Source organism: Ochotona princeps, chromosome 21, assembly GCF_030435755.1.
Source record: "Ochotona princeps isolate mOchPri1 chromosome 21, mOchPri1.hap1, whole genome shotgun sequence".
NCBI classification, from domain to species: domain Eukaryota; kingdom Metazoa; phylum Chordata; class Mammalia; order Lagomorpha; family Ochotonidae; genus Ochotona; species Ochotona princeps.
Genome location: NC_080852.1, coordinates 16231062 through 16743181, shown reverse-complemented (window position 1 = coordinate 16743181; position 512120 = coordinate 16231062). Strand labels below are relative to the sequence as shown.

The following is a 512120-nucleotide window of genomic DNA, read 5'->3' as shown; positions in this document are numbered from 1 at the left end:
TGCTGATATAGGCTGGCACTTTCTAATTGCCGCTGTGCAACCCTGTTGGTGATAACCTGTAAGAACCTCATCTTAAGGGTTCAGATGTAGGAGTGTATGTGACAGCTGATGAGCCTGGCCCTCTCATGTTCAAGGTTGAAGCAGTAGCTTGAAAGAAAAGTCTAAAAGAGAGATCTGACTCAAGAAGCTGTTCTGTTTTTTTCCCGTTATCTCTGGAAGAATACAAGGACTATATACCTCATTGGCTTGTCGTTCTTGTCTCACTTCAAGAGAACCAGTGTCTGTGAGAGCCAGAACTCTATTCGGACTAACATATTTTCCATTCATTCATTTCCTTCATTTTTTTATTTATACTGATGACTTGGGGACTAGCTAGGGTTTTAGGTGAAATCGTATCAATTCTTTTTTGGAAGGCAGCAAAGGATATGTAAAACTTCTTGCCATCAAAGCAGCCCATCTCACGGAGGAACTACAGGCGGCTATCTATTTTTCTTTTAAGATCAATTTATTTATACTGAAATTCAGAGTTACTGAGAGAGAGGGAGAGAGCGGGAAAGAGAGAGAGAGACAGAGTTCTTCCAGCTGATGGTTTCCTCCCCAGACAACCACAATGGCCAGCACTGGATCAGGGCAAAGACAAGCGCTGGGAGCTTCATTCAGATCTTCCATGTGGGTAACAGGGGCCCAAATACCTGGGCCATCTTCCACGGCCCTCCCAGACAATCTGCAGGGAGCTGAATGGGAACTGGAGAAGCCGGGACTTGAACCAGCAACCTGCCTGCCCCAGGTATCTTTCTAAAGTCTACATGAAAAGACTCTCTTACTGCAATACAACCCATAAATTGTTCTCAGATCATGAAAGTACCGTGGGAAGAATAACCAAGTTATGTCCTGAGAACTCTTTCTAGCAAAACCAACCCAATCCCTTTATTATTGTTCTGCACTTTTTTTAAAAAGATATATTTATTTTCATTGGAAAAGTAGATTTACAAAGAGGATGAGAGACAGAGAGAAAGATCTTTCATCTGCTGGTTCACTCCCAAAGAAGCCACAATGACTGGAGCTGAGTTGATCTGAAGCCAGGAGCCTGAAGCTTCTTCTAGGTCTCCCACAAGGGTACAGGGTCCCAAGGCTTTGGGCCGTCCCCGACTGCTTTCCCAGGCCACAAGCAGGGAGCTGGATGGGAAGTAGAGCAGCCCGGACATGAACTGGCACCCATATGGAATCTCAGCGCATCTAAGATGAGGGTTTAGTCAATAGGCCATCGTGCCAGGCCCATCATTCTGTGCTTTTAGCCTCTCTTCTCTGGGCCACTTGATCCAACCTCTGCCCCTCCTTCCTCTGCAGCCATTTGAATTCTAAAATGTGCACTGTGGATAAGGTTTTATTTTTCTTCTAAAATTTGTTTTCAAGAAGCAAAACAGAGTACTATGTATACCTGAACTGCAGTAAGGGATCCAGGAAGACCAAAATGACACTGGGAAGGAAGAGTCAGTCTTGAACTTCTAATGACCAATTACTAAGGACTATACAGAGAAATTGAGTCAAAGGTTGGTGCAGGAAGCTAAGCTGTCCCTGCAACTCTGGCATCTCATCCAGGAGTACTGGTTGACATCTCCACTGCTCTGCTTCCAATCTAGCCATCCCTGCTAAGGCTCCCTGGAAGGCAGCACAAGATGGCCCTGACACTCGCAGGAGAGAGCTTGATGGAGCTTCTCGGTCCTGGCTGCAGTGTGGTCCAGGCCTGGCCACTGTGACCACTTGGATACTAAACGAGCAGATGAAAAATCTCGCTCCTGCATTGCCTGTCTCCCTTCCAAATAAACAAGTAAAATCTTTGAAAGAGAGTGAGAGAGAAAGTAGGTCACAAGAAGATGACTACATTAGTCTGTATCTTCGATTGCAAATGACAGAACACAACTCTGACCCGTTTCTGTGGGAAAAGAATTCACTGGACTGTTACAGGGCAGCTAAGAGAACAAAGGGCGGGCCCGGCTCAGTAGCTTAGTCACTAAAGTCCTCGCCTTGCAAACACCAGGATCCCACATGGGCACCGATTTGTATCCTGGCTTCTCATGCAGCTCTCTGCTTGTGCCATGGGAAAGCAGTCAAGACTGACCAAAGCATTGGGACCCTGCACCTGCAGGGAGACCCGGAAGAAGCTCTAGGCTCCTAGTTTTAGACGGCTCAGCTCTGGCCGTTATGGGCGCTTGGGGATTGAATTAGCGTATGGAAGATCTTCCTCTCTGTTTCTCCATCACTTTGTATATCTGACTTTCAAAAAATATATAAATAAATCTATAAGAGAGAAAGAGAGAGAAAACAAAGAAAAGGATGTATTACCAGAGTTGAAGACACAGAGTGGGGATTAATGGCTGACCCACCGTCTTCACCCCTGCCTCAGGGGAAAGATCTATATGACATGACTTGGGTGCCATGTTTGTCCCTTGGCCAGTGGAGATGACCCCCAAAGCAAAACCAGAATGCTGAGAATAAGAGCAAGGAAACCTGGGGGCTGTCAGGCCAACACAAAGACCTGAATACCCTGGCATTTACATAACGTTTACCAGTGGCATTTGTGGACACAGAGACATCCTACAGATCTCATCGCTCTACAAGAGGCACCTCAAAACCCTTGCGGGAAAAAAAAACGGAATTAAAAACTAGAGCAAATTTTCCATGAACTTTCTGGAGCCCCCTGATGTGTGACGCTTCGCTCCATCCTTCCCCTCCGCTGACACGACAACCAGGTCTCTGACTCCTGTGACTTCAGGAAGTGTGAGAGAAAGAGTGGGATCCTGGAAAGCTCTCACCCAGAAGTCTGTTAAGAGTCTCAAGTTCCTAAGACAAGCAACCACCTTCTTGTGGAAAAATATGGCCTACCCAATATAACTGTTAAACAGTCACATTTAAGTCAAGGATGTGTTGCTTCGCTGATGCCATCTGGAGACTTGGCTGGGAAATGCACGGTTTAAGAACATGGCAGCAGTATCTTTCTATAACATTTTTTCACTTTGATCAATTACCATTCCCTTCGGTGGGAAAATGGTATGTGGGTCAATGGCATCACACACACCATCCCCTACTGCCCAAGGTTGCTCTTGGCTTTCTAGGGCAAGCCTTGAAAAATTCCTTCCCAGGCTACCAAGCAGATCTGAGCTGGACAATTCAATGGACAATTTGAACCTGTGGGGGAGGGGAGGGTATTTTCATGAAATGCAGGCAGATTAATTTAAGGGGATAAAAGTTACCTTTGGTTGCATAGCTCCTGCAAACCTCAGGGACTTGAATTGCACCTAAGTTGATACTGATGACCTAGTTCGAGGAAACATCTCCCAGGTGTGTCCTGTCCACTTTCTTCCATCTTGGTGTCCTCATGATCTGAAATTATCTCATGATTCTCTTTTTCTCTTTGATCACTGGTTCCTACCACTAGAAGGTCAGATGCACCAGGTCCAAGTCTGTCTTGTTCACACTGGTACTCCCACCAAAATGACTGGTAGACAGCAGGTCTTCAATATTTGTTTCATGACTGTGAATTTCTACAGAAACAACTTCAACATGATTGCCCAGAAGCATGGGCTGGGTAACCTACTGACCCGTGAAAAGGAATGGGAGCAGGTACTCAAGCCCTGCTTTCAGAGTATGCCTACGTGCCAAGCATCAGACAGAGCAATCAGCCAAGTCAACTCAGCTTTGCCTTGGCATACTTCAGATGCTTTATTTGCTAGGGAAAAGTGCAGCTCCACTTGCTCTGCTACCTAAATATCTTAAGATTATTGAAATGCTAATAACAGTAAAAGAAATAACTAGCCCGCTTAACAGCTATAATTCATTGAACATCTATATGCCTGCCATTTAATGCATTTAACCTCATTTAAATTCTTCTAACAGCTGTCTTAAAAGTAATAATTTTAAAGACAAAGCAATTAGGTCTGAGAACGTTAAAAGGAATCACTCAGGACCCATGAAGCTGATGAAAGTTGCAAACATGATCCACGTATTAAAGCCCTACTGCTTTGCACAAACAGGCAGGCGGCTACACAGAGGGTATGTCTCCCTGCCCAAATGCAGATTCCAGGGCCTGTGCTGTTGCTTAGTGGGTAAAGCCACTGCCTATAATACCGGTATCCCATATGGACACAGGCTTGTGTCCTGCTGCTCCACTTTTAATCCCTGCTATTGGCCTGGGAAAAGCTGTCGAGAATGGTCCAGGCACTTGGGCCGCTGCACTCATGTGGGAGACCCAGATGAAGTGCCTGGCTTCAGCCTGGCCTTGTGCCGACTATTGTGTTCATCTAGGGTAACATGGCAAATGAAAGATCTCTCTCTCTCTCTCTCCCTCTCTTTAACTCTTTCAAATCAATAAATCTTAAGCAATACAAAACAAAACAAATGTAGAGCACCAAAAGACCACTCTATGGCACTATTCTGTCTGCCTCACCTTTGGCAATGCAGTGACTTACCTGAATGACAGCAATGACCCAAGCTTTCTACTTGCCCCGTTGCAATGCACCCTTCTAATTACCCCATATGGCAGATATTTTGTTGTGCTCATTTTGCATAGGAGGAAGCCAAGGCTAAGGCACACAGTTCTAGCACAGCTAGAGAAACAGAGCTAGATCTCAAAGTCAACATCTGTTGACCCTAAACCCAACCTTCTGAAAGCCGCATCTAGTTGCTACCAGCCTATCTTGCCTTCGTTCCTGCGTTTTCATGTCAGCTGCCTGGGCTCTGCTTTCCTCTCCTTCACACCTGCTGCTCTTGGAAGCCTCAACTCAGACATCACTTCCTCTAGAAAGACATCTGGGTCTCCATGCTCTTCCATCCAGGATCAGACATGAGTCTTAGGGTAGTACCCTCTACCAGAGCAAGTGTCTGGGAAGTTCATGGGTGCATTCATTGAACACACAGAGGTGTCCGGTGAGGTGTCAACTCCTTCAACCTACTAAAGGTCTCAGTATAGGAAAGTTCTCCCTGAATGTTACAGCACCTACTCATAAACCCAGAAGAAAAGGGCTCTGCCCTAGCCACAGAGTCCTGAATAGAACTCACACTGGCTTCATCTGGGTCACATGTTCAAGCCTGAGCCATTCCTTGTGGACAAGACGCTGCTGCACTCTGACTGGCCAGGCATGGGGCAAATGCCCACCTTTACCATATGGACTGAGAGTAGAAGAAAAGGAAAAGTTGGTGTTGGTACCAGAAAGGAGAAGGATGATCAGCAGGCAAAAACAACAGCCGTCTACCACACTCATCAACCCAGACTGGACTGAGCGCCCAAGTTCTTCTTTATAACCAAGTGTTATACAGCGGGGTTGGGTGCATGTGTTTTTCTGCCCCTCTAAGTCGTAATCTCCTCTCAAGGCAAGGGCTACATCCTCCTCTGCAACTCCAGCATCCCACAGAGCCCCTGACACTTAAAGGGTGTTCAAACCCTAAGTGTGGAACAGTCAGATATTTTCATTCATTTACAAAGAGCAGATCACAGTCTTTCATCTTTCCACGGCAACACCACAGGAGACAAAAAGAACACTGGTGCTAAATCAGGGTCCCTCCAAGTGCAGCTGGGAGTCACCTACCTCAGATTCAAGTACAGAGTCCTAGTCCATTGTTTCACCGTCTCAGGAAATGAGGCCCAGGAATCTACACTTCTTGAAAACACTTGGCAATTCTCAGGCACTTCCTGTTAAAACGGTGACTCCACAGTCAGTGAGCTTTCAATCAGCTGCATTGTATTTGAGTTATGTGAACTAAAGGAACTCATACCCTCACGGTAACTCAGTTTGCTCCCCCTTTAAGACGGGGCTGAGTGGGACCAGCACTGTGGCACAACACACTAAGCCTCTGCCTGTGGTGCCAACATCCCATACAGGTTTGGTTCGAGTCTCAGCTGCCTCACTTCTGATCCAGCTCCCAGCATATGGCCTGGGAAAGCAGCAGAGGGTAAGCTCCTGGTTCCTGGCTCAGCTCCAGACATTGTGGTCATTCGTGGGTATGACCTACCAGACAAATCTCTCTCTCTCTCACTCTTTCTCTATAACTCTAATAAAAACTACAAATCTTTAGGAAAATAAAAATAGGGCTGAGAAAATCAATAAATATGTAATGAGGAGTCAATAAGATAGCAGGGACTTTCTTCCTCAAGTTTTGCTAATTGCCATCATTTTCTTTCTCGGCTTCTGGAAGGCCTGGCTTGTCAAGTAAGAGTGGGGAACATGACACCTGTAAGCTGTCTAGGCTCACAAAATCATTGTGACTTGCCCTTGCCAAGGCAATCGCAGCTACAACTCAAAATTCTTTGAGTCTAATATTTAAGTTGATAATATTGTGTGGCTCCTTAGTGAATGAAGGATGCTGTATTCAGTTGAACCACAGCAGAAGAAAGCTCCCTCACCCCTGGAATAGGTGGCAGATACAGTTGTAAAATTCTAATTATACATGTTAATTCAGTTAATCCTCACAATGGCTGACTAAGGTCCTCTTAACATTGTCATTTTTAAGACGCGGAAACAGACACAACTCATCTCAGGGTAAGTGGCTGAGCCAGAATTTGAACTCAGCCACGCTGATGTCAGATTCCAGGCTCCCAATTACCCAATGACCTCCTATATTCTCTCCTTAGGGGTAATATGTTGTCTCTCCTTCGGCAATTTGCCACCAGCCACTTTGGAGGTAAAACAAGAATAAATTCTTTAAGGAAGAACAGCTCTAAGTCAGACCTGGGCGGGGTAGGGGTGAGGGTCTGTGGCACACAGGATTAAGACACCTGTACTCAACAGCACAGTGCCAAGCTGCATGTCACCACTGGGATCCCAGGCCACCTGCCTTCTAATTTACAGAATGGGAAGCAGCAGGTGATGGCTCCTGAACCTGGATCCCTGCAACCCATATTGGGGACTCAGACTGAGTTTCTGGCTTGGGCCTGATCCCTGGGGCCTTTAGGGAGAGAACCAGTACTTAGAGGGTTTCTCTACTTTTTTTATTTCAAAATTTTTTTTATTGGAAGTCAAATTGCAGAGAGGAGGAAAGACAGACAGAAAGATCTTCCACCCACTGCTTCACTCCCCAAGTGGCCGCAATGACCAGAACTCAGCCGATCCAAAGCCAGGAGCCAGGAGTTTCTTCTGGGTCTCCTATGAGGATGCTGGGTCCCAATGCTTTGAGCCATCCTCAACTGATTTCCCAGGCCACAGGCAGGGAGCTGGGTGGGAAGCAGAGCTGGAAGAGAAGTGGAGCAGCTGGACACGAACTGACGTCCACTGGGGATGCCAGTGCTGGGAAAGCGAAGACTCTAGCCACTAGGCCACCATGCTGGGCTCTCTCTACCTCTTTTTACCTATTCCTCTCTCTGCATCACTTTGCCTCTCAATTAAGTAAATACTTACATGTTTATAAAGATTTCTTTCTGTTGGCAAGGCAAATTTACAGACAGGAGAGACAGAAAGATCTTTCGTCTGCTGCTTCACTCCCCAAATGGCAGGAACTGAGCTGACCAAAGCCAGGAGCCAGGAGCTTCTTCCAGGTCTCCCATGTGGGTGCAGGGTCCCAAGGCTTTGGGCCATCCTCAACTGCTTTCCCAAGCCACAAGCAGGGAGCTGGATGGGAAGTGGAGCAGCCAGGACACCAACGGGCACCCATATGGGATCCAAGCACTTGCAAGGTGAGGATTTAGCCACTGAGCCATTGTGCCCAGCCCAAAAAAATAAATCTTAAAAAAACTGAAAATAAACAAACTTACTAAGACTGAAAAAGACTGAGAAAAGGACATACTCTAGGGCATAGTGTCAGGTCACAGGGCTTACACAGGATGAATGTGTGGTGGAGAAGCTGACATACCAGGCTCTGGTATAACCACAACGAAAAAGTCGTTTTCAATTTCCTTTCCCAAAATGCACCTTTCTAGATTCCATAACACCTCCATGCTTTGAAAACAAGAACTACTCTATAATCTCCACTGTTTGCATTCTGAAGTGGTATGCTTCTCCCCCTTCCATACTTCTAGACACCAATACACTTTTTTTTCCCTATCTAACATAATCGAAACCCAAAGCGCAAGCCAAGCCCTCAAAAATGTGATAGCTGTTTCTGAGGCTCGCAGAGTAGGAACACAAAACCTAGAATCAAGACCAAAATCCTGCACTCCTGTATCTTGAGATGGCACTCGTCTGACCTCCAAGATGGAGTAAGTAAGGCATTAAGAAACCAAAGATTTTGCTGTGGCTGCTAGGCAGGTAGGATCCACTTGAAAACCCCATCATACCTGTCTGGATTTTCCTTACCTGGTAGTATTGAACCCCAGCTGTCAGGATACGTGGATATTCATGGTATACAAGGTAATATTGCTTCATGCTGACATACACCCTTGACCTTCTTCATTCAAAACAGGAAATCCTACAGTGAGGTGAACTCTTCAAGCTAGGTGAAGAACCATGGGAAATACTTTATAGATGTTCCATGACCTGTACCAATCAGCATCTTCATTTCCTTGCCACTTCCTCATGAAGCCATTCACTGGTTTGTGAACGGTCACTTGGAGGAAGGTAGGCAGACAAACTGAATCTGAGCTGGTAACTTATGGCTCCCTCTGGATGAGGCGGGGCGGAGGAGTGGGTTGGGGGGAGGGTTTAGGGGGCTACAGGAAAGATGAAAGCCACGGGGATAACAGCCAGATTAGCAAAACTTTGGGGGGAATCCCTCAAATGCTGGCCTGATACATTTTGCAACCATGCAAGGGATATCCAAAGAGTAGGGGGTTGGGCCCCAAGAGCTTCAGATCACCACCACTACTCTGGGGCAGGGGTGCAGGATGGCGGTGTGGGGGGATGTGCCTGGCTGGAGCTGGCTCTTAGATGGGGAGCCAAGATCTTTACTGCTTATTTCCCTAACTGGGGGGCTGCAGGGAGTTCCCTACACTGTCTGTCCACTGTCCACCAAGAGGCCTTGGTTGGGGTTCCCTTTCCTTGGGCTATGTACTTTCCACCAGTTTTGAGCAGCCCCATTTCAGATTGGCCTTTTTATGTTTGATATAAAGAATAGTTGTTGGCCAATTTCATCTTTTCATCGCTGTTCTCTAGGCCTGAATCCAAGCAGTTTGTCAGATGCTCATTAACTCCCCCTTTGGCTCTTTCTAGTGTGTCTCCTAAGCTCATTGTGCCAAGAACTAACGCTTTCTTTTACACGAGTCTCTTTCTCTGCTCCATCAGGGAGACAAATTACTTTCCAAAAGGGATCGCCAGGGATGGTTTAATGAGAATTTCTTTGGGGCTAGGCATGGAACGCAATGTAGTTAACATTCGGTGGACTTAATTGGACTTTTCTTTTCTGCCTCTTTTAAAAAAAAATCTGAAGCTATCCTGTTAATCTCTCATTTGTAATCAATTGTGTTGACTAAACAAAAGTCTAGGTCGTCTTTTCTTCCTGTGGCAGACAATCCTTTGTTGCCTCTAAATGCCTCATTCTTGAGTGATCCTGGTCGCGTAGATGGGCCCGATTGTTGACAGTTCATTATTGCGCTTTTGTCCATTTAATCTTTCTTGCTGTGTTTTGCATGTGCATGCCTTAATGAGCTCCGTTGGCAATTAACATGTTTCTAGGAGCAAACTGGTTGCTCAGACGTTTGAGAGGGAAGTGCAGGGAAAAGGGCAACGCAGCTGCCTTGAGGTTGTTTATTTCCCAGCGTTTTCTCTCCAGACTCTGGGTCCTCTCTTTGGTAGAACCTCCCCTCCCGGCTCCAGCCTCTCTCTTACTGCCCACTTCCCTCCCCCTGCCCATTCCCTAGGGCACACCTGGTTGTCTGCCACCTGCCACTCTTAGTTCTCCTCCCAACCCCCGTCCTCTTGGGAGCTCAACAGCAAAACGACCGACCCACTGGACCCACTGGACCCACCATATTAACCCGCTTCTGGACGAGAGCAAGCACAATGCCCTCCAAAACGTGCCGGGATGCTGGCACCTCCTCTGTGTCGCACTTCGCAGAGAGGAACCTCTACCCGCCTAAGGCAATAGGACTGTACAATCTGTTATGTACAAGGCTGTGGCTTTGGAAGGTTTTTTTTTTTTTTTTTTTGAGTCTTGCTGGCAAGATTGCTGAAGTGTGAGCAGTCATGGACAGAACAAACATCTTGTAGGGGAAAAGATAATTGGAGCCTTTTTGTGTCTGTGGCAGGATTCCCCTCCCCCACAATTTAATTTAAAATTTTTTTTCTCTTAAGGGCAGCCTCTTCAATTTAATCAAGGTTAGGCTCTTAATATGGAGCTGATGACTACCTTGTTTAAGTCATTTATTAATATTGTTAAGCACAAGTCATGCAAACAGTTTCATTTTAAGAGTGGAAAATGAGAAAACAAAGGCTTTCACCCCTCCATTCCGATGCATGGGGAATAGCTAAGAAGGCTTAGAGTTAGGAAGGTTCCTGAAAGAGCTTAACACTGGCTGGCTTCAAAAACCCATGCTGCCGGTGAGAAGGTGTTTAGCAATTCAGGCAGAAGGTTCCTTCAGCCCCTGACCCCACTGACCAGGTGAAGGAATCTACATCTCACACCCAGTGCAGGCAGAGATCTTCAACCCGGGAATGACTTCAACCTGTGGAAGGCAGAGCTAAAGCCTCATAAATACGGAAGCCCTCTGTTTAGCTACAATTACCGCCAGATGCGAAACAACACCTTCTCAGGTGAGAGCGATTGACAGAAGCAGGGAGTGGAGGTGCAGCAACCATCAAGTTGTGAGGAAACAACCTCCGAGCGTGCAAAGTGTGCAAGAAACCCTGCTCAGGTGCCCCTCGGAGCCCCACGCGGCTCCCCCACACCTTTCCCTGACTGCACCGCAAAGATGAGCAGTCCAACCAGGAACTGCCGCCCACTTTTTCCACGAGTTATTTGCTGCCTAACTTGCAAGCAAGCAATCTCCAAACTGTCAACCAGGAAACAGATTTTTCCAATTCCGGGAGACTGGGTGACCCTTTCCACCTCTCCTGGGGAAACTTTTTACAGTGTGGAGAAATAGTCTCACAAACTTCTTGCACTGGACAACTGTACATGATTTTCACAGGCAGTCCACCTGGTCCTGCCCCCCCTACCCCGCCACCCTCAACTTCCACACCAGGTTGTCAGCGGCTTTACCTAAGAGAGCTGGCTGGAGCTAACTTGCCTCTGGTCCTCAGAAACCTATCCACAAAGGATCCCCTGCGCAGGGAATCGAGTGCTGTGGTTGACAGGGTTGTCCTGGGGCACCGGAGATCTACGTCCCAGGACGTAGGTGGACCTTAAGGTCAGAGGAGGCCAAAGAAACACTGTACAAGAACAACCCAAAGAGCCGACTCCCCGAATCCACCCACCGTCTCCCCGGGGCAAAGGTGTGGAGGCGAAAGGCCCGGCGCTGCTGCCACCTCCTTAACCGCCACGTCCACCCCTCCCATCCTGGGGTTTGTGGCAAGTAGGAAGATTTCGGAGTGAAAGCCACGCATTCCTCTGGATCCCAGTCTCCCCTCGGCGAACTGCAGCCAGAACCAGCTAACATTTAAATTCCCTCTCGCTTCCTCGTCCCCCTTCCCCTGGCTGCGCCTTCCTAGACTTAGGGGGAGGGGGAGAACACAAAACGAGGACGCTCTCCTTTCAGGAAATGGAATTCTAATGTGCGCGTTCCTATTTCTGAATCGGAGGTACTAAAAATACCCCCGCGACAGCCTGAGGAAGCTGTCGCCGTCCTCTATGCAAACAAAATCGACAATTCTCCTTCCCGGCGCAAAGGGCCTGCGAATCGGGCGGGGGCCGGCAAGAGCGAGCGAGCGCTTCCACTCTGCCCCCGGCGTCTTTCCCGGCCCGAGCCCCAGATTCCTCCTCCCGCAAACCCGGGCTGGAGGCTGCGACGCTCGGCCCCCAGAAGCCCGCAGTTTTCCTGCCCAGGGGCTCTGGCGCAGGTCACTTAGCTCGTCTCTGCCTCGATTTCTTCCTCCGTTAAGTGGGCGCAGTCGCCCCTCAGCCAGCAACTTGTTGTCAGCAGTCGAGAGAAAGTGTTTCTGGCGGAAGAAGCGTTCCGGAAATGAGCTCTTTTTTTCCCACCTGTGCAATCCCCGGGCTCGCTGAGCGCCTACTGTATACCACGAGTCAGGCTCACCCACCTACGGTCAAATCACTTTCAGGGTTCCGTGGGGGGGTGGGGGGGAAGGGAGGGTTGCTCCTTGCTCTCCCACCAAATAGCCGCCGCTCGCGGTGGCAATCAGCGAGGGGTCAGCGCCCACTTGCCCTGGACCCTCAGCGGAGAGGCTGTGTGGACGCGCACTGCTGGGCTCCACGCAGCCTTTGCTCTCGGCTCTGGGAACACTGTTCCCGAAGACGTGGGCTGAATGGCGGCGAAGATATTATGTGTGTGTATGTGTGTGTGTGTGTTTGGGGGGAAGGGAGGTGAGGCCCGACGCGACGCGCCACAGTAATCCGAGCTCTTGATTATCAGATTCGGATCAAACGGGGCTGCGGCGGCCGGCCCCCTCCTGGGAATGATTAGATGATTAATGTAATGCTGTTTGAAGGGTCTCTGTTTTCTCTCTTAATTTGGGTCATTACTTAGAAAGCAAGCGTGAGATCATTTCATCTGCGTGCTCAGTGGCGGAGATAGCTATTCAGGAAATGGGCTAAGTGCGCGGTAATCAAGGCCCGGGAGGCGAGGTGCCTGCGAGCGCAGGGAGACCCACACGCCCTCCCGCGGTAGGGCCGACGGCACAGGATGGCCAGCCCCAGACCCGGAGCTCCCACTGGGTTGGAGCTCCTCACCTCCAGATCAGGCCGCAAGGGAAGACTACGAGTGTTGGCCACCCTCCTTGGGTTTTCCTTGGAGGAGAGGCTGGGCGCAGACAGCAGGGCAGTACCGAGTGGCCGGTGCGCGCACGACACTGTACTCAGGAACGTACCCCAAAGCTGCATCAACACGCAATCACTTTGTACACCCCCTTTCTTCCCCCCCTGCTTCTCATGTTCTCACCCAATAAGGCAACAGCCAGAATCCCATACTTGCAGCAGTCGCCAAATAAAACCTTGGCACTTCGTGGATGCTGAGGTAGGCCTTGATAACTTTTAGTGTACGGGGTGTCTGAGGGCACAAAGCCTCCCGTCTGGCCTCACCCTGGTCCCAGGGGCACCCACGGAAGTGGCCTGTGGCAAAAGAGAAGTTATACATGCCCATTTCCTTCTCGATTCAGGAGGTGGCCGGACTCACCACATGGCGAGATAGGAGTAGGGGGTGGAGGTGATGGGGAAAGAAAACGCGCACTAATGATTCTGTTTATTGGGTCATATATATGTATATATTCCGTGTTCGATCGTACAGGAGGATCTACATAGCTGTGTAAAGATGGTTGGGGGCGCCGCTCTCTTCTGGGGCGCTCTCGCTTCCGGGCTGTCCGAGGAGAAACCCAGGCCTGGAATTAAATACGTCTTGACGCCCTGGATTTAAATAAGTTTCCTGAACACACGCAGAGGTGGAAGCCACGAGAGTTTGCTGCCGGTCATCGAGGAAACGTTTAGCTTTCCAAAAATATGCTGGTTTCCATAAATAGATTTTAACCTCTCTGCTATAGTTTTTTTTTTCTTTTAGTTTTTAGAAATAAGTTTATACGTGTGATCTGGTTTTTTGGGGGGGTAGTATGGGGGTGAAAAGGGAGGGCCAGGTGAGGGGGGTGGGGCTTTTCAGCTCTGCACTGTCCTGGTTAGGTCCTTTGCGGAGGGAGTGGCGGGGCCCATGCTGTCATGGAGTTTGCGCACGTGTTTCTTTAAGTCAAAGTTTCTGCAAAACCCTTTGCCGCAAGTGGCGCACGTGAAAGGCTTCTTGTCGTTGTGGGTGTGCATGTGGAAGGTCAGGTTGTAGACCTGGTGGAAAGCCTTGTTGCAAATGGTACATTTGTACTGCTTCTCGCCGCTATGCGTCAGCTTGTGGTTCTTGTAGTTTCCTACAGCGGACCAAAAACAAACAACAGAAAAGTAGGGGAAGGGGGGCATATAGAGTGGAGTGAGGGGGTACCAGCACCCGGGAGGCGGGCGGGAGGCTGGGCAGCGTGGCTTAGGTGCCCAAGTAAAGGAAGCAACGCTTGGCTAGGCGGCGCGACCTCTCCGAGTGAAGAAGTTGTCAAACTTCGTCTGCGTCAAGCGGGCTGAGCTCTCGCCAGGGCCCAGGCCCACCAAGCTGCCCTGTGCCACTGCTCTGTCTCCGGCACGAAGCCCCCCCGAAGCGTCCCCTCCTGCCACACTGGACCGGCAGGAAAACTTTGGCGCGACCCACAGACGCACCGCATCTTTGACGGACTGCATGCCTCGTTCGAAGAAATTCGCACAAAGCCGGGGTTCATCCCTCAGTGCTTTTTTCTCTTCTCATTGAAGAATTTAGTCCATTCCCCCGTCCCCGCCCCCGCCCCGACTACCTAGGATCCAGGAGCACCGTGCAAATTCCGAACCAGTTCCCTAGTCTGATAGCACTGGGGACTGAACCAGTGTCCCCAGACCCTTAAGTTCTTCCCAGAAGGTGCACTTGGTTTTTTTTTTTTTTTTCCTTTGAAAAGGGTGTCTCAGCTACAACAGGATTTGGGGCGGTGGGGGGGGGGTAAGGCAACATTCACTTTTCCTTTTCCCATTTCCTTTTCTTCTGTATCATTTCTCTTCTAGCCCACCCCCAAAATTCAGATTCTCCCGTGCACCCGGCCGGAATCCAGCCAGCTCTGCAAACCCAGCGGGGAGAGCTTCCCCGTAAACGACACAGCCCGACTGTAAAGAACTGCCGCGCCCGAGCCCGCAGCTAGAGCGCAGCCCCTTCCAGCCGCGACCCGAGGAGTTTGCACAGGTGAGGTGAAGGCCTCCTCGCCCAGTACGTTACCTTTTTGGTGAAAGCCTTTGCCACAAAATTCGCAGACGAAGGGCTTGTAACCTGCGTGGATACGGATATGCGTGTTGAGCGTGGAGCTCCGGTTGAAGGCTTTGCCGCACTGGTTGCATTTATGCGGTTTTTCCTGCGGAGAGGCGCGCGCACAGTGAGGCCGAGATCCTGAACTCGGGAGCAGCCACCTGGAGGACACCTCTAAGGGGACACGCCCCCTCCCCCATCCCACCGCCAGTTAAGGGGACATCCTCGGGACCCCGAGTCTTCAATTCTTGCTCTGTCTCCGGGAGAGGGGGCGGGGGTGGTGCGGAGGACTGCCAGGGGCGAGAAGGAGGTTTGTGCAGACCCAGGGCCACATACCTGGGTGTGGATAATTTTGTGTCTGCAGAGCGTGCTGGCCTGTCGAAACCCTTTGCCACAGACCTTGCACACGAACGGTCGGGCTCCGGTGTGGACTGGCATATGGCGAGTGAGGTTATAGTGAGCGTTAAAGACCTATGAGAAGACACGAGGGTGCCTTGCGATACTGTCGCTGGCTCGGGGAACCAGCCTCGGGAGGCTAGAGTCCACCTCCCCTCTGCAGACGCCAGGACCCCTACCGGGTTTCCAAGTGCGTCCCAAACCCACTGCCTATTAACGTCAGCTCTGTGTGGTCGCTGACAAGAACATCCCCATCTTACAGAATAGGAGACTGAGGTCCAACTGAGTACACAGCTACCGAAGGGAACTCTTTAGCTACAGAAAGGGAGTGTTCCAGTCTGTTTCCAGGAAAGCAACCAATGTCGGTCGCCCCTCCCGGTCCCCCGCCCACCCTGGGCCTCACCTTGCCGCACACCTCGCAGGTGAAGTTTTTAGGCTTCCCGTCTGCCGAGCCCCCAGGCAGTTTGCTGTGGCCCTTGACAGCACCGCGTTCCACAGTCAAGGCCGAGTTCTCCTTCAGCACCTGTTCCAACGGCGCCGGCAGGCGCTCCTTATGAGGGTAGGGAGCTGGATGGGGAAACTTGTCCGCAGCCAGCCCAGCCAGCTTGGCGTTCTCCAGCAGAAAGAGCTTGGGGTGAGCCGCGAGGGCGGCCGGGGCCTGAGCGTTGAGGAGGCCTGATGGGAAGAGGTGGCCACCTAGGAGCTCGGAAGGTGGGTAAGCAGTCGAGTCCAGGTAGTTGAAGTAGTAGAGCGAGCCGCTGGTCGGCAGCCCCACCGCCTGGTTGATGACCTGTGGCTTGATGACCCTGCCCGCAGGCAGCGCAGACGGTGCCAGGCCCAGCTCGGCCTTGCAGCACACGCCACAGTTGGTTTTGCACAAGCCGCTGGCGCTGCACACCGGGGCCCCCCCGCCGCCGCCGCCGCCGCCTCCACCACCACCGCCAGCCCGGAGGCTGCTTTTCCAGAGCTCGGAGTAACTGAGCAGTGTCTTGGACGGCACCTCGTAGCCGAGGGGCTGGAGGGGGATCATACAGGGCAGCGGCGAGCAGAGGTTGAGCAGTTTCTTGCTCTGGTTACCGTCCGCCTCTAGCGCCCCAGGCCGGGGTTCAAAGGGTGTGCGGGGCTCCGACGTCTTGGCCATGATGCGCTCGATGGAGAAGGCCAGCGTCTTGGAAGTGGCCGGCGACGCTCCGGCCCGCGGACAGGCGGAGGGCACCATGGTCTCCAGGGAAGCCGAGCTTGCCATGGCGCAGGTAGCAGAGCCGAGCCAGGATGGGCCGGGGTGCAGCTTCTCTAAGTCTGCATTCCGGAAAAGGCAAGGGGGGGGGGGGGGAAGCCGCAATTTAATAAGCACCTAGTCGGGCCGGGTCACCCATTTGCATTCAAATGAACAGAGGCAGAACAAAGTGCACCCAAGGGTACCAAATTACCGCGCATTAACCCGGAGCACCAAGGAACCCACCAGCCCCTGCCCTGGGACTTTCAAAGAGGGACGAAGGGGGAGGGTTTGCAAAGGAAAAGGGGTTGGGGGAAGAAAGAAAAGAGTCTCAAAATATCCCCCCACCCTGGCCCTAGGCCTCCGCCGCGCGTGCTGGGAGCCGATGGACAGTCAAGGGGCAAAGTTATAGAGGCCGGGAAGAGCCACCTTGTTTTACCTCTTTCCCCCACTGCCAAGGAGATGCGTTCCGAGCCATGCAGCGCGTCTCTTCTGTCACATTTTGATAGCAAACATCTTCCCTTCCGTGTGAGATCACTGTCTTTTACATTCAGCTGACATCACATGAAGTCACTTGAAGTGGAATGACATGGGCGGCGTTGCGGCTCCCGTAGCGGCCCTTGTGTTCCCCCGCGCGCCTGCCGGCCGCCGCCACCCCTCAAACTTTAAAAGGAGGCAACTGGCGCCCGCGCTCCCCTCGGGAAAGTGCGAGCGGTTTGCGAATCGGGAAGGAGGGAAGAGATGGGAGGGGGAGGGGGGAGGAATCGTGATGGTTTTGCCGGTGGAAGGAAAAGGGGGGTGGGTGGGAACAGCCCGAACCCAAACCCAGGCAGAGTTCCTTGCGTGATTCACAACTTTGGGGGCCTGCGGGCTTGGCGGGCGTGGGGAGGGCGGGGGGGTCCAGGACGCGCTGCTGCGACCAGTCCCTGGGTGTCCGTCTAGTCGCCCAAAGTATCCCTTAGCCCTCCGCAGCCGAGTTGGGCATCGTGCTAATAAACTGCCATTTACCCACGGAGCCGGCGCCAGCCCCGAACACGCGCAAATGATAATTACCTCATTAGGATGTGGCGCAGGGACGCGGGCGTCGCGTTTGGAGGGGGGGAACTTGTTAATGGGGAAATATTAATTTATGCGAAAGCGACGAGCTCGCCTTGGCTGGCGTCGGGGGTCGGGAGAGCGCTCCTGAGGACGGCTCCCAAACAAGCGTCCCGGAGAGAGCAAGGCCGGGAGGCCGGGTGGGAGTGTGGTGGGGGGTGGGGCACGGGGATCCCGCGCCTGGCCCGTGCGCCTCCAGCTTTCTGGCCAGCTCCCTGCCTGAAGCTGGAGCAGCCTGCACTACCGGCTAGCGGGCCGTTGCCGAGATCCTTAATCGATCAGAACTGCGGATTTCTGATCCGATGGCTGCTGATGCAAAGCCGGGTGGTGTCGCCTGCGGAGGGCTGCGCACAGGGAGGATGGAGGGCAGTCTCCTCGCCGATGGGTACTTACTGTTTGTATAATTGAGAAGGTCCAGTCTCCACCTGTTTAAGGAGCAGATTGAAACAGCAGAACCTCCCCTGGATCCTATTAAAACGTTTTTCCTCCTAAGGCCATTCAGCCGAACCAATTTTCCGAAGTGATTCATGGAGCTGAATTCTGCCAAGGCAGCTCTTTCACTTTTAGCCACTAAAGCACTGCGTGGAACCGGGTTTTGTGTTTTTCTAAAATAAAGAGAAGGATTATCAGAAGGGGAGAGGGAGGGGGTCTGAAGGGGGGCGGGCAGAGACTTAGTGTGGCCAGAGGTACAAGCCGTGCAAAGAAAAGGCCCCTTTCTAGACAGGCCCCAAGTAAGTTCGGAGGAATTCAGCGTTTTGTGCCGGGCGCACAAAAGCAGCGCGCTCGGCGTTTGGTTTGCAGGGGCTGAATTCATCTGTTTGCAGACCGTTCCACCTGCGTATCACAACAAACCGCTCAAAGACGCTCCCTCACTTTCAACAGGCGCTCTGGGCAACAACAGAAGCGGTCTAGGCTGAGAATTCTTAGGGTGGGTGGGTGGAGGGGTGCATGGAAGCTAGTGAGAGGGTGTGAGAGAGAATTAGGTTTAGGAAAGAAGAAGGGGGGGTGCGAGGTTTTTTTTTTTTTTTTTTAAAGTTTTGGCTGGTTTTGTCCTTGGGACAATAATATCTTGCCAGCCCGCGTCTGCAAGACCATGGGCTTTGTAGCTGCCACCACAGTTTAAGAGGATTACAGTGGGTCTAATATGAGCAAACAGGGTTGAGGGTTTGATAGAGAATTCCTTCTCCAAAGATACACGGTCATGTGTAACCAGAGAGTAAACCCTACCCTTCCTCACTCAGGAACAGGATGTGAGGGGGTGAGCTTCCTTCATAGAGCCCTCTCCCCAACCCCTACACACACACACACACACACACACACACACACTATCACCATCACCACTCAACAGAGCTGTAAAACTTCCTGGGCAAACTGTCCAGAGACAGGACAAGGAAAGCTCTGGTTTTAACTCCAATGACTGTTTTCTCCTGTATCCTTTTGCCTGCTGACCCATCTGCTGTGCCCTTGGGGTAGGATGTAAAGAAAGGTGTAGCTGCAAAGAAAGGAAAGAAGAATAAAGCAAGGTCACTGGGGAGAAAATGTTGTGGCCCAGAGGGGGCCTGCCAACAGGTTCAGCTTGTCAGCCTGCCAAGTCCTGGAGCTGCCCCTACATTCAGCAGTCAGACATCTTTAATACCTGCCCCCGCCAAGACACACACACCAGTTTCCAGATTTCCAAGGCTAGAAAGAGCCTTGTTCGTCTGGAGGAGAATATTTCCACACAGCCTGTTTCATTTAGGAGATGTTCAGATAGAAAGAATTCCAGACTCATCATACAGCCCCCTGCCATCCCAACCTGACTGTGAACACAAGAACACAGGTTGCTGTCCTCTCTGCTCCACATCCCCCAAACTGGAAACAAGCCAACCATCCCTGACACTGGAGCAAAACCAGTACACCTGCAGCCTTACACATCCTGCATTGCTGTCCCGACTTTTCAGCTGCTCCTGCTGGTTCTAGGCACCTGCATCGCACCACCCCAGTTCCCTGTTCCAAAGTGGGCAGTTGTTCATCTCTGGAGCAGTGAGAGAGAAAGACACACACACACACACACACACACACACACACACACGCCTGTTTGAAAGCTCATCACGGTGTAAGGTTTCCAGGAGCTCCCTGCGAACCTGCCTTGCCATCCCTGGCGCTTTTTGCATCCGTCATCTCTTTCCCCAACATCACAAAGGAGTGCTACCTCCGCAGAAGGAAAACATTTGGGCAGAAACAAGTTGCCCCTAATGTGCCTCTCTTTCCAAATGTTGGGTGAATACACTGGCTTTTATGAAAGTATTTAATTAGCTTCCACCAACTTCTCCTTCCCTTGCCTGCAGATTATATTGAAGTGGAGGGTTGGAAACTATTTTACACCTTGCCACTCACATGTTAATTAATCTCTATCTAACCCTAATTGCAGTTTATTCAAGCACCGCTCAACAGCTCACCCACACAATAAACACTGATCCTACTTTTATACATATTACTTCACGTTAACACATTGAGTAATTAACTCCAGTACCAACTAATAGTGCAAACAAATATTTTCTGTAAACGAGATGATTTCAAGCAGAATAATAGAGGACTGGGAAAACAGCGCATCGTGCAGCCAGGACTGGGATTCTAGGATTTCCATTTGGTGTCTCTAACCCTCCACCAAATTCTATTCTCTTGGGCAGCACCTTTTTCAGTGGTTGAATTAGTATCTTTTAAAAGAAGGGCAAGTATGAAAATGAAAATTTCATACATTTGTGGAGTTGGTGGGGCATTTTTCTACCATCACATCTTCAGCGTGTGTGTGTGTTTGTGTGTGTGTGTGGTGGGGGTGATACAAAATACGCTGATAGAAGGACTGACTCCAGGAATAAACCCTGGAGGTGGGTGTGTTTGTGCCAAATGAAATTTTCTGAAACGGCTTGGTTTAAAGAAGTCTTTCTCACTCAAGGATGATTCTCCAGGAGAAGTAGACTGAGGCATTCGTGAAGGTTGAAAGTTAGGTTCCTTAGCCAGACTAGCCTGCAAGCTTCACTTCAGAGGTGTCCTAGTGGGCTGGTTGCACGAGGTTGTGGCCCGGTGCCAAGTGCATCCTCTTACCCCTGAGCCAGATTCCCAGGATGGGGTGGAGGGACCCCAGGAGCCCTGGATCTCTCTGTGACTAGCCTTGTTCAACAAATGGCATGGGCTGCAAAGGACTGAGCAGGGTGGCTGAGCCGGGCCCCACCCGGAGTCCTCTCTGCCCCAGGCTTCTGCTCCAGGCCTATCTGATTCGGAGACACTCAGCCAAAACACAGATTCGCTTTTTCACCATCTGGCCCTTGCTCGGGCTTTGATACCGGGGCCGCGGGCAGGGAAACCTCGCCAGGGTTGGGTGTTGGAGCTTTTCTCCCACCTTCACCCTTTCCCATGCCACAAAGCAAAGCTACGAGGCCACCCTGTCTGCAGCTCTGTGGGGCCTGGCCCGGACTGCGACCTCTGAGAACCGTGCCTGGCGTAGCTGCACCCCAGCTAAGCGACTCCCACCACCGACTCAGGATCGGGACCCAATCCCAAGGACTGGTGCACAGGGTTTTCGTTGAACTCGCAGGTTCCAGCACAGCTGGTGGCTCTCTGTTGACTACAGGAGCTTCCCTGGCAAGAAGCATATTAAATCCATCTGGCAGGCTGGGCCTCTCCTCCCAGCCTTTCCCTCTGGTCATTTTGTGGGCACTCACCCCAACTACTGTAATGATGACTGTTGTTAGAAAACATACATTTTTCTTTAAATGCCAAAAATCACGCTCACTTTAGATTGTCTTCCGGCGGGGCAGACAATCTCAGAGGAAAATCCCTTTCTGGTGTTACAGCTCACACAGTTGCACCACTTCTGGGCTCACTGACGGGAATGGCACTCCTTTTTCCACTCCAACAGGGGGCTGCAATTCCAGCCTCAGTAGCTGCTATCTTTTGGTTCTGGATGCTGGCAAGGGGCGTCATTATTTTTTTTTTGGGGGGGGGCGTCATTATTTTGAAAAGCAATATTAGCATCTCCTCGTCTGGGTGCTGCACACTGTCCAATGCCATCCTGCCAGGGGGCTGAGCAGCGGGGGTGGGAAGGCACACTGAGTTGGTATCAAGTGCTGTGCAGATTTCAGTTCCTCTGGCCCTGACCTCTGTTGGGGAGGTGGGGAAGAACAAAAACCCCAAACCAAACAAACTTTGATAGAGCTCCCCTCTTCCCTGCCTCTCTCATTTCCTCCTTTCCCTCCCTCCGTTCTTTCTCTCCTTCCCCCGCCCCACCAAGAATCTGATTTACTTGGTGCCGGCTTAACCGCTGCTGAAAATAGATTTAACTTCTGAAGAGATAACTTCTGGTCCTCTCCTCCCTCCGAGTCCGTCCCCCCACCCCCCAACAGGGCAAGCATTTTATTGGAAACATCGGAACATTGGAAACAGGCTTGGCCCCCGGCGGCTTTGGCCAAGGCTGGGGCCTCCACCGCCTTCCATGCGCCTTGTTTTCAGATCAGTGTTGTCGGGAGACAAAGAACCCAGATACCCCGGCTGGGTGAAACCAGGCGCACCCGAAGAGCTGCAGGGCTCCGGGTGCCGGCCGCACAGGCCTGAGCTCAGGCCTCCAAAGAAGGGTGGGCCGGTAACATCTACCCACATCCTTGGCGAGGCTGAGGCGCTCCCCGACCGGGTGGCCGGGCGCCCACCCCACTACACCCATGGGCTATTTCATGTCGCCTATTTGCCTTCAAGGACTAGTCTGTAAATCTCAGTGTACCCGCCCGCCGACAGGGTGTTTGCCCTTGAACAAAAAGGGCTGGCCCTGATCAGCAAGGGGCAGACTGCTTTGCAGCCTGGGGCGGGGGCAGGGCAGGGCGGGGCGGGGGGGAGGGGAGGGGCGGTGGTGCAAACCTACCAAGATTTCTCGAGTTTTCCCAACCCCCTCTGCGATCACCTCGGAGGACATTCGCTGCATCTTCGGAAATCTGCCCAGTGTAGGCGCTCCTAGGCCAGAGGATGTATCCCCAAAGAGAAGATCTGCAGGCTTGAGCCGTGCGAATTTGCTGCGCCCTCTTCTTTGCCCTGGATGCATATATAATCACAGAGAAATACATGCATAACATATAGATGCATATGTCTGCGTATTGTGTCTATGCACGCCTGTATATATACTATATGCACACAGGCATTTCTGTACTGCTGGAAATACCATTTAATCAGGAATCTCATCCAAAACCAACCCCTCTCCCCTCGCGGCAATTTGCCAGAGGACGTGCCATTTGGGGAGACGCAGTGAGGGGAGGAAGTCGCCTTTAGCACCTGGGTTTTCTTTTTTTGTCCCTGGTTTTTGGCGTGCGATCCAAAGGAAATAATCGTTTATAAGGCACAAGTTCGCTCTACTTTATATAATATTACAGAGGTACTTACATGTATATGGGTATTGGAAATAACAGGGATATTGCTACTTGTGGGCCTTGAGTCGTTGGGAGATGTGGACTTCCGACTCCCTGGGTAGACGGCTTAGGATCCTCCGCGTTATTTAACTTGGCAGCTGGCTAAACTCCGCGGTGGAGCCTGCCCAAAGGTATTACCGTTAAGTGCTGAGTGCTGGAGTTAAGCCGGCAAGGGAAAGTGGGGTGGGGGTGGGAGGCAGGGGGTCGGACAAGGGTAAAAGGTGAAAGCAACCGATTTCAGATTCCTCTCAACTTCACTAAGTTTGCCGGCCGCGTGGCTCTGAGTCGCACGGGGCAGAGCCTGGGCTAGGCTTTGTCTAGCTTTGACGCACCCCGTGGGTGCGCCTCCCCTATGCCGTCTGATCTTCAGACGAATCCTTTTCTTTCCTGACCTGAGAAAGCCTCCCTGGCCACGCGTTCCCTCCCGCAACTTTCTAGTTCGACTTAGGGAAAGGCAGGTGGGAACTACAAAACGTCTAACAGGGGAAGAATGAAGTTAATCTCTGCTTCCACCGCATTCTCAATCCACCTCCCCCTCCCCGACCCTGCTCACTTTTCAAGCGAAACTAAAATATCATTAAAAATGATTGCCTCAAAACTCAAGACCTGTCGGGTGCCAGACACAGCGCTCAGTTAAACTGCCACCAACTCACTCCTCACACGGTCCTAGGAAGTCAGAATCCATAATCAAGTTTTCCATCATAGAGGTATGAAAATTGAGGCGAGGTAATACTTGACTGTTGAAGCACCCAGAACTGCTAAGAAAGAGGTTATGTTTTTCAGAACCTCGTGTTTTCAGAAGTGCCATGATAGGTTAGGAGCTCAGTCCTGAGTATAACAAACCTGCACTACTGGTGGACTCAGGGTTCTGGACAAATATTTTGGAAAACTGCTTGGGAGTAAGTGTGGAGGTTGGGTGTTGGCATTACACAGGTCTCTTCCATTCCACGCTTTAGTACCCGAGTTGTCCAAGACATATACAAGAGTGGTCATACCAGCACTATTTTAACAGCCTTCAATTGGAAACTGTCAGAACAACCAGCAGAGTAGAAGATGTGAGTAAACAGTGCTAGGTTTACAGAATGGAATGGCACGAGTCCACTTTAAGAGGTTAATGGAAAATCGCACTGAAGGGCTGCTGTTGTGCTGTAGGGGTTGAATGCAGATGGTGATATCTGTATCTTTTGTTTATTTTAAAGGATTTATTTATTTATTTTAATTGGAAAGGCAGAATTACAGAGAGAAGGAAAGACAGAGAGAAAGACCCTCCATCCGCTGGTTCACTCTGCAGATGGGTGCAATGAATGGCCAGAGCTGAGCCAATCGGAAGCCAGGAGTCAGGAGCTTTTCCCGGGTCTCCCACACAGATGCAGGGTCCCAAGGCTTTGGGCCGTCCTCGACTGCTTCCCCAGGCCACAAGCAGGGAGCTGGCTGGGAAGTGGAGCAGCTGACACTCGAATTGGCACCCATATAGGATACTGGCACTTGGAGGTGGTGGATTAGCCAATTGAGTCATCACGCTGGCCCCAGGGTATCTGTATTCTGGATGGGAATTCTTGGCTGAGCCCTGGTGGATCTATTTCTGCTTCCAGCTAACGCCTACCTTGGGAGGCAGCAGATGATGACTGAGTTCTTGCCACTCCTGTGAGAGTCCGATGAAATTCTGGACTTTCAGCTACAACTTTACCTAGCCTAACTTCTAAGACAGGCAAAATCTGGGGGCACCTGGAGGGCTTCTGGGTTGTGACAAAGGTCTGTTTCCTGGTTGGTGTTCTGATTTGTGGGTTCCCATCAAATTGTATTTGTGTATTCTTTTCTATTACCTATTGTAAGTCATATCGCCATTAAAAATACAAATTTGTTTGCATTTCTATATTACAAAGATGCTTCAAGAAGGTCACTAAAAAATGGAACTAGGAGAAAGATTTTCTGCAAAAATTGGAAGCCTATGCAATTTTTCATCATATGCATATTCTAGGAACATTTTTAAGATCCTATGAGTATATTTTAGTGTCCATGTATCTGTTAAATAAGTGAACATAAATTTTGAGCTTGTCTGACCCATTCCCAACTCCCTCTGCTCTGTACCTGTCTCCCAGGTAATGCTTCCTTAATTTCTGTTCCGGACCAGACAACCACATCAATTAATTGGCTTCTTAAATAGACTTTCAAATCAAACAGCATCTAGTGGTGGGCTTTGTGGTGCAGCATATTAAGCCGTATTTTGGGGCATCTGCATCCTGTAATAGAGTGCCTGGTGTGAGTCCCAGTACTTGGCTTCCAATTCAGTGTCCTGCAAATGCAGCTGAGAGGCAGAAGATGACAGCCCTGATTCTCCAGTTCCAGTCACCCATGTGGGAGAGCTGAATGGAGACCCCGGTTCCTGACTTCCATCTGTAAGGTTATTTTGGGAGTGAGCCAGGGGATGGAAGATATCTAACTCATCTCTCTCTCTCTCTCTCTCTCTCTCTCTCTCTCTCTCTCTCCCTTGCCTTTCAAATAAATAAGTAAATCTATAAAACACAAGACAGGTTGCACCTAACCTTCTTAACCTGATTGTCTTTGGATCTGGATGTTTGATCCAGTCTGTAATGAACTCACACAAGCTTAGTCAGGGGAGCTCACTTGAAGAGTTCTTCTCAGGCATGTCCATAGCCAGGGGGTGGCAATGGGGTACACAGAGTTGCATACTTGGCCCTGGGCTTCAGTTGCATGACCTCAGGTTAGGAACTGCCTCAAACTTGCCAGATGTGCCACCTCACAGGTTGTATGGGAAGGTGTAGTAGCTGGTTGAGGGCAGGAGGACAGAATATGAAATGTTTGTGGAACTGGCATTAAGAGAAAGCCTTGGGGAGTCCTTAGAGAGCTTAAATAACCATGTCTTGCCCCTAGATATGACCAGGGGACAAAAGACAAAAGATTTTTAAAAGATTTATTTATTTTTATTGGAAAGGCAGAGTTACAGAGAGAAGCAGATACAGAAAGATCTATCAGCTGATTCACTCCCCAAGTGGCCACAAAGACCAGAGCTAAGCTGATTCAAAGCAAGGAGCCAGGGGTCTCGAGCATCCTCTGGGTCTCCCACACGGGTGCAGGTCCCAAGGCTTTGGGCCGTCCTCGACTGCTTTCCCAGGCCACAAGCAGGTTGCTGGATGGGAAGTGGAGTGGCTGGGATTAGAATTGCCACCCATATGGGATCCTGGCATGTGCAAGGCAAGGATTTAGCCACTAGGCTATTGCACTGGTCCTGAAAAAGACAGAATCTTGGCTCTGGCAAGTGACCTAGTTAGTTTGCTCTGGGAGGGGATGGGAAAGATTATTTTATCATGAAATGCAGAAATCAAGCCAAATTTTCTACAATTGCTTTGTGCAAATCCATGCCAAATACTGCCAGTGGTGCCAGTTGCAGATATGACTTCAGTACTTCAGGAAATATGCTTAGAACTTATAATTGAGGTAATTTAGGTGGGGGTGAGAAGGAATTAAAAGTCAACATTCTAATTTAGATGAAGGACAAAGTAAATAACCTTACCTAAAAAATCGAGAGAAGATGGAACCCAAGGCAACAGAATTCATCCATTCAAACGCCCATGTGTGGCTTTCTATGCTGGGTACCACCTAGATACCATCAGATGTGCCTTTCCAGACACTCACATTCCCTGTCCTGTCATCTACATCCTACCATCCAGCCCACAGACTTGCCAAAGTACCTTCCATAAAATCACTAAGTGTTTTATGCTGGAGAATGGATAATGTGCATGGTTAGGACAATGCAAGACTCTACCAAAAGGTAGAATTAGGTGGAATAGATATCAACCAAAACAAGAACCAACCTAAAGAATTCTCTGGTAATGAGAATAGATATCTAAGAAACTCCTCACTCCAACAGCAGTTTCAGGTTGAAATCATCAACAATGATTTTTGGTGGGCATTTCCATGACCAGGGTGTGGTGTCAGGGGTGTGGAGGGCAGAGCAAGAGAGGTGTGGGTATGTATGGGGGCAGAGACTCACCCTTGGCCAATTCATTGCCCGGCTTGTGTCCTTGAGACAGGACTCTGTTCTAAGCGAATGTGGATTTTTCTGAACACAGAATTTCTTAAGATATTCGAACAGCATGCAACGCTTTGTTGGGATTTGCAGAGAGCTGACTGTTTTGGAGGCAGTGTGGGTTCTGAAATCAGATTAAGTTGGAAGCCTGACTCAACCATTACCTGTGTGTCTACAGGCAAATCATCAATATTCTTTGCAGTCCCAAGTTACCCATATTTTAAGTGATTTACTGATTTATTTCAGAGGAAGACAGGGATTGGGAGGAAGGCAAGGAGGGAAAAGGGACAGGATCTAGTGGGAGAAAAGGCTGGGAAGGGAATGGAGGGAAGCAGGGAAAGAGAGGAAGAGGAAGAGGGAGGAGAGAGGAAGGAGCATGAGCTTGAGTGAGTGAAGAGCTGTTATCCACTGTTTCATTTCCCAGAATCCCTCATTTGCCCACAGTGGGAGAGGCTGGGTTAGGCTGAAACTTGGAGCTGAAAACTCACCCCAGACCTCCCACCTGCATAGCAGGGACCCACTGAATAGAGCTAAGACTCAACTTGGTGCCCATCAGGGTGCACAGCCATAGGAAGAGCTTGGGGATCAAGTGTAGGCATCTCAACAGGCTAAATGCTACCCCAGCCCTCTGCCCCGTCCCTATTGCCCATCTTTGACATGAGGTGAATGCCCACTTGGTCGCAGAGTGAAGAGGTCTGAATGAAACCATGCACAGAGACCTCAGTGAGCAGCCCATGGGAAGTTGTACAATACATGTTAGCCCTTCAACCTGACATGGAAAAGAGAGGGAAGAGGAAGAGAAAAACAAACAAGCAAAATGAAAAGCCTTTTCTGTTCTGTGGTTTGTAAATAAGGTGGTTTCTTTTTTTCTTTTCTTTTTTTTCTTTTCTTTTCTCTTTTACTGATTTAAAAAGTAATCAGTGCAGAAGCTTTGGGGAAAGCAGAGAACTACGCAGAAGAGAACTAAAGCTGTGCACAACCTTACCACCCAGAAATCACAGACAATTCCTTAGTGCACATTGTTTCTATGCATTTCCAAGACTGCCATCATATGCTATATGTGGCTTTATAATCTTCTTTTCCATTTGCTATAGCATGAGTATTTTCCCATGTTTTATTTTTATTTTCCCCATATTTAAAATATGCTACCAAGACATGCGAGACATGCTTTTCATCTCTCTGTACTACTTCACAATGTCTTTCACATAAGTTAAACTGGATACTTAGTCTGTTCTCTTGTTTTTTTTTTCTTCAATTGTTTCTTTAGGAACATTCTCACAGAGGAATTTTATGCATAGCCATTTCCCAAAGGATAAATTCCCAGAAGGAGAAATTCTATGGCAAATCATATGTACAGTTTAAAAGCTTTCTAGGGGTCGGGCATGGTGCAGTGAGCTAAGTTGTTCCTTGTGACACCAGCATCCCATATCGGAGCACTGGTTTGAATTCCATCCACTCCGCTTTGGATTCAGCTCCCTGCTAATGTGTCTGGAAAGCAGTGGAGGTTGGTTCCAGTACTTGAGCCCATGCCACCCATATGGGAGACCCGGATAGAGTTTCTGGCTCCTGGACTCAGTCTGACTCAGCCCTGGCTGCTGTGGCCATTTGATGGGAAAGAACCACAGGATGGAAAATCTTCCTCTGTCTCTCACTCTACCTTTCTAGTTAATAAGCAAGTGTTAACATATAAACAAAAACTTGCCAGTCTGGGTGAGAAATGGCTTTCACAAGGTGGCTTTTTGTTTGTTTGTTTTTTTGGTGGGAGGCAGGGAGTGGGGGTGGTTCCATTGTTTTCTTTACTGTAGACAAAAGGATATGATAATTGCTCTTTTGTAGCACCTCCGCTAATCCCCAGGTCCTGACCTATCGGATGCTGATGGGTCTCTAACCATTTCTTGCTGCTCTTTTCCTACCCAGGGAAAATTCTCGCAGGTGTTGAATAGAGAAGATGCAAAGTAGAAATGAAAGAGACCTGGGTGGCAGATTACAAGACTATGTTGGGGAAAGGATGTCCATTGGGAGCAGAGATCATGGTCCCATGGTTTCCGCCCCCAGAGGGCTCCAGATGGCTGCAGCCTTCCCACATTTCCTAGAGAAAAGCTTCAGTCCCCTGCGTGCCAGAACCTGGCCGGCAGGAAACAGGCTGCTGACACCATCCATGACTTCTCTCCTAAGCCCTGTGTGTGAGTATTGAACTCCAACTGGAGCTTCAGCCAGGGAACAGGTGCCTTCAGCTAAGGAGGCTAGGGTTGCTGTGCCTCTGTGCTCTGAGCTTGTCCAGATGTTTTTGCAAAGGCAAGCTGACTGACCAGAGTGGGACACTCCAGGCCAGTTCAGGTCTCTCACTGAGCCCACAAGAGAATCAGAAGCACTAGGGGAAGAAAGGCACAGAAATGAGAAGAGGGGACTTTCTGGAACTCTACAGAGGGAGGTGAGTAAGAGGATTATTTACCTGTAAGAGTTACACATTTGTGCTGAATTTCAGTTCCCTTTCAGTCAGAACGCTACAGACTTTGAGCTATCCCTAATTTCTGCTGAATCTCTCCTGGTGATGAAAACATAATCAAATTGTATTATGAACATAGACAAAAGAAGTAAAAAATAATGTGATGCAACCAAATGCCATTACCCAGTCCCAATAAGATCAATTCATGGTCAAACCTGATTTATTACATAACCATTTACTCCCGTTCATAGTCTTCTTTGAAAGGCAGACAGAATGACGGGAAAGGTGTACACACACACACACACACACACACACACACACACACACACATCTCCCACCTGTTAGTTCTCTTCCTAAACAGAAGCAACATAGGGCCAGATCAGGCTAAACTCAGTCTAGGTTGTCCTATGTGGTTGCAGGCATCCACTCACCTAAGCTACCACCGACTGCTTTCCAGGGTGCATATTAGCAGGAAACCACATTTGAGGTGGAACTAGGACTTGAACCAAGGTACTCTGATTTTGGAAGCAAGTGTGTGTTGGGTGCAGCACATTCCCTCCCCTGCTCTGCCCCCAACCCCACCATACCCATATTATTCTAAAGCAAATCACAGACATCATATTTTGCCTTTTAAGCACACTTGAAGGACTCTCACCTCATTCCTTGGTATCATAACATGTTCACTGTTGCAATTTCCTATTTTAAAAATGAATATAGATTATGAAGCCTTTTTTATAATAAAAATCATTGTCCAGCTAGAGGACACATATTATGGTTGATGGTTACGCCTTTAATTTCCTTTAAATTTATATGTTCCTCTCCTTTCAATTTTTCCTTAAAATATATTTTCTTGAAAAGAACTCTTTTCTCCTCCTCTCTGTTGAGTTTTCCATAATTCATGTATTGTTGAGTATCTCTGTGGTGTAGATCTTGAAAACTGATTTCTTAAGATGCTACCTTCCTGGTTTACTCCTTCGTGAACTTTCTTTGCTGTTGAAGCCCTATGGCCTGTGAAATCCTGGCGGGCAGGGATCCTCTCTTGGTCGGGGGGCAACAGGTACATTTGCTTTGTGGATAAGTCACATGCATAAACATACTACATTCTCCTTTACAGTTCTGGCAGAGACACAAATGAAGCCAGCTTGTGGCGTTGTATTTCACCATGGTTTCTCCTTCTCTCGCTTCTTCCTCCTCTCTCCCTTTCTCCTCTCTGCCTTCTTCTGTCCTTCCTTTTTCCCTTCCTCCCTCTCTTCCTCACTCTCCCTCTTTTCATTTCCTTTCCTTCCTTCCCTTTGCTTTTAATATTTTTAATTTTAATGTGGTTACCATCTAAGAAGAGAGCAGGTTGCATGCTGGTTAAAAAAATGTACAGTATCTCTACGATCCGTAGGCAACGATTAGCACAAATCAAGGTTCTTGTAATTGGAATTATCGGGCAGACTGAGGTTCTGGAATATACGTCGACTCATTCATTCTCCTTACTAGTGTTTAAATAGGACTCGTGTTTCTAACTGAAGTGAAGGAAGCCTTTTCAGACCTGTCCTTGGGTAGAGAGAAAATATTTGTTTCCTTTTTAGCGCGAAGAAATCCCTTACAGCCTCTCCCTCCCACTTGCACCTCCACAGGTTCCTTGGAGGGGGAGCAAAGGAATGTACAGGAGAAACAGCGTTCTATAAATAAGAGCTCACTTGGGGAATGAAAGAAGAACCCAGCAAGCAAGTCTCTAGCCCTGTTGTTAAATTAAATTTGAGCATCTGCTTATTTAACATAGTTCAGTATGGTAAGTGTTCTCTCTTTCTCAGTTTTTTTTTCAGGTTTTTAAAATAATCCTTATTTTTTTTTAAAGCTAATATGTACATTATAGGAAGCCACAGCACACAAGAGTAGTGTACAAAGTCCTCCACAATTAAAGCGCTTGTAGTCTGATGTGTCCCTCTAGGTCCTGGGTGTTCTTACAGAACATCCCACTCTATGTGACTGCAATTGTTCAGCACGCTTCCTATCTCTCGGTTCATGTTTATAGGTCACATTAGGCTGTTGACCTAGAGAACATTCATGAGTAGGTAAATGAATACTAATCAATCATGGGGTGATCAGTTCATCATTGTTTTGTTTCCAGATTTTTTGGATATAATAATTATTCATACTGAGTTCAAGTGTCATAGTACACTATGATGAAAACCTTTCTCCCATTTTTCAGCCCATCACTTCTATCTCATAACTAGCTTATCATATTCCAGGTCCCTTGAGCTAAGTAAATATTAGCAATTATTATTATTTTATACACACATGATCCTATAAGGCAGACGGATAGTTCTCATGAAATCAGCAAGATTGTGTGGGTATTAATGCATAGTTTACAGCCACATGTTGAGTTGAAATGCAGAGTGAAGAGTCCTGGATAGCTAGCTGAATTCCCACGTCATTTTCTGTTTACCACTATGCTATTCAATCTAGAAACAGAACAGGACTGTTTAACATCTTCAAACAAAACTGTAGGCTATCATTTATCCCATTGTTTTGGAAAGTTTGATGTAGTCTGGATAAAAAAGAAAAGAGATAGTGTTTCTTTTTTTCGATTGATCAGGGTGTTAGGCAAAGAATCAGTAGATAAAGCAAGGAATAAAATGGGGACAAGAAACATGAAAGGATTTGGAAGAGCTTGGCATGCACATCAAGGAGTCCCCTGGCTGTCTGGTTAGCCTAAAAACTCTTTCTCAGAAGGATACTGTGGTACCCAAGGAATACCAATCACACTAATATATAGTTGGCAAAATTTTTTTGGAACAGCACATTGGCTCAACTGGCTAATTCTCCACCTCCAAGTGCTGGCATCCCATATGGGTGCCAGTTTGTGTCTCGGCTCTTCCACTTCCCATCCAGCTCCATGCTTATGGCCTGGGAAAGCAGAGGATGGCCCAATGCTTTGGGACCCTGCACTGTGTGAGAGACTGGGAAGAAGTTCCTGGCTTCAGATTGGCTCAGCTCTGGCTGTTGTGGCAACCGGGCAGTGAACCAGAGGATGGAAGATCTTTCTGTCTCTCCTTCTTATGTAAATCTGCCTTTCCAATAAAAATAGATAAACCTCAAAAAAATTCTTTTAAATGTGGAATGCAGTGATACAGGTATGTGTGTATACTTCAAAAACTTCACAGAAAGATGGAAGTAAAACAGAAGCTTATTTTAGTAAAAAATTTAGTAATATTCACTTTAAAAAACAATATGTACATTTCATGAGCTTTTTAAACGATTCTATGTATGCATTCATTTCAGAATTTTTAAACATTGAAATAAACATGTTTAATTTCATTTTCTACAAAAATTTGGAGTTACCCTTGTATACATCATTCCTTCTTTCAAAATTTAGATTTCCAGAACTTATTCTTCCTGTCTTAATGAGGCTTTGTTCTCTCTTATCCATGTTCCTCCCCTCCCAGGGCCTGGGGACCAGTGTTTTATTCTCGGTTTCTATGAGGTTGATTTTTTTTTTTTTTTATTTCACAGTGAGATCATGCAGTATTTATTTTTTATGCCTTATTTCATGTAACTTAATGTCCTTTAGTGTCATCCAGGTTGTGGCAAATAATACAATTTCTTTTTTAAAGAAGGCTTTTGGTAGCACTTCATGTACAAACACACACACAAAACCCCAAATTTTCTTTGTCCACTTGTCTTTTGTTGGACACTGAGGTAGATTCCATATCTTGGCTATGGTGAAAAATGCTACAGAGAACATGGGGGCAGTGTGCAAATATCCTCTTACTATACTACTTTCTTCCTGTATTAGGTAAGAGCTGTTGCTGGCCTAATAACTAAGGTAGTTTAGAGGCCCTGAGACAGTGGAATAACGATACTACTATCACGTGAACAGCAACTGTAATATGATGTGAAAATACATTGCTTTTTATTGGTGACTGAGTAAAGAAAAAAATACCATAAATACTATCATGGTTTGCTACCTATACTGACTGTCCCCCAGTGTTATTCAGGTTTATGGTCCTCTGGAATTATAGCAAGAGTTACAAGACATGACAGGAGATTACAAGCCAGAGTCATTGGCTACTGATGGCCACTGGCTCTCTGGTCATCCTGATTGCAAAATCTATGTTCTTATTTGCCTCTTTCTATTTGCTTTTGCCACAGTCACCCCAGAGTCTATAAAGCCTGCAATCTTTTGCATTTATCTTTGCCTCAAGACCCACAAAGTGGTCTTGAATCCCCAATCTCCCAAGGATCATCTGTGTCCAGCATACTAGGGAGCTGGGGGAACAGGCATGCACTCATGTCTACTCTCGATTCAGTCCTTGGTTTCACCTCTGCCCTCAGTTCACTTAGGAAGCCTCTTCCCTAAGACACACACCTTTTCTCCCCATACAGTCTTCAAAATAGTATTAATTCAGGAATGTATGGATAGCAACCTTGTTCCAGAGGCTTGATGATGGCAGAAGGTAGATACAGCGTCTATTTCTTTCTTTACAGTGGAAGGATGCATTCCAATTTTAGAGCTCTTAAAAGTGACAAAAAAGTTTTGTCATAGAATCAATGAGGTATGAGAATTGGTTGGACTATAAGAAGTGAAAGAATCAGAGATGGGCTTACCTGTGATCAATGCAGAAAGACACTTGACTCCTTGGAATGGGATTATTAGCTGATTTTCATCTTCTCACAGTCTTTTTTTCAGGACTATTCAACTACTCTGAGTTTTGGAGAGAAAAACATTTCCTTACCTTGCCAAAAATCGCTTCATAGACATTCAACTTTCAATATTACAGAAGTTTAAATTGTTGTTTAATTAAAGCTCTGGAGAGTGCATATATAGTTTCCAAAGATATCATGATGTCAATACTCTCCATATCCTCTGAATTTTTTTTTTTTTGGTGGGAGAAGGTATGATTATTGATTTATTTGAAAGGCAGTGTGACACATCAAGAGGAAAAGACACACAGCTTTCCTCCACTGGTTCACATTCCAAGTGTCCACAACAGCCAGCAGCCTGGAACTCCATTTGGGTGTCCCCCGTGGGCAACAGGAACCCAAACACTTGGACCATCACTTGCTGCCTCCTAGTCCCATTAGCAAGCAGCTGGAATGAAGTAAGGAGTAGCTGGGACGTGAACCAGTACTCTAAAAGGGGATGCAGGTGTCCCAAGCACTGGTTTAACTTGCTGTGGCACAACAACTGCCCATGCTTTGAAACTCTCAGCCTATCATCTTGAGGCTTGATTTTTCTAAAGGATACTTCTAATGCAAAATTAAGTTAATAGGACCAAACGACACTGTGGGGGAATTATATTCTGCTCTAAGCCATGTTCCAAGAGGTTCTGAGGGGACTGAATGAGGAGCCTGAGTGGTCCCATTTATAATAAGGTAGTGACACTGGAATTTGAAATATAGTCATTGTTTCCACACACAAACTACATTTCTCTTTGCATCAACATTTGTCTTCTCATGTTGCTTCAGGATGTTCTTTCAAATACTTTCCTAAACTTCCAGCAATTTCTCTGATAATCATACACTCTTCGTTGGTGTTTCCTGTCTTAGGTGGAGCCTTGTTTATTCCTCACAATTGTGTTCCCTACCCAGGAAACAAGCCAACTTGCTTCTGATAGAGGGAAATATGCCAACTTAACCATGTTTACAATTGCTTTTAGCCATCCCACCATCAATGCTTAGGAAATAGGGGGGAAATGTAAGTTGTGTAGCTTTCAGCTTATTGTTGCCTGTGCATCCCTTTTGTTTCATAGTTGTGTGATGAATGGTCATGGTTTTACCCTCCGTTAGCTGGCGGCCGTGGTTCTTTTGTTGCTCCGTGGTGTTCTTTGACCTTCAGTGCAATGCCGTCAGGGAACAGAACTCTGCTGGCACATCGCACCATTTTCAACCCTTTTCTCTGGTTTGCTTGGTTACCATAAATGCAGATTTACAACTGCAGAAGAACTTCATGGTTCCATAGGAAGAAAATCAGATGATATTTAGTATTTAAATGAAGAAGCAAAACAACCTTAAATAAAAGATGGAAATCGCCTTTTTAAAAATGTATTTACTGGGCCTGGCGCAATAGCGTAGCAGTTAAAGTCCTCGCCTAGCACGAGCCGGGATCCCATATGGGTGCCAGTTCTAATCCCGGCTGCCCCGCTTCCCATCCAGCTCCCTGCTTGTGGCCTGGGAAAGCAGTCGAGGACGGCCCAAGGCTTTGGGACCCTGCACCAGCGTGGGAGACCCGGAAGAGGTTCCTGGTGCCCGGCTTCGGATCGGCGCACACCGGCCCATTGCGGCTCACTTGGGGAGTAAATCATCGGATGGAAGATCTTCCTCTCTGTCTCTCCTCCTCTCTGTATATCTGACTTTGTAATAAAACAAATAAACCTTTAAAAAAAATTCTCATAGAGGGCTCAGTACAGTAGCCTAGTGGCTAAATGCCTGCCTTGCATTCACCAGGATCCCATACGGACACTAATTCTAATCCCAATTGCTCCACTTCCCTGATGCTCCCTGCATGTGGTCTGGAAAAGTAGTGGAGGATGGCCCAAAGCCTTGGGATCCTGCACCCGCATGGGAAAACTGGAAGAAGCTCAGCTCTGGTTGTTGTGGCCACTTGGGAAGTGAATCAGTGGATGGAAGAACTTTTCTCTTTGTTTTTCCTTCTCGCTGTGAAATCTGACTTTCCAAGAATATAAGTAAATATTTTAAAAAATATTCTCATGAAATGTAAAGTTATGGCAGCATGAGAAGCCAAGGCTGGTGCGACACATGAGTGCACCTGTGGATGAGTACCCTAAAGCCGCTGGGCTTCGCCGTTCTGCCTTGTAATCCTGTCTTTATTGAAGTGTCCTACAATAAATCCAGTTTCTGCTGAAGCAGACTTGTCCAATGTCCATCCATCCAATTCAACCAGCATTTATTGAGTTCCTACTGTTTCCCATCGCCAGAATGGCATACACAAAAAGATACGTAATTCCAGACCTCAAGGAGTCGGAAGTTTAGGAAACAGACAGAGGCATGAATAGATAACTGTAATACAATTTAATTAGGCTCTGAATGGATTTCAGATCTCTCAGAAATTGTTTGATCACACATTTTCAAACAGTCTCTTGGGTCACTTTCACAGATGGCTCCCCCCACCCCCTTTTGTGTTTATCCATACTAATTTCCTCCTGGATTTTCAATTTACCTAACTTTCCTCCTATTTCTTCTTCAACTAGAAAACCTGCTTAGATAGGTCATGTCCATGATCAGAATATATATCATGGCCACTAGAACGATAACATGGGAGGCCTACAAGATTTACTCAGTAGGTTCAAGATGGATCAATTTGTGTCTTTCCAATGTACTTGTATACAATTTGAACATATTTGGAAGGATATTTGCCCATCTGTTAACAATGGCTACTTTGGGGAAACCGGTTGGCGGGGAAGCGGCTTGAACTTTGTTTCATATCTGTGTGGTTTTATTTATTTATTTTTAAGTTAAAAATGTCTTTAAATGTTTGGAAAAAAATAGAAACATTGAGTAGGTCTTGGCTAGGCAGACCAACAATCTCAAACTAAAGGGAATTTATACATGTCCCCTCTGAGTCCTTTATCTCCTTGTCTCCCCAGCCCCCGCATCAACTCTCCCATGGAGCAGGCTCCCTAACACATTGAACCTAGTCACTGAAGTCATAAGTCGGTGGGTACCTGCTGAATGTGTGCAGTATGCACTTAGAGAAAGCAGCTTTCTGTCTTCGTGGAGATTCAGCCGATCCTTCACTTGTCGTCTGCTCCTGTCCTATGTACTTTTCAAGGTCCCCCTCCTCTAGAAAGCTTTCCTTTCTTTCTTCCTCCAAATGACAGGATTCAGGTCTACATGCGTCTTTCAAACATTTATAATCTGCGGACTTGAAGTTCTGAGTGCATCTCCATTCTTGTCCTTTTAGCCTTCGTTTATTAGTCATGTATTTATTAAGAGCATTGGCGTATAGCGGGGAAGCTAGTGCAGCCCACAGACTCTGGAAGGGGAAGAAAGTATTTTGAATCACGCAATGAAGCAGATAATGCATTCATGACGACTATGAAAGGGGAGTGTTGGAATGGTATTTCCCAAGGAAATGGACACTGAACTGAGGGTTCTGGATTGGGAAGTCCTATTTGGCTGGGATTTGTAGGATGACATGAGGTGGTAGTTGAGGGGGCCCATAGTTGGGAAGAATCATGATGCACAGCAGGAAGTGAAATGTGACAGGTGTAGAAGAACCCAGAGAGTGAGAGAAGCAGTGGGGTAAACAGAGCAGCCTGGAGAGGTGGGCAAGGGCAGAGTGGCAGATGACCATGTGCACCAACACGCGGAGCTTGGGCTTTCTCTGTTAGAGGAGGGACAAGGCAACAACACTTGCCTCTTAGAATGATTGTGCTCGTTAATAAGAGGAAATGGGTGAGAGAGAGGCTGGTTGTTTTAGCACAGTACCTCATCAGTAGGCATTTGTCTACTTGTAGGCTGATTGATAATAAAGTGAATGCTTTTCCATCAGCATAATACTTTCCTTGAAATTTTTTTCTGTCCAACCAGCATATTTTCCTTTTTTTTTTCCCATTAACCTTCAGACAGCTCCAGAATCCTCCCCTTTTAGGGGTGAAAACACCTACACATACATATTACAAAAGAAACAATCCAACTTACTACTACCGACATTAAATGGCAATGAACTTTCAAGAAGAGTTTGGAGTTGGCATTGTGGCATAGTGAGAAAAGTCGCCATTGCCTGGGATCCTGGTATCCCTCTATGAGTATCGATTTGTGTTCCAGTGGCTCCATTTCTGCTTCAGCTCCCTGCTAACACTCTGGGAAAGGCAGTGAAAGATGGTTTAAGTGCTTGGAGCCCTGCCTGCCACGTGGGAAAGCCAGATGAAACTCATGGATCCCAGCTTTGGCCTGGCCAAACATTGACTGCTGCAGTCCACTGGGAATGAACCAGCAGATGGAAGACCTTTCTGCCTTTTCTCCTTGCTCTGTCACTGTGACTTTGAAAATAAATACATTAAAAATAGATACATACATTATTTACTTACTTGAAAGAGAGGAGAGAGGAAGACAGAAAGAGAACTACCATCTGCTGGTTCAGTCTCTAAATGATTGCAATTGCCAAAGCTGGGCCAGGATGAAGTCAGGAGCCTGGAACTCCATTCTGGTGTCTCATGTGGGTGACAGAAGCCCAAACCCTTAAGCCATTTTCTGCCTCTCTTCCAGGTGCATCAGCAGAGACCCAGATGGAAAGTGGAGCAGCAGGGATATGAGTCGGCATTCTGATATGGAATGCTAGTCCCCAAGGGGTGGCTTAATGCACTGCACCACAAAGCTGGCTCCAAACAACCCTATATATATATTTTCCTTTGCCATAAGTGAACTGCAATTCTTAAGCACCACATCACTTAATGATGAAAAATTTGAGTGATAATACTTAAAATTGTCAAAGATGTGGAATAACAGAGGACATGGTTATGCCACTGGTGAGACTCTAATGCTATTCACTCTCTAGGGAAAAACACAGCTTCTTCTAGTAATGAGCACATACCACAACCCAGCCACTGTACCAAGTCACAAATAAGAACATTTGTGACAGCATTATTCTTAATCCCCAAATGGAAAACATTTTAATAGAGATGCATTACTTGTGGTATATTCCTATATTGCGCTACTGCACAGCAATGAATAAAAACAAACCAGAACTATGCAAATGACATAAAGTACAGAGATGAAAGAACATGTATTGGGATTGTAATGACATAAGGTTCAAAGCAGGCATGTTACTGTGCAATACTAGAAACCAAGATTCATGGGGCAGACAAGGCCGGCTGTAGGACGACACTGTGACCCTAGAAGGTCAGCGAGCACAGGGTTATAATAGATTGGATATTTGTATGATAACAACCGAATGGATACCTTTTGTATAACTGATTGGATATCATTTGTATGAGAACAGTTGAGTGGACAGCATGTGAATGAGAACACTTGGTAGAATATACAAAACAAAAGGAGTTCCAAACAAAAGTATAGAAACAGTTGATGGGTTTTGTTGTCAAGCTCAATACTTCCTCCCTTATCCCATATGACCCTCAGTGTATAAAGTCTGATGGCACTAATAAACTTCAGCTATTAACCATCAGTCAGTAGTCCACGCATGTTGTTATTAGCTCTGTACACCAAGTCCATCGCTGCAGGACAGCGACAGTCTGCAGTAGGTAAGTCATCACTTGAGATGCTCACATCTAATGTTACTGTGCCACGTTCAAGGCCTAGCTAACCTGCCTGAAATGCCACTTTCTGCTAATGCATGCCCTGGGACCTAGCAGGTGGCATCTTCAATACTTGGGTCCCTGCCATTCATACATGAGATGTGGAGTGTGTTCCTGGCTCCTGGATTTGGCTAGGTCTAGCCCTGACTATTGCAGGCATTTGGGTGAATCAGTGGAAGGAAAGCAAAGGGAGGGTTTTTTTTTTTTTTTTTCTGTCTCTGTTTCTTCCTTTAAAACATGGCAATAATATTTTTAAAGTGAATTAAAATAGAGAAATCAAAACATTGTTTACCTCTAGTGAGTAGGATGAATGCAGAGGTAGGGAAGCGGCTTGGGCAAGGGTGACATGGGCGGCGCTTCTGTTTTATGATTCGTAGTTGTCTCGGAGTAGGCTTACTTTTTGTTAAGTCATCGAGCTGACCGAGCTATGTGCTTGGGGCTTGTACGCTTTTCTGTAAGTATGCTATATTTCAAAGAGAGTGCTCAAGAGACAAGAACGGCCTTCACAGCTGTGCATTTGTGGCGAGGGTAACTAGTCGGGGCTGCTTTCTATCAGAGTTCTTCTGATGTCATTTCCTTCCTTTTTCCAGACTTGCCACACTAGGGGATGCTGTTTAACAGGATGCTCAGTGAGAGGCAGTGGTGAATTCTCCTGCAGAAGGCTTTTTTTTCTTTTAATTCTGGGTTTGCAGATACAGTCTTTTCTGGCTTGGTTCTCTTTGTGCCGCTGGGATGCAGCCCTCTGGTTTAATGCCTAACCTTTTCACTTCCTCTCCTCCATGGTTCTTAAATGTTTCCTTGCTTCCACCAACCACTATATTTAAGGCAGATTCTCCCTCTTCACTTTGCATATTTTCTAATTTTTCTAATGGTTGCAAGGAATGGGCGTTAATTTTGTAATTCAAAAACTATAACCAGGGCCCGGTGTGATAGCCTAGCAACTAAAGTCCTCACCTTGCACAAGCTGGGATCCCACATACATGCTGGTTCATGTTCCAGTTGCCCCACTTCCCATCCAGCTCCCTGCTTATGGCCTGGAAAAGCAGTCATGGACGGTCCAAAGCCTTGGGACCCTGCACCCTTGTGGGAGACCTGGAGAAAGCTCCTGGTTTTGATCGGCTCAGCTCCAGTTGTTGAGGCCACTTGGGGAGTGAACGAGCAGAAGACCTTTCTCTCTGTATCGGCTTCTCTCTGTAAATCTGCCTTTCCAATAAAAATAAAAAAAATCTTTAAAAAATAGATATGTATATATGCAGGGCCTGGCGCATTATAGCCTAGTGGCTAAAGTCCTCGCCTTGCATATGCTGGGATCCCATATTGGCATCAATTTGTGTCCTACCTGTTCTACTTCCCATCCAGCTCCCTGCTGTGGCCTGGAAAAGCAGGACAGCTCAAAGCTTTGGGACCCTGAAACTGCATGGGAGACCTGGAAGAAGCTCCTATTCCTGGCTTCAGATTGGTTCAGTCCTGGTCGTTGTGGCCACTTAGGGAGTGAACCAGCAGAAGATCCTTCTCTCTGTCTCTCCTTCTCTGTAAATCTGACATTCCAATAAAAAGAAATAAATTTTTAAAAATATATATACATGTAATCAAAATATTTTTTTAAAGAGCCTGGCTTTCCCTCTCTGGTTTAACTCTGTGCTATTGAGCAAAGTTAGTTCATACCTCAGTGCTTAATTCCCATCTGTATTAGCAGCTTTGTGTTGGTATCTCTGGCTTGAAACTTCTGCATGAAGCTGTGCTGCTTCCGGGTAAGTTTGCTTTACCTTTTGACCTTAATGTCCTCATCTACAATGATAATAACAACCCTTCCCACTTAGGGTTGTGCACTATTTCAATGAAGTCATACAGGCAGAATGCCTAGCATACGACAGTTGCTTAATAAATGGCAGTTCTACTTCAAACCCACTAACTACTTACTGAGTTACACCCACAGCTCTATAGGTCCAAGTACAGTGGGAACCCTTCTCCACAGGGGATTTTGGGGACAGCAACTGGTGACCGTTTTCCTCCATCCTGTTGGGAAAAGCTGTCTTGTCCCTAAAACCTCTGGCAGCCCCAGGGAAAGGTCAACCTGGGTAACCGACAGAGACACAGAAAGCAGGCGAAGCTATAAGACATCTGATTTCTTTGAAGCCTAGGTGATTATCCGGTTGACAGGGACTGGGGATGGAGAGGAGTCCTCCATAGCTTAGAGCATCTTGTGAAATGCTCTAACAAATATATAAGAATCATATATAATTGGCACACACTTTGTTTGAATGCAAACACTGCTGTTAAAGTGGTGCTTAAAAACAGTTTGTTGGCCTTCTCTTCGTACAGGAGAAACATTTCTCTCGTTTACACTACTCACTCGCTTAGCAAACCCTTATTTATCCTCTAAGGCAAGCATAATCTGCCCAACACGTCCAAATGCCCACAGATTCTGAATTAGTGAAGTCGGAATGAAAAGAATTCCAGGCAGATACTCACAGTGTTTGACAACGGCCCACTCAGACCATTTGAAGAACACGCTCCAAAACCACCTCTTCCCTGCCTCTTCCAGCCTCTGCAGGCTCCTGTATTTCAGTTCTGCCTTTCAAAGGAGACGGACTCACACAGACTGAGACGGCTATGTCAGGACACTGGAACTGTTCTTTTATTGAGAAGCCACAGTCTTCCACACTTTCATAACTGTTGGCTTTATATAAGGCAAAAGCAATGGATCCACTACTTTACACAGAAAAGAACTAACTAGGCAGCCAAACCCCAGGGCCGCGCAGCGACAGGTCGCAATGCAATGTACATGACAGATATAAAAACCAGTGTGGGCCAAAATAATTTAAATTATGGTTACAATCTACCAAAGGAAACATCCGTATCTTATTATAAACACATTTATAGTCTAAGATTGTAATTTAAATATTCCATTTTTTTACATACACAGTTATTGAAACATAAAAGCAAAATGAAACATTGAAGAGGATCATCTTGGACAGAAGACGGTTGCTCCGAACTGTGCTTGATGTGAAGTTATGATAGGATCGCTCCCTTCCCGTGGCAATTGAGAGAATCAATCCATTGGTACACAGCCGTTGTGGCTAACCATATGGGTAAATCAGAGAATGGGTTAACAAGGACACTAGGGGTCCATTTTTCTTGTTAAATTTTAAAGGGAACAGAAAGAACTAAAAGTTTGCAGCTGGCGCCTTGCCTTTTGATTTTCAAAAACACAAAGCAAATCTATGTGTCTTGGTGAATTTACTGTTACACTCACTTAAATAACCGGCATCCACACACTTGAAACAAAGCAGTGAAGGTACTTGGCATACTCGCCCTCACATCCATTGGCCATCAATGCGCGCAGTACACGGATGAAGCATCATTTGCTGACAACAGGGACACACCTAGCAGGTGGACTATGTATTCTCCAGGAACAGTAGTTAAAGAATGGTGCTTCATATTGCTTGTAAACATAGAGACACAGAAATCAGGAACTCAGTGGATTCAAAGGTCATTTGCTAATCTTGGTACCACATAGCTAAGATGGCAATTGTATTAGTAAACGTTTCATGGTCATGGTAGTTGACAGAAATTCCCTAATGGGGTTAACTAACAGACTAAGGACATGCATTGATTACAGGACTGTATCCTCAGGGAGTGTAGAACCGAGGGTCTAATCGTCTTCCTCATCTTCCTCATCGCTGTCCTTCATGCTGATCCCCTGGAGGCCCCCCCCTTCGCTCACAGACGCCGTGGCTTCTTCCACAGTGAGACGATTCCGGATGGTTTCATAGGTCTTGCTGTTCAAGGTGGAGTCCAGGACCCCTTGCAATCGGAAGTCTCTATAGGTTTTCTAAGGAGGGAAAAGATGCAGTGGTAAGGGAGTTCTCATCTTGAGGAGAGAGTGAGGTGGGATGCAAAGCAGGTGAGGGCATGAGGGCCCAGACTTGCAGCTAAGTGTCACACTTCATGCATTGTCATGGGTGAGCCACCATGCTCAGACTTCACTCGTACTAAAATCTGAGATTCATTGAATGACAGAAAATGAGACATTGTGACAGGATAAACTGTATTAGATGAGACAAAGCAAAGAACATAAGCTTGTGTTTATTCAGTTCCACAAAGGGAAATGTTCCATAATTGTTTTGGTTCCTTTCTTTTCTTTTTAATGGGCTTGGTTTTTCTTTTCTTTTTCTCTTTTTCTCTTTTTTTTGGGGGGGTTAGTATAATATGAAAAGATAATCAGCGAAAGGTGCTATAATATGTAGGTAATGGATCAAGTGATTATGGCATTTTGTGATTTCTATTACAGTCTGGTCTTTAGTATTCTTGAATCTTGTTAATTGCATGAGCCACACCCCCCTGTCTGATACACAAGACAGACATATGTATGTTGGTATAGGAGACCCATTACAGGCAGCCACAATTACGGGAAAGATGGAGCGCTAATGCCTCATCAATATGTTGCAGGCATGTGACTCATTTCTCCTCTCCTTGGGAAAGAACTGTATTCCGTTCACAACTTCATGCTCTCAGGGAAGAGATTTGGCTCTTTTTCAAGAACAATGGTTTGGTATTGCTGTATCACAAGCTCTTTGTTCCTTCAGGCGATTTCTCGCACATTTCCTTAGGTATTCCAAGGACTGATTTTCTTTTCTTTTTTTTTTTTCCCTAGAAATCCCTTAGTGTTAATTGAACACGACCAGAAGCATCTGGCTGTTGTCTACTTCCTAATTCTTTTTTTAAAAATGTATTTATCAAAATGCCTCTTATCTACAACTTTCCTCATCACACTGCATATCATTGCAGCTACTGCTTCTGCTTCTCTTAGTGATACAGGAAATTTGCTAAAGGGGCAAGAGAAGGAAGAGTATCAGACTTGAATGCCAGCCTCACTAGTATTTCTATTTGTCATAGTCCACTGAACACAGTCCCAGGTCCTCCCTTGTGGAAGTTTCATGGTGTAATGATGGAGAAGTAGCTGATGCGGTCTGAATAGTGCAGACCAGTCACTGAAGACTCTGGAATGGATGGCCACACATCCCCTTTCCCGGTTATGTTGGTGTCCCCATCCACACGGTTATTATTCACAGGGCTTTCTTTCCGCCTGAAAAGTCACCCAGGGTAGACACTAAACTATAAGGTCACTGCAAATCCTGAGTCTAGCTTCACACCTCTTGAAGAAGGAAGAACCAGTGAGGTGGTGATCTGAACCACCGTCCCGGAACAGGGATGAGGAGGAGGTGGGCTAAATCGGAAGCATGAATGAGACCAGAAATGGGGATGATTAACTTGAATGTGTGTGTGCTTTTCAATGAGTGGTTCTGTTGCTATTGAGGGTAACATAATCATCGTCAGAATACGCCAGTGCAAAGGTAAGAAGTGCTTACATAATCTCCCCTTTTTTTTAAATGCCAGAGCAGTGAGTGCCAGACTCGTCCTGAGGGCGAAGACAACATCTTTGCATTTTTGAATCCCTCACCCAGTAAAACGTTAAGTAGAAAGGCTCACCTGATGGTTCTATGCGAGATGAATGAATCAATGCTTTCTGAATAAGGAATGAATGGACGGACAGATGCCAATTCTCCTTGGAAATGTGTCGTGGAAAAGGAGACCTCTGTGTTACATACTGGGTACAGATGGGGCATTCTGCTTCCTTCCTCTGGGCGGTGGTGATGGTTAAACTGGGCCCAGTTGTGGTAAAAGTGAAGGTGTTCATTTACAGGTGACATTTTTGTGTCCCTTCTCTGTGGTTCATGCAGAGGAATTCTGTTTGGCTGTTTTGCTTTGTTTTTTTGACAGAAAGCTAAAATGAAATTGTCTTTCTGACGGATACTTTTTTTTGACATAACTAAACTCTAAATCACAGTGCAAATCTGGAAACACCAGTACAAAGAAGATCATTTGAAAATATTAAAATTGTATCTTCTTTTTAATTCTCCCTGGTAAGGGCCATACAGGGAATTTTCCCAAAGTGTATAATGATACCCAGAAAACTGGAATTCAAGTTGTCAGGCAATGGCTATTGAGCTTGCCTCATGGAACCAGAGTAAAAAACCTGAAATTTGATCAAACCCTTAGTTTCTACATATGTTTCTTTTTTCTTTTCTTTCTTTTTTTTTTGCTAGCTGCAGCACACTGCTGTCTGTAACCTTCCCTGGGTAGGCGCTTTGTGAGATCAAATGCAGATGATAATAATTCTCCTTAATTACACACAATGCAAAAGTAATTGGTTTTAAGTCAGCACGGGGGGTAGAGGAGCACCTTGAGAGAAATGGTGCTAATCCAAGAGAAACTAAATGGGGGAGGATGAAGCGGGTGACCGGGATGGGAGTGGGGGAAACTTTTGGCAAAGAGCTAAGAAATAGCAATTCAGTTCTGTTTATTAAAATACTCTGAAGGAGATTTGGTGGCTGCAATGAGATCCACTCCCCCCCTCAACACATGTTTTAAAATCTTCTATGGTAAAGCATCAAATGAAACTGAAGTGATCAAAAACGTATTTACCCCCTTCTGTGATCTTATTATTTCATGTAAACCACTGAGATTTCACACTGAAATAATTATCATGAGTCCAAGGCACACACAGAAGAACAGGGAGGAAAAAAAATAGCTACTTTCACGGAATGTTATGTCACTTTTGTGATCCTTTACATTTGATTGTATACACGCACTGTGAGAGAAAATACTTCAATTAACCATGAGAACAATATTGATTTGCATTCTGATAATGATCACAGGATAGATTTAGAAATAGCTAGAGGTAAATATTTCTCCTCAGTTAATGGAGGCAGAATTTTATTTAACTAAGCCATCAATGAACTTGGTAGCTACCATGATGACAATTTCAGCACCATCAGCTGGCTTGGGAATGCCTACTGCAAGGGGTATGCAGGCCTATGACAAATGCATAAGGTATTTTTTTTTTACAATTTGGATCATGATGTATAGCTATTTGCTTTTTATTCAATTTTTCTTTGATGTTGGAGTAATAAATTTACCATGTATCACAAAATAATTACATAGATTCTCTTGTTTGAGACACTCTTTTAAAAGATTGTCTTACTTGAGACACAAACCAATATTTGCGTTCAGGAAGTTCTGCAGCTTGTCAATGAAATGCCCTTCAGTGAGTTATTTACACAGAAGAATAATGATATTTTCTTTTACCTTCACCATCCTAATTAGTGTTTTCAACTGATAAATGTGAAGCTGTAAGTCCATCCGATCCGTCAACCAGGTGCAGATCACGTTCATGGAGCTGTTGTACCATTGCTGAAAAAAGAGACAAAAGTTCTCCAGCCAACACATCATGGAGCATTAGTGGGGCAGAGAGGGATGAGGTCACTTTGGAGCACCCTGTTGTGTTCCAGGAGGACACAAAATGGTTAGCAAGAACTAGAGGGCAGAGACCTTAGGGAACACACAATCACAAAGCAGTGGATTAGTCTAAAACTGATGTGGGTAGAGCTTGAATCTAACACAGACCTCTCCCACTAGATCATTTCACCTGCAGTCAGTCGATGCAGACCAGCTCTTGCTCTTCTGAGTGTTTCTGTAGTTGGTTCGTTTCACATTTTTGATTCAAGGCTCTGCTGATTTCCTAACACCACCGTCTGACACATGAGGAGATGGAGAGCCGGGGAGGGCTTTTTCATGAACCTTAGTGATGTCCTTTTCCACTTACCTTAAGAGCTCTCCAGACCTGGTCCATTAAGCACAGTTCTAGGAATGAGACTGAAGTCTTAGAAATTTAGGGGGATGTCATTTGCCCACTGGGGACATTCCTGATACAGTGAATAAAGGTTTATCTTAAATGACCAAACTGCTCTGGGCAGCACATGTGTCCTTACATTAACGGTGCAATCTGTTTGAATCTTAACACCAAAAAATTATGAGCGATGAGAGAGAGAGAGAAAAAAAAACCATCTACAAATGAGCTCATTTCAAGCTGTTGAAATCATACTTCCCCTTAAGGGGGTTAAATTTTGCTTCTTGTCTGTGAAAAATGCTTGAAGCTGTGTCACTTTAGACTGCCACCCCTGTGGTGCAGGAAGTCTCTGCTGCAGTATAATTTTGCAGTACTGCTCATATATTCATAAATCTCACTCGGAGACATATGAACAGTGTTATGAAGTGTCAGTATGAAAAAAAAATCTAATCTTTTAAACTTCACCAGGTTTCATTACGCTCTGCCACGAATCCCAAACAATTTACAAATAAAATGAAAAGGTGTGGATGGACCTATATATTTATTTATAGGGCACCTATATGAATTGTGCACAGAAAAGATGCCAAAAAAAGAAAAGAGTGGTTAGAGAGCTGAGATGATGCATGCTCTCCTGCTAACCAACATACACACACACACACACACACACACACACACACTCATACACACACACTCATAGCACACCAGTGGGGATTTGAAAAGCATAAATAAAAACATGTTTCTTATGGTGACTCCACCCTTTCTCACCTAAAGATCATCCAAAATCAGTTTATGCCTAACACTCACAGTTTTTCCGAAGCCTTGTTTCTCTGACTTAATTTTTTTTTGTATATAAAAAAATTAATTTGGGTTTTTACTTGTAAGGTAGAACTGCCAAGTTTCACCTTGCAAGAAACGACACAATCTCAGCCATGGCGTACTGAAGCCCTCCGCTGCAATCTCTCATTTCTAGCATTTCTAGGCTCCTTCCCCACCAGAGCCAACTGCGGCTCTCCTTGGAGCCCAGCCGCGATAGAGACCACACTATCCCAGTGGAGGCAGCACTGCAGCCTCACAGCCAACTTCTGCTCTTTTAAAGATCATGGAGGCGAAACTGTCAGTTTTAGGAACCTTCTGTCCCTCCCCAGGGAGCAGGCGGGGTTGGGAGTGGGAGGTTTTTTGTGTTTTTTTTCCCCTTGAGGTTGGCACCTCTCTGTATGGAGGGAGGGAGACCCCGTGTGAGGGTCAAACTGCTTAGGCAAGCCAGGTTTCCTCTCTAGGGGTGAGAACATTCCACTAGACATTACTATTATTTTCAGGGGGATTACGGGTGGCTTGGAGGGGGTTATTGTTGGCACATCTTGCCTTGGGATTTTGAGGCTTTTGCTGCCGCTGCATCTGCGTTTGTTAACAAAGGGTTCAGGGCCAGGCATATCCCTGAGACGCTGGTATTTCTGCAGCTCTGCTTCACTCCTGGCAACTGGGGATTCTCTGTGCTCACCCCAGGCCTCAGATCCCTCATTTACTGGCTGTCTTTGATTGATATGCAGTCTGGGGCTCACAAATCTATTTTGAGATCCTTTAGTAACTGCCTCCTAGGGTTGGACGATGACCTTCAAGCAACCCTGGTGCCCTCTTGGCCAAATCCACAAGCTCAAGGCCTCAGACTGGGTACATCTTAGGGACACATAAGGGGAGTGTGGCACTCTGGTTTCTAGGCAGAGGTGGCATTTTGCTTTGGCTGTGACAACAGGCAAACCGGCGCTGGCTTCCATCACTGCCAGCAAGCCTTGTGCAACATGCCTTTTTCTCTTTGCTGAGAGACGTGCCACCTTTCAAGAAAAAAAAATATAACACTCCCTTCCATTTTATGTAAGCATTTTCCATACTTGTAAATGAATTTTAGATAGTAAAAAATAAAAATAAAAAAGGTAGAATGCTTATCAGCACTCTTATTCTGCGGCTGAAATGGGGCTGGGGGTTGGAGGAAGAAGAGGAAATGCATACAGCCATGGCTCAGCGCATCACACACAGATTCCCACCCCAGGAGAACAAGAAAACCCTGGAACATCCATGCTTTTCCTCCTGGATCTCACATCTAGCAAAAGAAGTGTAAAAAATGTATGATGCCCCATTGGCTACACATTTAAAGAGGCAAAGGGAGTAAGTCACTCCTTTCCAAACCTTATGCTCAGTAGATGAAATTGGAGGCACTCCTGGATGCAACGCAGCACTCGCTTGGTTTTGTAGAAATATGCTTTAAAGGCACTTGGATGTTGGAGAAGGCAGGAGGCACTGGCTTCTAGAACTTTAAAATGTTAGAGGTGAGAGGGATCTTCCACACCCTCCTGGGTAGAGGTGCAAGTAAGGCCTAGAGATGGGAAGACTTTTCCCAAGGTTACATGGTGACTCCGGAAGGGCAGCTCCCGGCTTGGATTAGCTGACTGTCTACTACCACCACTCCTCCCTATGCAGCTACAGAAATGTGTTGGGCGTGAAGAGCGGATCTTGGGAATTTCAGGGATATTACATTGATAGAAGCAGTGGTTTCTATGAAATAGTGGTTAATTTTTTTCCCTCCCCCTGTGGAACTTGGCCAATTCCACCTACCGGGGCTTGCTTCCTCCCAGCAAGCTGTCATTCGACATTGATGAGTGTGTTACAGAGTGTCTAGCTGGTTCCTGCTCTCCCTTGTGGGGCTCACTGTGCTTACGCATCAGGTTTGCTTTACTTGAGATTGATACTAATGCAGCAGATTTGTTATGATTCTTCAAAAGAGGAAATTAATAAAACATTTTAAGTTCTCCCCATTTTGTTTTCTCTTTGGTTCAGATATGCCATTTCCCAAGCTTTCCTAACACCTGGGCATTGCATTTTTGGGAACATGTACTATAAATCTGTAGCAATAAGAGCTGTAGTCTTATAATATGTACTAAGTGTTTAAGGATAGCCTGGACTCCTCCTTCAACCTCCATGAATTCACATGGGTTGATTTGAAACTTCCTTTTCTCCTAAAAATGCAGTAAAGAAATAAATCTCCAGTAGCCTTCTGGAGAGAGTTCTGTGAACGTTTTGGACTTGAAACCCCAAATGATACCCATGCAGCTATGATCTGTGGGCTAAGAAAGCTGGAGACTTCTTCGGCAGCCATAGCAAGCATGGAAGGTTCTAAAACTGCCATTTATGTAGTTTTGCAATCTTCGATATAGTGGTTGAGAACATAGACCCTATGACACACCTGAGTCTGTGACCTGGTTTATGACCTGGGGCAGCTTCCCTACATTCTCACAGACTCAGTTTCCTGATGAGATAACGGAGATCAATCAGCTTTTCATAGGCTTTTTCTGGCGAGTAGATGAAACAGTGCTAGTAAAGCATCCATCATAGTATTTGTCATATAATTCCTCAAAGCCTTGGCCGGTTGCACCACCACCACCACCACTGCTGTCATCTGTCACTGCAGCCACCCCAAAGCTGCCACCACCTCCACCATCATCATCATATTATCTACCTTAGACAACAAAGAACAAGAGGAAAAGCAGATCAAGTTCCCAGGAAAAGTGAAATGAAATCTCTCTAGAATTGTATGCACAAGCCCTGTAAGTCATATAATTAGCTCTTTCTTTGAAAACTTTAAAAATTACTTTGAGGGAGGGAAGAAGGAAGGGACAAAGAGAGAGATCCTACCCACTGGTTCACTCCCCAAATGCTCGTCACTGCAGCTAGGATCAGGTAGGGACCTGATTATTTTGAGCCATTTCCTTGTTGCCTGGAAGGAGGCACACTACTTGAGAGCTGGGACTTGAACCCAGGAACTCTAATATGGGATGCAGGCAGCCGAAACCACGGATTCAGCACGAGGCCAAATGCCTGTCCTCAAAATCAGCTCTAAGCAATGTAACACCACCTGAAAGTTGTTTCACAGGAAGTCATCACCCACACCTACAAAACCATGCAGCCCATGCTAAACTATACCTATCTAGATCTGGATAACCCCTGCCCCGGCGCAGTGATTGTTAATGCAGTTTTGCTACATTTACTGACCGTAATTCCCAAGCTCCAACCCCAATTTCTTGATGTTAATTTTATGTCTTATAGAGATATTGTTAATGATAGCTTTTGTTTTCATGGCAATCCATATATCACAGGTGAACAGCAATAAAAATGAAGACTAGATGTCAAAAAGAGAGAATCATTAGCTGTATTTCCATACTCACTTATCACAATTTATCCCCTTAACTTACACAAACTCCACCAGATCAGACCTACAAAATTATTTTATAGTCTACTGTTTTCAACATAGGATCTCTAATACACAACCTCACGCACACATCAGAGCACAATGAATAAAAAAGCTATGTACTCATTGAACACTGTGGCCTTACAATGCACTGGCACTGTGCAAAACACATTACAAGTGTTATACAGTTTAATCATTTGAACTGTTTGGAGACTGACACTAGCATTAGACCCATTTTGTAGACGAGAGAGAGGGCATAAATCGGTTACAAAAGTTCCTTATGGTCCTATCATGAGTTAAGTGTCAGGTCAAGTTTGAGTTGATTACTTGCGACTAAACCTGCACAAAGTGTTTGCATTCAACTCAGTCCTTTCAAGAAGGAATGGATTGGTTATCACAGAAGCTCTAGTTCTAGGTATCTAGGCTGCATGATCATTTGGGTCTAAAGCTATCAAAGGAGACCTTGTGCGGGTAGGACAATGTTGTTGAACCTGTTTTGCCCAGGACTGGACTTGGCTCTTTGTTGAAATGATTCTGTGTTTTATTAGCATAGAAGGTTGCTAAACTGAGAGCGGGGAGTCAGGGACATTCCCATGGAAAGTCACTCAACAGCCTTAAAGAGCTGACAGATGAGAGATAACCATGTTCTTATCTTTTTAATTAGAGAATGAGAGAGCAAGAGAGGTAGAGAGAGAAAAAAAGAGATAAAGAGGGAGATGTAACCTATTTTCTTTCCACCCTAAAACCTACAATGATTAGGCTGGGGTTGGAATCAGGAATTCCATCTATTTCTCTCACATGGGTGGCATGGTCACAATTACTTCAGCCATCACTGTTACCTCCAAGGGTTTACATGTGCAGGAAGTTGCAGTCAGCAGACAGAGTAAGAGATAAACCCAGACACTCTAATAAGAGATGCCAGTGTCTTCATTTCTTGATTAAAGCCCTTCACTCAGTTGTTTTTGTGGTGGTCATTTGTTTGTTTTTCTGTTTCTTAACCTTCTGCCATCCTGCCATTGCAGAATCACAAGGGAAGTTATAAAAAAAAGTTGAAGCCCAGCACGATAGCCTAGAGGTTAAAGTCCTCACCTTGAACGTGCCGGGATCTCATATGAGCGCAGGTTCTAATCCTGGCAGCTCCACTTCTCATCCAGCTCCCTGCTTGTAGCAGAGGATGGCCCAAGGCCTTGGGACCCTGCACCTGCATGGGAGACCCGAAAGAAGCTCCTGGCTCCTGGCTTTGGATTGGTTCAGCTCCAGCTGTTGTGCTGCTTGGGGAGTGGACCATCGGACAGAAAATCTTCCCCTCTGTATATCTACCTTTCCAATAAAATTTTTTAAAAAAAGTAAAAAAAGTTGGCTACGGATGAGGAATGTCATCTCTGAGTTAAGACTGATACATGTTGTCTTCTCTCCTTTAGTCTTGCCTCTGATTATTTAATTTTGGGCTGGTAACACAGCATTGCTAGCAGAACAAATTTCCCCTTATGGAAAGTTTGTCTTAAGAAAATTACAGTTACATGAGTTGCCCTCAACACAATGAATTGAGTTTTTTGAACAGAGTTTTAGAGATAGAAATGTTCTAATACTAACAAAATTTCAGTCCCGAAGAACTACATATCTTAGATTTTCAAATATTTACTGCACAGGAAAGCAAAACAGCAGTCTTTTAATAACAAGGGGAAAATTAATCTCATATGAAATAAAAAAAATCACCAGGAAGCTCTGTAAGAGAAGCAATTTTAGGTAAAGTCACAAATACAGTAAAAATAGTGAAATAGTGTAATTAAAAACTTAGTTCTTTCTGTTTTTCTTTAAAGAGAAACTATTGAAGTATGAGGGGTCTTCAGAAGGATTATGAAAAATGTATACTTTGAAAAGATTTTGGATTTCAACTTTTTTGACATCAAAATAAACTTTTTAGGGAAAGTGTTGTGTTGTAGTGAGTTAAAATGCTGCTTGCTAAACTGGCATGCTATACTAGTGAGCTGGTTCAAGTCCTGGCTGTTCTGCTCCTGATTCAACTTCCTGATCAGGCATCTGGGAAGGTGGTGGCAGGTGACCACGTCCTTGGGTCCCTGCAACCCATGTGAGAGACTCTGAAGGAGCTCCTGGCTTCAGCCTGGGAAAAATCTGGCTATTAGGGGAATTTAGGGAGCGAACCACTCCCCTATTCTCCTTAACCTCCTTCCCCCTCTCTCTATTGCTCTCTCAACTAATTAAAAACATACTTATTTATTTTTATTGGAAAGGCAGATTTACAGAGAGAAGGAGACACCAGGGAAAGATCTTCCACTCACTGGTTCACTCCCCAACTGGCTGCAATGGCTGAAACTGAGCCAATCTGGAGTCAGGAGCCAGGGGCTTCTTCCAGGTCTCCTACATGGATGCAGGGTCTCAATGCTTTGGGCTATTCTCTACTACTTTTCCAGGCCACAAGCAGGGAGCTGGATGAGAAGTAGGACAGCTGGCACATGAACCAGTGTCCATATGGGATCCCAGCACATTCAAGGTGAGGATTTAGCCACTAAGCTATTGCACTGGGCCCTCAACTCATGTTAAAAAAATTAATTATTTTTATTTGAAAGGCAGAGTTATAGAGAGAAGGAGAGAGAGAAAGAGAGAGAGAGATCAGTAATTGGGGACCCAAATGGGGTGCCAGAGCTTGCAGGCAGAGGCTTAATCTGATAAACCACAGCCATGGTCCCTCAAATTTTTAAAACATCTTAAAAATATAACTTTTCTTATAATTCAGTTTTCCATGAACTTCTTGGGATTCCATTGTGTAACATGTAAATTATATCATTTTTAGCAAAACACATGCATATATACTGGAAAAGAGATACTAACTGAAGGAAATACTTCATTTAATATTGTAAAAATAAGCTCCTTGAAAAATTATGGCATTTGACCTAATGGCCAACACCTCACTACACACAAACACTCTTTGATCAGAAACTTGTGACTCCATCCAATACAACCCTTGCCCGATGTGATAACTGACAGTCACTGGGAATTGACTCCTATTGTTAGTTCATTTCTAATCATGCATTTCCTTTGAAACTGTCATGCTGAAGTCAGATTTGCCAGGCCAAACAATAAACTCCTGGTCAGTTCACAGGCAAACTCTAAGCAGTACATTTGTGGACACTTTGTATCATCCATAATTTTTACTTTCCAGAAAAGGAAACTGCCTCTCAGAGAAATAAAATACTTTAGCAACTGGTGAGAAATGGAGCAAAGGATGTGTTGCCCAGGGAGAATGTACTTGACTTGAAAAGCCTGTGTTTGAACCTAGACAAGTCCCTCAACCTCTCTTTGCCTCGGTTTCCTCATCTAGTAAAGCAGTTAATGCTAAGGTTTACTTAGAGCTGCTGTGGGGATTAAATGAATGCTTATAGTTGTGCCAGGTATGCATTAGGGGGCCTACAAAAAATGCATGGAAACTACACAGGATGAGAACACTAGGCATGGCTCTCAGAAACCTTTGTACCAAAACAAAGTTATCTTTTAACTCTGGTTTCCATGAACTTTCTTGAAGCACCCTCCTTCGAAGTGTTAGCCATCACCATCTAAGCCTTGTCTTTCCAGCTGGCTCCACAAAGAAGAAATTGCATAATCAAAGTGTGAGCCCTTCAGGGTTGTTCGATATTTTTTTGAGCAGCTTTCGTTTTTCTGAAGACACCTGAGCACACGAGTACTTTGGTAACTGCTTGGTAACAGACCTGTGGTTTGGGGCTGAGGAGACAAAGTGCATGCAGCAGGACTTTTACCTTTCCTTTGGAAAGCACCCTTTCTCCAACTGAACACAGCTACACAGCAGAGAAACTGGCTCAGCATCTTGCCTGAAGTGTCTAATGAAGAAATAAATGACATTTCGTGTGTTGGCAAAGAGTCAGATTGGAAGATAATACTTTGCCTACACCCATGTGACTAAGTTCTTCATTTTGTTGGTGGTGACAAAAGTAGTCTGTTATTACTTAGAAGAAAAAAAAATCCCACAACCTATTTAAATGGCTGCATTGAAATACTGTAATGAAATATTTTACGTTCGAAGCTTTCAATGCATATTGCTTCCTCACAATTGGGGTAATTTAAGAACCTGTGAAAAGCATCATTCAGGGTTTCTTTACACTTCTACCAAAGCACTCATAGCTCTGTTAACCTAAGCCACAATTCCACAGCCGCTTGGGTGTCTTGGGTTTAACAATCGCCAGGGATCTGGTTGTATTCTGTGTTCTAATCAAAGCTTTGGGGAGGGTATGACAACGAAACCCTGGCATGTTGAAATCATCTTTGCCAAGTGGGCAAAGCAGTAGACAACGACATATAGTTCACAGCAACTTTCAGGATTTGTCAGAACTCCCCAAGGCTGGATAAATACTTTCTAAAAGGGCATACCATTCAAAACTGGCTCACTGTTGAAAGGTGCTATCTCTTCCCTTATCTGAGTGTTGCTGCTGTTCAGAATTTGAGCCACCAAAATGACTGTTCTTACAAACGGGTATTTCCTAGTCCCAGCTTCAGGACGCTCAGCTCAAAGCACAAAACCTTAACCACATACCAGAAGCAGTGGAAACAGATCACAGAGCAACCTTCCTGGCTGCCTCAGGCATCCTTTATAGTTGAGAGTGGCTTTTTGTTAAGTCGCTTCAATTCTCTGTATGTGAAATGATGCACCACATTGAAGCTTTATGCTGTGGCTCTTCAAGGGGCCAGTATGCTACTGTCTGGATTGCATGTGCCTGAGGACTTCCCATTGGAGAAATCTGTCATCTCACTGAACTTCAATTCCAGAACAATACAGAGAGGATACAGCTACTTTTCACCCTTCAGCCTCTTCTTATGAGGAGGGGAGACTCACAGTGAAAAATAAATAAAATAATTAAATCATGGTGCTTACAATGTTTGTTTCTTCAACAGCAGAATGGATTTGGAATTTAGCATTTGGATGACTATTAGTTTGACTCTTTGGGAAAGGGCCTAAACAATATAACATTCTTTTATTAAAATAAGCAATTATCCATTCAAGACCAAGTTTCAACTCTCTAAACCTAAAACTCAGCAAGTCACTCTTTAGCATCAAAATTTCAAATGAATGATGAAAATGATGAATCAAAATGGATTTCTGCCTTAATATACTAAAGCCTTATGACTCAAATAATTCCTATCAATATTAGTTGCACAGGGAGCAAAATCCAAGAAGAACTAAGAACCCTCAGGGATCTTCTTTGAGGGCCAATCAAGCAGCAAAGTTTAACACCCAAAATAAGCTTACATGGAGTATACAGTTTCTTTCTAGAAGATATATTTGTGTGTGTTTTAAAAAAGTTATTATTGGTTGGTTTAACTTGCTGGCAGCCTCAGTATCATAAAGCCAGAGTGTGAATAATTTTTCTCTCCCGATTCAACCAGCTTACATGAAACCCAGAAATTTACAAAATCCCCCTTTTCTCTTCTTGTCTCCAGGTCACAGTCAGACAGACAGTCATTTTCAAGGACGTGTGATGGTCTCTGCAAACCATCCTCCCACCCGACAGTCATGATACTGCTGGAAATAATTTACCATAGTTGAATGAGAAACCCAAGTCAAACATAGAGGGGGTTACCTTCTTAAGGCAGGAAGGTATATTGAGGAGAAGCAGATGTACTCATGTGATGTTTCGTTATAAAATGTACTTCAACTGAAATCAAGCACTGCTCTTTTACCGTGTCCGGAATCTGAGTACATACTGTTAACAGAAAGATGGACAATCCTAATCATCATTACTGGAAATACTTGCTTGTTCTTGTGACTGTTTCTAATTAAGAGCTAAAATATGCTTGAAAAAGAAAGTTGGGCACTCTAGCAATTCTACTGTTAGGGACAGATGCAGACACATTAGAAGCCTACTCTCAGAATGTCTGCACGTCCATCCTCAGAACAGTGTTAGTCACAGCAGTCCTTAAGGAGAAGGAACCCAGGTGTCTTTCAGGGGACAAATGGAAAAGCATTTATATGGGAATTTATATATGTGCTAATTATAATATAATGGACTATTACTATCCTAAAAAAATAAGCAAATTCTGTCATAAGCTACAACATTAGGCTTCGTGGAATAATTACAAAAAGACATTGCATGCTTTCAATTACAGAAGTTACCTAGAAGAGTCAAATTCTTGGAACATAAAGTTGACTGACAGCTGCCAGGGGGCTCCGAGGCTGGAGGAACAGGGCCCACAGTTTCCGTTTGATAAGATGAAATGAGTCCTGGATGCTGCTCCATAACATTCTGCATGTACTTAGCACTACTGAAGTGTACACTAGGAAATAATGATGACAGATCCTTACGCTTTGTCCTTTTGTAAGTACTATAGTTTTTTTTAAAGACATGAGAAATAAAAACCACTTTCCACACTGAAAAGGAAATTCTCCTTAAAATATTCAGATACGTGACAGTGTACAGACTCTGATCTGGAATACACAATGATGCGTCACAGAAAAAGAAAAGAAGGGACAGAAAATTCTTTGCAGCATGAATGAATGTGGGCACTTCATTGAATCCCTAGGACTCAGACAGTGTCTCAAGGCCGAGTTTGGAGATCTGTGAGGAACAAAGAACAAATCTGGTAGCATTTGCTCAGTCCTTTATTTGGTGTGTCTAAAACATGCCACGGGGCCAGCATTTCTAAATCTGTGAAACAGAATTAAAGGAAGGCCAGAGACGGGGAGAGATGCCTCACCAGAGCACTGTGTCCAAACAACAAAAGGGCTGCATTTTTTACACTTCCTGCCATGCCACCTCATATGCTTTCCCAGAGACTCCCCTGTTCCTGGACGACAGCCCCCAACCTTGATTTTCCACACATAGATTTGATCAAGCAGCTCTGAGACTTCGATCACCCAAAAAGGGCAACAGCTCCGCATCCAGAACAACTCCCACCACAACAGACTTAGTAGGGTTTGGAATGTGTGTTCAGGAAGCCCTTATTTTAGGAAACAATTAAGTAGCATTAGGCTAATCATGCGAGGCAGGCAAAGCTTTTGCCCTTTGCTGAGAAATAACTCCTACATGGAACAGCTATACTAATAAAAATCATGTATTTCTTAAATGCCTCAAAATGATCTTTGCACCCAGCTTGGCAATTAACACTGCCCCACTGAGGAGCACTTATTCCCCAGGCCCCAGAGGATTAATCTCCCAGGTTTGCTCCACCAATGTCTTCCTTCCATGAAAATATGCTGTGAGGCTTTGGGTTGGGAACAGAAATATCTGCAAGCAGGGAATTCATAGAAGCTGTAATTCCCTACACTTCTTAGAGGGTGGAGAGCAAGGGCTGGTGCTGCCCTGTCCCCCAGCCCCCTCTGGACCCAGGAGATCATGCCAAGGGTCTCCTTGCAGCTCCCTTCCCTGGCCCCATCCCCCCGGGAGGGTGCTGGCAAAGACCTTTCTTCAAGTGGTCTAGGTCTTGTCTAGTGGGCAGCTTGTTCCCCATCTGTACCTGCTAACCCACTTTCCCGGTCATATTTACAGTAGCTATTAATGGTCATTCTGGTAGACCACAGGAAATAGATGTTCCAGCTTCACTCCAGGGCAGGAAGTGACCGCTGGGCACAAGGGGGGCACAAACCCTCTCATCTGACGCTTTGTCTCCTTGACAACGTCCCAGCCGGTGGCCCCAGGAACAGACTTAATTTCTTTTCTTTCTCTGCCCACCCTCCCCACCCCATACTTCTGTCTTTCCTCCTTCCCTAGACACAAACGTACGGCATCCAACATAAAGTTGCCGAAATAGCAATCTTGTCTCTGAATATATAAATTGCAAAAATTGATATGAATAAATCTGCAAGTAGCACACTGATTGTGGCACATTTTATCAAAAAACGGCACTCGGTTGCTCGGTGGCTGGGGAGGGGTAGTGTCATTACACATACAGAAAAAAACATCTGCAAACCCCCAGTTTCTTTACTTAGAATCGAATGGAGGCATGACCTCCTGTTCCTTGCCATGAACCCTGAGTTCACACTCATATTTTACATGTTACAGGAAGCCACAGCTCGCCCCAGGGGTGCTGCAAACAGACACGCAGCAGCCAGATGTAGCCCCCTACCCCTCCCTGCTCCTTAATGCACCTGAAGAAGCCGGCAACTCGACATTCAAAAGCTGACATGCTCGTAGCTTAAGGTCACTTCAGATTTTGTAAAGAGCAGGACAAAACCAGGAATGCTTCTAGGGCTGGGCTGTCAGCGGGGAGGCAGAGGGATTACAAGAAACCTGTGACTCTGCCTCTTTCTGCCTTTGCTGGTAGTTTTTTTGTGTGTGAACAAGTGCCATACAACAGATTGAGCCTCGTACAAAGGCCTGAGACTGTGCAAGGGCCCCCCGCTGGGCCTCAGCTGTGCTTGCAATTAGCAATAGGCACGGAGTGATTATTGTTGGGGTAGCGGATGGCGATGCGAAGTGACAAGTTTTATGAGGGAAGTTGGGAGCGGGGATGCTCTGCAAGTTTCTCTTTCTTTCTTCTTTCTTTCCCTTTTTTCATGTTCTGAAGGAAAAAAAAAACCCAAAACCTCTCCCCAACCCCCCCCAAAAAAACCTTCTTTGGAGGCTGCAACCTCACATGGCAGTGAAAGCTATTTTCCCCTCCTTTCTCTCATCATTCAAAAGAGTCTTAATGAAATTGTTGAAAGAATATTTTTTTTTTTAGTGCTGCAGAATGCAGGTTTTCTAGGTCAGAGCTTCCTTGCTGCCCTATTTAATGTCAGAAACACCCATTTGCCTCAAATTAGCAGAGAGCTTGGAGTTCAGGGCAGGAGATTAAGCACACAAAATTACTCAGCAGGTGACGGTGGGGTGGATTTGGGGGTTGAGAAGTCTTTAAAACTGACTACAAGACATTATATACTTCTGACAAAAGAACATAGTAATCCTACCTGCTTGCTTTAACCACTGTTGTTTGCCTATTATTATGTGCTTTAAGGCTCATGAGAGCAAAACTATTGCTGATACTACTCAATTACCATAGTAACTCACACCAGTGACCTCTTATCACTGGGCTCTCAGCCCAGTCGAACCAATCCAAGGAGGTGGTGTCTTTCCCTCTGTTTAAACGGTGACATAGACCTGGACTGGAAAGCTCCAAACAGAGGCTGCTCCTCTTTTTGTCTAGGATAAGAACTTGTTTTGAAAATTCAAGCAAGGGCCTTTCACCTTTGGAATCCAAGGTGGTTCTTAAGTTTATGGACTAGAGGCTGTGGGATGCCTTCCAAAACATTAGGAAGGTAAAAAAAAAAGTGGTGCCTGATAATAAGAAAAGAACATGTGTGCATCAAAGGCAAGCAGACTTCCAGCTGCAGAAAAAGTCATGTCTCTCATTCAGTGCTCCAGCTACGGTGTGCAGTCTGGCAGGGAAAGAGGGAGGGGTTCTGCCTAGAGAATAGGTGTAATTTTAGCATTCTTGGGGCGACAGAGGACTAAATGACTACCTGAGTAAGGGATCTCTAAGTTTCCAAAAGATTATAAATGTATGATTTGTATACTCTACAGTTTCCATTGGCCAGTGAATGTGCATATGTGAACACACACACACACACACCATGGGCTATATCTGAAAACTATACTATTGGTGACTCAGATGTATTGCACTATTTTAGCATTATAAATGCTCTGAGAAGTCCTGTAGTAAACAAACCCATTTAACTGCATGTTTTTCCAAACATAGTTGACAATTATTAACATCTCTCAGGGTACTTATGTTCTACAGAACTTGCTTTGGAAACAAGTTCTATAGTAATTATCAAGTGATTATAATACAAACAATGTCAGCAAACATTTGGCGAGTACTAATTGTGTCAGGGAATGTTCTAGGCAGTTTATATGGATTAAACTCAATTCTTAAAAGCTGGGGAAGTAATGACTTTTAAGTCTCATATTTTTACAGATATAACATTTATATAAATTCATTCTCTTTGAAAAAAGGAGAAAATGTAGTAAGTTATACAAAATAAATTGACTTTTAATCTTTGTCTTGCTTCTAACTCTCAAAGATCCCCAAATCCATGATTTCTTTAAATAAGTTTCCTTTTTTTTTTTCTTGGACAACCTTATGCCATTTTTCATTTCAAGTTAAGTCAGAGAAGTAAGGCAAACATTTTCAGAATCCCTCCACCTTTGAACTCAAGGTAGTCACACAAACAAAATCTACCTTCCCTTTCTGTCTCCTTTCATTAGGCTCCAAAGTCGTGCTGCCCTGAAAGAAAGAACTCAATTTAGATATCCAAATTAGATCCGTGCTTGTCTGTACACAACATGACTTCTGAGACTGCTGAGCCGCTAAGTAATTGAATAAAAATGTAACTAGTGGTCAAACCTTGAATCAAAGACAGCACACCAGCCAGGCACCAGCTGTTCTAAGACTCCCTGGCTGAGCTGCAGGACCTATCTCAGCAACCCAATAAAATCAGAACAAACCCGAGTTTGTGACTCCTGTTTGATAGACAGGTTCCTGGACCAAGCACCCAAGGCCAATACCTCACTTTTGGCAAGGAGATCAAGGAACTGTGATATTTAAGAGAAAAGGAACAGCTCTCTCATGTACCTGAAATTTCTCAGCTCAAGCCATTTCTTTCTCCAAGAGACATTAATAATGAGCCCCACGTGATTAAGCCCCCAATCAACTTGTAACCAGGACTTGTCAGCCACCTGGGTCTCCCAAGCAGGTGTGCAGTTTGGGTATTATCAAACTGACCACTGTTAACAATACCTTTTTCTCTGGATATGTTGGGGATTTAGTTGTAGGCCTCCCTGTGCATTGAGGAAATGGACCCCTATGCTGTAGCCTCTTGTCCTCTCAAAGGAACCTACTGTCTGACAAAATGCATAGTTACATTCTAAATTCACACTTTCAAGTCATCTCAATCACTGAAAGCTCAATTATGACAAAGACGAAATTCTGGATTTGGTGGCATATCCTACCATGGATTATCCATGTGAGATGTGTGAATAATTTATCTGAAAACTATTCTCTGGTGTGTATACAAGGAGTTTAAGAAGCAGAAGGATCCAGTGTATGGATGGAATTCAGATTATTCATGCCCAGCATCTGACCACTCCTCTGATCACTTCTTAGGTATGGGAACTACATTTAGAGTTAACTGCATTAATTCGCAAGCAGATTGACGTAAGCAACTGAAGAGGAAATTTGCATACCATATAGAAATGCTTATAGAAACCATACTCTAAAATAAGCATTGTAACTCGTGTTCAGAACGGAAAGATAAAGCTGAGTGCCAACTTTGTCTTTTTAAAAAAGGGTTGGTTAATCACATTAGGGCTAATTTCATAATTTGCACATATTAAACTTTCCATCATCATGAATCATCAGAGTTTTGCGAGTCAATGTCCAAGTTCTTACTTAGGAAAATTTACATTACCTTCACGACTGAGGTGGTTTTAATCATCATTCTCAATATAAAAAAAACTATATATTCACATAATTTCCATGCTACTGCATGGCAAAAGTTCAGGTGAATAGGTAAACAGGGGATGCTTTAGGAAAAGCCTCAGGGCTGATTTCCATTCAGATGAAGACAGGAAGCATATATACACCATTTTAGGAGACGCCCACCCAGAATTTAGACAATAGAACCTAAACATGATCACTGGATCCAGAACACTAGCCAAAGTTTTCTCAGTAGTTTTAAAACTCAAACTACGTCAACTTAGTGAACAACTTGAGGGATAACTTTTCGCAAGGGAAGAGCATCATTTTTTTTAGGAGCTAGACAGGCCACTAAGTGGTTTTCTCAAGGCAACAAAGAGGTATGGGGTGGGGGCAGGGGCAATACTCAGCTGGTGGTCCAGGCGCTGGAAGCAGTGCTGAGTTTCAACAAAGACAAAGCAGTGGTACCACAGCAGGGGCACACGTGACAGCAGACCGGGCAGGGGGTGGCAGCTCAGGTAGATGGGGTACATGACAAGGAAAAGACACTGGGGTGTCAGCAGCACTGTCCATTTCTAGGAGGCCAGAAAATTCTGACACCTGGCGCTTGGGGCGGAGGAGGTGGAGGAGGAGGAAGATACGGACGAGAGAAAGTGCTGCTTCGGAAAAATGAACATGTGTTTTCACCGTGTACAGCTGGGCTCTGCCTCCAGTGGTGCCCTGTCTCTGGTTTTATTTTTAATTTCAGGAAACCATATTCCCCTCTTGCTACTTTTCACTGTGTTGAACTCTTCCTTTTTTCCTCCCTCTGTCTCAGGGGGAGGAAAAAAAAAAAAAGAACTCCACACATTTGCCAGATCACTTACCATGGGGAGACAGCCATCTCTTTGAAAGGCACAGGTCTCAGACCATTGTCCTTGGACAAGGTACACATTCAACTTGGCTGGGTACCCTCCAGATCTACAGATGGTTCAGGACTCACCCACCAGGAGGGAAGAGACTTGTACCAGGTCACCCACAAAAGCACTAGGATGGTTTTGGGACCCGAGCACAGACATTTAAGGCAGAAATCAGCTAAGAGTTATCACAGGAAGCCTGGATCACCTTGCCTCGCCAGCAACGCTTTCTGTCCACAAGGCTCCCTCCTCCTGCCCCTCCACATCCCCCTCCCCTTTTTTTAAGGCGACAGAATAAGAAATTAAACACTTGTGGGTTCATTCGAAAGAGTGAATGAAATTGAATAAGCTCTCAGTACTTGAGGCGCACAGCGAGCGTGCCTGAATGGGGCAAACCTCCTAAGTTGAATGGAGTGTCTTTTGGGACCAATTTGTCTCTTTTCACTCTTTATTCTTCCCTTTTTGCTGACAGATGTACAAAGGCGGAACTGCGCCGTGCAGCTTATCCGCATGCACCCACAGCAGCTGTCACTTTTGTCGAGCAAGTTAATCAAGCAAATGCCACCATATCCCACTTTCTATAAGGAACAACATGTTATAGACAGTAGTCTTGCTAGAAAGAGACTTTATTTTAACTTTGATTGGCTTGGTTCCCCCACCCCTCCCAACACTTCCCCCCATTTGCCCGCTAACTCCCCCTAGCAAAAAAGGAGTGGGGATAAAGGAGGGATTTTGCCCAAGCCCACGATTTGGCTATGACAATGTTAGACTTCATAATAATATTGTGCATAAGACTGAGCACTTCTCTGGAGTTGTTTCAGGGGAGACCGAGGGATGCCCCAGCTCTGGGTTTTGTTTTTGAGTGTTGGAGCTATTGTTTGCCCTGGACTGCTAAGCTGCATGTCTCAAGTTAGAAAAAGAAAAGCTGAGGGCAGAAAGTAGTATAACGCCACGGATGTTTTGGATGAATTTTACTCTCCTTTCCTTTGTAAAGCAGGTTGTGGTATTTACATATTTCTTTTGATAAACCTCCTCGCCTGGCCAAGCTTTACAAAGACTGCACTAAATACATAATAGCATTTCTTTGTCGGGGAACTCTTTAAGCCAAAGGCCCACATTTATTTCTAATGTGCACCAACAAATGCAAACAGGCCTCCCTTTCTCTAATTCCGTGTCAGCCAAGTGGGGAGCCTTCAAAAGCAGGCTCTCCCGTCCACCTCTGTGTTCCCCCAGTCTTGGTAACCACTGTTGGGTGGCATGCAGAAATCACTCCTCTCAAGTGAAGTTTGTGAAATGCAGCACAGCCGATGACCTCAGCTGCCGCCCCTGAGCCCCCACTCACTTAGAAAACTGAATGCTCAAGCCAGACATATTTTGAATAAACAAACTCTTTAGAAACAATACATATGGAGCACTTTGCCCTGGCCGAAGGATTTGCCACTTTTGAGAGTTGGCTAACAGCTGATACTCTATTTGGTAAGCTCCTAAAAGCCACAGGAGAGGCACAACTCTTCTAACTCTCCTTTTTCTTCCTTCCTTCCTTCCTTCCTTTCTTTTTTCTTTTTTTCTTTTCTTTTTTCTTCCTTCCTTCCTTCCTCCTACCCTCCCTCCCTTCCTTTCCTTCTCCCTCCCTCCTTCCTTTTCCATTACCTTGTCACATTGTTTACTGAAGCTTTGATTGAGAATACACTGAGGAAGGACTTTGGTGACACTTGATCACAAACTTTCACACTGACGACTTTGTGGCTATTATTGAATAATGGCCACGTAATGACTTACTTGCAACTCCATGTGTGTTATGCCCAGATTACATAACCATGTAATTCTGTAATTTTAGATTACTTTTTCTTCTCCTATTAAGTATTGCTGATTTGTGAAACCTCATAGTACCAGAGAAAACTTAGCTATATGGGTAGGTTAAAACAGTCAACAGGGCCTCATAGGGAAAATCCTAGGCATTGTTGCTTAATAACACCACTGTGTCAAGCTTTGCCTAAGGAACTTAAGCTGCTACCGTAAACCATTTATCAACTGTCTGGGAAGTAATGGTGTTGTGTTACCAGCATTTCTGCCTACTCCCCAACTCCCAACAAGCCACAAAACTTAATTCTTCTGGGATAAAAGATCTTAGAACACAGAGGGAGATACAGACTGAATGGTGAAAGCCACCCCTTTGTTGGGCCTAGGTAGTAGAGGGTTTGCAGCACATATGGTATGTGAGATCTCCTACTGGGCTGTAGTCCCTCTTAGCTGGGAAGCAGGTTTTACCCTGGAGTAGGCTATGTTCATGCTTTCTGGTTTCATCCATCTGTATAGTGTCGTTCTGCTGCTTCTCCTGGGACGTGAATGTCCTCACATTGAGGAGGTCAATCCCATGGACAGGTCTCTGCCATTAGCTATACAACTCCTCCCATCACAGTTAGTGGACAAGCTGTGACTAAGAAGTCGTGTTCTCCCCACAGGATCATCCTGTTGTAACCACCGCCTGATATACTGCTGGGGTTCCATATGGGAATAAGGGACTATTCCAGTAAGAATTCCAATAGACGAATCTGTGACTCAGAATACTTGATAGGGTGGGAAGAACACATTGGAATAGTATAGGCTTCATGTTTTTGTCTCTGCATCTGTACAAAACTGATGTGCAAGGAAGTCAGGGGGATGCCATGATTATGATGTCAACAGTAAGACCTGGTGTATTGACAGCATCCACAAACATGGCCTCCCATCAGCCTCATTAACTGGGAAATTGAGATCATGAAAGTGCTCACTGCCCAGAGCTGCCAAGAAGTTTTCAAAGAAACAACATGCTTAACATGAGGGTGCTGGTACTTCAATGCTCAGGAAAGCATGCATAAGGGAAACTACACAAACGTTAGGATTGTTGTTGCTGTCAAATAGCCACGGAATCCTTCCTTTAATTTGTACTTTGCCTTTTTTCCTCCCCTTGATCTAAAGGATTGAGTAAAAAAAGAGCAGGTTTCAGAATGTGCTTGGAGCTGATAAACATCTCAGCCCTGTCTTCTTGAGGCATAACATAAGCAGAAAGAGAATTGTATGGTTTGGGGGAATTTACCAATGATATAGTCCTAGATAACTCACTCCCCCCCGCTTTTTTTTAAATATCTTCATGACTGGGTAGCGAGGTTCAGCAGGGTGAAGGCAAAGTCTGAAAAGGTCTTCAGACACAGAATTAGATTCTCCTTCAAAGACCAAGTAAGTTAGAAAACAGAACAAGATCATTTAAGAAAATTATTTTAAATTGAAGCAGAACAGATTTTCTAATGAACATCCAAGTTAACAAGAAGAGAGCAAAGTGGCCCAAGTAATTTCTCTCTCATTCAAATGCACAGAACACTATATTTTCAAGGAATCTAGAAAGTGAAGAATGCAACAATCCATACTTCAAAGAACTCAGCCACAACTTCTGAGTAGTAGAATTGGAAACAAACAATCCACCTGACAAAGTATGTAGATAGTATGAAAAGGCTGGAGACTCATCACGCCTGTTTCCCAGTTAGTGAGGGCTAATACATGCCTAGATAATACTGATGCTCTGAAGAGGTAGACAGAAACATCTAGTTTTGGGAGACAGAGTCCTGGGATCTTGGGGTCTTGACAAAATTCATTTCGGGACTCATGTTTCCTCCCTTAGAAGGAGAATAATAGTATCTTCTATCTCTCCATGATACTGCTGCAGAACAAAAGGTTTAAAAACTTTCTTTTAGACACAAAATAGGATGGGTATCAATACAGGCACACATGTCAGACAATGGGATGCTGGTCTGTCTGTCACTGTCTGTGCCAACAATGTCGGGGTACACTTAAATAATAGACTGATGGAATTATGATTCCTTATGAAGGACTACACTATTGTAACAAAATGGGAAAAATCTGATGCGGGTTGGGGGTAGGAGTTTGGGGGGGAAATCTCAGCCTACACAAAATTGTACCACACAATTTAAAATTCAAAATAAAAATATATTAAAAAAAACAGAGGTGTACATGTCTTTCAATAAGTTTTACCCTCAAAATAAGGGATCATCAATGTCAGTATTTTTGACATTATGACTGGTAATTTCTGGCTGTCTGGGGCTGCCTACTATCTTGTAAGATGTTTACTCTATTAGACACCAATAGTACATCAATGTCCACCAGTTACAGCAGGAAAAAATGCCTTTGCACACTTCCAGATTTACCCATTGGGCCAACAATTGCCAATGGAGACCCACAACTGCAAATCAGTGCTTCCTTATCAGATTAAATCCTTGAAACTTTTTCTAAAAATCAGGTATCTGAGCCCTACCTTTGCTCTACTAACTCAAAATTTCTGACATACAGCAAAGACAACCACATTTTTAAAATAAAGAAAATACTTAAAGATTTCTGATGTATAACCCTGCTTAGGAAGCAAATATCAAAAGACAAACAGCACATACTAACGCTACCAGAATTTAGTTCTGGTGCTGGTTTTGTGGCACAGTGGGCAAAGCTGTTTCCTGTGATGTTGGCATCCCATATGGTCGCTGGATTGAGTCTCGGATGTTCTACTTCCCATTCAACTTTCTACTAATGCATCTGGGAAAGTAGTGCAGATGGTCCACGTGCTTCCTCCCACTTGGGAGACCTGGAAGACACTCCTGGCTCCTGACTCTGGCCTTGCCCAGCCTTGTTGCAGCCATCTGGAGAGTGAACCAGCAGACAGAATGCCTCTTTCTCTCCCTATCCAACTCTACCTTTCAATTAAGCCATGAACGGGGAGCTGGATTGGACATGGAGCAGCCAGAACTGCAGCCAGCACTTACAGAGGATGGTGGCTGGTTTTTATACTTATTACTGCTACTGATGAAAACCATGACAATAAGAAGCACTAAGTAGTTATAGAACAATTCCTATGGGCCAGGGCCTATGGATGGTGCTTTACAGGCATGCCTCATTTAGTACTAACCCAAACAGCAAGGTACTGCTTTTACTCATGGTTTTATGGTGGAGGAAACTGACCCAAAATCACATACCTAGTACACAATGGACTTAGCAACTGAACTCAGAGAAGGCTAATGGCAAAGTCCATGCTCTTAATATTGGCCTGCTATAAAGGAATCAGTCTCTTAAAACCTGGGACGGTACCTTTTATGAGCAGGCAGCCACCGCGATTCATTCAGCTGACAGGGTCTGAGGATTGGCTGATGTGCAGATGTTCCATGGGATCCACACATGGATGAGTGTCAAGTTCAAGCTGAGAACGTTAGGTGTTAATGATGCCTTTGTGTGTGTGTTTTCTCCAGGGTGCTTCTGGATGAAGCTTGTCTAAAGAATTTCTGAAACTATGTTCTGAGACATTTGTGAGGCCAAAGATTTGTTAGGGACCATCACTGGAATCTGTTGGTGATGAAATGGCTCAGAAGTAATATTCATGACTGGTACTAAAGTCAGAACTCAAGGAATCCCCATCATTAAGGGTTAGTGTTGGTGAAGGCATCAAATAAAGCATGAGTGTACATCTGCACATTGTTGATGTCCTGTGTTGTTGGAGCTGCCCTGTGTTTTGCAGGACATTTAGCTGTATCCACCCCTCCATCCCTGGGTACCCACAGCATGCTAATATCTCCCTACACTGTTGTAGCCAAGAATGTCTCCAGATAAAGCAGGATGTGAGACAAAGCCATGCCCAGATAGCATCACCGACCTAGAGTAACCCTGGCAAGAGAGGTTCCTACTTAAAGGAGTCTTTACTCTTATATGCATAAGGAATGGTTTCCATTTCATACCAAGAAGAAATTTTTCTGGGCAAAAGGGGGTGATGGTCCTTTTCCATAGAAAAAATGACTGAGAGAATACAAGGAGTTAAAATTTGCATATTTTATGTATTATTTCTTATTTTCTTTTTAAAAATCATTTTTAAAAGAAGTTTCATCTACACAAATAATGAGAGGTATCCTTACATCCCAGTTAGCAAACAGAGCTGCAGTTTAACGGAAGAACAGGAGGTTGTTAACTGTTTTCTTCTGAACTTGGAATTTGAAATCAATGAAGTATTTGAGTTGGGGCTTCTCTCCAGGTTTTTGGACACCTAAAAATAAATTGCAGCTACCTGGTGGAAGCAATGATTTGTTTTTCTTTAATCAATGTCACAGTACAATTATAAAAAGGAACAGGAAAGAGAAGAAATGAGGGAGACTAACGTGAAAATCTATAGTGCTAATGAGCTGTACGGCCTCAGTTCCATCCCTTGACTCCAAGACACACTTAGAGGTATGGTGAGTGAGGGGACAAGCTCTTTCTCCTTTATTGTAAGAAGTCTCCCAAACACAATCTACTTTGGAGAGTTGTATAGGCTCCAATGCTTATTCCTGGGTTGACAAGTAGACTTAAGTTATCACATATCTAGTTCCCAAGCATGACAGTTACACACCTCATGCTTACCCCATTGTGTGTGATAGCAGGGGATACACTGAGAGTGGAAGGGTGACCTTCAATACATTCTGCAGTAATTTCTTTTGTACTTTCAATGAGGTCAGTGGTTTTCAAACAGGGGCGATTTTGTTTCCTGGGGGAGAGTTGGCCATATCTGGAGAGATGTTTTGCACTGTCACTACTGACAGGGTGTTGCTACTGGTGTCTGAAGAAGTCAAGAATGCCACTCACAGTTTTCAATACACAGGCGGACTCTATGACAAAGTATTATTTTGCTCAAAATGGAAATAGTGCCAAGGGTGATAAACTTCTCTAAGTGGTTTTAAACCTGATGGTTGCAAGCCATTAATGCATAATGAAATAATCTTATTCATTACCAACATTGATGAGAGAGGAGATAGGAGCTCCGTGTGTGTGTGTGTTTGCATTTGTATGTATTCACACAATAAGCACAATAAGCAGCAAATTAAAATTTGTTTCTTATACTGAATTGAAGGCAAATAAGCCTGAAAATCATTGATCTTACCCTATATTTCTCAAACTTCATGTGGAGCAGCCCTTATAAATTCCCATGTGATACTGTTGCTGAGAATCCGGCAAGTACTTTTAGAATCACAAGAAAGTACACATGATGCTTCAAATTCACTCACTGAAAAAAAAGCGAGTTTACTCTAGGTTCACACAGTCATGAACTCTTTTGAAAATGGCCTAGCTGTACCTTGATAGGGAGAGAAACGCTTGGATAGTTGGTGGAACTGTTTGAGGGTTTAGCGCATCTTCCCTCCTGCAATGCATTGTGGTAGTTTGCTCCACAAAATGTTCCTGGGCTACTCTGTGTATTGTGTGTACATGTGTGTATGCATGCACAAGTGTGTTCGCACAAGTGTAGTATGTTTAAGAGTCTGTCAGGACTGCTGTGATGGCTCAGTTGGCTAATCTTCCCCTTGCAAGTGCCAGGATCCCTTCGGGTGCCGATTCGTGTTCCAGCTGCTCCATTTTCTGTCCAGCTCCCCGCTTGTGGCCTGGGAAAGCAACAGAAGATGGTCCAAGACCTTGGGATCCTATCCCCATGCAGAAGAACTGGAGGAGGCCCCAGGCTTTGGATTGGCTAAGCTTTGGTTGTTGTAGCCATCTGGAGAGTGAACCAGTGGATGGGAGATCTTTCTGTCTCTCCTTCTCTCTGTAAATCTACATTTAACAAATCTTTTTCTTTTTTTTTTAAAGAGTCTGCCACATGCAGCTTCTATGCTGTAAGTAAGTCACAAGTAGAATAATAAAAACTATCCTTAGATAAAAGTATTATAATGACCTTAATATAACAGAACAATCAGCCTGACTGTTTGAATGCTTAATGGGGCATTGTCCTATGGAAAAGGAGACATCTTACCTGTGTTCATCAATGTCTCCCAGAACACAGAAAGCTCTTCTGATTAACAGTCTCAGCAGAAGTCTTTGATGTACACGAGCCCCTGAGAGAGGGGAAGATGGGCTCTTCTTAAGGTGTGACTGAACGTGCTTCTGACTCGCTTCAGAGTGGAGAAGTCTGTATGGTGAGAACACTACCGAGATGCAAATCTGCTGGGAGGATAGCACCACCACTAAATAAACACTCCACTTTCTTGAGGATGGTAATTAGCTATTTTACAAAGAGAATCCAAATCAATGAGTTTGTTCTTTCCTGTAGGTGACATTGCTGGGACCTCAAACCACTCAGGCATAGGAAAGAGCATTCTGTTTGATGGGGGCCTAGGAATGGGTCTCCATAACTGAGACTCCAGAATTAAAGGAATTTGCTTCTAGCATTTATTATTATTATTATTTTTATTGTGAAAGCTATGGGCTAAGAGGGGGGTCATGTATGAATAAGAGATTCAGGGCCTGGCGCAATAGTGTAATGGATAAGGTCCTTGCCTTGAACGTGCCAGGATCCCATATGGGCACTGGTTCTAATCCCAGCAGCTCCACTTCCCATCCAGCTCCCTGCTTGTGGCCTGGGAAAGCAGTTGAGGATGGCCCAAAGCCTTGGGACCCTGCACCCACATGGGAGACCCAGAAGAAGTTCCTGGCTCTTGGCTTCGGATTGGCGCAGCACTGTCTGTTGCAGCCACTTGGGGAGTGAATCATCGGATGGAAGATATTCCTCTCTATCTCTCCTCCTCTCTGTACGTCTGCCTTTCCAATAAAATAAATAAATCTTAAAAAAAATTTTAAAAGTACTTAATCTTAAAAAAAAAGAATAAGAGATTCATTACAATCAGGCACCAGAGACAGTAAAACACCATCCACCCATCTCATTCTAATAAAATCTATTCTTACCAGACTAGAGAGAAAAAAAACAGTATAATCAGAGCTTTATTTCTTTGACTCAATAATTTGTTAAAATTTCAAGTATCCCAAGAAAGACTGTCCTTTCATCTTAATAAATGAGGAATCTGAGCAAATCTGTTAAAAGTAGATTTAAGTGATGGGAAGCAAATAAAGCATGAAGACATCAGGTCTTTGAGAAGAGATGGAGAGGAAAAAGTCACGAAGGTGAACCTGGATTATCTTACAATTTCACCTTGGAAAGATACAGTGGCTCAATTCCAAAAATCGAACAAAAACTGGAATGAGGTTGAGTATACATTTTATCTTAGCTAAGGAATCTCTACTTTAAACTCCCTGTTTATATATGTATGTATATATATATATATATATATACACACACATATATATATTTACGTGTGTGTTCTACATATGAACGCACATACATTGCATTTAATGCACAAGTACATAACAAACATTGCATACATATGAATATATGATTGCAACATTGTTTCTAATCAAAATGAACTTAACTTTTCATTCTCCAAATGTATTTGAAGCACACTCATTAACACACACACAGGATTACCTGTTCTCTCTTCATGTAGAACAGGTTATGTCACCATTCACACTGGGAGGGATGGACCATACATTTCTGTCCTCCTGACTTGTGTTCAGTTGCTGTATTGGCAGGGATGGACACTTCCCTGCAGCGATAGTGCCTGGCCTAGGGAATGACACTGATGTCAGAACATGCTTTGGGGCTCACCATTGGGCCTTTCCTGTGATATCCCGGTATGTCTCCCAGCTGTAATATAACTGATAGCAGAGATTCTAAAAGATGTCCTTCTAGACTGTCAGACAAGTTCTTTAGCCTCTTAATTAAGGATGTTAGAGATGGGGGTCACAGTTCAATTAAGATTTGATCCAAAGAGTAGGGAAAAGCTCAGCTTCAGACTGATTTGGACAGCTTAAATTCAGATTGATAACCTCAGGGAAAATCCTAGTAGAATTAACAAAAGAACCTTCCTAATGCTATGAATATGTGTGTCAAAGTCACTAGTTCAAGATTTCACCAAAACCACTATAGTGACTCAAGAATACTGGACCATACACCTCACCATTGCCCACCCAGTTCAGATATTTGCGCCTTTTTATAGGAAACAAAATCCCTGGAGCACTTCACATGGCCAACTTGGACCGTGGCCTCTGTGAGCTTATGGTAGTCTAGCTTTCATTTAAAACTAGCTTCAGAAATTCTCCTTACATACAGAGAAAAGCTTTAAAAAGCCCTGGTTGAATTCTGCTAAGTTACTAATTATGTTTAAAAGAACTACTTGGTTGAATTCAGCTTGATTTTTTTTCTTAACAAATCAGTTCTATGTTTAGATAGTAATAAACTCCTGCTGTCTGCAGAACAATTGGCACGGCAGTCTCTTAAACGAGTCAAGATCCTGAAAAAAAGGGCCAGCGCTGGCTAGAAGGAAATAGAAGGGGTTTCTCTACCCAATCCTGCACGTGTGGCTTTATATCAGACTATGGTTTGCACAAACCATCTTCAAAGAATACTTGGGGGCAAGATGGAATTTTGAATATCAATTGTATATTAGGTAGACAGTTATTGGGATAGGAAATAGAGATCATTAACTTTGAAAAGCAAATAATCTTCACTTACTGATTTTGAGAAAATGCATTTAATGAATATTAGCACATAGAAAAAGATCTAGAAATATAATAACCAGGTAGCAGTTTCTGAGTGCTGGGGCGAAAAATTCTAATTCTCTGCTTTTTGCTTAGTTGCATTTACTAAATGTCTACAGTGTACATAGACTGTTTATGAATAGTAAAAAATACTAGCCACTCCTTTTTCCTGTCTTCCACACCAAAAAAAAAAAAAAAATACCCTGGTGCTTACAAAATCAATTCTACTTATTTCTGGGTATTTTGTTGAGGTGGTAGAAGTAGGTCCTTTCAAAATCACTCGAGGAAACAAATCATTCTACAAGATGAGGATGCTAAAAGATTTGTTGAATTCTCATCTAGGCTAGTGTACACCCCACTGTGCTATTTTGTACTCATAGCAACTGTCAGAACTCGATTTCCTTACAGATGTGGGAACTGTGGCTTAGAGAAGCTAAAGAGTTCAGTGCAGTTGGATGGCTCAGAAGGGACAAAACCAGCCCGGTCTGCAACGAAGCCCACATGATTGCCACTATCACACAGGTTTCACCTATGTGAGCAGGCTGCTGCCCATCAGCAGTTCCAAGCAAGCACAGGGTTCACGGCTTTAGAAAAATTAGTGAGCTTCTTACAGCACCCCAAAATGGACACAAAGCTTGGGTTAGTGTGGAAAGAGGGCTGAGAAAGCCATTCCCAGGTTCACGATGATGAGGAAGATGGTGATGATGGTGGTGGCAGTGGCTCACATGTGCCAACTGCTTCCTCAGAGCCTAAAATGCTGCAGGTGCCTAAGGAAGTTTCACCCGCATGACAAGTCCAAGGGGGAATGTTCTATTCACCAGGATCCTTGTGCTGTGTGTGGATCAGCTGAGGCAGTTCAAGGGGACCCAGGTAGTAAGGACCAGCTTGGGCTCCGGAGGCACCATGCCCACTACTCCCTGTATCTCTCGTTCTAGGCTGATCCTCAGGCCTGCTTCTTGCCTGCATGAGCAGAGGAAACAACTCCGCATCTCAGCCCCCAGAATCCCATATGCCTTGATTTTCTGGAATCATGCTGCTAAAGCTGCAGCCTACTGCACTGGTGAGCCCCTCTCCCCATGTCCCACTTTCGGAAATAAGATTCCCACACCTGACAATTAGGGATCTACTGTACAGACAAAAGCCAATGCTCTCTATGCAGGCTTCTTCCTCGTGCAGGGTGACTTCTTACTTTGATTAATCTATAGTCACAGGCATGGTGCTTTTGTAATTGAATAAGGTTATTAGAATAAGGCGATCTGGGGGTTCCCTACATAAATACAACAGATATATTTTAATAGGCAGAGGATCCTTTTTTTTTCAAATTACCTCCTCTAAAGGGAAATTATTCACACTCAATTACTGTGCTGCCACATACAGTGGACAAATACATGATTTGAGAATGGAAGAGCAAATTAAAATCTGAGCAAGGCTGAGGATCCTGCGCAGCAGCCTCATCTGAATCGGACCACGCTGCCTGATTAAGTTCTTACGAGGCCGTTTGCTAAGGGGCCCTTTCCTGATCTGATAACTGCCATGGAGGAGCCAAATGCAGAGTCAATCTGCAAATACTTAATCCTCCAGAAGGCAGATTAAGTGTATAATTGACCTATATAATCCATGTATCATCTCCAGTCGAATGTTCCCGGGGCCTGGCTCCCGGTGACACGGGGACCTGCAGACCGTCAGTGTGCAGGCAGCATTTACCACCAACGTGGAAGCCATCCAAGTTTGAGATGGTTTTTTAATCACTCATCTCCGAGCCTGTGAGGTTTAAAGCAGATGAATTCACCCTAAGCACATCTCTTTTAATCCCGATTTTCTTCTCAGTCTGTGTCTTCAAGAAGTACAAGGAGGAAAGGAAATAAATTAATTTTTGTTTAGACCTTGAGATCTTAGGTGCTTCTCCTGATGATCTGATCTTTCATTTCAAAAAGCATGTTTTTGTTTTGGGGAAGATGCTGAATTAATCTCTGCAGAAGGGGAGGGGGGAGCCATCTGCATGATTTATGGACATTCCAACTTGAAATCACCATGTCTTCAACTTATTTCCCACATTTGTGCTTTTCTCGTTAGCTGCTGCTGCAGGGATATGGAGATTCTGTCACATCCCTGTTTTCTATTTTCTCTAAAAGTCAGCGATAGTTTGCAAGGAGGCCAAGTTTCGACTTGAGTCTTATGGCAATCTGATTTTTTTTTTAAAAAACTCCAGTATCTTTACTAATAAAATTTCAATTCACTGTTATTTTTGATCATATTGAAATATTCACTTGCTTGAAACGTCTGAATATTTTGCTTCAAAATATTAAAAATTGTTATTTTGTGGCAAGTGACAAGAATAAATGATTCTACTCAATTTAAAAAAAACTATAAAAATGCAGATAAAACATGCATATTCGCACATCTCAAAAGCCATGAGAGGTGTTTCTTCTGGTCAGGGCTTTGTTTTGGATGGTTAGGGTTTCCCCCCACCCCCCCTTAGGTATATTAGCAAAAGAATCAGAATTTTATGAAAGCCTATGTAAGCCAATTATACCAATACACAGGAAAATTTCCCCTACCAAAAGTGACCTGGTCTAGGCGATGTTATGATGTCCAAATGTATTTTCTCCAATAAACCTAAAGAATGTTTGGTTTAAAACAAAATTTAATGAAGATCCATTTGGAAAGCCTGTTGTTAAGTTACATAACAAAATAGATAAAAAATGCAGAGTGTCAAATATAGAGCCCCAAATGCTATGCCGATAATCTCCCACAAGCACCCACTTCCAAGCCAGAAGTACAACGATGAAGCAGAAAGCAAACCAGCTCTGGAGGGGGCACTGGAGGGGGTCTGCTTAAAACAGAGAACATACCATTAAATGACCAGCTATTAACCCAAATACACACACTGAAGCCATGCAGCCTTTTCTACAAGGGCACTCTTAAAAGGGGAAATTGGGATGGGACGAAGAGAGGAACAATGCAAACAGCAAGATCTTAGAGGACTTATCAGGTAAATATAACTGAGACTTAAAACACAGTTAAAAACACGACGGGAACTTTTAGAACATGCGTCTGAATGACAGACGCCAGCAGGAATTCAAACCCAGAGAATGACACAACAGTCCGAATCAACAACCCCCAAACAGCAAACAATCTCAAAGACATATATTTTTTTTCTTCATTCAAAATGCTAATTTGCTATTATTCATTTTTGCCATTTATCAAAATGCAACAATTTGGAAGAGAAACCTCCCAAATCAACAAGTTCTCTCAATAGATTTCTGCCAATTGTTTAAAAACCTGTCCGGGACGTGCATCATTAAGAAATGTACTTGAAAGAGGAGGTTCACCGGCAGCAGCAAAGAATTGAGGGTGGCCAATTTCACAAATCCTCCTGCCTTAAGATTCCTGCTCTCTTGTTCAGCACGGTGGACGCAACAGCCTGGCAGACGCCTCTATGCAAAGAAATAAACACCATGCTTGAGGAAACAGAAGCCACAAATAATCAAACATGTTGGTAATCTGATGTTTTGCTGCTAGATTATAGAAAAACAGTAAGTACTGAATTAAATTACTGAGGCTGCATGGTAATGAAGCTTTTTCAGAAGCTCTGGGTTTTTAAAATGACAAATGTTTTAAATCCCTGACAGATTCAATAACTTTTTTACACGACATCAGTTAGGTTGCCTAGCACCAATATTCTGTAAATTATGGGATCAGGTTCTTTGGAAAGCAAGAAAGTAAATGGCAAAGACATTCATTACATCTAGATCAGCTCCTGAGAAATTATTATTATTTTTTTCTATGAGGTAGGGTGTCATATTGGTTGTATTGGGTAAGACTTTAACGTCAGATATTCAGCAGGGTATAATCAAGACTCCAATATGTAAACAAAACTGGGGCAACTAAATTCACACTAATTAAAAATAAATTGAGGGGTCTCCACAAAATTTCTAATGCCACTTTATGCTCCTTTTTGAATTTAGCAAGGGATTGGAGATCCCTATGCAATTTTAAGATGTGCCTATGCAGAACCTGCTTTCTGAAAAACACTCCGCAGTGATATTTCTTTGCACTATGATTTTACATTAATGGCTTGAATTTGCCTGTGTTCCTTAATACTTAAACAAGTCCAGTTTTTACCATCTGTGCTGGCCAACACCACACTCTTCCTTTTGAAATGAAGATTCAGTTACACTTTCTCTTAAAATGAGCTACAGAAAAGACAGTTTGCCTTGCTGCTTTCCACAAGGCTATACCCCACAGACAAATTCCACCTTGCCCTACAATAAAAAAAAAAACGAGGGAAGGGTGGACTATTTGTCCATGAAGTGGACAGTCTCAACTGTAGATGGAACAGCAAGTTCAGAGAGGTTTTAATTTTTTTTTAATTTTAAATTTCAGAGAGCACAAGGTCATTCATGCCAGCGTTCACACAGGAACACACGCACACACGCACGCATGGGCACACAAAACTGAAAAATCAGAAGATACTGATTAAAGAAAAAAAAGAAAGAAAGGAAGAAAAGAAAAGGCAACCTAGGCATTGAAAAGAACAATCCACAGGCTTCTTGTAAATTTGTGGTTTGGAATTAAATTCAGCGGAGACGGGCAGAGTGTCCACGCTCCTAACTGCAGACCCGAGGGTGCTGCCTGTCTGTTTTCAATGCCTATTGGATGGGGGAGTGTGCTCTGAACATTCTGGGCTCAGGGCTTCCAGAAAGGCGCGCATGCAGAGAAGGGGGAGGCCCCACCGGCGAGCTTTACGCATGTAGGAGGCATTCTGAGTGGATGTGGGTCATGCTAGAAGATGTACACAGGAAGATTATTTGATTCTAATTCATGCCACTTGATAGAATGTGATAAAACATTTGACATGAGAGATAAGTTCCATTTTAATCCGAGAGAGGACGGGTGGGAATTAAAAAAGTAAGAAGGGTTTTATCTAAGAAAGGTGATGCGAGGTGAGAAGGGGGAGAGAGCACAGAAAAAAAAAAAAAGATGATTGGAAAAGGAAGAAAAAAAAAGTGGAGGGGGTGTGGAAAAATAAAAAAGAAAGGAGTCCTTTCAACACACGAGGAAAGCAAATGAGTGGAAAGACAAAGCGTATAAAGTCAGAAGCTGCAGGCTCTGAAAGCAGTGCCAACAATGAGCTCACTTCGCTACGGAACAAAAACACACACACACACATGCACACACAAAAACTCAATGAAAATTGCTGAACACAATCACAGAAAAGATATAGAAACAAGAATTCCATAGTATATCAAAACACTGAGGTTCGGGGTTGCCACGAAAAGTACAGAAACCTGGACAAGAGAGGCACACGTTTCACGAGACAGAAGTCTGCAGCACACTTAAGAGCCACGGGGAGACAGGACGACATCAGCTTCCATGCACTCTGGCTGGGTCTACACTGGCAGTTTCGGGGAATTGAGGGAGGTGGGCCGACGTGAAACAAAATATCTGGCTAAAACAGGTGACCCCCATCTGCTTGGGCCTGAGAGAGGCAGGCAATTGAAGAGCTGGGAAGCCGACTCCTCTTGCTTCTGGCCTCTGTGGCTTGCTTTGCAGTCCAGATGTAGTCACAGTGGAAAGACGACTGCTCAAAAACCATTAACCCTGGGAAATGTGCCTCTTCTCAAGTTGGATCTGTGTCGGGCAGCCCCTATACACTGGCTCGCGGTGCCCCTGCTTCTTCTCCTAAGTTTCCAGGTGGGTGGGCAGGCAGGGGGCATCACGCTTTGGCACTGCAACGGCTTGAGCAACTCTCACGTAAGCGTTTTGCCAAAACCCAGGGCTAAGGGTTTCTAGCCTTCCAGAAAAAAAAAAAAAAAAAAAAAAAGAAGAAAGAAAGAAATCATCTTGGAAGCGATCACAATGCGACATTAAGCGCGCACATCTGCACACTGCAGCTGGCCTTGGGGAGGCTCCACTCCCAGGAGGAGGACTTGGCCTCAGCCTCCCTGAGGAGAACATCTCCCCAGAGCGAGACCAGATTGCAAAGAGGGGAACCATGACCAAGAAAGGCCTCTGCCAGCAGGAGAAAGCTGCCTCGCACGCTTGGCGCCGGGACCAGCCTGCTGGCCGAGAGGCTGTGCGCCGGCCCACGTAGCACACAGATTGGACTGAGACACTGCCACACCGGGAGTGGGTTCAGGACAGACACAAGACAGATAAGAGCCTAAGGCAGAGGGAGAGAGAAAGATTTTGTTTCAATCAGGATCAATCCGTTTTCTCAAAATGTGACTTATCCTCCTGTCTCTTATTTTGTCACATTTTGGAGGGTCTCCTCCTTGGTCTCCAAGGAGGAGAAGGCATCTACTTACATCAAATAACCTTTCTATATACATCTCCTCATTGACCTTATCACGCAGGACATCCTGAGAGTGACGGACGAAAGTCACGTAGGCATCGGCCACGTCCATGCCAGGCTTCTGCAAAGAAATAGGAAAACATGAAAATGGAATTTTCAGATGGGGATTCTTCTTTGATTACCCATCCATTTTTCTGCACCCCCTCCCACCATACCAATTTTTAGGCATCACCCTTGTAGTTCCTGTATAGCCATCTACAACCCTGCCTGGTAGAAATAAATATTAGGCACTCCCACTCTTTCCAGAAATCAAGTCTGGCTAAGAAGGGAACTGGAATGTTAGGATTTTGTAGATATCTTACACACTGTTAGTTTTTAAAAAATCTTTTGGAACTTAAATCTAGTAGACAAATCTTCACGGGATAATCCAGATAGATTCTCTGTTTTTACTTTGGATTGAAACCCCCATTAAAAAAATATTCAAACACACTGTTTGCCGAGGTCTGACCTTCACATACTAGGAAGTTATTTCTCATCCCCTTTTTCCTATTCAAAAAAAAATTGGGAGAGTATCAAGTAAATAAATCATATTTCAATTTATTATCTCTTCCCGTCCAAGTTCTATTTTTTGGGGGGGTTAGGTTAACCCGAGAGTGTAATGTGAACACCTGCTAATTAGTTTACACAGAAGAGACATTCAAGCATTTGTGTTTACTTTCCAGTGCAGACTGAAAGCCCAAGGATTAAAAAAGAAAAGAAAGAAAGAAGGAAGGGGAAAAAAAAGGCAAGGAGAGGAGGGGAAGGATTTGATTTTTAAATAAATTAGATTTTTCTGGAAAGGTAAGCAGGTGATTCAACCAGTTAGTTAGGATATGATTTATTAGAAGGAAGTTAAAAAAAACACTCAAAATGCACGCGGCTTGAGATGTCGCAATCAAAGTTATCTCCAAAGAAACCTATTAAAGCACTGTAATATGGGTCATTAGGATAGCTGCCACAAACCCCTTAAATTTCCACAGCAGATATGTATGCTTGTTAATAACTAAAAAGATGAGTTTTCATTACTGTGATTTACCTTAGATCACAAAGTATCATTTCTCTACAAGACGTGACTGTCAGGCACTGCAAATTGAAGTTAGTTAACACTTCTGTGTAATTTCCAGGGTGAAAATGAGGACGGTTTGGAAACAGTAGGACTGTATTTTTTTTTTTTTCCTGATACAAAGCAAACAATTATCAAGCAAAGGGCCAATGCTTGGCCCCTGGGATGCTAGTAACATTTCTTAACACCTGCTGAAACAATGACAAGGTATTAATTTGAAAAACAATGAGGACAGCCCAAAGCCACAGTAGTCAAGTGTTACACTTTCAAGCAATTTTCAGTGAATGGATTGAGCAGGCTCCATGATGTTCCTATAATTGTTGCAGTTTCAGGATGCAGAACAATAGAGGTTCTCCAATGAGATGCAAGCGACAGCAATCAGTCCTGCCCTGGCCATGATCTCCGTGTCTCTCCTAGGCAGCTGTGCACATCTAAGGACATTCTCAGTGAGGACAGGGACCCTTTCCTGGGAGAACTGAGGAACTTATTACTATTGTTTCCATTTTTTATCCCCAGGTGATATTTGTGACAGACACTAGCCTTTTTTCTGAGTACTTGGAATATCATAGAGATAAGATCCAAAGTTAAATTCAGCAGACTTGTTAGCAGTCCACAGTGTTAGAATTAGTGATTGACAATGATGTGTATTTTCACCATTTTATTTCTACTAAGGTGTACTGTCCTTAAAGAGGGATTTCATTATGTTGAAAACTGTTATAAGAAACACAAATTGGGGCCTGGTGCAATGGCTCAATTGGCTAATCCTCCACCTTGCAAGAGACAGCATCCCTTCTGGGTGCTAGTTCATGTCCCAGCTGTTCCACTTCTGACCCAGCTCTTTGCTTATGACCTGGGAAAGCAGCAGAGGATTGTCCAAACCCTTGGGACCCTGCCTCCATGTGGGAGACTTGGAGGAAGTTCCCAGGTCCTGGCTTTGGATTGGTTCAACTCAGACCATTGCAGCCAACTGGGGAGTGAACCAGTAGATGAAAGATCTTTCTCTCCTCTCTGTAAATATCTGCCTTTCCAATAAAAATAAATAAAACTTTCAAAAATTATTATTTCATTTTGATAATACATAAATATAAATAAATCTTAAAAAAACCCCAAAAATCAGTGCGGTGCATCCACCCTGGCAGTTAAAAAGGTTCATAATTCTTTGCCCTTTGAGTTCATCATATTTTTTCATAGCATTTTCCAATAAGTGACATTTCATTGTGCATTTATGTGCTATCTTATTTCACAAGAACACAAGTTCCATGAATACAGGAGCTCTGTTTGACATACAATTTTTAAATATTTCCTCAGCATACAAAATGTGCCTCACACATTATAGGTACTCGGTAAACATTGCTGAAAGACCACATCTATGAACGAATAAATAACTAAATCCCCCTTCCACCTTACTTCAGCTCTCCAGTCCCCTTGTCTGGAATACTACTGGATCCTTTGCAAACTGGAACTTGTACAAATCACTTAAACTTCTTCAGGTCTTAGTTATGCCATCTGTGATACGGGATTAATAACAGTGCCCCTACTTACCTTCTGGGACTGTTCTGATCCAAGCTAAAAGAACGTACATGAAAAATGCTTTGAAAGCCATAAATTATACTACAAAGTGGGTCACTATGATTCCCCACCCTTCACATTTTATATCGTGCCATAGCCTTACCTACCTTCAGAATCTACTTTGGAATCAAGAAATAAAAGGGGTCAATGAGGAGCCCTTATCAAAATAAAAATGATAAAATATGCACATGAAAATACATAGTTTTCTCATTATAGTCCTTGGGCTCCCAGTACCCACCATCTTCCTTTTAAAACAGCTTTACTCCCATTCCAGCTTTGGTTTCCCTCCCCTGCTGGACCAGAAATGGGAAGAATGGAACTGGTATACTGTTAAGGGAGTTTGTTTTCCTGGTTCCCTGAACATGAAGCCTGAGGCTGCCACATTGCAACACCAGATAGACTCACCAACCGCTGGGGTTTGGGAATGGTGAGGAAAGAGGCATGGAGCCCAAGGTCCTGGGAGGCCCTGGGGAAAGTTAGGTAGCCACTGGACAAAGACGTAATCACAGTGGTGATCCTGGGTCATGGAAAAAGATGAAATCACAGTTTAAACTTGTTTTAAAAGCAGAAAAGATTTATAATTCATTTTAAGTAAATTCCCTATCAAAACACTTAAAACTATTGACAGACAAATAAATTAACTTCTAGTTAGAGCTGCAAAAATATATGATATATGTTAGGTTTCAGATCATGTTACTACCTATACACAGTGAGATGAACTTTTAGGTGACAAGTTCTAGTATCTCACAATGACATTACTTATATTGTGTATGGTGTGGATAGACCGGTACAATAGCATGTAGATGTGGGGCTAGCATTATGGCACAGCAAGTTAAGCTGCCACTTGTAAGGCCAATATCCCATAGCAGAGCAACGGCTCTTGTTCTCACAGTTCAATTTTCTGGGCAGCTCCCTGAGAATGTAGCCGGGAAAGCATCAGATCATGGCTCAAGTACTTGGGCCCCAGCTACTCAACGGCAGACTCACATGGAGTTCAAGGCTCCTAAATCTGGCCTGAACCAGCCTTGCCATTTTGGCCATTTGGGTAATAAATCAGTGGTTTGAAAAATCTCTGTCTCTCTCTCCCTCTTTATTTCTCTCCTACAAAGAAATAAATACATATCTAAAAATAATGCATCATAGATTACAGAAAGCATTTAAGCAGATATAAACAAATACTAACCAAGTTAACTGCATCCATGTGTATACAGGTAACTTGTGGATCAGCCACTCAGTTACTTAGCTTAACTTACTAGGCCATTTTTCTCTCAGTTTGTCCCTATCAGGATGCTTACATAAATGCATACATTAATCAACTTAATTTATTTTTAAATTTTATTTAGTTATTTATTTGAAAGGCAGAGAGATAAGGAATGAACATGTAACTACTGGTTCACTCCCCAAATGAGTGAAATGACCACTAGAACCAAATCCCACATGAGTGGGAAGGACCCAGTTGCTTGGGCTACCATTACTGCCACCTAAGATCTGCATTAGCAGGAGGCTATAGGCAGGAACAGCGTCAGGTAGCCAAGCCAGGCTATCTCCTATGGGATGTAATCATCTTAAAAGCAAGGCTAGGGGCCCGGCGGCGTGGCCTAGCGGCTAAAGTCCTCGCCTTGGACGCGCCAGGATCCCATATGGGCACCGGTTCTAATCCCAGCAGCTCCACTTCCCATCCAGCTCTCTGCTTGTGGCCTGGGAGAGCAGTCAAGGATGGCCCAATGCATTGGGACACTGCACCCACATCGGAGACCTGGAGGAGGTTCCTGGTTCCTGGCTTCGGATTGGCACAGCACCGGCCTGTTGCGGCTCACTTGGGGAGTGAATCATCGGACAGAAGGTCTTCCTCTCTGTCTCAACTCCTCTCTGTATATCTGACTTTGTAATAGAAAAAATAATAAATCTTAAAAAAAAAAGCAAGGCTAAATGCCCATCCTAATCAACTTAATTTTACAGTGTAGATTTGTCTCACACTGCTACCACTTTGAAATCATAGCTTTGGCGAACTAATCACATTTTCTTGCTACCAACATCATGACTCCATTGTCCACATGAAGATGCACTCATTGAAAGAATCTTACAATATGGCAGAGTGTTTAAGCACTGCTCTGCCACTTAAACGCTGGGGACCCTGAATATGTTGGAACCTGTCTATATGCCTCAGTCTCCTCCACTTTTAGTGACATAGTCAGGGTTAAGTGTGAAGTGCTTAGTACAAAACCAGGCAAATACTGAGGGCTTTGTAGGGTTCGGTGGCTGTTGTTTTTACTATTATTACAATGGATATCATTAGTGACAAATGTCACATATTTTGGGACATTCTGTATCATTTCCTGTTAACTCATTTTTGTTTGTTAGCAGCCCAATACATTTTTTAGTGTAGAACAATTTATCAATAAGCATTGAATGATACAGAAGCACATTTTGCATACACATTGTTCCCCTTCATCTTTATGGACAACTGGACGTACACTTGCAAAAATTGTAAGTGAAACCATATAAAATAGCTCATATTAGACTCTCTGAACCTCTCCAAAATGTCACCTTTCTGTGCTTCAACCTAATACACTCTGCTTTCCATTTTGAGTACTGAATAAAATTGCTCTAGGTATTGGGGCCTTGCTATGGCTTACCCACACAGACCTCACTGTGGAACCCTCCCTTTTACTTTGAGATCTCAGCTCCTAAAACAGTGGGTTGGGGGGCTCCGAAGCCAGTGTGCACACCAGGAAAGTCTGGGACTGACAGCAGCAAATCCATGCCCTCTTCCTCACTTGTCCACTGAATGTGGGGCTTAGACTGCCATTAGCAGCTGCCCTTCTCCCGTGCTGGGGTGGCTCATTAGGGCCAGGCACGGTGCTTGGGGCTTCCTGAGTGCTGTGTCATTTAACCTGCACAGCAGATCCATGAATTGGGCATTCAAGTCTCTATTTTAAAAATGGAAAAGCAGAGCTAGAGGAATCTGAGCATTTTGCCTCCTATGAAGTCAAAGTTTGTATGCTGGAGCTCAAGAAAGTATACTGCTGAACTTCTCTCCGTGCTGCAGTTCAGTGAGCTTTTTCTAGTCTCCATTATGAGATCTGTCTACATGGAGGAGTCAGAGGTCCCTTGATGAGAAGTATTATATAAAGTCAAAGCATAATTATTGATTGTACATTCCTTCATTAAACAAACAAAATATATGCTAATGCTAAATTCACTCCAATTTTCCATTTTGTCTTCCTTTGAGGAATAAGCCAATAAACCATTACACACTTAGCTTCCTGGGGAAATGAATTTAAATGTTAATATAAATCCTTTTAGAAAAAAAACAAATTTTAACAAATAAGTATTTGAACAAGGAGGGTACTTAACCACGTTCAGAATAAGAAACATTCAGTACAAGACCCTCGGTGGCTATTGAGATAAGCTCCCTAAATTTAATATTTTATAATAGACTCACACCTCTTTTGTTAGAAACAGAGAAACAGAGTCATTTTCTTTCCCCCTTTATTGGAATATATTTAAATCTCTCCAATTTTATTTTGCTAATAGACCAGGCAAAGTCTGTCTATAAATGTATCCTGATTTATCACAGGTAATCCCACACTTTAACATTCATGTGTAGTACTTAACCTCAATTTAAATGTAAATTTTGGGCAACTTTGAGTGCTTTATCTGTGAACTCTGAGGGCTCTCTTCATTAATGAGCCCCACACTAATGATAAGCAGTTTTGTAAGATATCCTGAAAATAACTGCAGAATTGACCCCAAAATGAACAAATTCAAAACGTATTTGTTTTTTTTTTTAAACTCCAAAACACTGGCACCCTTGTGCCAATGTCTAGCTCAGGGCTCTGCTCCCAAGGTCTACATGCAGGAGGGCTGGTGAATGAAGCAGATCAGAGGACGTAACTAAACGAGAGAAAAAGGGACCTGAGTCGGGTTCACCCTGAAACAGAACATTTCTTCCTGATCAGAGAAACACTACTCTCATTGTCTAAGACTGTCTAAAGAGGATTCTACTACGAAATACACTTGGCTTCTTTCTGACGATCCAAGCCAGGAATACAGTTTAGCAGCAACTAATGAAAACAGACCATACAAATTCTCATGAAATCAACACACACACACACTCTCAAAGAAAGAAAGAAAGAAAAAACCCAAAAGCCAAAACCACGAAAACTGATTTTGAAATACTCACAGGTACATCCACATACTTGGAGGCTGCCTTCACCTAAAAGGGTGGAAAAGAGGATGAAAGTGAGGCTGTGTTTATGTTGAATTGTTCACAGCTCAATGCTGTATTACTGTCAGAGTTAAAACAATATACTGGCACATGGGCCTTACCAGGGAAAATAAGAAGGTACTAAAAAAGAAAATGTGTCTGCTATTTTTTTTTCTAGCCATGGCCACTGCTTTGTAAAAGAGAGGCGAGGGGAGGGGGAGAGAATATGAGAGAGCAATTTCACTCATTCATATTCTATTGCTGGTGTGGGAAGTTGCTTTCTTCTTTAGAATACAAAAAAGTGACTCCAAATAAACCTAGGCTGCCTAGTGGAGGGTTCACTAGTCTAGAACAGCAACTAAGACCCCTGGTATTTTAAAAATGCGTATTTATATTCATGTACTTGAAACACAGAGAGCAAGAAGGAAAGTGAGAGTCTTCCATCTATTGGGTCATTCCCCAAATGCCTGCTGTGGCCAGGGCTGGATCAGGCCACAGTTAGCAACCTGGAACCCAACGCAGATCTCCCACATGGTGGCAAGAGTTTAAGCTCCTGTGACACTATCTACTGTCTTCACAGATGCGGAGTAACCAGGAGTTGGATCAGCACTCTAATGCAGGAAGCAGTAGCTTAACTTTCTGCTCTACAGGGCCTGCTCCCTACTGACATTTCTTGTACTTGGGTCTTTGTATGATTTAGCTGCAGGATGACCTAATGGAGTCCTCATTCATGGTATCCATTAACTTGCATCTTCAGAGGGATACAATGGGTATAGTAACATATAAGGTTGAAGCACTGGATTTGGAGTCACACCTGGGTTTTGAATATTGGCTCTGCTACCTACAAGCTGCCTGATCTTCAGCAAATCATTCCATCCCTCCGGGCTTGAGCTGTCTCATATGCAAAATGGAGACACTACCAGAACCTGTTCAGACGGACTGATGTCAACATGAAAGCACATGAAGTCCTGGGATGTGGTACCATGAAGCAAGTAGCAGCTCAGACAACGAGTGAAGTAGTAAATTCAGATCAGTTCTGGATACTGAACAGTTACCACCTAGGTGGCACTGAGGGAATTTAGCCTTATGGGAATATGTTTGGTGAAGTATGTATTTCTTTTTGAGTCAAGTAAGACTTGGATTTCTAGGCACAGATCAGGCTATATTGAAGGTCAGAGAGGGTTTCCCATTTTTTGGGAAGCTGTGAATACTACCCAGTATACAAAACATTAGGATGTCTTTTCACACCTCAGGTAGCCTTATCACCCTTGGCTTGAGTATTTGGTTAGTTACTGAGAAGATGATGCATTCTATCTTCCTGAATTGTTGCCAGCATCCACGAGGATCCTGGAACACTTCCATTACAGATTCATTTGTAACCTACCCTTCCCCCTTGCAGCACTGATTGTAATTGCAACTCAGCCATGTTTTGTGAGATGTTTGCCTCCCACAGACTGTTGTAAGGGCAAAGCTGTCTACACGTTGATGCAGTTGCACTCTCTCTTAGCAATGAACTTTTGAGGCTAGTGTTGTGCTATAGCAGATCGAACCACTGTCTGTGACACCAGTGTCCTGTATCACAACCTGTAAGTTGGGGGTACCAGTTACATTTCTCTGGCTGCTCAACTTCCAAACCAGGTCTCTACTAATGTGTCTAGGAAAGCAGCAGAAAATGGACCAAGTAGTTGCATGTCTGCAAATCTCACAGGAGATCCACATGAAGATTCTTGATTCCACACTCATGGCTTTTGTTCAGGCCAGCGTGGACCACTGTGGCCATTTGGGGAATGAATTAGCAATAAAAGCTCTATCCCCAATCCATCTCTCTCTCTCTCTCTCCATCTCTCTCTCTCTCGCCCTCCTTCCTTCTCCATCTCTATCTATCTCTGCTTCTACCTCCACCTACATATTTCCATCTCTATCTATATATCTCTCTCCTTGTTTCTATCTCTTTCTGGGTAAATCTGCCTTTCAGATAAAAGAGAAATGCAACTTGAACATTTGTAACAGAAAGAGGAGAGAGTAGGAGAGTATATGCTAGAGCCTGATTTTGACTTCTGGGTGACTGAGAAGTAGGCAGACATGAAAGACCAATCTGAGAAGCCTTTGCATTGGTCAATCTGAAATTCAGCATTGCTGAACTGAAAGCTTCTGTTGTCTGTAGAACTGTTGGGGAAGGAAGCCATCCTTGGCCCTGGACGAACCTGAGGAAGGATTTTCATATTCTGTACTTTTAACATTTCTGTAAAATGATTCCCAATTCAAAATATTTCTTCTCTTTTCCTATTCTGTAATTCAGTTCAGTAAAATAAGTAACTTGCTTTTTTTAAGTATCGCTCAAGAACAATCACATCTAAGGTTCATTCATGTATTAAAAATGTGTTTATTTGAAAGGTAGAGCAACATAGACGGGTTAGATATAGAAGAAGATATCTTTCATTGACTGGTTTACTCCCCCAAAGGTTGCAAGAGCCAGGTCTGGGCCAGGCTGCAGCTAGGAGATAGAAACTTCACCCTTGTTTTCTGCATGGATAGCAGGTGCCTGAGTACTTGAGCCACTGTCTGCTGCCTTTCTAGTACCTTAGAAGAAAGCTGCATCAGATGTGGAATAGATAGTATTTGTAACAGCCCTCCAAAATGGGACACTGGCATATGAAGTGGTAGTTTTTTTTTTTCTCGAAGTGGTAGTTTAATTCACTCTGCTGCAACACTAGCATCTATATCTAAAATGTAGATGACACTTTTCACGTTGCAAAAACACGCCAAAAGCTCCCTATCTAAGCCACATTGTGACATGGAGGCTAAAAATCATATCCATTTACAAAGGGGAAAACTCAGACTGGTGCCAAGGCACAATAGGCTAATCCTCTGCCTGCAGAGCTGGCAGCATGCTGGTTCACGTCACAGCTGCTCCACTTCTGATCCAGCTCCCTGATTCTGGGAAAGCATCAGAGGATAGCTCAGGTCCTTGGGACCCTGTACCCACATGGGAGATCCAGAAGTAGCTCCTTGTTCCTGGTTTGCATTGTCTCAACTCTGGCCATTGTGGTCATTTGGGGAGTGAACCAGTGGATGAAAGACATCTCTTTCTCTCCTTCCCTCTCTGTAAAAATATGCCTTTTGAATAAAAATAAATATCCACAAAGCAACAAAGGAGAAAATGCGAACCCATGGAATTCAAGAGATTTATTTTTCTGAAGATCTAAATCAGAGCACAGAAACCAAGATTCCCACATGAACATTTTGAGGCCAAATTTCTCCTTTGGAACTTCTAGTTCTGTAACACTAGTAGAACAAATTCAAGTATCAGTGGTCAAAACAGACAGGAGTAGGCAAAAGACTTTTTCTCAACTAGAAATTTCCTTGTTGGCTCTGTAAAGCTGTATTGGCAGTTGGTAATCTTTAGTACAGTGGAAGTGATCAATCTTTATCCTGAATACTCCCCATTTCTTACTATGACACCTTTCCAATCTGGAGAATTATACCCATCAATTCTACTCTTTTCAAGTCATTTTTAAAAAGATGGATCAAATTCTGTCATGAATGAAAACCCTTCTCTCTCCAGGCTTCATTTCATTGAAATTGAGTTTTTGTCTGATAACCGTTGACCTGCATTTAATCTCACTGATCCTCCTGTCAGCCCATAACACCAAGAACAGGAACAGCTCATGGTAAACTGTGGTCCTATTATCATGTGGAGGCATGTAGTGTATCATTTGTGCCTCCCGCCTTTGAACTTGAGGAAGTGTATTGATGAGGAGCAGATGCTGAGAACTATATTCTAGCAGGGAAGCCACAGAGCAGGTATATTGCCTAGAAAGAGTAGGGCTAATATCAGAGCAAATCATAATCTTCCTGTGGTTCATCAGTGAGCACCAATGTAGAAGGTCTGTGGTTCTGCAGCATGGAATCAGGGTGAAGCACTCAAATTACAGGGTTCCAGGAAAAGGTAACAACAGACATATCAGTTGAGCCAGAAACCGGTCCTGTCTGGTGGAAGAGACTACCTCCTCACCATTTGCCAAAGCTTATGCAGAGGTGGGCCATGCTGGATGAATGTCTTGTGTGAGGAGGTTACTGATTCCCATGTGCATAAGACAAAGAGGTTGTCATCAGTCCTACTTTTTATGGTAGACTGATTGAGATGGATCAAACACTTTGGCACAACCAGGATCAGAACTCTGGTCCTGGAACCCTTTCCTCCTACTGTTAAGGAGCACCTTTCCTTTAAGCATCCATTGCAATGCGTCTTTTGGCCAGCAATTCTCTAAAGAGAGAGCAATGCCAGGATCCTCCTGAACCACTACGACTTTGGAATTATTGCCAAAAAACCTAGACATGTACTAGATGTGGTGTCTAGAACAAATAAATGATGTCCCTTATAATTTACACTAGGCATTATATGTAAACATTGTTTTGATGAATAAAATACACAGTTTCTAAAAGGCATAATCTATTTTACATTGTTTTAGCTAACGTATATTTCATCAGTGATTGTCAATAGCACTGCATATGTAATTGTTTTTTAAACTTTTTAAAATCCTAGTGATGCAGTTAATAGAATGGATTCGAGATTAGCTGGGTTAGAAATCTAGCGATTTGGGTCCAGTGTGGTAGCCTAGCAACTAAAGTCCTCAACTTGCACATGCTGGGATCTCTTATGGGAGCTGGTTCATGTCCGAGGCCCCGCTTTCCATCCAGCTCCCTGTTTGCGGCCTGGGAGAACAGTCGGGGCCGGTCCAAAGCCTTGGGACCATGCACCCGCATGGGAGATCTGGAAGAAACTCCTGGCTCCTGACTTCAGATTGGCTCAGCTCTAGCCATTGCAGCCACTTGGGGAGTGAATCAGTGGATGGAAGATCTTCCTCTGTGTCTCTCCTCCTCTCTCTGTATATCTGACTTTGCAATACAAATAAATAAATCTTTTTTTGTTTAAAAAAAGAAGGCTAGCAATTCCATTTTCTACCTTGGTGACTTTGAACACATTATTTAACTTTCCTGAGCCTCCTTTGTAAATGTTCCATGATGTTCCTTAAAAAGGATACTCTGAGGATTGAATGAAACAGTTTATCTATATGTGCAGAAGAATGCTGGGCACATGTTAAAAATTTACCATGATGAATGGGAAGCAATGGTTTACTGGCATAGTGAAACACCTAAATCTTGTTCTGGCGCTGGCAATGGCTTTTCCCAGCACATATTTCAGCTGATTTTCTTTTTTTTTTTTTAAAGATTTATTCATTTTTATTGGAAAGTCGGATATACAGAGAGGAGAGGAGAGACAGAGAGGAAGATCTTCCGTCCGATGATTCACTCCCCAAGTGAGCCGCAACGGCTGGTGCGCACTGATCCGAAGCCGGGAACCAGGAACCTCTTCTGGGTCTCCCACGTGGGTGCAGGGTCCCAATGCATTGGGCTGTCCTCAACTGCTTTCCCAGGCCACAAGCAGGGAGCTGGATGGGAAGTGGAGCTGCTGGGATTAGAACTGGCGCCCATATGGGATCCCGGGGCGTTCAAGGCGAGGACTTTAGCCGCTAGGCCATGTTGTCGGGCCCTCAGCTGATTTTCAGTGTGGTTTATAGATCCTGCACATCCGTGATACTATTTACATGGAAAACTTACCCTCAAAGTAATGAGCTTGAATATAAAGACCTATTCTCTTGCCTCAGGAGGGCAGAATTTAGGCGTGAGAAGGCAGCTCCCCAGATCAGAGCTTCCAGTTACACTCAGTGGTCTAATCCATTACTCTCCGGGATCGTGTCATGTTCCCCTGTCACAGAGTGACAGGGTGGGGGGTTGGCCCCAGCCATTTGGGCTAGTAGGGACTCCTTCCCTCAAACAAAGGCAAGCAGTGAAGCTGGACTTCACTTCCTGGGTTCCTTGTTTTCTGATCATCTTCTCTGGTTTGTCAAAGAACATCCTTTCTCTAGTAGTGCTCATGATTGGGCAACTGCCCATTGCCTCCTCAATCCTGGCACTGCACAGAAAGTCAGTTTTGGGAAAATGTTTAGGAAAGATGATCCATATCAGTAGAAACTGTTGGAGGCCAATTATTAAGTTAGGAGCTATCAGCGAACAACTTGTTCATGTTGTCACATGCCCGAAATAAAGAGCACTAACTACATAGAAGGTGCCACAGCAAAGGCTGGAAGATGAAGGCCTTTGCTCCATGCTTCAGCTGGCCTTCTCAGGTGATGTCTAAATGCAGAGCTGCATCAAGCACCCACTGAGTCACTCCCTCCCATAGCGAATAACAAGAAGTAACTCTTCTTGGGTGCTTACTTGCCAGGCAATGAACTGCCTTCACAACAACCTTTTGAGGGAGATCCTGTGGATAGTCTCGCTTTACAGCTGCAGAAACCCTAAGTGTGGGGAAGCAACTTGGCTCGAAGTCACATCGCTGAGTTACAGCTTGGGACTTGCCATGCCCTACATGGCCATTTTCTGCAAAAGCCTTCAAACCATTTACTGACCAGTCACAGTTAACTCATGTGTATTTGTGTGTGTGTGTTTGTGTGCATGTGTGTAGACACAACCAAAAATGGCTTCTGCAGGAACAATGAATGAGAGATTTGAATAATTATCCTCTCTGACTCAGTCAAGGCAGAAGGTCCAAAACGGTTTCTCTGGCCCTGAATGTCCCAACTAATTACCTCTCCCCTCCACCTGACTTAGTGTGTGTAGACAGGCTTAATGGTTTCTCTATTGAGCTCTTCCATTATTTTTCAGGTGCCCAAGGTAATCTTTTCATTGAACATTCACCATTCTGGGATTTTCACAATGCTGATGACTAAGGGATTTTCTTCTGCCTGGTCCTAATAAGGGGACCTGAGTTAATCATTGTGCAGCTTTGATAGGGAGCCCGGCGGGGGCTTAAACCACTTCTCTTGCTTCATTAGGGGAAAAAGCAACCCAGGTGCAGGCCACGAGGACCTCAGGGTTTGATACTATTAAATCAATGTACAGACAGAAAAAAAAAGTGGATTAGGCCCTTTTTGCGAACAGAAATCTGGTGGGTAAGACTCAAAGATGGAAGGAAAATAGAAGTCTGAACAGATACCAGTGCATTAGTGACAGCCTGGGCTTTCCTTTCTCCCCATGGTCTAATAAAAAAGGAAAAAAAACCAAAGGAAATGATTTATTCTCTGCACACACTAACTCTACCCCACCTGTCTGACTTTGCAAGGACTCTGAGTTGATTTCTCTGCTCTTGCCTGCAAACAGACGACAGGACCATGACTTCAAAAGGCAGCATTTCCTTTAGCATTTGGCTTGAGAAATTTCTGCTGCAGGGCTAATAACACCAAAGTCTTTTCCTATTTCCTAACTCAGGTGACTTGTGTGTGTGTGTGTGTGTGTGTGTGTGTGTGTGTGTGTGCATATGTAGAAGAGTGAAGACAGTTCAGTTTGTAAAAATATAACTCAGTGGCACCACCATACCTAGTTCCACTATTCGTTTGTCACCATCCTGGCATCTACAATGCAGATTGTATGAGGAATAGGACTTCTGTTTTTTTAATTGGTTTCTACATTGCCTGGAATATACCACAGCCTCAATAAACACATGGCCTGAAGTGAACTGCAGAGCATGGCACCCCATAGTCAGGATGCAGGTAGAGATGTTCGGGTTTTCCTTATGGGGTGTTTGCATGATGGCACTCTTTAAAGCCAATTAAGAAAAGTGCAACTAGGGCCCAGTGTGGTAACCTAGTGGCTAAAGTCCTTGCCTTGCACGTGCCGGGATCCCAAATGGGTGCCGGTTCTAATTCAGGCCATCCTGCTTCCCATCCAGCTCCCTGCTTGTGCTTTTAGAAAGAGGCTGAGGACAGCCCAAAGCCTTGGGACCCTGCACCAGTGTGAGAGACCCAGAAGAGGCTCTTGGCTCTTGGCTTCGGGATGGCTCAGCTCTAGCCGTTGCGGCCGGATAGAAGATTTTCTTCTCAGTCTCTCCTCCTCTCTATTATCTGACTTTCCATAGACTAAATAAATAAACAAAAAAGAAAAGTGAAAATAGATACTATTAATATAAAAGGAATCAGTATTCGTGGCTTCTCTGAGTAAAGCTTCAAGGGTCTTTCATTCTTATACATTCTAGGTAGTACAGAGCAGGAGGTAGGGTTTGGGGTCAGGAGTCAGGTTCATGGGCAGGCACTTGGTTCTATCTGGGCCAGGTAACACATCTCTCTAGCTTCCCCCATAGTACACAGATAAGTATCAAATGTGCCTGTTCACAGGGTGGTTGCATGAATGCTAATAAAAAAAAACTAGTGATTGTTTTAAGTGTATCATGTGCAGTATATTATTCTAAGAATGTGACCAGTATGAATTAATTTAGTGCATGTAAAAATTATAGTTATTGGTGTATGAAAAAGTCTTTACATATGGCAACATACATAATATTGATTTATTTACATATTTTATTTACCCTCCACTTCTGAAGGGATTGAGTTGATTGGCCAGCTTTCAGGGTGATGGCTCACCTATCCTTGCCAGTATGTGGGGTCACTGACATGGAGGGAGGGAAGAAGAGAGAGGTAGAGAGAGAGAGAGAGAAAGAATCTTCCATCTACTAGTTTAATACTTAAATGACCACAATAGCCAGGGCTAGGCCAGGCCAAAGCCAGAAGCCAGAGTCAGAGTTTCATCCAGGTCTCCCACATGGGGACAGGGGTCCAAGTATTCTGGCCATCTTCTGTTGCCTTCCCAGTTATGTTAGCAGGGCCTGAATTGGCAGTGGAGCATTCAGGAATCAAATCTGTGCCCACAGGGGATGTCAGCATTGCCAGGTAGTGGCTTTTCCATACCATGCCACAATGCTGGTATCAAGCCTAACTTCTCAGAAGCCCAGAGAACAAAGTGGATTTCCAGTTCTCTGTAACAGACTGTAAACTGGAAGCCAAGTCCACACTGTAATAGCTGCATTCAGAGATGCTTCTTACATATTCTTTCGCTCCCTGCATGTGGGTGCTTTGCCCTAAATGGGAAGTAGAAACTATTCTTCACTCCTCCTTGAGTCTAGGCAAGTCTGTGAGTTCTCTGAGCTATAAAAAGTATGATGAAGGTGATGTCATGCTAGTTCTGCAACTAGGTCTCAAAAAGGATTGTCAGCTTTTACTGTCTTACTCTCAAAAGCTAGCTACTGGTTAGGTGTTACCACCCTGAGCCTAGCATTTGGCAAGAAGCTCAGCCCACAGGGAGAAGCCCAATAGGATGAGACTCTATGGAGAAAGATCAAGTTATTAGACACCCAGTTCCTATCCAAGTCATCTGGTTACTTGGGGGCAGCCAAGTGTGTCACCCCTGTGAATGCCACGTGGAGCCAAGGAACTTCCTGGCTTAGTGCTTCTCAAATTTTCAACCCCTAGAATTGCCAGTAAAATGAAATGATTGATTTAAGACGTGACATTCATTTTTGAATCGTTTGTCATGTAGAATTAGCTAATTGAGACAGTGTCAATAAGGGGTTACTTTGTGTTACAGTATCTCAATTCTCTCCATTTCATATATTTCCCTGAAGGATGTCCTGGGGGATATGGCTAATGGCCTAGGGCAGGATGTAGGTATTTCTGGGTCTTTTGGTTGTGGGAAAAATTATTTAGCCTTCTGTAGTTTCTATCATTGTTGCTGTAAAAGGAGGATAAGAAGAGTATCCTAGGGCCCGACAACATGGCCTAGCGGCTAAAGTCCTCGCCTTGAACACACCAGGATCCCATATGGGCGCAGGTTCTAATCCCAGCAGCTCCACTTCCCATCCAGCTCCCTGCTTGTGGCCTGGGAAAGCAGTGGCCTGGGAAAGCAGTTGAGGATGACCCAAAGCTTTGGGACCCTGCACCCGCGTGGGAGACCCAGAAGAGGTTCCTGGTTCCTGGCTTCGGATTGGCGCAGCACCGGTTGTTGCGGTCACTTGGGGAGTGAATCATCGGATGGAAGATCTTCCTCTCTGTCTCTCCTCCTCTCTGTATATCCGCGTTTCCAATAAAAATAAATAAATCTTTTAAAAAAGAAAAGAAGAGTATCCTGAGAGTCCTTGAGAGGTTTAGTGGGCTAACACCCTGTAAAGTACTCAACATGGTGCCTGGACAAGCACTGGCTCATATTATTACTAGGGCTCAGTTCACTCACGGTTAATTGAATGTTGATTGGTCCAAGAATGGTCCATCATGTTACAGATAAGAACCAAGGACAGCAGGAAATAGACCAGAAGCCAAATGCATCTAACTGTCTGGCTTCATATGAACCATAAGCTAAGACGGTCTTTAAGAAGCTGAAAGAAGGATCCAAATCAGACTACTTCCTGACATGTAAAAATTACGTGAACATTGGCACATCAGTGTCCATGAATAAAGTTTTATTGGAACACAACCATGTCTGTTGTTCAATTATCCATTATATAGATCCATATAATACCATATCATACCATACCATATCTTTGTGGTATGAGGACAGAGTTGAGCAACTGTGACATGTAGCTTATCAGTATAAAAGATGAACTCTCTGGCCCTTGACAAAAGTTGTCTCACTTCTGGATTAGTAAATAACGTAAGTGGGAGACCGTAGGATGTGGAGAAAGATTCAGAAAATGTGAGTTTCCAATCCTATTTTGACCATTAACTAGTTGATTGGCTAGCTGCCTACCCTGTTGTCCTCATTTCCTTATCTGATATAACAGGGGCTAGGTTAATTGTTCTGTCCTTAGAATCCTTTCAAATTAAAAACAAACAAAACAAAACAAAAATAAAAAAAGGTCTGTGGTTCTCGGGTGGTATGCATAGCAGGTACCAGGAAGAATGTGCAACTGGAGACGTCACCCACACCTTGAGAAAGTTATAAATACTCTAACAGCAAAAGGAAAGCTATTAATATTTTCATATTAATAAGAGTTTTGAAAATAATAAGGCTCCAGGAAAAAAACTCTAGTGGTAGGGAAAGGAAAAAAAAAAAAGAGAGATAAATAAAACCCTTTCCACCGGTACCAGACAATGTAGCATGGAGCCATAGGGAGACTTGGCACAGAAATGAAAGGATTACCAAGAGGCAGCTTGTGTAGTGCATCTACCCAGTGCCCGGCACTGACTTTGGGGCGTCTTGCTAGCTATTAATAGCAATGCTCTCACTGCAGCGTCTTCCTCTGTACCTTTTTGGGTTGTTACGGGGACTGAGAAGAATGATACAGCAAAGCAGCCCAATACAGGCAGGCAGCAAGCTTTCTTGGTAACACTGGCCATGGCCTACTGTATGGGAATGACCTGGCCAAAGCAAAAGACTTCTGTGACTGAGCAGTAAGCTCCTCTGTTAATTTTCTAGGAGGCCCAACATTTTGCTCCACCTCTTAGTTACAGGCTGTCCTTTAGGGCACAGATGTGCAAGGATGACACCTAAATGGACACGGGCTTCGTGATAATCACTGCTCAGAGCAAGAATGGGGGAGAATCTCTGTCTGTATCATTGACCAGCAAGCTGGAAGTACATGAAAATGGATGTGACATTGCTAATTGTGATTAGAGGCAGTGCAGTGAGGTAATTAGGAGTGCAGACGCTGGACCAAAATGGCAGGGGCTAAACTCAAGTTCTGCCTTTGACTAAACAAGCTATTTACTCTTGCCACATCTCAATTGCCTCATCTGTAAAATGGCACTAACAGAAGTCTTCGTAAGATTATTGTTCTTAGAACAGTCCTGGGGCATAGTAAGGAGGATGTGTCAGCTATTATTATCACTTTTGCTGGGAAAATCAGATTGCTCAAGCCAATTGACCTTCTATATTGAAGTTAGTCTGACTCTGCATTCTCCAATAGTACACATGGGCAATTACATTTAAATAAATCCTAAAAATGTCATTAAAAATTCATTTTTACTTTCTTTTGCAGTAGTCAGAGATCAAAGGCTTCAGAGCCACAACACCTAGTGGTTACTATTCCAAATAGCTCACATCTAGACTATTTTTGTTACTGCAGAATGTTCTATTAGAATGCTTGTCTATATTCATCAGTACAGACAAGAATGAAGAGGTGTGCCATTTCATCCCTGTGTTAGAATGTGAAATTATTTGGAAAAGGGAGCAAGGGAATAGGAAAGGTATGGGTGCCAAGAGTCTCTAACTGTGGATGAAAAAAGCGATAAAGATGGATGGGCAAAATTTCAAGCTCTAAAGGCACTAACGAAGAAGCAATGATACTGATAAAATGTTTCTGGAAGAAGGGCAGAGGTGAAGTACAAGGTGACAAATCAGAATGTGAGTGGAAAGCCGTACCAGTTGTGATGGGGCTGCCCAATCACGAAATAGCAATACAAGAATAGTACTTGGAGCTATGGGAACACAAATTTATTTGAAGAAGGGGGGGGGAAGAGGGATTGCAGGTAAAATGGAGTAGGGCAAAGAACAGCTGCTTTAGAAAATTCTGAGTGTTTTTACATTTTTTAGCCTTGTGTTTCCATTGCTCCCCTGAAAAAAAGAATGAAACAAATGAGAGCATTGTCAATGTTCTGGTGGAGAAAAGCATTTTGCTGGAAGAATGCATTTTTCCAGAGCATTTTCCTCTAGTATTTGGGTTGGAGAAACCATGGTTTAGAGATACACCTTCAAAAAAAAGACTAAAGCAAATCCCAGTGAACCCTCTTGCCCAGTACATACTCTAAAGGCTCTAAGCACATCTTAGGAAGATGAATAAATTCTAAGTGCCAACTGAGGGACTGACTGCTTGGGTGAGACAGAATGTGTGAGTGGGTGGATGTACTAGGACTGTGCGTGCGGCTGAGCAATTGAGCAAACCTCAGTGGCTCCTGCTTGGGGCCAAGTGACAACGACGGCGAAAGCCCTTCCCAGCAGTTTCTGAGGACTAGGGAAAAACACAAGCCTTGAAGTATGTCTAGAATCACAGACAGCATGACAAATTCCCAGGCTGCTGTCCTAATAGGGCCTGAAATGCCTCATGGTTTGCAAGATCAAGGGCATATAATGCAGTCAATAGTGCAGCTTTACACCCATGCAAACTTTGGATTAAATATTCCATGCACCCACGTCCATCTCCCCTCAACCTCTCTGTTTTTTTTTTTCTTTTGGAAGGAAGGCCAGAGTTCATAAACATCTTTTTTTCTACAGATGTGGCAGCTATGACACCAAAATTCTCCACTGAGTCACTCACCAGATGTCCATGGTTCAGAGAGATGATCGTTGGCTTTCAAAATTTAGATCACATTTGAAAGAGTTAAACATCGAAATGTTTAAAAATAAGTTGCCTATAATTGGAACTGGTGTTGAAAAAATTTCCGATAGCAGAAAGGAGAATATTGGTTAAGTTCTTCTTGCCTGCTTTTTTACTTATTGGGAATGTGACCTTGTGAAAAACAATGGCTTAGTTTCTCTCATTAATAAAACTGAAGCAATTAATAGCTGACAAAGAATCATCTATAAAAACATGGGATTTATTTGCCAGTGAAGCAAATGCCTAAATTATACTGCCTTATCTAGTTCTTAGGAGAGATTATTTCATTTTATAAATGAAAAATTGGAGTTCAGAGAGGTAAAGCTGCTTTCTCCAGGGCACACAGCTAACAACTGGTAAAGCTAAGATTTGAACCAAAGTTGAGTCCTCTTACAAAGTTCTCTTTACTGTATCCACCTGCAGCCTACAGCACCCTACTTTCTCCAGGATGTAATTTACATAATCCTGAATGTGAAAACCTGACCCACTGTGGAAACTATTTGAAAAGCAAAAAGTATTTTGGTATTCATCTACCAAAAACAAAACCTCAGACATAACTGCATAATCATCATGGATGTTCTGTAATGTCCCAAGAACCATTGGAGGGCTCCAGAGGGGTCGGCAGAAGATGGGAGAAAGCTGAGCCTTTCCTATGTAGTGTCCTTATCAGAATGCACGATAAACCCAAGTTGCAGGGCTGCTGGGTGATTGCAGAGTTTCTGTGCATGTTCATAAATATTGATTGTGATTAAACCATTATCATAGTAATGAGGATAATAATGCCTCCTACAGTCCATCCCACTACACTACTCAAAGTCTCCACCTTCCATCAAACAAAGAGCTGCTGGCACTGCCAGGGAGTTGGGCAAGAGGCAGGGAAATGATCTCTATTAAGCAAAAGCATTCTGTTCCATGCACCGATTAGGAGCCGCTGCCTCATTAATGATGAGAATTGTTCTCGGCTCCTGTTGCTCAGGGTACTGTGCTCCGAGACTAGATCCAGGAAGTCTATGTTCTCATTTCTTGTCCCCCCTGGGGCTTCGGAACAGATGCCCCACTGAAGTAGACCTGCTTTTCCTTCCAGTTCTCCTCTTTTCTGTCCTAAGCTTTCATTCCCAGAGAGGATTTTTTTTTTTTTTTTTGCACGGCTCAAGAGCTTCTCAAATCCCTCTCTTCTAAGGAGTGCTAAGACTGAACAGAGGTCCTATGCTTACTCTTTGTTGAGCAGGAGGCTAAGCAATTTATAAATAATTAACCCTTACAATAGTGGCCTCACGATTGCTGCCTCTTACTGGGGAGAGGGGGGAAGGAGGAGAAACTGAGGCTAAGGGAGCCTGATGCGACTTCTCAACAGACCTCAGGCTCACTGAGTTGGCAGGTGCACCAGGTCTCTGGAATCTGGGCTTTCCCTTCGTCGTGGCCCTGCTTTCCCATATTGTGCATTTAGGTGACAGACTCTCATTGTAGGAGCAACTTAGAAGTGCCAATTGGACAGTGTTAATTTTGTAAAACCTCCAAGCAGGCATGGAGGCTGATTTTTGTTGATTATAAGCAGGGGCCTCTGCTTGCCTCTGGCACTTTTGGGTTTTGCTTTGCCTTTTGAACATCTCTGAACAGGAAGAAGGCAGGCAGAATGCAAAAGCAAAGAGGACCAGAACTGCAGGTTATGTCCTTGGTTCCCGTGTGGCGTTGGTGCTGAACAAGTAAGGACTGTATTGTTGCTACCGAATAGGAATGTTCAGCATTTTAAAAGGCCCTCCTCTCTTGCCTCTTTGCTACCACTCCCTCATTACCTGGTGCCCCAGTCTAAAGTTGGTTCTTAATTTTATTTATTTGTTTTGTATTGCTACTGTCATTGATAACTTACTATTATAGTCAACCAAGATCTACTAATTCAGTGAAGAGGTTGCTTCTCTCCCCACCCCCACACCCTGTTTTTTTCCCCCTCCTTTCAGATAAATAGTGGGAAAAACAAACACACAGGTGAGACGGAAGATCTGGGTTCTGTGACCAACCTCGCTGTGCAAGGTGCTTTCCTCCCCTGGCCTCAGTTTGCACAACTGTAAAATGGGATGCCTAGCAATCACTAGGACCTCCCATCGATGCCTTCTTCCCCCATCCTGATCCAGGCTACAACCCAGATGCCACTGCTTCTACTCTCAGATTTACTTAATATTACAATATGGATTCACGTATTTTGATCAATTATAAAAGTAAACACATTCTGGAATAAAAGGAAAATCAATATCATCCTCATGAAGAGAAAGTAAGAGCAAGAAAGAAATATAATATAATAAGCCGCTGAAGTTTAGGTGTGGGTTTCTGCTGGGAGAACTGAGTGTGAGACCCCCCTGTGCCCCGCCCTTATCTCTTTCTCATCCCTGTGGAAACTGGAGATTTTTAGAGAAGTGTGGAAGCCAGACAGGCACTAAATGGAAACTCTCTCCTTAATATAAGGCTGAAAAGAGAACTGGAAAGGGAAGGAAGACCCTCTCACAACGTGCGTGGCATGACTTAGCGCTGACGTCATTTCAGATGCTGGGAAATGCTTAGTGGAATACTGGTCAAGAGGTTTTCTAGAAAATTCCCTATTCAGTACAGCTTGCCAATTTCTGCAGTGCAAATACTCCCACTGTGGTCAGCTTCAGGTTACAAATCTGACATAATAAGATGCAGAGGAAGGAAGAAACGCAAAGAATTGGGTCTTACCGCCAGAAAAGAGCTGAACAGGGTCCACTCTGGTGCCTCACTGGAAACACCACTTCAGTAAAATTCCTAAAGTTTCTTCCCTGGATGGGGGGTGGGGTGGGGTCCCCCAGGAAGTGCCTTCCAGATAGCAGAGATCAAGCCTTTCATTGCATGCTTTAAAGGTTTATTTATTTATTTGAAAGGCAGATTTACAGAGAGGAGAGCTCCCCTGCACTGCCTTATTCCTCAAATGACTGTAACAGCTGTTTAGTAATTTAAACAGGCAGTTATTTAAAACATGGAGGCTGGGGCCAGAGTTGTGGCATAGTGCGTTAAGCTGCCAGCTGTGATACCAGCATTCCACACATGCACTGGTTGGAGTCCCAGGCAGCTCCATTTGCTATCCAGCTCCTGGCCTGGCAAAGCAGCAGAAGATGGCCCAAGTGCTTAGGCCCCTGCGCTCATGTGAGAGATATGGATGAAGCTCTTGACTTCAGCTTGGCCCAGTCATGACCACTGTGGTCAACGGGGGAGTGAGCCAGTAGATGGAAGCTATTTTTTCTTTCTTTCTATCACCTTCTCTGTGACTCTGTTTTTCAAATAAACAGATAGATCTAAAACAAAAAAACAAAACAAAACCCATCCCACATGGGGCTGAGGAACTGATCTGAATATTCAGTGCTTAGTTATATAATTACACTGATAATCACAAATTCTCACCACACTAAATGCTTATCCTGTCCTACAGCTATAACAATTTCTCATTTAATTCTAATCCCACCAATCATGCAATGTAGGTTACATTATTATTCCCATTTTATTGATCAGTAAACCAAGGTTAGAGGTTAATTTTTACAAGATTGTCCTCCAGTAAGGTTGAAACCTCAATGTATACTATAATTAACCTCATTATAAAACATTCTTGCAAAAGAGGATATTTTATATTTGTTGACCCAGTGTTTTGATTAACAAAAAAGTAGTCTAGAGGTCATTCATGAATGAAAAATTCCTGAAGAATCAAAATAAAACAAAATGCTAAAAGTACTCTGCATGTAACGAGAAATGTCACGGATGAATCTAATTTTTGCATGTAAGAATATCCTGACTTAGATTAACAGCCCTGGGGCCCTTTAAACCTTATAGGTTTCATTTCTTTTTTTTTCCCCTTTAATGTGAGAGACAGAGACAGAGACAAACAAAGCTTCCATCTGCTGGTTTGTTCCCCAAATGGCCAGAACTAGGTCAAGCCAGTGCTGGGAGCTGGCGACTCCAATCAGGGCTCCCAAGTACACCATAGGGACCCAATTACAGACGCCATTCCGAGGTTGGCACTGGCAGTTGGCTGGATTCTGGATATGAAGCTGGGAACCAAACCAGGGCACTCTGAAAAGGGAAGAGAATCCTCAAACAGGCACCTGAACCACATGGACAGATGCCCACCCTGTCTTAGAGTTTTAATTTGGTTATCTATGGAGCATGAATATCCTGTCAGGTGTCATGCAAAGTTTACGGCTTACTCTATCTCTAATTCTCCCAATGGCTTTCTGAATGAGTCATCAGTATTCCCATTCTGCGGATGGGGAAGCTGAGTCTCAGAACTGATCCACAGCCTATTTCTGTTATTCTGGGCTTCACAGTTACTGCTGTCTGATTTTTTTTTTCTTCTGGCGATAAGCTCATGGCTTGGAGATCAGGGCAGATTCTGTAACTCATTTCACAACAATTATTTCTTGTTTGAAGCTATATGTGGATTCATTAGGTCTTCAGAGTCTGAAGAAAAGACTGGCTTTTTGCATGGTATTTAGCTCTCTCCTTAAGGGCATTAAGAGAAACAATACACTTAGCAGGCTTATCCTTTGTCTTCTGTAAAGCTAAGGGAAGGTTGCAGCTCTGGACAGCAGGTATGTTAATTGTTAACTGCATTTTCAAGGCATGCACTGCAAGTGAGGATGTCCTACTAGGCAATAAAATAATCTGTCACCGACCCCAAAGTATATGTCAAGTTCTGAAATATTGGAGAGTGGCTGATGAAAGGCAAGAGCAGAAGGCAGGGGAGATCAAGGTTCGACATTTCTCTAGCTTTTTAGGGAGGGGTGTTTTTATTGTTCAATGTAAAAAAAAAAAGGCATCAGAAGAAATAAGTGACAGCTTACTGAGCCACCTCGTAAGGGTGGCTCACAGTTTCAACTCCGGAAGGCCACAGTGCCAGCACTGGTTTGTGCCAGGGACGAGGGCTGTGAGTTTGCTTAACTTTCCGAGAGAAGCAACTTGCTAACATCGTTTCCTACAACCCCAAATCCCACACCAATGGCAAGTCTCTTCACAGCCAGGTTCTTGCAGTTTTTGAACCCTATCCCTCTTCCTTCCGCTCTGGCCTTTCCCTTACCACGAACTTCCAGTTCCCAGAAAGTTCCTTCCCTTTCTCCCCCAGGTCTTTGCACCTTGGAATACTGTTTCCTTTGCCATGCAAAGATTTCACCTGTTCTTTAGATCTGAGGCCAGGTGTCATTTCCTTCTGTGATCTCCCAGAGGAGTTGGATCTGCTTGGTCCACAGCTCCATTGGATTGGCTACTTCTCTGTATTTGAATAATTACCAAGCTTGTAAACCACTTACTGAGACTACGTCTCCTTCATACAAATGTAGAATATAAGGCAGCATGTCTCTTACTTACTGCTTAAGCCTCAGTGTGTAGCACATAGTAGGTAGTTAATATGCATGTTTTGAATAAAGAACTACTAGAAATGGACCCAGCACAGTAGCCTAGTGGCTAAAGTCCTTGCCTTGCTTGCACTGGGATCCCATATGGATGCTGGTTCTAATCCCAGCGGCTCCGCTTCGCATCTAGCTCCCTACTTGGGGCTTGGGAAAGCAATTGAGGATGGTCCAAAGCTTTGGGCCCCTGCACCCATGTGGGAGACTTACTTGGGGAGTGAGTCAATGGATGGCAGCTCTTTCTCTGTCTCTCCCCCTCTCTGTATATCTGACTTTTCAATAAACATAACGTAAATCTTTTAAAAAAGGGAGGGCTGGCACAGAAGCCTAGTAGTTAAAGTCCTTGCTTTGCATACTCCGGGATCCCATATGGGTGCCAGTTCTAATCCTAGTGTCCCTGCTTTCCATCCAGCTCCCTGCTTGTGGCCTGGGAAAGCAGTCGAGGACGGCCCAAAGCCTTTGGGACCCTGCACCAGTGTGGGAGACACAGAAGGAGCTCCTGGCTCCTGACTTCTGATTAGCTCAGCTATGGCCATTGTGGCAACTGGGGGAGTGAATCAGTGGACAGAAGATCTTCCTTTCTGTCTCTCTTCCTCTCTGTGTATCTGCCTTTCCAATAAAAAAAATCTTTAAAAAAAAAAAAAAAGAACTACTAGAAATGAAGGTACTATGGAAACTATAGAGTAGGGGAATTCTGAATGTCTACTACTTTGTAATTTTTTGCAAGTTAGCAGCTGAGTAAATTATTTTTAAGAGTAATTAAAGAGTGATGTAGGTGAAATATGAAAAATAAATGACTCTTCCTTTAGGAATGATGTTCGTTTGTGATTGGTTCCTGGAAACATCCCTGGCTGACTTTTTTTTTTACAGGTTTCTGTGCTTCTGTGGTGAATCACATTTTGGTTATTATTAAGGACTAACTTAGGGTAGTGTCTTAGTACCTTCATGACTTAGGAAAATTGCTCAACATTCCTTATCTGTAAAATGGGGATGATAATGGGATCTACTGGAAGGAGTAATTGTGAGGATCAAATGTGAAATCCATGTGAATCATCTGGCGCAGCACCACCAGGTTCAGCGCGTGGTTATCTTCTACCATCACGGTTGGTGCTTGTATCCAAGGCAGAGACTTCCACTCTGAAATGTACATCTCAATTGACTTGAACCACGTGAAGCTGACAGTTGATAGCTAAATGATGATTCCTCTTAGAGGACCGACCAGCACCTCTACGTGTGTGCCACCCTGTGCTCACCTACGCCACAGAAGGCTGTTTCTCTCAGGCTGAGAAGTTCCTGAGGCCAAAGCAAAGAGAAACAGCACCAAAAAAAGATGCCAGTGGACTTGAGGAACACTCATCCTCCTCTAAAAACTCATACTGCTTTCTGATCAAAATGTTCTGGGGACAGAAGTGAACTCCCTGGGTGTGATTTTGGTTTTGACCAAGACAACAGTGTTGCTTGAAGACAGGATATCAAGAGCTCTGCATAGAAGCAGTGGACGCTGCTGGTTGACACCAGTGGTGGCCCTTGCTACAGTCTCTCTTGGTAAGAAACGCACCTACTCTGTCTTCATTTCTAAGTAGTAAAACAACTAAACTGCTGGCACAGAAAACAAAGGGTGAGCAAGGTAGTTCGAGGCATAGAAGACTAGACAAACAGGTTTGGGGCTCCTGACTATGCTGAAATGAGCTTTGCTTCCTTGTTCTGAATGACTCCTATGACATGTTGAGACCCCCTCAAATGAACTTGTTGAATTCCAGAAGTGTGAGAGGATGTGATAGAACTCTTCTGCTTTGAGGTGCAGGTGCGCTGTATCTATCTTCATTCCTCTGCTGAATGAGGAGGCTTAGGTTGAGCCGGAGGGTTCATTTCTGTGAGCCTCAGTTTGATCACTTGTTAGAATGGGGTCGTTCTGGGAACTCAGTAGGACAAAAGGAGTGTAAAGCACTCAGCGCATATGTAAAGAATGAGAACCACAGCTCTCACAGGGATTGCCGACATAGGAACACATCTCCATGTAATCACTGTTATACTACAATGAAGGGAATAAAGTACCAAGCTACGGTTGCTTATTCAAGCTCACACAGCACTGTGGTGAATACAGAATTGGGTTCCCAATCCAGGTCTCCCTACTCGGGTTGCCTTTTGTGCTGTGCCCAGGAGATCTCAAGATTCATTTGGGTGCCAGCATTGTGGCACAGTGTTTAAGCTAATGCCTATGACACCAGCTTCCCCTGTGTCGTGGTTGCTCCACTTCTGATTCGTATGCCTAGTAATGTTCCCTGGAAAAGCAGTGGAGGATGGCCCAGATGCTTGGGCCCATGACCATCCGTATACAGACATCCAAGTGTGTGCCAGGCTCCTGCTTTGGTCCGGTCCAGCACTGGCTGTTGTAGCCATTTGGGGAATGAATCAGTGGATGTCTGTCTTGTCTGTCTCTCTTTCTCTCTGTGTGTGTATCTCACTCTCTGTAACTGTCTTTCAAACAAATAAACCTTTTGTTTTCAAAATAGATGCTAGGTGAATGAATGAGTGGGTGGGTGAGTTAATGGAATCTAGAAGCACATGTGGCTGTTAGTAGGGCACAGCCCAGGGCAAAGCCCTTTGTCTGGGAGAAGGACCTGGGCACCTGTTGTCCAGATTCCTAATCCCCTCAAAGTGCAACGCAGGGTCCTTTCCAAACAGGCACCCCCCACCAAAAGCACATCTTGCAGTCAGAGAGACTAGGCGGACAGTTGCTAACTGCATCTTCCAACTGGGCTGATCTTTCAAAAGTTTGAAAGGCGCCTGCCTCCATAAATTTTGGGCTGTGACTGCTGCTGGGGCTGCTGAGCGGGGAGAGGAGGGTGTGCTTGGGCACCTCTTGGGCTGGCACGAAGAAGTCACATCTCCGCCTCCCTCCTCCCCCCAACTCCTCTCCAAGAGAGGAAGCAATGCAGATGGAGACGAGAAATAAATATTCCTGCATGCTCTGTGCCACTGCAGACGTTTTCCAAAATGTCTGGCTTGGACCCTGTAATGAAGCCCACCCAGGAAAGGAGGTGCTGAGGCGCAAAAAGAGGTGGAAAGGGTGGCATGTTTGTCAGTACTCGTCAGCTTTCTGGGGAAGCAGAGCACATGGCTTGTACTTGGCAGCCATGCTGAGGTGGGCATGTGGTAAATGCACAGTAATACTTAAAGAGTGGAATTAGAAATGACAACGGAGAGGAGATGATGCCAGAGAGGCCGTACTGCCGTGATACCTTCAACCAGGGTTCTAGGACTCAACAGTTGGCTCTTCCTTTGGTCTTAATCTCTCCACAACACCTGCTGCCTCTGCTCCTTTATTTTACCTGCATTCCACTCCTGGGAAATTAATATGACAAGGGCCATGGAAAGCCTTCAGAGCCCTTTGGCAATCTGGGAAGGGGCTCAGAATCGATGTGTGGAGCTATTCCTGCCACCTCTGATACTGGAATCCTGGCAGGAGATGACAAGCCGGGCTGCAAATGATAAGTGGGTGCTTTTGGCCCTCAGGGCGGCCAAGTGTGTGGGAGAAGCGTCACTAAGAAGGGAAGTTACAGGCCCAGCCATAAGCACCCAAGTGCTCTCCACTATGGTGTCTCTGCTAGGCAGGCTGTGAGGCTGCAAAATGTCTAAGAAAAGGGAAAGGAGGGGATGGGAATTTCAACTTAAAAACTCCCACACAGGATGGAGTGGGTTCTTTGTCTCTGATCTTTTGGCAAGTCTCCCCTGATCTGATCTTGCTGCTGATCTCACTGCTACCTTGCACTGGTCTTCTCTGGAGGTTGGTAACTATGGTGGCACAGTGGGTAAATGAAATTCTGCTCCCTAAACAGCAGTAGAGTGTTGCTGGCTTTCCCATGTTCAAATCCAGGGCAGTAGAAAGAGTCACCAGGAATGAAGACTCAGAGACAATCAGGGGAGTATTTTCCAGAAATGTTGTACTCGGTTTTTTCCCTTTTCACTATGTCCAGGACTTCACTGAGGCATGGCACACCGTCTGATATTCCCCACTCCTGTGCTCTGAATCTTTCTTTATGATTTTTCTCCACTCATTTGCCCATCTGCTTTCTAGTGCCAGGCAACTGCCAAGGGAATCCCAGGAAGCCGTTTAAGAGTTGGGGTGAGAGTATAGCTGGTTCCTGTATGATTAGGGTTCCTGTCCCCACACTGTCCATTGCTGTGTCACCTCTGACAAATCACTCCCCCTTCTGGGACTTGGTTTCTTTGTCAAGGGAGTGGGCCAGATAGCTTTTATCTTAGTTGTGCCATGTCATCAGAGTTCTCCAGAGTAAAATTGCTGGTAATGTTTATTGTCACCCTCCCTTGAAACCTGAGCTTTATAAGTAATGTCCAGGGAGTGAGGTTACCAACTTCTAGGATTGAGATCCTTTCTTAGATCTGAGAAGATCACAACTGCCTGTTACTGTTGGACATATTTACAAACAAATCCTATGCAGAGTCTTCTCTCTACATTTAATTCCCAGGAAGATGACCATATGGGTTGAGGAAAAATCAACTTAGAGTATATTCAGAAATAAATTGTGAGCAATCTTTGATATTCATAGTTGTTCTCTTTCACTCATGACAGCCATCTTTTCATGAGGCCCACTGGGAGCTAGCCCAATGCTATGTTTCCACCTTCATTATCATCCTTACTGAAGACATCATCCATCCTAATTTCCTTACCGATGAGAAAACTAAGGCTTGGAGAGGGCTAGACACCTGCTGAAGGCCAATTCGCTGCTTAATATTGATCCTGGGATTTGAACTTGGCTCTGCTGGATCCCAGGATGATTATGTGCTCCCACTGCCCTGTGCTGGGTCCTGCCTTGACACTCATCATCTGGGAGATCCCTCAGACAGGAAGGCTGTTTTAAAGAACCAGACATGGGACATCCTACACCGACTGTCTTTCTGATGGCATTTTTGAAAGAAAACAGCTGATCTGAGCCAGTAAAAACCCCGTCGTCAGAAAAGGCAGAGATGCACATGGCTGTGGTGTTCCTGCTGGGTGAGCAGGTGGCACCGGTGCAGGAAGCAGCCTGCTGAGGGTGACCATTGTCATCATCATCTGACCAGTGATAACTTCAGCATTATCTGACTGGCTGGTCTCCACTTGCAAATTTTAAAATTCTTTTCCTCATTTAAAGATGGGGAGATTGTGGCACATATGAAGTGATTTTCTAGAGATGGAAATTCTCTGGATGCATGTACAGCAGGGTAAGTATGTGTGTATATACAGACACATGCAAGTATTGCATAATCCCAAATAAGATACAAATGATGTGGCTTCCCTGATGTTATAAAATATCCTGCTTATGAGCTTAGGGTTAAGCCTATACACTGAGAGTTGACTGCAATTCACTCCTCCTGCCCCCACAAACAACCAAAACAAAATCACACCCCGGCATCCCTTCTCCAGACCCAAATTCAAATCCATACAAACATGAAAATCAGGAAAGAAAGTTGCTCTGTACTCACAGTAAACGACAGGAAAGAGGAAAACAAAGTCCCTTCATCATATCTGGATAATTTTGCCAGCACTCCCTCCAAGATAGTAACGAACTAGGGAGAAAGCAAAAAGAAAAAAATATATATATATTAGTTCAAACTATAATTGTTACCAATAACAAACCACCTTTCACAGCCACACAGAGAACGGATGGAGCCCTGTACTCACTTGTGCATACTATTATTTGATTCCTGCCTCAGAGAAAGGAAGAGCCTGCCTTGACATGGAAATATTTGACTTATCCGGCTTTCTCTTTATTATTATGTGATTGCAAATATAGAGTGTTACAGAAGTGCAAAGTGACAAAATATTATTGAGTTGCATATAGCATGCGATAATATTAAATGCACTTTTCAAAATCCAAAACTGCGCAAAGCAGTTTTTCCGTTACATATTAGCACTACATTTAATCCAATCTATTTTTATTTGTATTTTATCAGTAATTTGGGGGAAACAGAAGTTCAGCACTGGCAAATATAAATGCCTTCCCATTCAGCATGACTTAGTTAAAAATTCTATAATTCATGAGGGTGACGGAAATAGCTTTATCTGACTTTTATGTTTTATTATGACTCTCACTGCATGTGAAACTAGAGGAAAAGGGGTTTTTTATGATGGCAGAATTCCTTATTACCGCTTAACTTTCTGTATTTAAAAATCTAACTTTATAACGCTGGAAAACAAAACAAACATTTCCTGCATCACCTAGTCCAATGTGTGGGGACAAATTCTTATTAGGTTCCCACACACCACTTCATCAATTTCTCTTCACACGGCTCGCTAGCATCAGAAAAATCATTCAGAGCCGAGGCTGGGTGATATACGGTCTTGCTTCCTGAGAGATGCAAGGACTCCGTTCAACTTTTTAACGTGTCACATTTTAATGGAAATGCAGACATCACAAAAGTAACGTTTCACAATGAAACAGTTCACCTGAAGCCGAAGGTTACCTTTGCAACCAAGAGTGTTATCATTTCTTTAACAGTTTCTTCAATTAGTTCATCTATTTTTGAATGGTATTGATGCTAAAGAACAGAGAAAGACAAATATTAGCATCATTAGGAGGCAATGCCCTGCCTCTGTCAATCATTCGTAGACAAATTAAGTTACAAATAAAGCTTGACCAGCAGACCCAGTTTATCATCAGAGTTGGGGAAACACCTAGAAGATTCGGACTGTAGGTCTTTGAGGAAGTGAGATCTAAAACTCCTAAAGAAATACCACCAACCTCACTGTTCCTCACCAAAGGCTTTAGGGTGTGGATACAAACACGTGTGCATCAATAACACACATGAAAGCCTGGCTCTGCATTGACAGGGAGCATACAAAGTGAGATGGAAATTCCCCTGTAGGAAGCTGGCTGGAAGGATATGACCTTCCAAAGGGCCTTTGGAGACAGTGGGAGGGACTCTTGGGAAACTTGAGGCACTCTGGGTTAGCGTCTCTGAGCTCCTGCTTTTCTCAGCAGTGTTGATTCCGTGTGGGGGCGAAGTGTCACCTAGAACACCCGAGGTCAGCCACGACCTTTCTCCTTCTCAGAGATAGCAGACCTAAGCTTAGCGTCTTTCTACTGAGCCCACGGCTGCATTTTTCAATTTCTCTCACCAGGGCTGTCGATTAAATTTAAATAGGATTGTGAAAACAAACCCCCCACACAAACAAAAATCTGCTGCAAATGCCAGGGAGAAAGGAAAAGAGATTTCAACACAAACTATTATATGCCAGCTCCTTGACATTTATTAGATCACTTCAGGATCCATTTGAATTACTCCATATTTTTTTTCAACAACAACAAAAAAATAACAATGGGATACATTGTTATTTGGAAAGGAAAAGGCACTTACCCACTCTTTAGCAAACTTTCAGAAGGATGATTAATGAGGAACAGAAAGAAAAAGGAATAGGGCAAATAAAAATTAGGACCAAAGGACAAGTGAGAAAACAAAAAATGAAATCAACCATAAATTAAATAAATAAAAGCTATGAAAACATATGGGAACAAGCCAGAGTATGGTTTAACATTCTGATAACTGGCAATCAGAATTATTCTGGGTAAACAATAAGACGTGAACTGTGTTCATTCTTTTAAAGTGATAGGGGAGGCTTGTTGCTAACCGGCAGACCTGGTGGAAATCCCAGTGTAAAGTTGGGAAGGGAGGTTGCTCATAAAAATTTAGTTCTGTTTCCTTCTCTGTAAAAACGCAAAGCACAGCAAACAAGACACATAATAATGCTCTCACCCAGGATTAATGAGAAAGGGGTAAGCCAGCACAAATCACTGATTTTGGAAAGTGAATGAGGCAAGCCCTACATAAATGCTGTCAACCATACATTTCAAAGTAACTAAAAGAGCGGTTTCAAACGTTCTCATCATAAAGAAATTATATTTAAGGTGACAGAACCGTTAATAATCCTGATTTGATAATTACACATGAATGTAGTGTGACACTGCACCCCACCAATATGCCTATCTACAACTGTGTGTCAATCAAAAATAAAGTAAAACTTAGAGATTTGTAGCTGATCTGTTCTATTATTATTACTTAAAAGTCAGAGGTGATGTCCTTTCCAGGTTGTCACATCCCTAGACTTGTAGATCCATTCTGATGATCAAGTGAGGATCTGCACGTGAAAGCATTGTTAGCAAGTTTTTAAAGATTTATTTATTTTTATTGGAAAGGCAGATATATACAAAGAGGAGAGAGAGACAGAGAGGGAGATCTTCCGTCTGATGATTCACTCCCCAAGTGGCTGCAACAGCCAGAGCTGCGCTGATCTGAAGCCAGGATCTCGGAGCCTCTTCCTGGTCTCCCACGCGGGTGCAGGGTCCCAAGGCTTTCAGCAGTCCTTGACTGCTTTCCCAGGCCACAAGCAGGGAGCTGGATGGGAAGCAGGGCTGCGAGGATTAGAACCGGCAGCCATATGGGATCCCGGTGCAAGCAAGGCAAGGACTTTAGCTGGTAGGCCACCACGCCGGGCCTAGACTTTTGTTAAGAATCATTGCATTCAAATTTCATTTGATCAGTTTCATCAAGTGGAAGACAGGGATAGGGAGAGACAATCTTATTCTTCAGTCATCTCCTTCAAGTTTATTTTGGTTGAATAGAGGAAAAGCAAGAGACCTAATGGCCTATGTTGTGTGGTCCTGAGGACTCAGACCCTTCACTGGCTCTACTGCCAGATGGACCTAAGAGAGGATTCACTCTTTAGGAGCACAAATGTGAAACTAAATGCAAGGAAAATTATCTGCAGAATTCTGTGCTTGAACCACAAAGAAAGATGTCAGAATAACAGAATTCAGGAATATTGACAGGGCTCCAAATTCATTTTTAGGTCTTGAAATGAGATCCAGAATCATATACTTCCTTTCCCTTCTCACGTGACTGCCTCCCTCCACTAGGTTTTCTTTGGATTTCTATATCGGATTCACATCTATTAAATTATCAGAGTTCACTAAAGCATTTGAAAAACTAGCTGTGTGCAAAACAATACTGTGTAAGTTGTTAAATAAGAATTTTCTAGGCAAGCAGGGAAAAACTTCATGAAGATTAGAGATAATTTCTTGGAAAACTGATACAGATGAAATGATAGAAGAATACCTTCTCCCACACCAACCACTACTGAGGATGTTGGGATTATGAGTCAACGATGTCACTTCTTTTACCTTCAGCAACTGGGATAAAACCTCAAATCCTTTCTTGTGGAGCTCCCATGACTTGGATACACGGTAGTTTATGGAAACTTTGTATTTTCAATCTTTTTCATGGCAAACTAATTTCTTTCCAGATAGTTCTATTGTCTCTCTCTTACACTTACGACAAATATGACCACCACTCTTTGGTTACAGTGAATAACTCTCTTGCTGATAAAACAAAGTGTTTTGATAGTATCATTCTTCCTCTTCCTCCTAGGCAAACCTAGAGCATGCCATTCTCTGTCGCTCTATTTTCTTATTTTGCAAGTAGGGCTACAGTTGTCACGGCTGTGAATATAGAAGTCAGGTTCACCAGGCCAAGTGATGAAGTAATGCATGGTCACAAGTTTCAGAAACTTAAAAATGCTATGTGGCTGGAAGACTGCTTTGCCATTGATGGACTTGGTTGCTGTAGGTGTGTAAACGTTTCTTTAAAATCCTCTCAAATCTAGAAAATTTCCTATATGTTAATGTTGGCTCAAATGAAATAAAAACCACCCTGGGAGAGACAGGACAGGGTAATAATTTCTCTGCTCATCATGGAGCAAGACATGTACTGTCTGTTGGTATCAAACCAGCTCTCATTGCTAGTCAAGCAACTGTAACATATGTGATGTCCTTTTGCCAGATTTTTCTGACCTATGAGATCCTTTCGAGTATCTTGCTTTGTTGGAGCAATAGGAAGTGTTCTGCCTCTTGTTTTTCCCTGGGACTATACTGTGGATATAGATGTGCAGCTCCATGAAGAGGTATGGCTACCACTGGGTCACCTGGTAATTGGCATCCCCCCAACTAGACTGATTTATAATAAAACCTCTTGCATTCTTATTTCTTAATTTCAGTGACATGCCGGTGTGAGTACAAGGAGGGGCCTTTTTCATTTTTTTTCCATATTCTCTCTTGGTCCTTCTTGGATTATTTTGACCCATACTCCTGAACTCCATTTTTGGTGCTTGAGTGAACTGCCAATCTTCCATGGTGTCAGAAGTTTGGATAGTCTACTTTCGCCTCTGATGAGCTAAACTGCTATAAATTCACAATCGCTTACGTGAAAATCACTCGACTTGATCCTGTGCTGCACATTTGCCTTGTCACGGAACAGATTGTGTGTATGTTGTCTTTCTGTTAAGACCATCTGACCTTGGAAATGAGATGAAAACACACTAGACCAAGTGAGAAACTATTTAATACACAATTTTCTCTCTATTGGTACTTCACAAATTTTAATGAAAAAATAAATATTTAAGATGGAAAAGTATGGTTAACAAATGTTTCAACAGCTGCCTTTAGATGAGACATCACCCCCATGATGAAATTCAGGAAGTGATCTTAAAATTGAGGATTGCATCATCTGGCTGGTATCTAGTCTGAAACACGCTGAAGGACTGGGACTCTAGGTGGAGGCTGGAGTTAGACATGAGAACTACATGTGTGCTTAACATTGTAAAGTATATAGAAACACTGGATTTCTCTCTCTTCTATTGATTTCAGAATGTTTTCAATCATCACTGGCCAATCTCAGCCTAAAAACTTCATTTTTTATTTGTTTGTTTTGTCAGTGATGAAGATCCCCTAATCTACAAAGGGAGAAAAGTTGAGGAGGGCTCATTTCCATAGTATCCTCAATCAAGTTCTGCTCAGGGCAGGAATGTGCCAGGCTATTGAGAGGAAAAGCATTTTTGCAGACAACTGTGTCTGGCTTCCTCCTGATGGCTGTTAACCACTCAGCTCTCTGAGATGAGGCCTCTCCTCCTCCTAAGCTGGTCACTTAGGTGACTGGATTGAACTGTATTATGGGAAAATGTCATGGTAGATCTCTCTTGCAGAGTTAGGCTATCAAGTCATTTTGGACTGGTTCTTTATAAAGATATTTAGCCTTGGGCTATATGCAGTAATGTGGGGAAAAACAAGAAATGTTTATAAACTTAATTTATTATTTTCACTAAAAAATAGTGAGTTACATGGAGAAAAAACAGAGTCTATTTTTATCAAATAGAACAATGTTGAGAAAGAAATAGGTACTATTATTTAGCTTCAAAAACAGCAATATTTAAATAATACAAGACAACTGGCTAATCTCACACCCAGAAGATGGGGAACCTAATTCCCAATTGAAACACAATGTATACTTTCTAAAGGTCATATGCTGCTTGTCTTCCATTTGCTAAAAGATGGCAGCAGGTTACCAGGATGGCTTGCTAAAGGTCACATGGCTACGTGGCCAAGGTCACACAGCTTTGGGGTATATAGGATGCAGAGATCAAAACACTAAACGATTTGTTCTTCCATAGAACTAGATGCTAAGGTTAAGTTAAAGTCATTGTACTTTAGCATGAAAGTGACCAATGATGGGGTTCACTGTGATAAAAATTAGTCCCTTGAAAACCGTATGATGATACTGTGTAAAAGCCTCAAGGGTGTTTTTTCCCTGTGAAATGGCTCCCTAGTCTTTGCCACTTTTTATCTATGGAGTTACTAGCAACTCTCACAAGTCTCCTAAATTACCAGTAAAAAAAAAATTGAGTGATTTGGCTGATATTGAAGAATTGTTTAGCTACCTGACCAGGCATGTTAAACACTCTTAGAGCTCAACAATAAAAAATAAGCTAATTAAAAAAGGAGGGGGCATCTTCAAAGCAAACATACAAACAGCCCAATAAGCAACGGAAATGATGTTAGGCATCATCACAAAACTATAAGAGATGTTAATTTCATACCCACTCGGATAGCTATAATTTAAAAGATAGTTCAATATTGAATAAGATATGGAGATCTGAATTCTCAGACATAGCTTATGGGAATTTAAAATAGTACAGTATGGTCACAGTGGAAAAGAGTTTAGCATTTGTTTTATAAGTTAAACATACAGCAGTCAAGTGACTCCGGGGATATATCAGAAACGGACAGACCCACATGAAAACTTGTCTATGGATGTTCACAGCAGCAACATTTGTAATGTGAACTATGATAACAACTTGAATGTTCATCAGTGGTGATTGGATAAACAGAATCTGGTCTATTATTTGCCAATAAAAGAGATGGGCCGAGGATGGTGTTATGCTGCAGTGGGTTAAATTGCCACTTGTAGTGCCAGCATTCCATAGGGATGCTGGTTTGATCCCTGTCTGTTCAACTTATGATCCTTTCCTTGATAAAGCCTGGAAGATGCCCCAAGTCCTCAGGCCCTGGCCACTCACATGGAGACCTGGAGGAGGCACCTGGCTGCTTCCTATCCCAGCCCTCCTGGCCATTCAGCTATTAGAGCAGTGAGGCTGCTGATGGAAATTACTTCTTCTCTCTCCATAATTACTTCTCTCCCTCTACTCTGCTTTTCAAATAAATAAATATTTCTCTCCCTCCCCCCTTTTCAAAGCAAGGGGGCTGGCATGGTGGCTTACAGGCTAACCCTCTGCCTGTGGCATTGGTGCTCTGTATGTCCATCAGTTGGTGCCCTGGCTGGTCTACTTTTGATTGAACTCCCTGCTTATCATCTGGGAAAGCAGCAAAGGATGGCTCAAGCCTTTGAGTCCCTGGACCCATGAGAGGCCCAGAAGAAACTCCTGGCTCCTGGTTTTGTATTGGCTCAGCTCCAGGCTGTTGTGGCTATTTGGGGAATGAACCAGCAGATGGAAGATCTCTTTCAGTCTGTCTTTCCTTTTCTCTCTGTAAATGTGCTTTTCAAATAAAAATAAATCTTTTAGAAAAGGAAGGACCAATGTATGTTATAACATGGATGCAATTTTGAAAACACTATGTTATATGAAACCAGCCGGACACAAAGGACCACACACTGTACTATTTCATTGATACGAAGTGTTCTAAACAGTAAATCCCTAGAGACAGAAAGGGCACTGGCAGAGGAGGGAGGGACAGAGTCATTATTAATGGGTCTCTGGTTTCTTTTTTGGAGTGATGAGGATGTACTAGAAGCACTGCTCTGTAACCTTTAAGATAGTAATTTATTTTTTGTATTTTAAAATTCTTATTATCCATGATAAGGTTTTGTAGGTATAGGGATTCCCTCCTCCACCTCCAATTCTTCCCTTGCCATTCTCTACTACCTGCCTCCCATTTTCTCCCACACTATTACCACAGTAAAGTCCTTCAGCAACAAACGACAACACAAAAGACTTGTATGTAGTATGTAAGGAACTCTTCAATATTAATAAAAAAAAGCTCCAATGGGACAAAGATTCAGGAAGAATGTGAATCCAAACATATCCTAGTGACATTCGGGGATTCTCTAACACAATGTCCTAAAAGAAGACTCTGCTTAAGCAACCGTTCAGAGTGCTCTAGAGGAGCCGGGTGAGTGGCAGAAGGGGATTGTTCCAAAATCAACATAGTTGTCAAGTCCATGTCTCCATGAACCCTTTGGAGTTCTCTTCATTTGTTTTCTGTACTGTTCTGAAGAACTGGTTGTATAGAGACAGCCTAGATAAAACTAGAACAGAGCTGTCATTTTACAGATGAGGAAACTGAGACCCAAACAGGCTATGTGATTTGTCCAACTCCACTTTGCTGCACAACCCCAGAGAGAATCCAGGTGTCTGGACACTCAACCCAGCCCTCCCCCCAGGGGGTTATGGCATATGCCTCGTACTTTGCTTTAACTGAGTCTCCAAACCAGTGATTTTCCAAGTGGGGTCATTGCAGCAGTCAGCCCCAGCTATGTCCCCAGGGAGCTGGCCAGAGGAACAAGGTGGTAGGCCACATCCTAACCCTTTCAGACCCTCCTGAAGTGAGCTTCGCTGGCCTCTGGCTGAGCCTCATGCGCGCAGGCAGACATGTGAGAACCACTGCTCTAGGTAATTTCTATGCAGCAAACGGAGCTGGGAAAGACAACAGGGCCTCTACATCTGACTCTGATGCTTAGAACGCAAGCCCAAAAAGAGGCCCGACATGAAAATCAGGCAGGAGCTGAAGCTGACGGGGTGGCAGAGGCAGCTGACGTGCAGGGGAAACGAGGTTGGGCATGATTTTGCCAGGAAGAGAATACCACCAGCCCACATTTAAAAATGGAAGGTGCTGAAGGAGAAAATAAATAACGAATAAGGAGCAAATATAATTTCGTAAAAATTCTAAGCATGTACGGCTGGTATCGAAAGATCTGATTTAGGAGCAATTTATGCCAATTGGCAACAACACAGAGTTGCCAGAAATGTTTCTGAATTAATTCTAAATTGGTATATGAATATCTAGCTGGCTTAAGGCCATTGGAGAAAAATGATCATGATAGTCTTTAATCAGGCCCAAGTTGCTGTTTCCTTCTTCTTCTTTACATTTTAAATATCGCTTTGGAATTGGAAACTTAGCTAAGGACTAAACTTTTGGTCAGGGAAGATTCACAATCAACTCAATCTAAGAAAAATTTGAAGTATGCAATTTTTTAAAAAATTCAGAATCTGTTGGCTGGGGATTGGGAGAGCAGAACGATCTAACATTATACATCCCGGATGTTATCTGATGCAAGAAAGAGCTCTCCTGGTAGCCAGATGTTCAAAGTGATAAAATGGACTGCAAATGTGAAAATGACTTGCACTTTGGCAAACACAGTCCTGTTTGAGATATCGGCCTAATAAATAAGCTCATCAAATGTCATTCAGAGTAAAGGCAGCTTACAGCATCCCTACCATCACCGCCCGCCATCCCAAAGACTCATTAAAAAAAGTGATTGCTGGCTTCCTCAACATATACCTTAGAAATTCACTTGACAAAGAGATGGCAAACAATCTTCTCTGGCTTAAATCTACAAACATTAGATTTTGTTTTTTTCAGAAACTTAGCAGGCTAGGGGAGGTGGAGGCGGAAGGAATTTGTGAAGGTTTCTTCTACACAATCAATGGGAGAAGCGGAAAAGGAAACAACTTTTTTTTCAATTTTTTACCTCTTGGCCCATTTCCATGCTGCAAAGTTTTGTTGACTGAGCTTTGGCATCAACCATCACATTAAACATGGTGCATATTGACTGCGGGACTCGAAAATCTGTTGATCGGCTGGTTTTTTGCAGCTTAACTTCAAATGCAATCCTGGTTCTATTAAAACAAAGTAGGAAAAGACCAATTCAGTGTTCAGATGGCAGCAGGTGGAGGAGACATTTTCTGAGAGGTCAGTGAAAAAGAAAATTGAAGGCTGTAGTCAGTTTCAATTGACAATGACTTCACATGTGTTCTTTTTGAAATGACTTTCCCAACTAAGGAAGGTCTATTCACAGAGACAGCCCTGCACACCCTTCCTTTTTCAGCAGTACACAGAACACCTGTACCCTGTGTATTTTTGTCTATAGTCTACATGCTATGGAGAACCCTCATTGCGGGAGAATGAATGAATGAACAAAAACCTGATTATAGCATTATAGCATATGTAAGTTCTCTCACACTGGCAACTGCCTACCTTGAATCACTTCATTACAAAAACAAAAAAGCAGTTTCTAATCTTCAAAACCTCATGGTGGGGAAAAAAAAAGATAATCTTAAATGACATTTATTGTTTCATTTCCTTTTCACTTTTGAAAGAGACTGAAGTTACAAAAGCCATCAAGCAAGTATTATATTGTTTTAAAGACCGAGAAATATTTTTGTCACTTGTTAAAGGTCACCAAAAGGAAATACATTAAGTTGTTCCCGATGGCTACTTTTGGGAAGGGGAGTGAAATCAGAAGAATAAGGCACTGAGAAATTTCAATGTCACTGCGCCACTTTGCAATAAGGACACACTGTTTTTACAATTAAGCAATATATCATATACTTAATAGACAACCACAATATGTATATACTTAATTTACAATGCAAGAAATGTGTAATAATGGAATCTTATGTAATAGAATTCTGACACAGGTAAATTATGACTCCAGCAACATGCTAACCACTCCTAGGAAAAACCTAACCTCACTGGGCTAGCTGGTAATACAGGTGTGAGATGCAGTCCTTGATCTCAGTCTTGTCAAGGAACCCATTCCTATTTTGAAGGATTTCAGAAAAGTGGGTCCCCTTAGCACACATTTTGAAAGAGAAGCACCTGGTTCGTCTGTGGCTTTACGAAATCTCCTTTGGTAAAGTGTACCTTTCCAGCATTGATCTCAATCAGGTACAGGAGATCAGGCGGCCACTGGGAAAGCACTGCTTTAAAAGGAATTGGTGGCAGTTTTCTAACAGCGCAAAGGAGGACCACACAGCTAGTGTGCGCAGGAAAGGATGCCAGCTTGCTAACACACCCTGGGTGCATGCACGGAAGCCAAGTATAATTTCTAAGGTTGGAAGCCCAGTTCTTAAGAAAAAAAAAAAACTCAAAAAAATATATCAAAAACCTCATACCCTAAAACACCCCTATAGATTATGCGATCATGTTAAAGATAAATGCATCTTGGCATGCAAAGATTCAGTGCACTCAAGTAGCTTTCTAATCATGCTGATCATTTTAAGCTATGCTGAAAATACATCATTTTCTGTGAAGAGCAGGCCTGATGGGGACTGAATTGGACAGGTCTTTGCGCTGATCCTCAGAGGCTTGTTTGCCAGTTCCGGCCCAATTTGAGAAATAGAAATGTTAAATCGCTCCCTTCCAATGAAGCACTCATGTTCTGTTTTCACAGAAGAACTGTTCATAGCCTTTGGAGTACAGGGCTGAGAAAAGAGGAAGCTAAATGCAAAATTAATATGACTGAGAGGGCTTACTGGGATGGCAAAGCCGGGAATGGAGAGGTCACGTAATGCAGCTGGCTCTCCGTGAAGGCACAGTCAGGATGCCTGGTCTCATGTCATTATGGACCTTGATAGGGAGCAGACTACAGACTGTAAATGTCTGTAACATGAACACATTCTGGTTTTTTCTTTTATTCCCCCCTTCCTCTCTCTCTTCCTTCTTTTCTTCCTTCCTTCCTTCCCTTTTTTTGGGGGGGAGGGCAATTAGACATAAAGAATGTCTCACAGACTTTTGGTATTACATGTTTACATCTATAAAACAGCATCCTTACCAGACTGTCCCAGGACAAGTATTATTCATTCTGTTTCGAAAGGGAAAACAATAGTTTTAGGCTCTTTTGATGTAGATTCTGTGGATTCAAGGACTCCAGGACTTCATGCTTTGTCTTCAGCATGTGGAGGTCCATGGATGGTCGTGCACCTGCTTTCACTGTTGTCTGCTTTTGCCCTTTCATCTCAGACTTCATCGTGAGAAAATGTCAGGGTTCAGGATCACACATCTGCGGTAGGTCACTGACACTCACGTGGGCTGAGTAGCACTAAGTGTACCACATCCACTCCCTGCCTCTTAGGAGCTCACCCGCTTCAGGTATCTGAACCAAAAATAGGATTATGGCATGTCTCTAAAATGGCTAGCCATGACATCTATCTTGCTGTTTGCTCCAAGAATTTTCCGATTTCTTACTCCCAAGGCACAGGAATTGGCTTCTCTGTAAAGGGCAAAAGTGTCTTTCTATACACCTGTGTATACTAGGAGCTAGCAATGGATTTGAATGGGACGAACCAAGGGACAACTATCATTTTGGGGAACTGCTCTGCAAGAAGTTTTCTGGTAGAATGGTTTGGGTGCTTTTACTGAAACTGATAGAGATGATGCAGAAGAAGGTAGAATGCAAAGCTTAGGAAAACATTTTGATCGTGGGCTTGAGAACTGGCTCTGCCTTTGGTTCCAGGTCTGAAAAACAGCAGGCCTCAGAATGTGAATTCCTGGGACTATCAATTTTCAGAAGGGGTGTCAAGCACTTGTCCAGGCTCTCCATAGCACTTGGAGTACCTCTGCTCATTCCTGCCAAGATACTGTTCAGTCCTCTAGGACTGTGCTGTCCTTTCCCTCTTTTAGTTTCCAGTTTTGCTGCTGTCACTTTTCTTTCCTTCATCCAAGATTCAAATGAGGAAATCAGAGCAAGACTAGGCCAACTTAGCCCCCATCACTCCACCATCACAAATGGTCCATCAACTAAACCACACAGCATCTAAAAATCTAGGGTAGCCTGTGTTGCTTGTGGCTCATGTTTTTTTTTTTTTTTTTTTTTTTAATGAGAAAACAACAACTACATAACAGTTACAAATTATAAAGAGAACTTGCTTAGAGGTTAGTTAGGATGAAGCTGAATATGTTAATTCAGTGGAACTTTTTAATCTATGTTTGACACACAGGCATAGATATTCCCTGAGGAAAGGGATGAGATCACAACATGTCAAGAACAAAACACTATGCCTGGTGGATGGGAGAAGTTCAAGCTATTTGTTATGGAGAAGATAAATACTGACCTCATTTTTTCCCCTCACTGTCCTACAGCTAACTTGTGGGAATCCAAGGGCAACATCATTCCCGATCCAATGCTATAAGTTCCAGTGATAAAACAGGCCATGGATGGGAAGACAAAATATATATTCAATGTTTCACGTTCCCATATTGACAACTGTTATTTGGAATTGAGTGGTTACTCATTTCATACATAACAGAACAAGTAACAATGCTGAAGTCCTGCCATGAACTCTGGAACTGTGTGGTTTTCTCTCTTCCAGCTGTCTACCTAAACACACACACACACACACACTCTCTCTCTCTCTCTCTCTCTCTCTCTCTCTCTCTCTCACACACACACACACACACACACACACACACACACACACACACAGAGCAAATATCTACCTGGGGTCTTTAAAAAGTTTATGTGACTGCATAGATCTTAAAAAATATTGCACAAAATAAACTCAACTTTGGATTCTATGCTTCATGAACATTTTGCAGTACCTTGTGCTAGGTTAATATTTTGTTCCACACACTGTTGACACTGGGGATGTGAAGATGAACAGCAAGGATCATGGGTCTTTTCCTCATGGACTGACAATGATGGAGAAATTGACAGCTAGATAACTTTGGGTTTGTTATAAACAGGGCAAGGCAGGGACTACAAGTGAGACACTCAGACCGCCACCTCTTTAGTTGACTTTCCCAAGCAACCACCTTCCCCGAAAGCTCCAAATTGTGGCAACTGAAAGAGTAGCCACCTACAACCTTTTTTCCTAGTTGGTGTCTCAAGGGAAAAGTGTGCAGAACCTGTCCAGCCACAGTGGCTTATTTACCTTTTAACACAAGATTCAATCATGTCACTTGCCATCAACTTCAGCCGTTGTTCTAGGTGCTTTCCAAACTCTTCTTCAGGCCAGTGCAAGTCTCGAATGAATGTCTGAAGGGCATCGAGTTTCCAGAATAGGTCTTCTGAAGTGCCTGATCCATTACTGGTAGGATGAAAATCAGAAAGCAAGAGTCAGACATCAGCTTCAGGCTCTGAAGAAAGCAACACAGAGACAACTGGGAGCTCGAGGGCTTAAGGCCAACAGGGACTTCAACATACAAAAACGACGTGAGTGGACGGTGGAGGCGGGGGCAACCTCCACCAGCAGATTTTGAGTTTTACCATACATGATTTTGTCTATTTGCTTAGTCAATTTCTCCAGACCAGCAGGGAGTCTGAAGAAACTGTACTCCCAGAGCTACTAGGAGACTGGTGTATGGTAAAAATCAGCCTTCTTTCAATAACCACATTAACGCATGTGATGATTCAGCTGAAGGCCACAAACCAGTGGGGAAAAGTAAGTCTCAACGGGTAATAACTACATGGCAGCATGCAGTTATTAAATCTCAGGGTGTCATGCATTTCCCCAGCTCCCCTCCAGGGTGGGGGCCTCCTGGAGATTGCACAAGCCTTCCAGTTTAAACAGGACAGTGCTAACAAAGTGGTGAGCGAGGACCTGCTTTTCTCTCTTGAAGAGCTGAAAGAGACCGAGGTGACTCAGATCAAGATGGGTGCATCTGCATACCTTGAAACCAAAATTCTTGTTCACGTGGCTATGATGCCAATTTTTGAAGACCAGCCTATTGCATAGGCAGCCCCAGGATGAGCGAGTCAGGGCAGGGAAGGCGAGCGGATAAGGGATCTTTGCTATGCTTTCAGGCTCAGAACCTGAGCTCTTTCACTGTTGTACCATCTTACAAAGTCCTCTGTACAGATGGGGAAATGGGTCTGGATTCCTTTCTGTCCAATGACATCTAAGGCTCTTTCAGCTGGGGCATCCAAAGAAACCCTGTGTACAGGAAGCGCTCCATTTCTTGCCCTCCTGCCCTTTCCTGGCTGGCTTTCTCTTTTGTAACAATCCCATTTGGAGCTCGGAGGGGTGGCCGCCCCCCACCCCCTTCCTCGCATACCACTAATGCTAACACGGTAATTTATAAAATGTCCAACACACCATGCATTACCACTTGTTCTGACATCGTCTATAGAAACAGATGAGTGTGGGTGTTTCTATTGTGACAGATGCCAGCTGCATTGAATTAATGCTTCAGAGAGAAATATAGCTAGTGCATAAATGCATACACAGCTACTGCAGGGTGGGGAGGGGCAAACTCCCAACATGCCGAAAGGGAGCCTATGGCCTTGGACCGACAGGGTCACGATTTAAGGACAGACCAGTCTTGAGGTCAGAACGCAGATGGATCTGACAGGAAGGAACAGGTAACATGGAAACACGTCCTTAAAATAAATGGTGGCAAAGGAGGAAACTGGAATCATGAAAAGATATAGAATCAGGCATTTCCTGGTGGGTGACTGAAACTTCAAGGCTTCTTTCTGGATACAGCCATGACCGCTGTTCAAAAGCGGTGGGGGATATGTTGTCTCCCTGGGAAAGTTCAGCCTTTCCATTACCCAGTCCTAGGCTTGGGAAAAAGAACCCCCAACTTTGTCTAGTCTAAGCCCCGTTTTGGAACTGCATGGTTTATGTTTTAAATCATTAAGTACATATGAATGCAATAATTGGTATTTATTACAACAACATTTTGACACCCATCTGGTTTCAGAGTTTCAAAAAATTCTTGTAGGGTTTTTTTTCTTTGAAGAGCTTATTATTAAGTTTTGACATGAGGAAAAGAATATTTTCTTTTTATTTTTAAGATAAACTGTTAATGTTAAGGCAATAGCACCAAGATTATTTTGATTGCTGAGCAGTTACCAAAATGTGTTCCCACTGATGCCTTAATTAATTGAACGGAGACCATTATCTGCTTTATTACAATGTCTTGATTCATATCTTTTCAAAAACAATGCCACAAAGCATGCACAGAAGAAGGCAAGAGAAGCTTTCAGATATTTTTTTTCTAATTTCAAACAGATACTACCTACTCTAACTTTGAACATAGTCATCTTAGCATGAATATGATTTGTGTTTTTTCTTTAGATGTCAATTTTGGGAGGTTGTAATTTGTCTCTATGACAGAATCAGACACATTGACCATATGAATTCACAGTGAACTTGTGAGCAATCACAGGCTTTAAAACAACATCAGACAGCTTTGGAGGGGCCAGGCAAAGTAACCATCTGAATGTCCTATTCTCTACCTGGCTTACTGCAAAAATCAAAACGCCGAGGGCCATCTTGATGTGTGCGATTTTAAGATTTCAAAATCATTACTGCCAGTTTCAGATCATTTTTTATTCCTTTGAGATAACAACACTTCCCTTTGAAAATGTGCCAATTTAATCTTTCAAGAAAAAGCTTATCTGGCCTATAATTAGCTGTGGTTTAAGAAAAGGATCAAAGGAGGGTATAGAATCGCTAAACCTTATTTCACTTATTAAATCATGCATGTGGTTCTAATTTAATTTCCCCGAGGGAGAATTTAGGGGTGCTGCATCTTCTTCTTGCTAAGGAAAAAAGGAGACCGGATTTCCTTAAACCAGAAGAAAAGATTACTCAACCTCCACACGCCTAAACTTTTGGCTATGAGGATGTGGTCCAGCTTCAAGCACACTTCCCCATGTAAGCCTGACATTCATGTGGACGAATGTCAAGCGTAACTCTTTATACAGACCAAAGATGATATGGTTACTTCTCATTTAATGACTTGTTGTTTGAATCTTGCATGCTCAAGATGTAGGGGCCTTCTTGTTACCTAGATTTTAACACTCCATATTGTATCTTTCCTGTAACATTTACATTACTAAGGTCTATCCATTCAGTACTTTTCATTTAGTCCAGAACATACTGTTACTATACACAGCTATTTGCTGACACCAGAAATATGCTTATGGTTTAAACAGTCTCCAAGATTTTTTAATTTTTATTTTTAAAATCCTCAGCCTCTGGTTGGGTATACTTTCTTCCTCAAATTGTACTAGGCCAGTAATGATTGGCCAGCCCATCCAAGAGGTTTCTTGGACTATTTTTGGATGACTAGTTCCTAAAATCATGTCACCTGCATTGAAAAAAGGGAAGGAAAGAATAGAATCCCTTTTTGCAAAAGAACTCTGGAATTGAAACATAGTCCTGAAGCAGTCAGTGGGCGTAAGACAAATTGTTAGTGCTGTATATATAGCAAACGTCTTACAAACACGATGCATGCCAGAAATAAACAATATTGTCTCTGTATGATCAGCAAAATATGTCTAATTATCCATCTCCATCTCTGTTATATAGGATGTATAGAAATAAACAATACATATCCATGCCAAGATCACTTAAATTTAAATTAGATCTAATGTGAACTGAATACACACTCAGCATCATATATAGCAGCCATCCATGACGGTGCCGAAAAAGTAGGCATTTGTGGGATGCCTAGAGGAATATTAACTGGTAGATTTGGTACTTTGGGAAGGTTCACATTGGGTAGGTTCACATTGGGTAGGTTACTGGTTAAACTCCTGTGGAAGAAAACAGACAGAAAGAAAAAAATACCATCACAGTGACAATGCAGATGTGGCAGAGGCACACAACAGCTGTAAATCAATCAGCTAAGATCACAGCAAGACAACAGCAAACACTCAAGCGACACACTCGAGAAAGCAGCTTACGGACGGGGAGCTGTGAGGTGACTCTGGATTCAGAAAGAAATGGCAATAGCTCATGAAAAACAGTAACCACAGTGTGATTTGAAAGTGTGGACACTTATGGAATGCCACTATATGGTGATCTCATTGTGTACATGACTTTGGGAGGGGCCTCTAGTCTCTATGCTCATTTCTCCCTAAGGATTAAAACTTTTCTTGACTAAGAACTTAAAGTTCCTGGAATTCTTGACAGAGAATTCTGTCAAGGGAACTTGAAGGGAGTTGCTGTGAAGTACCTGGGAGTGGAGTACATTGATTTTTCTTGACTTCAAGTTATTGCTGTAGATGTGTATTTCTTAAATCAGATATTAGATATACAATTGAATAGGAAGTTCACCTGCTTGGATACATGATAATGGTGATGTAAAAGCTGAATTCTTTTAAAATTTTTACTTATTTATTTGGGAGGCAGGAGAGAAGCAGAGAAAGAGAGAAAGAGAGAGAGAGAGAGAGAGAGAGAGAGAGAGAGAGAGAGAGAAAATACCCACTGTTCATTTTCCCCACATGCTTGCAATGGCTGCTGGGGCTAGACAGGGGTCAAAGACAGGAGCAGGGGATTATCTGGGTTTCTGATGTGGACAGTGGGAAAATAGTTACTCTAGCCATGACTGCTGCCTCCCAGGAGCTGCAGAATCAAAAAGCTGGAGCAAGGAGCCAGAATTGGGAATTGAACCTGATATTCCAAAATAAGACACAGGCATCGTAATGGCTGAGGCTAACCACCAGCCATACCAAAAATGTGAATTCTTTCTAACTACTATTTCTGAAGACAGGGGAATATGCAACATAGTATTAGAATAGATGCTGAAAATGTAGAAGTCATACCAACAGGAATAGCTTTAAATAATTTTATAATGCATATAATGCAAGTCCAAACGAAAATGGAGAGATGTTTACCTACAGAAATAATACCCAATGGGGCAAAAAATTTGCTCTTATACTTAACTACCTGACCAAAATTAGGTATAAAATGTGGCCTCATGTCAGAATGGCTGCTTTTGGAATTGGAACAGAGGTATGAAGAAAGCAAACAGGGCCTTGCAGGATACTGGTATGCTCCATTTATTGGTTGCAGTGACTGGGGAAGGCAAGTATGTTCAGTTCATCCCAATTAATCAAGCTATGTGATATACTGTAAACAAGTTTAAAAAAGTAAAAAATGAATGAAATGTTAAAAATTTTACCTTGGATTGACCTTTTGTTTCTGAATAGAGATTGATTAATGGATGCAATAGAAGAGAAATGAATGGGTTTTTAGGAGCAAAGAGAGAAAAAAAATCAAACAAAATACAAATCCCAACTCAAACCAACTATGTTTCTATGGAGGGTCTATGTCATTTGCTGCTCCACACGTTGGCACTGAGTAACTCGTAGTGGCATTTTCAGGGTGCTTCTTCCAGCCAAAGTCACTGGCACATAGAGCCCAGCCTCACTCTGCAGCTGAGAGGCACCTTCCTATTTAAGTGGAGTTGACAGCATTTTGGCAAAGGAGTTGAGGTTCCTGTTTTGGAGCTTGCAAGAACAGTAAGTTTTGCCAAAGCAGTTCTGCCCAGGGGCAAGCTGCATTTAACTCACAGGACTCCTGCACAGGTTAGAGCTGCCTCTGGGCTTGCTGGTGAGGAAAACTTTCTGCTAAGTCAGATGTCTTGGACCTTGCAGTAATTGAACACCTTTCTCTCTCTGGAAACATGCTACCTTTTAGTGATGGCAAAACAGTCCTGACTTGAAAACTGAAAAACCTAGAATGTAGAACCACCAAACTGGCCTCATGTTCTTTCTAGAAAAACAGATTTCCCACAGAATTTTCTTTGCACTTCACAGTCAGGGAAACTAGTGTTCATTTATCTCCCTGGGAGTCAAGGGGTTAGAAGATGAGCTCAAAAGAACATTGAAGTAGAAGAGGGAATGGGACTTTTCCTTCCACCTGTGTCTTTCTGACTGAGGAATGTGCCTTTGAATTCAGTTGCTGGTGGTCCTCAGTCTGAAACAATGCCATGTAGCAAAACCATTGGTGATTTCCACTGAGACATGTGTACGCCTATAGAAGCAAATGTGATCGTTAAATGATACACACACTGAATAATGATCAAGGAATTAGAAGATCTTAAAGACGGCAGCCTGGAAAGTTAAAATGTCAATTCTGAGCAAATTAGAAGTAGCTAGGAATGAATAACATATAAATGTATGCAAAAGCAACATAATTTAAACGTATTAGCGGATGGTGGTACACAAATTAGAAGCGAGCTTCATTTTGCACTCCAAAGTTTAAAAGATATTCATATTAATCAAAACATATTGTATCTGTGAAATATGACATTTTTTGCTGGACGAATGCGCTGGGCTCATAGAGTAACATTTTGTTCATTTGACATATTACAAGGGTCTACTTTTGAAAGGATGAAACATGCTTGATATTTCTGCTTTCTGCAAAGTAATACAGTGCATTTCTAATGTTACTAATATTTCATTTGGATATTAATAACATATGGAAAACCAAACAGGCAATTCCAAGTGGAGTTGACAGCACTTTGGCAAAGGAGTTGAGGTTCTTCATTAACATACATGTGAAAAAGGGGAAATTTTCTAGTAGCTCATACAACTGCTTATCAGGCTCCTGAGCTGTAGATGGTTGTGATTATTTTAGAGTGGGACCTTTAGCAACTACCTGGACTAGTGCGTTATGTTCCTTTGTGAAAGTCATCATGACTTGTCTCTGGATAGTTCAAGTGTGAATGATAATCCTAAGAACTGATTATTGGAAAGGCAGGTTTACACAGAGGAGAGACAGAAAGATCTTATGTCCACTGGCTCCCACTCCCCAACTAGTTGCAATGGCTGGAATTGAGCTAATTGGAAGCCAGGAGCTTCTTCTGAGTCTCCCACCAAGGTGCAGGGTCCCAGGACTTTGGGCCATCCTTTACTGCTTTTCCAAACCTGGATGGGAGCTGGATGGGAACTGCAGCAGCCTAGATATGAACTTGAACCCATATGGGATCCCAGCGTGGTTCAAGGTGAAGATTTAGCCACTGAGCCATTGCACCGGGCTCTGATATATGTTAAAATGAGATTCTTAGGCCTGGGCCTTGTGGGACAGTGGTCTAAGCTGCCACTTGGGATGACTGCTTCCATATGACAATGACTGTAACCATGTCCCACATCTGCTTTTTGGGCTAGTTTCCTGCTAATGTGCCTGGGAAGCAGCAGGGAATGGCTCAAGTAATTGGATCTCTCACATTCACATGGGAGACCTGGATTGGGTTCCTGCCTTTAGTCTGGCCCCTCCTGGCTGTTGTAGGCATTTGGGGGAAATGAACCAGTGAACAGAATCAATCTCTTTCCTTACCCTGCCCCCCGCTTTAACTCTCCATCACCCTGTACCTTGAACAGATACAAAATCTTACAGAAAAACTAGACTCTTTCTTTTGGAAATTCTGCTAAAAAAGAGTAGCTCTTATTTAGCTCATATCTCTGGGGCATTGAAGTAAAAAATTCTCATCTTTCTCTCTCACATGTATGAAACCTATAGCCACGAGTGTGCCATGATTTCTACTGACAGAAATGACTGCAGTTGGAGCTGTCTCTTACTTTCTAGAATTAATTCTCACTAAGACACTGTCATTATGCAGCAGGGATACAGTTCTATCTTTTTTGAAGAAGACTGCTTCAGACTCACGGATGGGGTTAAAATCAATATACAGAACCCTTTCTACTTATACATATAAAAACTATTTATTTGAGAAACAAAGAGTCACACAGACAGCTCCCATCTACTGATTCACTTGTCAAATGCTACTTAATAGGCCTGGGCCAACCTGTAGCCAGGAGCCTGGAATTCCGTCTCGATCTTCCACGCACATGGCAGGGACCCATCATCTGCTGCCTAACAGGGTGTGCAGTAGCAGGGAAGATGGTGGGGGCTGGGAGAGAATGGAGCTGGGAATTGTTCCCGGGTACTCCGAAATGGGTTATGTGTGTCCCAAACAGTAGCTTAACTGCTGTGCCCTGCCTTCTACTTTTGATTCACTTGCTCCATGAGTATACACGGTACGTTTTGGCTATGCCTAATGCTCTGGACACTAAAGCCCCTCTCAGTTGTTCTCAGGATCTACCACTGCCTACCACAGGGAACAGGCTGTCTTCCAGTATTTTAGGGCAATATTTCTTAACCTTTTATCTTTTTCCTCTCTCTCTTTAGCTTTATTTTTCATAAAAATGTTATACTACAGATCAAACATATATCTTATATATTATAAATAATTTATGCTGTACACATAAAACAGTCATTTACAAAATCATCTCCTACTCAGTTTTCACCAACTTGGAGGCTGAAAAGCTTCTGTTGCGAATGAATCACCTAGAGAATAAAGTTTCAAATTACATGGATTTTAGACCTTGCCCTTCCAAGCCTCTCTCCTTCCTTATAGCTTTCTCCTTTAAATGTAACTGCTATTCCACAGCAAACATTTTCTGTTCTCTCTGCACATCCTGTTTCCCTGACTCTCATTCCATTTTTGCACAGGATCTTTCTAGTGTCTCAACCCTTTTGGAAATCACTCTCCAAGCTACTTCCTCCACGATCTTTCAGTAGAGTTCATTCTGCTCTACTCTAGGCTCTCACAACTCTTCCCTACATTATCTGTACACTGTTACGTATTTTCTTCATGTGTGTTGCTCAGATGTAACTACACTGAAATATGCAAGTGAGGGAATATGTGGTTTTTTTCTCATTCTCAAAGTTTCCTTTCTCTGTCTTTGTAATTGTCAACCTGTATGGGTTCCCCAATAATAAACATACAAGTCAATCAGTTAGGTATTTATGGAGCTCCTGTTATTTACCAGACTCTGTTTTAGGTGCTCAACAACCCTTGTTGTACAAAGGTTGTCTCAAGAAGGTCAACTGAGGGAGGCTCTTCATTCAGAAAATCTGGTGGCCAAATATGACTCAGCAAGTTATTGACAGAGTCAGGAGCCATGACCCAAAGTCCAATAATAGCTTGATACTGGACCACTGACATGTTGTGAATGGGCTTATTTTCACTGAGACACTGGTAACTTTGACAATCTGGAAAAGGATTACCAGTTAAAAAATACATTTCATGTACATATTTCAGGCAGACAGAGAAACATACATTTTGAGAAGCAGGAGACCAAGATTTTCCAGTGTGCATATACCAAGAAGGAGGATGGTGAGCAACCTGTCTGAGGGTAAGACAGTTCCAAAGAGTCAACTACAAGAGGGTTATGGGTCCCAGGTTTTATTGGCACCTCAAACATGTCTTTGGGAGGCTGATTCTCTCTAAGTGCTTGGAAGCTCTATGACATTTCCTCCAGTGGGGAGAATTCGCAACTGTGACTGCTCTGGCTCAACAGCAGTGCAGCTAGCGCCTCCTTTTTTCTCTTTATAGACCTAGAAGACTGTCCATGGAGAGGTAGAAAAACGTCCTGGCTAATTTCCTCTTTCTGTCAAAGAACCTCAATTGTACCAGGTCCAAATGATTCCACTTTTTCTTTTTTAAAGGATCATATTTCGAAATAAAGACCATAAAGAATAAAGAACCTTTAAAAGCATTTTTTAAGCAACCTCAAAGCACATAGTAGCATTTTATTGTCAGAGGGCTATTTTTCTTTAACCTTGTGAGTACTAGTTATTTGGAAGTAAGCCTTACAATGCAGTTCTCATTTTACCTATAATCAGGTGCCTGTAACCATGACCTCTGAAACGTGGGAAAATAGAACTAGCAGAGAGCAGCAACTGTCTGAAAGGACGGGGCATGTACTCATGTGTATTGAGGATCATGAGGCAAAAATGGAAAGAATGGAGCAAGTTAAATACTTCGACGTAAGCTAGTCCCTTACCTTGCTGACTACTACAAAAAGATCATCCCTGACTTGGGAAAACAATGCAAAAGGAAAAAACTCTCAGCTTCTGTCCAACCCTCTGTCAAGTGGTCAGCTGCAAGTTCACTCTTTGTCTTCACATGGTAGGTAGCACAGAGAGCTACATCCCCTTGAGCATACACACATATCCCCAAATGCATTTTACCCTCCATTTTATGCCACCCTGAAGTGCTGTCCCATGGCATCCATACTTTGTTTACAAATCAGTTAATAAAATATGTGTGGTTTAAAAGAATTTTAATTTAGCTTATGTTTTAGTTGGCACTTTTAAATACCACCACATACTCTGAAAGGCATGTACTATTTAGCATGAATTGAACAAACTGTAATCATAATCACTAACCCACAGCACAATTTTGGACAGCAAAAAAAGCAAAGTATAAAACACGCATATATGCATTCACAGAATTCTCAGGATATTATTCACAATTATTATTCCTTTACACATTCAGATCTATAAATGATCAAGTGTTCCAAATATGTTGTTTAATCAGGAAAAGAAATTCCCAACAAAACATTCCTAGGAGAAGACTTCTAATTGTGAAAGTGTTCTTTATTTTGGCTTCTGATACTATTAAGGATATTTCATGGTTCCAGGGGACTAGCAGTCACATGCTTGTCTGCTAAAGACTTCACAGATTATAAAAACCATTTTAGTGACATTACCTAGTAGCTTTACAATACTCAATCACTGGGTGTGCGCATTTTAAAAAATCATGTTTGCTAATAAACATACACATTCATTGAAATTCAGAACACACGGCCCCTAACAGAAGTATCCAAGGAATTATTTCCTCTTAAGTGTGTTGGTGATGGTAGCCTTCATATTTAAGCCCAATTCAGTAAAGGCTATTTCAAGACCAGTGCTATTTTCAGAATGTTTCTGTTAACTTATGTTAACCTTCTTTTCATAGCTGTTCTCCCAAGCACATGGGTCTTGCTTATACACTGCAGACTAAAGAAATAAAAATAGAGTCCACCATCAGAACTTTACTTTCAAAGGATGCACTTTTATCTTCTTGGTTAAAAGTCAGCAAGGCCATATTAAGGAACCAGAGTTTGGATTTTTTTTTTTGGTTCTTGCAAGTGATGAGTTATGGCCTGTTAACCTGTTGTGGGGTGAATCAAGAAACTTTTCAACATGGAAGGGGCAGAGAAAGCTGCTTTATGTTCATTTATTGAGTCTTACATAGTGTAGCTTTAAAGGAAGAGCTTCAATTCAATTCAATTCAATTCAATTCAATTCAATTCAATTCAATTCAATTCAATTTCAAGAAAACAGACTAAAAAGAGAGCACAAGTGAAGGCTTCCAAATTGAGGAACAGCCTCTTGCTGTTGGTTCTGGGGTTCCTGAAAGCATGCTTGTATCTGTCTCCAGTTCATTCCATCCTGGCTGCTGCATCCCAACAATATAAAGGATTGGAGGACACAACATAAAAAAACCCAACATGACCTTTCCTGGAGGCTTTCCTGGAGCTTTCCCACACATACGACAGAACCCTGTCCATATGGGAGCCCCTGTGTCTCCAGAAACGGAGTCCGGGATGGACTCTATAGCTTTGTGTCACAGCCTGCTTCCTCAGTGGGATGCAAACATGGCACCGAATCTTACCAAACATTTTTCAAATAGGACCTAAGATTCATCAGGCAGCTGTGGAAACTGACAAATGCACAACCTGCAGGATCTCCCATAACTTAATCCTGTAGGAGACACAGGATTACACACTGTACTCAGATACCTTTGGGACCCTCTGAGAGGAGCAGAGTTAAACAAAATTCTGACATATAGACTCTGCCAGCAAACAAGAGTGTGGATGGACAAGTGGGGAATGTCCTATTTCCTAAAGGTATTTGGACAGAGTGTCTCAAAGATCCTGAACAAGGCATGGGAAATTTTGGCCCTGTTTGGTAAATGAAGTTTTATTGGAACATGGTCACCACATTTATTATTTTCTGTGCTATGACTTGTTGTTTGGGCTGAAACAGCAGAACTAAAAAGTAGTAACAGAAATAATGTGGCTTAGAAGCCTAAATATTTACTGCCCAGCCTTTTACAGCAAACAGTTGCTGATTACCTCTGCCTAGAATCTTAAACAACAAAACACGACTTCTTAGCGGTAACACTTTTGGAATAAGACACACAGTGTATATCACAGCCAAATTTATATTCCTCATTCCTTACTTATCTTGTGTAATAACACAAAGGATTCATTTCTTGAACCTCTTCCATCCCTTCCCACCTCCATCATCTGGTCAAGGAATCTCTGGGCACCACAGAAGGAATTAGATATGGTGTTTGCTCTCTGTCCACACTAACAATGAAAGCCATATGCCACCATCAATCCATTTCTATATGACTCTCCAGGCATTTATACCCAAACTCCGATAGTATCAAAAGAGGTGTTCTTACTTGACTGGTTCCCATGACTCCCGCTCAAAGCCCCTGTGAATGGACTGTGCAATTGAGGATTCCATCAAATCCACATATCTAACAACAAGTGGGGCAAACAGGTCTTGCAGGTGTTTGTGGAATTTTCCATTGCACAAATTATCTAGAATAGATAAGCAAAAGCTTGGTAAGAACCCACAGTTGCTTTATCAGCATACAACATACACACAGATGCACCAACGTCTTGTGCATTAAGTACACTGCTTGTAAGGAAGTTAAAAGAAGAAGAAAAAAAAAATACATGAACAGTACTGAAGCCCAAGCTTACATCTGTGTGGGAGGAGAAAGGGAATTCAAAAACCCTTGATCCATTTGTATCACTATTCTAAAAGGAAACACAATCATGCTTCTTTAAAAAGCAACGAGAAACAGCTATCCACACCATTCTGCATGTTTTTCTTACACCCACTCTCCTTCTTCCCATTAAGTTGCCAGGAAGAAAGAACATTCTGGACACCCTCTCCTCCTCCTTTATTCTTGCCAGGGAGGAAGATCTATCTCATAGCTATTGCTGCTACATGATACCCTGACATATTTCAGGTGCTATTTAGCCAGAAACTTTTTTTTCATTTAGAAAGTATTTTTGGACAAAACTGCAAAGTGTGAAGAGGTTAAGCTAATTAATTTGTTTAAGAGAAAACAGAATATAAGAAACAGACACCTCTTCCCACAGTGTTCTGGGGTTCTTGTGTTTATTTAGGAGAAGGTTTTCCAGCAACCGAACAGTCTGGAAGAAAAGGAGTACCTATGTGTTTTTGTTGCTTTGCTTTTGTTTTTTAGTAAGAGTAGAATCCAAGAGAGTTATGTCCAGCCTGTAGCCTGCCTGGGGTAAAGGTGTCTTAGCAGCCTGCTCATCTGCACCTGATTTAGTAGACAGTCCAAGGAGATACATACAGTCAGTACGGAGAAAATCATTCAGCAGCTGAAACAGTGGAAAACTGTCCCACGTGTCTGGGGGCTGCACCTCTAACGCTGCATCCATGTCCACCGCAAAGAGCGACAGGAATGTCTCCGCATGCTCCACCATTAAGTCTGACCACCACGCGAAGGCCTTTGAAATGTGGCAGAAAAACAACAGACAAAGAGTGGGTGAGCATCTTAGACCTAAGACGGTAACTCCAGCCCTCCCTGGTCAAGACTAATTGTGCATCCAGCAGGGTTTGGTCATCTTATTGTAAAGAGAACAGCATTTTGGATACAATTGGGCCTCTTGGTATCCAAGGCAGGGCTTTTCAGGATTCCAGGCTTGGTGGAGAGGGCCTTTATTCTGGCCTGGAGGCCAGAGGATGCCGCTGTTTGAAACGATAGATGTGAATTTTCTGTTCAATTTACAATAACTCCGTGTTTTGGTCATGCTCCTTGTCACTGTTGTTGGCTAGTTCTTGCTCTAACGTATCAGAATTTGGGAGTTTCTTCACTGCGTTTATGGGTTTTCTGCTGGTCTAACTTGAAAATTTGTAATTGGTATTCACTTCGATCTACGTATCTGGGGTGTATGTAATTGTGGTCTGCACACAAGCTCAGGAACACACATCTCCCTACACAGTGCTGACTCCTGTTTCCTGTTAAGTCAGAGGAAATCGCTGGTATAGCTGTCACCAAGCTTTTGAGTCAGAATCTTGTCTTTAAGTGGGGAGCCTTCGTTTTTATGCATCTGGTCTGAAGGAAAGATCAGGCTTAGGCGAGGAAACACTGTGTAGAATCAGGGCTTGCTTTTCTAGGGGTTGGACACATATGTACATTGAAAACCAAAAAATATCAGTGAAGTAACTCATTTTCATGCACGTGGGCCTTTGGAAATCATTGTGCAGGGTCTCGGGGCGGCATTCACATCAGACCAGGCCAGATGTGAATGCAATACAAAGGCATGCATGCATGTGGACTAATCATTTCTGGCAGGAGCATGCAGAATGAGTGGCGGTGCCAACAGGCCCTGTTTGGCTGAATTCAAAGACAGCAGAAAAACAAAAACAAATCAATCGCCAGCCCTTTCTTGTCCCCTGCCACCCCGCTCAAGGCCATAAGGTATTTATGCTGGAAACACTTTCCGGAGCATTCACCAAAAAAACATGGGAAGGCATCTGAAAACATGAAAGATGATTATGGAAAGAATTCCATAATGGAAGGGTTTGTTCAATGGCCAAGCTCTTCTGTGCTCTATTAGTCTTCTGAGGGATATTCTAACAGCCACAGGGAGGCAGAATAGGGGTCTGCCTCTTTTCTTTCATGAGATTTCACTTTACTTACTTCTCCTTTATCAACATGTGGCTGGTTTGCAAATTAAATGGAAAAAATTAAGTCACGGATCATTCTGCGAGGTTGGCTTGGCTGGAAATAGACACCTGCTGTTTCCATCCTAATTCACAGTAAAACCTCACTGATTCAGAGTGATAGGAGACATGCTAGTCTGTCAACCAAAATGCCTACATTATTGGGATTTCTAAAAGGAGATATCATTTAATTGTTATCAGATGCAATCTACAATTGGGCACTTTAGCTTGATTAGCTTCTAATAATTGTAGAGAAGCTGACATACCAATTCAAGTAATAGAGATAGAACAGTTAATTTTACGGGTTCTAGGATAGAAATAGGCACTGGATTACCCTAACATATAAGGAGAGCCTCCAGAATTTTCCAATAAACATGTTAAAGATTTTACTTTGGCCAAATGAAATGAACCCCCCAACTGCAATCATATTACAACAGATTCCAACTATAGGAGTCTAAACCAGTGAGGTTTTATTGTAGTTTTTTCACTGGAGAATGAGAGCCCTGGGGTTTGTTTTCTCACTACTTGGTTAAATCCAAGAGAGGAATAAATCCTCTATTCCATCCCCAGCACTTTTCAAGCCTCCCAGATTTTAAATAAAGACCATTTAAATATTGGGACTTGCCACAGTCCCCTCCCCACCTCCTCTTTCCATATTGAGGATTGACTTCCATCAATCCTGATTCAGGGTATCAGTAAACTTCACAAACACATGCCAATACTTGTTCTTTACCTATTCAATAAACTTTAAATCTTCAAGGTAAATAAGAGAAACAAACAAAAACCCCAGCTTCTGGGAAGACTAAGTTGCCTTCCCACACAACATTTTGCTTTCAGAAGACAGAAAAAAAAACCCCACAAAAATAAAACACTAACTCTAATCCCTGAAGTTATAAATTTGTTCATCCAAACCCATACTTGTATTTTTGCCAGCATTCATATTTAAAATTTACAAACTAGAGACCAAAGAATTACCGCGTCTACCATTTGCAGAGACCTGAGCCCCACATTGTAAGGTAATATATGTCAACAACCACACACACAGGCAGTCTCACAAGGAACTTCTATTGTGACAGACACTACTGAAGACTGTAGTAAAGCAAGAGAATTACAGTTTTTGTGGCTGCAGAAGAGGTGAGGACCACAGTTCTTTTTGTACATCCCAGATAATTCCTTTCAGAATCTTAAAGTCAAACCTGATTCTGAGCAGTAGAAAAAAGATTCTAACAAGGGGAATGACAATCAAAAAATGAAAATATAACGCCAATTGAAGGAACAGAATCTATATCACTGGAATAGACAAGGTCAGGCTTAAAAATGCATATTTATTTAATGTTTGCATAGACAGGCACATGAGCTAACTCACAACTTCCATGGGCAGTTAAATTCTCTATAAACATTTTCCAATGATTGTGAGGAGTTACATTTTGGCTTCTAAATACTTACCCAGGGCTTTTTGTTATTCAGAGACAAGGCTGAGTGCTTAGGGGATACAGCCTGCTACACTGAACACACATGTACTCTGCACACAAACTAACATGTATATATGTACCCCTTTGTCTACTACAATACATATATACATATACATACATATACATAGAGAGAGATTGGGAAAGTGAAACAATACATAAAGGCATAATTCATATGTGTGTACGTATGTATGTGTAAGTAAATGAAGCTGAAATTAAGAGCGCAATGTGACAACAGCTACTCTACAATGCCTGTGTGGATAACATATGAAGTATTCTTCGCTGGTGTCAATTTTTTTCCCTTGGAATGTTTAGTGACTTTATGATGGAATTTAAAATGGCTTTAATGACTGTTTATGTTTCAGGGGAGGAATTCTATTCACCATTTGCACTTGTGTCATGACATCAAACAGTATGGGCACACAGCCACGATCCATGTCTTGGAGTTAGTAATTGTTTTAAAAAGAGTTTATTGGGCTTGGTGTGGTAGCCTAGTGGCTAAATATTCGCCTTGCATATGCTGGGATCCCACATGGGCACCTGTTTGTGTACTGGCTGCTCCTCTTCGCTTCTAGCTCCCTGTTTGTGGCCTGGGAAAGCAGCAAAGATATCCCACAGCCTTGGGACACTGCACTGGCGAGGGAGACCTGGAGGAGGTTCCTGATTCCTTGCTTCCGATTGGCTCAACTCTGGCCATTGCGGCCACTTTGGGGAGTGAACCAATGGAAGGAAGACCTTTCTTTCTGTTCTCCTTCTCTCAGTATATCTGCCTTTCCAATAAAAAAAATAGAATAAATCTTTTTTAAAAAGCTTATTTATCACTCAAACAATGTGGCACTGAATACTTGCCAGTAAGAAAAAAAAATCTTCTCATGTAGGAAGAAAAACTTCATCTTTAGTGGGCAGGGTCAATTGTAGCTGTTCTTCAGGACGCTGGGTCCAATCTGCCTAGGAGGCATGCTGCCATCACTTGGGCAGCTTCTATTCTCACCAATGCTTAGCGCCCTCCAGGAGACTGCCCTTAACTGAGCTGGCACAAGACCTGGAGGTCAGACATCTCAAGATCCACCCAGGTTATTACAATCAGAAAAGAAAATGGAGGACATGTGGGGGTGCATTTCTGGATTATTCCACCAACAATAACCTATTTTTTCAACATTTTCTGGCTGTCTCTTCATTATTTCCTGTTCTTCCTTATGATGAGACAGTCAAAGCATTTGTTTTTTTTAGCAATTTGTTCCTAGAAACACCACAGCTAGGATTTACTGAATGTTTACTATATGCCAGGTCTAACATCAGATGCTTTCCTTAATATGATCATTGATAATTCCCTCTGATTTATAGAAAAAAGAGTTCAGTCATTTTGTCAAGGTTACAAAATAAAGGAGAGGGAAACCAAAAATTCAAACCCAAGTTCCTCTTGCAATACAAGCTGAGCTCCTGCTGCTGTTTTTGCTAATACTTAAAGACCAAGGCTCTACTGTGCCTTGGTGTCTTCCCAAACACACCAAGTTGGTTCCTTCTGTGCTCAGCAAATAGAGCATGTCCAACAGATATTTCTGGATCAATGATGTAATAAGATTTTACAATTGGGTTAAATGATTTATTTGGGAGATAATATTATACATTCATTTAAAAGAAAATTTGGTCTCTGGAACTCCTAAGTATGCTGACATCTGTATGACTCACTTCTGAAAGTTATAACAAGAATGGATTTGAATTTATGTCTACCATATTTATTTATCCTGAGTGGGTATTTGAACATGTAAGGTTAAAATATTTTGTGATAATGGTTATTAGGGTGATTTAAGGTAATGATTAGAAACCAGTAAGAAACTACTTTTTTTAAAATGTGAGAATTTCTCATTTGTTATATAAATTTTCCTTTGGTGCCTCTTTGGAGTGGTTTAGAGCAAACATCCCTTTTTAGTCTGTGGCAGCCTTGGAAAATCACTGGATTATAATCAGGTATATCTGTTATTTTTCTTTTTCTATTATGCACTGAAAAGCACAGATCTGTGCTTGAGAGAAACTGTTCCCTTTGTATCCATGTCTTCGAATACATGTGAGTTTGTTCAGGTTTTACTGAAAAAGCCTCAAGCACTCTAATCAGGGGTCGGCATCCCTGAGCCCCTTTGTGTCTCTGGAGATAATTTTGAAGAGACCAGAAGGAATACATTTACCATCACTTGCTCCTCAAATACTCCCAATGTGAAAAGCACATCCTATGGCACAGAGTAGAAACATTTCTAACCCAATTCAGCTTTATATATCTGGAGTAAAATTTTTATTTCTGCATCTGGAGGTTGTTGACTTAGAACCCATTCTTATTCAGGGCTATGCATTGCTGCTAGGTGCTCTATGAATTCACAAATTTGCCTCCAGAGGTTCTCTCTACCCCATTCCTAGAGGATTTTCAGGGACATTACGATTCTTGGGTACTCTCTCTATATATAAATACTGTATATATGATTCACATACAGACAGTTGTAGAGGAAGATTAGTACCACTCGGGTAAACTACTATTACTAGGTTCATAACTCATCTGCTGTAATAAAGGTAAGTACAGACAGACACAGGGAGCTACAACAGGTTAAGGACAGAATCAAGGCAGGTGGGAGGCGTGTGTTGGGATGTAACTGCAGTCGTCGTGAAGTGCATCAATTGCTTCATGCACGCACAAGAGAATCACCCCACGTTTACCCTGTTGGGGAGGGCCGCCCATTTCACAAGCAGTCCACTAGAAGTTGCTGTTACATTCCTTGGGTCAGTATTAGAAAGCAGGAGCACCAGGAAAGTGCCATTAGAAGACATGGTACTAGAAGGGCATGCACAGAAAATGACAGCAGGTGGCTGGTTCATTCGGTTTAGTCACATACCTCTTTCCCCTGCCACGATCAGCCAAGATTGAATGGAACAGTAGAGAAACAGGGAGGAAATTTAAATATGCAATCAGGCATTAGTCGGGATGGTTGGATTTATGGTGTATTATGTATATTTAACTATCCTGTCAATTTTCATTTAGTCTTGGGAACAGTCATTTTAGGTGTTACAGAAATTACTTTTAGGGAATGTTTTGTCCCCCTTTTGCTGTACATCTTACTGTAGACAAAGAGGAAGAATTAATGCAATTTTTGAAAAGATTATTTTTAAGAAGGCAATTTTGGAGCTGAGTTTTGAAGGAAGCAGTGATATAATGGTTTCACCATCATGAAATGAAATTTTAGAGTCTTTTCTTAGAATGGCTTGGTTTTATCCTTACAGGTTTGGGACTGGGTGGGTCTTGAAATACCCTGGTGTATTTTGATTATCACAATTATCATTTTTTGATGATGGCTTGTAAAAAATAAACTGGATTTATTTAGTCTTTATGTTGGAGAATAGACAATTCGAATGACATAAAATAATTCACTCTGTCACTGCAATCAACAATCCAGGTAATCTAAGTTAAAAAAATGAAGACCATAATACAAGTAAGTAAGTTACAACGATAAATTCCAAAAGATGGCCTGTGATCCACACACCAAAGAACCAATAAAAACAACAGTGTTGGCAACAAAAACACCCACAAAGGACCAAAAAATATATATTTTTGTGTTCTAGACAATGGGAACCAGCTGTTGCTTGAATAATAAACTTTAAGATTGTACTCACCTCATCTTCTTGCTGCTAGAAATATCTGAAAACTTAATTCGAAATGTATAATGCACAACCATTTTTTTGTAGTTTTAAACAACCTTCCAAAGACTTCTTGCAAAACTTCTACTTTCCTTCTCTTTGCAAGTCCCGTTAAAAGAAAAATGGTGTTAAGGCATCTTTGGCACAACCTGCCTGGTAGAATCAGTGTTACAACCTTGGCTAAGGGACACAAAGTGAACTTTCCCACCAAGCCTGCTCACCTCTGCGTGGTGCTCCTCATTTTGCTGAAGAACTTCAATGACTAATTCAGCAAGACGTATTGTGTCTTCAAGTTTTTTGGCAGGAGTGATTAACCGGCCTACATTTTCTGTAGTACAAGAATTTGTATTAAAATTCAACGAAAGTGGCAGGCTAGCTTTGTGGCCATTCAACTAGTGGATAAGAAATTTTGAATAGTTATCATTTAAAAAAATTTCATGCAAATATTAAGTGCCATGTAATTAGTAATGAGCAAACTTAAAGCCATCTTATTATTATTGTCACCATTGTTTTAATACATATTAGGAAAAAGCAGTGCTCCAGCTCCAAATATGCTAATGAAACTATATTAAATCTGTGACAGCCCATTTCAAATTTAGTGACATTTTGTACATGCATTCTTTAAAGACAGCATAAATGACTGTGTTACTGTTATCTGAAGTGGGATGGTATAAGGAAAGAGGGATGATGTAAGAGAAGATTGGTCTTGACTGTTTTTACATTTGTTTTCCATGTTGGTCACTGAGCATTCAATACCACACATTGCTTTTTGTGACAGGATTGTGACCTCAACAGGTACTGGAGTGCTCATGCTGAAAAATCAGATTTAAAGATCTGTTTCCAGCTGACCAGTGAGGAGAGTTTAAAAAATGGCTGGATATTTCAGGTTAATTACTTAGAAGGTAGAATGGAGTTACTGAAGGAGAATAAATTACAGAATATGGGGGTGGCCATTTGTGCCATTAGTTGCTATGCTGACATTTTCTTAAACTGTAAGACCTACTCTATTTTTTGCTTGTTTGTTTTCAGCTTCTCATGGAAGGGTTGTGCTTCTCCCCAGATCATGAGGAAACTGCGCCCTGAATCTTTCACAGAGTTAAGTTCCTAAATCATTGGCAATGCCACCCTGTTGCCAAAAAAGGACCAATGATTTTTCATGGGGAAAACAGTCATATATACAAGCCATATGTTTTCTTTGCCAATGGAACTATGGCCCCTGAAAAACCTTGAATCCTCAGAGTCATTGAGAGTTCACAGGATCTAAACAGAAATCAAGGTTACTTTGGATGTTTGCAAAGGAACTGCTGAAACTTTCATTATTCCACCTGCAGCAGGTGTACTTTGGCAATAGAAAGTTTCTTAATAGAATCAACACTTTATAGAAGTTTCTTTTGCTTTGTGTTTGCAGGAATGCGAGTATTCAGACAAAATCATGGGAGCTTGCTGATTCACAATAAGAAGCCTTGCAGTTTCCCTTGATGCATTTCTTAGATAGGTAATGAGTACATCAAATCATTAGTAGTTTGGGATTTAGTAATGAAACTTAAGTTCAAAAAGTACAAAATGTATTCCAGCTAATGAGAGCTAAGACTTATTGAAGAAGAGTGGCTATCATTCTCTAGGTGTTAGAAATTTCAGTCTTACCACATCTGATGTGAAAATGGGCTTTAGACTTAGAGATCCATAGACAGTCCATTATTTCTGTCATGCCCAGATAGAAAGGCAGACAGACATGGTCAGGAAATGAGGGCAAGGTTGTGGGAAAGACAGGTATGCAAATCAGGCAGAGCAGAGCCAACTCTCGGAGGGAGTGCTGGGACCCCAGGTGCTGACCACTGAACACTGGCTCAGAGCAACAGCTTCGGGGGAGGAGGAATGAGTGATAAGGTTGATTTGTGTGCTGTGGGAGTATCTGACCTGACAGTCACAATTTCATCAGTGAGTGTTCAGGCATTTCTACAAACATACTGTGTATATATGTTTGGGTAATGTGTGCAGAGTGAGGTATTTGCATTTTGATAGTAAATATGCAAAGACTATGGTTTTTAATTTATTTTCACATTTACACATCAATTTGCAAATTCCCCATCCTATGCTTATTACCCATTGGACACATACAATCATATACACACATCACACAATTACATACATTTTCGAGTAACCAGACAAGATTGCACATTAATACAAATCTGCAGAAAATCCCCGCTTGGGACACCTCTGACATTTCCTGCTTTATAAATAGAGAGCATTATCCTTTCCTCTGGAAAATTCACCAGATCCAAGGGAATTCTGGCTGTACATGACATATGATACAGAAATGAAATAATTTTCACTGATATCAGATGTAGATTTATGACAAAAAGTCTGAGAGATTTTTGTGTTTGGAGAAATCCAAAGTACTTAAGCTGGGACCACCTGAAGATTTGTTTTAATAGGCAGTTCTCTTTGACTGACTACAATATTTATCAATAGATACACATAACTCATACCTGTGCACACAGTCATCATACGAGTGTGTGCACATGTACATGGATATGTGTATGCCTGATGTATATATACAAACAGTATGTTTAATAAAACCTTTTGACAATTTAACACGCAACCTTTAGAATCAGCACGTTAAGGATCCTTTCATCTAGAATACTTGATATGCCAATTAGCCCAGGTAGCCTTTCATTCACTATTAATTCGCTGTCATTCCATTACCTGAGGATTATTATTTTAGTGAGACATAATATCACTATGAGTATCCTACTCATTTCATAGCTGATTTACAAAAGGCAAAAATGGTACTATGGTACAAAGAGTGAGTTTTTTAAGATGTTGTCTTTAAAGAAAATACTGTGCAAAATCTTTCAGCACTTCCTCCTTCCCCTTAACAGAGGTCAAGGAGAAGTTTGTGCTTAGAAATGATTTTTTGGGGGGTCACTTTTGCTGTCTTGAAATGCATTGCAATGCCTATCCCCAAATCTTGCAATAGCTGGAGCACTGATGGAAGGGAACTAATAATATAGTATACTTAGGGAACATTTCATACAACGGAATTGAAGCTCATAACATATAAAAAAACTGTCATGCAAAATGTTATGCAACAACAATGTTATTTTGTGCTGACATTGAGATTTGAAAATGTTGCATATGTCAGACATTGCTAGACAAGGAAAATGTGGACATTTGGAAATAAATGCTCTCTTTTGAGTGTCTTAAAACCCACAGCATTGAACTTGAGAGCCCGAGTTGCAGCTTAATATTTGAAACTGAAACAAAATTTCAAGAGGAGAAAGTGAACAGAAAAGCAGACTAAACTAGAAAGCTGCTGAGTAGAGCAATGATAGAAGTTTACGGTACTTGATTTTGGCCTAGGCATGCCTTTGAACCTCTGAGATAACATGCTGGTCTGCTTTTGGGTAGGTGGAAGAGGAGGCCCAGGAGACGGCCGGGGAGCTGTTCAGGTAGGTGAAGAGAGATGGTAAAAAAATAATAATAATAATAAAAAAGACAAAGTGACTTTAACAAAGGGAGACAAATACAATGACAAAATCTGAAAAGAACAATCAAACAAGCAGGAACAATAAAACACAAATGGAGAGCTGCTGCTGTCTCGGTGCTGTTCCAATAGCACGTGGTGCTGCGGCACTGCTTGACAAGGACTCTCACCAGCGCCTGCAGTACTACCCCTACCAGGACACTCAGAGGCTGAACGAACACTGGATACCTCATCCAGATGGACACACACAAGGGATGGCAGCAGCAGCACTGACCCATGGAAGATACAGTTTTATACAACAAAGGACACCTGTATGTCAGCTGCAGCTTCTTCCTTTCAAAGGACCAGAGATAAGGCCTCGATGGATTCATAATTGTGAGATCTGGCTTCTCATCCCTCCAGATGCCACTTGCTCTCTCTGTAACCTTGCACCTGCTACCTAAACATGTCTTTGTTTCCTCATCTCGTGATTGAAAACATCTTTTCTGTGTACCTTGCAGGGATGCTGACCAGAGTAAATAAAACAGTGCATGCTAGCAGATCTCTGCATAGTCTAAGGTGTCTACAAATGCTTATTGCTACCTCCACATGGTGAGAAGGCTCGAATTAATTGCCTTGCAAAAGCAGATGAAGGGCCATTATTAGTTCAACTGAGCTAGGAAATATTCTTGCTCCCTTTGTGGAATTTCAACATGTCAAAATCTGTCATTTCGGGGAAAAATGTGTGGTATCTGATTGTTTCCAGCTCATTTAATTATTTTCAATTTGGAACTCTCATGGCTTTTATATTGTGGGTTGAATCATATATAAAAACTTGCCAGCTTATCAAATATGTTACTTGCTATTCCAAATGTTAGAATACCATAATCAGCACTTGACCCATCTGTCATGTGGTTTACAATATCAGCACACCAAACATCCTATAACAATAGCCTCTCTTTCAATACAGGCAAAGAGCACTAGCAACTCCTGCAATTCCTTCTCTTTACTGAGTGTCTCGTTAACCTTGGACCTGCTCCTTTCGAATAGTTCTGGCTTATAAAACAATCTGTACTGCAAGAGGGACACACACAGTTGCCAAGTTTGCTTCTTGGTTTGCTTGAATGTTTAACTGGGAAAATGAATTTAACTGTAGGCATATAGGGAACAGAATTCTAGTGACATTAGTAGAAAAAAAGATGGGGAATCATGGGAAAATACAATATTCTGGCAAAGGCATGTACTAACAGTAAGAGTTGATGAGATCCTTTTCTCACTAGACCCTGTCAAAGTTCTGAATACAGGACAAAAAATAATCGTTACCTGTTTCTTTTTATTTGTTTGAGAAATAGCATGAATAAACAGAATTTAAGGGGAAAATGGTTTTAAACTGTAACTATTTAAAGGAAGACAACTCCTAATCTTCAAAAAAGGACTAAAAAGAAGGACTCTATATTTCATGTTTCATTGATGGCACTGCTGGGAAGTTAGGTACATCTAGGGGAACATATCCTTAGGACTCTTTCAATAAATGCACACTTCCTGAGCACATCATTCTCATGAAAATTCCTTATTCATTCTTGCCCAGATAACGGAGACTGTATGGAGAAATACTTCTTTGGAGGGGGGCAAGACAACAATGACTTTCTCCCCTTACCCCTGGCAGATTCACAACCCACAAGGCAGCAGACACACATTTCAGCTCGATTGGTCTTGATGAGGCATTCATAAAGGGATCCCCTGCTGCCAACTGTCTGTCCAGAATTCTGACAGTGAGGTTTGCCACCACAGAAAAACAAGCTCCCTATTTTTTCTCCTCACAGAGCAAAACAAAAACATCATACCTTGGTTTCCAACTGCATTTACCCAATTACCATTGCTCATGTTTACACAATTAAATCTGCTTGGTTTCCAAAGAGAGAGAGAGAGAGAGACAGAGAGAGAGACATACACACAGAGAGAGACAGAGAATTAAATATGACTGTGGGGAAAAAAAAAGGAGAAAATTCCTCTGCAAGCTCAGCTAAGCCAAGGATGAGAAGCATCCAGGAGCCAGAGATGCTCCAATTAGCCTTTCAATAACCTGACCCCACTCTGCTCCAGCAAGCAAATTGCCAGTCCTTGAAATATCATATGAGAGAGATTGATATGACTGATGGAAAGCCCACTTATTACCGAGTTCCAGCCAGCCTACTGATATGATGCCAGTGTTTGTATTATGTGGTCGCTAGCAATTTGCCATGAATTGGAGGTAGGGGAGAATAAAAGCTCAAAGAGGAACACAAAGCTAAATAAGCAGCCCCATCCTGCCTTCCAGAATACTTTGCCTTCCTAAAACAATTTGTACATGGCAGAAAGACACACATTTTAGAATGCATCCTGACTTATCAGGGTGTGGGGCAGCCTGATTTGTTCTCATTTGTCCCTGAGTCTCCAACATTTGCTTTCAGAAGATTCCATCTTTAAAACAGTAAAAAAAAGTATTTGGTAATAGATCAGTGCAGGAATTACTGTTAATTTCTTGTTTGTTTCACTGGGGCTTTCCTTGTCTTCTCTCCATGAGGACTTTGGTGGCCTCGCCTGTTGAGCCTACTTTCAGAATGTCCACTGATTTCATGATCCACCATGCTAGATGTCCTATCCATATTCTTACCAAGGGAATGGCCATGTGACTTTGGCCTCGTACACCTTTACTGTGGCTAAAGCCTCCATGCCATCCTTTGATTCCAATCCTCTTGTGAAAATCATTCACCTGGCAGTAACCATGGGGCTTATGTAAAATACACATTAGAACTAATCTGCTATTCAAAGGAGAACATTGAGAGTGCCCCTCCAGGGAGCAGTAGCCTAGTGGTTGAAGTCCTCGCCTTGAATGTGCTGGGAGTCTATATGAGCTCTGGTTCATGTCCCAGCAGCTCCACTTCCCAACCAGCTCCCTGTTTGTGGCCTGAGAAAGCAGTCGAGGACGGCCCAAAGCATTGGGACCCTGTACCCGTGTGGGAGTCCGTGAGGAAGCTCCAGGCTTCCTGGCTTCAGATTGGCTCAGCTCTAGCCATTGCAGCTACTTGGGGAGTGAATCATCAGTCAGATGGAAGAACTTCCTCTCTGCCTCTCCTGTTCTCTGTATATCTGACTTTCCAATAAAAAGAAATAAGTCTTAAAAAAAAAAAAAAAAACAGAAGTTAGGTCTTCCTATGCCCATTCCTCTGACACTAATTCGCCAGCAAGTTAGGAAGCTGGCGTGTGAGTGAGTGGTTATGATGCTCACATCCTATACTGCAGTACTTGGGTTTGATTCCCCACTCTGCTAGTTTCAGGAATTCCTGCTGCTGTAGGCATTGGTTTCGTCTCACACACGTGGGAGACTTCAGTTGTAGATCCACCTTCGGTCCTGGCCCAGTTCTGGCCATTGTGGGGGGAGGTGAGTGATAAACCAGCCAAAAGGAGTGTGCTCTTTCTCCTTCTCTCTCTGCTCCTCAAATAAATCTTTGAGTCATATTTAAAAAGTCTGTCAACACACTAAAATTCTTCATCCATAAGGCTAGTATGTCCAAAGCTTTCTTATCCACATGGCACCAAAAATATTTCCTGTTCTTCCTTAAATTATTTGAGATCTCAAGTTCTTAATTTTTAAAAAATTTTCACTTTACTTAGAAAGCAGAATGATAGACACATTTACACATGCAAAGAGAGAGAAAAGTACAGAGTAATCTTTCATCTACTTGTTTAATTTCCAAATGTCTGCAAAAGTCAGGACTGAGCCAGACCAAAACCAGGAGCCCTGAAACGCAGTACTTGAAGGTGCCAAGGAACCCAGAACTTGAGCCTTTACCTGTTGCCTTTCAGGGTTTGCATTAACAAGAAGCTGGAACTCAAACACAGACATTTCTACTGAGATATGGGGGGTGGGGGGCAGGCGGAGTCTTAAATGCTGTGACACATGCCTGCCCAATTCTTTTTAAAGTCATTTTCTACAGTAAGAATCTCAATTTAGTGGCACTACTTGTATCGTGCTGATCTTAAGCAAAGGTTGTCAAAGGACTGGCACTGTGCATAGTAGATAAAATTGCAGCCTGTGCCACTGGAATTTTACAAGGGCAATGGTTCATGTTCCAGCTGCTCCACTTCCAATCCAACTCCCTGCTAACATGCCTGGGACAGCAGTGGGAGATGCTTTCTTGGGCATTCCTTACACCTATCTGGGAGATCCAGAGGCAGCTCCTGGCTTCTGGCTTTGGACTTGCCAAGGTCTTGCCATTGTGGTCATTTGGGGAGCCAACCAGTGGGTGGATGATTTCCTTCTTTCTCTGTTCAACTCTGATATAAATAAATAAATAAATAAATAAATAAATAAATAAATAATTAAAAAAAAAAAAGATTTATGTTATTTTCATTGGAAAATCAGATTTGCAGAGAGAAGGAGGTACGGAGAGAAAAGATCTTCTGTCCACTGGTTCACTCCCCAAGTGGCCCCACTATATGAAGCTGAGCCAATCCAAAGTGTGGCAGCATTATTTCATTCTTCGGAGTACAGTATTGGTGTGTCTCGTATAATCTAAATCCTTTCAAATAGCAAAAATAAGATATTGGAACACTTATGTACTAGGATCTTTGTGAAAATCAGATGAGGTAGGCATTTAACTACTTAGCACATATACAATTCTCGATAACTGGCAGTTATTATCGTCACGCACAGCAACACATAATTTTTCTGATGGAAGAAACGCTGGTTTCATATTTGTTGATTAATGGCATATCTTTCTTTAAATACATCTTCTTTTCCTTCAAAATCCTTCTTGGTGACAGTGTTTGAAACATGTACCTTTCATGTTTCCTTCACTTTTTGTAAAGAAGAAATCACGTGCTCACCTACCAGTTAATTTGTGTTGATAAACCCTGATTTATACACCATTGGAAAAGGAAATCCTTAATGTACAGAACATGTATGAGAAGGTCCTCATCTTGATCTTGTGGGATGGGATCCATGGCCAGTGGTCCACTGCAGGAGGTCCAGAGGAGCGACTGCATTTTGTGTGTTGGTGGGTATTGGAACTTGTGTTGTTTCTTTTTCTCTTTCACAGGCCTCAGACCTGTAGGGAACCCGATCAGAGAAAGGGAAAGCTACAGAAACTCAACCCCAGGCTTCTATCTGGAGGTTCTTTGTGTGGATTTGACTTGCTCTAGAAAGTCTATGTTAGAAAGGAGGGAAAAATCCCTAGGTACATTGTTTCAGGGAAGCTTGGCTGACTTCAAAAGACTTCCAAACAGAAACAATTTTTTCACAACATTCTAGTCTCAGACAAAACAAACAAAACAAACAAACAAACAAAAAAAAAAACCCAAAAAACAAAAACCTGTTCTGCTATTTGGTTGGTATGCCTCCTATGTTAAAAGGTGTAGGTACTTTTAAATACAAATACTGAATGAATCAATACTACCACAATATCTATCACATCAGTTAGAAATTTGCATGGCAGAGATTTTTAAAAAGGTGTTTTAACTCGGAAAGACCTAAATTCAAGTCCGGATTGGGAAGTCACTTATTCACAGTGAATCTCAGCAACCTCATATGTAAAAAGGGCGATAGTGAAGCTTGCTTTCTGGGACTAACATCTCCCATACAGAATCTTTGGTACACTGCCTGAGCCCATGGATGGACTACTTTGTACTGTTTCTGTTTAATCTATCCTTGCAATCATCCTCTCATGTACTCATCTATTCACTGCCCTCTTTCTTTCCCTCTTTCTTTCTCCGTTCGATACAGTCTTCCTTCTTTCCTTTCTCCCTCCCACCTCCTACTCTGACTGTTTTTGACTTTTTATCCATCTATTCATCAACCCACCCATCTACTCATTCATAGCCCTTTTCCTTTCTCTTTCCCTTTATCTATTCACTATCTATATATATATCTGTTGTCTACATTTTGTCTACTTATCATGTGTTTATAAAATCATAACCTACTTAACTGTACAAATTCTTAGCATACTTGAAGGCAAAAGTTGTTACACATCAGATTCCAGTGGGTTCATCATGCTCAGAAAATGATGCCAGTATTTAGCCAAGAACTGAGGCTAAACAGCAATGGCAGTACAGACTCTCTCAGAGTTTTCTGGGTTCAGAATGTATGCTAGTTTCAATGGAAAGGCATTCAAAATAGTAGACTTCATTTGCAGCATTCACGGCTTTTCCTTTACAGTGAACATTCTTTTCTGTGTGCAATATTGTAATTAAACTGAGCATTTAACTTTTAATTATGTCACCAGATGAAAAGTATAAGTCCACTGAAATGTCATCTGCAAACTTCGATGAACTTGTAAAGCACAGTGAACTTGGGAGCCCTCCCTATTCTACTCCACTCTAATCTGAAGACAGAGTTCAGTGGTGCCTTGCCATCTCCATAGAGTTGATGGTGCATGTACATTTCTGTATTTGTGCCCTTTTCCCTAAGGAAATTTAAAACAGCAGTAGGGGGTTAAAAAACATTTACAGATGAGAGATGTAACTATGATTATGACTCTGAGAACAGGAATACTGAGAAGGGAACTGGATTCTACCAAACTTCAAACCCATCTCTGCCTGGACTTAGGCTTGAAATCCCATTTTACTTTCTTTGCCCCTTTTCTTCAGTCTGGTTTTTTTTTTTTTTTTGGTTGCTCCACGTGTCTTCTTTTTGAAGTGTAAGTCACCAAGCTCTCCTCATGCTTGCCAAGATTTTGATTGTTTTCTGTCACCTTTGGAGGTAATACTTATAGAATTCTTCTCTGAAAAACCCTTATGCAGGTAAAAAGTTGGCATAGCTTCCAGGATTAAAACCACTGGGCCATGAGCTGCTATCAGAACTCTGTCTTCCTTTCTGCTTATAAAGGCTCTTCAGATCTTGCACCCTGTCAAGCCTATCATCATTAGCACCCATACAATTTCCAGTGCAGTTTGTTTTGAACTATGTTGAATTACAGACTAGTTATGAGAATGGCTTTGACTTGGGCTCAGATTTTGACTCTAATACTAATGTTTCTCACAGTGTGCTTTGTAAGCTCTTTGTGCTTCAGTTTGCTTAGTTTCAAAATGACAATAGTAAGCGTGTCTTTCCCATATACAGTTTTGAAGATTAAATGAGTTAACACATATCAAGAACTTAGAACCACACCTGAAGCATGATACACATCAAAGAAGCCTTCTTTATGTTTATTGACTATACAGCTTTCCAAACATATATAGATTACTCCCTGTCTAGGTTATCTTTCTACTTCTCACTTCTGGTCTCGGTTAACAGGCTGTAATTAATTATCAGTTCAGGCCACATCACCTTGAGTAGATAAGTAGATGTCCAGAGTTTTCTGACAATATCCTATTCCTCTCATATATAACTCTACCCACACTAAACTTGTACTTCATACATAGGCACCCATTTCCACAAGTACTGCCTACAGTTATTTTCCTCTTGTTTTAATCCTTAGCTCTTATTACTAGCCCTACTACAGGGCAGGCTCCCCCAAGCACTTGTCTAATGAATGAATGAATGAATGGATGAATGAATGAATGGGTGAATCAGTAAACAAATGAATCCTTTTTTTTCCCCAGGCAGAGGAAGGCTCATGTGTCTGGAGCACAGGCGTGTAACTCTTCAAATACATACTACTAACTTGTGCAAAACAAAGTAAACATGTTTTCCTGAATGGTCTGACATACACTTGACTGCTAACCCTGACTCCCTGTTCATTATCTTTAAAGAATAATACACATTATTCACATTACATTTGAATGTATAATGGTTTTACACATTCAAAACAACTACCAACACTACACATTTATGGAAGTTTTATCTCATTACTTTCTTAAAAATAAGCGCAGAAGTTTGGGGACCAAACACAAAGACATTTTTCCAAAGCCAGGGATCTTTTCAAGAGCTTTCCTCTTACAAACATCCATGAACAACCTAGAGTATGTGCTTCCTGCTTCACAACATGATACACACGAGAACACAAGGACACAACTTCTCTCTGTCTTGGCCAGTAAACATTCATCAAAGAACACAAAACTCTCAAGAGGGCAGAAAAAAAAAGGAAAGAGAAATGAAAACCAAAAAGGAACATTCGTTTGGCTCAGGAACTTTAAGCGGAACAAAAGGCTCATGAGGCCAAATCACTGGAATCCTGAAATGAAAGATGAAATGAAACTCTGCAGCAAACCAGAATTCTGTTCCTTGAAAGCTTATGCCTTTATGGAAATTCTGCTCTATAAAGGTCAACATTGAATGGGCATGAGATGTATTTCGACAGCACAAATTAACTCCTTAAGTTTCATTGCAACTCCACATTGGTCTCTGGGAGTACATACCTTAAGGAGCTATTGAAAAACAAAAATAGAAACAAAAACTGAATATAACTCAACAGTCCTGATAATTTATAATGCATATACAATTGGTTCACCTGCATCCTTTTGATTCTCTATTTGAAAAAGAGAGCACAACAAGGAGAAAAGAGAGAAACAAGAACACATATGCAGGATTAATGAGCAAGTGGACCAAAATGCCCCCCAACTTATGTGTGATACATGACATTGGAAAGAAAAGTTCCCTTGGGTTCCCACCGCCCCGAAGTGTGGGGGCCAGCAAAAAAAGGCTCGTTCACGGAGGTGGAAAATGCTGCACAAATAGAAAATTAGTAAAATTAAGTTTAATGTGAAATCAAGCTATGAAACATACAACTCTCCAAGTGACAAATATTCTAACCAGAGCTTAGAGGACACGGACAAGTCAAAATCTCCAGAGAGAACAAGGAAAAGCTTCCCAGCTTGAGAGAGAACAGACAGGAGGCATGTAAGATCTAAATTTTACAGAGAATGGACCACCATGTGTGATCTCACACCCATAAAGCTTGACATCATAAACATGGGAAAGAAGGCATGACTTTGCCCCAAGTGTCCTTTATCTGACACCTAACACATTGCTCCCCAGCCTAGCTGCTACCTTTGGATTGTGTACCAGTGACAAGCACTTTACAAATTAGGGTTACACACAAGCAAAGTAAAAATGCATTCAGGTCACAGACAGAGAATAACTGAAAAGCTCACAGACAAATCTGAGTTTATCACAAACACATGGATTAATTGTCTAACCTGTTTCAGGCTGATAAAAAGTGACTGGACTTCTCACACTGGGTTTCACAGACAGAACTAACAGACAAGCCAATGCTAAAAAACTTGAAGCAAGGAGAGTGAGTTGGTTTGGATCTGGATTTTCTTGAGGTAATGAAAACAGAAAGAGTGAAGACAGCATGGTGAGGAGGTGGTAGGTACTCACGAATGGTTAAATCCATCACTTGGGAGGCCAAGCAGAAGACAGGATGCTCATACATTTCTCTCTTTTTCCCTATAAAAGAGGATTTGGGCATGCAAGAGGCTTAGGTCAGAGGTAAAGAGGTTAAAGGTCACAGGTTAGAGGAAAACGTTACATTAGCTCAAAGGAAAATAGCCACAGAGTATTTTGGGAAAAACACAGGATAAAAGAAAAAAGGAGTATCCAAATTGGAGATCTACTTGGATTAACCATTCAGCATGCCGTGAGTCACGTGAGTCACGAGAGAGATTGTGACCATGATTTCACACGTCTCTTTAGAGCTGTTTGCAAGAATACAATGACCAAAAACATCATGAGTAAAGGGAAACAGAATTTCATTGATTTAAGGCTCCAAGATACTAAGGATTTCAGACTTTAGTATCTAAGGCTCTTGAGGTATTTCTTCATAAACATAGTCTCCAGCAATATTACTACAACGTCTTTCCAAAATTCTCAGATAACTAAGCTGAGGATACTCACAGAGGACCCCAAATGTAAAAATGGAAGATTTCTTTTCTGAGATTACGATCAGAGCATTGTAAGAGAAAGCTGTCTGGTAGTAATATCTGGAAAGCTGCAAGGTCCCAGCCTATGGTGGACTATGTTCATGAAAGAAAACCTGATACATGCAGCCAGAGGATGTTGGGTTGTCTGAATTAACAATCCCAGCATGCTTTGAAATTGGTGTCTCAGCCACTTTTGCAGAGGTCACATCAAAAAGTGGCTGAGCCAATCACGGACAAGGAAGGAGAGAAGCGGAAGAGAGCAGGTAGTGTGGAATGAGGTACTTCTCTGAAAAGAGAGTTGGAAAAAAAGGATTGGTTTCTTCAAAGAATCCCCAGACCTAAAAGTCACAGTGCAAAAGATAATTAACACAACCAAGAAGAATTGAGGCACAAAAGGAAATTACAGACCAGCTGATCTACTTTGGAAATGAATGCATTTTTACTTACAGATCTTAAAGTTTGTTTTTGGATATATTTATCTGAAAGAAGAGAGCAGATCTTACCAAAAAGACTCATAATAGCTAGACCAAGACCTATGAGGCTAGCAGCCATGGCAACCAAACATTTCTTGATCCCATCCCATCTCTGGGTTTGCCTAGAATTAATAGGTACCGAGTCGACTGTATCAAATACAACCAATCATTATGTCCTGAGACAATAAATGCTGGAACAATTATTTGCTAATATAGTCCTTTAACAATCTTCTTGTTCCTCTATTTTTGTCCCTCATTACCAAGTCAAGAGTTGATAAACATCCTTTTAGTGCCCAATTCTTAAGTGTTTCTCCCTGGATGCATAACAATGAATTCATTACCACTGGTACACAATTTGCATTGTCAGACACACAAAATTCAGAGAGGGAGGACACCTAATATACAGAACACTGTGAATTTGACGCAATCTTAAACTCAACTCTCTAAGGAACAAGGACTTTGGCCTGAAAGTGATGAGGTCTGGGTGGCTGGTTAGATTTTTGTGGTCATTTTCATTTTTTTTCCATAGTTATATCCTGACATAGACATTATATATTTGCTGGTCTTAGTCAGGTATCACATTTCCCATGTGAGAAAACATTGGATTCCAGAATGCAGACACATCAAATTTGCACACAGGACTTTCACATTTATACACTTACACCACTGGTCAAGTTGGGTGTGGTTTTCAAATCACCCTACAGCAGCCAACAGGGTAACAATGAAAAGTGATTAACATCTTTGCGAATGAATCGGTCCCAAAGAACCATGCCTTCTTTTCTAGCATTTACTGATAGTGCCTTTTGGGTGATTATTTGGTCACCAGTGACTATTTCTCTGAAACTGGAGTGGGAGGTTGTAGACAAGTGATTGTGATCCAAGGCCAACTCAGAGCCACTGGACATGGCTCAACATTGCTTCCAGTTTGAAATATTACCAAAAGCCAAGAGATTTTCAAGGGACAAGAAAAAGGCTGAGCCTTGATATTGCCTTCTTCTTCTTCTTCTTTATTTTTTTTAACTTTCAAGGCTATCAGCAGTGGACAACAGACTGCTTTGCTTTCCTCTATTTCAAGAAGGTAGTGATATTACAGAACTCTTTCACATAAGGACATCAGCCACAGAGCAGATACACTGGACCAACATAGAATCTAGAAAGGGACTTCGTTATCTAGTAACATCTTAGGCTAACTATTCTTCCCCATTATAGGTGTTTCCTGAACTCCTGTCCTTTATTCCATTGCTTTGGTCACAGCCTACCTTTTAGATGCCTAACATATTCAGTTGGATCAATGTTTTGTGATGCCCAGGGATGTATTTCAAGTTTAAAACTGGGGACAGAAGGGTGCCTTACCTTCAATTTTGGCATACTCTGAGAGCCGTGAATAGTTGACCAAAGCAGCCTGCTCTAGACATTTGCGAATAACTGTTTTAACCTCTTCTTGTGGCACTGGGGTAACAATATCTTTCATCAAAACCTTCAGGAAGAAAAGGAAAGGATGATTAAGAAGACTCAGACAAATCTGTTACTATTAATACTTCTCAAAGAGGTCGCATTTAAAATCAGTTTTGAATGCCTCCTTTAGCTCAGTTCTGACACAGAACCCTGGCCAAATTAAAAGTTTCAGAATTATAGGGTACAGTTAGGATAATAAAGCCCAACTGTGAATCACGGGAGGGCTATCAACACATCTTCAATGCATCCTATTTGAGAACCTGGGGATAAACATGTACAATTTCAGCAGTTTTTTCTCTTTGATGATGATGCACCTATTCTTTAAAAGCTATAAGTCATTCAACCACAAGATTTTGTTAAAATTATGCTCATTTCTAATTATCTCCATTAACCTGAATTTTACTTTTCTTTCTTACCCTTTCCAAGAGTGACAGAGTAGCTTTTAAAGCACCTTCAGGTCGACCAAATGGAAAGCAATACCTAAAAAAGACACAAAATTCTTCAGGTTGCTCAAATCAATTATATTTTAACAAGAAATATGCCACAATTGGATTCCTATAGCAACTCTCTCTGAGGAACGGGAAATGCTTTTTATTTTGTCACGTTGTGTTATGTTAATCTGAATTCACACCATATATGTGTGTATATAATGTATATGTGTATGTGTGAATAATGACTAAAGAGGGACTCTGCAAATGTCTGTAGCAGAAAAGAAGATTTAGAGTGATGACATAAGACTGTGTTTAGAGTTCTATTGTGAAAGAAAATCACTGGTTAGCTCAAATACGACCTTATATGCTTTTATAGAGACCAGTATTTTTTGAAAAGTCGAAACAAGTTTAAAATCAAGCACATTTACTTAAATCTCCATATGATTCATATAATGAAACCCTATAAAGTTCAAAGAACATTTTATCATGTTAAGACATCAGTTCATTTTCATGCAACAAAATGTGAAATCCAGACATAGTGTTTTTCATAATATATATTTCCATGAACTTTTGGAAGACCCACATACATGAATAGATTTCTGACTTTATGGGTGCCAAAACAAGCTTATTTTATAATGCCATTCACCATAAACTTTTTGAAGTATTCTAATGTGTAAAACAGATGAGTGTATTTAGAGCAAATTCTTGACTTGGTTAACTGTTCTTCCTTGCTTATAATTTTTCCTCAGTACTGGCATGTTTGATATTGGTAATGCATTTTGTATGTCACATATTATCAATACAGGGCCCTCCGCAAAATTTCTCCTCAATCAAATGATGGCCCAGGTAGAGCTATACCAGGGATTAACAAGAATTTCCCCAATTGTTTCAGTTGCCAAGGTCCCTGCAATACCCTGTTCTCCACAAGACTATGCGACCCATGGGTGTTGTACTCTCAGGTGTCTCACAGGTGTCACCATGTCTCACAGGTGTCTCTTCTCCAGCTATTTCTAATAGTTATTTCTAAACATATCCCTAAGAGATTTCACTGTGGAAAATGAAGACCTTTATTGTCCCTTCCCAGTCTTCTCCTCTGAAAAAGACCCAAATCCCTAGATCCTTACCTAAAATGTGTTATCTGATTTTCCAACAGGACGCGGAGCCTCTCCTTGATTTCTTCAAAACGTTCCTTTTCTTCAACAGTCACAGTTCCAATTCCATCGGGCCTACAAGAAGACATGTTGTGAAGTGACGGGAACCTCATATGCTGACACCATCAAATCAAATCTTTAACAGGAGGAACCTGTCTGTTTCAGTAGAAACAATGAAATTGATCGATGTGACCTCAGGAGAGGCCCCGTTATTCAAGGCTTGCTTCAGAGCGGCTGGGCTGTTTGCATGCTACGGTTCTGGAACTGTAGCGCATCTCTTGTGAAACCATAAAATGTCCAAACTGCTGGGTTGTGCTTATTCAGCCCAGCTTTTACTCGACCTGTTTTGCTCCAAGCTATTTCAAATGTTGGACAAATCATCAACAGTTTTCAAATTTGGAAAGTTTTATAATGATTCTGTTGTGTGGTTTTTCCCTGAAAAGTCAAAACAGCAGGCATTAATGGGGGCAGTGTACTGGGAGGTAACCGACAACTTCTTTCTTCTTTGGGGCTGGCACTGACCTGGGCCACATCTATATTTGGCATTGCTTGTCTCTCCAGTAAGTATTTATTTTTTAGACCCATACATTATGTATATGAGAATCAGGTGCTTTGCAAGTGTATGTTTTGTCCAGTGTTAAATACTCTTTAAAAAAAGATTTATTTATTTACTTGAAAGTCAGAGAGAGAGAGAGAGAGAGAGACAGAGGAAGGGAGGGAAGGGAGGGGAGGGAGATCTTCCATCTACTGGTTGACCCCCCAAATTGCTGCAATGGGTCTGTCCCAAGATAGGGGTCAGGATCTTCTTTTGGGTACCCTATGTGAGTACAGGGACCAAAGCAGTTGGACTTCTGCTGGTTTCCCAGCTGCATTAACAGAGAGCTGTATCAGATGTGGAATAGCCAGGACTTGAACAGTCACCTATGTGGAATGCTGGCATTGCAAGCAGCAGGTTTACCCACTATGCCACAGCATCAATGCTCATGCTAAACACTCTTAAATGGTCCAGTTTCCAGCTTTCAATTACCTGTATTCAGATTAATGTAAGCACTCCTTTATCAGCTGAAGAAAAAAAATATGTTTCCCAACCTTAACAATCTACTTTTGCAAAAAACAAAAAAAAAGGATATTAGCATAAGTGAATGCAGTTTATTCTGTGTCACAAGTAGGTATATACTCATTTCTCCTATTATGGGCCATTCTAGCTGGAAATATAAAAGGAGACTGCATATTTATAGCCCAAATTTATCTGTGCCAAATTAGACACAGGATAATCTGACCCATTCAAAGATTTCAGCTTCCCAGATCTCGTAGTGACTTGTTTTGACTACTGGCTGAGCCAGTTTGCAGATTGGTGTGTCACCATGAAACTTCTATTGGAACATTCTTCAGTTTGCAAATGCAAGTCATGTTGAGACCAAACAAATGGTCTTATTTATAGGCCTTCTCAAGGATCCAGCATAAGTTGGGAAAATCCTTTATACTAGACCAGTCTGACTGCACAAAAGACTTGGCGAAGGATAGCAGTGTACCTCCTGTTAGGGGTTAATTGGTCAGCTTCCCTTCCTTTTAATAATAAAAATGTCCTGTTTGAAAAGATGAGAAAATATCCTTTCCCTCTGCTTTACAAAAAACTGGCCCCAAACACTCAAATCTTACTAAGTTCATTTCTTCACAGTACTCTGAATTTAAAGGAGGAAAGAAGGAAAAGACGATATGTATCAGGTGGGCTGTGAAATCTAAAAAATGCCTGTATTTCCAAATTGTGCATAAATCTCAAATGCTAACTTGCAGTTTCTTTGAACATTTTTTGACATGGAATGTCCACAAATCTGTAGTTACAGTTCAGGATGAATTCATTTGGCTGTAGAAAATACACCTGATGTTTTCTTGAATACATCTCACCTTTTGGTTACAAGGTATAACCTAAGCAATGGTTTGCAATTCTGTTTACACAAAACTCAATTTGTTAACACACAGAGCACATGTGATTGGCATGCACATTTTGGATAGGGGAGAGAAGGGACTATTCAAAACATTTTGTTTCTCAGTAGGGAATGAACCCAGGGAAAAATGCTATGAAATGCAAGTTACACTTCGGAAGGCAGCTGAAAGACCACAAACCAAAGCTTGGCAATCGCTGAACGTGAACAGAGCAGAGACAGTTGTGACCACTGCTAGAAGATAAACCTCTCAATGAACCAAATCATTCATTCATTACCTAACAAGCCTTCCAAGGCAGTTAGAAGGCAGATTTTAAATCTGCATTTGAAATGATAAAATCTAAACATTTGGTGTGTCTAGTCTCTCAGTTAATTCCCACTACAAAGGATATCACAAAAATAGAATTTGTCTTATTACACTTGTTTTGATGATTTGTGTTGTTGTAGTCTCTTAAATTTTCTCCTTGATTCATTGCCTGTGTTGGTGTGATTCATTTTATTTTATTTATTTTTTAAAGATTTATTTTATTTTTATTACAAAGTCAGATATACTGAGAGGAGGAGAGATAGAGAGGAAGTGGAGCTGCCGGGATTAGAACCAGCGGCCATATGGGATCAAGGCGAGGACCTTAGCCACTAGGCCACACTGCCGAGCCCCGATTCATTTTATTTTAAAACAAATAAAACCAACTATTCTTACTAACTCTACAAGACATGTGGAACAGAGTTCACCAACAAGAGCAGATGATAAACAAATCACAAGTTTGACACTGAATGGGAATTTGTGTGGAACTGTGCTCTGGGATAGCACTGTTAACAGGAGAGGTTGTTTTACAAACTGAGGGAGAGATAAGCTGGGCAGAATAATTTGTCAAAGATCACAGGTTGTAACTCATTTCAAAAGCACAAGTTTCCTTTTTTTGGGGGGGTCTTCTTTCCTAGAATTAGTTTTGAAAATGTTGTTTAACTTCTTTTCCACTGACTCCTGTAACATATCTATATTTCCTGTGTGTGTTTAGACAGGTGTCTACAGAGATACTAACTGAAAAGAAATTCGGCTGGAGAACTGAAGCATTAAAATAATTTTCCTAGAGCAGGGATCCTCAAAACTGAGCGTCTGACAGCCCAGATCTTCTCATTTACTAGCTGTGAGGTGGGACCTGCGACATAATGTTTCAAAGGAGTCCCTTGGTCTTAATGATTCCAGCACTGTAATCTGAGAATCACTGTTCTAGAACTAACCAACCAACCACCAGCACCACGACCACCAACAATAATCCCATCCAAAAACAGCGATGACTCTTCCACCAGCTAAAAGGTTGCACTTGGCTCAGAGTTCTGTTTCACTTAGGTTGTTGTGGGTTTGGAACCAGGGAGCTTGTGTGCGGGATACTTGGTGCACTTATCTGCCTGCAGTGGCCTTTGCCCTGTCTCCAAGGTGCCATTCCTAGCAGTGTTGGCTGTGAAACAAACAGCAACAGCAGAACTGCACTCATGTCTTTTCAGAAGGCAGGGTTTTGTATTTTTCTTCTCTGGAAACATTTGGGGGTGATTCTATAATTGTCATAAAACTGGCTCTGCTTCTTGTTCCTCTCTCAATATTTTCACACTTGAGGAGTTACAAAGATTGAGAGAAGAAGAGGGACGAAGGATTTTAAACTGATAGAACATTCTAGACTGAGACGTGTTTTCATGTGAAACCCAAGTCTAGGAGCCCAAATTTTTCTCCCTCTAGACTGTGTAGGCTCTACCCCTTTTGTTTTTAACATCTCTGCACCCACCACTACTTCCTTACAGCCCCTGAATTTGCAAGAAAGACCTCAGCTACACTCGGGGTCATCATGGGTGAGAGCAAATCAAAGGGCCTCATCTCCCACATAAAGCTGAAGGCCTGTTGGGGACAGCCCTTCTTTTTCATGGCTACTGTACATGGAAGCCGGACTGTTACTGAAGCTCAGTGCTCTGGATTCCATTTTTGGAGATGTTCACAGTGGGTTAAAGACATAAGGAGAAGCAGATGGCATGTGCTTGGTCCAGCAGCTGTGCCTTACCCTGCCTGTCCTCATAGGTCAGGGGTTCTTGAATCTTAGAGTGGTGATTCTGTTAGTCTGCATTTGTAAAGCTCCCAGGCCATTCTAAGATGCAGCGACAGCCTGAGTCCCATTGCTTCTGACACTTTTGTTGCTGCCTTGATCCCAATATACCCTCCCTTTATTTGCAGCTCTGTGTGTGTGTGTGTGTGTATGTGTGTGTGTGTGTGTGAGAATCATCATCAGCTCATAAAAGAAATACTCCTTAGTTCTCCATGCTCCATATTTGAGTAGCTGTGATGTCGTTGAACTACCTTAAACACACACACACATACACACACGAAAAGGCAGTCCCTGGCCTGTGGTTCTACCTAACTGCATACTGGCTAACAACTCACTTCTTGTATATCATGATTCCGCAAAGTTGAGACAATATGCGGGTCAAGTGTTGTCACTTTTGGAGCCTTGCCTAAGACTAGGAGCTTTCCCACCTGCAGGCCATCACTGGTGCCAGAAGTGGGTCTCCCCAGTCCCAGCAGACTATATCACTTCTGACACGTAGGCATCTCTGGAATTCACCTTTCAAGTTTTCGGCAAACCATTTTCTCACTGTCCTTCACAAAGTTGACATTTTCGGCAGCATGACAGGAAAGATGTCATGTCGGCTGCTCTTCAAGTTCTTGTCACAGTGGTTAGCACCAGTTCTGTCATCTTTACTCTCCTCACAGTCTCCCATCTTAAGCCATGTCACAAATAATAATACACAAATAACAATGTGTTTCCTCTTTTCTTCCTTTTGTTTGTCAAATTGAAACTACCATAAACCAGCTTTCTACTCATTGAGTCACTAGTCATGTAGAGTACTCCCTGCTTCTATAAGTATTTCAGAGCTACAGCTTATTAATTAATGTCTACTGTAGAATTAAGCAAATTGGATGAAGTCCTGGGCTTTTAATGTAGAATATTCTTATTTTGATATTTAAGATTAACTGTGAACAATCTAGTCAAAGAATTCAAGCTACATTGTGTATTGTGAAATGGATTTACTTCTTTGGGGTCATTAAATTGTCCCTACATACCAAGGGGAACACACGGTCCTAGAATTTAATTATCCTGCTAGCAGGGTTCTCCACCTTGTGTTCAAAGCAGGATCACAAAGTCTTCTTTGGGAGAGTAAGATGTCTCTTTCAGAGGCTCAAAATGCTAAAGTAATTCAGAGCTGATAAAGATGGATACTATGCTCTGATTCTGCATCAAGTTGGTGATGAAATGCCAAATCCAGGTGCAAAAAATTGTTTGAATTAGAAGAGGTAAGGGTATTTGGTACACTGATCTGTACACAATCAGCTTTAATCCTCCAATCACTACCAACAAGGGGTAAAACTCCAGCTGAAGAGGGAATATACTTCCATCTCCAAATGCAAATGTCCACATATGCTGGTGCAGGCACTGTAAACACTATATATTCTCTCTCTCCAAATGGATGCATGCCGGCAGATCGCATTATGGATCCACAAAAAATGTCCTTAAACAAGTATGGTAACTGAATCCTACTTGCTACTAAATTGTTCCAGCCCAGAAACATGAGAGCTTAAAGGGCCAAAGTGGGACTGAATTTTAGGTTGCCCTTTAAATGCTCTCTAAACAGGACAGTTAGATCAAGAACCCTCTTGACTTCTTTTTAAAACTGATTTCTTCCAGCGTCTCTTTATTTTTCCAAGTTATAGAATATGTTTCAATTCAATCCTAGTGTGGCGTATTTGTCTTTGTCTCTCTCAGTGGTCAGTAAATACAAAATTGAAATAGCACCAAAACCTTGTCCTCTCCAAAGATGACAACCCTGCTTGGTTAAGGAAGATGGTTCATACAAACCCAGGTTCATTATAAACAATAATGAACACTTTCACATCCTATAGTCATTGCTTCATTATGAAATCCAGCCTCACCCCTTTTCTTTCCTCTCCTTCCAGCCTATCGTTTTTTTTTCTAATTATGCCTTGACACCCTGGGGCTCAGACACACTGCTAAAACAAATATATCAAAGTGTTTGGATCACAGAGAATAAGACAGGAAGTAGCAACAAGCAGTTTCTACATTAAACTATACTGGCGAGGTGTTTCCTGATTTGCTTTGGCTTAAAAAAATATACAGTTACAGCCCAACCTATCACAAGGTGCCATTTACCCTATTTTAAGCAATGGAATAGTTGACATTTTTCACTGTTGAGCCATCACATAGAATACAAGTGCTATTGATAGAAGGACAAGAGTCAAGGTAGCACAGGCAAAATCACGGGAGTGAATGAAACAAGAAGTGGCATTAAATCCAGGAAAGTACACATTTAAGAGAAGGACCAATCTAAAATTGGTGTCCTGATATTCTTTTCCCCTTTGGAGAATGGGAAAAACAGAGACAGTTTTCTATATTTCTAGACAGATGCAGACAATCAGGCTTTGATTGATTCTACTCCAAAGATGCTGTGTATAGACTTTTGAGTGGCTTTCTGATATTACATTTACGGTGAAAAGGGTGTGACAATTTTTGAAGGAAAATGCCTGTCACTTGATGATGGTCTGTGATGGACCAGGAAGAATGCACCCAGGGGCTGGAAAAATACTGGTCTGGAGGGTTAAGTTTCCATCAGGAAGAGAATGAGATAGGTCAAAAGGAGGTAAGCTCTAAAGAATATCTCCTTGGATATCTGGGATGTGCAGTTTTACCTGAAATTGACTTGGAATATTCCCTCTCTTTCTCTTACAAGTGTTTTCTGTTAAATGAAGCTGTTTTTTTCGGTATTTAGAGAGTAAGATTTAGCCATGAGGGAGATTAGCACAGTGGCTCAATAAGCTAATCCTAATCCTCTGCCCATAGTGTTGGCATCCCATATGGGTGCTGGTTCTGGTTCTGGCTGCTCCATTTCATTCATTTCCCTGCATATGACCTAGGAAAACAGCAAGGGATGACTCAGATCCTTGGGCACTTATACCCACATGGGAGACCTGAAAGAAGCTCCTACCTCCTGGCTTCAGATTGTCTCAGCCTTGGCCATGTTTCCCACTTGGGGAATGAGCCAGCTGAGCCACCTTTCTTTTTCTCTGAAAATCTGCCTTTCAAGCAAAAAAAAAAATACATCTTTAAAAAAAGACTAAATCATAAGCAAGGTCAACAACTACTCAGGGCTCGGACACGATTAGGGTCTGGAGTGAATACTCTTGTGTCAGGGTCTAACAGAGACCGAGAACGTAGGAGTCACTGTTATTCTCAGCCATGCCTGCCTACTATAGAAAATGTTGCATTTGGAGGTTAATAAAACAGCTATGACTGCTAATTCTGTTTTGATTTTTCTCTTTTGGGGAAAGAAAAGGTTAAAAGGCTGCAGACATAATGCTGCTTTGTGCATGAGGTAGGGTGAAGTAGGGGTTGGAAGAGAAGGAAAGTTAAAGATTGATAGGGTGAAAGAAAATATATGAGTATACACACAATTCAGTTATTGCTAGGTAGGCATCACCAAAAACAAAAAGAACCAATATGTGGTACTAGTTGAAAGAGAAGGCCCAACACTGGAGTTAGAGACATAGTTCAAGAAGACAACTGTGATCTAAGAAAAGGATAAAGAACAAACAACTGTGGAGTACTTGAAGGATGGAGAAATGGATAGATACAGAAAAGGCATGGTATTTGTGGTTAGTTCACTGATGTGAGGGTTCGAGGATAATGATGCCCTCCAATGGTCTGTCTTGAGCACTAAATGGGTGGACCACTTACTAGTTAAGGACTCACTCAAGAACACCAGCAGAGGAGAAACAATGGCTACATTTGACTGTTAAGTAGCTAAAATCCTAACCACAGGGATCCCACGGTCTCTGAATACAGGCAGCCCCGTGGCTCCAAGCACGTCTCCCAAAAGAATCCTTGACAGATTTCCAGAGTCTTTTTTAGGATGCATGCCCTCTTACATCTGCTTTCAGACTCATTAATCTATGCAGCTTACTTTGGATTGGGGCGGTTGGCATTATGGATTTGTTAATTGCTGATACAATGTACTTTCTACACAGGCCATATGTGAAGAGCAGCACTGGCATTCAAGAAATGTTAAATAATAATGTAAATGAGAAAATTTTCCAATCCCAATAAGAAAGGGATCCAAGGAACATTGACGCAACTTGCAATCATCAGAGCTGTTTGATTGCCTTGTCACTGTGGGACAGTGACCAAAGTGATGCGAATCTAAATGTCATCTAGAAAGAATACTAAAAATATTATGGTGAGAATTAAGTACTGCAACCTTAGGAGCTGATTTTAAAATGAGACGATATAGCAATTTACATCTGTGGATTTTATAATCGCCAAATGCAACCAGCTGAACATACTCATATTCCCCCTTTATTTTCCTCTCTCTTTTGAGAAAATGGGGTTAGTTTTAAAAAGTTGGCCCAAACTAATTTTCTCTCCATCAGTGTGTCTTACATTGTGCTATATATTAGCCTCATTTCAGATTATTAATTTGTGATGCTTGGGACACATTCCAGGTAAATTAAATCACAATCCCTGCTGGTGGGGCCAAGTCCAGATACATATATATATATATATATATATATATATATATATATATATTTTACCATTCCCAAGGGCAGGGGGAATGCACTGCCAAGTGCAGCAACCAAGATCTTAAGTAATAGTCTCCTACAGATCAAACGCCTTACAGTAATGGGGAAAGGTGGGGATGTAGCTTATTTAAAGCACAGATTTCCAACTCACCTAAGACATGCTAAGTCAAAAAACTTGAGAATGGGACCTAGTACCCTACATTTTAACACATGTCCCAGTTTTAGGTGCACACTCAAGTGGAAGAACCACTATATACATGAAGAATCAACAGTGGCAGCTATTATGCCTCTAGACACAGAGAAAGCCAATGTGAACAAAACAAGAACTTCTGGCACAGAGGGAGAGAAAGGTCAGCCTGTTATCAGAGAATTTGCTTTAATATATGGTTGGGCCCTGCACACTAGCCTAACAGCTTAAATCCTTGCCTTGCATGTACCAGGATCCCATATGGGCACTGGTTTGTGTCCTGGCTATTCCACTTCCCATCCAGCTTCCTGACTGTGGCCTGGGAAAGCAGTAGAGGATGACCCAAAGCCTTGGGATCCCACACCCACACGTCTCTTGGCTTTGGATCAGCTCAGTTCTGGCCATTGAGGCCACTTGGGGAATGAACCAGTGGGTGGAAGATATTTCTGTCTGAAAATCTGATTTTCCAATAAAAATAAATATGTTTTTTAAAAAATAGGGGTTCTTGAACTTGGCACTATTTACATTTTGGTTACTAAGAAGACTGGTTGCCTTGTGCCTTACATGAAATTTAACTCTATCCTTGCCCTCTAACTACCAGATCACAATAGCATCACCCCCTGCCACTGTGGGAATTGGAAATGTCTCTAGACATTGCTAGATGTTCTTGGTGGGAGAAATCAGCCCCAGTTAAGAAGCCTTATTCCAAAAGATGCCAAACATGTGGATGGTTCCATCTACCAGCAACAAACACTTTCCTGAGTGGTTGTTCCCACTTTTGATGAGAAATTTTAAAAAGACATGTGGTACAGGTGGGTGGAACTTGGACATGGGCACCTGAGTTGTCACTAATAATGTACAGCTGCATCAGGGCACAACTCTGTCTCTCCCTCTGGGGCTGGAAAATTAATAGAAAAACATATCTCTACCTAATCTGAAGCTAGGTGTGACATGGCAACGGGAATAGGCTCTGTTGCTCAGTCAAATTTGGTTAAAGGGCAATTTGTTTGCATGAGTTAAAACATTCTTTTTAAGCTGAGGCAAGGGACACATAACATCTGCACATTACAAGTGATGGCCACACAGGTGAGGACTGTGTTTTTCCCCCAGCTAAGCAGTGTTCAGAGGAGACTCTCCTTGATCAATCTAAAACTCTAAGTGAACTCCAGGTGTTTCAACCTGATGAAAATTACCAGGTGAGTCATAATGATAATGGCTGTCTTTAGGCCCCAAAGTGACAAGTCTAATGAACTGAAGTGACTGTTGTATTATCTCATCAGTAAATGCTGAAATGAGTAACAAATGGCTAAAAATGGCATCTCATACCGTATACAAGGGCTAATCTTGGATGAGCAATGCAAGATAGAATGATTACAAATGCAAACTCTGAAGTCAGAAGGTTCACGTTTTAATCAGGCTCAGGCAATTATTTGTTATCAGGTTTAGGCAAATGACTGAGTTTACCTGACCCCAGTTCCTCACCTATTGGGTTAGGGAAATAACAACACGTGCTTATGGAACAAATGAGGTAGGTAAAACTATATGTCAACAGCACTTTACATAGTGCCAGGCATAGGTCATGCACTTATAAAGCAAAGGTAATATTCCTATTTTAATCAAACATTTTATTTGTGAAACTTGACAATAGCCTATTTTATTCACCAGTGTAATCGACACACGACAATTTTAGAGGTTACAGGAATGTTAAGCATATTTTGGTGCAGTCTGTTCATTTCACAGTTAAGAAAGCTGAGGCACAGAAATGGGATATGGCGCTGTGGTGAAATGAGTGGTGTAAGCTAGTGCCTAACATGCTAACATCCCATATTAGAGTACTGGTTGGAGTACCAGCTGCTCTGCTTCTGACTAGCTTCCTGTGAATTTGTCTGAGAAAGCAGAACATGACTCAGCGATGTGGCCTCTGTCATCCATGTGAGAGACCTCTAGAGAGATCTGGTCTCCTGGCTTCAGCCTGGACCAGCCCCATCTGCTAGAGTCATTTGAGGAGTAAGTCAGCAAAGGGAAGATTTCTCTCTATTGCTCCCCATCTCTCTGTCAAAATAAACAAATATTCAAAAATTGGGCATGATCCTTCCAGATGAATACCAAACAGGTTCTAATATGCTGGTCTTCAAAAATCTAAGTACAGTATTTATAATGCAAAGAGGCAGAACACCGATCTTAGAATATTTGCATTTGCCACTTAAATTGACACATATTCTGCTTTAATGTCTGCAAAATGGGCACAGGAATAGCATCCTGAAAATTTACGGCAATGTAATGTCAGACAATACTTCATAAACTCCAGAAGGTTATATAAATGATACAAATATTGCTAATTTCTTCTTCGGTAAAACAAAATGTAACACTCAAGGACCTCTCAACGTGTAAGTTCAGATCTTTTGGAATAGCTCTTCAAGTCACAGAAGACAGTTGAAGCTTGAGTAAATTGAGGCTTCTAGCAGCAGCCCTTTGCTCTCTGTTCCACAAGGATACTGATTTTTTCCAAAAGCAGCACCTTGGACAGCGACCAGACCAGTTGCTTTGAAGGATTTCTGTCATACCTTAACTTCATGCACTCACAATTTACTCTACACAACACATCGCCACATAGTCTATCACAACAAAACACAGCGAGAAACTCTTCTTTATCTACACCCTCACATATTATGGTTAAGGAGAAGGGTGAGCACATGGAATCAGGATTTTATTTGACCTTCACCATTGGAACTGCAAACAATGACAGCCTGTCACGTTCCCTCAAAAGCCAAAGCCTCCATTTTCATTTAGGTTTGCCCTGAAGTAAACTATATACGTTTCAGGGGTAAGAAGTATTCAGTGAAAAAAAAATCATACTAAAGCAAAAAGCACATATGCTTGCAAAGTTTGGCTGGCCTTGCAATGACAGCATTAGGATCATTCACTCCAAAACTCCAACAGCAAACCATTACAGTGTCAGTGACAATTAGGGAAGCTGAAGAAGGACATAAGGATAATGCTGAAAATTGTCAGTAACTCTCTATGATAGAGAAAAAGGCACTGATATGCCAATTTATTAATTCACAAACAGAACATCATCCTCCAAGGGCATAGGAAACTAGTTAAGGTAAGCAAACTTTCAACACTGAAAAGCGACTTGAAGGTGGCCTCCTAATATGTGATTATACAAAGTGTCATTAATTGATAAATTTAATTCAGTTCTGATTTTATTATGCATGTAGATCATTCTTTGAGATAATTTCTTTCATGAAGTGACTGTAATTGAGGAAGACTTGCTGAAAATCATGGAGCTGCTATAAATGTATAGGCCCATCTGAGGTCAGCTAATTTTATTTGCTCCTTAAGCATAATTTTGAAATTACAAAGCACAGGTTGCTTATTATGAATAGCTTGGTAAGGTACCAGGTCCTTCACTGGAAGCCACTGAAAAGGCAATCTGACTCACACGTCTGTTCATATTCTGCTCAATTAGTCTTTTTCAATACGAACATGTTTCAAAAATCACTAAACACCTGACTCAAATTCAGTCCCAATACACAGTGTTTTCGTCCATTACTAGTTTTCTGTCTGTTTGGTTTTTGGGAAATGCACCTTTAAGGGAACAGAGACTCTGGGAACACAAAAAACTTGTTTGCAAAAGTGGCAGGGGTGGTTTGGATGGAGACATGGGGTAAGGGCAAAGACAGCGAAAAACACAAGCCAAGACACATGTAATTTCTTACCTTTTGGGCTCCTGATTTGCCTGGATTTTGAAATCTTTTCTTTTTTTGGACTCCTTTTTGGTTTCTTTTTTGGTCTCTGGTTCAGGCGGGGAAGGAGTTTTGCCCCCTTCAGGGTCTGTGTTTGGTATCAGCCCACTAAAATACACATGCATTTGTTGACTTTTGAGAGGGGCGGTTGCATGAGGCATGCAGACAGGGTGGCCAGCCACAGGAGAATCAAGAGCACACAGGCATGCACAAACAAAAGAAAGAAAAAAAGAAGAATGCATCAAAAAGCAGGAGCAAATGCATTCAAACTAAAATAATAAGCAAAAAAAGATGCAAACTTGCATAAGGAAAATCAGAAGAAATCCAAAACTGTTTCTGTGACAAGATGTATAAACCTAACTGTGAATCAAGTGGCAGTCTTACAATATGAAATCCAGACAATGTGTATCATAATTCATGATGATGTTTACCAGGGAGTTTACAAAAACACTTCATTATTTTATAACACTTTCTTATTCAGTAACATATGTAGAATACAGTGTGACAACCCAGAGAATATAATGCAACTTCTCTCTCTCTCTTTAAAGAATTCAGTCCAAGAGGCTGTAGCAGATAGTCATCAAAGTGTACATATTTACAAAAAGCAGAACGATGCATAGATACACCTCAGGTATCAGAGTTTTATGAATATCTTTTATGCAAATTAAAGGTCACACGCTCTGGGCTGCTGCACCTGATAACCATGGGAAAGGATGCCGTCCTAGTTGCCTGTTAAATATTCAAACTTACAATGCTGTTGTTATCTAGCTCTAAATGCAGAAGTTGAAGCTCATAAGAAGTGAACCAGCAAGGGAAAACATCAAATAAAGCTCAAAGATATTTCAGAGATAAAGATGACTGACAAGAGTTGGGATTTAAAAAGAACCCAGCTGATTCTACATTCCCACAGGCACGGATTTCCCCAGGGTGTCACTTTGCTAATCTGAGGCTGGGTTTCAGAAGCCCACCCCCCACCCCCAGGTTTCCTTGTCTGTGTCTGCCTTGGCTGTTGGTTGAGGTGCTTTGGGATGGCATAGGTTTAGCTTCATACCAATGCAACGCTACATACATGGGGATAGTGAGCTGACTGTGGCAGTGTAGAAATTTATTCCGTGTCTTCAGAGCCAAATGGCAACGTTCTTAAATTATTTACTGCTTTGCATTATTCAGAACATGGATCTTTTCCTCCAGGAGCTGAGCAAGGTCTAAAGAGAGAGGGAGCTCACAGTGTGGAGTCAGGAGACTGCACGTTCTGGTCGCATCTATGGAGTGATGGGGCTGCAATGCCGTGATCTCTAAAGTTCTTCCCACCTCCAGGGTTAAACTCCAACTGTTACCACTATCATCTTTGCCTACCAGCTCCACCTAGCCTGCTTTAGCTCTTGAAGTGTGGCTGGCTTCCTCCTTCCGCAGGACATTTGTACATGCTGTTCCTTTTGCCTGGAACCACTCAACTCCTACACATGCTTCAGTTCTCAGCACCAGCATCATTTCCTTAAGGAGGGCCTCCCTCCCATCCTGTCACTCCATCTGAGTCATGTTCCCTTACTAAATTCTATCCTGGGATTGATTCCTTTTCCAATCTGAATGAAATAGCCACCTGAATGTGACTCTGCCTTTGTTTTTCACACTCCATGTAATTTGAATTTGCAACAGCATGTCTGATGCAAAGTAAATACTCATTAATTCTGACAAAATTAATGACAACAATCATAACACAAGTAGCTTATTGGTTACACTCCTGTTTTGTTCCAGGCATTTTCCTAAGCCCTTTCAACCCACTTGTGCCCTCTCAGCAACCCCATGAGGATACTATCAGTCCCCATTTCACAGATGTAAAAACTGATACCAGTGGTTTAATTATCAGCCAAGGTCATGGAGAGGTCATTACTTGAACACAGACTGGTCTAACCTCAGAGATTAGTAGTTCTGTTTTTCATTTCTTTGAAGTCTCTTCAAAGATGAATAAGTGAAATTAGACCTTGTGTTCTTTGTGTTTATTGTGTATGTACTATTGACGGAATGGGATGGATAGAGTTGAAGACTAACCTAAAAGCAGGATCAGTGTGTTGCATTGCAGCAGATAAAGCCGCTACCTGTGTTGCTGGCATCCCACGTGGGTACCAGTTCAAGTACTGTCTGCTATACTGCCTATCCAGCTCTCTAATGGTCTGGAAAAAAGCAGTGGAAGAAGGCCTAAGTTTTTGGGTCCCTGTCACCCATATGGAAGATCCAGAACAAACTCCTGGCCACTGGTTTTAGCTCAGCCCAGCCCTGGCTATGGCCACTGTGGTGGTGATGGGGCGAGGGGTGAGGTGGCAAGATTGGGATGGGAGGTGGTGAACTAGTAGATGGAAGATCTCTCCCTATAACTCTAACAAATAAACCAAATTTTAGTAAGATTTTTTGGCACTGCCAATAACTTGTTTTGAGCAAGACATCCAAACACATTCTCACCTGTTCCCATGAACATGGGATGCGCAGAAGGCAAAGCTGTAGTGAAGGAGGGTGGGGTCAATCATGGCGCCATTTTCTGCCCGTTCCAGCAAGTCTCTGAGGTAGCAGAGATGTCGGTGACACCCGCGGACTCCGTTCCGGGCACAATACTCATCTAGTACAAACACCTGGCCAGGACTGAACCAGCCCTGCATGGGGAATAAAGGAGAGATTTTCTTTTAAATGTAGGTTGTTTCTTGAAGAGCTCTAAGATTTGGGAGTGGCTGCAGAAGGGGACAGATTTCAACCTGAGCTAAGGCTTCATGACTGATCACTCATAGTTAGCTACTTGCAAACCACCCAGTGTGAACTGTGTGGCTTAATTTTCACAATAGACACATGAGCTAGGTTCTGTTCTCTTTGTTTTACAGATAGGAAAGATGTGTTCAGGGAGGATAGACACACAAGTTCCTAGTGAGTGGTAGAGCTGTATTAGCAGCAATGTTCCAGAAAGCCTGCTAGCCACAGCTCTACCACTGAGACACATACCAACAATGGGCATGGTGTGGGGTTGAGGCAAAGTCTCGGTGATGGATAAGCAGAAATCCTAGCATTAGTGCTCTAAATTGGAATAGTGCTTTGTCTCTGAACTAAGAATTTTCAGTTGAGTCCTATATCAACCTTATAAAGTACAGAGAGGTGTATTTTCATTTTATAGATAAAGAAATAGACCTTTGAATCATTAAATGACTTGCATAGATAGTAAAAATCAGGGGCAGGACTCAAATCTAGTTATTATATTCTGAGTTTTTGTATTTTCTACTCTGGAGCGTGAAGAATGAGGGTACTTTGAAATGTTTGGAGAAAACAGGATTAAGAGAAGGCTTTTTTTAAATCAAAATATCTTTGGAAGTCATGCATACTAGAGGTTTTCAGAAAGTTCATGGAAAACGATTATGAGACTAGGCATGGATTTCAAACATTCTTTGCACCAAAAGAAAACTGCCCTTTAATTGCATTTTCCACAAACTTTTTGAAGTACACTCGTATATTAAGGTGATATCATTCCAAGACTTCATAGATCTTTTCACTTCAGGAGACTTCTAAAAATTTAACAAAGGTAATGCAATAATATAACTCTCCAAGGAGAGTGGCATGACTAAGTTTTCATGTTATGAATCAGATATGATTCAATTATACTCAAAAGTTCCGATTCCCTGCTTTAGAATTTGGTTTTGTTTCTCTCCAGGCAATTAATTATTTGTTTCCTTATTATTTATTCCCTGCTGTGAGGTCAGCCCAAACTCTGCTATGACACAGAACCTAGAGAGAGCCTCTGAATTAAGCACAAACTCACTGCTACCTCTATTACTCACTATAGAAAACAGGTACTTGGAAAGGCCAAGTGACATGTCATTTCAAAGTCACTCTTGCCCAGAGCCTGAAATCAAATCACATTTTCTGGATTGGGTGCCTTCTGAAGCAGGACATAAAGCAGTTTTGGTGTGGTATGTTGTAAGCTAGGCATCCAGGACTGTTTTGAGGACAACTTTCTCTGAGTCAGCTTGCTGCTCCATCTTAGGAGTGAAAGGGCAAAAGGAGAGAGTGACTAGGGTGCAGGGAGAAACCCCAGAAACCAGCAAGGGAGGCCTCTGCCATCATCTCATCTTTATTAGGGATCTGTGGAATCTTCGATTGACAACCTGCAGCTCAGCGATGCATCCAACGAAAGACGGCATCTTTCCTATTTCAAATTATAAGTTACTGCAGAGGGCGGGAGAGTAGTCGAGGCAGTGGGCTGCCCCTATAGGCAACTTCTTTGCCACTCCATCTGCTACCCCAAATGCTAAATCTTAGAAACAACACTGCTGTGAAAGATTAAAATATATTTTCTACGACTCAGATGACACCAAGTCTTTTGTAGATGCCAAAATAGCTGCTTTGAAAAGAGTTGAAGAAATATCAATTAGGAACTCAGTCGAAGACACAGAAAAATTTATGTATCCCTGCTGGTCGTTCTCCAAAATCAACTGAAAAAAAGACTGTAATAATGAGAAAATGGAATATAGAGCGGCAAGAGATATGGTCCTTTTCATTTCTGTTACTTTTTGAAATTTTGGAATGATGACTAATAGATACAGGTATACAAATACGGAATGAAGCTGCTTTATGCTATTCATAATTGATTCTGAAATTTGGATTGATTTTTTTAAAGTCTATAACTAATGGGAAACAAGTTTCAATGATTTATTCCTGTCTTGTAGTAGATTTGGAAATCAAAGAAAATCATTTTAAAAAATCGTGATATGAAAAAATCGTGGAAAAATAATTTGCCTCCAAAAAATTCTTCAAGAGAATTGGAATTACACATAAAAGACAGTGAGTTAAGTTCAGAGCATATTTTTAAAAGTTTCAGAAATGCAATTTATGATTGTGTGAATAACCACACAATCACAGAAAACATTTGAGAAAAACTGCTTTGCAATGCAAGGTAAGGTTGTTTTTTTTTTTTTTAATTTTAAGTTAAACTAATTTTTTCCTTTCCAGTTTGGCAAAGTTCAGATTATTCTGATGAAGGAATTCTAAACCTGAGATAATCAATGAATCTTTTATGAGACGTGGATTAATAAATTATCTCACACGATCCAGTTTCTGTTTTCAAGAGAATTTTATCTACTATTTCTTATATTTTCACTTATGGTACAGAAAAAAAATAAAGGAATTTAAAGTGAAAATTAGTCAGAATAGAATTAACATATAACCATGTCATGTAGTAAAGAAAGAGGCTTTACTTTCCTAATATGATAATCTTCGTTAATTATGCAATATTACTACTCCATAGACATGCTGAATTCAGTATTTGTAGTCAGATGAAAATTTTCCTTCGTGTAAAGTCATTTCATCATCTAGCTTCACCTCTCCCATCTATAAAGCAGAATTAATAACATACATCTTTAAGAAAAGAAGTAATAATTTATTATTTTCAGAAGGTAATAAGTCAGATTTTTCTTTTTTTTTTTTCCTGGCTTTTGAAACTGATGATTTAAAACCAAAAGTATGTCTTCCAAAGTCTGATGAAGGCATAATGTGAGTACTTTGAATTTAAATAACTTAAATTTAGATTTAAAATTGGATTTCAGAAAATGTTGACCCTTATGCTGGATAGCTGGATTTTAATATAGTCTCAAACACTATATTGAAAAAAAGAAAAAAAATCCCTCACAGGGTGGAAAAATGCTGTAGATATTATATAGAAAAAGAGTAGCAATCTAAACAAACAAATCCAAATCAATGAAGCTTATAAAATGGAAGTGGAATTTATTTACAAAGCATTTAAATCTTTAAAAGATACACAAAGCACAGCTCCGGGATGGGAAGGGAGGGGCTTCCTGAATTCAGAGATACCGAGGGAATTTTTTGCAAGTTCTCCACAAGCAGGTGCCAAACTCGATTACCCTCTTGGGAATATTTCTCATGTAGCAGCTGAAAAGGGGGAAGCTGGAGAATTGGATCTGTCTCTGCTGATAACTTCCTCCCGCTAAGTCTTTTTCTTTCATAAGTAAAACTATCTCAACTCCAGAAATTGAGAACACATTTCTGATTGTTAAAGGGACTCTGTAATGGGGGAAAAGACTTTCTAACAGAAAGGTGCAGAAATGTTCAAATTAAATAAAAAAAAAAAAAGCTACATTTAAATTGCTGTAGACCAAAGAATATACTTGCCAGGCAAGAATAGGAATCATTAAGTCTGTGATCCAAAGTAAGGCGTTGCACCATCTCAAAGAGGGAAGCGTGGTCAAAGTTACAGGGGTTGGAAGAGATAAATTCATCCATGCCATGTTTTTGAGCTCTATCTGCGTCTGTTCATTTATACATGTAGAGAGAGACACAATTTAGAGAAACACATCACATTTTCTTTGACATTTCAAATACACAGGAATTCACTAGGCATAACGAACATTAGCTGTTTCCCATTGCTTCCCACCAACATCCCCAAGATATTCTTTTTACCTCCCATTGTCAACTTGCATCACTCACTGGTGAGTTTATTGCATTTAGGCAAAAATATATTGGCATCAACATGTTTATCAAATGATCGCAATTCCAGTGCACTTATGTTGTTCTTTAAAATCCAAGCACAAGACTGTAACTTCGTCTGCATTTCACCAAACACTGAAAGCAGATCGGATCTTTGCTTATAATAGCCTATGTAGCTTCGGAGATTTTTAATAGATTCTGCCATTCCAGTGGTTAGGGCTAGAGCAATTTCTCTATAATTATTGAAATTATCTGGAAAAAGGGTTATGCTGATTTTTCAGCAAAGTGACAATGTTTGTGTCCTCCCCTTCCAAACCCACATTGTCAATTTGGTTTCACAAAAGGTTTGAATCCTCACCATCCAAAATTAAAAAATAAAAAAATAAATAAGATTTTTTCACTGAAACCTGGAGGTTATGTGAAATGCAAATATAGTATGTGATTGCCAAGGACATTGCTTTAAGATGTGTGTACTCGGTTAGCAAAGCTTATGAAAGAGACAAACAGAAATTTACTCAGCAAGGGCTATGATCTGCCATTTATTGTGAATTAATAGTCTCAATGTATTCACACTTTTCCTTGCAGGGTGAAGGTTGTAGGCAAAACCTCCTAAGGGCTAACTAATTAATCTCAACACGTGTAACTAAAATACTCTCGATTCAAATGGCAAAACGACTCAGAAATCAACTCTAGTGTGACCAAGCAAACCCTAAGAGGTAGGAATGAAGGCCCCTTTCCCTGCAGCAATGTGCTACCCTAGTCATCTTTTTTTATTCTCCTGATCTGTAGACTATGAAAAAAAAAGTCTCATATCAAAGAGAGAAAGATTTTCTTCAATCCCCTGGCATGGAACGGTCTATTGGAATGTTTACAGTGGTGCTGTCAGGACTTGGATAAGATGGATTTCTGACTTGGGATGGGGTTTGGATAATATGTTCATCCATGGCCTCTGTCCCAAACAATTGTTTTTTTTTTTTTTCTTTCCAACACTCAGGCTATGGCTGTAAGCTTGGGTTATGTGTGACAGTGTGACTTTAAGATGATGATTTCTCCTATTGCTGTTGATTTTGTGTATCATTTAAACCTAATCGCTTGAGAGACTACATGCCTGCCATCTTCTTCTGAGATTTTTAAAATCCTCTGTTGTTTTTCAGAGAAGCAGCAAGTGGTCAGTGTTGGAACAGGATGTGTTGTTTATGCCCAAGACACACAGCAGGAACGGTTTCCAGAAGAATGTGTGTTTTAACAGCCCATTAGGATGATAAAAGACACACATTTGGAAGGGTTATTTTAACTGACAGTCTCAATGAATCCTCTTAGCTCTGTTAGCTGCCTTGGCCATATCCTTTCTGGGTAAGGGTGGGCATGTCACCGGGCAGCAGGGCACCCTGCCCTGGTTGTTTGCTCTCTCTACCACAAGTCTCCTTTGGCTCAAGATGGTCAGGAAATTGGGGGTGGAAAAGCCAGCTGCTCCTAGGGCAGGTGTGTGATGACTCTGGCGCACAAAGTCTGAAACCTGCTCCAACGTGAACTCTCCCCTGGCATAGACACTCGTGACATCACAGAGGCCACCTCTCCAATCTCCTTGGACAGACTGCCCTCTCTCCTCCCTTCTTTCAGTCGCAGGGCAGTTTGGCTCGGGAATAGAGCAGTATGGAACAGGACACACATTGCTCATCCTGTCCTGTCATAAAAAGCCTTCTCCAGCTTCTCTGTCTCCCCGTTTGAGCAGAGAGGGTATTTCTGGTGAGCATCAGCTTTTTTTATTTTCGTTCTCAGGTTTCTTGGAAGATGGCACAAGCTGACAAATGGACTGGGGCCTTATTGTGCCCATCTGGTTTGGATATTTTGATTCTCTTCAGTGAACCTGGTCCTTTAGCTCTGAGAAATGGGGGCTCTTTTATGGCCATTAAAAACACAGCCCACATTTTAAGTTTTATACCCTGTTTGTTGAACCTCTTGAAGATTTTGCTAACGACCAATTTTGCCTGGGTACCCACACAGGAAATCAACCTGAAAATGCAAGTTGGCTCCTCTATCAAGACCTGGATCCAAACCCACTCTCTGGCCCTGCATTTATCACAAAGGCTCAATGAACACTGCTTGGCTGTGCTTATGTTTGGGCTAATAGCAAGTCTGAAGAACAATCTCATGAGTTTTAATGATGTCCAAAAGCAGGATTGAAAAAAAAAATCTCTGAAAATCAGCTCTTTTACCCCCTCTCCAGAAAGTAACCTTACCAAAGTAAAACTTCCTGTTGCCTTCTTTACATCCTTCTCTCTGCCTACACATAAAATGAACCTGGACTGGATTTAGGAGGTTTAGACTCTAGTTTGAGCTCAGTTTTTAAATATCTGTCAGAGGTTTCATGAATTGCTTTTCTCTCAGAGCCTTGGGTTTCTTCTGTGAAAGCTGAATTGACTTAGCTGCTTCCTTTTCTGCTGGCATAAATATTGTAATAATGATTCTTAATATCACTTACACAACTATAAGGGTGGGGCAGAGGAATTTGCAATAAGTAAAAGGAGCAGCCACTGGACTTTAATTTGAACAAAATGATCATGCATTCAGTATTAGGTTCATTATCTTAATGGGTCCTTAAACGGGTGAGCTTGCAGTGGTGCCTGGCTCTCATGAAATCCTTAAGTTTCATTAAGCTTATATTCAGAAAAAGAAGGAATAGTATAGAAATGCTATTTCCAAGTACAATGAAAGAAAGGATTCAGATTTTTATTACAGGGATTGTTTCTTGGGGGGAGGGAGGACTCTGCTATGTTCCTGACATCCAGCACAATATCTTGCACCCAGTAGGTACTTTGGGTACATATTTGCTAGCTTAAAGAATTGATTTTATCAAAATGAATACATTTAGTCCACATGTCTTTTATAAATTTCTTGATTTTATGGAACATTGATAGCCTCAATTCAATGTGAGTTTTCTTGTTGGGAGGGAGGGCAGCAGGTGGCTGAGTGGGTGGGTGGGCTTCAGGGAGGGTCACCAAGAGAAGTGCTAGGAGGCAGGCTGCTTAATGTTTCTGAGCCTCCTGCCCTCATTTGTAAACTGAGGATGTAATGAGAGGTGACTAGAACATTCCTAGCACCCAGCAAAGAGTGAATGCTCAACAAACAGTAGCTGGATATGAACAGGCAAGCTTCTTAGGGTTCCCCAAACTTCAGTTTGAAGCTATTTGTGAGTCAAGGATGTTCCTTCCCTTCTTTTCTTCTTAAGCTATATGGTTTCTAGGAACTTTGGAGTTCTGCATTGCTCTAATTTGCTACATCTCTGTCCCTATGTACCCAGTGACTACCTCCTGTCTCTGTGTTATGGCTGGGTTAAGTTCCAGTTACTCTATGGTCAGGAAACATACACGGTCTTTGCAAAAAATTCATGGAAAACACTTATTATAAAAAAAAGATGCATGGGTTTCAAAACATTTTATACCAAAATGAACATATCTTTTATTCTTCCATGAACATTCTGAAATGCCCCTATGTACCTTGGTAGAAAATAGGCTCCCTAAGGGCAAATTGCTTATCTTTTATTCCCCTATCTTCACTGTCAACAACTTCAAGAGGAGCCAGGACATTCAGAATTAGTTATTAACTCAATGACTCTGACACCTAAAGCCTAGGCAACTTCTTGTTGACTTTATTAAGGAGTCACACACATGGGGATTCAGATGGTATCTTGCAAATTCAAAAGTGGGAACATGTGCGCTTTGGGGAAAAAAAATCTTATAGAAGGAAACAGAATTCTAGGTGCAGGTGTCTTTGGATACTATTCAGATTGTCTGCCTGTGTCTCCATACATGTCTAGGACCATATGCATTACATATGTTTCCTATTTTAAAATAAAACACTGCAGTGGTCCAGCTGTTCCAAATTCTGTTTCAAAGAACTTGTGGGCGCCTCCCAAGCAACACCATATAGTCATTCTTGCACTGTCCCAGCCTGTTCTACAGTGCTGAGCAAGATTAAACGAATGCTCCTTGCAATTCCATTCCCTCTGTACAAACAATTGGAATTGGTTGATTAAAAAAGGGAAAACTTTAGTGTTGACATTAGCAGGGAAGAGCAGCCCAGTGCAAAATATGAAAACGTCAATTCCTGAATTTAGGACATTGAGATCACTTTCTTTGCCAATATTTGGCACACGTCAAGAGAATGAAAAGGAATTTGAACATTAGGTTGGGCAAAACAGAATTAGGAGGGGAAGGTGGCTGCCTAAATCCCTAAGGATATTTGGATCATCTCTTCCTTTGGGAGAGGTACAGGAATGCTCTTTTCCATTAGCATATATATATAATATTTCCTCAGAAATGAACGATTGTCGACATTTTAAGAATTATCTTACACTGTTTCACATCTTAGGAGGTAGTTTCTAAGACGTCCTTGGTTTGGCAAGGGTTCCGAATTTAACTGACAGGGCTTCAGAACGTGGTTAGGTTTTGCAATAAGGGCACAATCTGACAGACACACCTTCCAAACAGTGCTACCTGCACCTCTCTGATACATAATTGCAGAGGATTTGGAAGTCCTTTGTGACATGGGCACAGGAGGCTGACTCTAAACTAAACCTAATTGAGATTGATCCTTACGCTATATTAGATAACAGAAAGCACTGTCTGTGATATCCATGAAACCAAATCAGACTAATGGAAAGCAGGGATGCTTTCAAGTGCAAATCTTTATCATAAGGTTGCTGAGACACAATTTCGAAGGGAATTTCGGAAAATACTGCTTCCTAAAGTGATATCACTATGTGGGTTTTATGCTCTTCACCTACCTTATCAAGATTCTGCTAATGTTGGCCTTAATGGACTCTTTGCCATTTATGTTATAATTTAATTGATCATAATATTCAGGATTTTTTTAATGTATCCGCATTTTTTTTTACAACTGGGAAAACATACCCTATTTTTTCATGACTTCTTATCATAATAGTTAGCACACTTATGTGATTTTGTTTCATTTATATTTTTAGATGGGTTGGCAATAATGTCTGTTACATAAAAGTAATTTTCTTGTAGAAATAATGCATCTTTAAAATTTTTATCTTATTGAGATTTTTCCCATTATCCCAATAGTTGAAGGCTAAGACAAATGGCTGGATCTCCCATTTGGTTATGTAATTCAGCATTTTGGAAATTTTTACGTGAAAAGGAATGTCTGATGCTGAAAATAATTTTAACTGCATTGTTAACAAATTATCTGAAAGAGGCTCTACTCTCTCGTGATTCCTCTCAGCTAGAAGCAGCTGCTCTAGCGTTGAAACCGAGAGCAGTTATGGCTGCTGCTATTCCTGATGGGTGCTAGGGGCGAGAGAATATCTCATGTGACTCTAAAATTATCTGTGTACCCAAACTGCACATTAAAAGGTGACTTTGTGGCATCCTTCTATGGCGAATGTGTGCTTGTCATATCTGCTTGACAGTACAAGAGCGAATGCATGGTTTAGACAATAACGAACAATGACAGTAGTCAGCTTCATCAGAAGACATGAAATAAAGAAATGACAATGATTGATGGCAGCTGGCTGTTTACGGATTGTTCTAGAAAAGGGTTTCTTGGCATGGTCAACTAACCAGGGGATGCTGTGCTCTGCCTCAGCTCTGCACAGCAAGCAAAACACGGGTGCTGTCCTGGCTATCATCCTGCCACACACAGTGGACCGCTTAACAGAGGAAGCAACTACAAGTCCTTCCCCATCCTTTCCACGAAACCCAGCTCATGTGAGTGGCCAACAGGGGAGGGCTGCTTCAGAAGCCATCAAAGACCACGTCGTGTTTTATAGAAAGCTTATATTTAAAACAACTTTGGCAATACACCCCAGGGAATAAACATGTGATATTTATTTCAGTGTTATTTTTTTTCCTAATACTTCTCAAGACAGTTGTTTTGGATAAAAATCACAGCAGAGATTTTTGTCAATGATCTCAAATGAAATAAATGATTTTGTATTTTCCATGTAATAGATATAAAGCTCCAGTGAAATGATAGTAATCAGTGTTTTTACATTTCCTACAGCATGGCAAAAGAAAATTTTCCATGACTAGTTAATAATACATCTTACTGGAAACTACTATGACATGAAAAATACTAGGTAACCAATTTATTAAGTCTGTCCAAAGTTACATACTTATAATTAACAAAGAAATGAATCTTCATTTAATATTTAGATTTTTTTCATAGTGTTTGCAGAAATTGGGACCTGACTTTGAGAGTGTTTTCTTCTAAAAAGCCATTTATTTTTACATGAAAAGGAATGAGATTCACAATGTAACTTTCAAATCAAGTTGATATTGCATTGATTCTCTTGTAATAAATTCCTGCAACACAGCAACTGCAAGTTGACAATATAAGAAGACACAGTAAAAAAAAATCTTATGAGATAAAACTATATCAAGGAATTAAGGCAAACAACTATTTGAAAATCTACTAGAATAGCAATGCGGTGTTTTGTAAATACAAAACGGAATTCATTCAGTCATATATTCACCCATCCTTTCTTTCATTCTTGAAAAAAAGTATAACAGAATCCTGAATTCCCACTAAGTTCACATTTTTCTGTAAGTTTTAAAAAATGCCTCTCCAGACATTCATAGGAAAGTAAGGTTAAATTAAATATCTGTTTGGAGTGGTGATAAAAGTCTGTCTGCTAGCCAGGGGTACATTTATGCAAAATAAAAGGAAAAAAAGGGAGAAAAAGCAAATTAAAGAGAAAAACAAAAGGAATTGGACAAACTATTATTAAATGGTTAGGAAGAATGATATGACCTACTTCTTCTAAATCAGCATTCAAAATAGTCAAATACATATTTGCCTGCTCTCTTGACCATATTTTCTAGCTCCCTCTAATGTCAAATCTTCCCTCATAACATTTTCAGTGCTTAGATTTTTCTTGTGTGAATAAAGGAATTGTTTATTCTTATTCATTGTTCAAATAGTGAAGAGAAATATTCTTCGCATGTTTTTATGTATCTTTTTTTCTCTTATGGGTTCATTTTTAGAAAAATCAATACAAATACAAATGATGTACAAAAGTTGTTGTTTGATTGCTTTGGGGGGAGTAGAATGACCTTGGAGTCCAGAGGTCAAAACTCTGTAATGTTATCAGACTGTGAGTAAGTTACATGGACTCAATTGTGTCCTTAATTTCCTGTTCTTGTGTGTGGCAGTCCCATGTTTTATAGTTCTCCCTTGAAAATTAATCCTCTGCTTTTTTTTTTCAGAGCACACCCTCAAGCCAGGTAGAATAATTTCTGGAGTGTTCCAACAATGCTTTTGCTTTGTTAATTGTGCCTTGCAATTTCTTGAAGTCTTGCTCAGTAAACATCTTTGGGTTTCCTACCCCACCTGTCTACTTGTTTAGGTATCCATGGTTACCACACAAATGGTACACTGGCCATTCTAATCTTTGGAATGGAAAGGAAAAATAACAGCAACAACCCATTGTAAGAGTGCAAAATGATCTGTTTTCAGGCATTAAGCAGTCAGGTAGCTATGAATTCCATGAAATAAAGGCATTCTTTGCCATTTAATTGTAAGGTTTATCAATATTCTTGTAATGAAGAAAAATTAGAAGATGTGAATGGTTGGCTTCACTTGGAGGATCATTTGATGCCAATATGAAAGCCAAGGAGAGGAGGCAATTATGCACACATCACATGCATCCTAGTTTCAGTATGGAAGCTTACATTTCAAACCTAAGGTCAGGAAAATAACATGAAAAATTTTTACTACAATGTCTAGACATGAGGAAGATTTAAGAGGAGAGGGGAGAAGCACATTGCAGGTGTCAGATAATCTAGTCTGATTATCTGAGCTGTGCTAGCTATAGGGGAGCACTTACCCTTCAGTCCAGCTAGAAGTTAGCAGGGTAAGAAGGAACAAACCAGAATAACATAAAGACTAGCAACAAGGCTCAGGAAAGCAGACAGGAGTTCTAACCTACCAGCTAAAGTTCTTGGGTTCGAGCAAAGATTGAACAAGAAAACTTAAACAAACAAAACAATAAAAACCAAAATCAACTTCCCCCAAACTGACAAACCAAAATCCCTCTGTTGGGGACTGTTCAGGTAGTAGCAAAAAACACAACAATTCTCAAGATGTCCAACTTTGGGGATCTCTGATGTGATTAACAGTGGAGAAACAGATATTGGAATGATACATCAAATAACCTTTGACGAAATGCCAAAGATTAAAATATTCTTTTCCCCCCCAACCCATTTCAATGAGAATCCAGGTACTGATTTTGATTGTTCCATGAATACATAATGGACAGGGATAAGGTGTCTCCAGGAGAGGACACTTAGCACAATAAATAGTGGCAACACTCAACAGATTTGGATACTCTTTCCAAGGTAAGCAAATATTGGCCATAAAATGGGAGAATTGCAAGTATTTGTTTTAAAACATTGTATAGCTAGATACTGTCTTAATTTCCATAAAACCTTAACAGAAAAGGAAAAAAAAACTAAGTAAATAATACACACACAAAGACCACAAAAGAACAACAACAAAAAAAGCTTAAAGGTTGTGAAACCCAAATCTTTGTAGAATCACACACAAACTAATGAATAGCAGGATCTATTTTTGTTAGACTTTTACAATTCCATATAAATACTCCACTCCATTCTTAGATGTGTCTTTCCATTTTTAAGTAGCAAAAATAAAAAATGACAAAATAAAAGAAAAACCAAAAAGTGCACCCAGAAGACTCAATCTCAATTTAGAAAGACTCAAATAAACTTACAATTACTCCCAACTTTCCCAAGCTATGGAATATTTCCCTCTTAAGGTCCCCTTGAACAGAAAATGACATGACAAGACTGGAATGTTCCTTGTTCTCCACCACCCCCCCAAAAATACGTATGTTGTCTTCCTTCATAGTGTAAACACTAGCAAAGTGAATACAAAGTTACTTCATTGGGAAGTTGTTGTTCTTAAAAATTACTCAGTAGTTAAGAATGACAAGCACTTCCAGCAAATTTTCCAAAGCAGGACTTAACCACATGTGTGCAAAATTGATCATCTAAAAATAACCTTACCTTTTTGGAGGTCAAGGAAACATTTAGTTTTTTAAAATGCAATACTTGATTGTTCTTTTACTCTTTCATCTTGATAGAAAAAAAATCTGTGATGGACTGAAATATTGTGATATGACCTGATTAAACAAAGTCACTGTGGACAATGGCTACCAAATGCAAGTCAACGACCAAAGGGTGCTGCTTATAGTTTCTCCTTGGTTTTGTATTGTAGTATGGGGTTACACAGTAGTACTGGGTGATCCATATGTCTTATTTTGTTCTGGGTTTAGGGGTCTTCCTGGGATGCAGGACTGTCAATGCTAACCAGGAAAGTTCTGGGTAAATCAGGAGAAGTTGTTCACCTGCAATAGGAATCAACACTGTTTTTTGAATTACCCATGCATGAGGCTTGCGTTGTTTAACAGGGATGGCTTGAAAAAATCAAATCAGTTGTGAAGTAATTGTGAATTAACTGTCACTCCGTAGCAGATTCCAATAAAAATGATTTCTTTCCTCACTCCCAGCCTCCTCTTACTTTGCTTGCAATGCAGAATTCGTTGATGATTCCATGGAATATAAAATTTCTCTTGCCTGTTTTTTCCTTCCTCCTCCTTTCCTCTCTTGCTTCCTTCTCTCTCTCTCTCTCTCTCTCTCTCTCTCTCTCTCTCTCTCTCTTTCGTTTTATGTATTGCAACTACTCTTCTGGGTTCTCAATTATGACAACAAAGGTTACACTTAGTGGTATTCTGTCTATAGTTTTCATTGTTTCTGAACAGGTAATCGATAGATTTTGGAGCAGTGTTGTAGCTGTTTTAGTGAGAATAGAGTTGCCATGGATTGCAGGAATCAGCACTACCGGAGTGAAGCTGTGGGCAAGGAACCCATTTATTATAGGACCACTATGTATGGTTGAGTTTTGTCACTGTACAACTCAAGGGGTGCCATCCACATTTTCGCCTACATGAAGGGATGTTCTCTATCTGCATGGTGGAAGGTGGTGGTCGTGTCCTTAGAGGACCTGATCTCACACTCTGGGCACTCTCACTCCTGGACAGTAATTAGGGAAGCATTGGGAAGAAGGTGGAGCTATAAATAGGTACTCAGGACAGGACTCCGACCTTTTTTGACTTAGTCTACCTTAAATACTCCCGACAGGTAATTTTTTAACCCCCTAACTGTTCTCATTATTCTGCCTTAGATGCTCCAGTAACAACTATCTATTTCAATCAGAGTACTGACACTCAATGGAAGGTTATCCTATATGCTTTCAAGTCAATTGTTCTACTGATGACTAACAACTATCATGTTAATACAATAACCAGCTGAACTCTAGCAACTAAGCAAAAGCTATCTCAAGAACCCTGGCATATAGTGAGACAAGCCTCTTGAGCACTTCCCATCACCAGTCTTTTTCAAGCAGGGCTTGCTCTCCTTTCAGTTTTACCCTGCAAATGTCCTTCCTGCTCCCTCCATGGTGAGGGAAAAGGGTCTTCTCACAAGCCTATTAGCAATTCCTTAATCTGGACAGATGATGGAAGAGACACTGAATGAAAGGTGAGATGACTTCAGAGGAAATGGAGATTATTTGGAAATGTAAAATATTTTCCAAACATCACCTGAGACTTTCATGAGACTGATTTGGATGACTGTTGCAACTAGGGTTTCTTTTCCTCTGATACATGGATAATTCCATTTCTGGTAGATATGATCAGAAATGTTATCTCCAAATATATGAAAGGGGAGCCTGGCGGGCAGGGGGAGGGGAGGAGTTCCATGATGTTATGTTTCATATTCTGAAATTATATTTTTAGGAAACAGTAGACAAATATTGTGTATGCTTCCTCTCAACTAATGGTGATTTTTATCTTGATATAAATAAATAAACCTGGTGCAAGAAGTTAAGACTAAAGACAGGCACTTGGTGATAGTAGGTAAGAAAGCTACCACTTCTCCATTGCACATTTAAATCTGTTTCTAATTCTTTTATAATCTTCTCTGTGGAAACTGTGATTAGGTGGTTGTTTGCAATCTTCCAAAAGGGAAGCATCCTATTTTTAAAAAATCAGCATTGCTAGGAATTCCTGTGAACACCTGACAGATAGTGTGCCTTGCAAAGAAAGAGTTGCACTTCCTGAGAGGAAGGTTACTGAGAGGTTTGTCATATGAACGTGAACATGGCAGTGAATACACTACACAGAATTTCCCTTCTTAGTCTCCACAGTTGTGAAATTATTTCATATTTTGGTTAAGAGCAGCAGAGGAGAAACTGTAAAACACTGGGTTGAAGATCAAGTTTCCTATGCTTTGGGGCCTTTGCACTGGATTTCTCTTTGACTGTAATTCTGTTTCCTGCAATATTTGCGGAGCAGCCTCCCTGTCATTTCTTTGGGTTTAAGCTCTTGGTGACCTGTAGTACCTTATCTCCTTACACAGTCACTATGAAGTGACATTTTTCATGGCAGTTTTCAATGTCCAAATGATGAGATTCATTTGCTGACTTCCATGCTGTCTAGGCTCTCCCACTGGGCTACTGGCATGGTGAGATCAGGGAAACCATCTGCCTTCCTAATTATGTGTCTCATCTCTAGATAGTTGCTCAGTAAGCCAGACCGAAGGAGCTCCATACTAGCATTGGGAATCGAGATTCTTGTTACAAATGACTTCAACCTGAGCTATTCCTGGTTGACTTAGTGTTCAGGGTAAGGCAGAAGTTTCCCTTTAGGGTAAATGTCTGCAACTTAAGTGATTTCTTTCTTTAGTGCTTTTTGTCTCCATCTCATTTGTTTTAATAAATATCTCTAAGCATATACCTTGCTCTCACTTTATGAAATAGTGGGAGACATAAAGCATCCTAGGTAGCAAAGCCACATGGCAGAAAGACAAGAAGAGATAAGAGGAGAAGAATGTGGAATAGGAACTGGGGCTGTTAAAGCAGACAGTTTCATTTTTGGGTTTCTGGTATTTTAACTCGGGATGGGATTTTAGGTACCATGTTTTTTTTTTCTTCTTTTTTTTTTCACTGCATGTGATAATGTCATCATTTATTTTTAAATGGTTCTAAATTGCAGATTTAAGTTTGTTTCAAATCAACTCTATTTTTAAATCACTTTTAATAGGGAGAAATGAAGCAAGGATATACAATCATTTACTATATTTGAAGGACTCAAACAACTATGTGTTTGGCTGTGAATTCTAAAGTCGTCACAAAACATAAGATAATATCCACCTCCAACAACCTTCCCTTTGTTTAGTTCTTAGGGGAGAATGTCAAGTATTGCACTTTAAAATTACTTTCATCTAACATTTTGTCCCAACTTTTCCCCTTGAATTCATATATGATTTTACCAAATGGGAATTTATGTTTTATGGATCCTAAATATAAAAGCAACTAGGTTTTCTAATTTAACTTTGGAAGACTTTACTGTACAGAGCTAATATATTTTTTAAATGGCATATTTACTTACAAAATTGAGAGATGGGAGCATCCAGCTGTGGTACATTTCCACCCTTGGCATTGAGTTTCTGGACTTGGGTGGGGGGCACAGGCTTGTGTGACTGTCCGGTGGCCCGGTACATGGCTTGTACCCACAGGATGCGGTCTTGTTCATCATCACTTGCAAATATCACTGTGTCTCCTTCTTTGACTGCATTGAAGAAAGCTCGGCCACCCTCCAAACCTGGAAGAAAAAGCAGTAACCATGTCCACCACACTGAGCTGGGATGCCTTCCGCCACACTCTGCCCTGAGATAAGCAATGTCTGCTGCATTACCTGAAGCTGGAGGAGGGAGGGCATGCTTAATCCAAGTCTAGGATGAGAAGCTTGAGACCCACTTGGTCATTGCGGGGGGGGGGGGGGGGGAGCCAAATTCTTTTTTCAGAGATTGTTTTGATTATTTGAAAGGGAGAGAGAGATACATCTACTGGTTCATTCCCCAAGTGCTTGCCATGCATGGGGGTGAGCCAGGCTGAAAGCTAGAAACTCTATTTGAGTTTCCCCTATTGGTGGCAGGGACCCAAGTACTTGGGCTATCTCTTGCTGCCTTTCCAGGTGTATCAGGGAGCTGGATTAGAAACAAGGCAGCCCTAATTTGATCCAGCACTCTGACCATGGTTTTATAGGTGCTCTTTGATTCTAGCCCTTGTTTCTTTCTTTGTCCTGGTGAGGACAGAACTAACAGCTTGCTTGGAAGATGCATAAACATTTGCATGAGGAAGAATTTTTTCCCTATCTATTGATAATAAATGATGACAAAAATGTCTGAACTGTCTTCTCCCTTCAGCTATTGTCCTAATGTTCTCTTGACAATGAAAAGGAGATATTGACCAAGGCTTCTCAGATTCTATAGTGCATATAAATCCAATGGGCTTTTTGTCAAAATGCAGCTTCTGATCTATCAGGTCCAAAATAGATTCTGACAGTCTACATTTCTATTAAGTTCCCAAATAATGTAAATGGAGTTGGTTTGAGGACCACACTTAGAATACCAATGGTCTGGGGCCAGCGCTGTGGTGGCATGGTAGGCTGAGCGTCCACCTGTAGCATCGATGTCCCATAGGGGCACCAGTTGGTGTGCCAGAGGCTCCATTTCAGATCCAGCTCCCAGCTTATAGACTGGGAAGGCAGCAGAGGATGGCTCAAATACTTGGCCCCCAAATCTATCTGGGAGATCTAGATGAAGTTCCTGTCTCCTGGCTTAGGATTGGCCTGTTTCTGACCACTCTGGCAAATTGGGGAATGAACCAGTGGATGAAAGGTCTTTGTTTCATCTTCTTTCTATAATTCTATCTTTCAAATAAAAATGTGATAAATTTTTATTTAAAAAAAATCTCAAGGTTTTCTCTGCTATTCTGCATTAATAGTTCCTCCAACCATGCTGCTGTCCAAATAAACATTTTTTTTTTTTTTGGTCAAAGTCACTAAACACTTCATCATTGCTGACTGCAATGATTAAGTTCAAGTCCTCATTTGGATCAATCTGTGAACCTCTCGGCCTCATGTGCCACTCACTTGTTTGGCTTCCAGGGCACCCAATGTTTCTCTCACAGTCTTTGCCATGAACTTGCAGTCTTGTTTGCTGGTTCTTCCTCATCTACACCTTTGCATGTTGCCGTGTCCTGGCATTCTTTCCTTGTACTTTTTATCTACTTGCGCCCTCTCCCTTGGTGATGTTAGCCAGGCTTAAATAGAAGTATGCCCGCGATCTTCACATTGCATCTTCACCTAGACCTCTCCCTCAAATTTCAGAACCGAGTATCTGCCAGCTTTCTTGACTTCCCCTGAGGATAACTGGTAGACATCCCAAGCTTGTCAAACCCAACACTGAACTCCAGATCTTTCTCCCAAACCATTTGGGCAGAGCTGAGCTCATCTCTGCAAGTGTGGCAGCCCACATTCTTAGGTTCATTTTTGGCTCCCTACTTTCAATACTCACATCCAGTGAACACCTTCCTCTTTCAACGCTGCCACCTTGAATTTCACCTGGATTGAGTAAACAGCCCCCTGTGTGACCTCTTTGCTTCCACTGCTAGTCTCTATGATTGATTTTTGACATGGCAATCTCAGCCCTCAGTTTAGTGTAACATTCAGGTCAGATCATTTCTGTGCTCAAAACCTGCCAGTGGTGCCATATTTCTCTCAGAAGAAAAGCCTACGTTCTGACAAGTCTGCAGGTGAATTGCTCCTCACCCTCTTGAGTACACACACATACTCAAATACACTTGGCTGTAACCACAGTGCTTTCCTGATGCTCCGTTATACCTGAAGCACATTCTCTTTCAGGCTTTTGCACTTGCTGTTCTTTGTGCCTGGTACACTCTAGCTCCATACAGCTGCATGACTCACTGCCTAACCCCTTTCATGCTTCGGCTTAAGGATCACATTCCTGTTGACATCTCCCCTAATCTAATGTAAATTTCCTCCACTGTTTGCATCACCTAGTAAATTATAGAGTATTAATTAAATAAGTAACCAGTTAAGAATTAAATCAATCCAATAATTAAATTAATAAGGAAATAATTAAATAGGATAAGACATGTATTTGTTGAATGAAGGAACGGATAAATATGCTATTATCCCATTCTTCCCACAGCTAATTTAAAAGGCTAAAATTTAGAGAGTTAGGTAGAAGCACCCTTGGGCAGAAGTCTGTATTTTAGATTACTGTGTACTCCCCAGCTGCAAATAAACTTCTTATCTGTCTCAGGTTCCTCACCATACCTCCAGTTACTGGTTAAACACTTAGAGGAGCATAAAAGAATGATGTAACTTTCCAAACTTCCAGTGAAGTCTGCAGTCTTTGGTATTAAGAGACATTTCTGATGTTATTAGACCCAACTGTTGCACTGACAGTGTTTCAAGGGATGTCTGTCTTGCAACAGCAGGTATGAGCTGAGAATTCTGCTCTTAGAATGTCTAATGATTAAGGACAATAAACAGCCACTTCATTGTATGGAGGGCCTCATGGTACAACATGAAGCTTTGATAAAAGTTTTCTTTAGGAGCTATAATTATGAGGGAAAGAGTTTGACTTATTTCTTGCAGAGGATTAAAAAAATGTTCTACTTGGGAAATATTGATTAATCTAATGGATGAAATAAAGGAAGAAAATTTCTAGAAAGAAGGGGTGGAAGCCGAACTTTGACAGATGCTATAGTCTGAAGAGTAGGCACTTGGGACTGGTGGTACGGCTCAGTGAGTTAAGACACTGCTTCTTACATCAGCATCATGTATCAAAGCACACTGAGTCCTGGGTGCACTGTTTCTAATACAGCTTTTTGCTAATGGTCTTGGGAAAGCTGTAGGAGATGCCCCAAGGACTCGGGCCCCTGCCACCCATGTGGGAGACCCAGATGGGGTTCTGGGCTTCTGACTTCAGCCTGGACCAACCCGAGGCATGGTGGTCATTTGAGGAGTAAATAAGCATATGGAAGATCTATTTATTTCTCTATTACTCTGCCTTTGAAATAAATAAACTACTACGTCTTTAAAAAGAGAGAAGAAAAAAACGAACAAAAAATAGAAAAGTTAGCACTTAGGAGTTCAAAGGAAGAATAGGTCTATAGAGCCTCCATCATGTGTGGCACTCAGTGAATGCCAGAATGGACATCACTGGAAGGGCACTTTCCCCTGCCTCACTGCCACTCCCTTCTTCCTCAGGTTTTCGGTGGTACTGTCAGAGTTCATTCATGGGGGCACCTGAGAAATTGGAAAGACCCCTCCACTGCACAGTCATTCAGAGACACAGACCAACACTAACAAATACTCTGATTTTTTATTTGACCATCTCAATAACTTTGAGATATAAGTGCTATTATTCCAATTTTAGAGATGAGGAAATGAACCACAAAGAAGACAACAATTAGCTATGGTACGTAAAGACAGGCTGTAAATGTCAGAGCTGAATTTTGAGGCTAGATTGACACCAGTGTTTATGACTGGAACCACTGTGCTATACCTGCAAGGGTCAAACCAACAGGACTGGAACACCCAACCAGTGCTCAATAGGACTGCTCTTAAGAACAGATGAAGTCATAACATGGAGTGAGTACAGGCAAAAATAGATATCTAGAGGTGGTAGCAGCAATGAGAGCCAGTGAACATACCAATGATAGCAAGAAGGAGAGAGAAAAAACACAATAAGGTTTCACCTAGTTAGAGTGGCTAGCACTCACAAAAACAATGCTGGTGAGGATGTAGAGGAAAAGGTATCCTGAAAACTATTGCTGGAGATACAAAATGGTAAAACCATACGGAAGACAGCATTGAGATCACTCAGAAATCTACAAGTAGACCTACTATATGACCCAGCCATTCCACAGCTAGGCATTTAGCCAAAGGAAATCAGCATATAGAAGAGTTATTTATACCCTCATGTTTACTGTAGTTCATTTCACAATAGTTAAGATATGGACTCAACCTAGATATTGATTAACTGATAACTACAAGAAGAAAATGTAATATGTACACATGCAACACACACACCATGGAATACTACTCAGCCTTAAACAATGATTAAATCCTATTTTTTAAAAACAAAATGGACACAATTGGAGATTATGCTTAGTGAAATAAGCTAGTCCCAGAAAGAAAAAGTACATGCCTTTTCTAATATTTGGTAGTTAATACAGACTCTAAAAAAAACCTCACAAGATTGAAAGTGATATTTTAGGTGTGATTATTGCTTTTAGCCCTTATCTAGACTCCTGCAGACCTGTGGCCCTTCTATTCTTGTAGTTGCTGAACATCATGGCTAGTGTACAATAAGCATTTGATTATAAAGTAAACTGAAATTACGCCATTATGAAAATTAAAGGGAAAGACCAAGAAAGGAACAAAAGAAGACAATGAAGGAGGCAGGGAAGTCTGATTATCTTCTTAGAATTGTGTCTATGGAATATATGAAATCTGGAACATTTATTATATGTTTTATTACATATTATAAATATAAATATTCTTATGTTAATAAAAATGTTAAAAAGGAAGAAGAACAATACAATGGAAAGAGAACCAAGAGACAAAGAAGACATAAAATACAGCATGGGCTCTCCATGGACAGCATGGTACAGAGCCCCCCATGTACTGGCTTTCGTGACCCAGAGTCTGGGAGTGGACGAAAGCTGAATAGATGCCGACATGGGGACCGGCTCCCTGAAGGGAGAGTTGCTGTTTTAGCAACTTGCATTGCCATCAGCTATTTGTAGTAGTAAACGAGATACACAAGAGTTGTCTCAGATGAACTAAACTGTTAAATTGTACCACTGAATTACTTTGAGTGGCTATCCATCTCTTTGAAGGCTTCACTACCTAACTGGACAGGATTGAGAGGTTGTTGTACATGCTCCGAATCACATCTACAGGAAGGTAAAGAACCCTTTTCATTCTTAGCCTCGATAGCATAACCTGCAAATAAATCCTAGGGATGGTGAGTTGCCAGTTCCCCAGGTTTTCAAGGCAAGGCCCTAAATGGGTAGTTTATTCAGCACAAATACTAGTGTCTAGGTGAGCCCAAGGTCTGGATCCCGAGGCTGGCAGTAAGGCAGTAAGAAGTAAGATAGTAAGTCCAGGCTTCTTTGTAAGCAGCTGGCTCCTTTGGGGAGAATGGAAGAGGCTACAAAAGTATCTGTTTGGTTCAGGTAGGTGGTTCAGCTGGTTCCACTGACAACCTGAAGGAGCAAAGATGTACTCCCAAATCCTCCTCATCTGCATGTTCACCCTTTAGATCCCCGAGGACAGGGGATTGGGCATGGTAATACACCAGGTTGGGTTGCCTCATGGGACACCTGCTTTTCACTTATTCAAGTTCCAGCTGCTCTGCTCCCAATTCAGTTCCTGCTAAAACATCAGGGTAGGCAGCAGACAACGGCCGCCTACAAAGTTCCAGCTTTCTGGTCTCCATACTCCTCAGCATAGACTACTGTAGGAATTTGAGGAGTAAATGGAGGGTGGAAGAGTGATATCTTTTCCCCTCTTTCTCTTGCTCTGCCTTGTAGGTAAACGATTTTTAAAAGTCTCTGAGGACACTGGTTAACATGTATGTCACTTGGACCTCCACCTGGAAAAGAATCTCCTTCAGGGCTCATTCCAGGAGGAGGATTCTGCCCTCCCTCCTTCTGGTCCACAGGCTAGCAATGGTTCTGAGTTAGACTTTTCTTAAGTCTCTAGTTTTAATCAAACATGACTGGGGAAGTAAACAGGAGCTGGCACATCGGAAGGAAATGCCACTTATTATTCTCAGGCACATAAATGAATTTACTTTGCACTTTCCAACTTTCTTAAAGAAATCTATGAATTTTATCCCATGGGACCAATGGAAAAAACAATACAATAAGTTTTAAAAATACATGTGTCCAGTTACTGTTCATATAGACAGAATAGCTTCTATTTCCTTTCTACTGTAGGAAGAGGATTCTGCTTTCATTCGATAAAATTACAACCACGGCTTTGCTATATTTGTACAGATAGCTATGTTTTAAGTGTAAATGCTGAAGGATGACACAAGCTAGACCCCAAGGCCCAGCTCTGTCACAAGGCAATCTTGAACAGTGCTGTTGGAGCCCTGAGAACTCCAGGTACTTCATTTCTAAGACGGGATGGTGATCCCAGGCTTATCCATCGTAGGCAACAGCAGTAAGGGCTTCACGCAGTAACCCACAGGAAAAGGAATGAGGGAGCCTCAAGCGAAGGACTGTCACAGGATTTTGCTGATTTTTGGTCTCATGTGAGTCCTGTAACTTCCTGTTAAAATGCAGGTCTTGATTGGCTCAGTCCACTTCTCTGAAAGGACCCCCAACAACTTGAGTAGAAAAACCAAACCATCACCGTGTGTCCTTGACCTAGCTTCTTCATGTAGGACCCTCAGCTTTCTGGTGAGATGTCACCTGTGACCCCCAACCTTCCACTTGTTTTCAACAATTTCTGGGCACAGCTTCTAACTTGTGACTTCCCTGGGCATCTCTGTATTATGCAAACTTTCTAAGGAGGTCACATGGATGTGTCCTTTCCAAGTCACCCAGGGTATTCATTTTCCAAAGTGGACTGGGCCCCAGGCCTTCTCTGCTATACCTTCTCAGGTTAACACCCCGGTCTTCTCACAAGCTCATCATCTTCTTTTTTTTTTCTTTTATGTGTATTTTGTTGCATGTGGAAGAGCAATATGGGAGTAGAAGAAAACGTTTTGGGCCAAATAATGCAGTATGGTTGGAAATGCTTCTCTTGTACAGATTTGGCATAAAAATAAACTTCTCTGGGAGAGGGATGCTGGTGCTTGTTGTTCATTAATATGCTGAAATGATTTCGCACCCCCCCCCCCGAAGGCTCTCTGAGACTGATTTCTATTCACTTTTCTGGGAAAATGACAAAATGGGTGGGGGGAGAGGTGTGAGGGGCAGGATGTAGAACTCCTGCAATGGAGAACTTATAAGAAATAGTACAATGTGTGTATTTCTCTTAGCTTTGTTAACTCTTCAGGTTGGTATCTTCTTGGGGAAAATAAACCAAACACATTTAGAGACGGTCTTGTTTATAAATGCCTATGAACTAAGCTTGTGAGCTCTTCAAATATTCAGGAGGCAGCTCCATTGACCATAATATCTGTGTAGCACACACATTCCTGGTGAACGACACACAGCAACACGAGCGCACCCCCACCCCCCACCCCTGTCCTGCTACAAGCACAGGATGTCTTGTTTTGGACTTATTTTTGGCATGCTAGGATGAGGAGCACTTAACAGACGCAAGTACAGGTACATGTAAGGAAAGCACATTAGGGTCTACATTCTGGTTTGGAGCCAGAGATTCCATCGAGAAACCGCAAAGCCTTTGCTTTGGATGGCACTGAACCAGCTGGCATGGGAACTCTATAAGATTTGGGGACTGTGGCTGTTGTGCTCACTAGGGAACCCCTTGGTGCCACAAGCTTGGAGCCTGCCATAGACGGAGCAAGTACCTGGCCAAGAGCATAGCAGAGGCCTGCCTGGGCCCTGAGCGGGCTGTGGTTACCTGGCTGGGGGTCGGTGTAGTCCACGGTGTAGCCATCCAGCTGGAGAAGCTCCTGAGGCTCCGCTTTCTTCTCCCGGTAACTGCACATGGCAAACGTGTACTGACTGACCTGCGAAGGCAGAGGAGACAGTCAGGCTGGCTTCGCTCCCTGGAGCCTTCTTTCCTGAAAGAAATCTTTCCTGTTGAGCTACACCTGCACTTTTGGGGATCTGGACTCAAACTGAGTTCCGGTACTTCCTGGCTGTGTGACTTTGAGCAGTTTATTTAACCTCTCTGTTGTCTGTTACTCATCTGTAAACCGGAGATCATTGAAGAACCCGTGTCACTGGCTTCAGGTGAGTTCATGCATGGAATGTACTTGGAGACTGCTCCTGGCACGTGGCAGCGCCTTGTCAAAGTTGGGTCTTGACATCACTGCTGCTGTTATTAGCAAATGGGCTATAAGCAAAAATGGTGGCACCTGTAAGGGCTTGAGCTGATGGGACCGTGGTTCTAAGACTGCCACGGGCACAGACACCACACAGGTCTCCCATTACAAGTTAGGGACCAGAGACTCATTTATGGCTGTCCTTTTGGGGGAAAAATTATTTTTCTTTCAGGCCAATTCTCAGTATCAAAGTTACATGTTTCTCTTCCCAGTCGCCCTCCACCCACGGCAGGAGTGCTTCTGGTTGCTTGGAAAAAGTCTTCCCTGCATCTCAGACAAGTGCAGGAATGACATGCTGTCACAAGCAATGAGCACTTGATCGGTAGGTGCCAGTCACAGTGGAGCAGACCTCAGTGCCCGGTGGCACAGCATCCTAAGCTTCAGCCCTCTCTCTACTGACATGTGGCAACCACACTAGCGCAGGGTGGGTGCCTATAGCTGCAGGCCCGCCTGCAGGACCCTGTGGCCACGGTGCGTCCAGACCCACTGTGGACGATTAGCATTGCTACGTCTGGCTCATCCACGAGCAGCCTGTAGGAGAGCAAGCATCTCCTCGGCTTTGGGCTAAGAGCTCTTAGGCATATTTACCATCCACGGATGTCAGCTGTCTTTGCAAAGGAGAGCCATGTCCCTCATCTCCTAGCTCCCTTTATTCAAAGAGACACTTCTGAGTGAACTCTGATTCCTGCTGGGGACAATTTGAGTCTCTTCTACAGTGAGAGGTGTGTGTGTGTGTGTGTGTGTGTGTGTGAGAGAGAGAGAGAGAGAGAGAAAGAAAGAGAGAAAGAGAGAGAGAGAGAGAGAGAGAGAGAGAGAGAGAGAGAGAGAGAGAGAGAGAGAGAGAGAGAGATTTTAAGAGCTCTAAGATACTGGTGCACTCACTGTCCCAGGACTGGAAAGAAGCAGGGTGCCCATGGAGACTCCTTTGGTGGTTGCTTTATCTGTTGCTGCCCTCTGTTGGTTCCTGGTGGAAACTACCTCATTTGAGTTTATCCGAATGTACATGATATAGACAGCCTGGTCTCAACACAGTGAGGCCTTAGCAGACTCCAAGGGGAACACAAGGGGAACACAAGACCAGTTCACTGAGGAGCTTCATAAGCAAACATATACCAGCTCTCTTGAATGAGCAGAGAATCAGTAATATCCCCTTCTCCTAGGGGGAAAGTGACATACAAGTAGCTGCCACCCTGTCTACGATCATGTTATTCCTCAAGCCTCTGAGTTTTATCTATATTTTAACTGTGTCTTTTTTTTTTTAAAAAAAGATTTCATTTGCACTAAAGTTAAAGGTACACACAGAGAGACAAAGATCCTCTATCCATTGGTTCACTTCCTAAATGGCTGCAGCTGAGCCAGACCATAGACAGGAGCTTGGAATGCCACTGAGGGATCCTGCATGGGTGGCAGGTGGCCAAGTACTTGGGCTATCTTCTGCTACTCTCCCAGGCTCATTAGCAGGGAGATGGATTGAAAGTGGAGAAGCTGGGACTTGAACCTCTGTCCTATGGGATACTGGTATTACAGGTAGCACCACAACCTGCTGTGCTACAACATAGGTCCCTGATGGCATCTTATTATTGCTGGAAGATCCATTGAGTTTTACACAGTGTATGTGAGATGCACACCACAAATATTCAATATATGTATTTATATAAGCCATTTCCTTGCATTTAGCACTGCCTCATAGTGTAGTTGAGCAGATATATTTGCCTATTAGATGATAAGTTGCTGGAGGGCAGCTAAAGGGTCGTTCACTTGGACCTCAGTATCAGATATTTATCATGCAAGGGGCATTCACTAGTTGAGTCTGATTGGTTCTAGAAAGTTGATTGTGTGCAAACCATTAAAGAGGTGTTGCCGACATTCCACATTTAAATACAGCATCAGGAACTTTCAACCCATTTCTGTTCCAACGGCTAAGAGATGATGTGTGATTCCCTGCATGACAGTGACGATAGATACTATGGGAAAGTTTCTTGGATCGTTTTTTTCCAGGCATTTCACCGGATGTAAGGGATTACATAGTTTGTTAATGTGAGTAGTGAGACTCACGGTTGCTGACACTCTCTTGAGATCAGAACAATACCACAACAGAAGGGTGTTATTTCAAGACTCGTGCATTTACTATTAAGACAAGGCTGGGGCTGGTTAAGTTTTTCCTGTTCTGGTGAGTGGCTTGCTTCTTGGCACGCTGTGTGCTGCTGCCCTCTGCTGGTTCTTGGCTGAATGCACTGCTGACAGACAGCGGGTCTGAGATGGTGAATAGGTTTATTAGGAGGGCGTTTCACTTATGACCTGACATTTTACCCTAGGCGATAATGGAAGAAGAATAACTTATTTCTCATTAAATACATCTAATTGTTGTAAGTTGGGGGACTTCCGTTTTTGTAGAGTGTTAGAAGAATGGAGGACTAGCCAAGATTTGGGAACTCTGTTAGCGCTATTCTATGTCATAGAAGTATTTAAAACCTCTATCTGATGATAGGGCAATGAGTCAGCCAATGCTCTTCAAATGACAGCGTGGCAGAGTCAACTATGCACCTGGAGTCTGAAGCTCATCAGAGGCTGGGCCATCTTGACACAAAGCACAAGGACCTATGGGATCCTCAAGGACCAAGCCGACAGGGGTGGACGCTACTGTGCGGTGTTCAGTTCCTGCTGGGAATGCCTACATGCCACATCAGAGCCAGGTCTGAGTCTCGGCTACTCCCCGCTTCTATTCCTGCCTCCTGGTAGCAAGCTTTAGAGGCAGCAGACAGTGGCCCAAATACTTGAGTTTCTGCCACCCACTTGGGAAAGAGGTTCATGGTTCTGGCTCCTGACTGTTGTGATAGACTCATACCCCTTCCTTGTCTTTCTCCCCTTTCCTTTGCTTGCTGTCACTCTGCCTTCCCCCCTAATTTTGTTTGATAGTCAGGAAGTATCTCAATATGCACTTCACAGTGGAGGGTTGCACTTTCTACATCTTGATGCTTGCAGCTGGATTTCTCATGGAATCCTGGCATGAGCTGTTGGCAACAAGGCTACAGCCATCAAGCTTCTATAGGTTCGAGTTCAAAGGTGGTTGGACCTCCCACAGGAGAGCCTTTAATTCAGGTTTTAAATTACAATATTAAGGAGTGAAGGGTAGCTACTTTCACTGGAATGTATGTGTGTGTGTTGTGTGTATGTGTGTGCGTGTGTGTTACAAATATGCAGATTCTGTCAGTCAGATCAATTGAATCAGAAACTCAGATCAGGATGGGCCTGAGGAACCTACACTTCCCAGAACTGTCTCTTACATTTTATATTTAAAAAGTTACAAACTTGAGAGAGAGAGAGAGAGAGAGAAAAAGAGAGAGAGAGAGAGAGAGAGAGAGAGAGAGAGAGAGAGAGAGAGATATCCATCCCATCAGCTGCTTCACTTTCCAACATCAAAGCTAAAGTCCAGGTCCTCTGCATGAGGAACAGGAACCCAATTCTTTGAGCCATCACAATTGCACTTCAAGTCCAGATTAGGAGGAAGCTGGAGTCAGGAGTTGGAGCCAGAGCTGGGACTTCAACCCAGGTATTTTGAGATGTGGGGTGCAGACATCTTAACCACTGAGCATCCACCCTGTATCTCAGATACTCCTTAATGAACACTAAAGTTTGAAACTATTTCAATATCCAGAAATCAAGCAGAGCTGCAAAGTTACTCCTGAGTTTTTATTTGCAGTAGAATGGAATAAAGAGACCAGAAAGCTGGATGAATGTGTTTAGTTGAATCTCTGCTTTCCTTGCCTTTATTATCATCTCCTGAGAAATGACTCTTGAACTATTCTGCTGCTATGCTGGCCTTGGGGTGGTTTCAAGATGTATTTTTCTTTTAAGGGACTACTTATTGTTCTACTTTCATTCATTTTGAAGCAGAGAAGGGGAGAGAAATGGATCCTACTGATGCTTCATTTGCTGGCTCATTTCTGGCCCTTAGCAGCCACAGTCTGGCCAGCCTGAAACCAGGCCCATGGGTTGTAGAGACCCAAGTACTTGAGGCGTCATCTGGTGCCTCCAGAGATGCGTGTTAGCAAGAAGCTGAATAGGAAGTGGAGGAGCTGGGACTTGTGCCAGCACTTTAATATGGGGTGTAGACATCCCAAGTAGAGACTTATCCATTGTGCTGAGTCCCTATGCCAGGTTTTTTCATCGTCATTTTCATAAATTACTTCTAAATAAGATCACTTAAGAGTGGAGAAGGAAAAAAATGTAGAGATAGTTCAAACACGATATAATGCTTCCTAAGTAAGCCACCACAATTGCTCTTAGGCACTGTTACTGGAACTAGAACAATCTCCTGGTAATCTCCTGGTGATTACCCCATTACCTTTGTGGGGGTGGGACTGTCACATCACCTTTCTTAGCCATGGAGATGGTTAAGGGAGGAATCTAATTTTGGCAGAAACAGAAGATATAATTTGGGGGTTTTGCTGTGCAGCCATCTGGGGAGTGCATCAGCAGATGTAAGATTTCTCTCTCTCTTGGTCTCTCCCTCTCTGGAACCTTTTGAAATAAATCTAAAAAAAAATCTCTACCAAAGTAGTAAGAGGTCAGCTACTTTTTCTAAGGACTTCACCGCCTAAAATATCCTCAGAGAGAAGCCATGTGTCCAGCGGTGGATTCACTGTATACCTTGGGGTGGGAGCACAGACTCTCAGCAGGGAGAGAGGACTCCCTTGGACTAGGAAGTTGTCACTGGTCACCCTGCAGACCGTGTGGCTTTTCCTACCTCACAGTCACCTGAGCCACATCCCTGATGCTTCTCTCTGTTCCATTTTCCTTTCTCTTTCACCAAATACTTCTTAGATGCCCAGAAATTGAGCCAGGAATGTACATGAGTGTGGTTGGGGAGAGAGACAGGCAGACAACTGAGTCAGGATTAGAGAGGAGCCAGCGGGGGGAGGCCAGGCAGGGTCCCAACGCTTTCTCAGGGAGCGTGCTTGTGCCAAGGACTCAGCCCTGCCTCTTCTGACATATTTTCTCTCCCTGCTTCATGTTCTACTTTCTTTATAGAGTGGGAACCAACTGTTGCCTGCCCACAACAATTTCTCCTTCTGGTAATAGTATCTTCATTCTGGATTGGAGGTAGCCTTCATGGGATTTTCAAAGTGTCACCCTTTCCCCTTGTGAAAAGTTAGAGGTATGACCAAAGTTGAACTCATTCACTGAAATTCAAACGTTGAATGGAGTGACAGGACAGAAAGCAGAGCCAATTAGTCCTATAATCACGCTGTCACCATAGTGACACTGGCCTATGGTTTCTATTATATGGATTTCTAGAATTATATTGGACCCTGTCCTCAATAACAACAGGCATTTTGCCTTTTAAACAACAGTATGAAACATCTCAAGAACTTCCAAATCTAGGATTTTATTATATTAATTAACTTGAATCTGTTTTTGTTCGTTGTTAATGAAGAACTTTAGCTGATACCTTTTGGAAGCAAAAGGCTACAGCCTTACGGCTCCACTCTCTCAATCTGCCCAATACAAGGTAGGTGCTTACTAAATATAAACCAACAGGTAGTTTAAGGAAACATATCCTAGGACAAAATGCTTCCAATCCTTAGCCATGTCCTTTTCTGGGGTATGGTCAGTATTCCAAAATTTCCTTTTGGGCTAATTAACTTGGAGATTTTCTTGTGCCCTTAGAACAACACTGGAAGGAAAGGTTACCTCTTACAGCTAGAAATCTGAATTTTGGGTGAGTAACACAGCACAGATTTGAGTACAGAAGGTCAAATTTAGGAAGTTCAAGGCTGGTGGAACTTTCAAGGTTGATTTAAAGTGAGGTTTCAGAATTGATAGTACCGTGAATACTTGTCAAGCATAAAAGTGACAATTCAACTTATTTTGTAACATGTTTCAGATGATAGCCTAAATTAAATATTTGCAAACTGAAAACTAGTGTAAATGCCTCTGAGTGGAGCCAACAATTTGCAAGGAAAGCATGACAAATTCCTTCATAAACTGAAAAATCCTGATATGAAAACAAACTGAAAAAAGGTACTTAAAGAATATTCATTACTGTAGATTTAACACAAAAAAGAAACCGTGAAAAGAATGAAGATATAAATCATAAATAACTATATTATTAATATCAATATCTATAACTGTAACTGGATCTATATGTACATAGTTGTTTCTTGCAGTATTGTTCCAGCCACTCAAATTTGAGAAGCCTAGAAATCCATCCAAAGGGGAAATTTGTACAGGTATTCGCGCCAGAGCTCTAAGTGCAATCAGGGAAAAATGTCTACAATAATTATGTGTAGGAAGCAAACCACGGAGCACTTGGGTTGGGTTAGCCTTGGTTCCATACAATGCTTATATTGACAGATATATACTGGAATATTAAGCATAGCCATGAGAGGTTGGTGAAGACTCTTGGAAGCTCCAGGCAGCAGGAACCGAGAAGAGTGGAGTGCATATTGTGTGCAGCTTTATTCAGAATCATCCACCCTAACAGTAAGATTGATGTGAGGCTAGATGCTGTTTTATCTCATCACGACTTGTCGTAGTGCTTTTGGAAATACCAGTCCTCATATGACAATGTTCACATCCTTGTCGCCCTAATCAGGCACATGTTGTTCCTTCCTAGGGCTGTCCAGCTCTCTCAGGAAACTTGGTAGGGGTAGGAGCCCACATACCATGTCTATCTTTTTTTTTTTAAAAGATTTATTCATTTTTATTACAGCCAGATATACACAGAGGAGGAGAGACAGAGAGGAAGATCTTCCGTCCGATGATTCACTCCCCAAGTGAGCTGCAACGGGCCGGTGCGCGCCGATCCGAAGCTGGGAACCTGGAACCTCTTCCGGGTCTCCCACACGGGTGCAGGGTCCCAAAGCTTTGGGCCGTCCTCAACTGCTTTCCCAGGCCACAAGCAGAGAGCTGGATGGGAAGTGGAGCTGCCGGGATTAGAACCGGCACCCATATGGGATCCCGGGGCTTTCAAGGCGAGGACCTTAGCTGCTAGGCCACGCCGCCGGGCCCACCATGTCTATCTTAAATACTCATGAACTCTTGAAAAAGTGATTGCATATTTAATCTTTAAACTTTAGGCAGACACAAAACTAGAGAAGCAGGCACACGGGAGTCCTTTGGGCACTTGATACGTTCTCTATCTTCCTCTGAATGTGGTAATGTGAATATGTAATATGTAAAAAATTAACTGAGCTAATAGCTTGAGTTTGGAATGCTTTATGTCAGTTTTATCCCAATTAGAAAACATTGCTTTATCTGTCAGATTTTTGGAGTGTTTAAGATAGGTATGAGAGTTGAAGAGTTACCTGCACCAAGACAAAAAATCTTTTCTTCCATCTCTTCCAAACATTCTTGCCGATGGCCCACAAATACCTAAGAGAGAGGAAAAAGACCAGAACTCAATTAATGCTATTGCTAAAGCATTTTTTAGTATACTTGACCTTGAAGCATGGCTCTAATAAGGAAATGCACCTTGCTCAGACTGCAACTTTTGAATATCTAGAGTTAAGGAAGGGGCGCAGCAGGCGTGGTTCGCTTCCACTCACGGAAGGAACTGTGGCCCATAAACATGTTACCAAATTTAGATTCCTTGGCTCATTCCAGAAGCACCTTGGAAAATGTTGCATCGTGACTTAATTTGTATAATGTGCTAAAAAATCTTTTAGGTAGGGAAACTTGCAACATGTTGCGTGTGAAAGAGAGAAAAAAAAAAGAGTGCTAAATCTCACAGCTCTAACTTTTCACCTCTTGTCAAGTTTCATTCAGAAAAACCTTGCCTTGTTTTCCTTTTGTGAAATTCTGGCAAGTGCAGGTGTATCACAGAGAGAACTTTCCAGTCAACACACGAAGTCTTCCCTGTTCCCTCCCACTTTTGATGATGGAGAACCACAGAGGAATAGCTCATAGCTATGGGGATGTGTAGATCACTGTTGCTAATTCACTCATGAGCAATCCCATTGGCCTTTTGCAATGGTTGTTACATGGTGGACTGGCCCAGATGATGGAAGTCCATTACCGAGGTGAAGGATTTTAGGCTCTACCCTCTGACACAAAGGGAGAGCTGGTCATTATCAGAAACATTCAAATATTTCAGGTACAAAAGCAGCTTACTTGCTTTCAAAACCCAACTGGACAACGACCTAGTCCCCGCCTCATTTGGAATCAGCCATAATCTTCAGGGAGAATGCCTTGAATTAAAATCATCACTACTGGACACATTTCAGGGGATAGGAGGTGTGGCTGTTGCCACAGTGACCCCTGAATTTCCATCCAGAAGCTCAGGAGTTATCCTGGGTCCTTCTGATTCCTCATCTGAATCCTTCATTTGCCAAATGCAGTTGACTTTTGACCTTCTGGAAAGTTCTTTGTGTTGCTCAATTTTTACTTCACACATGTACTATTTCAGTCCCCATCCACCATTTTTCTTGCATGGACAACCACAGAGGAAATCCTCATTTTCTTTAGGGACATATGGATGGCTTTCATACTAATTTAGCTCTGGGATAGAGGATACTCCACATGCAAATTCTGTCTTGCTTGTCCCTGCACAACCTCCCTTTGTGGATTCTCCTTGTCTACATGAAGGGTTCCCAAACACTAACTTCTCGCAGACCTCGTGATTTGTCTACCTGTTTTAATCATCAGTTGGTGCTTTTCTTTAAAGTGACTTAATTACCAGGAAAGTAATTTATTTCTAAAAGGAAATGATTTTATACTATAGAAATTATAATCTTGAAATACTAATTTACATTATTTAACACAAAATATATAAATGGAGGCTGACATGGCAGTACAGTGGGGTAAATTGCCAAGTTCAATGCCAATATCCCATAATACAGTGCCAGTTTGAGTGGCTGCTCTGCTTCTGATTCAGCTCCATGATTATGTGCCAGTACTGGGGCCTTGGCCACCCAATTGGGAGAGCTGGAAAGAATATTGTGCTCTTGGCTTTGGTCTGGCCATTGTAGCTATTTGAGGAATGAACCAGCAAACTGGTCTCTTTTTGCTTCTCTCTCTCTCTCTCCAATACATATACACTTTTTAAAAAGTTATAACTGGGGCTGAGTGTTTTGCCTCACAGTTAAGGCACAGGTCAGTCAGGACATCACCAGCCAACACCGGAGAGCGTGGGTTCAAGCCCTGACTCTAGCTCCTTGTTCCAGTTTCTTGCCAGTGCAGACACTGCGGGGCAGTGGTGATGGTTAAAGTTATTGGGCTCCTGCCACTCCCATGGGAGACCTGGGTTTATGTTTTCGGTTCCTGGCTTAAGCCTGGCCCAGTACTGGTGGGTGAAATAGTTGAAGGATGTGCATGGGACCACTCTCTGTGTGTACGTGTATAGATGCATGTCTGCTTCCCCAAACAATAAAAGCACAAAATAAAATACATACACAAGTATTTTATCCATGTCTGTCAGTGTATCACTAAAATGACCTTGTGTGCCACCAGTGATCTGAAAATACCAGCACAGGTCTTAGTTGATAGATGCAAAGTCGGCATCTTGATAGAGCTTAAAACAAAAACAAAAAGCTTTCATTTTTTTTTGTCCCTGCTGATCTTGCTGGATTCTACAGATGTTACATCACCTGTAATTCCTGACTAGTGTTTTATACCTTCTCAATATAAAAGTTGTGCATGTTTTTTTTTTTTTTGAGTCTTCTGTTGGACCTCATGTTCAGCCTTATCTTGATGTTATCATCTCCTGGACCCTGCAGATAACTATAATGCTACTATAATTTCCCCCCTGTTAGGAGTTTTCATGCTTATCATACCTTATGCATTACGAGCTCATTAAGCGGAGTAACCAAGCTCTTTCTTGGTACAAAACCTTGTCTGTGTGTGTGTGTGTGTGTGTTTTCTTTAATTTCTATCCAGCCATCACATATAGTAAGTGGCCAATCAGTACTTGCTCTTTTTCAGCTGGTTTTGGATGTTTCTTGAGAAGAGTAATTTTTACAACGTTTTCAGATAAGATTTGAAAACATTACATAAAATGTGTAAGCCCTGACTAGTTTCTTGTGCTTTCATTCCAAAATATGCCCCATCTTCCTATTCCCATTATGACAACCAGTCAAGTCACCATCATTTTCACCTGTACCCCAACACAAGCTCTCTCATCAGTCTCCCTGCTTTCCTTCTAGCCTTATGCTCCATTCATTTCATAGTAGCTACAGCAGTTTTTAAAAAAATATATTTTTATTTGAAAAGCAGAGTGACAGAAAAAGAGGAAAGAGAGAAGAGAAGGAGAGAGAGAGAGAGAAGAGAAGAGAGAGAGAGAATCTTCTCAATCTGATGGCTATAACAGCTGAAGCTGGACCAGGCTGAAGCCAGGAGCCTGGGTCTCCCACAGCAGTGGCAGTGATCCAAGTACCATTATCTGCTGCTTCCCTAGAGAAGGCATTAACTGGATTGGAAATGAGGGTGGGATTCAACCTTAGGCACTCTGATTATGGAATGTTGGCATTCCAGGAATTGGGTTAATGTGTTGCACCAAAACACTAGCTTCTAGGGTTCTCTTGTAGATGAGTAAATGCTGTCACCAATATGAAGGGACTTCAAAATACTGATAGAAAATAAAATTAAGAGAGAAATTTTGGTACCAAAATACCCCTCCTGTACATAGCTTTTTTTTTTCATAACACATTCTTCATGAACACTAAACCCCCTCATACACTCATTCCAAATAAGGATGGCAAACCATGGAGAGGTTTGAAACAAAGGGGTGAACACAATTATATTTTAACTAAAGATGACCGCACTGGCTGTGGGGTAGAGAAGGCACTGCAGGAGGAAAGGGCTAGACATAAAGTAGATGAGGAAAAAGATGTTCACAGTGGTAAAGGTCAGAACAGGTGGTGGCTGTTTCACAGCCAAGGCAGTGGGCACAGCTGGATGGCCGCCAAGTTATTCAGCCACACCTGCTTCTAAGGCCAACACAGTCTGTTACATGGACCACCCAGCTGTCGTGCTCACTACTTTCAACCTTTTTGAAATGATGTGTTAACATATTCAAGGCAGAATAGAGATGGAAGGCAGACTCAGCCAGAGCTACAGAGAGTGATTGGTCTTTGGTGCTTATGGCTATAGGTCTTTCTTGGTGTTCACAAGGATTTGTTTAAGGGACCCTTTGAAAACAGAAAAAAGTTATCTCCAATAACAATGAAATAAAATTGTGTACTAGTTGCATTTAACTTATGTTCATCTTCCTGTATAGTTGAAATCATTTCTAGATTGCTTGAGAAGCTTAACACAACACAAGTGCCACGTTAATAGTTATTATACTGTGTTGTGTAATGGGAAATGACAAGAAAAATGTCTGTAAATGCTTGGTACAGAAGCAGTAATCTTGGGGCTAACTACACAGTACACATTCCACAGTTGAGTGAATCTGATGGCAGGGAACCTCTGGATACGGAAGGCTAACATATTCCAGTTCTACCTGTGCCCATTGTCCTGCAATGTTAGGCAAAGTGCTTAAACATTGGGTGCTCCAAAAACTAAGCACAGCCATGTGTCCTTGTTCACATGGCTTAGACGAGACAGTGTGTGTGAAGGACACATGACAGGAAGTAGATGAAGAATAAATGCCAGCTTTATAAAATTTATGTGTGTTCCAAGGAAAATGCATCATTGTCAGTGATAAATTACATCTAAGGATGTGAAAATAAATTTTCCCAGGGTGCATGCATGTAGACAAATACATGACATAAAAGATCAAGTTAAGAAAATTGGCAACCAGTTTTACATGTTTAGTAATGACTGGCAAGGCTGTAACAGTCTCACACCTCTCTGGAGTTACAACAGGAGCTCCTACCCCTCTCCCTTCACCCTGCAACAACACAAGCAGATCTGAAACAAACAAAGCAATTGCACCATGTATTGTGTCTGCAAGTTGAATCGATTGGATTAGAAACAGGAAAAGGTGTTTGGTAGAACCTATGGACTGCAAATCATTTTGAATTATCTTTTCCTTCATATTAAAAATACATACCCCTCCTGCCCAGTAAAGTTTGACTAGTTTTCCATACTGTGTCAGATACTTGGCATGAATTTATTACATCCACCTAAGGCAAGAAGAACTTGAGTTTGGATCCAAATTGTCTGGATTCCTGTGTAATCCTGGACTTCTTTTGACCTCAGCTTTATCATCTTTTCGGAGGGGAGAATAATCCTGGTACCCATTTCAGGCACCGTGAGGATTAAACTAGAAACACCAATGCTTGCCTAACAAGAAGTAAATGCCATTAGCACTATCAAAATTCTCTTAGTTCTGTGTTACAATAGGAAAAGCTGAGATTGAGAAAGTTCAATCATTTTTTTAGGGCTGCATAGCTGCAGCTTCCACTCTGGCATCTGATTCTATAGCACCCCTTTGCTGTGTTCTTTCCCTTCCCATTCGAGATGGCAAGCTCAGGTTTCTTTACTGAAACACAAAAAACACACTGCTGTTCTAATTGCACAGAGGGACTTTCTTGCTAAAGGCTTCTGAGAGGAAAAGCTGGTGGGATCAGAGAAAAGCTGACAATTCTCCTTTGGAAAGAATCAGTTGGTTTGTGTGAGGGTGGGACTTTCCCTTAGAGGTTTTCCTCCGAATTTATTGCTAACTTGGCACATGCCAGAAGGTGTCAAAACCAATAAAAATGGAGGGCTGCAACGGACTGCTCCCAACTAGTCAGCTCCAGCTCTCCATTTCAGCAGTGGGAACAGGCTTGTTTAACAGAATGTACAGTACCTGGAGCAGATGGGAGCTCTGCTGTTGCAGACACACAGGTGGCTTCCCCCTCCTAGCTCCTCACACCGCACACACATCCAGCAGCGTGGCTCTTTGTGGCCCTCAACTGTCTTGGCTATGTGGAGATCTGTTTTTGCCAGTGGAAAAGTCAGCATTCTCATGTCATGAGCAGCAGAATAGCCTGGCAGTTATACCTCAGATGAAGAGGGCATCGCGTGGTGCGACTTCTGGTCCTGCCACGTTTGCCACGTTCCTTTGGCTCAGCTGCCCTGTGATTCTGTTTCATCAAGTATAAAATGAGGATAACACAGTACTGCCTTCAAAAGGCTATGGTGAGTCTGCAGGGCAGATGTATGGAATGTTCAGTGCAGTAACTGGTACATCGGAAGGGCTTGATAAACACTGGACATTGTTGGTGCTGTTACGTTTATTATACTTAGCAGTAGCAGAAATAATGTTCTAGTAGAAAGGGCATATGATTGTTAACTTTGTTCAGCGTTCATCTTTGGACATTCTATTTTCCTTTGCACTCAGCTTTAAGGTATATATCAGCTTGGAAATAAATGGAAGTGCACACACCTTTTTGGGGGACACCAGGTCCTATTTTGAATCGTGATCCTAACGCATCCTTTTTTGGAGTATTTTTGCAAAACTGATGCCACTGACTTTATATCCCTGCCATCTTCCTTATCATGCTCTGGGGGGCAGTTTAGTTAGTGAGCTACAAAGAACTAAAGAGAAGGTTAAACTCAAATCTGGAATCTTAGATATCTCTCTGAGGTGCTGAGGCACAGGAAATCCTTGGCCACTCAGGATCTCTCTGCTCCTGTGCTAGTTGGCAGGGAAATTGTTATACTCATGCTTGTCACTTTTCATTTGCATCTGATAGATATTAATAAGATAGCTCTGTGGGTTAAGTATCTACAAGATCAGCTTTATATTTGCACATGGCTGGTAACTTTGCACAGAAGATAACTTCTATGGAGATGACTTTTGTGTGCGTGTGTGTCTTCTGGATGCCTGGGCCTGAGGATCTAGTGCAGGACAAAGGACATTTCCAGGATGGCCTGGGACAGAGGTTGAGCTTCTGATCCTTTTAAGGAAGCCCCTAATATAAGGGTGGATGGAGGACAAATACTTTCATTCATATTCTTGTTCTCTTTACATCTTTATTCCTTTGGTCTTCCCATTTCTTTTCCATTTTCTCCATCCATCTTACTCATTTAGGCTCTGCTCCTTTGGAATCAGAACTTACCCATGGGAACCTCATAGGAGTAAGAAGGGCTAAGAGGGACATGGTTACCAGGAACTGGCCAAAGTTTTGCCTCAACGGAACATGAGACCACATGTAGCTGGGGCTGTGCTGCTGCTGCCCAGGAAGACGCTGATGCCTGGCTTTGAGGAAGCAGGTGACTTCCCATGATGCCCAGGTGCCTGGTGCATCACAAAATCAGAAATTCCTTTTACACTTGATTTAAAAAATTCTTTTGAATTTATTTTAAATTGAAAAACAAAATGGTACACAACATATTTTTGAAATATGCACCAGTACTTCAAAAGGTTCATGCAGCAATAGAAGCAAAATATGTTTATTTGTGTCAAACTTATTTGAAGTCAACACAGAGGTTTTTCAAATACAAATTTTCCACAGAGTTGTTTGAAGAACCCTCAGTATATACTGCTGTATGGCTAAGCTGAGCTAACGAGTGAGTGCTTTAAGATGCACAGACACATAGAGGTCTAGGTGAGCCATGTGGACATTCACAGTTTGCTGGAGGGCAGGTTCAAGGCAGAGGATAACAGGTACCTCATCAGATGGGTGTGGGGTACATGGAGACTTTGGAAAAGAAAGCTGGAGCAGTGACCAGGTCAAACAGATAGGTCCTGGTAGCCAGGGAAATGACATTGGCTTTCACCCTGATATGACAGAAAAGCACTAGAGGTTTTTCAGCATTAGAGTGGCAAGTTCTGACTGTAGTTTAAAAATCACCATGGTTTTAAAGGAGGAAATAGGCCATAAGGAGGCAAAGGCAGAAAAGCAAAGAATGTGCTTCTTACAAGACCAGGGCAATGAGTGACAGCAAGAAGGATGCAGGCTCAGTGAGGCTGAAGTAGGTGGAAGTGGTTAAATCCAGATTTACACAAAGGTGAAATGAAATAAATTTGATGATAGATGAAGGAGAGAAAGTATCAGATGTGAGTCCAAGGATCTTGGTCTCAGATTGTGAGTAATACAGGATGATAGTAACAACTCATTTCTGGGGACTCTTTTGGCAATGGAAGGAAAACATAGATGCAGATGTATTCCCTGAACTTGAAAACTCCACATGGACATTAAAGGGGACAAATGAGAAGCTGCTAATTCTGACAGGCTCAGATACTAATATCTTAGGCCAGAAAAGTAGGGTGGATTTTTTTCATTGACATTTTTAAATTCAACAAAGTGAGTTATTCTGAATGGCTCAGTGACTCATTTAAGGAACCACTGAGCACATCAAAAAGGATTATTGCATAGTAATTCTCAGATCCTTTACCAGTTGATGCTGACACAACTGATTACCTCAGCATGTTTCTTTCAAATTCCTTTCTCTCTCCCAATTCTCCAAGCTGTGACAATGGCTCTCATTTTTTCTAGCCTCTTTTTCTACACAATGGGATTCAATAAAGTTATTTTAAGTTAAATGATAAGAAAAATGCAGGCCATAAATACATTTGCTTTCCCTGGATTACTCTCTATGCAAGTAAGGTTGTTTGCCCCCAATTTAGTCCATACTGGGTTTGATGCTATCATGAATGTATTCATTGTTCTCTTTTCAGAGCTATTTTTAGACTATCCTTTTATATTTCCTGGCAGGAATATTTTTTATTTTTTTATTTTTTATTTATTTTTTTTTTTATAATCTATTTTATTGTGTTGTTGACAATCTTTACATAGTTAATTACAGTTAAAGAAAGAAAAAGAAAAGAAAGAAAGAAAAAAAAAGGTTCAGGGGGATAGGGAAGTGGGTAATACTATTATGTCCACATTGTTTCCATCTTGTATCTGAGGTAAAGGGGGATATTGAGGGGGAAGCCCCACCCAGTTTCCCGCCCACCCCGAGTCCCGGATGTGGGGCATGCTCTGAGATATGTGCTCGAGTGGTGTTAATAGTTCTCCGGTTATAAATCGCTGCCAGGTTCGCTCGATGAGGTCGTCCACTGATTGATATGGTCCATCATAAAGTCTCCGTTTGCCCCATATATCGCTGCCAACATATAGCTGAGATGAATGATTGATCTGCTCTGTCTTCTGTCTTTTCTTGATTAGAGTTCTGAGTCCAGCAGTTCGATTAGGGAGATCTCCAAAGAAACTTTGAGGTATTCCCAGACTAGTTTCTTGTATGCTCTAGCAAGCACAGGGCCCGGCACAGTCCATCACCACGATCAGCTGGTGGTTGCAATTGCTGGGTTGGTTCTGTTTTCAGTCCCGAGTTGCACTGGAGCCAATGGGTGTTGCAGTCCAGTCTGGTTCTGCCCAGCACGTACTCGGCCCTCACACAAACCAGTGGGAGCTGCAGCCTAGTCGGGGTGACCCACAATAACCCCCACCAGGCCCGCCCCCTACCCTGGTTTGCCAGTATGTGTAGCAGAAGACCAGTCTGTCCCCCATCCCGTTTGACTCTTGTACGTGTCAATGGGTATTAAAGCTTAGTTCTATCTAACCAACTCAACCATCCAGCCCTCACGAGGAATATTTTTTAAATGGAAGTATATTTACTTGAGATATTTAGGGAACCCATCAGAAGTATTTCTTCTGTCTATAAGGTCAGATCGCCTGGGACAAGTCAATAAATTTACAAATGAATCTGCCGGAAAATTTCTATGTCTGAATCAGTTCCACTTAACAGAATGAAAGAAGAGAATGTGGAAAATGGAACTCTGTTCAATGGTAAGTGGTTGTTGTAGGGAATAGGGGAGAGAGTGTTTATAAAATTATTGATTTAGGGCATCAAAGGGGCATGGAACATGGATTGAGGTTCTGATCTCTTTAACGAAGACCAAAAACAAAACAAAAATAAAGCAGACTGAAGGACAGATTCATTTCTTCATGCTCTTGCCCTCTTTCCATGTTTCTGCCTTTATCTGTCCTTTTCTCTCTTTTTCCTCTTCCTTTCTCTACCATGCTCACTTACACTCTGGTTCTTTGAGAAACTGCTTACAAGACAATATTTTGCCTAAGATGCAAGCTCTTTCCTTGTATATCTTAGAAATCTAATAGGATTCTCAGTTCCCTTGTTCTTAAACTATGATGATAGCACTGAGGGATAAGAGATGTTAGGAAGAAATTCCACTAACATTTGTACAATACATGCAAGGAGTATAGAAAGAAGGAAGAATGGCTGACGTTATAAACATTTAATGACATGCTAGTGTTAATTGAGGCAAAGCTGCTGGTACTTCATCCTGGATAGCCGAAAAGGGATGAAGCGGGTACCAGGTTCATGCTTTCCCAGCCTTTCCATGACCTCAAGCAAACCAAGTTATGCATTGTCCTGTCTTAAGCTCTGGAATTCACACAGCCTTAAGACGATGCAATACAAATCCTACAAGTCCAAACCAGATCTTGATGTCAGGAACTGGAGTCCAGCTCATGAACGGCCTGTGGTCTCTCTGACATCCTTCTCTAAATCTCTCTGCTACCGTGATTGGTAAGGATTTATACTTGTCTGCAGCCAGAAGCTTCCTTTGCTCCTGAAACTTGGAGGAGCATGGCTACAGTCATATTCTTTTCTTCCTGGCCACATGTTGCTGAAACCTGTTCACCCACTTGAATGCTCACCTACTAATACTGGTTCCGTCCTTCTGGATTTTCAGGGGCTTCTGTTTAAGCTTGGCTTAGGTAGAAGATGGTTCTGAGAAAGGATTTCTGGAATTTTTCCAACTTTTAGACTATAAGTCAACCCCTCAGTTTTCATGGCCATTTGACCATGCTGAATCCTTTATGAACACACGCTTCTCCTACAAGAGAACTCTGGTGATTTAGATGCCATTTGTCCCGTGACTCAGGTGCTGGACACTTGGTTCCCAGGCTGGTGGGGTTGGAACATGGTGGGGACGAGCAGGAAGCAGCACCTAGTGGGAGCGCCTTAGAGTGCACATCCTTGATACATTGATACAGTTTAATGTTTTTCTGTATAGGACTCTTCTCAGTTCTCCTGGTAGGATTCATAAAAGCTTGAACCTGACCCCATTCAGTCTCTCTCTCTGTTGTCTCTAATTTCTTCCCCCTATATGTACCCTTGCCGTTTGCCATGTGGTCCTTGTAAGAGCCTGTGCTATGCTATTTGAACTTTCAGCTGCAAACACTGAGCTAAACCAACCTCTTTTATATAAACTGAAGGTGGCTCAGATATTTTATTACCCTGTTAAAAATAGACAAATACAAGTATTAATGAGACCTTTCTAATGATGAGAGGGGTTAAGTAGAAAAGCAGTATTTTGGCAAATGACACTCAGAATATTTGAGAAATGATTCATCGCCTTCAGTTGGTTGAACAATCCCCAATTTAGATTTACATGACCCGCTTTCTATCCAAGTGATTGTATTTTCTAAAATAGTGAAGTCTAGGTGACTTAGTTCAATAGGCCACAGCTCAGCACATGCTCAACAAAACATTTTCTGCACATAATCGTTGGTTTGGTATATACAATAAAGTTATATCTTATCTATTTTTATTGTCCTTCTTGAAATTGCTAAACTTTCAATCCCTTGGTGAACTTAAGAAAATACAGATGACCACAAGTTCTCTATATGTCATTCATTCACTAAAATGCTGCACTCCACACTAAAATTGATTCAACATCAATTGTTTGTCTGCAGGTAATCTAGAACCTTGCTCTCACTTCAAGGTGTGGCTGTTGATGAAGAGGCAGACAATGAATACACAGAGTTGCAGTCACCTGCCTTTAGCTATGAGAAGGAACATGAAACCCATCAATTCTCACCAAACCATAATCTCCCGGCATTTTTCCAGCAGGATTTTGCACCATACTTGAAACAAGTACAGAGGATTAAGAGAAGGAACGTTATTCTATTTTGACAGCAAAAAAAAAAAAAAATGCAATTAGGTGAGCCTAAGAATCCAAGGAACTTAGAGTAAACACAAAAAAACCCCCAATATTTTGGAAGCCTTTCGCAAACTCTTTGTCTTTCATTCCACATCTTTCCCTGATGATCAATTTTGTTTTGAGAAACCAATGAACTTTTGCCATAAACTGTCTCTTGGAGAAGAAAAACTTACCCAGAATGCTTCATGTTCTGAGGCTTATCCATTCGGACAGCAAGTTTGATTTTGAGATCTTGATCAGGGCAGTTTTTGGAGACAGCCATTTTGTGCCACTCTGACTGTTTCGGGCTGTTTGGGGTGGGATGGAGAATAACCTGTAGGGAGAGAACATTCATCTTAGCGAGAAAATTAGCCAATATGGGCATCTTGAGGAATGGAGTGTCATTTCCAGGGCTCCTAGCCAAAGACCCAGCTATTCATTATGGCTAATGCCTCTCGAAAGGCTATGACCAAGAACTGAAACAGTATTCGCTTGCATCCTTCTCTTGCTTCCTGGCTAAAGATGTAAATGCAATGACTGAGATTTCTGTGGTTCTGCTCTGAACCTGCTCAAAGGTTTAGAACAACTAAAGAAATTCAGAACAGTGTTGATGATTCATTACTCTCAATGTTTACATAAGATGATGGACATATGAAAAGAGGAAATATCTTCACATATTGGAGTACCTTGTCATCTACTTCCTTTTTTTTTTTTTTTTTGGTGGTGAGATGTCTTTAACTATTTCAAGAGGACCACATCCTCAAAGACTGCAGTGGGAAACAGAAGAGACCTGTGAGAAATGCTGAAATTCACAGAAGGGAAGGCACTCGCTTAGTGTCCCACGGTAGCCTGGCTTCACCTGAGCTGGGAAGTCTTATCACATAACACCCAGATTTGCCTGCCTTGGGCACGGGCACATGCAGCAAGAAGAAAACTTCTTTCAGCAATGTGCTTCAAGCTGGCATTTTGGTTTGGGTCTTCTGCCTACATTCTCACTGTCACAGACCCTGGAAGCGAAAGTAGCAAGCAGAGAACTCAGAATATCCACTTTTCATGGTGTGGTCCAAGACTCTTCGGAAGCCTGTGGGATGTGGGGAACATGCACTCAGGGAGGAGTGAAATATTTTTTAAAATTCCATACATTAAGGGAACACATACTAAACATTGGCAAAAGCTGCTGTTCCTTGGATTTGCTTCTGTGGCGGCAGCATGCCCTGGTTTGTTGCACGCTGCTTTGAGCACTTCTATGGTATCTGTTTTCTTCAGCTGAAGGGCAGGTGGAGGGAGCCAGGATGGACTCACAACGAGTGGGCACTGTAACCTTCTAGATGCCATACCAGCTTGGTTATAGCTATGCAAGTTCCGCATAATCTCAGAGGACAGATGCGTTCAGACTTTCTGAGTAATGAACTCTGTGAAAGTGAGAGACTGGCAGAAAAAACATCAGCTTGCTTTGGCAAGCCTTGTTTGTGCAGATTTTTTTTATCCCTGTATGTGACTCTACTTTCATGAGGTCCCTCTTCCCAGTGAAATCAAGCTAACATTTTCATCACACTCCAGATTCTTGTCTTTCACAATGTCTCATGCCATGATTCAAACAGAAGGAGGCCTGATTTCTTTCAGACCAGAGGCTGCCAGAGTGTTTTGATCATATCCTCCTTCCATAAAACACCTTTGAGCAATTAGTCCAACATCTGCATGCTGATATTTTATATGTTTGCCTTGTATTAATGTACTATCTTATTACATATAACACACACATAACCATAGAAGTGGCCAAAGATAAAATACAGTATATATTTAAATACATCTGACACTCTGTAACTGCACTTCTGTAATCATGAATTCAACCAACTATAGACTAAATATATACATATATATGCTTATATATAAATATTAAATACATATAGTAGAGCACTACAGCCACTTGTACTGAACATGTCTGCTCATTACTCTCTTAAAACCAGAATAGGAAGGTACTGACTTTGATCCTTTGCACTGAGCCAGTCTGGCAGGAAAGCAGAGGGGTTGAGAAGACAGGCAGGGGAAAGGCTGGTAAGCAAAATCCCAGACATGGCCAGTATGGCAGCAGGAAAGCTCCTTGGCTCTCTTGTGCTTCACATATTTGACAAACAAAGCAAGAGGAACACTTTGCACACCCAAGCTCCTGAACAGGCCTGCCATATGGGGTCTGGGCAGACTTCCCACGGCTAATACGGTGTCCATCCACCACACATCAATGGTTGTGCCTCACAGCACTGGCTGCTCCACAAAGACTTCTCCCCACTCTTTGTGGTCACTCTCCAGGGGGACCTTCTTCCAGAGTGGAGGAAGAGGTGGTGACTGGTTTTCTTTCCTCTCCATCCTCGCCCTGCCATGCTCTTTATTGGCCAGACTTCTTGTATGCATCAGCCCTGCCGAGCGAGGAGGGTCCTTCTGGCTATTTGCATGGCTGAGCAGATGAGACACCTCATCTGGACATTCCTGGCTGCTCATCAAGCACTCTGTCATCTCCGCTGAGGCCCATGTGTGCTGTGCTTTGATGTGGCAATGCTGATGTGGTATGCAAAGCCACCCCCTGCAGCTGGCTGCACTGCAATTCTCATTGTTTCTTTTGGTTACGTGGGTACACAACTAGGCTTGCTGGGGGATAGCTTTGCCCTGGCCTTTGTTCAGGTGATCTCTGACACAAAATCAGCCTCATCCCTGGGTACTGGGACATGTGGAAAGTCATGAGTGGTTTCCCCCTTTGTCTCTCCCTTTCCCCCAGGAACAAGAAGAAGAAATAGCAAATTTGGAAGCAATGAGTTCATTCAATTTTCCCTAAACCTCAATCCTTCCCACCCTGATCAACCTTGTAATTATTATTAAAAAATAAAATTAATAACAAAAACCAAAACCCCCCACATTTCTATCTGCCTCTTGATTATGGGCATGTCCCTGTGAAGACATCCTTGTTCAGCAGACAGAATTTTGTCAAGTGCTTCCATCCCAGCTCTACCTTCTCTAGCAGAACACTTGCAGGACACTGTGCACTGTAACCCCTAGTTTTTATGCTTGTGATCTATAACTTTGTGAGGTTAACAGCTTCCACCTCTCATTATTCCTGTTTGCTCTGTGTGCAGCACAAATGATTGGGCATACCTAAACAAATGGGACTACATCAAACTAAGAAGCTTCTGTACAGCAAAAGTAATGATTAACAAAGTTAGACAACCAACAGAATTGGAGAAAATCTTTGCACACTACACATCAGATAGAAGACCGATGCCCAGGATTTACAAAGAGTATCAGAAACTCAAGGACAGCAAAGCAAACAACTTTGTTATGAAATGAGTAAAGGAAATGAACAGGTATTTTTCAGAAGAACAAATCTATATAGCTAATAGACATAGAAAAATACTCTCACTCCCTAGCTATTAGGGACTTGCAAATGAAAACCACGTTGAGTTTCTACCTAACTGCAGTGAGAATGGCCTACATTCAGGAATCTATTAACAACAACTGCTGGCATGGATATGGGGGAAAAGGTACCCTACATACTGTTGGTGGGATTGTAGATTAGTGCAGCCACTATGGAAGTAAGTACGGAGAGTGCTTGGACAACCAAAACTTGATCTCCTGTATGATGTAGCTATCCCATTCCTGGGAATATAACCACATGAAGTGAAATCTGCATATAATGAAGTGACCTGTAGCCCTATATTTATAGCAGCACAATCCACAACAGCGAAGACATGGAAACAACCCACATGCTTGTTAGAAGAAGAATGGTTAAAGAAACTGCGGCATATTGACTCCTTGGAATACTACTCAGCCATTAAAAAGAATGAAATTCTACCATTTGCAACAAAATGGTCCCAACTGGAGCCATTATACTCAGTGAAATAAGCCAGTCCCCAAAAGATAATTAATTACTGATGTAGGGTAACCTTCACACAAAATGCAAAACAAATAGATACATAGGAGAACAAGTATATACATATTCTCATAAATGAACTGTATAATGGAGACTAGCATACTGGGAAGTGAAAATGCATTGCACTGTGCGTCTCTACTCCCAAATTAAAGGATGGCTCCCAATGAAACTGTTAAATACACCTTGACAATATGATATTGGATTTTCTACTTTTGCCTATACCTACAATGCCATGACACACTTAAATAGCAGGATGCTAAACTTGCAACTGTTACTAAAAGACTGTACTACTATAATAATATGCATTGAAATGGAGTGAGGGTACACTAGGGAGGGAGGAGGGGAAGAAGTGGGGGATCCCTATACTTATAAAACGGTATCACGAGAATAATAATAATAATAATAATAATAAATGATTTCTAAAAAGTCATTGGGCACAGTGAACACACAATCATTTTCCTTAAATGTAAATTTGATAATCTTGTAGTGTTGACAAGAGAGGGTAAGAAATCAAAGCTTATGCTCTTTAGGGGACAATGGGCAATATCTGCCGAAATAAATTTAAGGACTGGTGCTGTGGCCCAGAGGGTAAGGCTGCCACTACAGCGCTGGTTGCCCATGTGGAAGCATTTGATTCCTAGCTACTGTACTTGGACACCTGGCTCCTGGCTTCAGAATGACTCAGCTCCTGCAATTGTGAACATTTGGGGGAACAAACTAGGGAATGGAAGATCTCATTTTCATTGTGTCTCCCCTTCTCTCTGAAATTCTACCTTTTGCGGGGAGGGTTAAAATATTTATTTATTTTACTTGAAAGTCAGAATTATGGAAAGGGGAGAGAAGGACAGAGAGGGAGAGGGAGAAAGAAAGAGAAAGAGAGAGAGAGAGAGAGAGAGAGATAATCTTCCATATGCTGTTTTACTCCCCAAATCTCTGCTGTGACCAAATCTGGGTGAGCCCAAAGCTGGGGTCAAGAGCTTCTCCAGGTCTCCCATGTGGGTGCAGGGGCCTAAGGACCTGGGCCATCCTCCACTGTTTTTCCAAGCCATTATTAGCAGGGAGCTGGATCAGACATGGAGAATCTGGGACTTGAAAAGCTGCCCATTTGTGATGCTGGCAATACAGGTGGAAGATTAGTGTGTGACACCACTCTGCCAGCCCTATAACTCTGACTTTCAAATAAGTAAATGAATGTTAAACAAACTTAAATTTGAGTCAATAAAATATAATTTAGAAATTTTTCCTACAGAGGTACACATATATGCAAAGATATAAATGAACTCTATTCACTCAAGCATTCTTTATACAGATAAAGATAATCTGAAATTAATCAGTAGAGGACTTGATAAAATACTATATATGCACCTAGTCAATTTAGTGAATATACTGGTATTTCCAGCAGTGTATAGAGTAATATGTTTATAAATAATTTCCAATTGTGCTTTTTAAGAAAGCAGGAATATATATATATATATATATATATATATATATATATATATATATATATATATATATTCTCCCAGATTTTAAATACACTCTGGTTAAAGGAGAGGATATAAATTAAAAATATTATTAACTCTGGGAAAGGACACTAGGGAAAGATGGGAAAACATTAATTTTTACTAAAAAATCCATTTTAATTTGCTCTATAATAAGCATGAATTATTTGCCAATTAAAAGGGTTAATAAAAATGACACATAACACCAATGAGACAAACTAAAAGCTACTAAAGAAACACATGCAATACCAGGATTCTGACTATGGCTTTGTTCAGCCTGGGAAGCGTGTGGGGTATAAGGAGACAACTTCCTCTAAAAATGACAGATCCGTGGCCTGGTGTGGTAGCCTAGTGGCTAAATCCTCGCTTTGCTTGCACTAGGATCCCATATGGGTGCCAGTTCATGCCCCGGTGGCCCCGCTTCCCCCATCCAGCTCCCTGCTTGTGGCCTGGGAAAGGATTAGAAGATGGTCCAAAACCTTGGGAGCCTGTACCCACATGGAAGACCCAGAAGAAGCTCCTGGCTTCAGATCAGCTCAGCTCTGGCCGTCACAGCCACTTGGGGAGTGAACCAGTGGATGGAAGAGCTTTCTTTGTGTATCTCCTTTTCTCTGTAAATCTGCCTTTCCAATAAAAATACACAAATCTTAAAAAAGAAAAAAAAAGACAGGCTTGTAAGGGCAGCCAGGTGCTGCCCAGGAGGTGCTGCCAGAGGGTGCCCTGCCAGCAGGGGGTGCCCTGCTGCATGAGGGCCAGGCCGACCCGTCCCAGTGCACTGGCTAGAAGTTTTGTGCTGAATCACAAAGAAATGAATGGATTTGTGAGGTGTGTCAGGCTTGTATCTTCACCATTAGAGAGTAGCCTAGGGTTTGATTTTTGTGTAGGAATAATGCGGAACAGTGGAAACAGCCCTGGAGATGAGTAGATTGTTGCTCCATGTCTCTGAGTCTTGGCATGCTCATCTATTACAGGAGAGATCATAGTTGTGCCTATAGAGTTGTAAAGGGTGGATGAGGGCTGAAGGCCCTTAGTACTGGCCAGTCGTAAGCACTGAGAAACAGACCCCTAACAGGCTGGTGGCTCTAGAGGAGTTTCCTGTCTTCCAGGGCCATCAGTTTTCTTAGCAAGAAAACAAAGCGATTGAAAAGCCTCATGGTTTTAATATTTCTTTTTTTAAAAATGTGTTTGTTTATTATTATTATTATTTTGATTGGAAAGTCATATATACAGAGAGAAGGAGAGACAGAGAAGATCTTCTATCCACTGATTCACTCCCCAAGCAGATGCCACGGCCAGAGCTGAGCTGATCAGAAACCAGGAACCCAGAGCCTCTTCCAGGTCTTCCACACGGGTGCAGGGTGCCAAGGCTTTGGGCCATCCTCGATTGCTTTCCCAGGCTACAAGCAGGGAGCTGGATGGGAAGCAGGGTCACTGGGACATGGACCAGTGCTCATGTCGGATCTTGATGTGTGCAAGGCGAGGACCTTAGCCACTAGGCTACTGCACTGAGCCCGGTTTTAATATTTCTGAGCATAAATAGTCTTAAGAATCTGATGAATTATGGGTATCAGCCCTCCAGAAAACAGTCTTAATATCCCTGCACATCCTGCATTTGTAAGTGATTGCCAGTAGATCCATTCAGAGACACAGGCTGGATGGGTCAGCTACACATTTCTCTTTCAACACTAACAGAGATACTGGGTGTTAGATGTTCTCAGAAGTCTTGTATCTGCCTTTGCGGGAAAGGTATGAACAAACATGAAAAGAAGGCCCCAACCCCGAACAAGCAGAAATACCTATCATTTCTCAAAAAAAACAATGAATGGTTTCGTCTCACACCACCACCCCTTTCTGGAGAAGGGCACACTCTCTTCCATTAGCTTTATGTAATCCTAATTTTACTTCCACCTGTGGTCTAGGTCCTGCTCGTATGACTCTGGGTCAGTTCTACAGAGGTCAACTAGACTAGGAAGCTGGAAGCAAAGGAAAGCAGCACAGGAGGCGGGGCATGTGTGCATCTATCTGGGGAGCAGACAGTTTCTCGTTATTCTCCGGAGGACATATTAGAGGCTCAGAGCACACAAAGTCTTAAAAATTTACAGAAAGCCTATATACTGGCTTCTGAGCCTAGGGCGGAGGACGCCATAGTTTAGATTTCTATTCCTAGGGAACTTTTAAGACCCAGTACCAAGATTTCTGTCAGTTTCTCCCCTTTCTCTCACTGGTGATAAAATCACTGGAGCAGGTGAATAGGGGCTGATACAGTGAAGGAAGGAGGAAGGGCAATCAGGAAAAGTTATATGTGCGGATGCCAGCTAGGCAGAAAAAGTCATCTCTAGAAGAATTGGGATGTAGGGACAGTCTTGCATAGACAAGAGTCCCTTGAGGAAGGCAAGAATCTGGTGTAGCAAGGCAATGAAATACACAGGTGCTATGAGACAGCAGGCTGAAGATGTGGGCAGCAGCCTGTCACACAACTCTTGACAAGCCCTGCTGGGCTGTATTACGAGCAGCGTTGGTTCAGGGAAGCAAGTGAGACAGCAAGAGATAACCGACCTTCTGAAAATACTACTAGCTGCCTGTTGAATAGCCGAGATGCAAGGTGAAATGTGTTTGTTGCCTCAGATGCTGTGACCACTCCTTGAGATTTTTTTCATGAATTGTGAGGACATTTGGACTGACAAAGTAGTTGGTGCGGGTCGCTGTTGGTAATCAGGCATGCTAACCATCATGTAACCAGTGAGATAAACTTACCAATGCCATCTGATACTTCAATACACTCTCTGGATATTACTGGAGGCAGGACATTTTAAATCAACACATTCTTTGTATGTTTCCAGGGAATTCAGGCAACTTCATGAGTTGTTTACCATTTTAGTAAATCAGTTAACTGCATTGGGGCTTGCGCTCCCAAACACAGCCCACCTCCACCAGGGGCCTTGTAAGCTGTCACCTTCACCGTGACACCCCTTGTGGGTGTAAACAAAGTGTTACTCTGTAAGATTTTTGAGGGCTTGTATTTTGAACTTTTTTTTTTTTACTAAGAGATTTCTTTTGGTTTCTCTTTTACATCATTGCACTAATTTTAACATTGTTGGGTAGTAGTAATCCAGATCCTAGGATTTCAACTCCTCAGCTGGGTTTCTTAACATTTGCCAATGCTGCTTCTGATTCTTGCAGCATGGTGAGCCTTTCACTGGACACCTACACAGGAGACCTACTCCCTGGAGTTCTTAGATGCTCCCTTGTAATGCGGAGTACTTACCCGCCCAAGCTCCTTGTCTTCTAAGGCCAGGACACCTGTGCTCTCCGTGAACAGCTTAACCTTCACAGCCGGCAGTGCGTGGGTCGTGGAGAAGTCCCCCTGAGTGCCCCAGCTGTGGACAGAATCAGAGATGTCATTGTGGACATGTTCACTTTCACAGTGCTGAACCCTTCTCTTCTTTCCCAGTTCAAGTGAATGCAGGGTTAACCCAAGGCAGCATTGGCTGTCACATCCTCCTTCACTTCCCTCCAAAGCTGCCAGAGTGACAAAAAGTGTTAATTAATGTGTTAGTAAAATGTAAGACAGATGCTCAGAAAGTTGCCAGGGGTCTTCACAGAGCACTATATGGAATCACTTAAAATTAGCATGAAATCAAGTTGGTAAGAACTTTCCTTGATGTAGTTGCTATACCTACAAACAACTCCAGGGCAACCACTAAAATTTCTTTGCATTCTTTGAATATCTAGTTCTTGGAAAGTACAGCTCTAAATTTTGAGATAGGACTTCATTTGGTTTGATCTGATACCTGATCTTAGCAGGACATGGTAGCACCTGCACTGGGTAGGTAGAAAATCCTGTGTCCGTTGGCATTCAAAGATGACTGAAGGAATGAGTGGCACACCATCCTGTCAAACCCAAAGAGGGACTGGAAAGGCAAAGGATGTGGATGTGGGAAATGCCATTTCCTTCTCTAAGTCTATGCAGCCCTTCCCAGAAGGCTGTTTCATCTGTGTATACACCAAATGGGGGCTCTAATATGGTCCCTGTATTTGCTCATCATTATTCTCACAAAAAAAAAAAAACACCCATCTCTAGTCATTCTACTGTATCTGCAACCAGACTGACCTCTCAGGATTGCATTGACCCCCTTTCCATAAACCCTTCCATGATCTCTGAGCTATTCACACTCATGGTACAATCTGGGCCCTTCCCTGTGGCTCATTTGCTCCCATCTCATGAACTTCCTAATTCTTCCATTCAGGCCTGGTTCAGATTTAGCTTTCCTTAGTTGGTAATGTTCATCCCCACCTGAGCCTTCGCTCTGCTGCCTCTCCTGGGCTCAGCTTAAATGCCATTTTCCCAGGAACATGCCCCTTGGTCTCCCAATCTAAATTGGGTTCCAGTGTTAAACTCTCATTTGCATAGCTTTTAATTTTGTGTCCTAGCAATCAATGGATACACAAGTTCTGATCTCTGTGTATTTTTTTAAAAGCAGAATCCCCCGATGTTCTGCAAGCTGCAGGAGCACAGGGAATGTATATGTTTATTTTGCATACTTAGCGCAGTGCTTGGTGCTTGACCTGACTAAACAAACATATACTCTTTTACTAAAATAGGAAGCAGCATAAGTATACTTTCATGTAGTTTTAAAAATTTTTTTCCTTATGTAGTGGATATTTTCCAAATTATAAAAATGACTCTATACTACTGCATATTACAGTTGTATTATAATTTATTTAACCTCTGAGTTATTACTGAAATTGGTTACACACTAACTTTTGATCTCTGATTATTTCCTTGGGACAGAGACCCAGCAGATCAGGAAACATTTAGAGCTCACATGATGCTGTAGGAATTGGTCTCATTATTACTACTTTGAAGGTTTGAGACATTTGTTTCCAAAGTGCTTTCTATAAACAAAATCACTTTTTATAGTAACTATCCTACTACTGGAGAGTGAGAGCATAAATCACACACTGTCCCTTTCTTGGCTAACTATAATTATTCTCATTTTTTTCTAGGCCAGTTTGTCATCAATGTTTTCATTTAAAAAATTGATTCATTTACTTCAGAGACAGTGGAGAAAGGTAGTTTTCCATCTGCTGGTTCACAACCCAGATGTACACATCAGCTGAAGTTAGGAGCCAGAAACCCAGGCTAGCTCTCTCATGTGGTAGGTAATATCTGAGTCACTTGAGTCACTGTTGCTGCCCTATAGCTCTTCCCTGTCACCACATGTGAAAAGCTAGAGCCAGGAGGCTGAGCTGGACATCGAACTCAGACAGTCTGAGTCAAGATGCAGGCATCTTAAGGTTTAGGTCAAATGTTCACTAGGGGTATTTCTTTGACTAGGAATGGGTTTAACTGTTTTTGCCTTATTTTGCTGCCTGCCTGTATTTTTCTTTGGTAAACTAAACTAAGAAACCTTGACTTCTAGTCTCAACTGTTGTATTTCATGAAATAAATCCTGTTAACCAAGCTTGATGTCATAGAAATGCTAAAGAAAATAGATGGGAGCTCTAGAACAATGAAAATGAGAGAGGACCCAGCATATTGAGGATCTCTGTGCATGACAACCATTGAGAAAACACTGCAGTTGTACCAGAGACAGGGAGAGAACATGGCCTGTAGCAGAAGAAGAAGTGATAACTTTCAAATATAGCTCTGAAACATTAGATGTGAAACATTTCGACTGTGGCTGTCAGAAAAGGCACTGAGTTCTTAAGACAGGGGAAACCTTGTCCAGGCAAAGGGGACAGGGCATAGGGTTCTGAATCAGATATGTTAATCCAAATTATGATTTAGTCACATTTGAACTCTGGGGGTTGGAACAAGTTAACGATCACCCCAGTGCCTTGATTTCCTTAGGTATTAAATAAGCTCATTTCAGAGTATGATCAGAGTAAGCAACTGCAGGTTTAGCACAGGATGAAAACCTCAACACATTTTGGCACTACTCATTTCCCAAAGCATAGAAATGATTCCTTGTCGCAGTGAGAATCACGTATCCTTTGGGTCATACGTCCAGCACATTTTTTTATTCAAGTCACTTACTAAAGCCCTAAAATCTGTGAGGGAAGCATGGTAGACAGAAGGCAAATGGTAAAACAATTATTATTACCACTTTACAGATAAGAAAACTGAGCACAAATGTAATATAATGTTTCTGCTATTCCAGCCATTTGTGACTGAGAGAACCAGAACTCGCATCTCTTAATCCTCATCTTATAGTTTTTACTGCTATTATTGTCATGATTCTTAGAAATAAGCCTCAGGAATTAGCAACCTTGGTAAAAAAACATAAATGTTAACTTATTATTTATGATTGTATTAAACTTTTTTAAAAATATATTTTATTTTTATTTGAAAGGGAGAGTTATAGAGAAAAGCAGAGACAGAGATAGTGCAAATGAGTAAGAGAGAGAATCTTTCATCCACTGGTTCACGCCTCAAATGGCTGGAATGGCTGGAGCTGAGCCAACCTGAAGCCAGGAGCCTCTTCCGGGTCTCTAAATGGGTGCAAGGGACCAAGAACCTGGGTCGTTTTCTGCTGCTTTTCCAGGTTATATGCAGGGAACTGGATTGGAAGTGGGGTAGCCCAGCACTCAAACTGGCCCCATATTGGATGCTGACCATACAGGTGAAGACTGAACCTCGAGGCCTTGGTCCCAGCCCCAATTCTTTTTCTTTTTCAAGATCAACTTATTTGACAGGACAGGCATGGTGGTTCAATAGGCTAATCCTCCATCTGCAAGTGCAGGCATGCCATATGGGTGCTGGTTCTAGTCCTGGCTACTCCAGTTCTGATCCAACTCCCTCCTTGTGGCCTGGGAAGGCAAAGGAGAATGACCCAAGTCCTTGGGACCCTGAACCCATATAGGACACTTCCAAGAGTCTCCTGGTTTTGGAACAGCTCAGGTCCAGCTGTTGTGGCCATTCAGGGAATGAACCACAAATGGAAAATCTTTCTGTTTCTCCTCTCTATAAAAATGCCTTCCCAATAAAAATTTGAAAGGCAGAGTAACAGAAACAAAGACAGGCATAGAGATTGGGTGAGGGTTCAGGGGAAGCTGGAGATCTTCCATCCACTGGTTCATTTTTCAAATGGCCCCAGTAGCCAGGTCTGGTTCAGGCTGAAATCAGCAGCCAGGGTCTCAAGCACTTGGAACTTCTTTCCCAGGCACATCAACAAGAAGCTGAATCAGAAGCAGAAGGGCCAGGACTTGAACTGGTACTTATATGGGATGCTGACATCACAATCAGTAGCCCAATCTACTGTGGTACACCAGCTCTCATCCACCATTCTTGGTCATGGAGACAAGGAAGATTCCTGATGGAAACCAAAGGCGTTTAAGAGAGAGACTGTAACATGAATCTACAAAGAATTTGCATCTGGTGCCTGGAGGGACCGCCTACTGTATCCCCATGATACTGTCTATGGGTCTGGTGTGTAGGAATTTTCTAGTCTGATTATTGGGCAGCAACCCTATTTGCTCAAATCCTTGCTATTATCAAAGAATATTAAGTTGAAAAGGCAGTCAATGCGACACAAGCCAAGGGGCAGAGAAAGATCTCTGGAATTCAAGTTGTTGGAGACTTCCCTGGCAATCCCATCCAGTTGGAGAAAGCTGCTTTTTCCTTTGCATTTGTGCCTTTGGCTTCCCATTAGGTCTGCTTGTTGGTGACTCGTGAGTCCCAGTGTATCCATCATATTTCAAAACATTAACCTGGCCTGTGTGGCAGGTAAAAAGACAAATCCTTCAAGCTGATCGAGACTGGTTATATAATTTCCAGGGCCTAATGCAAAGCAAATACATAGGACTCCATGTTCATAAAGCAGGAAGGCTTCTTAGAGATGCTATAATTAAAAAAGGTGTATTTCTATGCTCAAATGTGCTCCATTCTTTTATTGGACTTCACTCCACAAAACACATCCTAAGATGAAATTAAGAATTTCAGGATGGAATAGGAAGACATCAAATCAAATGCAGGTGTCTTCTTAGCCATTTCTGCATCACTGCATGGATCACATGCCCATAAATCCATCTCTGAGTCCAATGCCACTCCACTCTGGCTAGCCTGGACCAAGAATAGCCACAACGTGGATGTTGGTTGTCACCAGCTGATAACACAAGGCTTTCCCATAGCTACTGCCATTGGATTTTGTGGAAATTATTTCTGGCTTCTTCTGCCAACATGCTCTATTCTTAGGAGAATCAAGGTTTAGTATGTTCCTCTCTGCTTTGTAAAAAGGAGTCAGGAAATTTCTATTTTCCCTATCCATGAAATTAACTGGCTTAAAAAGAAGACAATATTTATTCAGATTAATAAGTTTTGGACAACAGTTCCCATCTCAAAGGTAATATAGTCATTGAGGCATTTTTTAACCCTCATGAGTATTTTACATAATGCCTACAATAGCAGGAAAACCACATAACTTCAGATAAGCAAACTGAGGCTCAGAGAGGCTATAAATGGCAGTCTTACTCCACAACCCCATCTTTCCACCCTGCCTCTGGCTTACCTCCCTCACTGCCTCTACTAGCAGTTGTCTTGCTCCCATTAACAGAAGTCACCTTCATAAAAAGGAAAAAGGTTCAACTTCAACGGTTGCGAGCATTTGGACTGCTCATGTTTAATATACTTCAGAGGGTGCTATATTTCATGCAAATTAGTCAGTGGAGAAAGAATCAAAAAAGAAAAAAAAAACTCAGGCATTTTAGGCAGTCACACGCCAACAAACTCAGGCATTTTAGGCAGTCACACGCCATCAAACTCAGGCATTTTAGGCAGTCACATGCCAACAAACAGTTCTAGTTCTCATCATTGCATTTTCTCTGCCCATGTCTTTTTCCCCCTCATGCAGTTGACTATGTCTGTCAAGAAGAATGTCTCTTAGGAGTTTACCAGAATCAGAAGACAATTATATTTTGATTTGAACAGGCCCAAGAGTGAAATTATTTATCACAAGCACAGGTTGGAAAGGTCACCTGACTAAGCTCTCTGAATAAGAGGTAGATTAATGGAAAATGGGTTTCATGTCCCTGGTTCTGTGATCTCACCTCTCTGTCAATGCAGTCACACCACAGGGCCTGCTAACAAAAACATTAAAAATAGACACTGAGTCATTGGTTTTGTTTATGGTTTGTCAGATCCTGGGCTTATTGCTTTTTAAGGATTATCTCATTTAATCCTTCTGGTAGCTGTATGTAATACATTCCACTATGACTGCCACCTTATAAAAGAAGAGAAGTAGGGTTTAGGGAGGTTAAGCAACTGGGACACAATTTAAGGCTATCACAGAACTGGGTTTAAAACAAGAGTTTCTGGCCTCAAAGCTCACACATTTAACCATGGGCTTTTTCTGCTTCTCAGTAACTATGAACACAGTATTTAATTGAGATTTACTAATCACCTGTGTTTCTGTCACCTGTAGATTTCAAAGAACACTTTGGAGAAAGGGAGATTTTTTAAAAAGCTTTATTTCCTACACCCAGCACCCACCCTGGCACAAAATGAATATTTGTTTAGCAATGAGGAGGCAGTCAAACATTCAGCAGAATCATGTCATCAGACTATATATATATATATATATATATATATATATATATATATATACATACACACGCCAATGGGTACAATGTTGGAAAATACCACCAAACACAAAATAAATCATTAGGAATTTTGGTCTTTTTAGCCAAGAAAAAAAATGCTACTGCTGGCTGTGTCACTCCAAATATGAAGAAACGTGCGTAGAGACACGTGTGTCTCTGCCAAACAAGCCCTTCCTGTAAGAAGGATAAATAGATGAACAGTTCAGCTGCTTGGCCTGCAAGCGCTCACTGCTCAGGGATTGTATCTGTAATTCATACTAGGACTTCCTTCCTGAATCATGGTGTAAGAAGCTATTGTGGATCCAGAGTGGAGCGAGATACAAACTCTGCCCTCACGGATATTACATTCCACATAGAGAGATGCCATGTACAGAAATAACGCCACTTTCTGTTTCACATGTATGGACTGGGGATATGAATAGTACTGACTCCGGATGGAAAGTGGAGGAAAATAGAGAAGATAAACTGTTCTGTACGAAGTGTTTCACACAGTACTTGGCACAAAGAAAGCATTAAAAAGGTAAGCATCCATTTTAGGGTTACAATCCAGCCATTGGCAAACTATGGCAGTGGACCAAGTCCAGCTTACACCTGATTATGTATGATTCATGAATTGACAAAATTGCTTGTATTATTTAAATAGCTCAAAAAATGAAAGAATACTATCTTGCAGTGTTACATGTTAAAAACATATAAAATTATATGGTATTCAAATCTCTATGTCCATTAATAAAGCTTTATTAGAGCACAGTTCTTTTGTATTCCAGCAACAGGCCTGACAGAGGCCATATGGTCAATAAGCCTGAACTATTTATTCTCTGGCCATTTACAGAAAAGGTTTGCTGATCCTTGTTATAAACACTTAATTTGCTGGCACAGCCGAGAGGAAGCACTTTTATGTTCACAAGCAGATTAGACGTGTACTCACCTTCACACAGATGAACTGTAAACACGCATTTACAAGGACAGTTCACCCCATGGTGGCCCACTTACTGCTTTATATTCTACATGGAGCTCTTTCTAGCACTCTCACCATAATGGAGGATGTGGGCTTGAGCTTCATAGCATTTCAGACACGTGGTGTCCAAATGCTGCTTCCAGAGCCACTTGAGCAGGCTGATTCATCGAGTCATACTACATCATTATTAATACCAAATAATAAACCTGAGTAGCAGATAATTCATATTTTTGAAGGTGGAGTTGACTTCTAAAGTCACAGCACATAATTTCTCTAAACCAATGGCACACTCAGTGCCACTACTTTGAAAAGGAATCCTTTGATCTGTGGGAGAAAGTGAGGGGAGGGATTTGCTTGGGGTGGGGTGAGGCTCACAGAAATTTCTGGATAAAGCCACCTTAGACTGTGTGTTGTAGAAGTGTCTGCTTCATCGCTGTCACATCTCTGTTTACTATTTAAAGGCTTGTATTTGCAGAAGCCTCCTCAGACCATATGTTATCAGCAAATGTTGCTAATCAAATACACACAGTAATTTCATTAGAATTTCTTTCCCTTATGAACAACAATAAAAAAAAACCTCCACAACACTTGTCACAAAGGGAATATACCTCCAAAAATGATAGTAAACACGCACTATAAACCTTTGACAACAGAATGATATTTACAAATGCATCGGTGAGTAAGCCCCAAACACAGTCAGGTTAAGGCAAACAGGGATCATCAGAGAATTGGATTTTGGGCATGTAGGGGCTGGGGTTAGGGGGTGATGTCATTTGTTGCCATGGCAATGCTCAGCATAAGGCCATAATTCATGCTACAGAGATTAGATTTGCATTTTTTTCAAGGTATATGGCTCATGTGGGCTGGGTGTTAAATTGGTAGGGTTCATAAAATTGGCTGTGGGCTTTAATAAGAGAAAAGTGTCATTTCAGGGAATGAAAGCACCATGGTTCTGTTGCTAACAGGGAAAGTTAATCATCGCCTGGAGACAACTGCATTAAAATCTTTTGGCCTGCCTTTCAGGTGGACTGCATGATACACGACTCCAAGTGAATCAATTGTGCCATCTCAGTATGTCTCATGCAAACTAATTGACAGAAAGTGAGTTGGGCCTTTAGTGTTCTAGGGAAGCTAAGCTGCCTCTCATCTACAAAAATGAACATTGGCTTTGTCGAAATGAGTTTTTTTCTGGGAGGCAGAGAGCTGGAGGCTTTGATTTGGCTTCTTGACATTTTCACTGGAATGTCTCCTCTCCAGGAATCTGAAATTGATTGTGTCCAACCCTCAGCCTCAATCTTTCTTCCTCATTTCTGTTTTTTAACGGCTGCCCCAGCTTCATCGGAGGAAATGCTGGTCTCACAGATGACGTTCTTGTTTCTGCCTCTTGCACCCTGTCTAGCTCACTGCTGGAACTTTCACATCTGCTACCTGCATCACAAATCTGGTCAATGCCACAGAGGTAAGTGAAACAGGAGAGGGAGCATGGCAGTGCCAGGAGGTGGCTGGAACAGCATTTTAATAGGAGAGTTGTTAAAACTAACCTAAAAGCAATTATCACTTGTATCATTTATTTCCTTACTTGCCTTTATGTTAATTCTTTTTAGTCTTTCAATTTTATTGGTCTAGAAACTACACAGCACTCATGCACATATGGGGGGCTTGCAGGTCAGTCCTTATTTTATCACTAACTTTGTAACCTTGGCCAAGTCATTGGTAGTCAGTTTGCTTACCTATAAAGTGGAAGAGGGGCTTTTTGTTGTCCTAAAAATAAGATCTAGATATTTGATTTCCACCATTTACTTAAAAAAATTCTGGGCCTGGCAAGGTAGCCTAGTGGCTAACGTTTTTGGCTTGCACTCCTGGGATCCCATACAGGCACTGTTCATGTCCTGGTTGCTCCCCTTCCCATGCAGCTCCCTGCCTGTAGCCTGGGAAAGTAGTAGAGGATGGCCCAAGTAAAGATGGGACCCTGCACCCATGTAGGAGACCTTGAAGAAGCTCCTGGGTCCTGGCTCTGGACCAGCTTGGCTCTGGCCATTGTGGAAAAAGATATTCTAAGCAAATGGTAAGGAAAAACGTGCAGGTGTAGACATTCTTACATCAGATGATATTGACTTTGATGTGAACAACATCAAAAGAAATGAAGGATACCACATAATGCTCAAAGGATCCATTTAGCAAGATCACCACAGTAAATGTATACGTGCCAAATGCCAAAGCATCTAGCTATGTGAAACAAATATTAATGGGTTTAAAGGGAGAAACAGATTCCAATATGATCATAGTGGGAGACCTTAGTACCGCATTAACATCAACGGACAGATCAAAAAACCAGAAACTCAGCAAAGAAACAACAGAACTCACTCAAACTCCAGAGCAAATGGACTTAGTTGATATCTATCTAACCTTTCATCCTACAGACAGAGAATACACTCTTTTTTCATCAGTGCATGGAACCTCCTCCAGAATTGACCATGTTATAGGCCACAAAACAAGCCTCAGCACATTTTAAAAAGTCGAAATCATACCGTGCACCTTCTCAGACCACCAAAGAGTGAAGCTAGAGACCAAGTAAACACAGGAGCTTCTGTAAAGCTCTTAATGTATTAAGCATAACTGCTCTAAATCACTATTATGACAATTCCAATATCTCTGCCATATCAATGATGTTCACTGTATCTTTGTAAAATGTGCTAGCAGACTGACTTCCAGCACACCTTTGAACCCTCTCTTTCCAGTCTATCAGTTGGTAGTGCGAACTCAGGCTCTTAGGACTCTAAGAGATACTGACCTTCAGTTTGCTCAGCTTTTTCAAGCCTCTTGGAAGCTGGATTAGAAACCAGAAGTGCAACTTTGCCTATATATTTCAAGAGCATAACTAGCTGTGAGAGCTCAGATTCATTATTTATTGAATGCTGACTTGCAAGAAAACATATCAATGACCAATGAAAAATGCAAATTTTCCAAGGCTGAAGCTAAGTAGCAGAGAAGTATGGAAGGAATTGTCAAAATGAACATCTCTGGAAGATAATGCATCATGTGAATTTAATGTCAGTGTTGTCTTCTCTGAAATGGAGCTCGGGGTGTGGCCTAAGATATCTCCCACCAGCGAGAAAAACCTGGTTTTGTCATCAGAGAAGACTGCATCCCCATCACCCAACTTCCTTCCTCTTATCACTGGTTTATTAAGTTCCTGAGACTCTTTAGAGAAGATAAACTGCTCACTGCACAGCAGATGCAAAAACAAGTTCCCATGAGGTTGCAGGAAGTGCATTCATTCATTTTTTTCTGTGTCTCAGCCAACCAATCCTTATTTAATTTCCAACACTGGGGTCCAGGGTGGTAGCCTAGCAGCTAAAGCCATCATCTTCCACACTCCAGGATCCCATATGGGCACCGGTTTTAATCCTGCCAGAGCCGCTTCCCATCTAGCTCTCTGCTTGTGGCCTGGCAAAGCAGTCGGGGACAGCCCAAAGCCTTGGGACCCTGTACCAGCATAGGAGATCTGGAAGAGGCTCCGGGCTCCTGGATTCTGGTAGGCTCAGCTCTGGCCATTGCAGCCACTTGGGGAGAGAATCAGCAGACCGATCTTCCTCTCTGCCTCTCCTGCTCTTTGTGTATCTGACTTGCCAATAAAAAATAAATGAGTCCTCAAAAAATTTCCAACACTGGGTGTTTTCTTGTAACAGGTATTGTGACTTGAGCTGGTTATTATGATGGCAACCTGTAGTTCTCCAGCTAGGAGGCTGTACAGCATGTCTTTAGGACTTGAATCTACTTTAGAACACCTTGTGGCCTCCAGGTGACTCGAGGGCAGACAAAACCCACACCATCACAGTCAGCTTCTTCAAACCGAGTGGGTGGCCAGGGCCAGAGGAACTACCAAATGCACTGTGAACCTCTTTCACTTCCATACTTTCCCCTGACAACATGAGCCAAATGGAGGAAAACAACAACAAACAGGGGGGGGGGGGGTGGAGGGGGGGAGGAGGAGACAAAGCAATAAACTTGATATTGAAAGAAGTACCAAAGATCACTTTCGTCTTAGTGCAATTTACAAATGAGAGAGCTGGTGCAGCAGGAAAGAACTGTAGAGCCAGGCTGTTGTAATTCCACTGAGAAGCTTCAGAAAAATGTATCAAGCATTCAGATCTCAGTTTTCACGCTTGTAAAATGAGTACATAACAATATCCGCTACACAGGATTTCCTGTCTGTTCCCTGATTAAATGAGAGACGCTCTTGGTACAATGTGAGTTCTGAATAAAGGATAATCAACTTGGTCAGGAAGCGCATGTTTGGAATAGAGGCGCTGGAGTCTGGCAGCCCGGTTCCACACCCCAAGACGCTTCTTTTCTACGTGAGGGTTCCTGAACAGCTGGTAGCATCTCTTGCAGTCTCTACTTTCTTGCTTATGAAATGGAGGTATTTACTGTGCTTCTCAGCTGTCTGTTGATACAGGAAGAGAGGATGCTTCCCAGTTTGATTCTCAGTGAGTTAATCTTCAATGTTATCTGTGAGGAATGTGGTAATTTTATTCAGTGACATCTCAAAGATGAACAGCAAGTAGTCCAAGCACCAGTGTTAGAATGAAATATCAAGACACGAGCTGATCTTGTAAATGTTTTCCAAACCATTTGGACGATGACTTCTGTGTTCTCTCATTCCAGCAGAATAAAACTGAGACTTGAATTTGGGTTTGATTGTTTGGCAGATATGGCAAAGGCAAAGTCCCAAGAACTTCTTTCTCTTCCTTTCTTTTTTTCTCTCTCTTTTTTTACTTTAAACAAATTTTTAAAAAAAGATTTATTTATTTTTATTGCAAAGTCAGATATACAGAGAGGAGGAGAGACAGAGAGGAAGATCTTCTGTCCGATGTTGCATTCCCTAAGTGACTGCCACAGCCGGTAATGCACTGATCCGAAGCCAGGAGCCAGGAGCCTCCTCCAGGTCTCTCATGTGGGTGCAGGGTCCCAAGGCTTTGGGCTGTCCTCGACTGCTTTCCCAGGCCACAAGCAGGGAGCTGGATGGGAAGCAGTGCTGCCAGGATTAGAACTGGCACCCACATGGCATCCTGGGGCATTCAAGGTGACAACTCCAGCCGCTAGGCTACCGTGCCAGACCCATACTTTAAAAATTATTATTATCATTTTATAATACAGTTCCATAGGACCTGGAATTTACTGAGTTCCCCTATATTATTTCTATAGTATAGTTCTTCATAAAGAGTCATATGTCCATCATTGCGGGCATGGACAATGGCAGAGAGTCCAGCATGCTATTGTCAAGGTACAGTTAACAGTTGCATTGGGAGTCCATCTTTGATCTGGAAGTATCCTCACATATGGATATTAGTCTCCATTACACAGCTACTATACATCTCCTTAAATGGAAAGTCACAATACAAAATCAACAACAGGAAGTAAAAGAGAAATTTACAATGCCATGAAGTTAAATAACATGTTACTGAATGACCAATGTGTCACTGAAGAAATTAAAAAGGAAATCAAGAACCTTTTTGAAGAAAATGATCCTGCTGTATGATCAGAGTCAGTGAAGAATTTAATGAGGAAGAAAGTGTTTTAAAAGATGAATCTAGGGCCCAGCATGGTAGATTAGCAGCTAAAGTTTTCGCCTTCAAAGCACCAGGATCCCTTATGGGCACCAGTTCTAATCCCTGCAGCCCTGCTTCCCATCCAGTTTCCTGCTTGTGGCCTGGCAAAGCAGTCGAGGACCCTGCACCCATGTGGAAGACCTGGAAGAGGCTCCTGGCTCCTGGCTTTGGATTGGCTCAGCTCCAGCTATTGTGGCCACTGAGGGAGTGAGTCAACAGATGGAAGATCTTACTGTTTCTCCTCCTCTCTTTATATCTGACTTTGAAATAAAAATACATAAATCTTTTCAAAAAAGATATGAAACTCAATTTAAAAAATCAAAATCCATGAGATACAGTTTCTGCTGATCCTCGTTGATGAGTTATATCTTCTGCAGGCAACAAACAGATGGGTTTTGTGTTTTTAATCCATTCTATTAATATATGATGTTTGATCGAATAGTTCAAGACATTTACATTCGGGGTTAATACTAACATGTGGTAACTTGGTCCTGTCATTTTATCAATGGGTTGTTCTTTGATTTAGTCTTCTGTTGTTTTTTTTACGGGGATGTTCTTCCCATTTGCCCTTGGTTTTGATGGGTGCTATTCCTCTTCTCTGTCAAAAGAACATCTTTAAGTACCCTTTGTAGGGCATGTTTGGAAGAGGCATATTCTTTTAATTTTTCTTAACTGTGGGAGAATTTTATCTCATTTTGAAAGACAAAGGAAAGCCCTATTGGGTACATTATGCTGGGCTGATATTTTTTTCTTTTAGAATCTGGAATATGTCACTCCATTCTCTTCTGGCCTGTAGAGTTTCCTGTGAGAGGTCTCCTGTTAATTTAATTGGCATTCCTTTATATGTCAATTGATTTTTTTCCACGTGCAAAGATGAGGATTTTTTTTCCCCTTATGTTTGATTGAAGGGAGCTTGATGATCATGTGTCGTGGTAAAGATTGCTTTTGATCAAGCATGTTGGGAGTTCTGTGCCCCTCCTGAATGTTGTTTCCCAATTCTTTTTCTAGATTAGGAAAATTTTCCCTTATTATTTCATTAAATATACTTGTAAACACAGTTTCTCTTTCTGCACCTTCTGGGACTCCCATAACTCTTATATTTAGCCTTTTAATAGTGTCTTTCAGTTCTTGAAGACTTTTTTTTAGCTTAATCCAGCTTTGCTTCCAGTTTGTTTCCCCTCCTCCCCCGCTAACAGGAAACATCTTTCAATTCTGAGATTCTTTCAATTTCTCCACTGTATTCTTCATTTCTGATAGATCAGCTTTCACCTGATTCATTTCCTGTGTCACATATTCCTTGAATTCTTTGAATGCCCGCTCTGCGTGCTTCTCAATGTTAATAACTAGCTTTATAACAAGTGTTTTGAATTCTGTATCTTTCAAATAATAACAAGCTTTATAACAAGTGTTTTGAATTCTGCACTTTCAAATTTTGTGTGTGTGTGCGTGTGTGTGCCTGCACGCATATTTGCGTCCTTTCTTCCTGAATTAAACCCACTTTGAGCGCATCAGCTCCTGGGTGCCTCTGCACTCCTAGCACTCTGCTTATTAGCTGCTCAGTTTACTTTTGAGGGCTTCTACTCCATTGAGGCCAAATGCTTTGGAAAACTGAGTGGCACAAAGCAAAGCCAGGTGTAGCCTACATGGAAATCTAAAGATGTGATGCTATGATTAGAAATGTGGGCTCTGTAGTCACGATGCTTTGGTTTGAACATGGCTTCAGTGCTGGGAAGTGAACTGAGCCTTACTTCTTTCATCTGTATATTGGAATTAAGCAAAAATAGGGCTTTTGCAAAGATTAATGATTGTGGTAAAGGTTAAATCAGGTTGATTCAGGCAAAGCACTATGACATGAACATATGGTGTGACTTCACTGAATAAATGTTTACTGCTTTTAGGAACAAAGTCTTAAAGAGTGATGTTGTTGCTGCACCCAGATGCTACTACACATCTTACAATGCAGAACAATGTCCCCAACAACAATGACAATATCAGTAGTGGTGAGGTAGAGAACTCCTGGTCTACAATGATCACCATAGTATCTAATGGCACCCTATACTTAATATTTTCAAAACTCAACTCCAATCTCTACTCCAAGCTCCAAATGGCTTTTGCTGAAGTCTTCTTAAGATTGGCACTTGCAAGCTGCATTCTTCTAGCTGCTGTGTCTAACAACTTAGCATCATCCAGGATTCCTTTTCTGTTGCTTCCATTCCACACACACTTCAGTAATTACATTGGGTTACTGATGGAGATGCCTGGCAGACATTCAAGAGAGACGAGACGTAAAGCAGAGGACACCCTGCGTACACGCAAGGCTGTACATATGTCTGGAGTCAGGGAAGACCTGACCCCAGAGTCTGATGTTTTGTTTTCCCTTGGAATGTTGCCTAATCCTTTCCTCTCACAGGAGAGCTACTTATTTCCCCTTTGCTTGGAACTGTTACAGGCTATTCTGACCTCGTGGAAACTTGGCTATTCTGTGCTTCATGCACCTGCTTTGCCGCCACTTGCACTATGTTTGTGTAAAAGTATAAAAACTCTCATTTTTTTTTTTGTTTTGGTGCATCATCTTGCAAGATGATGGCAGCCCTGATACAACAGTAAAAATTCAGTTCTGCATGACCTCTCAGGTTTTCCATTAATTCATCTCTGACAGTTTATATTGCCTTTATAATATAGGCAGAAGATGACAGCTTTTTACCATTTCCACCAAAACCACCCTGGTGCCAGTTATCATTACATCTCCCTTGGATTAGTGCTAGAGCCTTCTAACATGTTCTCCTATATTTGCCCTAACTACCTCAGCTCCTAGAAGCCACAGTGATACTTTAAATGTAAGCTCCAATTCCTCCTCTGTTTCAACCCCTCTCACCTCATCTCACTGAGAATGAATAACAAAGTTTGCATGATGCCATTCAAGATCCTACATAACTTAGATTTCATTGTTTCTATGTTCCATACTATCATTCGGGCCACTCAGTTCCAGGTATGGTGTTCTATTAACTGTTCCTCCAAGTAGCTAAGCATGCTTCTGAATCAGGGTCTTAGTACTGCTGTGCCCTACACTTAGAATTCTGTCTTCCAGCTCCCTAAAGGGATCCCTCTCCCACTTTTTGCCAAAACTTTTGTAGTTCTGGGAAGTTCATATTTTGCAGTATAGTTAAGGAAGTAAAGTATTCCCCACACACTTTTATTCACCTTCCTCCTGCTTCCTTTCTTAACACTTCAAAACTAAAGATGGCACTTCAAAAATTCATGCAAAAATGGAATTAAAAGATTATTTTTGTGCAAAAAGTTTAAGAAATCCACATATAATTTTTTCATAAGAGGTATTTTTCATGAATTTTCTGAAGGCCCTTTATGTTTATCACATTTTTTAAAAATGAATTACTTCAGTATTATTTGTCATTAGGCATGTATTACTTCATGTCAATTGCCTTCATATTTGGCATCTCAGCTGCTGGCTCTAGCTTGTGGATGATAACTCTTAGTATTTCTGCCTCTCAAATAAATAAAAACAATAAGAAGATTTTGAAAGAATACACTGGAATGTTCTTAGCTGGCTGCTCCCTCTCCCTTGCTGGACTGGCTGGCCTCATTCTAGTCCCTTGTTCCCTTCTAGGCTTCAGATTTACTCACTCTCTGATCTCATTTATTTAAATTCAGACAAAGCAATGAAATAAGGGACTTACATTTCAAAGGAGCTTTTATGGTAGTGAAGGAGATGAATCACCAGGTACCTTCTGCCTGGACTTGCGGGGAGCACAAGACACAAGGCTGATGCAGATATACAGAGCCAGAGTCAACAGGGAACGGAGAGGACAGCTGCCCCTGCGGCTCTCTCCGAGCTTTCCATGGGATGAAGGCACATTTGCTGACTTACTTAACTTCAGAAGTCCTCATTTGTTGCTCATTACTCTCCAATCTACATTAAGAACCCAAGACACTGCCGTAGATTGAGGGCAAGACTCAGAGAAGACAGAGGGTTTCTGTATTGAGGAAAAAGTTCATCTTGTGTGGCTAAGACAAACAATAACCAAGTAACTAAACAAGATGATTTCTGAGAATGAAAGTAACTGTGAAGGCAATCAAACTGAGTCATGACAGAGAATGACTGGGACAGGATCACATTAGGTGACATTGGTCATGGGTCGTCCCGTTTCTGGGGGTGCTACTTCATCTGAGATTGGACAGAAGGACTCCATTAAGCTTCTCAACTCTTCTGTTTCTTTATTCAGAGAAACAAAGAGAAACGTAGTGAGGGAGCAGAACTTAAAAACACCCAAGGGCCCAGTGAGGTGGCTCAGTGTTTAAATCCTCCCCTTGTAAGGGATCCCACATGGGTGCCAGTTCATGTCCCAGTTGCTTTACTTCCCTTCTAGCTCCCTGCTTGTGGCCTGGGGAAAGCAGTAGATGACAGCCCAAGGCCTTGGGACCTGGAAAGTCTCAGTTTCAGCCATTGCGGCCACTTGGGGAGTGAACTGGCAGACAGAAGATGTTTCTCTCTGTATCTCCTTCTCTCTGTAAATCTACATTACCAATAAAAATAAATAAATCTTTTTTTTTAAATCCAAAATGAGGATCTGAATTTGAACTCCTGATCATCAGTCTTTGGTCACAGCATTCCCCCAAATTTTTCTTAAGTGAATGAATGAATGAATTTGGTTGGCATTCATATTCCCTGACTCTTCCTTTCTGCCACAGCTCCACAGCTTCTAGATGGAATTACTTGAGCACAGGCAGTTCAGGAAGTTGATGTTACAGGTGCTTATGAAAAATCAGGGTCTCATGATGAATTTCAGGAAACACTGATTTAGACAAAGATAGGTCCCTTTACACAGGATTTCTCAGAGCCAGTATTATGCTAATGGGCTTTATAGATCTTTAAGTGATATGATGGTAAGTAACCACTTCATACTTATAACGTCATAGAAGTTTTCCAAAGAGCATCATCATGAAGGGCTTTCTGAGGAATATATTGGTAAACTCAGATATAATCTGACAAATTTTCCAGATAATTTCATATCAATGAATAATCATTTTTAGATCATTAATGCCATCTGCAAGAAATGGGATCAGAGATGTCCTCCATGGGACCAAGTACTGGAGTCTTGGTGAAATTAAGTGAATGTGTTGCTATCATACAGAAGAAAAGAGTGAAGCCACTTAAGTGACTTGGACTGACGCAGGGAGGACAAGTTATGAATTTGATGGGGCCATTGTCATTGGTGGAAACGATCTGGAGAATGAAGAAAAAGGAAGAGCATGGAGGAGAGGTTTTTATATGCACCCTGCTCCCTGCCTGCCTTGGTGCTTTCTGAGCTACTGCCAGTCTGCATCACCAACTCCCTGCTTCCCATTGGGTTGGGGTGGAGGAGAGTTTGTGAAATCCTAGATGGTTGTACTCCAGACTGAATAACATAACCGTTAAATTATTAATCACCACTACGGCCTTCGGTTCAGCCTTACAGCTGCCATTTAGTGAACACTCACAGCAAGTAAAGTATCATTTGAAGCTCTTTCCATGTGCTTTTAAAATGTAACGTTCACAGAACCTCAGAAATGTTCAGAAATTTGACCAGAATCACATGTTAGCTAAGTTGTAAACACGGCTTCCTACTTTTTGATGTGCAAATGCTGTGATGATTTGACAGCAAAATCTCAAGGTGGGTCAATGGACCCAAAGTACTCTAAGTGAATGGGTGGGCAGGTGAGGCAGTCAGAAATGTTACGGTGAGCTGAGCTTTGGACCCTGGGCAAGTCCCTGGACTTTTCAACTTGCTATTCAAGGAAACTTTCAATTTCTTTTTATAAAGTCAGGGTCTGGGTTAATGAAGACACTGTCATTATTTACAAGCAAGGATATAAAACGCAACAATCACTAGTAACCCAATGATAGTTGGAAGCAATATGATGATGATTTTTGAAATCAAGAACACAGTCAAGGATATAGTCACTGTTTGAAAAGGCAGTATACCTGGGGGCTAGAATAAGGCTTATTCACTAAACAAAGTGAAACTCCTCCCTCTTGTTCCTTAATAGATCTAGGTTTCTACATTCCGTATTTGCTGTCTGGCCCTAATAAGCATTTAAGTTTAAGATCTCTTCTAAAGGGAACAGAGCAACTTTTTAGGAGGATAATGATAAAATTATTGTATAAATGCATATGCTTTTCTATATATGAGTATATTTTATAAAATTGAGCTAAAAGATAAATTGACCTTGGTACAAAAAAATAATGAAATCTATGCATAGCTTTGTTATAACAAACAGTTTACACGAACTTTTTAAAGATTCCACATATTTATGGATTTCAGAAAACTTTTGCTCCTAAAAAAATTCATCTTTTAGTTTTCACAACCTTTCGAGGCTCTTCATACATAATATGTATATAAATATATAATCATCAGTATGAAACTTTTAGGAGCAAGAACTTGGAAGTCAGGCACACCTGGGTATCCTGTCTGAGGTGCTGGTGTAGATACAGCAAAGACAAATTCTGATGTCAGATCACTCACCAATTATGTGCTTGTGGGCAATTCCCCAAATCTCTCTGAGCCTTGAGTTCCTTGCTTGTAAATGAAATCACAAGGTCTACTTTTCAGCACAGTGAAGATTAAATGACACAATGAAAGCTAAGGGTTCAGCATAGCGTTAGACCATTAAGAGGTTTCAGAAAATGTTTGCTGGAGATGGACAGGATTCTCTGTAGTAATTAGATAAGACCAGAAAAGTATCTGAAGATCACAGTTGTCAGGGAGGACAGGTGTAGTCCTGAAAGAAATTTCCAGGCTACCTTTCATCCTACAATATAAAACAAGTCTTGGTCTCCCAATCACAGAATTTCCTCTTGATACTTGACAGCCTTTGAAGGAAGGCAAGATTAATTCAACTCAGTTTCCTTCGGTCATTTACAATAGGCAAACTGTCTTCTCTACCTTGTAACCTACAGCCAGCCATATTGGAGCAGCAGTAATTGGAATGGTGATGTTGGAAGAGCTACTATGAGAGGGAAATATTTTGGGGAAAGTTTAAGACTCTCTCTCTTATTGCCCAACACATGATAACAGAAACAACAAAGCACTGAGTCATTGCTATGAGCCAGTGACTACATTAGGTAGTTTCACACTGATTGTCTCATCTCATAAATCAAGAATTGAATCTCCAGTGAGTAAGTGATTCACAGCTCAGGCAAACCAAAAATCTCCAAGGCCAGATTCAAGAAGCATGCCTGATACCTCAACTCACAGCTAATTTCTGAAAAACATAGCTAGATGAGGAAAGAACACCCTAGCTTAATGTGAGTGTGTCATACAATATCGTGGGAGTATTGCATACTCAAGGGATACTACTCTAGAGAGAGAGAGAAACAGGAAAGAGGGTGGGAGAGGGGGAGATGAATCAGGGAGAAAAATGAATAAGCAGGAAAAGACCCTATCTTGGAGAAAAATGGTATGTTAGGTAAATTTGTTGAAAAACAATTTTTGGGCCCAGTGTGATAGTTCAGCGGCTAAAGTTCTCACCTTGCATGCACCAGGATCCCATATGTCACTGGTTCTAATCTTGGCAGCCCTATTTCCCATCCAGCTCCCTGCTTGTGGCCTGGGAAAGCAGTCTAGGACGGCCCAAACCTTTGGGACCCTGCACCTCTATGGGAGGCCTAGCAGAGGCTCCAGGATCCTGGCTTTGGATTGGCTCAGCTCTGGCCGTTAATCGCTTGGGGAGTGAATCATTGGATGGAAGATCTTCCTCTCTCTCTTGCTCCCTGTATTGACTTTGCAATAAAAAAAAATAAATTTTTTTAAAAAATGAAAAACAGAATTTTTACACCATTTGTGCTTTTTTTTTTTTTTTTTAAGATTTTATTATTATTGGAAAGCCAGATATACAGAGAGGAGGAGAGACAGAGAGGAAGATCTTCCATCCGATGTTTCACTCCCCAAGTGAGCCGCAACGGGCCGGTGCGCGCCGATCCGAAGCCGGGAACCAGGAACCTCTTCCAGGTCTCCCACGCGGGTGCAGGTTCCCAATGCATTGGGCCGTCCTCGACTGCTTTCCCAGGCCACAAGCAGGGAGCTGGATGGGAAGTGGAGCTGCCGGGATTAGAACCGGCGCCCATATGGGATCCCGGGGCTTTCAAGGCGAGGACTTTAGCCTCTAGGCCATGCCGCCGGGCCCACCATTTGTGCTTTAAACCTTAAACCTTAACCCTCCCAGTTCCTACCCTGACCTTCTAAGCTATACAATAGAGCTCTGCCTCTCTTCCCCGGATGCAAAAGAGCACAGTTGATGCCACATGACTTTCCAATTTAAACCTCAGTCTCCATTTGCCTCAGAAGTCCAGGTGTTATTTGTTCTTGCCTACAAAATCTCTTTCTCTCTGCAACCTGACTAGCAGGGCTGTAGGCTTTGACAGTTCATTATGAGTACAATCAAACAGGTTTATTCCCTCTATCAGTCATCCAAGAACACTCAGGGAATTGTGGCCATTAACATAATCACTTTAAGCAGGGAGGGGATAATTTGATTATCCTTTACAATTGGTTGTATGCTTTTATGAGTTATTTGCATCATTAAAAATTCAACATGTGCTTAACATGAAAATATCAGAGCTAGTTGGATTACGTAGGTTTTTCATTCCTCCCATTGCCTTGTGGCAGGCACAAAGATTTCTCCACCAAAGTGACAAATACAGCTATGTTCTAGAGGGAATGAAAGAAAATCTGAAAATTCTATCAGTGACAAAAATGAGGAGTTATCTAGAGTCTAGCTCTCCTTATCAGGAACCGGGTGAAGGAAAGATTGAACATTCCACTTATATTCATTCATACCTTGCCAGAAGGTATTAAACTGCAATGTAATGCTTTGAGCACCTTGGCTCGCTTAGTGATTTATCTGTCATAATGGATCATTTGTTTGTAATTCTTCATTTTTGTATATATTAACAGAATTTATTAAATGCTCACTGTGTCCTAAACACATTCCCCAACCCTGTACTGAGTTTTGGCAATAATGCTATGATGTTGGTTTTCTCACCTCTATTTTATATGTGAGTTAGGTGCCACAGAGACTCATCAAGGCTGAGGAAAATTTTTGAATGTTTACATCAGTCTTTTAATATATGGTGTAAAGGGCCCGGCACAATGGCTCAATTGGCTAATCTTTCCCTTACAATATCCAAGATCCCATATAGGCAGCGATTTATGTTTTGGCTGCTCCAGGTCCGATTCAGCTCCCTGCCTATGGCCTGGGAAAACAGTGTTCAACGGTCCAAAGCCTTAGGACTCTACACCCATGTGGGAGACTCAGAGAAGGCTCCTGGCTTCAGGTCAGCTCAGCCCTGACTGTTGCAATCATATGGGAAGTGAACCAGCAGATGAAAGATCTGTCCTTCCCTCTGTAACTCTTCCTTTCAAATAAAAATATTCTTTTTAAAAACATACAGCATATAGCTATATAATTACATGCAAATTTTATTAAAATTGAGTAAACATAAGGTTTTTTAAGTTCTTTATCCTCCCATTTTCTTGATGTAGTCCCCATTTAACCCTGAGGTTGGCAAAAGTTTTTGCTCCTTTGCAGGGGAGTCTTCAGTAATATTCATTATGCCTCTGTCTCTTCTTTTGCTTTTGGTCATTGCACTTTTGGTTAGCAAATTCTTCACCTTAAGGCAGGTTTCTCAGCAGTGTTACTCACAGGCCTATAGTTCAATTTTACTGATTGCATTTGGTACCTAGTTTTTTGTTTGTAGTTACTTGTGCCACTCCCTCAAGTGAGTTTCAGGTCTGGACTCTTGGTGTTAAACTTCCACCAAGTCTCTCTCTGTAGACTCAGTTCCTGGCTCACCACTTTTCACCTCTTGTGATCCTATGCTGAGGCTGTACCGTTGTCTGTACAACCTTTCTCCCACTTCCTATTTAAGCAGTTCCCAGGATTAGGGAGACACCAGCTATCCTAAATAACTAGGTAGTTAGTGGTGCTGAATTTCTGGAACCTGTTGGACATTAGGTCTGAGGGCCACCCAGACCTATTTTGACACATAGGACGCCCTGTCAGTATTATTTTCGATGTGGGACCAGTGCAATGCATGAGCTAGAAAAGAGTTCGCTCCCAATTCAGCTTATGCATACCTCTCTGTTTTGTCTCCAGTCTGTACAGTCTTGGTCACATCCTGCAATATGGCACCTGATATGCCACTGGTGGAGTTTTGGATTTGCTGGCCATTAAATCTGGGGACTACCTGGACCTATTTTGGGTGGAACCTGTAGGATGTCATGTCAATGCAATGCACTGAGCTAGAAATGAGTTTGCTCCAAGCTTAGTGCATGCACAGTCCTGTCCCACAGCCTTTGCCTCCCTACATAAAATGGCACTTGATGTGGCTCTGATAGGGTCTGGGCTGTGAAATCCACCCTGTTCCTGCATTGCCTGTTTGGAATCTATTGCTCTATCTCTGCTCCTGGTTGAACCATATAAATCAGCAGGACAGACAGTTCTTTGCCTGGGTTCACCTTCTGAGCTCCTGGTGACCTCCCCTTCCCACCAAGGCGCTGGTGGAGCTCTGGCCGCCAGTGGAGCTCAGATTACCGCTCACTGCCACTGGGGTATCTGGTCACTGCAATACTACATTGCTATCTCTGTTGCTTTAATGTTTTATTAGAAATAATCTAGTTCACTCAAATGTTACATAAAATCTATAGAAAACCTTACAGGGAAATAGATCATTTTAGAATTATGATTTTTATGGTACCCTGGCACAATATGAAAAGCTAAATCCTCAACAAACATTAAGTTTCAATTCACTATTTGTACATCACAATGTTAAACTGTGGGGTACAAAAATGATGACCAGCTTCCAGTCTCCATCATAACTCATTTGAAGAACCATGTAATGACCTAAACAATTAAGTAACTATACACAGCAGCTAAACAGTTCACTATAGTTTGGTAAATGTCCCAAGGCAGAACAGCATGAGCTAATGCATGTATAATAGACTCCATGAAGAGTGTGGTTCAGAGAACTGCACTAATGTGGCAGCAGTCCAAGAATTGTACTGAGTACTTTCAATACTAGATCAAACCTTCCTTGCTCTCTTGGAGCTAACATGGTAATCTAACCTTACTTAGGTATTGATGATGAGGAGTGGTCTAACTCAGAGAGCATAAAACTAAGGCCTTTGGTACAAATCTAGCCTACTGCCTGGTTTTGGCATGTGAGTTTTGTTGGAACACATCCTTGTCTATTTCTTTACATAGTCTCTGCAGAAATACTGTGTGGCTTGTAAAGCTGAAGTATTTGCTTTTCCCTTTACAGAATGTTTGCTGGGTCCCAAAGGTATCTACAGCACAAAAGGCATCCCATGGGGTCCAATGTTTTAGGAAGGTGCAAACCTGAGATTACTATTTGAAATCCATGATTTGAAAGCATTTATTTAAAGTATGCTGATGAGGAAAACCTTAAACAGTATGTACTCTACCATATAACATGTTTGATTGTTTTCATATTAGAATAATGTTCTGATTTTGGTCCATAAGTTGGTATGACAAGAAGATATTACCTGTTGAGCTCTGTGACTTTGAGTCGCATGAAAGTTGCAATTTAAAAGCTGTGGCCTATACTACAAATAATACATCTTAGGGTGGGGTGCTTGGCTTAGCAATTAAGATTCAGGTTACAAAAACAGTGCCCCATCTCCAAGTGCATAAGCTTGGAGTCTGAGTCTGGCCTTTGATTCCAGTTTCCTCTCAATACAACCCTACAAGGCAGAGCTGAGAGCCCAAGTGGTCATATTTCTACCAACCATATGGGAGACCTGGATTGAGTTCCTGGCACCTGTCTAGTGTAAGGATTTTGGAGAGTGGGCCAGTGAAGGGGAGCTTTGTCTGTCCTCTGAAAAATATTGGGAAAACATATCACTAATGTGGGAGTTTTCAAGCAATGGCTTAGAAAAGAGGGGGTCTTCTATTGTGTGTGCGATACTTCTATCTCCCATTGAGGAGGTGATATCATTTGGAAAACTCCATTGTCCATTGTAGTTAAGTTTTGGCTCCAGAATCTAACCCTCTTGGGGTTCTTCAGAACAGTTGGAATTGAAAAGGGTCAAGAAACCTTATGAGGCAGTCTGAGTACTTGCGCAGGTTTTTTGAAGTGTTATCGTTTTCCTATTGAGCAGAGATAGTTTGCTGTTATTTATTGAATGTACTGTCCTTTGTCCCTTCTCCCCTGGTGATCTCTCTTTGAGGTGCTTTATTGGAGACCACCAATACAGTATTTGTGGACAGAGGCTGCTGCAGGAAGCGTCTCTTGGTTTGAGGTTATGGTTACAGATTATTCGATTGCCTTTTGTCTTCGATGTGTCTGGGGGAAGAAACATTGTCCGGTGTGGTTTGTATTTGTTATTGATGTACAAAGGAGCATTCGTTATTTATTGGGTGTTATTTATTAACTCTCTGGGAGCTGGGGTCAGTTCACATTATTAGGTTTTACCTAGCCTAAATGTAAAGAAAGCTACAAGTCCAAAATGGACTTCTCTTATTGGTGGGACAGAGTCAGCAAACACAGCTGAAGGAACACTACCAATTAGGGATCAATTAGATCTTCCGATAAGTAGACATTGACTGCTGGCCTATTGTCTGGCTAAGTCTTTTAACTGCAGAGCATCTAATTAGATCAGCAACATCATTATTGCAAAGTGGAGTGTTTATATCTATTTCAAAGATGAAGATGTCGACATTCAGAGTTTTTAAGCTTCTTGACAAGACCATTCAACTAAACACCAATAGTACTAAGAATTTCACTTTCACAGGGCACTCAGTAGACTAGGTACTATGATAAAACACCTCAGGGCCCAGCACAATACCGTAGCGGCTAAAGTCCTCACCTTGAATGTGCCAGGATTCCATATCGGCACTGGTTCTAACCCCAGTGGCCCTGCTTCCCATCCAGCTCCTTGCTTGTGGCCTGGGAAAATGGTCAAGGACAACCCAAAGACTTGGGACCCTGCACCTGCATGGGAGACCCGGAAGAGCTCCTGGCTTCTGGCTTCAGAATGGCTCAGCTCTAGCTGTTGCAGTCATGTGGGGAGTGAACCATCAAATGGAAGATCTTCCTGTCTCTCCTCTCTGTATATCTGCCTTTCCAATGAAAAGACATATATCTTAAAAAATACCTGAAGCATAGCTTTTTGTTTACAACCACCTTATGAAGCAGATACTATTATTACTCTCAGGTGATAGAGTAACTGGGTTTTAAACTAGAGAATCTTCTAGACGTCACTGAACAAATATAGAGGAAAGGTTACGGTCAAGCCCACAAAGTGTGGATTCAGTAGTTCTTAAAAATCTGTGAAAACATAGAGAGCCTTATTTGTTAGGCACAAACTATCATTAAACAAATCCATATCCTTTGAGATCAGTGCCCATGGTGCTCCCCGAGCTTGCCCCTCCCACCTACCAGCACCTCACCCGGGGCTGCTACTTCTAGCTAAGGGCCTGGCCAGAGTTCTTTACTCCCAGAAAGAATTTCAAAATGGGAGGAGAACTCAGCCTCTTTTTGCATATTTTGGAATGCAGGATGGTGAACTGGGGAGGAGCTCGGTCTGAGTCCCAGGTTCAGCCTCATCTCTAATCCAGTGTCATGTGAATCAGAATGTTTTTTTTTCCTCTGGTTAGTCAAATCTGTGAAATGAGAGTTGGACAGGACGCACACAATCTTCTGGGCTCTAACATCCTTACTTCTGTCATTCAGTCTCTGAGCTATGGTAGACATTCCTGTGGGTCCTACTGTAGTGAGCTGAAAATTTAGACACATCTCTGATGTGGGATGGATCCCAGATTGCTCTGGGTCTGGCTTATGAGTGTTGCATACTGGGAAGCCTCCTAGAGCCACTGCTGGGTCCTAAGCTGTCACTTACATGGAAGGGTGGAGGTGAGGGCAAGAGGAGGACTAAGTCGATGCTGGTTAAAGAAGCTGACCACAGAGTCAAGCTGTGTCTGCCACTGAGATCATCAGAACACCAGCCTTCAAGGCACGGAAATACTTCCTGAGTTGGCAGACTCCTAATCAGGAAAACATCCCCCTTTCTCATGTGAAGGAAGGGCATCATTCTACCTAACTCCCTAGAGTCTCAGTCACTTCTGAACTACCCCACCAGCAGTGATTCTTCATTCCTTCCTCAAATAAAACCCTACTCACACCTCCCTTCCCTACCCTCTCAGGAGCTTCACCTCCCTTATACCCCTTGCCAGGTAATTCTAGCCCTTGCTCAACTCTCCCTCTTCTTGCAGGCAGGCCTATCATGCACAGGCTATTTCTCAGGTGCCTTTCGTGGATTCCCTTGTGTGTGTTTAGGCTACAGCTGGTCTGAATCCATAGGGAACCTGGCCCAGGGCTGCACGCTGAGAAGACTCTTCCAGAGGGTCATGTCGTCAAAGTGAGACAGTAAACTGTCTCTGACATCTGGATACCTACTGTGCCCAACACATATTGACTGTATTTGCACCATGTGCAAGTCTTGGTCCTAGGGATACCATAGGAAGCAGTTACACTGCTGCTTGGGTACAAGATCTTCCATTTCTTTCTTTTCTTTTTTTTTTCCTGCAGCATTACTTCTTCCAAAAGCTGAACAGTCAGATCCATATGCATACACACATCTGATTTGTTTTCCGGAACATGATAAGCGTAGGCATTTCTATTTTAGCTAGGATTTTGAAGAGAGGCAGCCAGCCTCGATTAAATAAGAAATATATATATATATATTTTAAAGAAGTCTTACAAATGGAAAAATGAAACAAACATTAGGTACTGGTATTTTTAGGGATCCCGGCTTTTTCTTATGTAAGTCTTCCTTGTTTATATCTGAGCTGGGCTACACATAATACAATGATCCATTTAAGGTTTTGCTTCCTGTTAAAGATACTCCCAAATGCATTGAAAAGGTTACTGAAACCCAGATTTAAAAAGAAAAAGAAAGTTATGATAGCATTTAGCCACTAGATGGCAACCCCAGGCTATAAATGCTTCTCTAATTTTGCCACTACCAATTTCTGAGAGGTCCTTACTAACATTTAGCCAATGTGCATTTTTAATTGTGTGGTCCTGAGTCGATTCCCATTTGCTGCAGAAATATTTCAGCTTATTTAGAAGTATTCAAGGATGCACAAAATCATTTACAGTCTTAACCATCTTTCAAATTCAGATAAGTAGAGGTTGCTGACTAACAAAGAGGACTTGCAGTCATGTTAACAATCAGATGCAATAATAATAATAATAATAATAATAATAATAATAATGGTTATTCTTTGTTAAAAAGTACCTTGAGTTTGGCTTCTTTAAAAGAACAATAATGACATTGAAGATAAGGGTAGCTCAAGAAAACTGAATTCAAGAAGATGGGTTTCAGGGTGGCATTTATACTAAACTACATGATTCTGTCCCTTGAGGGGTCTGACAGAGCAGGCCAGGTGGAACATCCCTCCTGTAAGGAATTAATTGGGCAAATGGGGAGTTGACTCAGGTCCCCCAGGGAAATGAGAAAAAGTGGGATCTCTTGAAAATGTATAGTATAGGGCCCGGCAGCGTGGCCTAGCGGCTAAAGTCCTCGCCTTGAACGCCCCGGGATCCCATATGGGCGCAGGTTCTAATCCCGGCAACTCCACTTCCCATCCAGCTCCCTGCTTGTGGCCTGGGAAAGCAGTTGAGGACAGCCCAATGCATTGGGACACTGCAGACCTGGAAGAGGTTCCTGGTTCCTGGCTTTGGATCGGCACGCATCGGCCCGTTGCGGCTCACTTGGGGAGTGAATCATCGGACGGAAGATCTTCCTCTCTGTCTCTCCTCCTCTCTGTATATCTGACTTCGTAATAAAAATAAATCTTTAATTAAAAAAAAAAAGGAAAATGTATACTATAACATCTTGCTTCTCCTCTATTTTGCTCTTTGGAAAGGCAAATCTCTCCTGGCTTTTGGGTTTTATTTTAAGAATAGCACTCTGCTAAGAATGTGATCCCACTTCCCTGAATTTCCAGTTTTACCAGAAACCAGCAGGAAAGCAAGCTCCTGTTGCCCAAAGCTCTCTTCGACCAGATCAAAGTGCTAACCTCCCTTGCCTTGAGTCTCCAGGTTTATCTTGAGAAAGCAAGAAGACAGTGCCTGAGGTTTCAGCTTCTTGTGAGAATAAGTTCCCAGTCATACCTTTCTGAAGTCTTTCTCTTGTGAGCAAGCTAGGCAAGATTAGAATCTTGTTGAGCTTCTTCCCCACCTCTAGCTGATCCATCCCCTATCCCCAAATTATGCTTAAGAAGACATCTGTTCCACCCTTTGTTTTTTCAGGTTTTTTTCTTTCTTGGAGCCCCCTGAGATGCTGCAGCACGAGGTTTGCATTTAATTAATCTGTTTAAAAATCTGGCTTTGTTAATTGAAATTGTCCACATGAAAATTATTTTCTCATGTGACACAAGAGCTGAGGTTGTCTTTCGTGTTGCATTCCTTGTAACAATTCCAGGTCTTCTTCTTCAAAGAATCTTACACTTGGATCCGGGAGATCTTGGAGAGATGGGGATTCAGTCTTTACAATGGAAAATGCCACTGGATTATTCTTATTGGTGGCTGATAACTGCCTTGTGCTTAGTTCATACTGAAATGCAGTCCTATTTCCTGTGATTGAATCACTTAATCAGGTTCTGCGCCTAGCTACCATCAGGAAATAGATTAGACCAGAAAGGATTTCTATTTATTATTTGACATGGAAAGAGATAATATGACCCAAGAATCAAGTCCCAGTTGGACCTACAATAGATTCCTCTCCTTACTTGGCCACTATCTGTCAACAAGATGCAGACATTAACTAGCACGCAGATTCTTCAGTACTGTCTCACTGTCAACCTGGACAAGACACAATAATCCTTTCCAAAACCACCACTTCAGTTAATAAATTAAAATGGATTTTGCAATTACAGATAAAAAGAACTGCTGGCTAAATAGTTAGGGGTGATTTGACACTTGCAGTCCCTCAGGACGTTTGGCAATATATTTTGGCCTTAAATTTGATCATCTGGCAAAACCCCAAGCCCAAGGATCCTGATGTCCACTAACCGAGACAGCCATTCCCTTATGATCACTGCAGAAAGAAAACTTTGATGTGTTACAAAGAGTTTTTAAATTTAGTAAGCCTTTTGGTTTTACTGAGAGATCAGTTTTGTTGATATTTGGAGCTTCCATCTGAGAAATCATTCCGGAATTAACTGTATTGTTTTCACTGAGGCTATTTTTATAGCAATAATTTCCAATCAGCCCGAACAAGATTCTCTTTGAAAGCTAAGTTAAAAACTGAGAACAGACTTAAAGAAAAATACAAAACAAGTAAGAGTACGGACGCTGTGTGAGTATGGTGTGAGCGAGGCCAGGAATGACTGGAAGTTAGAGCACTGCAGCCTGTGCTATACAACTAAGAACCGAGGCTGATTAAGATGTAAGATCTGACACAGGGAGGGTATCTCACAAGTGCATATGTTTCCTAATTCTTCAAATTATATTTGGAGCAGGTTTTTCTATGACATGTTATAATTAATATGTATATGTGAAGATTTATTCATATTTAATGTTAAGTTCTTAATTCCTCTAAATTATATCCATGGTGCATTTTACTTTCTTCCCAGTTGTCATGGTGTGTGGGGTGTGTGTGCGCATCTTACTTTCAACAGAAGAGCAAACATTAACTGTCATATTCTGATTCTAATTTATGCAAACCTCCGTCTAATCCAATTATTCTGTATAATTAAGGCAGTTAGTTTTAAATTACAACTGAGTTCAATTTTAAGAGGAAAAAAATAAATCTTACTTTTTAATTTTCTAGTTCTTCAGCTTCATCCAGCTTTGTAGAATGTACTTATAGCTTGCCTATAAAAGTAAACTTAACAGTAAATTATGACTTAAATCCCTGTGGGCAAGCTGTTCGGCCTTATTTGTTAGGAAGCAAATAACAACTACTTCTTAGCCTGTTTACTAAACTAAAAACTTTAAGCCCAGGGATTCAGAGGACTTCAACCAGACTGATGCAATAACTAGAGTAACGTTCTCAGAAGGAGAATCTTTACAACAAAACACTGAGTGATATTTTTAAACATATTATGGTAACTTACAATTAATAAGCACGTACATATTATTTATGTCCACCACCTAAGCTACATAAGCACTAGATAAGGCTTCAAGACTCTAACTTGGGCTAATCAGTTTTGATCACTCGAGCATACACTTAAATTTCTAACTCCTTCAGCTGGACTGTGTCATTATTGCTGTTTTAAACACCAACAAGTCCAGCATGATGGCTCAATGGCTAAATCCTCACCTTGAAAGCACCAGGATCTCGACTGCTCCACTTCTTCCTAGATCCCTGCCTGTGGCTTGGGAACGCAGTCGAGGACAGCCCAAAGCCTTGGGACCCTGTACCCATGTGGGAGATCTGGAAAAAGCTCCTGGCTCCTGGCTTCAGATTGACTGAGCTCTGGCAGTTGCAGCCATTGAGGGAATGAACCGGTGGATGGAAGATCTTTGTCTTTCCTTCTCTATCAATCATTATTTCCAATAAAAATAATTCAATCTTTAAAAAAACAGGCAGATAGGGTTCTCCTCCTTTCAAAAATCCATTTTGTTTGAGGCCTCAAATAAGCACAGTCTCAAAATGCCATATACGAAATTCTAACAGAAAAACCTCAGGGTAAGCAATGTGCTCGTAAACTAGTTGATCTAGACTGTGTCTAACGATGTTTTTGCAGGCAGAATTTTTCATGGTAATAATGCCTGTCTATTTAGGTCTTCTCTACTGTATGTAAAGTACAGTATTTTCTCTTCACTATTCAGATATGCAAATCAGGAAGGAGTTTGCTGTGTGAATCATCCCCATGGGCATAATGGGATTGTGAAGAAACACTTTCTGACACACGCAGGGAAGGGGAACTCTGTACTAGCCCCTATTTCTACCGCAGCTAACATGGCCTGAGCTACAGTCACTGGCTCGAGGCCAGAACAGAGATGTGGCAGAATGCAGACTAGCTGGAATTCTCTGCACCGGATAGCCATCATGTAATTGTTTTCTTCCAGATTCAAAAGCAACTTACAGAAGCTACCAGAGAATTAGAAAGATGTTAACTCAGGGATAGCTCTGGATTTTCTTTATTTAATTAAATTTCTGTTTGTTGTGCACAAAACCCAGTGACAAATTACTAATGATAATGATTTGACAGTAACTTTGAGGTATGGTGAAAATTAAACAATACACATCAGGAAATGGTACTGAAACTATCTGGTTGCTCAACTCTCTAAGTTACTTGATGTCCTTGACTGCAGGCTGGTATCCCTGTACACTGCAAAGCACAAAAACATACACACACTCACAGATACGCACATTCTTTAATCATCAACATTCTTGCATCATTCTCCAAAATACAACTGTTTTCTCTAGGTTATTTTAAAAATCACAATGCTGTTAAGGTATAATTTTTACACCATAAAATGTATCTCTTTTCAGTGTACTCATAAGTGATTTTTTGGTTAATTCACAGCATTATGCTATATTCTAATATTAGAATATGATCACCATTTCAGAGATGTCCTTTGTGCTAGCCATCATATTCTCACACTAATAGTAGGCAGCTACTCATCTATTTTTTGTCATGACATATTTGTATTTTGGGGCCATTTCATAAAATGGAATCATATAAAATGTGGTCCTTATCATCTGGCTTCCTGCAGCTTAGCTTTTGGATGCTTATCAGCGTTACAGCATGAATCAGGACTTTAGTCTTTTTGTTGCTAAATACTATACCTAGAAATGCAAATTCCAAAAGCTAAAAGTTAAACAAAAAGGAACATATACTCAATTTGGAACAGAATATTACCAATGTTTTTGAGAACCCACCTTCTCCCTGCAGGCCACCATCCTCAAAGTAATTACCATGGGGATAATTCTACACTTGATCTTAGCCAAAAGGCCGAGAAGCGATCATGGGGATAATTCTTTACCTATGATTCTGTAAGGAAAATCATGGCTGACAAGGCTCTCCATAACTTTATATTTGCTTGTTGTTCATTATTCCTTTTATTCATAGAGTTAGGATGTCATGCTGTTGTTTTCATCCTATAAGAATTACTACCTGATTCTCACCTTGGAGACTTATTAACCTGGCTTTTCTTCTTTCTGTACTACTTTTTCACTTGACTATCAGGTGACTGGCTCCTTAACAAAAAACCCCTTATCTCCACCAGTACTGTGTCATGGAGGTACTACCCAACCAGTCAGTCTCAAGGGAGTTTCCCTCTTTCCAGTCATTCCCCGTCAATCATATCACCTTATTTTTAATGCTTTACATAGTTCTTGCTTCAGTCTTATATTATACCTCCTCCCACTACCTTACACAGTTGTTAAGGACAGGACCATGTTGACCTTGAAGATTGCTTCATTCCCTGTGCTCAGAGGAGTGTGTAAAGCCACATTTTTACTTAAAAATGCATTGAATAAAAAAGGAAAAAGGTAAAATCAGGATACAATGATGTGAAATTTTGAAATACATAAAACCCACAGCCTTTATTTTGGCTGAAGTGACTATGGTTTTGGATCTATACTTATCACTTTCTTTTTTAAAAGAACTATTCCTTTGAAGAAAATGTAATTATTTGTCTCTTGATTGGGTTTAACTATATGCAGTGAAAGTATACACTTGTGAGCAACACTTTGGGTCAAAAACATCAGTGCAAATAGCATGTCGCATTGCTGATTGGGAGTTTTATGAGATTTAATCCCACTTTTTAATAAAGTGATTGAAGTAAATTTCAAGGGACTAATGGTTTCAGTCACCCTGGCAACCTAGGCTTCAAATCAAGCTCTATTAACTATCTCTCTGTTGAAGTGTCTTCAATATTGTTTCTCAAGTGTGTGGGTATTTTCCATTTCAAAATGGGTCAAATAAAATATTTTTCTTGTTTATCTAAAAAAAATAGATCATGAAGGTCAAAAGCAAAAGAGAATCCTTTCTTCAAATTAAAAATTTTATAGATAAATATATCAATACTATTGTATATAAAGTTATTTATATAGTCTCAAAATACATATAATATGCTCACAAATACTTTTTATTTATATAAGATCTTTTTCCTGGACCATAGAAAAGTTTAAGTGTTAGATGATAAAGTTGATAGTTGATTTTGGTTTACTGTAATTGAAGTCAATTGCATTAACCTTGAATATAAGACTTGCTGTGTGAACCCATTTTCATTAAATCGTAACAATATAACAATATAACAATCGTAACAATATCGTAACAATATAACAATCGTAACAATATAACAATACGGATTGCATATCCTCATCACTGAAGGCTCAAATAAATTGGAAAAATATTAAAAACCTTGAATTATGTCCCTCATCATATATGAAAATCCATTGAGAATGTATCAAAGAGCTAAGTGTAAGGTTAGAAACTATGAAATTGATGGGAGAAAACATAGGGAAGTACATTGATAATGGGAACCATTTTTTTAATAAGACCTGAAAAACCTAGGCAGCAGGTGGGAAAATCAGACAAATGGGACTGCAGAGTTTTTGCACATCAAAGGAAATAAGAGTGAAAAGACAACACAAGGGATAAGTGTTTCCAAGTTATTTATTGAACAAAGGCTTAATATCTAGAATATGAAACAACTCAAAAAAGGTCAGTAATGATAAAAAAAATTCCAATTAAGAAATGGGGAAAAGATCTGGATAGGTATTTCTTGCGAGAATAAACATAAATAGCCAACAAATACATGAAAATATTAAGTTTAACTAGCTATTAGAGAAATGTAAACCCAAAGATATCACCTTTCCCAGGTAGAATGGTTATTACAAAAATGACAAGATGTGTGGGAGGGAGCTATGATTCAGTGGGTTAATGCTTTCTTGGGATGCCTATATCCCGTACCAAATCACCAGGGATCAAGTTTCACGCCTCTTTCTTTCTTTCTTTCTTTCTTTCTTTCTTTCTTTCTTTCTTTCTTTCTTTCTTTCTTTCTTTCCTTCTTTCTTTCTTTCCTTCCTTCCTTCCTTCCTTCCTTCCTTCCTTCTTTCCTTCCTTCCTTCTTTCCTCTTCTTTCTTTCCTTCTTTTCTTTTTCCTTTCCTTCCCTCTCCTTTTTTCTTTTTTTTTCCTTCCCTTCCCTTTCCTTCCCTTCCCTTTCCTTTCCTTTCTTTTCCTTTCCTACCACAGAGAAACTTCCATCTGCTAATTCATTTCCCAAGCGGCCACAACGGTGGTTGAGCCAATCCTAACCCAGGAGCACGGAACCTTTTCCCAGTCTCCTACACAAGTGCAAGGTCCCAAGCCTCTGGGCCTTCCTTGACTGCTTTCCCAGGCCACAAGCAGGGAGCTGAATGGGAAGGGGGCTGGCAGAATTAGAACCAGTGCCCATATGGGATCCAATAAAAAAAATAAATCTTAAAAAAAAGAATCTATACATGGATAAACAAAATGTGGTTCTTAAACATAATGAAATACTATCCAGCCATAAGAAAAAATGAAGACTTGTGATTCTCAGAAAAACAAGTAGAATGGAGGATAGACAGGATGTTAAGTGAAATAAGCCAGACACAGATAGATGCTATGTGGTCTCTTTCACATACTGTAGAAAGCTAAAACAATGCGACCTGCATGTAGAAACAGGATTTACTAAGGGATGTTGGAGTTAGGGAAATAGAAGTTGGAAAATAGGTATCATGTTCTAGTTATATAGAGGATTGAGTTCTTAGGGTTACATTGCATAGTGAGGTGACTGTGGTTCACAAGAGCCTCTTTAATATTTCCCACACAACTGTAAGAGAGGCTCACTAAGGTTCAAGCCACACAATCACAGAAAAGAAGAGGAAATGTCAATTACCTCGATTTGCTGAGTACATATTATATACATGTTTTGGAATATCACATGGTATTCCATAAACATGTGCAATTATTATGGATCAAAACATTTTTAATGTTTTAAACATAGTAAATATATAGAAACATCTAAGAATTTACACCGTTATTGTCAAAGACGTAGAAAATTCCTACAATGAGCTATATTTATGTACTGTACATTGTCTCTCTCAATGTTTATTTACTTATTCATTCATGCAATCACTCATTTTAGTTGAAGTCAAAGTGACAGATAGAAAGACACACATACAGACACACATTATCTTCCATTTACTGGTTCACTTCTGTGATGAGTGTAACACATTGGGCAGGACCAAGTCAGATCTCCTGTATAATTGGTAGCGATTCTGGTACTTGAACTACCACTTGCTTTCTTCTAGTGTATTAGCAGGAACCTGGAAATGGTAGTAGAGCTGACACACAAACTCAGTCACTCTGAAAGAGTGTGGACTTTCCAAACAGCATTTGATCAGTGTGCCAAATCCTGTCTCTTCCTATATAATTGACTCATGACTTTGTTTCCGCCTGCTGCTGGCACCCAAGATCTTGCACAAATATTATGGGCACATTAAGTGCCTTCTTCTCCATGTGCACATACCATTATGTAATCTGCTTGCTTAGTTATATGAAGTGCCTACTGCTAATAGGATAATTTCAGTCACGCAGCTTTTTCTGTAACCAGACAAATAGAGCAAATTGAGATTGCTCATTCAGGCTAGGGAGTGACCTTCATTTCAGCACAATTATTTGCTTGCTGTTTGTATACAAACAACTGAACCTCATCTTAATTCCAGGCTCACATTTAAAAGCTGCAACAAATTCTCTGAGGCTTTCACAAAGACAGTTTCCTGATGGCACAAGTTAAGGAGACAGAGAGGTCTCTTTCCAATGCAAATTTATTCAATGATTGTCAGCCACAGGAGGACAATGGTGGTGTGGACATATTCACTCAGACTAGGTGGTCAACTGTCCTGTGCACTCCAGATGACAAACTTTCAGCACTGCATGTAAGAAGTCTTGGGTATATGGAGATATGTTGATCACCCTGCCCACCACCAAGTAGGAAACACCCAGGTGTTATTTCTGTGCCATTAAACATTATTTTCATGAAAGACTTCAAGCATTCCACACTAACGTCATCTACACTGAGTAGTTCATTGGTTCAGTGACACTGGATTTACAGTACCTTATGATAACACATGGCAGGGTAGAACTGGGACATCACACCCAGGGACTCCTATCTCTAATTATTTTCCAATAGTCCTAATGTAAGGAATGCTAGACTAGAGCTCTCTTTGTGTTTCTATCTCACTAGTAAATTTACAGAAGAAAAAAAATATCCCAAACAACAAATCCTCCCTTAATTAGACTGCAGGATAGCCTATTTGCCAGATAGACTGAGGCCCTCAAAGTTACATAGATTCAGTTGAATTTGTCTTGTGTCTAGGAATTCGTTGGTACATGTGTGTATTTTTGTCATTGGTCAAGAGAAGGCAATGATTTGCATTTGAAAAGTGTGCACAAAATGGTATCATTTTATCATTCTGGTTTTTTTTCTGCCATTTTTGATATTTCACAGCCATTTTTTTGGCCTTCTGCACAAAGAATGCTCATTCAAGTAGCAAAATCTCCACCATAATTATTTTTATGGTCATACATCTTTTAACGAAGTTCCCTTTTTAGAGTACTTAAAGTTTTAGCAAGAGCAATTAGGTAAGATAAAGAAAGAAAGGGTATCAAAGCTAGAAAAGAGTAAGTAAAATTATCTATGGTTACAGATGACCTGATGTTGTACACAATAAAACTTTCAAAAGAATTGTAATCTTTTTTACAAGCCAATGATGAACTCACGTAAAGAGATTTCGAGAAGGAAATTCCACTTAATATAGTCACACAAATACTTAGGAATAAATGAAAGAAGTGAAAAATCTCTGTAATGAAGACTATTAAACATTAATAAAATAAGTCATCAAGGAAAGAACAACAACAAAAAGGAAAGATATTCCCTGCTCATGGATTGGAAGAATCAATAATAAAAACATATATACTACCTAAGGCAATCTGCAGCTTCGAAATGCAATCATCCTTTTATAGACATTCATTGCCAAATTAGAAAAGAGCAATTCAAAAATTCATACGGAATTATAAAAAATCCAAAATAGTCAAAGTGATATGGAGCAATAAAAATCAAGTTGGAGGTATCACAATACCAGATTACAAAGCAAACTACAAAGATGTAATAATTAGACAGCTTGGTCCTGGCATGAAAATCAATGTACAGATCAGTGGAACTAGAAACTAATGGGCCCAGAAACTAATCCATGAATGTATAGACAACTGATTTTTGACACAAGTGTTCAGACCATAACATGGAGTATAGATAATCTCTACAACAAATGGTGTTGAAAAATTGGATATGAATATATATCCATAAATTTAACACTGGAGATGGAAGTTGCTGTATAAAAATATATGAGAAATAGTTCAAGACCTCGGTGTGGGGAAGGCTCTTGGACAAGACCTTCAAAACACAGGCAACAAAAGCAAAACTAACCAACTGAGACAATATCAAACCCAGAAGCTTTTGTATAGCAAAGGAAGCAACCAATAGTGCAAAAAATCATCCAACAGAATGGGAAAAGATATTTGCAAGCTATCTTTTCAACAAAGGATTAATGTCCTGAATATATCAGCAACTCAAAAAACTCAACAACCAATCCAGATAAGAAATGGGCAAATAACCTCAACAGCCTCAACAGACATCTCTAAAAAGGAGAAATACAAATGACTAGCAAATATATGAAAAGATGCTCAATATCACTAGCAAACAAAAACTACAATGAGGTACCACCTCACCCCTGTCAGAATGGGTAACACCTAAGACAGAGAAGAGCAAATGCTGACAAAGGGAATACTTACACATTGCTAGTAGGTATGTAAATTTACAGCCACTGTGAAAAATTAAACGCAAATTTCTTTAAAAACTCCAAATAGATTTTCCATACAATCCAGCAATGCAATTACTGTATATATACTCAAAAAGACATGAACACATTATATCAAAGAGATATTGGCACCACCATATTTTGGCAGCATTGTTCACAAACAGTCAAAATGTGGAATCAACCAAGGTGTCCATCATCAGATAAATGAATAAATTAAATTTTATTATATGCAGTGGAATATTATTTAGCTATGAAAAACAAAACACTAGCATGTAGCAAAATAGATGCAACTGGAGTACATTATGTTGAATGAAACAAGGTGGATACAGAGAGACAAATATATCATGTTTTCCCTTATTTTTAGAAGCTAAATTTAAGAGAGAACTGTCCATGTATATCAGTACTACTGCAAATATATACTTGTGAAACCATGTTTTATACATTTGTCAAACCAGAGGTAAAGAATGTTATACTATTATAGTTTTAATGATCTGTTTAAAATTACTGTATTTGGGTGAAATGGTTACTTTTCCTTTTAGTTTTTGCCTATTGCCATTGTCTGTATTCCCACTGGGGTCTTTTGCTTTTTGTGTTTTAAACTTCTTATTTGGTGAAATAGTAAAGTTTTTTACTGTTATGGAAATTTAATATATGCTATCTCAAAAACTAAAGAAAGGCAGAAGTGAGAAGAAAGGAGGGTGCAAAGGAAAAAGGGAGAGGAGAGAAAGAGGAAGGAAATATTTTTTTCTTTAGTACTGTATTTACAAATCATATTGAATCTATTAATGAAATAATTAAAAATTTAAAATAAATAAAAATCAAGTATTTTTATTCAAAGGGAAACTAACCGAGGGAAACAGAGATTTTATCCACTGGTTCACTCCCCAAATGGCTACAACAACCAGGGACCCAGACCTCCACCCAGATCTCCCACAAGGGCCCAGAGTTAAGTATTTGAGCCATCACCTGCTGCTTTGTTAGGTGCAAGAGCAGTGAGCTGAACTAGAAGTGAAGCAGCCAAGATGAACCAGCACTCCAATAATGGGAAGTAGGGATACGGTGGTTTTACCCACTGCTTATAATATTGGCCTAGAGGTTTCTCAGTCCATCACATTGCCTCTTTCATTGCTTTTCCTATAGCTCTACATCACTTTTCCCTGAGGTTTAGCCTTTAACAGATCAAGACTAATTGTCCTTATCTCCCTTTCAAATAGAAGGAAACCAAGACTCAATGAGAGAATTTATGTGACCAAGGTTACCTAGTTGGCAAGCAGTAAACTCAAGTCTGATTCTTAACCACTTGGTATAACAAGTTCAGTGTCTGACACCTAGCAGATTCAAGAAATGATAGGGACAGTAGATACCAATAATATTTTCCATAGGGATGTTGATTATTAGCATTCATGACTTTTTCTCAAGGGCGGGGCCACCTCTGGCTCATTTCTGCTGACTCACCCAGATAACAACTGGCAGTACTGATGCATAAGAGTCCAATTACACCTGCTGAGTACTTGCAGTGAAGTGGAACACCTGTGCTGTGGTGAATGACAGCACATTCATCACCATTTGTACAGGCAGAAAACAACTGAATTTGTGGAAAGGAAAGGAGCCCTTTCACATAGATTTGTTGGATGCTCAGAGATAACGAAGATACCTCTTTCAGTGGCCTAATTTCTTCCGAAAGGGCAGAAAAGCAGAATGTGATTAAAGCATCAGTTTCTGGCTCAGTACTTAATATCTGTGCAACTATGACAAAATTCAAGCATCTATCTTGGCATATTTATCAGTAAAGTGGGAATAACAGAAACATATGTCTCCTAGTTTCTAGGGTACTAAGTAAGGCAAAGAGTAATAAATTCTTCTTAAGCACCTGACCCACAGAAAATGCTGAATCCACCTTAATGATTACTAGTCTAGACTGAGGCCGCCTTCTACCCTCATCTCTTTTCCTCCCTTCAAATAAGAATGCAATCATGTCAATAACAGTCAACAGAACTACTCTGTGCCACACACTAACTTAAGTACTGTATGTTCACTAATTTAAAGTTTTCATGTTAATTTGGAAAGGTAGGCACAAAGAGTTACGTAGTTTGCTTGAAGTCACATAGTTGAGACAGGGAGGCAGAGCCCCAGCCCCTGACTCTGTGTAAGTTCATTGCTATCATCACACTGCTTCTGTGCAAAGATGACAACTCTAAGTTGTTTTCCTATCTGTGAGGATTTAGAGCTTCTAAACTGTACCTGCATCATTACAGGTCAGTGACTGTATGACATTTCTTCCAAATAACCTAATAACATACATAGTTGTTTTTCACACTTGGAGAGAAAAGTATTAGTTTTTCCAAGGAAACATTGATTGGCAATCAGTTCAGTTCTTACATTATTCAGCATTAGGCAGAAATGATAGTTAATCTTCTAAGCCAAGGCATTAAAGAAGCTGAATCAGAAACAAAACAGATCACTGCCTGTTAGTTGCAAGAAGTTTTCATTAAAAGCACATTCTTGTTTCATATCTATCCAAATTGGGCTGCTCCTGGAATGGGAGTTTTCATGGATTGTTTTTCAACTTTACATGATAAATGAATGTCTAACTGCCAAGCTCCAGTTACCACTTGATCACCTAGTTATAGAACCCTTACCAACTTAGAAATTTCTCCAACTCAGGATTAGCTGAAATTCCTGAAAACTCTGCACTACATTCAGTCATTATGACAATTGTTTGGTTCAGTTGGATAGCTGAACTTTAGGACTGTTGTAGGAAACTTTCCATGCTTAAAGTGGCAGGAATGTAGTCACCAGCCCTTTCCTGTCTTTCTCTCTTTTAGAATTTTAAAAAATTTTTATCAGAAAGTCAGATATACAGAAAGGTGGAGAGACAAGAGAGGAAGATCCTCTGTCTGTTGATTCACTCCCCAAGCTGCCGCAACACCCAGAGCTGCACCAATCTGAATCCAGGAGCCCTGAGCCTCTTCCAGGTCTCCCACATGAGGCAGGGTCCCAAGGCTTTGGGCTGTCCTTGAATGCTTTCCCAGGCCACAAGCAGGGAGCTGGATGGGAAGCAGGGCTGCTGGGACAGGAACCAGTACCCAAATGGGATCCTGGCGCACGCCAGGTGAGGACTTTAGTCACTATGCTATCACACTTGGAACCCTGTCTTTCTCTTTTATCTACAAGTAAAAAGAGCCATCAGGAAAGATGCTCTGTTTCCATTCAAATGAATCTAAAACTCAGTGAAGGAACTGAAGGAAAGAATACATATTTGGTTATGCTGAGAGAGGATATACCATTAAGATGAAAAACAGGCAAGCAATCTGAGAAGCAGCTTCCTTTTCTGACTTTGTAACCAACTTAATGTGAGGGCAATCTAAAAAATGCATTTCTATGAATAATTAGGGTATGGTGAGACTTACTTGGGCAAGTATCATATTTCACAGAAGAAATATGTTAAAGCCCTTTTATCTTGTTTTTGTCTTCTGTTTTAATATAGTCTAATCAGCCAAGGCACCACTAAAGAATGCAAAAGCTAAGGCAAGATTTCTCAGGGCATTTTACAGTCTCTTTCACTCAGAAGATGGCAGCAAACAATTTGACTGTGTTTTCTAATTCCTAGCAATAATGAAACCCATAGGTCATGAAGCCCAGGGCTTGTCAGGAAGTAATAAACTTGTTAAATAACCAAACACTGAGGAGCATCTTCAGCTTCAAATCAGAAAAATATAATTTCAGGTAAGTTACCACAATGCAGGGTTTGAATTCAAACTTTCTTTTCAGCAAAATTAATAAGTGCTCTAATGCTAAATCCTCAGGGCATGCTTTTTAAAGAGGATAACTTTCACTGTAACAAAAACTACCAAGACGGCGATTTTGCAGTATTTTACAGGAATTGTGTCAGATTTCTTCCCATCATTTATTCAAATTGAGGTAATTTGCATACCACTTTTCCAATCTTTGCCATGACTGCACCCTAACACAAGATCACTTTATGATTACATTTTATCATATTTAGGTACCACCTGTGCTATTATTGACTTCATGCATTTCATCTAAATTAATTCACCTTTTAAATGTTAATGTATTTCTTTTAAAAGGATACCTTACGTCAAAAGACAAAGCCATACAGTCAAGAAGGTAGCCACCATGAACTTTAAAAGATGTTACTGATTCCCGCTTGATGCTCTTGCCTTCACCAAACCCTCAGCGCACAGCTCACGGAAGTGTTAAAGCATCCTCCTGGACCTCACGTGGACACTGACACTACTGGAAAAGGAGAACCTTTCCTTTCACCTGAGTTGATATCACTTAACACTGCTTCCTTGTAACAACTAACACAATCTCTCGCATCATCATAGATGAAATGCCATCCTTTGGAAAATGCTGTTTTCTGGCAAGAATAGCCTTCCTTTTTTTTTCTTGATTTAAAAAATGTATTAGCACCCTTAAAATCACCAAGGAGTTTCCTTTTTTGTTTACTACTGCTTTCCTAAGATTTCTCACCCTACAAACAGCATTTCTCACACAACAACAGGATTTCCTGTTCTGTGCCTCAACAGCCCACTGGTTTCCGACAAGAAGCAGAAATCAATTGTTGCTTTTGAAAAAATGTTTTCAAACTAATCTATGAGGATGTCATGGAAACATTGTATCATATATTCTCCTACTTTTACATGTTAAAAGTTAGTAGAGGAAGACAACAAAATTGAGAGAATATATGGTTGATGGATAGACATTTGAAAATAATTCACTTGCACCTAACAGACTGATGAAATAAAGGATGGGCTTGTAAATTAGCTGTAAGTATAAAATACTGGCCCACCTGACACCCACTTTATTTTTGACACACCATGAAATGTATTAAAGCCATGTGTATAGATTTCTATAGTGTTGCTGACCTAATAGAGCCATGCTGGACAGGGCTCTGGTTGTAAGGAGAGGCAGCTTTAAAAGGGAAGATGATGGAGAGCTCAAAAATCTCCATGGGATTAGACAACATAAGTCAGCTTTTCTCTAAGGATGTTACTAGGTAGTAATTGAAATAATATTGGGAAAATCATGTAAAAACAAAATTAAATAGGTTTATTTACCATTGGGATCTCTCAAAACCTTTAAAATGTCACTATGTCTAGCTCCAAAAGTTATAAATTACACAGTGAATGAGAAAAAGATAGAATGCTTTGCACTTTTCAACCTTGTATGGCTATGAATTTACTCTTCTTGCCCTTCTTGCCCCTTTTGTTGTTGTTGTTGTTGTTGTTGGCATACAATACACACTTGAGTTTCAACTTGAGCCAACTGGGTTATGTGATGCACTTTCTGATTTTGTGCCTATCTTAAAAAATACATACAAGCAAAATTCCTTATATACAGGTAATAGAGCAAGATGCTATGGTTCCAGTTAGTACTACAGTTCTTGGTAGCAAAAACAATGAATCTATGAGCAACAAACAGAACAGGCTTGGATGGAGTTTGGAATTAGAAAATATGGGGATACTTCAAAACAGGAATAAGGAACATGAATTGTAGATTTAGAAACAAGATGAATATATGTTGTAAGGAGACTCAACATGGAAAGGATAAAGGCAGAGATAAGGAGAACCAGGAATGCTGTTAGGATTGAAACTACAGATTTACCTCTTTGGATATCATAGACAGGGAAAACAGTCCACTCAATGACGTCATGTTAGGCATCAGTTGGATCATGGCACTATCTCCCTCTGCACTCCCACTTGTACCTGTGTCACTCTAGAGGGCCACTACTGACTGATATGACTTGACTCTGGTCATAAAATCTGCAGCCTTAATATACTACAAAACAAGCAAACCAACAACTGCTCTGTGGGATTTCAGTTACATTCATACCTAGAGAATTGATATGAGTTGCATTTTGAGGTAAAATAACACATATGAAACAACAGACTGTTAGAATATTAGAACTTCTTCCTTTCCTCATAGTTTATGATACCATTTTGGGCACAACACCTTAAATGGCTTGCAAAACACCTAATAGGTTTTTGTTGCTGCATATATCACACATTTTAAATAGTGGCACATAATATAATGGCATTGATAATGAGTACACCATTTGAAGAAGCATTGAATATCTCACTAGTGGTTGTGGAAAAAGAGACTGCATTCACTGTCCTTTTGCAGACAAGCTTTTAAGAGGGAAGGAGGGTGGTATGTGATGAGTGGCGCTGGTTTTCATTTCCTTTCACACTCATTAATGTCACCCAGCTTCTGAGCCTTCCAGGCTTTTGCTTATTCATGCCAGGAACCACTTGAAGGCATACAATGCCTTCAGCCTTTTTAGAGTCCATGAAACATCCAGTGCTTTCTTTGAACTATTTTGTTTGAACATCCTGGTAAGTTATTCATGTTCTGCCAAACAGCTTATAATGCTCTGGGGGAGGAGAGGCGGGAGTTGCTGTTAGGGGTTACCATTTGGATGACTTTCTGATGAATTAACACCAACATTGAAAGATGCTCATTAGCTACACGGGTGTAACTGAGAGGAATGGAAGTGAGAGAGATGGTGGGTAGAAAGGCAAGTGAGTAATGATCGTAAAAATCTTGGGAGGCACAAGAGTCTATTGAGCCAAATGAATGAACATGGATGGCTCCTGCAGACCATTGTCTCAGGATCCTAGCAAGACTTCTGTGTGCACTTTGACCCCTTGTTGCAGCCTGCATGATCTTTCTAGAATGCATATCTCCTCACTTTACCTCATGTTTTACCACCTAATGTGCCTTCATGATCCTTACCTGTCTCTCTGGAAGCTTGTGCCATAAAACTCCAGTTTCACTGGCTTCTTCTGAATTCTTCTTCACCCGACGACCTTGGCTGCCTCTTACACAAGCTATGCACTATGTCTGGAATACTCTCCACTCCAAACTCCAGTCTTCAACTTCTGGAACATTAACTGAATTGGCTCATGTGTCCCAAGGGAGGTCTATTCTGACTCGGTCCCCATAAGGTGATTAAGGTTCCCCATTATTTCCGCTTAAAATATTCTTTCTCTGCACTGACCACAGTGGTCATCCCTCAGCATCCACAAGGAAGTAATTGCAGGAGGTTCTTGACTAACCCCAAATCTGAGGATGTACAAGTGCCTGGTACAAAAAGTGGAGCATTTGCATAGAACTTCCACATTTCTAGATTACTCAGAACACTTAACACAATGGGAATGCCATGCAAAAAGTTGCTATATATCTAAGGAAGAATGACAAGAAAAAAAGTTTGCATATGATAGACACAAATGATTTTCCCAAAATATAGTTCATTCATGTGTGTCTGAATGTGGATTTGGAACCTACAAAGTCAATTGCATGTACAATTGCATAACTGTGTGCTTTATTTGATGCTTCCATGAAATTGTAAGTGTGAAGGGGCTACATTAGTGAATGCCATTTTTTCCACTGTACAATTATACCTAATACCCACACACAGGAAACATTTGCCAAAACTGTGCTATGAATTAATGTGCTATGTTCAACACAGCACATTGCTTTGTCAATACAGTCATACCCATACTGACAGACTTGAGAAAAGTTTCTTATGCTATAATTATTACTTAGAAAATGCAATTAGATTTATTTCTATCAAGCTCTTCTGCACATCACATTAAAAAGCAGAAGCTGTGACTCTCTGTAAGGTGAATACCTATGCCTGCAGAACGGACACTGTCTCTTTCATTTCCTTCTGTTCTATGATTTCATAGAACTGAAACCTTTGCCTCAGCTGTCAAATAAATAAAGTCAAATCATCTTGCTTGGAAAATAAGCGAAGTCAAGGTCTTCCTGGCCCTCCTGGACAGACCAGACTCCACCTCAGAGGAAGCCACAAAGGAGCACTTGGCAACAAGCCTCTAAAAGCGGAACAGGAACAAATTCAACTCACGTGGGTTTCGAAGCCTCAGCCTGGTCAGTCTGCAGTTTCTCACCTCCCTCCACCTCCATGGTACAATACACAATGCGATTTGGTGCCAAGGACTTGAGACCTTGCACTTCCATGATCACCACCTGCAAAGGGAACACACATAATGACAATCATTGTCAATGCCTGTGGGCAACATCACCCCCAAAGAAATTATGCAGCTAACAAGAAGCTACAGAGAAAGCTGACAGGTATGTGATAGCATCCATTGTTTCCTATAGCTGTGCTGGGACCAGCCTAGCATGATGATGCAATTCCTCCTAGTGAAGCTGATTGCCTCCCAGACAGAAAGGCAAGGACGGAAAATTGAGCGGCACCCTGGACCAGACAGGTTATGGGAAATGGGCTTCTGTTTCCGTGTTAAACAGTTTTGTTCTTTTCATTTCCTTCAAGGAAATAGGTTGTCACCTATTTTCTTTAAGGATATTACAGCTTTTGATTTACCACTTGCTAGAGACATTGGCTCATGAACTCAGGATTCTCTTCAAGGTAAAGGGCAAGTACCGTTATGCAACGGGGAGCTGTGTGGAGTGTGGCAAACTGAAGATCACATGCTACTTCTGAAGATAAAGCTGTTGGTTGAACACCCTAGTTGTTTCCTCAGCCAGAGACAGTAGTAATTCCAACTTTTTAAATCATTAAGTGGAAATTTGATTCAGAACTAGAGTTGGAAATCTGATTTAAATTTTTGACAATAATCCAGACAGAGAGGAATAATATATGTGGACTGCATATGGGCCAACACTGAATCAAAGCAAAAAATCTGTCAGTGATAGACTGAGGGAAAAGCTTAGTGTCACAATGGGCCATGGCTCATCATTTACAATTCTTATACTTTCCCAGCACTGCCCGAAACCCCATGAAATAACCCAATACACTGCTATTTAATCTTGTGCCTTGGAGAGATAGAGAAGGAGGAGAAGGAGAAAAGAAAGTTAATGACTTAAGAATCTAAAACAAGTGACTTATGTCTAAGACCCACACTGAGCAATATATGTAACTGTGCTTTATATATATATATTTCATACATATATATTCATATACATATGAAAAGAATTTTATTTCAAAGACAGTGATAGTATCAGACAAGGAGAACAATACGAGTAGGCAAGAGATGTGTATTTACTGAATGGGCTTGTCTCAAGGAAGTAGAATAGTCACACGTCTGATGCTAAGTATGAATCAGAGTCATTTATAGGGCAGGTTGAACAAAAGACTGCTGGGCTCCAGCCACAGAGTCTCTGCTCAGCAGCTCTTGTGTGACATCCTGGAGTTTGCATTTCTCACAGTGTCCTTGGTGGTGTTGATCCTGCTGACCCAGTACTCATATAATGTATGTGACATTGGACAGATGAGCTGCTGTTTGAATCCTTCTGATTCCTTACAATCCTCCCAGATTCAGTTGTCACATCTCTAGGAGGGACTCCTGATGCATATTTTGTGGCTGTTGGGTGAGGTTAAAAATACAAATGGAAAGAAACTGAAAGTGCTATGTTAATAGAACAATGATTGGAATGTATAGGATCTGATAACAAGCCTTGATTCTGTATCTTCATGGCTGTAGAATTATTTGAAGGTTTCTTTCTCTTTTTTATTTATTTCCTTGGAAGGCAGAGTGGGAGTGAGGGAGAGGTAGACACAGAGAACGTCCATCTGCTGGTTCAATCCCCAAATGGCCACAATAGTCAGAGCTGATCTGGTCCGAAGCCAGGAGTTTCTTTGGGGTCTCCCTTGTGGGTGTGCAGAGGCCAAAGCCCTTGAGACATCCTCTGCTGGCATCCCAGGTGCATGATCAGAGAACTGATTTGGAAATGGAGCAGTCAAGACTCAAACTGGTATCCACATGGGATGCAGGAACAGCAGGCGGCAGCTTTACTTGCTAGGACACAACACTTGCCTCTGCAGCTTTCTTGACCTCCCTGAAACTCTTTTCACATTTACAATGATCTCCAAAGACTACTGTGAGGATTCACCACACTAATGACAGCAAAATACCTGGCCCACAGCGGTGTGTTACAGAACTGTTGGTCTTTATCAAAGTGTCCATGCTCAAGTCTCCGTCACTCAGGTTCTGTACTCCTGTCAACTCGCTGCAAAGTTAACTACTCTCTGGTGCCCCTTCATACCAAACACTTCCATGGCTTCTCCCAGCCTATAGGTTCAAGTCCTGATCTGCTGTGATGAGATGACAATTTGTTGTCTGTCTCATTCTCTCTCTCTTTTCCTCTCTTGCTCTCGCTCATGGCCTCACACAGACTCACAAATAGAACTGTAATGGTTTTTACTGGCAGATTAACTATGATGTGTAATTTAGTGCTCTAATTGAAAAGGATTTCAGACCCTAGGGCATTTCAATCTGTACATGTATTTATAAACCAAAGTACTTTGAATCAAATAAACATGGGAATATTGTTGGGGTCTTGCACACTCATATATATTGGATAATCAGCTATATAATACTGGATAGTCATAAGGAATTAGAACATTACAGATTTATAAGTAAAATGAAAATCAATACACTGTTTCTCCTCCTTCCTGTGGAAAGATGAGAATACATTACACCTCTAATTGGCAATAATCAAATTCAAAGACACCTAAGAGAAAAGTGTTCAGTAACTCAAGTAGCAGTTCTAAAAAAAGAGAAAGTTTCCGTGATATTACACTGGTTTTTTCACACACCAAGGTATCTAAATTTAATTGCATACTGCCTTTTTTACTGCAAAGTACATGAGTATCTCAATCCTAAACTGAGGACAGAACAAACAAATTACCTGATGTAAATTAACATCAAGCCTAAATGGTGTTCTAGACATTTAATTTGGCTTTTAACATTCTAATTAAATATGCAGGAATTTTATCTGTTCTCTTAGCCTCCCCAAATCAGGGGATATTGTAATCAGGGTTATGTAAATCAGGGGTTTTGTAAAAGTGTTACTGGTTTTGAACTTTTAAGAACTTCTAGCAGTTCTCGATTTCTGGAGTATTAAGGTCGTTTGAATGCACACTTCAGGGCTGTGTGTGCCAGCTGGAATTTCATTTTTGACAATTTTATTGAGTTGTGTTTTACTCATAGTTAACCCATTTCAGGTGCATAAGTAAATCATGTTTAGTAAATTTATCAAGTAGTTTGACCATCATATAAGTGAGCTTGAGAGATTTTTATAGTTCTCAATAAAATTCCTTCTGCCCACTTATATTTCATGCCCTGCAAACTAATCTATTTCCTGCTTCTGTTGATTTACCTTTACATTTCTGATGAACAAAATTTTATAGTAAGTCTCCTTTCACTAATCTAATCTATCTGTGGGCTACCCTTGTTTCATCAGAGGGCAGTTCATTCAAATCGCTAAATTGTATTTCACGACGTCTATTTATCAAGTGTTACATACCCATTCACCACTTGATGGACATTTAAATTGCTTTCATTTTACCTGTGATAAAAACACTGTTATAAACAATCAAGTCTGTAGGGTATGACATTTTCATCTGTTCCTGGGGAGAGAGCTAACAGGAGAGTTCCTAGATCAAACGATACTCTATTGCTTAACTTTTTGAGAAGATGCAGACCTACTGTCTAAAATGGTTATAACAATGTATATTTCAATCCCCTTGAGACTCTGCTAGGGGAGGGCCCAGGCACCTGACAACTGAACCAGCTACCTAGACAATTCTGGTGTGTGTAAAACACAGTCATTCCTTAGAGTATAAACGAACAGCAAATGAGTGAAGAGAAATCATGAAGGAATTTATTAACATGTGGAGCATTCTGCCATAGTACCAGATTGATAATTTTTTTAAAAAAATAGCATATTATTAAAATTTATTTTTCCTGGGCTTGGTGTGGTAGCCTAGTGGCTAAAACTCCTTGCCTTGTGTGTTCTGGGATCCTATATGGGTGCCAGTTTGTGTCCCAGCTGCTCCACTTCCCATCCAGCTTCCCGCTTGTGGCCTGGGAAACCAGTCGATGATGGCCCAAAGGGACCCTGCATCCTCGTGGCAGATCCAGAAGAAACTCCTAGTTCTTGGCTTTCAATTGACTCCGTTCTGGCCATTGTGGCCACTTGGGGAGTGAATATGCAAATGGAAGATCTTACTCTCTCTTCTTTTCTCTGTAAATGTGCCTTTCCAATAAAAAGAAATGAATCTTTCAAAAAATTATTTTTGTTTATTTGGAAGAGAGATGCAGATTGAAATCTTCCATCCACTGCTTCATTTCTGAGAAGCCTGCGACAGCTGGGGATAGATCGGGACAAAGCCAAGAGTCCCTGCATCCAGATCTTCCTCATGGGTGGAAGGAAGCCCAGGACCCATTGTCTCAGGAAACTGGATTGGAAATGGAGGTGAGACCTGACTCAGGCCATCCAATTAGGGATGCAGGGATCCCAAGCAGTGGTTTATTCCTTGCACCACAATGACTGCCCTCTGTGTAGGCTATTACTTTCGATGCAGAACACAAGACAGTCTCTACTACATAGCCATCAGGAATGATTATGGAAAGTAAATTTACAGTTCAACCTGAATTAATGCTTGATTACCTTTCTTACAGCTGTGGAAAAAGATTGCCAAAATTTGCAAATTCCTAAATTGCATTGTTACATTATAAAGTTCTTGAGCACTGCTTTAAGACACAGAAAGGAATAAAAGCATAAACTTAGCAGGTGGTCCTTCAGAAAAGCACATTTCCTTAGAACAACATGGGGTCCTAGCGACGGGGTTTCACTGGCTGATCAGCTGACCTGTGCTTAACAAACTGCTATTTTAACAACTCCTCTTGATGTAGAAGAGGGAAGAGAAGCTAATCACCTCACCCATGTCCTGCTTGCTGTGCCAAGAGATGTTCAAGGATTTTAGGGCTTTTTACCTCTAAGGAGAAAGACAGCACGACGTCTGACTTGGAGAGCTGGTTCTCGCTCTCCTCACCCATGTCAATGAGGGAGGCGTTGTGGCTGCGTTTGAGTTTCTGCAGTTTGAACTCCCCACCTTTGGACACCGGCATGCTCTCCAGATTGGCCATTAGCAGGTTGACAGATGACTTCAGCTCTTCAATGTACATGTTTTCCATTTCTTTGGATACAAACTTGGGAAATTTGCGTTCCTTCAGAATAAAAAGAAGAGCATGAGCAGAAGAGTAAACAGGAACCTGATTTACATAGCAGATTTTTATACATAGCCCAGAGTCAGAATCACAGAATCACTGCTCATGTTTGCCTAGACACTGTGACATTGTACTAGAAAAAAAATGTAGAGTTTTGTTGAGACACCTGCCTGCTTTCTAGTTATTTATAGTTCCTCACATATGTATAAAACAAACAGTAAGAAGGAATCAAAGGTTTTTATTACAGATTTAGCTTTCTCCCAGTTTTCTCCAGCAAATTGATTTGTGGCAAGAAAAATGGGATGATATTTTCAAATCTGATTTCAGTTCAAATGATTTTTCTTTTTAGTAAAATGTAGTCAGTTATATTCAAGTTATGGAAACAGAAAGGCATTCTATTTCTGGAAATCTATAGAGATTTTTTTTCACATGAATAATTCAAAAGGGGCTCATTTGAGATGCTTCAAACTTAGCCTGTGGCTGTTTCTGGGGAGAATAGTTACCATTTTCAAGAAAAATGGAAAAAATTAATGAAGTGATAAAAATGTGATTAAAATTCCTTAGCAGAGAGGATAGAGTAATTTAATACAAGAATTTGCCACTGTTTTTATTTATTTCTTGCTTATGAATTCAACTATTTTAGCAATACTCTAGTCATGCTATTTGTTCATATCTCTACAGTTGTCCACACCTTTTGCATATATTCTCGATTGATCACCTTGTTAAAAAATACTTTTTCACTTGGAACATTTATTTTGTTTTCCCAGCCCTCTGCTGTAACTGACAGAAGGAGAACTATACCAATTCTGTTGACTTGCTTTTTTTACACATGGCTGAAAACTTAGGTGTTGCTTCATGTCATGTTACTAGAGATCTCCCAACATCACAATATACTATCTAAAAAAATGCTTTTCCCTTTTGAAATATTCATGGAAGACAGGGTCCTTCTTCCCAGAAATCTCACCCATTTTGACTTAGGGCATTGTCCATGGCCATCATTATGCTAGCAGGTTATGTTCTCCATCCTGGTGACTGAGGTACTTCATCTACATCACATTGAACATGAACTAGTTTGTCAATTGCGAGTGACAAAACGTAAGACCATTTAGACATGGGAACCTGACCGAAAAGTAAACCAAGTAATTCTCTCAAGCAACAGAATTGGGAGACAATGAGATTGTGATGGCTTAGTGGAGCTGAAGCAGTAAGGTAACGTAAGAGCAGGATTAGTGGTCATTAGGGGCCCTGTCAAAGCATAATGACACTTTGATAAACAAAAGAAAGGAAAGGCAGGACATATGGTGGGAAAGGGGAAAGGAGAGGAGAAAAAAAAGTCATCATTTGGAGTGACAGAAAGAAGCGTGGACATTTACTAGATTTGTAACTCCCACAAGGATTAGTTCATTTTCCCTATTTCATATCCTGGAGAATCTAATCTCTTCATTTCAGTAACTTCCTCGACCATTGAGTTAGCCAAAAGGGTGGTTCTTCTTGCTACTAGAGGCGTTTCATGCCAATGCACAGCTTGGAGATCCATTTGCATGGTCCTACATGGAGGCAGTCTTAAGTATCAGCTCCTTTCCCCTTTACATACTTTAGCTTCAGAACTTTCCTTCCCTGAGCCAAATCTCTCTGTTACACTTATAACACCTAGTTGACCTGCTTGGTGATACTGTGGGAGTGTACTGAACCTCTATAAATGTCCCCTTCCCCCACACTGTGATGGTATTTAGAGATGGGACCTTCGGGAGGCCCTACAGATCTTATTTGCTCCTCACACTGTGGGAGGGTATTGTGCCCTATTTTTGAGCAGCCTGTATTTGAAAGCCCTGTTTCTGAACCAAGAAGAAGGACCTCATCCAACACAGTTACCTTGACTTTGAACTTCCAACCTTCACAACTGTGAGAAACCAATCTGACAGCACTCTTTCATAGCAGCCCAATGACATAAGACTAACTTTTATTTATAAGTAAGCAATTGTAAGTTTTATTCGCTGAATGTTTATCTTTCTTTTTGGGTCATGAATCATATCTTAATATCCTTGCTGAAAAGTTGATATCTGGAATGAATGTTTGACATGTAGTAAGTATTGAACACATGTGAGCTGAGTGGATGGATTGATGGTATGTCAAAATGCCCATATTCAATATACATAAAGCTAAATGTCAGCTGTGAGGAGGAGGTAGACAGATGATGAATTGAGTTCTGTAAGAACACCAAGCATCTACTTTTCCATGTAAATGAGTTTGTGTGTGTATGTGTGTAGGGGGTCTGAAATCAGAGTTTCTGCTCCTTCTGGAACCTCTGCATGTCATCCCATCCTGCTTTAAGGTTAGGCCCAGCCCACTGCCTGGCAGTTTCTGAACACACTGTGGGCGTCTATAAGAGGAGAAGCAGCATGTATGCTTCTGAAATGGAATGACAAGTTGTTGGTCTTGACAGACATGGGTGATGATTCAATGCAAGAGAATCTTAAAAGTCTTATTTCTCTTAAACTTCTATATAGTGGGCTTGATGGTTTTCATCCTTGGAGTCTATCAGGCAATAGCTGTCAGAACTTGGGAATTTTTTTTTTCATGTAAAAGGCCATGAAGATGTAAATATTTGGCTTCTGGGCCACCATGCTGCTGCAAGCACCATGCCTGGCTCGGGGTCAGCACCTGGGGGCTTCAAGATAAACAGCTGTCAGTAGTTTCTATGACCTAATCAAGAACATGAGCTAGATCTATAAAGGAACATCAAGGCAGATGTCGTTGCAGAAGTATGAGAGTACCTCAAAAGAGTTTGTGAAAAAAACAAAACAAAACAGACTTGAAAGATGCTTATGTTGGTGCATTTTTGAAACCCATGCATAGTTTTTCATTATACATATTTCCATGAACTTTTGAAGGCCTCACATACATAAGATTGAATTTTTCCAGAGGTAATCCAGGTGGCCTTTAGGCTGATGGATGGAAGCATTTGTTAGGTTGAGTTCACTGAGACAGAATTATTTTTCTTTCCTTCTTTTCATAGGAAGCTTTGGAGGCAATGATGAATCCAAGGTGTATGTAACTGTACACGATCACAAAATACTTCCCAATCTCATTTGGAATATGGCCCTTGCTAATCTACAAGAAGGCTGCCAAGGAGCAAATGTCACACATTCCTAGAATTGGAAGACTATCTTTTTCTTCTTATACTGACATGCAAACCTTAGAGAATTATATGGTATTTTTCAATGAAATTGAGAAGATGGTATCTTTGAATTTTATTGTCGATTGCTGGCTTAGCAGTTTTCAGGAGAGTGGAGGAAAAAAACAACAACTAGCGTTTGTACAATAGATTCTGTCTTGCTAGTCAGCTCCAAGAGAGTGCATCACAACTACAGTGCTTTTATCACATCCTTTTTAGGGAATTTAGAAAAAAACACTCAAGAGTTATAGACAACCCTATTTTGGCCCAGACTTCATACAGCATAATACTGTACATATTCAGAGAAGGATGTTTTTCTCTAAAACACGGACAGTTCCTAACATCTTAAGAAAAGACTCAGAACCGTCAGCTACAAGGAAAACAAGACCATGTTCCTGCTCTGGCTGCCTAAGCCTTGAAAGGCAATAGCACTGTCAAGCTGGGTTCAGGCTCTTGAGTGGATTTCTGAGACAGATCCATTATGTACACATTTAAAAGCTGTTGCTGTGTCCAAATAGGGAAAATGTGGTTGTCCATCTCCACTGATACTATTTCAAGCATCAAAACAACTCAGCCTTGACAAAAGGACTGCTTATTTATACTGCTTTGTGAAAGATGTAGCACTGAGATGGACAGAGTCCTCTGGAGAAAATCTCTGCTGGTCATGTGGTTTTGCTTTGGGCTGATAACATCGTCCAACAGGGGTGGTCTCTCAGACAATTCCTACCAGGGTTATTACTGCTCAAACTGAGTGATTTTTGGACCATCTTGGAAGATACCACTGGAAGTTCTAAGAGTTGTTTTAACCATTGTATTTTTTTATGATTCTTGATTTCTTAATGCAGAAAAGAATGGTGCAGTATGTATAAAATCTGACAAGGCTACCTCCAAATCAGAGATACTCTAGACTCCACTGACTCAAATAGGACTTGCTGACATGTGACAAGAAAGTGGGATGCCACAGAAGGACACTTATAGCATAGGAAACCAAGGACAGTGATACTGTTATTTAACCCAGGGCTTTGGCCCTGAGTCTGGTGGTATACTGGCTAGTGAGAATAAAAGAGTCAGCTTGGAGGTGATATTATGGACTCCATGCTAAAAGGTGATCATTTGACACATGAAGTCATAGAGGCAGCACTGAGCACAAACAGGGCACTGCGGAACCTTGCCTCCTGCACATTAGTGAAACAGGCTTGAAACTAATCCTGGCTCTATCACTTACTAGCTTTGTGACTTCGATTTCTTCACCCATATGAAGTCTGGTTTCTACATTTGAAATGAGATGATATAATGCATGGAATTATCATGAAGAGTAACTGATGATTGAAAGCATGACTGCCATTTGACAAGAGGCGTGCGCGCACACACACACAGGGCTATGTTGGTACCATTACTAATATCGATACTAATGACAGTAACTATAGTAGGGGTGAGCATGTCTAAGCACTTCACATGTGTGATCTTGCTTAGTCCTACCAACAAAGCACTGAGGAAAATGCTAGAAGAAAATCAGGCAAAAATGTTAAAGCAACGATTAAACTTTGAAACCTAGCATATTTGCTCCAAACCAAAGTGATGCTGCAAAATAACGAGGCCCCCGATGTGAATACAGCTGAGGTGAGCCTGTGGGGATTCCCATAACAGGTCACAGGTTATGTCACAGTAATTGCTCAGCAGAGGGCTGGGGAAAACTGACTCCTAAACAGAATTGGCCACTGATTCCATTATTACCTGATCTACTGGACTGTGCTTGCTGCAGTGTAGGGGGTGATGAGAACTGGGCCACCATGTTAAATAACAGAAAGATACTGGTAGTAGTTCGTCAAATCAGCCTGACAGATGTAAGAAGCCTTTAGGGCTCTAGTATTACAGTCCCTAGATTGCTTTCTCTATCCAACTCGACTTACTTCCTCAGCTTTTTGGAACTGAGCAATGTTGTTTCCACTTGAAGACGCTTCAGAAGACCACTGTGGCTTTTAGGTTTTTCATAGAACTCAGATTTCCCTAAGTTTTTGGTTTTCTGACAAAGGTCAGTGGCAGAGAAATGCTCCATTTATACAGTTTTCAGGCAATAAAGTGAACTAAATTTGTGCTGTGTGCTTGGATGGTTGTACCACTTTATGAAACAGGTATGATAGTTTGTAAGCTGGTAGGAGAGGACTCTACTGGTACCTGATTTTTGACAATGTGCAAACCACAACTTGGGGATGACATGATAATTTTTGCTCTTCATAGGTCAGGGATCTACATGTTAATTTCACATTTAAATGTCAGCTTAAGAAAGTGTTTCTTCACTCTCAGACTTCAATCATTGGCACCATTATATGGTTAGCATTATATGGTTAGCTCAAGAATTTGGGAATTTTTCCTCCAAAATGTGTCCAAAAGAGTTGAGAACTATGACAGCAGCCCTAATGAAACAATCCGTCTAAGCTCCAACGTCAACCTCTGAACACACAATTTAAATAACTGAGTCTTAATTCCTGGGTGAACTTTCAGGACACTTTAATATCAACATGAGAGGATTTGGGAAAATGTTTGAACAGGGATTAAGAAGCCATTTCTACTAGAATAAAAAAAAATGCTTTCTCATCTCTTCCCCGAGCCTTTAAGACAGCAGAGTGAGGCCATCTCTGATTTGTGGGATGTTGATGTGATTGAATTGACAGATGACAGTGCGGGGATTTTGGGTAAGGGAAAGCTAAATTGCCATCCCCTTCTTCTCCCCTAAGAAGACAGAACAAACACTTGGAGGTGTGTGTGATGATGAGGATGTTTTTCCTTTTCCAGCTTTCAAGAACTCCAAGTTCGGAATTCTGATTTTCAGCAGCCAGTTCTGCCTCTCTCTGTTGTTTCCTTTGTGCTTCTGGATAAACAAAATGCCACGTGCCATAAATTTTAGTAGAGGAAGTGAAAATAGTTGTCTAAACAGGTAGGGAAAAGAGGAATAAAGGGATAGTCCTGCTCAAGAATAAATTCTTGCTCCTTGCATGATGACTTAAAAATAGCATGGAACTTAGAATCACAGGACTTAGCTTTCGACTTACTAGCTGAATAAACTCAGGCACATCGCTTCATGTGTTTGATTTGCCTCCAGTAGGGACAAATAATGTACCTCCAAGGATCATTCACCACAGTTTCAAATGAAAACTTACAAGAAATGGAGGGAAGGAAGGAGGAAGGAAGGAAGGAAAGATGAATTGGTTAAATGAGGTAAGATCATAGCCCGAGTGAGGCGTGTACTGAATCCTCAGGCTTTGGTGATGAGGAAACCGAGGTCAACTAGTTACTATACTTGTGAAATTGCTTTTTAGGGGCAGAATACACAGACGTTAAGAGTTCTCATTGTGATCCCTGAGGTCAAGATAACCTCTCATTGCTCTGCATTTGCCTCCTCATTTATGAAACTGGGGTAATGATAACGCCTCTCCTAAAAATCAGTGAGGCATGAGATAGATTATCAAGTGTCAAATGCTTAGAAGTGAGTGTGGCACACTGAAATTGTATGTAAGTGATAGTTAATTAATACTGGTTATGTTTAGGATGTATCCCAATTCATAATGATGGTTCCATCTATACCCATCCCCCTTTTCCATTATCATCTACAGCATACATAAGGTTCAACTAGACACCTTCCCTTTCCCCATAGCAGATTGGTTGATTGTACCAGGATTTGGATTTTGAACCCAATTGAACCATTTAAGGGCTAAGTTCTTGGAACTGAGAAATTTGAGGGATAAGAAGAAAAGAAATGGGACAGAACCAGAAAGATTCAAAAGAAGGGTTACATGGCTCAATGATTCTCTATTTGGGCAAAGCATGGTGGGGTGGCTTCCTTCCTGAGAAGTAAAGAAAAATATCTTTTAGCGAAATGACAAAAACTATGACACACAGAGGCGAGAGATGGAGGAGGAAGTCCTAGCCTCTCTGTGGGTCTTGGTTTAAATTCCTTCTTGGGTTCTGGCTGTTCTTTGCCTTTATCCCTAGAAACATTTCCCTCTCCTTTTTACATAAGCATCTTTAAGTGGGTGCCTCTCACTTACAATCAAAAGTACTCAGTCCATCTTTAAATTCAGGGAACAGAGTGAATTATATGTGATGGGTGACATCTATATCCAGGAACTTCTGGTTATGATATTTACAGGAGCTGACGTTCTGCCATATGGGTTGAATTGCACATCCTCACCGAAATTCACTGAGGTGCTGGAAATAGAAAAATCAGGGCATGCTAAAAGAAGATAGGCAGAGGTGCTTTGTTTCAATATCTCTTCATGAAATAGCCAATTATGAGATCTTGATATTTAAATTTTAACATGTGAGATATTTTGCCATTTTCCTCAGTATTAGCCAGAGAGTTTAGCAGAAAGGAGAATTCATTTTTCCTAGAACCCACTAAACCAAGGAAAAAGCTGTTACATGATAGAAGATGAATAATAAGTAAGTATTTATCCTAAATGATGTAACATCCATGTCCCACATCAGAATGCCTGGATTTGATCTCTGTTCCGGCAAATGACTCCAGCTTCCTGCCAATTCAAATCCTCGAAGACACAGGCGATGGTTTAAGTAGTTAGGTCTTGGCTACCCCATGTGGTGAATTAGTTGCGTCTCCCCATGTAGGAGATATCGAGTAATTCCAAGCTCCAGGCTTTGGCCAGTTCCATTCTGTAATGGGCAATTGTGTAGTAAACCTAGCAGGTAGGAATGCTTTGTCATTCTCTGAAACAAATGAATGAATTAATGACAATAATCAAGTCTTCAGCATCTTCAGAATTCTGTATCTCAGCATACCCTCTCACTCCTGTTCCTATTTCTCTCTGTATGTTGACTTCATTGTTTCAGCATCCTTCCCTACATGGAAGAACTGAAAATGGCTGCTGATATTTTTGTACCACTGAAAGACATAGCTCTTCTTGCCTGTAGTCCATGAGTCCTGCGGAATGGTTCAATGGTTTTGCTTCAATCAAGTGTTGATTTCTGAACCAACTGCTTATGGCCAAGTCTGGCAGGGACTTGTAATTGGTTCTCTGTGGGTGAAGAGCTCACTCCATGACCAACTTGCTGTGGTGAGGGTACCACTTGCACAAATAAGCATGGCAGAAGAAGAGAAAATGGGAGAGAGAAGTGGGCAGGTTGTGTCACAGAAATACTATGGGGACCAACCATAGGTTCTGAAATTCTTCTCCATTCTCTACAAATTAGAACTAATATTCACTTTAACTTCCCTTTTCATTAGCTAACAAAGTTTGGCTCTACATTATTAATACTTTCCTACGTAACATGAGAACACTGGGTAGTGTGAGTTTTTGAGGAGAGTGCTTTGATCTGCTGTTCAGAGATGAGCATCTTGGCTCAGTATGTACATACACTTGTTTATCCACAGCTTTTTAAAAATTACAACTGGTCTCACATTACCTCCTTATCACATTAAAGTAAATGAAACAGCTAAAATAAAGGTGCCATGGGCTTGTTTTGAAGTATTTCTGATAGGTTTTATTTAGAGTGTGTGAGTGCTTACTAGCTGGGGATGTAATAGTTGCCTGCACAGGAGGGGAATGAACCAAATGACCTCCATTTCCTGGTGGAGACATTGACAGGAGACAGTGATCTTCCAAGAGAGTTCTAAAGCTGTATTGCTATTTACTTCCACATTCAGAAAGATTTTAAAACATAACAGCCTCCTGTACTATCTGCAGCCAAACCCATACCTGCATCTTATTTTTAGACACCACACTGTCTTGACTACAAATCTTAATGGTGCCTGAAAACACGATGCAAGATACTTTGGTAAAACTGTTATAAACATAAGAAGAGGGATGGCCTGGCTTCTGGAACCAGGTACTTGTTCAGTAGGATTGTTTGTATATGTCCTAGACCTAAGTCTCTTCTCTCCAGAAAGTGAAAGTGGGGTAACACTCTGTTCCATGCCCATCTTCCAGGCTGCTTCTTCAAACCCTTACCAACCGTGTACCTATGGCTCGAGGCTGCACTAAACTCCCTGTTATTTAACATTTTGATATTTTATCTTTATAGAATTTTTGGCATTAATTCCCATTTAAAATATTTCACCAGAATGGGTGTTTAGCCTGGTGGTTAAGATGTACGCATCCCACACTCTAGCTCCAGCTGCTGATTACAGCTTCCTGCCAAGCTGGGCTTTGGAAAACAGTGGAGATGGCTCAAGGAATTGGGTTCCTACCACCCATGCAGAAGGCCTGGACCTAGCTCCTGGTTTTGGCTACAAATGAATGAATGAATGAATGAATTACTTATTTTGATGACTTTCTGTGGCTTCCTTTAAATTTTGTACATGAGATGAGCACTTCATCCTAGGATCAGCGCTGACATTTAACAGACTTTAGTTGAGAAACTTCTTGCTGATGTTTATCATGCATAGCCTAGAATTTGTTATGTCTAAAACCAGACTGAAAGCTGAAATGTCTCTGCAGGGCTGTTTTGAGGACTGTCTGAGAGATGTTTACATGCTTGATACATAGTAAGAACTCAATAATAATATGGATGGCATCAATAGCATTAACAGTAGCTATCACTAAGTAAGTATCACTTAGCTATCCTCATCAACAATAAAAAATGAACTTCACCCTTGAGAAATCTTCTTGGGAGACTCACATGCAAATAAATATTCACCATTGAATTAAGTGCCCCAGTGAAAGCCGAGACCACTATGATATGGGCAGAGAGCTGAAAAACATGCAGGTCAGGTACTGAAGCCTGAGTAGGTCAGCTTGCTAAGCAGACAAGGAAAGACGGGTGCTGTGAGGTTGAGGGACCAGTAGATGTGCAGACTTCGGGTCTTAAAAGCACCTGCTATAGAGAGAACATCACCAGATTGGGAAGTTTTCATGGGAAAGTTTTAGGAAGTGAAGCTAACAAGGAAATGTATGGTTTGTTGATGAAGAACCTTGAATATTTTTCTACAGAAGTTTATAATTGGGGGAATGATGGAATCTCCTGAAGTATTTTGAGGCTCTGTTTTGAGATGTTCACATGTGAGTTTTAGAATGGAAACTGTGTGCAGGATTGGGAGGAGAGATGAAAGAATTAGAGCCAGGGATACACAATAGGAGACCTTGTCATATCCAGGTGCAGGTGCTGAAAGCCTGGAGAAAAGTCCTAACAGTTTGACGGGAAAGCAATTAAGAAATCACCAACAAGCATTCAGGAGAAAGAGTCAACAAGACTCAGGGTAGGGTATGGAATGTTGTAGACAGGAAGGAGAGATAGACAATACTGAAGACATTTCAACTATGGTAACGCAAAATGGAATGAAGGAAGAGGATTAGTGTAGGTGCTGAAGGAGATTCTGAATGCATTTAACTTCAAATGCCCAGAGATTTTCATAGTGAAATATTCAATAGACAGTTGAAACTAAGAGTCAGGAACTTGGAAAAAAAAAAAGGTGGAGGTCATCAGATTTTCACTGGGACATAATGGGTCTAAGTAATGTCTGTCCTAGAGAGATGACTGGGGTTCCAATCACAGAGTGATTGCCTGCATCTTTTCTCCCCTCTACATCTCAACACAGTTTTTCAAGGCCCTAGGCTATAACTCAGCTTCTAGTGTGGAGGTTAGGCCTTCTCCCCAGCCACCATCCCCACACCATCTTACCTTAGCTATTTGGTCTGCCATTTGGAGACGTCCATCCAGTTCTCGTCTAATCTGGGCTGCTTGCTCATCTGGGTTGTCCAGCTGCACAAAACCACAGACATGTAAAACATGGACATCAGTTTCTGACTTTTCAATTTCTACCCTCCCAAACACGGTGTACATATTTCACTGCATTTTATGAACATTTTTGCAACCAGCAATTCCAGCTGGAATAAGATCCAGAGTTAAATTCTTCAAGGTAGAACATGACAAAGCAAGCAGTCACTAAGACAGACATTGGGATGTCCTTGAAAAAAAAATCATCAATCACTTGTGAACTGTCGCGCAGTAGTGATTTTAATGCATTCTTAAGGCAACACCCCTGTTTTTATTCAATAATCAAAGTGTTTACATAGGAGACATACAGAGAAAATGTCAATGACATAACTTATAGCCATGGAGGGAGGAGATATAGTGCATACTTAAGGTACTTCGCTGACTGCTCTCCCAACTTAGGCACTCTCTTAATCAACCCTGAGAACTTCTCATCCAGAGTGTCCAGATGTCAATTTCCAAACAGTTGTGTTGGTATCTACGTTGAAATCTACCATTGCCTTCCAGGATGATGAGAGTCACTCAGATTCACGAATTAGAACACTTAAGCATAAACACACTTGGACAATTACCTAACTCATCTGGTTTCAGTTTTCCCATCTACAGAACAAAGAGATGGGTTAGATAATCTTCAAATCTGTCACATATTTCTATGAAATATTATGAAAGAGATCTATAAACAGGCATTGAAAACCATAAGCTCCTTCTTGCAATGGATCAAGGCATCCACCACTCTGTTGTGAAAATATCCATAGATGGTGAAGAAATTCGATGTACTATGTTCCAATAAAAGTTTATTTACACCAGGTAGAGGATTCTTGTTTTGTGAATTGAGGTTCTCTTTTTATAAGTAAGCTTTGCTTTAGCCTCCAAATTGTAATGGAATCTGATTTTCCCAGTAAGTTACAATTTATTTTATTCACAGAAAATTTTAATGAGAAACAGTGGCATTCAAGCAGGACAGGCATTGTTGTTTTGTTTGTTGTTTGTTTTTCGGCATCTATTAGCTTATAACAAAAATTCGCTTGACAATACGTGTTTCTAAGTTCCATTCTTCAAAAAACTGCTTTTATTTGGAAGTTTTAAGCTGCATGCTTATTGATTATATATATATATATATATATATATATAAAAGAATGATTCTCAACTATGCTATGAAATAGTTGGAAAATAAGTCAGCTCTAATACAATGCAAACATTCATACTAGAGAAGTGACGACCATATTTCTGAAGTGTTAATGTTAGTCATTGGTTTATTTTTGCAGAACACAGAAGGGTCTATCTGATTTGAAGCTATGTCCTGTTTTGTCACCCTACTCAATTCAAGAAGCTGCATTGTGTTTTCTTCTCCTTTTTATCCTTTGAGAGATAGAGACTACTTCCTAAACATCAATGTGGGATTGCCAACATATGGCTGCATGCATTTTCTAAGGTCATATTTCCCTCAAAGACAACAGTAGAGACTCAGGAAAAAAAAATTTCCAACAGACTCTGTAAATACTCAAGATAGGTTTGGGAAAGGCTGTGTCAAAATACACCATTGATGGGAAGTTCTGTAGAAAGAAGTCTTGTTAGATATTGGCCAACAGCTACTTTTTAATTGAGAACTAAATTTGTACTTTTGGTAGCAAATTTCTCACACAGATCAACAGTTGAAAATCCTGTTCTAAATTAATATAAGAGACATCAATGGCAAAAAAATCACACCGCTAGTTAATGGTCCATTCCTATCACTACTCACTGACAGATACATGTGGGAAACACAGGGATCACAGTGTTATTTTTAAGTGTCAAAGAACTGCACTTCTTTAATCGCCTTTGGAAGACCAAGAGTGCTTCAAATCCAGGTGCAGACACACTGTGTCACTTAGATGTGTCTTATTCAAAATATACGTGCATACATAACACCCTGTTTCTTTACAAATAATTTGATTAGGGGCTAATACTGAAAAATTGGTGAAAAGATAGAATATTTATATGGGGAGAATGCCCTATAGATTCCCCTCCCATTGAAGATTCTAATAGGCAGGTGGGATCTCCTGATCTCACAAAATGTAACCACAACAGCCAAGAACACAATGAACAGACAGTGTCTACACAAAGGCTCATTCATTCACTGATTTTTTTCAGTCATTTACTCAACCATTCCTTCGATTTTTACAGACTATCTTGGTACAACAAGAAACTGGAATGCAGAAAAGAATAAGACATACTCAGTTCCTGACTTAAGCTTCAACTTTGTGGAAATACATATGATTATTTTAGCAATTTGGGCATAAAGGAGAGGGGTTAACACTTTCTGACAACTGCATAGAATGCTAAGTAACTTAGGAGTGTCTTGGACACTTTTGGAAATGAACCCAAGAAAGAGATGCAATAAGCATTCTGCAAAACAAGGAATTATTAAGTGAAAAAGTGATGGTGAAAAATTTTCAATAATCAAAAAAATGAAAATTTTTCATTAATCAAGACTAATACACTCCTCTAGTTAGTTGTATTAGTCTTTTACGCAATTATTTCATGAAGAAAAACATTCCACAAGGGAGTTTGAGATACCACACATGTGAAACAACTTAATGAGACATAACATTAAAACCCTTGGCTTTATTGAAGGTCATAGTTACAGAAGCAGGGTGGAAGTGGAGGCAAAAGAGCCCTTGCATCTACTGGTCACTCCCAATATGATCACAATGGCCAGTGCTGGACTAGGATAAATCCAGGATTTAGAACTTTGATGCAGGTCTCCCATGCGGGTGGGCAATGGACCAAACACTTGAATCATCTTTCACTGCTCTTGCCAGGCCATTAGCAGAGAACTGAATTGGAATCGCAGCAGCTTGACACATACTGATGCCCATATCAGATACTTTCATTGCAGGCTACAGTTCGTCTTCTTACGCCACAACACTGGCCCCATCAAGCAGGCAATATTTTTGAAGAACAGCCAATGTAGTGATGGTGAGATTGAGGGTGGGTTCCCATGACACCAGCTCTTGGAAACTTAGGTTGCTCTGTTTCAAACTGGAACTCATTTGTCTTGCATAATCACACCCTTCTTCTCAAAGGTTTTGTGTTGGTTTCCTCATTGGTCCTGACAATGAGCTACTTCAATAGTCTTGAGAACAGACATACTGCTGGGTACTGTGTGCAGTACAAAGAAACACTGATTTGGTGTCACTTGTCCGTGATGGACTATTTTCTTTTACAGAGGCTGTAGTTGTACTTGATTCCTCCCTATGAAATAACAGCAATGAAATGACAACCCTTTTATCCTGGCTCCCACACCTGATAACTTGTGTGATCTTGGGCAGTGTATGTTACTTGTCTTGCATCAGGTCTTCTATCTGCATCATCAGGATAAATCTACATAAGGTTGTCATGAGATTCACTGAGAATGGTTATAAAGTGCTTAGTCCAGTGTGAGCATGCAGTAAAGTCAGAGGAACATGGTTGCTGTTCTCAGTTTTGTTCCCAAAGCAGCCCAGATTGGCTGCATTTCTAACAAGGGCCACCATGGGGCATCAAAGGTTCAGCTGAGAAGGTACCAGCAGGGATGGCATTCTCCCAGGTGCAGATGCAGGCTCTTGCGCAGAGAGTGCACTGCCAATGATCAGAGGCATCCACCTCTTGACAACTTCCCTGGCTTCTCAGTGTTTCTCATGTTCTCCAGGGTAGAGCCCCTTTGCTCTGTGCAACTTTAATTGGCAGCAGTGACCAGAAGGCGGCCACTGCCGCCTGACAGCTAATGATCTGAGGATAGGATGAAAAGGGAAATGCGAGCGAAGCTGCTGAAAATAGCCTGGCATGATACACAAGGCCCTCCCCAACCTAGGAGCCTGACAGCCCTACAGCATGAATCCCGAAATACAAAGAGAAAGAAGTCGTTTATCTTTTCAAGTATGGGAAAGAAAAAAGCCAGAAAGTGAGCCTCCACAGAAACAGAGGTTGTTTACTGTGATGGTCTTTTCCACCAAGCAAAGCAAAGATCAGCTGCAGAATGAAGCCAAGGGCAAATATTTCCTATCAACAGTTCATCGGCATTCAAAAACGAACATGTGCACAAAGGCTCTTTACCTAACTAGACAAATAATCTTCCTACTAGCAGAAGTCAAGCAGAGGCAGTCTGTTTGTTTTGACTTGTGCTAACCCCAAGGGAGATATTTCCTTGGTCTTTTTTTTTAAAATTGAGGCAGAAGGATTAAGCCCAGCCCTGCCCACTGCCCATGTCCAGGCAGTGTCTCCTGTGTCATCAGCTGAAGCTGGCTGAAGGCTTGTTGGTCTCTGGCTCCTGGATGTCAGTTAATGCAGAGGTGAGAACTCAGACCAGTGTCCCAAAGAGCACAGAACTGAAGTCTGGAAGAGCAGAGCTGTGCCCATCCATGCCACTCTTCAGTTTTGTGAGCTAGGCATGTTAATCTCAGCTGTGTTAATCCCAGTGAACTCCAGGTTCTTCATGTGCAAAGCAGAGGCCACTGTTACCCTGCAAGACTACTGAAAAGACCAAATGAGATGATGAAGTGCATTGTGTGTTTGAAGTCAGACCAACATGGGTAAACACCTTGATGTTGTAATTTCCCTATTGGAAGAGACAGAACTAGCAAGTGAACCTTTTTAAACTTCAGTTTCTTCATCTGGAAATCTGGGATAAGATCTCCGTTCCATTGCGTTATGAGGATTGAGTCCAATAACAAGCATTCAAAGTACCTAGCAGGGTGCAGGCTCATAGTAGGTCTTATACTTTACAACATAGCTCATAAAATTATCCCTGGCTTTGAGCAGGCTCTTTCTCTGTTGTCTACCTTTTGTGATTTGTGACAGAAACCAGACTGCGCCCCGTGTGATGCCTCAAAGGCTGAATCCTCACCTTTTGGCCATTTGGGGAGCAAATCAACGGACAGAAGATCTTTCTGTTTTTATAAATCTGATCTGCCTTTCCAGTGAAAGCAAATCTTACAAAAAAAAATTAGAAAGAAACCAGACTGGAAACAGGAGCCCTGAATCTGGAATGGATAACAGAGCCTGTGTTCTCGTCTTTCATGATCCTCTTCTGTTTGAATCTTGGGTCAAACTCCTGATTTCTCTGTTCATACTTTCACTTGAAAATGATGAGCTCTAGGATATATCTTCTGGGAATCTCTAAAAATTCTAGACTAACACTTCTCAAAGTTATCTTCTGAAGAGCATTCTAAATCCTGTAAGTTGTCTAGGTTTTTAGTCAAAAAGCTCTACCTATCGACACACACAGTCTGGACACCTTGTAACTTTATTATCTGCCTGGAGAGCCATAAGGCACATTGATTAGAAATCCAACATGAGGGTAACTTAATCAATCATCACATTTCCAAAATCCGTCAGCCATGTGAACATCCCAGGAACATCTCTTTAGCTGTGTTCACATAGATGATTCCTCTGTACACTTCACTTTTTCCATGTTAATGGACAAACTTTTCACTAAGCAAATAGGTCTCTATCTCAAAAAAGGCAGCCTGCCTGGGAATGCCCTATTCAACCTTGGGGGTGACGAAGAAATTGTCATTGGAGTCGGGCTTGTAACTTCCTCATTAATCCCAGCGCTCCTGGAAGACTGGTCTTGACAGTCTGCCTAAGTGAAATCCCTGGGCACCAGCTTTCTGAGGATGCCTGAATTCTCTGGGGTTGACGTTCACACATAATGATGGTACAAAGTCAAGTGCAACTCTGGAAATTTCCAAGGTCATTATTGCCCAGAGACAGCCTTTAGTCAAGCAAAGAGGTGGATATTATTAAAACAAGCAGAAGATATAAATGGAAATAGGCTGATGATCCTATGCATTATATCAGTAATTATTCTGCTTTCTGTATGAAAACCTATGCTACTTTGTCTCAGAGTAAATGAACCAACCCCAGCCTTAGAATGAAAATGAAAGGGGAGCTTTAGAAGTAAGATAGTAACATCAGCTGTGACACTGCCCCTTTCTTTGGATGCTATGCTGAGAAGCCTTTCTGGGGGTCCACACAACAGCCTTCTCTTGCCCCTAGGTGCTTACACACAGCTGCCTTTCCTCCCTGGAATACTCTTCCTTGCCTCCCTCTTGACTAGAAACCCATTCTTAGCATCCACTCTTCAGCTTGGCATTAAACTCTTGCCCAATCCTTCCAGAGTTGGTCCATCTCTTCTGCCATTCTTCTCTAGCTAGAATGCACCTGATCTTAATTAGCACTTGTCAGCATTGTAATAGGTAGATACTGACCTTTGTGGACTGGCAACCAGTCATGTTTGGCAAAGTTCCCTTAACTCTAGGTTCTGGGGAACAAAGGCAGGGGTACCACCAACAGTTGTAGAGCAAGTCACCGGCTGACCTGAGTTTAGCTCAATCTGTTCATTTGGCCCCTTTCCACCACTCTGCTCCCCAGTCTGTCCACAAGGTTCCCAGAGATGAGTGTCTGCAATGAAAGCTGCCAAGAGTCATTGAAGAGGAGGTGAAGGCCCCAGCCCACAAAGTGCTCCTATAGGTTGGCATAAGCCTCCTTTTTAACATGGCTCCAGTTCTTTTTTTTAAAATCTGTCTCTAGAGACAAATTGCTCCTGCGATACTGCCTTGCTGATGCATTGCAGTCTGGAAAGTTACAGCTGGGGTAGTGTTACCCCAGTCAGCAGATGTAGGTGCGTAAGCTCCTGCCTTAAAAAATATGTAAAGGTTTGGATTGTGCGGTTATTACAATTTTAAGCACCTGCTTGCCACCCTGAAGTTCCTCCTCTCCTTTCTTCCACTTTTCCACCTTAGGACAAGGTCAGCTGCTCCCCGCCTCCCTCCACCCCCAGCCTGTACAGATTCAAATCTGTTGCCTTTCTGCTTTGCAGGTGAGCCATCCTGGGCAAGTTGTTGAATCTCTTTGAGCCTTGCTTGGCATATGGTCACCTTCAGTGAACCCGAGCAGCCTTCAGTTCTTGGCACTCCACAGCCTACACAGTCCTCCCTTTGATAATTTCAGATTCTAGCAGCATGTGAAGTAAGAATAGATTTTCTCCCTTTCAGGTGAGAAACCAAGCTTTCAAAGGTGAGGTGGTTTACCTGGAATTTCAGAATTATTGTTCCTGCATAGAGCAGGCTACCCTTAGTAGAGAATGGATTTCAGATCACAAAGCTGGAGATTTAATGTTGCCTCTGCTACATAGGCAAATATCCACAGGCAGCTGTATCTACAACTGAAAGTAATAGTGTCATGAAGATAGTGAGGTGTTCACAAGCAGTGGTTCAACACACTGTGTCTTTGTACTATTATATCTCAACACAGACATAAAATCAATATATTCTCTAGTACATGTGTTACATGTTAGATTACAGACTCTATTGTACATGTTATTCAATCTCATAGGAGATCTACAATCTGTATTACACGTTGTACTAGCTCAGAGATGTATGATGGAGTTATCACATGTTTTACTACAGACAAGATTATATTAATGCAGGAGCCATCTGGTTTATTAGATATATACTTTATTACACATTACTGTGTCTCATTAGTGACATGTAGTATAATAGATTCATATTCCAGTATGTGTTACTATCTCATGAAAGATATAAAATAGATTTATATATTTTCTATTTTTATGTTACTGCATGTTATGACATGTAAACAGAGGGCATATCACATATTCCATCATATGTATGACTCCATCTAATTAATAAGACCAATGAGACCTGCAGCCTTGCCTCTCAGTTGTTACTAAGGTCTTGGTTCCAAGATTATTTGTAGAGGGAAAAGGAACTTGGTGTTCCACATACACAGAATTGCATTCTAGTTTTGTAAAAATCACCAAAAGAGATACCATCTTACTTGTGGAAGAGAGAAAATAAGATCATTCACATCTTTCTTTACCATGCCTTATTTCCTTGCTAAGAGAAGAACTTGAGTAGGTCGAAGTTTCCATTCTGAAGGATGCACATCCTCTTGATTGCAAAATGCATTGTTTAGTTCCCAGATTTCTGCCAGCCAATGAAAGCACTGCCTGCAATTGAATCACCAGTTTTATGCCTTTACTGGCTTCTGAAAAACGCAGTAAATACAACACAAGAATGCCAAATGCAGCAACTCTCTGAACAAGCATAAAAATGCCTACACAGAAATCTAACCTACTCCTTTATGGTCCTGTATTTCTCAGTAAGTCCTTCCTCATTTTCATCCTAGTTCTGGAATGAGCTCCTCTCTTCTTTCTACAGTTTCAAATCTGCTGTGTCATTCAGGGTCTGATTTCAAAACTTCTTTCTTCAGGAATTCTTCTCTGATTATTTCAGCCAGGCATGAACCTGTTTCTATAGGCATCACTAGCAAGCTTAATATCTAAGCCTCTCATGCAACCTGTGTCTTGATTTTTTTTTCCCTTCCAGAGCAGGAGGAGGGCATGGTGGTCAGACTCAGGGAGGTAGAAACAATCAGAACTGTCCTCCAATCTCTACCACTTATCAGCTCAGTGAAAACCTTCAACCTCCTGAGCCGTGTCTGTAGACTCATTTGCAAAGTGGGAGTTGCAATAATAATGATGCCAATAGCAAAGGCTTGTGAGAACAACAGACTGAAGCACTCCTAAAGCACTTAGCATCATACTTCCAATGCAACGAGTGTCCACAAAATCAACGTTATGATTTAGTATTACTGAGACCAAAGATTGTTTTCTTTTTCACTCTACACAGAGGACATCACTGTGTATATTGCTTAATGGATCATATTAATGATCTTCCCCACTGAGACTGTGAAATAATCGAATTCACCTGCACCATCCCGAGGACACGGAGAACTAAAGCCATTCAAAGAAGAGAGTGGGCGTTGGTTTTCTGAGTGGGAGTGCAGCAGCAAAAGCCACCTGTAATTTTGTGGAGAGAGAATATGTAGATGCCTAGACCTCCATAGCTGTGCAGTCACCTCCTACCTACTGCTGGACTCAGCTGATTCTGTGTAGTTGTTTCCCTAGGTCCGACTACCATTCTCTCTACCATGGATGACTGATAGCCCTTGGATTTTCTCTTACTGCCCTCTTTATGCTACAATTGTCCATCCTAGCCGCGCATGAGAACACCCTGAGAAAGAAAAAAAAAAAGGAAATTTTTGATGTCCAGGTTGCATCCCAACTAACTCAGACACTTTGAGCTGAGACTCAGGTATTATTATTCTTTCTTTTAACTCTCCAGGGGATTCAAATGTGCAGCAACGACTGAGAACTTCCACCACAATCCAGCAATTCTTGTGATTTGTTGCACATAAAAAACAGCTAGAGAACTCATTAAACTATACAGTCAAAAGCCTCACCCCTGGAGAGTTTTGATGCAGTTAAGTCTGGGGTGCCAGGAATCCATCCTTCTAACAAGCTCTTGCGTGTGCAGAGCACACTTCAAGAACCAAGGGTTGCTCCATGCTCTGCAAGGCAGTCTGCTCATCTCTTTGGAATGTGTATTTGCCCACGTTGTTCTGTTACACTGTCCTTGGCATTCAGGGTCAGAGTTCCTTACCAGAGCATAAGGAGCTCTGGCCACATGTTCTGCACACATTTCCAGCATTGTCTTTCATGCCTTCCATGGCTCTAACTTACTCTTGAAGCTCAAGCCACTGTGTGCTGATGCTTTTGGATTCTCAAACATGAAATATTCTTGCTTCGTCCTGGCTAGTGTATCTGTCTGCTGTCTTCTGTCACCTTGATCTGGGTAGTACTAAATCATCAACCCAAGTCCCAACTCAATGGTGCGTCCTTAGGTTCCTTCCTTATCTCAGTCAAGGTCATTTTCTGAAGGCCCCTCATATCACCCCCACCAAAATGGCATACATTGCCTCATGTCACGCTCTTAGCTAGGCTGTTAAGTACCTCGAAGATAAAGATCATGCTTTTTATTCACTGTAAAAATCTCCACTGACTGATGTATATAGATCAGGAAGAATATTTGCATAGCTAAATTTGAGACAGAGATAATAATATGTACTTGGCAGGATTATTTTGATGAGCTTATGAGACATCTGTTCAAGCATTTAGTGTAGTGTCTGAAAACTGATAGATGTTCAAAAATCAACCTAAACAGACTTCTGAATATAAAGATTTTAAACTTATTAAGTCTTTGTTGAATGAATAATTTTCATTGAGTGTTTTTCAGTGCAGAAAGAATAGATAATAACTGACTAAAAGAACAAAAGTAACAAATATTAGAACTAATTAAGATCTATGGGAGAATTTTTTTCATCTAGAAATTGGGATTATTAATATTCAAATTCTCATGTAAATACTCATGAAATGCTTACTTTAAGACATTGCTATGAATTTTGAAGCAGGATAAACATGTATAGTACTGCTCAAATGTAGATGATTATTTTGATTGTCATTAGTTCTTGAATTTAGTTTTTGCGGGCAGCCTATATGATTCTTTTCATTCTTTTACAAAGAGCCTTGGGTGACTTTATTCTCTGGATATTTTGATATGAATACTATGGGAAATTAAAATAAAAGCCTTTATGGGACTGTTAAGCAATTTTTCTCTTTCAGCAGCATCAAGTCACGGTGCAAAGCAATTTATAAATGGTGAAAATATTTCACCCAACAGGAAGGTCTGAAGGTATCCAGTGATGCCTGAAATGCCTCTAATAAATCGAATGCTTTTACTAAATAAGCTCTCTCTTTATTTGGAGGGATGTAAACTCTATTTGCAAACACCGGCAATGTAACATAAACATTACTCACAAGGTCAAAATGAAATCCATTATCCAGCTTCTGCCATTGCATTTTTAGTGATATAAACATGTGTGCAGATTCTCTTTCTCTCTGTGTGTGTGTGTGTGTGTGTGTGTGTGTGTGTATCTTGTATATGTGTTTCTGCTGGAGAGATCTCAACCAGAATAACACATTAGGATGTATGAATTACAGTGTATCTCATGTCAGTTAAAACTTAGGAGAGGAAGTATATTTTCCAGGGTACAAGAGAACTGTCACAGGCACTGCTGCTTCTTTTGAACAGAATGTCACAAATACAAGATGTGCCTAATTTCCAGGCACAGGCTGATCACTACAAAGTACTTGGTAGACACTGGGTCTATTCATAAGTCTACCTAACATATATCATTATCTCATTTTCCTTGTCCTGAAGAGTGTGTTTGCCACTCTATAATCATTGTTCAAAAGCAAAAATATTTATAAAGGATGAGTTTCACCTTGATTAAGACCTGCCAAAGGAACAGCCAATTTCCAGCATCAAATCGTAACCAGATGACTATATTTTTATTAAGTTTAAAAAAATTATCTTTGGGAAAGAGGAAGAAGAAGCATAAAAAAGTGAGACTTTCAGTACTCCTTTTAAAATATAGATGAGAGAAAAAGAATGATTAAAAATCTCCATATTATATTGTTGTCATTTCCTGCTTACAACTGTAGCTTTCTACAGGCAAGAAAAAGAATCAGATATCATCCAACTTATTATATGTGATGGTTCTTATTTGTTGGAATATACTAATACCTACTCTTGTCACACACAATAAGCCAGAAATAAAAGATTTTTTATTTTTGATGAAGCACAGGATAGTCAAGAGTTATACTTAAAATATAAATATTGAGAATGTAAACTTAAAAGGGGAAATAAATTGACTAGCGAAGGCTAATTCATTCCATGGTAAAACATTAACCTTGAAAACTAAGTAGTGGGGCTGGCGTTGTGGCATAGCTAGTAAGGCAACTGTATGTGACACTGGCGTCCCATCTGGGCACTGAATCATGTCCTGGCTTCTCTACTTCCAATCCAATTGCTTGGGAAACCTGTGGAAAATAACCCAAGTGCTTGGGCCCCTGCACCCATGTGGGAGACCTGGGTGAAATCCCTGGCTCCTGGCTTTGCCCTGGCCCATCACCAGCCATTGTAGCTGTCTGGGGAGTGAACTAGTGGACGGAAGATCATTGTCTCTACCCATCTCTCCTACTGTCTGTAACTCCAACTTTCAAACATTTTTTTTTAAAAAAGAAATTTCAGCGGCTAAATATGATAGTTCTTCGTTTTTGTTTGTTTGTTTAATCTACCTATCTAAGTCTGGTTATAGGGGTTCTTTTCCACAAAATCACCACGGATCCAGATGTACGGAAACACCTCAAGTTTGTGATTCTACCATTTCAACATGAAGCTTCTAAACTTGTCTGACAAAGGAACATAGAAGGACAAAATCCATAGCCTGTTGGCTGAAACTGATCCTAAGAGCTTCCCGGACTGCAAGGAAAAACTGAAAATGTAAAGAGACACATAAAAATATTTCCTAAGAACCACTGAGTCTGTCACACAAAATGCTAACATGGATTTTGGTTAAGACATGGGATTTATCTTAAGTAACTCTCTCCTGGCCTACACGAACAATCTGACATCAAATGAAAACTCAAGTGAACATGGTGGAACACAGATATGGCCTTGATTTAGAGAAGTCATGACGAATGTGGTGCTCTCCTCTGAGAGAGAGAAACCCCAAACAAGAAGGATTTTAACTGAGATGAAATGGAAACAATCAAGTAAACATTAAGATTAATGTTTAACATTAATAAAATTAAGATTAACACTATAACTTATATTTTCCTAATGTATTTACAATTTCCTGGACTGAGCAACTGGTAGACCCATTATGACAGATGATGTCTCAGCTCCTGAAATTTTATTTGTAACTCAGAAATTTAGTAAATCTCTATGAAACTGTGTTTCAGGTTAGATGATACATTTGCTAATGTTGCCCTTTCATATTTATAAAGGCACCCTGACAGAATTTTCTTAGCTGAGGGAATGCTTTTGGAGCCTTCAGAGAAAAACCTTCATAATAATTTTAGTAACCAGTTCCCCTGAAGTTACTGTAACATCAAAATGGACAAAAGATTTTCAGTAATCTTAACCATTGTTTGAATAGGAATTTAAGGAAATCAAATTCAAAATGAGAACCAGGTTTTTAAAAAGCAATACCAAATGCATGTATCCGTCAATAGCCTGCCCTCTTATGCTTATATTCCCGAAGATAGAATTTATTCGCAAAATTTCACTTTTTAGAAGATGCTTGTATCCTAATTAGAAGAGTGGAAAGATACAATTTTGAGAAAAGATGTTAACATACAATGAAATTGAAATGATTTTCAGGTTAATAGCTTAGCTAGTGCCTTACAGAATTAACACCTAATATGTATTTGTGATTGCCTGTAAATATGTTACCCTTCAAACAGTAGCGAGTCTTTAGTATTCTGAGCTGCCCTATGTTTTTTTTTCAATTAAATTGCCTTGATGCTTTAATCATTCAGCCAGTAACAGTTATCACTATCAACTCAATTGATAAAGCACTGATTGGATCACCTACTTAAATATTTCAACTGACAAGAATGAGAGAGTGGGATGAGTGTTTCAACTATCCCTTAAGGAACTGGTTAGGACATGGGTATCCTGTATCAGAGGGCTTGGGGGCGAGTCCCAGTTACACTCTGGATTCTGATTTCTTGATACCAGCCACTAGGAGGCAGCAGCTGATGGCTCAAGTACTTGAGTTCCTGTTCTTCCCATGACAGAGGCTTGGATTTCATTCCTGGGTCTTGGCTCTGGCCCTGACTGAGCTGTGCAGATATCAGGGGAGTGGACCAATGGATTAGCACTCTCTCTGTCAGTCTGTATAGCCCTCCCTCTGTTCCTTGTTTAAATCAAAGAAAAACAAGTGAGTGCTCTTTGAATATGGAGAAACTTAAAGATTCAAGAAAATGAGAAATACAAATAAATATGAAAACTCTAAGTTGCAAAGGTTACACAAAGATTCCAATTGTTGATGGTATTTCACCCTCTTTTAAGCCTTGCAAGCCTTCTGCTGACACTTCCGCAAAACCGTACTTCTATAATTTCTCCTGGTGAAATTACACCACAGAGATATCAAATCCCAATGCCACAGGAGCTCGGTTGGCTTCAGCTGAGGCTTAATGGATTCTGTCGCCTGTAACCTGACATGTGCAGTTGAGTTAGAAAATGGCTGATTAAAAAAATGTAGAATCAACATACCCTGCAAGGAACAAGATAACACTCTGGGTGACAGCATGTGGCTTTGATGTAGGACAGCTGGAACGGACTTTGTGCTCCTCACAGGGAGCAACCCATAGAAGAGAAAATTCTGAAACATTCATAAGCTTCTTATCATTAATGATTAATCTCTAAGCTAACAAGCACTGGCAGTTTATACTGTCCAACACTGGAGAAAGGCCAAGGAAAGGAGCAGTGCCTCCCTCCACAAATCCCCCTGAAGTGATCAATTTCCTGGCAAGCTTCAGTTTCCTATCAGAAGAGCAGGGCTGCAAAGTTTCAGGAGACAATCTTCAATGTAAGTGGTGGCATTAGCAACCAAAATTTCTAAGATGAAGGCATCAAGTCTCTTCCCTTATCAGTCTCCCTCCCTTCTCCCAACCACCAAACACAATTAAAAGGTTTGGATGTGTCACTAACTCAGATTGACAATTTGTGGAAAGAATTTTATCTTGAGAGGGTAGTAGTTCTCAACAAGTGGAGGAAAGTGGAATCATTTTTGCTATCTAAAAGACACTTGGCAAAATCTGGAGATGCAACAGGCATCTGGCAGATAAGGATTGCTGTCCAGCACCCTGTAATGCAGAATGCCCCTGAAGTAAGGAATTACCCATTCCCAAATGTCAGTAGGGTGGAAGTTGAGAAAGCCTGCTGTAGGTGATGACCTCGAGGAAGCAAGGTGTTGCCCTGACAGCACTGGATTATGGGGGCAAAGAGAAGGTTGCCAAGTTGACAGAGAGGCTTAACTTCATAATGCTAATCCTCTTGCCGTGAAATATTTCTAATATTACCAGCTGGGTTGAGATTTGAACTAATTTCAGGAAGGGAAGAGAAGAGGAGGAGAATTTTGACAGTTCTGACTATGGTGAAGAAATTTGTTTAAGAAAGTGTCAGTTCTGTAAGAATAATGCAGACAGGGTCTTGTGAAACTCAGCATTGGGGCTTATCTCACTAAGGTCTGTAAGAGACAGGGCCCTTGCAGAGAGGGTTCCGAGTGGATCAGTCTCCTTCTGTTTTACACATTTCAGCTGCAAGCTCTCTTGCTCCTTGGGAAAGCTTGACTGGAGTGTGTGCAAGCATTCTGTCATGACACATGCACAGAGCAGCTCCCTCAGCTGTCACTCAGAGCGAAAGGTGACGTGAGTACACAGTCACTTCTTGCTTTAAAAGCCTGTGATGCTGCTCAGAATCAAATCAGAGCAAGAGAGGAAGAAACCTCAAGTGAGTGGAAGTACAGGCAAGGACAATCAGGCAATCATCCTATCTCTTCACTGAAGTCACTGGACAACCAAACTAGAAAAACTTTTTTTTCCAATAAAGCAAAATATATTTTTGAAATATCTCTCTTTCCTTATTTCCATTTTTTACTTTGTTTTTGTCAATGTCTTTATTTCATAAGAAAGAAAAAAATTGCCCAATTCTAACATCTGTGAATCTAGAGATTCTTTCACTGGAATTAAGAAACCACACTTATCTTGCACAGAAGAAAGAGTTTGCAAGGAATTAATTTTCCAGGAGAAAGTCTTAAGCCAGTTTCTCACTCTTAACAAGTCTCACAGAAAGGATAAATTAGAGGTTTCTGGGCCCCAGATATATACTCTTTCCTTGACAAAAAAAGTTAAGCATAAATGCACAAATATAGTTATATATAACTCTTATGAACAAAGCCTCAAAGGAGAATCACTGGCTGAACAAGGATACTTCTGCAGAGAGGTGTCCAGTGGCATTTCCTTTCCTTAGAGGGACACTTACAACCCCCTAGAGTTTATTAACTGGTGTCCAGAAAACCAGGAGCAGAGGGAAGACTGATTAGAATGAAAGGGATACCCTCCGGATTCCTGAGGCCTAGGAAGGGATCACCATGGCTCTTCTTCCATCCTTCCTGAGTTGCTTCCTCTGTAGAAAAAAAAATCTTCCAGACACAAAGATACCTGAAATAAAGTAGGAATCTAATTTTCTCATTCTGTTCGAGATCTCTGTAGTCAGTTGGTTGATTTGACTGTCTAGTTGGATAGCTCTAAACCCAATGACAAGTTCAGGGAGCAGTAATGTGGGATGGGGCATCCATATGGAACTACCTTGGCTCCCACTGTTTGCTGTGGCAAACACGTAGTGGTTTCTTTTGAACCAAATGCACATGGAGGGGAGCAGCTGAGATATAGCCCTCTTGCTGGAGCCTTATCTTAGAGGAGGCTGCCAGTCCAGGAAACGTCAGCAACAGGAAACTCTCAGGGCCCAGAGAGAGAAACTGATTTGCTGGGTACAGGACAAGAAACTGAAGGTGTTTCTCACGTGGGGTCCTCACAGCACTCATGTGGGCCTGGCATAAGAGAATCAGCATTAAGCAGCCACCACACAATAGGACACTTCAGCAACAGAGCAGAGGCAGTGAAACAACCTAGACATGGCTGTCATAAGCCACAGTGAGTAAAAGGACCTTTGCCTGCCTGCTAGGATTGCCTTCTAGTTTGCAACTGCATTGGAATGGCACTGAAGAAACTCACAGAAGAGGCAGGGAGGTGATGGTTTTTTACCTGGATATTAAGCTGATGCTTTGGAGTACAGTGAGCTTTTCAAGTGAAGAGCAAAGAGGTCTACAGAAGGAGTCACTAAGAGAGAAGAAGGAATTCTAACACAGAACAGGAAAAAAACTAGAAAAACAGCAAGGTTATCTTAAGCTCCAGTAGGTACAGAACTTGCTATAGTTTACGGAGCTTTCATATTTCAAAAATGTATCATATATCTTTAAGGAAAATTGAACAGGATCTCTACAGGCAATGGGGGAGCCACCAGTGCTTATTAGGGAAAGAACCATCATACATCAGTTTGTGGTGCAGTGCAAGTGGAAAAGAGGCAGAAATAAAGGTTGAGAAGTTATAGGAATTGTTAAAGGCAAGCTGAGTCTGCCCATTAGAAATTCTGTCTTGGAAATAATGGCTTCATCATTAGGACCTTGGTTTCCTTTTCTGAAAAATGAGAACCACCACAGTGCCAACGTCTTGGGGCTGGTCCAAGAATTCAATGAACACAGACAGGCAAAGCACCAGCACCGCAGAACTAGCCTCCTTGCTCTTTCACCTCTCCAAGCTGGATCTCCTTCCAGATTACCTATTGCTACACATGGCCTTTCACAGCTCCTGGACATTGAGACCTGAAACCTCAGCATCTCCTTGGCTCTCCTCTCCATGCTACACTCATTTCATCACTTGTCAAAAGCTCTTCTATCCTCCTCCATATCTGGGCCTTCACTTGTTTTGTTTTTCTTCTCCTATTTCTTTCTGGGTTCTGTCTCTGGATGTGTCCACCTGTAGTAGTGCACTTATCACTCTTCTCACTGCCACTCCCTATTGTACCTTACCCTGTGATGGATCTGAAACACCAATCTGATAAAGTGGCTCCCTTCTTTAAAAACATTCAATGCCTCCCTAGTCTCCAGGGAGATGATGTTCAATTTATTGAAAAGTGGTATAAAAATTTTAAAGATAGAAGCTATTTATAGAAACCGATAGTACAAGCTGTAAAACATGAATTTCACTGCTGGAAATAATGAAGATGGTAGCAGGGATGGTGGTGGGAGTCCAACATCGCATTCCTACACTATAACCTTGAAGGTGTTAAAACCGTGAGAATCTCATGAATACCTTTTTGAAACCTGTGAGAACAGAACCTGGCTCTTCATGGCTGGGCTCCCTCACCATCCCAGCTGCCCTCTCCCACCATGTTGTCTGTGGTCCTGCTGGGCTGAATTCTGGAGGATGTCCTTGGCTTTCTGTACACATCTCTTCCTTGTCTTTGCCGACACTGTACCTTTGACTGGTAACATGTCTCTGTATGACTAGGAATTTCTCGCTCCAGAAGACGCTTCACAGGGGCTATTCCTCTGTCTAGAAAGTTTCTCCCACCCCTTCCCCAAGTCAACCCTATCTACCCTTGCGTCCCAGGGCAGGCTTTCTGCCATAGCCTGTCTGTATCAGTCTCTTCTCTTAAATGCACTCGAAACCTGTCACCTCTCCATCATATAATCGATCATTGGGGTCATTGATTGATGCCAGGGGTGTGGGTTACATAATCTTCATGAAACATAATAGTGTTAAAGAGTAGCCTTTTGCCAGAGATTTAATAAATACCCATGAAAATCAAGAAAAAAATGAATGTTCTGTCTATTGTCTTCCTGGTGGCTGCCTATCATAGCACTCACCTTCACATACCTAGGTATTAGTGCTATTTGCACACATATCTAAGACAACAAACTTCTCAGGCAAAGAACTAGATTTGATTTTTCTCCTGATTTCCAACTGGTTTTTGAGGAAGTCAGTAGATATTGGGCAAATTTGTTGTTGTTTAACAAATCTACATGAACCAACACCTATGCTGGAATCTCACTCAAAGCTTATCCTCAGGGTCCAAGCTACGGAGTCTTGTTTTCAAGAGCTCAGATTCATCAGCAATGACTTGAAGACTCAATGTATCTACACCATTCCCAAGATTCCTTCACTTCATTTTAAATTATCTTCCACACTGACTTCTGTGATGGGTGAAGGGCTCTGAAAGAGGCTGGGTGTGGGTAACAAAAAAGGAAGGACAGCAAGGCAGGCCTTTGGTTCTGTAGAAGATCTCATTTAGGAAAAACTCCCAACAAGAGAGAGACCTGTAAATGAATGATGAAGCATTTATGACAGGACTGAACTAATGAATTCAAAAGCAGTAGAAAATAATGGGAAAGAATGAAAATGAGCTATTTTTGGTAGCACAAGGGACGGAGACAATTTAGAAAGGTGGAGGCTTCCTTTAATAATTGAAATCCTATTTCACAGTCCACAGATTTTGTGGCTGTGCTTTGATACCACAATGCAAGTATTTCTGGAAACAAGGAAAGAACTCAGTGTTTGTTTTTTGACATTAAAAGGCTAAGTACAGAAGATATCCCCCCTCTACTGTTTCTTTTACTTTAGCATAAGGAATCTAGACCCTTCAGAAGGCAAGAAATCACAATACAGCCAGGAAAAATGCCTCAGTAATCTAAGCTTAGAGAAATCACTGCAAAGAATCTCACAAAACTGGAGATGTTTATGACTACCTAGTGTACATCTCCTGGAAGGCTTATCTTCCCACTCTCCATCCTAGTACAACCAAATTCACCTCTGAAAACCATTAACTGGTTAACCATTAACCAGTGAGTGACAGAATTTTTAAGCTAGTCCACTTTAATATTTAATATATTTCTCACTCTTCAATAGCACTAGAAGTTCAGATGTTAAACTAGGTTAATATTCAAATTCTTATTTAATATGCCTGCATCTCTAAGTGAAACTGTATCGCCACAGTCTAGGCTATTTTTGCGTCTGTTTGCCCTTCTTTCCAAACATGCTTACAAAGCCTAGAACACATAAACACAATGATGAGCAAAAATGGACTATTTTTTTTCTTCTTGGGAGTGAATGATAGATATGCATATTATGAAAATAACCATAAATGCTAATGTAAACTTCCAGATACTTGCTCCAAGGGATGAAAACAAGAATTTGTGAAAGAAATCTTACCCAACAGCCCTTGAATGCAGAACTAATGTTAAGCAAAGGTAATCTCTGAAATGAAAGAACATTTCAGAGAGGAATGATACATGCAAAGGCTCATGACAGGAGGAAAGCAGAAGCTGGTCTCTGTGGCTGGAGTACAGCATGAAGGGGAGAGTCTTATGGCATGCTTAGAGAGGCTAAGTGACTTGCCTAAGTAAAGGGCATGGCCTAGACTTAACATCTTCCTTCCATTTTCCTTTGTAAGACTCTGCTGAATTTCATTCATCATGTGCCATTTCCTCGGGTGACGCATACACTTGTGATGAAGTAGAGCCCATTTTCAGGTTCAGGTGAGGGTCTTTCCTGGCTGAAACCTTTCACAAATCCCATATACTTGGCTATGTGATTGATTTGGGAATGATTCTTTGTTAACAAAATCTGTGCGCTAGAACTGAGATGGCACTTACTACAGGGCTTCTGGCAAAGAAGTTTTCTTACTCTTCTGAGAGTCACGCTGTGAGAAAACTCTTGGCTGAATGTCAAGGGAACCATAAACATCCCTATTCCAGGAAAGACCAAACATTGCATTGTTAATTGAAACTGAAGTTTTAGCCTTGAATTTAATATTTCAAAACATAAGCAGTACCTGAGATCATACAGAGTTGAAAATTTTTCCATCAATTAGTCATTCACCCATTCATTGGCTTCTAATTTAGCCTACACGTTTGACTTTTGGATGAAGTGTTTTCAGTGGTGCACAGGTGCAGGAGAGCTATGTAAGTAAAGCTAAAATGGGCAAGAATTGGTTGAAAATAATTTACCTCAAAAGCTTGAATTAAAGGTTGCTGAAACTGAGCAAGACAGGCCCTTGAGTTCCTAACTTGGCCTGCTATCACATACTCACACACATAGACAGATCTCCCTGACACAATTCATCAGGATTAAAGAAATACCCAACCAAAGAAACAAGGAAGTCTTTATGAAGCACCGGGTGATGTGTCAACAAACCATGCGAATATAAGTAGGGGGATACGCAATGTCAAGATACAATGAAATAACAGAATGATGGATTTACATGCACATTCAGCAGTATGTGTGCATACATTACGTAACTTGTATTTGTAGCTTATAATTGGTAATTCTTTCGTATGGTAGAATATGTTTCAATATGTCTGCTTATTCAACACCTCGCACTTTGATAGCATCTTTTTGCTGGGGGAATTTCCCAGAAAGCACTGCGTAACTAGACAGGAGTGCATTTTTAGCTGCCCCAAAGATGCTGGTGTTTGGCTAGCTTTTAATAACAAAATTGTGATGATGGGAATAACTGAGGAACATCACTAGGTAGCAGAGCTGCAACAGCTGTCACAATAGCCTGGGAACAGTCATCAAGAACAGGTTATTTCCTTTATGGTCAAAGGCTTGCAGCTCAAAACACCACAGCTTTGCTCATGGCAGCAAAGAGAGATCAACAGTCTTGTTTGCACAGATTAGGGTTGAGGGAGACCAGGAAGGGGGTGGCAAATCCCTCCCATCTGTTCCTGTTTTTCTAAGGGGCTGATGTCAGTGAAAAATTCAAAATGGCTAAAATTTACCACTCAAGACAGGAAATGAAAACTGCCCTCAACCTGAGTGTATAGATTTGCAGGTTCATACTGATCTGCTCAGAGAATCTATGGAAAAGTTCCCAATAGGTCAGGAAATACTACAAAATGTCATCTAATTCCAGGAGAAATGATTTCCACCAAAAGCCAGGGGCATGTTGCTTGGGTGATTGCTTGATATGTTCTAAGCCAAAGCACTTAACTACTGCCAAGTAAAGACTTCTCATTTTTAATTAAATGGTAGGAAAATCGCCAATCAGAAAGGGAGGTCTACAAGACTCCAGGGCATCAGGAACTCAAGGCCAGAGCAGATTGGGCTGAATATTTTCAAGTCGTATAGGACAATCAACCCAAACACTTCCATTTTCTGTCAATAATATCAACAGTGTATTCTGAAACATAATCCTTAAATTTTACCACTATGTAAGCAGTTTATTGCTGCTTTCTGGTGGCCCATCACTTCTCTTTTATCTTCATGTATCTATGGTCAAAATCTCTTGTTATCATACATTCTTCTTTAGCAAACGATTTACATGGAAATTTCAAAGACCATATTGCATCTTACTTAAGAACACTATGAGGGAGATGGAGGTGAAATAAGTCATACCTATTATACAACTGAGGGGACTGAGATGCAGAAAGGTGAAGACAGTTTCCTAAAATAAATCATTCACCTAATCTCATTATTCTTTCACTCAACAACTACTTTGCAGTATAAGCCATGCTGGATGCTCAGTCACATCCACATTGATGAAGTGGTGAGGTGTGGTAGGAAGAATATACTGGGAAGTATACAGATGCATATTTAATTTAAAAAAACCCATTTTTATCAGTTCTTCAAGATTTCTACCCCTCAAGATTACAAGATAATGGAATTTTTAGTTTTTGGTTGGAGAGCCTGTCTTGTTCATCATAAGATGCTTAGCTTTATATTTTGCCTTCTACATGGTAGAAGGTGATTATACGCTTCTCTGGTTGTGATAAGCAAAAATATCTCTAGATGTTGCCAAAGGTCTGCTTCACTGTATTGCTTCAAATGAGATCAATCAAGCTTGCTCAATTTTCTGATCCTCAGTTCTTCATGTCTCAAATGGGTATAACATTATTTGCTTCATAAAGCCCACCTAGGTATTACAGTGTGTGGGAGTGGTCAGTAGGTAGAAGATGCTGTTGCTGCTGTATCACAGAGTATCTTAGGTGACACTGCAAACAGAAGGTAGAGGCACATGGAGGCCTTCCACTCAACTTCTATCTCCACTTATAGTGCTCCATCCACTTGCCTAGCTGGTTACTCTTGCAAGGAGCCCACTAAGTCACTATGAGTTTTTTTTTTTTTTTTACCTCATTTAGTTGCTATTTTGTCATCTGCAAATGTCTTTCTGTCCCAGGATGTCATCATCTCTTGTCATTTAAGTTGTAAGGGACTTCTCCGGCTTAAAAAACATGTACTCAGGCTGATACAGGCTTGGCATCTCCAGGTTTTCCATTCTCACTAACAACCAACAGAGCACATCATTGCCCTTCCCCACCCAGCCCAAACTGAGTAACAGGGGGCAGGGCTATCGCAACCCACTGTCCATAGGGTGTCCATGGTGCAGGGAGCAGTAATGTGGGAAGGAAGAGAAAAGAGAAATGGAGTTGACATTGTCAGCATTTCTTTCTAAATGAGTGCCTGGGGGGAGGAAAGGGGGGAGTCTTTCTAGACTTTGAATAAGAATATTAGTGTAATAAATGAAGCTTCTCTCTTGACTTCCTTTATTACGAGGTTGTTATTTGACAGCTTTCAAGAGTTTTGTGATATTTATTTGTGGAAAAATTTTCTGGTTCTAACAATGAATACATCTTGAGTATGGGAGGGCTGACATTTGATTTCCTCCAAGCCATGAAGTGTTTTCTCCAGGCAAAACAGTGCAATTAATTTTTCCATGCTGTACCAGAGATGAAAAAAAAATAAATCCCTCCATTCGATTTTTCCCCTGTTATTACTTCAGGTAGTTTAGAAACACTCTCTTTATGACTGAAAATGCTAATCTAAAGAGATTGGATGGGACAAATTTTAAAATCACAACATAAACACAATTAAGAGAGAATGCCAAGCGAATAGAATGTCAGCTTGAGATAATGACTTCCAACGGCTGTGGAAGTGACAAAGGAGAAGTAAATCGATGTCCAGAACCACAGTCTGGGTGTTAGCCAAGACCTTCAGTTGAATGTCAGTGCTCTAGGGCTGCCTGAGTGATAACTGAATCACTGCTCCTTGAAATGCAGTCAGTCCTCCATCACCCTCAGAAGACGGATGTAGCACACACACACACACAATGAATATTTTATTTAGATGGCATGTTTGTGTAACATGTCATGTCACTGGGATATGAATGTATTAGACATGATAGAACTTCATTCTGCCAAGTTGCCAAAACTGATCAGATCCTTATGTTAATCTTTCAAAGCCTTAGACTTTGCTTCTGGCTGATAAATCAGCCTATGCAAATGTGTTAATATCTGCTTCTCTCTTTCCATCCGTTCTTTCAGTTTTTAATTTTTTTTGTATATAAAGGGAACCAATTTCATGTATTTCAGTTAATAGTTTCTTTTTAAAACATTTAAAAATTTTACATAAAGTGAATTTCATGTATTTCATAATACAGATTTAGAAGCATAGTGATATTTTCTACACTTCCCTCCCTTTCCCAAGAGTTAGAGCTGGAAACCTGAGCTCCTGAGCTGAGAGGATGGATAAGATTTAAGTAGTGACAATGAGGGATGGCAGGAGGGGCACTACAGTGGAAAGCAATCCTTAAAGCAAAGTATGGCTAGGGGAAACCCAGAGCCAGTTGAGAAGGATGCTGAGTAGCTTGGCTTAGCTGGAGGAACTAGAGAGTTGTGTCAAATGCATTTTAGCTGTGAAGAGTGATAAGTCTTCTGTACACTAGAGTCTCAAACAGGTATTGTGCGTGCAACATTTGCAGCCAAGATGCTTCATTGTTCTGTGCTATCCACATATGTATGTTTGTATCCATTCGTCTACTCACGTGCCTATCTATCTCTCTCCAAAATATATGTGGAAATGGAATTAAAACATAAGGTTTTTGGTACAATTTTTTTCATGGATTGGTAAACTCATAATTTCATTTTCCACAAATTGTTGAGGCGCCTTCTAACTGGGAATTTTTGTTTCTCTTGATGTTCTGAAAGATCTGACAATGATGCTGGGGGTGGAGTTGATTAGCAGCTTCCCTTGTTAGATGAGGTAATTATTTTCCTAAGTCCCCGCCACTCTCTGTTGTCTTTGCAACACATTGAGGAACAAAGCAATGCTGGTCAGATCTTACGGTTAAAAAAACATAATCTCTACGATGCATGCTTTTATTATGTATTTTTCACTTAATTTTTTTTTTACTTATTCATTGGAAATGAAGAGTTATAGAGTTTCAGCAGGAAAGAGAAACTTAGAAAAATTATCTTTCATCTGCATGTTTACTCTGCAAAAGGCTACAATGGCTAGACGGCTAAAGCTGGGCCAGCCCAACATCAGGAGCCTGGAAATCCATCCAGATCTCCCACATGGGGGCAGGGGCCACAATACTTGGATCATCTTCTGTTGAATTGCCAGGCACATAAACTAGAAGCTTGGTAGGAAACAGAACAGCCAGATCGGATCTGCTCATATGGGATGCCTGTATTGCAGGTGGCAGCCTGATTGGTTGAGCTATCATGTCATTCTCGTAACTCCTGCTTTATATAGGAAATGACTTTAAAACCATTTTCTGGGTCACAGGGTGACATAATCAAAACCGAATTTCAGTTGGGCACAAGAAATAACATCAGATGAATGAGGGAGAAGGATGCTTAAACTCAGAAAATGAAATTAGGTGAATATGGTACTAGAGGCAAAATTCACAAGGGTCTTAAACAAGTTAGTTGTGGTCATGATAAGTGAGTAGAGTGAAGTGACTGTGACATAGGAATGGCATCTTGAGGTTTTCACCAGAAATTGGAGAACTGGAAGGATCAATCAGTGGGAATCATATGAATAGGAAAGGCTGTGGAAGGAAGGATCTGAGCTGAGACACGGTACACAGAAAGGTTAGGCACACATGTAACAGTAGTGTGGAAACCACAGGAAAAGCAACACATAGCAGCCAAGAGGATATCAAGAGGCGGTTACAGAAAAGCAAGAAACTAAGAGAGCTAACTGTGATGGGACTCAAGAAGAGAGGTAGTTTGGATGTAACAGTATGGCCAGAAGTGTCAGAGCTGTGGACTGAGATTGTACCAGGGAATTCACAGACCTCCCTGAGGGTAATGTCAGGTAACTTGGGGTGAAGAATTGAGGAATGCCCTGTACTGAAGAATACATGCAATCAATTATATGCAAGTTTAATCATCAGAGTTTCACAGTATGAAAGGTTATTGGCATCAGTGACATTCAAACCCATCTGATATTTTTAAAGTGAGAAAATTTGTTTAGGGTTGGTCATGGAAAAGTGGCTGTTCATTTTAAAACCCACTTTACCATTCTGTCATGCATTCCTTGTCTTTTTCAAACTACTCCTACATATCTGCTCGGTACAGAATCTTTGTCTTTTTTTTCAACTTGTCCCAGAACAGGATCCGGTTCTTCTGGTCATTGTACTCCTCTGCTTTCCTTTAGTGAATAACCATTCCTAATTCCATCCTGTTTTGCTGACTGGCAATCTCAACGGGCACCCTCATGCCCATTCTTTTCATTCCCCTACCTAGGCCAAAACTTGAGCACTAAGTATAAGAAAACCTGTCAGGCAACCTCTTGAGGATTCAAATCCTAAGTAGAAGAGTACACAATCTGATTTTAGTTGATGTTGAATCATTCAGATAGAAGACCTTGTGTGAAGTATCTGCTGCTATTCCCTAACTTCCCAAGGGTTGACAGTTTATTTCTTTTTAAAAAAAATGCTATTGTAAGGACAGATGTTATGGTGAAGCTTAGAATGCCTATAGTGCTAGCACCCATATGGGTGACAGTTCCATGTCTCAGTTGCTCCAGTTCCAACCCAGCTCCCTAGTGATGACATGAGAGAAACAGCAGAAAATGGCCCAAGTGCTTTGGCCCCCACCACTCACATGGGAGACTCAGAACAATCACCTGGCCCCTGGTATCCTGCAGGTATTTTGGCAAGTGGACCAGTGGATGGAGGATTTCTATTTCTAGCTGTCACTGTCCGGTAACTCAGATACATAAATTATTTTTTAAAATGCTGTTGTAAAGCTAGCTACCATAAGGTTAAGTTGCTTACCACCCAAATAATCACAATATTACACATTTGTTTCAGGAGACACCATGGATGCAACTGACTAATGAGTGGATGCTGTGGTTCAATGCAAGTGAACTGGAGATGCCATGAATGACTTCAGACTTTATTGGAAAAATCACCACGAACAGTAACTGTCATGGCAAATACTCTGAGATACTCTCTATTGTGTCTGTGGGAGCTGAAGCAGCATTTGCTCTCCATGAAATGGTCCCAGGCTGAGGGCAGAATCCAGAAGATGTTCAGCAACGGGCCCTCATGGTCATCATGAGGCCAGACAGAATTTTACATTTTCTTCTTCATAAAACTTCTCCAAGGTGAACAGCAGGCCTTTTTTCCTTAATGGACTGGGAGATTGAAACTGAAATACTAAATAACTTTCTGAGGCCACAGGGGATGTCAGTGCCTGACTTGACAATAAAATGTAGCAGCTCTGAGGTCTTCTCTCATCTTCTCTGTGTAAATTAAAAAGAAGTACCTGGGCTGCTCTTCTCACAGCAGCACAGTGGACATGGGACTTGCACCCAGTGGTTCCGCTCTGTGCCTTTCAGACTCCCAAGGTCCTGGATCACAGGACTGAAGCTTAGACATTTAAGACGATGGTAAAATGCAATTACTGCATGAACTGTGAGGCAGAGAGCGCAGAAGTGAAAAAAGGGGGGGGGGGAATCCCTGCTCGATCACAGAATTTCTCTTTTGTGTGTGTGTGGTTGATTTGAAAGATAGACAGCAAGAACAAATGAGAGCTCCTTGCTTTGCTCCTTAATCCACAAATGTCTTCAACAGCCTGGCTGAGCTAGGCTCAAGACAGGAGCCAGGAGCACCATGTGGGTCTTCCATGTGGCTGGCAGGGACCCACATGTGCCACCTCCAGGGGTACACATTAGCAGGGAGCTGGATGAGAGGTGGAGACATGATTTCATCTCAAGTACTGCAATGTAGGAAGCATGAGGATACCTCAAGAAGTGATGGTTTAATTACATGTCCCACAACCTACCTCTAGACACAGAATTTCTTCAAGGTACAGACAGGAATACATGCCTCAAAAAAAGATTCTTTCTACTACATAGTAGTTTATTCCAATGGTGTGAAAAAACCTATGTCCATACCAAACCCTCATAGGAATATTTATAGCAGCTTCCTCTATAACTACCCAAACCTGGAAACAATCAAGAAATCTTTCAATAGGTTAATGAACAAGCAAACCACTAGATGTGAAATGCTACTCAGAGCTCTAAAGAAATGAACCGTCAAGCCAAGAAAATACTTGGAGGAAACGTCAATACATATTCCTAAGTAGACAAAAAAGTCCATCTGAAAAGGCTTAACATATAATTCCAAATATATGACAGCGGAGACAGTAAATGGATGTTGGATGCAGGGGTTGGGAGAACAAAGGAGTTTCTTAGGGCAGTGACACTCCTCTCCATGATTCTTTTCGTGTTGGAGAATGCCACTAGAAATTTGTTCAGCTCTACAGAACATGGCAGCAATAAATGTGAATCCTAATGCAAACTATGGAATCTAAGGGATAATGATGGGTCAGTGTAAGGCTCACAGGCTGATACTGCGAGCAGTCAGGTATGTGTATAGACAATCTGTGCTCATGCTCCCTGTGAACTTAAAAATTGCTCTAACAAATATAGTCTATTAAAAATGAGCTTTCAAATAGCAGTTAGTAATGGTACTTCCTCTCCTGGAGGACCTTGGGCTAGGATGGTGAATGAATTAATGGTATGTTCCTTTGGATAGTCTAATCTTCTTTTATTAAATACATTTATAACTCCAAATGAATGTGACTTTCTCTTAGATGACAATATTTTAGGCCATTTCCATAAGCTGTGACCTACGTCCCAATTGTCCTGAAGTTTATTAAAAAAAAAAAACTTACAAAAATACATGGCTAGAATTTGTTCCAGCTCTCTGGGTCAAAATTTCTCAGGAACAAGGTGTCAGATCTCACTTCCAAGGTGATTATGTTCAACAAATGCTAAGAACTATTGAGGTACAAGAAACCATTAGATCCAGAGAAGACAAATAGCTGGTATACACTTACTAGTGCATCTTTCTCCTGTATTGTCACTTACATCATTATTTTTATTAATTATAATTATTTTTAAAGACATGTTTATTTATTTTGGAAAGTCCACAGACAGAGCTACAGATAGAGCAAGGTCTTCCATCTGCTAGCTTCCTTTCTGATGACTTCAATGGCCAACATTGGATAGGGCTGAAGCCAGGAGCCAGGAGCTTCCTTCAGGTCTCCAACATGGGTGTCAGATACTCAAACTCTCAAGCAACTATCCACTGCTTCACTGTGGCCATTAGCATGGAGTTGAATCAGAAGCAGCACAGCCGGGACATGAACCAGAGGCCATATGGGATGCTGGCATTGCAGGCAGTAACTTCAAATGGTGACCTTAACCCAAACTATCCTATTCCCAGAGCCCTCTCCTTCATGCTCTGCTTCCATTGCATGGGGGAACTATGCCTTTTGAGAGAGTAAAAGCACTGAGAGGAGCTCACGGCTGAGCTGGGGAGTTGGAGAACTCTAGGACAATTCCACCTCTCTGCCAGTCCCTGTGAGGATGGAGCCTAATCAGATGTGATCAAAACAGAGTTGCTTGTGACCCTGATTTAACTGCCTCCGCTGCTGGATCAACAACGGAGCAGCAAGCTGATTAGCTACGGCTTCTACAGGAACTGAACAGGAGAAAGAAAGGGGCTGAGGAGCATCTAAGTGCATTTCAACTCTGGGAGGCTCCAGGGACTGGGAGTCGGGCAGAAAGGGAGAGCACAAGCAGAATAATTAGCTATGAAGCCTGTGTCTTTGCAAGGGCTCCTCTCCAAGACAGAGCCCTGTGGGCCAGGGGGAAATGAGCTACCGCACCAGAACACCTTCCCTTGAACTGCAAAGGCACTGGAAGGTCCATGTGAAAGCCAGCTCAAACAAGAGCTGCCAGTTCCTTCTTCCAGGGTTTGACTATCTTCAATTAAGTTATCCTGAGCTCCTGCTCAGAGAGGGGCATGTCAAACAACAATAATCTGACAAATTAACTCATCCCCCACTCTTCTCCTAACTCCAACTTCCCTTGGGAGAAACTAGACAAAGCTATTTTCTTCATGCATCAGGCTTAGAAAAGGTTTATGGAGACTTTTAGAATTGTACACATGTGCACCACAGTGTGCAAGTACATAGCTTGGCTTTTTTGGGAAATAAAAGAGACGTGCTTGAATTCCCAGTCGTCAACTTACTAGCTATGGTACCTTGGATAAGTTGTATAACATTTCCAACCAGCAGCTTCCTCCTCTGCAGATCCAGGGTTTTTTTTTTTTTTTGTAGTACCTTCCTTCATAGAGTTGCTTATTATTAATTTAGATGCTATATACGAAGCATCTGTATAATAAAGCATTCAATAAAATTGTTGCTTCCTACTCTGAGCTTGGCATATTTCAGACCTTTATTGTACCTTACGATTCCTTAGGTCCCTGTCAGGATCTGTTGTGGGAGGAATCTGGGAAACCCATTTTCAACCTGAATCACGAGTGAATTCCATATATGAGGATTTGACGATGAACTTGGGAGACTCCTGAGTTATATGCTAATAACTCAATAGGAGTAACCATTAATTTACTTAATAAGACTTAAGATGAGTAGAGAGATTATCCATCTTCATTATGTATTAGCACTCAAAATTTGTGAACATGGTGACCAGGTGAATGATTTCATTCCATGAAGCTTTAAGGTGTCAGCACATTAGAAACCCCTCGGGAAGAGGGGAAGCAGGTGCTTTTAAAGAAAGAGTGATCTGATTCCTGGGAGTTGATCCAAACCAATTAAAAATTTATTAGAGGCAGAGTCTAGGAATTAATATTTTTAAACAACTATTTTTACTTATCTGAAAGGCAGAGTGACATAAAGACAGGGAGAGACAAAGAGATCTTCCATCACGTGGTTCAATCCCCAAATAACCACAATGGTTGGGGATAGGCGAGATTGAAGCCAGGAGCCAGGAACTCCATCAAGTTCTCCTGTGTGGGTGGCAGGAGGCCAAACACTTGGACTATCATTTGCTCATCTCCTAAGCGAATTGGGACTTGAATCAGCCCTATGATATGGGATGCTGGTGGAGGCACAATGTGTTTAAAATTCAGTATTTAAAAAAAGGTTAGATATAAGTGCTCAAATCTTACACAGCTCAATGAGTTCTAATATATGGGTCCTTGTATTTAATCACCTTCCAAATTAGGACCTCAAGAAAACTTCCTCTGTGTCCTCCTGTCAGTACTAGACATTTCCCCTTCTACCTCCCACGATAATTTTAGAATTTCCCCAGATGATTTTCACATAAAGCAAGATGGAAATCACTGATTTAGATTCTAGAACATTGAACTGCAACACTTCGTTATCTCCCACAATATTCGTGAATTTGTCTTTTGGGGATTTCTTCCTAAATTCATAGGTAGAGGAAATAATGGGATGAAATGTAATTAAACCATCAGAGTAGAGAAGAAATTAAACCCTCAGTGCAACCCAGGATTATCACTCCGCCTCCTCAAGCCCACGGCTTCTTTGAATTTCAGATTTAGGATTTCCTCTGGGTCTTTTCCTTCATGATCACCCACTGGATTGATACATTCTGCAGGTTAGTATCCTCCCCTAGAAGTATGTCACTGCTTTCATCTGTAGCAGGACAGCAAGCAAGAAAGAAAAAAGGTGGAGGCTCTAATTTCTTTAATGTCAGGGAACTTATTATAGTTGGTAAAATCTACAGACTCAATTTTTACTATGATATCTTTAAAGGCCTAAAACAACATATATACAGTTGTAAACGTTATTGAGTTTGTTCAAATAAATACAGAATAATAATCTTTAAGGATTTATTTATTTGAAAGGCAAAGAGAAACAGAAAAGATACAGAAATTTATCTTCTGTCCAATGCCTCACTCCCAAAAGGGCCACCACATGCTGGCTGGGGTAGTCTGAAGCCAGGAGCCTGGAACTCTATTCAATTTTCTCATGTTAGTGGTAAAGGTACAAGTACTTAGGGATTCTTGGGGATTGTCTGTCTTGCTATGTGCATTAGGCAGGATACAGATCATAACTAAATCAGCTGGGATTTGGACTGGCATCTTCAGTATGGTATGCTAACATTGCAAGTGGTGACTTAATTTGCTGCATCACAATGCTGGCCCCAGAAATATGTGCTTACTTAGCAGCCCATTGAATGGCAAAATCTGGCAGCAATTATATTTATAGCAGTTTTGATACAGTGATGAGTATAAATACTTCAAGGTACTGGCAACAACTGCTTCCCTGATATGAACGCATCTGTTAACATCACTAGAGCTTGTTGCCTACATTTGAAATTGAATGAAATGTTGAGTTTCAGCTAAAGGTTAGTAAATATACAAGTACAGTATTTCCCTCTAACTAAGGTCGTGGACCTATGAAATGTGATTTATTATATACATCTCCTATAATCTTCTAGAATCCTCTGTATAAGACAGCTTCAAATTCTTACTATGATTTTCTGCACCATAAGCCACTAGTTATTGAAGGTGATGTGTTTTGTTAGCTTGGACTTTTTCTCTTTATAAGGAAGCTGAGATAAGGCAGGCTGAGGGTCTCTCCAGGAGTATGTAGCTGGTAGAGATAACTGAACCTCAGTTATTTCCCCTGTCAACTCCCCAAGCACACGGGTATGATATGGCCGATCCCTTGGATCATATCCCTAAGAGCCTCCCTCCCTTCCTCTCTTCCTTTTGTTTCTCTTTCCTCTATTTCCATCCATCCATCCTTCCATCCATCCATCCATCCATCCAATTATCCCATCCATTGTTTTTTCTTTCTATCATGCTGCCATGTATTCTAATAGCTATGTCTGCGACACAGAAATTCAATCTCCTGTTTTTGTTATCTCACCAATTCTACTGATTGCTCAAAAGCAACTTAGAAAACTAACCTATTCATAATACCTTTCCAGTCCTCCTAAAACATCCAAAACACACATTTACACAATAAGATCAGACTCCCAACTTTTTATAACTTAATATATGTATTTTTAAATAAAAATTGTTTATTTGAAAGTCAGAGAGGAAAAAAGGAAGAGACATCATCTATCCACTGTTTCACTCCCTGAGTGCCTATAACGGTTAAGAATGGGCCATGTCAAAGCCAGGAGTCAGAAGCTTCTTCCTAATATCCCATATGGGTGTAAGGAGCCATACTTGGACCATCTTCCTACTGCTTTCCCAGTTGCATTAACAGGGATCTGGAATCAAGTGGAGTAGCTGAGATTCAAGCCTGTGCCCATAAGAGATGCCAGCACTGCAGGTAGCAGTTTAACCCACTACTTCACAGCACCAGATATGGTATTTGCATCTTCCACTGCACTTCTGTCTTTACAACGCAAAAGATATATTTCTTAATTTTAAAAATTCTTGAACTGATGTCATTGATTGCTTTTAATTTTTTTTTTGCTAAACAATGCATATTCACATTTCTACAGATGGACTTTAGAAAGTTCATGGAAAAATGTTACTAAAAGATAAGTTTGACTACAAAATGTCCTAAAATCTATGCATACAAAAGTTTTGAAAATGTTCATGAAAATAAGCCTTATGGAAAATTATGCAAACGATTTTGAAATTTTTTTCTCCCAAATAAGCTTATCTTTAGATTCCAAATTCCACAAACTTTTTGAAATGTCCTGTATATGAAAACTTCACGAGGACAGACTGCTTGAAGTGATATTGGTATCTATTTATATCCTTGCCAAAAGAACAAAATCTGACACTACTGTCAAATATGCATCTCTTTGATTGTTAGCCATGGTGAATCTTCTTCCATATGCTCACTGAATGTTTGTTTATACTTACATAAATATTTATATTTATCCAATGTTAATGCCCCCTGCTAATTTCCCTGCTTCGGCTATAGATGTGCTTCTGAAACTGTCAAATTAAAATGAAGCCGCTGAGTTACAGTTCTTCAACTTTTATCATTAATTTATTAAGAGTGAATCGCTGCTACTCAAATGAGATGTGAGCAGTCACATTACTGAGTATAGCCCATGCCCTATATTCCTGTTGAACACGGCCTTCTTACTTATTCACCACTTTGGTTAGTGGAGCATTAAGCCTTTGACCATCCATGTCGGACACTGCCTAGCTCATCTCAAAAATTAAAAGAGAGAGGGGGGGGGAAGACAAGAGAGGATGTATCCTTAGATTCTTAGAATTATATCTATGAACTATATTCAATCTGCTCTCTACATTAACATGAGAATTGAAGAGAAATAAATAGGAAAATACATAGCTTTCTGTACACACATATGATAATGGGTGAAATAGTTTGGGATAACTAAAGAAATCGGTTACTTTCAGGACTAAATAGTTAAAATTTTTATTTATCATTGAATGGTTACAATTTTTTCCACTTCTAGTTTAAGAGCAAATTGAACACTCGACACTTAAGAAAATAAAGTACATAAGATATAATTGTATCCAACTTGCCTGATTTCTTCCCTTTGATTTTTCCAGAGATGTTTGGCATGAAAAATCTTTTTCCAGTTCCCTGAGTCCTCTACAATTAGTCATAAACTGTGCTTTGTAGCAATCTCCTGACATGACTCCATATTACTGCCACCATATAGTACAAGGAGGAACTGGCCAGAAGGTTAACACTCAAGGTCAGAAAGTTAATAGATGCAAATGAGCCGATCTCAATGCTGGCCAGTTTCAAAAATTCAAGAGTTATTATAACACCAGGAACTCCTACTGAAGGAATTGCTAATGACTGTACAGCCTTGCACTGTGCCTGCCTCATCATTCATCTTCTCCCTTACCATTTATTCATAATATTGGCACCATTTCTTGAGCTTTTACCAAGTGACGAAAACTGTGTGCTCTATTGTGGGATATTGGCATAGGTATTTTTACTGTTTGCAGTTGTGGCTTAGGCTGTTCCTGATAAAGAACTACCATTTCCTTTAAAAATTTTTAAGGGGTGACCTCTTCTTTCCTGTGCTTAGTTTTGAAGGGACCTGGTAATCAAGAAGTGATACCACGACTGAACCCTGGCCAGTGGCACTCTCCAAAGACTTGGAATATTCCCAATGGAGCCACTCCTTCTCAGGGATAGCGTAATGGGAAGATGGGGAGGGGGGCAAAGGGAATGTTTCATTAGTTCTTGCTACTCAGATCCTCACAACCTTCTGCCTTTTTTGAACTTTGTTTTGCAGCCATTTTGTCCGACTCTATAAATATTTCATATGCACTTGTTACTTCCATCTTTGAATCAACCAGAACATTTTTTAGTGTGTTAGCCCCATTTTATACATGAAGTTAATTGAAGTACCTCCATCTAGTAAGTTGAGTAGCTTTAAGCCATAAATAAATTCTTGGTAAACACAGATAGGGAACTAAGGTGACAGCTAATATGAGGAAAAGCAAGCAAACCAATAAAAACCCTTGGGAATTTCTGTTAATTTCTGTTGCAATATATTTAATTATAAACCCTTTATATAATGAAAGGATTGTTTATACAACAATTAAAGACTGTCACATCATGGTAAATTGATTGTTCAATTTGCTTGTATCTGCTAAATGACACTGTTCAAATTCCTAATTTCATAGAGATCATTTGTGGAAACAGAATCCCCATTAGATGAATTTTGGGATAGTAACAAGGGGAAGTCACTTCCCTGGGTTCTGTCATTTAGTAGTGATTGGAGACCAGAAAAAAAATATGTATGTAGGAAAGCCATTCACAGTACAACCATGACAGCAAGGGTAAGAAAAAGATATCACTCTTCAAAGCACAAGATTATTAACAGTAAAAGGATAAGTCTGCCTAGATGGGCAGAAACACACATACACACACAGATCCCACCTGAAAAATTCAACCTGTCTAGCAACAAAATATTTCTGTTATTTTAAGCACTTGCTGATGCAAAATCTCCTGCTACACATGAAAGTGATTTTTAACTGGGGTTGGTAGAATTGACATCCAATAAATTCACTGCCTATAGTTTAAAGGAGACCTGAGAGATGCAATCCCTGTGTATGGACTTCAGTTAGAGAATGATCTAAGGGATAAAAAGATTCTGCATGCGCACAAAAATGTGGAAACTACAATATTTAATAGTAGATAAGGAATGTCTGTATATTTATTTTAGGTATTTTGAGGGTTTCAAGGATTATGATTCTGTTTTGTTGTTTCTTAGAGTCCCAATGTTTTCAAGATAAATACCAAAGCAAATACAGATGGCAATAGGCTTGAAATCTGCTTCTGAAAAAAAATCTACACATTAAAGGAATGGGTAAAAACAAAAAGAAATACTATAACTTGTTAGGTGACTAGATACAAGCTGCAGAGTGGCTGGCCACATGCAGATTTATTATACTATTTTCTTTACATGTATAAGAATTTTAAACATGGGCTGTGTAGTGGCTTAACAGGCTCATCAGCACTGACCTCCCATACGAGCATCCGTTCAAGTCCCAGTTGCTCCACCTTCAATCCAGCTTCCTGCTTATAGCCAAAGAAAGCAGCAGAGGGCAGCTCAAGTCCTTGCGACCCAGTACCCACGTGGGACACCCAGATAAAGACCCTGGCTTCTGGTTTCAGATCAGTTCAGTTCCAGCCACTGCCTCAATTTAGGGAGTGAATCAGAGGATGGGAAATCTCCCTCTCTGTCTTTCCTCCTCTCTATAAATATACAGATATTTGACTAACAAGCAAACATATTTGCTAAACAAGGTGAATATATTTTTATTCTTTAAATTCTTCATATCACACTGAGAGTTTTCTATTTCCAATGCCATTTTTTTATGACATGACTTTTTATTTCATACAATTGTAATCTAGACCTAGTAGTAAATGGTAGGAGATTTTGTGGAAAAATATAAAGTTTCTTAAATATGAAAGCAGACATTTATGCAAACTAAGAAGATTGCACATCATTTATCTACTATAAGTAATGCCAGGGATCCAAGCAGTTTGCTCTTTTCTGAAGTTACAAACATCAGGTCCTTTACCCAAAAAAGACTTCACCATTGATTTCTTCTGGCTGTTTCTATTAGAGCCAAATGTCTTAAAAGTGACAGATCTGTGACAGAGAAATGACATGATCATTATCTTCTTGACCTGACTGTTAACGTATTAAGACAATCCGCTCAAAAGCGTCTTGGTTCCTCACCATCTGCCCATTTGAACTATCTAATGTTTGTCATATAGTTTCATTGGAATTTTGGAGTCACAAGACTATAAAGCCTTAAATCTCAAATGTAATGCTCTATGTAAATCACTTCATTTATTTAATGCTCATACCAACCTTGTGAAGGAGGCCCCACCATTTAATCCCCATTTTGTAAATGAAGAAATGAGGAGAGAGGGTAAGAAATCAAACTCAATGCCACAGAGTCACCTCATATAACTGGGTTACAAATTCCAGTCTGCCTTCACAATAGGATCTTATCAACAGCAGCAATATAGTGTCAGTAGCCACTCACAATGATCAGCTGGGAGGTGCTAGAACTCTAAGAAAGTAGGTGTCACGTCATTTGTGCTCATATCATTGGATGGGGATGGTACTGTACTCTCAATATCCGAGAGTAGAGGAAAAGTGAGACTTCCAGATGTTCAGTGTCATGTGAATAGTCACCCAGACAGGAAGAAGCAGTACCTGTTCTTAAACCCAGGCAGTCTGACTCCAGAAGATCGAATCTGGCCTGCATTTGACAGATGCTATGAAGAGTCGAAGTGAGGGCTTCTTCCGATTTCGCTGTGGAAGGTGACACTGCTAACTCATTAAGGCAAGTCTGCAGGGTGACTCAAGGTTTCTGAGTTTTGGAAACCCTTGTGTGAAGATATGGTTCTGCAAGGGAGCCAGCTCCTTCACGGAGGATGGTGAAACAGTAACAGAGAGAAGTTCAGGGTCAAGAGCCTTTATCAGAATGACAGGAGCCCATGCGAACACAAGTAACAGAAGGAGTTGCAGAGCCTGGTCAAGGTCCCATCCCAGGTAAGTGAGAGCTGGAGCCAAAGCAAATCGTCCTGCTTTCACAGACTTATTCTTGGTGGGCAAATGAACTCCTATCCTTGCTACATGGAGGAAAATCTAAGACAAACGGCTACTTTTGTGCTTTTGTGGTAATGGGTGGCAGGTGTGTGTGTGTGTGTGTGTGTGTGTGTGTGTGTCTTTGGTCAAGAAGTTAATGTATAAGAATTTTTACCAATCAGAAAGTCTGAGTAAACAATGTCAGCATATATGAGGAACTTACCAAACCTCAACTCTTGTGGCATATGGGGAGGAGGAGTTCTTTCTTGCAGGGAACTGTCTTGTGTCCTCAGAGATATTTTGCAGCATTCTGGTCATTAATTGCTACCTGATGGCAGTTTCAGCCCATTTTGCCCTCAGATGAACTAAACATCGGCAAATGTTTGGAGGTGAAGGGTGATGATGCCAGTCTGCCCCCAGCAGAAAACCATGAGTCTAGCAGCAAATTCCATTCATTTATGGAGGACTTAACACAGTATGAAGCTCTGGGGATGCTGACAGGTGCAAGCCAAAGGTGGCTGGAGCCTTCAGGGAGCTCACAGTGTCAAGAAAAAAGAGACAGATGTTAACCACCCAGTGCTGTGAATAATTCCTTGTGGAAAGTGCTACCATGGAAAAGTACAGGGCCTTCTGCAGAGATGAAAAATGTGCTGGCTCCTGGCTACAAGGAAGCAATTCACAGTGACTCAATTTTTACTGAGAGAAAATGTTATGGGTCTCCAATAATGCCAGGATTTTTTTTTCTGAATCCAAATGTGCCTAGGCTCTAAATCACCTTAGAACTCTAAGATTTTTCCAGTTCCAGGGACTCTAGTGCCAGCCTGAAGGTCAGCAGAGGACGAGGGATGTGGCGATGACAGAGTTATTCCAGCTCCTGCTGGAGAGTGGGGCTCAGCTCTGTCCTCTGAATACGCGAGACAGACTCTGCTATGCCTTTGATTCAGCAAGTGGTTGTCAGAAGGACTCAGCAGGTCTGGACATTATGTATACTCAGATGTTTATCAGGCCAAACAGGAACAAAAAAAGAAAGAAAAAAAGAAAGAAAAATCCACTGAGACCGAGGCAGTGTCTCTCTAAAAATAAACCTGATTTTAATTTCAAACTGGGTCAGTTTGGCTCAGGAATTATGGGGAGGGTGGTTGAGCTGCTCTGGAGAACCCTGGCTCATGCAATTTGCATATTTTGCTTAAAATTCAAGCAGCCTGCTGCTCTGGCCCTGGCAGCTCCCTTGCACACTGGCACCCTGCTGGCTTGCTTTCTTGCCTCTGCAGGCTGTATCTGAGAGACACTGTGATCACCTGTGTTTCAGAGGCACAGGAGTCACAGACAGATTTGGGGAGCCATTCCCCTGAAATGTGTGTCCAGGACATGGCAGAGGAAGAGCAAAAGCTGCAGAGGGGTTCAGGTCAGGCAGACATATGTGGGTACTGCATGGTCTAACACCGCAGCGTCTGTGGCTTTCTGCCATTGTCAATTGAGAGCCAACTATTTCCCTGCAAGCAGTAACCTTGATGTGTGTGCACAAATGGATACTCAAGATCGCCCATGAATGAGGCCAAACCAGGAATACAAAAAGGGAAGACATGGGGACAGGGCTGGAGGCCAATATTTCTTGTACCTACTACCCCTTCATGCACCACAGTCTCTTTGGAGACCACTCCCTTCCTTTGTTCCTTTCCACCTTGATGCTTTTCTCATCCACACATCTTCTGGTTTATCTCATTTTCAAATCGACCTAACCCCTTTTGCTAGGAACTCCACAGCTGTCACCTGGGTACCACTGTGATAGAGTCCAACTCAGAAGTTCTTAGATGTTAGCATTTCAAAAACAATTTGAGTTTCAAGATGGTCAAACAGAGATACCCAGAATTTGTCTCCTCATCCATAGAAAAGAGCCAAACAACACAGAAATATCTGCATTTTGTTTTTGTTCATGGAAAACCAGATGAACACATTGAAGAAACTGTGGAAACCTGGTTGGGCACAGAAACCTGGGATGGCAACACAGAGAAAGGAAGCAGACTGACACCTGAGATCCTGGATCCACAGCCCCTGAAGGACACCCAATTGCAGGGGAATAGGAGAGGTTCGATAGTGGCCACCTGCACAATGCCTTCCCTGGGACATCTCAGTTATGGGAAGAATCCATAGTCATCAAGGCTAGGAGACCAATAAGCACAGTTGCCTGGAGAATTTCCAGTCACTTTGATTCAGAGAAGGAATGTATCAGACCACAACCTTCAGAGCATTGTTAGCATGAGTGTAGCATAACCTTGAAAATGGAGCCACTGAGCGAATCTGTATGCAGAAACTGTACCGCAGTAGCAGCAACGCTGTAGCTTCATGAATGCAGTGGGACCCAGAAGGGCAGGTGGCCACAGCATTCTAATCACATATTGTTTCACTCTACAGGAGATTGGAGGAGCACAACAGCATGAGGGTCACAAAACAAGTCTTAATCAGTGCCATATGGTCAAAATAACATTTATCCGATCACATTTAAACAAAGCTAGAAATCAGTCACAAAATACTCTAGAAACTGCTCAAATGTATTAAGAGTGAATAACATATTCGAGAATGAATATTGAGAAATCATAAGAGACAATTAGAAATTCCTTGACATTAATGATATGGAAACACAAACATACCAAATCTTATGGGATATAGCAGAAACGGAAACGGAAACGGAAAGTTTGTACCAGTAAATGCTGTATCAAAAAACAGATATCAATAGACTGCTCATTAATACATCTCAAAGACCTAGAAAACAAGAACTATATATATATATTTGACTTTGCAATAAAAATAAATAAATCTTTAAAAAAAAGAACTATATTATCATTTCAGTCAAAATACAAAAAAATGAACAAATCCCAATATCCATTTGTGATAAGAATCTTGGATAAAATAGTTATACAAAGACCATACCTCAACATAATAAAGACTATCTAAGACAAATCCATGGTCATCATTACATTAAATAGAAAAAGCTAAAAGAATTTCTTCTAAGGACTTGACCTGTACTTCTGCTGTCACTACTCTTATTCAATATTATACTGGACGCCTGAAACATAATCATGGGCAAGAGAATGGAAAAACGGCATTCACACAGGGGATGAGGAAGCCAATCAGTTTGCAGATGACATGATTCTTTGTGCAGAGAAACTGAAAAGATCCACTAAGCAACTATAAGAGCTGATAAATGAATTCAGTCACATAAAAAACAACACATAAAAAATCAGTAGCAATCTTACGCAACAAAAGCAAAATTTCTTTGAGAATGAATTTATAACAGCAATCTCATGCAAAATACCTACAAAAAAATACCTTAGGGGCAACTTAATGAAGCATGTAAGACCTTTGCAGGAAAAGCCTTACAAAAATCTGAAGTGAAAACGTGATAAAAAGATACAGCAAAACATGGAAAAACTTGCCATAATCCTGAGTTGGAAGAATTACTATTATTAAAATGCCCATTCCATCTAAGGCAATTTAGAGATTCAGCAAATCTATCAAAATATCAATCGCATTATTTACAGAACTAGAAAACAGAAATACTAAAATTCATGACAGCAAAAATGACACTACCTTGCCATCATAATGTTGAATTAAATGAACAAAGCCTGAAACAGCCCAGTATTGGGTTTCTACATATCTAATCAATTTTTTTGACAAAGGTGCCAAAAACATAACCTACAATAAAGATGGTCTTCCAAGTGGTGTTGGGAAATCGCATTTCCACATTCAGAATACTGAAATAAGATCCCTTCTCTACATTAAAAAATCAAATAAAAATCGATCTAAGATAGAAATACATATATTTGGAACTGCTAGAAGACCATATAGGGAGAAACATTTCTGGGCATTAATACAAATGATTTTTTTATAAGACACCAAAACCACAGGCCAAATAAATAAATAAAGAAGAAGAAATAGACAAATGGAATTCTATTGAACTGTGAGCATTGAACATGGCAATTGAATCCATCAACAAAGTGAAGAGATAATGTATTGAGTGGGAGAATATATTTGAAAATTTTCTGACATAGGATGAACATCCAGAATATATAAGGAAGCAAAAACAAACAAAATAGAAACAATTTAAGAAATGGGCAAAAATTGAACTGAGGTTCTTAAAGAAAAAAACAGACACGGCCAATAAATACATGCCAAAAATTGCTCAGTGCCTGTAGCTCTCAGCACAAATGTAAATCATAACTACAATAGGTTATCAACTTTTTCCAGATAGGATCAATCCCATCCACTGCCCGAAAAATGTAGTGAAAGGAGAAAGAACTCTTATGCAATGTTGGTGGAGATACAAATTAGCATAGCCTTTATGGGGTGTCCACAAAAATGTCAAAAACAGATCTCCCTTATCACACACATATCGGGGTATGTAATCAAACCAAATAAAATGAGCATCTGAAAGGAATACCAGCACCTCCATTTTCATTGCGGAACTATTCACAGTGGCCCAAACATGGAATCAGCATAGATCTCCATTGATGGAGAAGTAAAATATGGTGTACACTCAACAGAATGTTACCGAGTCACAAAAGCCATGAGGTCCTAAATTCGGCACATTGGGCCACTTTTGACTGACTGACTCCTTATCCATCTCCACACTGCCAAATTTCTCCTTTAAACCCAACTTCTCTCTCTCCCATTTCCTTTATCTCAAATATAATATCTCAATTCTACATCTGAGCTGCTTAAGATCATAGCTAATAGCGTCACTGATAAAAACAAAAACAAAAACCTTGGTTATTGCACTGGAGACCAAGTATTTGTCTCCTTGTGTCAGGAGCCATGAACTCAGCCCTTACTAAAGGAAACAAACAGGTTATCTTAAGATATAGGATATATTCTTCTAGAACATAGGACTTATCCTTAATTATGGGCTTCCAATGCTATTAAATTTGCACATACCAAGGATATGCAGTATATTTGAGAGATCTATTAAATATAGTATTCAATAGGTAATATTAAATGTTACAGGACTTTAGCAAAACAAAGCTAATATTTAGTTCAAAGTAATGAGCTCTTCTGCTCCCTTTACATTTTTCTTAACAAATCAACAAACCTTGATTTGGGGAGGGAATAAGGGAAATCCCACAGCCTGTGGAACTGTAACATAAAATAATAAAAAATAAAATACTTTTTAAAAGGTGTTAATTTATTTTAAAGAGAGGGAAATGCAGAGGGAAAGAGAAGGAAGGGTAGGGAGAGATGAGGGATGTTGCCCAGCTAGTGGACAATCTAATGATGGGATAGTATGGCAAAGGTGGCATCTTAGGCCACTGTATTTACAAAACACATCACTTCTTTATTAATGACAAGGTAGGAATAAAAATTTCCTGGCAAGAATCATGTTTTTGCTCTATCTGCAAATCGTAAGGACTTAAACTGGTTCTTACAGGCCATTTCTTTAAGGCAGCTTAGGTAGGGCTGTTTTGTGGATGAAAATGTGAAACCTCCCACTCTTATACTGTTGATAACAGCCTGGTAAAATGACATTGGAAAACTGTTTCTACCTATAAGAAATAAGAAATGAATGCTATCAAACAACAAATGGCATCTATAGGAGTGTTCAAAGCAGCTTTATGGATAGGAACTACATACTGCAAACAATTCCAATGTCCATCAACAGCAGGATGGACCCATTTTGGTAGATTCACTCACTGTAATACTATACAGCAATGCATAAGAATGAACTACTGCTGCCTGATAGACTGAACGTTGCACAAAAAGAAAGCAGATGCAAGGAGGTACATACAGTATTTTACAACTTTATTTATGCAAACTACATTGTGGCTGCTGGAAAACGTGGTGAACATTGCTCATTTTAAACCCCAGCATCCAGTGTTATCTAATTTCATGATTGTCTCTCGATAGGCTTTACACTGGAGAACCTCCTCAACAAGAGATAGTTTTTTTTCAGCAGTTGTTTTTAACTGTAGTTACTATCCTGTTAAACAGGCACCTGCAAAGATGCTGGGCGTCCAATACATTTTCCTATCAGAGGAAGGTTTTACAATAACACTGATACAGAACTGAATCAGATCATGATGGAGGGCTTTTATAACCCCTGTTTTGAGGAACAGAATTTAGCGTTCACATAGAAGCCAACATTGTTGTTAGCACCTTGCCATTACCTCTGACTCATCTGGTGGGATATGGATCCAGAAAATGGAAATCATGATGATGCTTCCTCATACATACTTAGTTCACTTATACCTGGAGCAAAGCTAAAATGAAAACATTATGACTGGTATCTGCAGTTTTAGGAATAGGAGCAGTATTTCATGAGTGCTGCAAAGTATTTGTGGTTAAACTTCGGGATGCACAATCCATATTTTAGAAATGGCCATTTATACCTTATGTACTATATGTCTATTAACATTGTACTGCAAATACAGCAAGATTTGATTTTTTTGGTGTTGTTGCAGGAGATGAAATAAATCTACCAAGGCGAAATCAAGGTGCTGCTGTGGCACAGGTTACACTACCAATTATGATGCTGCACCACATACCAGGGCACAGATTCCAGTCCCAGCTGCCCCACTTGCGACCCAACTCCCTGCTAATGTGCCAGGGAAGGCAATGCCTCTGCTCCCTGCATGGGAGATGCAGATGGGGTTCTAGGCTTCTGGTTTTGACTTGACCAAGCCCCAGCTGTTGCAGTCATTCAGAGGAATAAACCAGAGGATGGAAGATCTCTCTGTCTCACCTGCTTTCAAATACGTGAACCTTAAAAAAAAGTGAAGTTTCCATCCAAGGTCTCAGTGGTCGGAACCCTGTTACAAAAATGGGGTACCTAGCCTGTGGCCTGGACCAAAGTCAGCTGTTGTAGTCATTCCGGAATGAACCAGTGAAGAAAGGATCTTTCTCTGATTTTCAAAGAGATATAAATAAATAAAGTATTTAAAAATAACCTTCTGACAGCTTAATTAGGGAAGTCTGAAACAGTCATTTCATTTCTCTTCTGAGATTCATTTAAATTCTTCAGAAGATCCTGAGCCACACCACTGAGGCTTTCTCCTGTCTACATCTGTAAAAATAATTAACAAAAATCTTCAGCAATGACCTCAAATATGGCATTGAAAACTGAAACTGGACCTTGGGGAAGACATTGGGCCCAGTGTTATTTCATGTCAAATGGAAATATTTCTGGATGATGATATCTTGAGTTACGTCTTTCTGAAGGGAGGCTACCTAGGGTCAGCCAGATTGCAAGTATTTACACAGGATAAGTTTAACAACTCTTGGATAATCACTTGGACCAAGATAAGAAGAAATACATTTTTCTTCTTTTCTCCTTTATTCTTGAAGTAAATACTTTCACTTTTATTTTTGGGATGTGAAAACTAGAAAGAGATGCACATGTTTAATTCAAAAAAATTTCTGTATATCCAACAGTGTGGGTAAATGTTTGTGATTTAGGTATTTGGTGTTTAGTCTGGAATCCCTCCAAACCATTGACCTCAGCTAGTTGGTGTCTCTCAATTTCTGCTTTTCCATCTGTACAATCGTGACATCAACAGTACTTATCTGCATGAGCAAATGCACACTCATAATACCTGGCATCAACATTCATCATTTTTATTGTTGTCTCATTTTGTAATTAACCTCCTGACCTTAGCATCTGAGAGGGAGAAACAATGTATGTACTAGGGTCTGCTTTAAGTGGGGGTGGTCACAGCATCCTACAGTATTCAGATCGTTGAATCTACTGCTTGATTTTAGTCACCCAATAAAGGACATATCACGAATATGAAACAAGCCCTTGTTTTTTTATGCCATTAAGATGGCATGCCCTGGTAAGTATCACATCCCTCTCCCTGGTTCATTGAGTATCAGTGAAAGTGAGTTGTAGCTCCCAATCACCTGCCCAAAGGAAATTTGATGATATATATGGATATTTTGATTGTCACAAGTGAGAGCGTATTGGGTGGAGGTCAGAGATGCTGCTAAACATGCTACACCTCACAAGAAAGCCCCATACAATACTGAATGATTGTTAGTCTAGTACTTAGCCCTGTATACTCTTCACTCTCATAAACTCTTCCCTAACCCCCACTTTCCATGAGCACAGAATACATCTAGTTTGACTGTGAACTGTAATGGATCCCTGCGGCATTTCTCACACTTGGTGACTTGGAAAACTGAGAGCTATATTGGATGCAATCGTGCTCTATCACAAGTATTTTGGATACTACTCCTGAAAAGAAATCCTGGAAGTTGAGTCAGTTCTATGGTCTAGACACTTCAGGAGAAATTAAACCATCTTTATCCACCTTTCTGCACTTCCATTGCAAGCTGATTGTTTTCCAGCTCATGTCTTCTGGAAGAACTACAGAGAAAGCTTTCCTGGATCATGAAATATTTCAGTTTGAAGTCTTGGAAGAGATGGGGAATTTAGTATAGCTATTACTATTTAGACCAAGGCTCTGGCAATCCAACACATACGATCTAGTTCTGGATTGGAATTCTAATAACCCACTTCAAAGAGACTGACTAGCATATCTAACAGTTTTTTAAAAAAATGACCTTTCCTAAGTAACACAATTAGTGGCATGACCATGGATAGAACCAGAATACGTATAATCCTAAACCATTCATCTTTGAAATGGAGAGGAGTTGGGGCCACTGTCGTGACATAGAAGGCCAATCCTCTGCCTAGGCTGCAGGCATCCAATATAGATGTTGGTTTCCAATTCAGCTCATTGGTAATGGTCTGCAAAAGCAACCACGGATGATACAAGGCCTTAGGAAGGAAAACCCAGAAGAAGCTCCCATCTCCCAACTTCAGACCAAATAGTTCTGGCCACTGTGGACTTTTGGGGGTTGAACCAACAAATGGGAGATCTCTTTCTGTCTCCTTCTCCATTTCTCTCTTTCTCTCTCTGTAACTCTTTCAAATAAAATAAATGAGTCTTAAAACAAGGAGAGGAGTTAGGCTACAATGGGTGGATATAAAATACAGTATGTGGTGAAATTAGCTAGAATTATTAATTCTGGTTTGATTTTTAATTCTTTTTTTCAGATTTTTTTAATTGATTACATTGCATTATGTGACACAGTTTTATAGGCACTAGGATTCCCTCCACCCCTTCTCAAACCCTCCTCCCATGGTGGATTCCTGCACCTTGTTGCATTACCACAGTTCAAATTCAGTTGAGATTCTTTCATTGCTTTTTTTAAATTATTTTTAATTCATTAACTACATTGTATTATGTGACACAGTTTCATAGGTATCTGGATTCTCCCCACCCCTCCCCAAGCCCTCCCACCACAGCGGATCCCTCCACCCCGTTGCATAACCACAGTTCAAGTTCAGTTGAGATTCCCCCATTGCAAGCATATACCAAACATAGAGTCCTCTTTCATTGCTTTTTTAACTTGCTGGTACTTTAGCCTCTTGTAGAAAGTGTTGGGAAGTACACACACACACACACACACACATATGTAAAAATGTTAGTGCAAGACCTGGCATGTACCTATGAATATTGCTCACTAAATGGTGGGTTTTTAAAACGGTATTGGAAATTAAAACCTCGATTCTGGGTCAAGGGTACAGAATGAGAGTGACTGTGCAGAGGGCTGTACGGCTGCTGTCTGCCTAAAGCCAGTGAGAAGCCTCAAAGAGACACCAAGGACGGGATAGGATGAAAACTAAGTACACATGTCAGACTCACCCAGTGATGGCAGCTCAGTACTGCCTTATCTTCCAAAGCTTGGCATCTTGCTTCATTGTAGTTTGTTAATCTTCACCACCTCCTCAAGGTGGCTTGATTTAGAGGGAGGGCACTTTGAAATCAGCACAACAAAAAGTTCTCTACCTTGGACAACTGTGCTCTGATCCTAAACCCATGAAAAACTTGCAGTATTATCTCTTCAACTGGCATTAATTTTACAAAGCAGATACATTACAATTTGATACAGGAGTACCTTTTTCCAACACATATTTCTGAAGGGCTAAACTGTACAAGGTGTTAGTATGAGAGAAATGATCAGCTGTTTTCTGCTTTCAGCCCTTATGAAGTGGGCCATGTTAAAGGGGGAGGCTGACAATAAGAAAGAAAGAAAATAATGATGGATAAAAATTAAGAGCTTGAAAGGAAGTAAAACAAAATGCTGAGTTCAAACAATTTCTCAGGAATCACACCTTAATATTTAGTAAAGGTCCATTGGAAGTGGTGGCATTTAAGCCAAAACCTGGAAGGGAATAAGGCTGCAGGAGCTTTCAAAGGGAACAGTCTACCTTTCAGACATCACCTCGATTTGAACTTTGCTGAAGACTCAGGAGGTAGGCATTTGTGATAAAAAAAAAAAAAAAAAACTTTTGATATGGTCCCTGATGCTCTCTACCTTTGGATGAATGCCCTGGTGGAACCTGTTCCCCAGGATGAGATGTGCACTAGTGATTTGCTTCAAACAAACCAGATCCAGCAAAAGGAGAAGCAGCCTACCTCTGTGACTGAGGTATTCAGGATTGTGCCTCCTATGTTGCTAGCAGACCCTTTCTCGTAGATCCCAGAGAAAATGCTCAGAAGTGGAGGTCTTCATTGTCCATAGGAACCAAATACTGGGAAGAAACTTCTGAGGGAAATAGATACAGATGCACCCCCTGTTTCACAGGACTGTAACATGGGCTGAAATCTTTCATTTATTCACCAAGAGATTTATTTATCCAACCTTCAAGTCTCCCTGCAGATGGGCAATGGCCTATGTGTTAAGGAGCGGAACATGTACTTCAGTCTCCCAATGTTCATAGATTCATGCAGGGAAACAATGTACACAGTACTAAATGATAGGACAAATATACTTGGTACTTTCACAAAGGATGCAAAGTCTTGTAGTGGAAGCAAACAGAAGAGAGTTAATTATAGCCTGAGAGAGGCAGGGAAGACTGCAAAAATGTCAGAGACTCAAGGACTGTAAGAAGCTGCCCAAGGTCACAGCTCTTCTGAATCATTCGGTTCCCTTCAACAGTGATAGAGGGCACGTATTTACCCCTAGCTGAAGACTATTTTCATTTATCATACTAAGCTGCTTCTCTCTAATGCTCTTGATAATCTGAAAACAAACATGTTGACATGCATAGTTCATTGTAAAAGAAAGACAGGCAACAGGTTAATCAGGTTTCTGAGACAAGGATTGAAGTACCACATCAAATTAACTGTCATAAACCAGAAATCAGGCCACTCTAATCCATCTCACGACTGTGCATGTACTTGCTCACAGTTGGAAGTCACGCATCTCTCCTCTAACAAACATGATGGTGTCAAGCAGAACATGATGGAAACCATACTTTACGACGGAATCAAATTAGCAGCAAGAGCTAGTCATGTAGAAAGGCAACGAGGCTGGGAAGCATCATGGACTTGGCAGAGTTGGAGGAACTTGCCTGGGAGATGAGCTTAGGATTCTACTCTTGAGTTCATGATTTGTCAAGCCTGCAGACCTAGAAGGAGTCTAGTTAAAGTTAATGCAAAATAGTCTCCACTTAAGTAGTAGTCTTACTATTTTCATGACTTTTGTATAGAGCTTTCTGCCTCTTTTTTTTTTGAATGCACGTCATACATTGTTACAAATTCAAACAAAACGACCCCTTAAAGATTTCCTTCTATTTTTCTTTTCTGGTTCTCTTCTGCCTTTCTCTTTCATTTTAAAAGGTATATAATTTATTCTGAATTGCATGTATAAGGCATACATACATTAAAGTACTAATTATGTGAGGGCAACATCTTCATAAATTTTTAAATGTGTGTATATGTAACCTTCAGCTGGAAGCAGAGAACAATGCTGCCTGCAGGAGATTTGAGTGATAATAGAACATGTTATGTGTCCTGGTCATTCTGGCAGCCATATGGCTCTCGACTGAATACTAGATATGTGAATAGTGCAATTGAGAAACTGGGGCTTGCATTTTATTTAATGAAGCAGTGGCTACTAATTTGGACATTTTAGATCCAGAAGATTTCCTTCACTTCAAGCAATACCTATCCACCTCCCACCCCATTTCCCTAAAGCAATCACTGTTCTGAACTCTATGGCTAATTTTTTTAAATCTTGAATTTTACAGAAATGAAAACATAGAATATATACTCCCTGTGTTGAGGTGTTTTTTTCTGAATATCTGTGAGATTCAACATAGCAATAGTGATTCTAAATATGTATGTACTTATGCCAAGGATGAACATAAATTCTATGTACCTGTTTACCATCCATCAGTATATCACACCGATGAATCTACTACAGCTTATATATTCTACTATTGACAGTTTTTGCACTTTTTCACTATGAGAAATGGAACTGCTATAAATATCCTCATGCACATCTTCTGATGAAAAAATATACAAATTCCTCTTGATTGTGTGGAATTACTGAGCTTTATATCCCCAACACCAATACAAATGTAGAAGTTCAATTAACATTGTTTTACCATAATTTTAATTTTAAACTGTATCTATTTATAGAGTAGAACTGTTTCTCTCTTTCAATCAGTACATTTAAAAGAATGTGCATGTCCTCAACTATTGACATATGCCTTGTTAGAGTTATAAGCCAGTTTAGACTACCCTAAAATCTGCCAAGTTCAGTAAAAATTATGCTTCAACACTATAAACCGCTAAATACTAAAATGAAAATAGACATGAGATAGCTGAACAGTATCCTATAGCCATTTTAAGGTGGCTAGAAGTCGGTTGTATATAAACTAAAATTGAAATGTCAATGAAGTAGTCACAGGATGTGGTTAAGAACCTGCCTTTTTTAATATTTTGGTTACCCAATACCATGTCAATTAACTTCATAATGTTGTAAATTGTTATTGATATTATATTGTGGCTTTTAAGTGGTTGGGATGATATTCTCCAACTCAGCCTCCAGACCAGAAATGATCTCCCCAAGAAACCATTGAATGTATCTGGACAATTAGATGCTGGACTCTATGCTTGGTATATGCCTGCAATGAAAGAATCTTCACTGGATTTGAGCTGTGATATTACAACAAGGTGGAGGAATCCACCATGGGGGAGGGTACAGGTAGGGGTTATGGGAATCCCAGAGCCTATGCAACTGTGTCATAAAATGAAATGTAATCAATTAAAAATGTGCATGTAATTAAAGCATTATGTGCTAATATCTAAAAACTTTAAAATGTAATTATCTCATGTCCCAGCAGTTACACTTCTAAGGTATCTCCCTAGATAAACTATTGCATGTGCTCACAGAGATTTGTACAGGAATATCGATAACAGATGTTTTATAATTTCAAACAATCTGGAATTTCTTTATTGAGTTAATCAATTATCTAATATCTACAAACTCTCATTCAGAAAATGAACTAATAGAGCTGTGTATACCAATGTGAATGAATCTCTTCAATATGGGTAAAAATTAGTCATTAAAGATACATGTATATATGAGTACATGTACATATGCATACATGTATGATATACATGAATACATGCATATGTATGTGCATCCATATGTACATATACAGTGCATGCATGTATATGTGTATGATATCTCAATGCATATATATGTATACACATATATGTATGTGGGTATGGTATGTATATCATACATATATATGTATGAGAGGAATCAAGACAGTCAACATTACTCTATCTCTGTTATGGTCACATACTTGCATATTGGTCATGAAAGTATGAAAGTACATATATAAGGTATTGGGGCCAGCATTAGTATTCATTCACACTTTCTTCATTTTAATGTTTGGATCTTCCCAACCCCAAAAGTCGAGTAACTGGCTTCCTAGCTTAATGTAACACTGGCCAGGCTCTTCGAGATATGGTTATAAGTGTTCTCAATGATGAGATGGAACAGAAGTTAATACAACTTTAGAGTTCTGTTCTTAAGATTCAGCAATCTATCACTTCCTCCTTTCCTCTTCTTGTGGCTGAACATGAATGAGCAGGTGGTGACATTTAGTGAATGTACACATACAATTCCTTTGAAGATAAACTCCAAAATAGACCTTTACAGAAAAGAAAAAGGAAGTGCTTTGTGTCTCTTAGGTTATAAAAGCTTAGCCTATTTGCAACTAACACAATGATTATGAACCTACTATTCTAACTGATCTGATTGGTTCCTATTTGAAAGAATTAAATAAAACAATGTGGCATGGGAAGCACTGGAAGACAGCAGGAGCTCAATGTGGGTATTGTGCGCAAGATTCAAGTTCCAACTGCTCTCTGTGAGGCTTGGCACTATTTTTCCATTGGTTTGTGTGTCATTCTCCTTAACTTTAAAGGAAAACATGAAGACATTCTCTTCATTTCACCGAGAGCTATGAAGCTCAAATAAAATGTCAATTGTCTGATCTGACATAAAGGAAGAACATTAGAATGAAGAGATTAAAGATTGATGTCTTTTCTATAAAACTTTGTTAACAGAAATTTACAAAAAGCTCAACTAAATATGTTCATGAAAAACTAACATCATGCATCTGTTACTCAAAGGACTACCCAGTGGATGAGATACCCACAGAGCAAATCCTGAACAAATGATTAACCAGCTTGGAAGGGTAGCTTGTGGGCCAACCCTCTTGTTTAGTCTCTGCACTCACTCTCTTGCTTATTCTCCTACACATTATGAGTCCTTGCCAGTAGCTGCTGCAATGTCATTGGAGTTCTTATCCTTTAGAACCAAAAGCTCAACAAACTTCTACCATTTATAAATTACTCAGTCTCAGGGATTCTATTATTGTAACATAAAATGGACTTAGCTCTCAAAGTAAAGTTTACAATTAACACTAGAACTCTAATCCAGCCAAAATTGTGTCACTTATTCATCATCTTACCCATAATGCATACTTTGTAAAGTACTGTATTGGTTTGTTGGTCAATGCCACAATAATGCTAGAATACAAATCACATGAAGACTTACACCAATGTATGTTTACAATCATGTTCATGTAAATGTGGTTTGGCTAGACAGCATAGCTGTAGGATTTAGCTGGTGGAAGCCTTGGGCTTGGCTGCAGGCCAGTTGTTCCATTAGAGTCATTTCCTGTAGGTCATACTGAAGGTCAAGGATGAAGGGGTGGCAACTACCCTGGGCATGTTCTTCTTAAAGAAGAGTACTGAGGTATGAATACATCAAGACAGAGTACACAACCACACTCAAGCCATCTGCTTTGGAAGTTTGCTGAAAGCGCACTGACAAACCAAGCTGTGGGAGATCACCCCTGGATCTCTGCCTGCCTAGCTCACGTGGGAGGTCATAGGCACACAACACACCTTGTCCCCAGGGAAACCCCTGACAATAGTGTCAGCTAACTGAAACGCTCAATTTGGCCTTATCACCGGGCATGCAGTAAGAGCAATGGACCGCACCCCAATCTCTCTTCTTTGTCTCTTTAACAAACTGTGCTAGGACTTTCTTGGTAAAAACTCCAGGAAGTCAAATGTTACGTTCATCCTGCTCTTCAGCAGTTAATGAGTTTGCCCTGAGACACAGCTTCCTATGCTTTCTGTGCTTCATGACCTTTAACTTCATTGGAAGGTTCAAAGAGATATACATATCGATTAACCATCACATTGTCGTTGTTCAGTGTAAGTACTGCCGGGATGGCTTTTCTGCCTGTCCCCTGTTCCTACCCTATGTAAGCTTGTGACTTCTCTAAAATAAACAGACACCCCTTACCACCAGCTTGTCTCCAGTGTTTCTGCTGCAGAAGAACACTGTCGCTCACACACTGCCCCCCACCCCCGTGGTCTCAGGGCCTGCTGGACAGAAGACCCCTGAGACCAAGCATGAGGGCTACAACCAGACAAAAGGTGGAAATCATTCAATGTTCGATAAGCCATGGCAAAGTACTAAAATCAAATATAGCAGACTAAGAATTGAAGCTAATTATTTAATCAAATGCCTTATATTTTAAATAATTTCCTCTCACTCAGTTATTGGTAAACACATTCTCCTTATTATTCAAACCCAGCTCCATTAGTATCTTCTCAACAGAGTATCTTCTCACTAATCAAAGCCCTGTGGTTATCTGAGAGCCCTACACTCCCCCCTCTGTTGAAGGTTGTATCACTGTGCTTGCACTCTTTCTGCTCCCATTAACACTGGAAGTAACTACCAGGACCAACCCAAGCTACTGTGCTTGCATGTATGTAATCTCTGCAATTTAACAGGAAACTTAAGGCCTTATTTCCATCTAGCAGTTACTAATATTGCTGCTTCATGGAAACATTAATTAACTTTCTAAAGATCACACAGATAATATGTAGCTGAGCTGAGATTCATACTATACATTATAATTGTCTAATATTTCACATAATGGCAGTTTGTTCCTTCAAACTGCATTGCATGCTTTTTGAAGGCAGGGAAGTTGGTTTATACTTCAGATCTTTTACCGCAGCACAGTTTGATTTCAAAAAGTGATTCCACAAATCTAGCTTTCATCTATACATTCCCCTCATGAGAAAGACATTTTCTAAGACACAGGAATTCAAACAAGGCTCAGCGAGCTTCACTCACTGACAGATTCAAGATCACACATTAAAGCACTAGATTCAGAATGCAGCCTAACATCTCTGCAAACTTAATGTCCTATTTTTTTTCACCACTGATAATTAAATACTTAATTTCAAAATAATAGGATTAAATTATAACTACTTCAAAGATGTTCGCTGTGAAAGTCTATAAACTGAACACATGGTAAATCTCTGATCATAAACCAAGTCTTGGCTCAAGTGGCAATAATAATAAATGATAATGATAGTTTATATGTGTAGAATGCATATGATACCAAACACAGCGCTAAGTGATTAATTACCTTGTCACAACTTTACGGTAAACATAATCAGGCATTCTGTTATGATTCCTACTTTCAAAGCAGCACATTGGTGTATAGAGAAGTAACTTATCCAAGATTTATGGTGCTAAAGAGCATAGCCTGTAATAAGTCTTATATACTAAGAATCACATCTTGCTATCACATTCTTAGTTTTTGTATTAAAAATGTTTACATCTTCAGTTCCAACATTATAATTAATCATCCATTTCTACTGTTCACAAAATGAAGAAGTTAATTTTATTAGAACCTTTTGGGTTAAAAAGGCAAGACCTTATATCCATAGTATATTTCTTGAGAATAAATATTTTATGCTGTGATGATGTGGTTACATGTTTTCTATATATGCTTTTCTAAAGAGACAAAATTAAATAGTTGGTCCAAAATACGGAAAAGCCCTCTTACCTACTTTCGTGTAGTCCTTGATTCTTTGTATCCCAATCAACTATGTAAGATCATTTTAAAAAAAATACGGCAAAGCCCACACAGCCAAAAGATTTAACCAATATCCTGTCATTTTTCTTTAAATTTTTAAACTAATTAAATTAATTTATTTGAAATGAAGAGAGAGAGGTCCCTCATTTGGTAGTTCATGTCCATGGCTGAAACAGGTCAAACCAGGAGCCATGAAATGAATTCCAGCCTTCCACATGTGTGGCAAGGGAAGCAATTACTTGAGCCATCACTAGTTTACCAGAGCCCACATTAGTAGGAAGACAGAATTAGGTTCAATATCATAACTCAAACAAGGACCTCTGATGTGGTAGGCTAGGGCCTTAACGAGCATCTTAACCAGTAGGCCAAATGCATGCTTCTGATTTAATTCATAATTTCAGAAATTTGTGACTTGATTATTGTTAGTTTTTTGAGTTCTTTGTGGGTTTTCTTCCTCCAAAGAGCAACCCTTAAATTTTGGGTCACTGGCCCCATCTGAGTGGGTGCTCATGCCACTTTTTGGGGGGTTATTCAATTGGCTGGATGACACACGAGCAAAAAGACAAGCATTTCCCATTCTTCAGTTACCATCCTCCAAACACTATGGCACTCAGTTAAGCACATTTGTTTTTTAAAGATTTATTCATTTTATTACAAAGTCAGATATACAGAGAGGAGGAGAGACAGAGAGGAAGATCTTCCATCCGATGATTCACTCCCCAAGTGAGCCGCAACGGCCGGTGCGTGCCGATCCAAAGCCGGGAACCTGGAACCTCTTCCGGGTCTCCCACATGGTGCAGTGTCCCAATGCATTGGGCCGTCCTCAACTGCTTTCCCAGGCCACAAGCAGGGAGCTGGATGGGAAGTGGAGCTGCCAGGATTAGAACCAGCGCCCATATGGGATTCCGGGGCGCTCAAGGCGAGGACTTTAGCCACTAGGCCACGCTGCTGGGCCCCAGTTATGCACATTTTAAAGATTAAATCAGGAAACATTTGATATGTTACAACCTGAGGGAGTGAAGCGAATATAAACCTAATGAATCTCCTCTGAATAGACATGTCCATTAATATAATTAGCCAGTAACCAGAATCCAGTCCTTAGCTGATCTTCTGTTTACTTCGACAAATCTTAGGAAAAATGAGCTGGCTATATTAAAAGAAAGATACACAAATCATTTAGTAAGACACATATGCACCTACCTTCCTAGAGTATCGACAAGATCAATAAAATTCTGATTTCATCTCCAAAATGTAGTGTATCTATGGAAAAGTTATGCTAAATCTGTATCTATTGACAAGCTAGGCTACTATTTTCAGCAACTAAATTTGAGAGCTTGCATTGAATTCATTTAATCTTGACTTCAAACCCTAGCTCTCTTATTGTTTTTACCTTGGAAATATCATCATCTCTATTTATCCCTACTACCCTCTCTTTCCTTTTTAGTTTCCTTATTAAGATAAATTAGTAAAACATCTCTCTCATATGTTTATGACTATTTTATATAATAATGCATAGGACAATAGGCTTTAGTGTCCAGCACATAATAAAAGGCTTAATGCTTAATATTTTGTAGGTATTATTATTATTATTATACTACAGGTCAAAACACAAATCATGAGGTCTCTAGTCACCAACAGCTCACCATAACAGACTGATATTGAATCAAATGTTTAAAGCAAAAAGGACGGACAACAAGAGGTAAGTAATGGACGGCACTCCGATTCCCAAGATGCTGCTAATTTTAAGTCTGAATCATGAGGAGGGGAGAAATATGATCTGCTTATTGGAAGAAATAGGTAAATTCAAAACTATGGGAACTCTGGGCTAACAAAACATGTCAGAAGGCTGGTAAAGTATTCTTATTTGCAAGGCTATACTACACAGTCTATAATAGGTTTCTTCACTAGTGAAAGGTGAAGGAAGTAGAAAATGCTATTCTTATGTGTTTTTCTGAATATTCTTAACACCTTTGATTATAATTTTGTGGTACAATTTTTATAAAATAAACATTTTATGACTCCATTTTGGCCACAAACAGACTGCTGAAATGTGCTGGAATGTGTCTGGTAGTTTTCAGGATTGCATAGAAAATGTTCAATTTCCTGCTCCTCAGGTGCAGGGCACCCTCTATCTTTCAGTTTCAACATTTTATTGCTCCCGTCTATCAATAACAGTAGGTGCAATCACACCGAAGCATCCGGCCTTATGTTCTAGGAACAACTGATAGAGAAGAAAAATCATGAATGATTATCAGAAATTGTTGCTTTGGGAAATTAAATATTGCACTCTGTTCCTATACCCCATGTAGCTTTAATAGCTTTAATGTTGTCCCCTAACTAGAATATGACATGTGGTATACACATCTTGGCTTCTTCACATATTCCAAGAATGCTGAAATTCAAGTATATCTAGCAAGTGAAGTCACTTAAAACTGCCAGTCTACCAACTATCTAACGACTGTTGGGGGCAGTGTGACTTTGGAAAGCCAAGATGAATCTCTGCCCTTCTTTGGTCCACCATGTGATGGGATGGACAGGTTGAGTGTGAGTGGAAGGACAATTTATGCCTGTAGGGATACTGTTGCCCTCAGATAAATTTCATTTTGTAAAGTAGTAGCATTGGCAAGCATATTCATTTGCAGCCTGAAAGGCCTACATCATTATTGCATTTTGCTTATCCCCTAAAGAATAAAAATGACCAAATACACTTGTGGAACGTGGACATTTAAAGGCCCAGGAAGTCATAAATGTCTTGGTCGTACAATTTGCTGGTGTAGTCGATATTTAACTGAGTGTTTATTGGGAGACTGGCAGTGTGCTGTTATCTGTATAGTGGTAAATTCCACATTTCCTTTCTCTTAAAGAAGCAGTCTGGAGGAGACAGACAAGAAAAGTATGAAGGTAATTTCAGGTTGTATCACGTATAATCAGAATAATAAAAGAGGGTACTGTTTGAGAAAGTCAAGCAAGCCAAAAAGGGTAAACCTATTTTAGGAAGAATGGTGAGTGAGAGCTGCTCTAAAATTGGTTATGCTTCAATTGATTCCTGAAGGGGCTGTGAAAAACTAGGCAATGGGATAGAACGCCGGGGCAGACAACCTTAGGATGACCCCCTAGGAAATTATGTCCAACTACAGCCTCTTCCTTGGGTTTATGCAGAACCTGTAACTTGTTTCTAATCAACAGTGTATGGCAAGAGTGAAGACAGTCTGCAGATTTAAAGCTCTAAATCAGCTGCCCTTAAAGTAGCATAAAAAGATATTATGAACATTATTCTTGTGTGCCTTTTAAATGTGGGTCTACAAATCAGAGATTTGAAGCACCGATGAGTCAGTCTCTGTCTGTCTTCGGCTTTACTAAATCTGAAGCATTCTATAATTGCAGGGAAAAGAGTTGTGAGAACACAACCTTGTGAGACTGGAAGCTGAAAATGGGTTCAAATTTCGCCTAGACTTCTGATCTAGAAAAACTGCAATAATAAATATGTATTCTTTTAACCTAGTATATATGTGGCTATTTGTTACAAGGGAATCCAACACAACAAAACCCACAAAACCCCCAGAACAACAACTTTGGGAGGAGCATGAGGAGATAGCAGAGCTTTATCCCCCAGGATAAAATATGCGAAGGCCAGCAGAGAGTAGGGACCTAAGGATAACTGTTCAATCAATGAATCAAAGTATGTTTCTAAATAAAAGTGTCCAAACGTCACCACTAATTCCTCTATCTTCAAATTTCAAAACATTATGGGGGACTGGAATCTCAGTCTACAGAGTTGTATCATAAAATTCAAAATTCAAAATAAAAATTAAGGGCCCGGTGCCATAGCGTAGAGTCTCAACTCCTTACCTTGAACGCACCAGAATCCCATATGGGCACCAGTTCTAATCCTGGTGGACCTGCTTCCCATCCAGCTCCCTGCTTATAACCTGGGAGGGCAGTGAAGGACGGCCCAAAGCTTTGGGATCCTGCACCCATGTGGGAGACTCAGAAGAAGCTTCCGGCTCAGTTTTGGCTGTTATGGCCACTTGGGGCGTGACCTATAGGATGGAAGTTCTTCCTCTCTGTCTTCCTCTCTGTATATCTGCTTTTCCAATAAAAACAAATAAATCTTTAAAAAATTCAAGACATTGCTTCAATAGATACTTATTGAAAGAAAATTATATGCAAGGAATACTGTTGCTAAGGACAAAAGTGAGTAACAAATAGAATACAGGAGAAGAAACTGTCAGCCAATAGATCCACAGAAAACTGCTGGAACAGTGAAATCTATGTAACTATAAGGAGATTAAGATCATGGTAATGAGCTGCGGATACAGCCTGGCAATCTGGGTCACAGCTTAAAGCTTGGTAATGTGAGGGTTCTCTTCAGAGTCTAATAAACTATCTGAAAAGCTGCCAAGTGCTAATCAAGTTCAAGGAAGTTAGTACAGTAATAAGATAACCACATCATCAAGGGCTACATTGATGATGGTGTGGAGGAAAGAAATGAAATGTTCAGAAAATTAGTAGTTCAATAACAATGGAAAATTCTGTGTTGAAAAGCAAAAGGTGTTTATAGACTGAGAAATCATATTCTGTGTATTTCCAGTTAAGTCTTTCAGAATCTGAGAAATATCCATAAATTGAGAAACGAAATGAACACTGTCATCTCGGCTAACTGGTATAGATCTCTTGGTCCTGGTGCCTGTCAGCGACAAGTGATGGCTATGGAGAAGTGTACAATCATGTTGCAGCTGTTCTTTAGCAACTAGGAGATGATAAGTAATAGGATAACCAGAAAAGGCATTTTCATAAAGCAAAAATATAACCCAAGGAAGCAATATACTGACTTTGCTGATACCTACTCACTTCTCTTCAAAATTAGCTGACTTGCTTCATTAAATATAAAAATATATAAAGATATTGAAGTGGGCCTTAAACACAAGGGTTAAGACATCAGTTGGGATGCCTGCACCCCAAGCTAGAATGTCTGGGTTTCAAGTTCTGGCTTCCTGCTAATGCACACCCTGGGAGACAGGAGGCGTTGGCTCAAGTACTTGGGTCTCTGCCATCTATCCTGGACACCTAGACTGATTTCTGGGCTCCTGGCATTGGCATGGCCCAGTGCTGGATCTTGGCAGCATTTGGGGAATTAACCAGCAGATGGAAGATCTCCTTCTCCTCAGCCCTGCCCCATCCATCTTTGTTTCTGTCTTTCAAATAAATAAAACTTTTAAAATACAAAAGCACATATTTTTTTCCTTTTTCAGACTGCAAATCTAAGCTGTTTTGTTTTACAGATTCATTTATTGTTAAAGCCAGAGTTACAGATAGGCAGAAAGATACTCACACACACACAGAGGAGGGAGGGGGAGTAAGAGAGGACAGGAAAAGGAGAGAAGGTAAGGGAAAGAGGGAGAGAGGGAGACAGAGAAAATGAACCTAACGGAGAAAGAAAGAAAGAGGAATGAAGAGAAGGCAGGAATAGGGAAAGACAAAGAGGGAGGCAGAGAATCTTCTATCTGCTGATTCACTCCTCCAGATGACCACAATGTCCAGTGCTGAACAGACTGAAGCCAGGAGCTTCATCCATGTCTCCCAAGTGGTTTTCAAGGACCAAAACACATGGGCCATCTTCCATTGCAATGTTTTTTTTTAGGTTCTTAGCAGCAAATAGGTCCAAAGTAGAGCAGCCAGAACAGAGAATGTTGTTGGTATAGGCAGTTCATATCTGGTCCCCTCTGATTTGTTTTTGAAGGAGACTATTCAGGATAAAGCTTACAGTTAAGCACACAGGTAGGAAGTAGTAGACACTCATTTCAATTGGGCATGAAATTGACACAAAATTTGGAGGCTACTAAAGGAAAAGGAAACAGATGTTATGATTTTAAAATTATTTACTATCAGTTTAGTTAAGAGATAGAATGAAAAAATGAGAGAGACAGAGACAAAGAGAGAGACTGAAATTCATCTATTGCTTCATGCTCCAAAAGGCCATAACAGCCAAGGCTGGGTCATGCTCAAGTCAGGAGGCAAGAACTTCAACCAAGTCGTCTATGAGATGATAGAAGCCCAAATACTCAGAACACAAACTAATACTTCCCAGGCACATGAATAGGGAGCTAACTCAGTGGCAGAACAACTAGAACTCGAACTGGCACTCCAATATAGCCTGCTGGCACAGCAGCCAGTGACTTAACTCACTGTGAACAATTCCAGCGCTGAGATGGTGCATCTTAAAGATATTTAATACTATCAGTGTTCTTCAACTGAAAATACTGGGGAAAAGATTATCTAGGTTGAACATGAGTGATGCTAACTCAACGTTCGTGGAAATGGAATTCAGAGATAAGTTTATTTCAGTGAAAAAAGCTTAAAACATATGCACAGCTTCTTCACAATATGCATTTTCCACAAACTGTTTAGGACCCCTGATAAAAACATTTTTCGGGTCTGGCAGCATGGCCTAGCAGCTGAAGTCCTCGCCTTGAAAGCACCGGGATCCCATATGGACCGGTTCTAATCCCGGCAGCTCCACTTCCCATCCAGCTCCCTGCTTGTGGCCTGGGAAAGCAGTCGAGGACGGCCCAATGCATTGAGACACTGCACCCGCGTGGGAGACCCAGAAGAGGTTCCAGGTTCCCGGCTTCGGATTAGCACATCGGCCCATTGCGGCTCACTTGGGGAGTGAATCATCGGATGGAAGATCTTCCTCTCTGTCTCTCCTCCTCTCTGTATATCTGGCTGTAATAAAAATGAATAAATCTTTAAAAAAAAAACACTTTTCATTGTCATTTTCTGATGAGTGAATATGGCTACCATTTATACAGTACTTATTATTAGATTTTCTAAATAATTAAAAGATGACAACATACACAGGAGGATATGAGAAGGTTTCTGTAAATGTGCCATTTAATAGTGTATTTGAGCATTTGCTGATTTTGATATTTCAGGTTCGGGGTAGGGCTCCAGGAACCAATCTCCCTACATATCATCATAATTATCATATTGGCATTCCATGAAAATAGAAACAAGGACCACCTTAGTCTTAATTGTCAGATGATCTAATAAATCCTCAAAGTGATTACCTTACTTCTTAAAAGTCAGTTTTGCAAGAACATGCCCTATTTAATGAAAAAGATAGAGCAGTGGACACAGGCCCTGCTGTAAAAGGAGAATATGGCAGCACATTTGGTGAGGTAGCAGAAGAAAAGAACTAACTGGACAACTACCCTAAACAAACGATGACAGCAAAACATCTCAGTGAATGGAGCCAGTGGACATTGGGAGATGACATCATCCTCGGATCAGTGAAATCAGCAGCATTTCAGAACTAGCCAAACCACTTGGACAGAACCTCAAAATATGTACACATTGAGACTCTGGGTTGATATGAGGTGGCGGTTCCTCATCCCTGGGAAGTGGGATGTGTGGAATGTCATGAGTAGTATTCCCCTTTGTCTCTCCCCTTTCCCCAGGAACAAGAAGAAATAGCAAATTTGGAAGCAAAGATTTTCCCCAATTTTCCCTAAACCTCAGCTCTTCCTATCCTGATCAACCATGTAATCATTATTAAAGAAAACATTTTAAAAAAAGAAAGTCAGCTCGAGTGGCAACATTTTAGAATGCTTCCTTTTAAAATCTATGAAAAATAACAATACTGATGGGAAAAGTTCCCAAAATTTTCATATATACAATCATATAAATACAAGCAATTTACTATGAGACTGATCCATAAGTTCTTAAATAAATAAAACCAATTTTTAAAAATTCCATGAGCTAACACAAAGACATTAGTCACACCTTCTTGCTTTCTTCTTATGTTAACACTATTCATGTTACAACAGACAAGTGATATGTTACTGACATAATGCCTCTTTGGTAAATGCCTTTTCTCATCTAAGATAAAAACGCCAGCTGCAAGCAAAATTTCATAAAGAGGAATACCAGTAAACTTTCAGAAAGCAGCATCAGAACTCAGATGATTTCTCCTAGAATGTGACATACCGAAGAGGAAAGGAGAATGCATATTTCTGGCTTTGAAATTTAGGAATTGCTTTGACCAGTCGGGAAAAGAGAGCGCAGCAAATGCAAATTCAAACAACAAATAATTTAAGGAAATTGAGGGTAAAAACTTTATGATTTCATTTCCAAATGCCTTGCTTCTGTGAATTGATGGAATGTTGCAGACCTGTCATCTGAGAGGAAGTGAATAAATCTATCAATGTTGACACCTGACTGTGTGACTGTGCAAGGCAGTACTTCTCCTGCCTGTCCAAGGACATCCTGCCAGTCAAGGAAGACAAGGGAACTGAAGTCCATCTATGTAAGTAGAATCTCCACTCGACTGCTGGCTACGCACACTTCAGGTGAAGGCTGCGTGGGTCAGTAAAGAGCTATGTTGGTGAATTGTGTCAGCAAGCTGTGTCCCACCAACCTGACCGTACCAGCCAACTAGCTGCCCCCAGCCTGCCTGACACAACAACGGTAAAGTGTACAGTGAACTGAAAGGGTCAGTGCAGACAGAGCTGCTATTGCAATGGTAATGCTTCACTTGACTACATATCTGAAATAATAAAATGACACTAGCATTGCCTTTCTGTGATTTCACCTTTTTGCTTGTGAAGATGTGATGTCTTAAAAAGGCTCATCAAGTTGGCTTAGTAAAAAATATTACACAAATAATCATGTAAGTGGTACTCAGAAATGGCAATGTAGGTCCATGGCTTAAGTCCAGAACACAATTTAGAAGATAATTTTCTTTTTATATTATTGTTAGTTACTTTTCATCAAGACTTTTGATATTTGTTGATATTTATAACTATATATTCAAGGCTGAAAATTTGGAGTAACAGTAAGACACAGGTGAAAACCATAAATATCAACCACAAGGCTATCCCCTAAAAAGTACAGATAAAACTTTCTGATTTTTGTCCATCTAGGACTTTTTATATCCCTTTACCCCATAAAAATAGTTGTATCTATATATTCTTTTTCAGTCAGATTTTCCACTTAACCACTAAAGGATAATTTTCCCTCCTGCTGGTATGCTTTGCTCTTTAACATCTCTTTGGATGAAGAGTATTCGCTGATATAGTTAAATTAGAATCCAATTAATCCATGTATCATAGTTTTCACTGCATACAAAAAGTTACAGTGAAGGCTCAGCATGGTAGCATATGAGGTTAATTTTCTGCCTGCAGAGCCAGCATCCTCTATGGGTACCATCTCTGGCTCCGATTGCTCCACTTCTGATCCAGCTCCCTATTGGTGGCCTGCAAAAGCAGCAGAGAACAATCAAGGCTTTGGGCTCCACACACAAGTGAGAAACCCGGAAAAAACTCCTGGCTCCCAGCTTTGGTTGTTGTGCCATTTAGGGAGTCAATCAGCAGATGGAAGACCTCTCCTTTTCACTGTAACGCGCTCAAGTAAAATAAATAAATATTTTTTTTTTACAAAGGCTGACATGAACATCTTCTGATTGAACACAATTAAGTAAGTCTTGAACATTTATTTAGAACAAATTTCTGAGGGTAGAAATGTTGGTTCAAACGGTTTGCCCACTGTAGTCAATGTTGTTGCATAATAAATTAAGTCCCAACCTGCAATGCTTAGCATTTCATATGGGTTCTGGCATAAATTCTGGCTTCTCCACCTCTGATCCAGCTCCCTGCTAACATGCTTGAGAGAATAGCAGGGAATGACGCAAATGCTTGCGTCTCTGTGGGAGACACAGATGAAGCTACTGGCTCCTAGCTTCAGTCTAGCCAAGCCCTGATCATTGATATCATTTGGGAAGTGAACCATCAGATAGAAGATCTATATGTCACTTCCTCTCTGAATCTCTGATTTTGCTTCTCAAATAAATTAAATAAAATCTTCAAAAAATAACAAATGGTCTGTCCATTGTTTTAGGTGTTTTGTTATAGATTAATAGATGACAGGAAAGCTATAATAATAAATTATTCAAGCATTAGGGCATGAGAATGTCCATTTCTATAATATTTGTGATATATCACCATTACCAGTCTTACTTTTCTCCTAAAATACTTCCATCATCAATACACTCATAATTCAGAATATTGACAACAGGAAAGTCAGATTTGCCTGTTTGTATAATTGACAAATAAAATCCTAATTTATTCAGTCTAAAATTATATATTGCTGTTTGTAATTTTTAATGAAATTACTTGTGTATAGTTTACCCATATTTACTACTGATACAAAACTCTGGAAAAATAATCAGATTAAGTTAAGAGAATAAATACTAAATGACTTAAATATCCTTGTCCCAAGAGGTAATTTTTTTCTCTTTCTTACAATTCTCTTTTGATTAAGGGAAAAATTACTATTCAGGGGAGAGAGGGCATTGTTGTTTAATGCTATTCCACTTCATTCTAACTCACAGAAAACATGGTGAGGATCAAATGATTATAAAAGTAATTTATTTTGAGGAGAAAGGAGTCCTGCAATTCAACTCTATTCAGCAAGCTAAAAGCCACGGGGATGATAAGAAGTGATATAACAGTGCATTTATGACAACGATGCTGATGCTGAACAAACATAGAAACTAAGTTCAATAAGCTATCACCAAAGAAAAAATTAAACCCTAGGCTAATTTAGTGCCTATTAGGCAGCTGAGGATTTAGCTGGTATTTGAATTCCAAAATCTAAGATTAAGAGTGGAGGTTAATTACTAAGGTTTGGTGGATTGGGGTAGAGTTTAGTCCATTTAAGTTGTTGGACTGGATTAAGTTGTAGGGTAAACCCTCAAGATCAAATCGTAATGGCTTTGTAAACAGAGACCACAGAAAGGTAAAAGAGGATGGTTTCTGCTTGCTGGCTCAACATGTGATCTCTTTGTGCACACTTGGCCCCTACTCACTTCCACCAGACACCAGCCAATGTTCACAGCCTCACCTCAGGCTGTAAACTGAAAGAACGTCGGTTGCTTCCCAGGATGTTCTTCAGTTATTTTAAAGAAAGAGAAAGCTGACCAAAATGCAGGGTTAGGAAGACTTGCCTAGCTCTGTAACACTAAATCTTGCATAGAACTGGAGTGGATGATGGTCACTTCTCTTGAAGGTATAATATCTCCCTGTGTTAGAGAAAATAGCAGTGGAGGCTAATGCCATCTGCCTATTCTATTCTCTAAAAATGATGCCTGAGGTACAAAAATATTCTGAATAAGAAAAATTCAATTTTATGTTGGTATTCAGTGAGAAGTTCAAAATTCTCCTTGATTCCTCCCAAAAATAAAACTCCATCCAGGTTAGAAGTTGGATGAGAAGAAAGTAAGATGTTAAAATATCATTTTGTGTCATAAATGTGTTACATCAAGAATGCTTAACATGTTTCTATGTACTAAAACCTACAGAGCATTGTGTGTGAGATACACCACCAGATCACAAGACTAGAGTTACTTCTAGTTGATAAAGTAGTTCGTCCTCATCCAACTGATAAGGTTTATTTTAAAAGCAGGATAATTTTTAAATATTTATTTACTTTTATTGCAATGTCAGATACACAGAGAGGAGGAGAGATAGAGAGGAAGATCTTCTGTCCAATGATTCACACCCCAAGTGACCACAACGGCCAATGATGCGCTGATCCAAAGCCAGGAGCCGGAACTTCCTCCAGGTCTCCCACATTGGTGCAGTGTCCCAGGGCTTTGGGCTGTCCTCAACTACTTTCCCAGGCCACAAGCAGGAAGCTGGATGGAAAGCGGGCCTGCCAGGATTAGAACAGGAGCCCATATGGGATCCTAGCTTTCAAGGTGAGGACTTCAGCTGTTAGGCCATCGCACAGAGCCCAGGATAATCTTTTTTAAAAGATTTCTAGCACTTTTGTCACATAGAGGTAATTTGCCCATCAGATACAGTAAATTTGTTGCCAACATGCATGTGGATTTTAAGGGTACACAATGTTTCAATTCCCTTTAATATATCTAGTCAGGATATGTTAACCTTTACACTAATGTCATAAACAAAATTTTATATTATACATGTATGTGTTTTAATCAGCTAGCCCACAGAAGTCTTCCTGCTGCTACGATTAGCCACAGGTGAGAAAGACCATGTCAGAGACACCTTACCTGGCAGGCGTTGTACAAGAGTTGATGTTCAAACTTCTTGATCCCAAGGATGTTCTGGAACATTTCATAGAGTTGCTCCTTACTCAGAATTAGCTCCGAAGCTGCGCTGGCCGTCATTCGGGCCTGCTGTTTTCTGGGATCCTCTTCCCCACGGTAGATGGCGTCAAACTTGGCCATCCAAGAACTCAGCACAGTCTCCTTGCTGAGGCCATCAATTTCAGGCAGGCTGCGGACCCTTTTCTCGATGTGCTTCTTGAAGACTTCCCGTGAGTCATTGGCAGAGCAGCCTCCACTCTGCACCATGCGGGCTACACGGTCACTCTTCAGGAACACCTGAGCAAGCACAGGAAAGACAGGGGTGGACACTGGGTAAGCATCCTGTGATCCAAGACAGAACCAGAGTAAATGCTGTCCCAACTTCTGCTAGAAAACACGAGCCAGTCCCTTATATATTTAGCTTCTATCACCAAGTGTCTAAAATAATAACAAGCATGCAGTCATCTCCCTCAAGTGTAAGATACGGCCTTCTCCCAAGCTCAGTGAATGCATTAAAGCATGGGGTGCTACCAAATTCTACACATTTTTCAGGTACATATATGTACATATATGTGTTATACAGTCACAACCTAATGACAACAACTAATTATACAGAAAAATAACAATATACTATGAGGAAATCACTTAAAATGCTTCCTTCGCAGATTTTTTGAGTTTTTAGAATTCAGCTGACAAGTCACTGAAACTCAAAAGCGACATTGTGGATAAGCATAGACTGAAGTATTCTCTGGGTTTCCACAAGGATTACACAAGACAGTGATTTTGTGAGTCAAAGAACAGAAAATAGAGGTCCTGTGCTCTGAATACCTGAGGTCTTCCTAATCCTTAAGTGGCTGTGTGACTCCTAGAAAATTATCCTCAATATGTCTCTGAGTTCTTGTCTATAGATAGGGATCATAATAGTCTTTATATTCAGGGTACTATGAAATGAGTCACTATGTGAAAACCACTCAAGGTAGTGCTTAACTTATAATAAACATAAAGTGAGTTATTACATATAAAATATCTGTCCTGGGGCCTGGAATGGGGCAATTTAATGTTATACACTGCTTGCATCTCATTCAACAACCTCAATAATACTTACAGCAAGGAATTCCAAAAATGGTATTATGAATAAGTAGGTAAAAATGGATTTAATTATCTCTCCTTCTGAAGTGCTAACCACACATGGGTAAGGATTATGTGCCTTTCCCCACTAATGCTTTCAATCTCAAGAACATGACACTCAGAAAGTGGATTAACAGGGACCACTGTTGTGGCACAGCAAATAAAGCCAATACCAGAGATGCCAGCATCTCACATGGGTACTGGTTTGAGTCCTGCATGCTCCACTTCCAATCCAGTTTCCTGTTAATGCAACTAGGAAACTAGTGGAGGTTGGTCCAAGTGTGTTGGGCCCTGAACCTACATGGAAGACATGGAAGACGCTCCTAGCTCCTAGTTTTGCCTGGCCAGCATGGCCATTTAGGGGAGTGAAACATTAGATGCAAGCGATTCTCTCTCATTCCCTCCCTCATTCCCTAACTCTGCCTTACAAATACACAGATAAATCTTTAAAAACAATAAAAATGAATTAACAGTGACCATGTACAAATAATAATGTGGCTGATTTCTTCATATAATACCCTATCAGTTCACACTATGGGTGTGAATCTCAGAGAAAAACAAGGTTTTGACGTCCACGGAAGCAGTCAATGGAGAGGCAAAGCAGCAACCTCAGAGGAACTGTGAGGCATGAGTCCAGGTGAGCTCTGCACAAACAAGGAAGGTGGCCTTGGGTGAGTCACCTTCCATTTCTGATTCTCCAACTTCTCCTCTATAGTGAGAAGAATGAACCGTAAGATTTGGGGGGGGTGGTCTTTCGAGATGCAATATTTCCATTCTTCATGATCCTATGTGTACACACTAGATAGAATACACTGTGCCAGAGATCAGGGATACAAGAGTGAGGTAAACAGAGGTTCAACAAAATCTGTGGAATATAAAAGACATCATCCTAACAATCACAGGCAAATGGAATTGCAACGCAGAACAAGTGCTGTCAAAGGGATTCACACGTGCCAATGGCCAGAAATCTATTCCAATATGTAGTCAGGGAAGATTTCTGGAAAGACTACACTTTTTGCGTGTAAAACACGGATAGCTCAACACAGTAAAATTGTGTTGAGCTCTCATGGAGAAGAAGCAATATGTGAAAAGGTCCAAAAGGAACAAGGAAACTGGGAGAAGCCAGCCTGGCTGTGGCAATCAGAGTGATGGGAATGACTGTATTGGGTGGGGATGAAAAGCAAGCTCACCAAGGGAATGGGAGAGGCATCTGGGCAACTGGTGTGCATTTAGTGGACACTGGGAAGCCACAGGATTTGACCTAGGCCATGGCACCATCAGGCAGGGAGGCAAGTGGAGAGGACAGGTGATAGTGGTAGGAAGGCAAAGAGGTTGATTCCTTGCTGCTGGGTCTCATGCACATCAGGGGTGACTTGGAATTCTAGATCTGCAATGCAGCCACATTCTCCTCCTATCTATCCAGTCAGTGTTCCACAAAGCTTGAATGTGCCCCAGGTTTATGCTCTTAGCATCTTATTCTTTTCCCCCAAACTTCTTCCAAAGCTGCCTTCTGTTTTTGTTCTCATGAATGTTTGGAAAACATCTGAATCTCCCAGCTAGACTATACATTACAGGAGTACTGTCTTTATTTTTTTTCTCTAATACATCTTAGTGCCTAAGATAGTGTCTGGCACATAGCTGTCTGGCACATAGTTCAGCAAAGATTTTGCTAAATGCATGTATGGATAATAAGAACAAAACCAACTGCTATGGCAGAGACCCTAGTGTGGAATACTATGTGGATGAGGTAAGAAGACTAAGAACAATACACTGGTCTGTTAAAACAAATGATTTCGATTAAATTTTCTATGGGATTAGAAATTAAGAAATAGAATGTTGGCATCCTAGCACGAGCCAGTATCCGTATCTGCCTGGGTAAGCCTGAAATCTGCATGTGTTACCTGCTTTACATAGTACCTTCTTTTGCACATAGCATCCATGCAATAAATTCTAAATAAGCCAGTAACAGATAACCCTAGATGAGTCGGTTAACTTCTGCTGACTTCATTCCCCTAATGCTAACATGAGGTGAATCCAGCCATCTTTCTTTAATGAGAATCAAATGGAGAGAACTTTGGGTGGGTGGACTGGTCCAGAGGGAAGCCATGACTCCTAGGCTCCGGGAAGAGCAGAAATGAATGACATCTCAAGAGTGCAGAGGAAGGAGGCTGAAGTCTGAGGAAAGAGGAGGAGCCAAAGAGAAGCAAGACAGCAACGTGGAGAGAAGGTGGCAGCAGGAAACTAATTTTCCAGGCACATCATCAATCTTGGTTTCTCATCTGTCAAGATGGGAATTGGGGCCTGGGCCAAACTTATCCCATAATGAATACAGACACTAAGTGCTTATGTGCTTGTGTGTCTCTAAAACAGCCATTGGAAATCACTTGTGCTGGTAGCTCCCATCTGTATTTTTTTGTTTGTTTCTGTTTTCGTTGCTCAGGGCCTGTTGCAAGAGACTGTCACCCCAGGCTTAGTTCCACACAGGCACATCCATAAATCCTCTGTTCTCCTTTGCCAACACCCAGACAGGTCATAATGAGAGATGGGAGATAAACCAATAAACATAGAATTACACATGGTAGTCAGTTCGGCAGCTTGGCCTCATCCATCAGTCCTTCTGTCCATCACCGCAACCAAGCAACCTTAAGGCTGCTTTGGAAACACATTAGAACACAGTGGTTATACATGCTTTAGCGGAAGGCTGGTTCAGGTTCCACGTATCTTGGCTGTGAAGCCAAGATAAATCTATTGCCCTGAAAAAGCACCTCATTCCCAAGTAAATAAAAGAAAATATTAGATACTATGGTAAAAAAAGATGGAAAATAAACACAGGTAAACCTTGTTGCTATTAACAAATGGCACAAAATCACAGATGGAGTTGACACTGTGTTTGGAAACATGGGGGCTGCAGTCAGATCACTTGGGTTCAAAATCTACCTTCACTGCTTGGAGCCTTTCTCACTGGAGCAATTTAACCCTTTTGATTAAGTTACTTTAGTGTCTTCACCTTAATAATACGGATCATAACAATCTTAGCTTACTGGAGCTTGGTAAGGCTCCAGTATGATGGTACATGCCAGCCAATTAACATATTGCTTACTACAGGGTATGAATGTAATAAACACTAGTTGCTGCTTTTGTACCACGCAGCTAGCAAAAAGACACACACTGGAGTGGGTATATGGTGCAGTGGGTTGAGCTGTACGCATGCATGTATCCTATCAGAGTGTCTAGTTTTTGATCAAGTTTTCTGCTGATTTGTACCAGAGGAGGTAGCAGGTGGTCCATGTTACAAATGTGGAAGTCCCAGAATGAGTTCCAGGGGTGCCTGCCTTTTGCCTGGCCTGTTGAAAGAATGTGGGTAGTAAAACAGATGGAATTCTCTCTCCCTGTGTTTATTGTTCCAGCTTTAAAATAAATAAAAATTTAAAAAATATACCTCCCCCTACTGGCATCACCAAATACTCATGATACATTATTAACGAGAGCTTCCAATCAGGGGAGTGTGATAGGGTTGGAACACAGCCCTGAACTAGGGACTCAGCAGTAATGAGACACATGATGGTGGTGATAGTGTACGATATGTATAACTTCTATAGTAGTATTAAGGAAGTGACCAACAGCTGTATTAAATAAAGTGGATCATTCCTATTTTGTAGTGCATTTACACTTTATAATATGCAAGTCTAGTAGCTATCTTTATGTGTGTATAAGCAAGAAAAAATACCTTGAATGGCACACATCAAAGGAGCCACACTATGGCACAATGGGTTGTGGCTCAGTCTTGGATAAGGCCCCACAGCCAGCATGCAGAACTGGATTCAACCCCATCTGTTAGACACTGAAATCATCCTCTTCATCGCCTTGCCCTTTGTCTCTTTCTGCCTGATTCTCCTCACCAGAGTGAAAACTTTTAGAATGGGTAGTTATTCTTCTTCAAGGAATGTATCTGATTCAAGGTCACTACGTGGTTGTAAAGATTTTATTTATTGGAAAGCAGATTGTTTCATTTTTGGAGAAATAGCTAGGGTGAGCTGACATTTCTCTTATATCAAACAAAGTGTGTTATCTTGTGCAGAGGACAGTTTTTGCCTGTCAATCATCCTCCCTTCCTCATGACACATCTAGGCTTTTCTTCCAAGAATCCCCTTCCTCACAGTTTCAGTGGGAATTTCAGTCACAGAACTGGTCTTACTTAAGGGAGATGGGGGTTGGGACCGTCGCCAATTCAACTGTCCTGACCTCTGTGGTTCAGACAGTGATGGATAGGTTGGAGGACCTTCAGACTAATGATGGCACATCCATCATACTGTCCATTATATGGCTACCCAGAGTTAAATTGCCTTGACTTTCACCTTTTCTGAAGCTTCCTTATTTCTTTTAATAACAGCAGCAGCAGCCACCATAGCAATAGTTATATTTGTTGGTCTTAGTACTATTATCAGTCTTTAATTTAACCAGAATTTCCATTGCTAGAAATGCAAGAATAACACTGAAATAACACTCAAAATCAGTTTAATAAATATCAACTAGTCCAAGAGAAGATCATTGAAAATTTAAGAGAAAGAGAAAAACAATCCCCATTTGAACTTTCCACAAAATCCTTCCATGCTTCCTGCCATGAAGGACTTACGTTTCATAAGACTTTCCAATCCACAGCCTTTCTCTGATGCTAGGACCAGTAAGTAACGGAGCAAAAATTAAGCAGAGAGGGAGTGAAGGTGAGCAAGGAGGGTGGGAACTCACATTTTAGAGATATGTCCTAAAATAAATGGGAAGACGGATCATCTCAGCGTCAGGCCCGTGGGTGTGCGAACAGGATGGAGATGCTGGGTCAGATATCTGAGTACCTGCCTCAAGCCCAACTTTGATGACATATTGAAGACATTAGAAGGTCATTCTATGACCCTAGCTAATCTGTTCAAGCAATAAAGGCTGCCAAGAAAGAACAAAATAAACCCATGTCCTTGGGAAAGCCATGGAGAATTCTGGGATTACTTCGACACCCCATAGCTTGAGGCCCAGGCTGCAGCAGCTCAATCACTGTCAGTACGCAGCCTGGTTCAAATAAGGTGGATGTGCATAGAGATATAAAAGGACAGTGCCTCTCCATTCCTAGTAATCCTAAAAAAATCTCTTTGGTATCCTAAAATGTTGGTTCATTCTTCATGCTTCAGCTAAATAGTCAATATTTAAAATTTTCTAAACATTTTTCAGAATTCTTTATGGAAAAGTTAACTAGTTTGTGTTTTTTGTTTTGTTTTTTACTGTCACTGACTTTAGTAATATGGGTTCTTCTGAGTTACTGGACTGTGGGGTGGAACACGCATACATGTATAAGTGCCAATATATGGATCGAAGGAGAGAATTTAAAAGGATGATATCCATTAGTTTAGTCTGGGAAACACACATTTCCCCCCTCTGGCAAAAAGCACCCCAATTCCTTCTTGAGAAATCATTTCCCTGTCACTGCAGATGGCTCCAGAATGGTATCAGTCCCAGATTTGAACTCTCTGACCTCTTATTCTCTTCCACTGTGACTGGATCCAGGACAGACACATGGCCCATGTCAGTCCGATGAAGACACCCTGTGGCATTTGCTGGGATCTCAGCACAGAGGGGCTTTTTCACCTCCCCCAAACCCAGTGAGATGTGGACTGTGGCACTAAAGTCCCCCACAGGGAGAAAATCTACCCCAAATGAAGTCAACACAGAGCAGAGCAGAATTAGGGGGAAAATAGTATATCCTGTAAGCATCTTCAGAGTCTCTGGATCCAGCCATTGCTGAAGTCTGTGCCTGGATTCTCAAGTTACTTAAGGAAACAACTTCTTAGGCTTAAGCCAGTTGCAAGTTGGTGTCCAGCCCTTGTAACCCCAACAGGTGTGACCAAGAAAGAAGTCAACAGGAGAACATGGAGGTAGAAGTTGAAGGAAGCGACAATGGCTTTTCTGCAGCTTGACAGTGCCTGACAGCAGAGAGCTGCACATCTGTTCTGTTTGGTGGCTCCTCGGGAGGTGTTACCCTGACCCCTGAACTCAGGGCCCTTTACTTTAGGACTTCCTGAGAACAGCAAGTCCAAGATTCTCAAAAGGTTTTCTTATTGACAATATTATGCGTACCATTCACAACCATCCTTCTTTCCGAGGTCACTGAAACCCTCATATTAAACCTTAGCAATGTCTCAAGGCCTGCATTCTCACTGGACTAAAACAAACGTTTTCCAAGATAAGCTAGTCACTATAAAATATCAGATTCACTGAAGACAGAATAGTAATTTCCAGGCACCCATTAACACGTTAATGACTATTGATTTTCAAATTTAATTAATAGGTAGAAATGGTACTTTCTTTTAATTTATATCATTAGTCAAATGAGTTTCTAATTAAGATTTGCAATCTACAAATTTCTATACTCTGATGAATGACTCTAAACATTAAGAATGATCTAGAGTGTCTGCCCATTCTGACAAGTGCTTCTCCATTACTCTTCCACTGGCTTTCAGAATTTGATAAATTAACTGCATCCCCAGGCAGTTTCTAAACAAAATCTTTTCTTAAATATATTCAAGTTATTCACCGCCATATATCATTTTGATTCCAAATCTTATTTCTACTTTGCATAAATTTCAGTTGAAAAACTGAGATCAAACAGCAAGTTTTATGTTCGCTGACAATAATGGGTGCTACTTGCAAAATATAAAAACGCTTACATTTGGACAACTATGAAAATGAACTTGACATCTAAAACAGATCCAATAAAAATTTGACTGGGAAAATCATGTACAAAGTTGATCCAAGGGACCAAGCTCTGGTTTATACTGCTAAACTGCCACTTGGGATGTTGGGTCTCATGTCAGAGTGCTGGTTTTGATGCAGCTCCTTGCTGATACACCTGACAAGGGAAAGCAAGGGAAGATGTTCCACGTGTCTGGGCCCTTCACACCCCATGGGAGACCAGACGAAGATCTGGGTTCCCGGTATCAATCTGAATCAGCCCTGGCCATAGCAGTAATTTGGGGAATGATCCAGTGACTGGAAGATCCTCTCTGTCTCATTCTTCAAATTCTGACTTTCGAACAGATAAATCCTTCCAAGAAAGCATTCTGTGCTTGAACTAATAAACATCATAAAGGCTTATTACTATAAAAATCAAATTACCAAAGAAAACAATGTTTTCATAAAATCTCAGTGCAATTTTTGCTCCACTGCATCCACAATAAAAAGGAGTCAATTAGTCAATTACTTTTGCAAACAGGAAGGAGAGTACTACTGAGGTTTCAATGAACATATTGAAAGCATCTATAGCGGGCTGGAAAGACCAATTGGCCAACCAACTTCAAGAGGTATTTAAAAAAAATCAAGAAAAAAAAAACCTTCAAAATAAATGCATGCATTTCAAATTTTTTGCACCAAGACAAACTGAGTTGTTAGCTCCAGTTTTACATGAGCGATCTGAAGTATTCCCATATGTACTTAGAGCACCAGCTAAACAGAAGCACAAACATGCTTGTTTTAAAATCGTTCGCTGCTGAATAATTAAAGAAATGAATGAAGGAGACAAGAAAATCGGTAAAGAATTCCCATGGGGGAAAATCCAATTGTGCTGATTTTTCCTTCCTTCAGAGTTGCTTGTTACTACCTCAGATTGCATATGGCAGGATGCCACAAGCTTTCATACTTGAGATTGCTTTGTAGAGGTTTTATTTTAGCCTTGACAATGGAAAAAAATCTGGATTCCAAATATACACAATATTTATCTGCTTTATAGCAAGACAGATAATATAAACTTTTTCAATGAGCAAATTAGTTATTACTGAAGAAATGTGTATCACGAAAATACAGCAATGGCCAACATGGTTGTGTAGTGGGTTAAGACACTCCCTGCAAGGCTGAAATCCCATATGGGCATTGGTTCGAGTCCTGACTGCTCCACTTCTGATCTAGCTCCCTGTTCATGTACTAGAAAAAGAAAAAGCAGAAGATGGTTCATTTCCTGGCTTCAGCCCAGTGCTGCCCTGGCCACTGTGGCCATCTGGGGATTGAACCAGAAGATCTCTCTCTCTCTCTTGTTTTCTCTAACTCTGCCTATCAAATAATAAACTTAATAAAACACTGCAAAGGAAGGCATTACACACTCAGTTCATTAGTGGTACACAAAGAAGGGACAATGAGCACACTAAGAAAGGATACTTAAGGACTTACAAATAGCTACGGAATTGTAAAACCCACTTACAGATGAACAAATCAGGAGGGTTTCGTGGTGAAACTATCTGTTATTTGTACTAAGGACCTTGCCTTTCCTTTACAGGGTTTCCCTCTACTTGAATACGGAATTTGGGCAGTGGTACAACCTCCACGGAAGAACCCACAGCAGCATTTTAAGAGAATAAGCAAGCTAGTGAGGCTCTCTTTCTTGGGAAGCACTCGCTTGATTTAGACATGGCTGAAATTCAGGCATTAGCTTGTGACATTTTAACCTCTGTGTGATCTCAGTAATTAACCTTTCTGAACATGTGCCTCTTTATCAGTCAAAATGGGTGTTTGATCAGGATCCAACCCTTAAGATTTAAAATCATATTTTAAAAAACACTCAACACATTGTCTACTGTAAGAATCAGTTGGAAAACAGGAGTTTCAGCTTTCCCTAGAGCAATATGCTGGCATTCCTCAACGCTGGGTGAGGAGCGATGGTCCAGTAGAGGCCAACAGTGCCATTCCCAGGGGTGAGCACTCAGAACCTCCAAGTGGGGAACGCGTAGTTTCAGGTTCTTACCTCGTAGTAGCTCTGGACGGCATTCATGAAGGCTTCGTCGGCCACGATCTGGGTCTCCCCATTGAGGAAAGCCTGAAACCGGTCTTTGACAGTCTGCAGCTGCTGTTTGCTGATCTGCAGGAGACACAGAAAGAAGGAAAAGTGATGACTTGTTCTAGATTGAAATCATCATGTCTCCATGTTGAAAAGCCAGTCCCTTGAGGGTGTCAGCTCTGGCCTGTACAGATGTGCCACAACTGGCTGCCAAATCTGCAGGAAGTTTTGTAAGCCAGTGTCAACCACAGTTATTATTTTAAATTATATAAATTGCAACCACATTTTATTAAAAACAAGGTCGTACATTTATATTACTCAGAATTCATTACATCTTGTTTATTTGACAGCTTGCTTTTCTTTGTGCTTTAGAGACTAGCTAGATCTATGACTTTTGTGTGAGGGAAATGATATTTCTTCCCAAAATCACAATTAACGATGTCTCACACTGGTAAACTCATACCAGCCAAAGTAGGATTGTTCATGCTATGATCACTGGAACATGTCATAAAGCAAGTTTTCTGTACTGAAAGTTGTGGTTGTGGTGGTAGGCCTCTGCAGCAATGAAGATGATCCCATATTGGAATGTCTGGATTCAAGTCTTGCCTTCAGTTCTGATTCCAGATTCCTGCTAATACTGTGCACCCTGGGAAGCAGCTGGTGATGGCTCAAGTATCTGAGACCCTATCACCCTCACGGTAGACGAGGCCTAGGTTCCAGCTTCTAAGCTGTGGCTTCGGGCAGCACTGGCTGTTATGGATATTTCTGCACTTATGGAGTACATCAGTGAATAGAAGTTATGCTTTTCAAGTACACAGAGATGCATTTTTAAAAATAAAAATGCATTTGAAATGTGTGCAGTTTTTTAAAATATTATTCTTGTATATTATGCTTTAAAACATACTGCTATGTGTTTCACCAGCATGTATAAAGTATGCATGTTATGTGGTGCTGTGTTTCATGCAGGAATATGTTGTATAATGCCCACTAGGATAAACATATCTATCCCTCGACACTTTTTGAACACTCTTTAAATAAAGTCAAATAAAATTCTGTTCTATGGGCCCGGCGGCGTGGCCTAGCGGCTAAAGTCCTCGCCTTGAGAGCCCCGGGATCCCATGTGGGCGCCGGTTCTAATCCCGGCAGCTCCACTTCCCATCCAGCTCCCTGCTTGTGGCCTGGGAAAGCAGTTGAGGACGGCCCAATGCCTTGGGACACTGCACCCGCATTGGGAGACCCGGAAGAGGTTCCAGGTTCCCGGCTTCGGATCGGCGCGCACCGGCCGTTGCGGCTCACTTGGGGAGTGAAACATCGGATGGAAGATCTTCCTCTCTGTCTCTCCTCCTCTCTCTGTATATCTGACTTTGTAATAAAAATAAATCTTTAAAAAAAAAAAAAAAAATTCTGTTCTCTAAAAAGGTAAAAATAAGCTTTCCTAAACTTTTCTCTTCATAATTGATCATGAGATACTGTGTCTCTGAATGACTGTTTTGTTTTAAAGAAAAGTAAGAACAATTACTCTTTTCTTTATTTTTTTTCTAATAACTCTTATGCTTTATCAGCCACTGTGCTATCCTGGAAGAGACTCTCACATTCTGGGCTGACCACAGAGTTCAAGGCCTTTCTAGAATACAAGTTCATTTAAGTAAATGCATGCTATTTCATTCTTGAATTTTCTCACTTGGACAATGGTGCTAATTCTAATGTCCATCTCAGGAATGTTTATATAACTTTTCAATGACATAATATGATTTAATCTCAAAATTATGAGCTTCTGATTTGTCATACAGCATAGTGACCAAGTTGATGATGACACTGTACTCTTGAAAAACACAGCTGTGGTGAGATGACTATTTTTAGCTATGCATTTATTAGCTAGATTTAATCACTTTGCAGTATAGGGATACTCTGAACATCACATTGTACAAAGTGAATGCACAGTTTTATCTGTCAATTAAAATTATGGGCTTCTATATAAAATTAAAGTGATTTCACAAATAGGATCAATGCAAGTGGGAATTACATTCTAAAACTATAGAAGACTCAAGCACAGCTTGAGTTCTGGATCAATCAAGAAAGAAAACAAGAGAAAACTTTGATAATAGACATAGGACATTATTTTCTGCAATGTTAAGAGAACTGGGGAAAAATGAAGTCAGGGCAGTTAAGAAATGATTATTTCACAGATTCATATTTGTTACTTTCTTCAGTATCAATGTTGAAGGTGTGTAATTTTTTAAAGGATTTATTTATTTGAAAGACAAAAGAGACAGACAGATAGATAGAAATTGATTTCCACCCTAACCATTCCTTGGACATCCAAGACTGTTTCAGGCCAAGGCCACAAATTTGAAACTAAAACCAGATTTCCCAAAATGGTAGTAGGGATTCAAGTGCTAGAAGCATCACCTGCTGAGGGTCCAAGGTAGAGCTGGGAATCGAATACTCCAATATGGTATGCAGGTGTGCTAAGTGGTAAGTTAATTACTGACTAAACACCTACCCCCATGTGCAACTTTAAATTTTCTAGTAATAATTAATTTTTCTCAATTAATGAAATTAATTGCAATGTTTCTTAACCCAACACACCCAAAAATATTATCATTTCACCATGTATTCATTATATAAGCTATTATTAAATGATTAACAATTTTTTAAAGATATGTTTTTAACATCTGATATTCTTTACTCATACATCTCAAATCAGAGTAAACCACAATAGAGAGCTCAATAACCATGTGTAGGTAGCAGCTACTAAACTGGACAGAGCAGACATATTACAAAGACAGAACTCACTTTAAGTTATTGAAGCTTTCCTGTTCTGACATGAGATATTGGTGCAAACCAGGTTGAAGAGAAAAGTTACAGTTACTTTGCATTTTCTTGAAAGTATTTGAAGTGAAATATGAGGAGGCAATTGCTTGGCTCATAAAAATGACACTGTAACATGAATTTTCTTTAAGCAGACCAGAGTAAAACGACCTGGAACACAAATCCTCAGAGTGCAGGTCCAAACATAGCTGTCTCCAATTTTCCTATTCAGAACTCCTCCTAGGGCTGGACTACGACAACTTTTGTGGGAGTTTGTGGTCAGGATGAGGGACTAGAGCAGGAGAGGGAAGGGAGACTAATGGGCCTTGCTTTTGTCCCAAATGCTTAAGTAATTGAAATATAATTATGTGTACACCATCTGAATGTCAAGGTTCATTGTTGACCCAGGGCAAATTCATTATCTCTCCAACCTTCACTAAATAAATACTGTGCTCATTTATTTGAGAAACATTTACAAAGTACCCTGTCTTCTCAGTCCTGCATAAGACCTTGAAGAATCAGAAGCAAACAAAACTCACTCAACCGCTTATCTTCTTGGTCAGTGCCAGACACTAGGAAAAGGGCTTATAAGAGCTTGTCCTCAGTCTAGACATAGAGGTAGAGGTACAAGCATACAGAAGAATTCACTAACTAAGGTCTTAGAACTTCCCAATGGAGAAACACAGCTAAGTAGCCAAAAAAAAAAAAAATCATATGGAACAATAACTATTCTCAGATCTGGAGAACACACAACACAAACCCCTTCAAAGCATTCTGCATGCCCCTCAGGAAACTTCAAGGCATGGATGCTGGTTGCAGAGTAACATATAGGTGTGTGCTTTGCCACCTGCAAGTCCACATTTATACCACCACTGATTAGATGAGCATAGTGATTGTATAATCTCTTCTGGAGCTTTCCTTCACTGGGCCAATGACTGAAGTTTCTATACTCACTGGCTTTCCCTTGCCAGTGATGTTCTTGTGATTCTCCCCACAGCCACCACCGATCTGTGAGTACAGCCAGGATCTCCCAGGGATGTCTTCCCTCATAACTCTCTAATGAAGGGCTCTCTAAGCTGATCTCTATGATTCTGCATATTTATTTCACAACCATTAGCACCATCAGAATGTATCTTCTCTAAAATAATTTATTTGGCTTAACTATAGTGTATACATAGAAAAACATGTATCATAAGTAGAGGAAAATTCCAGGGCCTATGGAAATGTATCATAAAATGATAGTAACAATAATAATTTAAAAAAAATTTAAACAGTCTTAGTTGGTGCTGGTATTGTGGAGTAGTGGGTTTTATCCACTGCCTGAAACTCTGGCTATTGGTTCAAGACCTTGATACTCCACTTCTGATCCAGTTTACTAATATAGCGCCTGAGAAATCTCTGGAAGATAATCCAAGTGTGCTCGCCTCTTGTCACCAACCTAGGGGACCCAGATAGAGTCTCAGTTTCGTGGCTTCTGCCTTGTGCAGACCTAACTGCTGTAGCCATCAAAGGAGTGAACCAGCAGACACAAAATCTCTCGGTCTCTCCTTCTCTGTAATTCTGCTTTTCAAACAAATAAACAAAATCTTTAAAAATTTGGATTGCTTTTTATGGTCTATATTCTTTCATAATAAATTTTACCAGTGTGAAAATCACATTCCTCTTTTGCTGTGCATCTGACACTAACACGTAAATCTGTCTCTAAACACAGACTTGTTGAATGAGCACATGAACAACCGGGTGCCTAATGTGCACTAAGCACGTTGTTGGCATCTGAACATATAAGATTACTAAGAATAGTCTACGTTTCTTACAGTTTCATCTGAGATCACACATGAATCTTTGACTCCTTAGGATCTTTGCCAACTGTATGAGTAAATAAAAACATTGCTTAGAACCTCACAAAACAGCCAGTATAGAATCAATCCACAGGAGAGTTTTTTTCTGGACAAAGTTAACTGACCTACATAAGACTGAACTCAGAAAGTGACCTTGCACAAACAAACTGAAGTAATTGGCACGGAGTAGCTGACAGTACAATTCTCAATAAGCAAGAGGCTCTCACACAAAGAACCTTCCCCAAAATAGAAGTTCACCCAAAAGCATTTAATTTGTAGACAAACTACTCATGTATTTAGGTCAGAATTCCAAATGGCAGTAGTGAGTTTCAAAAGTGGAACATCTAACAGGATAAAAGTAATTATTGCAGAAGAAAGTGCTGCAGCAGCATGTGCTAGAACAATTCAAGCATTCTTGGTTCAGTCTGCCTCATTAACCAAGGTCTGAAAATTCCCACTGCATCACAGGCAGGTTGTAATTTACTGAAGTGTTCAGGGGAAGTGTGAAATGGGATTTACAGGGAGCACAAAAACCACATGTTCTAAATGCTGGTCTCAGGAGCAGCAATTCTGAAGTCAGAGTAAGTTCAGGTCAAATCCTGGCTTTATTACAAGACCTTGAGCTAGAAGTTAATTTTGTTTCTTCCTTCTGCAAATAGGGGATAGTGCTATGTCCTTTTACAATTTAGGTACACTTCACAGTATGTAATGCAAGGTAAGGGCTGAATTAATAAAAACCCTATAAGAAGCACTTTTGTTAGTACTTTCATTTTCTTTTTCTCTTTCATTAATTTGCTTTCTTCTTTGAATGCTATTTTATGAAATCACATGGATAACTTCTTTCCAGAGGTTGGAAGTCAAATACTCCTTTTCTAGTCTCCTTTGCAATTACAGGTGCCAAGTGACATGGCAAAAAAGAAAAAGTACTAGGAAAACGCATCAAGGGAAACACTTGGAATCCTCAAGAAAAGGAACACACTCAGTGTCAGAAATTTCCTACCCTGCTGCCCCTTTGTCCTACTGAGAACGCAAATACTCTATTTCTAGAGTTGTAATGTCTAATATCGTGAGCATAAGCGAAAGGGATTGACACATTTTTGATAGATAAAAACATAAATATTCATCTCTTGCCTTCTCATTATGTGAGAAAAAAGCAGTCCCTACTTGATCAAGGCACTGTCTCTTTTCTGGCTTGTGGCCTTCCTACATAGCTTACTCTGATCATGAAATAAAGCATACTTAGTAGGATGCTTTTGGATAACACTCCAATTACAGCAACAACGGTATTATCAAAGGAGGAGGAAGAAGTGCTCACCCCAAGGACTACTTAAGTCATCATAATTAAATATTGCATAATTTGCATAAAATTCAGTTTGTACATTATATACATTTACATAAAATATTCTGAAGAAGTTATTTTAGGTGAGTTTGAATCTCAAATCCTCTACTTCTGATCCAGGTTCCTGTTGATGTGCCCCTGAAAACAAGGGAAGATGATTCAAATAGATGTGTTAGACCCGGATGGAGTTCCAGGTTCCAGGACATGGCCTGGCCGATCCTGACCAATTTGGTCTTTTGGGGAGTGGAACAACAGATGGAAGATTTCTCTCTTTTTGTCTCTCCCTCTCTGTGTGTCACTTTGCCTTTCAAACAAATAAACATTTTTTCAAAAAAAATGGTATTCCTTAAATATGTACCATTTGTATATAGTAATCATTTTTTAAAATTGTGTAAACAGGAGTTTCTCAAGCAGGACATTATCAACCACCTTGTTCAATATTTCTTAACATGCTTTAAAGTTGTAGGGCCAGGGCCATGAAGTAGCAGGCTAAGCATCCCCCTGCATCCACAGCATCCCACATGGACACTGGTTCCTAACCTAGCTGCTCCATTTCTGATTCAGCTCCCTCATTATGGTCTGAGAAGATAGCAGAGGATGACCTACACACGAAGCCCAGAAGAAGCTCCTGGCTCCTGGCTCCTGGCTCCTGGCTCCTGGCTTCAAACTCAACCAGCTCTGTCCGTTGTGGCTCTCTGGAGAATAAACAAAAGACTTCTGTCTTTCTCCTTCTCCCTGTAACTCTGCCTTTCAAGTAAAAATAAATCATAAAAAAAGTTAATGATTGGGGTCCCGGCAGCATGGCCTAGTGGCTCAAGCACCGGAATCCCATATGAGCGCTGGTTCTAATCCTGGCAGCTCCACTTCCCATCCAGCTCTCTGCTTGTGTCCTGGGAAAGCAGTCAAGGATGGCTCAAAGCCTTGGGACCCTGTGCCTGAGTGGGAGACCCGGAAGAGGTTCCAGGTTCCTGGCTTCAAATCGGCGCAGCATTGGCCATTGCGCTCACTTGGAGAGTAAATCATCGAATGGAAGATCTTCCTCTCTGTCTCTCCTCTCTGTATATCTGACTTCGTAACAAAAATTTTTTAAAAAGTTAATGATTGCTAATAGCTTTTATGTAAGTTGTGTTATAATATCTACTTATATACAGAGAATTAGATATGAAAAATGGAGTTTAAAAATATTAATCCATTCATTAATAACTATGGTAAACTCATTACATTTTAACCTCCATACTAAGCTTTTAAGAAAATAACTTTTTCCAAAATAAAGGAGTAATGAGAAGACTGGCAATATATAATAATACTGCAAACACCATCTAGTGATTAATAGAAAACGGTTGAATTCTCATTTCTGTATCTTCATTCAGTCTGTTGTGAAAGGCTCCTTTGCTTGGGGGAGATGAAGAAAATCTGGTCTCCAGCAGGTAGTTGTTAGAAAGGAAAGGGATGCTTTAATAGCCCTTTTAGATAAGTACAGATAGCCTTGATACTATCCAAGCTCAAGTGTTAAATTTTTCTTAAAAGTTAGTAGTGGATTCTGTGTCTAATAGCTAAAATGCCAGGAAGGATGTCTAAGTGCCACATTGATACTGCCTCTGGCTCTGGACTCCAGCTTCCTGTGAATACCTGTTCTGGGAAGCAGCAGAGAATGACTCAATGGGTCGGAGAATCAAGATGGCGGAATAGGGTAAGGACACGTTTATACAGACGGAAAAACATTCAATCAGGATGAAGCAGAGAGGACATATTTCAGGTTGTAGGAAAGGACAGAACAACAGCAGAGGGGTACCTGGAGACTGACCGACACAGGAAAGCAGTGGACACAACGGTGTGGTGTTGCAGAGACTGATACTCTAGCACAGCGATCTGAACTCCACAGCAGCTGAAACTCCACCAGCAACCAGGTGGGAAGGGACTTTCACTGGGAGCTTGGGAGGTGAACCCAGACAAAGAACTGTCCATTCCGCTGGTCCATTTGATTTGACCAGGAACAGAGACAGAGCAGCAGATCTCAGATGGGCAGTACGAGAACAGAGTGGATTTCACAGCCCAGTCAGCCCCCTAGAGCTGAATTGGGCGCCATTTTGTGTAAAGTGGAAAGGGCAAGGGAGAGGACAGAGCATGCGCTGAGCTGGGAGTGAGCTCATTTCTGTCTCGGTGAACTGCAACGACGTAGCATTCTACGGGTTCCACCCAGGGCAGGTCTGGGATAGCCCTCAGATCTGACGGCCAGCAAATCAAGAACCTTAGTGGTTGTACATCAGGCGCCATTTTGGGCACTGTGGCAATAGCTTTGGGACTGCAGGGGACAATAGTGAACTGTGTATGTGCTGATCTCGTGAGAACTTGCTGAGGTCCATGATTGCATTGGTCCCGCAGGAAAATAACACAAACTGTGGCATCGTACTGGCCAAAATAGGTCCGTGTGGCACCCAGACCTAACGTCCAACAGGTTCCGACAAGATCAGCACCACCAACAACCTAATTATATAGGACACCTGGTGTCTCTCTAATCCTGGGACCTGCTCCAACTCAAAGTGGGAGAAAGGTTGCAGAGACAACAGTGAAGCCTCAGCACGGTATCACAGGAGGTGGAGAGTGGTGAGCCAAGAGCTGGCGCTGTGGAGACCACGGTGGAAATCTGACATAAGAACCCAAACCTGGAACTCGCTGGAGGTTGTAGCACAAGTGGCTGCAAGCAAAAAGGTGTGTATCAATTGCAATAAGTGAAATCGCATTGTAGACCTGTGGGTGACACAGCTTAGCAACCTACCCCAAGGAGAAGACTCTGCTACAATGATCAAGAGCAAAAGAAGAGACAAACGCACAATGAATATTCCCGAAAACTCCCCTGCAAGGGAGCAAAACCCTATGCCAACCTCAGAGTTAACTGAGGAAGACATTGAGAAAATGGGGCACACAGAATCCGTAAGACTCATTTTAAAGATTCTGATTAACAATGAGAAGCTCATGCAAGAGTTCAAAGAATTTAAGGAAGCAATAAAGCAAATCAAGGCTGGTATATCAGAAATCAAGAACACAGTGGAGCAAATTAAGAGTACAGTGGAGAGTCTCCAAAACAGAATGAAGCAAGCAGAAGAAAGAATCTCAGAATTGGAAGGTATTTCCTGTCAGCAGGGGGAAGCAAATAAAAAGCTGGAAGCAGAGCTGGATCAGGCCAAAAAAGTATTCAAGAATTGAAAGACACTATTAAGAGGCCAAATATAAGAGTTATGGGAGTCCCAGAAGGTGCAGAAAGAGAAGCTGAGTTTGCAAATGTATTTAATGAAATAATAAAGGAAAATTTCCCTAATCTAGAGGAAGAACTGGGAAACAAGTTCTAGGAGGGGCACAGAACTCCCAACAGGCTTGATCAAAAATGATCTTCACCACAACATATGATCTTCAAGCTCTCTTCAATTGAACATAAGGAAAAGATCCTTAAATGTGCACACGAAAAAAATCAATTGACATATAAAGGAAAGCCAATTAAGCTCACAGGAGATCTCTCACAGGAAACTCTATAGGCAAGAAGAGAATGGGGTGACATATTCCAGATTCTAAAAGAAAAAAATTTTCGGCCCAGGATAACATATCCAGCAAAGCTTTCTTTCGTCTTTGAAAATGAAATAAAATTCTTCCACAGTAAAGAAAAGCTAAAGGAATTTGCCTCTTCCAAACCTGCCCTACAAGGGATACTTAAAGATGTTCTCTTCACAGAGAAGAGGAATAGCACCTACCCAAACCAAAGGCAAACAGGAAGAACATCCCACTAAAATGACAACAGAAGACTAAACCAATGAACAACCCATTCCTAAAATGACAGGACCAAAGTACCATCCATGTATATTAAACTCTGAATGTAAATGGCTTAAGCTCAATCAAACGTCATAGATTAGTACACTGGATTAAAAATCAAAACCCATCTTTTTATTGTCTGGAGGAGACTCACTTCAACAAAGATCAGCGGAAACTATATCACATGGGTTTTGTTGTTTTCTGTCAGTTTCATCTCTTCAAAACACTTGCTTCTGATTAAATCATTCAATGACTCGTAGGTCATGCAGTGGCATCATTTTCTTCAAGAAGGTTCTTGATTTTCATTTCTTCAGCTACACAGTCATTTAATAACATGTTATTTAACTTCTTGATGTTGTTAATTTCTTTTTTCTCCCAGATGTTGATTTTGTTTTGTGGCTCTTCATTTAAGGGGATGTATAGTAGCTGTGTAATGGAGACTGTCATATCTAGTAACATGTCATTTAACTACAGGCATTGTAAATTTCTATTATTCTTTTCATTGTTGATTTTGTATCACGACTTTTCATTTAAGGGAATGTACAGCAGTTGTGTAATGGAGACTGTCATATCTAGTAACATGTCATTTAACTTCATGGCATTGTAAGTTTCTATTTTTCTTTCTATTGTTGATTTTGAATCATGATTTTTCATTTAAGGGGATGTATGATAGCTGTGAAATGGAGACTAACATTCAGATGTGAGGATGTAGTGTGGCATGCATTTCTACTTCCAGACAAAGATGGACTTACAATGAAACTGTTTACTATATCTTGACTATAGGATTCTGGACTCTCTGCCATTGTCCATGCCCACAATGATGGACATATGACTGAGTATGAAGAACTTTATGTTAGTAATGATATAGTAGAACTGGGGGGGAGGGAACTGGGGAGGGGATAAGGGAATATGAAACTGTATTATAAAATAACAATAATAAAAAATGTATTAAAAAAAAGAATGACTCAATGGGTCAGGCTCCTGCTACACACGCACATGGATTAGGCTCTTGGCTGCAAGTGTCTTGTGTGTATTTTGGGGGAAGAGAACCAATAGAAGGTGTTTCTCTTTCATTAATTTTCTGCCTTTCTGTTCTTCTGCCTCTCAAATAAATGTAGCTCTACAAAGTTAATGCAGTGTAAAATTGTAAACCCTATCTATGAACTTTTTATGTTTTGTTCCATTAAAATTCTTTGGTAGATCATGGTCCTTGAAAGAACATTTTATCCATGCATTAATACACACACATATATATGCATTCTAAAATATTATTGCATTGATAAGCAAATATTCAAAATATTTACATAGCTCATTATACAATATTACTAAATTATATTACTTAACACTATCACTGATATCACCCCACAAGAAAACTTCTTCAGGTGTAAGTTGTTCCTCTTATGGTGGCAAACTAAATTCACAAGTTTTATTTTTGGCAAAACAAAAAATAGATAGCACTGGTTGTTTCCCTTGAAAAATAAATTCTCTACATTTGTATTCTAGAAAAAAGTCTACAAAGTACCCACGTTTATTAGTTTTTCTTTCAAGTCAAACCTCCACAGTTTGTGAGGTGTTCTTGCAAGCAAGAATGGAATTCTATTCAGGAAGAAAACAGGTTAATCCAGATGGCAGGTCAGTTACACACATCCTTTCCCATGAGACAGCCAACACCCTTCATTACATGATATAAGTGCTTTATGTCTATGGAACCATTTCACTTTGTAGACTATTTTTATGCCCTTAAGAATATTGATGTAACATTCAGAATAGTCTATGCATGCATCCAAACTTTAACACAATTAGCAATTTCTACTGCTGCATCACAACAACTACTCAGGGACAAGCAGTTTGTAGCCGTGGAGCAAAACAATCACTACTAGTACCATGAGGCACTACTTCTAGGGTTTAAGTGAAGATGCTGCACTAACAGTTTTACTCACCACTTCTTTTGCACATTAGTGCAGATGTCAACACAGTGATGAAGCCCCTCAAATGCCTTAGTATTATAAGGAAAATCTCCTTGCAGACAGATCACTAGGACCATGGGAAAGCAACTGAATCCACAGATGTGACCAGCTGCTCAGGGCACAGGGGGTTAGTGTGGTAGAGAAGGGCTCATGCAGTCCTGTAGAATAGAGGGAGTGTAAGAAGAGAACAGAGAGAAAAGATGGCGGTGTAGCCTCTTGCATGGCAAAGCCAGTAGTGGGGATTTAATCCAACATAGAGGAGGAGTACAACATGATTTATAGAAGCTGGAAAGACCACAAGAAAAACACATGAGGATATAGTGATTAATGAGAATGAATATATATTAAATACTAGAAAGAAGTTCTGGTGTTCTATTGCACAGCGGGGTGACTGTAGATTAAAACAAGGTGCTGTTTTTTGGTTAAAAAACTGCTAAAAGAAAGAATTTCAATGGTTTCAGCATAAAAAAGATGACCGAAGGGCCAGCATTTGTAGCATAATGAGTAAAGCTGCCTCGTGCAATGACAGCATACTGTTTGGACACTGCTTCTAGTCCGAGAACACCATTTCCAATTCAGCTTTCTGCTAATGCACCTGGGAAGAGCACTGGAAGATGCTCCAAGTGTTTGGGCTCCTGCTATCCGATATAACGTTCCTGCCTTTGGCCCAGCTCAGTGCTGGCCATCGGGCCATCTGAGGAACAAAGTAGAAAGGTCACTCGCTGTCTTGCCTTTCTCTCCATACCTTTGATTTTCAAATTTTTAAAAAAATCTTAAAAAAGAATGAGGAGATAGATACGCTGACCCTGATTTGAACAAAGTTATACATATTAGAATATGCTATATATGAGTATGTGCTTATTTACTTGCTAAAAAATAGGGGAAAATAGAAGTCTGATGGAAAATCAATAAAGTATCTTATATTGGAAAGTGACATGATGGGAGATGGCACAGAATCAGGAGGATGTTTCTGGCAAACTGGTGATACTGGAGAAAGCAAGGTCTGCAACACAACAGCATCACAATGTGGAGAGGTAGCAATAGCTGGGGGGAGGTAGGGGGTAGGGGAGGAAGGCTGACAAGGGGTAAGAAACGGCTCATCAGGATGGTGCCACAGCACCAGTGATAACAAAAAGAGAAAATGTGGAGCATGTCTGAAGGACATTCGAAGCATTTCTTTTCCCAATATATCACCCAGGCACCACTGACTCAAAAGGATTAGGGGCAGCTCTCTGTAGGAGCAGGCACAAGAGGGCAGTCCAAAAACAGAATCTCCAGGATTGGAAATGGAATGGCAGGCAGTTTCATTTGGCTGAGTCCCAGATGAGAAAGACCAGCACAGCAACATATGAAATCACTCAATACCATCTCTGGTCTCCTGAGCTTTAATAGTGAGTTTATCAGTACCAATCCTTTCCAGAGGAAAAGACTGAATGTAATCTGCGTATTTTCTACAAGACTCCTTAATGAAATGCCTCACAAACCATGACCATGAATATCAGTTGAGTTGATTTTGATCAGAACACTGTCCTGAACAGTAACAGAAGGTGCCAATGACTGGAAGCCACTCCTTCAGCTTCTGGGGTGTCTGGAGGAAAATGTACAGGTGCTCTGAAACTGGAAACAATAATAATAATAAAAGCACACAAATGCATACCCAAATGTAAGTGACTTAATAATAGAGGCTCAATACTTGCTTGTCAAATGTAATAAATATATCAGGCAAAATAAAAATCTTAATACAGGGGCAACTGTTGGTGCAGGATAACTGTATGCACTATATGGGAACTCGGTACTTTAATTTTTCTGAGAATTTATAACTGCTGTGAAAATACAGCATATTAATTAAGCAACATACACAGAATCTTCAATGAAGGGACCCAATATATTCTTACCTGCATGTATAATGCAGCTCTGAGTATACGTTGGGGAGAACATAACACATCACCACTGAAACTCATTCTGAAATTTCTAAATAGGACATAGCAAAATCATATCAGTGTTTTTCAGGGCCAATATCCAAAATCTTAGGAGCTTGCTGGACTGTACCTAAGTTCCAGAGCCCTTTCAGCTCCCAGACAAGTTCTGATTTCAATGAGTTAAAAGCAGTGTCTATTTCACATATTGGTGAGCATGGCATGAAACTCCTTGGAATATTACTGAAATCACCTTGGCTAACAGTAGACCAAATTTCTTTTTTCCCCAAGTCACAATTCCCCTGATGCATCATGCATGTTGTTTTGGCTGTTTATGCCACTTAAAAGCTCTTCTTCATGCCTTCCTCCTTTATTTGTTTGAAATACCCTTACCCATTTATCAAATGGCTATGTAGGGTAACATTTCTATGACAGATCCTCCCAACCTCTCTACTCTACTAAACCATTTTGAATTCTGTCACCCTTGACTCTTGGCATACAATGGTATTGATGTAAAGCACAAAATTGAATGGTTAACTATAGTTAACCACACAGTTGTAGGCAACATCAAAGTCCATGGATCCAACAAAGATCTACTCAGAACACTGGGGGGCAGAGATGCAGGTTTGTTCAAGTTTATAAACTTATTCTCATGCACAAAGTTGAGTGCCACTGCAGAAAATGACTGCTGAATAACAATTCTACAATCTATGCTGAATAATAATTTATACAAAGGATAAAAAGCATGTCTTACTCAGTTTAGAATAGACTGAATAGTCTGCAACTACTTCAAGTGAAATAGACTGCATGTTTCTTTCCAGCTCTAGATGACTAACCTAGACCCAAGCAGAAGATTCAGGGAAGCAAATTTAGAGGAACAAAAAGAAAGGATTTATATAATTCTAACTCTTTAAAATTGAGTAGCTGCCATATGACACACTTTCTTTTTTAAAGAATTACTTATTTTCATAAAAAAATAACAAATATTGATGAGCATGTGGAGAAAAATGTGCCATAGTACACTGTTAGTGAGAATACAGACTATTAGGGCCATTATGGAAGACAGTATGGAGATTCTTCCTAAATTTTACAACAAATCCACAACATAACCCAGTCACCCCATTCCTAACAACATATCCCAATGAAATGAAATCAAGAAAGGTTTGCATATACCTTATATGTACAGTTGCTAAATTCCCAACAGCTAAATATCAAATCAGTCTAGAAGCCCATCAACTGACCACGGGGCAATTACACACACACACACACACACACACACACACACACACGAAAAGAATGAAAACCTATCTTTTTAAACAAAATGAATGCAACCAAGTCCATTATGCTTACTGAATTAAATCAGACCTAAAAAGACAAATATCACTGCTTGCTCTGATTTGTGCTAGCTAATATATACAGTGCAATATTTAATGTGTATGAGTGAAACTGAAATCTTTGGATTTGATTATTTTTTGTAGTCATCATTTATATTCCTGTAATTGCTACTTTTACTCTTTATTTAATAGAACATTATGACTGTGACTAAAGTAAATTTAAAATATTATTACAAAAGTAAAAAAAAGGAGTAGGAAGGGAAGAAAGCATTATATATTTAGAACTATAATTATGAAGTATATATAATGGTTTTCTTTAAAGTAATAAGTTAATTATTTTATTATTTATTTAAATTATTTTATGTATTTGAAAAAAAGACAGAGAAGGGGCAAGAGAGAGAGTGAGAGAGAGAAACTGAGAGATCTCCTATTTGCTGGTTTACTCCCCAAATGTCCAAAGTAGCTAGGGCTGAGGCAGGATAAAGACAGGAGTCAGGAACTGCATTCAGATACCCCACATGGATGGTAGGGACCCAAGCACTTGAGCCATCCATCACCCTCTACCCTGAAGCCTACACATTAGCAGGAAGCTAGAAAGTGCAGGCTGCAGGCACCCTAAGAAGCGTTGTTATCACTGTGTCAAATGCCTCCCTGTGATGCAGCTTCTCATCACTGAGAGTACAGATGCTCCTTGAATTGAGATGGGATTATAAACCCAATCAACACAAGTACAAGCCTTCTAATTGCAAAATGCATTTACTAACCCATACTACGGAACACTCTAGCTGGGGAATTGAATGGTGGAGGATCAACTGCTTCCCCGCAGCTCCTGCAGCTGCTGTCTAGCATCATGAGAGCAGATTTCATTGCATATCCCTAGTCTTGGGGGAAAAAAATCCAGATCCAAAATTAAATGTACTGTTTCTACATTGTGTCTATTGTTTTGACACCATCACAAAAGCTAAAAAAAATAGAAAATCACAATCTATGGTAAATCAGAGATGGTTTGTATTTTTTGAGAAGGAATTTGTTGTTGAAATGAAGATCAAAACCACAGCCCCACACAAGTACAGTTTATGCAATTTTATTCCACATGGCTATTTTCCAAGTTTAGAAATACATAATGAGTGGAGACAAAAAGCAGTTAATTATCCCCTCTGCACATTAAACTCCTGGTTTTGAATCTCCCCTAGGAAAACCTCCACCGCCAAGCTAGTCAAAATCTAAGATCTCGCACTCTGAGAAGGATGGTTGAGAAGCCCTGGTTTGTAGCATTTGATCATTATTATGATGTCAATGTTCCTGCTAGGATGAATTCCAGAGTACCAATATGGCATATCTAGCACATGAAATTCCTGAAAACTTATTAACTGGTGCCTACAAGCTCAGTGAAATAAAGCAGTACAAAGCTCCTTCCTTATCACCTCATTCTCCTAAATGTGTTCCCTTCTCTACCTAGTAGAACATAGGAATTTATAGTTTCCATCTGAGCTTTGGTAACGTTTAACCAGCCATCCTTCTGTCCTTCATTCCCCTACCCTTCCCAGTCTCTAATTAACTATTATACTCTCAGGCCTTCTTTTCCCTCTCACATGATAGAATGAATATGGGACATTTGTCTTGCTATGGCTGACATACTTCACCTGCATTAATAATATCCACTGGGGAAAAAAATGGGTCTAACACTTCAAGATATCAGTATAGATGATGAATGTTTTAAATAAGACTTCAAATACAGGCAAAAGAATGTGTACGAATGAGATTATATCAAACCAAGCAGCCTCTGCACAGCAAAGGAAACAGGTGAAAACACAAACTACAAAATTGGAGGAATTATGCAAACTATTCGTGAGACAAAGGACTGATATTCAGTGTTCTGATGCAGAAAACTCAATATTCAAACCCAAATAGCACAGTTTAAAAATGAGCACAAGATATGAATAGACACTTGTTGTAATAAGGGATTTTTTTTTAAATCAATAAAATTGAACAAACATTGATTAATTTGACAGTCAAAGGTTGATTGACATCACAAGATTCTATCTCATCTAAATTGGAATTGTTATTAGCAAAAAGACAAACAAAAACAGAAACACTGATAAGAAGACAGAGAAAAGTAGACTCATCTTTTGTCTGCAAAAATCTAAGTCATCATTAAGGAGAACATTACGGATGTTCCTTGAAACGGTAAAACTCGATAGACTACATCATTCAGACATTCAATGCTTTCATTTCCCTCCAAAGGAAATGAAATCAGCAGATCAAAGAGACAGTTCCACTCATCTAGTTAATGCTGCACTATTTCCAATGACTAAGATACGGAATTCACCCAGATTCCATCAATGGCTGACTGGATGAATGGCCCTTGTCTATACTTTTGAGGAGCAGTGGGTTTTGTATTTACTACTGGCTAAATTCTTTATTTATTGGGGGGTTTAAATGTGTGATGACAAGGAAAATTGAAAGCATGTTATTGTTAAAAATTAAAAGAAAAATAAGAAAAGAAGGAAAGTGGGAGAGAGGAAGAATGAAAAATATTAGGCTTTCAAAGCTGTATATATAAAAGTCATAACATATTTCCATTTATATAAATAAAACAGCTTCAGAAATGTGTTGTAAATACACAACAAAATACTATTTAGCTAGAAAAAATATATTCTATCTTTTGCAGTAAACTAAATGGAATTAGAAGACATTACATTAAGCGGAGCTATTACAATGTCTAAGGGGGAATGCAAACTTACATACAGCATTTTACTTCACTCAAAATGTAGAGGCAGATTACAAAGCAGAACTTTTCAGAGGCACTAAAGGGGGAAAAAAGGAATTTATGGGTCATAATTGCTTGGACATGAAGGCAGGTCAAATTTCACTCTCCAAAAGGATGTGCAGTTTAAAGAGAAGAGGTTGCCTGGAGTCCAAACTCTAGATTGAAGAAAGCGGCCTCAAAAATTATCCTTAGTACAAAAGTACAGAATTCTAGGAGTTTTAAATATAGTTAACTATCATCAGCCTGATGACACCACCTTGAACCCTAGAGAATGTTATCATGGTTACACAAAAAGAACAAACGACAAAAATGTGTCATTTTCAAAGAAAACAAATGACAAAAACGTGTCACTCTCTTCGTGTAAAAGTAACCAAAACGGGCACTGAGTGCAACGTGGGTGTAGACTCAGCGAGGCAGCTTCTGTTGGTGCCCTGGGAAGGAGTTAGCTCTAGTTTCAAACACACTTAGCAATGCTCTGCATCAACATTCTCAGTCACCAAGAACCATTTTCCTCCCCAGTTGGATCCAATTTTTAAAGCTGCCTTATTCCTAAAACTCTGTCTTTATCAAATAATAGTCAAGAAAAACAATCCCTTTTTATTACTCAAGAGCAGGGTAAACAGAGCCTCCGATCAGTTATATATATGTATATTGAAGGGACCGATACTTAGGACAACAAAGACATGCAAATATAAACTTGTGCTCTAGAACTAGACAACCACATCGGGCTTGAATTTCAGCCAGCACTTGTTAGCAGTGTGACCTTAGGCAATATGCTTAATTAATTACGCGCAAGTATGAAATTAGGTAAGTCAAGTTAAAAATAAAAAAGAAATACACCTAAGAGCTGTTCATTGAATTATTACTTATAACAGAAAACATCCATCGCTAGGGATTGGTTACATAAACTACAGTGTTTCCACACAATGGAGTACTGGGTAACTACAAAAAGGAGTTGAGATTAATCTAAAATAACCAATATGGAAAACCTCCAATGTACCTTGTCCATTGAAAGAACATGAGGGACAGAAATGTATGTACAACATGGCATTGTTCGCTTTAGAGAAATTAGGAGAAATAAAGAGATACAAATATAATCATATTCCTCATTCTATTTTTCAAACACCAACTAAGAGCCAGCTTAGAATGAAAATAATTTTGAGATTAGGATCTCTCATCACCATTTCTCATAAAACTGAACATGGCTCCTTAGAGCAATGGCTGGTTCTTATCTGAAGTACGAAGTGTGCATGATGACCCTTAACTTCTCAACAATCAAAGCCATAAATTACCGCAGGGATCTGTTAGAAGGACAAGATAGCCAATTAGAGGAAGCTCTTAATAGCCAGAGATGTTTTGAGAATCGATAAAAATAATGACTACAAAGAATTTCAACTTTTTTTTAAATCAGAATATCACTCAGGAGCAAAATAAGACAAAAATCACAATTGATCAACTTCTAAGAATGACAAGGAAACAATTCATTATTTTGAAAATACAGCATTTTCTGTATGAATTGTATCTTACAGTAAATAAATAATTGATGAATAGATTTTTCTTATACTTCTAGTTAGTACATGAAAAAACATAACTTTCACCTATAATAACCTTCAATAAAATAATGCATCTAAGGAATTGTTACTGATAGCTATTAACACCCTTTCGAGCAAGAACTAGTCATTCTGTGACTGCTGATGAAAGTACAAATATTGCCTGAAAGGTAACCTTGTAGAACGGTAAATTTTTACTGTGATAATCACTGGATCCCATTACCAGTTTATGAGAAAGAGAAAAAAACATGTGAAAGAACACCAAGGGGTACATCCAGAAAAATCTAGGCGATGGGAAACTTTTCAAGACAGATGACTGGGCATCATCAACAATAACAACGAGAGAGAAAACTTAGAGATGAAATAATTTATAAGAGTTATGTAAATCAATTATAATATGAAGGTCTTATCTGGAATCTGATATGAGTGAATGGTGTAGAAAATATTTTTGAGACCTCTGCGAATTAGAAAATGACTGAATGCTTGTTTCCAGTAAGAAGTCATTGCCAACTTTTCAGATGCAATAGTGGTATCATGAGTTACATTTGAAAAAAGATCCCTATACTTATGGGGACTCTTAATATGTATAAATTTATTGATATTACATATTTAATTTGCTTTAAAATGATCCATCTGAAGATATGGGAACTAATGTGGAATCATGTTGAGACTCAACACCCTAATACCACGAGTTTCATTTGTTTGTACTATATTCTACACATTTTGAAAAGTGATTTTTGACTGTCACATACATTGAGCCTTGCTTTGGCTACCCAGCATTTTATTTTGTTGATATCATGCCAGACTTACTTACAGTTCTGTGATATTCACCAGTTCATAATGTGTTCTCTGGTCATTTCTGACACAGCGAGGACCCGCAGAAATGTAATATGAACTATTAAACACTCATCAGCTTCCATCCACCTATCTCTCCCTAAGGTAGACCAGTTAGTTAAAAAGATAACAAAAAGGCAAAGGAAAATGGCAGAATTCACACTTGTGCTCTTACTCAACCACAGAATCCTTCAAATGTAAGAGACCAACCATTCAACATGCAAAATTATCAGAAAACATGTTCCTTGTGATGGTCACAAACAGTAGTAATGTACTATGCACACTGCATGCTGTGACCTTACTGATCAGAATCTTAAAGTCATCATAAATGTAGAGGCAAAAAAAACAAGCACCTACGACATAAAGATCACTCCAAAAACAATAACCGCAAAAATCCCTTATTTTTGCAGAAAGCGATTTAAAATTAAAACTTTTTATTTTGTGTCTTTAGTGTATACCCCATATGTTTGATGTGTCTATTAAAATCTCCTTATTGTGGGGCCAGCACAGCATTCCGACTGGCTAATCCTCCACCTCCAGGTACTGGTATCTCAGATGGGCACCAGTTCATGTGCTGGCCACTGCACTTCCAATCCAGCTGTCTGCTTACAGCCTGGGAAGGCAGCAAAGAATGGCCCAATGCATTGGGACGTGGCACCCATGTGTCACAAAAGAAGCTCCTCACTCCTGGTTTCAGATTAGCTTGGCTTAGGTTATTACAGCCATTTGGGAGTCAATCAGTGAATATTATAAATATTATAAGTATGATTGTTATATTTTCAGAAGTTATAAAGAGTCTTAGTAAATTTTAAAGAAAAATTATATACAAAGATGCAGCATCAGCAGAACAACAGAATGACAGTGCAAAGAAAAGAAATTTACTAGCAGTTTTTTTGAAAATTTCACATAGTTGGTAAGGAGAATTGAAAGGTGTTTATTTTGACTTCAAAAGCGCAGTTGACTTCAAAAGATATCCATCTTTCATTCAGATTTAGGGGTCATTTAAAAAAAAGATTTATTTTATTGGAAAGGCAGATCAGATTTACAGAGAGGAGAGACAATGATCTTCTGTTTGCTGGGTCACTCTCCAAATGGTCACAATGGCCTAAGCTGAGCCAAGCATAAGCTAGCAGCCAGGAGCTACTTCTGGTCTCCCATGAGGGTGCAGGGTTCAAAGGCTTTGGGTCATCCTCTACTGCTTTCCCAGGCCATAAGCAAGGAGCTAGATGGCAAGTGAAACATGCTGAACATGAACCGGTGCCTGTGTGTGATCCTGGCACCTGCAAGATAAAGATTTAGCTTGAGCCATTGTATTGGGTCCAGATTTAGGGATGCAAAGATCTGTCTGCAGTATATTTTCCAAGTATAATCAAGCAGCAAATGAAACTCAGAAGTTTCACAAATATTAAGATATATTTCAACTGATTTCTTTGACTAAAATAATTATCTTTTCATGACAATCAGAATGCTTTTATGCCACTTATAAATATAATAAGTTCTAAACTCTTTTCTCTTTGGCTTATCCTTTTAGATATATCCTTTGCATATATTTCTATACCCAAAGTATAATAGCACAGCATTAGTTATCAACATATCAATGTTAAGAAAGAATGTCAAGATGTTTCACTGAAGGAGTTTGTGTTCAGGAAAACTGGGGAGATATAGATTTGGTTATTGATGGTCTTCATTCTGGAATCAGATTGCTTGCACGTGAATTTGGTATCCAATGACCACTGGCTAAATAGCTTTAGAATAATGGACTTATTTATTTCAGCATCTGAGTTTGGTTCTGTAAAACAGATTTGTTGGTTAATATACTTATTATCACTGCTACATAGACTAAAGGAGATCGTATGGGATGATGTTCATCATAATCCCTATTACTGTCCTTGTCATCCTTGTAAAGTCATCAAGATGTCTGCTCATCACAATGCACTGATTCAAAATCCAAGTATATTCAACATATCTTGAATCTCAGAGCTGTGTAAGAAATTTCGTAACTAGAAGGCAGTTAAGTGATCTATGGCTGTTCAACTGGGTCAAGTGTCTCAGGTTGGTTTTAATGATATAGTATGTACCACACACAGTCAAATCTGAATCAGGGATGGGCAGACACCATTTACATCATTTAATTTGATTATAAAATGCACAAATTAAACCTACGAAGCTCAGCAGTACAGAAAGATGTCTGAACAGGATGATTCAGGGACCCTTTTCCCACAGATACCAATGAACATGCCAGGCCACTATCACAAGAGAGAAAGAAATCCAGGTAGAAGACCACAGTACATGATTTTTTAAAAAAATGAATAATAATAAAAGACATCTTAAAGAAGGCAAGAAAGAAACAGTTGCCTTATCATCCATTCCCCAGCTACAAATATTTAATTGTAGAGAGAAATGACAGGTTTGGGGAAGAAGGAGGGTATTAGACTTGAAACCAGGAGTCAGGATGATAGAGTAAAATTTAAAGTTCGACAGGGCCCCAGCCTGTAGTCCAAGTTCACTAACTTCAGAGTGATTCTATGGACTCTCCTTAGCTAGGAAACAAAAAAATTACTTCTACAGGTCTCCCACAGAGCAAAACTCATCCTGCTGAGGAGCAGGATGAGGAAATAAACCTAAGACTTTGCTTGGCTGCTCAGAATCAGCTCTAGTAAGTCTTAAGAACTCTACCACTAGGCCAAAACACAGCCTCTATATCTGCTGAAACATCAGGCAGATATCTTCCTGTGGGAAGCATCACACAGCCTTGGTATGCACTCCAAGACCAATGGTTAGGTATGACAGATGATAGTGTCAACCTGGGCAGCCAACTTGCCCCCTTTATCACCTGTCCTCAACCTCAGGCAGATAACCAGCAGTAAGACTTCCATCATATGTGAGTAGGGCTGGAAAGTGTACTTGAAGCTTTGCTGTGAAGCTCAGTGCCAGCCCCACCAGTCGAGACAAAAGGACTTTACTGTCCAGGTCAGTCCTGATTACAGACTGTAAACCTATCCTGGACCTGGGTCCTGACAGATGCACAAATGTTCCAGACTATGGAACCTTCAGCCTCTCATGGGTTTGACTGGCATTTTTAAGATAGGGCAGGGTTCTGTGGCTATAAACCTTAGTGCAACCCAGCTTTGTGTCAGCATGCAGAGACAGGGACTGCCTTTTCCATTCTTCTGATGTTCTGGGAACACGTCAGCCACTGAGCAGAATATCACTGTAAGCAGAGCCTGTTTCTGATCTAGTAAAACCATCACCAGGCAGACACTAAGTGTACCTATCACCAGGTTAATGTCTGGGGACAGGGCCTATAAATCTGTCCTGATGCAAAGCAGAGATTTGTGGCCCCAGTCAAGACTGATATCCCAGCCAACATCACTTGTGGTTGGTTTCAGTGACCTCTGCCTGCAAATCCACCTTAGCAGCAAGTGGCACATGACAAAGTAGGCCTTGGCTCTATCTTCTGTGCTGCTATTAGCAGTATATGAGTTTCAAGTGGTATCTAGCGCGAAGCTACAGGAATTCTCACCCTATTCCTCTGAGCATCAAGGCACGGAGAGGGTATTTGCTTTGGGAGAAGAAAAAGTAGACAGATGACGAGAAATTGCGTATAAACCTGAGGCTTTCAGTGGGAGTCTCAGGCACTCACATCATACTTCTTACTAGCATTACTGTGATCCTAGCCAAACCTCAGCCAATTTGAGTAACTCGGTAATTCATCCACAACATCAAGTGGATGCTCCAACAGTTTTAGTCACAGTGGAACGAGGGCCAGTACCCTGCAATCCTAAGCCCTACCCTGTAGGCTATCAGTCACACACCAGTGGGACTGAGAGGAGCACCACATGGCCACATTGTGTCTGCCTTCAAATGCTGTTGGATAATATATCAGGAGGCCATAATACAGCATCCGACAGGAAATCAAGCCACATCTTCATGAAAAAAAAAAAAGCCCTTTACAATGAAAACCACTCATTAAAATGTTAGAAAGAGCTAATCTACCAGATGTGCAAATATCAGTGTAGAGACACAGGAAATACAAAAAAGTAAGGCAATATAATACTCCTAAAGAACAACACAGCGACAGACTGCTAAGACTGACAAACTGTCTAATACAGAATTCAAAAGAATGATTCAAAGGATGCTAAAAGAAACAGAATACAGAAGACAGTTGAATAGAATCAGGAAAACAATGAATGATATGAATGAGAAATTTAGCAGACAGCTAGAGATCCTTCAAAAGACCCAAATAGGAGCTTTGAAACTGAAGAACTCCATAAATCAAATCAAGATACTGGCGAAAGCTTCAAGAGAGAAATGAATCAAGCAAAAAAAAAAAAAAAAAACAACAACAAAAAAAACCCAACCATCTGATCTTGCAGATAGGTCTCTGGAAATAACCCAGACAGAAGAAGAATGACAATAGTGATGACGACAGTCTTGAGACCCTTCTGATATAATTCAAGCAGCATATATTTAAATTAGGGCAAGCTGGAGGGTGAAGTGACAATTGGGGCATAGGAAACCTAATCAATGAAATAGAAAATGAAAATTTCCTCAGTCTGAAGATTTGAATATTTTAAAAAAACGGGTGACACTAAAGGACATCAAAAAAGAAAAGGCCAGAAATATCCTCTTGTCAACACATTATAGTCAAACCTTCATCAGTACAAGACAGAAGATAACTCAAATGTTTGCAAGAGAAAGGGGCCTGATCACTTCTAAGGGAATCCTCATCAGATTAACAGCTGAGTTCCTAACAGTAATTGGATGGGCCAGGATGGAAGGGGAATGATAAATTCCCAGATCCAAAAGCAAAAGCTGCCAACCCAGAAAGATATCCTTCACAAATCAAAGAAAATAAAAGACTTTCCTCAAAAAGCTAAAACTAAGGGAATCACATCAAAATTGGCCTTACAACAGACACTTATATCTTTTGTAACTGACTGAATTTGAACTGTAATACTGCAACAGGTGGAGGAATCCACCATGGGGGGAGGGGCTGGGGGGGTTGGGGGAATCCCAGAGCCTATGAAACTGTGTCACATAGTGCAACATAATTAAAAATACATATATATCCACAAAAAAGAGACCATATCTTACAGAAAATAAAAGATAGCCACCATCATGAAAATATAAAATCCCTAAGAGATAGAACAAAGGGCATCAAAAACAAAACAAAAAACCAACATTTTTAAATTATAGGATTACGTTTACTTATCAGTAATAACTTTGAATGTAAACAGGCCACATTTCCTAACTAAAAGATGATGGTCTGGTTTGATGAATTTAAAAAATGTGTGTGTGTGTGTGTGTGTGTGTGTGTGTGTTGGCTGCATGGAATTAAAAGGTGTTTGTGTGCTGGGGGATTGTGGACAATAATCAGATGCCTGCAAGGAATTCACTTTACCAGTAAACACACACACACACAGAGAAGGAACAGGAAAGATACTCCAGCTAAACAAAACCATTAACTGAGCAGACCTCCTCCAGGTCTTCCACATGGGAGCAGGGTACCAAGGTTTTAGGCCATCCGCGACTGCTTTTCCAGGCCACAAGCAGGGAGCTAGATGGGAAGCAGGACCACTGGGACACGAACTGGCACCTATATGGGATCCTAGCATGTGTAAGGCAAGGCCCTAAAGTCTACCAACTTTTAAGGAATAAAACAGATAGATAGATAGATAAACAGAATCACCATTTTTTTTTCAAGTTACAAAATTGAAAGGAAGATAATCCTCCCAACCTTGTAGGTGAACTTTACCTTGATTTCAAAACCAGACAAGGATATAAAACAACCAAAAGAAAAAAAAAATCTATAGTCCAATATCCTAAGGAATACAAAACAAAAATTCTTTTTTTAAAAAAAAACCCATTGATTCCAAAAAAATGGAAAAAAGATTATTTATCCTGAAAACAACCTGGATTTACCCCAGGGATGCAGGAACAGCAATAAATGTTACACATGACATCAAGATAGTGAATGATAAAAAAAACTTGTATGATCATGTAAATAGGTGCATACCAACCATATGATAAAATTCCACTCCTGACAAAAACCTTCACCATTATAAGATATACAATGATGACATTGTGCCATAACAAAGGCAAGATACTAAAAACCCTTATCCATCATCATACTGACCTGGAACCACACCAAGATGTCACTCTCACACTTGTTATTCAATCTAGTACTGCAAATTTTAGCCAGAGCAATTAAAAGTGGCAAACAAATAAGCAAGGAAAAATTGCAATTACCCCCATTTGCAGATGACATGATTCCAAAGGGAAGCCAAAAGACCCCATATTAACAAGATCATAATATTTAACAAACTTACAGGTTATAGAATGAACATACAAGAATCAGTAGCATTTTAAGTATCAATAATGATCTTAAGAAAATCCCCACCAGGGAAACGCAAATCAAAACTACAATGAGGTATCTCATTGCACTTAGAACGGAAGGACTACTGTCAGACAAAAAATAACAAATGCTGACGGGAAGGAAAATTAGTGTAACCATTACGGAGACCAGTACGGAACCTTCTCCAGCAACAATACCCTATGACCCAGCTATCCCCCTTCTGGACTCACGAAAGTACTACTCTAAGTCTCCCCTCCGCTATCTATTCGGACAAGCGGCCACTTGCATCTAGGAGACGTGGCTGAGAGTTCCGGGCAAGGGCAGCTGGACTCGCACCTCACACCCAACCAACAAACGGGCAGGACTGAGGCGGCGACTGCCTCCCAGGTCACCCCCGCGCCAGGGTCACCGCTGGCCTGCGTCTCCTCACCTCAGCACCAGCCTGGCGTGGCCTTGTCCCTTCAGGAAGCGCAGATCTCCACAGCGATGGCGCGTAGGCCACATCCCAGGCTCTCTCAGCACCAAGCACAGCTCCAGGGGCCCTGGGACGCGCTCCTTCCCCGAGGGCTGGAGACCTGGGCAAGCCGAGCAGAGGGAGCCGAGGGAGCCCCTCGGTGTGGCCGCCACGCAGGCCAGGAAGCCCCGGGGGCTGCGCCTCAGCGCTCCGCTCTCCAAGGCGGCCAGCAACCCAAGGAGGTCCCCAGACAGAGGCCCAGACGGATGTCGGCGTTCAGGTGGAGTAAAAGCTGCGGAGGAGGACTCAGTCCTGAGGTGGAAGGAGGGGCGGCCCGGCACCCACGGCAGCAGACGCCATGACCCCGCCACCAGCCCTTGGGTTCTGTCAGAAAGAGGTCTGCGGATTCCTTGGAACACTGGCCGGCCTGAAGCAGAAAGCTGCCTGTCAGCAACGCGCCCTCATGTGAGAAGCTGTAACGCAGTTGTCTCTGAGGGGAAACCCAACAGGGGCTGCCCTCTGCTTTGCATACAAGCAGCCCTGGGCCCTATCTTAAAGTGCCAGAGTCCATCCTCATGCTTTCAAGATGGCTGAATACACTCCAGCCATTACACCCAGGTTCTGGGCAAGAAGAAAAAGTGAAGAAACACACATACAGGGCCCGGCGCCGTGGCCTAGCGGCTAAAGTCCTCGCCTTGAAAGCCCCGGGATCCCATCTGGGCGCCGGTTCTAATCCCGGCAGCTCCACTTCCCATCCAGCTCTCTGCTTGTGACCTGGAAAAACAGTCGAGGACAGCCCAAAGCTTTGGGACCCTGCACCCGCGTGGGAGACCCGGAAGAGGTTCCTGGTTCCTGGCTTCGGATTGGCGCAGCACCGGCTGTTGCGGCTCACTTGGGGAGTGAATCATCGGATGGAAGATCTTCCTCTCTGTCTCTCCTCTCCTCTCTGTATATCTGACTTTGTAATAAAAATAAATAAATCTTTAAAAAAAAAAACACATGCAGTTGAGCCCCCATTAAAATATCTCATCTGGGGGAAAAATACTAATTTCTATATCTAGGATGTTAAAAATATGCTCTAATAACATTAAATCAGCAAATAAAAGAGATTCTTCTACTCGCATGTTCACTGCAGCATTATTCACAACAACGAAGTCATGCAATCAATGAAGATACCCGTCAGTGAATGAAGGAATAAATATTAAATGCAGATGCTCAAAGAAATATGATTCATTCATAAAAATGTATGAAATCTAGATGTTTGTGGCAAAACAGATACAACTGGAGACCATCAAGTTAAACACAGCTGACCCAGACAAATACCATAGCTCTCTCTCATAAAGTTAACTTAAAAAATAGTTGATGTGAATTTAGTGATGAGATTCTGAGAAGGGAGACAGAAAGAGGTTAGAGTCTCAGGCCTGCCTACTACGTGGGTGCTGGGTTTGTGAGCCCCGGGGGTGGGGCATCCGGCAATACTTGGGACGCCTGGCCTGGGTTCTTGGACTCACCTACAAGAACATGCCCTTCTTAATGAAAAAGATAGAGCAGTGGACACAGGCCCTGCTGTAAAAGGAGAATATGGCAGCACATTTGGTGCGGTAGCAGAAGAAAAGAACTAACTGGACAACTACCCTAAACAAACGATGACAGCAAAACATCTCAGTGAATGGAGCCAGTGGACATTGGGAGATGACATCATCCTCGGATCAGTGAGATCAGCAGCATTTCAGAACTAGCCAAACCACTTGGACAGAACCTCAAAATATGTACACATTGAGACTCTGGGTTGATACGAGGTGGCGGTTCCTCATCCCTGGGAAGTGGGATGTGTGGAATGTCATGAGTAGTATTCCCCTTTGTCTCTCCCCTTTCCCCAGGAAGAACAGAAGAAATAGCAAAATTGGAAGCAACAAATTCACCCAATTTTCTCTAAACATCGATCCTTCCCATCCTGATAACCATCTAATCATTATTAAAAATAAAAATTTATAAACAAGTAAATAAGTAATAAAGAGGTTAGATAACAAGCACCAAAGCAGTCAGATGGAAGGAACAAGCTCCAGTGTTCCACAGCACAGGCAGACAAGACTCTAGTCCACAATAGGAGGGAATGACCCTGTGGCATAGCAGGTAGAACTGCCACTTGCAATGCTAGCATCCCATAAGGGCACCAGCTTGAGTCCTGGCTGCTCCACTTCCAGTCCAGCTTCCTGCTAATGTGCCTTGGAAAGCAGCAACAGACGACCTGAGTGCCTTGGACTCCTTCACCAAGTGAAAGTTCTAGAAGCTTCCAGTCTGGCTTCTGTCTGACCCAGTCCTGGCTTTTGCAACCATCTGGAAGTGAATCAGCAGATGGAAGATCTCTGTCTCTATCTCTATCTATCTCGATCTCTCTCTGTCTCTAACTCTTTCAAATATATTAAGTAAATTTAAAACAATGACAAACAAAAAAACAAAAGCAAAAAAAAAAAAAAAAAAAACGAAGGAAGAAAAAAGAACAAGTAGGAAAAAGGAACTGGTAGGCTCTACAACCAAATACAAAGAAAGGGAAAGGCTAGTTGCTGGGTTTAATCGGTTTACACAGTATATATGTTTGAATATTGCACTGTATCTTACAACAATGTGCAAGTATTGCATGTCAATAAGTTGAGAATTTAACAAGAAAAATAAGACAGGCATTTGAAAGAAATCAGGGAAGACACAGTGTGAAATTTTTCTCACCTCAGGTATTCTTTCCCAACTTTCTCTGGAGTTATGCTTGTGGAACTGAGTCCCTAGATTTCCTTGCATGAGCATAAACTGAGTTGGAGGAAGTTGAGGTAAACACGCACTTCGTTATAGGGTTAATGGGCCCCACTTAACTCAGGTCATTGCCTTCAAACCACACACTTTCTAGACCTACTGGAACGACCTCCGGATGCACACAGCCACTGTTTAGCATTTTACATAGCTACCACATGCGCACTCTAATCTCTGTCTCAGCTTATTACTTGAAGACATAATCTTGCTAGAGATTCCCTACATTCAGGATTTCTCCTAAATAAATGGTTTATGAGAATACTGTCACTCACATGATTTATAATTCTTAAATAATCTGCAGTCTTGACCCCTCTCTGTGAGATCAGCATCAGATCTAATGAATATAGGTTTTAAATATACATAGATTATATATATATTTTTTTTTTCTTAGAGAGGAAAGTGGACTTTCAGATATTTTTCCAAAAGGAGCTCAAAAATAAACTCCACTCAACTCCCAAACTGGGGCTGGTGTTGTAGTGTAGCACATTAAGCCTCTAATTGTGCCACTGGCTTACATCTCATTTCAGAGGGCTGCTCAGCATCCCAGATGCATAGTTCTGATCCAGCTTCCTGCCAATGAGTCTCAGAAAGCAGCAGATGATGGTCCAAGTGCTTGAGTCCCTGCTACCCAGTTGGGAGGCAGGCCTTTGCTTTGGATCTGGCCTAACCCTGACTGTTGCGGCCATTTGATTAGTGAACTAACTGATGAAAGATCTTTTACTGTGTGATTTGCTATTTCAGCTAACTAAATAAATACATAAATCTTTATAAAAGATTTCTGCTAAGAGCAGAGACTTATTTCTGAAGAGATGATTTTGGAGTAGCAAAGTATGGTAGTTAAAAGCACAGATGGCATTAGATGGGAGTGGTTTTTGATCATATCTCTGCAGCTCCCAGTTTGTTATCTTGCAAAAATAAACTCAACTTCAAGGAATAATAGCACCTCCATTCATGGCGGCTGTGAGAATTAAATGAGATAATGTATATGGATATAGGGCCAAATACGCATTCCTTTCATGTAAGCTTCCATTAGCACCAAGATGATCACTGTGATTACCAGCACCATTTGCATGATTACCTAAAGTATTCACTTTCAAGTGGCAATGGGAATACTTTGGTTCAAGTTCTAGCTCATTTTTCTGCATCTCTGGCATGCCAGATGCATTTCTGTATAACTTGGTGTTTTGCTTTTTCCAAGTGGAAAGCGGATTTAATAAAACCAGATGAAAGATTTCCCTAGAGCCCAGAAGCCAACATGGGTCTGTAACCCCTCACCTTTGTAATAAATATTAAATAAAGAAAAACAATTTCACCAGAATAAATGTAGAAAAAACTGAGTCCATCCATACCTTAGAATTTGGAAGCAAATGTCAAGTTCATAGAAGAAAACCATGGGAACATAAAGCTGTAAATAAATTTATCCCTCAGTCACTAGTGTTAATGAAGTACTGGTATTCAAGGCCATCCCTTAGTTGGATTTGGTGTCAAGGACCTGATAAGCAATACCATAGGGGCTCTTGACATATCTGAACAATAGACAACGTGATGACAAGTGAGAAAACCAAGATTTATGCAGCTACATGATTTGTCCAAAATCACACTGCCAGACAACAACAGACTCCACATTCTAACATGGACATTTTTAACAACCCCATTAGAATCCCTCAAAAGGAGAGGAGTATGGGAAACCAACTAGAATGCTCTGGAACATTTACATCACATAAACATTTTAGCCCTATTCATCTGCACTCCAGAGGATGCATTTTGAATTATTTCTCCAGGCCACTTATTTTGAAATCTAAATTCTCTGTATCTAGCTTTAAAACAGTACAAAGAAACAGCACAAGGAAAAGGTGATGTACTCCAACGGTCACGGTGTCATTCAGTTGCAGGGAGTCTGACAGCAAGCAAAGAAGTGAGTCCCCATTGTTCACTACAACCCTGAAACCAGCTCCAACGCCAAGGAACTACAAATTACATCTCCTCTTTCAGGCTTCTCTTCTCCATCAGTAAAATGAGAGGACTGAACAAAATGATATTATAGGATGTTGTTCATTATCAAAAATGACTTTTCTTTATTTCAATGCCCACTGCCTTTGGACCCCAAGATATTCCTTAAAATCAGTCCCTAAAAAAGCCAGCTATGGGAAAAATAAATAAAATTGTATTTAAAAGCAACCGTAGAGTGCTGGGGTTACAGATGTACTCTCATATGTTTTCTGACTCTAATTAGAACATGTTCAATAAAGTTCTGCTGCTTTTGTCACACTCGTGACAGGCCTGCTGTATGCTATATTTAAAAGTATGTATTTTTTCCCCTCTCAAGCCCATATGTGGGTTCCTAAGTATAAGCTATAAATATACTTATCAGTATTCTTTGTGCATTATTAACTTTCTCCAGCAATAATTTGGGTGTTCTATGCATGGATCAGACAAGGCAAACGCTAATGAGTAGGAAGAAAGATTTCCAGGTCAATGAAATAAGGCACAAAACCACTGGGAATCTTCAGCCAATCCTTTTTCTGTAATAATTAGTGGATTTGGCCAATGGAAGTGTTCTGCACTTGCACTGTCTGATATGGTAGACCATAGGTACAAGTAGCTATTTAGCACCCAAAATGTAACCAGCAGGAATGAGGAAATGGATTTTAATTTATTTAATTACAACACAAATAACCTCATGTAGCTAGAGGCTACTACAGTTGAAAGCTTAAGCCAGTCTTGGCATATAAAGTGTAGTTCAGTCACCAGGAGTATTAGCAGTTTATAGGCATGGTTAGACATTCAGAATTGTTAGGAATGTAGAGTATTTTTTGTTTTTTGGTTAAAGATTTATTTATTTTTATTGGAAAGGCAGATCTACAGAGAGGAGGAGAGACAGAGAAGATCTTCAATCCAGTGATCCACTCTGCAAGCAGCCACAACAGCTGGAGCTGAGTTGATTTGAAGCCAGGAGCCAGGAGCTTCCTTCAGGTCTCCCACATGGGTGCAGGGTCCCAAGGATTTGGGCCGTCCTCCACTGCTTCCCCAGGCCACAAGCAGGGAGCTGGATGGGAAGTAGGTCTGCTGGGATTAGAACTGGTGCCCATATGGGATCCCAGTGCATGCAAGATGAGGACTTTAGCTGCTACGCTATTGCACTGGGCCCTGGAATGTAGGGTTTTATTCATTACTGGAGCATATTGAACTAGAAAGTACATCTTAACAAGATGTTCAGGTTAATTTATGTGAAAACTACTACATCAAAAGTAGCACTTTTGTAGATAACTGCTCAGCATTCCAGTTCACTGGATCACTGATTTAACCAATTGGTCTTTCAAGGCATCTACAGGTACCAGTGTCCATCCATGGTACCAGTCAGTGGTTAATACACAGAGAAAACAGAGCAACACGAGAACGAGCACTAGCCAGCCTACCAAGGTGGTTACGAGAATGCGTAGGTAGGTAGTTAGGTAGTTAGGTAGGTAGGTAGGTAGGTAGGTAGGTAGAAAGAAGGAAGGAAGGAAGGAAGGAAGGAAAGAAGGAAGGAAGGAAGGAAGGAAGGAAGGAAGGAAGGAAGGAAGGAAGGAAGGAAGAGAGAGAGAGAGAGAGAGAGAGAGAGAGAGAGAGAGAGAGAGAAAGAAAGAAAGAAAGAAAGAAAGAAAGAAAGAAAGAAAGAAAGAAAGAAAGAAAGAAAGTTAGTTTTTTTTAAAGAGACACATTCTTTCTTACTAAAAAAATGAGATAGGGCCCGGCATGATAGTCTAGTGGCTAAATTCCTCACCTTGCATGCACCAGGATTTCATATGAGTTCTGATTTGTGTCCTGGCAGCTCCACTCCCCTTCCAGCTCCTTGCTTGTGGCCTGGGAAAGCAGTCTAGGACAGTCCAAAGCCTTGGGACCCTGAATCTGTGTCGGAGACTCAGAAGAGGCTTCTGGCTCCTGGCTTCAGATTGGTTCAGCTCCAGTCATTGGGACCACTTGGGGGGTGAACCAGCAGATGGAAGATCGTTCTCTGTCCTTCTCTCTCTAAATGCAACTTTCCACCAAAAAATAAATAAAATTTTTTTAAAAATATAATCAATCCCTGTGGCTAATTAATATGTTCATTTTAATTTTTAAAGTTCATATCCTCTGCCATAGGATCTTGAAGCATCCTCCAAATAAAATCCTATGTGAAAATTGATTTACTTAACAAATATTTATTGATACTGCAATTTGAGGAGGCAGGATAATATAGAACTCTAAGTGCAGATTCTGGAACCAGACTATCAGAATCAGGACCCCAGCTGCACTCCTACTAAAACACTTTAAAACACTTTCTTATGCCTCACTCTTTTCCATCTGTAGGACAGGAATAATAACACCACTCAAGTGCAGGACTGTTCAATGTGCTGATCTTAGCAGTTCAGGTAATAAGTCAGAGTCAGGAAGACACCAGACATAAACAAAACACACCTAAAACAAAAATTTTTTTTACAGGCAACTCAATAGTATAGTGAATTAAAAGAAAAGCCTACCCAAAGGCTATCAGCTTGAGAAATGTCTGAAACCACTTTCCAAGTAAGTTCTGTTTACTTTGCTCAGCTTTCAGATCAAATGCTGCAAAAACTTGTGCAGGCTGAGTAACAGTAAGCACTTATCACCCTTACAAAGCACGACATAGAGCATGTGCCAGGAAGGACAGCATGGCATCCCATTAAGTCTGATGCAGGCCTATTTGGATGTTCTCTGTGACTGAGTCCTCAAAGGAGAGAGCAACAACTTGAATCATACTAAATCTGTTTCAATGATGCCTGCTCACCAAATTTATCAGATGATTAAAAATTGTGGATGAGGCTGGAGGACCAACTTCAACACTGACACTAAACATCTCATTAAACGATCTGGTCTAATTTTCCAGCATCAATGTTGATACAGAACACGGACCCTTTGACATCAACCGTTACTGGAAATTGACTGCACCCAACATTCTGGTTGCTCTCCTGACTCACCCTGACCTAAGCTACAGAGAGTCTGATCATTTCACATTGACCAGGAGGGCATTGGATTTGGAAGGTCATTAATCTGGTTTTTAGAGAACTTTAGCGGCTAAAGTATGGGTTTCTAATTTTCAGGGTTGGGGGAGTTAGAAGAACTAAACCATCTATAGACTATAGACTATAAGGTGGAAAAGCACTCAAAAAGAAATAGCTGGGTTATTGTTCCACTTGTTCTATGGACTTGGAATGCCTTAGGTTGTCCCAGAGATGAGAAATCTTGGCAAGCCTAAAGACTCCTGGGCTTCCATCTTCCTTTTCATCCCTCTTCTCTTAACCTCCTTCAAAGAATTAAACAAATAGAAGGCACATTGAACCGGTCAAAAGACAACCAGGTGAATGTGTGGGTGAAATACAATGCATGAAATAATTACAGTCTATATTCAGTTCTTAGTTTTGTCACTGACAAACTATGAAACCATGGCAAATGGCATAAACTCTCTAAAACTCTCAGACTCAGAATGGTGGGAACAGTTATAACAACCAGCTAAGACTACAGTAGCAATTAAGTAGGTTAGTGACATGCTGGTCTGCAGGGTTTTCTCTGTTGTTTTTCCCTTCCCTTCCTTTTACAGATGAGGAAATACAGGCACACATATTTAGCAACTTTTTGAATATAACTGTAGGATGTATTCTTTAGAACCCAGGGTGTCTGATATCATAACTCCATTAACCATTGTGCTGAGATGTGTGGTACAACCAAAGGCATTTAATAAAAGCATTTTTACTAAAAATATCAACTTTTTGTTACAGGTTGAGAACCCTTTATCAAAAATTTTTGGCATCAGAAGTGTTTTGCATTTCAGAGATTTTACTACTTCTACTATTATTACTACTATTAGTGCAAAATATTTGCATATACAATTTTTAGAATTCCTAATTGAATACTTGAAATCCTGTCAAATCTGATTACACAGGATTTGAGATTTCACATTATTGGGCTAGGGATTCTCAACCTCTATTGTATTTATGGCCAAAAAAAAATGAAAACTTTGTTGGTGAAACAGTTTGTTCCTGAAAATAAAACCATTGCTAATGTCCTTCTTTTCAATATACACCATATATGAACACATGTTGGTAGGCTAGAATTTTGGGGGTCCAAATTTCCATGACCGGGTAGAAAGGGTAAGAAATAAAAGAAGTTCTTCCTAATGAAATGTCAGAGAATTTCCCAGAACCTAGGTGTGCCCTTCTCTTGCACATCTGCTTAGGGAACACAGATTCCGGTGACTGCCCTGTGGGAGGCTCACTTCCACATGACTCTCTCTGCCGGAGCCCCATGGCTCCTTGCGAAGCCTCCTTCTGCAGGTCGTTCAGTCCTGTTGGTCTCAAGGTGACCTATCTTCCCTGGGAACCAATAACTTCCTCATCCTCAAGGGAAGATGGCCACAGATTTGAAGATTTTTGTATGGTAATAGACCCTCTTTCCCTCAAAGTCTTAACCTTTGTTTGGCATCAGGGTCTGTGAACACAGTAAACACTCTGCCACGTGCTACTGGCAAGGCTAGCTCCCTCCCTCTCCTCAGGTGGGAGACCAGTGCAGGTTTCAGAGGCCTGCTCTGATCAGTCCATCTAAATCCTTTCTCCTACAACTCCTACACCACCTCCTCTTTTCCTATTTCCTCTCTGTACTTATCATTTTGTAGAAATCTCTTTGGTATATACCCTAGATGAAAGCTTCACAGAGCAGGGCCCTTGGTTATCTTTTCATAGCCTGTCTTAGCACACAATGCTCCATAAAAACTACAATAAATATATCGATTTCCTCCTCCTAATTGGAATCCTTCACATTTCCTTTTGCTTCTAATTTTTTTTAAAAAAACTGTTTCACTACTTCCTCAATTTTCTGATTCTTCCTCGATTGCCCTCACTGATTCATTTATTCACTGAACAAGTCATTTTGAGTACCTACAACCTGTAAAGCTAACTGGAACACAAAGATAAATAAAACACATTGTCTTTGCGTAATCTGTACTCTATTAGGGAAGGGAGGGAGATTTGAATTGATCATTTCAATTTCATCCTTTCAAGATCAATTCCTTTTTTATCCCATATCAAAGTGTTTGGGACTAAGTTGTGATCCTACATCCAATTCCAGCTTACTCCCAGTGTCGTCCCTGGGTGGCAGAGCTGATAGCTCAATTAATTGAGTCTGATTGATTTCCAGAATCTTGCATTTAGTCTGGCAACCTAGAGAGTGGATCTGTAAATGAGAGATCTCCGTGTCTCTGTTTCAAATAAAATAACCAAATAAATATTAAAAAGTAAAGACATTAAAAATTATGAAACAAGTCCTATAGCAGAGAGTCTAAGCACAGGCAGAGTGGCAGTGTTTTTCTTTATACAGGCGTCAGTTGCTTAAACTGAGAGATGACTTCATTCTGATTGGACTCCGTTTCCAATTCTACTTAGATGACCTGCATACATATTTTATAAACCATGCAGGATCAGCATATCTAAGGATAAGCTAGACTACTTTATAAGCTTGCATGCCTGATTCTATGGAGGAAAAGATAAAATGTGAATATACATAGGGATCTTGCATTCAAAAATGTACAACAGACATTTTTTGGATAAACAAGCCAGTGCTAAGAAAATATTAGTCACCATCAATTTAATCTTGAGTAATTATCCACAAAATACAAGGATATGTCTAGGCTTAATTTATCACTTATAATTTCAAAAACAGCATAATCTTTCCTTTACTGGATGAGACAAAAGAGAAGTCAAGTGGAGGAGTGACTCTAACCCAATGCATATGCCACGTAGGGGAAATTAATCCATGTGTAGATTAATCTGTACTATGCTATTGCAATGTTTCCCTTCTGTAAAAGTCATAGTTTGAGTGACTATTGTGTTTTTCCTTATGAAATGCCTGTTTCACTCTTTCTTTAATCAGTTGTCTTTTATGCTGTTTAGTTTCTTCATGGGAAGAGATCACGGCTTTTGCTTCTAGGTGATACATGTTACCTATGCTCAAAAATATTTAGTGAAGAGTGAATGAATCAGTCAATAGCTCTGACTTCACCTTGCCTTCTATCTAATATGGAAGTAGATACTAAGTGGTCATCAAGGCCAAAGGAAAGGCTTCCTGAAAAGTAACTCAAAATAGACTGTTTAATATTTATCTTGGTTCCCTCCTTTGTTCACAGTCAGGACTTACTCACTTGCCTGCTTACTGGTTTAATGTCCATTCCCCAGTTGAGTGTATGCTCTTTGATGATAGGGACTATCATGTCCATAGGACTGAAATCAAAACCAATGTGAATGCATGAGTGAAAAAAAAATAGATGAATGGACTGGAAGCCGGTTGGAATGCTAGTCCTTTGAAGTCCAAGCAAATAGCAAAACCCAGGACTATCTTGAGCTCAAAGGCATTCTGTCTTGAAAACTCTGACTCTCCTAAGTGAAGGCAACTCTTGCCAGAGGCAAAGATTCTGGCTTAGAATGGAACTGCAGTGGTTGATGGACAGAGAGGAAATTCAAAGGCAGACTCTTTAAGGGTAATGCTTATTTAAATGAACGCTTAATTCCACTGACCTAGTTCAGACTCATCAGCTTGAAGAGTTTATTTGTGGATTTTGTTTCCTATAGGAAAGAGCCTTACTAGGGACATCGGTGTCAGAAATAACAATTTGCTCCAATATATTGCTCCCCAGTGACTTGGAAGGTCCCTAGAAATAGCACTGTGCTGTTGTTGCCTTGCGGATCTACAACATGTACTTGCTGCAAGTGCTTCAATATTAGATAGTTGAAGCTCAAATTACTACATAGTAGAGGGATTTCTGTTTCACACTTTATTTCCAACAGTGAAAAGACAAACCTATACAACACTGAACTGCTATATATATAATATACCCTTATCTGTGAGGGAGGGAAACAAAAATCTCATCTCGACAGAAACTGAATGAAAAAAAAAGGAATCATGGCACTTAAGAAACATCACTAAGTGATACAGAGACCCAAGATGGAAAGACAGAGATGAAATCAGAAATAAAGCATGAATTTCCAACCTGGGCTCTATGGGGACTTGGGGGATCAGCTCATTCTTTGTCAGGGAGGGCTTGTCCAAGACATGACAGCATGTTCAATAGGGTGCGTGATTTTATCTTTTAGTTCCCAGTGGCACTGCTAGTAGGCACAACCAAAAAATATCTCCTGGCAGCATCACATGTCCTAACATGTTGACACTATGACCAAATTGCTGCTAGATGGGCAGTATTACCACTGAAAATCCATTTGCCAACTTACATTGAACATCTAAATGTACTGTATGTATCATCCCTCTTGCTTCTCAGCAGCAACCTATGCAGTAGGAATTCGTCTTATGTCGAGTTCTTCAGGGAAGAAACTGAGGTTAATTCCATGATGGAGTTCATGCTAAGAAATGTATTCATATGGGCCCGGCAGCATGGCCTGGCGGCTAAAGTCCTCACCTTGAACGCTCCGGGATCCCATATGGGCGCTGGTTCTAATCCCGGCAGCTCCATTTCCCATCCAGCTCCCTGCTTGTGGCCTGGGAAAGCAGTCGAGGACGGCCCAAAGCTTTGGGACCCTGCACCCGCGTGGGAGACCCGGAGGAGGTTCCAGGTTCCCGGCTTCGGATCAGCGCGCACCGACCGTTGCGGCTCACTTGGGGAGTGAATCATCGGACGGAAGATCTTCCTCTCTGTCTCTTCTCCTCTCTGTATAACTGACTTTGTAATAAAATGAATAAATCTTTTAAAAAAAAAAAGAAATGTATTCAAATGTAATTTTAGTTGTGTCTTCTAGTTCAGTTTTTTACTTTGAAGACCCCATGAACTACACATTAGGTAAAACCTCTCTCAATGTTTACTAAAAAATGGACCTTATACAGTGTGTGGAATGGCTTGCGGTCAGTTTTCTCTTCCTTTCCGGAAGCACTTATCAGCAATGTTAACAGATAAAGCAGCTGTCTTAACTGACCAAGCCTGGATGCCGCCTCCTCCTCTGTTTACTTTCCCAAATCCATTCTCCCTGCTCCACATTCAGGATGTGGATTTGGCAGACTAGAGTTTCTTCGTTTGTTTGTTTTGTTTTTAACCACACCCTTGCTTGTTGCCCTTCTGTTGAGCTCAAACCAAGGCAACAGCAGATCTTCAGTGGAAAGCAAGACACAGAGAAGTATATATTTTACTAGCTCCCTTCCAGCCAAGGAGAAGTGTGGGACCTCCATGCCTCACTCACTATACCAGTTGTGAGGCTCCTCTGTGCTTGCAGCTCTTCAATCTTAGCATGCTACAGGCTACCTGCTGTTGCTGGCCCTGAGAAATCACTCTGTTTTAAGGGTTTCCCTTAATGAGTTGACCCTGCTTTACAGCATTTCATGTTATAGCACTCATTTATCCAGTTTGGCTGGGGGGGCGGTGGAAAAGGGGAGGGGATTGGCTAGATGCTTTCTGTTACAATGGCTACAAGACGAAAGAAATTAATGAAGAATGGAAGCCTTCATTGTGGCACATCAGGGTAAACTGCCAACTGGCACATGGGCAACTCATATCAGAACAACGGTGCATGATCTTACCACTCTGCTTCAGAGCCAGCTCCTCGCCAAAGCACTTGGGAAAGCAGCTGAACATGGCCCAGGTGCCTGGGCCGCTGCCACATATGATGCAGACCTGGATGGAGATCTATACTCCTGGATTTGGCCTGGATAATGGCAGCCATTTGGGAAGTGAACCAGGAAAATCTGGAATGTCTCTCTCTCGTTCACTCTCTCCTTCCTCTTCTTTTTATCTGTCACTTTGTCTTTAAAATAAGTATTTTTAAAAAAAGAAAAATTAATAAAGGATGAACTCCTAACCTGTACAATGGGAAATTCTCAGTCTAATTGGGAGACAAACCTTTCAAACCAGATGGCCTTGGTTTAGAAGATGTGCAATAGGTTGACAAATATGTTAATAGGAATACAAGTCAAGTCTACAATATGCTGAGCATCTATTTTAAACCAGGGCATTTAAAAGAATCCCTCTTATTTAATCTCCCCAGTAATCATGCAAGTACATGTTACTGGTCCCACTCAGAACTGAGGCAACAGGAGTCGAGAGATTAAGTAATTGATTTAACGCCATACAGCTAGGAATTGGCAAGGTCTAGAACTTAAATTAGAGATTAGAGTTGAATTGAGCTAACATTAACTTCAATTGCAACCACACATGCTTTATAAAAAAAATAAAGAAGGCACAAGAACAAACAAGTATTTTAGAATCAGTAGTTTCAAGTTGAAAAGGCCCTAATTCAGTTGATACTGATTCAGGCATTGTCCTTGCTCTGGCAGGAAAACCTGTGATTCTTCCCAAGAAGCAAGAACAAATATTTCCTCTCTAACATTTACAGCCCTAATTGAGACATTAAAGGCTGCAGTCCTGCAACAATCACTTTCTCAAATCCAAGCGTGTAGAAGGAAAGATTGCTTCAATGGGACTTTAACTTCCAAAACAATAATTCATTCTTTTTTTTAAGATCTATTTATTTTTATTGGAAAGTCAGATATACAGAGAGAGGGATAGACTGAGAGGAAGATCATCTGTCCACTGGTTCACTCCCCAGGTGGCTGTAATGGCTGGAGCTGAGCCCATTCGAAGCCAGGAGCCAGGAGTTTCTTCTGGGTTTCCCACATGGGTGCAGCATCACAAGGCTTTAGCCTGTCCTCGACTGCTTTCCCAGGCCACAAGCAGGGAGTTGGATGGGAAGTGAAGCAGTTGGAACATAAACTGGCTCCCACATGGGATCCCAGCACATACAAAGTCAGAATTTTAGTCACTAGGCTACCATGCCAGGCCTAACAATTCATTCTTGCACAGAGTTTTAGACTTACATACACCTAATATCTGATGGGTGCCTTTACTTAGAAGGCATAGAGTCCAACATGCATCTCAAATCCAGCTGAATTTTGGACTTTCCTAACTTTCCAACTCAATGAGCAATTTCACCATTGATTCAACTGTGCAAACCCAAAACTATAGACCTTATTCTTGATGTGCCTTTTTTTTTCTCCCTCATTTAGTCCGTTCTCCAGTTCTGTTGAGTCTGTCACCAAGTGCAGTTCGGCTCCGTTTCTTGCTCCTCATTTACAATGCTGCAGGTAAAGTCCCTGCCTCGTCACCATCTCCTCTTGACAATCAATCTCTGTTTCTTTGCTAGCATCTCAGTTCCCATTCTAGCTCTCTGCATATGTCAGCTGTCTCATCTTCTTAAAGGAAAATCAAACCATGTTACTTTTCTTGCCTAGAGCTTTCAGGGCTTCCCATTATCTGCAGAATAGTATGCAAACTGTTTCTTCTGGCTATAAAATATCCCCAAGAATAAACACCTGGTCATCCATTTGATGTTACTAGTATCACTTTTTTTACTTTCAGCCAGTGCTAAGGTCTTCCAAGTCAATTAAAATTTTTTTTAAAAACACCACTTGTGATACTCATTTCTGTTCTCTTCACGTAAATATTTCTTTTGTAGCTCAAGTTCTCCCTTAAATGTCATCTCCCAGGCTATCCAATGTGAAACATCTCTCACGGATTCTCTACTACAGCTTTGATATTGTGCAAAGCAGTTGCCATTCTCTGATCTTTTTCTTGTTAATCAATGCATTAAGCTGTCATCTATTTTGCCCCACCAGAACACAAGGCCAATGACACAGTGAGATGATTATCCTAGCTTGCCTTCCAGGGAATTCCCATGACCAAGCACATTGCCTGATGATACATGGTCCTGATGAAATGAGTAAATGTATGACAATATCATACATACAAGAAAAAAAAACAGAACATGGGTATTTCTTCTCTCACTCTCATCCCTGTGTTTCCTTTGCAGGAAACATTGCTTTGCAATTCTTCTACAAAACCACAATATAGCCACATGATCCAAACAATCTTTGAATACCAGAAGTATTTTCCAGTGTTCTGTATTAGCCTGCACATTTCCTGAGTGTAAATGCAAACATTGATTTCTGTGCAGTTTCTAACTTGGCTGCTGAAGAGTTGTGTGAGAACAGGTGAGTTCTTACTTTCAAGGGCTGCCACTGTGTAAGCTGTGAGATGAGCTCTCTAGGGCATTTGCAGCTCTGAGCTGGCAGCAGCGATATCAGTCACAAGAAGATTTGGGGGCTGATGGCTTTGAACTTCATATGACCTTTTATCTTGTAGACTTCTCTAGGCCTCAGCATCTCTTAAAAATGGTGGCAAAGGGTTCAGTGTGGTAGCTTGGCGGCTAAAGTCCTTGCATTGCATGCGCTGGGATCCCATATGGGCACCGGTTCGTGTACTGGTGAAACATTAAGGGTAATGGTCCTGGGATAGCTGCTATTATTACTGATATCAGTAATATCATCAATCACCACTCATGAGATTCAGTTACAAAAATCAGGTTCCCAAATGCACATCTACTATATATTAATAATTTTTTGAAAATTGTGATAAGACATATCTGCTTATCTCCTTTAAAATCCTAATCAGGATAGCCTTTTCAAAGTGCGGAGTGAATTCTTTCACAGTTTTTGTGAAACACGGTTCTGTAGCAGAATTCATCTGTTTATAGCATATCTGAGAGAACTGCATACTTGTATTCTGAAAATATGGCTTAATTCTGAGGGCCCCTGTTTCCCACGAACTTCCTGTTTCTTCTTCAAACATTTATTTATATCAAATGCACAGAGAGAAAGCATGAATGTGTTCAAGACTCCCTCTGCTGATTCATTCTCTAAATGACCAGAGTGGCCACAGCTGGGACAAGCCAAAGTCAAGAGCCCAGGGACTCTTCCTTCATCTCTGTTTCTCATGAGTGGTAGGGATCCAACCATTTGAGCCGCCATCTGCTGCCTCCCAGAAGGCATCAGTACAAAACTGGATCAGAGGCAGAAGAACTGCTTCTCAGATGCGGGCATCACAAATGGCGGCTTAACTGGCAGGGCCACAACACCCACCGCAAGCTTCCAGTTTTAATGCTCTACTGTCCTCTCTTTTGCCTCTAGTCTTTACATGGAGTTGTCACCTATTGGGGTAATTCTGAGTGTTCGTGACTCTAATCTCTATTTCGTACCTGGAGTTCAAAGGAGGTTTCCCTTCTGTTTCCAAACAGTGCTCTAGAATTGAGCAATGATATTTTATGTAACCAGACACTGTTTATAAATCAACTATGCTTCATCTGGCACCTAGGAAATTTTAAGTGAAAAGGTTGAAAAATGAATTCTTGCAGACTTTTTGGAAGGCTAGGGAGCAGGTCCTCAAAATTTCTTCAAAGGATTCAAAAATGATGATGACCCACAAAAGAATCAGTAATGTAAGTGACAGTATTCAATGTAAAGCATATTTGAATTAATCAAGCTGAATTTCCCACGACATTGTAATATTTATATGAGAGAATAGGTTAATATTTTAACTTAAATGTTGGGGTTCCCCCCCAAATACCCTATCTATCCCTCCTTCAAACCAGCCTTACACAACACCAGACCAACCTTTCTTTCACCGTTTCAGTACTGCACGCTGCATAATCATGGTGAGTGGAATTATCTGGTTAGCATTTCCATATTGCAGAATTAAACACTGCCCACACTGAACCCTTCAAGAAAATGCATGCATTTAGCAATATGGATTTACATCTGTTGTGTTTTACAATAATTGCAAAAGCCAGCATTTGTAGATTAAGGGCTGTGCCACATGACTGTCAGAAACCCTGCATTACAAAGGCTTATTTCAATCCTACCTCATCCTCCAAAACCCAGCTTAAGGCTCACCATGCTCTTCCAGAAATCTTCTCAGGGGACACCTCTCTTCCTGTTGTGACAGTCATGCCACCGAATGTCTCATTCAAGCAACTGAAAAATTCCATCAATACTACAACTGCAAATTCACATTTCTTTTTTTTTTTTTTTTAGATTAAGCTTTATTTTAGGATTGAAATTCCTCCCATCAGCCAATAAGTCCCAGGCCAAACCCAGAAATGCAGTTCAATTCTCAGTGAATTCCCGAGGCGACAGCAGCAGCAGGAAACCCGGGAATTAGCATTGCCCCCCAAAAACCCACCAGACACCCCTGAGGAGCTTCGAGGTACACCTTTTCTGGGCCTCCATCTAGTTGCTTCACACCTGCCTTGAGGCCTGGAGGGTTACCCATTCACTCGATGCCATTCTCATGGGTGCCCATTTCTTTAAGATTTGCTTTTATTGGAATGTCAGATAAACAGAGAGAGGAGGAGAGAGAGAGAAAAATCTGTCTATTGATTCACTTCCCAAGTGACCCCAACAGCTGGAGCTGAGCCCATCCGAAATCAGGAGCCAGGAGTTTCTTCTGGGTCTCCCACACAGGTGCAGCGTTCCAAGGCTTTGGGCCATCCTCCACTGCTTTCTCAGGCCACAAGTAGGGAGCTGGATGGGAAGTGGGGGCTGCCAGGGATTAGAACCAGCACTCATATGGGATCTCAGCATGTACAAGGCAAGGACCTTAGCTGCTAAGCTACAGTGCTCGGCACTGAAAATTCACACTTATTCATAGGGTCAAGGTCCTGCATCTCCTAAATGATTTTTATACTTATTTATTATTTTTTATGGAGCATACCTTTCCTAGCAATGAAGACATTGTCTCAAAGTATCATAGTTTAAGCAAATTAATGTAAATACTAACAATGTGGGTTGGTGTCCTGATACAGTGGGTTAAGTTACTGTTTACAATGCTGGCATCTCCTGGCAGAGTCTCTGCTGCCAACTCAGTCCCATGAAAATGCATCAGAGAAGGCAGAGAAGATGGGCTGAGTACATGGACACCTACAAACTTTGGGGGAGGCCAGCACGGAGTCCCCAGGAACCTGGCTTCAGTCTGGCCCTTCCCCATATGTTTTGAGGAGTGAACCAGTATGTGGAAGATCCTTCTCTGTCACTCTGTTTTTTAAAGCATATTTTTTTGTATGCCTTAATCGTTTTCTACAATTCAAAAAGAATATTGTGGTACACTTTGTATTAATCTTCAAAGATACTAATATTTATATACATTCTTAAAACTGCATTTTATCTAAAATTTCTTAAACATCTTTTATCATCATAAATGTTCTTCTAAGACTTAAATGTTCATCCAATGTAATATATAACCAAAATTCCATTTTTAAGAAGACTGTAATTTGCCATGTAAAGCACAGACTGTTGGAGTCAAGACTACAGCTGAAGAGCTGTACTTCTATAAAACCCAGGGGACTGTAGGGAAGAGAGGAGGAGCAGGGAGACAGGGGGAAAAGAGGAAGCCTTGTATCTGCAAAATTATAAAATGGAAAATAAATAAGAATTTAAGAAGAGGAAAAAGGAAAAAAAGAAAAGATTCTCATTGGAAGGCAAAATTTTATACAATAGTATCAACTGAAAAACGCAGGATAAATACTAAGTAAGTACTGTACCATCTCAAAAATAAATGAATAAACAAAATAAAGAGAACAATACAAACGTGGTTTATTCCTTCTGGTGATGGGAATAATGGTGACTATTCACATATTTTTAGATATTTTTCTGCATGTGTACACCTGACATGATAAGTGAATTTTTACTTGTATAACCAGGTAAATGCTTTGAAAGCCTTTCCCCATTATATGAAAGTTGGTCTTCAACTATGAGCTCATGACACTGAATCTAGCTCATACGCCCAAGTTCTATCAGAGCTAAGACTTGGCCCCACCAACTGTCAGTCTTTGGAAATGACTTCTTCCTGCAAGAAAATGAGTTAACAAAAACATCCCATATCTCTTGAAAAGGCAAGATCTCACATGCAGAGTCATTTAGCTTCATTTGTGCCTGCAATGATATTTTAAGGGCAGTAAGAACAACTGCTATGTACTTGCCGCTGCAGGTCACATGTGCTGTAGAGATGGTTACACAAGCCGGATGCAAGTCACTCCCAGGAGCACTGAGGTGATTCAAAACATACTCTCTCTATCATCCTAAACAGCATGCACAAACTCTTTGAAGAAGCTTTCTGAATTGTAAGAAACCAAGAGGTTTCTTCATCACTGTACTGGGGAAATCATCTCAAAACATCAGACCAGGGACAGAGCTTTGCAGGCAACTATATTTTGCACATATGTGTAGAATATTACTACTCTAGTTAGTGGCCCTTCCAACACTCTGACTTTCTGGCAGAATGTCAGCAAGATTCTCTCTATAGCAAAAAACAAAAACAAAACAAAACAAACAAACAAACAAAAAAAAAACAGGCCTGGTACAGTGGCCTAGCGGCTAAAGTCCTTGACTTGTATGTCCTGGGATCCCATATGGGCACTGGTTCTAGTCCCGCAGCTCCACTTCCCATCCAACTCCCTGCTTGCGGCCTGGGAAAGCAGTCGAGGACGGCCCAAAGCCTTGGGACCCTGCACCCCTGTGGGAGATCTGGAAGAGGCTCCTGGCTCCTGGCTTTGGATCGGCGCAGCAATGGCCGTTGTGGTCACTCAAGGAATGAATCATCGGATGGAAGATCACTCTCTCTGTCTGTTCTCCTCTCTGTATATTTGACTTTGCAATAAAAATAAATAAATCTTTGAAAAAACAGAAACGTATTGGAGTAGAAACACACTGGTCCACAGTACCAAAAAAGTCATACTCCACAGTGCCTCGCAGGGTCTCTGCTGCTCATACTGTCTAGTTCTTGGTTCTTGTGCCTTTGATTTGACTCTGAGTTCCTCTGCAGCAAAAGTTGTGCCTTACTGCCACTCTCCCCATCTTAGTCTTCCACGCTTTGCCTTTTCGCCAGCACAGAGTAGAAGCTCAACACATTCTTGCTGAACAAATGAATGAATGAATGAAACTTGCTGGACTTACCAAGGAGTAGCAATGGCCTTGTAACATGGCTCTCTTCTCTCTGCACAGTCGGTACTTACAAAATGTCTACCCATCTTATCACAGCAGCTAAGAAACAACAGACTCCAAGACTGCAGCAGCCAATCTAAGCTCACAGTTGCCACGGAATCATGAGAAAATGCAAAGTAAGCACTTGTAATACAAGAGAACTTCAGCACGTTCGTGGCAAAAGAGAATTAAATATACTCTTGGGCGAAAAAATTTTTGAAAACCATTTGTAACTTTTTTCAGAATATGCACATTACATTTTCCATGAACTTTTTGGAGATCTTCCATACACCTTCTAAAAACCCTATTTCCCTAAGGATGGAAAACTCACTGTTTTCTATGGGGAAACACCATCCAACTTTGCAAAGTCATATGAGTCCCTAAAATGCAAGAGGAATATAGTAAAGAGCATATAAATAAGTTTTTGTAGCTTCCTTCAAAGTAAAAAGAAATGGGTCTGGCATGGTAGCCTAGTGGTTAAAGTCCTCACCTTGCAGGTGCCAGGATTCCATATGGGCATAGTTTCATGTACCAGCTGGTCTACTTCCCATCCAGCTCCCTGCTTGTGGCCTGGGAAAGCAGTAGAAGATGGCCCAAAACGTTGGGACCTTGCACCCACATGGGAGACCCAGAAGAAACTCCTGGCTTCTGGCTTCGGATTGGCTCAGCTCTGGCCATTGCAGTCACTTGGGGAGTAAACCAGCAGATGGAACATCTTCCTCTCTGTCTCTCCCTGTCTCTGTAAATCTGACTTTCCAATAAATAAATTTTTATTTCAAAAGTAAAAGAAAATAATTCTCATAATAGTTCACCTAAGATAGCCACAGTACAATGCATTGACCTCTACTGACCTTCAGTCAATGTGAAATGCTGCTATTCTTATGAGTTTGCATTTTTGTCATTCTTCTACATCTACACATATTTAACATGAAATGCACATATCAAGAAGGGTTAATAACAAAATTCAAATGAAATCCCAAGAAATCAGTGTGGAAGACTGGAATCACAGTGGTTCTAAAGTAATAACTCTTTCAGAACTGGCCAGCCAGCTTCTAAAAATTCCAGCTGAACTTGCTTTTACAGAAGCACACTTTAAATGGACTAGTGTACACCAGGCATGTTCTGCCCTCACTAGGAATTATCTCCATAAAAGTTAATTGTTGAGCACAGGGAGCACCCACTCTCTTCTTTCAACTGTTTCATTACTTCAAAGATCAAAGCAATTAGTCAATGACATGACTCACTAGACAATGTTCACATTTAAAAAGTTAAATTTGAGGATTCTGCGGAGACATATACTTCATACAATAATTTCAGTTTGATTTCTGTCTTTCTGATTCTTCTCAAGCAGAGATACGTAACTCTCTGGTTTGAGTATGATTAGTCCCCATAATCATTCAGAAGCTAGCTGATGGCACTGAAAAAGTGGACGCATAATCTCATGATGGAATTTAGAGGCAGGGCCTTTGAGAAAGGGTTAAAATTACAGTAAGTCATAAGGATAGACTGGCTCACCTGACTGAGTTCTGGTGGTTTGATCAAAAGAGAAAGCAGGAGGGAGAGAAAGAGGAAAGTGGGGGCGCTTCGGCCACAGATGGATAGAGACATGGACAAGTATGCCCCACATGTCTTGTCACATGGCGACCTGTGCCACCTTGGGACTTGGCCCCACCAAGAGTGTCGTAACCAGAGGCCAGACCAAGGGGAGCCCACCCAGCCATGTATTATGATGCTCCTGAAGCACTACCTCAAATAAGCTGCTTTTTTTTTTGCTTGTTTCAAGTATTTCATTATAATAAAAAGCTGGTGAATGTACCCCCGCTTTAAGGCAAATAAGTATCTTTTAAATTAAATGTGTATTTCTTGGGTTTTGGCAAGAGTACAGTTTTTAATATAAATGGAAACAAAATACATGAATATTCACAAACATATGCCTGTGTGTATATATACATATGTGCCCATACAAACACACACACACACATATATGATAGATCATAGAAACTGGAAATGTAATAACCCCATAGCACGGACAACTGAAACATTCACCACCATTCCAATAGATAAGAACTATGTTACAATCAAGGAATATTTCTGAGAAGGAACATTTACCATTACTATAGACTGCAAGTTAGTACATAAAGGAGCCAGACACAGAGACATCACATTATAATCTGATTTGGTAGAAAAGTTGACGTTAGCCCACATGGGTTAAAGAGGACCAAAAGAAAGACAAGAATTCCAGAGAGGGAATGCAGTTGTGTAGCACGTGCACATCAAAGCTGTGACCATGCCTGATGGATTTTAGGTGACTCCTGTCTTCCTCCCTGGTGACATACCAGGATAACCCTCCCGACCCAGGACTGAGAGGCTTACTGGGGCTGATATTTTTAGGTAATGCAACTTTGGTTGGAACTCCACAACTAGGCGGCCCTTTGAGCAAAACAAGAGGGTGAGAGAAGGAGAGAAGGTGGAACAAATACATCCCATACTCACATAAATCCCAGCCTCTGGGACTAGGCACTCGGACTCTTCCAGGCATTGCCCATCTGGCCTGTGGGATGTACCACCTCACTAAAACTTGCTACTTTGCTTCCATTCCTTTGTCCCGTTTCTGAAATACTCTTGTTACACAAAGGGAAGGACCTCTATTCTATGCACCTCAACTAATATTTGGTAAAAGAAATCAGGATAATTGTGATCCTGGGTGGGGGAAATCACAAGGAGGGGGACAGAAATATTTTCTAGGGTGAAGGTAATCTTACTCTTTGATATGAGTGGCGATTATACAGATGTATACCTGTAAGGTTTGCATGATTTTCTGTATGTTTATTATCCTTCTGTCCTATTTACATTAAAATGTCTGTACACATTGGGGAAAATGATTTATTGCAACCATATACTCCAGTCTCATGAGTTTCTACTATATTGCATATCTTATGCTGGTGTTTAGAATTACATGCTCTAACCTACTGCATTTCTATTAAAGATTATTTCCTTTATGCTGCCTCCTGCTTCTGTCCTTTGAACTTTATAAACAAACCGAGGTAAAACCACCGTTAAGGCTTTTAAATTAAAGGTGTTTTTTTTTCTTCATGTGTCTCAACATCTTTCCTTGTTTTTTCCCTCCTTCTAAGGACAAGCCCATGTCTTCTTCAAGTAAGAAAATTCATTGAAAGAAAGATTAAAAATCATTGAACTTTCTGATAGAGTTAGAACAGTCATGGGCTATCTCTGAAACCTTCTTAATCTGCTCTTTTCAAAGGGATGTGGCGAATTTGAGTGGTTAAGGGTTTTGTTGTTGTTGTTGTTGATTTCTCATTTCATGCCCAGTTTGAACTGGGAGAGAGATCAGTTGATCAGTTGTTGCCATCTAAATCATTCTCATGCAGAGTGACCCATGGGGATGCATCTACTTCTATAAAGCCTGGAAATAACAATTATGTGACATAAATACTGATTCTGTCCTCCTATGAATAGGTGGTATAGAAGGACATGTGAATGGTACTACAGTCAGAAGGCTGAACAACAATGTAACTGGGTCAAAACCTATATACGGTAGGAAAAAGTCTCAAATGTCTGCTGTCCCAAACAAGGGCTTCTATCTGAATAGGATAAGCCACCTGCAGGTATCAGTGTCATTCCCATAGAACCCATTGGAGCTGGCCTGGAGGCCACAAAGCACTCTCCAATACTAAAACAGCTTTGTTTACAAAGGTGAGTGGTGTCTTAGCCTCCAAGACTACTCAAGTAATTTGTATTAAAACAATTTATTTCAAGGATCATATGAAAACCATAGCGCAGAATTAAAAAAAAAAAACTATTCATGGTTATCACTGTTATTTAGATGAAAATTGTGAATTCAGGGTGAGAAAATGAAGTTATTCCTTGATTTAACTATAACAAAGTAGAAAACAGTTACGACTAAAGGAAGCCTTCCCAGCAGTGCTGGGTAGAGAGGATCCCGCCGTGTCTGCAGAATCCCATCTCAAGGCAGAGTTGCATGAAGTTGTACCTTCAGAAAGACTCAGTCTCAGCAAATGCAGTGGTGACACCTAGTCCTCGTTCATTTCAATTCCAATTTTAAATTGTGGTGCTTATTTCATCTCAAACCTCTTTGGAACCATTTTTGGCCATTTCCATTTTTCACATTTTGGGGATTAGCCACACATTTATAAAGTACAAAAATTTACAATTTCCTGTATTTTTCATATTCTAATTAACAAAACCTAATCGCTAATCCTGTTACTGATCAAACTGTTCAAGATCTAAGAATTTCAGAGACTAACTGCAAGGAGGTAGAGGGTTATAACAGCAGACCTCAGATAAGGAAGGCATTCAAGACTACCATTCCAGAAACTAGATTTCATATCAAAGAAGAATCTACTTAAGTTTCATCATTATAGACCCAGAAACTCCTTTGACAACCTCCTCCAAATCCCCTTTTCCCTTCATAAATCCTACTGCTCAGTTCAAAATTGAAAAGACTGTAGAGTCCACTCTTGCCCTAACTGTTTGAATAAGCCTATTCCCTGGCATCAACTCTTCTCTCTGGTGAACAGGCAGTTCAGCAGCTAGGACCTAATTTTAACTTAGTTCCTGTTAAATTTCTGAGCCCACATTGCCCAAGATATGGAAAACTTACCAGCTACTCAAAAACTGAGCAGAAGTCCAGGCCTTTGTCCATCTGCTTACCACCAAGAGTAAACCAGCAAGAGTTCAACTACAGTGAAGGACCCAATGGGACTTTGTATTGGACTTTGTCAGGCTGAGCTTGGGAGAGCACCTTCAAACAGTGGAAGTCTAGGAAATCAAAGCAAAGGCAAGCCTGGTTCCTAGAAAAACACTATCTGGAGTCTCTGAGGAGTTGGGCCTCTTCCTTGCCTGGGGTGAAAAAGACCTCCTTTTACTTACATGGAGAATCTTTAGCTGACTGATGAGCCTTTCTAAGCACTGGGATATCAGAAATTTTGACTGACACTGTGGCCTTTGCCTGAGTTTGCTCTTAGCTAACTTCAGAACTTCATATCTTGAAAGGTCAAATGCACGGTATTGAAAAAGACACCTTCTAGCTGCAGCACCCATTCCCAAAGAACCGGGGAGGACTCTAAGCCATCTCCTGGAAAGCCCCACCAACGAGCATTTCTTTGTGAGATGCAGTCCACCTGTCATCTTTGTACTGACGTAATGAAGTTGCAGGTCTAGAGATGAGAAGCTACCTCCTGGCACATATCCAGATGTCCCAGTTGATAGAAACTTTCTGTTTTTTTTTTTTTTTTTTACCCTTTTAGCCATCTAGAACCCTGACCCCAAAAAGGTTTCAAACTCAAAATTTTCTTTAAACAGAGAGTATCTGGAGTTGATTAAACAATCAGGTGAAATTTATTGTTTAATCTATTTTTGAGAGTAAATGGGACAAAAAGAGGTACTTAAGCAAATGCCCTAGTCAGCATCCACTCCATAAATCTGTATAAAGGTTCAAGTCACTGTTGACTAAAAGCCAACATTTTGGGTCAGAAAGGTTGTCTGCTAAATCAACTGGTATACTGTGAATATTAAAGCAAGGTTCAAGTAGCTTTCAAACCAATTTTACTTACAAATAATGCAAGTTGCATTGTACTCTCAAGTTCAAATATCTACAATTATCTTTCCCTGTAATGAAGGAGAACTAGGATGTGGTTTATAGCAGCTCTATGAATAAACAAAAAATCTCTTTAAATAACTGTAGTAACATCTTGTTTGCCACTCACATTTGGTTCAATAACTACTGTATGGCTAGAAAATCTTTAACCAAAGTTTCACATTGCAATTCAGTGTCCAATTCAAGGTGGGAAAAAATTCACTGGAAATCAATTTTTAAATCATGTATTCCTTCCTACATAAAGTGATCAGCATACAAGCCTTTGGATGGAAGTCTCAAACCTAACAAGTGGAAGTTTCAGCAAACTGACACCCAAGACGTCAAACACTGTCTTCACATCAGAGACATGAAGGAACCCACCTTAGACCTACTGAATCAGAATCTCAGGGGAGACAAAGTTGGAATAGCATTCCCACACAGCTCAATAATAGAGACAACTCAATATATCAGGCCAAAGACTTGGACACTTCAAAAAGGGAGATAAAAATGCAAACAAATGCATGAAAAAGTATTCAATATCATGTGCCACTAAGAAAATACATATAGTGTCATATCACTACACACCTATTTTAGTGTCATTTAGAAATGAAAATGGCCAAATAGCATTGGCAAGAATGTGGACAACCATAACTCCTCTGCATCGAAGGAGGCGTGTAAGTGGCATTGTCGCATCACTGCATAAGAATAAACATATACTTGCTTTACAGGGTAGTGACTCCGCTTTTAGCTACTTACCATGATAAATTAGAATATATACCTACAGAAATACTTCGATGGGAAATTGTAAAACAATGTTATTCTTGAACTTAAAAACAAATGATCATCATTTCTATAAAAAGTAAAATAGATAATTTGCTATAACCATACAACAGAAAAATACTCAGTAATTAAAAGGAGAAAACTGCTGAAGGACATAAACATAGAGGAATCTTAAAAGCATCATTCTGGCGCCTAGTGAGGTAGCCTAGTGGCTAAAGTCCTTACCTTGCATGTGTTGGGATCCTATATGTGCCGGTTCATGTACCGGCTGCTCCACTTTCCATCTAACATCCTGCTTCTGGCCTGGGAAAGCCTTGTAGGATGGCCCTGAGCCTTGGGATCCTGCACCTGCTTGGGAGACCTGGAGGAGACTCCTGGCTCCTGGTTCCTGGCTTTGGGTTGGCTCAGCTTCGACTGTTGCAGCCACTTTGGGAGTGAACCAGCGGATCAAAGATCTTTTTCTCTGTCTCTCCTCCCCTCTGTATATCTGCCCTTCCAAGAGAAACAAATAAATCTTTGAAAAAAATAATTCTGAAAAAAAAAGAGATAAGATGACCAGATATTGTAAATTGGTATTTATGTAAAGATGTAAAACAGGTAAAACTAATTGTTGGGGGCCTGACACGGTAGCCTAGTAGCTAAAGTCTTCTCCCTGCACATGCCAGGAACCCATATGAGTGCTGGTTTGTGTCTCAGCTGCTCCACTTCCCTTCCAGATCCCTGCTTATGGCCTGGGAAGCAGTGGAGGACGGCCCAAAGCCTTGGGACCCTGCACCTGCGTGGGAGACCAGGAAAATACTCCTGGCTCCAGGCTTCAGATTGGCTCAGCTCTGGCCACTGAGGCCACTTGAGCAGTGAACCAGCGTCTGGAAGATCTGTCTCTCTCTGTAAATCTGACTTTGCAATAAAAATAAATAAATCTTTAAAAGAAAAAAAATCTGTCAGCAAAAGGAATCAGAACACTGGCTCCACAGAATACTGGAAAAGATGAGTGGGAAGAGTTTGACTATGGAGAAGTATGAGGGAACTTTCTAGAGTGATGGAATGATTTATAATGTGAAAGAAATGTGTTACATGAGAGTATCTGTCAAAATTCACCAAACTATATACTTAAAAATCCATGCAACTGAACAGTTGTAATCATCCCCCAACAAAATTAAATGCAACAAGGTTCCCAAACATATTTACATATTTACCATGTGAATCAATATTTGTAAGCCACTATATCAAGGACTTTTATAATGACTGTATTTTCCCTCCATTTCATTAATCATGTTGTCAAAATATTGGGAAAGCAAGGTTTGACCTGACACTTAAAGCAATGATAATTGATAGAAGTATGTGTGCAAGTCCATGACATTCAAACCTCACTGGTTCCAAGAAAACCTATAGACCCCTCTCCATGGGCTTCTGGGAGATAACCTCTAAACTTTTGAGATGTCCTGCCTGATGAAAGTGTTTTGGTTTATGTGGGAACTTGGAACACACCAGACAGCTTATATTATATATTATACTAATATAATATATAAATATATAACGTATATTATATATAATAATATATAATATATACAACAGTAAGATCAGTGGTTGTGCCCTTGAGCTAAACAAAATTGACTGAATTAAATCATGTGGGTGCTTCATTCCTTAACTGGTTCAGGCACACACCATGCAATCAGGACATGAGGATCAAAAAACAGATTAAGACGCCGTCTACATGAGAGCCACAAGTTTTGGAAATGGTTCAATGAAAGCCCAGTGCTTCTTCTACACAGGTTGTAGTTAGCATCCTAGATGCATAATTCTGGACTTGCTTTAATCAGGGAGACAGAACTTTCCTGAAATACCTCGCAGGTAGAGAAACAGCCTGTTCTGTCCTCCTCCATGATCTGGTCTTACCTTCTATTTCTGCAGATTCAAGGCCCATCACCCTCCCTCTCATTTTTCCTTACTGGATCTATCCAATACGTTGTGATTTTACATCTCAGAGCTACTTTTTTTTCTCTTTTCATCACAGCCCACCTTACAGAATGTAACTGTTTCTGAGTCCGATTATGTGTTTTCAATCTGTGTCATTAAAATATGAGCTTAAGGATAAGGATCATGTCCATAAGTCCTTATGTCTAGCATTTAGTCCTGGCTTAGCATTAAGAGCAAATTAATTATTTGAAAAGTTAAAATCATATAGCTGTCTATCCTGCATTGCAGCAGGACTTTGCGTAAGTCATCTCCTCTATTTAGAATGTTCATCTTTTCTCCTCTTTGATAAACATCTTATAGTAATTTTTCCCCTCATCTTTAACATCTCTAACACCTCTCTTGAATAACCACTTAGAGTTGATGTAGGTCAGGTTCTCTTTCATATACTTATAATAGCTCTTGGCTATTCTGAGCTTGTGGCCGAAACAATGCTCATTTGTATCTTACCACTCACAGTTTTGTAAGTCAAAAATCTGGGCACAGGTAATGGGGTCTCTGCTTTTATGTGAGTCTTTCCCAGTGCTGCTGTAAAAGGACTACACATTGCAGGTTAGACATTGAGCCTTAGGTGCTGACAGGGCCAAGCCCCCTCCAAAGGTCCTTGGGGAGAAACTTCTCTTTCAGCATCTGAGCATCCCAAGCATTCCTTGCCTTGTGGCAGCACAACCCAAAGGTCTGTTTCAACTTCACAAGGCTTTCTTTGCTTAGTACTTCATATGACATTCCTTCTGTGTATGTGTCTGTCTCTTAAATGTATCTGTTCTTTCTAAAGAAACTTTAATATTTTAAAGGCTAAGAAGCACCAAAAAAAAAAAAAATGACCAAGTGAAAGAGACAGAGGGAAAGAGAAAGATGTCATCAGTTATTCCCCTCTACACACCCACCCACATCACCAAAAGCTTGCAACAGCTGGGGATTGGTCGAGTCCAAAGCCAGCAACTCAATCTGAGTTGCCCACATGGAGATGGCAGGGGCAACTGCCATCTCTAACCTCCCAGAGAATACATTCACAGGAAACTAAAATTGGAAGCAGAACTGGGACTCACACCCATGCAAGAGTGGGCAACCCAAATGGTCTCATTTCTGCTCCATTACACACCTCTTCAAATTCAGCTCTTCTGAGACAGCATCTTACTTGATTTAGGCATAATGATCTATCCTAATTTGATATATCTGTGCAGATTCTGGCTCCAAATAAGGACTCATCCACAGCTACAAAGGGTTAGGACTTCATCCTACCTAGTTTTGGTGGACACGATTCAACCCGTAATAGTCTCACAATCTGGGACTGGCATCTTGATGAGTGGGTAAAGCTACAATGCCAGCATCCCACAACCGCACTTGTTCATACGCTGGGTGTTCTACTTCTAATCAAACACCCCATTAAAGGCCTAGGAAAAGCACCGGAGAATGGTCTAAGTACTCGGTCAACTACTACACATGTGGGAAGAGGTGGAAGCGGTTCTTGGCTCTGGCTTTGGCATGGCCTATCTGGACTGTTGTGGCCATCTGAGAAGTGGACCAACAGGTAGAAGATTTTTCTGTAACTGACTTTCAAACAAATAAATTTTTAAAAGTCTAATAAAATAGTCTAACAAGACTGAACTTGTGTCACCTGGGCTGGCTACTCATCTGCAAGCTGCAGGCAAGAATCAATTCCAAGTTCATTCAATTTGTTGGCTGAGTTTAGTTCTTTGAGGTTCTATGGATGAGTAGCCTTGTGGTCAGGAAACCCAAGTCATACCTTGAATTGACTGGCTGTAGTTCCCAACTCCAGCTTCCCAATAATACAGATCCTTGAAGGCACTGTCAATAGCTCGAATGGTTGGATCTTTGATATCCACAAGGGAAATCTGTGTTTCCTTCCTGGTTCTTAGCTCTACCACAAACTCAACCCTAGCTGTTGCAGACACTTAGGGAGTAAACCAGCGGCTGAGAGCATTCATTCCCTATCTGTCTTTCTCTCCCCTTACCTCTCTCTCTCGCTCTTTCATACAACATACACACTCCCTCACTCTCTATCTGCCCCCTCCCTCTTTACTTCTTCTCTCTCTCTCTCTCTCTCTTTTTTCTTCTCCATCTCAAATAAATGGTAAAAATTTTTAAAATATTCACAGGTTCAAACCTCCCAAAAAATAGAGGATATGTTGTGAAGACAAGTAGTATTGGGGATAACTCTTGTACTTTGGCCCACCACATTATCCTTGCTAGTTTCTTGTAGCTTTCCTGAAACATCTCAGTAGTTATTAACATTTCTCTTTTGTGTTACATTGCAAGCTTCATGACAATAGGGAGAAATACTATTTATACCTGGCTTCTTAAGCATGTAATATGAGATAGACTGGGCACTTGAATAAATTAACCAAGGTATTTTTTAGTTGAATATTATAACCACCTAATTAGCTGGCTAATGAGGTATGGAAACATTAAGAGTCATGGTCTCATATCATCGAGCTTTTGTTTTCAGACAGGAAAATGGTGTGAAGAAATTCCGTGTGATGAGAAACCTAGATGTCAGGGGAGAGATAATGAAGCCAGAACTTTGAGTGATGACAGTGAGAAACTTGCAAGAGTTTAAGCTCTGTCATAACAGAAGAAAATGACCTGCCATTTATTCTGCCATTTTCTCTTGGTTTCTTCAGGGATATCTATTACTTTTCCAAAAAAATTAATGAGTGTAGACAATTATGTGACAGCTAACGAGAAAACTCAGTTGCTAATATCCTCGCCAATGGGCACGCTTGTGCTTCTAGAGTTGAAAGCCCACACTCATTCCTCGACTAAAATTGCTGAGTGGATAAGCAACTTCTTTCTAACTATCTAACACCTGACCTGCCGGGAAAATAACATTCTGTTTTTAGATATCCATTAATGCATCTCTGATGAAACAACCATATTCATACAGTATTCCAAAATTAACCACACTCCCCAAGTCTCTCCTCAGTGAGAGGAACACAAATGGTTATCTTTAATTACATTTCCCCTTTGGGTGACTCCATGCAGCCTGATTTTTAAATGAGTTCTTAAAATAATCCTTTTAAGAAGTGTAAGAAAAGTGGTGGGGGACAGAGAGCATGCAGCCTACAGAACAGCAGACTTCAAAGAAGGGGCCTGATCCGTGTAGATCTCCAGGAGTTAAATACACAGCTCCAGTTGGCAAACATGACTACTTTTACAGGCCTTCTTCTTTCTCTCGCCCCAAAGGCCTAATCTTTAGACCAGCACTTACAGTCCTATCAGAAAGGCAGGCTACCATTGCTGTGCTGCACTAAAGAGGCAAGCTCTCATCTATTTAATCATCTCATCTGTGATTTCTTTGAATAAAGGAAAGCAATTACTATTTCAATTCCTGCTCACTGCCTTTCCAAGGAACAAAGTGACTTGGAAAAAGCAATCCTGTCCAGTTGCAGCTGCCTGGCCTCTAGGGAGTTTCAGGTTTGCAAGTCTTGTGAGAGCTGAAGGTAACATGATCCCTGCTTTTCATCACAACTCCTGTTTGGAGTCTCTGACTTCTCTCACATTACATAACCTACAGGGGCTGGGAGAGACAGCCTGAAATAATGTCTGATTAGAAAATTTCAAAGAACAAAAATCCACACTGATAGCCAAGGCTGAGACTGTCATGGCCGATAAAATCTTGTGATTAGGGTCTGGCGCTGTGGCCTAGTGGCTGGAGTCTTTGCCTTGCATGCACCAGGATCCCACACAGGTGCCAGTTCATATCCTGGCTGCTCCTCTTTCCATCCAGCTCTCTGCTTGTGGCCTGGAAAAGCAGTTGAAGATGGTACAAAGCCTTAGGACCCTGCACCAGTGTGTGAGACCTGGAAGAAGCTCCTGGCTCCCGGCTTTGAATTGGCTTAGCTTTGGCTGTTGCAGCCACTTGAGGAGTGAACAAGAACAGAAGATCTTTCTCTCTGTGTTCCCTTCTCTGTGTCTCTTTCTCTCTGTATATTTGCCTTTCCAATAAAAATAAATAAATCTTTAAAAAATAGAAATAAACAGATATCTTTATCAATACACTTCAAAGCCCAGTCATTTATTTGTTACAAAAGTCAAGCTACTGATGTTTGTATAATACATGAATATTTAACAGTGATCATCTGCTAAAAATGGAGTTAATTATACTATATGTGGCAACACAGATTTGACAGCACCTAGGATCTGGATATCAACTTTGAGGATATGGCAATAAATCTAGGTTTTATCATAAGCTGTGAGAATGTTCTACCAATGTGGGAAATCAGGGAATGTAAGCAGAGTGAAGGTGACTAAAATAATCTCAGATTTATACCTAGGTTCCTCCTGTTACAAAAAAAAATCCATAATAGCAAGGAAAATAACATTTACAGTGAATTTCTTTCTATTGCTCACAGCACGAAGGGAATGCATCAGCACTATTTCTTCAAAAGATAACTCTATAAAACTACAGTTTATTCTTTTATCAAGAACTGATGTAATTTAATGTATTTAAAGAGAATAGCTCAGGGACTGAAATATTTTAATTTGCCTCTCTAATGAGAGGTTCTTTGCAGTTCTTCTAAGAACACTTGTTTTCCCAAGCTTCCTTCTCCCACATTCTCTCCCACATACACATGCTCAAAAACTGCACGGGAAATAGATGTGTCTGGTAAAAATACGATGTGTTGGGAGTGAGACTGAGATATTGTAGATGCAAGTGGTATGGGCATATTATATAGATGCACGCAAAAACATGCTCACGTACGTCCACCATGAAGCCCCTGAGCTTAACATTTGCTCTTAGGGAGAATTTTACCTTAAAGCTGCAGATTGTATGCCTTTGTCAAACATACTTGATAAGATCACAGCATTCTGTTTCACATTGCTTACGTGCCTGTACCTTAGCATTCACTAGGAGGTTACTTACTGGAAATTCAAGGTTAAGTTCACTTTTGTTTTTCTTTTTTAATGAGGGGCAGGCTCTTCATTAAACTCAGAGCAGAACAAGTTTCCTTTGGCAGAATATCCAAGGCCGGGTCAGTTAGGAGGCAATCTATGTCTTCATTAGTGGTTTTCAAATTCTGATAAAGGAAATCATTGGGGTTCTCCACAGTATTTCTGAGCTTTGAAAACAAGCGCGTGCGCGCGCGCACACACACACACACACACACACACACAATCAACACTCACATATCACTTAACTATATCCTAAACCCAAAGTGAAAGAGTTCTTCCCAGAAGTTGGGAGAGCCATTGGTTGCATTAGGAGAGGCTCATTTATGTTTCCCTGCAAATCAGTATCGCAAGAATCTAGTGCAATGTGAATGAGGTTGATAGATTTTATCAATGTTGATGTCCTGGTTGCAAGAGGTGTAATAGCAATGCAAGATATTATCATTGGAGACTGGGTAAACAGGATGTGGGACTCTCTGTATTTCTTACAGCTGAATGTAAACCTTCCGTTTTCTCGGGATGGAAAAAAATGGTGCTGTGACAAGAAGGGCAGAAAGTATCCTGGGGAAAGTAACCTGGAATCACAATGTTTCATATTTTAAAAAAATCCCTCCTGTAGCTCCAGAGAAACTAAAAGACAATTCAGTGATAGAGGAGGCTTCCCCATCAGTCTCAACCTCTCACAGAAGTCATTGGAACAAAGATGCTTTGGTTAACAGTTTGACACTCCAGTGGAGGGTCTCTTTGAACTGACAATTAGTGAGCATGTCTAGCATCCATCCTTAGGTGTGGTTGCTAGGTAACATGAGTCATTTTGGTAGAGCATCTCTCAACCTATTCCTTCCTAGAAAGGAATGGACAGGTTGTGGGGAAAGAATATTTGTGGGAAAGAAATCTGCTGGTTGCTGTCTATTTAGCTCCCCTTTGTGTTTTTTCCCTGAGCTGCCAGACAGGATATTTAAAAATACACCTAAGCTGCTGTTGGGTGCCAAGAATTTCACACCAACTGACTGCTGTTAATGGGTTTGATGGGAGGCTTCCCAGGATGTATTGAATCCCAGTAGATGATTTGACTGCAGCGAAGATCAGACAGGGGTACCTTGAGGAGCTGGGAAGGTTGTTGCTTGCTCCCCACGTCTGCAAGTTTATAAATGAATCTTTCTGGTAACTGAGGGGAAAAAAGACTGTCTATAGCACATCTCTTCAAGTCTGAAAAAGAGATTACTATACCTATCAGTAGTGAAGTAATGAAACCAAAGTTAAGATGGCCAGTTTTCAAGCATATATACTAGGGGGGAAGACAAGATGAAAGCATGTTTTGATTAGGTATACCCACTATATGTAAGGCAGCTATCATTTAACCCTCCCAACATCCAAGAGGTAAGTGCTTTACTTTTAAATGTCATTTCATTTTTTTAAATTTGAAACACACACACACAAAGAGAGATAGGTCTCCCACTCATCTGCTAAATTACTCCCCCAATGGCTGCAACAGCTGGGACTAGTCAGGCCACAGGCAGAAAGCAGAACGCTTTGAGTCAATCCACATCTTCTCAAAAATTTGAGCTGTCATCTGCTGCCTGGCAGGGTACGGGTGAGCAGGAAGCTGTATGCAGAACGAAGATGCAGTAACGCTAAACACATATTCCCATTCCCATATGAGGTGCAGGCCACCAAAGTGGTGTCTTAGCCACTGTGACAAACCCTTGCCTTGGGACAAGTACTTTAGTATCAAATTAATACATAGTTGAGGATTTACACAGCTATAAGTTTTCCAAGGTCCTTCAACTAGTCAGGAAATGGCAGGTTAAGTCCTCCAAGTAGAAATTGTTGGTTTCTAAATTCCTACTCCTAGCAGTTATGGGAGAGAGAGAATTTTTGAAGCCTTGTGTTTCCAAACTTCTATAAGTAATCAGGAAAGTGACTTTGATAATAAGTCAGATACTGGTAACAGCTGTCGTTGATATTTTCCACAGCATTGTGATTGAGCATAGAGAACCAGAATCCCTTGATGGTTCAAATCAACTCTCTTGGGCCAGATGGTCCAGAAAAAGTCATGCTGGAAAAAAAATTACAGATCCACTCTGTTCATTATTTGTTGTAAAGAGCTTTGACACTTAAATAGAGTAATCATCATAATACCTCCTGTGCACAGGGTGCTTTAGGGCTTACAAAGCACTTTCACATATATTATCTCATTTGATCTTCATAATAATCCTATAAACTCAGCAGGACATTCCACAAATGAGGTCCGCAGAGGGTAAACAAATCACCCAGAGCACTGTTTCTTCAAGAAAGGACTTCCATGTTTTGGCTAGGATACCCCTTTACTGTATGGAGCTGTCCTGTACATCACGGGATCTATGGCGATATTGTTATCACCCCTTACACGTCAGGAGCCCTGTCTAGTCATTATCACAACCAACAGTCCATTCAACAACATTTTTCCATACACCCTAGGTAAGTAAATCCTTTTATTCCCATGGAGATTTCCTAACACATGATATGGGTGGGTGGAGCTGTTGCACTTTAAATCTTGGAGCCAGGGCTTCAGATGACAATTACTGTGTTCCTTCTAGGATATACTTATTTTAATAAATCACAGCTATAGTGTCCTGATTAGGGCCAGGTGTTCTTCATAAAACCATTTCTATTGTATGAGGCATTAGGAAGAGTATCTTAAAGTAACTGGACCAAGAGGTAGAACTGTTGACAAAAGATCTATTAGTCATTCAGATAATAGATTTTCCTGTAACAGCTCTTTTTTGCTACTGTTACTAAAGTTACCAGAACTTAAACCAAAGCTCAAATAGACACAGAAGAGTTATATATAACACAAGGGTTAGTCTAGGTTTATCTCATAATCTTTCCACATTATATTTAATTCTGCTTCTTGTTGGGGAGCTAAGTTTAGATCTTTATTTATACGCTTTTAATAATATGAAATATATACTAGTATATTTTTAAAAGCCTATCTCTTCTACTTACTGTTTTTATGACCTATTTTAGATTCTAATTTTTCTGTTAAGGTTGCATACTGCCTGCATATGTATTCTATTGCACCCATACAAAAGAATGATTGATTTGATCAATTTTTCAAAGTGTGTCAGACATGGAATGGGCATGAAGGTCAGCAATGAAGACACAGCATCCCAAACGGGAGTGTATGGACTTAATACTCATCTCAAGCTCATGATTCAAATCAGAATTTGAAAGTAGGACGGTTGTTGCCAGAGGCTGGAGACAGTAGTGAGAATGCGCCTGAGGAGACAGATATATTTACTGGGATCAGACACTACCCCATATACATATTGAAGCAAAACATGCTATCTCATAAATATTTACACATTTTATGTGTCAGTTACATGAATGTGTGCCACCTGTTTACCTTCTGAGACACTGTCAAGTCAAAAAAGAAAATAAGATAATCTTATTAGTTCACTCATGTCACAGGTTATTGTGAAGAGATGAACCCCAAAACCCTTTGCTGAAGCTCACAGGGTAGTGGCTACCCAGCCCAGCAAGAGTCTATCATTTGCCAGCCACTCTTCTGGATTCTGGACCAAGAGTAATAAGCCTCTGTTGCACCCATTACTAGCACTGTAGACTCTACATTCTGTGTTAATAAATATTTTATGACTCATTTCTTAGGTACAGGACCAAATATTGCTTCATATTAAGAAGAAGGAAAAACTGAGCTGAGAATTGGGAGCAGATGCTGAGTTTACCCGACCTGCACTTGACTCTCTTTCTGGTTCTATCCCTGCCCAACAGCCAACCTGTGGCCCATAAACAAGCGCATCTCCCATTCTGAGATTCCTGTCCTCTCTCCTATCCATCACCACCAGCTGGTTGGCTGGCCTCTCTCTGCTGCGATGCCATCTTGTGTATAGCTCTAAGACACCTGTATACTAATACTAGTTATTTCATTGGAGGAGACAGCAAACATCTTTACACACTATCATATTTCAATTACAGGTGTGGCACATGGGGGTCCCCATCTTTGAGATCTGTTGAAAGATACAAATAGTGCTCATCTTTGAAGTCAAAGTCCACGACAAGGCACCAAAGCAGCTTTGCAAGGTTTCAGTTTTTCCATGTCAGGCTCTTCTTCAACATAAAAGAGAACATTTACCCCTGTCTGAGTTAAAAGCTTCCTCCTAGTCCACTTTAATCACAATCATCTGCTTACCATCTTTTTTCCCCCTTGGATATATGTAGCAGCCAAATTGGTACACTCAGCCAGGGAAATGCTAAAAATACTTGGGCTGTTGTCTTTGTTCTCCCCATTATTCCCTAGAAAAGTAAATACAAGAAAAAAGCAAGGTGATGGGATAATGGCTAAATTAATTAGAAGCCCAACAACCCCACTGAGTCAGAAACAAAGTGTCGCTACAGGAAATCGCTGCTATAACTGCACAGAGAGGACTGAAGAAAACTTCCAATAAGCAGCATTTTCGATGATGTTAAAGACATCACACTGACTGATGGGTTGTGTTGGGCCAGCACATTGCTCTTGTAGGATCTTACAACTTCTGCAGAGATCTAATTAGACAATCCTTACCTTAGAATAGCATACTCATACACACACACACACACACGTACACAATTATCTCATCCAAATGCAGGCTACAGATGCCATAGAAAATGTCAATTTTTCTGTAAGGAGCTACATACCATCCGCACACATCCTCATGCAAATCGTAGGCTGTACCAACTGTCAGCTATGGCACAATTCCAGTCACTGAGGAGGGTTTATTCCTTGCCGTGCACAAATACCAAAATCACTGCGCTTCCTATACATGGAGTCCTAGTGAAGTATATGATTCCAACGATTACAACTCAGGATATTTGCTTCACATCTTCCCAATGGCAGCTGTCCATGAAATTCCCTAAATTACTGGTCAATTTTTAAAGATAGTATCCACTTTTAACCACACCTAATAATATTAAGCAGATACGCTAACATCGATGTAGTGCCATGTACCAGGTGATATCCATTTTATATATATATTTTATTCATTTGTGTATATATATATAATAAATATATATTTCTCAAGAAAACTCTTAGCAGTAAATCTGTTCACAATCCAGATGAGTAAATGAAAACACTGAGAAGTTGCTTTTCCAAAGTCACACAGTTCAGGAGTGGCAAAGTCACAGCCCCTCTAAGGGAGTCCCACTTCAGCATGCGCTGTAAGAGGCTGCATCCGTGACTCCCATCCCTTCGGCCAAGTCACTGACTAGAGAACCAAGATGGCCATTAGATCCTTCGGAATGAGCTGTGGAAGCTGGATGACAGCCATGGCTCCATCACCACATTAAGGTGAGGCCTTAACTACATCATGCATCTCATCCTGCAGGATTTCACTTGATCCAGGCATGAGAAAACACAAGTGTTCATAAAAATTCAATAGGATGAAGATACGATCTTTTAATATGTAAATTCCACCAACATGTTTCCTGCAGCATCCAAAATACCTAGACCATAGTAGGAAATGATTAATTATTTCTTGAATGAATGAATTATCTACAAATGAAAAATGTTCACCAAAATGGCACTTTCCACAAACATGTATCGCATAGCTGATCTGAAATGACTGCCTAATGGATGTCACCAGCCTAGCATAGGAGTAACTAATTTCATTCATCATGATCACCACCCCGCAGACTGTAGTCTCATCCATCAGGGAAGAGAGGAAGCAGGGATACAGGAGTGGTAAGTCTTTTGCCCAAAATCTCAGGGATGATCAGTTGGGGTTTTTTGTTTGTTTGTTTTGTTTTGTTTCTAAGATTTTTCTTTTATTATTAAAAGTCAAATTTACAGAGAGAAAGACGAACAGAGAGACATGTCTTCCATCTACTGGTTCACTCCCCAAGTGGCCACAATGGCTGGAGCTGAGCTGATCCAAAGCCAGGAGCCAAGAGCTTTTTCACGTCTCACACGTGGGTGCAGGTTCCCAAGGCTTTGGGCCATCCTCTACTGCTTTCCCAGACCACATGCAGGGAGCTGGAAGGGAAGTGAAGTAGCTGGGACACAAACTGGCACCCATATGGGATCCTGGTGCAAGCAATGTGAGGACTTTAGCCACTAGGCTACCACACCAGGCCCTAGGCTGATCAGTTTTTAAGGTCTGATTCCCTCTCATCAAGATGGTGGAGAGATGAAGATGAATTATGCATTTGTCCTAAGGAATTTATACATAGTTGATAATCAATAGTAAGCACATACAGAAATAAGAGATCAAGCTCTTTTGTGTTGACCAGTATAAAAGATAAAAATATGGGCCTGGTGCAGTAGCCTAGCAGCTAAAGTCCTCCCCTTGCACACACCAGGATCCCATATTCTAGTCCTGGCAGTCCCACTTCCCATCCAGCTCCCTGCTTGTGGCCTGGGAAAGTGGTCGAGTGTAGTCCAAAGCCTTGGAACCCTGTACCTGTGTGGGAGACCCGGGAGAAGCTCCAACTTCCAGCTCCGGCCATTGCGGCCATTTGGGGAGTGAAATAGTAGATGGAAGATCTTCCTCTCTGTTTCTCCTCTTCTCTGTATATCTGCCTTTCCAATCAAAATAAATAAAATCTTTAAAACAAACCAACATAGAAGATAACAGTGATACTGAATGGGTTTTTCAGGGTTAACATTTCTCAACTTCCTCTGCATTTCAGAATCACTAGGACTTGCTACTATTATTTTAAAGAATAACCCAGGTAATCCTCCTGTGTCACAAAGGTTGAGAGACACCAAGGCATACCAACATCTTTAAAGGTGCTTTAGATGAAATGTTCAAGGATAGGCAAGATGGCATTGCAACCTCAGAAGACCAGAGAGCAGCATGGACCTGCTGAAGGCCACACAGCATTAAAATGTCAAAGTAAAAAATGGAATGCAGTGGTCTTAGGGAACATTGATGAGATAAAGACACTGCCACTTGCTTAGACAGCATAAAATGTGACCAGGAAAGTCATTTCTATTCCACTAGAGGATGATACAGAGGATAAATTTCACCTTTGGAGCTGAGTTTTCAACTAGCACCATAAATATCAGCTGGAAGTGCACTTCCTGGTAGGACTAAGAAAAGGGAGTAAGAATCTATTTAACTGTCTCTTCTCACATCGCTCATCTTCAGACCCTGATTTGAAAACACCAAGCTCTACAGATTCTAAGGCAAGAAGAGCTGCTGCTGCCAAGGCACTGCCTCGTGTGATGGAAGAAGCCAACGACTGAAACTGCTGAGAAATCTCCCATCTCGCAGCTCTACAGCTAAAAGGCAGAGAAGGGGCCATCTGCTTCCTGCTGGCTACAGATTCATCTCTGCTTGGAAGAAACGAGGAGCCCCTCTACTCCTCTAGAAAAACAACCACCACTCACAACTTCTTGTTCATTTTCGGAGGGATTGCTTCCTCCAGGTGGGGAGTATTGCACACACACTCGTAGGTCTAAAATTAGGAACAGTGAAGCAATGTTCAGGCGCTTTCTTACTTCTCTTTTACAAAAAAATATTTTTATTAATAGAAAGAGAACAGATTTCATATATTTCATAGGTACAGTTCTAAGAGAGCCACAGCTCCCTCTCCCCCTCACCACTCCCTCAGTCTCCCTCCCTCTTTCCTTCCTTTCTTTGAGAATAGTCCAGACTATTTTTTCCCAGACTAGGAGAAGATACAGAATTTTCTACTATAATTAAATTTTTAACAAAGAATAGTTGCAACTACTATGGATGCTGGCAACTTTTTCACGTTTATTATTTATTTTCATTTATTGGGTAAGTAGAGTAACAGGGAGGGGTGTAGGAGGGAAGGAGTTGGGGAGCTAGGGAGAGGGGAGGGGAGGGAGGAATAAGGGGAGAGAGACAGAGAGAGAGAGAATATTATTCATCTGCTGATTCTTTTGCAAAATGCCTGCAACAGTCAGGGTTATTCCAGGCCAAATTCAGGAGCCAGGAATTCCATCCGGATCTTACACATTGGTGGTCATGACCTGCTGCCTACCAGAATCTGATTAGTAGGAAACTGGATGGGAAACAGTGGGACTCAAACCAGCATTTCAATGTGAGATCCAGGCATCATCTCAAGCAGAAGCTAAACTTGCTGGACCAAAGTAACCTGCTGGCATCCTTTGATATTTTTTAACCCTAGAAAGATGTAGTGATTATGACAGTTTTGGACTTGGAGGAATACAATATGAGTGTTCACAGAAATTAAGAAATAGAGATTTTTAGGTGCAAACCTTCTGAGTCTAATTCTGAAGATACCCTAGAGTGTGCAGAAAGAACAAACAGGGAGAGACTGGAGGCCAGTCTGGGCTAATTTCTCACCCATCCCTTTCTCTAATGCAGGCTTTCCAGTTTTTACCCGCTTATATATTGGGGTTCTGACACAATTGCTTTTGTACAGACCTTGTTAATTAATATTGCTTGGGGAAAATATCAATGTGACCCATACACGGATTCTCTGAAAAATTAGTTAAAAAGTATATGATGAAAATATTGCATATAAATTTGAAGATTTTTCTGCACCAGAATAATTTTTAATTTCATTTTCCACAAACTTTTTGAATCACTGTTTTATGAACAACATAGTCTAACCTTTCAAAACACTAATACACATATATTTGTAATGCACATAAAAAAGAGAACTACAAACATGTGCCAAATTATTTTTAAAAATCTTTTTTTCTTCTTTCATTTCATTACATTAACTGTGCTCAATATTCCAGTTTGTTAGCTCTCTCATTAGCGTGGTTTCAGTTAATATTTAAACCATATGTTGTATGCTATTTTAAGTAATCATATTTTCAATTATTTATTTTATACATGGCTCAATTGCACATGGCTTGTCAAGCTTCTAGTTTCTTGTTCTTTCCATGCTTCCTCTTTTTCCTATTTTTCCAAACTGTATGGACTTACATTTTAAATATCATTCCCACATCTGAAGTTTATGTGACACAGAATTGTCCTTGATATTGGACCTTATCAGCTTATTTTCTTGTGTACAATATAATTGACAATTGGGTTCTTACAAATGGGGTACATCAGACTGACGGCAGGTAATTATTTATATTTTCACTGTTTTGTGTATCTGTATGTTCTAAACTCTTTGTCATAGATTTTTGTAAGAACATAAAGAAATCACGCATATAACTAGAAGAAAAACATGCTTCCTTTTTGAAATAAGTGGTAATTTTATCTACCTTACTGTGCCCAGCACTGTAACTTATCCCTCCTAGGTAATTCTATTTTGCTATCTATTACCCAATCTCCTGCCATACTTTCTCTCGACTGAAGGTTTCCAACACGAAGAACTGATAAATGTTTAAGGAGATGAAGATGTTGAACATCTTGATTTGGTCATTGCATTACATGCCTGGATCCAATCATCTCTGTACTTCATAAGCATGTACAATGTTTTATGTAAACATGTAAGTTTTTTAAAAAATTTTTTATTTTTCATAAACCATGCTTTCAACAACTTTGGGCATCTCAGAACTGCCTGGCAGTGTAAAGTGATGATGTTGCACCCACACAATATTTTGAGAGGTGTTCTTTTGAGTTCATATATGGAAATTTACTTTCATTTTACATCAGCTTGGAAGATGGGATAAGATTTATAGGAGCATGGTTCACTGTCTGGAAAATAGGCTATAACATATGATAAAACAGACCCTTACATAATTCAGTCTGAAAGTTCTCTAAATCCTTGCAAAACATAAATTCATTTTATGAAGAAATGCTGTACTAACTTTTAAGTCAAAGACATGTAAATTATAGCATGATTTTTGGTTTCATGAAAGTAAATGAAGATATATAGTAGTAGTTACCTTCCCCCATTAAGTACAATCTTGAAATACAAACAGAAAAAAATTGTATCTTAGGTTATTTTGCAGCAAGTTAAATGATCAGGAAAAGGGGAGACCAGTATGTCAAATTCAGAAAATTCCATTAAAAACTACCATGATTTAGTTTTCTAAAATCCTGTTTTCATCCAGATATTTATATGCTTTTCAAGCTTATTTCTCTTGCACTCTCTCTGCAAAGTGCCACCCAAACACATTTGCCACATTACTCTTCATCACTGAGCTTTGATTTGCTGTGCTTAGCTTACCAAAGGAAATATTGGACCATGTAAATGAAACATCAGTTTCCTTTGTCATCACGAGTACACACCTTGTAATCATGAATTATGCAGGCCAGCATTCACTGTCTTACTATGAAGAGAGCAGCTGCAAGAACCTCACAAAGAGGACACAGCAAGTTACAGGAGGGGTAAAACTGAGCTGCATAACAGTGACAGGCATTTCCTTGTTTACTGTGATGTTTATGGAAATGCACTCACAGTATTTCAGGGAAGCTCAGCTTCCCTATCCTGAACCTGGATTTGACAATGCCTAACAAGATTAAAAATGAAAGAAAGCAGAGACCGAAACTGTTCATGCTATTTCTGAAAAACGCTTTGCATTTGCAGGGGAGTTGAACTCTGTCAGTGACTCCATCAAAAGCCAACAATGCCTTTTTCTTGTCCCCTTCTGTTCGTGCCCTCATGGATCCACGACTTCATCTATCTGGCTACACTGCCCAGGTAATAGTTGGTGGAGTGCTTCAATCACTTCACATTTGTTGAGCATCTCGTAAATCCAGTGTTTCCTTAGTTTTGGACACACATTGAAACCAGCTGAGGAAAAATTTAAATGTACTGATACTTAGCTTGCTGCATATTTTCTTTTTTTACAGCTCCAATGAACCCAAAGAGCAGCCAAGACAGAATCACCGATACAAACACATGGGATTGAAAGACACATCAAACATTCCCCCTGTTCCTATGGGACTTTACTAAAATCATCAAGCTGATTCAGACTCAAACAAAACCTATGCTAACACATTTCAGAATCATTTCTTTTGCTTCTTCTATTAGGTACAAAAATTGAGGCAACAAAGTCAGTATTCCGTCTAAGAGCACACAGTACAGGACATGAGTGATACAAAATTTAAAGGCAAGAAAAGTAAGAAATGGACTAAAAGGAAATGTCCCCTCACCCTGCACCGCGAAAGACTCCTTAGCTTTCAAAATCTTTTGCATCAGAATAAATTTATGATTTAAAATTTTGTTTTCTCACAACATTTGTGAATTAGCTTCACATTCAATAGCAAGGGAATTTAGTCAGAGAGACCAGCAGATACATATGCATCAAGGTAAGAAAAGTCATGTATCTCCAGAGCCACAAATTAACCAATGGGCAAAGGAAATGCATGCTTATGGGAGGACAGCTGGAGATAGCAGGGCGAGATCACAAAACAGTACCATGTGTCATGCCTGGGGAGGAAGCTTCACCTTATACAGATGTTTAGAGAGTTTCTGAAGATGTTTAAACTAGTAAGGCATGAGTTTTGAGATGAAATACTGGATTTTTCATTTTAATGAAAGAAGGAATCAGGGACACATTTGTGTATCCCAAAATGATGTTTATAGAAATGAATCTCTCTGCAAGCCTGATTCTCAGCTCATTTTATCTCTATGTGGACACCATAATGCTCAGCCTGAATTTATTAAATTCTCTTGCAGGCAATTCTTTAAAATGAAGGGAGAATTCACATCACTTCCTATTCTCAGCAACCAGTAAAGTTGGCACTGTGGCTCAGTGTGTACTTCTGATGCCAACATGACTGATCAGTGTACCAATTCAAGTCCTGGTTGCTCCACTTAGGATCAACTTCCAACCCAGTTTCTGATGAATGCTCCTAGGAAATCAACTGAAGATGACCTAAGTACTTGGGTCCCTTCAACCCACGTAAGAGTCCTGGATGAATTTGAGCTCCTGGTTTTTGTTGGACCTAGCCCGAGCTGTTGCAACCATTTCAGGGGTGGAGAGCATGAACCAATGGATGAAAAACCTTTTGTCCTTCTTTTCCTTTCAAATAAATAAATCCTTAAAAAAATTAAATCCTGGGCTTGGCGGCATGGCCTAGTGGCTAAGGTCCTCGCCTTGATCCCATATGGCCGCTGGTTCTAATCCCGGCAGCTCCACTTCCTCTCTGTCTCTCCTCCTCTCAGTGTATCTGACTTTGTAACAAAAATAAAATAAATCTTAAAAAAAAATTAAATCCACAAAAGCTCCTGTTTTAGGTGTTACAGTGGCCATCAACATTGATAACTTCCTTCACTCTGTATCCTCAGGATCATCTTCATCGTAACTTTTGTTAAGGTAATATTCCCATTCATACGAAGCACAGTGAAATAAAAGCTTGCATGCAACCAAACTGGGATAACTTGACTGCAAAGTATGTCCATTGATCTTACACTATTCAGTTCACCTACCCACACAAAGAACTCCCTTTGCCTCCCATGGTCTCAGAGCAGAGGTTAAGTTGAGAAAGCTACAGGGTCAGCAATTCTCCTGGGCACTCTAATATCCAGATAAAAGTCCTGTAGGAAATTACAGTCAATCTCTCCCAGTTTCACAAAGACAACACCTATTGTATGCTACTGAGGATCCACGTGAGGATACTGACCAGAGGTCATATCCAAAGCATCTTTATGTGGTCAGTATATCTTATAGAAACAATGTAGAATGGTCCCCTTGTCATGGCTTGAGATACCTAATGTTCCACCCTTTTTTGTTATCTTGAGTTGTCAATGTATTATGTTTCACAATGAATTACCCAGTAACTCCAAGCCAGGATTTGAGAACATTGCCAAGTAAGAGATACTTAATAATATGAGATGACCACAAAACAAGAGGGAATAAAGTATGCAATGTATGTCAAATATGGACTTATATCTCTGTTTCATACCATGCCTGCTGAGTTAACTCAAAATGAAAGCTTGACTTTCACTCCTCAATTTCTTTAAAATGCAGGAAAATTTTGACTAAGCGTAATGCAGAAAGTTCTGACCCACAGTGAACTCTCAGCAAATGTAGTCTCCTTCTTCTGATTTGATTGAGAAAGGATTAATTAAGCATTAGTGAAACAACCTCCAAAATAAACATGCTAAAGTTGAAAGAAGGGATTGGCTTTACCTGAATAGACTAGCATTTAGGAAAACAGCTGTCACTCTTTGATATGGGCAAGAGATTCATATTCTCTTTATTTTTGTCCTGGGGTCAGTTCTGAAATCCTTGTCTCAACACATCCTGGAAAAGGTCTGACTCTTCGTTGGGCATCTGAAGATGAGCCTAGAAGTTGGTTTCATTCAGGGAATGTATCATTGACTTAATGTACAAGTGATGAGGCTAGATCTCAGAAATCTGTGGATCTCCTGACTTTGGCAAGAAACAATTTAAGGAATTGGAGAGAAAAAAACGTTTTACAGCAGATAAATTAAAAAGTCAAAGTTAGAAGATGTTAGGAAATGATTATAAACAATGTAACATTTTGAAGGTCAAAGTGCTTTCAGATTCTCTATTACAGGTGGAAAAGGTCATGTTTGGGTTGTTTAGCTTGGGTATTCAGAAAAGGGGTTTGCAGAGATTCCTTGAGAACCCTGTTTAAAACTATGTGCAGGGCCTGGCACGAGAGCATAGTGGCTAAAGTTCTCACCTTGAACGTGCCAGGATCCCATATGGGTGCCAGTTCTAATCCCAGCAGCCCAGCTTCCTATCCAGCTCCCTGCTTGCGGCCTGGGAAAGCAGTGGAGGACGGCCCAAAGCCTTGGGACTTTGCACCCACGTGGGAAACTTGAAAAAGGTTCCGAGCTCCTGGTTTCAGATTGGCTCAGCTCCAGCTGTTGCAGCCACTTGGGGAGTGAACCATTGGACGGAAGATCTTCCTCTCAGTCTCTCCTCCTCTCTGTATATCTGCCTTTTGCAATAAAAATAATTTTTTTAAATTATGTGCAGAACAGTGGATGAATAGGAGACAGAATGTACAGTCTTTCAAGTTTCAAAAGGGTTAAGAGCATAAACTCTGGATTCAGATACCGGCAATGCTCATTTCTTTCTTTCTTTCCCTTTTTTTCTACTTGTTTATTTATTTGAAGGGCAGATTGAAAATGAGAATAGATAGAGAGAGAGAAAGCAATGGAGAACTTTCAACCATGGTTCACTTCTCAAATGGTGACAGTTACCTGGCCCACAGGCCAAAGCCAAGAGCCTGAACCCAGGTTTCCCACAAACATGGCAGGAGCCCCACCGAGCCATGACTATTGCCTTCCGGGTTGCCTTAGCAGAGATCCGGATCAGAAGCAGAGCAGCTGGGACTCAAGCTGGCACTCCCTTGTGTGATTCCAGTTACAAACAGTGGCTTACCCTGCTAGGTCACCAGTCCCACCCTTGTGCTAATTTCAAACTGTATGATTACTAAGAAAGTTTCATGATCCCCTACGGGAATAATAATAACAATAAAGTGTTTTATGCCACTGTTATAAAATTAAAGCAGTCAATATATATAAAGCACTTAGGAACATAGTCAATATCCATTTATAATAATCATCATCCTGACATTGAAGCAATTTCTTGGACCCCAGTTTTCTGGATCCTTGGCAATCCTTGTCCTTCAACTAATAAATAAGGCACTTGAGGGATCTAGGCACCATTTTAATAGATCAAATATATTAAAATTTGATTTGTTGCAGGTACTGGGTAAAACCAATAGAAGCAAAAATGAAGGAAAGAATTTCCCTTTTCTGGTCTGGCATGGATAGCTAAATATAGAATAGACATGAATGGAGAATTACAATTGCCTGGCAAGTTATTTAAGAGGACTATGAAGACCCAAGTAAGGGATGCAATTCAACTGTAGGGATAGATAAACCTCGGTCTTCTGACCATGAAAGATCTGCTTTAAACCAGGAGTTTCTTGGGGGAAGGAATGGGGTGAGTCTGTCAAGCTGTATGTGAGTGGAAGGGCCAAGAGCAGAGAAATAAGAGCATGTCATGAACTGAGCTGAATACATGTTACCGGAGTTCAAAATTCTGGACAAGAGTGGTGGGAAGAGGAGAGTAACATGAGGTGAGATCAAAAAGGACCTGAAAGGCTTAGTGAGGAGCTAAAACTCATCTGTTGTAAACCTGTGGATTTGCATAAAAGGATAAATATAACAGTGAGCACGAGAAACCGGTAGGAAGGACCAGGCTAGGAGGGAAGGAGACTAATTAGTAGAGGTCAGAACTCTGAGGCTAAAAAAAAACATAATTAAGGGAAAAATAGGACCTCAGTAAGTATGCTGAGACAGATACATCCACGAGGCAAATATGGAATGGCTGGTGATTGAATACATGCAGGATGAGAGTGAGACATGGTAAGTTTAACTGCTCAGATTGCTTGCTAGTGTGACCAGGTGAAAGATGATTCTATCGCGTGATAATAGAAGTGGGCAGAAGAGCAGAAAAATGTAGTTAGGGCAATGCTCAGAGGATGGGTAGCTCAGAAGATACACACAGTTGAGTTAAACTGCATAGGACATTTTGAGTGAATCCAGAATAGGTATCTAATAAAAATTAAATTAGATATAGCTCATGATCTGCTTCATAAACTAGAAAAAAACTAATTATCCTCATTATTACTGCCATTAGCCAAGAGTATGAGCCTCACAAGTTCTTACTTAACCTCTCTGAGCCTCAAAATTTCCATCTACTTCCATGGAGATAATAACCACCCCCTCATCTCAAATTCATAAGTAGGTTTGGGGATAAAATGAAATTATCTATGCAATTGTCTTTGTGGAAAGGATTCTCAAGTCCAACATATTATTAAATGACATTGAATTCAAAGTGAGATATTTTACAACAATCATTTCCAAAATGTTTAATAATGAGAAGACAAAGCATTCAAATGCATGGTTTAACATGAAAATGAGATCACCATGTTTATAACCACATAAATTAAGCTTAGCTTTTTCTGTCATATGTCTGTGTTTGAGGACTGTTTCCCAGAAGACACAATAGTGTGTGGTTCTATGTATGTGATAAAAAAAAATTATGTTTGCACCCAGGAAAAAATGGCACATGCACGGATGAAAAATAAACAATACAATTAAAATCCTGAGTCTCTAGATTTGAGACACTAAATTTTTTATTCTATAAATTCTTGATATCCTGGCCAACATGGTAGGGGAAAGAATCAAAAGTCAACACTAAGGACTAAGAGTTATTTCAGGTTATTAGAGAAACCCATTTGGGTCCCAGATGGTGTAGATTCTTTCGTGCGTATCTGCATTTCTGGATTACTCTGAACCCTTGGGCTTTACTAAGTCAGGATATCACAATAGAGTCAGTTGGCTGAAATCCTGTCTTGCAGCACTCTTAGTCCTAATGCCTCTAAGAACCAGGCATCCTTTTTGTTCACTCATCTAGGAATCCATTCACTTTAGAGAGAATGGAGCCTCATTTACTCCATTCCCCATTTTCAGGCAAGCAAATGAGATTTCTAATTTTCTCCCTGTAACACATTTCTATTCTTTAATAATCCTTATTGCTAGCAAATATGTCCTCTGAGTCTCATCTGAATCCATTGTGAGGCGCCAAGCAGCAAAGGAAAGGTTTGGAGGAAATCTGACTGGTAAGTAAGAGAAGAAGAAAAATGGCTGTCTACAACCAAAGTCCACCAGCCCAAATGCTGAGTGCATATTCCTCAGAGACAAGTGCAGTGACAATGTGGCACATTCATGCCCTGCATGAACTTTTCTCAAGTATCTGTTTAGGCTTGTCTTTTGGGTACTTATTTTGGCACCTGGGTTTGTAAGATGTAACTGATACACATTGCAATGGTATAGGACGGGAAATCCTATGCCCCGTCCCCGTATCTCCCTTCTTCTTATATCATGACTTCCCTAAGAACTGTGAAACTCTGTCTGCCAACTATGTTTTTCTTTCCTTATAATGTCAATATGCTCTTCCCTTCTTTTTCACAGTTCTTTCCCCCTACAAATGAGGGTTGAGGGAAAAAAAATTTTTTTTTCTTAAAGCAAACACCAATACTCATTTAAGTATTTGTTTCTATGTTATTTCTTCTGTTCCTGGATTTCATTCATCAGTGTGGATTTATAAAACAAACAGACTCAGATTAAAATAAAAACATGAATAAACATGAATAAAGTATTTAAGCCACATCTAAAAAGCACATAAGTCTATCTGAAATAGAATGTGGTATTTGGGGTGATTTATACAATTGAAAAAATCTACATGGATCTCATTCACCATGTAGCCTTCATGTACATATTTAGTAATAGTAACAAGAACACACATGGGTGTAGCAAGCATCAGTGTTGAGGTATTGGTCTAAGAGCCTTGCATATAGTATTTTTCACTTAGTTTTCACAAAAGTCCAGTAAGACAGGTAGTGTCATTCTTGTTTTTCAGATGAGAAAATTGAGGTTAGAGAAAGGTTGAGTGACTAACCCTAAGCCAGGCAACTGGGCAGTTCTGAGGATGAGATAGGAACACAAAGAATTGGTTCCAGAGTTTGCATCACTAAGGAGGGGAAATATGTGTGTGTACAATATACACCCAATGAAGACCATCTTGTTTTCACTTGTACATCAAGGTTATATGTTTACTTTTCTACTTGATCACCCCAGTTATCCATTTAACCACCGTTGTATTAAAAAGAGTAAACACAAGTGACTTCTATTCTATGTCAGCAATGTGCCTAGCATTCTGGTAGGTACACTGCATAGATCATCTCATTTAATAAGATCTTTTTAAAAAAAATTCTACAAATGTGGAAACTTCTCATTTAATACATGAGCAAAGTGGGGCTTGGAGAAAGTTTCAGTGTCTTTCTGGAGGTCAAACACCAACAAGCTGGGGAGCCGGGGTGCCCTGTGACTAGTACGTACTGCTGCTTTATTGCTCTACAGAGTTTCTGCTTAGAATTATAACTGTAGAGCTCATCTTTGTGATGCACAGAAATAGTGATACCTTTACAAACATGTTTGCACTGCCTAAGAAAGGTTCTATTTGAAAGATTCTTGACCTAAAAACCCAATGAGCCTGACTGAGAGCTTGTTTTCTTCCTAGTCATTGGAAAGCATGATGCTTTATAAAGCACATGACAAGGATGGTTCGAATCCAAATGACAACTCATCATCAAGCCCAGTGCCACTGTCAAGCACTGGGGATGAAGCATTATTCATCTACATTATATCAGATAATTAATTTCCAATTTTCCCCATGAATTTCAAAAACATTAACATGTAATTTCATCAAGAATGTTTTCCCGTGAAACAAATGATATAATTTGAAGTGAGTTAATTTTTCAAATATTATAGGGTAATGCTCAATCATTTCAGTGACTATTAATAGATACTAGACATAATACTATTTCCTTATGGCTAAAACAGGCATTTTTACATTACTAGTAAAGTTACTAAATAATGAACACATATGACCCTGAAAGACATTCTACATTAAGGGCAGAATTTCATATTTCTGTTCTTAAATAAAACTGAATATAAAAGCTAGTAATAGTGACATAAACAACATTTGTGTGTGTGTATACACTCATGTGTAGGCAGACTCAAGTTGGATGAAAGCATTACAGTTGGACTCAGTGTCATCTGGATCCTTAGCTACTTTCACTTTGCCCTGACACTACTTAACAACAACACTGCCTATGGCCCAACTGCAGTCTTTGTTGAAGCTGCAGCCATCAAGCCTGGTTTCTAGCCTGCAGGAAGGACAAGAGGAGGAAAGCACCAAGCATTTCTTAGAACAATTTTTCAATTTTTCCTGGTGTCACTCACACATCTGTCCTTTCAAGCTTTCCATAAGAAAATAGTAAAAGTCTAACATCTGAAAGAGAGGGACTGAAAAGTTTTGTCTCTAGTTTAAAAAAAATAAATTTTGCTTTACATGTGTTTAAAGCTTTTTACAAGTGCAGATGATGTTAATAACAGAAAAAAAATGGGAAGATTAGAAGATAATGGAAAGCCTCTACCAGAGCTTAAGAATACAAAACGATACTCTTTTACTTTATTACCTATGCCTTTGCAAGCTTCCTTCACCCAAAATCTAGACCTTTGGCAACTGTGTAAAACCTAAACCCCTAATTCACACTGAGTGAGCAGAGTTATCCATGCATGTTTTATATATAGGAGTAAATAATTCTGTTACCCACCAACGGTCACTCTCAAGCCCCTAGAAGCACTGTTTAGGGAAAGAAAGGAATGAATAGCAGAGTTAGAACTCTTCTGACAGAGCTAACAAGTATAAGCAGCGTTCCTTAGCAGAAATTTTGGTTTAAAGGTTCTCTTTTTGTTCTTCTTTCCCCATTTTTACTATTCTTTGCTGTGATGAAGACCTTTCTACCCCCTCTCTTTCTCCAGTGGATGCATGTATAAGCCAAGTGCAGGGTTGGGGTGATGAGCAACCAATTTATGCATGAACACAAATTTAATAAAGTTTTAAGGATCCACAGAATTCATACTTCTGAACTACTTGAAGACTACAACTAAAACCTTAAATATGTCATTTCAGGGAGACTATTCAACATACTAATGCAAATGAGAAAATAGGTCCTTAGTACAACATGTAATCTAGAGAAATAAGCGACTGCTCTTTGGTTGTTGATTACTAAATGATGGAGCAAAGTGACAAGCTCAGCTTCTAACAAACTTGTGGTTGAACCTTGGCACCAAGCTGATTAGAGTTCTTGAACGCAAATAAGAGAAAGTAAGTCTGATTACCTCAATGGGGAAAGGAACTAAAAGGGAAAATAATGCATAGGCAATAGGATATTAAGAGAATGGTGTAGGGCCCGGCGCGATAGCGTAGCAGCTAAAGTCCTCGCCTTGCACACCCAGAATCTCATACAGGCATTGGTTCTAATGCCAGCAGTCCCACTTCCCATGCAGCTCCCTGCTTGTGACCTGCGAAAGCAGTTGAGGATGGCCCAAAGCTTTGTGACCCTGCACCTGCGTGGGAGACCCAGAAGAAGCTCCTGGCTCCTGCCTTCAGATCAGCTCAGCTCCAACCATTGCAGCCACTTGAGGAGTGAATCATCGGATGGAAGACCTTCCTCTCTGTCTCTCCTCTCTGTGTATCTGTCTTTCCAATAAAAATAAACAAATCTTTTAAAAAAAGACAATGGTGTAGAAAATGAAAACAAATTAGGATTGCTATGCAAAGAACTATATTTTGCCATCACAGGGTAAAAATTGTAGCTGTTATCTAGTACTCCAGGAGACATTGATGGGTAGAATAAATTCTAAAAGGCTTCTATTCTTTAGCTTCAAGTGTTCAACACTTCCGTTCTCGGAAGCAAATGGTTCATCAGATTGGCCAGACTTCAGGCAGGTGTGCAGGCTCTTCTGGAGTTTGCGAGAACAAAGGCTAGGCCCCTTGACCTTTTATAACTGCACACGGAACAGTATATCCCAAGAGTCACATCCTCAAGATTTTCCCCAAATAGAAGTTCTCAGATACTGAGCAGCCAAATGGTAGCCCTTCATGTAGAATCTGAAGCTTAACAAGTTGTGAGAGTGAGCTAGTGACATTGAATCACAGTACCGCTGCACACACAAGGGGATAACTAATGCAGAGCTCTGAGTCATCTGGATAGTAAAATGAGATTAGAAAAGTACAAATTATGAGGCCAAGAGCAACTATTCAATGAATTCACCTAAAGGGTAGTTGCACAAGAGGATGAATGATTCTAGTAACACATATAAAATAAGGAATAACAGTGCTGTTATTCTAGTTATCAAGAGTAAATTGTAAGAATCTGGGTTAAATCCCCAACTCTGTTAAAACCCTGTCACCCTGAAGTATTTTCCATGAAAGTGATTAGCATGTCTATGGAATTGCTTTTGCTCTAATGATTCATCTTTCTTCTTTCTTCCGAATGAACTTCCTCATCTGTCTCTTAGGACTAGAGTGTTGTTAGAGTGACCTGGTGTTTTATTTTGAGGATGTTCTTGGGAGCTTATATTTTCCTGATTTCATTCCCATTTTGCAGGTGGAAGGTCCTTTTCTCTCTGTATTTCTTACACTTTGAAAATTAGATTTAGTGGAGTGATCATCAATTTTTAGGCAGGACCACTTCACAGATATTGTGTTGTGTTTTCATCAGGAAATACAGACAAAATGTTCCTGTCTCACAATCACCAATTCCAGTTGCAAAAACCCCATCCCCATCCCCTTGGAGATAACTTTTCCGTTCATCATTCTGTTTCCTTTGCTAAGAGTCAAATTTAGTTCCTAACAGTGCCTTTATGAAATATGAAATGTTTTTTCCTGCCTTCCTTCACTTGAATCTTCCGTCTCAATCTTTTCTTCTCACACTGTAGAGATGTATCAAAAAGCAAAAATCATACAAATATGCAGTTTCCCTTTATTGCAGAAGCATTACTGACTCATTTCTCTTTGCCAATGTGACTTTCATTGTTTACTATTTGCTCCAGTTGATTGTCATCTTACTTTAATTTTCTAGAAGCATATCCCATGACCCAGCCAAACAGTCATACCAACTCTATAAAAAATGTCACAAATTTCTCCATCTCTGTGCCTTTGTTAAGGTTGCTGCACTATTTCTACTTTTTCAAATATTTCAGGGGCAGCTCAAAAGCCATTTTCTTCCATGCATCTTCCCAAAGCATGAACTACCTGTTAACATTTGCCAGCTGGGATTTTTCAGACTCAACATTTTATATTGGAGATGTTTATTCATATTTCAACACACCCTGCAGTATTCTAGAAACTCAGATACAATGACAAACAGATCTAGAAGAAAATGAACTGCATTCTTTTTTGTTTTCTTCGGATAAGGTCATGTATTTTTAAAATTCAAAAGTCAAAAGATACAAAATGGCTATGTTAAAAAGAAAAAAGCTATACCTACATCCCCACAATACCAAACCAACAACAAGAAGAAAATGTAATGGAGACTGTCATATCCAGATGTGAGGACACAATGCAGTATGCATCCCTACCTCCACATTAAAGACAGACTCCCAATGAAACTGTGAACTCTATCCTGACAATAGCATGCTGGACTCTGCCATCATCCATGCCCGCAATGATGGACATATGACTGTTTGTGAAGAACTGTACTGTAGTAATAATGTAGGAGAACTTGGTGGGGGGAGGGAACCTGGAAAGGGGGTGAACTGAATTCTCAAGGCAAGAGCAGAACTGAGGAAAACATTGCTGTGATTGCAGCCACTTATATCACCTTTTTCTGGAGGCTGACTGTAGATAATCAAGATAAAAGATTCATCAGGAGATAAAATATAACCCTAGGGGCTAGCGCTGCGGCACACTGAATTTAGCTGCACAATGGCATCATGTGGGATCATGCTGGCATCCCACATGAGCATTGGTTTGAGTCCTGGCAACTTTCTTTCCGAACTAGCTCCCTGCGAATGTGCCTTGGAACACAGTCCAAGTGCTTGGGACCCTGCCACCTCTGTGGGAGACCACAATGGAGTTCCTGGCTCCTGGCATCAGCTTGACTCAATCCCCACTGATGTAGCCATTTGGGAAGTGAACGAGAGGACAGATAACCTCCTTCTCACTGTGACTTTCTGACTTTCTGCTATTCTACCTTTCAAATGAACAAAATAAATCTTAAACACAGCTATGCTAGGTCAATGTACAGAGAATAACATCATATTCAACTGCATTGTTTTCAGTGTTATGACCTAAAGACAAGAACATAATGATGCATTGTGAGAAAACATCTAAAATACATGACAGAGTTAAAAACAAAAAAAAGATCTGACTCGCTCCTTTTGGTGTGATTTATGCTCAGCTGACAGCTGCTTCACTGCCAGGTATATAAACATCTCCAAGGTCAATTGCAAAAAAAAAAAAAAAACCTATTTGGAATAAGCTATAATGCAGAAATACTTGCTCAGAGGTTTAAAAGTGATTTACTCATCAATAACCCCACTAGATGAACACTTCCTAAACTATACAAACTGAAAGAATTTGTGTGGCAGAAGCTAATAGAATTAATTGTATAAATTAATATTAATGTTAAAACAGCAAGTTTCTTACCACACCGTCCTTTTCATAGTCTTGCCCTGTGAATGTCATTGTAACTAATCAATATATCTAATGGCAGGAACATTCATCTCTTTTCATGCAGTGAATTTGATCCTAATACTTCCAATATACAGAATGCCATTTTAAGCTGTCAGTCACACATTCCTGAGGACAGTATCTGAAATGACAAAGGGGATCCTGGGAAAGGACTACAGGATGGACATCCTTTGCTGTCAGAAAGAAGAGAATTAACAGCTAGTTAAGAGGTTCTATACTTATTTTCCTCTGTTGATGTGGCTAGGGTATCTCACCACATCAAGGTAAGTCTAATTTGGAGCTGACACCATGGCAATGTGACTAAGCTTCTACCTGACATGCTGGCAATCCATTCTGATCCAGTTGTCTGATGACGGCCCAAGAAAGCATCAGAAGTTAGCCCAAGTGCTTGGGACTCGTCACCTATATGGGAGGCCCTGAAAAAGTTTCTTCTTCTGGCCTTGGATTGGTCAAGCTCCTGCTGTTATGGCATTTAGGAAATGAACCAGTGGATGGAAGATCTCTCTTTGTCTCTATCTGTAACTGCCCTTCCAATAGAAATAAACCTCTTTTAACATTCATTTCTATTGGAAAGGCAGATTCACAAAGAGCAGGAGAGACAGAGAGCAAGATCTTCCATCTACTGGTTCGTCTCCCAAGTAGCCACATTGGTCAAAGCTGAGCTGATGTGAAGCCAGGAGCATCTTCTGAATCTTCCATGTGGGTGCAGGGTTCCAAGGCTTTGGGCCATCCTGGACTGCTTTCCCAGGCCACAACCAGGGAATTGGATGGGAAGTGGAGCAGCCGAGATACAAACCAGAACCCATATGGGATCCCAGTGTGTGCAAGGCGAAGACTTTAGCCACTTGGTTACTGTGCCAGGCCCAAAATAAATCTTATACAAAGGAAAAAAGATAAGTCTAGTTTGTAAAAGATAATGTATTTCTTTTGGTAGGCAGGGCTAGGACAGTTGTAACTAACATGGAATTCTACCTTATTCACGTCCTTCCCAACAGGCAGCTCCTACACTGAACCCTAAAAACGTTTTCCTTTTGTGTATGATCAATTCTTCAATAAAAGTAAATAACAAAATTATGGACAAAATGCCAGTTTTTAAGTTTTTATAAGTTGGCTGACACCTACATATTCTTTAATTTTATTGCAAAGATCAAAACATGGGGGGACCGGGGATGTGGTGTAGCAAGTTAAGCTTCATCTTGAGGCCTTTCATTCCATAGCAGAGCACTGGTTTGAGCCCAAGCTGCTCCATCTTCTGATCTAGATTCCTGCTAATGGGCCTAGGAAAGCAACGGAAGATGGTCCAAGAACTTGGATCCCTGTACCCAGGTTAAGAGACAAGAATGGAAAAGTTCCTGACTCTTGGCTTCAGCTTGGCCCAGTCCTGGATGCTGCTCTCTGGAGAGTAAATCAACATATAGAAATTCTCTCTCTCTCTTTCTCCTACTTCCTTATTCCCTCCATCCTTCCCTCTCTCCTCTCCTTTCCCTCTGTACCCTCTTTACCCCACTCCACTTCTCTATCACTGCCTTTCAAATAAATACATATTTCTGAAATATTGAAATATGTTTATTCAAAATATGCTTCATCTTCTGGTCTAGGATGATTTCTATAGAAAGGTGCATATTCAAAATAAAACACAGATCTTTGCATTGATACCCCATTTCTCTTGGGGTAGCCTCAATTCTAATTGCATGTAAGGTCTAATTATTTCTGTAAAAATTCACAAAACTGCAACAATAGAACTTTCCTCATTTTAATTTTTCAAGGTTCATCTATCATGTTTAGCTTTCCATCATTAGTAGTAACAAAAATTCAATGTGCTTGTGAAATGAGAAATAGTATTTATAATGATATGGATGTTTAAAGAATTAATCAAAATTCATTAGACACAGAGATCTATAGTCCATATACCCAAATGACCTCAGTGTCATGGACGGACATGGGCCAAAGAGGGGGCCAGAAGTCAGTGCAGGACTCCCATGTAGATAACAGGAGCCCAGTTGCTTGAACCATCACAGGATCTGCACTGGCAAGAAGGTGGAAGCAGGGCAAGATGAGCCATGGAATGCAAGGACTCTGACAGGGGATGCAGGTATCTTAAACAGTGTGTCTCAATTGCTATGAACAATGTCCTGCAGCCTTCATTTGTCATGACTGACGAATGGGTAATATCGAAAATAGGTTAAACTGTTGGAAATCACAGCTAATACTTTTTAAAATTTGCATATTTTTTTCATACTCCAAACACATAAAATACTGTAGAAACCTTATTCAGTGCAGTCTGGAGTGATATTTTTAAACTAATATAGTAAGTTCAGTTGAAACAGAATCACAAAGCCAAAGGTAACAAATATCTGACTTTACTTTATATTTCTAATTGGCATTTGTTCATGTTGTGATGCAGGGCTCCAAATCTGTCTTTTTGGATGTATTCACTGAAATTCCTACTTTACATCCATGAAGTGTGTGGTCAGTAATATATTTTTCTTTAAGGGAAATAGGGGGAGAATAATGAATCTGTAAAGCAGGATGACCAAAGAACCCTTTAGGTTTGAGTGACCTTTTCATTCCAATTTTTTGGTAGTTTTGCCTAAACACAATCTCATGTCTTTAAAAAACCATTGGATCTTCTCAAAGCAATCAGTACCTATAGGTAAAGGACACGGTCAAATGTTATTCATGATGCAATATTCAATTGAATTATGGAATTGTAATAACAACTGAACCTAGCTTCATTAGGTTTGCAAGTACAGCCGTACTTCTCCAACCTGCACCTCAGCTGACACTTCAGTTCCCAGCTATATTAGAGAGAATCTGTTAGCCCTGGATGTGTAGATTCCACCAAGAGAACTCAGTTTTGATTAATGCAGGGAAACAGTCAGGGGGGACCTGCTAATGAACATTATGGTTGGCTTAGTAATAAATTTCAGAATAGCATTTAGGACAAATAGGCTAAAAACTACAAAAGAATTGAAATGCATCAAATATTTCTGCATTAATATGGAAATATTACTAGTTCTTATATTGGAGAATTGAATGTACTAAATACAGCCACATTCCGTACATTCATTTATAAATAGAATGGAATTCACACAAAAATCAGACTGATCTTTTATTTTACAACTGACACAATCGTTAAAAGGCATTTTTTAAAACATTTATTTACTTTTATTGGAAAGTCAGATTTACAGAGAGAAGACGACGGAGAGAAAGATCTTCCATCCACTGACTCACTCCCCAGGCAGCCACAAAGGCTAGAGCTAAACTGACTGAAACCAGGAGCCTCCTCCAGGCTTCCATGCAGGGTGCCGGGTCCCAAAGCTTTGGGCCATCCTGGACTGCTTTCCCAGGCCACAAACAGGGAACTGGATGGGAAGTGGAGCAGCCAAGATGCTAATGGGTAACCTTATGGGACCTTGACATGTGCAAAGCAAGGATTTAGCCACTTAGCCATCATGCTAGGCCCATTAAAACACATTTTCTTAACAGAAAGAAAAAAAAAATTTTAAAGGTCAGAATTATTTTCAAATGTAACAAAATGAACCTATCATATCCAGCAATGAAACCGTTTGTTACCAAAAGGAGGGCAAAGCTGATTAACGAATGTGCTCTGTTAAGACAACTGGAAAAGGATTTTGGCAGAAAAAAAAATTGTTTACATATTGCATTCATTATGTCAATATAGACTTCAAGAGTCCAAAACATCTAAGGTAAAAAATTAAATAGAAGTACTAGAAGAAAACATTAATGAACAGCTTTACGAAGTCTTGTGGGAGAAGGTCTATCGTAACACAGAATCCAGACATTAAGGAAGAAAAGTGAATAGATATTACTTAATTAAAAAATTCTGTTCAGCTAAAAGTAAATGGACCCAACATTTAAGGGTCCAATGAAAACAAGAAAACTAAAATTGCATATATACCAGTGTTAACACTAATAAAACAAAAACAGCTCTTAGAAGCATATAATAAACAGAAGAATGAATAGAATACAGCAGCAAGTTTTTCAAAGACTGACATATAAAGAATAAATCTGCAAAATGGAATAAGTCATACAGACTTTAAAAAAATATCCATTACTTTGGCAAAACTGAATGTAATTTCTAGCTTTAATACAACAAATAAGTCATGCCCCACTACTGGAAACACAATTTTTTGCAAATGCTTTTGAAATTGGTAACAACATTGTCAATACAATCTCTATTAAGGGCCTGCATTTTTGGAAAAGAATAGGGAGATAGGGGGACCAAGACACTCGCTGCAGAATGAAGGTAACAGTAAAAATCGAAATAAAAAGAAAATTGCTTAAATAAATTATGGTACAGCTATAAATGGATTGCTTCAAAGTCACTTAGAAGGAAGACTCATTCTTAAATTCACTGACATGGAAACATTTCCTTTATAGAAAACACATAAAAGCATAGGAAGAATGTAGGCTGCAAAAAAGTACATGATTACTTTTATATAAATGTATATATAAAATTGATCTCTTTATATTTAGATACACATTTATAATGGATGTCTGTGGGTGGTAGTAAGATTAGGGAATTATTTTCAATTTCTATTCCACCTATTTCTGTAATATTTTCTGCAATAAGCATGCTTTATTTTTGTTCATAAAAAAATCCATAGTCAATAGCAAGGTGAGAAATAATATTTCATTGAATCTATTTTACTTTTCTTTTTAGTTACAATAAAAACAATCTTGTCATAAAATATGATTCATAACTAATCAATGAATATTTTCTTTAGTCAAGTTACGTGCAGTTAGATGGAAACAATTAAGTTGATGCAATATTTAATTAGGGCACACCTACCTTTCTTTAGTGAAAAGCGATATATTGTTTTTGCACATTTGGGCCAGTGGTGGGTGAGAAAAGTGACTCCACTACACCTCTCTCAGAGCTCATCAGGGCCTTCCAACTCATCCTAATTGAATATTGACTGAAAAATAGCTGTGGGCATGCCACATGGAAATGGATGAGTAAACATGGAAAAAGCTCTTTGGACTAAATGGCAGATCCACAAACGCTTAGAACTGCAGCTTTGGGGGGTTAGGGGGTGTGGTGGGAAGAATTGTGGTTCTGGTGAATTAAAACAAGTGTAAACCTCCACCAGTGCCGGTTCACTCTGGAAGTCTGTAATGCTGAATCACAACTCCCAGCAGAACCTAAGCTGCCTGTGGAAAGTTGACAGTAGAAAAAAAAATCCTTTCCTTTCCTCCACTGCCAAAAGGAAGGCTGGCAAATTATGTGGAGGGTTTTATCAAAACTCAAAGGAGGTTTTTTCCTAACTCAGCCATTGGAAGAGCCGGTAGCACATCACGTCCTTTACAAATCAACCGTTGTACTGGTGTTGACAATATTTTTTTGGAAGATTTGAAACCTCAAAGTGCCATATGGGAAAACACGACAACTGAAGACAAGGTCAAGCCAATCATTTTCTGTTTGGCAATCACCCAGACATCTGTAATATTTTTGACAGGCTTTCTACCTTGGTTCACTGAAGTTACTCAAGGGAACAAATCACTTGCAATGACTTCTTCCTGCTTTACCCAATAAAGGACAGACGACAAAGTCTAGCAGCAGCAAATGTTGACCAGTATGTGATCATGTGCCTTTTACATGCTCCTGCTTGTGTTCCGGTCTGAGTCTTCATTCATACTGTCCCTGGGATATATACTCTTCTGCCTTTCTATGTTCAAATCCTACCTATTCCTCTGCTGTCAAACAACCTCTTCAGGGAGCCAGCTGGGAACCCTTTGATAATGGAGGTGGTAGTCTGAAGTCTTTAAGGCCCTATGAAGACCTAGTAACCCCAGAATACGTGAATTTTGGTTTACGCAAAAACTTTCTCCTTAAGAGATGATATATTTTCCTAAAGCAAGCCCAGATCATGTCACTACCCTTCAGTTGTTCCTCAGTGGCAAGAGGATGTATTATTCTCTCTTCCTAAATCCTTTACCCCTGCAGTAGAAGGCATTCACAAATACCAACCCATGCTCTTAATTCTTTCCAATTCTGAAATCTTGCACAACCATACTTGTCTGTTTAGCCATCTTCAAACTTGCTTTGCACTATTTCATCACTGCATATTTCAAGAGGTCTTTCCTTTCCGCTAAAACTGTTAACACTGCTATCATTGATCTTGTCCAAGAGTTAGCAGCTTATCTCAATGTCACTTCTACCAAGGCTATCTAAAGCCCATTTCATCTGATAGGCAGCAAAGACACATTGATAAAAACTTAGAAATTTCCACGAGTCTGAAAAAAAAGCATAAAAATTTTAATAAAATGCAATGTGTTTGAAATGTATGAGGAGACTATAAAAAGCTTGTGGGAAATGCACATTATGTAGAAACTATGTGTGGGCTTCAGTTTTTGCACCAAAATAGGATTATATATTAGCCGCATTTCCCATGAATCTTTAGAAGAGCCGTCACACAAAGATGAAAAATCAAAAGTAATGAAAATTCATTCAAATGACTTCCACACATCAGAGGACTGCTTCGTCCTCATAAAATAGTGTCACAATTGAAAATAACTGGCAAGATTTTTTTTTCAATTTATAAGTTCTATGAATGCTGAAAATCAGCCACTTATTAACCCAGCTATAGAAAATAACTTCAAAATCAAAATTTTAAAAATACATTCCAGTTTTTATAATAAGAAAATGAAAGGAGTAAGAAACACTTTAGTGTATGAATATGAGGTAAAGTAGAACTTCTAAAATGTGAATCACTTTGACCTTCAAAAGTCCATAACAGCATTCAGAGACAATAATAGGGGGGAGCCCAGAGTATAATTAGGAAACACAGGTTGTTCTTGGGTTTTTTTTTCCCAACCAATGGAACCTTTCTGAAGCTTTTTGACTTTCACATGTCCTTTCTACTCAGTGTATCTTAAAGAGCAAATGAAATCAGGCCTGGCTCAGTGGCCTAGCAGCTACAGTCCTTGCCTTGAACGCACCAGGATCCCATATGGGAGCCAGTTCTAATCCTGGCAGCTCCACTTCCCATCCAGCTCCCTGCTTGTGGCCTGGGAAAGCAGCGAGGATGGCCCAAGGTTGGGACCTTGCACCCACATCGGCCGTGGCACTCACTTGGGGAGTGAATCATCAGACAGAAGATCTTCCTCTCTGTCTTTCCTCCTCTCTGTATGTCTGACTTTGCAATAAAAATTTTAAAAATAAATAAATCTTTAAAAAAAACAAATGAAATCATCTCTCTCACATACACTATGACTGATATGGGATATTTATTACTATTCACTAGTGATTATGAATTTTTGCATTGTGTAGGTTTTGGGTATCTGTTATGCATACAAATTCTCAGATACCTGGAGAGACTGAACAAATGTGCTCTGTAGCATCACGAGAAAGAAACACAATTGTACTTTGAAATAAGATATACTAAATATTCAGTGTTGTTAATACAGAACACAGTTAACAGTTCTGGTTGGAAAACTCTTCGACCCCAATCAGGCTCAATGAACTAGTTGTCATGTCCCCCAAGAGTATCTGAATGTACCATCCACTGGATAGGTGAGCACAACAACCAAGAATGGGAGCATCCCAGATCAAACCAGGTTATAGTATCTGCCAGCATATGTGTGGGTCAGGTCTGGGGAAGCGTCAGACTGCGCCAGTTCATCACATCCACCAACAAATGTTAGAATAAGGGCAGGATGCAGCATGTGCTGGCTTGGGCAATAACACCAGCCAGTTCTTAGGGCCAGGACTAGGGGCTGGCTGGACTGGGCTACTCTGCAACACACGTTGATGCTGAGGTAAGCTGAGCCATGCCAGTCTGGGCCACAGTTCCAGCAGGGAGCTGTGATTAGGGGCGGGGTGAGTCCAGCAGGGAAGCTGCAGGGGCCTCCCTTGCTGGGCCAGCCCTCCTGCTGAGAATGAGAGCTAGGACTGGGGGCAGACCAGGCTGGGCTAAGCAACCATTCACAGTGTTTTCCTTTGTCTATCTGTGTCCACATTTCCCCTTTATATAAGGACACCGACCACAGTAGATAAAAGCCTCTCCTAAAGACCTCACATTAATCTGCAAAGACCTCATTTCCAAGTAGGTGCCTATTCTAAGGTGTTAGGTTGGAACCTCATCATCTGAATTATGGGAAGAGCCTGAGAAGATAAGCAGCTTGTAACAAGGGCCAAGGATGGAGACCCGGGAAGCTCTCATATTTAAACCCCAGCAGTTATTAAATTCTGCTTGACACTGTTTCATACAAGTGCATCTCACATTCTCAACCAGATTTCCAGGTTCCTAGAGGCCAAGAAGGTTAACTAAAATGTCTGCATGTTTTGTTGACAGCGTCAACTAAGATATTTTTTTCTTAAGTAGCAGTGGCTCAAAACAATGCATAACATTGTCTGATGTTGTGCAACAAACAAAAATTGAATATGGAAGAGACCCCAAGAACCGTTTTGAACACAGTATGTTATGACACACTGCCTTATAGACAACAGTTGCTAAACTTGTCAGCAAAATCACCAAAGTGGATGTTCAAGATACATTTTAACTCATTTGTTAAAACAACTCTGTCTACCATCCACATCAAAGGCTGCGCTTTTTTTTATTTATGGGCAACAGAAGGCATAATTATTTACAAGACTTTTCAGCGTTTTCTCTTTGCATTCTTATGTGGCTGAGTAGATTCGCTGTACCACTGTGTGTTTGCCAAAATCCCATTGTCTTTCTGAACATACTAAAGTCCCTGGAAAACTTGCAATGTAGTATGTATTTCTGAAACAGTCAGATTTAAAAAAAAAAGTTAACTTCAGAATACCTTAAAATTTTATCACTGCACAGAAATAACTGATAAATAAGACGTGATAAGTTAACAATTTCCCCCCCTTAAGACTATTGAATGGGTATCAAAATATTATCAATTTACTCCACACTGAGAGAGAATTTGGGAACAGTAGTTGGCCAACTGACTGTAACACTTCAGTACCTAATCATTCATATTATCTCCCATTTTCTCCATTTTTAAATGCCAATTTTAAATGACAGGAATCACACAGCAAATCTTATTTTTCCTTTTACTAGTGATATCAGAAAAGACTATATCTTCCACTGAAGTTCATTTTTATTTAATTAAATGTATGTCTGATATATATTTTTAAGATTTTAAAATTTTGATTGGAAAAGCAATTTTATAGAGAGGGAGATACAGAGAGAGAAAAATCTTTCATCTGCTGGTTCACTCCCTAAGTGGCTGTAATGGCTGGAGCTGAGCTGATTTGAAGCCAGGAGCTTCTTCAGAGTCTCCCATGAGTGCAGGATCCCAAGGCTTTGGGCTATCCTCTGCTGCTTTCCCAGGCCACAAGCAAGGAGCTGGATGGGAAGTGGAGTGTCTGGGACATGAACTGGTGCCCATATGGGATCCTGGCACTTGGAGATTTGGGGGATTAGCCAATTGAGTCATTGCACCAGGCCTATGTCTGATATTCTTACTACCACATCCAATATATGATAGTCCTAGAGTTATTTATTTATATCCTAACTACACCAAGAAAATACTTTATGATCATAAGGTAACAAAGAAAATATCAAATTCATGTAAATCAGTAGAAAAAAGAAACTTTATCTATGTCTAAATATGCAGTATTTTACAGATGCTCTAACACAAGTCTGCCAATACTGTGACTGTGACAAACTTTTTTTGAAAGAGTTTGAGAATAGGAGAAAGAGCGAAGTCTCCCATCTATCAGTTCATTCTCTAAACGCCAACAATAAATGTGGTGGAGGATAGGAACTGAAGGTGAAAGCCAAGAACTCAATCCAGTTCTCCTATGTGGGTGGCAGGAATCCAATCATTTTAACCCTCACCACAGCTTCCCAGGGTCAGCTTCAACAGGAAGCTGTAAGTGGCAACAGAATCTGTGTTTCAGTGACAGACTCTTCAATACTGGATGTAGGGATCTTAAAACCATCAAGCCAAATGCCTATGATAATGTTGTTGATCACTGAGTTTTTTTCCTTTCAAAGGAAACTAAATCAAGTCAAGCTTATCCAAAGAACACATATCCAATATATAGACTTAATTCTCATGTTGGCTCTTTTTTATTTTAATAGGTGGCTATTTAAAAGCATATACTGTAGTGATTTAAGTTCAATTGGGATTCAACCACTGCAAGGAATTCATAATTGCTTATGGCTTTTAAAGACTTTTTCTATAAGAGATCATGAAATTTGTCAGTTACTCTGCATGAGCCAAGGTTAGAGCATCAAGAGCACGTGTCCACAACATCAATTATTTTGAAGTCATTTGAGACTTGGTTCACCCTCGATGTTCTCTATTGAAGAGCTTTTGTAAGCTGCCAGGAACAACCTTCTTTGGCAGGGAAGCACAGACTGAGCACCTGAGCACATGGAACCTGTAACAAAGAACCTGAAAGTGCATCCCTGGGGCAGGAAAATGCAGCAACCAGGCCTCGCATGAGCGAGGAGAGCACCTATCTCCTCTCTTCTGCTTAGAATGACAGCGACAGCTCACTCTGCCTTGATCTGTAGCTAAGCTTGGTTCTGTAATGACTTCTTTGTAATCCATCTGGTATTACAAGAGAATATTCCACATAATGGATAATTCCATGTCATGGAAACTTGCCCCTTCTGAACTACTTTCAAAGAATGAGAATTGGTGTCAAATGCAGCCATGAGCTGCCCCATAGTATTTCAGTGAGTGTTCCCTATGCAATAGTGGCCTTGAAAGGTCCCAGGGGGCTGTGGTGACATGGTAACCGTGCTAACATTTCAGTGCAGCATGGTCCTCATGTACATGGTGATGCTGATATAAACAAACCAAATGCACTATGAGTTGTATAACAGTATAGCACATAATTAATAATTTACTAGCTGATGCATTTGCCATACTTTCTCTTATTTCAGAATGTACTCTTTTTACTAATAAAAAGTGAAGTTCATGGGTGGGTATTTAGCCTAGTAGTTGAGACACTGGTTAGGATATATGCCTCTGGAGCCAGGGTTGCCTTGTAGTGGGTAAAGCCACCACCAGTGACAGCCACATTCCATATGGGTCCGTTTGAGTCCCTATTGCTCCACTTGCAATGCAGCTTCCTGATAGTGCACCTGGAAGTAACAGTGAGGATGCTGCAACGGCTTGAGCTCCAGAGCCCACAGGAGAGCTGGATGAGGTTCCTGCTCCCAGCTTCTCTCTCTCCTTTCCATTTCTCCTTCCTTCCCTCCCTTAATGGATCTGCCTTTCAAAAGAAAACAAAACAAAAGCAAATATGCTGGGGACTGCTGTGATCGTTCAACTGACTAATCCTCTACTTGCAAGCACCACTATTGCCATACGGTCACTGGTTCATATCTCAGCTGATCCACTTTCCATCCATCTCCCTGCTCGTGTCTTGGGAAAGCAGTAGAAGATGGCACAAAGCCTTGGGACCCTGCATCTCTAAGGGACGCTCAGAAGAAGCTCCTGGATCTTGGCCTCAGATCAGCTCAACTCTCAAAGTAAAGTCCAGGCTGGCATTTGAACATTTGGTGAACACCTACCACATGTCAGCTATTGTTTGGGAGAAGATGAATCAAAGAAGACTAAAATGTTGTCTCCATCTTAGATATTATTTCAGTTTAACAGGAGAGAGGCCCATAGAGTAAAGGTAATTCAGACAAATATATGAGGTAATGTGGACAGAGAAATATTGCAGAAACAGCCCAGTAGAAGTCTCAGAGTACATCTACTAAAGGAAACACCTATGTTAATTAAAATATGAATAACAGTAAATCAGATGAAGAGAGGTGAGAGATTCTAAAAGAGTAAGACTAGCTTGTACAATGATATTGTGGTAGTAGATAGCATGGGAGCATTGGCTGAACACAGATGCATGAGTACTGTTAAAACTGGTATTGAAAACATTTGCTCACCAATTATGTGACTTCTTACGCTATTAAGACCCCTTTCACTTTATAATAATATACACTTTTTTGCATTTTAAAATAAAAAACTAAGACATACAGAGATGGGATAATAGGCCACAAAACTCAAAGATTTGAGAAGGATTGAAGGACTTCAGAGTTGACACTCAACGCAGTGGTGTAGCATGATAATCCTCCACCTCCTCTCTCTGGCATCCCATATGGCTATGAATTTGTATCCTGGCTGCTTCACTTCCCATCCAGTTCTCTGCCTAAAGCCTGGAAAAGTAGCAGAGGATTGCCCAAGTCCTTGAGTCCTTGCATCTACATGGGAGCCTAGGGGGAAGCTCCTGGCTCTCAGCTTTGGATAAGCTCAGCACTGGCTGTTGTGGCCATGTGGGGATGAACACACATGGAATGGGGGAGAGGGAGAATGGAAGATTTCTCTTTACTTTTCCCTCTCTGTCTCAGTAACTATGCCTTTCAAAAATATAAGTCTTAAGGGAAACAAAACTGTTGGATTGAATTTTAGAATTTCCATTCACTAGAAATTTGTGCAGTGAGGGAAACACTATTTGTGCTAATAGTCTCTCCATAGATAAAAGCAGCACAATATTGCACAATAAAAGCTAACACTTATATACCAGATACATTTCTAAGAGCTTTATTATATTACCTTACTTTTCACAAGAACCCAGTGATGGAGGTACCACTATCATCACCATTTTATTGATGAGATTCAGAGATGTTAAGTAAATTATCCCAGACCAGAGTGTCAGTGGCAACGCCAGGAAGCCAACAAAGTAGTTGAGTCTCAGGGTCTATGCTATTAACTACTCTTCTTCCTCGTGCAGCAAAAATGTCAACAACCCAACTAGACTAACCATTGGCTGCTGTCATCCTTTTATTTCTGGTAAGAACACGAGAGTGTTTCCGTCACAGCTGGAATGAGAAATCAAAAATTTCAAGTGGTAATTCTGATCGTAAGTTCCCTATGCCTGCAGAAACTATAAATCTGATCCTAACAAGGAAACTATTATAGGTCCCAGAATTGGGGAACATAGAGTTTCCAATTCTAGATTACTTTCTTGGATGCCTTCTGGCAGGATGGAAAAGAAAAGGCTGAGTCAGATCATGGATAGCCATTAAGCAAAAAGGAGGAGACAGTGTTGGTAAAACCAAACAGCCTGTATCTTACCATCCAGAAATAGAACAATGCCGCTTTTGAACCCGTACAATCTAGCCAAAAGTGGGCTCAGTGTGGTAGCCTAGCAGCTGAAGTCCTCACCTTGCATGCCCAGGATCCCAAATGGACACTGGTTTTAATCCCAGCAGCCCCACTTCCCATCCAGCTCCCTGCTTGTGGCCTGGGAAAACAGTCAAGGACGGCCCAAAGCCTTGGGACCCTGCACCCGTGTGGGAGACCTGGAGGAAGTTCCTGGCTCCTGGCTGCTCCAGCTGTTGTGGGCACTTGAGGAGTGAATCAGCAGACGGAAGATCTTCCTGTCTCTCCTCCTCTCTGTATATCTGACTTTCCAATAAAAATAATATATATCTTTTTTTAAAAATGACTTATATTCCATTATTTGAGTGATTTTTTTGTGAATCCATAAAACATAGGCCAGTGTTTTCACACACATCTTCTGTGAAACAAGTCAAAAATTCAACTTATTTAATGTGAAATGTCCTCATAGTTTTAAATAGCAAGCATGAATACATTTGAAAATTGCTTTGTAAACAAAATTGAATCAGTTTTAGTCCATAAGTCACAATTCACAATCTGTTACACAGTCTAGTTCTAAATGCCTTGGAGATGCTATCTTCTGATATTAACTTTATTTTTAAATGTCTCGTATACAAAAACAAGTTTGGATGAACTTCCAAACCTTGCTAATGAGTTAACCTTATTGTCCAGAAGGAACTAATAACTATTACAACTAGTGCACATTAAAAATTATCTGATGCGGGCCCGGCGGCGTGGCCTAGCGGCTAAAGTCCTCGCCTTGAAAGCCCCGGGATCCCATATGGGCACCGGTTCTAATCCCGGCAGCTCCACTTCCCATCCAGCTCCCTGCTTGTGGCCTGGGAAAGCAGTTGAGGTCGGCCCAAACCTTTGGGACCCTGCACCCGCGTGGGAGACCCGGAAGAGGTTCCAGGTTCCCGGCATTGGATCGGCACGCACCGGCCCGTTGCGGCTCACTTGGGGAGTGAATCATCAGACGGAAGATCTTCCTCTCTGTCTCTCCTCCTCTCTGTATATCCGGCTTTCCAATAATAATAAAATCTTAAAAAAAAATTATCTGATGCTTCTCTGTCTTCTCACAGGGACAAAAGAAGAGATAGCCCCATGTTAGTCATCTAGTTATTGATTCATTGGCAGCAGTGTTTGAGGACAAATACAGGTGGTATGTATGCTTTCTCTCCTTCAGCCAGTTTTTTCGCTATTCTTCTTCTGTAGAGGAAGTCATTTGAACTGATCCATCTCTACCTGTTAGCCATCTCTGCACCAGGCCTTAGAACCAATCAATCCGCAACCCTCACTGCTTTCTTTTTACTCAGCTGCTTTACTTGGGTTGCCTCAACTGGAACAAAAAAATCTAGCCAATTGTATCAGAAAATGATTTTTTAAATTATTTATCAAAGAGGCACATTTACAGAGAAAAGGAAAGACAAAGATCTTCCATCTGCTGGTTCACAATGGCTCGAGCTGAACTGATACAAAGCCAGAATCCAGGAGCTCTTTTCTGATCCCCTACATCGATGCAGGGTCCACTGCTTTCCCAGAGCACAAGCAGGGAGCTGGTTGGGAAGTGGAGCAGCTGAGACAAAAACTGGTGCCCATATGGGATCTTAACATATGCAAGGCAAGGATTTAGCCACTGAGCCATTGTGTGGAGCCCCAATGATTCTTATAAATTCCTGCCACCTACTACACTTCTCAAGGCTCAAATAGCAGCATTTACTTTTGCTTACCTAAGTCAGACTAACTCTTTTCATGACCTAACCCTAGTCTTCATGAGGATTTTCCAAGTATCATATCTATTCCTATGTGTCCAATTCATATGTGGTCTCTTCCTAATCTTCTATAGTACTTACATCAAACATCATACATTTAGTTTCTATTCGACTTATTTTACATGTATGCATGATGTCTTCTAAAGTGTAAAGTGTATCCTAAAGCTCAAGAATCAAATCTCATAAGGTATCTTCTGGCTGTGCCATAAAGCCTTGCTGAGTTCTTGGCGCAACAAGTAACTGATGCTTGTTATAGTTCAAAGTTAGAATTCTCCAAATCATTCCAGCTTCAGTTGCATAAACACCTGGCACCAGATCACAAATACTGTTTGTATTTCAATGTGATAGTCCATGAATGTGTATTGAATTTGCCTTTGCAGGGGAAAGATCTCTGAATCATTTGACTTTTTATCACTTTACACAGTGCAATTTTTCAAGAACAGAAGATTTAATTTCCTTTGTTCTTCAGTCCAATTTTAGGGTAGCATAAAGCTATTCCAGGTGTGTAATGAGGCAAGAACCTCTTATTACTTTTCCGTTGTTCTGCATCTTGAGCAGTCTGTTAGCCCCAGTGAACAACAGTTCCCTTGCCATTGCACCAAGGGGATAGGTCTGAAATGATAGTTATTTCTACTGATGAAGGGAGAAACAATTCCACTAGAACATCACTTACCTATTAGTTGGCCTTTATGTTTAAATGGAGATTTTTATGGTGCACTAACAAGCTAAAATTAATCAGTTTTAGCAGTTGGCAAAATATCACAAAGCGTACCTGAAGAGCCAAATAACGTTATTTAAAATATTTTATATATGTGTGTATATATACATGCATGTGTACACACACACACAGAGTTGATCAACACTAAGTTCTCAATTGTATGAAAAGAATGGCTTTTGAGTCATGTCCAACAAAACCAAATAAGTAAATGAAAAAAAAACCTTGAAATGTGTATTGCTAACAATGACTCAATGTTAGCTCTAATTTCATAGGAAGGTAGAAGTTGACGTCACTCAAAATTCAGTAATAACTTGAATTTGTAACAAACTTGGTCCAAGGTTCTCTTGAATGAAACAGGGAGTTGCTATGGGATAGGCTTCATTTTAGGATTGTCCCTTTTGCTAAGCAGATGCTTATACCACACAGACGTCTATGTGATACACAGCTACAATTTGCATGCCTGTTTTAGACTACTTGTAATGCAAGCATTATGAATGATTCCTATCCAATCATTTTAACATCAGTTATGTCAATTTAAATGTTATACACACTTGTTTACAGTGTCAGCTTCAAAATTCCCTGGGTAATATCTATATGTAGCTAGTTCAAATGAGGTAGCCACCCAGCATCGCTACTATATAATTTAGAAGCAGATGGTGTAGTTTTGTCATGCCAACTTCTAGGTATTCACTCTACCATTCTGACAAAAAGGGGAATAAAGGCAAAGCGTTATTTTTTTCCAGATTATAATTTTTGAGCTGCTGAAAGATACAGTGTGGCAGTTTGATGAGGAGAGCTTCTGTTTAGTCCCTAAGAATCATTATCTGCATGTTATATTTAGATTCATAATGAAGTAAGCAAAATATATCAATCAATGAGAAAAAAAAAAACTTTTCTTTCCAAATAATCAGAAGCTTCCTCTTAATTGGGAAAGATTCCTGGGATTTACTTTTTCTGAGTAAAAATGAGACCAAAATAACTAATTGTCAAACTTATCTAAGCAAGGACACCTTCTCCCTCTTCTCTCCAACTGGCTTTCTGAGCTAAAATATTTGTTTTCTATTTAAATCACAAACACAAACTGACAACAGTCTGGAGTTCAGATGGGCCAGCTAACAATCCATTTAGATCTGTATTCTCTACGAGGTTAGTACCCAACAGCCTGCTTTGTTCACATGAACTGCCCAATAGCCTCCCCCCACCCCACCCCACCCCACCCCCATCCCCCCCCCTCCGCGATGAAAGAATGGTGGGTGGTGTTTCCTAACTCCAACAGAAATAGCCCTGACCTAACACATGCTGTGGAACTCTGGGTTCATCCCAGAGTGTTTCTGAGACATGTTGCATACTGGAAAGTGACCGGAATCACAGCTCCCCACTTCCCCAAGGCCACCTTCAGCTACCTACAGAGTCCATTAGGCAGGTCACAGGCATCTGAGTCTCGGTTGCCTTTTCCAGAAATGCTAAAGGCGATTTGCACAATTTTAGGGTTATGAGGAAAATCAGAAATAATATCAGAACAGAAAATAAAATTTAGGTAAAAATTAAGGACGGATGAATAAACTTTAACAAGGATGTATCGACACTGGTTCTTTAATTATAAAACGGGCAATTACTAGTCAGAGAAGGAAGGTTGAAGGTATTACAGAATTCTAACTTTTTTTTTTTTAGTTAATCTAAGACTATTCAACTGAAAGTATGCCATCATAAATTTAGAAAAGAAAGCAGGAAGGAGGAGGGTGGGTAGGGAATACAGATAGGAGGGAGGATAGTCTGGGAAGTGTCACTATGCTCCTAAATCTGTATTGTGAAACCCATGAAATTTATACACTTTATAAAAATAAGTTGAAAAAAATTTTTTAAATTGCTCATGCTTTGAAAACATACTGTGTCAATCCATACTTCAAGTTTTTAATGTAATCAAAAAATCTCTTGGATACTGTTATGTGGACATTAATGAACTATGATCTAAGTTTCACAAATTAATGGAGTCTCATTAACATAGCAAGTACGTAACAAGCAGTAACCAGTGTCTTCTTCAGCTGTTTTCTTAAGTCGTCTCGCGCTCTGCCATGGGATCGCTCTTACTCTTACTGGCGAAGCCAACAGGTTCTCCGTCGGTTCTCTTTGCCTTCCCTTTTCTCCTTCATCATTCAGTCCCTGTCTCTACATCATTTTTCCTCTGTCTTCTTCTAGTTCTCCCATTTTTACTTTACTATAAATTCATGTTTAATTTACTAGCTCATACTTCTCCAAGGCTAATGTTAGCTCATCTATCCTACTTGTTGGCTTTAAATTTTACCATAATGATTATGCAAACTTCTCAATTACTCTACATGATGTCTCTCTTTTTAAATAAGAGTGCCACGTTTCAAATGTAGAGGGAAAAAAAAACAACAGTGTAGCATCCTTTTCCAGGAAAGCCCTACAAGTTAGAGACAGGGGACTTCAAAAAATTTTTGCAAAAAAATGGAATGAAAACATATTTGGTACACAAAGGTTTTGAGATTTATGCATGGTTTTCTAAAATATTCATTTTCCACGAACTTTCTGAAAACTCCTTCCAACTGCAACAGAAAGCATTCCTTTTGTAATATGAACACACACATATGTATACACATGGAAACATATCTAATTTCTCAATATAGACAACAGCCCCTGTAGGCAGCTTTGCTCAGATATGTAGTTAGCAACAGTTTGCTGTGGTAACTAACCAAACACCAGCCTTATCCATGTGCCCTGGAATCTCTCCGATGTTAAGGTCATGTGTAAAAACAGAATCAGCTTGCCCCCTTAAGACCCTGGCTGTGAATAGACTCAGGTAAAGCATGCCATCAGATCGGAAAAACTGGGCATGGATGGTCTCGCTCAGGTGGCTGCCCCAGGTTTTGCTCAAAAGAGCTGGGTCTCTGTGATTGCTCTATTTTAGCGTTGGACTTAGACAGATAAACACCTAACCCTTTCATTGAAGTCATTACTGTTTTCATTGCCAAAGGATTAGGACTTCCTTGCTTAGTTCTGTGACTAACACAATGGATTATGGAAATGGAATTTCCCAGATTATTAAGAAAAAAACTGATCATAATTCCAAACTGAAATCTCTCAGGTTCTGTCCACCCAACATCCAACTTCAGAAACACATACCATCTACATATTCTGTGCTCTGATGGTACCTGTTAGTTTCCTATAGTCCAAGAAACAGGTTGGAAAAGCTAGGGCTCCAGGATTAGTGAGCTGGGTGTGTAGCCCACCTGCCGTCTACAATCCAGGAAATGAGTTTTATTTTTTTTAATGAGCTGATAGCCGAGCTTGTGATGGCTGAAATAAATCATCAGCGCCGGGTGGTATGTGTACACACAGAAGCAAAACAAACAGAGAAATCTGTGCTAACTCAAGATAAAGGTAGGTAAATACGGAAATAGCTCACACTCTCACACAGCCACAGATACATAGGTCTGAAAAGGCAGCAACCCAGAAATTCACTTTTTTGAGAACAACCTTGTGTTGCAGTTAGAGCTGGCCTTTTACAGTGTCCCTGCTGGAGGCTTACCTGGCTTTTCTCCTATCTGGGATGCTAAAGATTCATTTAAGAGAAAAGAGATGCTGACTGACTTCACTCACTCGCTCACTCACTCCGGTTGGGTCCTTGCTGCCTCACTTCTGGTCTCCATCGCTGCTACTTACCCTGCAGTAGACAACCCCCCAACCTTTCTCTGGTTGGAGAATAGTTAGTTGATAGAAATTGGCACTGCACCCCTGTTCCCTACTTTCTACCTTAAAGATACCCCGGAGCCACCACAGCCTAGCCCCAGCCTCCGACACAAAAAGCTTTTGATGCTTTATAACTGCAGGTGTTTGTTTTATGTGTTTGTGTGTGTTTAGTTACACTTTATCAAGCGTGCAAGGCAGGGCTTGGAGGGCCCTGGCAAGCCAGAAGGTGACGGGGAAGTCACCTTGGGATGACAGCAGGGTCAAAGGCATGAAGGTAGAGGGGCTGACCCCAGCGGCTGGTCGCTGGTGTGCACCTGTTCTGGGGTCAGTTGAGGAAGGGGAAAGAGGACTGGAACCTATCCAGGCAAGAGGCGCGGCGCCAGAGGGTCCTTAGGCAACCCAACCTGTGATCAGCTGATCTGGGCGGAGAGAGGAGGGTGCCCTTCGCAAAGTCACGGGAAGCCTAGGCTTCCGGGCTTGACTGGTGCCGCCTGCCCCAGGCGAGCTCAACACAGCTCCCAAGCGCTGCTCTGCCTCCACCCGGGTGACTCGACCTGCCGGCGGCGCCCGCCCGCCGAGCGCACGCCCAGGAAGGCGGGCCCGGAGCTGAGCGCAGCCGACCGCCGCTGGAGAGCGCTGGGAGCCCTGCCTATGAGCAAGGCCTCTCGGGGCGCCGCGAGCTTGCAAGTCACTCCCCAAGCCTCCTGGGCCATAAAGCCGCACCTGCCTGCCTCTTTTCCCTCGGCGCTCCCTGCCAGAGAGGCCTCAGACCCTACGCCCGCTCCAGGCGACCTCCGGCGCGCTCCGGGCTGGATTGGGCCAAGCCGGGCTGCGGGAGAGAGGCTCGTAGCCCTTACTGCCTGGGCGCGGTCTTCACCTTCCGGGGCTCCTCCTAGCCAGCTGTGCCGCCAGCGCCCATTGTTCGCCCCGCCCGCCCGGCGGCGGCGTCCCGGCGCGTCTCCCGGGGCCTCCGGGGCGTACCTACCTTCTGCTGCCGGCGAGCCATGTCGGTGGGCTGCTTGGCGTTGAAGGGGTAGGCGATACAGCGCATCACGAACACGTACAGCTGCAGTCTCTTCTTCCTCTCCTCCTCCTCCTTCTGCAGTCGCTCCAACTCTTCCTTCTCCTTCTCGCTCACCACCGACGGGCTGGGGCTGGAGGGCCGGCCGGCGCCGGCGCGGCTGCTGGGCTGCAGACCCCCGGCCCCTGCGCCGCTGCTCCCGCTGCTACCCGCGCCACCGCCGGCGCCCATCCCGGCCCCGGCGCCGCCACCACTGCCTCCAAGCCCGGCGCCGCCGGCCGAGCCCTCGCTGGTGCGGCTGGGAGACAGGCGAGCTCCGGACGCGGCCGAGCCCAGCACCTCCTTGCCGCTCTCCTCTTCTACGATCTCATCCGACTCCTCTTCGCTGGACGAAGGGTCCAGCATGGTTGCGCCTGGGAGAGGGAAGGGGGTCCCTGAGGCCCCCTACCTGAGGTCCAAAAGGTGGCGGGCGCTGAAGACAGCCGGGTGGTCGGCTCTTCCCCGGGTGGGCGCCTCTCTCCGGGTCACGGAGCGAGTGTGCTGCTGCTCAGCTTCGGCCGCTGCGACTGCTTCCTTCGCCGGCCGATCCGGGAGCTGGGCTGGGACCCAGGAGCGCGAGAGGAGGGGGCGGGGACGGAAGAGGTGCGTCCGTGGACTCGAGGTAGGCAAGGCGGAGAATCAATTGCGAGCCCGGAGCCCGCAGCCGAATGCCATCTGCAGCCGCTGAAGGAGGCGCCTCCAGAAAAGATGCCGAGTGTTGCAAGCTGTCGATGCAGCCAAGAGCCGGAGAGGCATCTTGCCGATTGGGGAGGGAGCGGCGCTTACGTGTTTATTGGCTTAACTCTCCCGTGTCCGCGGCGTAAAGGGCGGCTGCAGAGGGCCGGAGTGGGGGAGAGCCCCAGCGACGGCGAGCTTCCGACCCCCCGACCCTGGCGCAAGCCCCACTCCTTTCGCCCCCTGCCCTGTGGGGACAGTTTTCCTCTTTGATCCTCAGCTTTCTCATTGCCTGGGTCCCTATTCCAACATCCCGCGGACAAAAAGTTCTTGGGGGAGGGAAAAACAGAGAAACCGGAGGAGACTTCTTGCCACTGGGGAGCAGGCAGATGCTTATTCCAGGGTTCAACCTAAAAGGAAGTCGGTGGAATCCCAGGCAGGGAAGAGTCTGTCTCCGAATCCCGCACTTGCCACCTGGGGCGTGGGGGCTGGGCCGTGTGGTTGTCCGTCTGGTGTAAACTCTGATCTTAGCCTCGACTTCGCACGAGCTACGCGATCTGGCATCAGAGTGCATCAGCTGTTGAGTGTTTTGGCTCGTTGGACGACCCTACGACAGCTGAACCCGTGTAACCCTCACCCTTGTCTTAACCCCTGCAGCTGTGGTAAGTTGTCTTCAGCGCTCAAGAATTGTGATTACTTTCTGCTGAGCTGACTCCGAGGAAGGGAAGGGAAGAGAACCGCTTCAGTTTCTTCATCCCTGCTTCCGTTCTGGCGGGAGGTTCTGGGGACCCCACAAGAGACAAAGACACCCCGCCCCCAGAACCTCAGCGCGGTCCACTTCTACGGCCTTGACTCTGTCGCGCTGTCTGCACTCCAGCCTCTTAGGAAACCTATTAATACAAAGCAGCAGATGGTGCCTTCTCTAACCCGCTCCTTTCACTTAAGCGAATCAACCCTCAGGGCGGGGGAACTGGCCAGCGTGCTGAATTTAATCAGCGACCCACGAAAGGCTTCTAAACCAGCCAACAGCGGTAGCGGAGACCTTCACCTAACTAGAGACCTCGCTCCACTTTCTTCCAGTCTAGTCATCTGTCTTTCTATGTGTTTTCTAATTCTGTATTTATTCATGGGTGCCCATGAGGTAACTGTAAATAGATGATATACATTTAAACTTTACATCACATTTATGTGGCTGTGTTTTCTAACTTAACATGCATTGTACTATACACATTGATATCCAGGTGCAGTTTTTAGACCAACTTATGGGAAGCATGAACACCGATTCAAAACATCTAATTATGTATTAACGCCAACAATTCTATTTAACTTTTCAAATTAAGTAATAGATGAATGTGTCATGCCTGATTTCACCACTATATTCACATCAAGGACACAACTTCGGCAGCCACCACAATTAATCCTATCCATTTAAAGTAGGAAAAGAGCAATGTGAGAATGGCTACAGTTAGGCAGTTCTTACATTTTGGTTTCTGTGAAGAAATAAAAGTTGTTGTAATCATGTTTTGCTGGTTTCCCTGGTCCAGAATGCAAAGTAAGCTTCTTAGTCAATAAAAGCCTTTATACATGGCCTTGGGTTGAATACGGAAGGCACTCTGAATGCATGAAACTTTTAGAAGACATTCTGTGAAAGTCTTTAATTCCCTTTTGGGAAACACAACATACACATGTGGAAATGATTGACAGCAACAAAGATATCAACAGACCCAGGTTTGTAAACTGCAAAAACCTTGTGTGAATGATGCAGCTTGGAGAAGAAGGGAACCCAAAGTTTCTCAAGGAAAGGAGTTAAATCAAAGAAAGAATCATGTATGGGTGGTGAAAAGAGAAGATATTACAAATAGACAAACTGGCTGAGCCATACTAATAGGGCAAGGGAATAAGTAAGGTTCAGAGTGTCACAGAAATGGTTATGGGTAGGTAAAGATGAGTTGAGATAAGAGCTGACATGATAATACATTTGGTCATTGTGACCATTTGGTGCAGTGGTTAAGATATCTTTTGGGACATCCACAGGCCATTTTGGGGAGCCTGTGTTTTGTTTTTTGGCTCTGCACCCAATTGCAGCTTCCTGCTACTGTATGTGCTGAGAGGCTGTAGAGGATGGCTCAAGTATTTGAGTCCCTACTACTTGTTTGACAGACCTGGATTGAGTTCTACTTTCTTGACCTGACCCTGCCCAAGCTATTGTAGGCATCTGGGGAGAAAAATAATGAATAAGAACACACTATCGCCATCTCAGAAAAAAAATTTTTAAAAATACATTTGGCCAAATGGAAGGATGATGTTTAGGGCAAAGAAAAAGGAATTACGTTAGCTAGGCAGTATGTGAAATTTAGGGAAGGGTACTGCTGAATCCAAAGACCATTGATGTTTTACTGATTAAATATTTTTCTTTCAGGAAGTTTAGGCCATTTAGATATTATACAAGATAGCTGTGATAATTGGTGGAAAGGTGACCATTCTGTCTTGATACATTTGCAATTTATCTATTTCTAATACTAAAATTTTGTTTGGTTATATGGTTTTTCCCACAATCTCAGGAACTCAATTTTTAAGCTTTTATTAACTATACAAGCTTATGATTTGAATATAAAAGACATCATTAATTAGACCAACTAACAGTTTTACCTTCCTGTTCCCATAACCAGCATTCCATTTTAACCATGAATATCAGAAATACTTTCATAACTTTTTTCAGCGCTGTGTATTGTATACACTTTCAAAGACATCTCTTCATTCAAAGTCAATCTAATTTCCTTGGAGTTATTACAACTCTTAGAACTACAGATAATCCAACAAAAACTCCTTAGCTATCTGAACAAGAAATCTTGAGTTCCTTAAATGTACATTTTGATCACTAGAAAGTAAATAATACTAGAACATAACCAAAGGCTCTTAAGTTTTATCAGCCTCTTGTTAACATTTCTGTTTTTGTGGAAAAAAAATAATTCTACAATAGGTTGAGTACATTTAAGTGTTAAGTATTAAGTCTCAAACAAGCTATTTAGATCCTTACATGTTTCCCCCACATCTTTGTAGGAAATTTGGATAACCTCAAGGTGATGAAATCTATTTTAATTAGTCATCTGGAGACCATACTTTAAGACCATACATTATGAAAGTAGAAGTTATAACATAGCATTCTGTAATCTCATCTACAAAAAGCAAGGTCTAGACTAAGTGGAAATGGTTGAGAAATTAAACCAGAGGATACTCTCCTCACAAGTGTTTGGGTTTATCACTGGCTCAAAAAATTATTTTAATTGGCTCAAAAAATTTATTATTTAGATATAACAACCTCACATTATATTTTTTAAACTTTGAATTTTTAAGAGTATCTCATAAACTTGAAATATGCATTGATTTGAATTTTATGGTATGTCAGGTTGAATTAAAAGCTGGTTCCTGATATTGGCATTTCTGTCCTTTCCACTTAACAACAGTGTTGTCCCAAACAAATTATTTAAACTCAGTGTTTTCACATGTAAAATAGATGATATTAGCATTCGCTTTTCCTTGGAAAGCCAAAAAGTTGAGTTGGATGATGCATCAGCTTTCAATACATTTTAGTCAAATAATTTTCAAATGATGTGAGAAGAGCTTATAATAAAGTAACTTGAAAAAAATTGCAAAGAAAATAAGTTAAAAATAAAAAAATAAATAATTCACTTAATGTATCCCTGCCTTATTTAAGATAGCATTTTCAGGGACTTAGAAAATAGTCTATTTTGTTACAGGAAACTCCTTTTCATCATTGTTCTTTATCATGAGCTGATTCTTGCTAAAGTGAAACGAAGTGGATTAAGAGGGAATTAAAGGATAATCATAAGACCAAAACAATAAAATCAAACTACACAGAAACATCTTTCGCTTTAGGCAACAAAACATGTTTTGGAATGAATAAATAATACTCCTTGCAAGAACTGGTCTTGGAAAGCCACCCTCATTACTTAAGAAGATGAAAAAGAAAAATGGAACAATACATCTCACAATAAATATTTAACTTGACCTCTGAGAACCCATCCACAAGGGTAATTATCATTACTGGATATACAAATTCCTTTTCGTGGAAATTGGATTCTGACGTGGTTTGTTCTGAGTGCAGTTGATACTGGAATTCGTAAGACAAGATTCAGGGTTTGGTCATTTTGAATTAATTTTGGTGTATAGCGATATGCCAGCAAAAGGAAGGAGGGAATACCCAAATATTTCTTTCTATATAATAGAATAAGACAAACGATGATAATGCTTTATCTTCCCCTCTAATGAATTTTCAAGAGCAAGTAGGTTTTACTTAATTCTATATCTAATTGGTTTTGTAAATAATTAGGTTAGAAGGTCAATATTATAATAATATTGGAGAGAAATGCCTTAAACTTGCTCTGGTCACCTATATGTCAAATCAAACTAGTAAAACCAGTGCATGGATTAAACCCTACAGTGGAGTTCAGTATATTCCATGAAGGCATTTACGAGTATACAAATATATTCTTTCATCCACCATGGCTCTTAAGAGAAATAAACAAAAAACAATCGTATATAAAATTTTATTGCCATTATAACCATTGAGACAGGGGCTCAGTTCTCTACCAACACCAAAGGCTGATAATGCTAAACTGGGAACTTGTTTTTATCTAAGCAGAATGTCTACCATCATCAGCCAGAATCCAAATATTGATAGCGCATCTTCTGATCAATTGCAAAATATGGAAACCTGAGATAGCTATTACTACAAGTGCACATGCCTGCAAAAACAGAATAGATTAAGTCAAGATTCAGTTGACATGGCTCCTTAAACCAGAGAAACGTATTCATTAACAAATGTACTTCAGTTGGCATCCTTCACTATTAAATTTGATTCATATTCGCTCTTCTCAACAAAGAGATAGAAAAGGGCAAGCAAACAGACCGGTAGAGTGCCAGGAGACTGCCTTTGTAAGAGAGAAAAAGGTTTATTTTTATGTCACCCATCACTAGGTTCTCCTTTATCAGAAAACATAGATTAACAAGAGACACACCTAACAATTTGTATGATATAAATGTTACATTACACAAGAACTTGGAGAACTGAAGAAGCAAACAAGGAACGAAGCCTGTGTGCTTTAATGCTTAGGTGTGCTAAGCCGTGGATAGCTACAGAGAACTATAAGTGGACAAAGGGGTATGATCTAATGGAGGGAAGCTGGGGGAATCTATGAAAGCCTCTTTGAGCACATCCCTTTGTGTCCCTGTGCCTTTGAAATGAAGGGCATTTCTTTTGACCAGACGTAGGATGAACAACATAAAATGAAGGACTAATGAACTGATTTAGTGGGATTTTTAGAGAATATTTTCTAGATTTCATAACCTGCTCTAAAGGAAAAGGAGAGAAAAAGGTAAAGGTGACCTTTTGCTGTTTTCTCAAAGCCAAGGGTCATGTGTCATGAACCCCGACACTTTCTCTTGCAAGATCATAACAGGTCCTGTCACTTTTGATCAAGTGTCTCAATTGCTAGAATTCTTGACTCTGTAACCAAAAATCTAACAATAGCATAAATGCAGAATTCTGATATCATCTAGCCCGTGGTAAGATTTTTGATAAATAGGAGTGCAAGCAGTGATAATGCCCATTACTATCTTTTATCCAAAATAACAAGAATGAGTCCAATTTATTGGAAAGGAAAAGGATACATAGTTTAATAAGACCTGTGAGAGAGCCTGGTACGGTAGCCTAGTGGCTAAAGTCCTTATCTTACATGCCCTGAGATCCTATATGGCCACTGCTTCATGTCCCAGAGGCCCCACTTCCCATCCAGTTCCCTGCTTGTGGTGTGGCAAATCAGTCGAGGACGGCCCAAAGCCTTGGAACCCTGTACCCACATGGGAGATCTGCAAGAAGTTCCTGGCTCCTGGCTTCAGGTCAGCTCAGCTCCAGCTGTTGCGGCCAGTTGATAAATGAATCAGTGGACAGAAGACCTTCCTCTCTGTCTCTGTATATCTGACTTTCCAATAAAAATAAATAAAATCTAAAAAAAAAACATACACACAATGAGAAATCTTTTGCCTCTTAGAAGAAAGATGGCCTAGGACCTGCACCCACTGTTGTACGTCAATATTACAATTACAACACAGGTCTTATAAGATATGGGTGTTGTGTCCTTTCAGTATAGATTTAACACTGCTCCTTTTCATTGACTGTGACAACCTAATCTTTTACATTTTTAGAAAACACAAGCTTAAGAATGACAAGGAAGGAATAGTTGGAAAAGTTGAAGAGGAATCTAAGAGGAATAAGTATGACATGGTTGAGTGCTTGTTGTCCAGCAATGAGACTTGGTGCAGACCTCATCGATAAAATACCAACAATGTGTAGAACTTTTTTTTCTGAAGATGAATCAAGCGAATGTATCTAAAACATTCAGGACAATGTCTGGAATATATTCAGGAAGACTTTTTATTAACATTGAACACGAATCAGTGTCCCACCGAGCATGAGAACTACAAGAAATATATCCAACATTTGCTTTTGGCATAAAGTTCAGATCTTGTTGGAGAACCTTGCAAAATTTCTATATTGTTATCAAAGGCTTAACCTTCCTTCTCCTATTAAATAATTTTATCTGAGACGGCTTATGAAATACATGCATTTGTTATTATATATTTTACCCAAATTCATCTCAGGAAGAACTTATTTGGCAAATCACCATGAAATAAGATGTTATAGCCAGACTTGTAATGAGGTTGACGTTTCTAGTGGAAAAAAGAAAGGGCCATTCAAACATTGCTTTTTGAGGGCTCAGCTAAATAGCTTTCAAAAGAGCTTCCACTAGCTTATATTTGCATAACAAAACGATTCCCCCACCTTCCTATAGTCTTATTTGCAGATCTCAGATAGAATATTTATTAAAGTCTAGATGCAATTAAATCTTTTGTGAAACTTGTGTTTGATCATGAATAGGGGTGAGTCAGAAAGTCTGAACAAGACTGAAACATAAAGAGTAGTTTACAAGAAAGCATTCTCATCTTACATTTAGCAGTGACATTCAATGGTCAATGACAAAAAAAGAGACTCTGGAGTAAGACGAAGTTTTCGGTTGAGCATGTTCATCACTAATCTTGTATTCTTTGTCTATTGCTCTCATTAATTCAACTAACATATGCTGATGTTCGAAGATTGGCTAATAAGATTAGGTGATGAGAAAGGTAGTTTTGCTCTAACCTAATCTGTCTGGATTCTAAAAGTGTTTTCCTGTGAAAGAAAAATATAGAGTCCTTAAATAGTTGAGTGCGTTTTATTAACATAACAAAACCATGCTTCAAATTACTACAGAAATATGCCATAAAATTTGGCTTTCTTATTCTGCTCCAGACACTTAAAAGAACATCTCCTCTCATACCTATTATTGCTCTGAATTAAGAATTCTGTTTAAACTGTCTCTTTTTTACGACGAATATTAAAAGAAGATGGTTCCTCAACGGTAAGGAGAAGAGGTATTTGGGGGGGAATCAAACAGGGTGATCTTTTTGTTTTTTAGCATTAAGAAGGGCTTATAAATCAAATAGGGTTTTTTTTCATAATTCCAGGGAAACTGGAAGAGTTAGGCATTTGGATGAATACAAGGATAAATTTTTGTTTTGCTATGATTTTGTAGATTTGAATTTCTCAATGCAATATTTTTTTTCTGCCGCCTGACCTTATTTTCTCTTGCAAAGGCAAAACAAATCAAATTGAGAGGAAGACGAAAGGAAAACAATAATCTATGTTTCCATGTTCCTGGATTATTTGATTCCCTGGTATGCTTGTCTTGCTTACTTACAATCATACCAAAATATTCATCATTTAAAAATTGGCAGGAAATGAAGCTGCAATCCTTCTGTCCCTGTTGGAACGCATCAGGGAATCAAGATTTTCTCTTACTTCTGAGATTCCTCTGAGCATGTGCCTATTTCCAAGCCTGAGGATGTTAGATGACAAAGATGACTGGTGAAACCACACAGTGGAGCCAAGTTTCAGCGGATGTGCCCTGAAAGGGCATTTCAAGACCTTGCAAGAATTTGCATTCTGCACATGGAAATACGAATGTCTTCTCAGTGACAGAAAGTAGCACCCCTGGTTGTTGAAGTTTGGTTTGTGAGCAGGATCTCTTACAATCATTATCATGTATGCCAGGCATATGGAGACTTATTATGTAACTCTTGACATCAAGATTCAATTATTTTCTATTAATTTAATAAACACACAAAGAGTCTCTATTAGCTATCAATTTCAGTACCAGATCCTGAGGCTATAAAGTGAAATGGACTAAGTTTTCTAAGACGCTTGCAACTGGGTTAGGAATAAGGACAGAAAGACACACTATCCCCTGAATTTGCGAGGATAGAGCTATGCTGTGGGTATTTCAGGACCACCCAGGAGGAGTAAGCTGGGGTTGGGGTGTGAAGCAATATGCAAGGAAAAAAGAGTTAAGGATGGCTATAGACTAACATTACTAATGGCAGAAACTGTATCAAAGAAAGCAAAGTGGGGAATCTGTTCTTGTTGAAATTTCTCTTAAGATAGTGCCAGAAGCAATTCAAGGCGTTATATTCCCTAACAGAAAGAGGACAGAGAAAGTTCTATGTGAGTAGAGGGTTAGGGACAAACGGAGGACTAGTGTCTGGAACAGCTGCTTGGATATTGTCATCAGACAAATTTGGGTTCAAATCATGACTCTTGTTATTTTTCAGCTAACACTGTTCATATGGACATATTCTAGAGCAAGTGATTCTGCTTACAATTTGCTTTCTTATAATTCTTTTTTAAGAAAGATTTATTTATTTTTATTGGAAAGTCAGATATACAGACAGGAAAAGAAACAGAGAGGAAGATCTTCCATCCGCTGATTCACCCACCAAGTGACTGCAATGGCTGGAGCTGAGCCAATTTGAAGCCAGGAGCCAGGGGCTGCTTCCACGTCTCCCACACTGGTGCAGGGTCCCAAGGCTTTGGGCCGACCTCCACTACTTTCCCAGGCCACAAGCAGGGAGCTGGATGTGGAGTGGGGCCACGGGGATTAGAACTGGCACCCATATGGGATTCCAGCGTGTTCAAGGTGAGGACTTTAGCTGCTAGGTGCCACACTGGGTCCCTATAATTCTCTTTTTTAATTCAGACTTTTAGTATTACCATTTGTGATCGCCGAAGTAATCTTTGCAGCTTGTGCCAGTTGGAGAATAGACAACAATATGATAAAGGTTATTCAAGATAATATGCACAATGCTTTCTCCTGAAGTACTTGCTTAAGTTATGCAATAAGTTCTGACACTTTCTGTGTCAACTTGAGTTGGCAATGAGGTATCCAGATGTTTGGACAACTATGTTTCTAGGAGTAACTGTGAGGATATTTGGGGGCAAAATTAACATATGACAATACAAACCTGACTGCCCTCCTCATGTAAGTGGCTCTCATTCAATCAACCATAGACCTGAATAGAAGAAGAAGTCTAAGTAAGAAGAAACTTGTGCACTTAGTCTGGAACTTACACCACTGGCTTTCCTAGAACTTCAGTTTGCTGACTGCAGATCCTGAGACTTCTCAGTCTCCATGATCATGTGAGTTGGTTCCTCTGAAGAATCCTGAGTAATAAAGCAGTGCTTTATATATTTTCTTGCATTTATGCCTAACAAGAGCTTCAATGATCCTGATTCCAACCTGTGTTCTTGGACGTCTTTGCATCCTATTGGGAAAAATCAGGTTCTAAGAATGCATCCAGTTTGTAATTTGAATTTCCATCATTAAATGGTCATCATTAGAATATTCAAGACTCCAGAGCCAACACTGTGGCACAGCGAGTTAAGCCATTGGCTGTAATGACAGTATCCCATATGAACAACAGTTTACATCTCAGATGCTCCACTTCTAATCCAGTTCCCTGCTAATGTGTCTGGGAAAGCAGCAGAAGATGGCCCAGATATTTGTGCATCTGCCACCCATATGAGAGACTCAGAAAGAATTCTTGGCTTCAGAATGGCCCAGCCCAAGACTCAGCCACACCCCCAGCCCCAGCCATTGTTTCCATTTGGAAATTGAACCAGTGGATGATTCTCTCTCTTTCTCTCTCTCTATCTCTCTCTGTGTGTGCACCCCTTCCCTGTAACTTTCCCTCTCAAATAAGTAATTAAATAAAATGTTTTAGATATTTAAGCATCAAATCCTTAACCACAAGAATCCAGAGTTTGATCCCAACCGTATAATATATAGCTTGGGCAAATTAGAGTATCTCAGAACCCAACTTTCCATCATTACAATGCTTACTTCAAAGGAACATTTCAAAGATCCATTTTAAGGCTCAGCAAATGGAAACGGCAGGGTTAATCATCATAATCATTATCTCTTTTCCTACACACTATCAATAGCTAACAGCTACTAAATGGATATAGTAGCTAAAAGTCTTCCCCCTTTGGTTTTGCTTTTCAATCTTCTCAGTGCAAACAAGACTCTAGAAAGAAGTCATTTCATTTCACAGATTTTGTCACCATTTGAGCATCCTTGGTGTAATGAGATACCATTCAAACCTCATCTTCAACAATTTTTAACTTGTCTGCTCCTCAGAAGTCTGCCTGGTTCAGTTTGTACCTGTTAATCATATCAGATTCAACACCCTAATGACTACTTCTGCTTACTGTCCAACCTTTCCAAATTGCAATCATTAATTCTTCAAATAAGCTTTAAATTTTTACTTTTTGTTCTCCTTTGGGACATTATTTAGCTTTGGAGCTCAAAAACATAATCGCAAAATAACCACCATCATGAAGATCATGGTCCATAAGAAAATAATTATTCTAACACATTATTTTCTCTAGTGGCATGCCGGACAGCCAAAACTCTAAGTTCATAAGAAAATGTTAATTTAAAGATTCATAAACATGAAGGAGTTATATCTAGGAAGGAAGGAACCTGGAGTTTTCAAGATATTACAAGTAAGTCTCTTTCCATGAGAGAGAGGCTAACACAACCTTACTGCTTGGACAGTCACTTGGGAAGAAAAGTACAGAACGACAGCAGCTTCTGTCCTATCTTTAGATCCTGTGCCCCACCTGCACCCAAACTTGTAGAGCACTCATTCATGTGAGATATCGCCCTGGAGGTCAGAGGGTATAAAATGATAGGAAACTCTACTCTGATATTTGCCCAGAACAATTCAAAGCTATCTACTGCTACCAATAGATGACAGTTTTCAAATTGTGGTATAGTGAAGGTTACCTTGAGAAGAGTCTGAAAATATGGAAATTCCTAGGCTTCATTACTTTAAGATCGGATATGGAATGTTGGAAGACGGAAATGAAGAATAGATCCCAAATCGTTACTGACACTGGGAAGTGCTAGACAGATCATGGGAGAGATATTTCACAGCTCTTTCCTTTCCACTTAGTTCCAGGATAACCTCAACAGCTGCTTTTCCCAAAGGACTTTCCCATAATTCTAGGTTGCCATTCTCAGCACACCTGACCCTGCTCCTCACTCTCACAGTCCAAGTTTCATCTTGATGGATTTTGAATGTGAACTCCACATGCACCTCCCTTGGCAAAGCCAGGGTCAGGGAGCTCTTCTGACCTTGCCTTCCCTCCCCTCCTTGAGGGAGGGACAGCTGTTCACTGAAGAGAGCTGGGAAACCCGACCTGGAGTTTCCACTCAGGAACAGGATCCTCTGTGACTAGCAGCCAGACAAAAAAATTACTCAGTACCCAGAAAGTTCCATTGTTCTGTGTTTCAATCGCTGTGACTGTCAGGGCACAGGTAGAAATTTTATTCTGGTTTCCGCTCAATGGAAAATACATTTTAAGAAGGGAAGACTATTTTTAAGGATTGCTTTTATTAGTCTATCTATTCCAGACCCCACAAAAATGGGTCAGCTTTCCTCCTATGCTGCTAAACATATTTTGGACAAGTTGTTGAATAAAAAGCAGTCCCTAATTTGCCACTTGGCGTCCTGACCCACTCTTAGCCTCTGCCGAGGCTAAGGGATGATTTTGTTCTTAGCCCATTTTTCATTCACTAAGAATCTCTGAGCTCTCTATCCCAGGGTAGGCAGTCAGAAGCCCCAGCGGGATCTCTCAGACTCAATCTGTAGTTATTTTAGGAATTGAAATTACATAAGCAAGGATCTTTTTAGAATCCCGTCTTAGGGTCAGTCCTTCTTAGGACACCCTTAAGATTACTGCCATGAGCAGATGAGCAGGTTTTACTGTTTGTTTCTTTCCTGATTAGGGCTCCATAGGCTGCTTCTATAGGAACAGAAGTGCAGGGCATCCACATTGTATCACAGGGCACAGCATTGGTAGCCTGGGCATGGCACAGGTAGTATCCTGCTTCCATGCTAGGAATCAGAACCCAATGCAACCTGGCTGAAGCGTCTAAGACAATGTAGCTAAAGCACAGCAACAAGGCTTTGGGAATGGTTGGGTCCAGCGTCCAAGCCAAATCATTGAGTCATTCTTTTATTTTCTGCTCTGTTCTGCTTTGTTTACTCCAAGTCAAGCCTTCTTTACATAACACATCCCTCTCAACTCCAAACAGTGTTCCTTCAGGTTAAGTTTGTCAGAAATAAATATATGTATTTTTTCCTAAGAGTTCCTAAAAGTTTTGATTTAAACCTCGTTAGACTTATTTGGGTCAGATGCCACTGGTGCTCAATCACAATAGTCTACACACAACAGTCTGCTCAGTTGATACAGAATTGCATGCAATCATAGAGTCAGAATCTCCCACAAACAGTACATGATTTGGGACGGAAAACAGTGGTTCTTCAAAGAAAATATGAATTGGGACCCTCAAAGAAATATCACTGGAGGTTTTTTGGGGAAATCCTATAGACCATTCCTTGATAATGTTTATGAATAGTTTACTGAACGAGTGGACATCTGGATTTGAAAGGTGCCACACTACCCCCAATCCTCTCCCATTCCCCAACTCTCACATAGCATCTGAAATAAGGCCAAAATAAGAGCAGAAGAAACTGTATCTTGGTAACACCTGTTATCTGCTTGAGAATTCAGGAGATCAAGAATTCAGCAAGAACTACGGTCCATTCTATCTGAAAGTCATATAATCTCAGTAAACAAGAGAAAAATTATGGAGATTTATGTAATGTTTAACATGTGTGAGGTGTTCCCTCCCCCAACTAACAGCCACTGCTTATCTCTGCATACTCCTTAGACTTGGTGGGATTAAAGAAAGCAGAATAAGTAAAAATTCTAAAATTATAGCACTGCTAAAAGTCTTCTTGGGGGAGTGGGATATATCTTTCAAATGAACATCTATTCATTCCTGAATGCTTATCAGTTAATGGACCACAGATTCTGGCACATATAAGAGACTCACATTTTGACATTTTGACTGACATTCATTTAGTTTTTGCTATGCTTTGGATATGTGTAAAGTCCTTTTCAAATTCTAACTCATATAGTTTTTCCAACAACTCAATTATATAGTTACAGTCTTTTATCTCCGCAGTTAAGTGATTCAAACCTATTAATCTCATCTATAAATGAGGTTAAGCCTACCCACCTCAGCATCTATGACCTTGGTATGATGTCTGGTTACTAAGAACCGATAGTTACTGAGGATACTCATCATCAAAATGATTACAAAATCAAAATGGTGCATGGTTCTCCAGTCTTTCTGGCTCATTCTTCAGCTAAACGTCTGCAAATCAGCAGTACATTCTCCTGACACTTGGTAGGCCATGGTCTCCTTCCCTGGTTTTTTTTAGTCTTTGATGCAACTTTTTTTTAAGATTTATTTTCTTTTCTCTATTGGAAAGGCAGATATACAGAGAGAAGGAGATACAGAGAGAAAGATCCTTCCTCTGCTGGTTCACTTCCCAAGCAGCCACAATGGCCAAAGCTGAGCTGATCTGAAGCCAGGAACCGGGAGTTTCTTCCCAGTCTCTCACAGCGTGCATGGTCCCAAAGCATTGGGCCATCTGCTACTGCTTCTCCCAGGCCACAGGCAGGGAGCTGGACGGGAAGTGGGGCATCTGGGACACAAACTGGCACCCATATGGGACCCCAGTGCTCAAGCCGAGGACTTTAGCCCGTAGGCTCCCACACTGGGCTCCTTTGATGCAACTCTTAGGGTTGTAGCATCATGTTACATGAGCCATCACACCTGCCTCAGATGAACATTATTTTAGCCGTGGTCTTATATTGTTCCAAGGTCACAGTTGTCACTTAATTCCACACCAAACAGAAAAGAATCCCTCTCCAACTGAGCTACATATCAAGCAGCTTTTGTTCCAAACCTAGGGTGTCTGACTTACACAAATTAACTCTATCTTTCGATCTTAAGAGAAATAGGGAGAAAGCGAGGTTGCATGGACACTAATGAGAGGTCAATTTAAGGGAAAAAATTTTGCTGGTTCCTTAATGTCCCCAAACTCACATATTTTGTTTCAAAATGTATTCAAGGTAATATCCGTACCTGAACGGAGCATTTCTTAATTGTTTAATCTCTTGGTTTATCCTGGGATGCAGAACAATGAGGAGTTAATATGTTGTTCACGTGGTGGTCTGGGCTAGAGGTGGGAGGTAGCTAGGAGCTCCTGAGTACGTGGCTTCCAATCCAATCACAATTTGCATCTCATTTTTTCAGCCTCTTTTTGCAGCCTTAATTCTGATCCTAATGCCTCTATCGACCTCACAAGGCCAGACAAATGGATGCTGAAATGAACACAGTGCCCAGTGGAGTAGGAAAAACCATTCCTAAATGGAAGAAATGCTCTTCTGAGCTTGGAAAAAAACAGGAGCTTTGTTGAACCACAACCACAGCTCTCCTTTGCTGAGGCCTTACTGTGTGCCAAGCACCACAGCAGCACCTGTAAAGGCATGTACCCCTGTTGTACTTGAATCAGTCATAAAAATAAGTGTCGTACCCCTTTTCGGAAAGCAAAGTTCACAGGGTATGTAACAGGATTGAGATTACTTGGGTATTAAACAGTAAAGCTGCAGCCTGAGGTTGGATTAACACAAGGTCTGGGCTTCTTCACCTTGACACTTAGCTTGGCCTCAGGTCTTTTGGAGCTTTTATTTCATTGGATGCTGTGAAATAAAGAGAGCAAGGAGCAAAATTAGCCTAATGTTGTACGCAAGTTTAGGAGTTGCTCAATGCTTCTCTTGAAGTCTAGTTTGTAACACTGAGCAGCAAGTGCCTTGTAGCATACAAATCCCTCTCCACCAAGGCACTGGGGAAGGCCTGTAGGAATTGATTGACTTTTCATAGCTATCTCTGTGCCAAGGCTTCTGCGGATGCATGACACTCATAATTATATAAGAATCAATTCTTAGTATAAATAACCTAAGAGAATGACCTGCTCCTCTTTCTCAAGACTTCTCAACATCTTGACTGCTACAGAGTTGTGAAGACAAATGATGGATCTCTTTTGTCCCCCAACTATTTGTTTAGAAAACTGGTAGTGTTTCTAAAATTGCTCCCCTTATCCTTGCAAAGAAGGATACAGACATATTTTCTTCTTTTTTAAGCATCTACATATCTTGATTCTTCAGGATAGAAATAATTAACACTGACCAAACCTCAGCTTGTTAAAGAAGACATGGACCCTGGTTAAAACACTATCATAGCCCTTTTTTTACCAGTCCCTTTATTAAGAAGTTGTCATGAGGATGGGGCAGACACATTGGTGCAGTAGGCCACTACTCAAATGGATGGAAGAGGCCCAGAGATTTGAACCTGTTGTCTCCCAGTATGTGCATCTGCAGGAAGTTGCAACAGGCAGCACAGGAGCTGAGGGAATGATCCCAGACAATCTGATATGGAATGTCAGTCTCCTAAGCGCCTTCTCAGCTGCTATGTCAGCAGTCTATCCCCACCACCCACTTTCTGCAGACCCTTCACATATAGAGATTCTAAAGAATTCTTTAAAATATTTATTTATTTATTTATTTATTTATTTGAAAGTCAGAGTTTCAGAGAGAGAGGGAGAGACACATAGAGATTTGCTATTTGCCGGCTCATTCCCCAAATGGCACAATGGTGAGAGCTGAGCCAGGCCAAAGTCAGGAACCAATGGCTTCATCCAGGTTTCTCACGTGGGTGTCAAGAGCCCACATACTTGGGTCATCTCCCGCTGCCTTTACTAGGCCATAAGCAGGGAACTGCATCAAAAGTGGAGCAGAGGCCTGGCACAACGGCTCGGTAGCTAAATCCTCACGTTGCAAGCACTGGGATCCCAAATGGATGGCTGCTTCATGTCCTGGCTGCTCCACTTCCCATCCAGCTTTCTGCCTGTGGCCTGGGAAAGCAAGAGAGGATGGCCCAAAGTTTTGGGAGACCTGGAAGAAGCCTGGCTTCAGATGGGCTCAGCTCTGGTCTATATGGTCATTTGGGGAGTGAACTAACAGATGGAAGATCTTTCTCTCTGACTCCCTTATCTCCACAAATCTGATCTGCCTTCCCAATAAAATAAATAAATTAAAAAAAAAATGTGGAGCAGATGGGCATGAACTGGCATCGTATGGGCTGACGGTAATTCAGGCAGTGGCTTTACATGCTATTCCACAATGCCAGTCTCAGATTTCAAACTACTTTGTACCAGATATATTTATCTTCTTATTCCATGTTCCATGTACCTTTTTACCTTCATACTTCAAAAGTATACTGTCCAAAGTCAAAAACTGTGCCTTTATATTATCTCTGACCAGAATGACCCAGAAGGTTAATATAGATACTATTCTGATTCTGTGAAACTTCAGAACCAACATCTTAGGCCTGAAAACAAAAACAAACTACAAGCAAAGAAGGAGGATTGGTTTTATCTGCTAAATACTTCCCTCAAGATGGCATTTCCAAAGAGAGACCAGCAGAATGTCTAACAAGGAGCGAACAGACAACTCTATTATTGCTTTTCCTCTCTAAGAAAGCAGCATGCAACTGTGGGAGTGTTTCCCTAACTCAGTTTTTCTGGAAAAGGAACCCTGCTTTAAGCATTCTGAGTGGGAGAAGAAATGCTGGCGTATTAAATTAAGCCCCGGCAGTGTCTGTTTTCTAACAGATCTGTTTGCTTCCTCCATCCCTTGCCTCTTGTCTTCCTTTCTGTTGCTATCTCTGCTTTCTTTCCATTTCCTTTTTCACTAAAAGAAAATGTGTAGTTAACAGTTCTGCTTGAGATAATGTTACATTAACTGATCTAATTCTGTGGCTTGCAGTGAAAAAAAATTGGGAAATTCAGTCTGTTATTTTCCTCACGGATTCTTACTAAGGAATATATTATTGTAAATATTGAGAATGCTACATGTTAGATGTTATTACAGACAACAATGAAAAGCATCCACGCTTTCTTAGACATTATTCCAACAAAGCTACAGAATCTTCTCTACTATATTACCTTTAAAGTGGAAAGCATAGAGTAGATATTTTGGTGCAGGGTTAAGCCACTGCTTGAGATGCCTGCATCACATATGAGAATGCCTGGTTTGAGTCCCAGTCCCTTTGCTTCTGATCCAGCTAATGCTCACAATAGGAAGCATCAGGTGGTGACCTAAGTTATGTGGGTCCCTGCCACCTGCACAGGAGTTCTGGGATGAGTTCCTGGATCCTGACTTTGCCAACAGCCTTGCCTGCTGTAGGCTTTTGGGAAGTAATCCAGGTAATGAAAGATCTCTTTGCTTCACTCCATTGCAGTTAAGTAATAAATAAATAAACGAAAAACAGTAGTCCACTCGTGTCTATTGTATCCTGTAATTTACATACTTGCCTTAGTTCATGCTAAATTCAGCTTGCATTATAGTTTGCTTAATTTCACATGTTGAAGATTTACACACATTTCAACAAATATGGTATTTTTGTTGGGCAGGTTTCTTTTTTAAAAAAGGTAATTTTAATTAAAAAGGTTAAGTTATTCTCTAGGAGGAAAGATTTATGTACAAATTCTCTGACTTAAAATAGGAATGCTATTTGATTAATCCCTTGTCATTTGAGAGCACTGGAAGTTTAAAATACTTAAAAAAAATTTTTTTTAAGACACAGTGACAGAGGGAGAAAGAGAAAGAGCCTTCATCCACTGGTTCACTTCTCTAATGTTTGCAACAGCCAATCCAACCAGGACTGGACTATAAGCAGAACGGCAGGATTTATCCTAGAGCTCTAACATGGGAAGCCAGTGATGCAGATTATGGCTTATTCTGATGCACCACAAGCCAGCCCTGAAAACTTATTCCATAATCTAACCTGCCAGCCATCTTAGCCAAGTACTACAGGACCCTGTATTGTTCATTATTCCTCATGACCACATGTCATTCTATGGTCAGTGCTGTGGCACATCAAGTTAAGCCACTAGCTGGTAGATCTTACTACTGTGCCTGAGAAGGCAGTAGTAGGTGGCCCAGGGACTTAGGTCCCTGCCACCTATACTGAAGACCTGGGTGGTGTTCCTGGCTCCTGGTTTCAACTGTGTCAAATCCTGGTCATTGGAACCATTTGGAGAATGAACCAGAAGATGGAAGATCTCTCTCTCTCTGTCTCTGTCATTCAAATAGATACATCTTTAATTTTTTAAAAAACGAATAGTACCTGCTACCGCTGACTCAAATCATGAAAGAGATTGTGCCACATATTGTTAGCCTAGGAATATATCAACATTCCAAACTTTTGAAGTTTCATTTCTTATGAATGTATTACACGTTCAAAACAGTACTCTTATGTACAACCATCCTAAACTGGGTCCTCTGATATACCCAGGAGGGTGATAATCTTGAAAAAAAATTGAGAAACTGCCATTGAATACAAAAGATATTGCCATCTAGCTAATGATTTGGGAAAGATCAAAGCTAAATGCAGAGTTCTCCACTAAATTGTATCCTGGAGCAGAAAAATGATATTAGTGGGGAAAGGAGTAAAATACAAATAAAGTTTGGAATTTTGCTTTAAGTAATTTACCCGTATCAATTTACTAGTTTTGACAAATGTTTAGATTTGAAGGTATTCTTTTTAATAAAGGCAGAGTTGAGAGAGAGAGAGACAGAGGGAGCAAGAGAGAGAGAGAGAGAGAGAGAGAGAGAGAGAGAGAGAGAGAAAGAAGAGTGATTCTTCTACTCACTGGTTCACTCCCCAAATAGCCTCAAAGGCTGGAGCACAGCCAATCTGAAGCTAGGAGTCAGAAGCTTCTTCTGGCTCTCCCACATGGGTACAGGGGCCCAAGGTCTTGGGACTTCCTCCAATACCTTCTAGGGCATTGACAGGGAGCTGGATTGGAAGTGGAAACACAAGGACTCAAACTGTTGCCTCTGTGGGATGCTAGTGCCACAAATGGAGGATTAGCCTGCAACAACCCGGCAGTTAGCCTGACAAATGTTTGGCTTTAATGAACAATAGAAGAAACTGGTTGAGAAAAACATAGAGAATTTTTGTATTAGCTTTTCAAGGTTTCTATAAATCTAAAATTGTTGCAAAAGTAAAAAAGCTAATTTAAAATGTCCTTCATTGTCTATTGGGATGTTTTTGCAAGGTTTTTCCAATTCAGGGTTTACTCTCCCCATCACTATAGCAACCTGTATCCTATAACAAGTGGTTGGATTATAAGAGAAGAGAATGAAGCAAATTTGATCTTGATTCCCAGTCAAGTGATTTTGTCCATAAAGGGCTCCTGGCACTAGTTAGTACTGTCAGTACTAACTGCACTGGGATGTAGAACATTCACCAGCAAACATGGAAAATAGTCCAGTTAATACTTCTCATTGTCTTGGCTTTAAGGATATTACTTGGTTTGCATATGTGTTGCACCTGGCTTCAAATAACAACATTTTTAAAATATGCCTTGTTTTTAGTTTATGAACATCCCATGGGGAGAAGCCAGGCTGAACTTTCTAAGAAAAAGGCACAGTGGAGTATTTGATAGTGCTTGAAGAGGTTATGATTTAACTAATTTTACAAATAAACATGAAATTCAAAAATTCAAAAATAGTTTTATACCACTATGATATGCCGATTGAACCACTTTTCCTCCTCTGTGTCTTTAGTATTCTACACATAGTTTTCTTTAATCTCTTTGGTGCCTAGCACAAGCTCCACATCCCAGTCTGTTGTCTTACCTCCATGTTGCCTCAATGTGCAAATCCTTACTAAAGCAGACTGGCTATAGGCATTCTGCTGCTTACTTTAGTCTTGATCTCACCACAGGATTGGTTAGAAATCTAAATTGGGCAATTATATTAGAAATCTTTCTCTTTTATATTCTTCTCCTTAAATGTCCACACTTTGGAGGCACAAAGATCTGAGTTCAAATTCCACTGATGCCTCCAGCCAGGGACTTACCTCTACCAAGGCTACATTTCTGAAGAGTGGAAGGGACACTTTTACCCTTTGGTCTTTAGATTCTCTAATCGTTCCAGGAGTTTTACCCTTCGTAGCTGTTATCCCAAGCTCTGCCAGAGGCAAAGCAACCTAAAAATAGAGACAGCTATATCTGGATCTCTTTCTTCTCCCACAACACTCAGAAGCTCAGAGAATGAAAAGATAGAGGTAGGAGTAGGAAGGATGTGAGAGACCACTGGCCAAGGATTGGTGAGAATGTATGGATTTCTGGTAAGGTGTTGTGTTGACATGTGAGAAGGGCGTTGTGTTGTTGACATTAGGATAAAGGGTCAGCAATCTGCTCCTTTATGTAAATGTGTGCCTTTGGGGTAGGCATATAGTTGGAACTCAAGATGAGTCTGATTTCAGGTTTATGTCTGTGGAGTCACTTTAGCCATTTTCTCTGTACTCTGGGACCCATCTTCTGATAAATACTCCTTAAAATTAGACTCTGCCCTGTGTCTGATATATCACTCACATTAATTAATATTTGATATTTGAGCTAAGACAATTAGTTCTGGTAGTTTATGTATATGAAACTAAAGCTAAATTTTGTCTGAAAAAGAAATTCAAATTTTATATGACTGTTTTCTATTAATCCGTATTCATTTAGAGAATTTGCATATTTCTCCTGCTTAGTAAGTTGAGCAGCACACATTTTGTGGAAAGTAACAAACAGTGGACTTCTTGGGTATTCCTCCAAACCTGTCACCTAATGCTCCCACTCTGGCGGTGTTAGTCGGATTCATTGCTTCAGTAGATAGATGTACACCTGTCTATGTGTATGTATACACATGTGTATATATGTTTATGCATATATATGATAATGTGTGGCAGTCTCTGTATTAGCAATAGTTCAGGTGTGTTGGCTAAAAGAACTAGTTATAGAGGGTCCTTTCTGTGGTTTATAGTCCATCCTCAGTGCTAAAACTCTTTTTGTGTGTTCATACCTTTTCTTCCATGCCAAACTCACAGATCTACTCTAACCATTGTCCAATGTAGAAACTTATTTACAAAATGTGTCAAAAAAAAAAAAAGATATGTTGAAACACTTGTGCTGTGAAAATGGAAAGGTTATTTCTCTGTCCATCCTTCTGTTATTTAGAACAAAAAAGGGTATCTGAGGTCAATACAAGCAAGGGTTAAGAGAATACGTGGCAATGTGTGGCAGTTTCTTTTTGAATCTCATTCCACTTCTCACCACATGGCCGAGCTTAGGCAGATTTCACTGAACATTTTGGATTTGCATGTTCTTTGACTATGAAGTTAAGATTTCAACAGTTACTACTTTATAGACACATGATAAATAAATTAATAGAGGTAGAACCTCTAGCATAGGGACTGACATAAAAATGCAAATAAATGTGTATGGTATGGTGGAATTAAAAATAAGTTTATTTGGGGGGCGGACTGGTGCCATGATTCAACAGGGTAATCCTTTAAGCTCTGGTATCTCAGACAGGCACCAGTTCCCATCCTGGTTGCACCACTTCCCAGCCAGCGCCCTGCCTATGACCTGAGAAAGCAGTGGAGGATAGCCAGAGTCCTTGGGATGCTGTGCCCATGTGAGAGACCCAGAAGAAATTCCTGGCTTCTGGCTTAGGAATGGCTCAGCTCTTGCTGTTTGGCCATTCGGAGAGAGAATCAGTGGGTAGAAGATCTTTCCCTCTCTGTGTCTCCTTCTCTCCATAAATCTGCCTTTGAAATAAAAATGAATAAATCTTTTGAAAATAATAAATAAATTCATTTTGGCACAAAAAGTGGAAATACCTATTTAACCTTTCCGTAACATATTTTTTATGAACTTTTTGCAGACCTTTTGTAAATGATGCCTAAGTAGTCAGTGTTATTATCATATTGCTATAAACATTATACTCTGGGAACTGGTTACTAAGTTCATAAATCTATAATAGAGGCAGCGACACTAAAAGGGTTGTATAAACTGACTCTCCATGATAGTTTTCTTCATCTAAATGTCCTACTTTCAAAATAGCTGCACATATCTATTTTCTTCCAGATTGCTCATAATTTATAATTAAAAACAGAATATGGGAGATACTTGTCTTCTCGTCAAAAAGCACGCTTGTCAAACATCACAACCAGGACCTACTCTCAGAGAGATAGAAATATGCTCTTTTAAACAAATGTTATTATTGTCTACATGAAGTATAGGATGAATGACTTGACGAAGTAGAAGAAAGATATAACAGATGATGTTAGAAACACACTAATAAAAGATTAAGTTTCAAGAAGATTAATTTGAAGGCAAATTGTTCTATAGATTAGAAGGGAACAATCCCCAGAGGAAGAAAGCTAAGGTAATTATTTATAATCTAATCTGATTTCCTTTTCTTGAAAAAGCCTTTAGACTGATAAACTGAGGATTTTAGTAAATGAATTAACATCCTGCTTTTATGCTTAAGGAATTCAGAATAGCTTAACATCTGCAATGTTCTTAGAAATTTGAGAAAGTAATGTAACATAATTTGTTCATTTATTCACTCATTCATTCATCCACAGACTTCCTGATGATCTGTTGTGCGGCAGGTACTGTGCTATTGTTCAGTAAATATTTGTTAATCATACGATCACAAGAGTGGGAGTCAAGTGCCACAGATTAAGCTGATGTTTGGGACATGAGCATCCTTATCAAATTGCCAGTTCAAACCCCAGCTACTTTCTTTTCAATCCAGATGCATGTTAATTCACCTGGGAAGGTTGTGGATGATGGCTCCAGTTTTGGGCCCCATCTCCCATGTATAAGACCCAGTTCTGTGGTCCTGAATTCAGCAAGATTCACTTCTAGCTGTTGCTAGAATTGAGGGAGTAAGCCAGTAGTTAGAAGATACTTTTTAAAAATTGTTTATTTTCGTTTGAAAGAATTACAGGGAGAAACAGAGGTAGAGAGAGAGATCTGCTGCTTCCCTCCTCAAATGTTGGTCATGGCCAGGGCTGGGACAGACAGAAGCCAGAGGCAGGAATCAGGAGACAGAACCTTCTACTGCATCTCCAGTGTGGGTGTGGAAGTCCAAGCACTTGGGTCAATTTCTGCTGCTTTTTCCAAAGCCATAAGCAGGTGGCTGGGTTCAAGGGAAGCAGTAAGGATTCTAACCAATGCCTATAAGGGATGCTGGCACCATGGGTAGCGGTTTTACCCACTATGCCACAATGCTGGGCAGAAGATATCTTCATCTCTCATCTCTCTTTCTCACACACTCCTCTCTTTCTCTCCTCTGCCTTTCCAATAAATAAATAAATTTAAAATGATATTTTGGAGCACCACAATCAAATTCATTTCTTTTAATTTGGGCTGATGAGATATTTTGCATATGATTTTGTAAATGTCTGCATTTAAGATAAATCTGTTGCCATTGCAAATGTTCTAAGACTTCTTTGGTTTAGAGCCCGGATGTGCTTCTAATCATTTGCAGGTGACAATATCTTGGAGCAGAACAGATTAACCCAAGAAAATGCAGCTCAGGTTAGGAGCTCAATGGAAGACCCAGTTCTGAGAAAGCAATCATTCACCATGGCTAAGAGTGATCCTAGTGGTTAGCAGCTGTTAAATGTGATGAAAAAGTCAAGATGACTAGAGACCCACACTTAATCCCCAAAGTGAATTTGATCTTCCTTTTCCAACTGAAAAATCTAGACATTGTTGAAAACATTATGTTCTTAACAGAATACAATTCTGTCTAGTGTAACTAGGTAGTCAAAACAAAGACACTCAGGAAAGGCTCGTTAAACCTAATCTCCTTCATTTGGTTAAGGGCATTAGGGAGAGGGCAGAAGACAGAATTGTTACTGGGAAATACTGTTCCTAATGACAGATGTACCAGTAGCTATGAATTATTATATAGTCTCCTAGACACTGTACTGACTACCTTGTATACATTATTTTGTTTAACACCCAAGGCACATCTGTGGGATAATACTTTACAGAATATAAATTATGAGCAAGTGATTCAGGCTTGGGTGTTGCTCAGACCAGTCAGAGTAGCTCCACCCATTGGCAAGCGTATGGGTTGGTTTTGGAGAGGGGTGGACCAGGCAAGGCCAGATCAACTTTAGCTCATTGGCAAGTGCAGGAGCCAGGCTGGAATGTGGCACATGGTGGGCTAGGCTATCACACCTACTAGCTTGCTTGAGACAGAGATGGGAACAGCCTGGGCAGGATCAGGTTGTAGCACTTGCCAGCAAGAGTTGGGACTGAGGGTGGGCTGGGTCAGGCCAGGCTGCAGCATCTGATGGCAAACACTGAGGCTGGGAACAGGTCTAATTGGGGATCTAAGGGGATGTCCCGGCTAGGCTGTTGTTCCCACTGGTGAGCATGAGAGTCAGAATGGGGGTGGTGGTCTGGGCTGCAGTGTCCCTCAGCATGGGTGTGAGCTGGGTGTGGAGTGTACCAAACTGGGCTAGACTCCAGTACCCATGGTGCTCATAAGAGCGAAAGTGGGTGGTAGGATGGGCTGGACTAGGTTTTGGCTCCCACTGGGCCATGTGAGAGCTGCATCAGGGCATGGACTAGGTATGGCTGGGCTGTAACAAGCAACAATAAGAACCGGATTGGATGTGGGCCAGTTGGGCAAGGCCACTATTCCTACCAGGACAGGAGGTAGACTAAATCAGCCAGGGCCAAGGACCTTCTGGTGTATACAAGATCTGCCACTAGGAGGAGACCAATAGAGGAACTTGCGGAGCTCCTTTGTCTCTTACAGTCCCTGTAAGAGAGCTCAAGAACCAAGGTGAGGAGCAGCCCAGACCAGACCAGGTTATAGTATCTGCCAGCATACATGTGGCTCAGGTCTGGGGGTGGGCCAGGCTGGGCCAGTTCATAACACCCAATGGCAAATCTGAGAACCAGGATGAGGTACAGGACAAGTTGTGTCTGGCCGCATCACCAGTTGGTTTACATTAGGGCTGGAATGGGGGCTGACTGTGCTGGGCTGGGCAGCAGCACCCACCAGTGCAAGCTGGAATGGGGGCAAACCAGGCCAGGCCAGGCTACAGCACTCACAGGCAAATGCTGAGGTAAGACGGGCCATGCCAGACTGGGCCACAGCACCCACCAGCACATGCAAGAACAGGGGAAGGTGTGCAAGCCTGATAGAAGAATTGTGGGGACTCCCCTGCTGGGCCACTGCTCCTGTCGGTGAGCCTGAGAGCTGCGACTAGGGGCAGACCAGGTTGGGTAGGACTACCACACCTGTTGGCCTACATGTGAACTGGGTTAGGGGAGAGCCAGGCTAGGCTAACCGATTGTCTCCACTGGTATAGGCATGAACCAAAGTAAGGGTAGGTGGGTTGTGCTTTGCTGCAGCATCAGCTGGCAAGTGCTGGGATTGGGGATAAGTTCTGCTGAGCTAAACTAGAGAACCACCTGGAGTGTGCAAGATCTGGGGCATGGAGTGGGTCCATTGGGGAGGCTGTGGGCATCTCTCTGATGGGCTAAAACTCCCACTGGTGAGTATCAGAACTGGGGCCGGCTTGGCTGGACAGGCAATGGCACCCACCGGCATAAATGTGGGTTGGAGGGTGGAGTCAGCTGCGTTGAGTTAGGCTTCAACACCCAATGATGTGTATGAGAGCTAAACGGGATGTGGGACAGACTGGACCAGTCCACACACATACTGGCAGGCACAAGAACTAGAGCTGGGGGCCAGTCTGGTGGGCGTTATTGGGGTTTGCTGTGACTGGAATGCAGCACTTTACACCCTACCCCCTGCCCCGGTGGTACATGAGTGTGGGGTGGGCAGGGTTGGGCTGGGCTGGGCCACAGCACCCACTGGTTTGCAGAAGGGAGGGCAGAACAAATTGACCAATTACCCCAGCGAAACTTGACAGCAAACTTCTGGGCGAATGAAGACTCTGAGGTGGCCTATGTCAGCCAACTGACCTTGGAAGGATTTCCTTATCCTTGGAGCTGCAATATCAACAGTATCTCACAACTATTGAAACCACTCGAGCAGAACCCTCAGAACATGCTCCATAACAGGGACCCTGGGATGACATCATGTACTGGGGAGGCTGGACATGGTCTCTCCCATGTACCCTCCCCTCTCCCAAATACAGGAAGAAGAAAAAGAAAATGTGTTAACAATGATCCTGCCCACTTTCCCTTGATTCTGGATCCTTCCCATCCTGATCAACTATGTAAACATCGAATATAAAATTTAAAAACATATTTTAAAAAAAGAATATAAATTTTAGGTTCATAGAGTTTGGGTAATCTGTCAAAATCATGCAGCTTATAAGTATATGAGCCGGTTGGTCTGACAGCCCAAACTTTATAAAGTTGTTTATACAAGCACTACTTTTTTCTGTGGTCTTTTTTCTCTATACCTGTTTCCTAGTTTTATCCAGTGGATTTAAAAATCCTCAATACCATTTTGCTTTCACTTAGAACATGGTTCACCTACCTGACTTACAGTTGGTAATTAATCAGTGTAATGAAGTATTCAGGAAAGAAGGACTCAGGATAAGTCTGGGATGGCTCCAGGGCAAAGGTAAGACTTGGGTCAAACTATTAATCAGCATATGAATTGAATGAATGAGGAGAGAAAAGATGCTGCCCTTGGGGACTGAATAGGGAGCCAAGACGGTAGTTGGAGGTTCAAGGCAAACAGCATCATGATAACAAAATGAAGAAAGACTAGTGAAGGCCTTGTATGCTGGGAGCGAGATTTGTATGTCAAATGAAAAAATGAATGTGCTTGTGACTTTTCCAGTGCACTTAGACTCTTATTGATGGCTTTTTTTTTTATAACCATTGCCTTTGTCATGCAACTATGCAGTATCACCCATCTAGAAATAGAGTCAAACCACATGCTACTATGCATATGGGCATTCCTGTAGGTTGCTTTGGCCAACAGTATGTGGCAGAACCAATAACAAACTGATTAAAGGCAGGGTTTCTAAATAGACTCTCTTTGCTCCTTCTGTTTCTCCTGGACTTCAATCATGCACAGAAGGAAACAGGTTAATTTGCAGAAGGATAAGAGGTCACAAGCAGATGAGTCAGTCAGGTCCATCACAAATCAAGCAGACTCCAACCCAACCAAGTCACAAGCTGACTTCAGAAATTTGAGGGAATCCAAATTAGATCAGCCATGCCCAGCTCAGATCATCAGAACAACCTACCTAATTCTCAGACTAATAGCTATGAACAACATTAATTACATGACATTGGAATTTGGGGATCTTTTTGTCATTTTACTTTGTTGACCGATATTGTAATTTTATGGATGTAGGCACAAAACTATATTTCATTCTCTTTTTGAATGAATGAATCTTAACAAATGGCTCCAATTAATGGGGCCCTGTTTTTTATACCTAACAACTACTGATATTGTCCCTGTAAGATATTTTGGGTGCGGAATCCTAGTGGCTAAACTTGACTTGCATGCTCCAGGATCCCATATGGGAGCTAGTTCATGTCCCGGCTGGCTACTCCACTTCCCATCCAGCTCTCTGCTTGTGGCCTGGAAAAGCAGTAGAAGATGGCCCAAGCCCTTGGAACCCTGCACCCATGTGGGAGACCTGGAAGAAGCTCCTGGCTCCTGGCTACAGATCAGCTCAGCTCCAGCTGTTGTAGTCATTTGGAGAGTGAACCAGCAAACAGAAGATCTTTCTCTCTGTATTCCCTCTCCCTTAAATCTGCCTTCTCAATAAAAATAAATAAATCTTTATTAAACATTTATATATAATACATTTTATTATATATAACATATAATATAATACATAATATATAATACTTTTATATATATACTGCATTTTAATAAGTGAAGAAACTGGTTTTCAGAACACTGTACTCCCAGGAAAGATGTGCAGTGTGACAGATTTAAAACTTAGACAAATACATTTCTCTGATGAAACTGCATGAAATAAAAAAATATCAAAGATCCAGCATGACTGGACTATGCTAAATGAATATGACAAAATCCACCATGAAGCAACAAAAAGGAAACAAAAAAGTCAGACAGCACAGCAATACAACCAGTGAGCACATATTTCCAGGAGTACTGGTTACTTACAACTGAACTGATGCAGAATTTCATCTGTAGATATACAAGCCTTAAGTGTCAACAATTTGTTCCTAAGCAGATCTGTGAGTTACACAAAACTGGGAGGAACTATTTTGTAATAGACACTGAGTAACTGAGAAATCAAATACATTTTAAGGGAATAAAATGAAAAGTCCTCCAACTGGCTAATGTATTCAATAGCAATAAATGCCCAATGTGGGATTTAGGCTACGTGTTTCCATGTGGTGGAGATACATGGCACAGCTCAGTAAGCAGCAGGTTGTGGATTCCTGCAGGGACCTGATGTTTAGTTTCTGGCACAGCGTTTAATCTATTATAGGTGTTGAACAAAACACCCAAAGGGAAGATGGAAGAAAGCTACTAGACACTACAGTAGGCAGTGGAGTGAGGCTAGGGCAAATAGCATACAGAGCCAAATAGAAAGCAATAAAATCCCAACTAAAATGATGACAAGTAAATGGAAGGGACACCCGGGCTGCACTCAGGACCCTCATATCCCCTTTACCTGGGCTCCCTTCCTTGCCAAGCCCCTGCAGCAGCCAGAACTAGAGGCTGAAGTACCTGGGATTTTACCTGCAAGGCAGCCTTCAGGCCAAGACTGATTGGTGTAGGAATATAAAACCCTCCCTCCCTCCCCTGTCTTTAGTCATACAAAATTCCCAGAGGTAATTCAGACTCCAGACTTCCCAGGTAGGATTTGTCTTAGATCACAGGAAATTATACTTTTGGTTAGCTTTTCACTCTACCCCCATTCAGATGTCCCAATCCTTCAATGGTATTTCCTAGTACCATTGACTAAATCACTGGTAAATGAACTCTAGCTCCAGGTCTTACTCTGTGGAGAGAGTAAGGCAGTAAGAGAATTCTTAGATTGTGAATTTTCATCATTCTATCTCCAGAAACTGATAGACTGAGGTGCTTAGCAATTGGAGAGCTTGGTAAGGTTTTATACCAAGTAACACAGATTTGCAACTCAGATTTCAGCTCAGACAATGCCAAGGCTGGGAATCCCTCTCCCCACGACTTGAAGTCACCTTTTGGGAAGCGATGAGGGATTAGACTCTCCACCACTATTCTATGATCTATTCTCTGTCAGCTGTAAATGATATTTAGCAGTACCATCTGATGCTAACTTTCTAATAAACAGCTTTAATTGTATAACATGAACACTGTACAGTCTTCTGAAACCAGAACATGGAAACACCGGAAGCAGCCTAGCAGTGATTTTCTAGACCTCTGTTTAACCTCTATTTCCAGGAGTCCTGTGAAAAATTTCTTGTTGGCTTAAATTGCTTGAAATCCTATTCAAAGGGAAATCAATGGTCCTTCCAAAATGTCACAGCGTTTGGTTCACTGCCACCTCATAATATAGGACAATCCAAATCTCATTGGGGTGAGCCATAGGCGATCAATTCTGTAGTAATTGCTCTTTAGGTTTCCAGCTATTTCTATGAATCTGGTGCACTCCTACAAGTTTCTTAACAACTAGCAATTTATAGTGCTGATATTTTGTTGGAAGAACTGTTGTTATTTCCAGGAACTCTCTGAGAGCTCAAAATTTGGTCATTATTGTCAGTAGCTGAATCACAATATGGATTTTACTTTCAGATTTTCCCAGCACAGTAGTCACTCCCACCTTACTCATGAGGGATACCTTTTAAGACCCCCAGTGAATTCTGAAGCCATGGGTAGTCCTTATATATATATACATATATTTTTTTTTTTCCCTAGATGCCCTGCAGTGTAGTCTCCTGGCACCAGAGTTAATCTGTCCTTCCATGTTTTATGCCTGAGTGCTTCCTTTGTATTAATAGTCTCTTACATTTGGGACAGTATTAAGTAAAAGAAGACTGACTTTAACACAAGGCCTTTGCTAATAGGACAGTCTGATAATGCACATGGCTAATAGCAGACAGCACTCACAGTCTGGCTACCTTGGAATGAGGTGCAATATTTCACCAGACTACTCAGAACAGCCCTGAATTTATAACTTATAAATTATAATTTATAATTATAAATTATAGTTATATACATATAGTTAAATATATATATATATTTATAAATTATAAATATATAATTTATAACTTATAAATAGCCTCTTTCTGGAAGATTTCATTGAACTTGTTGATGCAAGTTACAGACACTGAGAAAAGTGGAACTTCAGATGGGCATGGTTGTGACTTCACCCAAGAGAGTTTTAGGTATAGGAAGAAGAAGAAATAGAAGCAGGAATCTAAATGTAGTATAGTACTGTTTTTGTCTTTGGGAAGACATATTGTGTTCAGTTGGGAGATTCTCAATGTCATTTTTCTAAAGCAAAGCACTTGATGAGTCCCAGATCTTGCTAAGGACATTCTTTTATCTAACAAAGATAATTACGCACTACTGACAGTCGATTCTTTTCTAGACAAAGGAACCAAATAAGGTACAAAGCAGACACCATTTCTTGTCCTCATGGAACTTCTATTCTGTGGTGAAACCAAGACAATGAGATAATGTTTTGGCAAGAAGTTAAATAACAGTACAAGGACAGTGTACATCAAGTATGCAAATGACTGGCTTATATTATGGGCAGTCTTAGAATTGAAAAAAGAGAATAATTGCTTTGGGATGGTACAGTCAGTGCAAGCATCCCTAAGGAGAGTCTCGTCATAAGACTGTTGGATGAGGAGATTTTAAATAACCGTAAAGGGGCCCCAGTGCAGTTACCTAGTGGCAAAGTCTTCGCCTGGCACCCGCTGGGATCTTATATGGCTACTGGTTCGTGTCCCAGCTACTCTACTTCCCTTCCATTTCCCTGTGTGTGGCCTGGGAAAGCAGTCTACAATGGCCCAAAGCTTTGGGACCCTGCACCCCCGTGGGAGATCCAGAAGCAGCTCCTAGCTCCTGTTTTGGATCAGCTTAGCTCTGGCCATTGTGGCCACTGGAAGAGTGAGCCAGTGGATGGAAGATCTTTCAGTCTCTCCTTCTTTCTGTGTATCTGACTTTCCAAAAAAATCTTAAATATATATATATATATATATATATATATATATATATATATATATATATAACCAGAAAGGTATTCAAAGTGGGGCATAGCATATACCACCATAATAGTGAGATGCAAAGTAACAATAGGTGCCACTTGGCAGGTCAGACACAACTGAGCCCTCTCAATTGTTATCAATCTTGCATCTCCAGGGGCAATGAGGAACAAGACTCAAGAAAATTTAATTCGCTGAGATTCAATAGTCTGAATGTGAGTTGGGTGTTAAATGTTCTCCAAAGCTTCAAGTGCAGGGCTCTTGGGAGGAAATGAACTATTTAGGTCACATAGGTCATGGAGGGTGCATCCTTAGAAGGTAGTTCTTGCTCCAGAGTTCTCACAAAGCCTGAATTTGGATGCACTCTCTCCATTCCACCCCTTCTCAGCTCATTTTGTAATCCTTTCCCCAGCACACTCTGCCTTGGATCTCTGCCACTGTCTAGAGGCCAAACCAATTGGGTTCACCTATTTGGGACTTGAACCTCTCAAACTGTATGCTAAATAAAGGTCATGCCTTTATAAAGTTCACCACCTCTCATATTTTGTAACAGTAATTAAAATGGGCTAATACAATGTCACACTATCCAAGGCCACACAGTTGGCCAGAACACAATTAGAGACAAACTCCAATCTTTTTGGTTCCTAAAGACCTTTCTACATCACCATGGGATTTAACAAGTAAACCAGGATTTTATGGTTGTGCAGTTTCTACACCTTTGTTTGCAAATCTAAGTTTTCTTCAAATATCCAAGCATCTGCCTAAAGTAAATTTTCAAATATCTGCCTGGAAATTCAGCCATGGACTAAATATAATAGTGGCATTAGTAAATAGAAAAGTTGAGCAGCATGTTACTCAGTAATGGATGAAGAATAAATATTTAATATTTCCAGCAGAAATATGAAGGAGAATGATAATAATGCATAGAGTTCCATGCACTTCACTGCAAACAAAGATTTCAGAGACTCTGCCAATCTTTCCTTAGAAGCTGGCTGTAATGAAAGGCATTTCCTGTTAGGTGTATTCCTACACAGTTTGCACACGGGCACCCTGTCTGCTGCGATCGAGTAATTGCCATCTTACCTTCCTTCTCTCTGTATGCTACCTTGGATTCTGTTTGTCATTATGTCTCGTGATTGGCAATAGATGACACAGGCAAGCTAAGCCTGGGAGAGCTGATGTTCAGATGGGGCTGGAGCTCTGAGGTTCAAATCTGCTTTTGTCTCTGACATGCTTTGTGAACTTGGGCCAGTTGTTTCAGCTTTCCAAGTCTCAATTTACTCAGTGAAAAAGTGAGTGAAGGTAGAAGGGCTATGAAAGACAAAACATATTTATCTATTACCAATTCTCATGAATGTACAGCAGCTACTTTGAAGGTAGTTTTTTTTTCCAAAGATTTATTTTATTTTGATTGGGAGGGCAGATATACAGAGAAGATGAGAGACAGAGAGGAAGATCTTTCATCCGATGATTCACTCCCCAAGCAGCCTCGATGGCCAGAGCTAAGCCGATCCAAAGCCAGGAGCCAGGAGATGTTTCTGTGTCTCCCAAGTGGGTGCAGGGTCCCAAGGCTTTGGGCCGTCCTCAACTGCTTTACCAGGCCACAAGCAGGGAGCTGGATGGGAAGCAGGGTTGCCGGAATTAGAACCGGCAAAGGTAGTTTTGAGAAGTCTCAACTCTATCTGGTAGACAGAAACAAATGTCTTGTTTGATCAGGTTTGGATGTTATGTGTGAGGGAAGGTATGTGTGAGAACTCATGTGCCTTAACCTGGCAGTATCTTTAGAAAAACTGAGAGAACTTGGGCAGGGTCTCCAGAAAAGGGAATACAGACGTAAAGGCAGAAAGTAAAACTTCGTTGCCCGTGATTGGGATATAACTAGTAAACTTACATGATGGATTGACCTGTGTCCACCTGGTCATCATAACACTTGTGATATACTGTATTTACATGTTTATGGAGGACAGGAAGTTTGCAGATCTTTTTCTAGAGACGCACTGGTAACCATTGTGTGGTAACTGGATTCTGAAGTTAGAAAGAACCAAACTGAATCTTGGCTTTTATAACCTGTGCAGCATTATGGAATATAAACAGTTCCTTTATGCCCTTGTTTCTCCAAACATAAGAAATATGATAATAATACCCATATCCCATGCTTATGATGAACATAAAATTGGCTAGTTAAAATCAATTGCTTGGCTAGGAATGTAGTATTGAGAATGTTAGTTATTAATATTATTACAATGGTGTTAGTTATTGATATTTGCTAAACATTAGTTATTATTATTACATTTTTTGAAAGCCCAATGCCTCGAACTGAGCCGGTGAGTTGTGGGAACACATGTTCTTTGTTCAAATACATGCATAAATAATGTGTGTGTGAATGTAGAAATGAGGTACAGAATTAAAATTGGACATTATTACTTTTCAGACCATTTCAGGTTTTGGAGAGACCTAAATATCCTGTGAAGTGTTTGGATTACATCCATAAAGAACCGGACCTTTTCAAGTTTGCGGCAGGAATGTAGCATCCAGCTGCATAGGGTACTCCTTATTAACAATAGGTGGGAGAAGAGCGGTAAGCATAATACCACAGAGACTAAAGAAACAGGTGAGGGCTGAAGGGTTGGGCCACTATGCTCCTTTTGGTAACTTACCCAGGGTCTTGTTAATGTCATGCACGAGCTGAAGCAGGATAGAAACTAACAATCAGAGAAGACAGATCATTTCTATTGGCAGAGATTTTTTTTTTTGGTGAACTTGAATTGTGTGGTTTGACTGTTGATTAAATTACTATGCAATAGTCATTTCCATTTCATTTGGGGTTATGCAGAAACAGTCTCATGCTGCAAGATCAATGTCTGCTTTCAGAGACTAAGCTGAAGAGATAAATTAAACAGGAAGAAAGCAAGGCAGCACTTTCGGATTGCTTCCAAAACACTGGGGCTGAAGATCTTGTCCTGTTGGGCTTATCTTTTATTTGCTGGCCACAGAAGTGATGGCGTGGAAGAACACTCAGAGTATTGAGGCAGATAAGATTGGGCAAGTCTCTGCCACCACTTAGTAGTAGGTGATCCTAGTCTATTTCCCTACTTTCTGAGAGATCTACAATAAATTTAACTTCTCGACATTATCACTCTCTAAGTAGTTTGCTTTAGTGACAGACCAGTTGTCAACCAGGAACTGGATCTGTTTCAGCTTACTCTAAGAAAGGGGACATCTATTACAAATAAAAAGAGACAGATGTGATTGGCACCCCAACACCCAAGGGTCAACAATAACACACTGGCTATGTAAGGACTGGAACTGTGCATTTGGAAAGCAAAGTAAATTGCTTTACCCATCAGTGACTTTACCAAGTCTCATCCCTCCTCACCTCTTCGGGCCTAGGTAGTTCCAATAAAGCTCACTTGTTGACTGTGGTTTTCAGTTTGTCAGTGGCCCAATATGTGATTCTGACTACCAGACTCAACACCCATATATTGCACCCCAGAACTCCATGTGTCTGTTGGTCCTGTTTCTTATGACAATATACTCGGGAAGAGATGACTGTTTATCTTCACTCTCTATTTTAGTTCCTGTTGGGGCATATCTTAACCCTGGTCTTTGTCATTTTGACAGAGCTGGGCATCACACTGTACACGGAACTCCAAATGCCAAAGCCACTGGAAGAGTACTGATTTTTTTAAAGGGTGATGGGCACAAATGAGCTGCTGACCCATTCAGTAGACCAAAGGCCTTTAAACATTTTGAGCTATAATTTTGTAGAAAGACATTCTACAGGGCCCGGTGGTATGGCCTAGCGGCTAAAGTCCTCGCCTTGAAAGCCCCAGGATCCCATTTCGGCGCTGGTTCTAATCCCGGCAGCTCCACTTCCCATCCAGCTCCCTGCTTGTGGCCTGGGAAAACAGTCGAGGACAGCCCAAAGCTTTGGGACCCTGTACCCGCGTGGGAGACCTGGAAGAGATTCCTGGTTCCCGGCTTCGGATTGGTGCAGCACCTGCCGTTGTACTCACTTGGGGAGTGAATCATCGGATGAAAATCTTCCTCTCTGTCTCTCTTCCTCCTCTCTGTACATCTGACTTAGTAATAAAAATAAATAAATCTTAGAAATAAAAAAGAAAGACATTCTACATCCTGAACCATCACTCTCACGTTCGCCTCACAGATACACACATAAAAAAACTCAGATGCATATTTAAGCAACATTTAAATGTGATCATTGCAGATAAAAACTGATACTTCTTTATTCTCTTATTTGCAGAAAATACTGATCACAATCAATTAATTTGATTTCACACTCTTCTAATAATTGGAAGGACTGACCTAGATCACTGGAAAGCCTTCTAATTGATATTTCTCCTCCAGTCCATTTTATATTCACACCAGGCTCACCTATGAAGCCTAGGTCCTATTGAACCATCAAGTTTTCCCAGTACCTGGGGAACTGATTTATCTGAACTGCCTTAGTTGGCTGTGACCTCTGCACTCTGGTTTTATTAGTACTTTCCAGCATTGTGCTTTTATACCTAAGTTTTCATGCCATTTCCTCTTGCCTAAAGCATGCTTCTATTTTCTTATTTAATCCTTAAGGATGAACTTCAATTTCACATTCCTCAGCAATTCCTTTTAGCTTTCTCCACCAGACATGCCTTCTGCCTTGTTTGGCAGTTTGTTTGTAGTTTCCTTGAAGAAAACTTCTCTATCAAACTACCATTGGGCCGTAATATATATTTGTAATATATGTGTGTGTATACATATATAGATATATGTACACATATATACATATACACACACATATGTATGTATATATGCCTGGATGCTTGTTTTCTTGCCCTATTTAGGATGATCAGATTTAAGAAGCAGGTGGAAAGGCAGAACACCTAATTAAACTTGAATTTCAGATAAACAACGGATAAAAATTTTAGAATAAGCATTTCCCAGTTATTGCAGGAGGTATTCTTATCTGATGTTCCAACTTAACTCAGCATCCTGTGTTGAATCTGGCAACCGCAGTCCCACTGAATTGTAATCCCATCAAATTAGGTACACTGTCTTAGCTTTGTGTCTGCTTTTCAGGGAGCAGTGTTGCCTTCAAGGTTCTGAACGACTGACTTTCTTGGACCTCCCCACTGTTATCCTGTTTGTTATCAGAATCTTCTCCTGTATGGGTCAGAAAATACTCTAAACTTGTCACTAAATGGCCGCAGAAAGGAAGATGCTGCTGCTGGGTGGAGTTATATGATTGTAGGAAATGACTCGTTCAGTGTAACTATGAGGTATACTAGGTGTCTCATCCTGGAATAACATGTAAAAAAAAAAAAACAGAGGAGGGAGATACGAAGGAGAGGATAGGAAGGGGTAAGAGAAAGAATAAGTGGAAGTGGAAGAAAAGGCCCCTCTTAACAGCTTTGCATGACATCGGCACTCTATTGCTTTTCTCTGGAGAGGCCGCAGTAGAAATCAGTACCAAGTAGGCTGATTTGCATCTTAGTTGAGTGAGGAAGGGCCTAGGGATGGCCCGGGAAGATTCAGGCTGAGGGTGTTCCCTGGACTGTGTCATAGGGTGGGAAACAGAAAGGGAAGCCAGTGTGGGTATGTCTCAAGCCTGCTTCATCAGAAGATTTGGCTGCATTCGGCAATCCTTGCCATTAGGCAAGCTATAGATAGGAGGGCAATCATTGCAATCAGGGCACCACCTGCTTCTTGATTCCCTAGCTTACAGGCAATTGGTACTGCTGTCAGCATCAGCACTGTGTACCTCGGTTTCCAGTATAATGTTGGTGAGGAGAATTTTCATAAACACACACACACTCAAGAAAACAGGGTGAGAGGAGCTCAAGCTCCCTCCAGCTTTCTGTGATTCTGCTTGATCTAGAACAGAGGGGATCTCTCAGCATTTGCAACACACCTTGGAATTGCTTCGAGAAACTCTGCAGGAGGGTTCAGTAATTTGATGGGAGGATGACTGCAATCTCCAAGGTGATTACAATGCACAAAAGTTTGAGAACCACTGTTCTAGGGGTCTTCTGATTTAGCTGATTTGAAAGGAAACTATCACCTGTCAATTCGTGCTTTTTCCAAGCTATTTAAGAAGTTGATTGGATCCAGTATCTTAAATCAAGATTGCAAAATAAAAGGATGTATGTTTTATAATAGCACCTATTTGTATTCACATCTCTTTACCTACAGGGACATTTAAAGTAGTCCGTTAGGAAACACTCCTTGAGTCACTTACTCATGCATTCATTATTCAAATGCCTTGTATCCTGGGGGTCCAGGAAGTGTGTGCAACACCGGACAATAACGGCTAGAAAGAGAGTCAAAGAGCAAAATGAACTTGGGCTCTGCTCTCTTGGAGTACACAACATAGTGAGGAAAAGAGATATTTAGCAAGCATCCACAGACAAATGTTGGCTTCAGCCAACATGAGAGCAGGAGAGACATGATTTATGGAGAGTCGCTGCACAGGGGTGCAAACCATTAAAGGAGCAGTTCACTGTTACTTTCCTATGGAATTGTTACCTCTGTGATCTGTGAAAGCTCAAGTGGAGTGAGTCTGCAACAAAGAGAAGATCATTGCACACAGAGGCACCAGCTTGTCCTAAACCCCATGGCAGCAGGTGAACTGGCTGGAGAGAGAAGGTAGCAGTGAAGACAGACTGCAGTTGACTGGTAAGATCTACCCAGACCATGCTTGCCCAAAAGACCAAGTTTATGAACTGAAAAACAGCAGGAAACATTCCCATGTGCTCACACTCAAACTTACAAATTAAATGCATGCCTACTGTGTGGGAATAGTTTTCACTAGTTTTCTTTTTCACCAGTTTTATACTAGGAGCTCTTTGTCCCCTTGGGGGGC

At 41.2% G+C, this 512120-nt stretch overlaps 2 protein-coding genes across 7 annotated transcripts; both read right to left on the bottom strand.

Moving 5' to 3' along the window:
* Positions 1-13273: 13273 nt before the first annotated feature.
* Positions 13274-18076, bottom strand: FEZF2 (FEZ family zinc finger 2). 2 transcript variants are annotated; one of them, XM_058678774.1, is made up of 6 exons: positions 17985-18076; positions 16936-17069; positions 15684-16579; positions 15221-15355; positions 14858-14990; positions 13274-13940 (listed from the first exon to the last, which is right to left on the bottom strand). In XM_058678774.1, exons 3-6 carry the CDS (start codon positions 16524-16526, stop codon positions 13681-13683), a joined length of 1371 nt encoding a protein of 456 aa, XP_058534757.1. In that variant the 5' UTR covers positions 16527-16579; positions 16936-17069; positions 17985-18076; the 3' UTR covers positions 13274-13680. The 2 variants fall into 2 exon arrangements, with proteins under 2 accessions (XP_058534757.1, XP_004581636.2); XM_004581579.4 differs by lacking the exon at positions 17985-18076 and having other exon boundaries at positions 16936-17214.
* A 24343-nt stretch (positions 18077-42419) lies between these two features.
* CADPS (calcium dependent secretion activator) lies at positions 42420-473992 on the bottom strand. 5 transcript variants are annotated; one of them, XM_058678713.1, is made up of 29 exons: positions 473093-473992; positions 368850-368963; positions 358913-359245; positions 291971-292051; positions 280930-281163; positions 276033-276154; positions 229350-229461; positions 220861-221000; positions 209154-209220; positions 201417-201525; positions 193383-193595; positions 180575-180711; positions 176873-177060; positions 174389-174547; positions 161873-161974; positions 160734-160797; positions 160216-160339; positions 157848-157916; positions 145302-145408; positions 138558-138714; positions 137625-137766; positions 125513-125668; positions 121330-121477; positions 112699-112773; positions 111718-111801; positions 87604-87636; positions 80760-80867; positions 46935-47039; positions 42420-43617 (listed from the first exon to the last, which is right to left on the bottom strand). In XM_058678713.1, the coding sequence occupies exons 1-29, from the start codon at positions 473531-473533 to the stop codon at positions 43438-43440; spliced, it is 4104 nt and encodes a 1367-aa protein (XP_058534696.1). In that variant the 5' UTR covers positions 473534-473992; the 3' UTR covers positions 42420-43437. The 5 variants fall into 5 exon arrangements, with proteins under 5 accessions (XP_058534696.1, XP_058534700.1, XP_058534697.1 ...); XM_058678717.1 differs by lacking the exon at positions 174389-174547 and adding an exon at positions 128983-129129; XM_058678714.1 differs by lacking the exon at positions 157848-157916.
* Between the last annotated feature and the right edge of the window lie 38128 nt (positions 473993-512120).

Bases quoted from the DNA above. Each gene is read 5' to 3' on its own strand.
- FEZF2 (XM_058678774.1), bottom strand. From the start codon at position 16,526: ATGGCAAGCTCGGCTTCCCTGGAGACCATGGTGCCCTCCGCCTGTCCG. The intron at 15,356-15,683 runs GTGAGGCCCAGG...GTCTTCTCATAG, and splicing joins CCTGCGAGGTGTGCGGCAAG to GTCTTTAACGCTCACTATAA. The intron at 14,991-15,220 runs GTATGTGGCCCT...GCCTCTCCGCAG, and splicing joins ACAAAATTATCCACACCCAG to GAAAAACCGCATAAATGCAA.
- CADPS (XM_058678713.1), bottom strand. From the start codon at position 473,533: ATGCTGGACCCTTCGTCCAGCGAAGAGGAGTCGGATGAGATCGTAGAA. The intron at 359,246-368,849 runs GTAAGAACCTGA...GTGCTTGCTCAG, and splicing joins CCGTCCAGAGCTACTACGAG to GTGTTCCTGAAGAGTGACCG. The intron at 177,061-180,574 runs GCAAGTATATTC...TTCCCCATGCAG, and splicing joins ATGATTCCTATTCTTGCCTG to GGCTGGTTCAGTCCTGGCCA.